Source organism: Canis lupus, chromosome 15 (assembly GCF_011100685.1).
Source record: "Canis lupus familiaris isolate Mischka breed German Shepherd chromosome 15, alternate assembly UU_Cfam_GSD_1.0, whole genome shotgun sequence".
Lineage (NCBI taxonomy): Eukaryota > Metazoa > Chordata > Mammalia > Carnivora > Canidae > Canis > Canis lupus.
In genome coordinates, this window is record NC_049236.1 from 6,010,485 (window position 1) to 6,580,637 (window position 570,153).

A 570,153-nucleotide genomic window follows, 5' to 3' on the forward strand; every position below is an offset into this window, starting at 1 on the left:
GCACCCGCACCCGCACCCTCACCCGCACGCGCACCCTCACCCGCACCCTCACCCACACCCGCACCCTCACCCGCACGCGCACCCGCACTCACGCTGCCCGGCACCGAAGCGGAACTTCATCCGCATTATTATTATTATCATTATTTTGTTATTAGGAGCTTGGGGGCGGGTCGCTGCGCCCGCCTCCCCGCGGTTTCCTGTGGGAGAGCCGAGCCCCCCCGCCGCTCCCCTTCCTCCCCGGCCCCCTCCCTCCGCGCCTCCCCCTCCCGCCCGCCGCCCCGCCCCGCCCCGCCCCGCCCCTTTCCTCCGAGGAACTTTCCGCGGCTGGTCCTGGGCCCGCGTCCGGCCCGCGCTGCCGCGGCCTGGGAGCCGAGCGGGGCAGGGGGCGGCGGGGACCGGACGGGGCGCGCGCGGCGGGGCCCGGGTGTATGCGGCCGCCGGACGCGCCGGGGCCGGCAGCGGGGAAGCGGGGCGCCGACGGTGAGCGAGCGCGGGGCCTGCGGGCGGTGGGTCCCGGCGGGGCGGGGGGCGCGGCGGCTTCCCGGGCGCGCGGCGGAGCCTCCCGCGGCTTGGAGGGGCGTCTGCGCCGGGGAAGAGGCCCCCCAGGCCGGGCCCGGGGCCGTAACGACGTTAGGGAGCCGCCGTCTGCAGGGTGGAGCGCGCGCAGCGGGGTCAGCTGCTCCGGAGGCAGCGGGGTCGCGGTCAGCCGTGGGCTGGGGGGGGTCCGACCTTGCGACCCCGCAGGCTGACGGGGGGCTGCCCCTCCGCCCCCAGAGCGGCATGGACGCCCCACGGAGGGACATGGAGTTGCTCAGCAACAGCCTGGCGGCCTACGCGCACATCCGCGGTGAGGGCGGGCCCGGGGCCCGGGCCCCTCCCTCCCCTCCTCCCCCGCCCTCCCCGCCCCCATCCCCCCCCCCCCGCTGGCGGCTACCTGGGGTCTTGCAGGTAAGGAGTCCCACCCTCCCCCTCGCCCCCATCCCCCCCCCCCCCCCCCCCCGCTGGCGGCTACCTGGGTCTTGCAGGTAAGGAGTCCCGCCCTCCCCCCGCCCCCAGCCCCTCCTCCCCTCTCCCCCTCCCGCCCCCCCCGCTAGCGGCTACCTGGGTCTTGCAGGTAAGGAGTCCCGCCCTCCCCCCGCCCCCCCCACCTTAGAACCCGGGCTCCTGGGCGAAGGGACTACCCCCCAGGCGCCGGGGCGCCCCCCGACGCGCGCCCTCCGCCCGCAGCTAACCCCGAGAGCTTCGGCCTCTACTTCGTGCTGGGAGTCTGCTTCGGGCTGCTGCTCACCCTGTGCCTGCTGGTCATCAGCATCTCCTGTGCGCCCCGCGCGCGGCCCCGCGGCCCCGCTCCGCGCCGGGACCCCCGCAGCAGCGCCCTGGAGCCCGACGACGACGACGACGACGACGACGAGGACACGGTGACGCGGCTGGGCCCCGACGACACGCTGCCCGGCCCGGAGCTCAGCGCCGAGCCCGACGGGCCCCTGAGCGTCAACGTCTTCACGTCGGCGGAGGAGCTGGAGCGGGCGCAGCGCCTGGAGGAGCGCGAACGGATCCTGCGGGAGATTTGGCGCACCGGGCAGCCCGACCTGCTGGGCTCCGGCACCCTGGGGCCCGGCCCCACGGCCACTGGCACCCTGGGGCGCATGCACTATTACTGACCCGCCCGCTCCCGCTGCGAGGAGCTCTGCGTACTGCACCCTGCGCGCCAACTCACAGCGGCCCCAGGCCACTGGGACGGCCCCGCCCCACCGCCTCCCCCCTACCCCAGGGCTCCGGGGTCTGGACCCCCACCTTCCGGGCTCCCCAGTCCTGCCAGAAAACCGGCGGGGAAGGCCCGGACGCGGGGACCCCAGCCCCCCTCCTGGGATCGGTTAAGAGATGAAGGGACCAATGAAAACTGCATTTCCAATGACTCAGTGTCCCTCTGTTGCTTCTGCCCCCCGTGCGCCCCAGGCTCCTGCCACGCAGGGGCCCCGGATGGAGATGCCCCCTGACTCGTGTACCAGGCTGACCCCCCGGCGTCCCGACCCACCAGCCCCTCCGCACACAGGCCTCCTCCCGCTCACACTGAAAGCAGAGCAAGCTGTCACTCGCAGGCCTTCCCCACACGCATTCCTCACCCGCGAGGCCCGGCGCACCCCGCCCGCTCCCCGCGGAGCTCCGGGGTCACGCGCGCGCGCCCCAGGCCCGGGGCCCTGACCTCGACGCTAAGGCACGACAGCCCGGGCTAGGCGGGCGCCCCCGGGAGGGGTCGGGGCGGCAGGGCAGGCCCGCCCACCTCCTCGGGCGCACAGCTGGATTCCGGGCTCCCGGCTCCGGGCTCCGGGCTCCCGGCCCCGGCAGACGTCGGAGGGAGACGCCCCCCGCCCGCCCCCGCCATCCGGTGGGTAAAAATAGCGGCGCGCGGGCCCTGGGAACGGTAATGGGAGCCACATGTCGGCCAGATGTGCCCGGGAGAGACCGCCAGGAATGCGGAGGCCCCGCCCCCGCCCTCCCTCCAGGCCCCTGGGCCCCGCCCCCTCCTCCGACCATTTCCCGGCCCCGCCCCCTCTGGCCCCGCCCCCCGGCCCCGGCCCCGCCCCCGCACGGACCAGGCAGGCGCGGCGGGCGCGTACACCGCAGTTTACTTTCTTGCGTTTCTCGGAGTCGTGTGCCAGGACGTGGGTGGCCGCAGCCCGACTCGCCCCCAGGCCCCGCCGCAGTCCCTCCCGGGCCCCCCCTCAGTGCGTCTGCGTCTGCGCGTGGATGGAGCCCCGCGTCCGGGACTCCTGAGTCCCCCGCTGCATCCGCACCTGGTCGGGAGAGGGCGTCAGGGCAGGCGGGGGGGGGGGGAGGGGGCCAGCCCGCCGCCCCTGGGGGCACCACCCCACCCACCTCCAGCGACAGGCGCTTCTCCTTCTCGCTCTTCAGCTCCTCCCAGAGGTCGGCGAGCTTCCTCCTGCGGACGGAGGGGAAGCGGTGGGCTGTGCAGGCCGAGCCCGGGCCCCCCCCCCCCCGCCCCGCCCCACTTACTCCAGCTGCACCCCCATCCGCTCCAGCGACCTCCTCAAAGACTCCAACTCGTCCTGGAGCCTCGTTATGTCGCCTCTGTCACTTTTGCTGTCCGTGAGATTTTGCGGAGACAGGGAAAGTAGGGCGGGAGCCTCTTGGGGGTCTGGAGTCGCCTTGACAGCTTGAGGATTCTTTTGAGCAGGGGCTGCCTCTTTGGGGGACACCTCCTCTTTGGGGAGTACTGCCTCTTCCTGGGTCCCCTCATGCTCCCCAGGTGCCTTCTCCAGGGGGGTTGTCGCCTTCGCAAGGGCAGGCACGGACCCTGACTTGCACTCAGACTCAGACTGGAATGGGGAGCTGCCCCTCTGATGGAGATGGGGCTCCTCTGGCGTGTGGACCCCTTGGGACTGAGCTTCATTGGCCACAAGAGACTTGAACGGCAGCAGGGCTTGCTCCAGAGAGAAGCAGTGGAACTGAGTGATGTCCCTGGTGGAGGCCTCTTGAGAGAGCACCTGCTCAGGGGTCAAGACCTTCCCTAGGGTGGGTGCCTCATCCCCAGGAGGGACCGTCTTTGGGCCAGGGACTTCATCCTCCGGTGGGAGTTCAGGGACAGGGGCCTCCTCCCCAGAAATGACGCTGTCTGGGCTGGGGGCCTTGCCCAGGGTCAGGCCCTCTTCTGGGGTGGGGTTCTCTGGGGCTGGGACCTTGAACTCTAGAGTCAGGGATCCCTCTGAGATGGGGGCCTTCTCCGGAGTCAGGGCTTCCTCTGGAGTGGAGGCCTTATCCGGAGATAGAGTCTTCTCTGGGCTGGGGGTCTTGTCTGGAGTGGAGGTTTTATTCACAGGAGAGGCCTTTGCTAGGCTGTTCTGCTCTTCCTCCTGTGGTGTTGGGGACGAGGTCTCAGCCGAGGGATGGGTACCTGGGGGCCTTCACCCTTGTACACCATCCATACCCCCCAGGAACCAGGCAGGGCCCCCTACCTGACTAGCTGCAGAGCGCTGCCGAGGAGCGTGGGTTTTCGATCCTTTTCTACCAGGGTGGCCCGGACCCCCGCTGAGGAAGCTGCTCCCAGAGCCTATGAGAGCAGAACCTCAGGGGTCCAAGCTACTCTGACCCCGGGTCTCTCCCCACCTCTGTCCTTCAGCACAACCACCCTATCCCCGTGCCCCATTCCTTGCCCCACTGGAGGGAGGCAAGGAGACCTACCCAGGTCTCGAGAGGGGCGCTTCTGACTGTCTCCGCCGGGTGTCCAAGAGGGCCTGGAACATACCCCCATCAGACCAGGAGGTGGGGGGCGGGGAGGAGCACTTCCCTCGTGCCTTCCTCCTTCCCCCCTCCTCATCCCCTCCCCCAGCTCCTTACTTGGCTTTACTGGGTCCACTGGGGGCTGTCACCAGCTTCCTGACTGTAGGGAGGGCTGATTTGGCCATCATCTTTTTTGGTTCCTTAGCTGGGAGGGGAGAAGGGAGTGTGGCATCCATCCGTCCAACAGTTGCTGGCCCTGTCCTTGCAGAGGGGACTGGGGACAGGAGATGAACATTTGACTCTGCCTCTTCCGAACTCTGGGGAAGCCGAACGCCCTCGGGCCGCATGGGCCTAGGGAACTGTGGGAGCGAGTAGGGGACACCTAGCAGGACACCGTTGTCAGGGAAGGCTTTGAAGGGGACATGGCTTCAAATCCTGCCAGGATTTTTTTATCCATACTTTTTTCTTTCCTTTTTTTTTTCTTCTCAAAAGTAATCTCTGTGCCCCACGTGTGTCTCAAACTCACAATCCTGAGATCTAGAGTTGCATGCCCTCCGGACTAAGCCAGCTGGTGCCCCTGCCCAGACTTTTCTACGACCTGTCCCCTGCTCAGTGCCCGTGGCTGCCTCCGGGGTTCAGACCCTCCTCTTTTCCCTAGACCACGCCAGTAACCTTCCCCAAGCCAGTCACCTGCCCTAGAACTTCTAGGCCTCCTCTACCCCACGTACTCCCTAAGAGATCTCACCCCGTGTGACGGGTTTAACTAGCACCAGTGCGCCAGCAACTCCCACACGCTCATCTCTGTCCTCTGTTCCCACCTGGGGAGCTAACTGGCCTCACACATCGAACATACCCAAACCTGCACTCTCACCCCCGCCAAAACGCCTCTTTACCAGCGTTCCCCACCTCAGCCACTTACCCACTTGCTCAGATGACAAAATGAGTCATCTGTGACCCCCTTCATTCCCTCGTGCTGCACATCCAAACCTGCAGTAACCTGACTGCTCCACCTTCAGACGGGGCCTGATTTCCGCCACCTGTCACCCCCTCTGCCACTAAGCACTGGAGCGAGGCACCAGCATCTCCACCGGGACCATGTGGACCATGGCAGCAGCTCCCCCCCTGCAGGCACGTCCCCCCCGCAGTCGCCGCGAGCTCAGGGTCTACTGGGAAGCGGACATAGGCAAAACCAGAATATATAGTGGGTGTCGCCGAGGAAGAATAAGCAGGGGACTGTCCACTTTAAATGGGGCCACAGAAGGCCACAGAGAAGGTGACATCAGAGCGAACAGTCACACTGGGTGACATTCGTATTTGTGGGCACACGAAGGGCCACTCTGTTCACTCAATGCACCTGCTGGTGCATCTGCACCGCAGGCCAGGTCGGTCCTGCAGCCATGCAAGGCTCCGACGTCCTGCTGCCCACGTGCAGCAATGCGACGACGTCCCCTCCCTGTGCCCCAGAATCTCACCCGTGAGACCTGCTGGGGCTCCTGCGAGTTCTGAGTGACTTTGCTCATGTGAGGTGCTCAGAGGACTATGGGGCATATGGTCAAGGCTCAGTGAAGGGAACTTTGACCTTGGCTTCCTGTGCTCTGGCCGATCAGGTGCCCGGTCGGGGAGCAAGTACATCCTCCTTGGGACCCAACTTCGAGGCCCTGCCGGACCTCACGGAGGCGGGAGGAGGTCCACCAGAAAGGAGGAACGGAGGCCAGAGAGGCGGCGAGAGGACAGCACTGCACTACTGAGGCCCATGATGAGGGGCGACCCCCCTTAGCCCCCCGCAGGCCCCACGCGTGGAAACTGCGCAGCAGCGCGAGCCCTGCACCCTGCACACCCCTTTCTTCTAGAAGCCTGCGGTGGAGTCTGTTGGCCGGCGCCCTTTGGCTCCTGGCAGAAGCAGAAGCAAGTCCTTTCTGGAGGACGAGGCGTGAGCTCCCCCGGGGTGGCATCGGGGCCCGAGCCTGCGACAGAAGCCTGCGACACAGGGCCCGTCGGGAATCAACAGGCAAATCCGGGCGGAGGAGAAAACTGAATGACTGCAGATGAAAAATAGCATTCTAGAAAGAAATCAAATGTGATACAGGTTAAGTAGCAGGTAAAGCACAGCCAAAAGCCAGAGAAGTGGCAGGCTGAAAGCACAGAGACAAGGAGCCGAAACCCTGAAAGCGGCGCTAAGAAGAGCGGATGGTGACAGGGGCTGTGACTATGGCTCGACGACGTGGTTGACAAATCCTTACCTGGCACTGCAACTAGAAAGCTGGACAAAACCACCGTTTCCGTGCTCTGGAAGCTGACCCAAGGCAGAAGGTAACCTGAGAAGTGCTGATGGCATCGTCTCCCAGGCCTGCACCCGCCCCTGCCCTGCCAGCCTGGTCCACGCAGACGCTCTGCAGCATGGGGCCGGCTGCAAAGACTGGCGCTTCTCTGCCACGGTGGAAGGGAGGTCACTCGATCTGGGCTATAGCATTGGACTTGGCCCTGGTTTCATAGGTAGGGCACCAGAAGCACAAGCAACCGAAGAGAAAATAGAAAAATGGGACCTCCTTGAGATGGAAACCTCTGGGGCCTTAAAGGACAAGAAAGTGAAAAGACAACAGATGGGATGGTAGAAAATATCTGCAAAAGTATATGCCCCGTGAGGGACTTTTCCCAAGATATACGAGAAACTCTACAAGTCAATAGTCCGAAGTCAAATAACCCAATTTAAAAAATAGGCAAAAAATCCAAATAGACATTTCTCCAAAAGAAGACACACAGATTGTCAATAAACATACGAAAAGACACTCAACATTTAAGGCGTCCAAGAAAGTGGAGCAGAACCATGATGAGCTACCGCTTCACACTGACTAGGATAATTATAATAAAAAAGTGACAAATGTTGGAGGGGATGTGAGGAAGCAGAACCATCACGCATCGCTGGTGGGAGGAGAAAACGGGACCAGCACTTTGGAAAACAGTGCGACGGCTCTTCCCCACGCTAACGGAGCTGTCCGGCACCCAGAAACCCCTTCCCACGCACACACCCAAGAGACATGGACACACGTCAGCACAAAATCTTGTACACGAGAGTTTATGCCCCCAAAGGTAAAACCAACCCAATGTGTCCACCAGCAAACAGATGAGTAACACGTGGTTCGTTCACACAATGGAAATATTATTGGGCAACAAAAAGGAATGAAGCACAACACATACCAGAAATTGGATGAGTCTTCAAAACAGAAGGTAAGATAGAAAGGTTTTGTTTTTTCAGGGGTGTCCGGACGGCGCAGTTGGTTAACTGATTCTTGATTTCAACTCAGGTCATGATCTCAGGGTCATGAGACTGAGCCTTGCACGGAGCTCCATGCTGGGCGAGCCACCTGCTGGGGACTCTTTGTCTCCCTCTCCCTCTGCCCCTTCTCTCTCTCTCTCCCTCCCTCCCTCTCTCTAAAAAAGAAAAAAATAATATATATGTATTTGAATATTTTAACTCTGATGAGACTGAATAAGAAAAAAGAGAGGACAAATAATTACTAAAAATAAAAAATAGACTAAGTACAGACACAGATTATGAGAGAATGTTATGAATAACTTTACATAAATAATCAGAAAACATTGAAGAAATGGATAATCACAAATAGAATTCATTAGGGGTGCCTGGCTGGCTCGGTCAGTGGAGCGTGGGACTCTTGATCTCTGGGTTGTTAAGTTCGAGCCCGACACTGGGCATAGAGATTACTTTAAAAAACAAATAATTAAAAAATAAAAAACATAAAAGTAACTATAAAGCAAAAATAAAATAAAATAAAATACGAAGATAAAATGGATTCAAGAATTTTTTTTAAGATTTTGTTTATTTTTTTTAAAAAGATTTTATTTATTTATTCATGAGATGCAGAGAGAGGGGGAGAGAGAGAGAGAGAGAGAGAGGCAGAGACACAGGCAGAGGGAGAAGCAGGCTCCATGCCGGGAGCCTGACGTGGGACTCGATCCCGGGTCTCCAGGATCACACCATGGACCAAAGGCAGGCGCTAAACCGCTGAGCCACCCAGGGATCAAGAATTTTAGCCAGATTTTTGGCTAGCTATCATTACCCAGGGACCAGGAGACAGAAGGCTGTCTGTGCAAGACTCCCAAAGTGCAAGATTTCCTCCTCCGAGTTCCAGGGTAAAGCCATTTGAACAGCAGCTGTAAAGGAGTCTTTGTGGATGGAATCAAGTTAAGATGAGGTCACACTCTAGTAGGGCCCTAAACCAATGCCCGGTGACCTTACTAGAAAAGGAAAATATGGACAGAGGCACACAGTGCAGAAGACAATGTGAAGACAGGCAGAGAAGAGCGGTAGATCTGTCCCTAAGCCGAGGACTGCCAGGAACTACCAGAAGCTAAGGGACAGGGGCACCTGGGGGGTTCACGGGGTTTGCCTTCAGCTCAGGGCATGACCCTGGGGTCCTGGGATCGAGTCCTGCATGGGGCTCACTGCAGGGAGCCTGCTTCTCCCTCTGCCTGTGTCTCTGCCTCTCTGTGTCTCTCATGAATAAAATCTTAAAAAAAGAAAAAAAAAGAGAGAGAGAGAGAGAGAGAAGCTAAAGGACAAGGAAAGATGCTTCTCCTAGACTCTTCACAGAAAACATGGCTATGCCAACAACTTGATTTTGGATTTCTAGCCTCTAGAACTGTGAGAGATTACACTTCTCTTGATTTAAGCCAAACAAAACAAGAAGAAAAAGAATTTCAAACATTCTCATAACTATTAAAGAAATTAAATAGTTTAAAATCTTCCCGTAAGGGAAAAAAACAGGGCCAGATGGATTCACAGGCAAGTTTTATCAACTCTCAAGGAAAGATGATTCCCATCTTCTTTATTTTTTCCCCAAGTAAACTCTGCCCCTAGTATGGGGCTCAAACTCATGACTCTGAGATCCAGAGTCACACACTCTATGGACTGAGCCAGTCGGGCACCCCCACAATGATTTCCATCTTATATAAGATCTACCAGATAATTTAAAAACTAAATATATACCTCGTAACTCATGTACAGGGCCAGTATAATGTTCAAAATCAGATGAGGACAGTAGAAATAAATGCAAAAATCTGAAGAAAAACTGGGAAAATATTCCAACAGCACATAAAAAGATAATAAAACCATGACCAATTTGAATGTATCCCAAAAATGCAGGGGTGGCTTAATATTAGAAAGTTCTACAAATGTCATTTATCACACTGACAGATCAAAGGAGAAAACCCAGAGAATAATTTCAAAAGATTCATATAAACAATCTGAAAAAACTCAGCACACACTCTTAATAAAAATTCTAAATAAACTAGAAATAGAAAGGACCTTTCTGCGGCACCCGGGTGGCTCAGCAGCTGAGCATCTGCCTTCGGCTCAGGGCGTGACCCCGGGGTCCTGGGATCAAGTCCCGCATCGGGCTCCCCACAGGGAGCCTACTTCTCCCTCTGCCTGTGTCTCTCATAAATAAATAAATTAAAAAAATAAAAAATAATAAATAAATAAATAAATAAATAAATAAATAAATAAATAAAATCAGAAAGAAAGGAAGGAAGAAAAAGAAAGAAAGAACCTTTCTTAGCCTGACAAAAAAGCATCTAAGAAAAGATCTAAGTATCACTGTTAAAGGAGACAAGTTGGGAACATTCCACTGAACATGGTAATGATGTTCAACACGACTTCTATTCAAGAGTGGGTTGAGCCCCTAGCCACTATAGTAAAATGAAAAAATAAAATAAAAAAATGTTATAAAGTGGAAAAGATACAGCAAAATTATTGTAAGTCACAGATAACACGACTGGCTTCGTAGAAAACTTAATAAGAATCTACAGATAGAGGGGCCTGGGTGATACAGTCGGTTAAACATCTGACCCTTGGCTTCAGCTCAGGTTGTGAGATCGAGCCCTGCATTGGGTTCCACGCTCAGCATGGAGTCTGCTTGAGATTCTCTGTCCCTCTCCCTTTGCCCCTCCTGCTCATGCTCTTTCTAAAATAAATAAACCCGGGGATCCCTGGGTGGCACAGCGGTTTGGCACCTGCCTTTGGCCCAGGACGCGATCCTGGAGTCCCAGGATCGAGTCCTGCCTCAGGCTCCCTGCATGGAGCCTGCTTCTCCCTCTGCCTGTGTCTCTGCCTCTCTCTCTCTCTATGTCTATCATAAATAAATGAAAAAATAAACCTTAAAAAAATAAATAAAATAAATAAATCTTAAAAAAGCTATATAGATAAATAAATAAATAGACATAGAATTTAGCACCATGAGTGGCTATAAAATCAATATACAAAAACCAATGCACTTCTATATTCCTGAAATAAACAAATGGATACATACTTTTCTATTGTTATTTTTTTTAAGGTTTTAGTTTTACTCTTTACACCCAGCACGGGGATCAAACTCACAACCCCAAGATCAAGAGTCATCTGTTCCACCGACAGAGCCAGCCAGGTGCCTCTGTCTTATTTTTGAAAAGACACGACACAAAAATCTGAGGTATCTAGAAATAAATCTTAGAAAATCTTTAAAAAGTTGTGTAAAACTCACAAGCAGAAAGTAATACACGGTGTTGGAACAATTCATTGCCCCTATAGAAAAGGTATAATTGGTCATTCACTAAAAATCAATGCCACAGGGGCTCCTGGGTGGCTCAGTCGGTTAAGTGTCTGCCTGCAGGTCATGATCTCAGGGTCCTGGGATCGAGCCCTGCATTGGGCTCCCTGCTCAGTGGGGAGCCTGCTTCTCCCTCTCCCTCCATCTCTGCCCCTCACTCATGCTTGCTCTTTTATACTCTCTCTCTCAAATAATTAATCAATGTTAAAAAAAAATTAATGCCACAAAGATAAAGGCACTTTAAAAGTTTTAAAGAAAATATGACTTTTTCTGAACTTGGAGCAGGAAGGATTTCTTAGACAAGGAAAAGCCTGCTAACCATGAAAGACTGACACATCTACATTAAAATTAAGAATTCCCGTTCATGGGATCCCTGGGTGGCTCAGCGGTTAAGCGTCTGCCTTGGGCTCAGGGCGTGACCCTGGAGTCCCAGGATCAGGTCCCACATCGGGCTCCCTGCATGGAGCCTGCTCTTCCCTCTGCCTGTGTCTCTGCCTCTCTCTCTCTCTCTCTCTCTCTCATGAATAAATAGAAAATCTTAAAAAAATAAAATCCAAATTAAATAAAAAATTAAAAAAAAAAAGAATTCCTGTTCATCACAGAACACCATTACACCAAAAAGACAACAAGCCACAATGAGAGAAAACATTTGTAAGTCATATAACCTCCAAAGGATTGGTATTCAGTATATATAAAGAACTCAAACTAATTATAACCAACCACATAAATGCAAATGAAGTCCACAATGAGATCCTACTTTGTACCTACTGGATTCACATATAAAAAAAAGTAAAATCTGGGATGCCTGGGTGGCTCAGCGGTTGAGCGTCTGCCCTGGGCTCAGGGCATGACACTGGGGTCCTAAGATCGAGTCCCACATCGGGCTCCCTGCATGGAGCCTACTCCTCCCTCTGCCTGTGTCTGTGTATCTCTCATGAATACAATTTTTTAAAAAATCTTAAACACAAAAAAGTAAAATCTATAAAACCAAGTATTGAAGAGGATTGGAATAATAGGATCTCCTACACTGATGGTGGAATGTTAAAGTGTATGATCACTTTGAAGACCAAACTGACTAGATCTCATAAAAGTTGAACATTCACATACCCTATAATCTAGAATGCTACTCCTAGGATAGAGAAATGATTCGACGTGCACAGCAGAACACAAGAATGTTCACGGCAGCCATATTTCTTGTAACAAAAACCAGGAACAGGGACGCCTGGGTAGTGGTTGGGCATCTGCCTTCGGCCCAGGGCGTGATCCTGGAGTCCCGGGATCAAATCCCACATCGGGCTGCCTCTCTCTTTCTGTCTCTCATGAATAAATAAATAAATTCTTAAAACAAAAACCAAAAAACAAAACAAAACAAAACAAAAACCAAGAACTAGGAACGATGAAAATGTCTAACATCAGGAGAAGACCAGATACATACATAAACTGTGGTAAATTCCCTGCCAGGAATATCATGCAGCAGAGAAAAACTAATGAGCTTACATCTATATACAACATGGATTAATCTTAGAAATATAATTCAAAAAAAGAAATATAATGTTGATTGGAAACAGCAAGTCCCAAAAGCCTATAAACATGATACCATTTTTATCAAGCTCAAAAACAAGCAAAAATCATTTGCTACATTATTTAGGCACATAAGTAAATGAATGTAACAACTCAAGGGAACCATAAAAACAAAATTCCCAATAGCCTTTACCTTTTGGGGGGGAGGGTAGGTAGCAGAATGGGAAAGAAAAGGATCATTACGTAAACCATTAGCAATACTGCAGTTCTTGGGTTTGGTGACAGGTCATGAATGTTCACGCGTGTCCATTATTAAGCTGTTTTGTTTTAAGGATTTTATTTATTTATTCATGAGACACACAGAGAGAGGCAGAGACACAGGCAGGGGGAGAAGCAGGCTCCATGCAGGGAGCCCGATGGGGACTCGAACCCAGGACCCCGGGGTCACGCCCTGAGCTCAGGGCAGACGCTCAACCGTTGAGCCACTCAGGCGCCCCCCCATTATAAGTTACAAAGCACTTATGTACAGTTTTCGCATGTGTGAAATACGATTTTAAAAGATGAATGAAACATTCCCCTGGAAGTTTCATTCATCTTTTAAAATCATATTAAAGTTTTCACCGACAGGGTTATATGCCCCGTGAACACACAGCACCACGTCAAAGACAGACACCGTGATCCACAAACTTCCTGAGAAAATGAAACAAGTCTAAACGTGCGGATGGCCACGTTCTCAGCCACACAAAGCAATAGGAACACGCATGAACTGACCCGAGACCCACACGTACCTACCGGGTCCTTAACGCTCGCAGAGGTGCCCGCTGAGGGACCTATCGTCCTGCACCACTGGGGAGCTGTGGGCGTTTATGGGCAACTAAAGTGGCGGCGACCCAGAGAGCAAGATGCCATCCCCCAGGCCCCCACCCACGCCCGCCCGCATCCCAGGCTCCCCGGGCACCCACCTGATGCCCGAGACGCCACTTTCCGTGGGGTCAGCTTCTTGATCTGTGAAGAAGAAAGTGATCAGAATCTGAAGCTGGGGTCCCCCGTCTCCAGGCCCACGTCACCGGGGGGCGGCCTCCCTGCCCACTGAGCACCACCGCCCCCAGCTCCATACTCACTGGGGGCGGGGGGAGCACAAAGTTGTCTGGGAAGACGCCTCTTCGGCCATGAGACTCTCCTTCCCACCAGCCCTTGTCCTCTGTGGTCTGGGGGAGCAAGACAGCACAGGGAGGTGGGCCAGATGCCAGTGCTCCTGCGGCCCAGGCACCCCCCCTCCCCCCAGCCACCTCCCTGCCCCGGGCCTTGTACCTTCCTCAGGACTTTCACCTCGTCCCCCCTCCGCAGCGCCAACTCATCCGGGGCCTCAGGCTGGTAGTCAAACAGGACTCTGTAGATCTCAGGGCGGGAGACTGCAGGGCCGGTGGGTCCGCTGAAGCCAAGGCCTCTCTCTCCCCAGGCCAGCTGGGGACCCCCTCCCCCATTCGCTCAGTGGGGTGTCCCCCTGCCCCCAGTGGGCTAGGCTCACAGGAGGGGGTTCCGAGGAACCCTCCAGCGGGGTGCTCACCTGTCCGCAGGTAGTCTGGAGGGCTGTCATAGGTCAGACTGCTCAGCTGGTGGGGACGGGGGGGGGGGGGGGGGGGGGGGGGGGGGGGGGGGGGGCGCAGAGGAACAAGCTGAGCCTCCACCCGCCTTTCAACGGGAACCTACCAGGCCCGTGCCCCCCCTTCCCAGTTTACCTTGGGCGGCCGCTGGGGTCCAGGGCCGACTGCAGGCATGTCCGGGCTCCCGAGGCCTGGTGGGGAGGTTAGGGGGGCGGGCTAGTTCAGTTTAGATCACGGGAGAGGTCAACGGGGTCGCGGGGTCGGGATGAGTGGATCGCAGGCTCAGGCCACCGGGAAGGTCACAGGGGTTCCCGGGGTCACAGGGTGCAGGTCTCACTTGGGGGCCCACTGTCCAGCAACTCCACAAAGTTGGATGGGAAGGCTCCCAGCTGCCCGTTCTTCTTCCCCAGCCACCAGCCGTCCTCAATCTGGGGAGGAGGAGGACGCAGGGCCATCTGGTTCTGCCCCAAGGGTCTCTCGGGAAGCCTTCCCCCGCTTCTGCCCCGCTTCGGCCCGATGGCCCCCCTCCCCTTTGCCCCCTCAACTTCCCATCCCTGCGCCCCCCACCAGCGCCAACGCCCCTCTCTCCGCACACCCCTCAAGCGGGGACGGGCTCCAGCATCTCTGCCCCAAGCCTCATTCATCACTTTGTCCCCTCACCTCCTTTATCACTTCCACAATCTCCCCAGCTTGCAGCTGCAGCTCGTCCGCCTGCTCCGGGCTGTAGCTGAAGCTCACCTTGCACCATCGTTGGGGGCCCCGAGGCTTGGCGGGGCGACCTGCGCTTGGACGGGAGAGAGGGGTCGCCGAGCTGGGCGAGGGGCGGGGCGGGACAGGCCCCGCCCCCGAGGCGGAGCATTGTACCCGAGAGCCAATCAGAGGCCGCGGGGCCGCCGCGGTCCCGCCCCCCGCCCCGCCCCCGCCCCGCCCAGAGCCGCGCATGCTCCGCAGCCCCCCTCCCCGCCCGGCCGGCCCCGCGCTCACCTCGGCGGCGCGCACAGCGCGGGCTCGGCGCCCCTCCCGCGCCGCGCAGAGACTCCGGGATCTCCTGCAAATGAGCGCAGGCGGTGGCGACCCGGGCGGGCCGGCTCTCAGCTCCTGGGGGCGCGCAGACACCCTCCCCCCCGCGACCTGGGGGCCCGGCCTCACCTGCACCGAGCGCTCGGGGAAGAGACCCCAGCGACCCCCCAGCTGTCCGCGCAGCCAGCCCCGCGCGGGCCCCTCGCACACCTGCCGCACCACGTCCCCGGGCGCCACGCTCAGCTCGCCCTCCTCCTGCGCGCGGTATCCGGCCAGCACCAGCACGTCTGCGGGCGGAGGGCGGGTCTGGGCACCCCGGCCTAGGCGCGAGTCCCGGGCTCCGCGTAGAGGACGGGCGGGCGGGCGGGGGGGGCGCAGGCCCGGTTGCCCTTCCCGCCACGCCGGGCCCTCCGCACATACCCATAGCTCCGGGCCTCCTCCGGGGCCGGGCTGGGAGCTCGGCGCTGTCCGGCGGGCGGCCGAGCACTGGCCCGGGTGGGCTGGGACGAGCTGCGAGGCCCAGAAGCGGAGGAGGCGGAGACGCCAGCCGATAGGTCGGCCCCAGGTGCTGGAGTGGGTGTGGGAGGGGTGGCCCGGCCCAGCAGGTCCGGCCCCCAGCCCCGGGAGGAAGATCCCAGGGTCTCAGGCCAGTGCCGGGGCCCAGCTCCCCCACGCGCTCCTCCTGGCCTAGTCACTTAAATTCCAGTCTGGCCGCCTCTCCTCCCTCTCGCGGCCCTAGGCCCTAAGGCTCCCACCCACCTTTGGCACAGTCTTTCTTGGTCTGTCTCCTGACTGGCAAGCTTCGAGCTGCAGGGGAAGAAGTGGGAGAGGCACATACCTGGGCGGGGCCCCTAGCAGGCAGCAGCTGCTCTGAGGCAGGCCCTGGGTGGAGGGGCGGCCGCTCTTGGGCGCTCAAAGCGATTACTCAGAGTCCAAATCTCTGCTCCCCCTGGAAAGCACGTTCTCCCTAGAACCCCACCCCCAGGTCATCAGGAGTGTAAAGACCTCTGCCTCCGTGTGTGATTTCATAATACATCCACAGTACCCTCGGGAAAGGGCAAGAGAAAGTAACTTTAGGACCTTTCAAGGCTCCTGCTCACAGCCAAGGGCAGAGCTGGCAAGGCCTGAAGTTTAGGGCCCATCCAGGCCAGTCCCATCCTGGCTGGGCTTTCTGGTCATCTCTTTTTGCCCAGTGGTGAACACAGAAGGCAGAGCAGAGCAGAGCCTGTGATCCACGACCCTTGACCCCTGCGCCTCACCACCCTGGAAGCCAAAGTCCTTGCCCATAACCCAACAGTGAAAGGATCTGGTTCTCTCGGGGCGTCCAAAGATACAGGATGAAGCGAAATCACTGGGGTGGCTCAGTCTCCTCCCAGAACTGCGTGTGGCATCGATGAGGACAGGACTAAGCAACAGCTCTCGGAGACATTTTGTCTTTCAGGTTTCCTGAAGCTGCTCCAGCTGCTTTCAGGTTTCCTGAAGCTGCTCCAGTAGATGCCAATACCCCACCCCCCCAACACACACACATGCTAAGGGTGACAATGACCAGAGTCCATTTACATCTGCCTTCTTCATTTATTTTTTTATTTGCAGGAGGAGTTGAAACAAATTTTAAAGGTGTTTTCATTTTTTTCCCCTAAACATGAATCATTCAAGTAAAACCAACTTAACTATAGAAATGTAGCAAAGTAAGGGGAAAGAAGCACAACAACCCAAGAGGCAAAGGTTGGGGGGGGGGGCAGAGGTGGGTGCAGTCCGCATATAACATATGCATAAATGCCATATGATTCACCTGCTCAGGACCGCCTCCCCAGAAGGCAAGCACAAGGACCCATTTTAAGAGGATGTTTTCCCCCCAAACATCCAAGAATGTTTCAACTTAAAGCTTATGGTTAATAAAAAAAAAAAAAAAAAAAAAAAAGGAAAAGAAAAAACAAACCCCCACAAACCACCCAGCCATAACCACCTTCCTTAATCGATCATAGGAGTTTCTTTTCATTTTATAAAAAGATTAATAAAAAATATTGAAAAAATTATTTTCTCATCTTATATTTGTAAAGATAATAGAATTCAGAAGTTTCTTAGAAAACAGACCAGAAACTGCCGTCCAGTTTCCACCCCTGTTGCTGAGAGGATCAGCAGGACTATAAAGTTTGGGATACTGGAGCTGCTGGTGGATAATGGGATGCCCAGCCCAGAAGAACTCAGAAAATATTGGGGTGGGGGGGCACGTGGGGTGTGGTTAGCAGCACACCATGGGATACATGGCTGCGCAGAAAAGGGGAACACAAGGTGGTCAGAAAGGCCTTGAACTCCTCCTCGACATACAAAACCGATTTTTACAAAGATCCAAGCAGTTTGGTCCCAAACTGAGGTGAACACTTCAATGTTTATTCACATGCTTTGTTTTCTCTTTGAAGAATCAAAGTTGCCCAAATTAAATCTTTCTATTATTACTACATATGCCTATGAAAAAAAAGGGGGGGGGGGGGAGGGAAGAAGAAGAAGGGCTTTTAAAATCTGGATAAGGGAGAAGAGATTGAAAATTATCAAATTAGTCCTCTTAGCTCCAAATGAAAATAAAAACAAAACTGTGGTTTCTAATAGGGAACAAACCAAAATCCAAGTATCGCTCTCCCCTCCCTACCCCAGCCCCCACCCCACACACCAACAACAAATGAGAAACACAGCTAAAGCCCAATGTGTTCTGCTCAAGAGCTGGGCCTGACCCCAGGCTCCTCAGCCGGCCGCCTCTGTCCAGTGGGACGCAGCGCCAGGGATGCTTTCGGCTGGAGTAGGATTCTGCGCGGCTGGCTGGTGGGGGTAGGGGTGGGATTTTTGCAATCTTGAGGCTCCTCTGTCTTGCTCCTCACCAGCCATCTTCCCAGCGCCCTCTTTCCCCTGGGCAGGGGCTCCCATCAGAGTGGCCCCTACTCAGTTGCGGGCTGTAAATTGTCCTTCTCTTCTCGGTTCTCTGTCCCACTCTCGTCGTCTTCAATCTCCCCTTCCTCCCCACTAAACTTGTCGTGGGCCCATTTGGGGCTGGTGCTGGACTTCCGGAACATGAACCGGCCGCGACCCCGGGGGAAGGCTCCTCGGCCCCGGCCCCGGCTCACCCACTTCTCGCTGCCTTCACCTTCGCGGTCATCATGCTGAGAGAAAAGAAAACTGCCATCAATCCCCGAGTGAACAGGCATAACCAGAACCCTCCTCTCCTCTAAATGGGACTTTCTCAAACCCACCTATGCTCCCCACCCCACCTTTTGCTCCTTTTCTGTCCTCCCGGGTCCCTACTCCAAAAATGCTACTGATTCAGATCCAAGAGAATATTCCACTGAGGCCTTAAGAATCCTAAGGCAGGGGATCCCTGGGTGGCGCAGCGGTTTGGCGCCTGCCTTTGGCCCAGGGCGCGATCCTGGAGACCCGGGATCGAATCCCAAGTCGGGCTCCCGGTGCATGGAGCCTGCTTCTCCCTCTGCCTGTGTCTCTGCCTCCCTCTCTGTGTGTTGTGACTATCACAAATAAATTAAAAAAAAAAAAAAAAGAATCCTAAGGCAGTAGCGTGGGCATTACAACCATGGTAAAACCGCCGAGCGCTGACAGGCCGTCACCTGCACTCTCTCCGGTAATCCTCGTATCTACCACCCTATCATCGTCACCCTCCACTCTGCAAAGGAACTTCGGGTGACTCCACGTCATTTCACATCCCCGCGGCCAACAACTGGCAGTGAGACCAAGGGCAAATAACCAGGTCACGGCCTCAGACCCAGGAGTGGCAAAGGTAGGACCAGAAGCTAGCCGCCCATCTCCGCTCTCCCCTCTGCAATTTCATGCAAAGAGGTAGGGTGGCAAAGTGGAAAAATACCCAGCCTGCACCTCAATCCTGCTCCGATGGGCACATCAGAGAGACGGGAGAATGAGAGTCATGAGAAAGCACTTTAAAAACTAGGAGTTGCTGTTACCACGTCAGCCCGTCAAAAACTCTAGACCAACCCAAGTATACCCTCAGGCTGCAGGGACCAACTCAGCTAGAGGGCCAGCCGCTTCCTACCAGGACCGCTGCTCAACAGCCTAAATGGCAGGAGGCCGCCAACGCTCCTTCGGGTGGCAGACGGGGACCAGGAGGAGCAGCACGGCCGTTAATGTCTCCCCCTGTGGCAGTGCCACTCTGGCACCTACCCTGCGCCCCACCAACTGTTCCCCAGAGACAGGGCCAAGGGTCCTCTCAGAGTCTCAGAGCAGCTCCAGCCGCCCCAGAAAAGTGAAGGTGGCCGTGCCGTCGTCTACAAAACCGGTTTCCCAGCTGTGCAACTGACAACACAGACCCACACCAGCCCTTCTTGTGGGTGAGGAAGGCTCAGCTGCAAGTTTACCTTGGTTACAACACTCAGAGTCCCATCTGCTTGGACCTGAGCCTGCTTGTTGATACAGTAAGGCAGAGGACTTCCTCACTGGCAAGGTCAGCCGAGCCTAGAGGAGCCCCAACATGGGGCGGGGGGGGGCAGGAAGTGCCTGCTACCTGGAGTGATCAGCAGCTCAGGTAAGAGAAGCCTTGGTGACTTCTATTCTGGAGATAAATTCCCTCCCTCGAACAGATCCAGAGCGGTCTTATTTTGTCACTCTGGCACTAGGGAGTGACAGAGTAAACTGGGGACATGGGGGAGGGTTCTGACTCCATCCCTGGATAAAGGCTGGAGGGAGGCCGAGGGCAGATTAGCAATGAGACAAGCTCACAGGCTCAAAATGCCAGAGCAACCCTTCTTGTGTCCTGGAATCCATACACGTCTCAGACAAGGCCCGGCTACCACCTGCCAGGAGAACGTTCCTCTTGCCAGCACTGTACTGTCCCACAAGTACACACCCCCAGTGCAATACACCTGCACACGCATTTCATCACGGCTCTGGACAGACCTAGTAAAGGGCCTCGGGATCAAGCCACGGTGTGCGCCTGAGGCCCTCTGGCCCCCCTCCTGCTTATCCCAGACACATACCAGGTAATACTTCTTGCTCTTGGGTGTGTACTCAGGGTCCCACTCCTCCTCCCGGTTTCTCTTTTGAAAATCGTTGTTGCTGTTGTTGTTGTTGTTACCAGAGTAGGTGCCTCTGCCCCAGCCTCTCCCTCTGGCTCGAAATTGCTGTGGCAAGAAGTGGGGAAAAGAAGAAAGGACTGTGTCAGGAATGGACAAAAACCACCTCCTGCCTTCTGTTCAAATACTTTTCTGGCACAGAACAGTGGTCCTCTAGTCGATCTACTAGTCGACTGGCTTCTAGCCATTCCCTATCGGCTCAAGTCTGTAGCCCAGACAGAGGACGAGATGGCACAAGGCCCTCGCCACAGAGGTAGCAACGGTCAGGTAAGTGGGGAAATCTGGAGGCCAAAAGCCTCCAAACAGGCTTTCTAGGTTAAGTCATTACGAACAGAAAAATAACTACCAACAGAAAGTTTGGGGAAGAGGGGGCACCAGATTCTGGGATCTACAGCGTGGATTCCTTGTCACAGGGGGAACAAAACTAGTCATCTGACAGACACAGAACTAGAGTGGGGAGGAGCAGAGGCTGAGAGAAGGGAGAGGCAGGATCTTACAAAGGTCCCTCGAGCCCTGCCGCCTCTTTCATTTGGACCCACGAAGTCCTTGGTCCCTAGTCTTGACTTGTCAAAGCCTGTGCTGCTCTCTTCCCTCTCCTCCGTCTCTTCAGTGTACTCTTCCGCTTTGTAGGAGTGGGACGACTGGGAGGAAGAGGAGGATGATCTGGACCGGTCTCGTGCCCTCCGGTGCTTCCTATAAGAGAAGAGCCAGGGATTGGAATCACTCGGTGCTAGGGGACAGCCTGGGGTCGGGGTCGGGGTCGGGGCCTCGCTGGTAAGCCGCACAGGACAGTCCGGAGCACATCTGTGATGAGGACACTGAGGACGAGCAATCTCCAAACTAACCCCCAACTCACCCACCCAGGGTACCCACCCTCTCAATCCTGAGTCACGTCCCGTGATGCATCTGTGTGTCAGCCGGTGAACATGGGACATGCACAGCAAGAGGAACACAACCCGGCCCCGTAGAATACACACGCATGAACCAGAAAGGCAGAAGGACGCTAACACTGCATCAGGAGCCACGATGTATCTGGAACCACTTGTACTGCCACTTGTTTTGTGCTTTGTTACTTTAGTTCTCATAGACAGAACACTATCTGCCTGATGGCCTGTCCTTAGGACTGAAGCAACGACATGCTCCGACACAGGACAGTGGCACAGCAGGCCGGCAGTAAACGGCAACTACGGTTATCCAGTATTTATAAGAGCTGAGCAGAGCAGAGAGAGCCCGGGTTCAGACCTTGCTCTAATTGTACCACGACTCCACATACCATCTCTCACTGAGCTCAAACCGGGTCTGGCCAAACTCTTCCCAGAGAGATTTCCCTCCCTTCCCTTCATCGGAGAGAAATTACAGACTAGGGCAAATGAGCTTATTACAATGAGTCACTGTCTATGTACTAGAGTCGGTGCCAGCCCTGCCATGTGCTAATGGAGGTTACTGGCGGCCTGTAAGGTGGCAGGAAGGCCAAGCTCCCAGCAGTAGAGGACGACGTACAGGGAGAAGCTGGCCAAGTGCCAGGAACCTCTCTCTCTCTCACCGTCCTCCTCCATCATGCAAAGCATCCTGCCAGCCCTCTCTCCCACCACACTCCCCGGCATTTGAGAAACTCAAGAACTTAAATACTGAAACCCTAGTGGTTTTTTCTAGCATTTTCTCACAAACTGGGGAATTCAAAGTTATTGTCATAGGATTTTTATAACTCAGATGTGGAATTCCTGACCCCTATAAATCAGTGCTATTTTAAGAGGTTTTAATAAAGAAGATTCCACGGTTGCCTGGGTGGCTCCGTTCATGAAGCGTCTGCCTTCAGCTCAGGTCATGATCCCGGGGTCCCTGGGTCCTGGGATTGAGCCCCGAGTTGGGGTCCTTGCTCAACAAGGAGTCTGCTTCTCCCTCTTCCTCTGCCCCTCCCCGCAGCTTATGCTCTTGCTCTCAAATAAATAAAATCTTAAAAGAAAGGGGGAAAAAAGACTCCAAATGGCCCTAGATTTGAGTCCCAGCACCACCTTTTATTACTTGTGTGACCTTGGTTGAATTATTCTTCAGTCATATGAGAAACAGTTCTTGTAAACTGAGGTATGACCCATGATGAGAACTATCATCTTTCTTCTTGCCCCAATCAGAGAATACTAAGGTTTCAAGGTTACACAGCAAGTCAGAGGCAGAGGCAAGTGTTTCAGGGAAAGGAATAAGGATCAATAATCCAGACCCGACCCGGAGATGTTTGTGGGGTTCTGCTTCTTTTCCACCAAAAGCAGCGCTTAGGACTACTGTACCACCACTTCCGCTCCCTGTTGACCATTATCAGGTTCCTTATCAACAGACAGCCCTGAAAGCTGCCAGGGCTCCCAAGGTACAAGGAACAACACAGACAGGGAGACAAAGTGGAACAGAACATCTGTGTTTTATGTCAGCTGAGAATTGTGTCATCTTCGAGAAATCATCATGAGCTTATCTTTCCAATGGGCAAAATGGGTACCACACCAAGTGTCCAACTTATCTCAAAGGATTGTTATCAGGAAATGGGCACGAAAGTGGTTTCCGACCGAAGTTCACAAACAGCAAAAGTGGTGCTGCTTCACACTACTCAAAGTGTAGGGCTTCAACTCTTCCACGTTTAATGAGACATGACTGAAAAGTCATGGCATGTTCACAGATATAAACAGAAATGACAAGACCTTGGCATGAATGCTGCCCTATGAACTTCGACAATGCTACCTTTGTTTAAAAAATATTTGGAACACCTCACTTGGAAGTGTCTGTGAAACTAGTTCTTAAAAGATGACCAATCTTCCTATTTAGTTTCATCCTATTTCTTTGACAGAACAATGTTATTAACTAGCCAACAGCATCGAGCCACTTCTAAAACAATCTCCCCGTGAAGATTTGTGATGAAAAAGAACCTATCAAAGAAAATGTCTAACACAACCCAAAAGAAATGCCCAAGTGTTTTTCCACTCTGTCCCTATAGCCAAATTAAATGCCCATCTCCGGGATCCCTGGGTGGCGCAGTGGTTTGGCGCCTGCCTTTGGCCCAGGGCACAATCCTGGAGACCCGGGATCGAATCCCACTTCGGGCTCCCGGTGCATGGAGCCTGCTTCTCCCTCTGCCTGTGTCTCTGCCTCTCTCTGTGTGTGACTATCATTAAAAAATAAATAAATAAATAAATAAATACATACCCATCTCCTAGGGGGCTTACTTTGATGCAGAAGTTCTGTTTTCAAGCAGGAACCTTACTTGACAGGTACATGGTATAAAAGAAGACACTGCTATCATCCCTAACCCTGAACTTCTCTGGCCTGGGTGGTCTGCTACACAGCCCAGAAGGAGCAGACAAGAGAACTCACTCAGGAGGAGTCTGAATGAAGTAACAGGGGCTTACGTACTTCTGCTTCTTTGATCCTTTGTGAGTTTTCTCTGTTTTCTCAGCTGATCTTTCCCTTGAGTGGCTTGAGTCTCGGGAATCCACTGATTCTCTTGATTTACCTCGTTTAAGATCTCTCTCCTTATGTTTTTTACGACGTTCAATATCAAGGCGGAGATCAACAGGATCATCTTTGTATTTTCCCTCAGCCTGCCAAAAGAGACGTCAAAATTAAGGTTTTTGGGATTCAGGACTGCCAATTCAACCACCCTACAAGTTGTGGTTTCTACTCCAATGGAGCGGTGCAAAGGAAGCACTACAAGTGTGAAACACCTCACCCAAGCTTGGGAGGGATACAAGATATCCCATAGATGTCCCTTCCTGAAGGTCCCTCACAGAATCCAAACCAGTTCTCTAAAATGATGATGACTGCCTTCTGAAAATGCTAAGACACTGATCTTGCCTGGTTTCCTCTGTGGCCCAGTGATAACACTGGCTAGCCTACACGCTGAGTAGGCCAAAATCAGCTTTAGAAGGTGGCTGGTTAGGCTGACTCAGGCCTAGTCACCACCAAAAGTGGAAATGTTGGTGTCGTGTCATCCTTCCCTACCTACACTGTGGCAACCACCATGGGTTTATCCTCTCCTTGGAATTAGCTCTGCAACAGACTGTGGGACTCTTTGGCAACCTTCCAAAATACTTAGTTATGTTGAGAAATTGGTTTAGAAAACAGGGAATCTCAAAAATCACAAGGGAGAATTCACAAGTGGCAATCCAGGTTGACATTTGTCTTAAAAAGGAAAAAAACACCAGCAAAAAAGGGAAAGCAAACTCTCTTTTTGCTGACTTCCTTAGTAAGTCAAACCCCCCAGGGCTGTGCATTGCGGATACAGCAACAGCAGCACTGTGTGCCCCAAACCAGAGCGAGTGCTTTCCACAGCCCTAGGGACACTCAGAGCTCAGAAGGCCAGGTGGATTCAGGGACATTAAGCACGAGGACTTGCCTCAGAAGAAGTAAAACCTCCCTAAAAGAAGAAGGAATGGGCAGTTCACTCCATATTAACATCTCACACAAACTACTAAGCTTTTTGATGAAATAAAGTTTAATTTTATCGTGTTCATTTTTGAGAAGGAATGAGGACTCTGTACCCTCCAAAGACCCAGAAAAGGGGCAGGTGCTGCTTTGAGGCCGTGCACCCACAGCACCTCTATGGAGTGCCTACTCCCAGGAGGGCCCAGGAGGCTCAGAGGGTAAGCGCTTTTCTGCTGTCTCAAAGCCTTGCATTTCACAGGGTCAGTGCCAACCTGGTGGGCACGTGGAGAAAAAGAAAAGGGGGACGGGAGAGAAGAGAGACTGTGCAGAGGGCCTCTCATCACATTCAACTATCGAGACAAATTCGTTTGAAGACCTGAAGAGTTTCTTTAGAAAAGGTTTTAGCAGCACTGCAAGAGCCATCTTTAATTTTAAGTTTCAACTGCATATGTAAATGAAAGTCAATAAATACTAAGAGACTTAAAAAAAACAACCAAATCTATTATTTCATAGTAAAAGATTGCATACAAGCTGTAACCTCTTAATAACTATGTTTTGCGTGCACATCACTGCAAATGTAGCTGGGCTATCAAAATAATGTTTAGCTTTAAAGTAACAGTAACTGACAGATGATAAATATGGTACAATGTTAGAAAAAAAAACTGGACTAGCTGTTTAAAACAGTCTACCATGTTAAGATATGAATATTTCACTCTCCTCTGACATGCATGTCTTTTTGAAATCATGGTTGGAAATAGTGCATGTAATATAGTTGATTTGATAATACTTACAAGCAGAAAAATATCACAAAAAGTTTCTTCTCTCATCATGGGCACTTGTTCCAAAACTCCTCTCTTTTTTTTCTCAAGCTCACCTCAATAGACTTTGGGGTCATTTACCATATTCTAACCACTTCACAAAGGTTGTTGATACATTTAATAAAAATTAACCCTTTGTAGTTCATTTTTAGAATTATGCCCATCCTTAAAAGAAAAACACAAACTTAAGTAGAGAGTAATTTAAACAAACACATTTCTGTCAAGTTCATGCCCAACGCACTCATTTTGTTGGAATTACGATCAAAGCAACAGTTCACCTTGTAGCCAGGTTCCCGTGGACTTTTCATTTCATCATGAGCCAAACCATGTTTTCTGAATGTACTGGGAGAAATGTCTATCCTCCTGAAAATTGAAAACAGAAAAATTGTTTAACATCCCATAATGTGAATATACTACTGGTGATATTTTAGTTCCTCAGTAGGGTAATAGAATCCTTGGTTTTCCATTTGATTATGTTTCATAACTTACACACATACACGTACACATAACTTACATTCTTTGCTTATATATTTAGACTCTCCCATAGGCATGTTTGTGTGCACACACACCCCAACTTCTCAGTCAAATTCAAACTGAAGGAACTTCTTACTCCTTCCCAGCACTGTTACAGCCAGGAAGGACTCACCTACACCCACGCCTATAATCTCAAGTTCACATCAAGATTATCCATGCCCTGCTAACCTCAAAGAGTAGTTTTCGTCTTGGGCATAAGAATATAATGGCCCATTATTTATTGTGAGATAAGGCCTAGGTAAGAAAATCGCCTGGCACATACATGCATCCCAAAGACCCTAAACCCAAGACTGTTGTAGAAACATGGTTCTCTTACCTACTGCCAACAGGTCTAATAGTTGACTATTACGAAATTAAAGATAGAGACAAGTGTGTCTCTAGACAAAGCCCCTGTTTGCTGAAAACCCTCACACAACTGAACGGCGGTGGTATTCTTTAAATCTCCTGGGCTTTTGAACCCTTAGACAAAAATCCTACGTGCTCTCCCACCCACTGGAGTTCTTCCAAAGGAAGAACTGGTATATGGAACACATGTGTTGCTTAAAGAAATTTAACATTTACTCCACCTATGGAAAGTTCACAGTGGTCTCAGGTTACCATTTGCCAGCTCCCAAGAATACAAGGATTCATCTATATCAAAAGGCCAGTCTTCCTCAGGCCCAAAGTGGGAAACTAGTCATCAAGGCATGTTCTTTTTCTTTTTTTGACATGTTCTTTCCACTCAAACTACAAACGCTCACTGCTATCCTAAAGTCTGGAGAACGTTTACCCTAAATTCTGCTGCTAAGGCACCTCACATTAACAAAAACAAGCTGAGTTTATTATCTAATGAGCAATCTTTTGTGGCTACCTCCACTGTAAGGCCAAAGTCCTCACCTGTGTATCTCTGGGCTTTTCTTGTTTTTAGCTGCCTCCTGCTCAGTTCCTCTCTTTAGGTATTTAGTAAAGCGCTCATGCAATGTCATTCCTGAGGACCCAAAGTGATGCTCTGTGGGAATTCAAAGAACATATTATGCTACCAAAGGCAGACACAATATTCAACTGTTCTGCATGAACCTGCAGCCACAGAGATGTGACTCCAGTAGTCAAATCCATGTAACACACACACACTGAAAAAAGGAAGGAGAAACGGCTGGCTCAGATACAATCCAGCATCGGCCACTAGATTTCCATTGCTGCTCCCTTGTCTTAGGACGTGGATACAAGGAAACCTACAGCTTACTTCTCTGTGACTCACAGCACCACCTCCCACTGGAGTTTAAGTTTCAGGTAGAACCTGTAACTGGCCCAACCCGGCTGCTGTTATCACTTCTTCCCACCACTCCCCAACCTGCCCACCTCAGTTGTGCCCAGGACATGGTAGGATAAGGTGGAGAAAAAATTCACACAAGGTCTCTGAGAGACCTCTAGAGGCTTTCCAGCTGTTAGACAGGAAAAAAGACAGAGATGCTGGAAATGTCACTTTTCATACTTCCTTCTTCAAGCATTTTGAACCTTATGTGAAGGATTTTTACCTATTCTCATGATCACAGGTTACTAGCATTTCGAAATGTTCAACTGTGTAATTAAAAAAATGGAAACAACTCCTTGGAAGGAATTTCCTTTGAGCCAGTCCTTGGCTTCAAAGGCCTTTTTGATGAGATAAAGGGTCCCCAAAGGCTCCCTTACGCAGCCACTCATCCCTCTGCTTGTGGCAGAGGAAGCCAGCCACAGAGAGGGAGCCGGCAGCAGGCTGGGTCTGCACTCACCTTTTACGTGGTGAACAATGGTCACTATATGCTGGGCAAACAGTTCAGAGGGGCTCCGCTGAGACTGAGCTGACTGTATGTGCTGGAAAATGGAACGAAATTCCTGTTCCTTTTTGTTGCTATGGACTAGGTCTCGACAAAGCTTGCGTTCCTGAGCCAATAAGCCACTTGGTCTGAAAAAGAAACATAGGGAGGCCCAGTGTAACAAGATATACAGAAAGTCAAAACATTTAAACCCTAAAAATGCAATGCTTTTTTTCCCTGAGTTTTAAACTTATCCCCAAAGCTGCTTCTTACTTCCCACCCAAGTTCAAAGTAACCTCAGTGGACCATTAACTGTAGGAAAAGATATCCAAAATCTCTCTCCCTCCTTTTCCCCCTGGGAGTCTTTAGAAGGAACAGACAGGCTGGGCAAAGTGCTGAACTTCAAGGACTGTTTTCAAAGTCACAGCGGTTTTAACACACACGACAAACGGAAAAGTATTTTAAAGATCAACTAGTTTGGCCAGCCAGGGTCACTGGCTCAGTGAAGGGACACAGTGGAGTGAGACATGACCAGAATGCTGCTTGGGTGGACTTCCAACAGGATGTCAGCCTGCGCCCGAACACTCTCAAGTTTGGCCACGTACCCCTCCCCCCCTCAGTCCTGACGTTAATACTGGGATGCTATTTGATGGGAGTCTATAATAATAGACTTTGGTAACCTAGCTAAGAATGGAGAAATAGATTCTGGAAGGCTCCAGAGGCAAAATCACCTTAAGCACTTGGCGGCGGGGGGGGGGCGCGCATGATGATACAGGGAGTGGGGTAGTGGATAAAGGTGGGGACCCAACAGCCAGAAAGCCTGGCACTGAACACTGAAAGGTGCTTTACCATCCCCAGGATATTGCCCCTGACATGTAACTGCTCAGTGACATGCACTCCTCCACTGAAAACAGGTGGACGTTATCAGCACCGAAACTTGGGATAGTAGGGGAAATACAGGAGGGGACCTGGCCTGGCTCCAGAACATCCCCAGGGAGAGGGGTTAGGAGATGCCCCTTGGACCACTAAAGCCCCAAGGGTAAAGGACTACATCTCACCTTGCAAGGTCCTCATCAAAAGAGTCCATCCGGACATTGACCTGGGCCTCTCGAGTAATGGAAAAGGAAGACTTCCCTGTGGAAAAGTCTCCCTTGGCTCCTAGCTTCTCTCGGCTTTCAGAGGTCTTTCTCAGGGGAGGTGACGAGCTTTTCTCCTGGACTGCTTTGTAAGCGGTCACTCGGAAATTCTTTTCAGGCACGAACCCTCTGTGCCCACTTTCGGTTCTCTTGGGCCCTCCCCGATCCTCCTTTTTGGATCTCTCAGAGAAAGATTCCTCCTCCAGCTCCTCTGTTTTCCTCTGCTTTTCCTTCCCTGGTGGCGCATACACCAGGCCCTCCCATTTGCCTGACTTCTCCTCCTCCTGGTTTTTGTTTGCACCTGCTATGACTTTCGACATAAATTTGGGTTCATCATCAAACTCCGATTCCTTCCTTCCCTTAGCTTTGTCCTTATCTTGATCATCCATGTCGTCCTTATGGAAGTCGGCCATCTTCTTCTCAAAGTCATCTCGAAGCTTATACCTTTTGGGAGACTGGCTACCCCGAAAAGACTTCTCGGTATCAGTTTTGGGAGCAAATGGATCAGATTTCATTTTTGTATCACCCAAGCCTGTATCAGAGAAGCTCCCTTTCTCTTTCATTTTCTCTTTATCGGTATTGGTTTGTTTCTGCTCCTTATCTTTTCCATTCTCTGTCTTCTGTTCTTCTAGGTACCTAGTTATGAAAACACAAGGGAGACACAAAAGAGGCTCTTTCAGCACCTGATCTAAAACAGCACCATTTGGTCTTGTGTTTTTGATTCTCTGAACAAACATCTTGTGGATTCCAATGTTACCAAAGGATTTTCTACTTGGTTACTTTCTAGTAATTTCTGAAAAGTGGTCCTCCACAGATCTATGAACTTGGATGCCATTTAAGAGAAAAATACATGGTCCGCGGAGTTGTCTTTCAAGAGCAACCAAAAAGAAAACAGCAAATGTAACTTTTAGGATACTAAAAAACAAAAACCTACTTACCTGTAAGTGGTCTAGGAAAAAAAAAATTAAGGTCTTATCCAACCTTCACTCAGTCACTTAAAATCTGCTTTCAGCAAAGTTAATATAGAATGTTCAACCTTGGACTGTTTTTGCTTTTATACAACTCACATTTGGAAATACAAGTCTCAAAAGAGACTTCATGTTTGCTTCAAGTCACCTAGAAGATCTAAATATGAAATATACTGCGAACACAAATAAAAACAAAATACAAGTTAATGGGGGAAGGGGGCAAAAACCATCCTACTCGTTCTTACGGAAAAGCAGAGCTCATGCCCGAGTCTCCTAATGAGACTCCCGTCCCGGAAGGAACCACACTTACACTTTAACGCAGAGTTACTTACTGAAGGCTCAAAAGTTCAGAGGCTGAACATCTCATTTGTACCATAATGAAGAAAGTCAAATTAATTTACAGCTGCATTACTATGGCAAGGGATAGGAGGGAATCAAAGAATATGCTAATAAGGGGAGGGGAACCACCTGCCCCGTAAATCCCTCTTGCCAACCTGGTCCCAATGCAACTTCCTTGTTCCATCTCTGCCATCCCAATCCATCCAACCACACAAACAAAGATTCAGGTTCCAACTCACCGTGTCCCCCAGAGCAGAAAGACAGAAGCACGGTCCCGTCCTCTCCTAACACGCAGCCTGGTTGGCTTCTACTGGGACACACACCCACCTTGTGATTTTAAAACAAGGGCTTCCTGGACTAAGCCTCGGGCTTTCCCATTCTGCCCAGTCTCCTCAACTGGAGGGTGTGAGGGTACGAGGTGTAGCTCTTCACCATGGTGGGCTGATGCAGATCGATCACAGTAGATGGTGGGTCTACAGGGTCTAACAGCTCCAATGGCCACTCATTTTGGCAAAGACCATATTTTTTTTGATAGCTGACCCACAAATCTCTACTGTTCTCTGGCTTACATTGGTAGAATCCAAGGCAAATTTTAAATGTGAAAACATCATTGCAGAGCAGTCTAAAGCAACTTTATGCTGCAATACAAATTCAGGAAGGTAGGAAAGCTAGTGTTAAGCTAAAGTTTTCCTTGAGTGGTGCTTTTCAAGTTTGCTAATGCAGAGTTTAGGAGACGGGGATTACCTTATTACCATTAATCAGAACTCTAACTTAGATCACATTACAATTAAACTGCCGGCTGGTGAGATAAAAACATAACCAGGCAGGGAAAAGAGATACTTGCCTTTTTGTATAGGCTGCTCCTCCTGGAGCAGTAGACTCCTCCTTCTGAGACGAGCCATACGTGGAGCCAGTGGCCGGTGGACTCTTACCCACAGGGCTCTTTTTGGATGGACTCAAGGACCCAGAGCCATGATCGAATGGACTTTGGTGTGTTCCAGCCTGGTACCCAGCACCACTCTGCAGAGTTGAGCCCATCTGGGATGTGTTGGAAAGTGGCGGGCTAGGTTTTGGCACAGGGCTAGGACGGGGTGAGCGCCGCCTCACCACCACAGACTGGAGTGGGCTTTTGAGAGCAGGGCTTCGCTCCCGGGGACTCAACTCAGAAACTGCAGAGGCCCGTGATGCAGAACCAGCACTGTAAGTGGTGGCATCTGGCCATGGTTTCGAGCTGTCAGATGCTTTTGTATCTTGAGAGGTGCCTCCAGAGAACGTCTGCTCCTTGGCCTCATCACCTTGGTTATCCCCGGCAGCCTGAGATGGCCGGCTATCCTTGGAAGAGGACTTTTTCTCCTTTGCAGACTTGCGCTTAGAAGATTCCACTCGGCTGTGGTTGGAGGAAGAACGAGAGGATGAGGAGCGCCTTGACCTGTCAGAGGAAGACTTATCGGAGTTTCTAGAATGGCTCCTGGACCTTGGTGAAGGGGACCTTCTCTTTGGGGACCGGGATCGGGAACGGCCCCGACGAGGACTGTATGCTTGCCGGTAATTCTGCCAATTTGAGCGGTAGTTTCCATAGCCACCTCGGTTATACTGGCCCCACGGATAAAAGCCTCTGTTGCGCCCACGGAAATAATAGGGCCTTCTGTAGCCTCTGTTGTGACCTCGGAAATCCCGATTCTGATATACTCTTGGGTGATTTCTCTCTCTGTTATGAGCTGGAGAATATGATCTGGAACGAGACCTAGAACTGAAAAGGGGAATGGGGGAAATATTTGAATTTTCGACACAAGCCTTTTAAGAAATACCTGCCAACAAAGATATATAATAATTTGAAATCTTGTCCTTATATATTTCCAGTTTTGTTCTCAAAGAAAGGGCACAAACTTAAATACTTAATCCCACTGCTGACCCACATTAAGTACAAAAATATAGATTGAGAATCACTTAAACAAATGATTCACTGAGACTGCTTCATTAATACTGTAGCACATTTTAAACAAATATATTTCTACAGTGACTAAAAGAATATCAAATGCTCTTAATGTAGCTAAGTAAGTAAAACCACTTTATACAAATTGCTTAGTTTCACAGAGGACTGTACACATCCCTTGGTCACTGAAGTCAGAAGAATACAAGCATGGGTCCGTAGACACAGCTGCAGACTGTGCAGGTCTTCTGGCCTCTATACTGGTGTAACACCCTACTCCTCATCCTATTCGGCCCTGTCTGTGCAGTTACTTTCTTAGATTCCACTAAGACCCAGGATTGTAAATACACAGTTCTAATCAAAGAACACTTAAGTAGGAACTTGGACAATGCAACTGCTCAAAGCTTAAAATAATTCACTGTAATCAAGTCAGCAAAAGATAGAAATAATGGTTTTTGACTGAAGACCTGGAAATGGTCTCACCACTCAGGTCAAGTTTCTGTTGTTGATCTATAAGATCCTACCTAGGTGCCACAAGAGGGCACCATCTGACCATAAGACATCCAAGGACACACCAGGTTATTCACCAAAGAAACTACAAAATCACCCCTCTTCCCATATCACTACCCACACATCTTTCTTCAAGTCAACCTAAGGCCTAGTGGTGTGTTCTTCATTCAACAGTATGGATCTATAACTGGGCAAAGGCACATTTTCAGGACCACCAGGATTCAGCAGTGACCTAACATTGTAAAAATTACATGTTTATGAACGCTAGGCCTGTCAATGACCAGGAGGTTTGTTTCCATCAGAAAGCCAAAAACTGTTATTTGTTGGTATAAAAATCTCCTGGGGTCTTTGGATACCTGATGTGCCTTGTCAACTATGATACAGATCATTCACGTTAACCATTCTTCCTGAGTAATTACGTAAAAATTACTTCCTTCCAAAAATATTTTTTCACATTTAGAATAAAAATCCTTCGGTTAATCAGAACTTTTCGTATTAGACCTAACTAATGTATCTAATGTATTTTAGTATTAGACCTAAAAACATATGTTACATTTTGTTTGCTTGTTTTATAAATAACTACATTCAGCACATGTGAGAGATCTTAACAAACGATGTTTATTATTTATGAAGAAATTTACATTTAATTTAATCTGAAGGAGACAAAGTGGGATTGATCTTCCACTGCTTATTACCCATGGTGCTCAGTCACACTGGCAAAAAAATGCATCCTACTGCTGGTTGTTAACAGTTGCTATTTTAGTACAATTAAAAAAAACTTACCTTCCATACTTTTCATTCGAAAACAGTAACAATATAAGAAAAGAAGGAAGAGGCAGATGCAGGCTATGAAACTGACCATGACCCGATTAAATGGCTATACTTGAGGGAGGTGATGCACCACCAGCACTAAGGAGGGTTTAATTCATGTTCCCATCCTCAGAGGCTACTGCTGCTTCTGTCACCAATTACTAGTGAGGGCCCTGTGGCATACTGCATCCAAAACCCGCAGTCATTGCACAGATGCAGGAACATGAGTCTCTGCAGATTGCAAATGAAGTTATTTACGAGAAGTCACTTAAAAGGATACAGTCTGTGAAATACAAGGAAAACAATCAGTTTTCTCCAATTCTGTAGAACTCAGCAGTTAAGTAAATTTAAAGGCATGGTTTCTCAAACTCTGGATAGTATACTTTCCTTGTAGGAGAGGGAAAACAAAAGAAAAAAAAATCATGGAACAGATAAGCCAAAATAAAAATTGAACATCCAGTGGCAAATTTATCTGTTTCTAAAAAACAGAGATGTCAGACTAGAGTATAAAAACATGTTTTCTAGTGGAGAAAATCCTCCAAAATAACAGTCTTCTCAGCATAAGATAGCATGTAAAGTGGCTCTAAGAACTACCCCAACACATACTGCCCAAGATATTTTTCCCTCGTTTGCCAAGTCAATGACCATGCCAAATAATCTGTAGAATAAGAAGAGATCTATCTAGACAGATCTGCCCAGAATTCCAGTTATCACAGATACTTCAGAGCTGGTTGGCATTATTCAATTTGGTTTGTGTCCACTCAATTCTGTCACTCAGTTTTGGTTGTATAGCTTCTAGTTTTTGAGTCAATTACTTAATTTCCATTTACTCGATTAAGTTTTACAGTGTTACCATTCAGAACCAACTCAGCTAACCTGAAATTTAAGTGGCCCAAATCCAAAGACTCTGGGTGCAAGGGAGGAGGAGTTACTACAAGTCACTGTTCAACTCCATATCTTGATAGCAACTTCCTAAGATAGATATAAATATATTTAGTAGGTTTCGCTATTCTTTTTTCAGGGAGGTGAAAAGTGGGATAGATTTTTACTTATATAGACTCTCACATAATTGGGCAACAATCTCTAGCCTACGGCTTGAACTAAGTTTGGTATAAAAACGCATGCTCAAAAAACAGAAGAGGCCATGACTCATTATCCTCAAGGTGTAATGTTATCTTTAAAAATAAAAAGATCTATAGTGTTTTTGTTTGAGGGAGAGACTCCCTATATTCTACTTTATATCAGATTCATTAATATTTGTGCATGCCAACTTTTTACTCACTCTCTGGTCTCAAATGAACTTTTAGCCAGGCCTCTCACAGATTCCATTTAAGAATTACCTTGTTCTTGTCGGGAAGAAAAAAAAAGAATCCCACCAAACATCTCTTTAAGATGTTTTAGAAGGACTACACAGGACTATGGGAAAAAGAATGCAGCTTAATAACTACTTTTCCTGAGGTTTAAATTTCATAATCAGTTCATTTAACAAAAAAATTCTAGATACTCAGGTGAAATAAAGAGCAGGGGGTGGTTTCCAAGTGGTGAAACTGGAGAGACTGGACAAAGTATATCTCCTTGCCTGGTGCAATTATGACGAAAGGAACAAAACTATGCACGTTACCCCCATTTAAATATACGGACATTCACATGTAGAAACTTGTATATACTAAAAAGCTCTTGTCTACTCACAAAGGAAAATTAAAACAGTTTTAAAGAAAGAAAACCCCAACTCCCAAACATCAAAAGAGGAAAGGCACTGGAGGTTCAGCATCTTCTTCTAAAACAGAACTGAAATCAAGAAATCCAGCTGAAGATGTGAATTCTGACTGAATTAATGAATAGTGATAATCAGTTTAAAAGAATTATTTGTACACTTAGGCACAGTGATGTCTACAAGAGTGATTTCTAGATAGCTTTGCCGAATTTTACTAAATAGAGCTTGTTAGTAACTGGCACATCAGGTGTACACAAATGACTCTCGTTAAGTTTTTAAGGTTTAATTATGGTAGCGTTAACAAGGCTTCTCTCCTCGCAATGTTGATCATACTATTATCCTCTTAGCTATTCTTTCTTTGCCGATGATGCATATAAACTTTGGTCCAAAGCCTCCAAAAATATTTCAGGAAAAAACAATCGGGTGTAGAAGATTTGAAGCAAGCAGCTCAGATAAAAAAACAAAATACTGTCTTCCAAAGTAGATGAGAAATGGTACATGCTGGCAGAGGAAAAAAGGAATTAGGCAAACAGCATGGCAATCAAAGGTAATTTGGATTTGCAGCATTTGAAGAGACCCGTAATATCTTACAGCCCAACCCTCTAACTTAGGTCAACTCACTCCAGCTGATACAGAGAGTCTAGCAAAAGATCTCCAGAGACCCACAATGACCAGTGCAATGGTTATTGTGATATGCAATTACAAACCCCTTACCTCAGCCTGCGCTTCCTTGAACGAGAGACAGATCGACTTCGGGACCGAGACTTCGAAAATGAACGAGAACGAGACCTTGATGCAGATCTTGAGCGAGAAGATCGAGATCCAGACTTGGATTTGTTTGTTTTTGACATCTCTGAAGAGAGGGTCACTTTTCAATTATACCTAAAATAAGAAAACAGATTCAAACAGATGAGAGAATACTTTTGCAAACTTGAGCTTCTCTGGACATTTAGAAACAATTTAAAAAAAAAAAAAAAAAACAGATAAAATGACTGAGGGGCAGCCTGGGTGGCTCAGTAATTCAGCGCCGCCTTCAGCTCAGGGCATGATTCTGGAGACCCAAGATAGAGTCCATCAGGCTCCCTGCATGGAGCCTGCTTCTCCCTCTGCCTGTGTCTCTGCCTCTCTCTGTGTATCTCTCAGGAATAAATAAATAAAATCTTAAAAAAAAAAAAAAGATAAAATGACTGATAAAAACACTTTGCCCTTCTATCAAGATGAATTTCTATGTTAATCATACTTTAATTTAAAAAAATGTTTCAGGGGCACCTTGATGGCTCAGCTGGTAGAGCATGCAACTCTCAATCTCCGGGCTGTGAGTTCTGTGATGGGCAATGGAGGCTTACTTTTAAAAAAATAAATAAATAAAAAATTTTAAAGGAGGATTTCTGAGGCACCTGGGTGGCTCAGTCAGTTGAGCATCTGCCTTCAGCTCAGGTCATGATCCCAAGGTCCTGGGATTGAGCCCCACATCAGGCTCCCTGCTCAGCGGGGAGTCTACTTCTCCTTCTGCCCCTCTCCCCCCCCACCCCCCGCTCATGCTCTCTAATAAATAAAATCTTAAAAAAAAGAAAACTACAAATAAAGGAGGGATTTCTAAACACTACAGTCCCAAACAGACCAAGTCACAGCAGCAAATGGAAAATCTGACGTGTAGCCCTGACCTGAGAACACAATGAAACACTGACAAAAGTGAAGGGAGCTACCAATAATTTGATGCATACAGTCTTTTCTCAATAAGGAAATTCTTCAGACTAAGTCAGCTGCTAAAAGTACTGAGAAGACCTGAGGCAGGTATCCCAATTCTAAGAAAAGAAACTCTCTGCAATGGTATCTTGGTTACTGAATATATGGCAACATCCGACCATTTTCTACTCTCTGGGCCTTACTTAGTCATGAGGCAAATTCTTAATATTTAATTCCAAGAAAATGGTTTAAAAAGTGTGACAGAAAAATGGTGCTGGGAAAACTGGGCAGTTACATGCAAAAGAGTGAAACTGGACAACTTTCTTACAGCAAACTCAAAAATAAACTCAAAATGGATTAAGAATCTAAATGTAAGACTTGAAACCATAAAAATCCTAGAAGAGAGCACAAACAGTAATCTCTTTCATGTTGGCGATAGCAACATTTTCTAGATAGGCCTCTTGAGGCAAGGGAAACAAAAGCAAAAGAGTAAACCACTGGGACTCCATCAAAATAAAAAGTTTCTGCACAGTGAAGGAAACAATCAGCAAAACAAAAAGACAACCCTATTGAATGGGAGAAGATATGTGCAAATGATAAATGCAATAAAGAACTCCTACAACTCCACATCAAAAAAGGTAAAAAACAAAAAAAACACCATTAAAAAATGGGCAGATGACACAGACATTTCTCCAAGGAAGACACACAGATGGCCTACAGACACAAGAAAAGATGCTTAACATCACTAATCATCAAGGAAATGAAAATCAAAAGCCACAATGAGGTATCACCTCACACCTGTCAGAATGGCTAAAATAACACCAGAAATAATAATGGTTGGCGAGCATGTGGATCAAAAGCAACCCTTGTGTGCAGTTGGTGGGGATGCAAACTGGTGCAGCCACTGTGGAAAACAGTATGGAGGTTCCTTAAAAAATTAAAAATAGAATTACCATATGAGATCCAGTAATTCTACTACTGGGTATTCATCCAAATATAAAAACACTAATTCAAAAAGCCATAAGCACCCCTATGTTTATTGCAGCATTATTTACAATAGCCAACATATAGAGGTAACCCAAGTGTCCACAGACAGATGGATAAAGAGGATTGCTGGATGGGGCACCTGGGTGGCTCAGTCGGTTAAGTGTCTGCCTTCAGTTCTGGTTAAGATCCTGGGGTCCTGGGATCAAGTCCCATGTGGAGCTTTGCTCTCAGCAGGGAGTCTGCTTCTCCGTCTCCCTCTGCCCCTCCCCCCATTGCCCCCCTCCCCCTAATAAATAAAATCTTTTTAAAAAAATGTGGTGGAAAGGAGTATTACTCAGCCAGTGAAATCATACCATTTCCAACGACATGGATGGATCTAGAGAATACTAAGTGAAAGAAGTCAGAGAAAGACAAATACCATATGATTTCACCCATGTGAAATTTAAGAAATCAAACAAAAAAACAGACTCTTAACTACAAAGAACTGATGGTTACCAGAGGTGAAGTGGGTAGGAAGATGGGTGAAATAAGTGAAGGGGATTAGGAGCACACTTATCATGATGAGCACTGAGAAAGAGAATTTTTGAAACCATTAAGTTGTACATTTGAAAGTAATGTAACACTGAAGGTAAATTATACTGGAATTTTTTTAAAAATGCAAGGTGCCTCTCATTTTTTTGGCTCAGTTGGTTAAGTGTCCCACTCCTGATTTTTGGCTCAGGTCTTGAGCTCTGTGCTCAGCGAGGAGTCTGCTTGATATTCTCTCCCCCTCTCCTGCCCCTCCCCCAACCACTTCCTCTCCTAAACAAACAAATCTTTTTAAAAAAGGTATTCTCAAATACTCTAATACCCTGGCGGCATATACTACATCCTGTAAAATACAGGATATCAACCCATAAACACAGCACTAAAGTAATTTACAAAGTAAACAACTGTCACATCTGCTAGCTCTTCTTTAGCATGAAAACTCCACCTTCTTCCAGGGTCATTTTCCCATGAAAAAACAAAATTGTCTTTTTCCTTTGCTTTCCTCCTCTGCAATACTGAATAGAGAGCCTAAGCATTGCCCTGACAAGTTTGCCGGATTTGGTCTATGAAGTGTGCAAGGCAAGCCAACTCACTTATTTTCCTTTAAACCCTACTCCGATCTTGGACATCTTCCAAGGAGCAAAAAATTGAAGTGCTATAGCGCGTGTCTATCAAAGACCAGGAAAACAAGAGATATGTCAAAACCCACAAAGCTAGTTAATAGCCAACCCAGGCCAAAATTCCAAGGCTTATTCTATCACATCTCAGTGCCTCACTGCTTTCCTGAAGATTCTTTTATGCTGCTGCCCTTGGCTTATGAGGGGAAAATGTTAATCAACAGAGATTTCATCCTCCCTTTTCGGATTTTGTTATTTAGCTCTCAACTCAAAAGCCATCTCCTCAGAGGTTCGCCTGGTCACACAATCAAAAGTAGCTACCCAGGCCTTTCTTTAGAGTCTAGTCCAGTATCATAATCTTTTATTTTTTTAAATCAGAGAACTGCCATTTAGTTCCTGAGGCTATCTTGTTTGTTATCCCATCTGTACCCAACTAAACTGTAAGCTCGCACCAGCAGAAATCTCATCTTTCTTATCTCTGTATTCTCAATGCCTAGAACAGCGAAAGCTTAAACAGTGTTTTTATTATCTTACCCTCAAGGAGCGCATTGTTCTTTCCCATCTTACAGATGAGGATATCTGAGACAGGTAACAAATTTGTCCAAGGGCAGCTTTAAGCGGCAGGGCTGGGATCTGAACCCAGGCCACCTGGGTCCAAGCCAGCGTTCTTAACCACTGCCTCTTATACGGTCTCTCTAGAGCAGTGTCTGCCACACAAAAAGCATTCACAGTCTTTGCAATGAATGAACACAAATCCACACAACCAAGATACAGACAAGATGAAAGGTGGTATTTGTTTCTAATAATTATATCCAAGTTTTAGATATGAATTTTAAGAGCTTTTATAAGGGCACGGAAGTCTGGGAAGCTGTTACAGTTCCACGCCAAAGGGATAATAGCCATAACCATGAAAAGGACACCAAATTAGGTCTAAATTAAGAGGAGGATGGAGAAACTGTTAGGAAGCCAAAGACAAATGGTAATGAATAAGAGACTCCTAAATGAGGATGCCATCCAAATAAACCTAGAGCCTAGACCCTCCCAAAGGTACTGAACTGTTGTGTGCTTCAGCCAGGTCAAAGAGATTTCCATTGGAAGCTGATTTTTGGCAGTAGGGTCATTGTGCAAAGCCAGGGTAGAGGACTAAATTATTCAGGTATAGGAGGTGGAGGTGCAACTGAGCAATTTACAGAAATTGAGTATGGAAAATCCATTTTGTTTTTCTGGTTGGCCTTCAAAATATATTGGGTTTTCCTAGATTCAGTGTTCCTAAATGGTATTTTTCTGTCACAAGTTCAGGGCTATCTTTGTCTGCCTCATAACATCTCTACCCAATCTTCAATTTTAGGGGATCCCTGGGGTGGCTCAGTGGTTTGGCGCCTGCCTTTGGCCCAGGGCGTGATCTTGGAGTCCCGGGATCGAGTCCCACGTCAGGCTCCCTGCGTGGAGCCTGCTCCTCCCTCTGCCTGTGTCTCTGCCTCTCTCTCTGTACTTCTCATGAATAAATAAAATCTTAAAAAAAAATTATACCCTAAAAAATAAATGGGATAACTTTGGATGATACAAAACCACAGCTGAGGGGCGCCTGGGTGGCCCAGTCGCTTAGGTCTGGTCATGATCCCAGCCAGGGTCCTGGGATCGAGGAGAGTCTGCTTCTCCCTCTCCCTGTCCCCTCACTTGTGCTCTTGTGCTCTCTATCGAATAAATAAAATCTTTAAAAAAATAAAAACAAAACAAAACACAGCTGGAAATAAACCAATGATTCATTTAACTCATTCGAGAGGATGGTAGCTAGTGGATAAATAGTTAAAATTAAAGCGATTTTGGGTGCTTGGGTGGCTCAGTCAGTTAAGAGCTGGACTCTTGATTTCAGCTCAAGTCATGATCTCAGGACTGAGATGGATCACACTGGGTATGGAGCCTACTTTTGATGCTCTCTTACCCTCAACCCACCTCCTGCCTTAAAAAAAAAATTTAGATTTAATCCTTGCCTTCATGGAGCTTATAGTCTAGAGGTGCTGAGGAAAAATAAAATAAGCAACCAAGCAAAAATGTAATCACAAATTCTGGTAGGTACTCAAAGAAAAAGACCATATAATGTTTATCAATCTATACAGTGTAGTAGTGACTAATTTAGATAAGATAGTCAAGAGGTGGCAGTTAAGCTGTCACCTGAAGACATAAAAAAGGGCAAGTTACACTTTGAAGAGAAAGGGAAAGAAGTGCCTAAAAGACAGGAAGTTTCTTCTCTTGATATACATACATATACTATTTAGTAATCCTAAGTAAAGCCATTTTATCAAATAAGCAACGTTTATTCAAAAGAACTCTCAATTATTTTTATTTTATAGATTTATTTATTTATGCTTGAGAGATAGAGAAAGGGAGAGAAGAGACAGAGGGAGAAGCAGGCTCCCCACAGGGAGCCTGATGCAGGACTCAATCCCAGATTGAGAAGTTTCTTCTCTTGATATACATACATATACTATTTTATATTCAAAATATAAAAGAACTCTCAATTATTTTTATTTTATAGATTTATTTATTTATGCTTGAGAGATAGAGAAAGGGAGAGAAAGAGACAGAGGGAGAAGCAGGCTCCCCACAGGGAGCCTGATGCAGGACTCAATCCCAGATTCTGGGATCACGCCCTGGGCCAAAGGCAGATGCTCAACCGCAAGGCCACTCACACTCAGGCATCCGCATCCTATCAATTCTCTTTTGATGACTTTTAGACTTCACTGTGATTACACATACCTCTTCCCACTTCTACCATTTCTTCTGTGTCCATGTTTTACGTGTTTTACAAATATATTGGGAAGTGAGAAAGACCAACACTATCTTGGAAATCAATGTGGCACCTTTTTACATGTTATGAGTACCTAGCATTTGATTTCTGTTCAAACTAAAATTTTCCCCAAAAGAAGTTTTGCTTCTTCAACAAACCCCACTCTTCCTGGAGAGGAGGTTTCATTTAGAATATCTTAAATGAGTCCAGTCCCTACAGAAGAACTATGGCATAATAGCTCATGACTATGAAATGTGCCTCAGCTAAAAACATGTCCCCTTAAACACAATTTGGGTAAAAATTTCTCACAATTAAGGTAAGGCAGTCATCCTCCTACATCATTATAAAAGAATCTACCAACTGAAACAAGTAGCAATCAATGGTCATTATTATGTGCCTGGCATGTTAAGGATGCAGAAATAGAAGACCTGGTTCCTAAATTCCAAATATCTTCAACTGTCCAACATTCTTCAGATAATGTGGGTATCCTACCCACATTATTACCTAAACATGTTTGCCCCAAAATCAATTCATTTGTCTTCCTTCACTGGGATACTCAGAACTTGAAAGTAACTCTCTAAATGTGGCTAATACAGAACTCTTTAGATGGTATTACTGCACCCGAAAATTTCTCCTTCTGGAAAGCCATACCAAGCACACGCTGATTTGGGAGTGAGCCTGAAGTCACTAAGCCCGACCCAGGTCTTTCCTCATACACCCTGCTGCGGCTGTGAGATGTCCTCCTCAACCATCCTGTACTTATACAACTATTATTCTAGTTCTTTTTTCCTACATATTCTTGAAAACCCAAGAGAAGAATTTCAAAGTCTTTTTTTTTTTTTTTTTTTAAGATTTTAATTATCTATTCATGAGAGACACAGAGAAGAGGCAGAGACACAGGCAGAGGGAGAAGCTCCACGCAGGGAGCCCCATGCAGGACCCTATCCCAGGACCCCAGGATCATGCCCTGGGCCAAAGGCAGATGCTCAGCGGCTGAGCCACCCGGGCGTCCTAAACCGCCTTTTGAAATTACTTCAGATACGATCTGTCATTTGGAGCAAGGGTGCACTTCCACACTACTCCTGCAGAGCCACCTGAGAGTAGTACAGTTCCCAAAGCCATCAGCTTTTTCAAAGCCCAAGCTTTCTTCCCCACAACACACTTCTCTAATCACTAAGCAGAACAACAGGTCTTAGGAGAACAGATGCATTTTACTTAAAACAAAGGTCTTAAGATATGTAATTATATGGCTTTTATATCATTAAAAACACATCTTACTTCTCAACTCCAAAAAAAGAAATAATATTGGCGGACAAACCCAAAGCAAACTTCTCTAAATCTAAAACTCTCCAAGAGAGGGAAGAATTCAATTATTCCTTTTCCCTTCTCACCCCAGATTAGGTTTCTTCTCAGTGTCCGCAGTCATTATGCCAGTATTATCTTGGCAATTGTTAGGTACCTGCTGAACTCACTAGAACAAACATTATGGGAGTATATACCCCCAGCCAGAACCCTGTGGGCAGTCTACCAAGAGGTCCAGCAGGAGACTGGCTTACTAAAGCTTAAGTAGTGCCAAATATATAACCTCAAAAGGCCACACTGGGGCTCTGATCTTGGCAGCATCAAATGACCAGCTACATATAAACCACACAACTATCCCTCATCCATAAATACTCGGTTCATTTTTTAAAAGGTCTTCTTAAAAAAAAAAAAAAAAAAAAAAAAAAAAAGGTCTTCTTAGACTTTGTTTTTATAGAAAGAGAATTTACTAGTCAAGCAAACAAAAACAGAAGACAAATATGCTATAACCTGAAAACAAAATGGTAACATGAAGCAGACCCAAAGCCTTCCTGATATGTGAAAACAATTCAAACCTAAATCCTTTAAAGCTTTCTAAACCCATGGAAAGATACGAAAATGGAGGTGCACGAGAGACTAATGCCTATGATGAATAGTCTGATCTCTGGATATCTGCACCCAAACTGCTTGAATGCTTCCACGGCTGTGCTGAGCAGACTACACCTTTTCTTTTCTCACTTCCATATCAAACTTACTATCTCACAAGATATTCAATTTCTTCAAGAGATCTCACGTACCTTAAAAAGCATAGTCAACATTCCACACGGTTTTGAACTCTCATTTCAATGTACACATTACAACCAATTACAAGACCAAAGTACAAGGTATTCTCCTGATAAAAACCAGCCTCTTTTTCTAGCACCAGCAGCTTCCCTACAGCAATGAAGCATATTGGGATATCTTATTTTCCTAGATTATTAGAATTTATTAACAACATAAAATTTTCATTACTAATCCTTACTCATGACAGAAAAGCCAAGTGTTGATTCAAGAAAGCAGGAGTGTCACAAATGAGCATTTATTTTAATGTTTAATTTGGGTTACAGGACCCAAGTAAGCGCTAAACCTAGGTAATTTCAGCACAGGTTCAATAAAAATCACCCTCTCAGTGGAAACTAAGAGAAAACTAATGGTCAAAACAATTGGTCACAACAATCACCTATGGAAAACTAATGGTCAAAACTAATGGTCAGAACGCTCACCTATGGAAATCTTCCCCAAAACCAGTTCTCCAAAAAAGAAATGCAAGAATCTTACTAGCATTAAGGTTTATTAGAATTCTTTAAGGTTACATCCCTAGTTTAAAATGCCAACACCAAAAAAAAAAAAAATAATAAAAAATAAAAAATGCCAACACCATATGATACACTGAAGTATTGAAATGCATAAAACATCTAGGATTTAAGTTTATAAGCCCAGTTTTAGTCATGAATAAATACTGAAAGCAGGAAACTGCAACATAGGAATTTATCTTCTTGAAGTTCAAAGACAGAGAAAGCTATGAGTTAATGACCCACAACAATCATCTAAAGAAACTTGAAAGTATGAGACCAAAGAGTTTTAAAAAATGGTCCTTGCTTGGAAAGGTGCAGCTCAACACCAGCCTCTTTCTGGGAGGATTCTCTACTATAGAGCTTCCATCCATCTTTTAAGTATGATGATAGCTGCAGGTTTTCCACAGGGGTCCATCAGACTGAGGAAGTCTCTTCCTATTCCTAATGTGAATATTTTTATTACCAACGTGTGTGGGATTTTTTCTTCAAATGTTTTTACTGTGTCACTGAGATCATGTCCTTTATTCTATTTATATGGTTCATTACATTAATTGGTCTTCAACTGTTGTTGTCAGACACCTGCTTTTAAAACAAGTCTTAAAATTAACCTTAGCTGGTTATGGATCGCTACCATAACCCTAAAAGAATGGGAAAAGTTCCTGAAGACTGACTCCACATGGCCCGGCACTGGCAGTCCTTTGCCCAGGCAGGCTCCTGGCCTAAGTCACTGCTCTGCCAAGAGGACAGCACACTTTGTCAGATCAGATGACACTACATCTGATGACCGTAAGGTATCATGAGAGTGCTAACCAAATTAGTTTAACAATTCAGGATACCAAAACCAGGAGGCTATAAAATGAACTAGAGAGAGACGACATCTGATTTGCTCTCCATTGTATTTTCAGCACTCTGCACAGTGCTTAGCCACAGAATGGACACTTCACACGCTAAATGAACTGTCTCTTTCAAACTTCCTCTTCATTCTCCATGCTCTCCTCTCCACTACACTAGCAGGAATAATAAAAGACCAGTTCATCAAATATTAACAACACAATCCGGGAAGAGAACTCAGTATGCACCACAGCTCTAATCACACCTGCAAAACTGGGAGTTGAGATCACTCTCGTCTGTTCTACAACTTACACCAATGCACAGAAGGCCAAACTAACTGACTGAGTGCTAGAGAGACACTCACACTTCATTAGTACCAGGTTAGAGTCAAACTCCACCAGAGCCACGTTCAGTCAAGGCAGCCATGCTTTCAAAAGTCACTAGGGTAAGAATTAGAAAATTCTTGGTGAACTAGACACAAAATGAGCAAAATAAGGAAAAGGTAGATGCAAAAATACCGAGAGAGAAATTTCACCATTCTTAATCCGTTATGGACAAAGCCATGGCCTCATCTGTACTCTGTATACCTCTGGGTAAGTTCAGGGTAGGAAAGCAAAACTCAGGTGAAATATTAAACATGTTTACTATTTTATGCTTTTCTCTGGAGATTATCCGTCTCCTGAGTGAAAGAGGGAAACAGAATCAAGAGCAGCTGGGGGGTCTAAGGTACCACTTTGCCAAGGCTTCACACCCCACTCAGATCCCTAAAGAAACTGAAATTCCATGGGGGTGAGGCCTTTGGGGAGAATGACAATGTAGGGGTCTCTGATTTCAATTCAAAACTGAAATTAACATATTCACTCATTTCTCTAATAATTCATTGTTAAGTGGCTCTCATAAATTATTAAGTAAATCAGTAAAGGTAATACTAATTTCAATTCTGAGGTCCTAAAATTTATAAAAATACATGTATATTAAACACCTTCCTAAAGGTGGGGAAAATGGCAATTATTGTTTGAATAATTTAAAGATATAATAAACAAAAGGCTTGGCCTTGCCCTAAGTTATAAAATCAAAAATAAAATAATAAAGTAAAATAAAATAATAAAATAAAATAAAATAAAATAAAATAAAATAAAATAAAATAAAATAAAATAAAATAAAATAAAATAAAATAATTCTGGCGGCACCTGGCTGGTTCAGTCAATAGAGCACAGACTCTTGATCTTGGGGTCATGAGTTCAAACCCCATGTGGGCATGGAGCTCACTTTATTTAAAAAAAAAATTGGGCAGCCCCGTGGCACAGCGGTTTAGCGCCGCCTGCAGCCCGGGGTGTGATCCTGGAGACCCTGGATCGAGTCCCACGTCGGGCTCCCTGCATGGAGCCTGCTTCTCCCTCTGCCTGTGTCTCTGCCTCTCTCTCTCTCTCTCTCTCTCCCTTCCTCTTTTTCCCTCTCTCCGTCTCTATGAATAAATAAATTCAAAAAAAATAATGAATAAATAAAATATAAAAAATCTATTCTGAAGTTAATATTAAAAATTTTTAAACTTTAAATATTGAATTCTATAGAACTGCTTTATAAATGTGTAATTTTTAGGTACAGATGTACATATAAGACATACCCTATATAAGCATATGCAGCAAACCGTTAACAGTGGTTACATCTACAGAGCAGGAAGCAAGATATCAAGAGGAAGGGGGCAGGAGAAAGGAGACACAAAATGAGAGAGACGGGATGACAGCTTTTTTACTTTACATATAATTCTCTTAGCTGTTCATTTTACAGATGACTTCCCTCTATATTCTAAAAATAAAAGTTGTTGACATTCCAGAGTTAATGGGTTGATTCTTTTATATTTAATGTGGAATCAAACATCCTTCTGCCTTCTTCTAAGATATCTTTTAAAATCTAAAATAGTAACTTCCATGACCCTAAATAAATAAAGCTGTGTTGTAATTACTGAAAGTCCATTTGGAGAAACCTTATTACAATGAGATTGTTTTACTCTTAAAACTTAAAAGAAGGGATCCCTGGGTGGCGCAGCGGTTTAGTGCCTGCCTTAGGACCAGGGCGCGATCCTGGAGACCCGGGATCGAATCCCACGTCAGGCTCCCGGCATGGAGCCTGCTTCTCCCTCTGCCTATGTCTCTGCCTCTCTCTCTCTCTCTGTGTGACTATCATAAATAAAAAAAAAATAAAAATAAATAAATAAATAAATAAATAAAACTTAAAAGAAGGGGATCCCTGGGTGGCTCAGTGGTTTAGTACCACCTTTGGCCCAGGGTGTGATCCTGGAGACCAGGGATCGAGTCCCACGTCGAGCTCCCTGCATGGAGCCTGCTTCTCCCTCTGCCTGTGTCTCTGTCTCTATCATGAATAAATAAAAAACCTTAAAAAATAAAAAAAAACTTAAAAGAAGATTAAGAAAGGTCAGCCTTTTAACCAACTGTGCTCTACTTCTTCAAAATGCATTTATTAATTTATTATCAGATTCATACACAATTCTAGAAATGAAGAGCGTAAAGAACCCAAGTGTATCAATCATCCAGCTTCCAAACCTATCAGTTCTCTGCACGTGGCTCTACGGTCAAAATCCTAATAAAGGGTAGATACAGCCAGTCTCTGCAGCTATTTTCGGTTATCTTTTTCCTTAAAAAACAAACAAAAAACATAAAAAAGCAGAGATTCCTTATATTAAAAAACCCAGAAACAAATATCAAGTCATTAAGTTGTACACCTGAATCTAGTATATCAATTATACCTCAATAAACAAAACAAACAAAAACACAAAACCCAGAGGCACAGGGCTGGCTCAGTCAGTAGAGCATGCACTCTTGATCTAGGGGTTGGGAGTTCAAGCCCCACTTAAAAATAAAATGTTAAAAAAAAAAAATCAAACTCAGATATGCAATGAAGAGACCCAAATCCCTCACCTCTACATGCTTCTCCATGTGTGCTCTGCAAAGAAGTCCACAGGAATAACTATTTATCAGCAAACAACAATCACTCCAATTTACGTTCAAACACATTTAAAGCAAATTCCAAAGTGCAACCCTAAGCTATCTCCTGATTCCAGGATGTGAGTAGTCCAAAATACCATTCCCGTTGTGGGCTGTTTCATCAACTTGTTTTTAGAAGTGTGAATACTTTCTAACAGCTGACAGAATCACTGTGAGAGAGCAGAAAATACATATTAACAAACTATGCGTTTGATTAGCAACCCCAAAAGCTAAGGCTGATTCTAAGTCGACAAGAGTCCAAAATTCACTGTATGAACTGGGAGCTCACTTCACCTATCCGGCATTTAGGGAAATATTTGACACTGCCATTTTTTCCCCAAAAGTGCTTCCCCCCCCCACCAAAGATTTATTTATTTTCGCTGGGAGGGAGGGGGCAGCGGGAGAAAGACTCTCTAGCACACTCCCCGCTGGGCATAGAGCCCAACCCCATGGGGCCCTGAGCTCAGGGCCTGCGACAAAATGAATAAAGAAATAAAATCTTGGGATCCCTGGGTGGCGCAGCGGTTTGGCGCCTGCCTTTGGCCCAGGGCGCGATCCTGGAGACCCGGGATGGAATCCCACGTCGGGCTCTCGGTGCATGGAGCCTGCTTCTCCCTCTGCCTGTGTCTCTGCCTCTCTCTCTCTCTCTCTCTGTGTGACTATCATAAATAAATAAAAATTAAAAAAAAAAAAAAAAAAAAAAAAAAAAAAAGAAATAAAATCTTGGGATCCCTGGGTGGCGCAGCGGTTTGGCGCCTGCCTTTGGCCCAGGGCGCGATCCTGGAGACCCGGGATCGAATCCCACGTCGGGCTCCCGGTGCATGGAGCCTGCTTCTCCCTCTGCCTGTGTCTCTGCCTCTCTTTCTCTCTCTGTGACTATCATAAATAAATTAAAAAAATTTTTTTAAAAATAATAAAAATAAAATCTTTAAAAAAAATTTTTTTTATTTTTATCTATTCATGAGAGACCCAGAGAGAGAGAGAGGCAGAGACACAGGCAGAGGGAGAAGCAGGCTCCATGCAGGGAGCCCGACATGGGACTCGATCCCAGGACTCCAAGATCACGCCCTGGGCCGAAGGTAGGCACTTAACTGCTGATCCACCCGGCCTGCCCAAATTTTTTTAGAAAATAAAAAATAAATAAAATGCCCCATCCCCAGGCACCTGGCTGGCTCAGTCAGTAAAGCATGCAATTCTTGATCTCCCAGTGGTAAGTTTGAGCCCCACGCTGGGTATAGAGATTACTTAAAAATAAAAGAAAAAGGGGATCCCTGGGTGGCGCAGCGGTTTGGCGCCTGCCTTTGGCCCGGGGCGCGATCCTGGAGACCCGGGATCGAATCCCACATCGGGCTCCCGGTGCATGGAGCCTGCTTCTCCCTCTGCCTGTGTCTCTGCCTCTCTCTCTCTCTCTCTCTGTGACTATCATAAATAAATTAAAAAAAAAAAAAAATTTAAAAAAAATAAAAATAAAAAAAAAAAAAAAAGAAAAGAAAAAAATCTGTAAAAATAAATAAACAAAATGCCTGTCTCAAAAAGACAGCACTCCTGAGAGTCACTTTCTAATACTGGGCCAGGTTCTGGAGGGAGTCATGACTTTGGCATCAAAAAAGAACTAGGTTCTTGGCTCCTGCAATCATTAGCTGGGTAAGATACTTCCCATTCCCAATCTTCCAAAAGTAACCTACCACTCACAAAACCACCATAGGAGCTAGGTAAGTGCACATTAACTGCCTGGCATATGCCTGGTGGGTTCACACCACAACCTATGTTTAGCTACAACCCCAGAGTGGTGAGGAGGACATACTGAGGAAGTTCTCAGCGAGCAAATAGGTTTCACCACTGAATTCTATTTTCTTGCCATTAGTAGTAAATAATCAGACATCTTCCTACACGGAACAATAGTGTTTTATATCTTCATTAGCTAAATCAGCATGTGTTGCACTGAGAGGTATACAGAAGCAAGAAAAGGTCACATTCTCAGGTCATGACCTTTGGAGAACGAATCCCTTTGCTGCTGGATGTTAGCAGGGAACATCAAGTTGAGGGGCCATTCATTTGGAACTTGTTCATCACAATATTCCCAGTGCAGGCAATCCATACGGCATCTTCTCTTGAGAATTTTCTCAGTGGGGGTCTACTAAGCTCAGGACCATCTAGGCAATTAATCTTTCATCATTAGAAAAACAGAATGAATAGCATAGCATAGTCAGCAGCTTAAATAATCTCCAATTCACCCCAGAGGCTGTTCTCCTCTATCCCTCAGGTGGGTTAACAACAATTTTAGTTCCAGTTTTAAATGAGTACGTGTTGCCACTGGGGAGTATCTTTTTACTTTTTAGAGGAACTCTCAGCTTTTCTAACTCAATAAAGACACTATAGTCTATGTTGACTAATGACATAAAGCCTCCTTCGGCTCTTATTATGGTAAACCTCTTTAAAAGCTGAACATCCAATTGTGACACTTAACCATTTTTTTAAAATGAAATTATCATTACTAATACTTTGGGCGAAACCAGTGGCACACACTGCAATCACCTTTAAAGCAATCCATTCTTTATTCTGGATAAATCCAGAATTTATCCAAAATTCTTTTTGAGGATACCTGGAAAGGGATTCAAAACTAGTGGTCTATGGACACTTTGCAGATTACAAGGAGTAGGATGACGGTAATAAGTCATAATAAGTGTGTTTCATTATGTTATTCTTTCACTGCTTTAAATTATATTTGGAAGATGGGAGTGTATAATTCAATAATTAAATTGTATTAATTTTTCCGTTCTCTCAGATGTATGAGATTTCAGAACCGTATGGTCCAATACACATGTGGCTACTGAGCACTGAAATGTCACAGGTCCAGACTGCGATGAGCCACAGGAAGAAAATAAATACAAGATTTCAAAGACTTGGTACAGGGCAGCCCTGTTGGCGCAGCGGTTTAGCACCGCCTGTAGCCCAGGGCATGATCCTGGAGACCCGGGATCGAGTCCCACATCAGGCTCTCTGCGTGGAGCCTGCTTCTCCCTCTGCCTGTGTCTCTGCCTCTCTGTGTCTCTCTCATGAATAAATAAATAAAATCTTTAAAAAAAAAAAAAAGTAAAGTCACTAGTTATTTTTATATTACATGTTGAAATGAGAAAGTATTGGATATATTAATTTCATTTCCTTTTTTTTTTTGGTAACATGGCTGCTAGAAAATCCAAAATTACATATAGCTCATACTGGACTTCTTTTGGACAGTGCTGTCCTATGGGACAACAATGATTATGTATGTCTTTTTGAATGGTCAAGTTGTTTTTTTGTTTTTTTTTTTGTTTTGTTTTGTTTTATTTATGATAGTCACACACAGAGAGAGAGAGAGGCAGAGACACAGGCAGAGGGAGAAGCAGGCTCCATGCACCGGGAGCCTGACGTGGGATTCGATCCCGGGTCTCCAGGATCGTGCCCCGGGCCAAAGGCAGGCGCCAAACCGCTGCGCCACCCAGGGATCCCTGAATGGTCAAGTTTTAAACCTGGTCCAATATTATATCATTTGGCGACTTTTATTTTTATTTACTTTTTTTAAAAGTAACCTCTATGCCCAACCAGACTCAAACAACCCCAAGATCAAGAATGGCAAGCTCTACTGACTGAGACAGCCAGGAGCCCCTATTTAGTTACTTTTAAATTTATCATTTATGGGGATCCCTGGGTGGCCCAGCAGTTTAGCACCTGCCTTCGGCCCAGGACACGATCCTGGAGTCTCGGGATCGAGTCCCACATCAGGCTCCCTGCATGGAGCCTGCTTCTCCCTCTGCCTGTGTCTCTGCCTCCCTCTCTCTGTGTCTCTCATGAATAAATAAAATATTTAAAATAAAATAAAAATAAATTTATCATTTATTTTTGCAGTTTACAGATCCTATCTACTAAGATTTTTCTGTTCATATAACCACCTGATGGCTTTCCATTTGTAGCTGCACTTTACCAGACACATTGAGGGGGAAAAGAGAAGTGTCTTAAATATACACACAATTCTACATAAGAAACCAAAAATGATTTCAAGATCTACCATTCTGGATTTTATCCTGAGCCTATAAAAGACCCTGAATCTACAAAAGAAACCAAGAAGAACCCAACCTGTCACTTCTGTTTAAAATTAATTAAGGTAAAAAAAAATTATAAAAATTAATTAAAGTACTCTTCAAAGCTCTCTACATCTAAAGACACAACTACTCCAACTCCAGTTAGATCCAAATACTCAACCAGAACTAAGTTCAGATATATGTGAGCAGTGCAGCTCCTCTGTGGGATTTCCTTCAGCAACAGCATATAAACCATCTGTAGAAACAAATCTATTCCCTAGAACATCATTTTCATGTATATATACATACATATTCCTTAATAAACAAACAAACTGATTTCATCAGATTTATATATGAAAGATCTGGCTTGCAATAGTTTCAAAATACGAAGTGATTGATGTGGTCCTTGCCCAATTGTCCAACACCATTTCAAGCCACTCTCTCCAAGCCACAATGGCCTTCTTTCTGTTCCTTGAACAAGGAAGGCATTTATGGTCTCAGCACCTTTCCACTTGCCATTGTCTCCAAATATACTCTTCTGCACCCTTGAGCATGGCTGGCTCCTTTCCCATCCTGTTAATCTCAGCTACTTAAAAAGGCCTCCTGTAGTGTATTGTCTAATGAAACCTCACTGATCCCCCACCACTGTTCTCTGGTAGTTCTATTTTTCTCCGAACACTTAGGATAATCTGAAATCATCTTATTTGCCTCCCCAAACTAGAAAGTAAGCTCCCCAAGAACACAGGTCCTGTCTGTCCGGCTCACAGCCAGTATCCCCAACACACAGGGGAGACACAGTAACAAGGATTCAAACATCTATGGACTGAATCAAAAGAATCAAAAAAAATCAAAAGCAGCCTTCAAAGACAAAGATAATAATCCTAAAAGGTTAACATCCAGTATGGTTATTTTAAAAATTGTGCAATTGGGGCAGCCCTGGTGGCCCAGCAGTTTAGCGCCGCCTTCAGCCTGGGGTGTGATCCTGGAGACCTCGGATCGAGTCCCACACATCGGGCTCCCTGCATGGAGCCTGCTTCTCCCTCTGTGTCTCTGCCCCACTCTCTCTCTCTCTGTGTCTGTCATGAACAAATAAAATCTTAAAAAAAAAAAAATTGTGCAGGCACCTGGGTGGCTCAGTGGTTGAGCGTCTGCCTTTGGTTCAGGTCGGGGTCCCGGGATTGAGTCCCACATCAGGCTCCCTGCAGGAGCCTACTTCTCTCTCTGCCTGTGTCTCTGACTCTCTCTCTGTCTCTCATGAATAAATAAACTTAAAAAAAAAAAATTGTGCAATTGATTTCCTAAGTACATATCCTTTTAGTCTTTATTTTCTATTACCAATACTTAAGTTTCTTGAAGAAATGTCATATTTCCCTATGGATGAAAATACAAAGTATGGAAATAATTATATTTTGTTTGCTGAGGGTGGAAAGTAAAGAAAGGCTTGCATCACTAAGTAAAAGATGAAATAAAAGCTACAATAAAAACACAGTATTAGTACAAGATTAGAGAAATAAAATATAAAGTTTAGAAATATAACCCTTCCAAAAAATATCCTGTAAGACACATTTTACAAAGGTGGCTTTTCTTTTTTAAGATTTTATTTGAGAAAGAGAGACTGAGAGAGCACAAGCAGGGCACAGGGAGAGGGAGAAGCAGACTTCCTGCTAAGCAGGGAACCCAACATGGGGCTCTATCCCAGGACCCTGGGATAATGACCTGAGCCAAAGGCAGGCACTTAGCCAATTGCGCTACCCAGGCACCCTTTTATTTTTTATTTTTTAGAGATTTATTTGACAGAGACAGGTTGTGAGGAGGAGCAGAGTGAAAGAATCTTTAAGGAGACTCCTCAATGAGCATGGAGCCCTACACATGGCCCAATCTCACAATCCATGTGATCACGATTTAAACTGAAACTAAGAGACACTTAACCAACTGAGCCACCCAGGTACTCCCGGAACATGGCTTTTCAAATCACTAGATAAAAGGATAAATCAGTAGTCAGGACAACTAATTAACAATTTGGTACAGGGCAGCCAGGGTGGCTCAGCGGTTTAGCGCCGCCTTTAGCCCAGGGCGTGATCCTGCAGACCCGGGATCAAGTCCCACATCAGGCTCCTTGCATGGAGCCTGCTTCTCCTTCTGACTGTGTCTCTGCCTCTCTCTCTCTCCTCTCTGTGTATTCTCATGAATAAATAAAATATTAGAAAAAACAATTTGGCACAGAAAGTTAGATTCCTTCTTACCATAAACAAAATAAAATTCCTGATATATTAAAGAAATGATAAAAAGCCATTGAAAAAGAAAATATTAATGTCTATTTGGCAGGCCTGTGAGAGCCTATTTATTAATTTTCTCAGAGATAAAATTTTTTTTCTCAGAGATAAAAGATACTGTATCCATCATAAAAGGACAGCAACATAATAATATAGTAATACCAGGCACTTCTCCAAATGCTTCACCTACATTAATTCACTTAAGCAACAACCCTGCTAGGAGGTACACACTATTACTACTCTCATTTTACACATTAAGAAACTATCCACAATCTTAAATACTCTATTATTTCACCTCTTTGCTTCAGAGAACAAAAGGGAGCTCCTGAAAATTAAAAATAAAAGAATATATACCCAGCAATTCCACTTCTGGGTATTTATCCAAAAGCAGTGAAATCTGGATCTCAAAGAGATTATTAGCACTTCCACGTTCACTGCAGCATTATTCACAATAGCCAAGATGTGGAAAGAACCTAAATGTCAATCAACAGAAGAATAGATAAAGAAAACGTGGTGTAGGGCAGCCCGGGTGGCTCAGCGGTTTAGCGCTGCCTTTGACCCAGGGCGTGATCCTGTAGCCCTGGGATTGAGTCCCACATCGGGTTCCCTACGTGGAGCCCGCTTCTCCCTCTGCCTGTGTTTCTGCCTCTGTGTCTCTCATGAATAAATAAATTTAAAAGTCTTTAAAAAAAAAAAACGTGGTATATACACATAATGGAATACTATTCAGCCTTAATAAAAAAAGAATTATGCAACATGCAACAACACTGATGAACCTGAAAGACATGATGCCAAGTGAAATAAGCCAGTCACAATAAGGCAAATACTGCATGATTCCACTTACATGAGGCATCACAAACAGATTATCTCATAGATTCAGAGTGAAATGGTGGTTGTCACAGGGCTGGAGGGTTGCTAGAAAATGCAACCAAGAAAATCTTCCATAAAATAGAGATGGAAACAGAAAAAAGATAAATTTAAAAGATCAGTCCAGGGGGATCCCTGGGTGACTCAGCGGTTTAGCGCCTGCCGTCGGCCCTGGTGTGATCCTAGAGTCTGGGATCCAGTCCCACATCAGGCTCCTTGCATGGAGCCTGCTTCTCCGTCTGTCTGTGTCTCTGCCTCTCTCTCTCTCTCTCTCTCTCTGTCTCTCATGAATAAATAAATAAAATCTTTAAATAAAATAAAATTCCAGGGATCCCTGGGTGGCGCAGCGGTTTGGCGCCTGCCTTTGGCCCAGGGCGCGATCCTGGAGACCCGGGTTCGAATCCCATGTCGGGCTCCCGGTGCATGGAGCCTGCTTCTCCCTCTGCCTGTGTCTCTGCCTCTCTCTCCCTCTCTGTGTGTGACTATCATAAATAAATAAATAAATAAATAAATAAATAAATAAATAAATAAATAAATAAATAAATAAAATAAAATAAAATAAAATAAAATAAAATAAAATAAAATAAAATAAAATAAAATAAAATAAAATAAAATAAAATTTCAGAATGTTGGTAAAGAGAAGTTCTAAAGTTTCTGAGGTCAAAGATTGTCTAAACCATTTACACCTCTTGCATATCCTTTTCTAAGGAAACCAAGGGAGAAATGTGCTCCTCCAAAACAAGAGATTCAATCAAGAAGGAAAGGATATAAAAAAAAAAAAAAAAAAAAAAAAGGAAAGGATATGGGAAAAGAGAACAGGACCTAGTACAAGAGACATAGGAAAAAAGTCATGAGCATACTGCTGTTGAAATAGAAGCGTGACAACCGGGGAGCTGCCTAGAGAACATCCAAAATGGAACAGATCAGAAGGTATCTCCAGGAAAATAAAACTAACAGCTAAAATCTTTAAAGTATTGAGAAGATTTACACTTCTGGATAGAGTTTTAAAGATTAATTACTGAAAAAATAAATAAATAAAATAAAATAAAATAAGATTAATTACTGGGGCACCTGAGTAGTTCAGTTGGTTAAGCGTCTGCCTTCAGCTCAGGCCATGATCCCAAAGGTCCTGGGATTGAGCCCCACATTAGGCTCCCTGCTCAACAGGGAGCCTGCTTCTCCCTCTCCCTCTGCCACTCCCCCTGCCTGTGCTCTCACTCTCTCCCACGCTCTCTCTCTCAAATAAATTAAGCAAGACAGACCAAAAAAAAGGTATTAACAACAGAGAAGATAAAAAGCCATGCAAAACAGGAAAATCAACCATAACACGTAATACAATTTGGCTGTAAGTTGTACACAGTCATAACATTGTAACAGTGAATACTGCACTAACCAGAATTACATTATAACCAGTGACAGTAAATAGAAGCATGTGAGATGGTCCAGGAATTCTATCAGAAAATCAATACCATCCACGGTGGGAAATAAAGAGATAATCTTAAAAACTAGAAAATCATTAAGTAGGAAAATAAGAGTACATAGAAGCAGTAACAAAAGAAGCAACTGAGTTGGAAATGATTCCTTCTAAGGGACTAGGAAAGATTTTAGTACATGTATTAAGAAAATAAGTAAAACAAAACAAAACACAATACATAAAATGCTTTTTAAGAAACTACACTGAGGGAAAATCAAATGTATACATAAATTTATTCATGTCTATCACATCATTACCAGACAGGGAGATATGCAAAAGAGCCTAAATGTCTACCAAAAAGGATCTTAAATAACTTTTTTCATTTTTATTTTTTAGATTATTTTAAATTACATGCCACATCCATGAGGAAATGCCATGTTTAAAAATCTAAACAGGGGGATCCCTGGGTGGCGCAGTGGTTTGGCGCCTGCCTTTGGCCCAGGGCGCGATCCTGGAGACCCGGGATCGAATCCCACGTCGGGCTCCCGGTGCATGGAGCCTGCTTCTCCCTCTGCCTCTCTCTCTCTCTCTCTCTCTCTCTCTGTGACTATCATAAATAAATAAAAATTAAAAAAAAAAAAAAAAGAAAAAATCTAAACAGGGAATGTGAACAAGAACCAGGCAAGATAAAGTCTAGCCCCAATTTTGATTAAATACACACATATCCAAATAACACAGGCATGAAGAGACTATTCACCAAAATATTAATGATGCCTATATATATGTCAAGTTTATGGATGATCTTTTCAATACTGCCTACTGAAAAAACATGTTATTAAAGAACTCAGAAGTCAGCTAAAATAAAAAAGGTAAGTGCTGATTCTACAACTTAAGAAGAAAATTAGAGAGAAGAGGGCTACTTTAACATCTTGTTTGTTTATTTAACTGAAAAATAAACATCACTTAATAAGAACCCTGAATGACCATTAAGGAATCTTCTAGATAAACAACCCTTAACCTAAGACTGGTTTTATAAGCCAATGAAGTTATTATTAGGTCCTTTTACCACCATGCAATTACCTTATTTGAACAATGATTCAACTTGCACCGGATCCCAGACACCACCACAAAAGAACACTGGCAGTGTTACTGGCTTCTCCAATTTACAAAGTCAGGATACAATTCTGGAACGAGAAGAAACAAGCAGTGATAAGACAACTACCCAAACCTTGCAAATTGTATCATGAAATATAGATGCTTGAAATCTCTAAGCAAAAACTCCACTTTAACCCTCAACTTCACTCCAGTGGACAGAGGCTTCTCTCTCAAAGCATATTGACCTTAGGATCTTCTGTCTCACACTTTTTTATCCATCGAACTCCCTACAGTAAAGCTGCAGAATGGAAAGCTAAAACCTTCCTCTTATAACCTGATACTCTCACTGGCAATATTTCAGGTGCTACGGTTTGCATTATGCAAGACTAATTCACAAACTCCATAATTTAACCTGGACAATTACTTCAGAAGAATCAGAGATCTGAAACAAACAAACAAACAAAAAAATGTAACTGAGGTATGCTGAACTGAATTCAACAGACACATTTCAAGTTAAAACAACTCCCCAACTTCAATCCCTCAAGACACTAAATAATCCTTCTGATCCAGTTATTTAAATATTCTCAGACCTAAACACCACTAACATGGCTTTTCACCAAAGCTATGTAGTGTTATCCAAAACAAATAGGAACACAAAGTTCCAAGATCACCAAGTATGTAATGTCCTTACTGCTAGCTCGTTAAAGCTGTACCATTCATTCATATTGCTCTACAGTAGGACGGTACCCAAGATTCAAATAGTATCAAGATGCGGTTTTAACAATCTCTCTTCACTCATTTACTCAATTTACTCATTTACTCAATTAAGAACACCCATCTTAGCTTTCCCTGAAATCTGTGGTTTGCACATAGCTGAACCTTGCCCACCTAACCAGGAAAAGGATTGTATTTTCCTCAAGCTACGGTGTCCTGATACATGTGAACCATCAGCCTATGCCTCCTCTCCTCCCACCAAGCAAACGCCTACTCATTCCTCCAGGGATCTCCTTCCCTAGCAAGCTGTCCCTGTGCACACAGGCTGAGTTCAGGACTACTTCTTGATGTTGCCCTAGACACGTCTCTCCTTACACTCATTGTATCTACTAAGGTCAATTTCCCTCAAAGGACTGCAAACTCTATATACCTAATGCTGATATGTGTTTGCTAAGTAAATTGAAAACCCAAGCAATAAAATCTTGACCTATACCAAAGGTAATCAGGTAATCAACATTAGGAAGAGGCAATAAAAACCTACTCTTAAAACTAACAGGGTAAGACTATTTTATCCAGATAACATTAGTATTTGGTCAGACCCTATACCAAATTGATGACAGTGTTTACATTTACTTAGTTGATAAATAGTAAAAATATAGGACTTTCAAAATCTTTCCTGCAAAATATTTTTCCACATATTCTTAGAACATAACCTAGGTCACATCAACCCAAACTTTTTTCCGTGTTTCTCACTGTGGAGATGCAGGGGCTCATGTCAGCTGGACGAAGTCCCAATGACTACTCCAGGACTGAGAACCACTTATTCTACAATGTACTGTATTAAAGAAATGAACTATTCTGATACACCCATTCTTAGGATTCTAACCAGATAGCTAGGAAACACACACAAAACCTTCCATTTTACTACTCCATTAGATTTCTTTCCTATTAATTAATCTCCTCTTGGAGACTAGCAAAAATTTTATCACCCTACAAGTCTTCAATCTTCCATTGTTGCAATGGGTGAAGAAGCAAATCAGAGGATATAGCCCTTAGTTATTCTGTGACTGTAAGGAGACTCCTAAAGCCAAGTCAACCCTTCCACTAGTTCTTATGCACTCTCCCCAACTTGTCCTGCCTGTGTCATCTGGACAGTTATAGGCATACTTTTCAGCCTGTCTCCAAACCTCGGTTGGTCAAATACCAGATTATTAACAAGAATACCATGGCACTGCTGATAATATAGCTTTTCCCTTTCTACATAATTTCCCTTCTAACTGTCCACTTATTCAACAAAAAAATTTATTAAGTACCGACCACACTGCCAGGTACTATTCTAGACAATTGGTGGTTCACTAATTTAAAAATCTCTTGTGACGCCTGAGTGGCTCAGTGGTTGAGTGTCTGCAGTTGGCTCAGGGAATGATCCTGGGGTCCTAGGATTGAGTCCCACAACGGGCTCCCCACAAGGAGTCTGCTTCTCCCTCTGCCTGTGTCTCTGCGCCCCCCCCCCATCTCTCTCATGAATAATCTCTTCATTCCTAGAGGTCATATTCTAGGGGGAGGATGAAAGTACAGAGACATGAGTGAACAGATACGGCCTTGCAAGCCATCTTAAGGACTTTGGTTTTCTTCAGGAAATGTGAGCAGCCAATGGAGAGTTTTCAGTAGAAGAGTAACATGACCAAAATTATATTTTAGAAGGATCATTTCGGCTGCTGAGTGTAGAACAGATTTCAATGGGGCACAATCAGAAAAAAATGGTACATATTGCCCATAATAATCCAGGTAAAGGAAAGGAGTGGCTTAGACCACAATGTACCTCGGAATACTCCCACGTTTTAAATACTACCAGACCTTAAGTGACAACATAGCTCCTAAATATTCTAGGACCATAGCTTTTGTACCCCCCTATGGTTAAAGTTTTGAATTTTTTTTTTAAAGATTTCGTTTATTTATTCATGAGAGACACACAGAGAGGCAGAGACACAGGCAGAGGGAGAAGCAGACTCCCCACAGGGAGCCCAATGGGTACTCAATCCTAGGACCCCGGGATCACGCCCTGAACTGAATGAAGATGCGTTGCCCAACCACTAAGCCACCCAGGTATCCCATTGAATTTTTTATCTCACCTCAAGAACCCACAGTAATCTTTTCCTGAGATAAAGAACATGAGGAAAAGTCAAGAATGATGACCCTGCCTGCTCCTATGAACCTGAGTTCAAAGCTAGTTCTTTAAACCACCAAGCATAACTTGCTTGTAAAAGACTAATGTGTTATAGTGTCAACAGTAAGATACCCATAAAAGAGAATAAAAGAACAGTGTCTTCTATTCAAGTTAACCCAAAATATCCACCAAAAAAACAAAATTTAGAGGTGCCTGGGTGGCTCAGTCAGTTAAGCATCTGACTCTTTGTTTAGGCTCAAGTCACGATCTTGAGGTCCTGAGATCAAGCCGCGAGTCAAGCTCCACACTCAGCACAGTCTGTCCATCTCTTCCCTCTGCTCCTCATCCTGCACACACTCCCTCTCTCAAATAAATAAAATCTTAAAAAAAAAATTTTTTTTCAACCATAGCTACTTCCATTGAAAAAAATACTAGGGATTGAGGAGATTATGACAGCAAGGCAAATAAACCTTTAGTGTTTTACCACAAAAAACTGTGCAATGTCTGTTCTAAGTCTCTTCCATGGCATCAACAGGAATCGACACTGAATCCAGAGCTGGTGAAATTACTACAAATGGCTTTGTGGAGAAAAAAATACTTCCAAATGAGTCGGTCACAAATACAGGGCCTTCTACATTAAGGGGTCAGCAAATGATGCACGCAGGCCAAATCTAGCCCAACCTATTTTTTTTTATTACCACCCATGAACTAAGAATTGTTTCTATAATTTTAAATGGTCGAAAAAAAATCAAAAGAGTATTTCAGAATGTGTGAATATTCTATGAAATTCCAAGTTCAGTATCTATGAATAGTTTTATTGGAACACAGCCATGTTCCTTCGTTTACAGATAGCTGCTTTCACACAACAGCAGAGTTGAGAGATTGCGAAAGAGACTGCATGTGGTCATCACTTTGCACTGCTACAGACTGCAGTGGTGCAGTTAAGCTCCATAGTTCAAGTACCATGCACTGTCATTTTATTACTATTTTTAAATTACCAGCATATGTCCGTATGTTAAAACAAGAAGCGAACTTTGAACATTACCCATTTAAAGAATAAGAAACAGTGTAGATTATTTTGTTAATGATTTAGGTGGCAAAATTCTATTATGAAAAAAATGAAACTGTGCCAAGAATGTTTATCAACATTACTTTTTTTTTTTTAGATTTTATTTATTTATTCATGAGACACAGAGAGAGAGAGAGAGAAAGAGAGAGAGAGAAAGGCAGAGGGAGAAGAGGCTCCACGCAGGGAGCCCGACACGGGATTCGATCCTGGATCTACAGGATCAGGCCCTGGGCTGAAGGCAGCGCTAAACCACTGACCCACCCGGGCTGCCCCCTCAACATTACCAAATTAAGTACTCATCACAATATGCACAGCTAACAGGATTCTTTTAAAAAAAAAAAAGTTTTATTTATTTATTCATAGAGACAGAGAGAGAGAGAGAGAGAGAGAGAGAGGCAGAGACACAGGCAGAGGGAGAAGCGGGCTCCATGTAGAGAGCCCGACATGGGACTCGACCCAGGGTCTCCAGGATCACGTCCTGGGCTGCAGGCGGCACCAAACCACTGCGCCACCAGGGCTGCCCTATCTAACAGGATTCTGTTAGAAAAAATTAGAAAACTTAAAACAGAGTATCTCATCACAACAGAAAATCTTCATAAAAACAAATAGAGGGATCCCTGGGTGGCGCAGCGGTTTGGCGCCTGCCTTTGGCCCAGGGCACGATCCTGGAGACCCGGGATCGAATCCCACATCAGGCTCCCGGTGCATGGAGCCTGCTTCTCCCTCTGCCTATGTGTCTCTGCCTCTCTCTGTGACTATCATAAATAAAAAAAAATTAAAAAGAAAAAAAAAAAAACAAATAGAAACGAAGCTGCAACCAAACTAAGTTTCTGAGTGGTTCATTTGTTAGCTTAATAAGAAAGCCATGTATTTACAGTGAGTTGATTAAATGTTTGTGGCAGCCAAAGAAAAGCGTACAGAGAAAATGAATTTAAGACTATTAGCCTCTTGGGATCCCTGGGTGGCGCAGCGGTTTGGCGCCTGCCTTTGACCCAGGGCACGATCCTGCAGACCAGGCATCAAATCCCACATCGGGCTCCCGGTGCATGGAGCCCGCTTCTCCCTCTGCCTGTGTCTCTGCCTCTCTCTCTCTCTCTCTCTGACTGTCTGTCTCTATGATAGAGAGTGACTATCATAAATAAATAAAAATTTATTTAAAAAAAAAAAAAAGACTATTAGCCTCTTGACTGGAAAACTTGAGGACAATGAGAGCAACATCAGTAATCAATTAAAAAATAAGGCAGGGGCACCCCAGTGGTGCAGTCATCCGACTCTTGGTTTCAGCTCAGGTGTCAGCTCAGGTTGTGACCTCAGGGGTCATGATCTCAAAGTCATGAGATCAAGTTCCCATTGGGCTCTGTGCACAGCAGGGAGTCTGCTTGAGATGATCTCTCCCTCCCACTTGTGCACTCTATCAAATAAATGTATCTTTAAAAAAAAAAAGCAGATGAGCAACCACGGACATGAATGGAACAGGAAAAACTAACAGCAAAAGGAAATGCACATCACTGTATCCTAGATGTTAAACTTGTTTCCCACAGGGGTGTGGGTTAACAATTCTGAAACTATTATACATGCATACTGGAATTAATAAGTAAACGGATAGCAGATGGGAAGAGCCAAATCTCTCAATGTTGGGAGTGGGGAGCCAGAGACAAAAAAGAAAGGCTAGAATGTAGAATGGTCCAGGTGGTCCTGGATTAGAAATGGATATACCAGTATAAGCTCCTGTTTAGCCTAATACAAATGGATACACACGGATACCTCAGACATATTTACAGATCTCTCTATACGTATATGAAATGTCTTGATATACACATATTTCCTGTATGTATATACACACACATCTCCTTGCTTTGTCAGCTGAGAAGACCTATAAACAGTAACATTCCAGTAGCAATAAGCACACCCAGCACCCACACACTTTGACTTGTAATAACATTCTCCAAAAAAAGAAACCAAACCTCTTCGGAGAAATGACTGATTCTAGGGCTGGGGCAAGGAATACATTGGATAAACCTGAGTATCCTGCAGTGCCAGAAAGGAAGTACAAAAAACAAACATACAAAAACCACCACAATGAAGGGAATATGTCAAAAGGACCCTCCTGTCCAAATGAAAGAGTTCTCAAGAGCCAAAAAAAAAAAAAGTACAAAATGTAGTAATGGATAACCTGAAGTATAAAACATCTATGAATCTATACTGTTATAAATGGAGACCAATTTCCCATGCAGAAGAATCCCAAATAATTTATGTATATACTCCACCCTCCAGAAGGTAGACCAGAAGTAGAATGTCTAGTCTAGTGGTTCCCTTCCAAAAAGTACAGTATGGAGGTGAAGGAGTCACTTAACCTGGAAAAACCTAGCCAGGTGATCAAAGTTAATTAACATCAACAATAAATCATGCTGATAATATGTATTCCTTGATATGATGTGATGAAATGATACCTTATTACCCTCTGTGGTCTTTCTCACTAAAATGCGTAACACCAGTCTTTTCAAGACAAGAATCCCACTTGAAGATGTTCTAACCGGCACTCCTCAAAACTGTCAAGGTCATCAAAAATAAGAAAAGTCCGAAAAGGTGTCACAGCCAAGAAGAATCTAAGGAGACATGACAACTAAATGTATATCCTAGACAGGATCCTAGAACAGAAAAGGAGTATTAGGTAAAAACTAAGAAAATGTGAATAAAACAAGGACTTTAGGGATCCCTGGGTGGCGCAGCGGTTTGGCGCCTGCCTTTTTGGCCTAGGGCACGATCCTGGAGACCCGGGATCGATTCCCACGTCGGGCTCCCGGTGCATGGAGCCTGCTTCTCTCTGCCTGTGTCTCTGCCTCTCTTTCTCTCTCTGTGACTATCATAAATAAATAAAAATTTAAAAAAAAAAAAAAAAAACAAGGACTTTAGAGAAAAAAAAAAGAATACATCAACATTGGTTCATGAGCTGGGACCAATATACCATACTAATATGTTCACAGGAGAAATGGGTATGGGGGTATTCACAGGAACATTTCATATTTTCTCAGATTTTCTGTAAATCTGAAACCACTCAACAACAGAACATTTGTTAAAAGGTGGGGGGTGGGTGGGTGATGATTTTCAGTGGTGTTCCTTGGCTCTTGATTCAACAGATACGACAGATATATTGCATAGCTGTTTAGTGGGGAAGTCAATGCTGGGTTTAAAATGAAAAAAAAAAAAAAAAGAAAAAAAAAAGAGGAAAAAAAAGAAAAAAAAGAAAAAGAAAAAAAGAAAAAAAGAAAAAAAGAAAAAATAAAATGAAGAGTTAGCCTCTATGAATAGTCATGTGGATCGTTAGGTGAGAATCTTTCAAATGTTCTTTCAATTAGAACACTAATACAACCTGAACTTGAATCTGCTAAGATGTGTCACAAATGATGGTGGTAAGAATGTGTAGGGCTTAATTGGATAGAGCTTGTGAAAATGTAAGGTGTTGTTGGGCCACCTGAGTGGCTCGGTCAGTTGGGCAGCTGCCTTTGGCTCAGGTCATGGTCTCAGGATCCTGGGATCAACCGCTGTATTGCGCTCCCTGCAAAGCAGGGAGTGTGCTTCTTCCTCTCCCCCTACTCATATGTTCTCACTCTCAAATAAATAATTAAATGAAGGAAGGAAGGAAGGAAAGAAGGGAGGGAGGGAATGTAAGGTGTTTCAAACATATGGTTATTCACTGTACTATTCATCAGCAGGAACTCTGCCAAGAACTTAATCACATGTTGAGCCAGTATTATCAAGACTGACCTTCAGTTACTGTCAATTCACTTTTGTAGACTTAACCATCATCAGTTCTGTGGATTTTTGTCAGAAATAGAAAGTGCATCCTCATTTGTACTACCAAACAGCAGTTCAACAGCTTAGCAGCAAAATTAATTATTGCAGTTTTTTAATCTGAAAATTTTCTGAAGAACATTATTTTTTTTTTAATATTTTACTTATTTATTCATGAGAGACAGAGAGAGAGTGAGGCAGAGACACAGGCAGAGGGAGAAACAGGCTCCACACAGGGAGCCCAACGTGGGACACGATCCTGGGACTCCAGGATCACCCCCTGGGCCGAAGGCACTGAGCCATCCAGGCTCCCCACCCTTAAACATTATTAATGAATACTGAAAGGCTTTAGAAATTAGCTTTTTTTTTTTAGAGTTGATAATGTTTCCTAATGATTTCAATAAAAAAATATAAAGCAAAAGAGCACTTTTAGGAAAAACAGACTATGGCAAATTTTAACACTAAACACTGTTTGAACCTCAGGTAATGTCAAGTTACTTTATTCACTACCTGTACTGTCAAAGCTAACACAAGCAATGAGATCGCTGTTCCCACAAAAATTTGAAATACGTATGGGCAGCCCGGGTGGCTCAGCGGTTTAGCGCCGCCTTCAGCCCAAGACGTGATCCTGGAGACCAGGGATCCAGTCCCACGTCAGGCTCCCTACATGGAGCCAGCTTCTCCCTCTGCCTGTGTCTCTGCCTGCCTCTCTCTCTCTCTCTCTCTCTGTCTCTCATGAATAAATAAAATATTTTTTAAAAATTTGAAAGATGTATTTTCTTTTAAGATTTTATTTATTTATTCATGAGAGACAGAGAGAAAGAGAGAGGCAGAAACAGACACAGGAGAAGCAGGCTCCATGCAGGAAGCCCAATGCAGGACTCAATCCTCGGACTCCAGGATCATGCCCTGGGCCAAAGGCAGGGGCCAAACCGCTGAGCCACCCAGGGATCCCCGAAAGACGTATTTTCTTAATTCAAACTACACTTCCAGCATATTTTCAATCTTAATGAAGTGCAAAATAAATCTCCATCTTTCAAAATCTATCTAACTGTGCAACTGAGACTCTTCTATCTAGGAGTGCCTGGCTGGCCCAGTCAGTGGTGTGTGTGGCTCTCAATCTTGGTTGGGGCTGTGAGTTTGAGCACCACGTTGGGTGTGATTACTTAAAAAAAAAAAAGAAAAAAAGAAAAAGAAAAAACTTCCATCTAATCTTCCATTGGAAAGGATTAGTCTGCAGTGTAATGGTACCCAAAAAGGCAAATATCAAGAAATGAACCTAACAGAATTCTTTAAATGCCTTCCAAGTGATGAATGTGCTCAAATAAACCATATGCTCAAAAAAATCATGTGCTCATGGATTAATATTAAAATATTCAGCAGTATCAGTCTGTGTGAAGGCATTTCAAAGATGACATATGTCATCTTTGACAATCGCACTACAGAATTCAGCTAATATTAACAGATGAACATTTGCCATCCATTTTGATAGAAAAAGCTAACTCTGAACCCCAGTGATGTGAAATGTTATCCTCCAAAGTGAATTCCACTCTTGTAACACACTTGCCTTACAAAAACTGTATTCAACTATTACATTTTGCATTCTGCCAATAAAACATTTGTTTCCTAGGGACACCTGGCTGGCTCAGTCATAGAGTATGCTACTCTTTTTTTTTCTTTTTAAAGATTTTATTTATTTATTCATGAGATACACAGAGAGAGGGAGAGAGAGGCAAAGATACAGCCAGAGGGAGAAGCAGGCTCCATGCAGGGAGCCTGACAGGGGACTCGATCCCGGGACTCCAGGATCACGCCCTGGGCTGAAGGAGGCGCTAAACTGCTGAGCCACCCAGGGATCCCCAAGTACGCTACTCTTAATCTCACTGTACTGACTTCAAGCCCCACGTTTGGCGTAGAGAGATTACTTAGCAAGATTTTTAAAAACTCTTTTTAAGTATCTATCTTTAGGGCACCTGGATGGCTCAGTCAGTTAAGCATCTGCCTCCAGCTCAGGTCAAGTTCCCAGGCCGCACAGAGCAGGGAGCCTGCTCCCCTGCCCCCAGGTTCTCTCTGTGTCAAATAAATAAAATCTATAAAAATAAGTAAGTAAACAATAATAAATACTTGTTTTCTTTATTGTTAAGTACCTATATAATAACCTCAGTTTTACCTCTTGGCCCCCAATTATCTGGATCTTTCGAGAAAAAGTCTGCCAACTCTGATTCTACATCATTCGCTTATTAACAAAGGTATTTAGTGCAAATGGCCATGTAGGAATAAACCCTTAATGAGCAGTAATTCTCAAAACTGTAGGTCTCAAATGGTAGAAATTGTCATTTTTTAATCCTTATGCCCAACTTGCAAGTCATCACTTCCTAAAAATTTAAACCTCTATTTCCTTGAAAACCAGTAGTCGTGTAAAATCTAGACTCTAGACTACATACTAACTTCTACAAATCAATAAACACTAAAAATTTCAATTGTTTAGGTTAAAAAAAAATAAAGATTACCTCATTAAATACTTACTGAATGCCTACCATATGCCAGGCAGTGTCCTAAGCACTACAGATACAATGACAAAGAAAGTCTGACCTCTCTGGTGGGGTGACACATAGAAACAAGTAACTGTATATTGCATATCAAACAATAAGTGTTAAAATAAAGTGGCTAAGAGGATGAACAAGGGGGCAGCCTGGGTGGCTCAGCGGTTTAGCGCCGCCTTCAGCCCGGGGTGTAATCCTGGAGACCTGGGATCAAGTCCCACGTCAGGCTCCCTGCGTGGAGCCTGCTTCTCCCTCTGCCTGTGTCTCTGCCACTCTGTCTCTCATGAATAAGTAATAAAATCTTAAAAAAAAAAAAAAAAAGAAGATGAACAAGCAATTCAAAAAAGAGGAAACCTATACAACTGATATACATAGGAAAAGATTAATCTTCACTGTTGGAGAAAGGCCATCTAAAACTACAGTATTTTATACTCGTAAGAATAACAAAAATTTTTAAAGTCCAACAATATCATGTCATTAAGATTCATGGCAACAGAAATGTTTCTAATGGACTATATACTTGCATAATCTCTGTGGAGAATACTGTGATAGTATTTAATAAAGTTAAAGATATGCACATCCCAGGGCATCTGGCTGGTGAGTCAGGAGAGCATGAGCCTCTTGATCTAACAGTCATAAATTCAACCCCACACTGGGAGTAAAGCCTACTTAAAAAAGATGTGCACATCCTATGACCCAGCCATTGCACTTTTAGGTATAAACCCAAGGGAAACTCTCCCAAGCCAGCAGAAAATATAAACAAGATTATTTTTTAGAGCAATGGGGGTGGGGTGGCTCTGTCAGTTACCTGGAAGATTTTTCTTGGTTTCAGCTCAGGTCATGATCTCAAGTCTCAAGGGTCCTGAGGCAGGGCCCCACTTAGGGCTCTGAGCTCAGCAGGGAGTCTGCCTGAAGTATTTTTGGCAGCACTCTCTGAGCACCAACAGAAAAACAGATAAAGTGATCTATTCATACAATGAATACTACATACCAGTGAAAATGAAGAACAAATATACCGTAAAGAAATCCCACAAACACAAGCCTGAGCAGAAAGAGTTACAAATATTAATGGGTAATAAACAGCAACTTGGGGGGGGCGGGCATGCAGGTGGCTCAGATGGTTGAGCTTCTGCAGTCTGCTCAGGTCAGGTTGCTGCAGTCTTGGGGAGGAGTCCCGCATCCAGCTCCCTGCTCAGCAGGAGTCTGCCCCTCCTCCCTGCTTCTGCTCGCTGGCTCATTTGCTCTCACTCTCAATAAATAAATCAAATCTTTAAACAACTTATATGAAGCTTAAAATCACACAAAAATGGTACTGTCTTTTGTTTAGGAAAGCATACATACTTAAGAGAAATCTAGAAAAATGCACAGGTATCTTACAAACACCAAAATCAGGGATCCCTGGGTGGCTCAGCGGTTTAGCGCTGCCTTTGGACCAGGGTGTGATCGGGAGACCGGGGATTGAGTCCCACATTGGGCTCCCCACATGGAGCCTGCTTCTCCCTCTGCCTGTGTCTCTGCCTCTCTCTCTGTGTGTCTCTCATGAATAAATAAAATCTTTAAAAAAAAAAATCAGAAACATGGTTAGGAGGCATTAAACTGTGGTAGGAGAGCTTTATTTCATACATTTATTAAATTGATCTCTTAAATATGAGTACTGCTTTTATTATTCTTTTGGATGTCTTCATAGTGCATGTTTTTTAAAGCAAGAAAAAAAGGTTTATACATTGCTAACCGCTGTGATTGTGCTCCCTTTTAGATTCCCTTTCCCAGTCTCTAGACAGGGGAAAAAAAAAATTCTCTAGGATAGGGACAGAAAAGTACATGCATTCCCAGGTACCTCAAAAACTTCTTGGTCAAACACATTCAGATTTTTGCAAACACTTCTAAAGACTGAATAGGATTCATAAAGCAATTCTCTTAGGGTCAAATCAAAGAAACAACTCCTTATTGAACGATAAGCACCTATCGGTTGAATACAGCATATCAAAATAAGAGCCTTGCAAACACAAGACTAACATGGATTAGCATCGTGACTCCACTTCTCTGCAGGCTTGATAAGATGTATAATCTTAATTTCCTCATCTCTAAAGAGTAGATACACTAATTTTATAATCTAATGTAAAATTAAATGAACTGACATATGTAAACCACATTGCACACGGTACTCTAAAAGGTTAGTTGGGGGGGGGGATCCAGAAAATTGGGAGAGGCTATCCCCCCAGCAAAGTGTTTACATAATCACCAAACAACAAATCAAATCCATAAAGGTAACCATTTCCAGAATCATCTTCAAAAAACTAAGCCAAGGGCAGCCCCAATGGCACAGCGGTTTAGCGTCGCCTGCAGCCCAGGGCGTGATCCTGGAGACCTGGGATCGAGTCCCACGTCGGGCTCCCTACATGGAGCCTGCTTCTCCCTTTGCCTGTGTGTGTCTCTCTCGCTCTCATGAACAAATATTTTTTTAAAGAAATTTATAATAAAAGTCAAGGAAAGTTTGCTTTTTAAGAATTTTTTAAGTAATCTCCACACCCACTGTGGGGCTTGAACTCATGAACCCGAGATTAAGAGCTGCATGCTCTACCGACTAAGCCAGCCAGGCACCCCAAGAAAAAGTAAGTTTTTGGGTTTCTTGTTTTTTAGACAGAGAGAGTATGCATGCACACTGCTGAGCAGGAAGAGGGGCAGAGGGAGAGACAGAGAACTCCAAGCAGCCTCCAAGCTCAGTGCATGGGGGAGCCCCACTGGGGACTTGATGGCATGACCCCGAGACTGACCTGAGCCGAAATCAAGAGTCGGACACTTAACTGACTGAACTACTCAGGTGCCTGATAAAATGAGTTTTCAACAGGAAAAAGGAGTATTTTCAACAGGAAACTAGATTACTCAAGAGTTACTATAGGAAAAGCCAAGTTTTGCATACATAATACTTTATGATGGGAGACATGCAACAAAAAGTGTGTATCCAGGATTTATGTATTTGAACAATGGTTTCTCATTCACTAAAAGGAGTAAAGGAAGGAGGATGACCAATCCAGAAGACAAAGCCTGTATCCCTATAGCTTTGCAGTGATATTTAATACCCAACAAGGAAACCAAAGATTCTCTCCTCAGAAACCCTTTATTTCTTGTTGGCAGCTCTCAGATTAGTTACTAGAATAAGATAAGCAGAGAAGAGCAAGTCAAAATCCCAGCTGAATAACAGTGTACACAAAGTTACAGTTTATGTATACTCTAACACATAAATCTTATTTTCCAAATAGCCACAGCAATAATTCAGATGACAACTTTGAAACTAAGTTATCTTTTACTACATTCCTGGTTCATGTATGCAAATATAACTCAATGATGAGAGCGGGTATTAGGTTTTATCAGGAAGTTGGCACTTTGAATGAACCATGTTAAATAATTTTTCAGTAAAAAAAATAAAAATAAAAATTGGGCGCCTGGGTGGCTCAGTTAAGCATCTGCTTTTGGCTTAGGTCATGATCCCAGGGTCCTGGGATCAAGCCCCGATTTAGGCTCCCAGCTCAGCAAGAAGTCTGCTTCTCTTTCCCTCTGCCCTCTGCTCTCTCTCTCAAATAAATAATCTTTAAAGAATTAAAAAAAAAAAAAAAAAAAAACCAAACGCCTTCAAGGTACCTGGGTGGCTCAGCTGGTTAAGCCTCTGACACTTGATTTCAACTCAGGTCAAGATTTCAGGGTGGTGAGATCAAGTCCCACCTTGATCTCTGTACTCAGTGGGGAATCTGCAACATTCTCTCTCCTTCTCCCTGCTCCTGTGGGTGCTCTCTCCCACACTCTCGCCCTCTCTCAAATAAACAAATCTTAAAAAAAAAAAACTTCACTAAGTTTCATTCTCCAAAAGAGATGTTCAAAAATACAAAAAAATAGTCATAATTAGTATGACAAAGCATTTGCAACAGTTAAACGACGCTTTTTTTAAAGATTTTATTTATTGGAGTGTGCGCAGGCCCGACCGCGGATGCAGAGCAGAGAGAGGACAGACTCCATGCTGAGCACAGAGCCCAACTCAGGACTCGATCTCACTACCCTGAGGTCACAACCTGAGCTGAAATAGGAAGCTCAACCAACTGAGTCACCCAGGCAGGTGACCCAAATGACCCTCTTAAGTATCATTCATCCAGTAAATTTCAAAGCAATGGCTTCTGAGCCAAGAGTCCTATTGGTTGAGAGATTATTCACTGAAATGGCTAAACTCAAATGGAGTTTAAAACACCTACATCTGAGAATTTCTAGTGTGCTCAACCAACACTGTTTACTCAACTGTCAAAACAGCACTAGAGATCACTGGTTCCATTCATGCCTAAACTTGTAGGAGACAGGATTTTCATCACTTTTACACATCCAAACCATTTAATAACCACTTTATAATAAAAGAAATGACAGTATGGGACTATATTAAGTTTCATAAGATATTGAACTGCACAATTTTTCTCATATTCTTTATATTCATGTCAAATACGTATATTAAGTCTCTCAAAGGAAGGAAGGTATACTTTCATTTCAAAAATGAAAACATACAAAAAACTAGGCAAATATTATCAATTCTGAAATACATCTTGTCATTCTATTTGCAGCAAGGTGAATCAGTCACAAAGTCTGTCAGCTGAATTCAAGCCTATTATTTCTAAGAGTTAAATAACTTCACATATAATAAGCATGACAGTAACAAAATGGAGATTTTTATCTGAGGACTCTTTTTTTTTTTAACAATTTTTAAATTTTATTTGACAGAGAGATGGAGCACATGTGGCAGGGGGAGAAGCAGGCAGAGGGAGAGGGAGAAGCAGGCTCCCCTAACAACAGGGGACTCGAGGTTCAGGCTCAATCCCAGGACCCTGGGACCTGAGCCAAAGGAAGATACCTACCGGAGCCACCCAGGGCCCTTCTGAGGACTCTGTTTTATTTTACTGACCCATCTACTCCCTGGACTCTTACTCTGAGCAGTACAGCACCGCGGCGAGGAGGGAGGTTTAGAGCAGATCCAGGTTCAAATCCTCTCTTCCTAGGCTATCCCATGCGCCTCAGCTTCATAATTTGTAAAACAAAAGGCTCTTCACTAACCTCCTGAGGTACAGGCTTAAATGAGACAACACATGTGAAGTGCTTAACTAAGCACTTACTTTGAAAAAAAATTCAATCTATAAATATGCTTCTTCAATATTTAAACTGACCTTACATTACATCTAAGTTTGCTCAAGATATTTTACACCTGTTGGACCAGCATATTATTAACAGCATCCTCTCTCTCAGTGGTGTTCCTGGTTCAAAAAATAAAATTATGTGGTCACAATGCTAATTTGACAAAAATAAATCTAACTCAAGACAAACATCATCACTAAATCAGAGGAAAAGCAAACTATTTCAGCTAAAAAATGGTACCCAAAACCTCTCCATCCAAGCAAGCACTTATAAATTAAATGACAATCACATTCTAGTCTGTAAATTTTACCTCTCTCCCTTAAAAGGGAATCAAAAACAAATATCGAACTCTAGCTAATGATCTGCATGTTGAAGTGTTTAGGTGTGAAATGTACTGATATCTGAAACTTACTTTAAAATGCTTCAAAAATGTGGGGCACCTGGCTGGCTGTGGAGCATGTGACTCTTGATCTCAGGGTTGTGAGGTCAAGCCCTACATTGGGCTTGGAGCCTACTTAAGGGGGAAAAAAGCTTCAAAAATGTAAGATGAAAAATAAGCTAAAGACCTGAGTTGACATTTCTCTAAAAATATACAAATAGCCACAAGCACATAATAGCCATTCTAACAGGGATCCCTGGGTGGCGCAGCAGTTTAGCGTCTGCCTTTGGCCCAGGGTGCGATCCTGGAGACCCGGGATCGAATCCCACGTCGGGCTCCCGGTGCATGGAGCCTGCTTCTCCCTCTGCCTGTGTCTCTGCCTCTCTCTCTCTCTCTCTCTGTGACTATCAAAAATAAGTAAAAAAATTTTAAAAAAAGAAAAAAAAAATAGCCATTCTAATAGGTTTTAACAGTTACCATTAAACATTACATACACACAGAAAGTAAGTGTTGCGAAGGATGTGGGAAAATTGGGAATGGAGATTTCTATCTCCATCTGAAATTGAACAGATACACTCCCAAGCCTTAAGCAACTTACTCCAGGGTCTCAGCTAAAAAAAAAAAAAAAAAGGCTTCTGAAGAGGAAGCAAGGACTTCCATTTCTCATCACATTCTTCTGATAACCAAGGCCTCTAGGCACCAAAGATCATATACAACCATGAGCATGCCCTATTGATTTAGCACTGTAGCTGAAAATATTTTGCTGAAAAAGGAACAGAAAACATTCTCTATCAAACAAGTTTCATGATACGTGTATCCTTCAATGTTAAGTAGCCTCCATAGCAAAAAAGGAAGAGAATAAGGCAATAAGATATTCCTTCCTCATCCTATATTGTCATTCAAAGTGGCACCACATTCAAGGCCACTTTAATCCCCTACCATGGCTGGTTGAATGGTCAAACAACTCATACTTGAAGGTAAAATGTCCAGCAAAAATTTATGTAACTAATAATCCTGAAACAAAGGAAGAGAACAGGTAAGCTAAATTCTATGCTATGAACAAAGGAAAAGTACTTACCATTAAAGCCATTAACATATCATCTTCTATATTTTCCAAGAAAACAAGATTATCACAAATACACTGTTGTAATTTAAGTCCTTCTAAACAGAGCAATGTTTTAAGGATTCAGCTTTCATAAATAAACCAAAGCGGTTTGTCTCTACTTCCTCCATGGCTCCTTACTAACTTTACTATTTAGAAATACCTTCATCCAACACCCAAGGAAAAAAAAATCACATGTACAACAAACCAAAACAGTAGAAATCTCTTCTATGTACCCAAACTGCTTACACTGGCCTAAACAGATGGCATTATGGGAAACTTTTACTTTCTACCTTACGTATTTCTGCAATGTCTTTTTTTTTTTTTCAACCAGCACCATCTGTGAGCAAGGAAACAAAACTTTTAAAGACCTGCCCAAAAGGGTTTTTACGGGTTGTGCCTTATTTAACTAAATCGTGGGGTAGGGGCAGGAAGGCGTTAGGGAACTCAGTGGTGTTTTAAGTTTTTAAAAATGAAACGTCAGGGTGCCTGGTGGGCTCAGTCAGTAGAGCATCTGATTCTTCTTGACCTTGGGGTCATGAGTTTGAGCCCCACACCAGGTGTAGAGATTACTTTGAAAACAAAGGGATCCCTGGGTGTCTCAGCAGTTTGGCGCCTGCCTTTGGCTCAGGATGTGATCCTGGAGTCCCAGGATCGGGCTGCTTGCATGGAGTCTGCTTCTCCCTCTGTCTGTGTCCCTGCCTCTCTCTATCCCTTCCCCAACCCCAGGTCTCTCATGAATAAATGAATAAAATCTTTATTAATTAATTAATTTCAGGGCACCTAACTAGCTCAGTCAGTAGAGCAAGGGACTCTTAATCTCAGGGTCATTCGTTCAAGCTCCACGCTGGGCATGGGCTTAATTTAAAAAATACATGTCTTTAAAGATTTTTAAGTAAATAACTAAAATTTTTATTTTACATATATATTTATATATATTAAGCAGAACCCCAAAGTAAAAAAATTATCAGTATAGAACTGCTCTTGAGTGAACTGGGGTCCTCCCAGCTCAGCCTCTTCCCTCAATAGTTCCTGAGGCACCCGCCTCACTCCAAACAAGATTTTAAAATCTCCTGTCCAATCTATACTCGGCTAAATTTACTAAAAACAATCATCACAAAAAAAAAAAAAAAAAAATCATCACAACCTACTTATACAGTTATCTCAGTTTTACAGAACAGCCTTTAGAGAACGGCTTTTGAAAACAAATTTTTATCAATCAACTTCATAATTCACTTACAAAAGAGGTACACATTTTAAGTTTGGTCAGTTTTGACAAAATATACTGTGAAACACTACCCCAACCAAAATATGGAGTATTTCAGAGGCACCTGGGGGGTGGGGGGCTCAGTCAGTTAAGCGATTGACGCTTGATCTCAGCTCAGGTCTTGCTCTCAAGGTACTGGAGTTCAAGCCCTGCATTCAACTTTAAATACACACACAGACACAAACACAGACACACACACACACACACACACAAAGGGCCGGATGGCTCAGTGGTTGAGCATCTGCCTTTGGCACAGATCATGATCCCGAGGTCCTGGGATGGAGTCTGCATTGGGCTCCCCACAGGGAGCCTGCTTCTCCTTCTGCTGATGTCTCTCATGAATTAAAAACCTTTATAAATATATATGTGTGTGTGTGTGTGTGTGTATACACACACAATGTGTGTGTGTGTGTGTGTATATATATACACATTCCTATCACCCCAGAGAGTACCTTCCCGCTCCTTTGTAATCTCACCTATCCCCAAACAAATCATTTTCAACTGGTAGCTTAACAGAATCTGAGTAAATCAGAACTTGATAGTGGGAGCACTTCCAGAGACAGCCAACCAGTCAGCATATCTCTTCCAGTATTAATTCATCCTTTATTTATTCACTAAACCTCTTCTATGTAACAGAGAAAATCCTAGGTATGGGGATTCAGCAATGAATCAAACAAATCCCTGCTTTACTCTCTAAAGAGGTGAAGACACAGCGGATTAAAAACGTCCCACAGGAGGGCCTAGGTGGCTCAGTCAGTTGAGCATTCGACTCTTGATTTCAGCTCAGGTCTTGCTCTCAGGGTCTTAGGTTGAGCTGCATGTTGGGCTCTGTACTCAGCACTAAGTCTGCTTGTCCCTCTCCCTTTTGAGAGAGAGAGAGAGAGAAAGAGCACAAGCAGGGGGAGGGGCAGAGGGAGAGGAAGAAGCAGACTACCAACTGAGCAGGGAGCCCAATGTAGGGGGGCTCAATCCTGAGACTCCGGGATCTTGACCTGAGCCGAAGGCAGACACTTAACTGAGCCAGCCAGAAACCCCTTAAATCTTTTTCTTTTTTAAGATTTTTTTATTAATTTATTCATGAGACACAGAGAGAGACAGAGAGTCAGAGACATACGCAGAGGGAGAGGCAGGCTCCATGCAGGGAGCCCAGATGCGGACCTTGATCCCGGGTCTCCAGGATCACGCCCTGAGCTGAAGGCAGGCGTGCAACCGCTGAGCCACCCAGGTGTCCCAAAACCCCTTAAACCTTAAAAAATAAAAAAATAATGTCCCACAGGAATAATGTGGGAGGCGGGAGGGGTTGATAAGAGGAGTACCCCACAGATAGGGTGGTAAAGAAAGGCCTTGTTCAAGACATTTCCCAATGTGATACAAGCATACTTAGGACCATCAAAACTACCAAACCTAAAAAAATGGTTCAGCAACTTGACTCCTTAATGGCTAAGCAGTAAGAACTTAAGAGTAAGAGCACCTGGGCTAAGTGTCTGCTGTCAGCTCAGGTCATGATTCTGAAGCCCCAGATCAAGCCTGTGTTGGATTCCAGGTCCAGCAAGGAGTCTGCTTCTCCCTCTCCCCGCGCTCATGCTCATTCTCTTACTCTCTCAAATAAATAAAATCTTAAAAAAAAAAAAAGCAAACTTAAGAGTACACAAAGCATCACTTTATTATAACTGAAACTAATTTATCTTAAGAAATTTACCCAATTTTTTCTTCTGGGCAACCCCAATCTGGCACCTGACCAACTTCCTCAATCTCTTTTAATTTTTTTTTTCCCAATAGCCCACAGTCTGGTAGATAAAGGTATTAGTCAAGACTGTAGGACACATCCTTTAGACACACTGGGACCATCTTCTCTGAAGGCCTACCATAATGGAGCCCTAGAGTGGAAAAATCTGGGTAGCTTTAGAAAGCAGTCTCATCTCTTAGACGGCCTCTATCAATTATTTATCCTGTCTTTATAATTAAAATAGAGGAAAAAAATTGAGGAGTCATTCCTCAAAAAAGAAAAGAAAAGAAAAGAAAAGAGAAAAGAGAAAAGAGAAAAGAGAAAAGAGAGAAAAGAAAAGAAAAGAAAAGAAAAGAAAAGAAAAGAAAGAAAAGAAAAGAAAAGAAAAAAGAAAAGAAAAACGCTCACACACAATTACTGAAAGCAAAGCAATGGACTTCACACAGGCATATTAAACACACACTCAACTTTGGTTCTTAAGCCTGAAGACAAGCACCAAAAGTCTTCTAATTAGACATTCAACAATTTCTCTTTGCTTGGCCTTCTATGTTCTGAAACAAGCCCAGCTATGCAGTTACAACATTCCAGATGCTAAAAAGCAAATCAGGAAAAACAAAAATGAGGACACTGTACAGACACCAACTAAAAGGCATGGGCAGGGGGTCAGATTAAAGCCTTTATGCTTTATAAAAGCCCTTGGGTTCAGAAACAAAATAATTCAATGTTTTGGGCTTATTTCTCTCACTGGTCTGCAAAAAATAAGGCAACAAGGCAGAAAACAATCTCTAATGGTGATATAATGTTAAGACAGAAAACAGACTTTAAGCGAGGGCATTAGAGACCCATATCATATACCTAGAAAAGAGACACCATATTAAATTGCCTGCAGACATGTAATTTAAAGGTGTAAAATAATATCAAGTGACTCTGTTCCACGTCAGGGATACATGTCAGGCCGTAGTGAGGTCTCTGACAAACTGGAAAGGACATGCCCAACCATAAAAGATGGCTGCAGATGAGGCAGAAACACAGGTCTGAGGCTGCCAAAACTGATTTTTCAAAAGTAGCCTGAATCTAAATTTTACATAAAATCTCCTTGTTTCTTAAATGCTGACAACTAATTCAAATTCACAATGCTGTGTGTATTCCGGGCTCCTGACCTGAGCTGAAGGCTGACACTTAACTGAGCCACCCAGAAACCCCTTAAATCTTAAAAAATAAAAAAATAATGTTCCACAGTAATAATGTGGGAGTCAGGAGGGGTTGATGAGAGGAGTACCCCACAGATAGAGTGGTAAAGAAAGGCCTTGTTCAAGACATTGAACAAGATGTTTGTATCAAAATACATCTGGAGACTGGATTTAGTCCACAAGCCTTCAGTTTTCAACCTCTGCTGTAAAAACAAAAATACACCTTTCTTTCAGTGGTACAGCTCTACCTCTGGGGTACAAAGTACACCTTATGTTTCCATTCACACATTAAGATGTAAAAATATAATACAAGAAATAAGAATATACATGTGAGGGATCCCTGGGTGGCTCAGTGGTTCAGCGCCTGCCTTTGGCCCAGGGCATGATCCTGGAGTCCAGGATCGAGTCCCATGTCCGGCTCCCGGCATGGAGCCTGCTTCTCCCTCTGCCTATGTCTATCATAAATAAAATCTTTAAAAAAAAAAAAGAATATACATCTGAAACCCCTGATGGAAGAAAAGCAAGATGATGGTCTTGCTCTTCATATACTAAGGTACTCCATTTGCACCACTTAAAATACTAAGTTTCTTCCAGTAGAAAAAAACATTCAGAAATGGACTTTCATGATACTGAGCTAATGTCTGACTTCTTCAATATGTGCATCAGCCTGTAACTTGCAGACTAAAAGATCTATGGCACAGCATCTAAACTTGATTTTTAAAAAAGTTCCCATTAAAGACTAAGAAATGTGGTGCCTGGCTGACTCAGTTCTTGGAGTAACTCTTGATCTAGAGGTTGTGAGATTAACCCCACGTGGGGTGTAGAGCTTACCTAAAAAAAAAAAAAAAGATGAAGGAAAGCAATCTTTTAGAAAGGGTACCCACGACTCAACTCTGATAAGCCATGGGCAACTATTTTTTTATGGGTTATAAACCCGCATTACAAGCTCTAGAACACTGGTTCTTAAATTCTGAGACTAGGGCAGCCCAGGGGGCTTGGAGGTTTAGCGCTGCCTTCAGCCCAGGGCATGATCCTGGAGTCCCCAGCAGTCCCTGCACGGAGCCAGCTTCTTCCTCTGCCTGTGTCTCTGCGCCTCTCTCTCTCTCTCTCTCTCTGTCTTTCATGAATAAATAAAATCTTAAAAAAAAAAAAATTCTGAGACTAATGAAATTAATTGAAGTTATCAAACCTTTGAGAAAATGCAGTCGCTCACAAAAATTTTAGTTTCATGGGCTCCCTATAGTCCATGGACTACAGATTAAGAATGGCCTGATCCGGGATCCCTGGGTGGCGCAGCGGTTTAGCACCTGCCTTTGGCCCAGGGCGCGATCCTGAGACCCGGGATCGAATCCCACGTTGGGCTCCCGGTGCATGGAGCCTGCTTCTCCCTCTGCCTGTGTCTCTGCCTCTCTCTCTCTCTGTGTGACTATCATAAATAAATAAAAATTAAAAAAAAAAAAAAAAGAATGGCCTGATCCCAAGAATATTAAACCTACATCGTCTCCAAACACCCCACTTCTTCCCACCAATACACAGGCAACTACCAAAACCGGTCTGGACCAGTACGGCAGTCTCTTAAATGATATCCTCCATAATCCATCCTCCATACCTCTGCAAAAGTAATCTTTTTTAAAGATTTTTATTTATTTGAGAACAGAGAGAGAGAGCACACGCACAAGTGGAAAGGGAGGAACAAAGGGAAACACAGACTCCCCACTGAGCAGGGAGCCCAATGCTGTGGTGATGATGATGCTGCTGCGATGCAGGACTCGATGTGAGATTTGATCTAAGGATCCCAAGATCATAACCTAAGCCAATAGCAGATGCTCAAGGCACTCAGGTGCCCCAAGGGTTATTTTAAAATATAAATCAGAAGGCTTCAATGGCTTCCCCCAAACCACCTTACCTGTCCAGCTGTTGTCACCACTCTCCTCACTGTGTCAGCTACTTTGGGCCTCTTTTCAGTTCTGAAAGCACACAATTCTCCCCACCTTCTTGCTGTTCCCTCCATATGGAATGTGCTTTCCTACAAAACTGTCATCATGCCCAAAAGACCTTCTCTGACCAACCTTAGGTCTCCCTTGTTAGTGTCTACTAGAGTCCCTGCTTGATATTCCCTTATCACTTTTCTCAATTTGTCATTTATTTTACCGGTTGTATCTTCCCCTACTCTACTAGAAGTTCTCCAAATGCAAGACCCCTTGGGTCTCACAACCCCCCCACCACGTACTCCCAGAGCCTAGTGCAGGAGCCAGGCGGTAGAGCATGTTCTCAGGCACTGATTGCTGAATCAATCAGCCAAATACTGAACTGACTCAACTTAAATGTTTATAGGATGAGTGTGTGAAGCAATCCATCAAAATCTAACATTTGGGGAAAAAAAAAAATCTAACATTTGAGAGAACAGCGTTAACCACTTTGCCTTCAATTCGGGAGGTCATTGCGCCCGAGAAATAGGCTAGCATCTTGAGATTCTTAGTGGTTGAGACTATCCGTTCAAAATAAATAAGTAAACAATAGTTGTTTGTCTTCTGCTCCCTCTCTGCCAGCAGTATCTCTCCCCACCTGGGTGCTAATCTCCACAATATTCCAAGCTTCCTCCTTCCAACTTCTCGGGACAAAACAGGACACTCTTTTTGTAATCCATTATTTCACTGGCTAAGCCAAATTCAAAGGATGCCTGTAACTTGGTGTTAACGCTAATGAATATGCTAAAGAACTACTGTCGATACTGTTACCACTATCACCACCACCAGGAAAACGGGACTGTATGTACATCTGCAGAACTAGAAATCAGTCTTTCCAAAACCGGAGACCCGTCACTGGTGTCAAAAGGGTTAAAGAACGAGGCGACAGGCCTGCATTGGACATCAAAGATTTTTAGTGGAACAGTTTTCTTCTGGAAACTTCAATACACCTTTTACAAGATGCAACCAAGCCCAAATGGTTGCAGAATAAATCCGTTTCTGATATTGCTGAAGTGTGCGCCTTGGTTCACAAAACATTAATTCCCAGCAAAGAGCAAACTGAGCTCGATTTGTTCCACAGGTTGCTCAAGGGCAGGAACCGTTTCTGACTCCTTGTAACAGGCTTCTGCTCAATGATACACACATCAAGCCGTCCAGATAACCGAACAGACAATATTTCCACATAAAAAAAAAAGGCGGGGGGGGGGGGATCCGAAAGGAAAAAAATGGGAAAAGGAAAAGCGGGTATACAGTATTTCCACATTTAAAAAAAAAGGGGGGAGCATCGAAAAGGAAAAAAAGGAAATACAAATGCGGGTGTTAATACCTGCCTTTGCACTCTGGGCCCACAATCTACATACCCTACACGCGGGGATGATAGTAACAATGCACCCTAATCCATGTCAGGTAACGAGCTAAGGAGTTTTCAGTTTTATCTCCGTTAATCCTCGCAGTAACGCTCTAAAGTTGCCACGGCTACTTACCGCTCTTTTGCAGGTAAGGAAACTGAGGCACCCGGAAGCGAAGAAGCCCCTCGACCTAAAATCAAAAGCTTAACGGAGCCAAAACCTGAACCCGGGCAAGCTGGCCCCGCCATCCGCCTTTCTGTTCTGCCCCCAGAAGCTTCCCTGGCTCTCGCCCGCCAAGGCTCTGCCGCACCCGGAGGCTCCCCTTCCGATCCAATGAACCCCCCCCCCACTCCCCACCCCCGTAGACACCCTACGACCACCGACCGCTTCGCACTCCCGGGCACCGGCGCTGCTCGCCTGCTCCTGCCGTCAGGCTCCACCCCCTGAGATTTAGAAAGGCGACCAGAAGAGCTGACTTAAAAAAAAAAAAAAAAAAAAAGTTGCTGAGATGCAAAGGGAGGCAAAAGAAAAAAGAAAAATTGCCTCCTACAGCCACAACACACGCGCGCCGGCGACCCCCTGGAAGGCAAGTCGGCCTCACCTCCAACCCGAGAGGGCTGAGATAGGAGTGGGCGCACAGATGTTCCAGCGGCAGATTGGATTTGGACTATGCCTCCTCTGGCCGCAAGCAGGGAAGGAGGACTAACATTCACCGAGTGCCAGCCACATGCGCCCTAGAAGACAGAACCAGGCCAATGGAGACGGGGCGGGGGGGGGGGGAGGAGGAGGGGGAGTTGCATTCAGAGTTCCGGGAAAAGGAGAAATTCAAAGAATGGGGTTCCTGCGACTAAAGGGGGAGATGGAAGAGGTGGAGGCCTCAGGCTTGCAGCTTAAGGGGGGGAGGGGGAGAGAGAAAAGGCGGCCCCGGAGCGTCGGGAGCTAGGCCGGAGCGAGGGGAAACCCTGAAGGGCGGGGAGGGGGAGGAGCCGGAGAGGGAGCGGGGCCAGCTCGGAGGAGGCCTGGGGGCAGCGGCGCAGCAGCGGCCCCGCGCCGGGCCCGCCCGGGACCCCGACCCAGCCGCCGCGGAGAGAGGGTAAAACACGCCACCGCCGGAGCCGGGGGAGCTGCCCTGATCCCCATCACGGGCCCCCACTCACCGGGCCCGCCGCAGCGATCGCAGCAGCAGCCTCGCAACGGCACAACCGGCCCGAATCTCGCCCCCGCCCGACAGCGCGCCCCGCGTCCCCGCTCTCCGACGGCGGCAGCGGCGGCGTCGCCCCCGCTGACTCCTGGGAAATGTAGTGCCCGGCCCGCCCGCTGCTAGCCCAGCCGGCGGTGCGCCGAACTACGTTTCCCACAAGGCGAGGCGAGCGTTGGGCCCGCCGCTTTGCGTCACGCGCAGGGTTGTCGGCAGTCACGTGGGGCGCTGCGTCGCCATCCCCTCCCCCCGCCTGGGTGGCCTGGGGAAGAAGGAGGGAGGTGAACGGAAGGGGCGGGGGCGTTGCTGACGCCACTGCCCCCACCATTTTGGACTCGGCTTGGAGGGAGGGCCAGAGCCCCACCCGCCGGCGGCCGCCGTTCGTCGTCGCCGAGGCCCTGGGCGGGGAGGCCGCGAGGCGGGCCGCCGCGCTCGCTTGGTGACCTTGGGCGACGCGTCTCCGCTGCGGGAGCCTCGGGGTCCCCGCTCCGGCGGGCGGCCCGCAGTCCCCACGCCGCGGAGTTGTTGCGAGAGTCCGACAAAGTGAGGCCCGTGGGGGCGGCCGGTGCCCTGAAAGCGCGACTCAAAATGGAGCTGTTTGCATTGCGGTGATCGGACACCTCCTAAGGACGCCCGGGAGCCCCGTGGGTCCGGGCCCGCGTGGCCCCATCCCCCGCCCGCGACCGCGACCGTGGGAGCGCAGGAAGGGACGGTCTAAAAAGTGTAGTCCTCTGAAGCTCCTTAAAATGGATGCCACTCGCCCAGTTAAACAAACCACAAGTGCCCCCTCCCCGGGCAGGCTTGGAATCTGCATGATAAACGAACGTCCTTCTGCATCTGCAGGTTCGGGAGCCACCAGCACCTATCAGGGTTGTGCACAAGCTACTTTCCGCTGGACTTCCTGCCCCAGTGAACTCCGACCTTTAGGACTGAGCTCAGATGTTACCCCCTCTTTTTTTTTTTTTTTTTTTAAGATTTTATTTTATGTATTCACGAGAGACACAGAAGGAGAAGCAGGCCCCATGCGGGGAGCCCGATGCAGGACTCCAGGATTCTGGGTCTCCAGGATCATGCCTTGAGCCAAAGGCAGATGCTCAACCGCTGAGCCACCCAGGTGTCCCAAATGTTCTCCTCTTGTATGAAGCCTTTCGAGGCTTTACTAGCTTCCCACACACCCCCCACCTCCCATCCCCATATCTACTCCTGCAGCACCTTTGCACATGATTTTTTTTTTCTTTGAGCCTGATTTTATAATTATCAGGCCTGTACCGGTCTTCCCCACCAAACTGAGCTATTTGAGAGCAGAGATTAATTAGTTCGGGTGGGTTTCTGCATCCCCACAGCAAAGTTAAGAAAGTCCATGTGAATTAAGATTGCGGAGGGGGTGGGAGAAAAAAGTCTGTTCTTCCTGCAAGAAAAGCTCACCAGCTCAAGTCTGGGACCATGTCATGTCAGCCCTCACCCTTGCTGACCTCAGTGGCCTTCCTTCCAGGCTGCATACTCTTTCTTCCTTCTTTGAGCCTTTCCCTGCTTGCTGTGTAGGGCTTCTTGAAAGGTTTTGATTCAACTTAATTTTCTTTCTCTCTCTGTCTCTCTTTTTTTTTTTAAAGTGGGCTCCACAACACAGGGCTTGAACTCATGATCCTAAGATCAAGAGAGGGACACTGAACCAACGGAGCCACCTAGGTGCCCCTCGACTTCATTTTCAACTCACAGATTTTTGGACTGCTGTATGCCATGGTGCCCAGTGAAAAATACTAGGAACACAATGGTGAATTAGAGGGATACAAAAATATGTAATCATTCCTCCCGGTTTCTGAAATACTCCATGCTGGAGCTCTTACCTGTCTCCCACTTCCACTCCTTGCCTGGCCCAAAACCCACCCTGCAGCTCCGGCCTCCTCTCTCTCTTCTCATCAGTCTCTCTCTCCCTGAGAGACCCCGCTCCTTGAGCGAGCTGGCCAACTCAGGTGGTTTCTACATCTTTTCTGTGCACTTTACTCCCTTAACAACATCTTGGCATCAACTCATATCGTTCCAGATGTTCCGGAGTCACCATACCCTGAGTTTCCCACTGGCTTCTCAAACTAATCCTACTGAAATCTGAATTCTTTTTCCTTCCAATACAGCATTACCTAATTGTGTAGTTAACCATTTATATGTCTGTTTTCTCCACTAAACTTTGAGCCCCCCTCAGGAAAGAGAACATCTTGAGCTCCCCGGTGGCTCAGTGTTTGAGCATGTGTCTTTGGATCGATTCCCGCATCAGGCTCCCTGCATGGCGCCTACTTCTCCCTTTGCCTGTGTCTCTGCCTCTATGGGTCTCTCATGAATAGATAAAATCAAAGGAAGGAAGGAAGGAAGGAAGGAAGGAAGGAAGGAAGGAAGGAAGGAAGGAAGGAAGGAAGGAAGGAAGGTCAGGAAGGAAGGAAGGAAGGAAGAAGGAAATCCGGCCTTCCTTCCTTCCTCACCGAAGAAAGAAAGAAAACTCCAACCCCCTCCCCCCTCCTCCAAGAAAGAAAGAAAGAAAGAAAGAAAGAAAGAAAGAAATCTATTGCTGGAGTGCCTTGCTGGCTTGCTTGATAGAGCATGTGACTCTTGAGCTCAAGGCTGTGAGTCTTGCTTGATAGAGCATGTGACTCTTGAGCTCAAGGCTGTGAGTTCAAGTCCCATGTTGGGCATAGAGATTCTTAATTTTTTTTAAGATTTTATTTTAAGGGATCCCTGGGTGGCGCAGCGGTTTGGCGCCTGCCTTTGGCCCAGGGCAGGATCCTGGAGACCCGGGATCGAATCCCACGTCGGGCTCCCGGTGCATGGAGCCTGCTTCTCCCTCTGCCTGTGTCTCTGCCTCTCTCTCTCTCTCTCTCTCTCTCTATGTGACTATCATAAATAAATTAAAAAAAAAAAAATTTAAGATTTTATTTTAAAAAAATAAAAAATATTTATTTATTCATGAGAGAGGCAGAGACACAGACAGAGGGAGAAACAGGCTCCATGTAGGGAGCCTGACATGGGACTCTATCCCGGATCTCCAGGATCACGTCCCAGGCCAAGGGCAGCACTAAACCACTGAGCCACCGGGGCTGCCCAAGATTCTTAATTTCTTCAAAAAAAAATTAAGTCTATTGCATGCATGATTAATTACCAGTGTGGTAAGTGCAACATAAGAAAGTATGTTATATGCTATGATAACAGAACCCACGTGGGCAAACTATAGCCTACAAGCCAATCCTAGCCCTCCTATTTTTGTATGGCCAGAAGCTAGGAACTGTTTTTATATTTTTAAATGGCTGGGAAAAAAATTTTTTAACTAATATTTCTCCTTGGCACAGCCAGTGTGGTTTATCCGAGGCACGATTATTGCTAATTGAAAAACTAGTATTACGTGACATGTAAAAAAGTATAGATAAAGTTCAACATTCATAACTTCACATATGTGTCTTCTGCTGACACAGAATTGAGAAGCTGCAGGGAGGGCACCTGGGTGGCTCATTCAGTTAAGTGTCTTACTCTTGATTTCTTTTTTTTTTTTTAAGATTTTATTTATTTATGAGAGAGAGAGGCAGAGACACAGGCAGAGGGAGAAGCAGGCTCCCTGCAGGGAGCCCGTCTCCTGGGACTCAATCCTAGGTCTCCAGGATCACGCCCTGGGCTGAAGGAGGGGCTAAACCGCTGAGCCACCCGGGCTGCCCTTACTTTTAGTTTCTACTCAGGTTATGACCTCAGGGTCCTGGGATGGAGCCTCCCCACCCATGCCCCAGGCTCCATGCTCAGCAGGGAGTCTGCTTCTCTCCCTCTGCCCCTCCCCTGGCTTACACACCTGTGTGTGTTGGGGGAGAGTGCCTGCAAGTGCACAAGCTCTCTCTCTAAAATGAGTAAACGGGGTGCCTGGGTGGCTCAGTCGGTTGAGCGTCTAACTTCAGCTCAGGTCATGCTCTCAGGGACCTGGGAGGGAGCTCCGCATCTGGCTTCCGACTTAGCGGTGTTGTGGGGGGTCTGCTTTTCCCTCTATTTCTCCCCTCAACTCATGCGCTCACTTGGGCTTGCTCTATCTCTCAAAAAATTAAGTAAATAATCTTTTTTTTTTTAAGATTTATTTATTTGAGGGAAAGAGAGAGAGCATGCACAGGGTGGTGGGGACAGAGGGAGAGAGAGAAGCAGACTCCCCACTGAGCAAGGTCCCTGATGATGCTGGGCTCCATCCCAGCACCCCAGGATTTTGACCTGATTTGAAGGCAGACGTTCAACTGACTGAGCCACCCAGGCTTTTAATTTTTTTTATTTATGATAGTCACACACACAGAAAGAGAGAGAAAGGCAGAGACACAGGCAGAGGGAGAAGCAGGCTCCATGCACCGGGAGCCCGACGTGGGATTCGATCCCGGGTCTCCAGGATCGCGCCCTGGGCCAAAGGCAGGCACCAAACCGCTGCACCACCCAGGGATCCCTAGGCTTTTAATGATCTTTAAAAAATAATCTTAAAAAATTAATCTTAAAAAAATATTGAGTAGCCATGACATTGTGTGACCTACAAGGCCTAAAAATAGATTCCATCCTTTATAGAAAACGTTTGCTGAGTCTTGACGTGGAATCTAGAGATTCTGGCCTAGGCTAGGAGGTCAGAGGAGGCTTCACTGAGGAAGTAACCCATAAATTTGTCATTAACCAGGCGGAAAACTAAGGAAGTGCTTTCCAGGCAGAAGGACAACACATGGAAAAGTCTGAAGGAACTTGGCCCGTCCTAAATAATGTTAGGCCTGCCATTGAGTCTAGAGTGTAATAGGAATTAAAGCCCAGTGAGCCTGGTGAGGCCCTAACCGGCCAGATCCTGCTGGGTCTGATAGTCCAGGTTGAGATTATTGGATTTACTCTGAGAACAACAGGAAGCCATTGAAAGATTTATGAGCAGGAGAGGGATTCGGGTTTCCTTTTGTGAAGGATTATTCTGGCACAGTGTGAGAATGGATTAGGGCAAACCAGAATGACAATGGAGAGACCCATCAAGAGGTTATACAGTAATTCAAATGAGAAGACCCAAAATCTTGATCTCATGTGTCTTCAGCTGGGATGAAGAGAAAATAGATTCAAATAATTCTCCAAAGATATTTAGGAAATCAGATCTACGGATCTTGATGGATGACTGGATGAGGGAAGGAGGAGTCAAGCCTCGGTTTCCTGCTTGAGCAGCTGTGTGGATGGAAGTGCTAGTGCTGCCTCCCTCCCTCCCAGCTTGGACCCATCGGCCCACATGCATCACAACATCCTGGAATCATCCATTACATGGCTGTGTCTCCTGCCGAAGGCCATCTCCTGGAAGGCAACCAGGGCCCTGTTCATCTTCCTAGATCTCAGCAGCAGTCTAGGCACAGAACTGGCAGCAGTAAACAAGTGTGGACTTTTCTTAGTACTTCTGTTCCTTTTTTTTTAAGCTCTTATTTGAGAGAAAGAGAGACAGTTAGGGAGAAGCAGGCTCCCCGCTGAGTGGGACCCCAGTGCGGGACTCGATCCCAGGGCTCTGGGATCATGACCTGAGCCAAAGGCAGATGCTTAACCCGGTGAGCCACCGAGGCACCGCTACATCTTTCTGTCTCCTATAGGGGCTCCTCTATCTTCTGATCACTCAGGTTCAAAGTCTTACAGGAATCCGGGCTTTCTATCTCATCCACCATAGGCCATCCATCAAAGTCCAGGGTATGCTTCTCCTAAAACATCTTTTGAATCTCCTACCACCCTGTTCTGGGTCTTGACAAGTCCTAACACCTGTGAAGTGATTAGAACAGTGCCTGGGCCTCACCTGGGTGGTTCAGTAGGTTGAGTATCCAACTCTCGATTTTGCTCTCAGTCATGACCTCAGGCTCCTGGGATGAAGCCCCACGTTGGGCTCTGTGGTCAGCAGAGCGTCTTCTTAAGATTCTTTCTCTGTCCCTCCCTCACTCCTCTAAAATAAATAAATCCGAGGGCGCCTCGGTGGCCCAGCTGGCTGAAATGAACATCTGCCTTCTACTCAGGTCATGATCTCAGGGTCCTGGGATCAAACCTCACGTTGCGCTCTCTGCTCAGCGGGGAGTCTGTTTCTCCCCCTCCCTCTCCCTTTGTGTTCTCCCTCTCTCCAATAAGTAAAATTTTAAAATAATCGATCAATCAATCTTTAAAAAAACAGTGGGGGGTCCAGTGGCGCAGCTGTTTAGTGCCTGCCTTTGGCCCAGGGCGTGATCCTGGAGACCCGGGATCGATCCCACGTCGGGCTCCCGGTGCACGGAGCCTGCTTCTCCTTCTGCCTCTGTCTCTGCTTCTCTCTCTCTCTCTCTCTCTGTGACTATCATAAATAAATAAAAAATTTAAAATAATAAAAATAAAAAAATAAAAAAACGGTGGGCAGAGTAAGGAGTATATAAGTGTTGGCTATGATCAAGGACTCTTCCCTGGCCTTCCTATGTCCTGCCTCTTCCACCCAGGCCCTGCTGCTGACGGTAACCAGGGTGCTGTCTCTCAAGCCCAACTCTGATGGTGTTGTTCCCTGGCTTAAGTGCTCTCAAGATCAAACCCTAAATCTTCGATGTGGTCTACAAGGGTCCATGTGATCTAACCTCCTATTGTCTCAGCAGCTTCGCCTTCACCTTCAAAGGCTCTCTGTTGCCATTGGGATGAAGGGCAAGCTCAGGTCTTTCACCATCTGGCCTCCACATCCTCACCGGCCTCAGCTGTCATACACAATGTCCTCGTCATGTGTGCTTGTCTTGGCTCTCCTCTGGGCCTCCTCCCTCCTTGTGCCAGTTCATGCCCTTCGTCCCCAGGGCCCCACTTACCAAAAGCTGATCTCATCAGTTCCGAGTCCTCCTCCCTCAGGAGTACCCCAACGCCCACTCTGCATGTGTCAGATTCTCTCTGGCATTGTTGTGATTTCTGTACACCGCATTCTTCCTCTAACCGGGGAACAAATAGAGTGACCATCTGTTGCTATGCCTGCCCAGCATCCTTCCACTGCTCCTTCTCTGGTAACAGCACTCTGATAATCCTTTGAGAAGCCTTCCCACCCCCACACTGGCTCCAGGATGAGCAGGTGACTGACTGATCAGCACATTTCATTCCTTTGGCTGCAATGATTGGCAGGTGGCTCAAACCCGGCGAGCAGAGGGAATGAGCATCAGCCTGACACCTATGCTGAAACACTGAGGAAGGAGCCCTCTTTTTTCTGGGATGGCCTGACCAGAAGGGGAGCACCCTGGACTTGCTAACGGTCATCTCCGCCACCATTTGGAGAGAGCTTTCCTGAGAATAAAGCCAACAAGGTGGGAAAGCAGAGCCGTGAGCTGAGAGGGACCTATTTCAGTTAGAACTGACGAGGCCAAAAATAAATAAATAAATAAATAAATAAATAAATAAATAAATTAAAATAAAATTTTAAAAAATTTAAAAAAATTAAAAAAAAAAGAACTGACGAGGCCAGCTGCGCTCTTGAATTCAGCCACTCCTGAAGTTAGCACTACTAGACTTTTCCGAGCCTGAGCCAATAAATGAATGTTTGACTTAGGCTCCAGGCTGGAGTCCTAACAGGAAGAAGCTACTGGAGGCCATGTTTGGTTTACAAGATGCTTTCAGAGCAGAAAGGAAGGTGGGAAGGGAAAGCAGAAGGGACCAGCGCCAGTGTGTGACCCTCTAAGTTTGAAGGACCACCTGTGGAACAGAGGAGCGGTTAGCTTTGCTGTTGTTCAGACCAACCAAAGTGCCTTCACCTCCATCTCTGCTTGGCGGAAGAATTGAACCGAACATTGTGGTCAGGGTAACAGTTGCTTGTTTTCTCGTCGATTACTGGCAAAAAGAAGCTCTTCATGGCTGAGCTGAAGCAGCTGGTTAGTCCCAAGCCAGTTGGCTAGCATCTACCGTCAGGGAATATTCTAGTCCAGTGGTTCCCAAACTTGTCTGCACATTGGAATCATCTCAGGATATTTTAAAAATTCCGGCACCCAGACCACATCCCAGACCAAGTAAACACGATCATTGAAGGTGGGACACAGGCACCATGAGGTTTAGAGTTTCCACAGCTGATTCCAACATGCAGACAAGTTTGAGAACCACTAACAAAGGCCCCCATCCTCCTGTTTCCAAGGCTTGCACTTCTACAAAGCAGAGATTCCCCACCTAGTTGACGTTAAACCGCTTAGGGGGCAGCCCTGGTGGCCCAGCAGTTTAGCGCCGCCTTTGGCCCGGGATGTGATCCTGGAGACCCGGGATCGAGTCCCACGTCAGGCTCCCTGCATGGAGCCTGCTTCACCCTCTGCCTGTGTCTCTGCCTCTCTCTCTCTCTCTCTCTGTGTCTCTCATGAACAAATAAATAAAATCTTTAAAAAAAAAAAAGCTTAGGGACTTTTGTTTTGTTTTTTACAATATCCAAGTCTAGGCCCCATCTTCCAGAGATTCTGATTCAGTTATACTGACATCTGCTGCTACGGAGTGAATGTGCCCGCCTGTTCATATGTTGAAACCTAATCCCCAATGTGCTAGTATCTGGAAGTGAGGTCTTTGGTGGGAGGTAATTAGGTCATGATGGTGGAGCCTTACCAATCTCTCTTACAAGAGAGACCACAGAGAACTCCTCTCTGTACCTCCTCATCATTCCTCTTTTCAATCACTTGCCCTTCCTCTGAGGAGAAGGAATATCTATGGGATAGTTAAAGCTTCCACAGGCAAATAAAACCAGGGGCTCCCTTCCCTTTTCAGACCCTCCTACTTCTGTCCTTTATGCGATACACACCCCTCTGGGTAAACCAGAGGGCAGGGCTTCATTTCAGTTCTCAGTCTACTCATGCGGGCAGATCAGTTGAGCCTGAGCACTCAAAACCAGACGCTGACAGAAGGAAGAGAGAGTCTCAAAGAATAGGTTCCAGGGAAAAGTAGGATGTGACACTAAGCATTAGTCACTCCTCTTTTCCCACCCTTGGCTCCAAGCAAGTTCTCCTTTGGGGTGGCAGTCAATGTAACAGCGTTGACCCTTCTTGGGCTCTGAGCCAGTTATTCCCAGGAAAGTCAGAGTCAGGCCTCGGAGAATCACCACAGGCCTTGCTTGACACAGGAATTCAGGCCTCAGAGGCCACTTCACCCCACACTCTCTTACATCCGAAGCAGAGGCCTGGACCTCACTGATCTATTGACACCGAGCTACTTCAGAACAGAGGGAAGTTACTCTTCACTGGCACATTGTGTTTACTGCTAAGAACTGCTTCTTTGAGACAACTGCTTTTTTTTTTTTTTTTTAATCTTTGCCTAACCCAGTGGTTCTCACCTGGGAGCTATTTTTCTCTCCCAGAGAATATTTGACAATGTCTGGAGACACTTCTGGGTGTCATAATCTGGGATAGGGGTGGGGGGGTTGTGCTACCGACATCTGGCGGGTAGATAGATGCCAGAGTTGCTGCTAAACATTCTAGAGTGTGCAGGACGGCCCCTCACAACAAAGAATAACCCCGACCAAGATATTGGAAGTGCCAAAGTTGAGAAATCCTTCATCTCGCTTAGAAAAAAGTTCAGTGGCACTAACCATTAAAATATTCTATGGTCTAAGGGTGCCTGGCTGTCTCAGGTGGAAGGATACGTGTCTCTTGATCTCAGGGTCATGAGTTTGAGCCCCGCATTGGGTTTAGAGATTACTTAAATGAATAAATATATATAAATGGGGGCATCTGAGTGGCTTAGTCAGTTGGGCATCTGACTCTTGATTTGGACTCAGGTCATAATCTCAGGGTTGGAAGATTGAGCCTTGCATTGGGCTCCGTGGTTGGTGGGGAGTCTGATTGAGATTCTCTCTCTCTCTTTCCTTCTGCCCCTCTGCATTCTCTCTCTCAAATAATAAATAATCTTTAAAAACGAATGAATGAATGAAATATTCTATGGGCTGGCCAGCAGTAACTAACACAAGGTTGTTGTTCGGTAACTTATCACTAAATTCATGCTTGCTCTCTTTTCCCCAATTGTGGTGGGGGGATCCTGCAGAGGGATGGATGGGGATGAGAGAAGGTCACACAATGCAAAGAAGACAGGCTTTGGGGTCAGATCTGATTTTATTATTTTATTTTTATTTTTATTTTTGGATCTGATTTTATATTCCAGCCTTGACTAGTCATTTAGCCCTGTGCCTTCAGGTAAGTGACTTACCCTCTCTGAGCCTCTGTTTTCTCATCTATAAATAGGACAGCTCCTACCTTACAAGATCCAGGCTCCTCGTCTGACGTCATCCCAAGTGGATAGGGAGCTATGGGAGGATGCTATGTGAGCTCAGAAGACGAGGTCAGCTTTGAGGGGTGGCTGGGGCAGCCTGGGGAGGACACTACTTATTCTCACAAGTGTGTGTGTTTCCTTGTGTCCAGGCAGGTCCGGAGGTCTTTCTGGAAATCTAGCTGGACTCTCTCCTGTAATGTCGACCCTTCCCTTTGCTTAGTCCAGTGCCTCAGCAGTTGTTGTGGGCACAGTGGCCTGGCGATGCTGCGGTTGTTATTTGCTTTCTGGTGTCCTTGCAGTGGGCAGGCTTCCTCCTTTTGGCCTGGGGGTGGGGACCGAGGCTTTGGGGCTGCCAGGCCGACAGCAGAGGTTGCCAGGCACTGCGAGACATCGCTCAGCCAGGGCTTTTGTTGACCATGGCCTGGGCTCTAGGAGACATGGCTCTGGGTTATTCCAGAGCAACGGGCTCCCAGGCTCACGAGGGGCGGAAGTGGCCCGTTAGAGGAGGTGGAAGGGGCCTCCCAAGCCTGGGACCGTGAACCCGGGTCTGGGCGTCGTGGCTGAAGCGGCTGCCTCTCCTTGAATAATAGCCACGTTGTAGCACTCCCACTCAGACCTCCCGGCCCCCCCCGTGGGCCCGCAGAGACCTCCCGGCACCTCCCGTGGGCCCGCAGAGACCTCCCGGCAACCCCCGTGGGCCCGCAGAGACCTCCCGGCAACCCCCGTGGGCCCGCGGAGCCCCCATGTCTGGGGGAAGGGATGGGTGTCCTTGTGCTCAGGGTGGTGGCTCGGGAGTCACAGCAAATGACCGCACTGCCAGGGCCCAACGGAGTCGTGAGGCTCGGGCCGAGGTACCTGCTGATTAGAGTCCTCCCCACGCACAGCTCGGGGTTATCCGTGGTGCTTCGGGGGCTGGGGACGTTATCAAACCTGCAGCCAACAGCGGGCACTTCCTGGCCGTAACTGGAAGAGCATCGCTTCCCAGGCATTTGGCGCGATCCGCCAGCGCCCGAGCCGGGAGCATCTGCAGCGGTGGAGACGGGCGTCCTGCGCCCCCGCGCACGTCCCGCAGCCGGGGACACCGGGGAGTCACTGAGGCTGCAGCAGCGCTCAGGAGTCTTGCCCTCACTGCATTGCTGCCCCCCGCCCACCCCAAAGGCACCAGAAGCGCATCTTAGGGTGATGAGAGGGTGCTTTGTGAGGGCTGTGTATGCTTGTCTCTACAGGAGGAGGGGGAGACGAGCCCCCAAGTGTAGCTGGACCAGGTGCTTGTAGCCACAATGTGTGTTATCCACAATGCTCACGTGGGGACCCGTCACACTTACTTATTTCTTGGTATCACATAAGCTGCTCCAGATCCCAGCCCCATGCTGGGGCTCGTCTCCCCGTCCTCCTGTTGAGACGAGCGTGCACCCCGGTCTCCCCGGCTTCCGAGGCGTGCTGGGGGGCAGAGGGGGCACTAGGGCTGATGGGAGAACCAGCCAGAAACCAGGGGTTGGGAGCACACAGATGCCTACCTGGGAGCAGGGAAGATCATCAGTTGGGGCAATTCCTCCCCAGGGAACATTTTCTTTCTTTTGAAGCAGGCTGCATGCCCAACGCGGGGCCCAGCACATGCTCGACCTCACTGAGATCAAGACCCGAGTCGAGGGGTGTCTGGGCGACTCGTCGGTTAAGCATCTGCCTTTGGCTCAGGTCATGATCCTGGGGTCCTGGGATCGAGCATCCGCTTCTCCCGCTCCCTCTGCCTGCTGCTCTGCCACTTGTGCCCTCTGTCTCTCTTTCTCTCTCTCTGTCAAATAAATGGGTAAAATCTTAAAACAAAAAACAAAACAAAACAAGACCTGAGTTGAGATCACGAGTCAGTTGTTTAACCGATTGAGCCAACCAGGCACTTCCACAGTTTTGTTGTTTTTCTTAAAGTTTTCCCTCAAATTCCAGTTAACACAGTGTAATATTACTTTCCGGCGTACAGTATAATGACTCAACCTTCCCCAGGGAACACTTGGCAAGACCCAGAGACGTTTTTGGTTGTCGCAATTTGGGGAAAAGGGGCTTCGCAGCAGCTGAATTTCTTGCAGAACGCAGGCCTGCCCCCCGCCCCCCCATTAAAGAAATGCTCATGCCCCAAACACCAACTGTGCCGAGGTGGAGAAACCTGGGGTAGCGCCCACCGTGAGGAGACGCTCAGCTCGGCGGGTCCGGGAACAGAATCAGGAAGGCCTGTTGGCTCAGAACCCGTCACTGACACCCGGTTCTCCAGGAGGCTTTGGGTCCCCCACTTTGGCTTCTCAGGCCTGTCTCCAGTGTCCGGCCTTGTGTGTCTCGAGGCCGCTCCTTCTTTTTTTTTTTTTATAAGATTTATTTATTTATTCATGAGAGACACAGAGAGAGAGGCAGAGACACAGGCAGAGGGAGAAGCAGGCTCCCTGCGGGGAGCCCGGTGAGGGACTCGAACCCAGGACCCTGGGATCATGACCTGAGTCAAAGGCAGGTGCTCAACGCTGAGCCACCCAGGTGGCCCCAAGGCCGCTCCTTCTTATCTCAGTTGTGCCATCTGCTCCAGCCGGAGCCTTGTGTTCTGAGGCCGGAGACAAGCCCTGGCACTCCGCCTGCCTCGGCCCACGCCAGTCACTCCAGCGGCCTGGGCCTGGGAGCCGGGCCAGGAGGCTGGCCGAGGGGGAGGCGGAGAGCGGGGAAGCCCGACGGCTCCGTCTCCCCACCACCCACCCTGCCCTTGTCCCCGGGCCCCACTGTCTGTCTCTGATGCCCAGAGCCCCAGCCTGCTCTCAGCCCCAGGGCCTGGGACCTAGGGCAGCCTGCCTGAGCGGCCTTCCCCTGTCTGCCGACCCCTGGTCTCCCCACCCACCCCCGGCTCCTTAAATCTCCCCTCTAGCCAAGGCCAGCAGCTGTTACCAAACAGCCGGGTGGGTGCGACGCAGCTCCCCACCCTGGCCCCGCCCTGGGTGGTGAGGGACACCACTCGGGACTGCTGCTGAGCCCGGCGCCCCTTGCTCAGTGACGGAGAGTTCCAGGACCCGGGGCCCAGCCCTCAGAGCCAGGCCGGGGCATCCTGTGCTTGGAAGCCCGTGCTCGATATCCAGGCCCAGTGACCAGTGCCCATCGCCGGGACCCCCAGTGCCCGGCCAGAGCTGCCTGCCCTGGCTCCCCCATTTACCCACCCAGCCGACCCCGGGCGCCCAGGCCGCAGTCCGCTGGGCCAGTGCTGCTGGAGGGTCGGCGCTGCATCAGGCCAGGGACCCTGCGGAAAAGTTGGAGGGCAATTTTTAAAACAAATTTGAATGGCTTTTAAGTAAAAATTGTCCAAATGAGGATTTAAAATAAAAATTGGGGGCACGCCTGGGGGGCTCAGGGGGTGAGCATCTGCCTTTGGCTCAGGGAATGACCCCGGGGTCCTGGGATCAAGTCCCACATCAGGCTCCCTGCGTGGAGCCTGCTTCTCCCTCTGCCTGTGTCTCTGCCTCTTTTTGTGTGTCTCTCATGAATAAGTAAATAAAATCATAAAAAAAATGTATATATATATATATATATATAACACAAAAATCAGGGCACCTGGGTGGCTCCATCAGTTAAGCATCTGCCTTCAGCTCAGGTCATGATCCCAGGGTCCTAGGATCCAGCCCTCTCCTGGGGGAGCCTGCTTCTCCCTTTCTCTTTGCCCTCCCATCCTGCTTGTGGTGGCTCTTTCTCTGTCTCTGTCTCAAATAAATAAATACATCTTTAAAAAAAATACAAAAAAGTCAAATGTTATAGACACCACATCTTGCTTAGATTCTTTCTTCATCTCTTCATCTCTTTTGTAAGTAGGCTCCTCACCCAGCACGAAGCCCAGGGCAGGGCTTGAACTTGGACCCCAAGATCAAGACCTGGGCTGAGATCAAGAGTCAGATGCTTAACCGAGTCACTCAGGCACCTCTTGCCTAGATTATTGCAACACACTCCTTTTGTTCACTCTTTAAAATGAGATCTTGGGGGCACCTGGGTGGCTCAGATGGTTAAGCATCTGCCGTTGGCTCAGGTTGTGATCTCCGGGATCGAGCCCCACATTGGGCTCCCAGCTCAGTGGGGAGTCTGCTTCTCCCTCTGCCTCCCGCCCCCACTGGTACTGTCTCTCTCTCTCAAATGAATAAATAAAAATATTAAAATAAAATGAAATGAAATTCTATTTTGACCAAGTAGTACGGTCACATGCTTCAAATTTTCCATAGAGACAAAGAATGTGCAATGAAATGTCTCATCTGCCCCTGGCCACCTGGTTCCCTTCCTTGGTGGTCTTCCAGAGACATCTTAGTCCCACAGCCTCATAACTGTCTTCCTGCCTCCAGTCTTGTTCACCTGCCTCCATCCTGTAGGCCGCTGGCATTTCACCTCCAAACATGTTACCCTCCAACTTAAAACCCTTCTGTGCTGGGCAGCCTGGGTGGCTCAGCAGTTTAGCACCGCCTTCAGCCCAGGGCGTGATCCTGGAGACCCAGGATCGAGTCCCACGTAGGGCTCCCTGCATGGAGCCTGCTTCTCCCTCTGCCTGCGTCTCTGCCTTTCTCTCTGTGTCTCTCATGAATAAATAAATAAAATCTTAAAAAAAAAAACAAAAAAAAACCTTCTGTGCTTGTCCATGCCGAAGGAGAAGGAACAAACTCCCTGGCCAACCAGGACATGAGGCGAGCTCAGTGCCTGATTCCTGCCCGGCTTCCGGGACACTTGGCCCCGTTCCTGCGGGCTCCCCCTGCATCAGAGAAACACCACCCACCTCCTGGTCTCCCTTCTCACTCCCCCAACTGCCCTGGCTTCACCCTCTCGCTCATGTCCCTGTTGGACATTCCCTGCACACAGGCAGCACCTACTGTATACCCAGCACTGGGGGCTAGGAGGACAGAACCAAAATGCTCCTGGGACTCGAGTTTTGACAGGAGAGCATTTCATAGACCAATAGTTATAATAAGGCCTCTGTTGTGTTAGGGCAGGTACAGAGCACTGGGGTCAAAGGAGGCCTCCTGGAAGAAGCAGTATTTAAGAACTGAACCACCCTCAGACAGCCTCGATAGTGGGGGGCGGGGGGAGACTTTGGGGAAGACAGGGGACAGCGTCCCAGGCCAAAGAAACAGTTTATGACAAAGGCTCTGAAACACCCAGAAGCGTCAGAAATGCAGCATAATGGGAACACAGAGAAGAGGGGAAGAATGTGAGAGGCCCAGGGTGAGAGGCCCCCAGGAAGTCACTGAGAGGCCTGGGGTGGGGGGGTTAAGCAGGGAAGCCTGTGGGTGGATTTGTGGCTGCTGGGCAGAGACCAGATTGGAGGAGAAGCCTTGCTCTCCTTTCCAGGATAGCCTGGGCTGGTGCGAGGGCACTGGGGACAGAATCAGAGATATTTTAGAGATGCGGCAGTGTGAAGAGTGACTTCTGAGGTCATTTCTGGCTTCACAGACTATCGGATCCTGGCGATGTTGCCTGGGTCGGAGTTTCTGAGTTTACTTTTTTTGTTGTTGTTGTTGGCTCCACGCCCAGCACGGAGCCCAACCCAGGGCTTGAACTCACAACCATGAAATCGAGATCTAAGCTGAGATCAAGAGTTAGATGCAAAAAAAAAAAAAAAAAAAGTGTTAGATGCTTGGGACGCCTAGGTGGCTCCCTTTAAAAAAAAAGTCAGATGCTTAACCCACTGAGCCACCCAGACGCCCCACTAAGTTCACTTTTGGACTTGTCCAATTGGTGGTACTTGCAAAATACCCAGGCCAGGGTGTCCAGCAGATGGGCCATAGGCTGTCAACCTTGGAACAGGGGTTGGGACTGGAGGTTCCTCTTTGGGAGCCATCAGCATAAAGACAACAATGAAAACTCTGTCTTTATTGAGACTTTACTGCACACTTACCAAGTGTCAGGCACTTTTCTAAGTTCTTTTATTTTTTTTAAAGATTGTATTTATTTATTCATGAGAGACACACAGAGAGAGGCAGAGACACAGGCAGAGGGAGAAGCAGGCTCCCTGTGGGGAGCCTGATGTGGGACTCGATCCCAGGACCCCGGGGCCATGCCCTGAATGGAAGCCAGATGCTCAACCACTGAGCCACCCAGGTGCCCCTAAATTTTTTTTCTTAAATATGTATTTATTTATTTATTTATTTATTTATTTATTTATTTATTTGAGAGAGAGGGACGCAGATTCCCTGCTAAGCACAGAGCCCAATGAGGGGCTCTATCTCAGGACGCTAAGATCATGACCTGACCTAAAATTAAGAGTTGGATGCCTAACCGACTGAGTCACCCACGTGCCCCAAGAAGGAATGGTGTCCTGACACGTGTTACAACATGGATGAACATGGAAAACATTAGGCTGGGTGAAATAAGATGGTCACAAAAGGACAAATACAGGATTCCACTTAGAGGAGGCACCAAGAGTGGTCAAGGTCGTAGACACAGAAAGTAGGGTGGTGGGATCCCTGGGTGGCACAGCGGTTTGGCGCCTGCCTTTGGCCCGGGGTGTGATCCTGGAGACCTGGGATCGAGTCCCACGTCGGGCTCCCGGTGCATGGAGCCTGCTTCTCCCTCTGCCTGTGTCTCTACCTCTCTCTCTCTCTGTGTGACTATCATAAAAAAAAAAAAAAAAAAGTAGGGTGGTGATTGCCAGGAACCCGGTGGAGAAGGGAACGGGGAGTGATCTCTCCTTGTTAATAGGTACAAAATTTCAGTTGGGGAAGATGAATAGCCCTAGAGATGAGTGGTAGCGATGGTTGCACAGTGATGTGAATGCAGTGAATGCCCCAGAGCTATACACTTAACAAAATGGTCAATTTTGCTATGGATACTTTCCGACAATAAAAAAATGGACTGAGCCACCCAGGCTCAGTCTGTTAAACGTCTACTTTCTGCTCAGGTCATGATCCCCGGGTCCTGGGATGGACCCCCCCAATCAGGCCCCCTGCTCAGCGGAGAGTCTGCTTCTCCCTCTGCCTCTGCCCCTCCTACCCTCACTCGTTCCCAGTGTCTCTCTCTCTAATAAATAAATAAAATCTTTTTTTTTTTTAATCTGGAAAAAAAATTGGGTCACCTGAGTGGCTCAATCAGTTAAAACATCGGACTCTTGGTTTCAGCTCAGGTCATCTTTATTTTATTTTATTTTTTATTATTTATGATAGTCACAGAGAGAGAGGCGCGCAGAGACACAGGCAGAGGGAGAAGCAGGCTCCATGCACCGGGAGCCCGATGTGGGATTTGATCCGGATCTCCAGGATCATGCCCTGGGCCAAAGGCAGGCGCCAAACCGCTGCGCCACCCAGGGATCCCTCAGCTCAGGTCATAATCTCAGGGCCATGGGATCCAGCTCCACATGGGCTCTGTGCTCAGCATGGAGTTTGCTGGTCCTGCTCTCTCTGCTCCTCCCCTGACTCAGGCTCTCTCTCTCAAATAAAAAAATAAATAAAATATGGGATCCCTGGGTGGCGCATTGGTTTAGTGCCTGCCTTTGGCCCAGGGCATGATCCTGGAGACCAGGGATAGAGTCCCACGTCGGGCTCCCTGCACGGAGCCTGCTTCTCCCTCTGCCTGTGTCTCTGCCTCTCTCTGTGTCTCTCTCTCTGTGTCTCTCATGAATAAATAAATAAAATCCTTAAAAATAAATAAATAAATGTGGCAAAATAGTTCATGTTTGAATAATTTGCACTTCCCAAACAAAAATATTATACCTTACAGTTCCCACTGTTTTTATTTTTTAAAGATTTATTTATTTATTCATGAGAGACTCAGAGATCTTAGTGTCACAGAGTTGGAGATACCAATGGAGTGTAACACAGGCTTGAGCGATTTCAAAATGAATGTGCATATCTGAGTCTGTGTGTGTCAAGGGATGACTATTTAAGTGAAATTTCTCTTTCTAATTAACTTCCACATAGGATACAAAGTGTACTCAAAGGTGAGTAATAAATTATGCTCATTTGAAGCTAACATATACATTACTAAATATCTATATAGCACTATCTAAAGATCTTTTTTTGTGAGTAATCCCTGCAGCCAATGTGGGTTTGAACTCACAACCCCCAGATGAAGAGTTGCATGCTCCACCTACTGAGCCAGCCAGGTGCCCCTTGTAGCAACTATTTAGAACTTAGACCAATAAAATATTTTGGGGAGGAAGAAGCATTTTTAAGCTGATACTGTTTAAAATTGCTGATGGATGGTAATAATAAAAAGCTGACCAAATAGTAGCCCTCCTTTTTTTTTTTTTTTTTTTTTGAGAGAATCCTAAGCAGGTCTGTGCCCAGCCCGTGCCCAGCCCAGAGCCCGATGTGGGGCTTGACCTCACAATCCTGAGATCATAACCTGAGAGGAAACCAAGAGTCAGCCACTTAACCTAAAAATAGGCACCCCTATTTTTATTATGGTTCTTACATTCTCTACAGGCAACGCACCTTTATTGCCCATACCTGAGTAGAGCAGACCCCACTGTCATGCCACACTCCATAGGCCACTCCTAGCAACATGGGAATCCCGTTCCACCTGGCACCTGTGGACCGAAGCAGAATGCCAGGGGCTGCTCTTTTGCACACATTTAATTTCTCAACCTTTACTTTATTATTATTTTTTAAAGATTTTACTTATTTATTCATGAGAGACACACAGAGAGAGAGGCAGAGACACAGGCAGAGGGAGAAGCAGGCTCCCTGCGGGGAACCCAATGGGGGACTCCATCCCAGGACCCTGGGATCACGCCCTGGGCTGAAGGCAGACCCTCAACCGCTGAGGCTCCCCCCCCCCGGGGGGACCCCCAAACCTTACTTTGAGGACATTCCCAAGAAGCCTGCCTGACCTTCTCTCCCCCTTTGAGGGTGGATCAAGTACTTGTCCTTTATATTCCCAGGGGACCCTGTGTCCCGTTCCGTCCCTGACCTCTTCCCCTGTGTCCCATGCCCCCAATTCTAGGCCCAGCAGCCTGGAAGGAGGGCTGGAGCCTAGGAAGCGGGGGTTGGGTTGTCGGTGGAAGGGCTGGGGGGGCCTGCAGGGGAGGAGGCCTTGCACCAACACAACTCTCACTCTGTGCGTCACCTCAAGGACCGTGTCACCCGTGTCACTAGTGAGAAGTGGAGGCCCACGGAGCCCGGGGTGCTCAGGGCTGCAGGGTGGCTGGGGCGGGGGGCTGGACACCCGCGCCCGCCTCTCCGCGCGGCCCCGGCCTCTCTAGCCCGTCGTGTGCGCGTCCAGCCGGGAGGGGGCGCCAGATGCCCGCCCCTGAGGAGGCCGGGCGGGCGGGCGGGCGGGGTTGGGGGGGGACCGCTGCTCCTCGGGAGGAGGCGCTCGGGGCGCAGCCCTGCAGCTGGGGGTCCCGGTAAAGGAGCAGGGTGTGCTGGGGCGGGTTTGCAAGGGCGCCGGGGTTCCGGAGTGTCAGCCTTGGGATGGGGGCGGCCTCCTGGGGGCGCGCTGGAGGCAGAGAGGGCTCCCCGGGGCCCCGGGGCGCGCCCCCCAGCTCCTAACCCCCCACCCCCCCAACCCCCCAGCTCCACCCCTCCACCCCGGGGCCTGCTGCAGGCCCGACGTTCCTAAGTCTCCGCCAGTGTCCGAGCCCCCGGACCCCAGGCTCCTGAACTCCTCCCCCCTCCCCCAGTTCCTCCCACCCAGTCCGTGGGATCCGCCCCCCAGCACCTGCAAGAGACCTTCACCCAAGACCCGGGGTCGAACTCCTGCTCGGTCCCCCTCCCCGAGTCCCCTCTCTCCGCAGAGACCAGTGTCCACCTGGTGACTTAACCTGGGAAGATCCAGTGATCCTTGACGCCTTTCCTGTTCTTGCCCCGACGGCCAATCCACCTGCCCATCATCCCCCATCCTAGTTGGTGCTCTTGCCTGGACTCCCTTGCGGCGCCATCCCTCGCCGTCCCTCCTCCGGGTGGCAGCCCTGCTAATCTTTTCAAATCCTCCATCTGATCGTGTGGCTCACCTGCTCACCTGCTCACCTGCTCACCTGCTGAAATCTTTCTAGTGCCCCCCCCCCCCCCAGCCCCAGGGCCTGCGTGGCCTGGTCCTTCCTACATCTCTGGCGCTACCCTCCCTCTCACTCTTTGTTCCGACTACATGGGCCGCACTCATCACAGGGCCTTTGCACCTGCTGTTTCTGCCTCCGTCTGCAATCGGCCCCCCTTTCTGCCTTGTTAACTCCTTCTCCTTCAGACCTCTTGGCTCCAGCGTTGCTTTCTCCGGGGCCCACTCCACGGCCTCCCTGACCCGGTTGGATCCCTCGGGACTGACTCTCCCAGCACCACACACTTCTCCTTCACATATTTGTCATAGCTGTCATTGCTGATTTGTTTGCAGTATTACTTAGTTAACGTCTGTTTTTTTTTTTTTTTTTTTTCTGCTAGACTGTAAGTTCCACGAGGGTAAGGACTGTGTCAGTTTTCACTCACTGGAAGTGTCCAGTGTCCATGTGCTGGCACGTACTAGGGGCTCGATGTTTCTTGAATAAATAAGCAAATGACCGTTGCGCATTTCTCTCCACCTCTGTCTCCCGAACCCGAGCCTGTGTCACCTCCTAGCTGGACCTCGGTGATCACTTCTTCACTGGTCTCCCAGTTTACAGTCACCCACTGCCAGTTTCCCCAACAAGGGCCAGAGTGGTCTAATAAAAATGCCGGCCTGACCATGTATGTCACCCTTTCTACCCGTCGCACAGCCTTCAGCGGCCTCCCGTGGCCCTTGGAATAAAACGCGAAGTCTTGACACAGCCTTACAAGGACTTGTACCGTCGGGCTCACCTCATGCCAAGCTCCACCTCTTCAACGGATCTTTCTTAATGCAACAAATATTGAGCGCCTGGGGATTTAGTGGTGAGTGAAAACAGACTCCTTCAGATCTGCTTACAATCCTCCAGACTCTCCTGCCCACGCTGGGCCTTTGCACATGCTTTGCCCCTTGTCTGGAAAGTGCTTCTCTCTCCTTTCTCCACATTCCTGACTTTGCCCAGTCAACACCTACTCCCCAGCCGGATCTCAGATTTTTTTAAAATTTATTTTATTTTTTTCGGATCTCAGATTAAACTCCATTTATTCAGGGATATCTCATGTGACCCCCAACCCGGGTCCCTCTGTGAGATGCTTTTATTGCTCCCTATATTGTCTTTGTAGCACTTAAGGCATTTCTTGTTTTTCTGTTTGTTTGGGTTTTTAGTTAATACCCCCCCGCCCCGCACGAGCTTCCACATCTGGCTTTTTTGGCTTTACCTTCGTCTTGCTCTGCCGCTTAGCTGGTGCTCTGCACTATATCGAATGAATAAAGGAGTGAGTTAGTTATTCCCCTGCAGCAGTACTCAGAGGGCACGGTGCCTCACCAGGGAAATGGTGCCCCCACCTCGGGGTGAATATGAGCTGAGGCCCAAGCTGGATGCTGAGAGGGGTATGAAGAGGAGCTGTCAGGCAGCCCGGGTGGCTTAGCGCTACCTTCAGCCCAGGGCGTGATCCTGGAGTCCCGGGATCGAGTCCCACGTCGGGCTCCCTGCATGGAGCCTGCTTCTCCCTCTGCCTGTGTCTCTGCCTCTCTCTCCCTCTCTCTGTGTCTCATAAATAAATAAATATATAAATAAATAAATCTTTAAAAAAAAAAAAAAAGGAGCTGTCACCAGAGAGAGGGGCAAGAAGCTGCTAGTCCTTCCTTGGGACTAGCTCTGGATCCCAAAACTTGGCCCCACCTACCTCTCCCTCCCCATCCACCTCTCCCTCCCCACCTCTCCCTCTCCAGCAACCCTGCTCCCACTCCTAGTCCTCTAGGGCTTATGAAAGACAGAGACAGGGATCCCTGGGTGGCTCGCGGTTTGGCGCCTGCCTTTGGCCTAGGGCAGGATCCTGGGGTCCTGGGATCGAATCCTGCCTCAGGCTCCCAACATGGAGCCTGCTTCTCCCTCTGCCTCTGCCTGTGTCTGTGCCTCTGTCTCTCTTTCTCTCTCTCTATCATGAATAAGTAAATAAATAAATCTTTAAAAAAAATGAGAGAGACACAGGCAGAGGTTGAGGCAGGCTCCCTGTAGGGAGCCTGATGCGAGACTGGATCCCTGGATCCCAGGATCACACCCTGAGCCAAAGGCAGATGCTCAACTGCTGAGCCACCCAGGGGTCCCTCACGTCAAGTTTAGACGCTGCTCCTTTAGAAGATGCCTTCCCTGGGGAGGTTTCCCTGGGATGGCTTATCCTTCCAGCTCATTCCCTTCGTTGACATGGAAATGCAGGTCTATATTTGCTTACTGGCTGCGTCTCTGGCTGAGTTGGAAGCTTTCGGTTCCATCAAGCAGAAAATCCAGCTCCACTGGCTTAAGCAGTCAGTCGTCCTGTGGTAGGACTGGATTTGGGGTTGATAGCTCAGTGGTCTTCTCAAGGACTTGGGTTCTCCCCAACTCCCTGCCCTGACACCCTCGAGGTCGGCTTTGTCCTCAGGGTGCTCAGCAGGATGGATGCGGCAACGCCAGCCATCACCGTGGACCCCACGCCACAGAGGCAGAGTTGTCCCCTTGTCGGGCCGTAGTTAACTATCGCTGTGTGCAAGGCCTCACGCATCCTAGCAGTGTAAAACAATATTTATGATCTCCCAGCTGCCAAGGGTTGGAAACCCAGGAGCAGCTTAGCTCCTTGGTGCCGTGGGGGATCTCTCGTGGGGTTATGGCCCAGCTGTTGGCTGGGGCCGTGGTCATCCCAAGGCCTGAGGCCGGAGAAACTGCTCCCAGGCTTGTTCGTGTGGTTGTTGGCGGGGGGCTTCAGGCCCCTTGGCGTGCGGGCTCCTCAGGCTGTTTGCAGTAGAGCAGCTGCTTCCTCCACAGAGGGGGAGGGCCCAAGAATGAGAGGGCCCCCAAAACAGAAGCGGCGGCGTCTTCAAGGACCTGACCTCACCTGTGTGACGCCATCGCGGCTGCTGTGTCCTGTGGGCCGCTCTGCCCAGCCCTGGGCCAACACGGGCAGGGGCCACACAGGGTGTGAACGAGGAGGTGAGAAGGTGGGGGGACACTGGGAGGCCCTCATGGTTTTCAAAATTGAGGATGCCTCTCGGAGAAGCCCAAAAGGCTTCTCTTTATAGGTTCTGGTCGCAGTCGGGCCACATGCCTGTACCTAAACGAGCCACTCATGAGGGGTTTGGGGCCATCATCTTCGCCTCGTGACAATCACAATGCACCCCTGGGCTTGGGAGCCACCTCGGCCGCAGCACGAAGGTTGGGGGGTGGGCATGGGGGGGGGATCCGGGAGGAAGACGGCCGCCTAAACGAAATCATCTGTTTGGGCGAAGGGGGGATGGATGTTGAGGAAGCCACTCGGTGTCTCGGACACCCGTCCGCTCCACTGTGAAGTCCCCGAGAACGGAGGCGGCGTCTTTCCCTGCTTCTGTAGCCCACTGGCTGCCAGCAGACTTGTGAAGTCAATGAATTCATGACGAGGTGGAGACCACAGCGGGAGCCTAGGACTCGCACCGGGTCGGGGTAGGCTCCCGAAGGCCTTAGGATGCAGGGGCCACCTGCCCCCGCCCACCACTGGCCCCAAGGATACATCGGACCGGACCAGCAGAGTTATCCTCACTTTATTTCTGGAGACATTTGATCAGACGCAGTAACACTGATTCTAGGCGAGGGCAGGGGGCGTGGGTACCCCGAAAGCAACCAGTCTCCTGTGGCCCAAGGTGCCCCCCACCCCCGGACCTGGGTGCCCCCTCAGTTACAGTTAAATAGAGAGAGGAAGATCACCCCAGGGAGTCTCGGGAGGGTCTGCCTCCTGCACCCGCCCCCTCCACGCAGAGGGGTCTGAGCACGAGCTATTTACAGTATTCACATCCACTGTACCCCACCAAACCAAGGCAGATACTACAGGCGCCCCCCCCCCCGAGGGAGGAGGCCAGAGAGGCTGTGAGTGTATGTGTGTGTGGGGAGCGGGGTGGCCACGCGCGTGAGCACACGAATGCACTGAGGGGCGGGGTCTGGCTCCGGCCCAAGAGACGTCAGTCTATAAGGTGCAGAGTAAAAATAACAAGAGGACCCACCCCCGGGGGCCCAGGCCACTTCCGGCTTCGATCCGTCTCTTTCTCTTCCAGGCATCCTGGTGGATGATGCAGAGGAGCCCTCATAGCTGCGCCTGGATCCAAGGCCACCCCTTAAAGGACTTCTGCGGGGGAGAAGCAGGAGGGGAACGGTTAAGGCAAATGACGCCTCCAAGCCCTGGTGTCTGGGGGTCTTCAGGGCAGAGCGCGACAGGGGCTCAGGCACAGCTGGGAGAAAGGGCAGGGCTGTGGGGTCGGGGAAGGCTGCTGGGAGGGAGGACTGTGGGTCAGGGACTCGGGGACTCCTACCTGTGACCTGTGGGGGTTGCACCACAGCTTTCTTGAGGAAGGCCTCTGCCTCTGCGAAGGGCAGGAGTGCCTCTGGCGTTCGGCCCAGACTCTTGTCCCCAGAGGGCCCCTTAGGGGAGAAGCCATTCTCCTGGTGTGCAGGGAGAGGCTGCAGGCCATTCACCAGGGACCCTGGCGGCTCCTTGCTGGGCAGGCTGTGGATGCAGGGCCAAGACTCAGGCCCCTCCCGGCCCAGGGCCACCCGGCACCCCAGCCCACAGCTCCAGTGTCCTGCCTCCCTGCTCAGGGCCCCGGCATCGGTGGCTGGTACCTCCACTGAGGCTCCTGGGCGGCCGGGTCCTCTTTCTGCACTGCCTCCTTCTGTAGCCCCAAGGGCCGAACCTCCCTGGCTTTCACAGGGTCTGTCACCCGAAAGGAAGGGCCATCAGTTAGGGGCTGGGGAGAGGAGGGAGTCTGAGGGCGGGCGGCAAAGGGGACAGAGACGAGGGGAGCAGGGCCTTCACCTGGGCCGAAGTTGTTAGCTTTCGTTGTCTCCTTTCTGTCCGGCTTCTGCTTTGAATTGGAAGAGTCGTCAGACTCCAGGGCTACCTGCGCCCCACCCCATTGGGATGCGGCCTCCTCCTCTCTCCCAGGCTCCCCCCTTTCCTTCACCCCCCACCCCCCACTGCCGACACCATCTTTGGGGGATCCCGACCTTGGTTTCAGCAGCCTCTGACTTGCGAGTCCTCTTCATGATCTCCTCCAGGCGCTGTTGGGGGGCCCCGTCAGTTAGGCTCCCGGCCTGACCCAGTTCTGAACCTCCTGCCTGCCGGACCTCCAGGGCCCTTCCCGCCCCACCAGTCCTTTCCGGGCCAGGAGCCAGGACGCCCCCCACCTCCGTCCTGCCTGCCCTTCCCCAGCCCCAGGCAGGGCCCAGCCACCCCCCTCACCCCCTCGTGCCCCCATACCCGTGGCGGATGAGCCCCAGGCCAGGCACAGCCTCTCCCACACCCACGTAGCACCGCCCTGCACACCTTTTTGCGCTCCTGCCGCTCCTGCTCCTCCCGCTGGAAGTGCTTTTCCCGCTCCAGGCGCTGCCTCTCCGCTTCCTCCCGGGACCGAGCTTCGGCCTCTTCTTTCTGCCCGAGACCCCCATGAGCTCGGAGCGACCCCAGAGAGCTCGGAGCGGCTGGACTCCAGCCTTTGCTCCGGGCCGGACCCCCAGCCCTCCACCGGGAGGCGTCCCCCGCGAAGCGCCCCCAGCCCTCCACCAGGAGGTACCCCCACGCGATGCGCACCCCCAGCCCTCCACCAGGAGGTGCCCCCCCACCTGCCCCCCTAGCCCCCCGGGGGGCACCTGCTTCTGCAGCCGCTCCTGCTCCTCTTGCTCTGCCTGCGCCTTCTCGCGGGCCTCCTGCTCCTCCCGCCGCCGGGCCTCCGCCTCCCTCTCGGCCCGAGCCTCGGCCTCCCGCGCCAGCTGCTCCTCTCGCAAGCGCCTGGGGGACACGGGCACAGGACGCTTGCTGGGGGCTCGGGCGCGCTCCCCCCGGGGCTGTCCCCCACCTCCTCGCCCCGGGCGCTCACTTGTCCCGCTCCGCTTGCAGCCTCCGCTCCTGCTCCTCGCGCTCACGCTGCTCCCGGGCTTGGCGCCGCTTCTCGGCCAGGAGCCGAGTGGCCTCCTCTCGGTCGGTGGTGCCCGCCATGGGCTTGCTGGGAGTTGTGGGGGGCGCAGGGGCTGGGGGCGAGGTCAGGACCGCAGTGTCTGTGGGGGACCCATGCCCAGGAGTCAGCGTCACCTCCACGATCAGGCCCCTGTGCTCTGGGACCTCGGGGTGACCCGCCCGCGCCTCTGTCGCCCACTGGGCCTGCCGGGCGGCCCCCTTCCCGGCTCCCCACCCCAGGTCCCCAGGCACCTCTAGGCCCAAAGCTCCCCCCACCCAGGCCAAGTTGGCTTCTCTGGCCCTGCCCACCTGCAGGGATGGCCGTGGGCTGCTCCTTCTGGGGCTGAGCGGGCGTGGGCGAGGGCACTGGCGAGGGTGCTGGCGAGGCCGGGGCTGCTGGCTCCTTCTCCTCACTGCTCTTGCTCTTGCTCTGGTTCTTGTCCACCACGCCTGGGGCACTGAGGCTCTCCTTGGCCTCGTCCTTCCTCCGCACCCGCCCCTTGGGTGACACAGTGGTGCCCCGAGGAGATGGCGGTTTGGGGGGTAGAGCGTGGCCAGGCCCTGGGCTGGGGCAGGGAGAGGCAGGCCTGTGCCAGGACGTGGAGGGAGAGGATGGCCGGGCCTTGGCTTTGGGACTGAGAGAAAAGGAAAAGCTGGGCTTGGACCACAGCATCTGAGCGTGTCATTCCTTTGGGAGAGTATCCCCCTCCCCGCGGCCTAGCTCGGCACCCCCCACCTTGTAGGCTCTGTTTCCTTTTAGAGCACGAAGCCCAGCTTGGAATCACACGTCATTTAGGAGTCTTTGATTGACGTCTGTCTCACCAAGAGTCGGTAAGAGTAGTAAGAGCAAGAACTTAGGTCCCTTCATTCTATCAGCAGGTATTTGGTGGGCACTTCCCAGACGCCAGGCACTGATCTACATACTAGGTAGGGTACTTCGGCCGTCAAAACACTCAGAAAAAAAATATCTGTCCTCCAGGAACTTTCACTTTCATTCTAGGGGCGGGTGCCCAACAGGTACTGGTGACTGGATGGACGGACCCATGAACGAGCGGCCTGGGGACCCTGGGGACCCACCTGAGCTCGGCGGCGTTGCCCACGGATAGGCGCGGGCGCGGAGAGGCGGGCAGTGACTGGCGCTTCTTGAGGCTGCGCTCCCGGGCCAGGGCACTCTTCTCCTTCTCATTTTCCCGCTCCTTGTCCTTCTTCTCCTTTTTCTGCACCTGGCAGGGCGGGAAGGAGAGCGGGTGCGGAGGTTATGGGCTGTGCGCCCCGCGGCCCCCTGCCCCAGCTGCACACCCACTCACCGGGGAGGCCTCAGGCCGGCGGCGGGCCACGGCGGGGCTGCCCCCTGTGCTGGGCTTGCGGCGCTCCCCACGCTCCCCGGTGGGGCCACAGCGGTGCGCGGTTCGGGGTGCGCTGCTCGGCGGCGTCAGGGGGCTGGCGGAGGCCGAGCGCGGGCACACGGGCACGGCTGCAGAGGGATGAGTGCGGTCGGGGTGCGGCCCGCGAGCGAGGCTGGCCCCTGTCCCGCCCCGCGTGGGGGCTCTCCCAGGGCCGCTGCCCCTACCCTGGTCCCGGCCGTTGCGGGGCAGCGTGACCGCACTACGACTCCGTGCCAGGAAGGAGAGGGTGGGTGTCATCAGCCGGTCCACGATGCTGCTCTCCCACGCGCTCAGCTGCAGGCTGCGATCTAGGGGGACAAGGCCACAGCAGGTTAGAGCGGGTGGGGGGGGCCGTGGCCAACAGGCAAAAGCCTGGAGGGACAGCCGGGTTCCATGCGTGCCAAGCCCCGAGAGGCGTCCCCAGGACCCTTACCCCATCAGGTGGGGCCGCCTTGGTCTGCCCCGGGGCCTGACCTCCCCTGAGACGCAGGCAAGGAGACGCTTCCCAGGGCAATGCCCCGCAAGGCCGCAGGGCCCCCTCTGCCACGTTCCCTAGGTGACAGCCCCTGTCCGCTCTGCATCCCAGCACAGAGCCCTGGTCCCTTTGCTGCCAGAGGGCTGGCCTGGGGAAGCACGACCCCATGGCTGGGGACAAGGAGGGTCCCTGTGCTCCTGACTGAGGGGTGTCCCATGCCAGACACAGGCTGCGAGGGGGCCTGGCAGGCCTGGGCCACCCTGCTCTGTCCCCTCAGCTGCTGGGTTATTTTTAAGCCTCAGTCAGGTGGAGTTGGTACAGCAGCTGATTTGGTTGCTAGGCAACAGAACAACCAAATAAAAGCCGGAGAAACTTATAAATAACTCCTACCACGGCCCCTTCACATGTGAGCACCAGGGCACGGTGGGAGCACAGGGGCCGTGCCACGCCGGTTGGCCGCAACTCTGGAGCCAGTGAAGGCCCCGGCCAGGGCTCTGAAGGCACAGAGGGTGGGGGTGTTCGGGCCCCCCAGGGTGGTGCCGGAATAAGGGCCCCCCTCTGCACACACAGCACCCAGGCTAGTCCAGGACTCAGGGGCGAGGCCACCTGCCTCAGGCTGGCCGAAGCCAGCTGACTGTGGTTGATGAGGCTGCCTGCCTGTCCCACTCTCCACCCCTACCCCTGACCCCACTCCCGCCCCCACCTCCACCTGCTGTTGAGGCCCCAGCCAGGCTTCCTTTCTGTCTGCTGGGAAACTGCCCTTTGTCTCTGTTCTCTTCCCCTGCAGGGGACCCCTCTGTCCTCAGGGTCCAGACCCATACGCCGCCCCGCCGGCTCCTCTGAGGGGCACAGAGCGCTGGGTGGGGAGAGTGGGGATGGAGACCTGGTGTAGGAGAGGCTCCTGGGACCTGCCTGGGGCTCTTGCTGAGCTCTGGAGGAGGCTTGGGGGAGTGGGGCCACAAGGGGCTCTGGAGGGAGGAGGGCTGGGCCTTCTCTTACTTCTACTGGGGGAGTTCCAGAGCGTGGCAGAGGACTTTGAGAGCCGCTTGTTGATTATAGAGTCCACGTGTTTAGGCAGGTTTACTGCCGACACGGAGCACCTGCTCCCACCTGGAGGGGAAAAGACACGGCATTAGGGCCGGGCCGGACAGAAGCCAGTGGGGGGGGCACTGAGGCCTTCCATTCAGGATGCTCCGAGGGCAGGGCGGGAGAGGGAGGAGTGGGCAGGCTAGGAAGGGGAGGAGGAGGCCGTCTTGGCTCTGGGGCAGGGGTGGGGAGGGGGAGGAGAGGTGACCCGAGACAGCCTGGATTGGGGGAGCTGATGGAGCAAGAACAGAGGAACGGGATGGAGCAGAACTAGAGAAACGTTCACCTTCCTGGCCAGGAAGCCATTCCCTGGGGCTGGGCGCTGCAACCCCTCCCCGCCCACCCCCCAGCCACCCAGGGTTGGCACTTGCTGGCACTGCCCCACCAAGGTGCTATGGCTATGACATCCACGTCCTGGGACGAATGCAGAGACATTCCCAAACAGAAGAACCCACAGCCATAGTCACTCACACAGATCCACACGTTCCTAGGGGCACACGAAGGCAAAGACATGCAGGCACGGGCACAGGGAGTAAAAGGTACACTTCCACATGCACACGTGTGAGCAGACATGCGCAGACACAGAAACAAACACTGACAGCTTATGTGCCAGACCCAGATGCACACAGGCACAAGCACATCGAGGCAACTTCATTGTGATACTCGTAACAGCTAACGTTTGTTGGATGCTTACCATGTACCAGGCACTGTGCTGGGCACTACACACATGTTACCTCACTTGATCCTCCCAAACATCTACCTACAACCTCGGAGGCAAGTAGCATAGTTATCCCCATTTTACAGATGAAGAGAGTGACATCGAGATGTTAGAGGTCACACCACAAGTGCCAGAGCCGGGATGCTAGCCCCGTTCTGAATTGGGAGCCCGCGCGGAGGCAAACACGCACAGAGTAAGACGCACAGCGCACGGGTCCACGAGCACACGCACCAGGAGCACAGCCGGAAATACTGAGCTTTGCCATCACAGAAAGACATCCACACACAATGGTGCGTGCATGCCGGCCAAGAATCACACCCAAATCCTGATGGCCCTACATGAACAAAACTCAGAGACACAAATCCGCCTCCCCAGACACGGACGCAAGGGGGTGACAGTTTTCTTAAGTACCCAGTGTCTGTGGGGCATTAAAGCATTCTTTACTGTGTCCTCAACCAGTAGTCACAACAGGGACAGGTCAGCCTAATTTAAAATGACAGAGGTGGGACACCTGGGTGGCCAGAGGTTTGGCACCTGCCTTCGGCCCAGGGCATGATCCTGGAGTCCCAGATCGAGTCCCACATTGGGCTCCCCGCATGGAGCCTGCTTCTCCCTCTGCCTGTGTCTCTGCCTCTCTCTCTGGGTCTCTCATGAATAAATAAATAAAATCTTTAAAATAAAACGACAGAGGTTTGAAGAGCAAACCAAATGAAGAGGATTCACCTCTGACTTGATTGACAGCAGAAGCCCTTGGAAGGGACAGCTTGGTTTACGAGCCCGTTCCAGAAGACACAGGTCGCACGAAGCCAGGCATACACCTGCTGGCAGCTCCTGGCATGAAGCTGCCCCCGCCCAGCGCCACTCCCCGGGCGCCAGCCTCGCCCACCCGCCCACCAGGCCCTCCTGCCCACTCACTGGTCTTACGTCCGGGGGAGCCGTGGTGCAGGGCTCCTGCCCAGGACCAGCGCTGCTGCCGGATTTCGGCCCACGTCTTCTTCACTGACCGCTGGATGGCGGCTTCATAGCGCTCCTGGGGGAGAGGTCTGGGCTCAGAATCACTCACCATACCTGCGACCATACCTGCGAGAAGGGGCCCTTTTCTCTCCTGTGACAATGCCGCCACACCCAAGAAGTTGTCCCTGACTCACTGCAGGTAACCAAGGTTACTGGATCCCCGCTATGATTAAAGACCAGCTTGTTCTTGGGGGAGCTTTGCACTGTTCTTGAGTCATTTCCTGGATGTCTGAGCTGTTCCTCTGAGGATGAGGTGGGACTTTCCCTTCCCTGCCTGGGGCTCCGAGGCGGGGCCTGTCCCCCTGGCCCTGAGGGTCCTGACCTTGGGACTAGGTTTTCCTTGCAGCCTAAGCACCCCACCCCCACCCCCACCCCCCTACTGGGCCAGGCCACTTTTTCCTCCCTTTCCTCCCCAGGGCTCAAGCTGGGGCTCAGCACACTCACACAGACCCGCATACACGCAGACACACACCCAGATCCGCATACTGACAGCGCACGGTTACAGGTGCCCGCCCCCTGCACGCACAGCACCAGGCGTGTCTGCAGCAGCACAGATGCCCACATTGCCCACTCAGATGCATCTGCAGGTGTGAGCGCACATATTGCCGGGTAGATGCCACAGCGGCGTGGACCCAGACGTGCGCACCCACGGAGCCGGGGTCCACGTGTGTGCGCGCACCGGTCTGCAGACCTGTGCGCCCCAAGTTAGAAACGGGGCGGCGCGCACCTTGTTCTTCTCCAGCTTCTGCCGCTGTCGCTCCTCCAGGGCCGCCCGGCGCTGCTCTGCCTTAAGCCTCTGCTCCTCCAGCCGCCGCCGGCGCTCCTGCAGCTGCTTCTCCCGCAGCGCCTTGGCCTTCTCCTCCTTCTCCAGCCACACAGCTTTCTTGGCCGCTGTGGGAAGGAGCCCCGGGGGGTGTGAGCGGCTCCGCAGCAGCCAGGCCAAGCGCATCTCCCCAGAGGAGGTGGCCTTCCCTGTGATCCTGGCTTCAGGGGGGTCTTTCCTCTGCCTGCTTGGTGGTGGTGATGGGGGTGCTGATGGGGGGGCGGTGCCTCGGCTCCCAGACTCCCTGCCTCAAACCTTAGGGCTTCCGGCAGACAGGGTCAGGCCTCAGGAGGAGGCTTTCCCTGATGGAAGGTCTGTTTCTCCCCTCCAGGCCTCTCATGGCCTCTGGGTGCTAAAGGAGAAATGGGTTCTTCGGGGCCAGATCCCTGTCTGACTTTGGAGCGGATTTTCACGTACTGTGCTTAAGAGCATGGGACTGAGGGTGAGCTGAGGCTCCTGGGTCTGACCTCAGGTAGTCCACTGGCTGCGTGTGGCTTAGGAAGGTAATTTCATCTCTCTGAGCCCTTGTGTACCCGTCCTCAGAAGGGGAGCAAGAGAATTCAATGAGATGATGTGTGTATGGCTCCCAGCACAGGGCTCGTAATTAAGTGTTCAGAAGTGTGAGTGCTGTGGAAGAAGGACTGATGGTGAGGGTGGGGGGGCTGATGACGCGTGCCCAGCACTCACCCAGGTACTTGGCTCGTTCTTCTCGCCGCTCCTTTGCCAGCTTGTGTCTCTCTCCTGCTTTCTTTACATCTTAAGTCAAGAGAATGAGAACAGACTTAGGTCGGAGGCTCCCCCCTTGAAAAGGGAGTCAGCCTCAGGGCCCTCCCCCAGGCCTCATCCCCATCCCTCTTCCCATCTCCTCCTGGGCACCAGGAGACTCCCTCCGGTGGCATCATCCAGGGCTGGAAGGCTGAGCCAAGGAGTGTGGCCCAGGCCTAGGGACATCATATGTACCTTGCTTGGTGGGAGGGCTGTCTGACGCTTGCATCACTGTCGGGGCTGGTTGGCTGCTCCTTCGGGGAGGCCTGGCATCCCGTGGGCCTGTGGCTGGTGGGGTGGGTCCCCTGATCTTCCCTTCTGAGAAAGGGGACTCTTCCTGCTGGGAGGCTGATCCAGGCCCAACGGGCCTTGGGGGGCTCTCTGGTTCCAGCGGGAGCTGCTTAGAACTAGAGGCATTCTTCATGGCTGGAGGGGTGTCTGGGGGAGTGTCAGGGACCAGGGCTGACATCGGAGGTGGTGGTGGCGGCGGCGGGGAGGGGTCCCCTTCTGGAGAAGGTCTGGGCTCTGGGGGGGTCCTGGCTGCCACCGCTGGAAGAGCAACACAAGAGAGGAGACAGAGTCAGAGAGCGTAGCCGTGTTGTCAGTTCAACACGCTCTGTCCCTCATCCCGCTGACCCATCCCTTCATCCACACAGCGTGGGTACTGAGCTCCTGTGTGCCGGGCTCTGTTCCAGAGACTAATGATACCACGGTGAGAAAACAGCCACGGTCCCTGCGTCTGTGGAGCCTACCTTCTGGCAGGTGGACAGACAAACAGCTAGGCAGCCACAGCGTAGGATGGATCCTACGTCTGGGGGTAACAGAGCGGAGGTGGTCAGCCCACGTTTGGGGGGCTTCCTGGAGAAGTAATCAAGCTGGGAGCCAGAGGGGGAGCTGGAGTTGACAGAGCAGAGGAGGATGGGGTTCTGGCAAAAAAAGAAGAGCATCGGGGATCCCTGGGGGGCTCAGGGGTTTAGCGCCTGCCTCCCGCCCAGGGCATGACCCTGGAGACCCGGGATCGAGTCCCACGTCAGGTTCCCTGCTTCTCCCTCTGCTTGTGTCTCTGCCTTTCTCTCTCTCTCTGTGTCACTCATGAATAAATAAATAAAATCTTGAAGAAGAAGAAGAAAAGAAGAAGAAGAAAGAAGAAAGAAGAAAGAAGAAAGAAGAAGAGCATCTGCAAAGGGGCAGAAGGGAGCAGGGTGTATTAGAAACCGTGGGCTGTTGGCAGCACTGACGAGTGCCCGAGTGAGCGGTAATGGCTGGTTTCCATGCCTGCCTCCCCCAGCCTTTCTGCTCGACACCGGGTCACAGTGCCCAGCTCAAGGCCCGGAACACAGAGGCAGCCAGTGCTGGGCACGGGGGACTGGCCGGGAGGAAGGACACGAGCACGGGCCCAGCAATGCCGTGCTAACTCCCCGGTGGGGTGGGCAGCCAGTGGCTTTCACTCTGTGATCCTTCTTCCTTTCCCAAACACCCACAGATTTCTTCTATTAAGACAATAATATTTCACGGGGTGCCCAGGTGGCTCAGCAGTTGAGCCTCTGCCTTCAGCTCAGGCCGTGACCCTGGGGTCCTGGGATCAAGTCCCCCATCAGGCTCCCCGCAGGGAGCCTGCTTCTCCCTCTGCCTGTCTCTCTGCCTCTCTCGGTGTCTCTCATGAACAAATAAAATCTTAAAAAAAAAAAATCGTATTTCGAGAGCTCTGTAGAAGACAACAAAGTGCCAAGTAAGGAGACCACACGGCTGGGCATGGCGCTGTCTATGCACACACGTGGCACATGTGTGGGGAGCCGAAAGCCAGGCTTTGGCGTCAACTGGATGAAGGCCCAGTTCTGATTTTACCACCCCAACGTGGGGCATGGAAGGCACGCCTCCCCAGCACTACACCTCCCCATGGTGAAGCCACTCAACCTTTTTTTTTTTTTTTTTAATTTTTATTTATTTATGATAGTCACAGAGAGAGAGAGAGGCAGAGACACAGGCAGAGGGAGAAGCAGGCCCCATGCACCGGGAGCCCGAGGTGGGAATCGATCCCGGGTCTCCAGGATCGCGCCCTGGGCCAAAGGCAGGCGCCAAACCGCTGCGCCACCCAGGGATCCCCCCCTTTTTTTTTTAAGTCTCAGTTTTCCCTTCTGTAAAATGGGGATGATGAGCCCAAGCTGGTGGGGGTGTCAGAGAAGTACTGGCAGGATTCGCATGCCAGCGCACAACACTCCCCCGCCTGAGGGTCCTCTAAAGCCCTGCATGTTGAGTCCTGGTCCCGTCGTCTGCTGCTACTGGGTGCCACCGGGACGATGGGGACACTGCCACTGCACCCAGGTTTAGGGAGCAGGACCAGGACCGCAGCAAGGTGACTCTAAGGAAGCATTTTTCGCTTTCACGGGATGTCTCCACCGGACCAAGTCCTCTCCTCTGGGATATCTGGCCCCCCCCAGGAGGTGGCAAAGTCCCCAGCCCTGTGGGTGACAGCGTGTGTGTAGGGAGAGGACAGTCCAAGGAGCCAGGCTTGGGACTCTGCACACCTTTTTTGGGGAGACAGGTGTCCTGGGGCTGAATATGGACTCTGAAGGCAAACTATCTGAATGTGAATTCAGGCTTCCCTGTTACCTGTGTGACCCTGGGCTGCTTACAGACCGTCTCTGTGCCACAGCCCCCTGCCATGGGAGAGGGACAGTACCCATCTCAGACGATTGTGATTCTAGTGATGACAACAGCCCTTAACAGTTATAGGTTCCTCAAGAGCTTCCTATATTCAAAGCATTTCACAATATTTGTCTTTGCCCCCACTGACAATAATTATGAAGGAGGCACTACAAATATCCTTTTTAGGGATGCCTGGGTGGCTCGGTCAGTCCAGTGTCTGCTTTCGGCTCAGGTCATGATCGCGGGGTCCTGGAATCGAGCCCCACGTCAGGGTCCCTGCTCAGCAGGGAGCCTGCTTCTCCCTCTCTGTCTGCCCCCTCCTCCCCTTTGCACTCTCTCCCCTGCACTCTCTCCCCGCCCCCAAATAAATATACAGAATCTTTTAAATAAATAAGTAACTTAATAAACAGCTTTTTTTCAAGATGGGAAAAGAAGAGCAATTTGAGGTCACTCAGCTGGTAACTGAAGGAGCCTGGACTTGAACCCAGCGTCTGTCACCAGAGCCCGTGCTCTTCCCAGTTGCAGCTTCCTGCCTCTGTTTAAGGCAGTATGAAGTAATATGTGTTATGCAATGAAATCTGAGGCTCACGGTTTTTCCCTCATTCCCTCCCTTGCAGCTTCCTGGGCTCCAGGCAAGAGCCCCGGCTGAGGCCCCGTCTCCCCGAGGCCCGTCCAAGTCAGCCAGTAGCCCACCCTGCTTTCCCCGCACAGGCCACAGAAGGCTGCCTGGCCACTACCAGTCTACTTCCCAGACACCTGAAAACTCTGTCCCACCTCCAGTGGGCAACATAAGCAGCAGCAATCCTTTAGTGAGTGTTTACTGTATACCTGGAACGGAGCTAGGCCTTTGTGTCCTCATCCTGCACCCTCATATGAGCTCTGGGAGGCAGAGATTCTGATCCCCACTATACAGATGAGACAGTCAAAGCTCACCCAGGTGATTTGCCCAGGGGCATAGAACTAACATGTGGCAGAGGCAGGATTTGAACCTGGACTGTCTGGGGCCAAAAAGCTTAGGTGTGTGCGCACCAAGCTCGAAGGCTGAGGGTGAGGCCTGTTTATTGTCGTCCTCCTAGCACCTGTGCGTGCTGCGGGTGTTGCAAGGAAAACTGGTAGGCGGCTATTTGTCTGCACCTAGGTAAATCACACCCATCGGGCAAGACAGCGAATCTCCAAGTAGGTCCCGGCTAGCTGCATGTGCAGCTTGGGAGGAGGAAGAGGGATCAGGCCTGGAAGGCTCTAGGCCTCAGATCAGACAGGCCCGAGGGGAAAACAGCAGCTCTGATCTGGGACCTTGGGCCAGCCCTGAGCCTGCGTGAGCTTCAGTTTCCTTCCCGGGTGGTTGGCACCAGGGGCGAGTAGGTACATCATCTCTGACACCTGGCAGGGGCTCAGGAGGCGGCGCCGGCCCAGGGGAATCTGTCCACTTCTCCGGATCTTTGCTCTAAGAGCCCACTTGGGTCAGGCTCTCATTCCCGCTGCTCCATGACACTGCTCTTCTCAAGGTCACCAATGGACATGGCTCACTCAGCCACTGTCTCTCCGTCCTTGTCGCCCTAAGCCAGGGACTGCATTTGACACGGCTGATCCTCAGATGCTCCCCAAACACTTTTGCCCTTGGCTGTGGAGACAACACACTTCTCCTGGTGCTCCTTCTACCTTGCTGCCTGTGACTGCTCAGGCTTCTTTGCTGATCCCTCTCTAATTGCCCAACCTCTTAGCGCCAGGTGCCCCAGGCTCAGTGGAGGACCTCATCTCTCCTGTCTGCATGCACTCCCTTGGTGACCTCATCCAGACTCATGGCTCTAAATACCATTGCTCTGCTGATGACAACCAAGCTTGTATCTCCAGCCCAAACCTCTCCCTTGAGTTCCAGTTTCGCTCATGCAACTCCCTATTTGACACCCCTGCGTGTCCTACAGACACCCCAAATTGAACACAACCCAAGCGGGGCTCCTAATCTTCTCCCTGAACCCCGCTCCTCCCCCAATTTTTCCCCATCTCAGTCAACGCCAACCCCCAACTCCCGGTTTCTCGGGCCAAAAAACTTGGGAGTTGTTTTAGAATCTTTTCTTATCTCACATCCCACATCTAATCTCTCAGTAAATCTTTTTGGCTCCATGTGCAAAGTACATTCTGAATCTAATCACTTCTCACCATCTCCACTTCTGTCCTCTTGGTTCAGCCACTCTCATCCCTTAGAAAGACTCCTTGCTGGGGCACCTGACCTGGCTGGCTCAGTCGGTGGAGCGTGCTCTTGATCTCGGGGTTGCGAGTTCGAGCCCCACATGGGGTGAAGAGGTTACTTAGAAAATAAAATCTTGGGGACGCCTGGGTGGCTCAGCAGTTGGGCATCTGCCTTTGGCTCAGGGCGTGACCCCGGGTCAGGGGATGGAGTCCCACATCGGGCTCCCTTCAAGGAGCCGGCTTCTCCCTCTGTGTCTTTGCCTCTCTCTGTGTTTCTTATGAATAAATAAATAAAATCTTTAAAAAAATCTTTTTTGGGGAGCACCAAAGGCATCACCCAGGTGCCCCAAAAAATAAAATCTTAAAAAAAAAAAGACTGCCAGCTGCCATTTTTTGTTCCCTTTTCATCTTTTCTCAATGCAGCAGCTGAGTGATTCTGTTTAAAAATAAGTTAGATCGGGATCCCTGGGTGGCGCAGCGCTTTAGCGCCTGCCTTTGGCCCAGGGCGCGATCCTGGAGACCCGGGATCGAATCCCACGTTGGGCGCATGGAGCCTGCTTCTCCCTCTGCCTATGTCTCTGCCTCTCTCTCTCTCTCTCTCTATGACTATCATAAAAAAAAAATATATATATATATATGTAAAAGTTAGATCGGGGATCCCTGGATGGCTCAGTGGTTTAGTGCTTGCCTTCAGCCCAGGGGATGGTCCTGGAGTCCTAGGATCAAGTCCCACATCAGGATCCCTGCAAGGAGCCTGCTTCTCTCTCTGCTTGTGTCTCTGCCTCTCTCTGTGTGTCTCTCATGAATAAATAAATAAAATCTTTAAAAAAAAAAAAAAGATCCAGTCACTCTCTTGACAAAACCCTCTGAAGAAGCCCCATCTCTTGGGAAGGAAAAACCAAAGCCCTGAGGACCTTCAGGACCCCCACCACCGTTGCCCCTGCTGCCTTCAGACCATCATCTCTTGGGCCTCATCTCCCCCCCCACCAACCCCCATCTGCTCAGTCTCTTCTAGGCGCCTTCCAGGTTCCCTCTGCCAGACTCCTCCGCCCCCATTACCTCCTCAAGGTCCTTACTCCAAATGTCACCTCTCACTTATGCCTTCCATGACTCTATTCAAAATTACAAACTGCAGTGGAAGTCTCCCTCCCCTTTCCAGGTGTATGTTTTCTATTTTGTGAACACTGTTTTGACACTGCCTCCCACCTCTAGGAGATGGTCTCCGCAGGGCACACGTGTGTCTGTTCTGTGAACTGTTCTAAGGCCAACAGGCAGCACATAGGTGCTCCACCACTATCTGCCAAATGAGTAAGTCAATGAGCTCCGCCTTGGCTGATATCACAGCAGCATCTCTCCTGCCTGGATGACTACAAAGTCTCCCCACTGCTCTCCCTGCACCCCTTCCCGCTTCGATCCTCATGCAGCAGCCAGAGTAAGTGTTTGCAGGTGCAGATCTGATCCTGGTGCTCTTGAAACCTCTCAGTGGCTTCTCATTGCTCTAAAAACAAAATTCTTGAAGTCTAACAAGTCTGGCATAGTCTGAAGTCCCCGTCCCCATCTCCTGCACCTCTTGAGTCTCCTTTCCACGCCCCCCACTTGATTTCTGCACTGACCTTTGAATTCCAATAACCACTCACATTCCCTCCTGCCACGGGGCTTTTGCACATGTTCTTTCTACTCCTGTCTTAGTTAAGCCCCATTTGGCCTTCAGATCTTCACTCGGACATCATTTTCCCCAGGGAAGCCTTCCCTGGCCTCTTTGATCAGGATAGATTCTTGCAGGATTCCTGGGCGGCTCAACAGTTGAGCACCCACCTTGGGCCCAGGGTGTGATACTGGAGTCCCGGGATCGAGTCTCCCGTCGGGCTCCCTGCATGGAGCCTGCTTCTCCCTCTGCCTGTGTCTCAATCTTTCTGTGTCTCTCATGAATAAATAAATAAAATCGTTTTTTAAAAAAAGTATAAATTCCTTCATTACATACAGTCAGGGCTTCGTGTGCCTCTTACTTGGAACACCGTTGACTGTCACAATATTCAACCTTCTCGTGTGCTTCTCTTTGTTGAGCCTCCCCTTAGCCCGAGACGAAGCACTACAAGGGCTGGGCCAGGCCTGCTTTGCTCACCACCACGTCACCAGCTGCTACCGCAGTGCCAGGTATGCAGAGACAGTCATGAGATGCTGTTGAATGAGAATAAAGTCCTGCACTAGTAGAACGCCACCCTCGTCTATAGCAGTGCAGAGAGAAGATTTTTTTTTAATCTAATGAAGAGTAAATCCATATAATTTATGAAAGGGATAAATACTTGAAGGGAAGCAACACAACTCCATTTCAATTGGATTTGGGCAGCTTTCCTGGGCGAAGGTGCTCAGATGGAAGTTAAAAATAATAACGAATGTTTGACTCCAGCGGGTCAATGAGAAAGACTTCTCGAGAAGCAAACAGGACATTTGGAGCTCTTCCTTTGACCTGGTGGACTGTTGACCCTAAAGACAAATATTTTCCTCAGAAGTATGCCAACGCTGATGAAACGCCACTGGGACCGTGCCGCCCAGAACAATCTGCAGTAGGCCAAATCAACTACGTGGTTAGTCACCGATCTGCTATGGTTAGACCGATTTCGGACTATTCTTGTTTTCACTCATCGAACGTGATCCTTATGCCGCTGCCTTTTATTTTCGGTCTGTGCCAAACGGTGAGGTTTTAACCGCTGTTTTGTTTTATTTTGCTGATATGGACCAGAAGTATTTGCTAAGAACTGGATAAGAGACGGATAGTTTGTATTTCTTTCTTGGCACCAAAAGGATTCCCCGGGCAAAGGCTGCAGAAGCGGATCGCAGGGGGCAGTGAGGCTTGTCTTCTTCTCAGGAGCCCCCCAGGGACTGTACCCCGGGGGTTTGCGGGAAGATCCGGGCCAAGTCCCCCATGAGGACCTGTCACATGTCTCAGGGTGCTCACTCCCCAGCTCCACCCTCTGGGTGCTGGCAGTCCCTTCCTCTGGTCCCCCCCCCCCCCGCCCCCCGCTTCCATACCAACAACTGCTGCTGGCCCAAACAGTCCTCTCACGACACTGATAACACAGTCTGGCTTTTCTGTTTGCCTCTGGCCCGTGTCCCTGCCAGCATGAGAGCTCAGGGACAGAGGAGACTGGGTCTCACTTCTCATCACAGCCCCGGGGCTTATACAGGACCTGCCGGCACAGAGTGGGAATGCTGGGTCTGTTTAAGGAACACGCAGGTGGCTAAATGCAGGACCGGGTGGGAGGCCCCTGGGGAACCACATACCAACACATCGTCAAACCCCAAAGCCTGGCCTCCCTAACCCTAAAGGTCCTGTTCATAACCCTGCGCCTGTCTGCCAGCTGCTAAACGCAGGGAAGGAAACAAGGTAACTTATTAAAGACCTACCCATACGCCCAGCACTCTTGCTCATCTCATCTCATTAGGACAGCCCTAAAAGGAAAGCTCTATGGATGGCCCCTGTTTCACAAGTGGGAAGACTTACTCAGACATGTTAAGTCAACATTAGAGGTAGGATTTGAACCCAAGGCTATCTGATGACAAGAGCCTTATGTCACACTGTTTTTGGTAGGCGTCCCATCACCCCTCCTCCAGGCTCCCGCCTGTTCCCTGAAGAAGGAAGTGACTTGGTGGCTCCCTCAGGGAGGTGTCCCCCAAGATGGTGAAGGGTGCAGGTGGGGCAGGCAGGCACTGAGCTCAGAGGGCAGGAATGCAGGAAAGGCAGGCTCCTGCCCAGGCTGGCCACCAGGAGGCAGGAAGTGAGGCACCTGGGCAGGGGCTGGTGGGAGGGTGGTGAGCGGCCCTCCTCCAGGGGGGCCGAGCCAAGGAGGACCGGGGAGAGCCAGCGGAGGGGGGCATACAGACAGCACCCCGGGGTGGGCAGCCTGAGGAAGCAGAGGCCGAGGCATGGGAGAGGAAACAGGACGGAGATGAGCCCTCGGGCTCTCACAGCAGCTCGTCGGGGGTCGGCGCTGGGCCCGGCAAGTGAAGACGACGGGGCCGAGGGAGGGCAGGGACACGGGGACGGTGCACAGGTGCACACCACGGACAGAGGCACTCGGACGGTGCGGGCAGAGCCTGAAGGACGGTGAGAGGCCAGGCACATCTTTCCTCCCTCTCTCCCTCCCTCCCTCCCTCCCTCCCTCTCTCCTATATACACAGAAGTCAGACCTCGTGGGGTTTGGAACTCCATACGCACACGCACACGCGGGGCCAGGCACCTGTTGCGAGGCGCGGGCGAAGCCTCAGCGCCCCCCCCCCCCCACTGAGACGTCCCCAGTGGGCTGTACAGCCTCCTCCAGGAGGCCCCACGGGCACCCCTTCCCCTGGGCCCAGGAAAGTCCAGTTCACGGGGCACAGCCAGTGCGCCGTCAGGCCCAGCTCCACGCCACAGAGCCATCGGCCCCTGTCACCTTCACCCCAGCCCCAGGAGGCAGACGTTGTCGCCCCGTTTGAAGACACAGATTCAGAGAGATTGAGACACTTGCTTAAGTGGCACAGCCACGAGCAGCGACGCCGGGGTTTGGGCCTGCGGCAGCCTGCCAGTCTGTCCCTGTGCTGTCACCCAAAGGGGGTGGCCTCGTGGGCTTCCCTGCCAGGCGGATGGAGACGGAGGGGGAGGGATGCGCCCCGGGCTGGGACACAGGCGACCCTTAGGGGGCAGCACTTCCCGGCCCGAGGGGAGCCAGCGGGCTCTGAGAGGCAGTGACCTGGGAGGGGGCAGGGGCTCGGGCCCCCTAAGGACCTGGGCCACAGGCCCCAGGCGGCCAGGCCGCGCCTCCGCGGGCCGTAAGCCGGGACCAGGACTCACTGCACATCTGAAGGAGCTCCCGTCTGGGTTGGTGGCCATTGTTCCCAGCCTCCAATCAGGAGCACCCACTTCCTGTTATTTTAGGCGGCAGGAAATGACCCCATCCCGCAGCCCAGGCCCCGCCACGGGTCCTCCCTCAGCCCCACGCTAGGCCCAGGATGCTCGGACTGTCACCACCGCCTGGGGCCAGGGCCTCCTTCTGGTCTGACCCACTCAGACTCCAACCCGACAAGATGCACGGGGGACCCGCGCTCTGCTGTCTGCTAGAGAAGGATCACAGGGTCCCTAAGACCGAGCTACGTAGAGAAGAAGGGAAGCAGATCAGACTTTACCACCCGCTGGCTCAGAGTGGTTTGGTGCGGAGGCTTTAGAGTCAGATGAACCTGGGTTCAAATCCTACATCTGCCAATTCCTGGCTGCGTGACTTCAGGCCAAGGCCTTCCCTCTCTGATCCTCATCTCTAAAATGAGGATGATATTAGGCCCTATTCAGGGACTGTTTTGAGAACCAGATGAGACCATGCACATGACCTGCTAAGCATCATGCCTGCACGGAGAAGGCCCTTGATAAATAGGAGTGGGAGATAAGTTAGACTCATCCCTGGTGAGAGGCCACATCTCCTCTTACAAGCGAGGAGTGCTGATGGAGGCAGCAGCACCATGCTCTCTACCCCCTACCATGCTCTCTGCTCCCCTCGGGGCAGAGCTGCAGCTGAGAGGTGGTGGAGGAGACGCTGAAGCCTGTGCCCGGGGTGCCAGGCGGTGCTACCACAGCCAACAAAGCTGCATTATCTGGGCCCTGGCTCCTTGGCTCCCTCACTCGTCCCAGGGCCCAGTGGGGACCCTGGGACGCAGCTCCCTGCTGCTGGTGGCCTAACTTCCAGCCTTGGTTAGGCCTGAGACCTGCCCTGGCCCCCCTCAAGTGCCAACACTCTGGTCCTGGGCCCTGTTTTCAGCTCATTCCCCCTCCCTCAGCCCTGCCCCACCAACAGCTGATGCCATCCTGAAGGGCAGGGGGAGTAAACTGGCCTGGTGCCCCTTCCTCCTCGTTTGCATATGCATGACTGCACATTAGGAGCTCATTAGAGGCTCATTACTGGGCCCACGGGCCCAAGGAGGGACAGAGCTGTCAGTGGGGGGCACCAGAGGGGCTGGCTGCTGTATGTAGAGACATAGCCCATTGTGCCAGTCTTGCCAACTTCTAGTCATCCTTTTAGGTTCACTTCAAACGCCTCCTCCTCTGTGAAGCCTTCCACAAGCAGAGCCCATTATGCCTGTAGGGTTTCCCTGCCCTGAACACCTCTGCTTCCCTCATCCGGCCAGGAGTGCTCAGAGGGGAGCGACTCCGTCTGATTAACTTCTCTGCCATCTGCATACCAGCACTGAGCTGGGACATGGCAGGCATCAGTATGGGGTGCTGGATGACTATCTGCACTCACCTCCGCAGCCCCACCTCAAGCACAGGGTCCCCTCCGTTCCTCAGACACACCTCGGTTCACTTGTGTCCAGAACTCCCCTCCCCTGGCTCTCTGTCCCCTATTTACCTCCTGAAATCCTAATTAGTCACACCTCCTACTCAGGCCTCCAAAGGAATTAAAAACAGTAACAACAACAACAAAAAAAAAACAAATAGAGTTTATTGACCACAGACTGTGCCGGGCCTAGGCTAAGCCTTTCATGTATTCATCTAATTTCATGATCCCAATATCTCCATGAAATCATCGCTAGCATTATTCTCATTTTATAGATGGGAAAATTTAAGACTCAGGTTAAGCAACTTACCTAAGGTCACACAGTAGTAGGTTATGTTTGATTCCAGAGTCTACATTCTTAAGCAAGCTGGCTCCCAACTCCTGTCCTCACCTCCCCCATATTTTGTACCTCCCTGTTGGCACCAGTTCTGATGAGCCTAACCACAATAATGGTAATGACACTGTATTGCGGGCGTCTGTGTGCCAGGTTCCTTTAGGTATCATCTCTAACCCTCACATTAACCTTACGGGGTTCGATAACACGACCTCCATTTTCCAGGGGCATAAACTGTGGCTGGAGGAGGAAGTCACTTGCTCCAGTCCACACCTGTCCCCCACTCCATGTTGCCTCCTGGAAATGCTCAGGGTGCAAAGGGGACTCAAGCATGGCAGGGATTGTGCCATGCGCACTCGGTGTCTCAGCCCCACACTCAAACTCGACAGGATACCTGCAGTGGGCACCACCTTTAGTCCCCGGAAGCCCTTGGCTTGTAGGAAGCCCCTGTCCCGTTCCCCTTCGCTCTGTGTAGGCATCAGCCACCAGCCTGATCTAGGCTCTCATGTAACTTCATCTGGGCCCTGTGTATAGAAGAGTCTTCCCAACCCCAGACCCTGTAGGCAGTCGTCCCCTCGGGCCCCTCAGTACAGCCAAGCAGGCCCCCATGCCCTCACGTGCAGTCAGGCATCCCACCCAAGGGCCTTAATTATAAACCAGACACTCATTTGGGCCCATTCAGGCCCTGACGCATGTGCCAGTGCATGCGCCCCTCAGACGCAGAGGGCCAATAAGCAGATGAAATGGACCCAGTCTAGCACTCCGTGGGTGTCCCCTCTCAGGCTCTGCGGAGTCCAGACTGACCTGACCCCAGTGCCAGTGCTCCAGTACAGCCTACAAACCTCCCCACCCACGACAGTCTGAAGCTTCCCGCCACCCACCACCTGCGAACTTCAGCTCCCACACCCACGGGTCCCCAGGAAGCGCCCACGCTGGCATGGGGAGGAGCCCACCCACAGCCAAGCAGCTCCACCTTGTCTTGGGCTCTCCGCACCCACAGACACTGTTTCGTGCTGAGCCCACGCCGCAGGGGTCAGGGAGGCGGCAGGGATTAGGCTCTGGGACTCTATGGAGGTGTGAGGTTGGGGCCGCCTCCCCCCTGAGTCAGTGGGAACAGAACTTGGGTCCTCAGCAATCATGTTCTTCCGTCCCTTCCAGGAAGAAAGAGAAAGAGAAATCCCTCCCTCCAACAGCAGGCCCAACCAGAAACCTGTCCCCACCCCCTCATCAGCTGCTCCCAGATCCGAATGGGATTTGCAGAAGTGCTGGGCACTGGTGGTTGGTGGGGTGAGGGGAGGGGAGGGGAGCTCTGATGGTCTGGGGCCTGGAGCCTGTGTAGGGGGGCGGCGGTAGGCATCCCAAGCTTCAGGCCCGAGAATGATGTGGCAGGTCCAGGGAGCGCGGCCTTGAGCCTGCACCTCATTCTGCGGGGTCTCGGGGTCTCGGGCCTGGAGAGGCTGGGGGGGAGCGTGGCCGTATAGGCACGTTTGCTTCTGGCCCCTTCCTCCCCAAATCGGGCTGGGGGGGGGTGTGGGGCAGGCCGGGCTGCGGAGGCGGCGGCCCACTCCCCAGCTCCCCGGCTCCCCGGCTCCCGCCCTCGCCCCGAACAATGCCGCCTCCCCCTCCCCCTCGTCTTTATCCGGCGGGTTCCTTGGCAGCCGCCGCTAGAGACCTCCCCCTGCCCTGCCCTGCCCTGCCCTCCCCTCCCCTCCGCTCCCCTCCCGGCCGGCCCGCCGCCGCAACAGGCCCTTTGCGCGGCAGCTGGGGAGCCGCGGTGGGGGCGAGGTCGCGGCCGGGGCGTGGGGGGCGCCGGGGCTCAGGCTCCAGGGCTCGGGGCCCCCCACGAGCGCGTGCACGCGGGAGTCGCCGCTGCCCCCAGCGCTGGGGAGGGGCGCGGAGACGGCCCGGCCCAACCCGAGGGGCTCCCGGGGCCTGGGGCGGAGCGGAAAGGGGGCGCGCGCGGGCGGGGGTGCGGGGAGCCCGCCGGGCGCCGGCCGTGGGGGAGGGGCAGCTGTCAGGGGATGCGTCGGGGGCCGGAGCCGCGGCCGCTGCAGCCTTTATTTTTAAACTTGCAAGCGGTCAGCGGGCGCGGGCGCGGGCGCGGGCGCGGCGGGGGGGTCCCCTCTCCGCCCCGGGCCCCGCGCCCCGCGCCCCGCGCCCGCCCCTCCCCTCCCCGCCGCGCCGCGCCGCGCCGGCTCCGCGCATACCTGGGGGTGCGCCGGCACGCGGCTCCGCAGGTGGGCCGCTCTCCATGGCTGCGGCGCGCGGGGCCGGGGGCTCAGCGGCGGCGGCGGCGGCGGCCGGCGGCCAGGACGCGGGTCCCGCGGCGCATCACGGCCGGCCCCGCCCGGCGGGCAACTCTCGGAGGCCGGGGCGCCCCGGGAAGGGCGGCGCGGAGAGGCCGGCCGCCCGCTGTGCTCGGCCTCGGCCTCGGCGGCGATCGCGCTCCCTGCCCGGCGCCGGCCCCGTCGCGGCCGCGGCCCAGCCCTATTGTACCGCCGGGGCTGGGCCTGGCCTCCCCGCCGGCGCGTACCAAGTGCGGACGCGGGGAGGGCCGCCCCCGCCGCCGTCGGGCCCGGGCCGCCCCGCCCGCCCGCCCCGCCCCCCGCGCCCCGCCCGCCGGCGCGGGCCCCCGAGCTCGCGCCGCCTCCCCTGCGGCCGCGGCGGGGGGGGCGGCGCCGGGGCTCCCCGAGGCCGCCGGGCCCGCCGCCTCCCCCTGCGGCCGCGCGTTGGTACGCGCCACAGCGCCGGGAGGCTATGTAGGGAGCGCTCGGGTGACTCACCCGCCGCCAGGACTGGGGGGAGCCGCGGGGAGCGGGCCCGGGAGCCCCCGATCCCACCCTGGGACCCGGGGGCTCCGGCGCTGGGTGCAAAGCGAAACCCTCTCTCAATCCCACTGCAAACCAAATGCGCCCGGGAGAGCTCGAGGGAGCGCGAGGAGGGCCCCAAGGAGACCCCTAAAAGGGCTCTGCTTTCTCTCCCCCGGTGATGGCTGGCACCGGGAGAGCCCAGGAGCCTTGCTGCTGCCGCCCTTCCTCCAGCATTCCATGGTGGGTGTCTTCCCTGCCCCTCCGGGGTAATTACAGGCCTGCGCCAATGCTTTACCCAGGTCTCTAATCTGCTGGGTCCCTCCCAGCTCCAAACCGGGTGGTCCTGGCCTTGCACCTCCCCCACCCCCCACCCCCGTCGGGAGACCCCCTCCAAGGTCCCCGGAAGGATTTTGCTCCCCTGTGGCCTGTCAAGTAGAGAGCCAGCCCCTTCTGACTTCCCTCCCCGTAGTGTAGTCTGGCTTCCCAAGTCTCCTTGTCAGTGCCAGCGGAGGTGGGGCCCCAAACCAAGTCTGGACACTTGGGCAGCCCGGGGTGGGGGTGGGGGAATGGAGGGGAAGCTTGCTGGGAAGATGGATCGATGATGGTGCTACAGGGATTGACCGAGGGGAGGAAAGAGGAGGCACAGCTGGGCCCTGCCACCCCTCCCTGCCCTTTGTCCTGACCTCTAGAAGGTCATTTCTCTGGTCTCCATTGTCCAGAGATTAGGCCCAGTGAGATGCTAGGCTCCTGGCCCTATTTCGCACTAGCGTCTTCTTTGAACAGCTCCAGAAAGCAGCCATTTCAAGGGGGAGGGGAGGGAACAAAAGGGTCTGGGTCTCAGGCAACCTGGAAGCAGCCTGCCCCAGGAGGAGTGAGTGGGGTGGTGGTGGTGCTGAACTCTCTTGGAAGGGCCTGGGGAGGGATTCGTGCTGCCTCTGGCCCCAAATCATTAGAAAATGATGATGATGGAAAGCCTGCAAGTGGAGCTGCTGATCTTCAGCTAGTATCTTACCTTTTCTGAAACCCCATTTGCTCACCTATAAAATCAGGAAAACAATGGTACCATGATGTGTCATGGGGTCACTGTAAAAGTTAAATGGGACAATGCAGATGAAGTGCTTAGCACAGAGCCTGGCATGTAAGTACGTAATAAATATGATGATGGTGGTGGTGGTGGTGGTGATGATGATGGAGCTTTAAGGATAAAAGCAGATTAGGAGGAGGGACAGACACATCCCCCCCAATCTTTCTTGTCAGCCATCCCACCTGCAAGGTGAAGGGGCCATGTGGATGACAGAGTCCAGGACTGTGCTTTGTGAGGTCAGAGGGCTCAGGGCCTGCATTTTCCAGAGCTGAACCTCCCTATCCTGAGCCAGGCAGTGAGTAGACTCAGAATTCATGAACAGAACCCAACAGGGGCAGGTGCCTAGGTAGCTCAGATGATTAAATGTCTGTCTTCTGCTCAGGTCATGATCCCAGGGTGCTGGGATCGAGCCTCATGTTCTGCTCTCTGCTCAGTGGGGAGTCTTGCTTCTCCCTCTCCCTCTGTCTCTCTCCCTGCTTCTGCTCTCTTTCTCTCTCTCTCTCTCCCTCCCAAATTAATAAATAAAATCTTAAAAAAAAAAAGGTGGGGGAGCCCTCTGGGATAGTTCTTCCACCACCCCTCACCCCTGTGATCTTGAGATCACTACAAGGATGAAGACCCTGGGTGGAAACAGTGGGATACCTTCATGGGCTAGACCTCAATAAGAGTGGAGGGGAAAATAAATGGTAGCTAAAGATGAAAAGACAGGCCAGGGATGGTCTCTATAGGAAGATCTGAATGCCAACTGACGTCATGATCTGCATGACCTTGATCGTGGGGAGTTGTGAAGGGGAGGGGTGAGCAGTGCGTTAGAACTAGAAATTCTCTACTGTGTCTAATGATCTGGGATTGACTTGGAGGAGTCATTGCAAAGACAATGTGGGATTAGCCTACGTCAGCAGTTCTCGACCAGATGCAGTTTTGCCCCCAGAGAGGACACTTGGCAACGTTGGGAGAGACAATTTTGGTTGTCACAACTGGGTGTGGGGGGGTCCCTGGCATCTAGTGCTTGGACATCAGAGATGCCGTTAACATCCTACAAAGCTCAGAGCAAAGAATCATTAGGCCCAAAACGTCAACGGTGCCAACACAGAGGAATTGTTCCCTAGACTGAGAGTGGAGGCATCTATACCCCCACACGACGCTAGTGGTGGGGACAACAAGGCATCTGGGAGTTAGCCAACTTGACGGACAGTTCTCTTGGAAGCCCCAGGCTTTCTGTACAACTGAGGAGTCCAGAGAGAGTCTGGGGAGGATGGCAGAGGGGCAGCCAGGAGAGCAGCGTCCTATGATTGATTAAGTTGAAGCAAACAGATGGACAGATGGAGTTGGCTCCTTTCCTTCTGTGCCCTGACTGACCAGGATCCCTGGCAGATCCCATGCTCGGAGAAGGTTTAGAGTGTGTATGTGTCTCTGGGTTCGGGCCTGGGTGACCGTGTGTGGGAGCCTCTCACATGGCCCCCTGAATATTGGACAAGCGAGGCACTTGTCACATCAGGGACCAACCGCAAGCCCCAACAGGATGCCCTGCCCTCTTTGGTCAGGGGCAGGGAACTCTCAGCTCCCCTGTGCCCCCCCAGCCGCCCAGGGCAGTCCCCTCCTCCTCGGAAACAGGCATGAATGAGCTGTTCCTCTCACCATGAGGCTGGGCCAGGGCTGAGGGCAGGTCACTGAACAGGGATCAGAAATATGTCCCCTTTCTGATCCCCCTGGGCGGGGTGGGGAGCAGGAGCAAGAGCATTCACAACCTAGGTTTGGTGAGCCAGGGTCCAGGATGAACCTGATGGAGAGGTGAGGGAAATCACCGGGAGACAGACAGAGATCCGAGATATGAATCAGACCAAGGCCCTGGAGGCTGCCGCCACACTTACAAAGTAGGAAGTGGGAGGGCCCCAGTGGGGGCAGCAGGCGGAACAGACACCAGCCTCCCGCTCCTACCCTGCCCCCCAGGCACTGCACTGTGAATGGGTCTCTAACCCACACTGCTCTCCTGGGGAGCCCTCCAGGCCCACTCCCTGGGGCTGGGGTTGGAGAATGTCCTCAAGGGCGGTGGTGACACCAGCTGCAAATAAGGCCTCCCTCCCTCCAGCTTGGGGAGAGGAAGGAACAGGGACAGTTGGAGGGGGGAGGAACGCAGATCCAGGACCAAATAGGCTCAATGCTTTGGATTTTTGGGAGGGGTCTTTGTCTAGAGCCCCTGCTAGGAATGGGAAGCTGTCCCTGCTGTATTCTTTTTTCTTTCTTTTTTTTTTTTTTACAAACATTTTATTTATTTATTTATTTATTTATTTATTTATTTATTTATTTATTTATTTGAGAGAGAGAGGTAGAGGGGGAAGCAGACTCCATGCAGGGAGGCTGATGTGGGATTTGATCCCGGGACTCCAGGATCACGCCCTGGGCTGAAGGCAGGCACTCACGCAATCGCTGAGCCACCCAGGCGTCCCTGCTGCATTCCTTTCTAGAGAGAAGGAGAAAAGGAAGGGAAGGGGTGCCTAAGTGTTCCTAAATGTCCTGGCCCTGAGCAGGGGTGGAGAGGGACTGGGATTTGGGGATGACGGAAGCCTTACTGAGAACCCCTGGAGCATTGGTCTAAGGAGCTTTAGTTTCCCATCTGAGCAAGGAGGAGACCCTATAAGTCAGCTTGAAATGGACCCCACCCCTGTCCTTGATTCACAACTTGTGATGCAAGAAGGAGTCCCAACGAAAAAGACTCCAAAAGGAACAATCATAGGCGAACAGAGGAAGAATCTCAGAGGTCGGAAGATGGGTAGGGAGAGGCTCCACCTCCAGCTTCTCCAGAACCACCCTGCCTGACAGCAGGCTGGGTGGGGTCGGGCGGCTGGCCCTGACTGTGACTCAGGTTTCTGTGGGCAGCCAAGGGCAGCCGGCAGGGAGGAGCCCAGACTGAAAGACAGGCCAGCCAACTGCAGCTTTCACCTCAGCTGTCCTCTCTCCTGGGAATTCGGGAGGTCCTTCCCAGGCCGTGCGGTGCCTCAGGGGTGCTAGCCGGCCCTTGCTTCCTTCCCCCACCCCAGCCAGCCGGCCTGTTCCTTCCCAGCACTCTCAGCCAAGGCATTGACCCTGGAGGGAGGAGGAGTCAAAGGTCACTGCCTCTAGGGAGGCCCCGAAATGTCTGTGTCACTGGAAGAAGGGTATACTAACCGTGGGTGCTGAACCCTGACGGAGAGACTGGGGGAAATCTTGAGAACTGGCTTTAAGCTGGGGCAGCCTGGGCTCCCCCCACCCCCAGACTCCCCCAGCCCGGCTGGCTCCCCGGCTAGGCTGGTCGTCATGGTGAAGGCTAGGGGCTAGAATGCAGCTGCTTACAAGTCAGGCTTCCAGGCTCAAGGGAGGGGAGGATGCTCGGGCACTCCCAGGCCGGGCCTCTCATGGTTGACCAGCCAGAGGGGACGGCTGGAGCTGAAACTGAAGAGCTATGGTCAGGGACTGCAGGACTTCCCCCTGGTGACGGGTGGGGCTGTGGCCAGCACACCCCCTGGTGTCTCTGGGACCTGTTTGTTGGGCTGTTTTTACAGAGTAGCTGGAAGAAAGGGAGACACACTCTGCGGCCAATTGCCGCGCACTCGTGTCTCACCAATCTTCACAACAACTGGGGGAGGTCCAGGGACTTGCCTAAAATGGCAAAGCTGAGATTAAAATCCAGGATTGGCTGTTACCGACGTTGGTGATCTTTCTTTTCCAGGGAGCAGGCAGGGTAGCTGTTCTTGGGGAAGGAGAGGAGCAAAGTGGCCTGAGTTTTAGGCAACCGACTAGATGTCCCATCCTGAGGCCACAGTGGTAGGGTGCAGGTACTGGCTGCCTTTGCAGCTGGGGGACAGACGACAGTGTGATAAGAAAGCCACTAGTGAAATGCTTGGCACAGAGGAGCTTGTTAAGTATTTTTGCAGTAAAAAAAAAAAAAAAAAAAAAAAAAAAAAAGCCAGATTCGCGAATGAGCCGTAGCTAGTGTCCTAGCACATCCTGGGAGCTTCTGGCTCTGAATTGCAGCAATAGCGGAAGCAGCTAGTTCGAAAGGGGGACTTTCCAAGAGCAAGCCCGCGAGAGAGGAATTGGCAGAGCATCTGCGAGGGTGAGGGTTGTGGGCGGAGGGGGAAGGAAGCGTGCGGGCGGGACGGGATCACCGCGAGCTCCGGACGCCACCCAGCGGCCAGGGCGCAGCCCCGGCGGGAGCCGGGCCCTCACGCGGACCCGCGCGCGAAGCACCCTGGGAGTTGTAGTCCAGCGGTGCCGCCGGTGGGGAAGGCTGGGTGCTGTAGTCCGACGTGTGTGGGGCGGGAATTACCCCCGTAGGTCAGACCGCGAGTCCCGTGGTGCCCCGCGGCGGGCCGCGCAGGCGCGGTGAGCTGCTGCCGGTCAATCCCGGAGGCTGAGGGGCCGCGCGGTGTCGGGACGGGTCGCCGAGTGGGTCTGCGGCGAGGCGGGGGACGGCGGCCGGCACCATGTCCAGGCAGGCGAACCGCGGCACCGAGAGCAAGAAAATGGTAACCGGGAGCGCGTGACTCGGCGGGCGGGGCGGACTGGGGCGCTCTGGGGAAGGGGCGCGGCTGGGAAGGGCTCCCACGGCGGGGGGCGGGGAGGGGAGGGGGGCTGCCGGAGGGGCAGCGGGGCAGAGTCTCGGCGGGGGGCGTTGCAGGCCTGAGGCCGGTGGCAGGGCCGCCCAGAGACCCCTCCCCGGGGCCCTGCGGCCCGCTGGGTGCTGCACCCGCGGCGGCGGCGGCGGCGGCGGTCCCCGCCCCGGGCCCGGCACTCGATGCACAGCAGCTCCCTTTTTTTTTTTTTTTTTTTTGAAGTAGCAGCTCCTTTTTAATCCGCAAAGTGACTCTCAGGTGGACAGCGTCACCGCAGTTCTATGGCTCAGCCAGGTTGCATAACTTGCCCACTTTTGCAGCTTAGGGAGAAGAGGGAGCCTCGGAACACAGGTCTCTAACTCCAGGGCTTCAGAGCCGCTAGGCCCCTTAGGCATCGCCGGAGATGCCCAGATGCTGGTCTTGCCCGAAAGGAACTTCCGATTTGGAGGAGTAAGAGGTGGGCCAGGGTAGGCAGTAAGTGGCGGTGCCCCTGCGGGGGAGGGGCGCTTCCTTCCTGCCCTGGGAAGAGTGGGACACCGAGTCGTCGCGTAAAGGTTGGCTGCAGGTGGCAGCTGGGCCTGGAAAGTAGCGCAGATGACGTTTATCTCCAAGTGAAGACCTCTTGGCAGGTGTTCCGTTTCTTTGCATTTTTTTTTTTTTAAAGTAGTTATTCATCAGAGACACGGCGAGGCAGAGACACAGGCAGTGGGAGAAGCAGCCTCCATGCAGGGAGCCTAATGTGGGACTGGAACCTGGGACTCCAGGATCACGCCCTGGGCTGAAAGGAGGCGCTCAACCCCGGAGCCATCCTTCTTTGCCGCGTTCTGACCTCCTCCAAAATTCCCCATGCTGTCTTTGTTTTCTGATTTAGAAACTAAATATCCAAGGTTGCAGGTTGGGGAGGCCGACCCAGCTCCGAGGTCCTTTGTTGATGCTCCGCTCTGGAAGGGTGATTAAACATCCCTCCCACCTTGGCATCGTACAGCAGGAATTGCATCAAAAATGGGCTCCAGGAGGCCCTGATGCTCCAGGGTAGTATTGGTTTTCTCTCCGACCCCTTTTGAGAAGCTGCTACCTATGGATCGTCTCCCCAGAAATATTAGATTGACAAACGTATACACAGACGTTGACTTCCATTTCTGGGGGGGAGGGGGGATTTGTGGGCTCCCTGGAGATCCTACATGGATCACAGCTTAAGAGCTTCTGTTTAGGGGGCACCTGACTGGCTCAGTCTGAGGAGCAAGCAGTTCCTGATCTGGGGGTTGTGAGTTCAAGCCCCACATGGATGCAGAGATTACTTAAAAATCTTAGAGGATCTCTGGGTGGCTCAGCAGTTTAGTGCCCCCTTCAGCCCAGGGCGTGATCCTGGAGACCTGGGATCGAGTCTCACATCTGGCTCCCTGCATGGAGCCTGCTTCTCCCTCTGCCTGTGTCTCTGCCTCTCACTCTCTCTCTCTCTCTCTTTCATGAATAAATAAATAAAATCTTTAAAAAAAAAAAAAATCTCTCCTGTTTTGGAGGCAATACCAGAAATTTAAAAGAAAAAAGTTATATTTTGTTAGAAAACAGAGTCACATAGGGAAAAAAGCATGGACTTTGTTGGAATTATGTCTTGATTAGTCCTCAATTTCCTTATCTATAAATTAGGCATAATAATGCCAGCTTAGGATTAAGTGACATAACAGTGTACAATGTATGGGGCATAGTAAAAGTTTCTTTCTCCTCTTCCTAAGATAGGAGCAGATATGAGAGGTCTTCATGCTTAATTTTCATATCTTACTCTGGTATTTTTTTTTTTCCTGAAATGTTTAATACTGTTTGAAGCAGAAACCCCCAGGTTCCACCCTTGACCCCCGGTGTTCACTTAGCTCTGGCAAGTGGGAGAAATAGGGAAAGACAGCAGCACCCTCATCTCAAGGCTTTTGCAACTCCCAGAGTCTCTGCTTAGAGAGTTCTTCCCCCCAGGGGTGCCTGGCTGGGCTAGTTCAGTCCATGGAGCATGCGACTCTTTTTTTTTTTTTTTAAGATTTTATTTATTTATTCATGAGAGACACAGAGAGAGAGAGAGAGAGAGAGAGAGAGAGGCAGAGACACAGGCAGAGGGAGAAGCAGGCCCCATGCAGGGAGCCCGACGTGGGACTCGATCCCAGGTCTCCAGGATCAGGCCCTGGACCGAAGGTGGCGCTAAACCACTGAGCCACCAGGGCTGCCTGGAGCATGCGACTCTAAATCTCAGGGTCCATGGGATTCTCAGGGGTTTTGAGTTCAAGCCCCACATTGGGCATGGAGCCTACTTTAAAAAAAAAAAAAATCCTTCCTTCCCCCAGTGAGTGACCCTAATCCTCGTCTAGTTACTCCCCACTCATTCATAGTTACTCAGATGTCACCTTCTCTGAGAGGCCTTCCCTGACTACCGTGACTAGTTTTCCCTACTGTTTTTCTTCATAGCGCTGTTTCATTACGAATTACATACTTGTTTATTTTCAGTCTCCCCCATGAGAATGTAACCACCAGAAGAGGGATTTGTTTTGTTCACTGCTCTATTCCTAGCATCTAGAGTGATGCTTGGCCCTAGGCAATCGATATTTAGTGAAAGAGTGACATGAAGGTTTGGTGCATCCTCTCATTCACTCCCTGCTGGCGCCTGCTTAAGGCTTGTCACATGATCCTCTTTGTGGCCACCTGGTTTTGACCTGCTCTTCTCCTGCCAGGAAGTCTCCCCCTCTAGCATCCCTTTTTCCCGTTGGCCCTACCTTCTGCTGATTGCTGTGTTCCCACTTAAAACATTCCAAGACTTAAATGATTAATATGCCCGAGGAGCTAGACCTCTGCTTTTAGTCTGGGCAAACAGAAATAGCCCACATATCTGGCAGACTTTCCCTGAGCCCTGACTGTATGTGTAGGTCTGTCTAGGTGCTCTGAGAGATGCAGGCCTAGTCCCTAACCTTGAGAAGCACATTGTATGAGGCAGAAGAGTATATAGCACAGCGGCATAGTGCTGTCTGGCCTGGAGTCCCGGCTTAACTGCTTACTTGCCTTGTTACTTTGGGCGAGTGTCCTGATTGTCGTAAGCATCAATTCCACCGTTTAAAAAAAAATAAGTTAGGGAACCCTGGGTGGCGCAGCGGTTTAGCACCTGCCTTTGGCCCAGGGCGCGATCCTGGAGACCTGGGATCGAATCCCACGTCGGGCTCCCAGCATGGAGCCTGCTTCTCCCTCTGCCGGTGTCTCTGCCTCTCTCTCTCTCTCTCTCTCTCTCTCTCTGTGTGTTTCTCATGAATGAATAAATAAATATAATCTTTAAAAAATAAGTTAGAAGATGTAGTAATAGTATCTCTCATGGGGTTGTTCTAAGAATTGAGATAATGCATGAAAAGCTAGCAGTGTGATGGTGCATGTTACGTAGTTGGCACTCGGTGAAAGTCAGCAGGCATCCTTGTTAGTAAAGTTATTAGCCTTTATGGGTCTGTATAGTGTTTGGTTCCTGAATTCCATGGACAATCAAACCTTCCCTTATTTTGTGTCATGTTACTAGTAACCCAACCCCAGCAGCTCTCTTCCCCAGTGCTCAGGTGAGATACTACTTTCGTAATAGCACTCAGAGTCTCCCTGACAGGAGGCCGGAGGCTGAGACAGGGATGGACTCCGTCCTGTAACTGACCTTCATTCCCAGCTGTTGGGGGCAGTCATACTGAGTTACTTGTGTTGGTAAAAATAGTGAATGCGACTCTTGGAGCATTAGCTCCAAAGATCAGTCCCCTTAAGGAGATTTGTTGTTTGTCTGGGGCACTAATTGAAAACCCTTTTGAAAACCACCAAGTGCCGTAGCTCACCTGAAGTACGGCTTGGCTTAACTTGTTCTGCTCAGGTTGTGCCTGTAGGACTGGGAGATCAGATCACCTATTCCAGTATGAAACCACTCCTGTGGTTGTTCTGAAGAGAATATTTAAGTGCATTATTCTCAGAGCCTCCCAACAATCCTATAATCAGTGTGACAGATTTTACTGTCGCCATATTTGAGTGAGGAGATTGAGATTATGCAAAGTGAAGTGACTTAAGTAAACTCTCACGGCTAGTAAGTGGCAATCCAGACTCAGAATCAGGTCTTCTGACTACAAACCCAGTATTCTTTCTGTATGTCTTACTAGTTGTTACGGAGTTCTTTATGTTGATTTAAAATCTCCCTTCTTGAACCCGGCTCGGGGTACTCTCTCATACCACACCACAGAGAACTAGTTTAAGAATAAAAATAACAGGGGATCCCTGGGTGGCTCAGCAGTTCGGTGCCTGCCTTTGGCCCAGGGCGTGATCCTGGAGTCCTGGGATCGAGTCCCGCATCGGGCTCCGGGAATGGAGCCTGTTTCTCCCTCTGCCTGTCTCTCTCTCTCTATCATGAATAAAAAAATAAAATCTTTAAAAAAAAAAAAAAGAATAAAAATAACAGGTGCATGGGTGGCTCACTTGGTTAAGCATCTGGCTTGTAATTTTGGCTCAGGTCATGATCTCAGGGTCATGAGACTGAGCCCAGCTTCAGGCTCCACAGCTGCTTAAGATCCTCTCCTTCTCCCTCTGCCCCTATCCCCCCCTAAAAAATAAATGAGTAAAATAAAAATAACAATATCTGGGGATCCCTGGGTGGCTCAGTGGTTTAGCTCCTGCCTTTGGCCCAGGGCGCGATCCTGGAGTCCCGGGATCGAGTCTCACGTCAGGCTCCCGGCATGGAGCCTGCTTCTCCCTCCTCCTGTCTCTGCCCCTTTCTATGTCTATCATAAATAAATAAATAAATCTTAAAAAAAAAAAAAAAACAATATCTACTTCTTGTGTAGGTGTTGTATAGCAGGTGCCCTACAAACAGTATCTCATTAGGATCTCACAGGAACCCTCAAGGACAGATAATATTGTCACCATTACATAGATGGGAAAAAATTAATCCAAGATATTAAATGATGGCCTAGATCACAACTTTTTTTAGGGTGGTGCTCAACTATAAGAAGACTGAGTCTTGGGGGATCCCTGGGTGGCTCAGTGGTTTAGCGCCTGCTTTTGGCCCAGGGCATGATCCTGGAGTCCCGGGATCGAGTCCCGCGTCGGGCTCCTGGCATGGAGCCTGCTTCTTCCTCCTCCTGTGTCTCTGCCTCTCTCTCTATCATAAATAAATAAATCTTTAAAAAAGAAGAAGAAGAAGACTGAGTCTTAGTTACCTAACCTTTCACCTGTAAAATGGGGATAAATATTGTTTGTTCTCCTAACCTCTCATGGTTGTGATTAGGGTCAATGAGAAACTATCTGTGAAGGCATTCTGAAGGTTTTATAAATGTTTATGGCCATTATGATTAAACATAATTAAAGCACCTGAAAGTAGGAATGTTGCAGAAGAGATTCCTGTGTTTTTCTGGGAGGGAGAATGTAGTTATTATGTGCAGTGAAGAAACCGCATTCGTTGAATGAGCTGGCCTTTAAGGTCTCGTGGAACTTTTTGTTGTAAGGGTCACACGGACTGAAAACCCAGGTCAACAGTAACTTGTCTTCCTCTTCTGCTTTCTTTTTTGTTCACTCCTCTCAAGTCACACTGGTCTCTTAGCTGTTTCTCAGCCATGGCAGACATACTCCCACATCAGTGCCTTTACACTTGCTTTGCAGGATCTCTTCACCCGGATATCTTCATGGCTTATCCTTACCTCCTTCAAGTCTTCACACAAATATCACCTTACTGGGTCTTCTTTGAGTATCCAATTTAAAATTGATCTCTTGGGCACCTGGGGGGCTCAGTGGTTGAGCACCTGCCTTTGGCTCAGGTCGTCATCCCGGGTGACGAGATATATATATATGAATGTAAATACCCCCTGATTTCTGTCTGTGGTTGTTTTTTTTTTTTCCATAGCTCTTATTATCATCTGACAAGCCTTATATTCAAATTATTATCTGTTTCTCTTCTATTAGATAGTCCCTGGAACATGGTAAACTTTGAGTAAATAACTTTTCTATACCACAGTCCCACTCCTATTTTTAAAGTATAAAGATCAGGACGCCTGGGTGGCTCAGTGATTAAACATCTGCCTTTGGCCCAGGGGCGTGATCCTGGAGCCCCAGGATTGAGTTCCACTTCAGGCTCCCTGAAGGGAGCCTGCATCTGCCTCTACCCGTGTCTCTGCCTCTCTCTCTGTCTCTCATGAATAAATAAAACCTTTAAAAATATATATTAAGTATAAAGATCTTTAAGTTACATATTTGCATTGCGCACTGTTTCAAGTAGGCTTGGTTCATAATCAGAGACGGAAACAGACTTGCAAAATAGGAGAGAGTCTGGAGAGCCTGGGCCAGGAATCCCATTCCGGATCCCAAGCATATTGATACTGTGACCATGGATAGATCTGTCTAGAACCTTGATTTTTGTTATTGGTAAACTGGGGGCTGCTGCATGTGTAAGTTCTCGATAACATTGTAGTATATCTGTTACTTGGCATTATGGTGGGTCGAGGCTGTTGGAATCGCCATCCAAGGGCTCGTTAATAATGGAAGGAAAGCTCTCCTGATGGAATGCAGTGGTGCCAACTCTGTAGACTGGTAACTGCTGGATTGTCTCCATCCATTCACGTCTAAGCCATTCTAGTGACAAACCCTTAACTTTACTAAAAAATCATTGTGCTCCTTAATAGCTTCCCCTTAATTGCCATATTTGGTAAATGGTTTCTTGGAGACACCCTGATCTGACTGTTTTAGCTCAGTTCAAAAAGTTTCCTGATTCTAAAACTGATTCTCTTTGACTTCCTAGTACAGCTAAGTTTTTCGTTGCTGGTTGTTGTGGTTTTGTTTTTTTGGGGGGGGCGGGGGTTATTAATATTGCACTTGTAGGGAACAGAGGATAAAATGAACACTGGCTTAGGAATTCTTGGCTTTTGTCTCCCAAAATTACTTTTGTCAATAATTAGCTGTTGGTCCTTGGACATATTATTTAATCATTTGAGTCTGTATTTCCTCACCTGTAAAATGAGATTAATTCCTGCGCTTTCTGCTTTACAGAATTCTTGTGGGATGGAAAATGTGATCATGAAAAATAGAACGTAGTGTGTAAGCAAAGGCACTCCCAGTACTATTCTTGCAGCGACCTCGTCACCAGGGCATGGGGATGAGGTGAGGGGCACTGACACGCTGCGAGCCTGGGCCTCAACATTATTTGGACTTTGCTCTCCAGAAAACTTGAGGACAGAACAGTGCTCTGCTCCAAGTGTGACAAGGAGGAAGTGGCTGAGTGATTACTTCCATGCGAATATATTGGTCCCGATGTGCTGATAGCATGTTTCTCCCTTTACTTGGCTCTGATGGTGCCTTGCCCCACACTTCATGCCTTCATTCTGCAGTCTTGGTATCAGTCATCCTGTCACCTTCCACACCCCTGTTTCTTGGCCGGTAGGTGACAGGAGCCTTTATCTAAGACTGTGATTTTAACTGTGATCATAGTAGAAACCAGTCCAGATCAGTATTGTATTTCAGGTACACAAAAAATTGGCTTCCTTTCAGAGTTACTCCTTTCCTGGAAACATTTTCGCTCTGTGTCAAGAGGAACATTACTTTTCCTTATGCTGGTGACTTAGGAGGGGCATTGTCAGTGTGGTGGACTCTAGGACTTCTTTCCTCCCCACAGACCAGGCTGCCGGGTCCTCTGCTGTCCTGGGTAGGGCACTGGGAGTGCAGTTGAACTCTTGGCCCTGACGCTGCAGACATGCTTGGGTGTGGAGAAGCCATGGGTCCAAAAAGCTAATCTGTAAATGTCTTCTCCAGGTCTGTCTTTCATGGTATCCAGTGGATGGCGGCTATGGGGGGTTCCGGGGTTAGCAGAAACCCACCTTGATGTGTTGGAAGAGTGACTGCTCCATGTGCGAAGTGCCTTTTGCAACCCGTTCTTGAGCATTGGTGGTATAGTGGCTAGCATGGCTGCCTTCCTCTTATAACCCGTTCTTGGACTTTGGCTTCATGACTGAAGCCCTGCCACCTTGACCATGGGGGGCTGCCCTCCTTGGCCACCCTACGGAGTGATATTCTTTCCCATTGGACACAGATGACCTTCCTTGGAATCTGGACAGCTGCGCTGAGGCTGACCTAGACTCATTAAACTTTTTCTTTGCGCTTCTTGTTCCTAACTGCCTTTTGAATCTCTTTTAGAGCTCTGAGCTCTTCACCCTCACCTACGGGGCTCTGGTCACACAGCTGTGCAAGGACTATGAAAATGATGAAGATGTGAATAAACAGCTGGACAAAATGTGAGTAAGCTCCTCTGCAGGAAAGACAAGAATGGGGCTCCCCAGGGCACAGTCTCCAAGGTCCTTTAGAGCCCAGAATGGGGTCCTCTTTTGTAAGCTACATTTTCGACATAGTTTCCACTCAGCTCATTTATTGAGATATTTAAGAATTGTCCCTGATTTTCCCTGTACCACCAGCAGCCTTACATTCAGACATAAGACGTTCACACTCCATGATATGGTCTCTTCTCTCATTTTCCTCCCAGGGGCTATAACATTGGAGTCCGACTGATTGAAGATTTCTTGGCACGGTCCAATGTTGGGAGGTGCCATGACTTTCGGGAAACCGCAGATGTCATCGCCAAGGTCATTATCCTGGGCCACCTGGCTATGCTGAAGGATGTGTCACTGGGAGGCACTACTTACCACTCTCTCCATCTCCCTTAGAGGGGCCCTTAGTATTCCGAAAGACTAGTCAGGCAGCTGTCTGGGCCAAACAAGCCTTCCTGGTGGTTTGGGAATAGCACAGATTATGAAGAGGGAAGAGTGGTTGGAATCATCCGGGTGGATGAAAGCCCCCGTGAAATCAAAGCCAGATCTTGACTGCGAAGATGTAGTAGGGTAGTATGAGGTAAAGAATACAGACTATGGACTCAGACAAACCTGGCTTCATATTCTGGCTCCAGTCCTTTCTAGTTAAGGGTAAGTTACTTTTAAACTTTCTAATTACCACTTACCTCATCTTTAAAAGAAACTAGGAGCTACCTCACAGGGTGGTTGTAAGGAGTCAATGAAATAATAAGCATGAGCTCTCGGGTGAAATGAATGCACTTCACGTAGCACGCTTGTAGGAAATGGTCGCTATTGATAATAGTAGCGTTACATTTTGTAGACCTAATAATAAATGATAAAACGCCTCTAGCTTTGTGGCGTCTGGCACCTAAAGGTTGATTCTTTCTGTCGTAGAGCAAGCTGGCCCAAATCATAGAGAGGGCTGACAGTGAAGAGAGCTTCAGCTCTGTGAAGATTTGTTACTAGGAGGGTGGATAGAGGGAAGGGTGTCTTCAGAGTAATTGTGCCGCAGTGACCTGTATTTGCTTTCAAGAAGGGTTCTGGAGAGCACAGAGGACAGGGCAGTGGGCTGGGCCTCCCATATGGTGGTTCTGGGAAGCCAGCCCCGTCAGAAGTGGAGGTGGTCAACGCGTTCCCTGATCGTATGAGGCCTTGAAGGAGCGGGCTGTGGAATTATGCAAAGATGCTTTTCCTTTTTTGCCCTGAATACCTAAAGCCCTGGTGTTTGCAGAGGCCACAGTTTTGTTCCCGAGCCACCTAACTCTCCTTCACCAGGCCCAGCAGCTTCCCTGCTGCCCTTCCCCCACGGTGCTGTTGTGTGTCCCCTGACAGGTGGCGTTCAAGATGTACTTGGGCATCACTCCAAGCATCACCAATTGGAGCCCAGCTGGTGACGAATTCTCCCTCATTTTGGAAAATAACCCCTTGGTGGACTTTGTGGAACTTCCTGATAACCACTCATCCCTTATTTATTCCAATCTCTTGTGTGGGGTGTTGCGGGGAGCCTTGGAGATGGTGAGTGCAGCTCTTTCCCTTCTGGGACACCCGAGGTGCAGTAGGGGCTTGGTAAATGTTTGAATGAATGAGAGAGAGAGAGAAGAAAGGCCCTGGCTCACCTCAGCACTTGGCTGCCTGAGATGTGATGCTGCTGAGCACAGGTTCCAAGTTGGATGCCTCTCCGTGGTGATGACCCTCCCTGACGGTGGTGCCATCAGCCCCCAAAGCCCAGGACCGTCCATTCCCAGGTTGGCTCATGTGGGGCCAATCTCACCTGTGGTGGTTCTTTGCTCAATCCGTCCTTAGGGTCGGGGCCACTGCTTTCTACAAGGGAGCATTGGAATTGGCAGTCTTGTTCTTGCCAGAGAGCAGCGCCCTTGTTGGGACTGCTGCGGATGAGTCAGAGCCTCGTCCCCCATGGTTCCCAGAGCCTGTGGCTAGGCAGCTGCCCCTTTATTTTCCCACTGTCCCCCAGGTCCAGATGGCTGTGGAGGCCAGGTTTGTCCAGGACACCCTGAAAGGAGACGGTGTGACAGAAATCCGCATGAGGTTCATCAGGCGAATTGAGGACAATCTCCCAGCTGGAGAGGAGTGACCATCCCCAGGACTGGAGGGGAGCCAGCAGGAGCACTGCTTGGAATCCGAAGCCTCAGAGCTCCCTCGGCCTTTAGGAACTAAGTGACTCTCTAACATGGTTGTTACATATTCTTCTAACTGTTTCCATTCTCCAGGCTGAGATAGTCTGTTTACCCCACAAGCGCAAGCCTACACATTCAGGAGGGAAACTCTTTGCTCCAGTTCCCTTCAGAGGGGCTGGATGAGGCCATGTTTGGTTGGACTAGAAAGAGCTCAACCGTTTTACATTCCTCTTTGAATTTTCCAAAGCAAAACCCGTTTTGACCCCATTCAGAGGCAAGCCTCCCCCGTCTTTTCCTGGGCCTTCGGGAAACCATTGGTGAATGGCTGTGGAGAATCCAGGGTTGTGGGACGGGGGAGGAGAGGCCCATGGGGTGGATAGGAATTGCTGGTTGTAGTGTGACACTCTCGTGCTTGCCAGGAAGGAGGAGTCTCGTGCCGGGAACACTGACTACTGGGAAGCCACACAGGTCTCGTTCCTCCCTGCTGTTTGGAGGCGACATCTCCTCTTTTTACAGAGGGTCCATCCTTTTTTTCTTACAGTTTCTTCAATAAAGACACATTCTTGAGTGAAATCCTAAGTGTGTCCTGTTTTCTTTCCGGAATTTTGTTGCAGTGAAGTGAGGAGACCAACTGAGTTCCTGTGTCCTGACTTACTTTTACTTGGTCTCAGAATGGCTCCTTCCCCCAGACCAGAGTCTGGGAAACCTGGGTGCAAATACCCCTTCAAAGTCATTTTTGGGTCTACTGTCTAGTAAAATCTAGAAGCAGACCATTATCCTAGATAGACCTAAAATGGACTATCTTAAGCTCTTGGCCACTGAGTCAGAAGAAAGGAGAGGGGCTCCTTGCTGGCTCAGTTGGTAGAGCATGAGACTTGACCTCAGGGGTGTGAGTTCAAGCCCCCTGAATGGTGTAGAGTTTACTTAAAAATAATGACAATGAGGGCAGCCCCGTTGGCACAGCGGTTTAGCGCCGCCTGCAGCCCAGGGTGTGATCCTGGAGACCCGGGATCGAGTCCCACGTCAGGCTCCCTGCATGGAGCCTGCTTCTCCCTCTGCCTGTGTCTCTGCCTCTCTCTCTCTAGCTGTGTCTCTATGAATAAATAAATAAATAAAAATTAAAAAAAAATAATGACAATGAAAGCCAGGTTGGAGAAGGTCTGAGAGAATAAATGAAGACTAGGGGTACCCAATTTTTCTTCTTTTTATAAAAGCTTTTATTTATTCATGAGAGACACAGAAAGAGGCAGAGACACAGGCAGAGGGAGAAGGAGGCTCCATGCAGGGAGCCGATGTGGGACTTGATCCCGGATCACACCCTGGGCCGAAGGCAGGCTCAACCACTGAGTCACCCAAGCTGCCCCAATTTTTCTTTCAAAGACTTTTTGTTCTTTATAAAGAAGAGCTAAGGGGGTACCTGAGTGCTTCAGTCGGTTCAGGCTCCAGCTCTTGATTTTAGCTCAGGTCTCGATCTTGGGGTTGTGAGATCAAGCCCAGTTTTGGGCTCCCCGCCCTACAGCGGAGTCCCCGCTCGGTGGGGAGTCGCTTGGGGTTCTCTCTCTCTTCTCCCCCTGTCCCTCCTGCTTATGTGCACACATGCGCTCACACTCTCCCCTTCTCTCTCTCAAAATAAATCTTTAGAGAAAAAAAAAAACCTAAGAAGTAGGGTAGTGTCTAGAGACAGATAGGAAGTCAGAGGAAAGTTAAACTCTGTGATGTTGGGTACGATCTACTGAGTGCTTACCGCATGTCATACTAACACTTTACTTAATCCACAGTAATTCCATTATTCACAGTGATTCCACTTTTAGAAGACTGCAAATTGCCCGAGGTCATCGAGCCATTAGGTGGAGAATCTAGGGCACCAAGCCCACGTTCTTAGCCCTGATGCTCAGCTGGCACTAGGGGAGGAGGGGAGCAGCGCTGCAGCCCACTCTCCCAGCCTTAACGGAATTTAGGAATGCTTTTCGGGCACCCGGGCAGCTCAGTTGGTTGAACTTTGGACTCTTGATTTGGCTTGGGTCATGATTTCAGGGTCATGAAATCAAGCCCCATGTTGGGCTTTGTTTTGTGCTCAGTGCCATCTGTTTGTCCCTCTCCCTCTGCTCCCCCCCCCCAAATAAATCTTAAAAAAAAAAAAAAAAAAGGGATCCCTGGGTGGCGCAGCGGTTTGGCGCCTGCCTTTGGCCCAGGGCGCGATCCTGGAGACCCGGGATCGAATCCCACGTCGGGCTCCCGGTGCATGGAGCCTGCTTCTCCCTCTGCCTGTGTCTCTGCCTCTCTCTCTCTCTCTGTGACTATCATAAATAAATTTAAAAAAAAAAAAAAAAAAAAAAAAGACCTCAGGGTAGCTTTTCAAGGGACGGATCAGAGGTTGTCAAACCATATTGGTAGCATTGTTCTTGGAGACAGTCTAGACCTTTGAGGTCCAGATACTCAGGTTGTTGGGGTGGGGGATGGGGTCCCCAGGCTCTTCTCAGGGTTAGAGCACAGGCCTGAGGTGAGGAGAGCCATTATAGATGCGGGGGGTGTCGGGGTTGTACAGGTTAAGACTGGGGTCTGGGACACCCAAATAGAGGCAGTTTGCACATGACCTGCCTCCTCCAGCTGGGTTAGGCCACTAAAGGATAGGGAAAGGTCATCTTTGTGTTCCCAAGTATAGGGACACGCCCACGGGGATCCTGTCCTCTGAGCCTCTTTACCTTCCACTCCAGGTACAATTTGAGGCCTTAGGGCAGGTACCCCCTTTGGTCAACCTTATCCTTAGCACCTATCATGGGGCTGGGTCCAATCACACCAGAGCACGAGTGAATGAAGGAGATTAAGGGAACGGATGCCGGGGCCCAGTTGCGGGAGCACCGTGTGGTATCCGGGCTCCACGGAAAAAGTGAGCGGCGCCACCCTTTCCTTCTCCGGTGGGTGGGGGGGATCTCACCCTTCCTCTTCTAGCTCCACACCTACTTTCCGGTGGCCCAGCAGCCGTTTGTACGGTATGAGGTGTTAGATACTTCCTTTCCCAGAGTTCAGCACAGGCCGCACCAGAGTGGGCAAGCTGTGGAAACAAGGCCCCCTTGGTGATTTTTCCCAGTGACAGCCCCACAATTGTGTGATGTGCACGCAGATGCTGAGGGAAGGGAGGGGCTGTGGACCACGGAGCTGTTTGGAACATCACCTCGTCATCTCTCCCGAAGGAGCCCAACACACAAGTCCCAGCAACCTAACCTCGGGGGGCCCCCCCGCCCCCACCGCTGGAATCACTGTGGATTGTATAGGCCTCTACTTTTACAACAGCTCTGAGGCTGGGACAGCCCCTAGGCTAGGCCGCGCCCCGCTCCCCACGTACTGCACACCTGCAGGAGGGGCAGCTCTGCTGCCTTTATAGGACAGGCTGAACGCTGGGGACAGCAGCCTGCTGGCAGTGGAGATCTGGGGCCCTAGGGGCTCTGCTGGTGGCCTTTGGGCTTGGCACCCACTAGGTGGACCTCAGAGAGGCGTTGCTCTGCAGCCTTGGGCCACCAGGGGTCTCCAGATCCCCACTCTCCTGTCCCAGGGTGACCCTTGGAGCCCTGCTTTTCATAATTTGCTGGGAGACGCACCTGATGGCCCGACTCCAGAGGCTGCTCAGGACCTGGAAGCGCCCCCTTCTCCCGGGCTCTCCCTAGGGTCTGACAGCAAGGCTTGCGTGCTACCGGGCCGAGGACCTGCCTCCTGGGCCCAGGGCAGTGGAAAGAGCCCTTTGTGAGTCCCCCGGACTCCCCTGCTGGCCCTAGTTGCACACGCTAGCCCTGAGCCCTCCCCTCATCAATCCCCTTACTTCCTGAGTGGAGCCCAGGGCACCAGGACTGGCCCCCTCCCGCCCCATGCCCCCCGCCCCCCCAGTAACATTTCCTCAGTGGCTTGGCCTCCCCTGTATTTGTGCTGGGCATCCAGAGAAGGAGGTGGCAACAGAAATTGCATTAAGTAAAATTAAAATAGTCTCCTAACAAGTACTTCATTGTGGACGGTGGGGGGGGGGGTGCAGGAAAGCATCCTCCCGTTCTCTGGGAGCTTAAGTGCTACCATGTGCTGCTCCCTGGAAGCCAAAGGGCCGGTGGGAGGGGCGGGGAGCCTCACTGTTACCGATCCGGCCTTTGATGGCGCGCCAGGCCTGACCCTAGGACAGCCGAGGGCCACTGCCAGGGGAGCTGTGGGACGCAGCGCATTCCTGGGGGTAATTTACGCTCCTGGCAGGAGGAGAGGAAAGTTTCTACTGTGGGGACGGGGGTGGAGGGAGGGCGCTGCCGAAGAAGTCAGGGGCTGGGTGTTGTGAGGGGCAACAGAGGAGCCAATGGCAGCACCGTCTTACCTCGGCTGGAGCTGGCTCGCTCCGCTGGTTTGGGTGGAGGCCTCCTCCAGGAAGCCCTCTCTGATGCACCCGGAGCCGCAGAGGAGCAGCCCCCTCCCTCTGCGTGGGCCTGTCCAGGTACAGCCCCCGGGGGCGCCCAGAGAAGCCGCTGCTCTTCCCTCCTGGCTCCGGAGCCTGGCCTGTCAGCCACGGACACAGCTAGGACGGAGGTGGGCTCGGGAGGGCCGGGAGGACAAGGTGACGGCAGGAGAGCGCGTGCGAGTGAGTGTGGATGACAAATGTTACTCGTAGCAACAGCTAGTATTTATTGAAGTGTGACTAGGTGCCAATCAGCGCCGGCCTCAGAGCCTCGCATGTATTTCTCCTTTAGCCTTCAACACGCCCCTACCCCTGTGTCCATTCTGAAGGTGGGGAAACTGAGGCATGCCATCTGAAGGTGGGGAAACTGAGGCACGCCTCTGGGACCTAGTAGGTTCAGGACTCAAACCCAAATCGTCCAGTATTGGACACCAAGCTCTGCAATATGTGTTCCGGGTGTAAGTGTTTGGGTGTTAGTGTGCGTCTGTCTCCTTGTGTTCCTTTCATTTAACAAAACTCCTTCATTTAACAAACGTGGAGCCCTGTGCCGGGGGCGCTGGGCCAGGGAGAGGCTGGCGGCTGCTGTCGCTCGGGGAGCAGCCGAAAGCAGGGGTGGTGGCAGGGAGGGGACAAGAGGCTGAGGAGGAGAGGCAGAGGTGAGTCCTGACTCTGCTCCTTACTGGCTACGTGACACTGAGCAAAGGATTTGAACTCTGAGCATCGTTTTTTTTCCATCTGATTATGGGGAGGTCCAGTGGCTCCGTCGGTGAAACACCTACCTTCGGCTCAGGTCATGATCCCGGGTCCTGGGAGGAGCCCTGCACTGGGGGAGCCTGCTTCTCCCTCTCCCCTTCCCTCTGCCTCTCCCCCTGCTGTGCTCTCTCTCTCTCTCTCTCTCTTTCTCTCAAATAAATACATATTTTTGTAATGGGGATTATAATAGTGCTTACTTTACGAACTGTTTTGAAGATAAAACAAGATAAAGTGCGTGCTATAGGTGGAGTTCCCTAACTGGCAGGTAGGATTATTAGTGTGCTGTCTTGGAAAACTACTGGGCGTGCATCTCTGAGGGGCTCGGTATGTGCAGAGAGGAATTTTGGGAACCCAGGGCTGGGTCTGCAGTGTTCACCCCTGCATCCCCAAGCGTCCAGGGCTACTTTTCAACACGAAGTAGGTGCTCAGTAAATGTTTGTTGACTGCACATTGACTGAGAGTGAGGAGGAAGTGAGAAGGGCCCCTGGGGGAGGGAGGGGTGTGGACCTCCACCGGGACCAGCTACACAATTTATGGGGCTCAGCGCAAAATGAGAATGTAGAGCCCCTTGTTCGAAACTCGTTATGAATTTCAAGATGACCCAGCGGAGCGGTAAACCGAGCCCGTCTGAGCAGGGAGCTCTGTGTGACCACACAGGCGGGCATGCCCACGAAGCCAGCCCTGGCCTCCATTTGTGTGAGTCCCCAGCTGTCCCCAAGCCCAGATGTCCAGGAGAGAGTAGAAGCAGACTCCAAGCACGGTCTGCCATGCTTCCCGGCCTGCCAGAGAGGAGGTGAGGAAGGGAGGGCAGGCCAGGGGAAAGCAGGGGGAGGGCCCAGCGACCAGCAGACTTCCTCCCCAGGAGCCCTTCCAGAGCCAGCCATAGGCCCTCCAGCCCTTCAGGAGCTCGCCACTTCCCCCACCAAGCCACCAGCCGGGGCCTTGGGTGGTCTGGGCACATGTGGTCACATTTAGACATTGATTGAAGCAAAATTGTTATAAGATTAGAACATTGAAGGTAACTTTAATTTCCACCGCATTACTGGGATTTTTGAGGATGGGGCTGAGCGATCCCCTGGGGTGGACGTGAAGGAGGTGGCGGGGGTTGCAGGAGGGTCTCTACTTCTCTAGACCTGCAGGAGAGGCCTCTGGCAACTGAAAAGAAGGAAGGAAGGCGAGACAGAGGGAAGGACTTCCCAGGACTTGTCAGTCCTCCAGCAGATGTGCAAGTTGGGGGCGGGTGGGGACAGGGGGTGGGGTGCAGAGTGGCCAAGGCCCTGGTGCAGCAGGAATTTGTCAGCACCACACCCCTCCCCAGACTATCTGCACACCCTGGGCCACACATCTGTGCAAACATCCCTCCCCCGTCCTCAGCTTGCCAGACAGATGGAATGGTGGCAAGAGGAAGGTTCCATCCAGGCCCTCCCGAGGCTCCAACCTGGGGTGCTTGGAGCCTCGAGAGTTTTCTTACTGGCAGATCAAGATAGAAATTTAGAATGAATGGGGGAATCATGGTAACAGCAATAAAGATTATGCACATTAACTGAGTCACTTCTATGCGCCCGGCCTGTGTAGACTTTATATTAAGTCTGTCTTCCAAGAGGCCCCGCGGCACAGCGGGTCAGCCTGGGAGCCAGCTCGCCCACTTCCCAGCGATGTCACTGTGGGTGAGTCAGTTAGCCCTCGGCACCTCAGTTTTTCCATCTACAAAGTGGGTCCCGCGATAATAGCAACCTCAAAGGGTTTGTGAGGATTAAATGAGTTAATCCACATAAAGCACTCACAATAGTGCTGGCGTGGAGGAAGAGCCCTGGGAGGCTTCGCTGTTATCTTTCGGGACTATCATTATCCCTCTTTTAAAGAGGAGGAATTTGAGGTTTGGAGAAATGAGGTCACTTGCCCACAGTCACAGAGAAGCAGAACTGGGATCCAAACCCAGGTCTGCTCGACTCCTCAGCCCATGCTCTGAACCATCGGGCGGCTGCCAGCATTGGCTCCGCCAGGGGCTGTGCTAAGCAGGTTACATGCCTCGTCTGGTTCATTTTATTTTTCTTATTTTTTATTTATTTTTTTAAAAGATCTTATTTATTTATTCATGAGAGACACACAGAGAGAGAGAGAGAGAGACAGAGGCAGAGACACAGGCAGAGGGAGAAGCAGGCTCCACGCAGGGAGCCCGACGAGGGACTCGATCCCGGGTCTCTGGGATCACGCCCTGGGCTGCAGGCAGCACTAAATCGCTGAGCCACCCAGGGGACCCTCATCTGGTTCATTTTATTTTATTATTTTTTTAAAGATTTTTTTATTTACTTATTTATTTATGAGATACACAGGGAGAGAGAAAGAGAGGCAGAGACACAGGCAGAGGGAGAAGCAAGCTCCATGCAAGGAGCCCGATGTGGGACTCGATCTCAGGTCCCCAGGATCAGGCCCTGGGCTGAAGGCGGCGCTAAACCGCTGAGTCACCCGGGCTGCCCTCATCTGGTTCATTTTAAACACCCACCTCATTTGATAGGCCTGCTCAGGTCTAGACCAGTCCTTTAAAAAAATTTTTTTTAATTTTTAAATAATAAAATTAAAAAAAAATTAAGTAAGGGGGCCTGGGTGGCTCAGTCAATTAAGTGTCTGCCTTCGGCTCAGGTCATGATCCCAGGGTCCTGTGTCGGGCTCCCTGCTCAGCGGGGAGTCTGCTTCTCCCTCTCCTTCTGCTGCTCCCCCTGCTTATCCTCTGTGTGTGTGTGTGTGAAATGAATAAATAAAATATTTATTTTTAAATAAATTTTTTTAAAGATTTTATTTATTCATTCATGAGAGACACAGACAGAGAGAGGCAGAGACACAGGCAGAGGGAGAAGCAGGCTCTGTGCAGGGAGCCCGACGTGGGACTCGATTCCGGGTCTCCAGGATCATGTCCTGGGCCAAAGGCAGCGCTAAACCACTGAGCCACCCGGGCTGCCCAAATAAAATCTTTTTAAAAAAAAATTTTTTTAAGTGATGTCTGTGCCAAATTTGGGGCTCGAACGCACAACCGCGAGATCAAGAGTCACACGCTCTCCTGCCGGAGCCAGCTGGGTATCGTAGGAGAGTCCTTGAATCCTCTCTGCCAGCCTAACTCTTGCGGCTGAGGGAGCTGAGGCCCAGAGAGGGGCAGTAATTTGTTCAAGGCCACACAGCAGGTGACCCCTGGCAGAGCCGACCCTCTGCTACCCAGACACCACCAGGGACAAAGCGAAGGTGGAAGCCCCTGGCGACTGGGACGGCCTGGCCCAGAGGTGAGCCCTGATGGGAGAGTCTGCGGACATCTGGCTCTAGGACACTCATTTCCTGCCTGGAAGTTTGCTATGCAAAGCGCTGGTGGACAAGCAGGCAGCTGTGGCAAGGTCATGACGAGGCTGTGCCAGCCTCTGTGCGGGGGTGGGCAGCTGAGCCCCATCAGGAGAGTCCAGTGAACCCCAGGGCTACGGGACAGCAGGACTGGGCCCCACTCAGGCTCGCAGGGGGCGGTGAATGAGGGAGCTGCGCTCCTTCCCCCTGCAGGGCATTTGGCAGAAGAAGAAGAGAGGGGGTGGGGACCCCGTGTGCCACAGAGCATCAGGCCCCAAGGCCTCAGGGAAGTTCGGGGAGTGAGTCAGGAGAACCAGGAGTGGGACCGGTGGGGCCGGGCGAGGGTGCGATGCTCACAGGACCCCTTCCTCAGCACAGCCGCCCCATCGCCTGCGCGCCTCAGCTCCCCCTCCTTCACTGAGCACCCCTCATCGCTCTAAGAGCGGCTCACACTCAGAGCTCAGTGCTCTCGAGCATTGGGGGGTTTCATCCTCACAGCTACCCCCACCCCCGAGCTTTGCAGATGAGGAAACGGAACCCAGAGAGGTTAGGTGACTTGCTTAAGGGCGTGCAGCTGGGGACTGGAGCACTTGGACTTGAACCCAGGCAGTCTAATTCCAGAGTCCATGCTGTCAACGTCCGGCCCCTGCTCCTTAGCTCCCCACCCACTGCCCACCCCCCCATCGGATCCCTATCAAGGGCCTGGTTCTCGAACCAGCTCTGGGGGAGGGCGCGGTTCTCCACCCCAGCCAGTGTCCTCTCAGGTCCCCACCCAACCAGCCCCCTCCCCTTCCTAGGGCACTGTCCCGGCCTGGGCCCCTGTGGTCCCTTCCAGGGTGCCTCCCCCCGGGAGGCCAGAGCCAGAGACCTCTTGCAAACCACCCCCCCCCAGTCGGAGGAGAAGGACAGGAGTGGGCCCAGGACCTGGAGGTGGGCAAGGGTGAGAGGCCCCACGGAGGAGCAGTGGGGCTGCTGTGTACCTTGGCCGGGGGACAGCAAAGCGGGAGGTCCTTGGAGGGCAGGCAGGAGGAAGGGGAGGGGACGGTGGAGGTGGGCCCAGACCCCAGACAGGCTGCCGCTGGCCCTCCCTGCTCCTTTCCTAGACCTGTTGACGGCTTAGCCATTTCCCACTTAGAACACGCACACGCACACACACGCACCCCAAGCCCCCTGCTCCTGGCCCCAGTTCATCTGACCTCCTCCACTTGACTTGCTGCCTCTACCTCTCCTGAGGCTGTTCCTTTAGCCTCTGCAGCCTGGCTCCTCCCCTGTCCCCCCCCCATCAGTCCCTAATCACTGGTCCCAAAGATGCTTTCCCGCATCTTTCCTGACCCTGGGGGGAGGGGCACTCCCTGGCCTTCTGGAACACTCCATGCCTTTGCCTTCTGAGTCACTGCTCTCCCGGTTTGCCCCGTCCCCTTCCTGGTCTGTTTTGCTGAACCTCTTCCTCTGCATACCCTTTGAATGTGGGGGTCTCCCGCATCCTGGTCCTGGCGTGGGCTTCCTCGTCTCCTTGCACACCTTCCCTAGGCATAGCCTAGGTGGCGTCAGTCATCCGTCATCGGTCATTTGGTCATCGTCTGTCACCACAGGCCCCGAATCTCCAGCCCCAGCCTCTCACTTCCCTTATGGATACATGGAAACCCCACAGGCATGTTCCACGCACTGTCTGACCACCCTCCTTGCGGCCCACCCGCCCATGCCTAACCTCAAACCTGGGCGCTGTCCTTGCCCCTTCTCCCTTCACCCCTGTCCTTGCCCCTTACCCCTACACCCACGTCCTACCTGTTCCACCTCCTTACCTCCTCCCACCCCTGACCCTTCCCTCCAAACCCCACTGTGTGGACTAGCCCCGATGATTCTAGCAGCGTCCTCCAGGGGGGTCCTGGCCTCTGTCTGCGGCACAGACATGGGGGGGGGGCTCTTCCTAATGCACAGTCTGACCGGGTCACTGCGCTCCGCCCCAGCCTCTGCGGCTTCCCGGTCCACTGGGGGGAAGTGCGGGCAGCTCCAGCCGGGGACCCGCCCGCATCTCCCTAGACCCCCGAGGGCAGGCCGCGGGCGGGCGCAGGGAGCCGAGCGGAGCGGGGGCGCCGTCGAGGCCAGGCGGGCGGGCGCAGGCCTGGCGGAGGCTGCGGAAAGAGGAGGGAGGAGGGACGAGGGACGAGGGACGAGGGAGGAGGGAGGAGGCCCCGCCCCCGCCCGCCCGCCGCGCCCCGCCCTCCCCCGCGCACCCCTGCAGCCCGCGGGCCGCCGGCACAGGACGCCGAGCCCTGCCCGACCCCGACGGCGCCCAGCCCGGAGCCCGCGCGCGGGAGCCCCGGAGGCCCGGGAGGGAGGCCCGCGAGGCCCGCAGCGGAGGCCGGCGGCGCCCCTGCAGGTAACGGAGGCTGGCGCGGGGGGCGGGGGGCTCGGGCCGGGGTGGGCGCTGGGATGCGTACGGCCATCCCCATCCCGCTCCCTCCGGGCTCCCCGCAGGATCCCGGGTACAGGCCTCTCCTCCCTTCCCCTCCCGGAGCGCGCTGCAGCGCCCCAGATGCTGCGGCTCCTCCAGGCACACCCCCACCTGGGGAGCCTCCCTCCCCACCTGTGACCCGAGAGCCACGCGGCTGCCCCGCAGGCGGCACAGGACAGAACGGACTGGGCTTAGGGTCCCCCAGCCCCAGGCCCCCCGGCCCCCCGGCCCCAGCCCGCCCTCGAGCTCCCCGTCTCTCTGCCGTCGGGCTTGCTGGCCCCAGTCCAGCCCCCTGGTTTGCTGCTCCTGCCCCAGGCCCTCCCCGTCTAGGTGTCCTGGAGGCCCAGGCCGCCGCAGCCCCGCTGGGACCTATAGGGCTGAGAGGACTGGGGCCCGAGCGCCCCGGGTGTCTGTTCCGGGGCTGGGGACACAGTGGCCCCGGGAGCCCCAGGGCCAGTGACGCTGGGCAGCCAGAGGAGCCAGAGGGACTCGGGAGTGGCCGCCCGGGGAAGGCGAGCCCCGTTGAGTCTGCCCGTGCGTGTGTGTGCGCACCTGAGTGTGAGCCTGTCGGGGCGTGGGGGGCAGTGAGCGTCTGCCAGGGTGTTGCGAGGCTGTGCGTCTGTCCGTGTGTGCTGGGGTGAGCCCCCCGGGTGTGTGACAAGGTTCCCGTCGGCCCGCGGGCCCTGGCAACACCGTGGGCCTCCTGTGCCTCCGGCCTAGAGCTGTGCCCTGGGCTGGTGGCGGGGCCCCGGCATCCTGGGGGCGCCCCTGGGGACAGTGGCCTCCGGGGAGCCACCCTGGGCCTTTGCAACGGCAGGCGGCACGGTGGCAGCGGCTCAGGCAGCCTGGGGGTCCTCTCTGGGGGGCCAGCGAGTGAGCCGATGCAGTGTCGTCTGGGGCCACTCTAGACCCGGGACGGGGCTGGGGCCTGGCGGGCACGAACCCCGCGGGGTGACTGGCAGCCTTGGGCAGGGCCTGGGCGCTCCGCCGGCCTCCTGCTGGGCCGTGCACACCGACAGATCCCCGGACAATCCCCCCAAAACGAGGAGGGCGCACCCCAGACACACACGGTCACACGCAGCTACCCTCCCTCCCAGTGACGGTGACACGCAGCCACACATGGGAACCCGCTCTACTGAACACACACGGCCACGGCTGCTAAAGTGACTGGGCAGGCGTGTGCACACACGCACACCCAAACTCCTACAGACACACGGCAGGCCCCCCACAGCCCAGCCAGACATACTCAGACAGGACAACACACACACACACACACACACACACACTCTCACACTCACACTCAGACACAGGGTCTCTTTCTCCGGTTTCACTCTGTCCATTGGAGTGAAAATGAGTGTTTCCGCTCTTGGGCTCAATGGAAGGGGAAAGAAACAATGGAAGTAAATGTGTCTGCTAGTGAGAGGGAGGGAAGGATCCCGAACAGGGCTGTTCGCATAACCGCCCCCCCCCCCCCCCCCCCGTGCCCTGAGACCTCCCCTGCCCCTGCTCCGAGCCAGGCCCAGGGTTAGCAGAGCCCCAGTCTCCCAGCCCTGCTGGCCCCTGGCCCCTGAAGACCCCCAGTGGCAGGCATGGGGCTCTCCTTGCGGGACAGTGGGGCCTCAGTGAGTGGGTCCCATCTGTGGCCCGAGGCACTTACAGAGTTGGAGTGGAAGCCAGAGAGGCACAGGGGCCTCTCATATGGGGCGCAGCTGTGTCTCAGGGTGCCCATTGAGGTCCACGGCGGGGAGGCCCCCTGCAAGCCGAAGTGCGGACAGGAGGGGCTATGAGGGAGGCAGCACCACAGAGGGGACTTCCAAGGAGAACGTGGACTTTGACAGGTGGAGGGGGTGGAAAGGGCGATTGGAAGCCACCCCGGGCAGGGGGAGTGGCAGGTGCCAAGGTGTGCAGGTGGGGAGGCTCCTGTAGGGGACAGTGAGTAATTGGTGGCTGACACAGTGGGGCAACGAGTTGGGGGGGGGGGAGGGAGTGACAGCACTGCGTTGGGGTCAGGTTTCCAAGGGCGCTGACCAGAGAAAGGATGCAACCTGGGCGTCTCTGTGGCTGCTCTGGGGGCCTGGACGAAAGGAGATCCTACAAGCTGGGCCGTTGGAGGGGAAGCCATGGGGGCTGGGGTGGGTGGTTTCCATGGGGATGAGAGGAAGAAATAGATGGAAAGGAGGAAGGGGAGAGACTGGTGAGGCCTCAGTGACTGGCGGTGGAGGTGAGGAGAGGGTGGGCTAGGACCTGTGTACCGGGTGACTGTGGCCTGTCCCCAGATGAGGCAGGTGAATATGGGTTTGGATGTGGGTTTGGCCCCGGGCGCCTGGTATGCTGAGATGGCGAGGGGCTGGGTGTCGGGTGTGGCCATGAGCTGCGGGGCGTAGTGCCTGGGAGGCCTGGAGTGTGTGCGGAAGCCTGAGTGGGTGGTGAACCCAGATGTGCGCACACGAGTGCCCAGACATCAGCCAGGGGAGTCACACTCCCAGGAAGGGAATTCCGGACCCGCTCTGTTCTGTGGGTGTTTCCAGGGTGCTGGGGTGTGGACCGTGGGTCTTGAGTGCAGGCTCGGCTTCCCATCTCTGGTAGCCTCAGTTTCCCCATCTGTAAAACAGGAATGCGAATGCTTGTCTCCGGGGTCTTTTTACTTGCAGAGAGTAAAAAGTGGCCCCGAGTCACACACCTGGGACTTTCACCCAGACTTCTGCTCAGTGTTGTTACCCCTCTCCGGGCGGATCCTGGGACGGGACGTGGGAGGACTTGGCCCTGCTTCCATTCAGATTCTTGGAAAGGTTTGAATTGGGAGGTGACCGTCCCCATGCAGCCTGAACTGGTGGAGCTTCCTGGCTCCTGGAGGGCAGGGGGAAGGGGTTAGTGCCTCGTGGGGTGAGCCATGCGGTATCACGGGCTCGTCTCACGGGTGGGCTCGTGGAGACTCCTAGAGGAGCCTGCCTGAGGCCGCACAGCAGCCAGGGCAGAACTGAACCAGTGGCCCCGACCCGGCCTCGGGCCTGCTTCCTCACAGAGGCCGCCCCACTAGCAAGGCCCATCGGAGACTTTGTCGCCCAAGCTTCTCTAACATAAGTTCCTTCTGTCCCCTTGAAGGAGGGTCGCATTAAGTTTATTGGGCACCTGCTGTGTACCCGGTCCTCTGTTCACAGGTCTCATTTGGTCTTTGTCGCAATGCTGCAAGGCAGGAATCAGTGGCCCATTTAACAGAGGGGAAAGTGGTGGCTCGGTCAGCAATCGGGCCAAGTGTCGCCCTGCCGAGTGCCGCGCCGGGATTCACTCCCAGGTCTGTGCGGACGCCTGGCTCGTGTGGGTGGTGTTTTCTAGTATCTAAGAGCCGCTGTGGTCCTGGCGGGCCCTACGAGGGAGGGCGGCCCCTGGAAGGAAGGAGCCCCAGTTCCGGGTCTCGATTTTGCCACTGGCTGCTGTGGGACCTGGGGGGCTTCTCTTCTGGGGCCCTATAACCCCATGTATGAGATGGGCAGGGATGCCGTCGGTGGGGGAGTGGAGGGGTCATCTCTCCGCTCCCGGAGGATCCCAGGGCAGTCCCTGTCCCATCCCTGTCCACACTCTCGCCCTATGTCCGGCTCCCTGTCCCCACCGGCGGCTGCTGGCGGCCTTGCGCTCTGCATGGGCCCTTCAGGCCACGCTCCTCTGACAGGCGACCGCGGCTCAGCTCGTGGCAAACATTCTTTTCATAGTTCCGGGAGCACAGCAAATCCGGCTGCTTAGCCAGGAATGCAGAGTCCCCCCCTGCAGCAGCAGCAGGGGCTGGCGGGGAGGGGGAGCTCCTGCGGGCAGGACGGGAGGGGCCAGGGACCCCGCCGCCCCCCCAGGGCTCCCTCAGCTTAGCCCCAAGGCGGGGGCCGGCCCCCACCGGCTGCCTGGGTGACCCCTGGGTCTTCATCTGTGAGACAGAGTTTCTGATACTAACCCCGGGGGGCTTCGTGGAGGCGGCCAGGTGATGATAACTATAATAAGAATAGTGAAATAATAGTGAACGTTTATTGGACGTTCCCAGGAGGCAAATACGGCAGGAAGGTCCCTCTATGAAATGATCTCGCTTCATGCTCGCACCTGCTCCAGGAACAGGATTTGATCCCATTTCATGGATGAAGCTGCTGAGGCGCAGGCACGGACGATGCTAGCAAAGGGTCTGGGGTGGGGAGACGAACCCAGGCCGCTGGGCTCTTGACCCTGTAGGATTTTTCAATCGACACTCAGCCTGGGCCTGCTCCAAAAATGGGGGACTCCCCACATGAGTGCATCTCCGGGGGAGACCCACTGTTCGGAAAGTTGGGGTGGGGCGGCGGGCATGGGACCCTGGCCAGCCTCTGCGGGGGCCCTTTGCGGAGAGGCTGGCAGGGGGCTGGGGTGCATACTGTCCCCCCAGCCTGGCTTGGGATTCAGTTGGCAGCGGGCGGGCTCCGTGCAAACAGGAGATGTCGCCAGGGGAGGAGCTCAGGGAGATTAGGGAATGCCGGTGGCGGCGGGTGGAGGTTAGGAACAGGCCCCCTGAAGTGGGCTCGGGCACTGCCCTGGCACACCCGCCCACCCAGCCTGGCGTCCCATTTTGGAGGGAGCCTGGGTCACCTGCAGGATGTTCCCGAGGCCCTCGAGGGTTGCCTCCGTCGTGTCCCCAGCCCTGCCTGTCCCCAGGGCCAGTGGGTGCGGCAGGCGCACAAGTGGGGTAGAGGAGATGCGGGCATGGGGCCCCGGGGCTCCAGGGCAGGAGGCTCCAGGAAAACCAGCTGTCCTGGGTCTGGCCCCAAAGTTCAGATCGGGCCCCTGTGCGTCCCAGCCTCATAACCTTGCAGGATGGATGTCACCCCCCTGGATCTCACCGCTCCTCCTCAGAAGAACGCACAGCAATTCCCAGCTCCCAGGGTTAGGCTACAGTTGGGTGACATGATGCCAGGAGCATGCCTAGTGCCATGTCAGGTGCATGAAACGTACTTGGGACTTAGCGTTGTCACTAGGGGCTCCGGGGGGGGGCTGGGGAGCCAGCGGCAGGTGGGCCCCGTGTCTCTGTGTCTGACCCACAGGCCTCTCCCGGGGGGTTGAGCCCCACTAGCCCTCCTCACTCTGAGTGTCCCTCGTGGTGCGGAGGCCGAGGGGCCCAGGCGGGGGCCAGCAGCCTGCGGTCCAAGGCAGCCTCTACCCCCTGTGCGCCGTGTGCCCTTGAGCCAGCCGGGTGACCTCTCTGTCCCTTGGTTCCTCCAGCTGTAAAAGGGGAAGACAGTTCCTACTTCCCTGGGCCGTCGTGAGGATGACAGGAGATAATCCACGACGGGACCCCAGCACCGGGCTCCTTGTAGGTGCACACGGAGCAGTCGCTGGGATTCGTTGGTTCTTCTGTTCCTTTGTTTTAATTTTCCTCGTCCTCTGGGGGTGCTCAGGGCTTTCACACCTGCAGCGCTCACATGTGCCTGCTGTCCCCTCGGCCCCGGCCACCACCCCAGTAAATGGCCAGGTCAGACACCTGTCACTCCCAGGGCCTCCTGGTGGGGCTGGAGGTGGGGACCCCAGAGGCCCTCCCACTCAGCCTGCACCTGCCGGCCTGCACCCTCGGGGGAGCCCCCTAGCCCCTGGGGGGTCGTGTTCAGTGGCCGGACGGAGGCAGGTCTTGGCCGAGGCGGAGGGGAGGCCTGGGAGCTGCTGGCTTCGGCGTCTGGCTGCTTGTGCAGCAAGACACAGGGCCGAGTGTCAGAGTTTCCATGGGGGAGGCAGAGGCGAGCTCGCAGCTGGGGAGAGAGTGACGCTGCCGCTGGCCGCCCTGCCAGGTGGGCTGGCGGGGTGTCCCCTCCCCACCCGCCCGGGAGTCACATCTGGCCTGGACGACACCTCGGCTCCCTTGTGCACGGTCGTGTGACATGGACCAGGCGTGACTGACGGAGGCAGGAACGGGGACCCGGCCATCCAGGCCCCACCGCGTGGCCCCCGCACTCAGCAACCTGTGGCCTTCCAAAGAAACGTCAGCGCGGCCTTCGAGGCTCCTCCCACGGTGGCCCCGGCGTGTCCTCTGAACCCCAGGGCGCTTCTGGACCTTCCCGGGTGCGCGGGACTCCTTGTCTGACTTGTCAGCCATTCAGGCTCCTACGCACCCTTCAGGATCCACATCCCGTCCCCCATCCTGTGTGCAGCCTCTGGGGAGGATTCAAGGCGGAGGCAGTGTCCCCTGCTTTGTGCGCCTACAACCCGGGGCGGGGCGTCGTAGCCAGTGGGGTGAAGGCCCAGCGGGTTCTCTGCGCGGCCTGGGCTCCCCACAGCACAGGAGCTTCCTCAGATAGGAGCCCTAGCCTGTGGCAGGGGTCACCTGGCCCAGGGCCCGACAGCCAGTAGGGCCTTCTCAGGCTGGATCCTGGCGCAAAGAAGGAGCTTCCTGAGCCTGGGCCCTGGGGCGGGAGGAACTCCGTCCCCGCAGCCCAGCACCCGCGGGCAGCTGCCAAGTGTGCCTGGAATACAGGGAGACAGTGCGGGGGTGGGGCTGGCTCCATGAGGTGAGGGGCTGAGGCGCCAGTTTCCAGCAGGGGCTCCTGCGGCAGGGCCTGAGTGGCTGTGGGTCGGGGCATCAGCTTCCCGGCTTCTGGCAGCTTCCTCACTGTCTCCCTCTTTCCCGTCCCCAGGCTTTGGCTTTGCCAGGACCTTCAGAGGCCCTCCGACCTGAGAGGTAAGCTGGATCTGGGGGCAGGCCTTCCTGACATCCCCCCCACCCCCACCCTGTCCCCCTTGGGTCCCTCCCACTGCCCCCCAAGCCCCTCCCAGGCCAGGCTGTCCTAGCATCCTAGTATCCCAGCAGCAGGTGACCTCACCTCCCTGCTGCTCTGCAGGTGACCTCACCTCCCTGCTGCTGCAGGTGACCTCACCTCCCTGCTCTGCAGGTGACCTCACCTCCCTGCTGCTGCAGGTGACCTCACCTCCCTGCTCTGCAGGTGACCTCACCTCCCTGCTGCTGCAGGTGACCTCACCTCCCTGCGGCCTGGGCTTTAAAACCCCAGCCCAACTCGGAAGCAGCTTTTTCTCATTTGTGAGCTATTTCGCCCCGGCTCCTTGGCGCGGCCCGTGTTTGCTTGGCCTGCCCGGGTGCAGCGGCCTGGCCTCGCTCCCGCCGGGCCCCCTCCCAGCCCAGCCCGGCTCCTCCTGCCGCCGCCACCGATCGCGGGGAAGCCGCGAAGGCTCTGGAATCTTGGCCGGCGCGCGGAGGCAGCGGGCGGCGGGTGGCGCTCCGGAAAAGGCTGCAAATGTGAACCAGAAGGCAAGGGATTGGCTGCCGTCAAGGCCCTGCCCGCGGCCTGGGGCTCAGGGTGGCTGGGGCGGGTGGGGGGGACATTTCCATGTTCAGTCCTGCTCAGAAGTTCAAGGCCTCTGCTGGGAAGTGAGCAATGTCACCAGCTGAGGCCGGAGCCCCTTGGCAGGGAGGACCGGTCCCCTGGCCACCTGCCTGAGGACACATTTTGCCCTGAGTCCTGCCCACTGCTGGGCCTCCTCCTGGTTCTTCTGCCCCCAGCTGGCTGTTCCCACCTCCCTGGAAGCAGTTCGGCCTCAAGCTGCCCCTCCCAGGAGAGCCGGGGACTTCTCCTCCCCCTCTCAGAGCCCGATAGGCCGACCCGATCCCCCGCGGGAGGGAGGGAGATTCGGCCCAAGCCCCCCCTGTGCCCCAGGCCCAAGGCCCCCCTGTGCCCCAGGGCTGAGCAGGGCGCTGGAAGGACCCCAAAGACCAGGGGGCCCTGTGGGAAGCCATCCTGCGGGCGGGGCTGGAGGTGGGAGGGGGTTGTCGGAGGCCCGGGCTGGGGCAACAGGCTGCAGACCCTGTGAGCACCTACTGTACCCCGGGCAGGGATGAGGTGGGGGGTGGGGAAGAGGTGCCCCGGAGGAGGAGCTGTTCCACCTGAGGAAGGCAGGGAAGGCTGCTCGGAGGAGGAGGCATCTGAGCTGTCCTAAAGGAATAACATGCTGGCTTCGAGGAGAAAGGCAGGGACTCTGGGCAGAGAGGCCTGTGAGGCACAGGCAGACAGGCGGGTAGAGGGAAATAGAAGGTTGGGGTGTCTGGGTCGGAGGATGCTGCGGCTCCGGGCTGCGGCGGCGCCTCTCGCCCTTGCATGCGCTGTTCTTCCCAAGGGGGTGGCGTCGGCCCCCCTGCGGCCCCAGCACCCTGGCTGGTGAAGCCCTGGTCTTATCCCCCCCGACCCCCGTCTGTGTCTCTGCCTGTCGAGCTCCAGACCCGAAGTTTTGTGCCTGTGGGGGGCCTGCCCCCGGGGGCCCCCGCCTTCCCTGCCCAGCGGTGTGCTCTGCTCTCAGTTGGAACGTCCCCTGTTACTCCCCGGGGCCCTGGCGCTTCGGCCTGGCCCCCGCCTCCTTAGGGTGCTGCGTCCCAGATGGGGGTCCTGTGGTCTGTGAGCCTCACCCGCACAGGTGTCTGCTGGGTGTCTGGGCAGAACCGGAGCCTGGTCGGCAAGACAAGCTGGGCAGGGAGCAGCGCCCCGGACCATGAGGTGGCCCCCAGCCTGGCTGCCCCCCGCCACCCCTCAGGCCCCAGATCCCAGGCGGCTCTGGTCTGGGAGCGATCCTCCGGCCTGGGCCCTGAGCTGTGAGGGGCCCAGCGAGTCCCGTTGGTCCTGAGGCCCGCGAGCTCCACGAGTCTCCACCTGAGGACGTGAGACCCAGGCCTGACATTAGCGTGGGCATTAGGGCCACAAATGCTGGCCTTCCAGAAGGTTCCATCAAGTGACTGACAGCCAGAGACTTACAGAGCCCGGAACACAGGAATCCAGGTTCAAGGACATGGGAGAGGAGAGGGACAAATGGGGTTGCGGGGATGAGCAGAAACGCGACAGTGACAGTGGACGAGGTGCCTGAGAGGCACAGGCAGGTGAGCATCCGGGTTCAGGGACACAGAGACCAGAGGAAGGGGACAGGTGTGCACACACCCGCATGGCTCCTGTAGCAGGTGGGCCCCCCTCCCCCTCCTCTCCTCCCCTTCCCCCTCCTCCCCCCCCCTCCTCCATCTGACTGTCATCAGGCGTGCCCCACTTGTGAGCTCAGGGTTTTGCCAGGCTCACCCTCAACCGCCACTCTCCGTGGGGCATATTTGTTGGTCCACGTCCAACTGGGTCCGAGCATGGCCTCCTCTCCCGGGAGGTCCCGCCAATTGCAGCATAGCATGGGATTCACCGAGTCAGTACTAGGGAGCCAGAGAGGATCCAGAGCAGGGGAGGGCCGTGCACACAACTGTGCCCAAGCGTGGTCCACACACAGAAGAGAAGCTGAGGGTGAGGGCAGGAGAGACGCTGCTATGATAATGCAGGTGAGGATTTGACAATGTAACATGACGGCTGGGAGGCACCTGGGCTGTGTATTGGGAAACTACAAGGTCTGTAGAGACTTTGGGGAAGGAGGGGAAGGAATAAAAGTGAGAAAAGTCGAGGAGAGTCTACAGGATTGGATTGAGGGTGTACAGGTAAAGGAACAGGGCTGTCCTGCACAGTTGTGCAGGTTGGTTACTGTACAAGGGCACCCGGGAGAGGCAACGAGAGTACCGACTGTGCTGGAAGGAGGGCAGTGCTAAGGCGTTGTGCAGGCTGCAGAGATGCCTCACAGCCCTGCAGGGATGGAAGGGTCAGACATGATGTCCAGTATCTGGCCTGGGCCCTTGGGAGCTGGAAAGAAGCAAGTAATGGGGACAAGATAGTGACAGCAGTTGTGGTGGAGGCATCGGGGGGCAGCCGGTGAAAGTGCTCAGGCTCAGGTGAGGATGCAGGTAGAGGCAGATGTGGGAGCCCTCAGGGGTGGGACAGGGACTGGGCTGGCGACAGCCACAAACTGCAGGGGAACATCCAGAGGAGAGGTGGCCGGACCCAGCTCCTTGGGGCAAGCCTGGGTCTGCAGAGAGGGCAGGGGGAGGAGGGAGGAGGAGCCTTTCCAGCGGGGAGGGGAGCAGGGCCACAGGCAGGATTCCTCGCTGGGGGCAGGAGGGGGTGAGCTTGTCCAAGAGCTTGGCTGAGGTGGCTGGGGAGGGGTGAGGGCGCTGGGGAGCTGCGGTTGGCCTTGTGAACAGGAGACGGGCGCACCCACAGACAGTGGGAGGCCCTGACACCCCTCCCGTCTGAGCCTCGGTTAAGGAGGACAGGAGAGGGCGCCCCAATGCCCAGGATCTGGGAAGGAGGGGGGCTGTAGGGGGAGGCCTGGCGAGTCTGGAGCTGCCGGGCTGGGCCGGGGCGGGCACTGCGCCCAGTGGGTGAGAATGGCCGCTCCTCTGCTCCTCTCTGGGGCCCGGGCTGCCTCCTAGTCCTGAGCAGCTGGGGGACCCCTAGTCAGGCAGGGAAGAATTTTCTGGAAGGCCAGAAAATTGGCTTTGAGACTTGCCTGAGGTCCTGGCCTTTGGCTGGCAGCCAGTCACCTGAGTGTCGGAAGTGGAGAAGGTGCTGCTTTGCAGGAGGAGAAACTGAGGTTAGACGGAGGAGATCGTTGCGGCCACCAGGGCCGGGGGACAGAGCGCACTTGGGGGGCCCACTCAGCTCCCCTCTGTTCACCCTTGCACTCGGGAGGACACTGGGGTTCAGGAGGTTAAGTCACTTGCGAGTAGCACAGTCCCCGGGCGCTACGCCAGAGCAGGGGCCCTGAGGGCTCCCCGGGGCTGGAGCCCCAGACGGAGGGCCTGTGGGGTAGCAGAGGCCTGTGGGGTAGCAGAGACTGGCGGAGGGGCCAGGACAGGGGGTGGGGGCCGGAGGTTGGGGGGCGGAGGGGGAGGCTGAGTGGGGAGGCGGGAGGCAGCAGGGAGCCGATCCGGAGAAATGTCTCCACAACAGGAAGCGCCTCATAACATACCTGTGGTTTGGCTGCAGGGCCCTGCTGCCCCGCTCCTCGCCTGGGTGGGGGCAGGAGGGGCTGGGGCAGGGGGCAGGAGGGCAGGAGGGGCTGGGGCAGGGGGGGCAGGAGGGGCAGGGGGGGCAGGAGGGCAGGAGGGGCTGGGGCAGGGGGCAGGAGGGGCTGGGGCAGGAGGGGCTGGGGGTAGGAGGACAGAAGGGCAGGAGGGGTTGGGGGCAGGAGGGGCTGGGGACAGGAGGGGCTGGGGCAGGGGGGAGGAGGGGCTGGGGCAGGAGGGGCTGGGGGTAGGAGGGCAGAACGACAGGAGGGGCTGGGGGCAGGGGGGCAGTAGGGGCTGGGGCAGGGGCGCAGGAGGGGCTGGGGCAGGGGGGCAGGAGGTGCTGGGGCAGGAGGGGCTGGGGGTAGGAGGGCAGAACGACAAGAGGGGCTGGGGGCAGGGGGGCAGTAGGGGCTGGGGCAGGAAGGAGGAAGGCCTGGGGCAGGGGGGCAGGAGGGGCTGGGGCAGGGGCGCAGGAGGGGTTGGGGCAGGGGTGCAGGAGGGGCTGGGGCAAGGGGGCAGGAGGGGCTGGGGCAGGGGGGCAGGAGGGAGGGGCTGGGGGGCAGGAGGGCAGGAGGGGCTGGGGCAGGAGGGGCTGGGGGTAGGAGGGCAGAGCGACAAGAGGGGCTGGGGGCAGGGGGGCAGTAGGGGCTGGGGCAGGAAGAAGGAAGGCCTGGGGCAGGGGGGCAGGAGGGGCTGGGGCAGGGGCGCAGGAGGGGTTGGGGCAGGGGTGCAGGAGGGGCTGGGGCAAGGGGGCAGGAGGGGCTGGGGGTAGGACGACAGAAGGGCAGGAGGGGCTGGGGGGCAGGAGGGGCAGGGGGCCTGGGGGTAGAAGGGCAGAACGACAGGAGGGGCTGGGGGCAGGGGGGCAGTAGGGGCTGGGGCAGGGGGGCCAGGGGCTGGTCCTGATGGGGCCAGGCCGCAGCGCGCGTGCTCCCCGGGAGCCTCCCCCATGGGATCGCAGGGCTGGGGTGTCTGCTGGTCGCCCCGGGCAGGACCCCGAGGCCGGGCGGGGTCACCGTCAGCGGGCGCCCGTGGCGGGCTCTGTATGGGGCCACCTCCGCCGGCCGCGCCCCCGCCTGGTTGGAGGCCCCGGAGCCCGCGCCCGCCGCCCCGGGAGGAGGCCCAGGCGGCCGCAAAATGCTGACTTGGGCAAAACGCTGTTTTACGGGGATTTGCTGAAAAGGGGGAAATCCCCGCTGAGGACTTGCAGCTGTGCAAACACCTCGGCCTCGCGATGCCCCGATCAGCGCCTCCTTGCGCGCCCACCTCACCCGCCTCGCGCCTGCCAGCCGCACCCGGGGTCACCCGAGAGGCTGGTGGGTCGCCCGAGGTCCCAGAGCAGAGCCCCAGCGCCCTGCCCGAGCCCTGACGCCCCCGCCCGGCCTGCTCGGCTGTCCTCAGCCCAGGGCCTCTGACCGAGGCCGCGTGAGTGTCCCCCCTTCCCGTCTAGTCCGCGCCCCTGGCCCGGGGAGGAGCTCCCGGGGGAGGTCACACGTGTCCACTCAAAGGGAAGGACTGAGTGACTTCTGGCCTTTAGACTTGACAGTGACTTGAGTTCAGTCGACCTGCGCGAGCGGCCCTGCGCTGAGCACGCAGTGGGGACACAGTGACACAGCCAGAGGGCCGCGGCCCAACGGGGCGGGCACCCCGTGGGCTCCGGATGCCCAAGGATGGCGAGAGTCCGCCGGCCGGTGCGCGGGGCCCCAAGACGGGGAGCCGGGGCCGGGGGGGGTGGGGGGGGCCGCGGTGTCCGTGAGGGAGGCGGCTGGGCTGGGGCCAGTGTGTCCCATGGGGGGCGCTGTCGCCCTGGGCCACCCACGGGCAGGCTCGGCCACCTGGCCTCAAGGCTGCGGGCTCGCGTCTGCCCGGCCCTCCAGGCGCCGGCCTGCTCTCTCCTCACACCCGCCTGTCTGTCCGTCCGTGTCTGTCCTGCTGCCCTGTCCCCTCTGCCCCGCCCCGGAGTCCTGACGCCCATGCTCAGACCCTGGCTGCCCGCTGGCGCCCTCGGGCACCTCATGGGGGGACAGGAGTGGGGGGGCTCCTGCTTCCCAGGGGCCTCGTGGGAATGAAATCACTGAGCAAAGCCCTGGGCCTGATGGTTGGGGGGGACCGGGAGCCTGATCCCTCTGGGGTCCTGCGGCCGGCCTGTCGCCCTCCGTGGCAGGAGTCGCTGGGACGCGGCCAGGTTAGGGAGCCCCGGGGTGAGACAGGGAGGCTTCGCGGCTGGCGAGGACGTTGGCAGGTGGGGAGCTGGGGGGGGCTCTGCCTGGGGTCCCCCTGGACTCGGGGTCTGGCCGGGGGGTCCTGCCTGCCTGGGCTCCCCCATGTCCTCTGCCTCAGGGCCCCTTCCAGCCAAGCCCGAGTTGCCTGCAGCCGCCCTGCGCACCCACCGGGCCGAGCTTCTGGCTGGATGGCTGGGCGGCTGGGTGCGCAGGGGGCCGGTGCAGGACGGCCCTGCCCCTCCCCGAGGGGACCCGGGACCGAGGGCTGGGTAGGGGCTGGGGCTCGGGAGCGAGACGCCTGGTTTGTGGGCGCTGCGAGGCTGGGGCGAAGGTTAGGGCCGCACCTCCCTCAGCCTGAGGGCACCCCCGGCTGTGGAGGCCCGTCCTGGCAGGATTCCCACGGCCTGCGCCTCCGTTTTGCCATCTGTAAAATGGGCCTATAAGCACGTGAGCCTCGGGGTGCATCGAGAGGGCTCTGGAGGCAGAGCTGCAGCGCCCCGGGCTGGGGAGCCCCAAGGCGGACGTTCCCGCGTGGAGGGGCTCAGGGGAGCTCCAGGGACCTGCCTGCCCGAGGTCACCACACGGGTTGCTGGTGGACACTTTCGCGGCCTCCTCGCCCCGCGTTCACTCCTCCTGCCGTGTGACCTGGGCTTGGGGGAGCGCGGGGCGGCACCTCCCGACCCGGACCCAGCGCAGCGTAAGGGGGCCTCGCTCCCCGCCTGCACCATCAGGTGTGCACCCCCCGACCCCTCGTTCAGTTGGCACGATGTGCAGAGGCCCCTGGGGGTGAAGGGAGCCCGCGGCAGGGGGCTGGGGAGAGGGGACAGTCCTCGGATGTTCAAAATGCTCAAAGTGCCACGTAGTCTCTCCTTGCAGCGTCGAGGGGTGAAGGCACCATATCCACAGCACAGCCGCCCTGGGGAGCAGCCTGTTAGTCCGCCTTTTTTTTTTTTTTTTTTTTTTTTAAAGATTGTATTTATTTACTCATGAGAGACACAGAGAGAGAGAGAAGCAGGCTCCATTCGGGGGGCCCATGCGGGACTCGATCCCAGGACCCTGGGGTCATGACCTAAGCCGAAGGCAGGCACCCAACCCCTGAGCCACCTGGGCGTCCCTGTTAGTCCGGCTTTTTACAAATAACATCTTGGAGGCCCCCTGGGTGCCTCAGTCGGTGACGTGTCTGCCTTTGGCTCAGATCGTGAGCCCGGGGTCTTGGGATGGAGCCCCCACATTGGGCTCCCTGCTCAGTGGGGAGCCTGCTTCTCCCTCTCCCTCTGTGATACCTCTTGCTCTCACTCTCTCTCAAATAAATAAAGTCTTTTTTAAAAGTTAAAATAGGGCAGCCCCGGTGGCTTAGCAGTTTAGCACCGCCTTCGGCCCAGGGCCTGATCCTGGAGACCCGGGATCGAGTCCCCTGTCGGGCTCCCTGCATGGAGCCTGCTTCTCCCTCGGCCTGTGTCTCTGCCTCTCTCTCTCTCGCTCTGTGTGTGTGTGTCTCTCATGAATGAATAAATAAAATCTTTAAAAAATAAAATCAAAATAAGTCAAAATAAGAAATGTATTGAGACAGTTCCCATACTGGACGGCTGGCCCCTTTACTGTGCTTGATTCAACAAGTTTGTTTGTTTATTTATTTTTTTTTATAAAGATTTTATTTATTCATTCATGAGACACACACACACACAGAGGCAGAGACACAGGCAGAGGGAGAAGCAGGCGCCCTGCGGGGAGCAGGACGCGGGACTCGATCCCGGGACCCCGGGGTCACGCCCTGAGCCCAAGGCAGGCGCCCAACCGCTGAGCCACCCGGTGCCCCACAGACTAGATTTTAAAAGGCCTCGGACGCCACCCAAGCACCGCAGCGTCCACCGTTCCCGGGCGGAGACCCCGCAGGCAGCTCCCCTGACGTCATGTGCAGCCCGGCCGAGGGGCCCCGCTCCGCTGCCTTTTGCGTCAGCTCTGTCCCCTGGGAAATGGGGCTGAGGGCGGGAACGAGCCGCCGCCGTCACGGGGGGGGGGGGGCACGGAGGGCGGCGGCCCCGGGGCAGCACCGGCCCAGGGCGCCAGGCTCAGCGGCGGGGAGGGGGGCGGGGCAGGGGCTGCCGGAGCCCCGGGGCGGGGGGCGGGGGGCGGGGGGCGGCGGCCTCGGTGCCGAGCGGGAGCCCGGGAGCCGCGCCCGCCGCCTGACGCCCGCGGTCCTCCCGCAGCAGGTCGGCGGAGCCATGCGGGGGCCCCTGGCGCTGCTGCCGCTGCTGCCGCTGCTGCTCGGCTGCGGGCCCCGCGCGGCCACCGGAGGCGGGGCTGGCGGCGCCGCGGGCTACGCGCCGGTGAAGTACGTGCAGCCCATGCACAAGGGACCCGCGGGGCCGCCCTTCCGCGAGGGCAAGGGCCAGTACCTGGGTGAGCCTAACCCCGCCGCGGCGCCCGGCAGCCCCGCCCCCTCCTGCCTCCCTGCCTCCCTGCCTCCCGGCCCCGGCCCCGCCCCCCGCGATCTCCCCCACCTCCCTTCCCCGCCCCCCGCGATCCTCCCCCACCTCCCTGCCTCCTGCCCCCCCAGCGATCTCCCCGCCCCCCCCACGCGTTCCCTTTTCTTCCTGACACCGCTCCAGGGCTCCAGGGACCCCTGAGTGGCCTGGAGCGGGGTGCGCCCCAGACGGGTGCTCTCCGGCGGGGGCGGGGCGGGGCGGGTCCGACTGGCTCCGAGGAGGGCTGCTGGCGCCACCTGGCGGCCACTCCACCCCCAGGTCGTGCAGGGATGAGCGTGACCCCAAGCTCCCCGGGGCACCCGCCTGGACAGGTTGGGTGCTGGGAGCCCTCGGGAGGGCCTCTGGACCCAAACGCCTAACCCCACCTGCCGCGAGTGCGCGGAGGGGGTGGATGGCCCCGGAGTCTGCACCCGCCAGGCCCCTGACTGCCCCTTCTCTCTCTCTCCCCCCAGAAATGCCTCTACCGCTGCTGCCGATGGACCTGAAAGGCGAGCCAGGTCCGCCCGGGAAGCCGGGGCCTCGGGGCCCCCCTGGCCCTCCTGGCTTCCCAGGAAAACCGGGCACGGGAAAGCCGGGGCTGCATGGGCAGCCTGGCCCCGCTGGCCCCCCTGGCTTCTCCCGGATGGGCAAGGCTGGTCCCCCAGGGCTCCCAGGCAAGGCTGGACCCCCAGGACAGCCAGGGCTTCGGGGGGAGCCGGGGATTCGGGGGGACCAGGGCCTTCGGGGGCCCCCAGGACCTCCTGGCCTCCCTGGGCCCTCAGGCATCGCCGTCCCTGGGAAGCCAGGCCCCCAAGGGGTGCCGGGGCCCCCAGGGTTCGGGGGGGAGCCAGGGCCCCAGGGGGAGCCTGGGCCCCCAGGTGATCGAGGCCTCAAGGGGGATAATGGAGTGGGGCAGCCAGGGCTACCGGGGGCCCCAGGGCAGGGAGGCGCCCCTGGACCCCCTGGCCTTCCTGGTCCAGCTGGCTTGGGCAAACCAGGTTTGGATGGGCTTCCTGGGGCCCCTGGAGATAAGGGGGAGTCAGGGCCTCCCGGGGTGCCAGGACCCAGGGGGGAGCCAGGGGCTCTGGGCCCAAAAGGGCCCCCTGGAGTGGATGGTGTGGGGGTCCCTGGGGCAGCGGGGGTGCCAGGGCCACAGGGCCCAGCAGGGGCCAAAGGGGAACCAGGAGCCCGGGGCCTCCCCGGCCTGATAGGCCCCACGGGCTATGGGGTACCAGGACTGCCAGGCCCCAAGGGGGACAGGGGCCCAGCTGGGGTCCCAGGACTCTTGGGGGACAGGGGGGAGCCAGGGGAGGATGGGGAGCCAGGAGAGCAGGGCCCACAGGGCCTTGGGGGACCCCCGGGACTTCCAGGGTCTGCAGGACTCCCTGGCAGACGTGGACCCCCAGGGCCCAAGGGGGAAGTAGGGCCTGGAGGACCCCCAGGAGTGGCTGGTATTCGGGGTGACCAGGGACCTACTGGCCTGGCTGGGAAACCCGGGCCCCCAGGAGAGAGGGGACTCCCTGGGGCCCACGGACCCCCAGGACCAACTGGGCCCAAAGGTGAGCCGGGTTTCACAGGCCGCCCTGGGGGACCGGGGGTGGCAGGAGCCCTGGGGCAGAAGGGAGACTTGGGGCTCCCCGGACAGCCCGGCCTGAGGGGCCCCTCAGGAATCCCCGGGCTCCAGGGCCCAGCCGGTCCTATCGGGCCCCAGGGACTGCCGGGCCTGAAGGGAGAACCTGGCTTACCCGGGGCCCCTGGAGAGGGGCGAGTGGGGGAACCGGGAGTGGCTGGGCCCGTGGGGCCCCCGGGGGTCCCCGGCTCCCCAGGCCTCACTGGCCCTCCTGGGCCTCCCGGGCCCCCAGGGCCTCCAGGCGCCCCAGGGGCCTTGGATGAGACTGGGGTGGCCGGCCTGCACCTGCCCAACGGCGGCGTGGAGGGCGCCGTGCTGGGCAAGGGGGGCAAGCCGCAGTTCGGCCTGGGGGAGCTGTCGGCCCACGCCACGCCCGCCTTCACCGCCGTGCTCACGTCGCCCTTCCCCGCCTCCGGGATGCCCGTCAAGTTCGACCGGACTCTGTACAACGGCCACAGCGGCTACAACCCGGCCACCGGCATCTTCACCTGCCCCGTGGGCGGCGTCTACTACTTTGCCTACCACGTGCACGTCAAGGGCACCAACGTGTGGGTGGCCCTGTACAAGAACAACGTGCCGGCCACCTACACCTACGACGAGTACAAGAAGGGCTACCTGGACCAGGCGTCGGGCGGGGCGGTGCTGCAGCTGCGGCCCAACGACCAGGTGTGGGTGCAGATGCCCTCGGACCAGGCCAACGGCCTCTACTCCACCGAGTACATCCACTCCTCCTTTTCGGGCTTCTTGCTCTGCCCCACATAACAGCGCGGGCGCCCTGCCGCCTCGGCCGCCGCCTCCTTAGCGGTAGAGACCTCAGTTACAGGAACCTCCATTTAAGGGAAGACACCAAAGGCTGAGCGGACGCGGAGGCAGGGGTGGCCGTGGCCATGGCCCGAGGAGGCTGACCTGGTCTCTCCCTCCACGCGGCCCGGTGGTTTCCGGGAGGGGCTGGCCTGCGCTCCTGTCCCCCCGCGTCTGTGCCGCGCGGGCAGGGCCCCAGGACGCTCAGCCCAGTGGCCAGAGCCCCCAGCCCTCGGGTGGTGGGTGGGGAACTGCTGCTTCTCGGCTCCGGGCCGAGGGGGACGGAACCCCCGGGGAGACACGGCCCACGCCTCGCCCTCCATGCGCGCCCTCTGCCGGGGCTCTTCCGTGCCCCTGGCTCCGCCAAAAGGGGTTTTGCATCGGGGTGGGGGGGGAGCAATGGGTGGGAGCATCGAGGCGGCCCGTGGGGACACTGCCAGGACTGCAGCCCTGAGTGATGCGCTGGCATCACGGCAGGTGCGGGCGGGGGCCGTGGGAGGGGCGCACCCCTCTTCTGCTCCTGCTGCGACCGCAGGCGAACAACAGAGCCCGCCCCTTGTCCCATCACCTGCGGGGGGGACGGCCCCCGGCCCCCGCTGACCCCAGCTCCCCGAGCCCGGAGCCTCTGCCCCGGCCCTCGGCCCTCAGAACAAGGTGCACACGAGCCTGGGACGCGGGTTCCCCGAGGGGCAGCCTGCGGGCTGCTTCTCCTTCCCCCTGCTCTACGCGGGGTGGGGGCCCCCGAGGCTGAGGCCTGAGGACGGGCTCCAGGGGCCCCCCCTGCAAGGAGCCGAGTCCTGAGGTTTCTGCCGGTCTCTTAGGCCTCCCCAGGCCGGGCCTGGCCCACCGCGCCCGTGGGACCCGGGTCACCCGTGGGGCCCCGTCTGCTCGGCTGCCTGCGGGGGAGACGGGGTGGCGGTGGCTTCTGGTTCAGAGCTGCGCCCCGGCCGTGCCTCCCAACCCGTGTCCCCGACGTGGGCCGCCCGTGCATGGGGACACCCGCACAGGCTCCGGCCAGGGCTCCTGGCGAATCCTGATCCCGGGACCCAGGGGAACCAAGGGGCGTCGAGCCAGCCTGGTGGGGCCCTCGCTCCGCCTCCCCCGGGCCAAGGCCCTGCCATCCGGGAGGCCGGGGAGGGGCCGCGGTGGGGAACTTCGCTCCCGGGGAGCCCGGGCTGGGGCCGGCGCAGGACTTGGTTTCTGCCGAAGGCCGTTCCACAGCCTCGCAGGAGGGGTGGCCGGGGTCCCCGGAGCGTCGGGGGATGTCAGTCCCATGTGTCCACTTGACGAGCTTTGATGAGCGACGCCAAGTTTGAATTATGAGAACTGCAGCAGCTCGGCATGGCCCGGGCCTGGCCCTAGGGCGTTACGTTGTTAAGATTAAGGTTTGAATGTTTTCCTTAGTAATTTCATGTCTAACTTGGTATAGGAAGCTTTGTGCTCTGTGTAACCTGTCACATGCCCTGTGTCACAGAAGATTCGGAAAAATGCACTTGGGAATCAAAAGAAAAAAAGGGGGGGGGTACTTCTTTTTGAAAAGAAAGACAGCAGTGTTGACTGACTGTATGGACACAACCTCAATAAAACTTGTCGTATAAAACAGCCGTGCGGGCCTGGAGCTGGGCTGGGGCCCAGGGCCTCCGGGCTCTGGCTTGGCGCTCCTCTCAGGGAGCATGCGTTTCTCGCCAGGGTCCTGTCACCAGCGTGTCAGGGGAGCTCCGAGTGAATGCCAACAGGCATGATGCAACCGAAGCGAGGTGGTGACTGGAGCTGGGGGTGGTTCACGCTCCCGCCGAACATTCTGGCTGGCTCTCGGGCAGTGGGGCAGGACGGCGGGCTCAGGGGCCCGGGAGCAAGTTTCAACACTTGATACAAATTATGAATGAAATCCTGCGTCTGTGACCGGGAGGGGGGATGCACACGGCGGGAGTGGGGGTGCCGGCCGGGCGAGCGCGCCAGCCCACAGCCACGGAGAGCAGAGCCCGGGCCTGGAAGCCCAGCCAGCAGGCCGGTGGCAGCACAGCGCGCCCATCAGGCATGCTGCGGGGCCGCGTGGGCCTCCCTCTCCGTGGAGGCCGCCAGGTGGCCGGAGGATTAAGTGGAGAGGACGGGCCTCCTCCTCTTCGGCGTTCCTGGCTTCGGACGAATCGCTGCAATACTTCCTTTCAGGCCAAGGCCTGCCTGGGGCCCAGGACACAGAACGAAGCACATGAGCGCCGCACGCCGCCAGCCCACGCAGGGCACCGACGCTATGCACCCGCCTCACCTCCTCACCCAAGGGCGGGCAGTCAGGTGAGACCAGGGCCCTGAACCCGGGCCCGGGGCCTATTTGGGGAGCACCCTACGAAGAAGTCCACCCCCGAGAGCAGGGACGCGAGGCTCGTCCTGCCAGCTGGGCCACCTGCGACGACCTCCCCAGGAAGCAGCCCCAAGCCGGCTCTGCCCTGCCGGGCCACGACACCCGGCCTGTGTTCCTGGCTCGCAGGAGAGGGTGGAGGTACCGGGTTCAAGAAGGCCTAGGTGTGCGCTGGGGCAGGGGGAGGGGTGTCTGTTCAGGGCAGAGGAGAAACAAGCAGCAGTGGCGGAGTCACCATTTATTGCTGTGACCTCGGCTGGTGACAGCCCCTGCTGGCCCCGGGCCAGGTGCGTCCGGAGGTCCGCCAGGTGCAGGTGCCGGCCTCCCGGACCCCGAAACCCAACTGCACGGGGGCTCTGCCCAAAGACGTGCTTCTGGCAAGGTGGCCGCGTCTCGCCAGGAAGAGACGGTGCCTCTGCCCATCACCGCCCCCACGTGAGCCAGGTAACGCCGCAGGCTCCCTTCCACAACCACTCCGTCCTGATCCGTCTGTCCACCGAGCAACCGGGTGGGCCCCAGGCTCAGCACTGAACCCCGACCCTGCGCCAGGGAGGCAGCAATCCTCCACTCGCGGTCCAGCCCCGGCCCTAGGGCCAGGACCGAGCTCCGCCCGCACTGCAAGGGGCCCTGCCAGGACCTCAGTGTCCCCGATCTGAGTGGGAGGCGGGCCTGCTGGGCACGGCGGAGCCCCGGCTGCTGTGGCCCTCACGGACTCTTCTGGAAGAGGCGGTGCAGGTTCTGGGCCAGGACGTCAGTCTCCTCGTAGCCCTCACAGCTTTGCTGCCAGCTCTCTGGCACCTGCTCCATCCCATAGTAGGCACCAGCAATGGCCCCGGCCATGGTGGCTATGGTGTCGGTGTCCCCCCCAAGTGAGATGGAATAGATGAGAGTCCTCTGGAGGCTGTTGAAGGCAGAGGGGATCTCGGGGTCAGGCTCCATGCAGCGCAGGAAGCAGTAGATGGCGGTGGGCACAGATTCGAAGGCAGCAATGCCGTTGCCTGTGGGGAAGCCACCGTATGGGGACCCCGCACTCTCCCGCCCCCTAAGTCCCCAGGCTGCTTCTGGCCACGCCCCAAGGCAGTAGGCTCAGGCTGGGCTGTGATGGAGACCACAGGCTCTAGAGTCAGACTACCCAGGTTCAAATCCTGGCTGTCCCTCCTTAGCGTGGGACCAGGAAAGTTCCCTCGTGGCTAAGATTCCGGTTTCTGGGATTGGATTCCTTGGGCAGGGAGGAACAGAGGCAGAGACTCAGGGCGTGTGTGGGGGTGAAACAGGCCATGGGCAGGGCGCCTGTATGGTGTCCAGAACCCAGCACAGGTACCAGCACCTGCTGCCAGAACTCGTGGCCCGTGGCCATCCCTGGGGACATTCACCCGTAAGGCCCAGGAGCGACGGCGGGCGCGGAGGCGCTGTGCCCACAGCCCTGCCGGGGGCTGCACAGGCTGGCTCTGGTCACAACAGCCTCGGGCAAGAAATGAGGGAACGGGTACCCTCTGGGCTCCTGCGTGTCCCCCAGCCCAGGACGAGCCCGGAGGATGACGGGGGGAGGGCCACCCACCTAGCTCAGACACCACCTCCTCCCTGGTCACCGAGTCCTGCTCTAGAAGAGCGCCAATCTTCTTCAGGCGGCTGGAGTAGGGACGCTCCTCCATGCCCAGCCTGTCAGTCAGGGGTGAGGAGTCAGCGAGGTCGGAGGCAGCAGGGGGAACGCAGAGATGGGGTACAGGGGGGATGGGATCAGGCTGGCAGCCAGCACAGCTGTCCTGACAAGAAGCCGGGAGGGCTAGGCCTGAGCCCTCTCATCTGCTGCTGCCCTAAGGGCCTCGGGGCGGAGTCAAGGCCAGGGGGCTCCTCCCACCCCTCCTAAGGGTCTGCAGTGACAAAAGGGAAGGTTCCGGCTGGGGGCAATGCCCGAGGACCCCATGCTGCAGGCCTCCCGCGGACACCCAGCTTGCTCCATCCCACATGCTCACTCCCTGGCATCCGAGACGGACTGCGCGTCACTCTCTAGCTCTTCCATGTGGCCCAGGAGCTGCTCGAGGAAGTGCTCACTTGACGACTCCCCCTGCAAAGCCAGGTGCACAGCCAGGGCCTGCAGGATGGCGCCGTTGTAGCCCAGGGAGGAGGCGTGGGTCAGCTGAGCCGACAGCCGGGCAAACTAGGGCAGAGGCAGTGGGGGCAGAGATGTGCTGTCACAGAAGCCGGGCTGCAGGCGGGGGACGAGGGGGAGGGGGCGGCGGGGAGGTGGGAGCCAGAGGCCACCCTGCCCGGCCTACCTTCTGCACATCCTGGACGCTGCTATAGGCCAGGGAGATGCCGGCCACCCGCATGGCGCCCCCGTTGCCGTAGGAGCCCTTCCCGTTGAACTGGGCCCGGGCGGGCTCAAAAACGTCGCGGCACTTGGGGCTCAGCAGCTTCTTGAAGACGGTAATGACCCCGGCGCCGTAACCGCGGTCGGGCTCTTTCTTGTACTCCTGAGCAAACCTGGGGGAGCCGGGAGCCGGGAGCCGGGAGCCAGGAGCGCGGTGGAAAGGGTGCCCGTCGGGACAGGGGGTTCGGGGACCCCAGGGGCCTGTCCCGGCAGCCCCGAGGGCATCAGTGTCCTGCGGAGGGAGGGGGTCCCAGCACGCACTGCCCCTGCTCTGCCCCCCGCCCCCCCGACGGGCGCCCTCACCTGTGAGCCATGTCCACCTCGTCGAAGGCCTCCTTGGCCAGCAGGGACTGCACGAGGGCCCGGGCCATGGCCGTGTCGTCCGTGTAGTACAAGACTTCTGCGGGGAAAGGGGGGGGCGGCGAGCGTGAGACCACACTGCAGGGCTTCCAGGCAGCGGCCTTGGCCTCCTGCTCTTTGTCCATCTTTTTTAAAAGTAAGCTCTACACGCAGAGTGGGGTGTGACCCCACGACCCCAAGATCGAGTCCCTGCTCCACTGGCTGAGCTGCCCAGGCGCCCCGGTCCCCTGCTTTTCTTTACCTCCTCCGGGATGCCTGCCGTCAGCCCCTCACAGCACCCCGCTTCCTGGGCTCCAGGCCTGGGGAGCTTCAGCGGCTCTCCACTCCGGGTCGCGGACCTGCTGGCTCCCGAAGGAACCTTGTCTGCCTCCCTCTGCCTGCGTGACCCTAGCCCTCCTGCACCACACCACCCCCCACTAGCCTCTTCGCGCAGCCAGAAAATTCTTTTTTTTTTTTGCTAAAGATTGTATTTATTTATTTATTTTTTTTTTAAAGGTATAGTTAATTCATTTTATTATTTATTTAGTTAGTTAATTCATTTTATTTTATTTATCTATTTATGATAGTCACACACACAGAGAGAGAGGCAGAGACACAGGCAGAGGGAGAAGCAGGCTCCATGCACCGGGAGCCCGACGTGGGATTCGATCCCGGGTCTCCAGGATCGCGCCCTGGGCCAAAGGCAGGCGCTAAACCGCTGCGCCACCCAGGGATCCCTGTATTTATTTATTCATGAGAGACACACAGAGAGAGGCAGGGACACAGGTAGAGGGAGAAGCAGGCTCCCTGCGGGGAGCCCGATGCGGGACTCGATCCCGGGACCCTGGGGTCACACCCTGGGCCGAAGGCAGATGCTCCACCGTTGAGCCCCCCAGGTGCCCCAGAAAATTCTTCCTATAAGCAGACTAGCGGTTTCCACATCTCACTCTGCGGCTCCAAACTCGGGTGTCAGCTGCTTTCAGGATTAGGCCAGCCCCACTGCTCGGCATCCAGAGCCCTTTCCCGACAGGCCCCTTCGTCCTCACCTCCCTCGGATCCCACTACTCCCCTCCGCGTCCCCAGAACCAGCTGCGCGGCCCGCTCCTGGGTGCCTGGGGGTGCTGCCCTGGGCCTTGCGACGGGGCTGAGCCAAGACGCCCGAGGAGGCCGTGGGCCGGCAAGGGCTGCTGGGACTTGGCTTTACTGACGGAAGAGACGCTGCAGAGGAGGCGGCAGCCCCTGGCAGGCCCCACCCCTCCTCTCTGGACTGCGAGCCCCCTTCCCTGCTTTTTCTCTTTCACTCATGGGAGACTCCCATCCTGACTTCTTTTTTTGATTTTTATTTTTTTAACTGAAATCACTTTTTTTTTTTTTTTACATTTTTAAAAATTTAAACTCATCCCATCATGCGCCCTCCTCAGGCCCCGCCCCCATCCCGGCTTCTCTAGAAGAGAGGTGGGCAGGCCTCTAATCCACAGCCTCCCCTTGACCCAGGAGTCCCTGGTCCAGTCCCACCCACACCAGCTCCCTGGTGGACTTGGTTCTTCCTTCCTCCCGCCTCCTGTGCCCTCAACCTCTCCCCGTGTGAAGTAGCACCCATTCTTCCTTCTTTGGCCCCTGCACCCTGCTTTGCCCCCAGGAGCCATTCCTTGGCCATACTCAGCCCGTGACTAGGGCGGGAGGGTCACATCCACTGGCCTCCTGTGTTTGGGGGTGGACAGAGGGCCAGGCCAGGCTGAGGACAGGCGATCTGGGATTTCTGGCCGGGGCTGCCGCGGACGGACCGTCCTCCGCTGGCCTGGGAGCTGCTCGGGCCACCCCAGGGAGGGTCTGCCCGAGGCGAGGGAACGTGCATCTGAGTAAGGAGAGAAGCTGGGGCTTGAGGACGTGGCTCGAGCCCTGGGATTCAGCTCCACCTGAAGCCACATCTACCTGGACTTCAGTTCCGTCGTCACTGCCGTCTCTCTCCGCTTAGCTTGTTCTGCGTGTCCCGCTACTTGCGTCTACAAAGTTCTAAATCACCCATCAACCTAAGACACTTTTCCCTCAACGTGAGAGCAAAGATGAAATTAAAAGACCGTGCCCCCACTTTTCCCTCAACCGAGGCTCCTGTCTCTCTTCCCATCAGGCCAAACCGTGCCAACCACATCCCTTCTCCGGGAGCTCCGAGGCCCACCAAGTCCCACCCCGGGCTTCAACACCCTCCTGAAAACGGCCTTCGGAATGCAGACCGGCCCTCTCCTGCAGCGGACACCAGCGGCCGGGCCTCACCTTCACCTTCTCTCGGCTTTGTGCATCCCCAGGCCCCCCCCCACTCCTCCCCAACCCTTCCCAGATCCAGCTCCTTCGGCTCCTCGGGTTCTGAGCATCGGCCCCTCCTCCTTCCTGCGGTACCTGCAGAACCACCCCCGCAGACCGAGACCTGGGTGAGCGCCTGGGTGAGCACCTGGCTGAGCGCACCTGGGCGAGCGCCTGGCTGAGCACCTGGCTGAGCGCACCTGGGCGAGCGCCTGGCTGAGCACCTGGCTGAGCGCACCTGGGCGAGCGCCTGGGTGAGCACCTGGCTGAGCGCACCTGGGCGAGCGCCTGGCTGAGCACCTGGCTGAGCGCACCTGGGCGAGCGCCTGGCTGAGCACCTGGCTGCGCCGCGGAGCAGCAGGCACGGGGACAGCGCTGCACAGGCGCGGGTTGGGCTAGAGCAGGCCGCTGCAGGGCAGCCGGCAGGGCCACGGGGGCAGAGCTGGGCCTCGGAGGGCCAGGTGTCGGTCGGCCAGGTGTGACGCATGAAGGAATTTGGCTTTATCCTGAGGGTAAAGGAAAATCACGGCAGAGCTTCGGGCGGGGAGGCCGCGTGCGGAGGACGGCCTGGCGGGGCTGACTCGGGACACCTGGGCCCCACGCGCAGCGGCGCACACGGCGGACCCGGCGCCAGGCGGGAGAAGGACGCCCGGGGGCCGCTCGCGGGGCTCCGAGGACCGGCTTGCCAGGCCGGGCCGGGACCCCGCGGGGCTGGAGGGGCTCGGTCTCAGCCCCGCCCCCGCCCCGCCCCGCCCACCTGTCCGCGCGCTCCCCGGCGAGCCCGGGTCCGGCTCCAGGCTCTGGACGTGACGCAGCACTGACGTCAGGGTGACGGTGTCGTGCGCCTCGTACAGGGAGCCCACGCAGTCCCCGAGCAGCGCGCCGGCCAGGCAGCCTCGGAAGCGGGAGAGGGAGCGGGCCGCCCCGGCCCCCGCGCAGCCCGCCGCCGTCATCGCCGCCGCCGCCATCCGCGCCGAGCAGTCGCCACTTCCGGCGCGGCCGGCGCACCCTACGGCGCCGCCCCCGCCGCCCCACAGCGCCACCCCCCGGCCCGGAGCCGCAGCGCCTCCCGCCCCACAGCGCCGCCCCCCGGCCGGAGCCGCAGCGCCTCCCCGCCCCACAGCGCCGCCCCCCGGCCCGGAGCCGCAGCGCCTCCCCGCCCCACAGCGCCGCCCCCCGGCCCGGAGCCGCAGCGCCTCCCCGCCCCACAGCGCCGCCCCCCGGCCCGGAGCCGCAGCGCCTCCCCGCCCCACAGCGCCGCCCCCCGGCCCGGAGCCGCAGCGCCTCCCCGCCCCACAGCGCCGCCCCCCGGCCCGGAGCCGCAGCGCCTCCCCGCCCCACAGCGCCGCCCCCCGGCCCGGAGCCGCAGCGCCTCCCGCCCCACAGCGCCGCCCCCCGGCCCGGAGCCGCAGCGCCTCCCCGCCCCACAGCGCCGCCCCCCGGCCCGGAGCCGCAGCGCCTCCCCGCCCCACAAGCGCCGCCCCCCCGGCCCAGGAGCCGCAGCGCCTCCCCGCCCCACAGCGCCGCCCCCCGGCCCGGAGCCGCAGCGCCTCCCCGCCCCACAGCGCCGCCCCCGGCCCTGAGCCGCAGCGCCTCCCCGCCCCACAGCGCCACCCCCGGCCCGGAGCCGCAGCGCCTCCCGCCCCACAGCGCCGCCCCCCGGCCCGGAGCCGCAGCGCCTCCCCGCCCCACAGCGCCGCCCCCCGGCCCGGAGCCGCAGCGCCTCCCCGCCCCCACAGCGCCGCCCCCCGGCCCGGAGCCGCAGCGCCTCCCCGCCCCACAGCGCACCCCCGGCTCGGAGCCGCAGCGCCTCCCCGCCCCACAGCGCCACCCCCCGGCCCGGAGCCGCAGCGCAGCACCGCCCCACAGCACCGCCCCCCGGCCCGGAGCCACAGCGCTGCCCCGCCCCCCCCCCCCCCCCCCGCCGCCGCTCCACAGCGCCGCCCCCGGCCCGGAGCCGCAGCGCCCCCTTCCCCCCGCCCACAGCGCCGCCCTCCCCCGGCCTCATCCAGAAGCTCCAGGGGCGCAGAGCTGCTGAGGGGCGGCGCTGCTGCCCGAGCCCGGGGCCCCTGGGGACGGAGGAGGAGCCATCAGGTTGGGGAGCGCCCAGCTCCTCGCGCGCAGGAGGCGGCACATTTATTAGATGCGACCCCACCCCCACCCCCCACCCCGCACTAGAGCGTCTCCAGTGGGCAGGTTCTGAGCGGACTCAAGGTGCGGTTCGTGGTGCGGGCGAACGTGTCCACCTGCGGCGCGAACGTCGCGGCCGGCGCGGCCAGCTTGCGGCGGGTGTCCATGCACTTGGCGTCCAGCAGCATGGAGCTGGCCTTGCACGCGAGGTCGGCCTGCAGCCTGGCCAGGTGCCGCTGCAGCGCGTCCAGGGCGTCCCTGGGGAGGAGGCACGGCGTCCCATCAGCCCTGCGGGCCGCGAGGTCGGGGCCGGGGGAGCCAGGAGGCAGCCCGCGGGGCAGGGTCTCCACCCACCCCCCAACTTACTGGGCCTGCGCCAGCTTGTGCTTGAGCGCAGCGATGGTTGCCTCTAACTGGTGAACCTCGTCAGTGAGGCCGTGCTGAGCCTGGAGGCCGGGGGGGGAGGCCGGGTCAGTGCAGTCGCCAGCACCCAGCACCCGGGCTCCTGCCGGCAGCAGGTGCAGGGGGAGTGACCTGAGGACGGCGAGCCAGGGGGTCCCCGCGCACCTGGTCCTGGCACAGTTCCACGTTGGGCCGGCGAGTCCGGGACTCTAGCCGGGTGTGGCATAGCTTCAGGTTCTGGAACTTTCTGCGCAGATCGTCCTCCAGGTGCCGGATGTCCTCCTGCAGCTCGGAGATCTCCTCCAAGGTCTGCGGGGACAGAGGCACCGGTCGCCGCCCCCCCCATCCCTGCCGTGGCGGCCCGGCCCGGCCCGGGGACTCGGCAGACCGGGCTCACGTTCTTCTCCTGCCACCTGAGCTCGCCGTACACTCTCTCCATCTCCCGCAGCCGCTTCCTGAAGGTGAATTCTGTGGCCACCCTCTGGGCTTCGAGCTCATTGTTGGTCTGGAGGACGGGGTGGGCGGCCCAGCGGAGGGTGTGAGCCGGGGCCACCCCAGGAATGGCCCGCGCCGGGGCAGGGGGCCCACGGGGGACCCGGGAGTCACCTGGGCGATAGTTAGGGCCATGGCCTCCCGCAGCTCCACCGCTGCTTTCATCTCCGCCTCGGCCCGGCTCCTGTTCAACTGGCTGAAGCCGTCCCACTGCTGGAGAGTGGAGGAGCTGCAGGGGGGCGGGGGGACGCGGTCAGGGCCCAGGAGGCCGGCAGGACACGGCCACGGCCCCCAGGCTTCTTACCCGTCGGGGACACGGGTGGGATCGACCTTCAGGGTGATGTTGGGGGACGTGAGGCTGAGGGACAGGCAGCCTCGGTCGATGTCCAGAGTCTCCACCTTGTCCCGGTGGTCAGCGCTGAGCTGCTGGCGGGCTTCCTGCAGGAGGCTGGGGACGCAGGGGCGGCACGCAGCGTGGGGACACCACCCCCGGCCGGGAGCCCTGGACGCAGCCGCGCTCGCCCCGCTCCCACAGACACACTCCCGGAAAGGGACACAGGGGAGGTGGCAGGTGGGGGCAGGCGGGGGCAGGTGGCCCAGGGGTGCCCGGGCGGTGGGGCCTGTGCCCTCAGTGCAGGCCGTGACCCGGGCTCCCGGGATCGAGTCCCCCGCGGGCTCCCCGCGAGAGGCCTGCTTCTCTCTCTGCCTGGCTCTCTGCCTCGCTCCGTGTCTCATGAACAACTAAATAAACCAAGGAACACAAACAGACGACGGCGGCTTAATGCAGGGTCTGGGCAGCGTTCTGAGCCGGCGACCAGGCCGTGGGACAAGCGCCACCATCGGGTTTGGGCTCCGGGCAGAGCGGGGTCAGGAGGAGCCTGAGAGCCAGTTGCTTGTTGTCCACGATACACGTGTCGCCGGTGAGACCCACAGCCTGGGGCTCCCGGGGCGCAGGGGGTTGGGAGTCTGACTCGATTTCACTCGGGTCCCGATCCGACGGGCTCCTCGCTCAGCGTGGAGTCGGCTCGCCCCCTCCCCCTGCTCCTGCACCTGCGCGTGCGCACTCTCTCTCTCTCTCTCAAATAAATAGACTTGAAAATCTTAAAAAAAAGAAAAAAATGACAAGCAGCCTTCAAATGTAGGTGAACGCGGCCACGAGGGCTGCCCCTTACCAGAGCTTCTCGAAGGCCTGGCTAATCCTCTGCTGCAGGGCCTTCTTGGTGGCATCAATGACCTCCACCTCTTTGTGCAGCTCTTCCTCCACCGGATCCTTCACCACATCAATGTCGCGCCGACTGTCCCTCAAGGTCAGGCACTCGACTGCGACATCCAGAGGCAGGTTCTTGGCCTGCAGGTTTTGCTCTGCGGATTCTTTCATCTAGAAAAGAGAGGGCTGGGGACACTGGTGGGGCCATCCCTGGGGAAGCAGCCCAGCCCCGCCTTAGCAGAGGGCCCCGGAGTGACTCGATGGATGCGCCCCCCCAGGTCCCCGTGCAGGGGGGAGGCGGGAAGGTGCTGGCGGCTGGGTCGCCGACCCGGACTCCCTGCCTGTGTCAGGGCATCGATCTCCGCGTCCAAATCCGTCAGACACTTGTCCAGCGTCTCCTTCCAGCGGTTGACGCTGTCGATCCTCTCTGCCAGCCGAGTCCTGTTGTCATGTTCGTCCCAAATGGTCTGGGAGAGACAAAGCCGGATAAAGAGGGTGCTGCGGGGCACGGGCCTTTCTCCCCACCCCCCCCAACCCCCGGCCCCTGGCCTCCAACCTGGTTGCTGGTCTCATTGCGGAGGACCCGGGCCTCCTGGCGGATCTGGTGCGAAGCCTGTCGCTGTCGCTCAGCGTTGGTGGCCAGCAGGTGGCTGTTGGTGTGCCAGTCTGGCAACCGGAACCGTTGACTGGGCTTGAAGCTCGGTGTGGCCATGGTGCGGGGGTCAAGGGTCAGGGCACGGTCACACAAGGCGGCTGGAGAGGGAACACAGGGCTGCAGGCCGCCCCTCAGGAGATGCTCACCTGCCACGCGCCCCCTTCCTGCAGGACCCCGGGGCACAGCCTGGCCTTGCTCCTGTGTGGGAGCAGCAGTGCTTGGGGGCCCACCTGTAGGTGCTGGCTCGGGTGAGAGGGGACGATCGATGGGCTCCCTCCGGGTGTGTGAGTGTGTGAGTGTGTGTGAGTGTGGCCAAGCCCTTAGTGGGGCTGGGGGGGGGGTGCCCGGCAAAATGGCCCAGTTGGCACCCCTCCTTGCAGCGACCAAGTCTTGCGGCAGCTTCAGCTTCCCGGCTTCGGGCGGACCCTGGGGCTGGAGGCGGAGCCACTTCTCCCTCCGGGAAGGGGACGCGCATTGGCCCGGGGGTGGGGGGTGGGGGCTGAATCCGACCCCATCTGCCCCCCAGGAGGGCGGGCGGCTGTGTGCGGGTCCCCCCTGGCAGGAGCGGGGCCTCCTCTCCCTCCGCGGGGTCACCGCCCTGGGTGAGGGTCAGCCCGGCGGGGAGGAGGAGGGAGGGGGGAGGGACCCGCCGCCCCTCGGCTCTTGTCTCACCTGCGCCCGGCGTCCCGCGTCCCCAGCGCCGTGTTGGGCGTCCCGGTTGCCAGGCAACCCCCTCCCCCCCTCCCCCCGCTGCAGGCTTCGGTTGGACGCGCGCAGGTGGGGGCTCGCGGCCGCTCCGTTGACACGGTGCACATTTGTGCTTTGATATCAGTTGTGCTTTGACACGGTATAAAAAGAAAAATTGCAAAAAAAAAAAAAAAAAAAAAAGAGAAATAGTGCATAGAAAAAGTACCCCCCGCCCGGGGTCACGCCTTGCAGGTTTCCTTCCAGAAACTTCCAGAGCCCGCATCCTGCCCTGGACGCAGAGGGCCTGACGCCGCCTTGGGAGAGGCCGCAGCCCCAGGGGCGGGGAGGGGGGTTGGAGGGTAGGGGGATGGGGGTGGGGGGATGGGGGGTCAGGAGGAAAGCTCAAGATCCAGCCTTTTTCTTTGTCTTGTTTTAGGTTTTTTTATCTTAATGCCTCTAGGGTTCACGTGCAGAGCGCTCTTAGTTTCAGGTGTAGGATATAGTGACTCGAGTCCATACATCACCAAATCCAACCTTTTTTTTTTTAAGATTTTAGTTATTCATGAGACACACACACACACACACACACACACACACACACACACACACACACAGGCAGAGACACAGGAGGAAGGAGAAACAGGCTCCATGCAGGGAGCCCGGCATGGGATTGGATCCCAGGTCTCCAGGATCACACCCTGGGCCGAAGGGAGACACTTAACCGCTGAGCCAGGCATCCAGGAGTCCCAGGAAACTTTTATTTTAATTAATTAATTAATTAATTAATTATTCATGATAGAGAGAGAGTCAGAGACACAGGCAGAGGCAGAAGCAGGCTCCATGCCGGGAGCCCGATGTGGGACTCGATCCTGAGACTCCAGGATCGCGCCCTGGGCCAAAGGCAGGCGCCAAACCGCTGAGCCACCCAGGGATCCCCCGAAACTTTTATTTTATATATATATTTTTTTTATTTTTTAAAAGATTTTATTTATTTTTTATTTATTCATGAGAGACACAGAGAGAGCGAGAGAGGCACAGGGAGAAGCAGGCTCCATGCAGGGAAGCTGATGCAGGACTCGATCCCAGGACCCCAGGATCAGGCCCTGAGCTGAAGGCGGCACTAAACCACTGAGCCCTCCCCAGGATGCCCCAGGAAACTTATTTTTAACAAACGCTTGCGGGCAGCCTTACCTCTGTATTCAGTGATAGTGATGACGTCTGGTCATCTGGTGGACTTTTCTAGAAAGAGCCCCATTTGCTCATGGGGATCCCTGAATTGGACACACATCTGTCTGAGCAGCGGCTTACACTTCGGTTTCCAGCAGAAATGCACGTCGTTTGAGCGTTCAAGGTGCACTACAGCAGGGGTTGTGCCCTCGATGAAGCGGTCACTCCTTGCACGACCGTGGATCATAAGGTGGGGGATGAGCTTGCCTGGCAGGAGTCTGGCCAGGTAGGCTTGAATCTACGAACCCCATCAGCATTCTCATGGCTTGTAAGGGATCCTAGAGGTCTAGACCATGAAGCAAGACTTTTTTTTTTTTTAAGATTTTATTTATTTATTCATGAGAGACAGAGAGAGAGAGAGGCAGAGACACAGGCAGAGGGAGAAGCAGGCTCCATGCAGGGAGCCCGAAGTGGGACTCGATCCCCGGTCTCCAGGATCACGCCCTGGGCTGAAGGGGGTGCTAAACCGCTGAGCCACCTGGGCTGCCTGAAGCAAGACGTTTTATTTATTTATTTATTTATTTATTTATTTATTTATTTATTTATTTATTTATTTATTTTTAAGCAAGACGTTTTAAAAAAAGATTTTAGGGGATCCCTGGGTGGCTCAGCGGTTTAGCGCCTGCCTTTGGCCCAGGGCGCAATCCTGGAGACCCAGGACTCCCCTGGAGACCCGGAATCAAGTCCCACGTCGGGCTCCCGGCATGGAGCCTGCTTCTTCCTCCTCCTGTGTCTCTGGCTCTCTCTCTCCCTCTCTCTCTCTCTCTCTCTCTCTGTCTATCATAAATAAATAAATAAATAAATAAATAAATAAATAAATAAATAAATCTATCTTAAAAAAAAAAGATTTTATTTATTTATTTGTGAGAGAGAGCCTGAGCATGAGCAGGACGGAGGGGTGGAGGCAGAGGCAGGAGCAGACGCCCCACTGAGCAGCGAGCCCAGTGCGGGCCTTGAACCCAGGACCCGGGATCACGACCTGAGCCCCAGGCAGATGCTTAATGGACTGAGCCACCTAGGCGCCCAAAGCGAGACATTTTTTAAACTGGGGGGGTGGGGGAGAGAAAGAAAAAGAGAAAACCTCGAGAGAGAAGAATGCGAAGTGACAACTTTTCTTTTTCTTTTTTTTCTTTTTTTTTGGGGGGGGGTACTTTTCTTTTTCTTAAGTTATTGAGATTCAGCCCCGGGAGAGCGCAGGGCCTTGGCAGCAACAAGCCATTTTCTTTCAGAATCTGTGAAGTGTGATAATATGTATCTTCTCTGTTCTGAGTTTCCTCCCCCCAGGAAGTGTCAGATGATCTAATTTGGTGGGTTCCACGATCGATCGGGCTCCTCCAAGAGGCACGACTTGTGTCCAACGGGCCGAGGCCGAGAAGGCATTGGCCTGCAGGTTGGTGGCTGGGCTCAGGCCCTGGCGACCTGGCGCCACCCAGCGCCCCTGCAGGTGGCCTTGGACGCTGGCTCCGGGTGTCCCGATCCGCAATGTAGACTGACCCCCAGCCCTGACGGTCGCTCCCCCTGACCAGTAATTTCCTGGTCCCTGGAGAGAGTTCACGTAAATTAGTTTTTCTTCTGTTTCCTACTTTTTTCAAGTGGCCAATCTCTGACAAAACGGCAGTTCCCATTTTAGAGTTGACTTGAGGTTGCTTTCTATTTAATTTTTTTTTAAGATTTATTTATTTATTCATGATAGACATAGAGAGAGAGAGGCAGAGACCCAGGCCGAGGGAGAGGCAGGTGCCCCGCGGGAAGGGGACTCGATCCCGGGACCCTGGGGTCATGACCTGGGTCAAAGGCAGACCCTCAACCGCTGAGCCACCCAGGGGCCTGTTTTCCATTTAATTTAAACCTCACAGGAAAATGGGCGTAAAGACAATTCACAGGACGAGCGATTATTTCGTTCCTCCTTTTCTATTTAGCAGCGTGTGAAAAATCAGTTGTTTCCAATATGCAGAAATACCAAACTGAACATCCTAAATAAAAGCTGTTCTATTTCAGCCTTTCTTCCCTTCTAAGCGGAAAAACAAAGTACAAATGTGAAGACAATTTTTTTCCCCCTTTTCGGTCTTCGTGGTCTTACGCGGATAATCACAGCGAAGTCCTCGACGGCCGACGTGCAGGGCATGTGGGGGCGAAGACCCCAGTCGAGGTCTCTAGTGCAGGCCTGGCCTTCCTCCGGGAACCGCAGTTTTAGAAATGTGACAGCCGTGCTTGTGAACATGTTTTTCAAGCAATGACAACTTGGTGTCACATGAAAATTTTGCTTTAAATTGGACCTGGCTTTGGCTAAGCACAGTTAAGTAACCGTCCTCCGAAGTCTGGTGGAAGATCTCGAGGTTTTATGTAAGAGTTGTTTGCCAGCAGGGCTGGGTACTGTTGCCCCAGAGTAAAGTACTTTTTTTTTTCTTCTTAAAGTAAGCTCTATGTCCAATGTGGGGCGTGAACCAGAGTTAGGCGCTCTACGCACATACAGCCTGAGCTAGTCAGGGACCCCCTGTCTTTTTTCTTTTCCTTTTTTTTTTTTTTTAACCCAAAGTGGTGGAAATACTTGATCTCTCTCACGCTGGGTATCTTTTTCTTCGTTTGTACATATTCTCCAAAAGGACCTGCTTGACTCTGGCCTTTTTTCCAGTTTATTTTCAGCTGGTCTTGCACTTGTGGGTTTTGCACAGCGAAACAGTCAAGTGGCTGCTGCTCCCAGCACATTTGCCCTGGAGGTTGAAACAATTTTTGTCGCCCCTCCCCCTTGATTTTTCTCTTATCTTCAGAGGCTACTCTTCTTGCATAAGAAAGACAAATCTCTCAGTTAAAATGAATGGATGGAAAGAAAAAAAATAATAAAATAAAATGAATGGAAAGTAGCTTGCTGTATTCAAAGTAAAATGTTATGTTTTTAATGCAGATTTTCAAATATCTAAAGGGACTTAACATAGACACTAGTCATAGTTTTGTATTAAAGGTTTAGACAGCACCTCCTACTAGATTTTTGAAAAATACTATTCAAAGGGATACCACCGATGGCAAACTTTTGTAATCTAAAATCTTTATGAAAGTACAAAAATAAATTAGAAAAATTAGACTCATAAAACAAAATATGTAAAGATGGTTACACAACCTTAATGTTACATTTGCATGAAATATGAAGAACATTTTGAATTATGTGTGAACGATGGTGGTTACTGAAATCCTGTCTGGGGCAGCAGCAGAACTAATCCTATGGTCCTACCTGGGGTACCAGAAAAACCCCAAAACCATTCCTATGGTTTGTTTTTAGTATTGTTTTTTTGCAAGAGAATGTGCGTTTAGCAAGATATGAGTGATACTGTACATTTAGCAGTTTCAAGTACTTTGGGCTATTTCTAAATCACTTAGTAAAAAAGTCTGTTAACGGTTTTGTTTCAGCTGAGAATCAGATGTCATGTTAGGCTTTGTGATCCTAAGCCTCTAATGTGTCAGTTTTGTTTACAAACACTTTTTGAATCCAAGCATTATTCTTACCAGGAACTATTTTTATTTATTTATTTATTTATTTATTTATTTATTTATTTATTTATGACTATTTATTCATGAGAGACACACAGAGAGAGAGAGGCAGAGACATAGGCAGAGAGAGAAGCAGGCTCCATGCAGGGAACCCAATGTGGGACTTGATCCCAGGACCCCAGGACACACCCTGGGCAGAAGGCAGGCACTAAACCGCTGAGCCATCCAGGGATCCCCAGGAACTATTTTAGTAGAGACAAATATGAGAAAAGTGCTGCTCTATAAAAGCATTGCAAAGATCTTTATAAAACTGTGGCGATTGTAGAAGTAACAAAAGTGATGGAAGGTAGGCAAAGAATCATCTTCCTCCTGCAGGTAAGACTAAAGTTTGTCCTCTTTATTTATTTATTTTAAGTAAATTTATTTTTTATTGGTGTTCAATTTGCCAACATATAGAATAACACCCAGTGCTCATCCCATCTAGTGCCCCCCTCAGTACCCGTCACCCACTTACCCCCTAGATTTGTCCTCTTTAATGATAAAAACATCTTAGCAAATATTGTAAAAATGATCACATCCTTTCCTGGCATTGACCGATAAATTTTTCTTTTAAGATTTTATTTATTCATGAGAGATGGGGTCGGGCGGGGGGCGGCAGACACAGGCAGAGGGAGAAGCAGGCTCCATGCAGGGAGCCCGATGGGGACTCGATCCCAGGACCCCAGGATCACGCCCTGGGCCGAAGGCAGGCACCAAACCACTGAGTCCCCCAGGGATCCCTTGACCGATAAATCTTAATTTTCTAAAAGCCTCTGCAAGGTACGCAGGTCTCAGCAGCCAAGAGGAATCTGTCAAATGATCGGGCAACACGGAAACCACGAGAACTGAGAGCTTGAGAGGCGTGGGCCGCGGAACCCTCCTTTGGGTGGCTCCTGGCTCCTGCACTTAGACGTGGGGCCCTGAGGACCCTTTTCTATGAAGAAAGCTTCAAGCCGCTGAGCCCCAGTGGAACTGGTTTATTCTATCCGCTTGGAGCCTTTGTAACCATCAGAGCAGTGGGCTGTGGGCCTGCACCTGCTTCTTCCCACCCTTGCCTGTGTTGCGGGACAGCCTCTGATTTTTCAGAGCACGGTCTCGGAGTCCTCGTACCAGTTTCCCCCATTGACCTGTATGCACTTGGGTATAATTATTGATTTTTTGCAATTTTTCAATACCAGCGTAGTTACTGGGCAGAGGCTGACATTAGGGTGGATTCTCTTCAATCCATCGTCAAACTGATCAACTGACACCTTAGAGTTAAAAACCCACCACCCACCAGCATCTGATGGTCAGCCAACTAGTTCTTCTTGGTGTTGGTGACAAGATCACAAGGTGTACTGTTGGGGTCGTACAGAGTCTGGGGACGTGTCGCCAGAAGGCTGGGTGGGGAATACACGTTAGGAGGAAAGGATTTTCTGGAAGACAAATAGGCTCAGTGGAAATTATGAAGGGACAAGCTTTTCTTCTTCTTTTCAAAGCTCCGTGCTCACCATGGGGGTCAAACTCATGACCCCCAGCTCAGGAGCTGCCTGACTGCGTCCGGCATCCGAGCAGTGAGCTGTCCCCAGGGGAGGAGCACATCCTCAAAGGGACGCTCTCATTTCCTGTCCCAACGGCCCTACTAGTGTCTCCTTTTAATGGAGGAAACTGAGGCTTAGAAGCACCAAGGAACTTGCCTGGGGGGCTGGGGTGGTGGTGGGGTCACTCAGTCAGGGTTCGGGGCAGGACTGTGTGACCGTGCAGGTGTTGATCGCGGCCACCGCACAGGTTGCCTCCCTGTACCTGAGCCAGAGGAGCTGAAAGGATGACCAGACACACAGTTTGGAGCAAAGCTTTTCTTTTTATTGCAATTATTAGTGAAATTTACACTTCAAACTGAAGCTAAGCAACACTAAAACCATGATCATCATTATTTTTTTTAAATTAAGGATTAAAAACAAATACAACACAGAACCCTTCCAATGTGCGGAACGGCAGAAAGAGAGGAGTGGTTCTGTCACGGGGCATTTTAGTGACAGTTTGGCTCAAGAAGAATTATGACAATTTCTTTAACAGAAAATATTGTAAGTGACCGAACTGCTTAAAAAGCATCTTCTTCAAGCTTCTCAATCTCAACCGCAAATATTTTGTAGTCATATTTTTTTTGGGGGGGGGGAAGGTAACTGTTAACTGAAAGTAGAAAATTTGCTACCAAACTTTAATTACCGAAAAAAGCACTTTTGTTTAAAAACTTTATTTGCCTTCTGCTCATCATGATTACATATAGTATTCAAGGAATTAAAATGACAACCAAACCCGAAGCCTGGCCCCCAAGTACACAGTGATAGGATCCGGCGTTTGGTGTTTCTGATTACACACCGATTACATAAATCGTAGTCCGCTCCCACCTCCACTTCCCTCTTAATGAAATGTGGCCGTCACGTTGTGTATTGTTCAGCGTCTTCTCTGGTCTTAGAGCATATTACAGATTTAGACCCCATTGTTTGAACTGGTGTTAACTGTGTAACCAAACATTAACAAAGAAAGGCTTATAAACATTTTTGAAATTCCACAGTCTTTGTATTAGGACAGTAAGTTGTTATTTATGAAAAGCCAACAAAAAAATCTAAGGCCAGACCAGGTGTAAGACAGGATGGGGAAGATGAGGAAGGTGGTTTGAGAGAGTCCATCATTTTCCCATGCTGGACCTTGGTTTCAGCAGAAATATTTGGCAAGAATAGTTAGTGTGGAAAAGGAGGATGGAGAGAGAGGTTACTCTGATTTTGTGTAATAATTCAGTTTCAAAACATACTGATATCAACCCCCAAAAATAGTTCACGTCATCTGCAATACAAATAGGCACACACGGTCAAGATGGTTAAAAAGTAAAATTTAAAAGGCTATTTGTCCCTCTGCAGGACATTTGCAGGTGGTCCCACCCTCCCCACATGTCCTATATTTATTTACATTTTACTTTTTCAGAAAAGCCCCCTTTAAGAAGAGTGCTATTTCCTTCTCCATTACTTAGGGTTTAAAAAAAGCAGCAATTATCTGAAGTGGGAGCAGTTAGCAACGCTTTAAGGGTGTGCATTTGTGTGCGATATAAATGTTCTCTAGAGTGAGTTGTCAAGATTACACTGGGATGGTTATATTACAATTTTAGTCCCCCAAACACGAAAGAAACACATTTTTTTTCTATATAAATTTATGTAATACACAGTGTTATAAACATAGTTTATACACACACGCCCCCACACACCCCCACCGCTTCCCACGGCCTACGGACGCATCTGTATACTAGGCCGCAAGAACGATCTTCACTCACAAGATGCAGTAATACTTTTATGGGTGTCCCCGTAACTGAGGAGACACGAAAGCGACGCGTTACGGCACAAATTGCTTCATTGCCAGTATTCCTGATGTACCTGTGTCCTCAGCTGTGTCACTCAGCGAGGCGGACTTTGCGTTCATTTTCTAAGCCCGGATCCCCCCCAACTTTTCCCTTTCGGTACCTGTAATTCTCATTATCCTATAAAACTGAGCCGGTACCCCCGATGCTAGTGAAGAGCTGGGAAAGCCCGAGCGCCACAACAAGGCGAGGTCAACACCTACCGGTTAGGGTAAGAGTTGAAGCGTCCACACCCTGTGCACCTGAAATGCATTTTTTTTCCTTAACAAACGAAAAAGCAAACAAAACCCCCCAAGCTTGTCTGTTGCAAAAAAGGAATTGCTTACGCAACCTGCGGTCATGTGCCCTTTATTACTTCCTAGAATCAGGAGCCCCTTCCCTCCCGAAACCGGGTCGGCCTGTCTCAGCCTAAGTGTTCTGGGCAGGGGGAGGATGCCGAGGGGGCCAGACGCCGCGGCAGAGGCTCGAGAAGGAATTACGATGAAGGAGACCTTTCTCCTGAGGCTGAACTCCTACGGACACGGTGGTTGGAGAGGAAGGCTCGACCAGCGAGTGAGACGCTCCCCCTCCCTCTTACAGACCAGGCCCCCCGCAGGTGCCCAGGCCCGACAGGCCCCGCCCTAAGGCCCAGGCAGAGTGACCTTCTGATCATCTGATGGTTTTACCACATTAATCTAACTCAAGATACAATTGTAGCTGCCATAGCACCACGACAAGGAGCTTGGTTTTAGAAGGGACACTTCTGCCCAGGACTATTAGAGGAAAACTCAGCCCGGGCATGTGGCGGGGAGAAGCAGACAGGGTCCGCGTGCAAGGGCACAGGTGCCAGGACTGATAGGATGAGCCACGGCCGTGAACGACATCGGCGTGGAGGCCAAGCGGAGGCGAGCCCCTCGCCGCTGGGTGCCCCTGGCTCCGGAGAACCCGAGCACGAGCACAAGCGTCCCCCGATCCTTACAACTTGGTGAGGTAGATGAGGGCGGGTATGATCACGACCCTCGTACGGGGGAACGAGGCCGGAGAGACCCAGGGGCTCGCCCTACACTCCAGCCCCCTTTCTGCTCTCAAAGGCAACACGTCTCTCAACAGTCTTTTCCTAGTGGCGACCCTCTAGAGAGTTCCTGCATTCCAAAATAGCTTCTACTTTCTCCCTTACAGCCCAGGCTTGACTACGAATTGGGTTGAGTTAAAACTTTTTTATATATATATGGAACTGTGCGCGCACCAGGAGGCCTATGGGAGAGATGCATCCATGTAACTGAACTCTGAACAAATCAACATGTAAATTAGGAGTAGTCTTAAGTGTTCATTGAATATAATTTTGATATGTTTAAGAAGCCGTGTCAGAATAAAAATCACAAGCATTTTAAAGTTTAGTCTGTCTGATTCATGAAAACCAGAAGCTACATTACTTTGCCTTAAGAATATGGGAATCTCTGTTAGAGAAGGTTGAAGTATTTCTTTCAATAGTTTCATCACTTTAGCATATTTTTGATATATATCCTGTTCACTTTATCACTCTTTAGCAAAAAAAAAAAAAATTATGGCTACAGATCATATCAGCAGCATTAACACTTTCGATCTTAATCCTCACTGTACGAAGTTAAGAGTTTCTCTCCATCTGTAGACCAAAGTTACATTCTAAAGATACTGATTACATTGTCTTTTTTTGCTTTATTTCTCCCCCTTATTTTTGAGAGAGAAGGAGAATGAATATGGGTCAGGGTGGGGAGAGAACCGCACAATTCATCAATGGCATAAAACATTGATTATATCACAAAACAGAATGGATGACGCTCAAGCAGAACAAGGAATGGTATGTTCAAAGGAAAGACTGTGGAACCCAAATATGAAAAAAGTGCTCAGTCTCTCAACCAACCTATAACTTGTGGTGTGTGATCCTCCTTCCCCAAATATATAAGACTGTTTTTTACTCATAGTGGAATTCTGTACAAATGACTTTTAAATGCTTTCCCTTTTCCTTTTTTAAAGAGGAGAAAGGGGTTACACCCTAGGCTAAGAATGAGAAAGCCCCTGGAAAACATCTTAAGAATCTTCTTTCAGGGACAGAGTTTCTCGTAATGCTTACTTATTCCTGGTGTGAGTCAGAAAAAGCGCATGCACATTTGCAGGGCTGTCTCCAATAATCTGGGATCACTCCCCTTCTTTAAACAGAGCTATGTGCCCTTCATTACCTTTGGAGATCTGAGTGTGTTGCTACCAAACCCAAAGCTTCCTCTTGTTAAGCAACCTGGGCGCGAGTTGCATCCACTAACCTGGCTGAACCATGTGAAGTAAGATTCCCCTTCATTACAACGAATCTGTGTTTCCCCCAAATCTTTCACCAAAAACATTTTCTTTGCAGGAAAGGCTACCTTGTCTGGAAAGGCCTGTTGGGCGTTTTCTATGCAAAGAGAAAAGCCATGTCGGTAGCGATGCCAAGGCTCTATTTAAGGATAAAGACTCCACTTAATTTCTTGGTTATAAATTCAGAAGCAACTTTCAAGACTTCTCTGACTTAACGAGAAGAGATGCAGCTTTAGGTCTGGGACAACAGCAGCAGATCAATTTAGGTTACAAGGAACTCTTCTCAGGTCTCTTCTGTAGGTTCATAGAGAGCAAATCCCTCTTTTACAGTGTGGTTGTGAGAACTAGGGAAATATGACATCCTTAGAAACCTACAGCTGTGTCAGGAGAGAAGCCTTTCCCACGTCCCCTCGCTACACACAGCTCACAATGCCACCAGTTCATTTCTTTACAAAGACCTCCTGTTTCCACAGGTTCTTAGAATAAAGATAGTCACATCTGCAAGATTTAGTAGAAAAAGTTTTTCCTTGTTTGGTTCTAAAAATATTATTAAAGACCCAAATTAAGGAATCTTGTTTGTCCTTCCAATTAAAGCATGGAATAAATAAGGATGGAAAGTTTTAGGCATTGAATACCAGAGTAATTGCCTTCTCTAATCTCTGGCCACAGCCTGTTAAACTTCAAACATAAAATTATAGATGTGAACACAGTTAATTTTTGGAAATAATAAAACCCAAACTAGCAAAGTTCCAATGACCAACACATCCATCTGTTTTCTACTCATATAGGACTGTTCACGACAGTTCTTTTTTAGGATGAGCCATTACTTACTGCACAAGTTATTTCTTTCTTAGGAGGTGGACTATAAACAAGAACAAGCCACCAAGTACTTCACTGTGGTAATTCAGAACTGATGCCAAGTACTCCTTGATTTATGGAGCCAACAGTTAAAAGAGAAAAATAAGCTCTATGTGTCAGGTTCCTATGAATTTTCAGAAGGAAAAAAAAAAGAAATAAAGGTCTATTTCTACTCGAGCTTGCCTTAAAAATGTTGGCCTGCAAGAATTACATGCCTGTCAACCTAGAACAATGTTGAAACATAATGAATAAAACTATTAATGTTATAAGCACAATAAATATCCTCAAGAGGTGGCATATACTTGCAATAAAAATATACCTTGACTGCTTGAAACATACTTAGTAGCAACAAATTCCTATAACCAGAGTACCAGTCTTCAATTAATACTTAATGTGGGGGTGAAGGGAATAGCTGAGAATAGTACATAAAACAAACAAACAAACAAACAAACAAAACAAAACCAAAACTACTGTAACTGGCAAAATTGCAGAAAATACATGACTAGTGTCTATATGACATCACATACTGATTCACTTTAAGTTAAAAAATCTTACATAATATAAAAATAACATTTTCCCAATTATAATTACTTGAAACTTTCTTATTTACCCCCTCAGCAGAAAGAATATAGTACAGCAAAATGTCATACACTGAGCCGTGATAATTTAGAATTTAAAGCTCAAGAGGATGGGATAAAATGCATCTTTTAATTTCTTACAGAAAAGTGGCTTACCAAGCAAATCCACAATGTAAAAATACTATGGAAATATTTTACTTGCTTAAGAGAATTCACTCTTTTCACATGCCTTTGTAAAAAGTTAGTGTGCACTGTAATACAAATAATCTTATCTATTCACTAGCAAACTGGAGTGACCACAATTGCTTGAAATTAATATTTTACAATCAATATTTTTCACTGCCTTCTAATTGCATCCATAAGTTATTACTTAGATTTTTTAATTCACTGAAATACGGTATTACTCAGTCTATCTGCTCTTCTACCCGGATGCCTGTTTCTTCACTGATGCTCAGGGTTGAATCAACTTTGAAAGTATGCTAGGGAAACAATCAAGGTCGCAAATCTTTCATTTACTGTAATTATGGGAGCGTGGAGGAAATCTCATTTCAAAGTCAATTATCAATGACTTCGGGATCATTTCTTATGTTTCCCAGGTCTATAAAAACATCATAATCCTAATGCTGAATGATGTGACCATTTGTAGTTTCAATGTAGTTCAAATTAAAAAAATAAATTTAACAATCATTTATTTGACAAGCTGCCCCCAAACTGCAGATTAGGTAAAATAAATCCAATTGGTTAGTGTTAGTTTGCTACTTAAGGGAAAGAAAGCTGATTTACAGAAAAGCCCCACCTCCCCTCCACATTTAGAAATCTGTCTAAAGACTGTCTTTAATGCCCACTATATAAACATTAAATATTCTAAGTTAGAAAATAGTGTTAACGGTTTATTGGTAAAAATCCAAACTCTAGACTTTATGGAATTAGTAGTTTGGTTGGTATATTAACATTCCATATTAATCTTTGCTAATATTACAAAGAAAGAGAAAAAGCTAGAAATATCTATAAAAATAAAATACCTTAAAACCAACATCTAAGCAAAATATAAAAGTTGCACACAAATTGCCAATAAATATAAACATCACAATAGAAAAATTAATATTAAAAAAATAAACTCATAATTGCTATTAAGACATTATAAAAAATGAAAAAGTTTAATGTGCACGTATATTTGCAAACACACACAGTACACTCCAAACAATTGATATAATTTTACTATCATTATTACATAATGCAGCATACAAGGTTACTGAGGTGTGGTGTTTTTTGTTTTTAGTCTATTCTTTTCTGGAGAAATGCTCACCAAATTCACAAGCAAGAACTAGTTAGGTGATCATTTACTGCTGTTTACTAGTACTAGTAAACAGTCCAGGGGAAACCTGTTTTCTGGTAGATTAAGTCCGAATGGTTCTGCTATTACCCTTTATATTGCTTATTTCCTCCAAAGCCCAATTTTGCACATTGCATTCTTAATTAAGTGACCATACCCTTTTAGATGTACTGTCATCATTTTTCATAGTTTCCCCCCATGGTAAAAAAAAAAAAAAAGAGAGAGAGAGAGAATCACTTAAAATATTTCTTGGTGCCTAAAAAAGAGAATTTCCCTAAACATACAGATATAATCACTTTTTTTTTATCTTAAACTAATTTCCATGGTGACTTGGCTCTCCTTTTATATATAAGCAGTCTTCTTTAATAAATATTAATTAGGAAAATGATGCCAACAGATATTTACAGAGGGGTCAATCTATGCTGGAAAAAAAAAAAAAGGTAGCCAATGATATGTAATTCCCTGGCAAGTTACCTTTGCCTTCGGGCACTTGCAACTATACCCTATACTCTTGTTCAGAAGTTGAGCAGATTTGCTGTCTTATGTGCCTTATAGATTACCTTAAACACAGCTGAGAACTGAAAGGGTTAATTTTGTTAAAAATTTATTTTTCAAACTTACAAAATACATTTGGTGAGCATTTACCTAGATACTTTACTGAATAAAACCTTTATACTTGGTTCCCTTGGACCAGATTCAGGACAACGGATAACATTATTTATATGAAACTGTCACACTCTTGGAGTTCTAAAATAATTTATCTTTTAAATTTTTAGTCTCGTGCTATTTGAAAAATAAAAATCTACAGCACCATCTTCTGAAAAGGCACTTTCTAAGAACCGCCTTGTTTTAAAAAATGATTTAAAAATTTAATTCAGCGTCTACCCTGAAGAACATCTTTGCTTTACTGAGACCCTAACATAGATAGATTAGGTTTTGGTTACTTCGGACATTGATTTCAAGAAGGAAGGGAGACCAATGGCTGGAGAGAATGATTAACAAGATCTTAATTTTGTCACACTCTTTGTTACCTGATACGTCAACAGGGTTTCTTATTGGTAAATCTCAACCTTCCATATTAAATTTATTATCTATCTTTAATTCAAATTAAAATCTTTAGCTTCCATACTTTAAGAGGATTAAATTCTTGAGGTTTAATGAACAATGTAAAAATCTAGAGTACTATCTTTGCTGGGTAAAGAAAAATAAAATTTAAAAAAGCAGTAGATATTATTAGCACAAGCCTTGACCATTACTCGTTAAAAAAAATTATTTTGATCGACATGGAAAATTATAAACTGAAGTGTACCATTTTTAAAAGTAGGAAAAAGTAAAAAAATATTTTTTTCCTTTGAGATATCTATATAGAGAGAGTGGGAGTGAGAGGGGGCGAGAGAGATTAATTTTTTTCCTCCTGAGAGTCAGCTTAGGTTTCACTAATCATGGTATTATTTCTAACACTGTCACTGATCAGGAATGTTTTTAGTACAAGCATAATTTTTTTTTTGAAGATTTTTTGGAGAAAACTCATTTCCACATTTCTGTTCTGATTTTACACATCTATTCTTGGCTTTTTTTTTTTTTTTTTTAACTTTGAATCCTATAGAATCATGAAAGTGCTTTATATGATCAAATGGGAGGGATATAAGAAAATAAAGACAGACTGTAGAGTCAGGGAGGCCTCACTTGATATTATAATATAATAATATCCCAACTATTATTATTGAAGCTTTAAGACATCCATGAATTCTCAAAAAGAATGTATAAAGGATTAAAACTTTTTATGGATTAAAAAAACAAAATAAAGACGCCAAGCCAATGATGTCTTTTTTCAGCTTCACTGATAACTCAAAAAAGATAATTTAAGTAGCAAGTTACTGATGGAGCAACCTGTCTTTTAAAAATACTCAGGAAAACATCTAACAGATGATCTAACCAAATATTTAACTCAGGTTTAATAATACTGAATAAAAACTATACGGAGTTATCAGTTAAGCTTTCTGACATAATATTTCTATCCAGTTTGAAATACCAGGACTGTTACAAATTCTTCTAGCTGAATCCAAGTGGCTAGCTTGATGGATGTCATAAAAATCACCACCCTCGGCAAATTCATGTTAGCCTCTGAAAACACCAACTTTCTTTCAACAATGGTCTCTAATTCCGGGACTATAATCCAATTACTTCAGATCTATTACCGGCACTCTTGAGTGTTGACCTCTTTCTTAAACAGAGATCCTCTGCCAGCCATTTCTACTGAATGGCAACTCAGATTTAATTTCCTCTAAGTCTGTCATACTAAAATCCATTACATAATATACAAGTAAACATTAGGCAGTGGTGGGTCATCAGAGAACCTAGTTTGGAAAACTAGTATTGGTCTTTAGAAGGCTAGGAGTCCCTATGCTAGAAGGTAGAGATGAATCTTTTATCAAATGCCTTCCAAAACACCCGGTACATTCCTACTAGAATCCCTTCTAGACTCTTTTAGGAAGAGAAATAAATTAATAGATTACAAACAGGTAGATTTCCATAGAGGAACTTTTTTTTTTTTTTTCTGAGTAACTTGTTAAAAGCTAAAATATTAAAAAATAAAGGGCATCTGTACTTCTGTGAAAATATGCCAAAAACCAGTACTGAGGAGGTTGAGGTACCCTTTTGCAAAACCCCTAAAGTAAAAACCCACACATCTAAAACAAAGAGTATCCTAATACTATATTGAAACTAAAATGGCAGCACCCTTTGTTACCTTATTTCATGTTCTTAATCTTATTTAGGAAAAAAAAAAGGGGGGGGGTGGTATCTAATACTAGCCTCCAATCCTGCTCATCTCCCTATTGTTTAGTGCAGTAACTGTCAGACTCTACATAATTAAATAAATATAGCAGCTACAGTATTATGAATGTATGGTCCTCAATGCCAGTAACTGGATACTGTAATAACATATATCAGCACTCTACCCAGACACATTTGCCATCCAGAATATACATTAAACTCCCAACTCTTCTTCACATGAAAATCAATTATACCAGTGGCTGGGACTGACATTTTAAAGTTACTCTTATGCATCATAGAAAACAGCAGACCAAAACTTAGCATTCATTATATAGTTTAGTGAGCAAAGGCAGGAACAGAAAGGTCATTGTTGAGTTTCATGACCTTTAAATCCAAAACAATCTTTAAAAAATTTTTTTTAATAAAAAAAGATCAAGAATTCTATACCAGAAGTGCAATAATTAAAACAAATCTCAAAAAGTATTTGCCACTTAGTCTTTTATCTTAAAATTCTAAGCACAAGGTTTCTTTTAATTAAGTTTGATATACCAATTTGTTAGTAAGCAAAATATACTATACATATTCTTTCAAGTTAACCAATCTTAAACTAGCAATGTGAAACTGTAAGAAAGAAACCCTAAAAAAGAACTTACTTTAAAGGTAAAGCTTTATATTTAAAAAAATGGTTTTTCCTCAGTAAAAGTCCTAAATAGATTTAAATTACGGGTTTCATTCTAGCACATGGAAAGCTAAGTAACTGAAAATTAGGTGAAGCAGTAAATAGGAAAAAGGTATCTACAGTTCTTCCCTGGGCCCTACAGTTTTCCACATAAGTCTGTGTAACTTCTATTGGTAAAGGAAGGTATATTACTCATACTGAGAGAACATACAGCAATCAAGTTTTTACCATCTAGGATATACGGTTTTCATGTTCCTGACTATATTTAGTGAAATTTCTATGTAAAAAAAAAAATACATGCTTTATAGGAAATTTTTGTAGGAGAAGGGGAGGGTTGGGAGAAAAAAATGTATATACTATACAAATATTACTTCATGTAAAGAGCTTTGAAACAGTGTTGTAAATTGCATTTCAGACACTTCAATAATAAACATACAAAATACAGTACTTTCTTAGTTTTCTGGCAGAGGAACGAAAGATTTCATACCTGTTGGAGGACATGGGCTCAGATTTTAGGCTCAAAATACAGTAAATTGGCAAATAAGAGCGAATTATAGGTAAGAGAGAAACTAAAGAACTAATCCATTTGTTATCATGTGCAGATGGAATTCTGAAAGGTTTAACAATGCCCACTGGAAACAATCTGTAGTATCTATACTCTGAACCAGTGCAAAAAAAAAAAAATTAAAATGCAATTTTCATGAGTCACAAAGTGCAAAGCTCCCCTGATTCCATGTTACTGATGAACTCGATTTTGACAGCTCTATAATACTTTTTAATATCTTAAAGTGAATGAAACCAATAAAACAGAAGTTTTATAAAACTTTTTCCACATTTCAGTGATTTAACTTATTTAAAATGATCAAAGTCCTAACTTCCTTTGCCATCATAACCCTAATTTTAAAAGGAAAGTTACACTGCTGATAAATTGGCAAAAAAATGTTTTTAAAGTATCATTTTACATTTTCTTGATTAATTTTAGTAAATGAAAATGGGCACCTAACCAGTATGATTGTTCAATAAACACGATCTATTTTCAAAGAATTAAATGTCTTCTAAATCTTAAGCTATTTTTGTAAGTAGGCTCCATGCCCAACATGCGGCTTGGACTCACAAATCAAAGATCAAGAGTCACATGCTCTAGTGACTGAGTCAGCCAGGTGCCCCTATTCACCATCATTTCCTAAATCAAAGCTCATCTCTGTCTCTAATATTCAATGTCAGACTCACGTAGGAAATTCAACTTCCTTCATTTTCATTTTGATTTTTAAAAGACATGCTTTAAACTTGAAAAATTACAAAAAACTTTCCTTCTGAAATTAAGGCTGTATTACTTTGCCCTTTTAAAATTATGGAGGTGCCTGTTTCTCCCACTATCTGTGGTAAAGATATCAAACAGACACAGCTTTCCTTTAAAACTGCTTATTGCACTAAAAGACAGCAAAAACAAGTTGTCAGTTCTTAAAATAAACATGATTACATTTCTATAAAAGATGTTGCCAATACAGTTCTCTAATTATTAAAGCACTATTCTAATAAATATAAAAGAAAAGGAAGCTGTACTTCAAAACACATACATATATGTTTATATATACACACATATATATAAAAATATATATATATGAAAATCACATTAAGGTATGAGAGGCAGCAAGTAAACTAGCAAAAAAAAATTAAAATTAAAAAAATCCTCAATAACCCCTTCTCTCTCTCCACCCAATTTCAGAGGCCTCAACCCTAAAGACTTCCAATCATTTAAAATATTTGCCCTTTATAAAAGCTATAAGGGATTTTCATGTATAACCCATAGAAACAGAAGGTTTTAGGATACACATCACTTATAGAGGGAAATTTTTGAGTTACAACTTCTGACAAGGTTTTATATTTATAGCAGCTTTAACAAACTAAAGAAAAAGAATAGTTTAAGGTTGCTACTGCTTATGTACACATTGCACAAATGGCAAATGTAAGTTCGGAGCAGGAGGGGGCAGACAGTACTCTCACAGAAACAGTATATATATATATATATATATATATATATATATGTATATATATACACAGTTATATATATATATATAATAATTTTGTTTCTTAAGAAAGCAGTATCAAGAGTTGAGGACTTAGAATTGTGTATGAGACAAGAGACAGGAGTAGGATGTGCAAAATAAAAATAAAAATCTAGTTTTGCCATGCTTTATATCCAAATGAACTAAATACATGAACATCTGAATGTCACTGGTAGCATCAAGAAAAAAAATGTAGATGATGAGGTTGCGAGGGAGGTAGAGAGAAAAATCAAAGTGGTGGTGGGAAGATGATAAAAGGGAAAGTTCCCCAATGGAATGAACTATAAAATACACGCACAGACATATATATCTATTAGCAATGTAGATCCAGATATATATGCATATGAAGTATACATGTATATATTTAAAATATACACAGATACTTTTTACAAGAATACACGAATGCACATTAATTTTTTTGCACACATAATCGTGAACAATCACTGATTATTCATGTAGGTGTGTTTTTTTTTTTTTAAACTGTCATTTACTTTTTCTTTACTTTTTTTGCAAAGATAGTTGTGCTGCCAAGCAACTTGAGGTAAAGGCATTAAAAGGGTTAGACTACAAGAAAGTGAAAACAAAACAATGGCGATACTTCCTAAGGAGACCGCACAAAAAAGCAGTTGGCTGGTTTCATATTGCATAATGGTGCTGTGTTCCTTGATGAAGTAAACAATCTTCCTTGTATCAACATAAAAATCAGACCCTGGTCCCCACACAGTGTTGGTTGCTGTATGGCTGGAGGCATCCCCACTCAACTGGAAACATATGCTGTATGTCGATGCATCTTTCAGTTCTTCCTCTCACAGAATATTCTTGGACTTTTTAAGCAAAGTACATTGTGCGTAAGGTATCTTGGTGAATCTGTACAGCCTTGGCGAGAGCTTGTGGATCTCGCCCGTTGCTCTGTCCTGAAACATGACTTCCTTCAGCACTGTAAGAGAAGTGGCAATGAACACAAAAACAAACCCTATTCTGATGTAGTAATTTTGAAAAATAATACTTGTAGAAAATTTCAAAAATATTAAAAAAAAAAAGACAGGTATAATGAATATCACCCAGGTTCAATAATTATTAACTCAAGGCCAATTCTGTTTTACTTCTCTCACCTAACCAGGATTGTTTGGAAGTAAATCCCAGGCATACTATCATTTTGCCTATTAGAAACAATCTCTCCTTTGAATTAATCTGGTAAAGCAACTGAATCACTATACCAGTCTAGTACTAATAAGCCTAAAGTGCACATTTTATTTTTATTTTTTTAAAAGCTTTTATTTGTCAGAGAGAGAGAGAGAGAGAGAGAGAGAGAGAGAGCGCGAGCACACGACAGAGAGCATGCACAGAAAAGCAGGGGGAGCGGCAGGCAGAGAGAGAAGCAGGCTCCTCGCTGGGCAGGAAGCCCTATGTGGGGGCTCGATCCCAGGCCCTAGGATCATGACCTAAGCTGAATGCAGATGCTTAACTGCCTGAGCCACCCAGGTGCCCCTAAAGCGCACATTTTAATGGGAACTCTTATCTTGGGCACTCAGTTCTGCCTACTGCTGTTTTTCACATGGATCGATGACTCCTCTAACAGCTTGTGGAACTTTAATTCTAAATGGCATTACTTTATGGTAAACAGGGAGGCACATACATGGAAACATTTAAGAGAGATTTCCCAAGAAAGTCCTAACATGCCAACCATATGTGGATTTAGGTGAAAATCTCTATTTGTTGTGCTTTTATATTACCTGTCATGTTCTTTGTCCACGAGATGATATCTGGCTCTGAATGCCACCAGGTGAGCATAATACGCTGGTGCAGGGATAGAAACAGATCGTGTACAGCGCACATAAGTGTGGCAGAGCTGGTAAGTTAGCAGCTGAAGTTCATCTGCAGTAAAGCAGTTATCATCCCATAAAACATGATAGTGTGAAGGACGGCTGGTACCCTGTAGAGAAGGCAATGGCATATTCTATTGATTTCTAAGCTTTTAAATAAATACTCAGGACAGACTAAGTTATATAAAAAAACTAGCTTTGTACATTAGTAAAACATATCCTAATTTAATAATCCATTAAAAATGTTTAATTGACTCTGGGAATATAGCCAAAAGAAATGAAAGCAGGGACTCAAAACAAGTATCTGCATACCCTTGTTCAAAGCAGTATTATTCACAATAGCACACAGGTAGAAGCAACCCAAGTATCCAACGAAGGGTGAATTGATAAATAAAATGTGGTATACACACACACACACACACATACACACACAATGGACTATCACTTGGCCTTAAAAAGGAACACATGGATGAACCTTGATGACATGATGCTAGAAATAAACCAGTCACAAAAGGACAACTACTGTAGGACTCATGAGTATGAGGTAACTGGAGTAGTAAATTTCAGAGAGAAAGTACAACGGTGGCTGCCAATGGCCAGGGGAGAAGGGGAAGTTAGTGTTTGATGGGTACAGTGTGTCAGGGAAGGTGAAAAAGTACTGGAGATAGATGGTGGCATGGCTGCAGCATACCAGTACAATGCGGATGTACACTTAGAAGTCGTTAAAATTGTAAGTGGATGTTATGTAATTTTACTGTAATAAAAATCCCAGAACATTTATTGAGTTCCTCTGTATTAGTTACTATGTTGGTTAGGTATTACAGATTCAAAGAAAAATAGTCAACAAAGTCAGTTTTCCTTTCTTTTGGAAACTTAATTTAGTAGAGGAGACATAGCATATCTATAGTTATAAACCAACTATAGTCCTATTGGCACTTAGTCCTCCACGAGAATACCAAAGGAAGTAACTTCTTCACCAAGGGGAGACAGAGACTTGGCCTTGTTTAGGTGGTTAGGGTGAGGGCACAGCGGAGTAAACAGCCTTACCAAAAGCACACGGAGCGTAACATTTCATTGTATACGTGAGGAATCGCTAATTAACCAGGACGAGCAGAGCATGGGACATGAAGGAAACAAGATGAAGTGTCGAAGTTTGGAATCAGACTGAATGACATGCCCAGGAATCTGGACTTTGACCTATAAACAGCACGGAAAGTCCTACAGTTTTTAACAGGAGAGACTTCAGGTGTGATGAGATTGGAGTTTTAGAAAGTTACAGTAATAACATGGAGGCTGGCTCAGAAGAGGCAGGAAGATACCGAAAGCAAGGGAATAGCCAGGAGGCTACTGCGTTAGCTCGAACATGAGATGACGAAAGTGTGAAGCAAGGAAACCGCAATGGCAAAGGAGAAAAGGAGAAAGATGAGCCAATACTTTAGCAAATATTTGAGCATTATTTGTCAGATACTGTGCAAAATTCTGGGGATAAAATTCAAATTATTACCAAATCTTATCCCCCCCAAATTATATGCTTATAAGGCATTTATTTTTTATTTTTTTTAAAGATTTTATTTTTTTTAAATTTTTATTTATTTATGATAGTCACACACACACACACAGAGAGAGAGAGAGAGAGAGGCAGAGACACAGGCAGAGGGAGAAGCAGGCTCCATGCACCGGGAGCCCGACGTGGGATTCGATCCCAGGTCTCCAGGATCGTGCCTGGGCCAAAGTCAGGCGCCAAACCGCTGCGCCACCCAGGGATCCCTATTTTTTTTTAAATTTTTTAAAGATTTATTTATTTATTCAGAGAGAGAGAGAGAGAGAGAGAGAGGCAGAAACACAGGCAGAGGGAGAAGCAGGCTCCATGCAGGGAGCCCGACGTGGGACTCGATCCCGGGTCTCCAGGATCACACCCCGGGGTTCAGGAGGCGCTAAACTGCTGCGCCACCAGGGCTGCCCTTATAAGGCATTTAGATTGTACATTCACACATTCACTATTTACTGAACACTCACTATATGCCGTGTCCCGTATCGGGTGCCAGGCAAGCAGTAATAAATGAGGAGGAGACATAGATGTGAGCTCTGAATGACAAAGGAGGGCTTGTGAGATGGGGGAAGTGCATTTCAGGCACAGGGAAGAGAGAGCAGAAACCTTACCTAAGTGCTTCATTCGGTTCTCTATCACTGTTCTTGTCCCAATCACAATCGTCTTTTGCCTGAACTATGTTAACAGATTCCTAGTTTTATTCCTCAGTAGAATTTGTACATCAGTAGAGGGAATTAACACACACACACACACACATCCCTAATAACATTAACATCCAGCTTAAAGCCTTTTAATGGCTTCCCAATGCACTTTGACTAAAATCCAGGTCCCTATCTCTGCCCCACAAGGCCATACATCCAGCCCAGGCTGGTCTCTCTAACACACCTCCATGCTGTGGTCATATTTTCCATTTGATCCCTTCAATGCATAATGTTTTTTTTCCACCAAAGAGCCTGTACGTGCCTGTCAGGATCCCCCTACCCCTTTTTTGGCTTGGTTAACTCCAACTTACTCCTCTAGATCTTACCTTAAATGTCATTTCTCAAAGCTTTTTGTGATCTCCCAATCTAAATCAGGTCCCCACTAAAATCTCTCTTCCTATCCTTATTTTTCCTTTTATTGGGCTTATCCCAATTTATAAGTATGTACTTGTGAGATTACCTAGTATATGCTGTCTCCCAATAAACTATAAGAGGAAGGGATTGTATTTATTTGTTCACTCTATACATGGTATCAACACCTATCTTCTAGGAGATAGACATAAACCATCTGTTGATTGAATGGATGAATAGCCTCTGCCTTTTGGGACCTTACAGACTATGGGAAGGGGGAGAGAAACTGGTTAAATGCTGTCTAATGAATGCAACAAAGAGGTATGCATACGGTGCTCAGGCAGTGCAGAAGATGGGCATTTGTCTTGGGAAAGGGTATAAGAAAGGCTCTGGAAGAAAGGCTCTGGGAAGACATGATACCCAAGATGGGTCTTAGAGGATGAACCAGAGTAAGTTAGGGAAGGAATAATTAAGGTAAGAGAGCAACAAGGGCAGGAGAAGAGTTATGAGAACTACCTAAAAACAGTTGAGTGTCTGCACTCAAGGTGTGTTTACATGTGTTTGTAGGTGTGAAAGGGAGGAAACAGAGAGAGGAAGAGAAACAGAGAGTGAAGGAGGAGGAGGAGGAAAGAGTGGGAGAAAAAAGCAAGATAGACTGAGGGTGTAGCAGAATTGAAGGGAATAGGATGCAGACATTAGGAATTGAGTCTATATGTTGTCCTAAGAGGATGAGACTTTACCTTCAATGGCTATGAAGCATGAAGTAGATGAATGACAGGGTCTTACCTATGTTTTAATTAACCTAAAGGAGAACAGATTAGATGAGGACAATTCAGATCATTCTGCAACTATTTTTTTTTTTTAAAGATTCTGTTTATTAATCACGAGACACACAGAGAGAGGCAGAGACACAGGCAGAGGGAGAAGCAGGCTCCATGTGGGGAGCCCGATGTGGGATTCGATCCTGGGACTCTGGGATCAGACCTTGAGCCAAAGGCAGTAGCTCAACCGCTGAGCAACCCAGTCATCCCTCATTCCGCAATTGTACAGGAGGGTAATAATGAGAGCTGGAATTAAGCAGGGGGAAGTGCAGATGAGAAGGGTCCGAGAGTGGGAAGGTAAATTCCACAGGGCTGAGGAGTTGCTTAGATAGAGTGGCGGGTGAGTCATACATATTATTGGAACTTAAACATTTAAACCAAACCAAGAACAAATGGAAAGGCAAGATAAAAGGAGAGAAATGAGTGTGGAAGTCAAATGGCAGATGGTTCAATGAGTGAATGACAACAGTATCACGTTACAGAGCTGAAGAAAAAACAGTGGCATGCTGCTGTAAAAAAAAGAGAAAAGAGCCAAGGGTAGTCTTTTCTGTTCTTAATGTAAACGTTTTATAAAAGTATAAATATACATAGAACAGCCCATGGATCATAAGTACAGAATGAGGACTGTTCACAAAGTGAAAATACCTATGAAACTAGCAGCAAAATCAAGAAATTGAACATTAACTGCAACCATAAAGCTCCCTGGTGCCCCTTTCCTGGTCATCACACCCAACCTACCCTGCTCTTAGTAGCCAGACTTTTCACAACATAGATAACATTAAGGATTAGGTCTGCTTTTAAACTTTATAATAAATAGCATCATAGGTTATGTGCCCTTTGGGTCTGACTTCCTTGGTTTGACACTGTGTTTGTGAAATCCATCCACATTGTTGCATCATTCTCTTTGTTGTAGAATACTGTTATATAAATATACACTATTTATCCAATCTATTGATGATTGGCATTTGAACCGTTTGTAGTTTTTGACAATGACCAGTGCTACCATAAACATTAATGTACTATCTTTTGGTAAACACAGATACACATTTCTGTTGGCTATCCTGGAGTAGAGATCCTGGGTCACAGAGCACACATATATTTAATTTTAGTGGATAATGTCAGACAGTTTTTTAAAAATGTTAATTTATACTCTTATCGGCAAAATGCGAACTTTCAATTGCTCTCTACCTTTATATTTATTTATTTATTTATTTATTTATTTATTTATTTATTTATTTATTTTTTATTGGTGTTCAATTTACTAACATACAGAATAACCCCCAGTGCCCGTCACCCATTCACTCCCACCCCCTGCCCTCCTCCCCTTCTACCACCCCTAGTTCGTTTCCCAGAGTTAGCAGTCTTTACGTTCTGTCTCCCTTTCTGATATTTCCCACACATTTCTTCTCCCTTCCCTTATTTTCCCTTTCACTATTATTTATATTCCCCAAATGAATGAGAACATATAATGTTTGTCCTTCTCCGACTGACTTACTTCACTCAGCATAATACCCTCCAGTTCCATCCACGTTGAAGCAAATGGTGGGTATTTGTCATTTCTAATAGCTGAGTAACATTCCATTGTATACATAAACCACATCTTCTTTATCCATTCATCTTTCGTTGGACACCGAGGCTCCTTCCACAGTTTGGCTATAGTGGCCATTGCTGCTAGAAACATCGGGGTGCAGGTGTCCCGGCGTTTCATTGCATTTGTATCTTTGGGGTAAATCCCCAACAGTGCAATTGCTGGGTCGTAGGGCAGGTATATTTTTAACTGTTTGAGGAACCTCCACACAGTTTTCCAGAGTGGCTGCACCAGTTCACATTCCCACCAACAGTGTAAGAGGGTTCCCTTTTCTCCGCATCCTCTCCAACATTTGTTGTTTCCTGCCTTGTTAATTTTCCCCATTCTCACTGGTGTGAGGTGGTATCTCATTGTAGTTTTGATTTGTATTTCCCTGATGGCAAGTGATGCAGAGCAATTGCTCTCTATCTTTAATGCTATTTGTCTCTTTAAATTTCAGGTGAGTGCCTTTAGGGTATGTTTTTTTTTTTTAAATATTTTATTTATTTATTCATAAGACACAGAGAGAGAGAGACACAGGCAGAGGGGGAAGCAGGCCCCTTGCAGGGAGCCCGATGCAGGACTTGATCCTGGGTCTCTAGGTTTACGCCCTGGGCTGAAGGCTGATGCCCAAACAAAAAGCTGGGCAGCTTGGGTGGCTCAGCGGTTTAGTGCCGCCTTCAGCCTAGGGTGTGATCCTGGAGACCTGGGATCGGGTTCCACATTGGGCTCCTTGTGTGGAGCCTGCTTCTCCCTCTGCCTGTGTCTCTGCTTGCCTCTCTCTCTCTCTCTCTCTCTCAGTCTCTCTCTCTCAATCTCTCTCTGTGTCTCTCATGAATGGATAAATAAAATCTTAAAAAATAAATAAATAAAAACAAAAAACTAAGAGCCTGCTGGAAAGGGAGACTAGCATCTCATACCCCAGTTGGACATTTCCTGAGTTTAGAGCCCACAGGCCCACTCTGCCAACTTCAAAGGTGAGAATTCCTAGAAAGAGTTTTGGGAGCCTAAAGGAATGAACCTCAACCCTGAGGCTGTAGCATCAGAAAGAATGAGAATAGACTACAGAAAGACTTGTGTCAGCTCCTACTAGCAGGCTGACAGTCAGGAATACCAGATGAGTTAGAGTCCAAGAAGAAGGAGGGGAAAGAGGTATCTCAGAGTCAGGCTATGGTCTCTACCCTCTATTCAAAGCTACCAGGACCAAAGGTCTAGCTTGTCCCAGGCAGGTGAAGGGTGGAAGGGAGTAGCAAGCTTTGACTTGATTTGTAAAAAAATTTTTTTTAAAGATTTATTTATTCATTCAGAGAGAGCGAAGAGAGAGGCAGAGACACAGGCAGAGGGAGAAGCAGGCTCCATGCAGGAAGCCCGATGTGGGACTCGATCCTGGGTCTCCAGGATCACACCCTGGGCTGCAGGCAGCACTAAACTGCTGGGCCACCGGGGCTGCCCCTTGATTTGTAAATTTATGTTTTAAATTTGAGTGGGGGGATCCCTGGGTAGCTCAATGGTTTGGCCCCTGCCTTTGGCCCAGGGCGTGATCCTAGAGTCTGGGATCGAGTCCCACATGGGGCTCCCTGCATAGAACCTGCTTCTCCCTCTGCTTGTGTGTCTGCCTCTCTGTGTGTCTCTAATGAATAAATAAATAAAATCTTAAAAATAAATAAATAAATAAGTTTGAGTGTAATTTTACCATAAAATAAAACGGGTAAGAGAGAAAACAACACCAATAAAACCAATAAAAATATCAAGAAGCTACGGAATTTGGCTAAAATGTTGAAGGATCTGTCAATTACTGATAAAAATAACAATATGAAAAAAATAATCTCCTATACTGGTTAGAAACAATTGGACTTTTAATTCTAGCTTGTAAAAAATAAGGGTCCTGTTTTTGATCTCTGAGAATTTTGAAATTTTTAATAAAGCTGGGAAGATGTTTAAAAACCAATCTTTAGTCCTTGTGAACTATTCCTCGTTATTTGCTGACTAAAGCAATTTCTTTCTTTTTTTTTTTTTAAAGATTTTATTTATTTATTCATGAGCGACACAGAGACAGAGACACAGGCAGAGGGAGAAGCAGGCTCCACGCAAGGAGCCCAATGTGGGACTCGATCCCAGATCCCAGGATCATGCCCTGCGCAGAAGGCAGATGCTCAACCGCTGAGCCACCTGGGCATCCCTAAAATTTCTGGTTAAATAGACTGTGGAAACAACCCTGTCGTTAAAGACTTATAATGAACACTTGCATATCAGTGGCATCCAAAAATTGTAGAGGGAAAGCTGTCTAACCAACATTTCCAGAATTCATCTGAACAGAGTATCTTTTTTCTTCTCTATAATATTTATTGAGAAGGCAGGGCAGTAGTGTTCTGTGGGATATATGGATAGAAACACTGAGTTAAAAATACGTGCTCCAATTTTATAGATTTTATCTCTGGAAGGTACTTTTTTTTTGTTTTGCTAACTGACTGTTACTACCCATAGTGAAAAGGTACAACACTGCTTGTGAAGAGGAGCAGATATTAAGACACAGATAAATGAGTGGGATAATAATTTTAAAGCTATAAGAGTGGAAGGGAGCTTAGTGTATGTACGACATACAAAGCCTTAAGAGACAGCTGTTCAGTACAGTACATCTACCTACAATTTGTTTTAATCAATGGCAAGTAAGCTAAAATAGCTTTGGGCTACATTCTCTCAGACAGCTGAGGAAGGAGGATTTACTGTGCTGTTGTAAAGTTCGAGAAGCACTGAATTAAAGCTTATGTTCTCTACTAAGTAACAAAGCTAACAAATTAACAAAATGGTTTTATGAAAAGACTAAGACTCTTAAAATTACTTAACTGAAACTTTAAGCTGTAAATCTACAGTGAAACTCTTTGGCATGCTCAATATCTGCCAGTAAATGCCAAAATTTTCTGTGAAGTATTATCAAAAGAAGCAAATGTCAAAGGAAGAATCAGGTGTATTAAATTTTTTTGAAGTTTTGGGGAAATTCATTCTATTAGACTACTTATATTCTGGTATTGTCATAAAAAAAAAAGTGCCTTACTCTAGGTAAAGAATAAGAGATTTATTTGCTGTAAGTTTCACCTTATTTCATGTGGAAACAATTTGGAGTGCAGAGAACAGTGTTTCTTTCTCCTTTCTCTGAGATTTAAGAAAATACACATAAGAATGGTACTTCCTGAATTAGAATATTACCCAAAGAGTAGGCTTACCTGTATTCCAGCATGGCTACAGAGGTAAAAATCAAACTCATACGGGTGTGTGATATCCGTATCGACTGTTGTTCCAGCTGGGATATTGCCACTTCTTCCAACCTAGATTTGTTTGGTCAAAGTTTAAACAAACAGGACAAAGGTAAAGAACATATCTGAAAGCACTTTTAAAAATATATAAATATATAGCCTGACCTTGGGTTTCACTACTTTCAGCTTCAAATATTACTTGAGCAGGCATTAATAGCAGACCTTAGGCTAGTCCTGGTTCCTATTCTACATGTTGCTGAAGTGGAAGTTGCTAAACAACAGAGTTACTAGTATCTACTGGTGCTTAGCTAGTAGGTGATCCCAATAGGAGTGGAATGCTTAAAAAATTTTTTTTTTAAAATTACTTTAACTGCTTAAATTTACGGTACCTGGGAACAGCAAGTGCTCTTGAATGTGTAATTTTTGAAAACTAGCATTATCCTTGGAGAACACTGTATTTTCAGAGAGAAAGAATGCTGACAATAACATCAAACGTAGTTACCATTCGTTAATGATTCACGGGCCAGGCACTTAATGTACATTATTTCCAATCCTAAAAATCCTGTGGGTTAGGTATTATTCCCACATGTTTGGGAAGCTTGGGCTCAGGAATATGAGATAATTTGCTGAACTGCAAACACAGAACTGGGAGTCAAACCCTATTCCTTTTATTTCATAGTAGCAGTTTTGACATCTTGTAAGGAATACAGCACCTTGCACAGCTATGATGTGAATATGAATGAAATGGTTCAAAATTTCTGATAACGAAAGGCTTCTAATAAAACACTTTAACATGCGTATGTATACTCACCTGTACTTCCCTATCTCTAAACATGTTTAAAAACAGTATCTCTAAGTCTAGATTTATAAGGCTAACAAATTAGAAACTATTTTACTATTCAGGTATTCTTTCTGCATATGAGGGACTATCAGGTAATGGCTTGAGTTATAGCTGTGTATACCAGCTAGCCTTCACAAGCACAAAACAAATAGTTCATAATCAACTAATTTATGTTTATTCTTAACACATAAACCAAATTAACACATAAAAAAGTTTTACTCTTAGAGAAGTAGGAGGATGAGTTCATATCACAGCTCCACCAATTTCTAGTTATACTATCGAGGGCATAATTCTTTACCCCTCTATGTCTCCGATTCCTCATCTATTAGTAGTAGTAGTATTTAGAACAAAGGTTTAGGAAAAGCAGACAAAATGAAGGAATAGCAAGACTAAACATCAAATGCTAGTAATCATTAAATCTAATTTCAGTTTTCCTAATTCTATGTTTGAAGACACATTTGGTTTTCTAGGTACAAAAATGTACGTAGTATTTTGGGGGTCAAAGGTCTCACTACTATTAGAGAGGTGGTATGTGATTCTGAGTACTCTGGAGCCAGACTGCCTGACCTGAGTCCTATCTCTACCAATTACTAGCTTTATAACCTTGCTGTTTAACCTCACATGCCCCAGTTTCCTCCTGCGGAAAATGATGATAATAACAGTAAATAAATACTTCATGGTGTGGTGAGGATTAAATGAGTTAAATTTATGACACATGCCTAGAACATGTCTATTATTTTTGCTATTATTTCTTTTATTTTTCTTTTCCTTTATTATGACTACCATCACCACTACTCTACAACTGCTAGCCAAACTTTATTGAGCGCTTAGTATGTGCCAAGCACTGTTCTGAGTACATTACATATTTTAATTTACTTAATCCTCTTAACAACCCAATAAAGAAAATATTAGTATCACTCAAACCTTGTTGGGAATGAAATGAGCAGAGATGTTAAGTTATTTGCCCAAAGTTACATGGACAGTGTAACCAAAGACTAAACATATACCAAAGCCAAGATATAATCCTCTCTCCTTCAGTCTTTTCTGTTGAACCCTTTACCCAAGGAGACACCAACACTTGCAGTCCTCAGATTTCTCTGCTCCAAGGTTTGAAAAATGGGAGCCAAGCATAGAAAATGACAGCAAGACTGTTATACTTGCTTATGCTGCATGCAGAGAAAAAGATTTTCCCAGGCATTTATTCCTTCATTTCTAATTATAAAAATACACAGTCATACTACAAAATATAAAAAATAATTCTGTGAGGGATGCCTGGCTGGCTCAGTCGGTAGAGCATGTGACTCTTGATCTCAGTGTAGTGAGTTTGAGCCCCACACTGGGTGTAGATATTACTTAAAAATAAAGAAATCTTTTTTTTTAAATTTCACTTATTTATTTGACGGGGAGAGAGAGAGCACAAGCAGGTAGAGCAGCAGAGGGAAAGGGAGAAGCAGGCTCCCCGCCAAGCAAGGAACCAGATGTGGGGCTCGATCCCAGGAATCTGGGATCATGACCTGAGCCGAAGACAGATGCCCAAGTAGCTGAAACACCAGGTGCCCCCAAAATAAAGAAATCTTAAAAAAAAATTTTGTGAATTTTAAGGGAAACATTTAAAAGTTGGTTTGCATGAATTTCTACTAATCACTCTACAAAGTCCCTAGTTGTTGTTTTTTAAAAGATTTTATTTATTCATGAGAGACACACACAGAGAGAGAGAGGCAGAGACACAGGCAGAGGGAGAAGCAGGCTCCATGCAGGGAGCCCAATGTGTGACTTGATCCCAGGACTCCAGGATCATGCCCTGAGCCAAAGGCAGATGCTCAACCACCGAGCCATCCAGGTGCCCCAAGTCCCTAGCTTTTATAAGAACTAATTTTTACAGGATATTTTAAAAAATAAATGCACCTTCCCCCCTCTGATCATTTAAGACATATAGGATTAGAAAGAACAATTTTAAAACAATGAGTTTCTTCACAATAACAAAAAAGCACTAAGGGGATTTTGAATACCTGGAGTGTTAAGAGAAAATCTAGGAAGTTAAAGAGTAACACCCTATTTTTTTTTTTTTTTTTTTTTTTGGTAACACCCTATTTTGATGCTTCTTTACTCAAAATCTGCTATGCTGAGACCGGCTACTATATACTGGAACCTCTGATGTTGGCAGAGAGTCTTTGTTCAGTGCTCTATGAACTGTGTGAGATAAGCTTGTTTTATAATAGTATTACAACAGATGTAAGATTACCCTTTCTGTCCTATCAGCACAAAATAATCGAGTGTGATGTCTCTTCTGAACTACAATGTAGGTTATTCCAGGTTGATAGTCTTTCTCCAAACTGATGCAGGCTTCTCGAATTGCTAGTAGTTCATAATATAATACCTAGAGAAGATGAAATGGAAAGATTTGATATAGTCAGCTGTCCTCTTATACATACTTCAAAGTAAGATCATGATTTAGTTTCAGGACTTCTTAATCTTACCACTTTATAGCTAAATATACTTCTCTATTCCATTTTAACTATTATCAGAGCATGATCTTAGCAATCAAGGGCTATTAACTCTACAGCAAACATTTTAGAAGAGAAAATCTAAGCAGTATCAAATTTTGACTTTAGGAATTCTCAGCCTAATTACAACTTCTAACTTCAGCACTAGACACACATTATAAGCACAGTATGTGATTTAACCAAGCCATGATGAGGTCCAAGGCAACCAACCTGCCTAAACTGTCCCTCTGAAACACCATCCCGATAAAAGATGATACGAGTAGGTTTGAACCGAGTTGACTTATAAAACTGAATGAGAAGTTCTCGAACCATGGAGGCCAAGTCCTGGATGATCTCCTGTCGGGGTCTCTGAACTCTTACTGTGGCACAGTATCTGCTTGGGTGGGCATCCATACTACCTACAACCTAGGTTGGAGAAAGTAAAGAAAAATAGAAATTAAGACAATCAAAACTACATTAACATGAATTATTCCACAATAAAAAATGGAAGAAAAATACATGGATTTCATCTAAATTTGTAGTTTACTACAACCTTATTATTTATTTTGAGAGCAATAAAAGTTTATTTTGAGTTCATTTTGAGAATAATAAAAAAATCAATATTTCCCAGGGAAGAATAGACTAAAAGACCCCACTACAGGGTTAAAAATTGTTTTCTGGGGTGCCTGACTGACAGATGGTAGAGTGTGTGACTCTTGATCTCAAGGTCATAAGTTTAGAAGCCACATTAGGTGTAGAGATTATCTAATAAATCTTAAAAAAAAAGTGGGGTAAAAAATTATCTGGCTTTCTGAAGTTTGTAACAAATACACTTAGGGGCGCCTGCCTGGGTAGCTCAGTTCACTAAGTGGCTGACTCTTGGGTTTCTGCTCAGGTCACAATTTTGGGGTCACGAGACAGAGTCCACTGATGGGCTCCACACTCAGTGCAGAGTCTGCTTTAGATTCTTTCCCCCTCCCTCCTTCCTCTTCCTCTGTTCCCAGCCCCTGCTCGTGCTAGCTCTCTCTCAAATAAATTAAATCTTAAAAAAAGAGAAATATACTTAAAAGAACTGACAAGGAAACTTTATCAAATATAAAGGTGGAAAAAAAAATATAAAGGTGGGCAAAAACATAAAAGGCAAATGTTAAATGTAGGAATGGCAGTATTAAAACAAAGAATTCAGGTGAGAAAATATTAGATTGGACAAAGGTAGAAGATATTTTACACCGAAAAAATGCAATCTACCAAGCTCTTATGTAATGCATCTTTCTATAACAAAGACACTACTGAAATACATAAACTCTTGGAACAAAAACTAGCTGAAAATGTATAATCATAGAGAGGTCAAATAGATAAAGTAGGAAACAAAAGATTTGAGTAATACAATTAATAAGCCTCATTTTATAAATATATATGTAACTGTAGTCCCCAAACCAGAGAATGATCATTTTTCTCAAAAATCCAAAGAATACTGAAAGTTGATTCTAGATATTTATATATTTATAAAAGTTGGTTTCAAAGAGAGTATCACTAAAATTCAAAAAGCTGAAATCAAAATGTTGATCATCTACACTTTAGACAAGGTAAACCTGCCTAATGACACTCACAGCAGCAATAGAAGGTTTCTTCCCATCACCAGCTGGTGGATGAGTGACGTCTGCTCCCAAAAAGATCACTGGTTGCTGGAACACAGAAGGTCTTAAACACATTTTTAAAAAGAGTTAGATAATTCATTTTTCATTATGCATTTATCTGTTTATACTACTGCAACACAACTGCAAGCTGCTGACATAGCGAAGAGGAGGTCTTAACAGCCTCCCTCAAAGGCCTGAACTACGTTTTAGTCTCTGAATTTCTAACTCCATGAAGTAAAAGCAATCACAATGGGTGTATGAAATATCTTATTCAGAACAATCTCCTGCTTTAAGCAGTGGTGCTTAAGGCATATTCTTCATAACAGGCATAAAATGATAAACTTCCTCATATTAATCCACCAGTTTGTATCAATCTTTCTGTAATCTACTTACATTTAAACTATGTAATCTTTCAATGAGAAAAAGAATCATTAACCTTTACACTAAAAAGGATTATGGGAATCTACTACTCCCTCTCCTCTGGCCGAAAGTATAAATTTGAGAACATATTATTTTAAGCAGCTAGCTGTTCATCTTATTTTTAAAAACTATACCCTTTAAGACTCAAATGAGTGTCTCTCAGTTTTTGAAAGCCTTGTTGATAAAATACTATATTCATCTCATTTATGAATCTCATCTATTTAACAGAACAGGAAGTAGAGGCAGCATGGAAAAAGAGAAAAAAAGGGCTTTTGTGTCAAACACACATGGGTGGATCCTTATTCTAATGCTGATTTGTAGTGCATACTGGTCAAGATATTTAACTTTTTAAAGCCCTAGTTGCTTCAACTACTAAAGGAAGCCTGTTGTTCAATTCTCCAAACAACCTCTTCCCCAGCACCTGTTTCTAGGTCATTATGTCACACTTCATAAGAGCTCTTAGACATGAAGGTGATCTAACAGGAACACCTGTCATCCCACTGACTGTGGCGGGGTTCATATGGCTTACATGACTGATTTACTTAATTCATATGCTCCACTCAAGACCATCCCTTCTTTCCTTACTTGCTAGGTGAGTAGCCTCATAACTCTGGGTTGAAGAGGACTATCAAATGAGAAAATCCTTCAAGCTGAGGTCTCTCTTTAGTGAGAAGTAAATAAAGCTCTCAATACTTTCTAGGTAGGCAGGAGGTTCTCGGCATATACTAAATAAAAATGGAAGTGAGAGGGGATTTTCACAAGGAACCTCTTAATCTTGCCTGAGACTTTTTTTTACTAAAATGTTTACTTATCTCTCATAGTAAGAATCATCAAAATTGTCTCTTATACTGATCTTAGGTATGGCAATATACAGAAAAATTAAGATATAAATATAACTAAAATTTAATTAAGTGGTTAGCTTATCTTACCTTTGATGAGGTACAAGAATATTATTGATCCCTCCGAGTTTAACATTTATCTTTAGGCACAGGTTTGAGAGAGTTTGAGGGGATGTTTTTATTACATTCTTCACTTGGACACACTGTGTGGCCATACCCAGAAGTGTATCTCCTACACGTTTCACTTCCGCTATGGAACAAATGCAAATACCTCTAGTTAAAAAAACTGTCAACTTTTTTGAAAATTAAGCTACTATACTTCCCCGCTTGAAATACATCATTGTATTACAAGACACCAAAAATTTGAACACTACTAAAACAATGCTGCTAAAACTTAAAGTGTATTGCCTTGAAGATTAGCTTACATATTTAGTGATTATTTCCCTAGTTGTTTTCTTTAGATAAGAAAATATATTTTTAATCATAAAAATAGTATAACCATAATAACTGAAAAACCAGAAAGAAAAATATACATAATACCTTGTTAGTGTTTTATTGTACTTTCTTCCAGTAATTTCCTCATTTATGTTATTTTAAGGCAGTTATACTCATAGTATATTTATAACTTTCAATCTTATTTCCCAACTTTTAATTTAAAAATAGAGTCTTTGGGGGCCTGGGTGGCTCAGTCAGTTAAGTGTCAGCCTTCCTCTCAAGTCATGATCCCAGGATCGGGGGATCGAGCCCCACATCAGGCTCCCTGCTCAGCAAGGAGTTTGCTTCTCCCTCTACCTCTGCTCCTCCCCCTGCTCGTGCTCTCTCTCAAATTAAAATTAAAAAAAAAAAAAATCTTAAAAAAAATAAAACTAGAGTCTTTACAGTGTACAGAATTGGCTGTAACTTTCCCCCTCTTTGCCATTATATCTACCATAAAGAGTTCAGTGTACATACCATTTTTCTTATAAAATACATGGAAGGTATTTTTTTTTTTTTTTATCTATTCATGAGAGACACAGGGAGAGAGAGAGAGGCAGAGACACAGGCAGAGGAAGAAGCAGGCTCCATGCAGGGAGCCCGATGCAGGACTCGATCCTGGGACCCCAGGATCACGCCCTGGGCCAAAGACAGGCACTAAACTGCTGAGCCACCCAGGGATCCCCCATGGAAGACATTTTAAAGCCAAACTTGCATTCTATTTTGCAAATTGTCATTTTCACTCAATAATATAGTATGTTCTGAATCTTAATATATAAATGACTCTTATATGTAATAATAGCAGTTAGCCTATTTTTAAATGCCATTTTCCCTAACCAGTCATACACTGATACATTTTTTGCTTGTTTCAGGTTATCATTATTTCAAACAATGCTACAAATAATATCCTTGTACATTTATTTTTGTTTCATATAACTATAGTTCATGGTTAAATTTCTATAAGTAGAATTCAGGGGTCAGAGGTATATATTTTCAACATTTTATTTTTAAAGATATTTATTTATTCATTCATTCATTTACTCATTCATTCATTCATTCATGAAAGACAGACAGAGAGAGAGAGAGAGAGAGAGAGAGAGGCAGAGACACAGGCAGAGGGAGAAGCAGGCTCCATGCAGGGAGCCCGATGTGGGACTCGATCCTGGGTCCCCAGGATCAGGCTCTTGGCGCTAAATAAAGGCGGTGCTAAACCACTGAGCCACCCAGGCTGCCCCAACATTTTTGTATCAACTGACGAATTGCCCTCCAAAAAGGTTTATTCATTGATTCAACAAAATATTTAATGTGCACCTAAGACATGCTAGTACTGTGTAAGGCTCTAAATATATAATGTCTCTGAAGAAGATATACAAATGGCTAATAGGCACATGAACAGATGCTCCACATCACCAATTAAGAAATGAAAATCAAAACCGCAACGAAATACCACTTCACACTCATTAGGATGGTTATTATCAAAAGGAAATAAAACAGAAAAGAAAAAAAAATAACAAGAGTGTTGCCAGGATGTGGAAACAGTGGAACTCTTCTGTGTTAACTGGTGGGAATGCAAAAAGGTACAGCTACTGTAAATAAAGCAGATACAGTTGACCTGAGCAGCACCATCAATTAACTGAATCTAAAAGACATTTATAATACTTCATTTAATAAAAGGAAGAGCACATATCCTTCTCAAACTTACACAGAACATTAAGCAATTGATTTTGGACCATGTTCTGGTCCAAATACGTACCTTAACATATTTAAAAGAATAGAAATCATACAAAGTATGGTCTGAGACCACAGTGGAATTAAACTAGAAATCAGTAACAGACAGCTGACTGGGAAATCCCAATATATTTGTACATTAACATAATTCTATGTAACACATGAATCAAAGAATTCTTGAGAAATTAAAAAATATCTTGAACTAAATGGAAATGAAACACAATTTATCAAAATTTTGTGGGATGTAGGGTACCTGGCTGACTTGGTAGAGCAAGTGACTTTTTTTTTTTGAGCAAGTGACTCTTGATCTCAGGGGTGTGAGTATGAACTTCAGGTTAGGTATAGAGCTTAGTTAACTAAGAATTTATTTTTTTATTTTTTTATTTTTTTGTGGGATGCAGTAAAAGGAGTGCTTAGAAGGAAATTTATGGTATTGAATTCAAAATATTAGAGAAGAAGAACGATCTAAAATCAATAATCTATGTTTTTACCTTAGGAAAAAATAGAGAAAGAAAAATATAGACCTGGAACAAGCAAAAGGAAAAAATAATAATGAGAGCAGAAGCTAATGAAATTGAAAATAAGAAATCAATAATCAGGGATGCCTGTGTGGCTCAGCTGGTTAAGTGTCTGCCTTTGGCTTGGTCATGGTCCCAGGGTCTTAGGATGGAGTCCCACGTTGGGCTCCCTCCCCCTGCCATTTCCCCCTGGCTTGTACTCTCTAACAAATAAATAAAACCTAAAAAAAAAAAAAATCAATAAAGAAACCAAAAAGTTGGTTCTTTGAAAAGATCAATGAAATTGACAAACGTCCAGCCACACTAAGCAAAAAAAAAAAAAAAAAAAAGAGAGAGAAGATATGAATTACTAATTTAGAAATGAAAAAAAGGTCATCACTTGGTTCCGTGGCAATTTAAAGCCCAGGTGGCTCAGTGGTTTAGTGCTGCCTTGGGCTCAGGGCGTGATCCTGGGGTCCTTAGATTGAGTCCTGCATTGGGCTCCTTGCAGGGAGCCTGCTTCTCCCTCTGCCTGTGTCTCTGCCTCTCTCTGTGTCTCTCATGAATAAATAAATAAAGTCTTAAAAAAATATTATGAAAAAAAATTATGAACAATAGTCCACAAACTTGCTAACTTACATGAAGTGAGTCAATTCTTTGAATGACACAACCAAAACTTATATAGAAGATTTAGAAAATCTGAATAGGCCCGTTTCTTTTACTTAATTAATTTTAAACATTTTATTTATTTATTTGAGAGACAGAGGGAGTGAACACAGCAAGGAGGAGGGGTAGAGGAAGAAGGTGAAGCAGAGCCTTGGCTGAGCAGGAGCCCAATGGGTTTTTCAGGACCCTGAAATCATGACCTGAGCTGAAGGCAGATGCTCAACCAAGTGAGTCATCCAGGTACCCCTCCTAATGCTATTTTAAAGAAATAATTCTTTCCTTAAACAGTCCTTTTTTTTAATTTTATTTTTTGTATGTTTTTTTTTTTAATTTTTAATTTATTTATGATAGTCACAGAGAGAGAGAGAGAGAGAGAGAGAGGCAGAGAGAGAAGGCAGAGGGAGAAGCAGGCTCCATGCACCGGGAGCCCGATGTGGGATTCGATCCCGGGTCTCCAGGATCGTGCCCTGGGACAAAGGCAGGCGCCAAACCGCTGCGCCACCCAGGGATCCCTTTTGTATGTTTTTTTAAGTTGGAGTTCGATTTGCCAACATATAGTATAACACCCAGTGCTCATCTTAACCATTGTTTTGTGATGTCTCTTTTTTTTTTTTTTTAATTTTATCTTTTTATTCATAGACACACAGAGAGAGAGGGGCAGAGACACAGACAGAGGGAGAAGCAGGCTCCACGCAGGGAGCCCGATGTGGGACTCGATCCCGGGTCTCCAGGATCACACCCCAGGCTGCAGGCGGCGCCAAACCGCTGCGCCACCGGGGCTGCCCTGTGATGTCTCTCTTATTAAAATTCTTCTCACAGCTCTCTTCTCGGACTATTTAGTTTGCTCTGATTTGTCTTTTTTAGGGTTATAATACATGGTTTTATTTATTTAAAATATTTTATTTATTTATTCATGATAGACAGAGAGAGGCAGAGACACAGGCAGAAGGAGAAGCAGCCTCCATGCAGGGAGCTCGATGTGGGACTCGATCCCAGGACCCTGGGACCACGATCCAAGCTGAAGGCAGATGCTCAACCGCTAAGCCACCTAGGCACCTCCATACATATGGTATGTAGCTATTAAAATATGTTTTAATGTTTCAAAGTTTTAGGACACGTTTTAGCAAAATTCTAAGAGGACTATCAAGTACTTGAGGAAAAATGTAATCTTAAGATATCTTTACCATACACTGGCGTCTTTCCTGGAAGGATGACAATAATGAGCTGCAGCCCAGAGTAGGTGTTTTTGAGATGCCGGAACATGGGCTCCACGCTGTCTGCCCCCTGTGCATATTTGCAGAAGCAAGGCTGGCCCTGGATGGGCATCCCTGCATCCTTGGAAATCTTCCGCAGCTGGTCTGTGAAACCCCTAGAAAGAGAAATCACTAAAACTAAATCCTTTGTCGTCCATAACTATAAAGCGGAATGGAATATTTGAGAAGTGAATAGAGAACAAAGCAAAGATTTGTGTGCTCCATATATGAAGAGGTCACCAAGACTACTGATATTAAAGGTGGTGGTGGGTCAGTTATGTATTGTGCCAAGTAAGAACACTGCTACATAATTAGGTGGCATTCTGTAGTTTACAAACAGAGTGTGCTGGTTGAGAGTTCAGTTCTAGAGTTAGCATAACAGGTTTCAGTTCTAGTTCTGTTACTTGCAGTATGAAACTGTAGGCAATTTTTTTCAGTTTCTCTCATCTGTGAGATGATTACTTTATGATAATGGGATTACCAATCCATTATAGGGTTGGTGGAAGTATTAAATGAGATAATACAGGAACTCAGCAAACAGTGGCCAAGACATAGTAAGAGCTCAATAAATTTAAGCTTAACATTCTCTATTTGATCATGATGACATTCGTAAGGTGGTCGGTGAGGTACTATTCCCATTTTATAGATCAAGATACAGTTTCAGGTACATAAAGTATTTGACTGATGTAAAATGGTTAGATAAATGGCAGAGTCAGAAGTATGACTTAGTCCAGAGTTTCTTTCTACAATATTAGGAATCTGAAACTAAGATGGCAGGAAAGATTGTATTCTCAGAAAAGATTTTTAAAAATATATGAAAACAACATTTAAAAACAAATGAGGCAGGCGGCACTTCAATGTACTTTTAGCCACATTAAAAACAACAAAAGACTAGTAATTTCATATTTAAACAGAATTCTGCATATAGCCCCAGATAAATAGTAAATGATATGATTTAAAATGATTTAAAAATCACTTTGTTTTTAAAACAAATAAGGTCCCAAGTCAAGGATCTGAGTTATCTTTACTCAAAAACACTCATTCCCTCAGAGATGAAGTTTATAGGAATTCCCTTCTTCTCTTTTTCCATATTAGTGTTTAATTCAAGAAGTAAGAAGTGATATATTTTCAGTCAGCCCGAGCAAGAGCCAAAAACTGAAAGTTTATGAGTTCTATCAAGCCATAAATGACAAATGTAAAATGAAAAGAATAACTCTAAGCCTGGAAAACTATTGGGGATATTTTCTTTGGCCTCTGGAGGTCAAGTAAGATGATCACTGCATTGTAGTAAACTGTTCTTATGACATTCTACTTGAAAGCAGGGAGGTAAAAACCTTGAAGAAAAATGTGTATTAAGTGAACCTTAAAATATACATTTAGAAATTCGGAGCTCATAAAAAAAGTAAACAGAATTAAATAGAAAAAGTATTTTATTTTTTATAAGACAAAGCAAATTCTGAATTGACCTGATTGGTAAATTGGCCTCTATATCTTTCAAGAACTATTCATTATAGGCATACTTTATAGGACCTATTAGTGGAGGTTTAAATTAGACAATAATCATTTTCCTAAGAAAATCAGATTTTAGAGAGATAAATTTACACAAATAATCACAGTACAATTGTATTTTATGCAGAAAATGGCAAGAGCAAATAGAGAGGATACTGATAAACTAGTATGCTTGTAGTTACGACAGACTATTTCCAACATCACAAATCACAGAAGATTGGGTATTATTTAGATAAGTAGGGATAGGAAGGAGACATTTTCAATAAAGAGAATGACTGGAAGGAGGGAAAAAAAAATGCCAGGGAGATAGAAGGAATATAGTGCTCAGTTTCTTTGTCCAAAATATGGGAAAAGGGGCTTAAGAGGTAGGTGAAAAATTTTCAAAGTCCTACTGATTTTAATTGTTATTCTTTGTTAAGAGAAGCCTGTATGTACGTTGTGGATGGGTGGTGGTCACAAGTGGAGCTGGTACATTTTCATGATAGCATGGCTCTTTAAACAAGAATGACAGCAGAAACCTTTGAGGTTGCCTAAATCTCAAACGCTTGAGGGTCCCAGGGAGAGGAGACAGAGAAGAGAAGCCAAAATGATAAAAGGAACGAAAAAGACAAGAAAGGAATCAATGTTAAGAAAGTAGTCAATTGTATCTAATGCTGCAAAAATTTTGAGAAAAATAATGGCTGAGGAAAGACCATTAGAATTGATAAGCACAAAGATGTTGGAGATCTTCCAGAAACAGTTTCTGTAGGGACTAGGATTTCAAGGAGGGTGAGAAAATAGAAGCCTGGAAAAAGTTAGGTAAATTGAAAACTGACAATTTTTTGTTTTAAATTTGAACAGAAGATTATTGAGTACTTACATGCTGAGGAAAAGAATCTGGGGAACAGAGAAAGTGGTGGAGATGAAGGCCAAATTTTTGAAAGCAAAGAAGTGAAAATGAGGAGTTAAGTCACTCTTTCAAGGAGCTCAATTGAGAAATAAGGATCTTCCTTAATCCTCATCCAAGAGATAGGTATTTTTATTTCTAAAAAGGTGAAAACTGAAGCATAATGAAATGAAGTTAAGTTATTTATGGTAATAATGCTACGCAGTGGCAAGGCTGGGAATTAAACCTAACCTATTTGCCATCAAAAGCCAATGATGTAGCCATACTACATAAGCCAGACTGTTAGGGTGCCTGAAAGAATGAATCAATGACTTTACTAAGGAATAAGAATATCTCCATTCAACTATGGGGAAGAAACATTTTCAAAGATTCAGTGATTAAATATATGCCATATTGAGGCAAACTGGTTAGAACATTGGCTGAGGAGTTTAAAATTGAAACAAAATTTAAACACACAAAGTTCCCCAAAGCAAACTAATGACATGCCTTACTTCAGTATTTCTTCTCTGCACTGCCTCTGTGTGGCAAAGCAAGCTATAGCCCACATTTTTATCTCAACTCCTGTGTGAAACTGCTTCCCCCGCATGTCCCATACTCCATGGCTTGGTGTTGCTACTGTCCGATTCTACAGAAAAAGGAGAAAGGGAAATAAGGCAAAAAAGAAACACTTAACAATTTATTTCACTGAGCTGAAAACCATTTTAAATTGCTGAATTGATATATATCTCATATTCTACATGTAATAAGCTGCTCTAAATCAGTATTACTTATATGTTGTTTTATCATATAGACCAAAAATTCTAAATTCAAGCAAAGATACCTTGAAACAAAAAAGTACTGCTGGAGGAAAAAAAAAAATCACTTTTGAAATCTCAGACTTGGCTAGGATGCTCTTCTTTCTGTAAACAGAAACTGTATGTTTATAATTAAAAAACTACCAAGAGGTTTTACCCGTCCTCCATACTGCAGCATAGGTGCTGGAAGTACACGTCCGGTTACATGGGCCATTTCATCCCGAACTTTAAATTGAAACTCTTGAACAAATGGATCTGTTTCATAATTTGCACTTCTTACCTAACAGAAAAAATCTGTAGTTATTTTCAGAATTTCCCACCAAGTTCCTGCTTCATTTATTAGAAACCTCTGTTTTCTTTTCTTTACACTGTGCCCACAATGTTTTGGATCTAGTCAATGATGCCCTAATCACAGGGCAGGGGATCTTAACCTGGGACCACAGATCATGAATGGACTATAAGAAGTCTGTGAACCTCCTGGTAATTTATAAAAATTTGAATGTATTAGGTTGAATAATAAGAAACCGACTATTTACAAGCTGTGAAGATGCCAATTTTATATGATTAAACCTAATACATTTTGGAGAGGGCGGTCTAGAGATTACAAGAGAAAGAGATTCCTGACCTAAAAAATGTTAAGTTTTAGAAGATCCAGAGATATATTATTAAAATTTATTTTACACCAAGTTTGATAGCAAATATTGATGATCGTAAGGCTTTCTCCTAATTCCTTGATTTACAACTTACATAAAATTATTTGAATATTTTCAAATAAAAAGTGGCATATTATGAAATTTACTTAATGTGATACATTGAGACAGATAAGAAAGCAAATATGATATAGATGATAATTTTTACATAATATATCTATAGATACAAAGATAAAGAATTTATTTTTTATTTTTCTTTTAAGATTTTATTTATTTGACAGAGAGTGAGAGCCAGAGAGATCACAGGGAGAGAAGCAGACTTGCTGCTGAGCAGCGAGCCCAATGTGGGGCTTGATCCCAAGACTCTGGGATCATGACTGACCTAAGCTGAAGGCAGATGCTTAATCAACTGAGCTACCCAGGTGCCCCAAGACTTTTTTTTAATTTAAATTTTGTTAGTTAACATACACTGCAATACTGGTTGATAAAGAATTTAATTCAGGGATGCCTGGGTGGCTCAGCAGTTGAACATCTACCTTCGGCTCAGGGTGTGATCCCATGATCTGGGGTCAAGTCCCACATCAGGCTCCTTGCTTCGGGAAGCCTGCTTCTCCCTCTGCCTGTGCCAATGTCTCTCTCTTTCTCTGTGTCTCATGAGTAAATAAATAAAATCTTTTTTGTAAAAAAAAGAACTTAATTCAGTATAGACCTGGACCTCAGAATATAATTGATGTTTATAGCATGCTATATAGTAACTGTGTTTTTCAAAAACATATTTACTTAATCTCAGGATAAAAGTCAAACAAGGTTACAAAATGAAGGTGGTGTTCAAGTGTTTAACAATTCATTTAAAAAAAAACTAATATAATCTAAATATGTAAAAAGAATCTTCCCACAATAAGCAAGAATGGTTGTTTCTAAGTTAGGCACTAATACTTCTTCAAGCTTAAATGCCATTCATTTCTAGTGTTTTAGTATATAGTCATAGTAAGGTTACAAAGAATAACAACTACTATAAATAAAAACGTGCTGTATGATGTGCTTGGTGTTAAGTTTTATAATTAATTTCCACAATAACCTTAAACTATAAAAGGAAATCTTTATAATCTTTACAGAGGAAAATCTAAAGCTTAGTAAACTTAAATGACTGGCTTAAAACTATCTAGCGAAGCAAGTGACAGAGAATCTGAAACCATATATGTTCTGATTCTAGAGTTCCTACTATCAATCATGACACTAGTGTTCCGGACGCTATAATTGTAATAACAGTAACAGTAAGTAAGTGAAAAAGACAGACTTTGGACCAAGAGCTGTTAGATTCCAAAGCCTGTGCTTTTAACCACAGTACGGTATTTTCTCTTTGGATAGACAAACTCTCATAAATGAGTTAGAAGTAGTTATGGAGATTTTATCTAGAGATAGTGAGAGCGTTAGCCTCAAAGGTTTTAAAATCCTGTCATCATAGATCAGAAAAAAATCCATAAAGAAAACCAACCCATATTCTAATTAAATATCATGTAATAACCCTTTTTTACTCTTTATAAAACCATACAGGGAAAAGGCTCCTTTTCCCTCTAATTGGCTTAGAAAATAAAAGGGCCAGTTCTATAACCCCTTTATAACAGTCTTCACTACTACCCAAATAATATTCCTATTTCTAGACTTCTTTCTCTTCATTCACACAATTTAAATGGTATTCAAGGGGCGCCTGGGTGGCTCAGCAGTTGAACATCTGCCTTTGGCAGAGGGCATGACCCCGGGGTCCTGGGATCAAATCCCCATCAGGCTCTTTGTGGGGAGCCTGCTTCTCCCTCTGCCTGTGTCTCTCATAAATAAATAAATAAAATGTTTAAAAAAATGGTATTCAAAAAGAGACTAAGATAAGATCCAGGTGCCTTTTTTCATTTTGCTTTATTCTATCAGTTTTATAAAGTGGTACTGATAGTCTTCCTATCCATTTAGAACAATGACAAAGCATAGAGATCCTACATGTTTGGAACAGTCTCATATATCTTTATTCATCCTATATAATCACCAGTCTGATACTGGGGGCTAAGCAATCGTACTGAGGGTTAAGACTCACTAGTCTTAATTTGTCATAATACGTTGACTTTTCTTCCTTTTCCCTTTCTCTTTAAGACAGGGGTAATAAAGTGCCAGTTCACTAAACTGAGACATTGGTTCTGAGAGTATCTGCTCTAGATCTAATTAAAGAGCTTCGGTTTAAATTAGAAGGATCTAATCCTTCTCACAGAATCCATTAAGGTTCACCCGTAGAACACCACTGGATGACTTCTTCCATTATTCCTTTTAATTCTGAGTCTGTGAAATGGTAATAAAGTATGAGCTGATAAGGACACGGCACTTAGTAGTAGCTCATCCTAACACGTTTTTAATTCCCATTTCTAGGGTCAAGTACTAACCAATCTGCTAATTTCCTCTTGTCTATCTGGTGCAGATCTTGCTGTTGCTTTGATCATAGTGGAAGTCTGATTGTCCGTTAGCTTCTTGATACATCGTTGCCCTGCCACAATATTACAGACCTACAAACAGAAAAAAGTTTTGTACTAGATGTATATATCTTTTTTTTAACTCTCATTGCCAATTACTAACAAAATTAAAATTTTAAAACCTACTTCACTAAACTGCTTCTGTTTAATATCATGTAGGTAAAAAAAGTAGTAAACAATACTCCTTTATACTATGATTATCACAGGGTGAAAAGTACACTGGATAAAAAAAAAAAAAAAAAATGAAGTGTACCAAAATGTTGACAGTGACTACTTTAGAGTGATAGGATTATGGATGAAAATTTCCAAATTATTTCATTATGAAAAATTTAAAATAAAATAAAATAAAAGTTCAATCTCCAAAATAAATGTGAGAACGTAAAGTAAGTTATATGCCATAAAAAAACCAAAAGAATGATGAACAAGAGGATATTAAGAAACAGCCTAAACACATTACTTCTAGCGGCAGGTAGGTATGTTTCTGTTCCTGCCCCACTTGCAGACAAGGAAGGTGTGGGTACTTGAGCTGAAGAGTATACTTTTCTCTGAAATACTGTGCTACTGTTCTCTCCACAGTTTGCCCATTTTCCAACTGTAAAGGAAAGCTGGAAAAAGAAAAAAGTACGTATTAACAACTCTCATCTCAGGATGGTGAGCAAAACTCCCAGTCCACACTAACTAGAGCAAGCTGCCTCACATCATCTCTGCTCTGACAAACACCAGCTTTTCTTACGTTTGATGACTGGCAGGCCTTCTTGTTACATTACAAACACGGTATTTCCGTCTCATTGTTCCACAATGAGTCACTTCAACCTTCAGACCTGTTCCCAAAAAGAAAAACTGAGGTTATAAAACTGTCACATTTCAAATATTTATAAAGCCTGTTCGTTAGTATACAAACTCAAATTCTAAACAGATAGAAAATCTGTGATGCAGGTAATGTTATATTAATAAAAGATTTTATAAATAACGTTGCTAGTAAGGATTACAATCATGATAGATCTAACTCCAAACATTTTTCCTATCCTATCAGGCTCTACACATTAAAAAACAGAATCATAAAATTGCAAAGCCTATAGAACAAGGGGCAAAGTTCTGCATTAATTTAAAAAATCTGTCTATAATAAATCTAGGTATTTATGCTAGGACAGGGAAGGAGGATTGAGAAAGGAGTTTAATAATTCTCAACATACTCTAATTTTCAAAGTATGTGATATTTGAATAGCCCAGTCATCACATAGTGACTGAAGATTAGATTTTCATGAATCTCAAGAAGGAAGTCCTTCAAAGATTTTCAAAGCAGGAAGAAAAAAATTCCAGGCCCTTTTAACAGAAGCAGAGTAAGAATTTAGTTGAACTATAAGACATAGCTCTCTCTTACTAGTGACTATCAGAACTTAAATGCAACCAAAAAAATTCTTAGGGCAGGGGATCCCTACCTTCTTATGGAATCACTGACCCCTTTGAGAATCTGATGAAAGCAATAAACACCCAGAAAATTACATATACACATAATTTAGCATATGATTTTAGATGTTCCTGGCCCTTGCAGTCCATCTATGGACCGCAGGAGTTTGAAGATCCCAAGCCTGCTTTAGAAAGTGAAGCAATGGTTTTTTAAACTACTGGTTAAATTCTGTGGGATTTCTTAAGCAGTGCTGTCCAATAGAACTTTTTGAGATGATGGAATGTTCTACATCTATGCTAATATGTGATCACTAGCAATATATGTTATGGAGCACATTAAATGTGGCTAATGTGACTAAGAATGTGAAAATTTATTTTAATTAATTTAAATAGCTACATGTGGTTAGTGCTACTGTATTTGCCAGTGCAATCTTGGAGCTACCTAGAAAAGAGTTAACAAACATATGGTGGGCTTATAGATAAGCAACTCCATTACTATGGCCAGGGCTCCAAAGGAGTAGATGAAGGACAACTTTTAGTTTCCTGACAGTATTTATGGTTATTACTTTTGCATTATTTCCTTGTTATATTTGTGATTCCTATTGTGCAGTGGTTCTCAACCACAGGCAATTTTCCCCTCCAAGGAACATTTGGTAACGTCTGAAGACATTTTTAATTGTCATGACTGGGGGCATCCATCTAATGGATGCTAGGTTTAGGGATTCTTGGATCCAGGGATGGTACTAAATATCCTACAATGCATGGGACAGCACAACCTCCCACCCCAGGCCAGAACAAAGAATCACCCAGCCCAAAATATCAATAGTGGGAAGGCTGAGAGAAACCCTGCGACAGTGTAACTTATTTTCTTATCTAATTACTAACTGGAGTGCCAAACACAAAGTTCATTTACAGTAATATTTTCTTCTGATATATCAGTTCAAATTAAGATGTTAAATGAACATAGTGTCACTGTACCAGATTGGTACGGATTTTTCTTTATAGGTACTCCTGATTAATCAGTGATAACTAGTTTTTATTAGTAATTGCCTCTGTATTATAAAGGAGACTAGAAAATATTATAGAAGCAATAAAAGGCTGTAAAAAATTATGTTCAGAAATATAATGTTTTAGAATTTTTTTCTGTTATCTATACCACTTAGCAATTTGTTTCCAATTCTTCCTCTGAATTAAAGAAGCTATTATTGAGATTCTAATAGCCTACTAAATAAGTTTTTACCAAAAATAAATTGGTTCTTTTATAAACTTATGATAGCTTTACCATACACTTTCCCCAATATTTCTGTTTAACCATGATGAATAACTATACAAAGGAATCACCCTAAAGTTACTATTAAATATTAAGATAAAAGTTCAACTGGAACCAAATGAATGAACTAAGGGAATCTATTCATTATAGCACAATTTGTATCACTATTTAACAGTTATCATTAAATATCTTATGCTAGCTAAAAATTAAGCCCAAATATATAGCACAGAACACATAACTGTTTTTCCTGAATTTTCATGGTAGGATTACATGATATATATTAAAGAACTCTTTTATAAAACAAAACAAAAACACCCCCAAAAAAGTCAACCAAGCCTTTCTGACTTTGAATGGAGGGAAAAAAAACCCATCAGTTGTTCAGTCAGATCCAACTCAGATTTTTCTACCCCAAATCTAGGGTCATAGGTGCCTAAGGATTTGACCCAACCCAGGGCTTGGCAAAAAGTTTAAATTTTAAAAAATGGACTAGATATTTCTCTGCCCAGGTCCCTCCCGAAACCCTCCATCCAACCAAAAAAATTTTTGGCTTTAATAAATCAAATATTTAACCTATAAATTTGGCTTTACCTTCACTATAACATCAACTTTATAATGCTTTCTAGTCATTTTTTCAGTCATTTCTTTGGGCCCCTGAGCAGTTGAAGTTAAGATCGAGTCCATGCTCTTCGGGCAGCAGTTTCATCCTTGTTCTGTACATCTTGTATTTTCTGTGATAGAGTGGTGATATGAGTTGATTGCATAGTTACCGCAAAATAATGTAAGTGACTTCATGATATCAGAGGTGGTAACTAAGCAGCAACTCCACTGGAAACCATGGCATTTTGATGATCACACATTAATGGTGGGTAATGCACTAACCTCTCGACAATGCTAACTGTGCAGTTAATACAGATTATGAAAGGACAATGGTATGGTTGCAATACACTAATATGTAATACTTCATTATTGTGGCATTTAAATAACTTGAGATAAATGGATGCTCATTTTCAAAGCAGGAAGGATTTTCCTTTTAATGTTTTATTACAATGACTATCTCTCTCCTGGGTATTGAATGGCAAAGAATGAATGATTACTGGAGCAAGCCGGATGCATTGGGCTATTCTAACTGATTTGGGGAACTGAAAGATGTTCAGTGAACAAACTTCAATGTGTCATTCAAACCAGAAGCTGAAAATTATCTGCAACAGTTAAAATCTTAAAATAAAAAAATAACTATTTCTGATAATTTAATACTTAATATAAATAGAATTTATACTACTCATTCTAATGAGAGAATATCTAATTTTTCATCATGACTAAATAATAAAAAACTAAATACAGTGGAGTCACATCTTATTTGAGGATTAGGTTCTAAGTTGTGAACAAGGTAAGAATTTCACAAAATCAAAATTACTCTTGAAAAATTCCTTTAATTACTGATAAAGTACAGTGTTTATGGGTTTGCATGTGAAAGTATACATGTATATTTAAATGTATATAGAAATCTACACTTAAAGATGAAATAAACACAAATTTTAGATCACTATTAAAATTATTTTTTCTTTCTAGAAGACCATGTAGAGATGAATTTATATTAGTAAAATATACATAGGATGCAACACCACTGTAGAGATTTCAGCTACTAAAATAGGCAAGATCAATGATCAACTATATTATGTACACAAAATAACGAAGTTCCAGCTCTAAAATAACACATGAAACAGGCTAGCCCCGTGTCTATAGTTTCTTTTTTTTTCATAAAGTTTCAAAGGAATAAAATATTCTATTATTTCAGAAAAATACGAAGTCATTATTTTAACATATTCTAAAATAATGACTCCAGTTCTGATATAATGTTTTTGGAATAAGTTTCCTACTTTTAATGGTATTATAGAAGCATTTTCCCATGAGATACTCTTCTTATACCTTTAGCTACTAATATAAAGTATTAATGAAAAATTAGCTGGTATCAGTATTAATTTCATTACTCGACCTTTCTTTCATTCAAACACTAAGATGTAATGGTAATGAATTTAATGCAACATTTTATAATCTATATTTTCACAGATGATGTTACATGAATACACTTAAAAATTTTTTTCAATAAGAGCTTGTTATATTCATGCATTTTAAAGTTAAGTTGTTCCAAATGCTAATTAATTCACCTTTTATCTCTTTGGTGAATTTTACCCGATGAGAATCAGTCAGAGGTCTTGGTTGCTCATCAATATTATGAATGTCAAGAACTTCACACATGAACTGAATTACAGGTTGTGCTTTGTAGAAGGCAGTGGCAGAAACTAAAAAGAAAAACACAAATAGTATGAATGTTTCCGTAAAACGGATTCAGAAATTTGTGTTCAGTTTCCATGATAATTAATTATAGTTATACTTATCCTTTATGTATACTTATGTATATATAAAATAGCATTTCTGAATTGAGCAGTTTCAATTGCATGGGTGTCTGAGTGGAAGACAGGCATGAGAAGAGAAAAGCCAAATTCTACAGTTTTTATAATCTAGCTTTCTTCATGGGCAACTAATACCATTCTCTACTACATGTACAGAGAAGTGTTCTGGGTATCAGACAAGACCTGAAAGGGACATATGCCAGAGCCCCTTAAGATGAAAAGATTAGGTATCATTTCTTAAAGCTTTCTATGCCACCCTGGCCTGTTAATCTATCCTAGTGAATGCTTTCCCTGTCTTGTAACAGATCTAAGAAGACAGTGGGGGGGAAAAAAGACGACGACAGTGGTATTACAGGTGTTAATCCAAACTATAGGAAGTAGTAAGTGAAGAGTATTTGCCCAATGTCATCCAGTTACAGCTGGTAGTTCTGATAGTCAACCACCATGATTTCTCAATCCTGGGCTTCAGAACTGGAAGAGCTTCACCAATGGTTAATAGGTCACCAACACTCATTTAACACATACTTACTGGGGGCTAATAGGTGCTATAAAGGCACTGAGGATACAATGAAAAGCAAAATCAAAACCAGTAAGAAGTTAGCTACACACTGTTATTTTATTTTTCTGCTTAAAAAACATCTCTATTGTCTGCTGAGCTAAGTATAAACATTTTACATGGTGTTTTCTTTCCATCTCCTTGATTTAAGGATTAAATGTCCTCCACAAAACGTGCCTCACCTCTGGGAGGATGTTTATCAAGGCTTTAATAGTAGTTATCTCAGGATATGTGTGGGTGGTGAGGCTACTATGGATATTTTTTATTTTCTTCTTTTTAATTTTGTATCTTCATTTATTATAGTGATGACTTATTACTTTTTCCTTTATTACAGAATATATGAATGATGTCTCATCACAGAAAATTCAAATATCGATGTATAGAATAAAGATTTCCTCCCAACTCGACTTCCACCCCTCTTCAAGTATCTTTAAGAAATAACCATTATGGAGGCACCTGGGTGGCTCAGTGGTTGAGTGTCTGGCTTTGGCTCGGGGTGTGATCCCGGGGTCCTGGGACTGAGTCCCGCATCAAGCTCCCCACAGGGAGCCTGCTTCTTCTTCTGCCTATGTCTCTGCCTCTCTCTGTATCTTTCATGAATAAATAAAATCTTAAAAAAAAAAAAAAAGAAATAACCATTATCATGGGGTGTCTGGGTGACTTAGTTGGTTAAGTGACCAACTCTTGGTTCCTGCTTATGACCTCCAGGTTGTGAGATGGAGCCTTGCATCTGCTCAGCACTCAGTGCACCATCTGCTTGAGATCCTCTGCCTCTGTCCCTCCCCTAGCTAATGCAGGTGCATTCTCTCAAATAAGTAAGTAAAATCTTAAAAAAAAATCATTATTAGTTAGGTATGTATATATCCTGCTATTTTGTTTTCTTTTCTGCTATTTTGATATGCTCTTACAAAGATAAGAATGTACATGCTCTTTTTTTTTTTTTAATTAAGTAAGCTCTCCACTCAATATGAGGCTTGAATTCACGACCGGAGATCAAGTTGCATGCTCTGTGACTGAGCGAGACAGGCGCCCCCATGCAACTTTTTTTTTTACATGAGATCAGATAATAAACGTTCCATGACTTGTTTTATTGCTTTTTAAATTAACAGTATGTCTTAGAGATCTTTCCATGTTGGTACATTCTTTTTAATGGATTCATATTATTCCACAGTATTGATGCCTGATAATGGAGTATCTTTTGCTCTTAATAAAAAAGAACACAAATGGCAAAACATGAGAAACACTATTATGGGCTTTGATATTTTTTTCTCATTATAGATCTTATAGATTGATCTATCTATCTATCTATCTATCTATCTATCTATCTATCTATCTATCTATCCATCCATCCATCCATCCATCCATCCATCCACACACACACACACATATATGGAACCATATCATTCTCTTTCACAGCTACACGATACCTCATTACATGGATATACTTCATGTTCCTAATGATGGATTGTTAAGTTGATGTTTATTTATAAAAAAAAGATTTTATTTATTCATGAGAGACACAGAGAAAGAGAGAGAAAAACAGGCAGAGGGAGGAGAAGCAGGTTCCATGCAGGGAATCGGATTCAGAACTTGATCCCAGGACTCTGGGCTCAACCATTGAGCCACTCAGGCGTCCCACATTGCTTTTTAATATTATAAAAAATTTTCTAAGAGATGTCCTTATATAATCTTTATACCCAAAGTGAGGTTTGAACTCAACACCCTGGGATCAAGAGTTGCATGTTCTTCCAACTGACCCAGCCAGGCACCCCAAATTGTATTAGCATTCTAGATCTCTTATTCAAATCCATAGTACTTTCAAACATGTATGTATTAGGGGCACCTGGGTGGTTCAGTTTGACATGGAGCTCCAGTGGCACAATCGGTTAGAGCACAGTACTTATTTGACAGTCAGTCTGCCTCTTAAGTTTTGGCTCAGGTCATGAGATCAAGTCCTTTCTCAGGCTCCATGCTCAGCAGTGGAGTCTGTTTGAGCTTCTCTCTCTCTCTGCCCCTCCCCACTGTGTGCTCTCTTTCTCTCTCACAAACAAATAAATCTTAAAAAAAAAAAAAAAGGGATCCCTGGGTGGCGCAGCGGTTTGGCGCCTGTCTTTGGCCCAGGGCACGATCCTGGAGACCCGGGATCGAATCCCACATCGGGCTCCCGGTGCATGGAGCCTGCTTCTCCCTCTGCCTGTGTGTGTCTCTGCCTCTCTCTCTCTCACTGTGTGCCTATCATAAATAAATTAAAAAAAAAAAAAAAAGTATACATCATGTTATTCTATTAAAAATGTGAGACTATTTCTGTGTAGTAAAAAAAGCTGAGAGGATGCATATCAAATAAGCACATACTGCTTCTGGGTTAATTTTTTAAAAGTAAACAGGTAAAGGTAAATAAATATGTGGTAAGTAACATGTTTCTTTGCCTTTCCTTTAACCCTACAGGTAAATTTTCTTCACTGGATTGGTATACTAGCATTCACAACTAGTATGTAAAAACAAAACAAAACAAAACAACTAATATGTCTTACATCACTGAACTGCAACTACTAAAACATTATTTATCTTTTTTAACATTCTTCAATTATTTTTCCTTACTGTTTATACCACTGTGTTTCTAATCATTTTACTGTTTATCATCTTTACTGTTTTTCATCTGGGCAATTCAGATGAAAATTAAAGTTAGTTAAAAAAAAAGTTCCAACAAAAAATGAGTTGAAATCAGTGATTACAGCTGAATTAGGAACAAACTTCAATAAGCAAAGTTCTGCTTCTCTCCATCAAATCCTTAACATTTTATAAACCTACATGTATATACATTTTATTCATTCTTGCTTTTTCAAAAATAAGCTAATTTTAATTGAAAAGAAATGTTTATGTTTGACATTTAAAAAAATCTGTTAACAAAACATACCATTGTGGTGTAATTAAGGAAATAAGCATACAATCATTTCTACAGATGATGGTCCCTAAAAGGCAGTAAATAAAATTCAGCACCATAGCTAATACTCAAACTGTATCAGGATCAAAAAAGAATTTCCTTAATTTGATAAAAGTTATCTATCAAAAATCTATGGTAAGTTCAACTTCATTTATTAGGAAGTTCTAGCTAGCACAGTAATACAAGTTAGAGAAGTAAAAGGTAAAAAGACTGGAACAGGAAAATTATTATTCTTCACAATATATGACTATCTACACAGAAAATCCAACAAAATCTATAGATAAATTAGAGAATGAGAATTCAGCAAGGTTGCTACTTAAGATCAATATATAAAAATAAATGACATTCTTGTAAATACTGGCAACCAACTTAAAATGTAACAAAAAAAATACAAGTCACAATTACAACAAAAAACAGCAGGACTTGGGATGGAATCCAAACAAGGTATGTATAAGACCTAGAGAAGTAATAGGTATCCTTACTATTGGAAGATATTTCCTAAGATTTAAAAAATGTCATAATATACTCTATTCATGTAAATTATTCCTAAATTAATCTGTAGATTTAAAGCAATTTCAATCAAAATACTGACAGGATATAGCCCCCCTGACTTCTGGAAATTAAAAAGCAAATTCTAAAATTAACAACATAAGGCAACAAAACAAGAACAGCCAAGACAATTTTTAAGACTAAGGTCTGCTCTATCATTCATCAAGATTTGTTAGAATCCCACTCAAGTCAAGACACTGAGGATAGAACACAGACCAGCAGAAGAGACTTGAGAGCCTACCTCACACTATATACAAAAAGAAATTCCTGTTCAGAAAATTAAATATAAAAAGAAAAACATTTAGAAAAACTTATAGACTATCTTTATGATCTTGGAGGTAAGGATGGATTTCTAAAAAAATTTTTTTTTAATTTTTATTTATTTATGATAGTCACAGAGAGAGAGAGAGAGAGAGAGAGGCAGAGACATAGTCAGAGGGAGAAGCAGGCTCCATGCACCGGGAGCCCGATGTGGGATTCGATCCCGGGTCTCCAGGATCGCGCCCTGGGCCAAAGGCAGGCGCCAAACCGCTGCGCTACCCAGGGATCCCCAGGATGGATTTCTAAAAACAAGATACAAAAACTACAAACCAGGGGGGCACCCTGGTGGCTCAGTGGTTGAGCCTTTGGCTCAGGTCCTGATCCTGGGGTCCTGGGATCAAGTCCCACACTCTGCCTAGGTCTCTCTTTCTCTGTGTCTCTCATGACTAAATAAACAAAATCTTAAAAAACAAAACAAAAACTACAAACTATTGAAACTATAACAATTTCTTAAAATACACAAACTATAAATGATTAAAATTTTAAGAAAAAAAACTACGAAAGAAAACTGGAAGAAACATACAAAGTAAAACAATAAAAAAACCAATCAAATCCCCAGGCTATAGATTAGTAAAGGACATGTGTAACACCTGTAACAAATAATTACTATCCAGAATATGTAATAAGTTCCTACAAATCAAGATAAAATAATAAAAGTGGCAAATGATATCAGCTGGCATTTCATAAAAGAGAAACCTAAATGTCAAAACCTATAAATTTTCAGGAATTCTCTTATATGTTATTAAGGAAATGCACGTAACAATACTGACTTATCATTTTACACCATTCAAGACCCAGAATACACACTGACAACAAGCCAATGGAAGAATGAAAGTTCTTGTATAGATTGTAGGCATATACTGATACAATTAATTAGGGGAGCAAACAGTTCATACAGCAAATCTCAAATATGCTTAATTTTCAATCTAGCAGTTTCACTATATTGAAATACACTCTAGAGAAATTCCCTATCTGCAAAAGAAGGTATGAGTAAGTGTTTTTTCTTAACAGAAAAAGAAAACAAAACAACCAAGATATCCATTAGTAGAATGGATAAATTTAGAATATATGCATACAATTAAAACTGATTAGGCAGGTAATAAATAAAATTGAGGAATAAAATACAGATACTACTGAGAGGACTTTGATGGAAAAGGAGATATTATCTACTACTTAGATTGCCAGGATCTAAATATGCGCAATTTATAAATACAGAAAAAAAATTCACAAAAAAGAGACTATGTTGAGAATACCAGTGGGATACTTTTAATTCATCAACACAGATCTCTGAATTTATTAAGGCCATTTAAATTTCATTAAGGGTTTATAATATACTCTACAATTCTCCTGTATCTTTTAATAGATTAATAAATAATAAAAATTTTTGTTGTTAGAAATGCATCCTTTAATTTTTTACTGTTCGTTGCATGTTTGTTTTTTTAACTAAGTTCATTTTCTTATTTTCATGTGTAGTAGGGTTAGAATAATGAAAAAAGGATAGGCTATAATATAAAATAGACACAGATTTTGATCCTAGGTCCAACACTTACTAATTATTATTTCTCTGAACATCTATTTGTTCATCTGTAAAATTAGAAGAATACCTACTGCTCACAGCATTAGGGTAGAGATTCAATGCAAAGTACCTACTTGTACCCAGAACATGATAGAAACTCAATAGAGCTTCTTTCTGTTCTCACTTTTTTTTTTTAAAGACTTTATTTATGTATTCATGAGACACACAGAGAGAGAGAGGGGCAGAGATACAAGAAGAGGGAGCAGGCTCTCTGTAGAAGCCCGATGTGGGACTCGATCCCGGGGGATCCCGTCCTGAGCCAAAGGCAGACACTCAACCGCTGAGCCACCCAGTCATCCCATTCTGTTCTCATTTTTGAAGAACTGTCTACTCATGTCACTTGTTCACTGATAGATTTGTCTTAATTCTAGGCAAAACCATTGTTAATAATGTAAACTAACTCCTTGAAGAGATTTTATGGGAGAATGTTCCATGAAGAAGGGATTAGAATTCTTAAGTTTGGGGAAGTCTTGCTCAGTGGTTGAGCATCTGCCTTTGGCTCAGGCCGTGATCCTGGGGTCTGGGTTAGTTCCATATCAGGCTCCCCATGGGGAGCCTGCTTCTCCTTCTGCCTATTTCTTTGCCTCTCTGTGTCTTTCATGAATAAATAAATAAAATCTTAAAAAAAAATTAAGTTTATGTTTTACTATTTCCAAAGCCAGAAAATAACAGATATGAAAAAACAAATATTTGCCGTATTTAAAATAACTAAGAATACCAAATGAGTCCACGTCCAAACAAACAGTACAAGGTAGAGCAGTAAATAATACTGGTGCTGGTAAAAACATAATCACAATTATTTTTTAATGTACACCTACAACCTCCTAAGAGGTTACATGGTATGGATGTTATCTGCCTCAATTTTACAGGCTTACTCCCATGGCTCTGAAAGTAGGAGACAAGAATTTAAGACTACTCATTACATAGTGCCTTTTTATGGTTATAATTAGTAAGCACTTAAGAGACACCACATTAAACATCCTTGTATTCCCTATTATCACCTACCAAAATATTATTAACAGAGCACTCAGGAGATATTGATAGATTAAAGAATTGTTTTATTTTTTCTATTTTTAATATAATGTATCACATATTTAGTAAAGTATATAAAATACGAATGTGTCACTTAAATTATTATACAGTAAGTATCTACAAAACCAGCAGTGGATCAACAACTAAATATTGCCAATATTCTAGAAATCTCTTCTCTAGCCCCTTCCCAGTCCTTAACTTTGTTTCCTTTAAAGGCAACCAAAGTCCTGGTTTCATGGTAATCATCTCCTTTTCTTTAAATTCAGAACATAACTACAGATTCCTAAATAGTTTGGTTATCTTAGTTCTTGAACTTTATGCAACTGGAAATATAAAGCATGTAGTCTTTTGAAACTGTTGCTAAGAACTGTCTCTAGCTCATTGATTTTAAATGTAAATAGTTTCTTCATTTCCACTTCTCTAACGCTCTGGTAAAGAAATCTAGTTTACTGGGGTGCCTGTGTGCCTCAGTTGGTTGAGTGTCTGACTCTGGATTTCGGCTCAGATCATGATCTCAGGGTTGTGATATTGAGCCTCTGTGCTGGGCATGGAACCTGCTTGTGATTCTGTCTCTCACTGCTCTAAAAAAAAAAAAATTAGATTTTTTTAAGAGAGGGGAGAGAAGGAACAAGCAGGGGAGAAACAGACTCCCCGCTGAGCGGGGAGCCCGATGCGGGACTTGATTCTAGGACCCTAAGATCATGACCCGAGCTGCAGACAGACACTTAACCAACTAAGCCACCCAGGTGCCTATATAAATATATATATATTTACTATATAAACTACACACACACACACACAGTTTACTATTCTAACATTGGACATTAGTGTTAGTACTTTCCTTAGTTACTAGAATATCATGAACATTAATTCATGGTCTTTTTTGTAATTGTGGTCTTTTTTGATGCACATATACATGTAATTTCTCTAGTAGAAAAGGCTCTAAGTAAAATTGCTGAGTCATGAAGGATATGTATCTCTAATTTTCCTAGACAAGGCCAAATTCTTTCAAAGTGGTTTTAATAACTGACCCTCTCATAGGCAGTCTATGTCATTTTTGTGCTCAAGTCTCACTGTTAGTACTGCGAGACTTGAATTTTAGTCTTTCTGTGGTTTATATAGGAGTACCTTACTTTTAAAAAAGGATTTTCAGCCTTACATATAATAAAATACACCTTAAGTATAAAGTTCAATGATTTTGAAAATGCATACATTTATGCTATTACCACCCCAATTGCAAAAGAACCTTTCCATCACCCCAGAATGTACTTTCCTGCCTCTATGTAATCAGTTCCTTCCACATCTGCCCTAAGCAAACACACATCAGATTCCTTTCATAATAGATTAACTGGATCCAAAATTTTACATAAATGGAATTATGTATATAATTATATATACCATTTTAAGTTTGGCTTCTTTTGCCTGTTTTAATTAGTTGAGATTAGTTAATTAGTTCCGATTCATACTGCTGTATAAATTAGTAGTTCTCGCTCTCTCTCTTTTTTAAAGTAGGCTCCATGGCCAGTGTGGAGCCCAATGCAAGGCTTGAATTTATGATCCTGAGATCCAAGACCTGAGCTGAGATCAAGAGTCAGATGCATAACCAACTGAGCTGCCCAGGTGCTCCAGCACTTTTTTCTAACTGCCAGGTAGTATTTCATTGTATGAGATTATAATTTGTTTCTCCATTCACTTGTTTTTTTAGATATTTGGGTCGTTTCCAGTTTCTAGGTATTATAAACAAGTATATATATATATATATATATATATATATATATATATTTATATTTATATTTATTTATTTATATGCAAAGGAGGTCATACCAAGATTTGTGCACACACACAAACCTTGGTATGACCTCCTTTTTCATTTATCTTGGGGAAAGGCCTAGGAATAAAACTGGTGGGTCATAAGGCAAGAGCATGTTTAACTTTAAAACACTATGACAAAATATTTTTCCCAGTGGTTGTATAATTTACACTCCTACCATTTCCAGTTGCTCCACATCTTTGCCAACATTGGTATTGCCAGTCTTTTTAATTTAGCCCATGTAGTGGGTGTGAAGTGATATCTCATTGTGGCTATTTGCATTTCTCAGATGAGCAATGATGTTTAACATCTTCTCAAGTGCTTACTTGCCATTCACACACATCTTTTGTAAAGTCCCTGATTTTTTGACCACATTTAAAAATTGTCTAGTACAAGTTTTTCATATATTCTGGATACAAATCTTTTGTTTAGATATGTTTTGCAAATGTTTTCTCCCAGTAGTTGCTTGCCTTTTCATCTTAAGTGTTCTGAAGAGGTTTTCATTCCAAGGACATGAAATTGTTCACTCCAAGGACATGCATATTTTTCCTGTTTTCTTAGCAATTTCCCAGCTTTAGCTTTAGGTTTTGGCCTGTGATATATCTAGAATTTGGGTATGGTGTGAAGTAGGGGTTATGTTTATTTTTTTCATACACATATCCAGTTATTCTAACATGATTTAAGACTATCCTTTCCTCACTGAATTATATTGTCCCCTCTGTCAATTATCAATCAACCACATGAATGAGTCTATTTTCATATCTGTTCGAATTGCTTCTCAGCCTATGATAATCTGAGATTAAGAATCTTAGAAAAAAAAGATCAAGTATCTTAGTATTTGTATCTATTCTATAACTCATTTTACAGGTCTTTCACCCCAATGTCAGTTTTGATTACTATAGCTTTACAGTGTATCTTTAAAACCAGGTAGTATAAATCTTCCTACTTTGTGCTTCTTCAGAATGTTCTTGGTTATCCTAAGTTCTTTGTATTTTCATATAAATCTTAAGACTCAGTTTGTCAACTTAATATTTTTTTAAAAACCTGATGAGATTTCCATTGGGACTATGTTGAGTCTATAGATCAATTTAGGGAGAATGGACTTTTTTTTTTTTTTTAAATGATCTATTATTCATCTATTCTGAAGAGAGAGACAGAGAGAACTGCTGTGTGAGTGGGGGAGGTGGTATAGAGGGAGAGGGAAAGAAATCCCCAGACTCCCTGCAGAGAGCAAAGCCTGAGGTGGGGCTTGATCCCAGGACCCAGAGATCGTGACCCAAGCTTAAACCATGAGTTGGATGCTCAACCAACTGAGCCACCAGGAGCCCCATAGGAAGAATGGACATCTTAACAATCTGAGTGTTCTGATCCAAGGACATGGTATCTTTCTCTATTTATATCTTCCTTATTTTTCTCAGGAATGATCTGTAGCTTTCAGTATAGAAGCTTTGCATATCTTTCTTTAAATCTATGCCTAAGTACTACATTTTTGGTATTATTAGAAATGGTATTTTAATTTTTTTAAATTTTTTATTTATGATAGTCATACAGAGAAAGAGAGAGAGGCAGAGACATAGGCAGAGGGAGAAGCAGGCTCCATGCACCGGGAGCCTGACGTGGGATTCGATCCTGGGTGTCCAGGATCGCGCCCTGGGCCAAAGGCAGGCGCCAAACCGCTGCGCCACCCAGAGATCCCCATATTTTAATTTTCTAATTGCTGAATGCTGGTATTATTTCTTGTTATACTGCTTGTACGGATTTTTGTATATGTTGTTAGTATTCTGTGTCCTTGCTAAATTCATCTATTAATTCTAGCAGGGTTTTGTTTGGGAGAGGGGATAGCTTAGCATTTTTTAATGTAGAGAATTATGTCTCCTCCAAAGAGGGATAGTCTTATTTCTTCCCTTACAATATTACGTCTTTATTTTTTTTTTTTTTACCACACTGCATTAGTTTGGACCTCTAGCACAATATTGAATCAAGTAGTGAAAATCAAGTATCTTTGCCTCATTCTTGAGCATTCAATCTTTGTACCTTTTATGATGATGCTTGTTATGTTTTTCTAGGTGCTTTTATCAAGTTGAAAAGTTTCCTTTTATTGTTAGTTTACTGCAAATTTTTGTTATGAGAACGTTATAATGTATCAAATGATTTTTCTATTGAGTGGGTTATACTGTTTTTGTCAAGTGTCTATCACAAGTATACTCTAGCCGCATAAAACGAGTTGGAAAGTTTTCCCTCTGTTTTCTGATTTTGTGAAAGATTGGTACTATTTTTTCCTTAAATGTTAGATAAAATTCATCAGTGAAATTACTGGAGTTTTCAAGGGATTATGAACTTAATAGATACAGAGCTATTCAGATTACTCTTTGAAATCAATTTTTGTAAAGTTCTGGTAATCAAATAATTGATATAAATTCCATAATGTTTCCTTACTAATCTTTCAATTCTGAGGAATCTTTAGTGATACCCTCTCTTTCATTCCTAATACTAGGAATCTGTTTTTTCTATTTTCTTTGATTTGTCTTGCTAGGATTTTATTAATTTTATCAAAAGAACCAATTTCTGGCTTCATGCCTTTTCTGTACTGTTTTCTATTTAATTTTTTGCTCTGACTTTATTATTTCTTACCTTCTACTTAACTTGGATTTTTCTTTAGCTTAAGATAGAAACTTTGTGTGATACCTAGCCTCAAAGATGTCCCTAGTAAGTGTCTTTCCTACACTGAATAGGCATAACTAATGGGATATTATTAAAATGGCAGAATGTAACTTTCAATGCTAGGCCTTAAAATCATTATTATGGATTACCTGCTCCAGAGAAAGATACCCACAATATTGTGAGGACACTTAATCAAACCTATAGAGAGTTCCATGTGATAGGAAACTAGGACTTCATCACAAGCTTGTTATCAACTGAGTTTTATAGATATTAAACAAGACTTAATCATCCATGTAAACATTTATTAAATACCTACTCTTCATGGTCTCCCTTATGGGTTCAAATTTAGAGATGACCCAGACAAAGCCTCTGCACTTTAAAAATAGATTCTGGGTTAAAATAGATTAAAAAACAAGAAGCTCATTTCATTCCTTCCCCAATCCCCAAACTCCACTATAACTATGGTGAGGAATTTTAAAATAATCTTAGAAGGAGTGAACAGAAAACAGGAAATCCATCAACATTTTAGAAGATGAAAAGCAAGTGGACAATAACTGACATAGTAGGGATCCCTGGGTGGCGCAGCGGTTTGGCGCCTGCCTTTGGCCCAGGGTGCGATCTGGAGACCCGGGATTGAATCCCACATCGGGCTCCTGGTGCATGGAGCCTGCTTCTCCCTCTGCCTGTGTCTCTGTCTCTCTCTCTCTCTCTGTGTGTGTGTGACTGTCACAAATAAATAAAAAATTAAAAAAAAAAAATAACTGACATAGTAGATCCAAGAAAATGAAATCTCAAGGTAGCTATGTTGAGAAAGATAAGAACCAATGGCATTTACACTATAAAATCTTCAAAAGGCATGAGAAGTGGCAGCACTAAGTGCCTCTGAACTGGTGACAGAATGGGGGAGATGCAGAAAGATAAAAAGGAAAGCTGTTTGAGAAACAGGTAGAGTCCTAGATCCCTTGTCTAGTTCCACATTGCTGAACAACCATCCCTTTGTCATCCCTGCACAAATCTGGAGGTTTATTCTCTGGAAAAAAATAAAGGAAAGGCTCTTTGGAGGGAGCATGTCAGGCACAGTTGAAGGCATAGGACTGCACCAAAAACAAGGGATTAGATGACTATAAACATTAAATGCTGAATGTAGACAGTCTCCCAAACAGAATGTCCAATTTGGCTTCCAGAATGTAGACCATGAGATTGTTACTCTTGAGGTAGGAGCTCAGAACACTCATCTCTGACCAGCCAAGCAAAGAGATTTGAGGATACAAATGTAGGTCCCCTAACATCAGCGCATTGAAATCACCCCACAATGAAGCTCACCCCACAGATGCACTGATGCATTCAGAGTATCTAGTCAGTGTTTTAGACTCCCTATGAATCATGAGTAGATACTCAAGGATAGTGTATTATCTGAGGAAAGCCTCCAACATGGAAGATAAGAGATCAAAACAAAAGGAATTTGGGTGAAGCATAAACATGTGCTGAAAAAAGAAAGCTCCAGAATAAATTATTCTCAGTGAGCTAAGAGAGGATACTGCAACTGTGAAACAAGAATAGTACAGCACAACATTTAAGGAAAACAAAAAACAAAAACAAAAAAAAACTACTAGAACATTAAGAGCAGAAATGAAAAAGTGAATAAAGGGTTAAAAGATGAAGTTGAGGAAATTTTCCAGAAGGTAAAGCAAATTAAATGAAACATAAAGACAATGGATACATATGTAAAATAAGTACATTTTATGGTATGTACAAAAAAAATCTCACTAAAGCTCTTTAAAAAATGGAGCACTGCTTTCAAATCTGTGAAGGAATATTATTTCCAACACAGAAACTCAGCTAAACTACCATTTAAATTTGTTTTCAAGGGATCCCTGGGTGGCGCAGTGGTTTAGCGCCTGCCTTTGGCCCCGGGCGGGATCCTGGAGACCCGGGATCGAGTCCCGCGTCGGGCTCCCGGTGCATGGAGCCTGCTTCTCCCTCTGCCTATGTCTCTGCGCCTCTCTCTCTCTCTCTCTCTCTCTGTGACTATCATAAATAAATAAAAATTAAAAAAAAAATAAATAAATTTGTTTTCAAGTGTGTAAGGTGTCACAATATTTGCCTGTTGCGTACCCTTTTCTCATAAAACTTTTGAACATTAAAAAAGGGCAGGAGAAGAAAAAGGATGTAGGAAACAGAAGATCAATAAAGGAAAAATACAAAATTCTCCACAGGGTTAGTGATGTGTGATTCCAAGAGGACGGCTCAAACATAAACTTGTACCAAATATGAAGGGCAAACTCACTGAGACTGAAACAGGGTGAATTAAAAAACAGAGTGGATGGAGACTGTCACTGAGATTTCTGCTGTCATTATTTTGCTTTTGTAATGTGAGGATAGTCTGGGTAAGCCTGACACAGATATATTTACCTTGCTTAGCTAGACCATATGGTGAAAAGTTCCTGTCCTGCTGCCTGAAATCAGACTTTCATTATACCCTCAAGAAATGTTCTGTTTTCATCTACTGCTGAGAAAACTCATTTTAATATTATAAATTATTTCTTAGTCTTAGAGATCTTATACCTGAACTCAAACATATGAAGCAAACGACACTATTATTGTGATTAATAAATTACTTAATAGAAATATGTTTTCCTTGCAAAGGAAGCATATTCTGGGTGAACTTCTCTGACTCTTTTGCAGAATAAATTACAATTACTAAATTCTACAACAATCTATATATTCCATTTTCTTTTAGGAGTAAATAGTGACTGTTTTACAGAAGGATACTCTTACTGTAAAGCACAGAAAGTAAATAAAAATAACAATGTTTCTCAATTCAGATGTTCCTGGGTCTGAGATCTGTCTGCCAAGAATCTTGCTTCTTAGGGATGCAGTACAGAGTTATGAATATTAAGGACATAACTTTGGAGTCAGAAGCTGGCTTCTATCATTTAAAAGTAAACTGTGACTTTGAGCCTTAAATATAAACTACAGTTTTATTCAAAATAGGTTTAATAGGTTATATTACATTGTTAAAATCAAAAGCAAATGAATACCAGCCTTGAAAATTCCCTGAGCAGACAAAACCAGTTTAGTCATACAAGCAAAGCTTAATGTAGCTTATCTCACAAGCCCAACTTGGTCTGGGTCATTTCTTGCTCATGTCTCTGAAAATCATAAGCAAAACTTACATTGTTTCCCAAGATTAATAACCATTGACCAACTCCCTACCATTTAAGAAAATTTTAATATTATAAACAATCACTGAGGAATTACTGCTTTCTCTCTATATAAACTGTTTTATGATATTTTCCTGAGCGTCATTCCATGTTTTGAGTTGAATGCTCCCAGTATGCAAACTGTTTTTGGTGTGTGCACAATAAACTTTTATTAATTATTACTATGGTAATTCATTGATTTTTCTTCTGTTATTTCTGAACTTTTCACAAATACGTAAATTATTTAATATAAATATTAAACTATGTGAACTTTAGAAAGAGAAAGTCAATTTAGAGAGAGAAAGTTTACACAGATTTTCTCTCTCTAAACTTAACTCATACAACTGTGGTAGAGTTCATATGAGATAATGTAAAATGTTTAGGATCCTATCTGTTATATAATGAGTGGTAAATAAAACTATTTTAAGGGAAATACAACTAATAAATACCACATTCACTGTGATGGTCTTAAAAATGCAAGCTGCAAATGAGTTTGGCTTAAATGCAGGCTAAACTAAAAATATATTCTCACATATCTTCAAATCCAAGTTATCAGTGATAGTAAGGTACATCAATATTTTATGTACCCTAAAAAAGAAACATCAATTAAAGTGTGACAAACCATCAACTGCAAGACATCTCCCAATTTCAGAGATGATGAAATGTGAAGAAAAAATATTTTTGAATCTTAGATTGGTAAAATTACAGTAAGTTTAACTACACAGTTGAGAAAATATTAAATACCACAAAAGCAATCATTTTGAAGACAAGATTAAGTCACATCATTAGAATTAAATTTCTCTGTTTTAGAGTAATTTTCACACTTCCTTTCTTCCTTCCACTACCAATTTCACCTAGAGGTAGGTAATCTGTCACTTTGGAGACTAAAATGGATCCCTGTTATGTGCTCCCATTGTACTCAGCACTTCCTCTTCATAATACTTGTATTGCTCAATACTAGTGTTTTCCAGTAGATTTCAAGTTCAACAAGGGCTGTTTTGTTCGGAACAATATACCAAGCTCAAGGGATGCAAATTCAAATCACACAAAAACAAAAAAGGGAAACATAAACAAGTAGGCTGGTGAGTGCAATCTTTTCACTCATTATTTTTCATAGCAGTACTACATTTTACTGGCAATTAAAACTTTTAGGCTTTATTTTCATTTCACTAACATACCATAGATCTTTTATTAAAAATGCTATTTTCTGACTTCTTTACTTCACAATGGCACCATAAGTTATTCACACTTTGTTCACAAAAAATTAACATACTCTCACATTTTTCTTGAAACATGCAGCCCTTTATCTATTCTCTCTATGCCAACCAACCTATTCCATTCTTCTTCCTTCTTCCTAAAGGTAACCACTATCCTCAAATTGGTGTGCTTTTGTCTCATCTATGTTTTTCATAGTTTTACTGCATATTTATGTACTCAGTATAAATTTGTTTTAAATTTACATAATAACCTATCCTTTTAATATCTGCTACCCCTTCAACACTGTTTTTGGGGCAGCCTGGGTGGCTCAGCGGTTTAGCGCCGCCTTTGCCCCGAGGCCTGATCCTGAAGACCCAGGGTCGAGTCCCGCGTCAGGCTCCCTGCATGGAGCGTGCTTCTCCCTCTGCCTGTGTCTCTGCCTCTCTCTGTGTGTGTGTGTCTCTCATTAATGAATAAAATCTTAAAAAAAAAAAAAAAAAAAAGAACAAAAACAAAACAAAACAAAAACACAGTTTCTGATGATAATCTATGTTGATATCTGTAGATCTGGTTCACTCATTTAGTTGTCATACAGTACACCACAATATCATATAATAATATATGTACTCATTCAGAATGCTTTCCAAGGAAACACTGATAAAGAATTAGGCTGATTCCAATTTTCTATTAACAAATAATGCTTCAAGTACATATGCAAGCTTATGGCATGTTACAGATTTTAAGATACGTACAATTTCATCTTTTCTAGATACGGAAAACTGCTCTCCAAGGTTGCTGTACCAAATCATACTCTGACAGTGTGTGAGTTCCTTTAACTTTGGTATCCTCACCAATATTTGATATAAGACTTTAATTTTTACAAACCTGATGGGTATGAAATGTAATCTTTTATATTTCATTTGCATTTTCCTGATTACTAATGAATGAGAATCTGATATTCATGTGTTTACTGGTCATTTGGGTTTCCTCTTTTCTGAACTACCTGTTTTCCTACTGATCTATCCTTATTTTTATAAAGCTCTTGGGTGTATTTGCTGCAAATATTGTCCTAGTATTTTAATTAACTTTATGATTATCTTTATAACATACAAGTTTAAAAGTTTGATGTAGCCAAGCTTGTATTATCTTTTATAATTTACATTTTATATTTTGTCCAACATTAGAAATATTCTATTTTTTTTCTAAAAGAATTTTAAAGTTTTGTATTACGGCTTTAGGATTAAAATACACCCAGAAATAGGGGTGCTTGGGTGGGTCAGGTCATTATCCCAGGGTCCTGGGATTGAGTCCTGCATTAGGCTCCCCGCTCAGCATGGAGCCTTCTTCTCCCTCTCCCTCTTCCCCTCCTCCTACCCCTGCTCTCTCAAATAAATAAAATCTAAAAAAAACAAAAACAAAAACAAAAAAAAAACCTAGAAATAGATTTTGAACATGATGTGAGATGTGTCTAATTTATTTTTTCATGTAGTTAACTTTATAAACACCATTTATTAAACATTCTTTCTTCAATGATATGAAATGCTGCCTAACATTTTACTAAGTTTCCATATACACATGGCTTATTTCTAGGCTCTGTATTCTGCTTCATTGATCTGTCTGTCCCTGTGCTTAAAGCAATGTGGAATAATAATCGTTATAGTTTTATTTTTTTATTTTTTTAAAGATTTATTTATTTATGATAGACACACAGAGAGAGAGAGAGTGAGGCAGAGACACAGGCAGAGGGAGAAGCAGGCTCCATGCCAGGAGCCTGACGTGGGACTCGATTCCGGGACTCCAGGATTGCGCCCTGGGCCAAAGGCAGGCGCTAAACCGCTGAGCCACCCAGGGATCCCTCGCTATAGTTTTAAAATAAAGAGGGGAATTCCTCCTTCTTTATTCTTCTTTAAAATTATATTGGCTATTCTTGGCATTTATTTTTCCATATAAGCCTTAATAGGGATGCCTGGGTGGCTCAGTGGTTAAGTTCCTGCCTTCGCAGCCCAGGATGTGATCCTGGAGACCTAGGATCCAGTCCCACATCGGGCTCCTTGCATGGAGCCTGCTTCTCTCTCTGTGTCTCTGTCTCTCTATGTCTCTCATGAATAAATAAAATCTTAAAAAAAAAAAGCCTTAATATTTACTTATCAAGTTTCATGATATACTCTATTGGAATTTTATTTAAAATTGCATTTAGAGATTAAATTGTAGAAAACTGACATCAAATTGAGTTTTCCTAATTTCATTCATTTAGATTTTCTCTTATGTCTTTCAATCAAATTTTTTATTTTAGAAACCTCTCAAAAATCTCTTACTCCTGTGTACCTCCTTTTCAATCCAAACTCTTGATCTCATCGTATTTGTTAAAGCTTGGCTAAAGCATCACATACTCTTCCAAATATTCTTCTAACTTTCTAGGATAATTTAGATGTTCCTCCTCTATGCTCTTAGTTTTACCTATTCATTCTTTCCTTAATATGACCCCAAATTGTGCTAAGCATGGAGGGTACATACACTGGTGAATAAGATGGACAATCCCTAGCTCTGTGGAGCTTTCATTCTAACAGGAGACACAGAACAAGAAACAGTTATAATTTCAAGTGACATGTGCTATATTACAGGGGGAGTACACTGCGCTGTGGGAATACATAAAAGAAATACCTAACTCATTCTTGGGGGATGGCTGGATGTGGGGGGGAGAAAGGTGTCAAATACTGCTTCTCAAGGAAGTAACGTGTAGAGTGAAACCTGTAAGAAGAACAGAAGTTAGCAAACACAAAACAACTAAAATATCATAGTCCTGACATCCTGGCTTTACTCTTGATTTTACTGGAAAAGCTCCCACTGCTTAACTGTGAAATCATCTAATCTTTGAATATGTTTCCTCCCTTGGCCTCCGTGACACCACTTTTTTTGGCTCTCATACCACCTGTGATAATCATTAACTGCTCACTGGTGCTTCTTCCTTCCTTAAATGCCACTATTCCCCTATGGCTTTATCCTCCTCATTCCTGTTTCTTATCTAAATATTATTCCTAAAGAAGTTTTTTCATTTCTATAGTTTCAAATATGGATTTATATACTGAAGAGTTCTCTAACTTTTGGTTCCACCATCACAGATTTTCACATATGCATTTCCAACTGCACAGTAGTATCTATCCATATGTCCCATAGGCTCTCCAAGCTTTGGACATAATTAACATTCGATCTATTTAATATATGGTGCATACCGCCAACTAATCAGCAACAGCAGATCTATCTTCCAATTCAATTGCCAGCATCACCATTCACACTAGAATGAATCACTATTCTGACTGTATGTTGGTGAGTATGCCCTTCTTAGAAGCTAGTTTATAATACAGCAGTCACAGCCTGAAGGGTTGGGAACATGAAGGTTGTTTCAAAGACTGAATAACTTTGCAGGCCACGTATGTGTTTTTTTTTTTTTTTAATTCATCAACTTGGCAGGGTTACTAGTTGTCAGCTATTCAAACATTAATCTAGTTATTGCTGTGAAAGTGTTTTATAGATGTAATTAAAATCCACAATCAGTTGACTAAGTAAAGGAGATTATCCTGGATAATCTGGGTGGGCTTCGTTCAGTCAGTTGAAAGGCTTTTAAAGCAAGGCTGGTGCTTTCCCAAGAGAGACAGAAGAGAGCTTCCACCTGCGAAGAACAGCCTCAGCTCATGCCCATGAGTCCCAGTCTGTCCTTCCTGACAGCCTATTGTAAGGATTTCAGACTTGCCTTCCTAATCCTTACAAACTGTGTAAGCCAAATCTCTATATATAGATCTCTCACTGGTTCTGTCTCTTTGGTTGAACCTGACAGATATACCAGGTTTATAGTTTATTTCCAAAAACAATTTCTTCAAAAACCTAGTAAACCTTCTGGTCTACTCATTTCCAATCAGTTCCATGTGCCAGTAACTATACCCAAAGTTTTTTTCTGGACATGGGTCTTAAACCTACTTTTTCAACTTATTCCTTATAATATGGTTCCTTTCTCTCCACCCACATTAGACCGTCACCATCTCTTACCTGAACTAGTGATTGAAAAAGCCTCCTAACTGGCTTCTGAGATTAGTTTTTTCTCCTCTATCTATTCTCCACACTGCTGCCAGAGGTCTCTTTCTGGAAAACAAATATGATCATGTCACTATCCTTCTTAAAAACTTTTCAAGTCTCTCTACCTACAGAATAAATTTGTTTTCTATTTCATTAATTTCTGTTTTTAACTCTTATTTCCTTCTATTTGCTTTGCATTTATTTTTTCTTTATTTTCATAACTTATTGAGATGAATACTTAAGTCACTGATGCTTTTCTTCTTTTCTAATAGGCATTTTAAGGTTTTAGATTCTAAGCATTGCTTTAGCTAATCATACCAAGTTCTGATATGTATTATTTTCATTATCCTTAAGTTTAAAATACGTAAAATTTTCTTTGTGATTTATCTGACCAATGGGTTATTTATATATTATTTAATAATATCCAAAGCTAGACTTTAAGTTCCTGTAGGAAAATAGCAATTTACTTCCAAATTTTCCTACTTTCCTCCTAGAACCCAATACAACAAAGAGAATGTTTTTAAAAAGAAAAGAAAACCCTTCTACATATTTGGTGAACCCAGGAGACAATAAAAATGGAAATGCCAAATTATAAGTAAAAATGGCCCAAAGTACTAGGGGCTGGTAGAGCCTTTGCAGGGGAGAGGACAAGTATGAAAACAGCCTGGCTGGGGAATAGCAAATTTTCACTCCCAGAAAGAGAGGATCCTATCCTAAGTGGGAACTGCAATGTTTAGAACGGAGACTGACCGGGGGAATCTCAGAAGTAAGTAGAAAAAGGAGGTGTAGAAAGTGCCATGAGAATGAGGAGAGGGTGGTCTAGAAGCGACAGATCTCAGATACTATGACTCCTCTAAAAGTAAGCCAAGTACTTTTCATCTGTCGTTTCAAACTTAAATGTTCAAAGAATGCCACAAATAACTCCTATATACCCTTCACAAATTCTCTATTAATATTTGAGCAGAGAAACCTGGGACCACCCTGCTCCCAATGTCCTGTTCCTCCTCCCCATCCCCCTCCAGAATCTTCCAATAGATGGCTTGAGAAAGTTCATCTAATTTAAATATGAGTAATAAAAAAATGATAAGTATCCATATGAAGAAACCATAAAAAAAAGTAAAATCGTATGATATCCTTGACAAAGAAAACTCAACAAAAAATTATCAAAAAGTAGATGAAAACTGTGAAACTACATTTTAAAAAAGATTTTATTTATTTGAGAGAGAGAGAGAGCGAGCGCGCACAAGTAGGGGGAAGAGGGAGAAGCAGGTTCCCCAGTGAGCAGGGAGCTTGACAGGATGTGGGGCTCGATCCCAGGACCCTGGGATCTTGACCTGAGCAGAAGGCAGGTGCTTAACCAACTGAGTCACCCAGGCGTCTCTGAAACATTACTTTTTAACATGAATTCCAAAAAAATTTTTTTTAATATTTGAGAGAGTATACAAGTGTGTGGATGTGCATGCAAACAGGTGGGGGTACTGGGGCACAGAAAGAGAGGGAGAAAGAGAAACAAGCAGATGCCCCACAGAGTGTGGAGCATGACGCAGGGCTCGATCCCAGAACCCTGAGATCATGGCCAGAGCCGAAATCAAGAGTTGGTCATTTAACTGACTGAGCCACTCAGGTGCCCCATGAATTAAAGAATTCTTAATATAGCTATTAAAATCTCAGAAGGGTGCCTGGCTGGCTCAGTCAGAAGAGCATGAGACTCTTCATCCTGGGGTTAGGAGTTTGAGTCCCCAGTTGGGTGTAGAAATTACTTAAATAAACATTTAAAAAAGGAAAGAAAAAAAAAATCTCACAATAGAAAATTAACTCAGGGAAGAGATAGTCAATAGGAGGAAGAAAAAACCAAAGTACTACGGATCTGATTCATGAAAGAAATGGAAGAAAAATATTTTTAAAAATTGGAAATATAAGCACATGGTAAAAAATATACTACAAAAGGCACAGCAAGGAGCAAACAGAACAGTAATGTTTTAAAAGAAAATTTAAAAATAAAAAAAAAAGACTTGAACCTATATTTTCAAAGGGAATTCTTTGAAAACTGACCCAAAGTGGTCAACAGCGACAAAATAAATCTACTGAAATAAGTGTAAAAAATAATTTTTGCAATCAGACAAAAAAAAAAAAAAAAAGCAGATCCCTCCTGGGGAAAAAAAATCAAGCTGGTATCATACTTCTCTACTGAATATCAATGTCAGAAAACAGCAGACGATTACTTAGAAGACATTCAAGAAAATGTAAGTCAGTAATTTTTTTAAAGACTTTATTTGACAGAGCAAGAGAGAGAGAGCGCGTGTGCACAAGCAGGGGGAGCGGCAGGCAGAGGCAGAACGAGAAGCAGGCCCTCCCCTCCCACTGAGCAGGGAGCCTGACAATGCGGAGCTCCATTCCAGTACCCTGGGATCATAACCTGGTTGAGCCACCGAGGTGCCCCTATTAATTAACAATTTTATTGTCTTAGACAAACAATCCTTCAGGAGTAAGGCTATAGGCAAATGGTTTTCAGTATGTTAACACTTAGTTCTTCTTTTTTTAAAAATTTTTATTTATTTATGATAGTCATACAGAGAGAGAGAGAGAGAGAGAGAGGCAGAGACACAGGCAGAGGGAGAAGCAGGCTCCATGCACCGGGAGCCCGATGTGGGATTCGATCCCGGGTCTCCAGGATCGCGCCCTGGGCCAAAGGCAGGCGCTAAACCGCTGCGCCACCCAGGGATCCCACTTAGTTCTTAACTCTCCTTGAAAAAACAACTGAGGACAAACTCACTAATGGATGATAGGAAAAGTTTCAGGAAACGGACTGACAGCACAAATACACATAATTGTAGATTTAAGATGAAAACCAATGGATATACAGGTGACACAATGGAATGCAACTCTTAAATGCTCTAATAATATAGAAATAATAATATATACAAATAAATCAATGATAGCAGAAAACATAAAAAGTACAATGAACTCACTGGTTGTACCTTATAGTAATAGACAGGAGTCAATGTTGAAAGTGAAATAGTAAAAGTTTAAGCAAAATTATAAAGAATAAAATAATGCTATATTTGCCAAAATTAGTTAGTAAAGAAGAAGGAGGAAAGAAGGGAAGGAAGAGAATAAAGCTAATATAATTGGAAAAAAGACTCTGCTTTAAAAAGAGAGAAAGATGAGTGGTTAGCATAGCACAATATACAAACTTGTCCATAACTATGTTGTACACCTGAAGCTAATGTAATATTGCATGTCAACCACACTTCAACAAAACCCTTTTAATATCAAAAATATTATTTAAAGAGCACAGAAAACAGACCACTTGAAATTTCAAGAACATATATAATCAGGAAATATAAAATGTGACAAACTAAGACTAAGCATGTATGTCCTCCCTATCTATCTGGCTTAACTCATCCATTAAAAGAAAAAAGCTTTAGACTGACCCACAAAGCAAAACCATTCTATACTATCACCAAGATATATCTGTCATTCAGAAAATATTAAGAAAGGAAAAGTTAATAGATAGGATAAGGTTCACAAACATATGGATTGTAATTGTTTCATTAGATTATGCAGACTTTTAGCCCAAAGTATAAAAAGAAAGTCACTTTATCATTGTAAAGGGTATAATTCACAACGAAGAAAACAGGTATATAATATATGCTCTTAATAACATAGCAGCAACATTAAGAAAGCAGAAATCAAAGGAGATATGAAGGAGAGAGAAACACAATAATAACAGAAATTTTAAAATTATTTCTCCCAGTCTGAGAGAACAAGTAGACAAAAATAACTCAGAAATGATCTAAAACAGCATAATCAAAATGGTAGGCACTGATGGATATTCATTTAATTCTACTCTCATAGTTGAATATATCTATTTTCAAACAGCTATTGAACCTTCACAAAAATTGACTATGTATTATTTTTTTTGACTATGTATTAGATGACAAAATATATCTCAACAAATTCTTCCTTCCTTTCTTTTAGAGAGAGAGAGAGAGAGAGAGAGCGCGCATGCATGTGTGAGAGCACCTGTGAGCAGGGGGAGGAGCAAAGGGGAATGAGTGGGGAGGGGCAGAGAGAAATAATCTCAGATTCTGCATCAAGTACAGAGCCTAATGCAGGGCTCAATCTCATGACCCCTGAGCTGAAACCAAGACTCAGTCACTTAACTAAGCCCTCGAGGCACCCCTAGACTCCAAAATATACCTCCACAAATTTTAAAGGGAGAAATACAAGCCCTATTCTCTGATTAACAACCCATAAACTAGAAATTTATAATAAAATCAGAAAATAACAAGTTTTTCAATCTGAAAATTGAAAAAAATCAACATTTGGGTAAGAGGGGAAAATGCAAATGAAATTTGTGGTGTTTCTAGACAGTAATAAAATTACATATTAGAGGCTTTCGGATATAGCTAAAACAGTGATCAGAAGAAAATCCATTACTTTAAATAATTTCATCATTAAGAAAAAATGAAAGCAAATGAGTTACTAATATGTCTTAAAAAGTTAGAAAAACTAAAGTAACTAAAAAAAATAGAGGAAAACATTTATAAAGCTAAAAGCAGAAACTGAGAATTTAAAAACTAGAAGGCCAGAGAGCTACAAAAAAAAAAAAAAAAAGAAAGAAAGAAAGAAAGAAAAAAAATGTTTTAAAAACTCTTTTGCTGGGGGGGCTTTAGGGGATGGTGAAATCTGTTGTTTAAAGTACTACCTCTCCCAGGAAATATGGAATAAAAATTGGGATTTATTTAAACTTTATTCAAAGTTTCCATTAAAATATAAATAAATAAAGAAGTACTGCTCTCTTAAGAGTAAAATGGACAAAACACAAATACAGAAAATAAATGGGAACTCAGAGAAGTAGGCATTATTTCAAAAAACAAGAAAACTACATAAAACACTCTATAAAAAATCACAGATAAAATTATTTTTTAGTAAGATATAACCTCCCAAAACTGAGCTGCAACAAACTGATTTTCACAAAAATAAATGGAAGCTTTCAAAGAGCAAATATATTTACCTATCAAGCAAAACACATTACGCCACAAGATTTTATAGAATTCTACCAAATCTTAAGAGAGCTGACAATTTTAATACTATTTAAAAACCGTTGTACATTTTAGAAAATGAAAACTTCTAAAAATTTTATGATATGCAATTAATACCAAAACTTGAAAAAGATTACACAAAAATTATAGATCTGATGATCAAACTTACTTTGCATTGATTAAAAAAATAAAATATTAGCAAACAGAATACAATATCACGTTAAAAGAATCCAGAAACACAAATTTGGTTCAATGTTTGTTAAAAAGACAAAATTCAACATCCATTCTTGAATAAAAGTATTTAATAAAACAGGAATTAACAGATGCTACTATACATACATGTATCTTACTTAATGTAGAAACCTTGGGAGCATTCCTTTCCATGGTATGGAATAAAGAGGATGCCAACTAACCACTACTGCTTAACATTGTCTAATTAGTCGATATAATCTGAATAAAAAAATCAGAAGGAAGAGGTAAACCTATCACTCTCTGTAGATGAAATGATTATAACTTACTTAGAAATGATAAGAAAGTTACTTGAATAGCTAAACAAAAATGAATTTAATGAGGCAGAGAGAAAAAGGTATACAGAAGTGAAAGGCCTAGGTGGCTCAGTTGGTTAAGTGTCTGCCTTTGGCTCGGGTTGTGATCCTGGGGTCCCAGGATCAAGTCCCACATTGGGCTCCCTACACAGGGAGCCTGCTGTTTCTCCCTTTGCCTCTGCCCTCCTCTCTCTGTCTCTCATGAATAAATAAAATCTTTAAAAAGGGAAAAAAAATGTGACAGCCTTCATTTATATAAGCAATAACCAGTTAGAATCTATAAATCCATTTAATAGCAAAAAAAAAAAAAAAAAAAAAAAAAAAAAAGGAGGGAGGAAGTATGCGCAAGATACATGCAACTTCTATGTGAGGAAAACTTTAAAACACTCCTGAAGGAAACAAACATAACCTTGCACTAATAGAAAGGTACAGTGTTATCTTGGACAGAAAGACTCAGTATCTTAAAGATGTCAATTTGTCTTAACAATTTATAAATGTAGCAAGATTTCAATAAAAGTAACACTGGTGTTTCTACAGGCTTACATGAAAGAATAAATAAGAATAGCATGAAAAAAGTGAAGAGAAAAATGAGACTAGCCCTAGAAGAAGATATTGCAAGTCATAAAAGAAACGATTACTATATTTGTTTGTGTATATAAATTTACCATCCCCCCATCAATAAAAACATAAATTTCTACACGGCAAAAAACAAGCCCGTACCAAAGGTTAAAAGACAAATAATCAGGGATAAATGTCTTTCAAAACACAAGGGGCTAATCTCCTTAATTTAGAAAGCTCTCAGTAAATGAGAAAAGCAAAAATCCAACAGAATAAAAAGGGCAAAAGACATAAACTAATTAAAAAAAAAATAAGGTGACCCTTATACATGTGAAAAGATGGCCAAATGCAAAACAGGAAATGATTTCTTGCAAACCCAATTAACAGAATCTAGAGTTTGACACTTCTAGTGGCAAAGGCACAACTAAAAAGCTAGTTTCATTCACTGATGCACATTTAGAACTTTACAGAAGGCAATCTACCAATGATCAGAATTATAAATATATTTGCCTTTGACCCATTAATCTTCCCACCTGAAATCTATCCTAAAGGTACATCTACATATATATAGGAAATGGTGTTATGAAATGGCAAACAAAACAGCCGTAGTATACATCGAAAGACGACTTGTGAGATATAGCTCCTCAAGGGCATATCTCCACAATGGTAGAAGCAACTGAAAATAATGCAGAAACTATGTAGTGATCTGAAAAGATCGAGGGATCCTTGAAGGAAAGGCCGATTCCAGGTATAGGGTAGGAAATGTAAAATGAGCCTGAAATATCCTGCTGTGCCACAAAGCAAAAAAGCTATCAAAGACTAATAAATTGTTAATAGGACATTGTGATGTCCCATATAAGAATTCCATCTAATTCAAAAGGAGTAATAGAATCAGAAAAAATACCACGTGGTAATCACTAATGAAATAAGTGATTTGGGTAACAATGATTATTGAATAGAATATTAGTAACTGAAAGGTTGATTGGGAAATTTACAATGGAGAGATCAGGCCTATTGATCTCTGAATCTAACAATCAATTATAGTATCACTAAAATTGGAACCACTATATACTGTGTGCCCCTAATATGATACAATATGAAGCATATATAACGTATTCTGAACCAGGACTGAATCAAACTTCTAGGGCCAATTTTCATTTTCAGGAAATATAGGGGACAGAGGAACAAGGTAATGACACCACAAGAACAAACACAAATGTGGATTTTTGGATATTCTTTAGGACAAGTGACAGAGTTTCTCTAAAAAAGTCAATGAAGTTAAAACAAAAAAAGAAAAAACAAAACAAGAGGAAGGAAATAGGACTACTAAATTTAAAAAAGCATATCAGTCAAACATGTTACGTGGATCTTGTTTGGGTCCTGATTAGAACAACCAACTAATAATAAAATGACATATTTGAGACAATTAAGGAAATCTGATTATGGACAGGGTATTAAAGGCTACAAATAAATGAATATTTAAAAATTTTTTACATATGATAACGGCATTATGATTTTTTTGAGGTAAAGTAGTGGAGACAAAATAACTATCTGGGATTTGATTTAAAAACACTCTAATAGAGAAGTAAATGTAGAAAGTTTAAGGAAAGGTGGAAAACTCTTGACAGTTTGCAGACAGGTGGCATTTTATCATACTATTCTCCCTATTTCAACATATGCTCAAAAATATTCATGAGCTAAAAATGCTTATAGCACCACTGTAAGCATCAGCTGTAGGTATAATACCTGGGGTCACCAGGACCAACAGACTTTTCCTTTAAAACATGTATTTCATAATGAAATACTGACTTAAGAGTTAAGAGGATAAAAGTGAGATTGTTCAGGTAATAATGTCAAGGCTTTTATATATGCTTCAATGTGCATACTTCATGCTCAGTAGCATTCCAGGACAACCTCTGTGTGAAGGGTCTCTAAAGGAAATTAATAACAATACAAAGGTTTTTCAACTTTGGCTTAATATATGTCCCAATTACTTCAAGATACTAGTACATGTAATTGCATATAGAACTGCACACATACATACACATAGGCACAGATGCATGTGTGCGATAGAGAAATCAAGTACCCAATACAGAATATGCTTTTAGTTCCCTTACCATCAATATTAAGCATCATTTTCCACATGGCAGGTCGAACAGATTGATGGAATCCAAACCATACTTCCCTGCCCCCTCCCAGGGGGTGGTCATATCCTTCTGGAGCTGAGAAAAAGGAACGCCCCACAGGTGTATATCTACAAAAATTAAAATGTCATATTCAGTCCTTTCCATCCCATATAGGTATTTAAATTTGCAGAATTGGTGAGTCTAAGGCACATAAACTTCATTTATCATAATGATGCTTGTCATTAGGAATATATGAAAATAAATATATTCCAAATTTGTGAAAGCAAAAAATAGCCATTTTAAATGAAAAACAAAACCAAAACAAAATCCCTTAGCATCCTTTACTGAAATTCTCTATTCCTAAAACTACTGTTAGTTTGGGCGAGAATAAATTTTATTTGAAATACTTTCTTAGAAACAGATGAAAAGAAAAATCAGTTCTAACCTTAGTAAACGCTAAAGAGTGAATAAATATCAATCAAAAGGCTATTTCCATAAATGTGTTACCAAAACATATTTTTCTTTAAAAAGACACATTGATCCTATATATCCAAGCACACAAATATAAACATACACTTGTGGTAGTATAGCAATTTTCAATACAAATTGATTATACAATAGTATAAATAATGATATTACCTTTAAAATAAGGGGACTTAACTAAATAGGTCAGTTATTCAAGATTTATAGCTTCTAAGATAAAGGGTTAGACATTTTTCTAAAAGGTATCCACTAGAATAGCTAACGTAATCATGTATGTTTTCAAAAATCAGAATTTATTTAACTTACTTCTTCTGTCAATGAACTTGTATGCATGCTATTCTTTAAATGAAGTAACCAAAATATACATATGGTTATTCAAAAAGGGCCTGCACAACTTATTCTTGGGAGGAAAGCCTTCACACTGAAAATCTAAAAAGGAAAAAAAAAAAGCCAGAAGCACCCACTTCATGGAGGGCAGATGTCGTAGCACCACATCAACAGCATGGACAGGATTAGTGCTGATTGGCTTGTCTAATTCCAGTGGCTCAGGCAAGGTCCGTCCTGTCAGTACTTCATGTAGTAGGTGCCAACTCACCCGAGAGACAAATTTAATTGATACCTTGAATGGTCGATCTTTTCCACCTTCCCCAGGTAAAGTAACATCTAAATCTACCTGTTGATGGGAAAACAATCAATTGATAAGTTGAAAAGGATAATGTACAATTATTTTTAAGTTACCAAGGTATTTAAGAAAAAAGAGAGCAAATATAAAAAACCAACCTCAATGTTAAATCAATAGATAATCTCCAAGCTATACTGTTAAGCAAAAAAAAAAGCAAAGAAGATTACAAATAGTATGCCATCCTTGTGTGAGAAAAGAGAATGGGAAAATATTCATATATCTTACTTTTGCAATAAGAAACACAAGAAATATGACCAGAAACAAAGAAACTGGTTACTGAATTTCAGATGATGGGAAGAAACAGACTGGAAGAAATAAAGGAGGAATAACAATTCTGAGTATATTTTTCAGTATAGTTTTGATTCCTGGAACCATGTTTTAAAAAAGCTTTTCTTAAAAATAAAGTTTAATCAGTTAAAAAATTAAAAATAAAATCAAGATGAAGTGTAAAACTTAAAATATAAACAAAATCAAGTGAAACCAAATGTATTTCAAATGTATAACCTAACATAATGAAAGAAGGGGAAAAAAGAAAACATTAATGCAAAGAACTCTTGAACACAGTATACTGAGTTTATTCTCAATTGGGCATGTGGAGAAGGGGCGGGTGGGAAAGAACCACATACAAAATAAAACCTTAACTCTCATGAGTAAGTTTGTTTTCTGTAGTGGTATGGTGTAGCAATTCAGAAAGGATTTTTAAAAAAATATTTTATTTATTTATTCATGACAGACATAGAGAGAGGCAGAGACACAGGCAGAGAGCGAGAAGCAGGCTTCATGCAGGGAACCTGACGTGGGACTCGATCCCGGGTCTCCAGGATTCCGCCCTGGGCTGAAGGTGGCGCTAACCTGCTGAGCCACCCGGGCTGCCCCAGAAATGATTTTATAAACGTATGGTACGACTAAACAAATGAGTAAAAGTGATGTTTTGAGGCTCAAAAAAGAAGGAAGATACAAATATGCAAAGTGGAGAGTAAAGGAAGGATAGATTTTGCTCTGGGGGGTAGACTGAAAATCAGTTTGAACTCATGATTTCCACTATAAATTTTTTTTAAAATATTTTTTTTATTTATTTATGACAGACATGGAGAGAGAGAGAGGCAGAGACACAGGCAGAGGGAGAAACAAGCTCCATGCAGGGAGCCCGACATGGGACTCAATCCCGGGTCTCCAGGATCATACCCCGGGCTGCAGGCGGTGCTAAACTGCTGCACCACTGGGGCTGCCCTCCACTATAAATTTTATATTGTAAATTGAGTAATACTTGTGTAGACTACTTTTGGTAGGTTCACTATATGACATGTAATATTTATTATATATTGTCTTATTTATTTATATATTTTTATTTCCTATCTCTGTCCATTTTAGAAACGCCTATATCCCAGCAGCAATGAATACATTCAGTATTCAGATTTTGGTTTCTAAGTTGCATCCCCCAACTAAAAGAAATTATTATTCCTTTGAGAAAGGGTCAGCTGCATGGTTGCAGCAGGGAAAACATAAAATAAGCCTGGATAATCTTGTGCCAGAAAGTAAGGAAGTACTAAAAAAAAAAAAAAAGTGTGTAATGTAAAAAAGAAATAGGAACCAGCTTAAAGAGGCTCCCAATGGCCAAATCTGGACAACTGGGGCAGTGAAATAAATAAGAATAAATAAATTAGGAAGAAGAAAATGCTCTTCCTTATAATCAATACCAACTAATATATGTAGAAGGAATAAGAGAATTAGAAAATCACCATTACTATATAGTAATAATCCTCCCAAGCAAGAATCATCAATTACTTAAAAATCTAATAAGAAACAGGATCTTTTTTCTTCTTTTTCTTTTTTAAAGATTTTATTTATTTATTTATTCATGAGAGAAACAGAGAGGCAGAGACATATGCAGAGGGAGAAATAGGCTCGCTCCTGCCTGATGTGGGACATGATCCCAGGATCTTGGGATCACAACCTGAGCCACCCAAGTGCCCTGAGAAACCGGATCCTTAAAGTATTTCCCATATCAGGGCACCTGGGTGGCTCAGCTGGCTGAATATCCAACTCTTGATTTCGGTTCAAGTCATGATCTCAGGGTAATGAGATCAAGCCCAGCATCAGGTTCCCTGCTCAGAGGGGAATCTGCTTGAGATTCTCTCTTTCCCTCTGCTCCTCTCTACTGCTTGCACTCTCTAAAATAAACAAATAAAAAAAATCATTAAAAAAGTATTTCCCATATCAAACTTAAAGACTTCTTAGGGGAGCCTAGGTGGCTCAGTAGGTTAAGCTTAAGCTCAACTCAGGTCTTGATCTTGTCAGGGTCAGGAAATCCACCGTGTGGAGCCTACTCAAAAAACAACCCAAACAAAAACAAAAATACTTCTATGCACCAGAGGACAGAATCCACAAAGTGAAAAGGCAACCTACAAAACGTGAGAAAATATTTGCAAATCACCTAACTGATAAGGATAAAGATCCCTAAAATGCAATAACAACAAAAACTAATCCCAATTTTTAAAAATGGGCAAAAAAAAAAAAAAAAAAAAAAAAGCAAAAGACAAAAATGTACAAAAGAGTCATGAAAAGGTGCTCAATTCACTAATCATTAAAGAAATGCAAATCAAAACCACAGTGAGATATAATCTCACACCCACTAGGACAGCTACTATCAAAAAACCCCAGAAAACAAGTATTGGCAACGGTGTGAAAAATTTGGAACCCTTGTGCATTGCTGGTGGGAATGTAAAAAATGGTGCAGCCACCATGGAAAATAGTACAGTAACTTCTCAAAATATTAAAAATAGAATTACCACTTATATACAAAAGAACTGAAAGGAAGAATTGGAACAGATATTTGTACGCCCATGTTCATAGCAGTATTATTTGTAATAGCCAAAAGGTGTTCATCAACAGATGTATGGATAAATGAAATGTGGTATATACACATTGGAATATCATTCAGCTTTAAAAGGAAGGAAATTCTGATACGTGCAACAACATGGATGAATCTTTCTTTTTTTTTTTTTAAGATTTATTTATTTATTCATGAGAGACACAGACTGAGAGAGAAGCAGAGACATAAGCAGAGGGAGAAGCAGGCTCCTTGCAGGGAGCCCAATGCAGGACTCGATCCCGGATTCCGGGAAGATGACCTGAGCCACCCAGGCTGCCCAACATGGATGAATCTTGAGGACATAATGATAAGTGAAATAAGTCAGTCACAAAAACACAAATATTTTATGATTCCACTTAGATGAGGCACTGAAAGTAGTCAAAGTTATTGAGACAGAAATTAGAATGGTGGCTGCCAGGGGCTGAGGGGAAGGAGAATGGGGCCTCAAGTGCTTCATGGGTATAGTTTCAGATTTATAAGATAAAAAGAGGCATGGAGATAAATAGTAGTTGCAAATGTACTTCTTGCCATTAAATGGCTCAGACGGTCAATTTTATATGTATTTTACCACAGTTAAAATCTCTCCACAAGAGTAAAAAGAAAAATTTGACAGGAGAAACCTGGCAGATATCAGCTTAAACAAGTGATCAAACTTAATATCAGCATTAATGGAGCAAATACGTATTAATGTCCCCGATATGATCCACTGATAAGAACACTTGTGTAATTATTCCTGCCAAATATGCTTAATCAGAACCTAATCAAGAGAAAATACCAGACAAATCCAGATTGAGGGACGTTCTACAAAACAACTTGACTGTAATCCTCTACCATGTTAATACTATGAAAAGAAAATAAAAAGGCTGGGAAAATCTCGTTCTATATAAGTATCTATAAAGTATGTGTGTGTGTGTGTGTGTGTATACACACACACACACACACACACATAAAGTATCTATAAAGACAGCAAAAAAGACAGAGATTGATAAGACAAATGTGGCAAAAGGTAAGGACACTGATGAATCTGGGTAAAAGGTCTACTACATGAGTTCTTTGATTTTTACAATTTTTCATTATGTTTAAAATTATTTGAAGGGGTGTGTGGGTGGCTCAGTTGGTTAAGCATCAAACTCTTGGTTTCAGCCTGAGTCATGATCTCAAGATTGTGAGATCAAGCCCTGCGTCAGGTTCCAAGCTAGGTGTGGGGCGGGCTTGAGATTCCCTCTCTTTCCCTATGCCCCCCTCCAATTCTCTCTTCGAAAATAATTAAGTAAATAAAAATTAAAAATAAAGGGAGATACTGTAAAAGAATACCTTTCCAATAAAGGAATGCATCTTACCCCAGTAGTTGCCACAGGAAGTGGATTGGCTGTGTAAAGGCTTCTTTTTCCATCATAAACTGGTCTACGGTCCCCAAATATAGTCACTTTAAAATGCTGAACCATTGAGTCAACCACCTCCCTACAAAAGGGAAAAAAATATATCCACATAATCCTCTGCATGATGAAATACAAAATACAAAATACAGTAATTCTTGTACTATTTAAAGCTGCCAAAATTCTAAAAGACAATCATACATAATAAAGATACTGCTTTCAGGACCGTATCTTAGGATACCAGAAAGACTGACTTCTGGCAAGAAATATGAATTTCACAAAAGACAGAAAAGAATGAATCCAGTGAATTACTTAATCATTCTAGACTTTAGTAAACCTGCAAAATATTAACCTTAAAAAAAAATGATCCCAAGTCCCTTTTACCATCTCTGCGCACTACTCGATACATACACTTCTCTATTGAAGAATTTGATGCTCTTCACTCTGTACTCAAATACCACCTAGTGTATATATCTATTAGAACAGCTACTCCACTGTATTATAATCAGAGTACACATCACTTCTACTAGACTGTGAAGTTCTTGAGAGCAATAAACATACCTTTACCCCTCCTCAATCCTTTTCAACCTCCTTCTCCATACTTATATTATCTAATCAGTAAGAACATTTGGAAACCTGTTTTCACCCAGCAAATATTTTTATGTGATATGTACTTACATTGAAAGATATTTAAATTTAAGACTTTTACATTTAAAAATTAGCCTACAGTGAGAATAAAACAAAATATCCACAAGTCAACATTTATTTTTGTACACACATTACTTGCAAAAGCAGTGGAAAGATATCTCAACGGTGGTTACCTCTGGAGAGAGAGGTGAAGAATGATTTTTGTGTCTAAATGATCTAAATATATTATGATAAGAGTATCCTTACATATTACTGGTATAATACACAATACATTTAAAGGAATGGGAAAAAGATTAAATTCTAACCTATGGGTAGTTAGGTGAAAAAGGGGAGAAAAAGGCATTCTCTGGTACAAAATAATCAAGCTAACTTGATACCTAGAGCAATTTTCTACAAGCTCAAAATTTCTATTTTTCCCCTTCTTCAATTTTACTTTGCTGAAACTAAACCAAGATCAAGCCTCTACCACAGTAAATTTTACAAAAAAGATTTGATTCACTGATCTGTTTTTACATACAAGACAAATTTCAGATTTTTTTTTTTGTCACTTAAGGTATTCTGCAGCCACTGTCAAGTCCAGTTTCTTAGGTGAAACTTTACAGATCTAATTTGTCAGAATGTTTTAACTATTTTGTCATTTTTTCTCAACAGTAAATTGGTGTGACTTTAAGCTTACCAAATCCTCGCAAGCCAATCAAATCACTCTAAGGATTAAAATGGTGGAAGAGATTAAAATAGCTGTGCCAAAGACAATTTAGGGATAAAAAATGTTCTGTTTCAATGTCTACCACAGTATATTCATGAATGTTCTAACAGCGGACAATCTACCTCAATAAAATGCTAGAACCTCCAACGGAATCAAAAGCTGAATTCACCATATCTCCCCCATGTTATCTGGTTATCCTATTCATTGCTCCTCTTTATTGGGACCTTCATCTCTCCAGATTCAAATCTGGCTCATCTCTTCACCCAATTAGTTGCGGACCTCATCTCTTTGCAGTATTTCTCACATCAGTCCTTTACTTTTCATTCCCAATTACCACCATCCTAAACTACAATCTCATGTTCCAGTAGCTGGATTATTTTAAGTCTTCTGTTTTTTAAGCCTTTAATCTTTTCTTCTCCAACCCAACTTACATATCATTGTCAAATGTAGTCCCCAAACCCCACTTTTATGTTCCAGATACAAAAGGTTAATCATACTCCTCAAATCATGGCTTATTAGCATTAATCATATGTACAAGACCTCTCTTCTTTCCTTCCACCTCCATTTCCTAAGCCTTTTTCCTCTTCCCAGTAAGTTATTTCTTCTAATGTGTAGATGAACATCCTTCTGTTTGTTTATATTCCCATCTTTATCCTCTTGCACTAGGTTTTAAAAATGAATTCTTTTTGGTTTGGTACACTTAGTTCATTGTTTCTGATGTAAAGTACTCCCTATGTTGTCTATCACCCCACCCAACAATGCAGACTTTAACTACCAACCACTAAAAACAATGTTGCAATGCAATGTCTCTTACCATACCCTTTTATGGACTTGTGTGAGAGAATTTATCTCTGGTTATATACCCAGGAACAAAATTGTTATGTCCACGTGAATTTAAACAACTAAATGATGAAGAACTGCCAAACTGCTCCCCAGAGTGGCTGTCTAATCTACATTCCTGGAGATTCCTATTTCCCTATATATCAGACAAGATTTGGCATTATTCAGCTCTGCTTTCTAATTTTTGCTAGTGTAGCAGGTAAAATTAAAAGGTTATTTTAATTGAGATTTCTTCTATTACTAATGAATTTGAACATTCCTTCATGTGTCTGTTTCTTTTCTTCTTTTAATTCCATGTTTGTTTCCTTTGCTCATTTTTCTATTGGGGTCCCAGTCTTCTTGTTGAATTGAAGGAGTTTCTTTGATAGTCTGATAGTCCAGATATTAATTCATTAACAGGTTTAGTTATTGCAAATATCTTCTTTCAAATGTCATCTGCCTGTTAATATCTATTTGTTGAAATAATATACATACAACAATATCTATATATTTGTTGAACTGAAATCCTTAATATATCATAAAATGAATCAATTTTTACCTTTACATATATAGTGTTTATATCTACCCATCTATTACCTATATATATATATATATATATATATATATATATATATAGCTTATGTATCTATATTACTTTGGCTATTAATTCATTTGAGGTCCTTATTTATAAACAGTGTTATATAAGGACTCTATTTTATTTTTCTCCATATAGTAAGCCAGTGGTCCCACACCATCTACAAACCAATTTAAAATACCATTTTTTGGGATCCCTGGGTGGCTCAGCAGTTTAGCGCCTGCCTTTGGCCCAGGGTGTGATCCTGGGGTCCTGGGATTGAGTCCCGTGTAAGGCTCCCTGCATGGAGCCTGCTTCTCCCTCTGCCTGTGTCTCTGCCTCTCTCTCCCTCTCTGTGTCTCTCATGAATAAATAAATACAATCTTTAAAAAAATAAAAATAAAAATAAAATAAAATGCCATTTTTGGGGGGTGTCTGGGAGGGTCAGTTGGTAAGCGTCTGACTCGTGATCTCAGCCCAGGTCTCGATCTCACAGTCATAAATTTGGGCCCTGTGTTAGGCTCCACTCTGGGCTGGAGCCTACAATAGATAGATAGATAGATAGATAAATAAAATGCCATTTTTATCTTAATAAGTTCTCAATATACAAATGGATCTGGCTCTTGAGTTCTCTATATTGTCTCAGTGGTCTGTCTGTATTTAAAAAGTATCAATTACTAAAGTGTTTTATTATACTATAACATGGGGCAAGGCAAGTTCCTTTTCTTTTTCTAAGTTAACTAGGAGATTTATGGAAACTTTTAATCAGAATAAACTTCTAAAGTGGTCCCCCTATCAATACCATGAACAAAAGAAGTATGTCTAGTGCCCTGGGTCACCTCGGTGGCTCAGTGGGTTATGGGTCTGCCTTTAGCTCAGGTCATGATCCCAGGGTCCTGAGATGGAGCCCTCATTGGGCTCCCTGCTTAGAGGAGAGCCTGCTTCTTCTCCCTCTGCCTGCTGCTCCTCTGCTTATGCTCTGTCAAATAAATAAATAAAATCTTAAGATATATATATCTATATCTTATATATATGTAGGATACATAATAAAATAGACAAAATAAAATATGTCAAGAAATCCTTTTTTTTTTTTTTAAGATTTTATTTATTCATGAGACACAGAGAGAGTGGCAAAGACACAGGCAGAGGCAGAAGCAGACTCCCTGCAGGGAGCCTGATGTGGGACTCAATCCTGGACCCAGGGATCATCCAGGGGTCCCAAGAAATCCTCAAATTATAAGTACTTGGGAGACATTGCTAGTATGCTAAAAACAAATAAGCATGCTAAAAGTTACTGAGACACTACAACAATGAACTCAATGAAGATGAAAAATAGGGGTAATTTTAAGAGCTAAAGATTTGCTTAAAAATCTCAACTGCAAAAAGAACAGATTAGAGGATGTGAACTTACAATGTAAGGGGCTTTAGGTGACTCTAAGTCCAGAATGAGCAGATAGTGGGATGTAGCTTCCTCCAAATTAAAGAAATTAGGTTGTACATATTTAAGTGCCCACTATAAAGCATGTAACTACCCTATCACATATTATATAGGTAATTTCACATTCTGAGGTACTCTGCTCAATTTGGAAAAATTTAAGACCGTAAAAAAATGAAACATAACCAGAAGATGGTAATCTTAATAGAAATTCATGTAACATGAGTAAAAATAAATCAAACTAAAGAACTGTAGGTCTGGAATAGGAAAGACTCAAAGGGATTACAAAAGCCTTTGGTCCTTTGACTATTTTGATGGACTGTCATGTGATAAACTAAGAAGAAAATCTATCTTTGTACAAAAGGATAGAACTCACAAATAATTGGGAAGATATAAGGAGCTAGACTTTGGAACAAAAATTTCCCACATTTCCTAACCACCAGAATTATTCACAAGTAGATCATACTATCTTATAAAGTACCTGACTTCATCCCTGCTATAACTGCTCAAGGAGCAGTTATGTCACAAAAGATACCAATTAGAAAAAAAAAAAAAAAAAGATACCAATTAGAAGATTCCAACCAGAAGACTGAAATGAATAATCTCTGCAATCCCCTTTAACAGTAAAATTTAATTAGGAGAATTTAATTAGGAGAATATCACACAATGAAACACTGCAGATTTTTACCATGGGATCAGATATAAAAATTTCTTTATGAATAATTACACTAAACATTGATTTGAACTCAAGCTCTCAGAGCCTTAAGAGAATGGTATTAGAATTCTATATACACTGGGAATTTCTAACATTAAACTATGTTTAAATTCATAACTGCTAAAACATATGTTTCAAAGGGAATCCACTTTTCTAAGGACCATCAATTATTATCGTCTCTCTTTAATCTCTCATTAACATGATGTGATCAACATATTTAGAGGGTTTTTTTTTTAAGATTTTATTTATTTATTAATGAGAGACAGAGAGAGAGAGAGAGAGAGGCAGAGACAAAGACAGAGGGAGAAGCAGGCTCCATGCAGGGAGCCTGATGCGGGACTCAATCCCTGGACTGCAGGATCACGCCCTGAGCGGAAGGCAGGCACTAATCCGCTGAGCCACCCTGGCTGCCCCGTATTTAGAGTTTTAATGAAAATTTCGTATTCAAGTTACAAAATGACAAATCAAGGAACTGCAAATTTTCACTTCTTATCTCAAAAGATACTGTGACAAAGGGTAATGTATTAGAATGTTCATCAGGCAGGCAGGTGGAGCTAAAGAAAAAACTACAATAGTAATTTATCTTGTCATTTATTCTGCTATAGCAGCAAAGGTGCTCACTGTATTATAAAGAAAGTTTGAATTGGGAAACTGCTAATTTGAGAAACCTTTACATGTGCTAACATAAGCACTGGAGGAGAAATAAGTAGACATGAGTTTTTAGTCCCATTCTGCCACTAGGTTGTTATAAAAGTCACCTTGCCTCTCTGACTTTAGTTCCTTCATCAATAAAAATGGGATAACAGTCTCTAGCCTGTTACTGGGACCATTGGGATATTAGTGAAAGTACTCTTGGGGGGGAAAGCAAATATATATGATACTATTTTTATATAAAAATTTAAGTATAATTATCTCACAAATATACTTCAAGACTACATTGAAATATTGAAGTCTTCCAAACAACAAATATATCACAATGTATTAGTATCAAAGTAAATTAATACAAAGAATAAATCCTGGTAATTAACATAAACTATGAACTGAATTTCTATCATGTAACAGTTGTGGAACTATCTTTGTCTTATGTGTAGCTGTCTTTTATCATAACAATGGGGAGGGAATCCTTTGATCTTTTGTTCAAATGTAGAAATTTTAGCACAACGTTTAAGTGTATATTTCAGTAAAATAATTGTAATTTTACCTTCTTTGGTAATATGCAAAATATTTTAACTTCTAAAGCAGCATTTTGGAAAGCAATTTGGGAAAGAAAATCTGAGCAAATGAGGATAAGAACTTCTAACCAATCTTCAGTGGCTTCCTTTAACTAATAACCTTAGTCTAGAAGGAAAGAATTCTTGCAGAATATAATAGGATGCATTTTTGTAGAACCTTGGGATAGAATTTAAAAATCCTTAAGAATATCTGGCGATTACTACAAAAATGGAACCTACCCGAGTACATTAGGTCTTACAAAGGGCTACAGCCTACCTTTCCCACTCTTACCTCAACCACCACTTCCTACATTCTGGTACCAAGTCTTTTGACTCCATCATGCTCTGGTGCACAGACTGTAAAGTAAAATTTAATATTGGTTTCAGTAAGTTCCACTTAACCACCTGACTCATGCAGCAGAAAAATGGTAGGAGAGAGAAATTTTAATGTAAAAAGGAGAAGAAATTGTTTTCATTAATTGTTCTATATGCTTATAGAGACCCACACCTTCATCTCATTTCTAGGTACCTCTCATCCTCTACTCCCAAAAGACAGAATGGGAAATATTATTCTAGTTGATACGAGAAGACATGAAATATTTTCCCTTGAAAGTGACTATTCATATTAGTTTAGTATTCATAGCTATAATAAATTAATCTATCACTGTAGTATAGTCAGAAGGAAGACTGCTAAGGTGTAACAAGATGGTAAAGTCACCTAGAGGCTTGCTTATAAAACACAACTAAAACAGCAGGCAGTCTCTCCTTGTATCCTTCCAACCTTGAATTTATCTTCATAACTCTTCAATAAATAACAGAGAAGGTAGCCAATAAATACTTTTGCATCAAGATAAAGTTTAAAAGATACAGAGTAGAGAAAAAAGGGGTTATATTTTAGATCAAATTTTTCATATTTTATAATATGAAATCTGTAGTACACCAGAGCATTTTACTAAGAACTATCTTTATAGTCATTTCACATGTGTATGAAGCTTTCATAATCTTATGTCATCTTACTTGCTAATCCAGTGGAGTAAACATCTCTAGTATTCACAGGTAACTGACATTACTTTAGATCAAGAAATCATTTTTTAACCCAATCTGGCTTACACTAACAACTCTATTCTAGAAGCCTTCTCCCTTAGGCCACCACTGACTTCTTATAGGACATGGTCTCTTAAGCTTTTATACCTCTAGCTTCTTGGCATTTGCCACTGTGATCAATACTTGAAAGTCATGATCCTTTCTTTACCTTCTCTGAAATAATTTATACTTTATCATAGTTGTCAACTTTTCCAATCTAAAGTTTACTGGCAAACCTGAAACAACAGTATCCCCAGAGATCCATCCTCAATCTTGACTCTGCTCACTTTCTCTAGCTTTTATGATCACATATAATTCTCTATCTTGACTTATTTCCTGTGCTCTCAACATTTATTTCCAATAATCTATTGAGCCTCTCTACTTTGATGTTTCTTAAACAATTCAACCTCCAAATATCCGAAACAGAAAATAAAAAACTTTGGTCTTTTCACCATCTGTATTTCTGTTAAAGCCATGTCTATTGCACAGATTGGAACGATGAAGTCATTCTCTCTTCTTTTTCCCTCCATGTCTATATTATTCACTCTTCTTCTAAATATTTTATCTAAGCTCTCCCTTTATCCCCACTGCCACTGCTGTTAGTTAAGTCCTAGAAAACACTACTTCTAATCTAGAAAAGTAGGGGTCAGAGATGCTAGGGGGTATGCTAGAGTACGAGGGGAAAAAAGTATATTTAATTTTCATCTAGTAATTAGAAATTAAGATTTACTAACACTTGTGAATATGGATTGACACTGGTATCTTACTTAGCCCATGTCAGATGATCAGGTGTAACATATGGTACACCTGGAACCCTAAGAGAATAACAGGACTTCTGCAACATAAAAGAGTTAACAGTGTACTGTAGCAACATTATGGTAGCAAACTACACTTATCTTGACGAATACAACATAATGTATAGAGTTGTCTTATCACTATGTTGTATACTTAAAACTGATACAACATTATATATCAACTACACTTCAATTAACAATCAACAGTGTAACTCATTTTCACCACGTTGCAACTTAGCTCAAGTGCATGGCATATATTCAATCAGATTGTTGGTAACTGAAAATTTCAAATTATTAAATATATTTTTAAATAGTTTATTTCAAAATATTTTCCTGCCTTTTTCTATAGTTATATGTTAGAATAGTAGTATATTTCTATAAATTTAAAAACTCCAAATATGTGTACATATACATTTATTTACTTATTGTTCAGTCCACGGTCAAACATATTTTAATGGGGATGAATAATCAAAGATTTAAAGACCACTGATCTAGACTACTGCAAACAGCCTTCCCAATGTTCTCCAGACTCTGGTCTTTCTCTTTTCTTTTCTTAAATATTTTATTTATTTATTCATGAGAGACACAGAGAGAGAGGCAGACACAGGCAGAGGGAGAAGCAGGTCCCATGCAGGGAGCCCGATGCAGGACTCAATCCCAGGACTCCAGGATCATGCCCTGGGCCGAAGGTAGGCACCCAACCGTTGAGCCACCCAGGTGTCCCTGGTCTTTCTCTTTTCTAATTTATTCACCACACTGCCATTAGTTATGCTTTTAAATATAGACGTTCCTCATTTGCCCTAAACCTCCAATGGCTCTCCACTGTTTCTGAATTCACAAGCCTTAGCATGGATTTAAGACCCTTCATTGGAGTGGGGTGCCTGGGTGGCTCAGTCTATTGAATGTCCAACTCTTGATTTCAGCTCAGTTCATGAGATTGAGCCCTGCATCCAGCTCCCCTCAGCAGAGACTCTGCTTGAGATATTCTCTCTCTCTCTCCAACCCCCCTGCCCCCCGGCTCTCTCTCTCTCAAATAAATAAGTAAATCTTAAAAAAAAAAAAAAAGAAAGAAAGAAAGAAAAGAAAAGGAAAAAAAAAAAAAAAAACCCTTCATAAGTTACTCCCTGGCTAATTTTCAGACGAGCTGCTCTATTTATACTAGCCTATTTCTGTTACATAAACATGTCATAATTTTGCTATGTCCACTCTATTTATTCTTCTATTCTACTATTTAGCTCAGACACCATGAAATCTAAACACATGGATAGATGTTAAGAATAAACCCCTGATTTTTAGGAATATATTTATTTATAGAAGTATCTTTGAACTTCAAATATATTGCAGAAATATTAGTTAGAAGACTAATTACTACTGAGTAATTTATTTAGATGCTACTCAGAAGAGTTTTTGAAATCTAAAATAATCATGTCAGCTTTCCTATCTTCCAAGAGATTAACTAACAAGGAAAATAAAACTTGCTCGTTAACTGACATATACTACACATGGCACAGTTTCCCTAAGATAACTCAAAACTACACTTTGATTTTCATCAGCAATGTTTTCTGGGTTATGTTCTCTAAAGCATTTTAATCAGAAATATACTCCTCTATAGGTATGACACCAAAAGGCCACTGGCAAAAAAAAAATTAATTGTTCTTAATCAAAATAAAAAATGTGTAGGTCACCATCAAGAAAATAAAAGGCAACAGGCAGAGAGGAAGAACATTTTTGCACATCATTACATTTGATAAGGGACTTTTAAGTATACCAATAAAGAATTCCTGGAACTCAATAACAAAAAGACAAATCACCCAACTTAAAAATGGGCAAAGGACCTGAAGAGACATTTCTCCAAAGATATACAAACAGCCAATTAGTACATGAAAACATGCCCAACATCAACCATCAGGGAAATGCAAATCAAAGTAACAATGAGATACTACTTAAAACTCCTAGGATGGCTATAATAAGAGACAGATAACAAATGGTGGTAAGGATGTGGAGATGCTTGAATCATCACATACTGCTAGTGGGAATGTAAAATGATGCAGCCAGAGTGGAAGAGAGCATGGCAGTTTCACAAAAGTTAAAAACAGAGTTATCAAATCATTCCACTCTTAGTGATACACCCAAAAGAAATGAAAACACATGTCCACACAAAACCTTGTACGCAGATGTTCATAGCATTATTCATAACAGCCCCAAAGTGCAAACTCACATCAACCAACTGATAACTCAATAAACAAAATATCCATACAAAATATTATTCAGTAATAAAAAGGAAGTACTGATACATGCTACAACGTGGATGAACCTTGAAAACATGTGGAGTGAAAGCAGTCACTTCACACAAATGGTTAGGTATTACATGATTCCATTTATGTGAAATGCCCAGAAAGGGCAAAATCCAGAGACAGAAAGTAGATTAGTGGTTGGCAGGGTTATGGAAAGGGAGTGGGGAGGCAATGGTGAGTGACTACTAAGGAGTAATAGTTTTGTTTTTTTTTTTTTAGGATTTTATTTATTCATTTGAGAGAGAAAGCAAGCAAACAAGCAAGGGGGAGGGTCAGAGGAGGAAGCAAACTCCCCACTGGGCAGGGAGCCCAACACAGGGCTTGATCCCAGAACCCTGAGATCATGCCCTGGGCCAAAGGCAGTTGTTTAACCAATGGAGCCACCCAGGCACTCCTAGTGGGATTTCTTTTTGGAAGGATGAAATGCTCTAAAATTTGATTGTGGTGATGGCTGTATGTCATCTCTTTGAATATACTAAAACCCGCTGAACTGCACACTTTAAATGAGTGAATTGCATAGTATGTGAATTTCGTAAGTGAAATTATTTTTAAAGAGTATGTCCCTCTCTTGGCATATTACCTATTTACAACACTATGCCAATGACATTCCTGATAACAGCAGAAAGGGAGTTGCTTCCAACACTCTAAACTGAGATTTCCATTTAAAAGTCAAAGTGGAGGGGATCCCTGGTGGCTCAGCGGTTTGGCACCTGCCTTTGGCCCAGGGCGTGATCCTGGAGATCCGGGATCGAGTCCCGCATTGGGCTCCCTGCATGGAGCCTGCTTCTCCCTCTCCTTGTGTATCTGCTTCTCTCTCCATGTCTCTCATGAATAAATAAATAAAATCTTAAAAAAAGTCAAAATGGAATCAATATAATTTATTTTTTCCTTCTAAAATTCAATCATCAGGGATCCCTGGGTGGTGCAGTGGTTTGGCGCCTGCCTTTGGCCCAGGGCGCAATCCTGGAGACCCGGGATAGAATCCCACGTCGGCCTCCCGGTGCATGGAGCCTGCTTCTCCCTCTGCCTATGTCTCTGCCTCTCTCTCTCTCTCTGTGTGACTATCATAAATAAATAAAAATTAAAAAAAAAACTTTAAAATTCAATCATCAGTATTACAACTGTATGCAATATGCACAAATATTTTGCACTCTATCACAAATCATGATAGTAACAATAACCACAATACGACTATAAGATGTTTCATTTATAAAAGAAAACTGAACCAAAAAAATTCAGCCACAATCTCATACTATTTCATGATTCCTTCAAATCTTTATTCTTGTTTAAAATAGATCTTGCAATTATAATCATGATTTTATACAATTTTTCCCAAGTATCTATGATACTACTTAATGATTTTGAGTAAGTACCTAACAACCTTCTTAAGGTTTATCCTCATACATACTAGCAGTTGGATAAATCAGCACAAATCTTCAAGTTATGGAATTTATACTCTAGGTCATAATAGTTCTAAAAATATTTGGATTTTAGTTATTGAGGTCATTCACTTGTTAAAAAAAAAAACAACCAGAAACATTCAAAATTTGCTTAACAAACATGCTCTCTTACCATATGATCATTTTCAATCAAAATCTTATTGGCCAAAAAACAATACACATACATATCCTAAAGGGGTGAGGAAAGGACAAAACAAGCAACAGACAGAAAATCCGAAGTAGAGAAGTTGACTCACAAAATGACTCACAAGCATTTCCTGGGTATTTTGTCCAAGAAAACTCCTCTGACTAAAGTGGAAACTTGTTTGGCTACAACCCATCAGTCTACTATTATGATTAATGCCATGGTGCCAAATATTTGAGCATGTGGCATATGGACAAGAAAAACCTCCTACGTGTTGATTTAAATACTGGGGCATTTTAGCCCATAACTGTTTAGCTAATATGGAATAGGAATTGTCAAGTTCTAGCTAGTTTTTTCTAACTTCTTGAGCTCTAGCCATTGAAGTGTAGGAACTGAACCAATTCAGAAGCCCAGCAACAATTTTAACTAGTTATGCAATAATATTGCAAAAAGCGAAGATAAAAGCTAGCCTTTTGAAGGAATAAAGAGAGCAAGTTTTGCAGATGTTGACATAAAATCAAGTCCATATTATTAACCAAGTAGAAAACTGATTTATGTCATTTTAAGATTCTCAAAGAAATCCTATAGCTCCTATGAAAATTCAAAAGATACAGAATAAAAATTTCCACATGGAAACATCTAAATTACAGATCCTTTACTTCTATTGGCAAACAATGTAACAAAACAAAGCAACCTGAAGACAAAATATAATAAGGGAAGTCAAAAGGATCATAAATTAAAAACCAGAATATATACAACAATTTATTACATATATTTTGCTCCCAAACTTAAGTAACACACTGAGCATCTACATGTGAAATGTTATACTAATTAATTTTTTCTTTCCTTTATTTTTTTTATTTTTTTATTTTTTTTATTTTTTTCCTTTTTTTTTTTGTATTAGGTTCCACACCCAACATAGGGCTTAAACACACAACCCCAAGATCAAGAGTTGGATGCTTTACCGCCTAAGCCAGCCAAATACCCCAATTTCATATGTACTTTCATAATACACAAATAACTCCCTTACCCCTATCAAAAATAAGTTAGATAGGAGAAGGAACAAATCTAATAAATAATTTGGTTCCTTTTTACCTAATATTACTGCCTCTGTTATTAGTCCCTTAGAACTCTTCTGAAAAACAAAAAAGACCCTCAGCTGACATCCCTGTAAACCCCAAGCCTCCATCTCCCATTAGTCTGCAATTTCAACACATTTTGTCTTTAAAGCAGTTTTATTTTCCTACATTTTCATCATACAATTCTCCTACTTAATAAATAGCCTACAATAATCCTTTACTATATAATGCTAAAATTAGGGGCGATTCTTTTGAGCAGAGCAAGGGCAAAAGGCAGTAGGTAAGGAATTCATGTCAGAAATATCTGCCTTAGGGGTTTCTCAGTGGCTCAGTCAGTTAAGCATCTGACTCTTGGTTCTAATTCAGGTCATGATCTCAGTGTCATGAGATCAAGCCCCACGTCATGCTCCACGCTGAGCACACAGTCTGCTAGAGATTTTTTTCTCTCCCTCGAATCATGCTCTTTAATAAATAAAATCTTCAAAAAAAAAAGAAATATCTGCCTTAGGCATCCTATCAAATGCCCCCCCCTTTTTAAATTTTTTTTTTAATTTATGATAGTCACAGAGAGAGAGAGAGAGAGGCAGAGACACAGGCAGAGGGAGAAGCAGGCTCCATGCACCGGGAGCCCGATGTGGGATTCGATCCCAGGTCGCCAGGATCGCGCCCTGGGCCAAAGGCAGGCGCCAAACCGCTGCGCCACCCAGGGATCCCTCCCCCCTTTTTAAAGTAGGTTCCACATGGAGCCCAACGTGGAACTTGAACTCATGATCTTGAGATTGAGACCTGAGTTGATAACAAGAGTTGGATGCTTAAATGACCGAGCCACCCAGGTGCCCCAACAAATGCCTTTTAAAAATGTAAACATCATACAGAAGGATCAGGGCGTGCCTGGGTGGCTCAGTCAGTTAAATGTCTGCCTTTGGCTCAGCTCATGATCCTAGGGTCCTGGGACAGAGCCCTACATCAGGCTCCCCGCTTAGCTGGGAGCCTGCTTCTCCTTCTCCCTCTGCCACTCTCCCTGCTTATGTGCTCACTCACTCTCTCAAATTTTTAAAATCTAAAAATAAAATAAAAAACCCAGAAGAGTCAGGATTATCCTTCACATTTACAAATTTTGAGAACAAAATTTGAAACACCCCAATTTTGAGAAACAAGAAAAAGTGAATCTGAAAGTACAGCATGAAGATAGGTCCCCATACAGGGATGATGGCTAGCAGTAACACAGCCAAGAGAGAGGAATGAGTGCAAGACAACAACTAGACTACAGACTGTAGGAGAGAAGCGTAGGGCACTGAAAATCTGTCTAGGCATACATAGCTCTTTATAATGTCCAGTTCTCTTTCTGTCCTCTACCATCATGCCCATTTCATTTTACTTTTATAAGCCTTTCATTTACTGAGTATTATGTGCCAATCATCAAGCTAATAACAGGGCTACAAAGGTAACAAAAAAGAGTATTCCTTTTCATGAAGATGTTATACTGGGAGAAGAGGGAAGCAACAAGTAACCATAATACATTAAAAATACTGTAACAGGAGTATACATCAAATACTGTAGGGTCACAGAAGAATGAATTACCTCTGACTACAGAGTTAAAAAAAAAACATTTTGGGGGTGCCTGGGTGGCTCAGCTGGTTTAGTATCTGTCTTCAGCTCAGGTCATGATCCCAGGGTGTTGGGATCAAGCTCTGCTTCAGGCTCCCTGCTCAATGGGGAGCCTACCTCTCCCTCTCCCTCTGCCCCTGCTTATGCTCTCTCACTTGCTGTCTCTCTCAAATAATTTTTTCTAAAAGGTATGCCTTGAAAAATAACAGAAGTTTGCCAGATAGACAAGGGCAGAGAAGGCATTCTAGGTAAGAGCTGCAGAGTATGGAAAAGGCTATAGATTAGAGCCAAATTATGAAGGGAATGCTAAATTTGGGATGTCATTCTGTAGGGCACTGAAGCTAAATAAATTTTATAGTAGGGGCGTGATCTCAGTATGAATTCTGTACTCCACATTAATCATAACATTCATATGGTGGTTTATTTGTTTTTACATGCTATCGCAAAGCGCCTTAGTGCTCATTCACTTTGTATTTGTGTCTTATCTAAATTACGAATTTCTTAAAAGAACCACCTACGTCTTAAATGAAGACTCTTAATAATATTTATTGAATAGGAAAAGGCTGGGGTATTTGATAGTACAAACCAAAATACTAAGTTGAACATCACTGTTTTCTTTTTTTTTTTTAAGATTTATTTATTTATTTATTCATGATAGAGAGAGAGAGAGAGAGAGAGAGAGGGAGGCAGAGACACAGGAGGAGGGAGAAGCAGGCTCCACGCCGGGAGCCCGATGCGGGACTCGATCCTGGGACCCGAGGATTGCGCCCTGGGTCAAAGGCAGGCGCTAAACCGCTGAGCCACCCAGGGATCCCGAACATCACTGTTTTCTAAATGTTTTTTTGTCCATACAATGATTTGTCTTTGTTCTTTAAAACTTCTTTCATGGTGTACATCATGTCATAAATTCCTTTTATATTCCCTTATTTACCCAAACCACAATCACACACACACACACACACACACACACACCCACACACCCACACACATTATTTGGGGGAGGTGAGAGAATCAGCTTACTGAAAGCAGATTGATAAAATCTTTATATACATATGTACTTGGTTCCTATATGAGAATGAGAAAAGTCAGAAATTAAGGATCAGAACAAAATGCATGAAACATGAAACCTCTAGCTCTACCCACTACTGCTACCATCCCATCATAAGTAAGGTGGGAGTGGAGAGGGGAGGAAAAATGAAAGCACTGCTATATTACCTGATAGCAATGGAACAGATGCTTAGTCTTATTTCAAGAGCATATAAAAAGGACTTGGATCTCTCTTATCACAGAGAAAACATGTGACCTCATGATATAATGAGAAGACTGTAGATTTTTCCCAACATCATGTACAATTTCAAAACAAATTATCACCTGTTTCTGGTCAAACTGTTAAAACATTAGCACTGTTATTAAATATGAAAAATAAACGTAATTACTAAAGCAAATAGCAAAATAATTTCCATGATTTAGTGATTCTTACCTGTTCACTCTCCTAGGACACTTGTCTGGTTTAATGTCTACCTCATAGAGGTAGACATCAATCTTTGGGATTTCAACTTGAAAACAGTTAGCCAGCAATTTAATGGGTTTGCCCATGGTGCCATAGCCAGGTCTTCTGGGCACCATGAGTAGGGGCTGGGCCCCAACGGGTCCTGCCAGGAAGAGGGAAAAAAAGTAACATTGTTATAAGCTGTGTTTGATAATCTTGCCAATCAGCATATATTAGAATTTTAAGTATAGCTGATAATGGTTGAAGCCTAGTGATGAAAGACATTTCTAATGCTTCAACTTTTTTCTCCCTAACTCACTCTCCTCATTTAAATAGATACACCAAAAACAATTGGTTATTTCTGGAAAGTTGTTTTAGAAGGGGTAGAAAATAGGGAGAGCAATCATATAAACCCAGATGAGCATGAGCAAGCACAAACCAGACCTAAAGAGTGTGAGATCAAACAACAATATAAATTTAATTTTTTAAAGATTTATTTATTCTAGAGAGAAAGTATGTGTGTGTGGGGGGGCACTGAGAGAGGGAGTGAGAATCTTTTTTTTTTTTTTAAAGATTTTATTTATTTATTTATTCATGAGACACAGAGATAGAGAGGCAGAAACACAGGCAGAGGGAGAAGCAGGCTCCATGCAGGGAGCCCGATGCGGAACTTGATCCCGGGTCTCCAGGATCACACCCTGGGCTGAAGGCGGTGCTAAACCGCTGAGCCACCTGGGCTGCCCGGGAGTGAGAATCTTAAGCTGACTCCAGGCTGAGCACAGAGCCCCATGTGGGGCTGATCCCATGACTTGTGCCTGTGCGGAAACTAAGAACTGGATGCTTTGGGGCACCTAGGTAGCTCAGTTGGTTAGGCCTCTGAGTCTTGATTTCAGTTCAGGTCATGATCTCAGAGTTGTGAGACTGAGCCAGCCCTGTGTCAGGCTCCACACTCAGCATCGTGTCTGCTTGTCCTTCTCCTTCTGCTCCTCTTCTCATCTGTATACTCTCTAATAAATAAATAAATAAATAAATAAATAAATAAATAAATATCTTAAAAAAAAAAAAAAGTTGGACTCTTAACTGAATGCCCACCCAGGCGCTCCAATAACATAAATTTAAAGTACAATATAAGGATAAGAACAGATGAAAAATATAAAATAATAAAAGGATCAATAAGAAAACAAAGTACAAATTCGATATTTTGAAAATTATTTGAAAAGATAAATAAAATTGACAAACTCCAGATGGATGGGTGCCTGGATAGTTCAGTCAACCTCCAACTCTTGATTTCAGTTCAGGTCATATCTCAGGGTCGTGGGATCCAGCCGTGTAGGACTACACACTCAGCAGGGGGTCTGTTTGAGATTTTCTTCCTCTCCCTCTGGCACTCCCCTTTCCCCCCACCTTGAGTGTGTGCGTGCCCTCTCTCTCTCTCAAATAAATCTTTAAAAAAATAATAAAAGAGGAGATAAAATCATATAAGTGGAAAAAATGCTATCATTACAGATACTGAAGGTACAACATTATGTCAATAAATCTGGTGAAACAGAAAAGTTACTAGAGCAATACACCTTACTGACACACAAAAGTGTATATAATTTGAAAAGTCCTTTGTTGGTAATAATATAAAATGGAAAACGATATTGTGGTTCCTCAAAACATTAAAAATAGAATTACTATATGATCCAGCAGTTCTACTGCAGGATACACATCCAAAAGAATTCAAAGCAGAATGTTGAAATAACTGCACACCTTTGCTCATAGCACCATCATTCACAACAGCCAAAAAATGGAAACAGCCTAAGTGTCCACTGATGGATACATGGATAAAGAAAATGCAGTAATACATATAATAGAACACTAGCCTTATAAAGGAAGGAAATTCTGACACATCCTAAAACACAGATGAACCCTGTAGATTATGTTACATGAAATAAACCAGTCACCAAAGGACACTGTATGATTCCCCTTATTAATACCTTTAGTAATCAAACTCAGAAAAAGTACAAGGGTGGTTGCCAGGGGTTGGAGAAAAGGGAGAATGGGGAAGTGCTGCTTAGTGGATGGAGGTGCAATTTTGTAAGATGAAGAAAGTTCTGGAGATTAGTTGTACACAATGTGAATGTACTTAAATACTATTGAATTGTACGCCAAAAAATTGTTAAGATGGTAAATTTAACCTTATGTGTACTTTATCACAGTTAAAAAAAAAACAAAAACACCTTAAGTGATATATAGCATTAAGATTTTAAAGCCCAGGGCAGCCCTGTGGGGACGCCTCTCACTCCTGAGAGCTCTCTCTATATCTCTGCTTAATAAACCTCCATTGCTTTGCTTAAAAAGGGGTGGGCGGGGGGCAGCCTGGGTGGCTCAGTGGTTTAGCGCCGCCTTTATTTAGCCTGGGGCCTGACCCTGGAGACCCGGGATCGAGTCCCACGTCAGGCTCCTGCATGGAGCCTGCTTCTCCCTCTGCTTGTGTCTCTGCGCCTCTCTGTCTCATGGATAAATAAAAATCTTAAAAAAAAAAAAAAAAGCTTTTAAAGCCTAAAATGTAGCTGTTAAATGAAGTTCAAACAACAAATTCAGTTAATAAATTAATAACGATTATCTAAATGAACTGACATTTAAAATTATCTGAAAAAAAAATTATCGGAAAAGTCCTTTACCTATCTGAAAAAATGAAATCCACAATTAAAAATATTTCCAGGGGCCACCTGGCTGGCTTAGCCAGTAGAACATGTAACTCTTGATCCTGGGGTTCTGAGTTTGAGCCCCATGTTTGGTATAGAGATTACTTAAAAAAATAAAATCCTAAAAAAAATTTCCGGGGATCCCTGGGTGGCGCAGTGGTTTGGCGCCTGCCTTTGGCCCAGGGCGCGGTCCTGGAGACCCGGGATCGAATCCCACGTCAGGCTCCCAGTGCATGGAGCCTGCTTCTCCCTCTGCCTGTGTCTCTGCCTCTCTCTCTCTCTCTCTCTATCATAAATAAATAAAAATTAAAAAAAAAAAATTTCCCTGCCTTTGACTTAGGACATGATCCCGGAATCCAGGATCGAGTCCCACATCAGGCTCCTGCAGAGAGCCTGCTTCTCCTCCCTCTGCCAATGTCTCTGCCTCTCTCTCGGTCTCTCATGAATAAATAAAATCTTTAAAAAAAATTTGCACACATACACTAAGATTCCAGATCCAGATAGTTCCATTAGAGAATTACAGCAAACATTACAAGAAAAAAATGCTGATCTTTTACAAACTCCTCTATAGAATAGGAAAAAGTTGGGATGCCTGGGTGGCTCAGTGGTTGAGTGTCTGTCTACCTTTGGCTCAGGACATGATCCCAGAGTCCCAGGATTGAGTCCCACATCAGGTTCCCCATGGGGAGCCTGCTTCTCCCTGTGCCTCTCTTGGTCTCTCATGAATAAATAAATAAGATCTTTAAGAAAAAACAGAAAGAATAGGAAAAAGCAAGTATACCCCAATTCAATATATGATGCCAGAAAAACTCTGATACTAAAACCTGACAAGACTATTATGAAAAAGAAAGATAAATCACAGGACAGTATCATTCATGAATATACCTAAAAAACTCTAAACAAAATGTTAACAAAATCTAGCAATGTATCAAAAGGATAATGCATCTTGACCAAGATTAATTTATTATCAGGATTAAAAGTCAACAAGTCTTCTTTCACTGTGGATAAAAGTACATTAAAGTGCTGCCTATATTATTATTATTATATTATTATTTTAGTTTTGTTTTCATACATTTGTAAAACCTCTTCTGAGGACATTATCTTTCCTGCTATCCTAGATAATACTGATAATATCCTAGGTATCACTGAGTAATTCTAGACTAGGTCATAATTGTAGCTTTGCTATTTATCTAACCACTTGACTTCTGTCAAATATAGGTGGCCCTGAAACTCCTATTTTCTTATCTATAAAATGGGAATAATATCTGCTCTGCCACATTCTTATGAACCTTATCAGGTGAAATTAGAAAATGTACAATAGGGATGTCCGGTGGCTCAGTGGTTGAGAGTCTGCCTTCGGCTCCAGGTATGACCCCGGAGTCCCGGGATGGGAGTCCTGCATCAGGTTCCCTGCAAGGAGCTGCTTCTCCTCTGCCTATGTCTCTGCCTCTCTCTGTCTCTCATGAATAAATAAAATAAAATAAAATAAAATAAAATAAAATAAAATAAAAAGAAAGAAAGAAAGAAAGAAAGAAAGAAAGAAAGAAAGAAAGAAAGAAAGAAAGAAAGGAAGGAAAATGTACGACAGTGGGGTGCCTGGCTGGCTCAGTTAGTACAGTATGCTGACTATTGATCTTAGGGTTTGAGTCGGAGCCCAAGATTGAGTGAGGAGTTTACGTAATATATTTTTTTTAAATAAAGAAAATGTATAATAGCTAAAATTTATCAAGCTCTTACCATATCTCAGGCAATGCACTATTTGCTTTAGATGTATTCTCTCACTTAATCTTCATACAAACCCTAAAATAATTTTATAGATGAGGAAAACTGAAATGATTTGCCTAAAATGTCGTAGTAGCAAATAGAACTGAGATTGGAACTATCCTGTTGAGCTATTTTGTTCCACTGGTATATCTGTCCATCCTTTTGCCAGTAACACACCGTCCTGATTACCAGTTTTGTAGTAAGTATAGTTTTGAAGTAGTTTTGAAGTCAGATAGTATCAATCTTCTGACATCATTCTCCTTCAATACTGTGTAGCTATCCTGGTAATTTTACCTTTCCATCTGGACTTTAGAATCAGTATCCACAAAATAACTTACTGAGATTTTGACTGGGATTATGCTAAATATATAAACCAAGTTGGGATACACTGACATCTTTACAATACTGAGTCTTCCTATTCATGTACATGGAATATCATCTCTCTATACATTGAGGTGTTCTTTGATTTCTTTCATCAGAATTTTGTAGCTTTCCTAATATCTTGTACCTATTTTGTTAGATTTATACCTAAGTAATTGGGGCTACTATAAATAGTATTGTGCTCTTAATTTCAAATTTTAATTGTTCATTGCTTGTCTATAATCCAAGATCTACTATAAGATTACAATCAATCAAGACAGGGAGTATTAGTCAAAAAACACATAAAAAGAAAATAGAACAGAAAGTCTCCAATTGATCCACACAAATACAGTCAACTGATCTTTGACAAAGGAACACAAGCAATTCAATGGAAAACAGATAGCCTTTTCAACAAATGGTGACGAACAAGTGGATATACACATGCAAAACAACAATAAAGGAAAAAAAAGAATCTAGACACAGACCTAACATCTTTTTCAAAAGTTAACTCAATGGGGCACCTGGGTGGCTCAGCATCTGACTCCTGATTTCTGCTCAGGTCATGATCTCAGCGTCATGGGAACAAACATGGCATCAGGCTCTATGCTGAGCGTCAAAGCCTGCTTAGGATTCTCTCTCCCCCACTCTGCCCCTCTGCCCATCCTTGCTCTAAAACAAACAAAGCAAAAAACCTCAAGATGGCCCACAGACCTAAATATAAAATGCAAAACTATAAAAGTCCTAGAAGATAACACAGTTGAAACCTTTGTGTTTGGTGATGAAATCAAAAGCACAATCCATGAAATAAAAAAACGGGTAAACTTTCATTAAAATTAAACTTCTAATCTGCAAAAGAGAATAAAACACAAGCCACAGAGAGAAAATATCTGCAAAACACAGATCTGATAAAGAAATGGTATCCAAGATACACAAAGACCTTTTAAAACTCAAAAATAAAAACAATTAAAAATAGACTGAAGATCTGAACAGATACCTCACCAAAGATATACAGATAGAAAGATAGCATATAAAAAGATGGTCAACATCATATTGACAGTAGGGAATTCCAAACTTAAAGAAACGAGATACCACTACACACCTATACAAATGCCAAAATCCAAAACATTAATACCAAATGATGACAAGTCACTGCTGGTAGGACTGCAAAGTGGTACAGCCAGTTGGGAAAAAAAGTTAAGCAGTTTCTTACAAAACCAAACATACTATTATTATGCTATTCAGAAATCGTGCTCCTTAGTATTTACTCAGTTAGTTGAAAACATATCCACAAAAAAACCTGCACATGAATGTTGATAGTGGCTTTAGTCATAATTGTCAAAACTTGTCCTTCAGTAGGTGAGTGGATAACTAGTACATCTAGACAGTGGAATATTATTCATCTCTAAAAAAAAAGAAATGTATTATCAAGCATGAAGATACATGGAGAAATCTTAAATCCATACTACTAAGTGAAAAAAGCCAATCTAAAAACGCTATGTATTATATGATTCAATTATATGACATTTTGGAAAAGGTAAAATTACGGAAACAATAAGAAAATTAGTGGTTTCCAAAGCCTTATGGGGTGGAAGTGATGAATAGGTGGAACACAGGGGATTTTAATTCTACTCTGTAGGATACTGTAATGATGGATATAGGTTACACACATCTGTCAAAACCCACAGAATGCACAACACAAAGAGTGAACCCTAAGATAGACTACAGACTTCAGATAAGAATGTATGTATGTATGTATGTATCAATACTGGATCCCTAATTGTAATAAATGTAACAAACTAAAGCAGTAATACAGAGAACTGGTTGGAAGGGGAACAATGGAATATATGGGAATGCCTGTTACTTTCCAATTTTTCTATAAACTCAAACTACTAAAAAAAACTCTTAATTTTTACAAATGCATGTACATTTTGACCTAGTAATTCCATTTCTAAGTATTTATCTACACATATACTTCCACAGGTAAAAAAAAAAAAAAAAAAAAAAAAAAAAGACATTTGTACAAGTATATCCTTGTCTACAGCATTCCTTGGAATAACAAAGAACTGAAATGTAAGCCCAATGAGGGTGGGAGTTTTGTCAGTTTCCTATACTGATCTATAATGTCCAGAACCATTCCTGGCATACAGTAAATAATAAATGTGTTAAATAAATGAGATGAATAAATCAGAGCCCAATTATTGTTACAACCATGCAATGGAAAAATAACCTTTAACTGTTAACATTAAAAAGAAGAAAAGAAAAAGAACAGAGAACTTCCTTAGTATCAGTAGAGGTAGGTTATACGAAAAAAACAGTGCAGGATAGGATATAAAATCCATGTTCATTTGGATGAGAAAACAGAATAGACACTCATGTTAGACATATACAACCTACATTCATATTATACAGTGTACACACTATTAGAATATATTAGGACACCATGATAGTGGGAGCAATGACTGCCTTCAGAGAGGGAACTAGATGGCTGGGGGCCTAAGAAAGAAGATTGATTTTTTTTCTCCCTATATAATCTATTCTGATACCCAACACTTGTTGCTGTAACACAAATCAGCTATCTTTTTTTTTTTTTTTTTAAAGATTTTATTTATCTATTCATGAGACACACGGGGAGGGGCGGGGGGCAGAGACACAGGCAGAGGGAGAAGCAGGCTCCATGCAGGGAGCCTGATGTGGGACTCCCAGGGATGCCAGGATCACGCCCAGAGCCAAAGGCAGGCGCCCAACCACTGAGCCACCCAGGCGTCCCAATAAATCAGCTTACATGCAACTGTAAATAGGGAAATTATGTATGTCACTTTGGCACAGACTTACTTTGGTTCATATGTGGTTTTCTTCAGCCTATTAATGCTTTTGCTTTAACAAGCAACAGCAGTTGAACACAAGTACGCTAACAATGAATACAACAAACGACAGAGTAATACAGTATTGTCCATGAAACTCCTTATACCTAAGGTCTTCCCTCTGGTTAAGCCACATGGTTGGACTTAGAATAGCTTTTGCATGATTTCCTCTGAAGTTTGTACTATTTGCCTTTATCTCAGCAATTTGGCTGTCTCAAACCGTCCTCACAACCCATTTCATCGAGCTACCATCATCTTTTTTAAATATCTTAATGTAAAGCCTTATGCTTATAGTACTTATTTACTAGAACTTTTTTTTTTTGCTTCTAGTAGTATTTTTAAGGGATATCCACATCATACAATTTACCCATTTAAAGTATACAATGGTTTTTAGTATATTCACAGATTTGTGCAACCATCATAATCAATTTTAGAACATCTTCCTCATCCCAAAATGAAACCCTGCACCCCTTCACCATCACCTCCCTATTCCCCCAACCAAAGACAACCATTAATCTACTTTGTCCCTATAGATTTGCCTATTCTGGAAGTTTCACATAAATGGAATCATGTAACATGTGCTCCTTTATAACTCCTTTCACTTAGCATGTTTTCAAGGTTCATCCACCTTGCAGCATTTATCAGACTTCATTCCTTTTTATTCCCAATATTCCATTGTTTGGATATTCCATCTTTTATTTATCCATTAACCATTTGATGGACATTTTGATTGTTTCCACTTTTTGGCTATTATAATAAATAATACTGTTATGAATTCTCATACCATGTCCTTGTATGGACATAAGTCTTTTTTTTCTTTTTCTAAGATTTTATCTATTTTTTTTTCATGAGAACACAGAAAGACAGGCAGAGACACAGGCAGAGGGAGAAGCAGGCTCCTCACATGGAGCTCCATGTGGGACCCATCCCCGGACCCAGATCACACCCTGAGCCAAAGGCAAGAGCTAAACTGCTGAGCTACCCAGGTATCCCTGGACTAAGTTTTCTTTTCTCTTGAGTAGATTCCTAGGGATGGAATTACTGGATCATTAATTAGCCTTTTGAGGAACTGCCAGAATGTTTTCCAATCAATATGAATTTAATATGTTTAATGGTTGCGGTATTTTATTAGAATTTTCAGTTTCTATTATATTCCAGTTACAAAGTTGCATAGATTTTTAAGATTTTTTTTAAAGCAATCTCTACACCCAACATGGGGCTTAAACTTACAACCCTGAGATCAAGAGTCACCTGTTCTAGGGGATTCCTGGGTGGCTCAGTGGTTTGGTGCCTGCCTTCGGCCCAGGGCGTGATCCTGGAGACCTGGGATTGAATCCTGCATCAGGCTCATTGCATGGGGCCTGCTTCTCCCTCTGCCTGTGTCTCTGCCTCTCTCTCTGTGTCTTTCATGAATGAATAAATAAAATCTTAGGAAAAAAAAAAAAAAAAAAGAGAGAGAGTCGCCTGTTCTACCGAATAAGCCAGCTGGGAGCCCCAAAGTTGCATAGGTTTTGACTCCTTAGCTTCAAGTCTATTCCCATCCCTGGCCCCATTAAGGTTTAGTATGATTGCATATATTACACTATCACACTATAGCAGAAACACCTGTGTATCCCTTTGTATCTTTTTGAATTTTGAATCATATGCTATTATGGCCTACTTTAAAAAAAATCAAGATAAAATTCACCTTGCTAACGAAACAAGGTATTCACTAAATGGAACGTAGAAGTTTTGTTTAGTCTATTCCTTTCCAAATTACATTCTAGGAAAGAGATCATAATCAGTAGTTGAATATCTCATGTGACAATAAAAGACAGCAGTACATCTTTACCACTCTTTCCATCAAGAAGTGGCGGCTTTCCTTTCCCCTTGAATCTGGGCTGTCTGTCCCTGGACTTCCACTGTGTGACTTCTGAGACTGGGCTTTAAGAGATCTGCAGCTTCTGCTTTGGAATATTACTTCTTGAAAACCAGCCTCCATACTACAAGGAAGTCCAACTGGCCACATGGAAAGGCCAAAGTGGAGCCGAGCCCAGACTCCCAGACTCTTCCCTCTTTTCTCCCATGTGACAGTACCAGTTGAGCTTCTAGCCACAAAATCTTGAGAAATGCTAAACTGCTGCTGTTGTTTTAACTCCACTAACGCAGTAATGGATAACCAAAACATTCATCATTGTAGAAAAATATGGAGAAAATGTCTCATTATAAGAAAAACAATGGCATAATAAGTTACTGTATTTATATGGTTTCTTTGCTCACTACTAATCCTCTCCAACTCCAATAGTCTCCCTTCTTGAGGTTTCAATTTCATCTTTTGTTATTCTACTGCATATCTTTAAGTAGTGTTATATAAAAAGACATTGGAGGGGGGCAGATTTTTCCAAGGCTTTACACATTTAAAAATGTCTGTTACCATTATATACAAACTACCTAAAATGAACCCATACATTCAAAACTTTGATTTTCAAATTTCCACAGACATTATCTTCTAGTATTTGGTATTGTGACTGCTTTTTCTGTACACATTCTTTGTATTTGAGACTTGAGAATCCATAAATATGTCCTTGTGTTAGTTCAAAACATATGTTCAATTTTCTTTTTTTTTTCTTTTTGTTCAATTTTCAATTGAGATCAATATTTCAGAAAGGTTCCATTATTTATTTTTATCTTTCTCAAACACCTCTACAATTTGCCCTCAGTGGGCTGCATGTATGGATTCTATATCCAACCCAGTTGCTACTATAGCCCTGTAAATACAGTTGTTTAGGGGTGTCTGGGTGGCTCAGTTGGTTAAGTATTTGACATCGGCTTGGGTCACAATCTCAGGGTCCTGCAATCGAACCCCATGTTGGGATCCCCACTGAGCAAGGAATCTGCTGCTTCTTCTCTTTCTGCCCCTTCCACCTGCTTGTGCTCTGCCTGCCTCTCATATAAATAAATAAAATCTTTAAAAAATATATAGTTGTTCATAAATGTTTTTTTAATTTGCGACCAATAGCTTCCATATCTGAAGTGTGATTTTGTTTTCACTGTCTATTGTCTTTCTTGCTCATGGTATCCTGATAGCATGTATATCCTGAAAAATAATTTGTAGAAATAATTTGAGAACTAGGATAAAGATATATTCCCTAAGAAAAGATTTGCATTTGTTTCTTTCTATCAGGTTCCTGGGAATACTACCGGTCCAATGCAACTTAAATTCAAATTATAGTTTAAGCTTCCAGGGAGGATCATCCATTTCAAGATTACTCTCACCTTCAGTATACAGCATTTGAGGGGCCCAGTTTATGCTACAGAAGGTCTCCTGTATTCTACTCTCCATCATGTGCAGACTCTGGACTTTAATTTCTGTTCACTTTACATTTTCAGGCATCAAAATTTAGTTTCCAAGATCAGCAAATGCCCTCAGGGGAAAAGTGGCTCTTATGGTCATTACTTCTCTAGGTTTCCATCTCTCTTCCATTTTAGCCTGGTAATTACAGGCATATACCACAGAACTGATTTTTTTCCTGTAAAATACGTCTTGGTTTTTAAAATCTAAACTTAGAATATGTTTAGACATCTTTCAATGTAATTTTTTCAAATTATTCTTATATAACAAATGTTTACACTATGTTCCCCAAACTCATTACAACTTTTTTTTAAAGCAAGACAACGTATAAAGAAAAGTTTCAAGTTACACTCCAATGCAATTGGTAGACTATCAGACATCATACATACAAGCTTTTTTTTTTTTTTTTGCTTTTGTTTTAATTAAAGTTAGTTAACATGGAGTATATTAGGTTCAGGGTACACACACAAGTTTTTTAAAGCCTGCTGAGTATCAACAGAGTGACTATGCTGGTGATAGACAAGACAAAGAAAAGAAAAGAGAAAAAGAAAAAGAAAGAAGGAAAGAAAGAAAAGAAAAAAGAAAAGAAGAAAAGAAAAGAAAAGAAAAAAGAAAAGAAAAGAAAGAAAAGAAAAGGAGTCATGAAACCTCATGGTAACCAACAAAGCAAAACCCTACAGTAGATATACAAAAGATAAAAAGAAAAGAATCTAAGCGCCCATTAAAGAAAATCACAAAGACAAAGGAAGAGAGCAGAGAAGAAAGGAATTTTCTTTTGTTGGCATAAAAATAGAAACATTTTTCTATTTTTATGCCAATACCATACTGTTTTATTAACACAACTTTGTAATATAGTTTGAAATCAGGGACCATGATTCCTCCAGTTTTGTTGTTCTTTCTCAAAGTTGCTTGGCTCTTTGTGGTCTTTTGTGGTTTAACACAAATTTTAGGACTGTTTGTTCTATTTCTGTGGAAAATGCCAATGGAATTTTGATAGAGATTGTACTGAACCTGCAGACTGCTTTAGGCAGTATGGCATTTTTACAATATTAATTTTTCTAATCCAAGAGCACTTTCCATTTGTGTTGTCTTCAGTTTCTTTTATCAATGTCTGACAGTTTTCAGTATCCATGTTTTTCACCTCCTTGGTTAAATTTATTTCTAGGTATTTTCTTCTTTTTGATTCAGTTGAAGATGAGACTTTTCTTAATTTCTTTTTTTTTAAATTTTTATTTATTTATGATAGTCACAGAGAGAGAGAGAGAGAGAGAGGGGCAGAGACACAGGCAGAGGGAGAAGCAGGCTCCATGCACCGGGAGCCCGACGTGGGATTTGATCCTGAGTCTCCAGGATCGCGCCCTGGGCCAAAGGCAGGCGCTAAACCGCTGCGCCACCCAGGGATCCCTAATTTCTTTTTCTGTTAGATTACTAAGCATACAAAGTATAACAAATTTTGTATATTGCTTTCACATCCTGCAACTTCACTGAATTCATATATTAGACTGGATAGTTTTTTGGTGGTCTTCCAGGTTTTCTATACATATGTAATGTCATCTGCAAATAGTGACATCTTTACTTCTTCCTCTTAGGAAGGATGCCTTTTATTTCTTCTTGCCTAATTGTTCTGGCTAGTACTTCTAGTACTCTATGGAATAAAAGTGGCGAGGGTTGGCATTTTTGTCTTTTTCCTGAACTTACAAGAAACATTTTCAGCTTTTTACTGTTGAGTAGGATAGTAGTTGTGGCCTTGTCACATACAGACATTATTATGTTGAGGTATGTTCAGCTGTCTTATTTTAAAAATGAGATAAACCTATACATTCTAGATGTGCTTGGCTTTAAGCTATAAAAAAAAATATGTAGCTCTTTAACAAATATTAACAGGCATCTACAACAGGTCATAAAATACACTTAGTGCACTTCTCTGCACTGAGCACCTAGTATTTGGGGGGAGGTAGAGAGGGAAACAGGCATAAAGAATTTTTTCCCTTCATATCAATTTCAGAAGTAGACATACCAAATCAAAGGATATGAACAGAAATGTATTTCTGACTCCTGATACTTACTGCCAAATAGCATATGAACACATTAATATCATAAGATCTCTCTCTTATCCTTTCTAGCATTAGGCGTTACAATTTTAAAATATCTTTTATTTGTTAATAAAATAACCTTCTGCTATTTTATTTACAAATGATTACTATCAAGATTGGCTTAAAACTAATATGTAATGTTCCTATATACCCCATTCTCTAATGAAACTCACTGCCCCTATAGGTAATTAAAAAACAACAACAACAAAAAAAAAAGCATGGGGCACCTGATTGGCTCAGTCAGAGGAGCATGCGGCTCTTGATTTCAGGGTGGTGAGTTTGAGCCCCAACTGGGAATAAAACTTAAAAGAAAATAAAAAACATAAAAGGTCATTTATCTACTTAATTTATTCAACAATTATTATGTTCAAGTTTTTATAGATACAGAGATTAATAAGTCAGCTATTTGCTTTAAGTAGTTCCTAATATATTGGGGGGGGGGGATATTCCATCTTTATATGTAAGGAATGTTAACAACAATAGCTATCTTTATTAATAAATGTTTTTTTAAAATTTTTATTTATTTATGATAGTCACAGAGAAAGAGAGAGAGAGAGAGGCAGAGACACAGGCAGAGGGAGAAGCAGGCTCCATGCACTGGGAGCCCGATGTGGGATTCGATCCCGGGTCTCCAGGATCGCGCCCTGGGCCAAAGGCAGGCGCCAAACCGCTACGCCACCCAGGGATCCCTAATAAATGTTTTAAAGATTTATTTTAGAGAGAGCAAGAGAGCATTCATGCATAAGTAGGAGGAGCAGAGGGAGGAGGGAGAAGGACAGACTCTCAAGCAGGCTCCATGGAGTAGGAGCCCCAGGTCAGGTTCAATCCCACAACCCTGAGATCATGACTGAGCCAAAGTCAAGAGTCTGGCACTTAACCAACTGAGCCAACCAGGCGCCCCTACCTTTATTATTAAATATTTCAAACACATTTTGTGATTTCTTGCAACATAACTTTTGAGGCAGGTACTATATTATACTGAGAAAACTTGAAGCGTTGGAAGATTTAAAAACATGTTCACAGTTAGAAAATGGCAAAGCCAGGATTTTCAATTAGTCAGTTTGATTCGGAGCCTCCATTTTTAACCGTTACACTATACCATTCATTATACCATTATACTACTACAAACTAACATCTGCTGAAAGTCTATCATTCACTAAATCATTCATTCATTGACTCATTAATCTGTTCAACAAATCATTGCCTCCAACTGTCAAGCATTGTTCAGGCCCAGGTGAAGAATAATTTTAAAAATATTAATAAAGAGCTAATCTTCAAGAAGCTTTTATGGGAGGGTTGGATGAGTAGATTATATTGCATTTCTTTTTTTGCCAGTCGTGTAGTATTGAATGCTGTAAAGAAAAATAAAATACGGTAAGGGGATAGGGGCACCTGGGTAGCTAAGTCACTTAAGCATCTGACTCTTATTTCAGCTCAGGTTATCTCAGGGTTGTGAGATTGAGTCCCGCATGGAGCTCTGTGCTGGACATGAAGCCTACTTTAGATCCTCTCTCTTCCTCCCCCTCTGCCTCTCATCCCCCCACAAAAATAAATGTTAAGGGGATAAACAGAGGAAGGGTTGGAAAATTAACATTAACAATTTTAGACGGGTTTGTTAAAGACCTCTATGAAAGGGTGACAGAAAACAGAGGAAGTGAGAAAAAGAGTCATGTGGGCATTTGGAAGAACATTCCAGGCCGAGGGAAAATCAAGTTTAGAGGAAAAAGCAGAAGTTTGCTTGGTGAAGAACGGCAAAGAGACCACTATGCCTGGACCACAGTGAGCAAGAAAAGAATAAGAGATGAGGTCAGAAGATAATGGGAGATCAGATCATATGGGATTTGAAAACCATAATGAGTTCTTTGGATTGTATTCTGAAACATAAAAACCAACAAAGGGTTCTATGTCAAGAAGCATTATGATTTTATTTTTTTTTTTTTTAAACAATCACTCTGGCTGCTGTATGAAAAACTGTATGTAAAGGTACAGGCAGAGAGACCAGTTAGCAGGCTAGCTGATTGTCCAAGCAAAGTATAATATTGGCTAGGGATGGGGTTGTAGCACTTGGGGGAGTGATGTTGATGTGGAAAACATTTATAAGGTAGACCTGATAGGAACTGCTATGAATTAGGGGGGTGTGTGTGTGGTGTGAGAGAAAAGATCTCTCAAGGATGTTTGTTTTCAGTCTAAGCAACTAAAAGAACGGAAGTGTCATTTATTGAGTTAGGAAGGACTCAGGATCAAATTTGGAGAGGAAATAAATTTTTAGGACATGCTAAGCTTGATGGATCTATACAATGAGGTGTCTAGTAGGCAATTAGATGTGTGTAAAGTTCAAGGGAGAGGTCCAGGCTAGAGTCATAAATGTGAGTGTCCTGGGCATACAAGTGCTATTTGAAACCACTGGACTGGAGATTACCCAAACTGTGGTAGGAAACAGAAGAACTCTAAGCCCTGGGATACTCCCAATGTTCAGAGATTGGGGAAATGAAGAGGGCATAATAAAGGAGGCAAAAAAAGTGATATCCAGTAAGGTTGAGAAGAACCTGGAAAGAGTGGTACCGAGGAAAAAGTGAAAAAAGAATGTTTCAGGGTGCCTAGGTGGCAGAGTGGATTAAGTTTGCAACTCTTGGTTTCAGCTCAGGTCATGATCTTAGTGTCATGAGATAAGAGCCCCACATCAGGCTAAGCACTCAGTGTAGAGTCTGCTTGAGATTCTCTCTCTCCCTCTCCCTCTGCCCCTCCTACTTGTGCTTTTGTATCTTACTCTCTAAAAAATAAATCAATCTAAAAAAATGTTTCAAGAAGGAAGCAACTTAAATAAGGTCAAATAAAATGAAGATTTGGGAATTGACTACTGAGTTTAGCTAACTCTATACTGATGTTGATAAGAGCAATTTCAGGGCACCTGGGTGGCTCAGTGGTTTAGTGTCTGCCTTTGGCTCAGGGAGTGATCCCGGGGTCCTGGGATCGACTCCCACATCAGGCTCCCCAAGGGGAGCCTGCTTCTTCCTTTGCCTGTGCCTCTGACTCTCTCTCTCTGTGTCTCTCATGAATAAATGAATAAAATCTTTAAAAAAAAAAAAAAAGAGCAATTTCAGCAAAGTAGTGGGAACCAAAACTTCACTGGAGTAAGTCTGAAAAGAATCCCCCCTGCATGTGATCAAGACTTTAAGTCCTAGCAGTTAACAGTAAATTGAAAGGAACATGTTAAATCACACAATGAAGATGGAACCAGCAAAATCCAGACTGTGATAACTCTAAAAGAACAAACAATCCATAAACTGCATAGGATAAAAGGACAGAAAACTTAGATTAAAAAAGCACTTAAAAGACATAGCAATCACGAACGCATAAAAAAGAAGGGGAATGGCGGATCCCTGGGTGGCTCAGTGGTTTGGCGCCTGCCTTTGGCCCAGGGCGTGATCCTGGAGTCCCGGGATCGAGTCCCACGTCGGGCTCCCAGCATGGAGCCTGCTTCTCCCTCCTCCTGTGTCTCTGCCTCTCTCTCTCCTTCTCTCTGTGTCTATCATAAATAAATCTTAAAAAAAAAAGAAAGGTTTAAAAAAAAAAAAAAAGAAGGGGAATATATACGCACACACACAAACACACACACACAATGGAATATTAGCCATAAAAAAGAATGAAATCTTGCCATTGCAACAACATGGACAGATCTAGAGAATATAATGCTAAGTGAAATACATTAGTCAGAGAAAGACAAATGCCATACTTTACATATATGAGGAATTTAAGAAACAAAACAAATGAAAAAGAGAGACAGACTTTTCAATATAGAGAACTGATGGTTACCAGAGGGGAGGAGAGTAAGGGATAGGTGAAATACGTAAAGGGGATTAGGAACACACTTACCATGATGAGCACTGAGTAATGTATAGGATTGTTGAATCATTATACTGTACACATGAAATTAACGTAACAGTGTGTATATTAACTGTACTGGAATTTTAAAAAGACAATCATAACGTGTGAAATTTATTTGGATCTGAACTCAAAAATGAAAATAAAGGGCAAATTAGAAAAAAGTACAGCTAAGTAGAAGTTTGAACATTAGATGTTTGATATCAACAATAATTATTATTTTGCTGTGATAATGGTACTATGGTTTATGTAAAGAGCCTGTATCTTTTGTAAATACTCAGTAGCTATTTATGAATGAAACAGTATTATGAGTAGAATATGCTTCAAAAAAATACAAGGGACGGGACATTAGAAGGGACACAATTGGATATGAGTTTATGATTGTTAGGTTTGGGTGATGGGTACGTGGTAGCTTATTACATAATTCTGCCTATTTGTAAGTATCTTCAATTCTCTATTACAAAAGTCTTAAGAAATAAGAAAAGAAGTGCCATTTCCTTTGCATACTTAAACTCTTACCATCCCATTGTACAACAAGGAAATTAAAGTTAAGGAAGATTAAATGTACCACTCAAAGTCACAGTTAACTTTTTAAATAAACTTTTTTTTAAATGTATTTTTATTTATTTATTTATTTATTTATTTATTTGAGAAAGTGAGAGAGAGCAAGAGGGAACATGTGTACATGGGCGTGCACAAGCAGAGCGAAGAACAGAAGGGAGAGGAAGAGAATTTCTGAGGCCATCTCTGCACTGAGCTAGGAGCCTGATGTAGGGCTCAATCTCATGACCCTGAGATCATGACCAGCCAAAACCAAGATGCTCAACTGAGCCACCCAGGCACCCCTAGGCTTTTTTTTTTTTTTTTAAGAGCAGTTTTAGGTTCACAGCAAAATCAAGCAGACGGTAAATATGCCTCCTGCCCACACATCCCCAGAGCCTCCCAATCCACATCCCCACACCCAAGTGGTACATTTGTTACAATCACTGAATCTACAATGACACATCATTATCAAGTCAGTTAATCTGAGAGCCAGATTTGTCTCTAAAACCCATGCTTTGTACACTATATCACACTGCCAATTTTTTCCCCATCATTTTGTCGGGTGCTATTTATACAAACTGGCAAAAAACCAAAATTGTTTCATGAATAAGCAATGTAACAAACTATCGTTATTATAAAATCATCATCAAGTTTAAGTATCCAAAAAATACTTTAATATAAATTAATGAAGCAATTCTGTCAATGCAACAAATTATACTCCCATGAAGCATATTTCAGTTATTTAACAAATACATATACTGCCCACTAGATTTGAAGATATAATTACACGGAAATACAAAGCACTATCTGGAACTTCTCTCCACCTCAAATGTTTCTTTCAGTAGTTATAGTAAGTACTGGCTAGTATCAACTGACCACATTAAACTTCGAACATAAAACAATATACATTCACAGGATGTTATGTTATTCAGGGATCTAACATCTAACTTGTATTAGTTTTTTGAGTCCCAAGCTAAATAATGGCCTACAGCAAATGAACGATGAAAAACAGTGGATAAATCAACGATAGCATATACTATTGCCTATTATGAAAATAGTAGATTTTCACTGGGAACTTCTCCTCCAATATTTATGGAATACATCTTGTTTCAACAATTCTACTTCTAGGAATTAGGGCACCACACACACACACACACACACACACACACACACACACACACGGATACTTAGCAAAGTTTTATTTACAATGAAAAATAATAAAGAAACCTAAACCACCATCAATGTGACTGATTAAATAGGCACTGAGTAAAGATCATCACAGTGCCGTAAAAATGTAAGTATTATTATGGAAAAAATGTCCAGGACACTTTACTAAGTAGAAAAAGCAGGTTAAAAACAATGAAAAAAAAAAAAAACAATTAATGATGGATGGAGAGATGGATGGATGTCTGGGAAGACAGACAAAATAATTAGCAATGATTTTATCCAGAGCATGGGATATTATTTTCACTTTCCACTTTATTTTTTTTTTTTTTAAGATTTATGTATTCATGTGAGAGACAGTAAGAGCATGCAAGGGAAAGGGCAGAGGGAGAGAAAGTCACAAGCAGGCTCCACGCTGAGCAAGGAGCCCATCATGAGGCTTGATCTCAGAACCCTGAGATCAGGACCTGAGCTGAAACCAAGAGTTGGAGGCTTAACCCACTGCATCAACCAGGCACCCCTTCACTTTCTACTTTACTCTATTGTTTGCTTTTTAAAAACAATAAATAAGTGTTTTTATACCAAGGAAAAAATTTGTTTTTTGTTTTGGAAAATATATTGTATGGCTTCAAACTTTGACATAATAAAACATCTGTTTACTACATGAACTTACAAGGATAAGCAGTAAACATCAGCATGAAATTTTAGTAACCTCCCGCCTACTAGTTCTACGTATTCATTCAATGAACCTGTACAAACAGCACACTTATTACCATATTACATTTATTATTTCACTATAGCCAAATAATCCCTTGTAGAAATTCAGCCTGCTGAGGGTAAAATTTCTCAGATGGCAGTACTGGGGAACAATTGTTTTGTTTTGTTTAAAGATTTTATTTATTCATGACAGACACCGAGAGAGGTAGAGACATAGACAGAGGGAGAAGCAGGCTCCCTGCGGGGATTCCAGTGCGGGACTTGATCCTGGGTCTCCAGTTTCACGCCCTGGGCTGAGGTGTCGCTAAACCACTGGGCCACCGGGGCTGCCCCAGGGGAGTAATTGTTAGAAAGGCATTTTGCTCCTTGCAAACCAGAGAGCACGCTACCCAAAGAGGTCCCGCACTACAGAAATGCCTTGAGATTTACTTCATAATTAAAGGTGGGCTAACTTCTGAAAAACTTTGGTCAGCCAAGCAAAAATTTTAGGAAAATTTTGAGTAATTTTAAAGTAATGCCACTTTTATGTTAAACATACAGACAGAAATCAAGTCTTAATTTAGAAACCAGAAGTTTCTTTTAAAAAAAGGAAGACTTAATTGCTAAGATATAAGCCCATTTTGCAATCTATTCTTTGAAAGCTTTTTAAAAAATTTCAATACATTAATGAACTTCTTTTGTTAGAAGATTTAGAAATCACTTAAAATATCAAGTATTGGGTAGGTGCTGAGTGGCTCAGTTGGTTAAGCGTCTGCCTTCATGAAGCTCAGGTCACGATCCCAGAGTCCTGAGATCGAACCCTGCACCAGGTTCCCTACTCAGCAGGAAGCCTGCTTCTCCCTCTACCCCTCCCCCCTGCTCGTGATCTATCAAATAAATAAAATATTTTTAAAAAATCAAGCACTGGTGATAACTCAAAAACAGTATTATATAAGCCTACAGTTGAGAACATTTTCTTGCAAAATTTCTTTCATGAGTGAAAAACATAAAAATATTCCATGTTAATATTGTACAGATAGCTTCTAATTTCTCGAGAACTTGACAATTCAGTAACAAACGTAGAAAAAAAAACCTGGCTAATTCAAAACAAAAAATTCCTCCAAATTACTTCACTATTACTTCAGAATAATGTAAACAATTTTTTATTGTAACCAAAAGACAAAAAGCCCACATTAAAAGAAAATAACAGTTATGTGACATGGTTTTGCTAAATCTCAATAGTCTTTTTTTTAAGCAACGGTAGCCAAAGAAAGTTATTAATATTAACACAGATAATGGCAGAAAACTACAGAAACTCTAAATACAGAAAGGCTGTTCATGTATCCTAACAGCATAACCATTATGGTTGAAAAACCACACAATATTCTTTCTCACATCTGTTTTGTTAATGAGCCAAGAATGGGGGTCTATTGGGTATCCTAGACAACTGAATTAGAAGTAGGAATGTCTGGTGAATGCTATTTACCCCAACAAACTGAGACTATATAGGTTAGGAAAGGATACTATTCTTAAATAAATTGTATTTTTAGTTTTATCTTCTCAGAAAATGAACTATTACTTGCCTTATTCCCCCATCTATCAAAAAAAAAAAACCTTATAAATTATTCTATATCCCAAGTTTTAAATATTAAAAGGTGTTTTGTTAGATTAACAAAATATTTAATTATTTTATCTTTCAGATAGACTCTCAAATATTTAGACTATAAAGATCTATGTGAAACACGATGGCTGCTATATGAAAAAACTAGAAAACAGTATCAATTAAAATACGACAGTTTATGACAGTTTAGCAAGAACTGTATTCTGAACTACAGTTTTCCCATATACGACAGAGAACTCTTCCAGGAAATGTCCCCTCTACAGGGCCCCAGGTCTCTGCATGCTATCAGCCTGGCTTATAGAACCAAATAAACACAATGTTCCCACTGGAAAACATAAATGAATATAAACTAAATCTAAGTTACCAACTTAGTACATAAAATTCTCCAAAAAGAGCAAAAGGAAGGAATATCTCGAAATCATTTCATTCTAGCAGCTTTCTTAAATTACTTAATTCCTTATTATTATTTTAATAAAGAAATTTACTAGTTTGAAACCTGGCTTAAAAACTTAAAGAGTGATCAGGATGATGGAAACATGGCTAACATGATTTTAAAAGTCTTCATTACATTACTCAAATTACATTTCAGGGTTACCTATATGTTCTTTTTCTCCTTTAAGTCTTTGTTTAGAAGAACAAAATTGTTTCTTGCCTCCTTTTCAATTTTCCCTCAGGGAAAAAAATTTCCAGCGCTGTAAGAGAAATTAAATTCTAAAACAAAAATCAAAATAATCTTGCATATTTTTAAGTCCCACTGCTAGTCAAGAGCAGCAAATATCAGGAAAAAAAGTCATGATGGCCACTCAAGAACAGCACAAGTTAAAATTTAAGTGGCAACCAAGTAGAAAAACCTTTTGCGTGTTCAAAATTCATGCCCTGTAGACAGAGAAGCATTTTGACAATTTTTTCTTCAAGACAAAAATCCACAAGTGAGAAAACTTATATTCCAAAGTGATTTAAAAAAGATTAAGCACTAAAATACTAAAAGATTAAATACTTTATTCATCTCATTCAAACTTAATTTCATATATGCAACTTCTGTTTCTTTGAAACTTGTTCTCAAATGATTTTTTTTCTAGTTTTTTAATTCTATTATTTTTTTCTAGTTTTTTTATTCTATGATTTTATTTTCTATTCTATTATTTTCTAGTTTTTTTTTATTCTCCATGCATGGAGCCTAACATGAAGTTTGAACTCAGGACCCTGAGACCGCGACCTGAGCTAAGACTCAGATGTTTGATGGACTGAGCCAACCAGGCAACCCTAGATTTTTAGTATTTAAAAAAATCCAGAGCCTTGAAATCACTTTGCAGATCCCAACATGAATTTAAGAGTATCACTAAGAAACATGGTCTATTTACTCCTGCAACACTGTATAAGACTGCGACCAAAGGTTATCAAACCACTTTGCACATCATTAATTTCAAGTAAAAGCAAATGTTTTTCTTCCTTGGCAGGTAAGTACAATTCCTTCTCCCTTAAACAGTAGTCTAACTACACCTAAAAATACCTATAGAATAGGTCCTAAAACCCTGCTACAAAGGAGAAGTGATATCCTAATGAATGTTTCTGCAGCTTCCATTCACACTTTATTTGGAATTAAAACAAATACTTTTAGTCCAATTGTAACTAAACTATAAAAAAAAACAACCAGAATTTCATTAGAAGTTTTCCTAACTAGGGGATCCCTGGGTGGCGCAGCGGTTTGGCGCCTGCCTTTGGCCCAGGGCGCGATCCTGGAGACCCGGGATCGAGTCCCATGTCGGGCTCCCGGTGCATGGAGCCTGCTTCTCCCTCTGCCTCTCTCTTTCTCTCTCTCTCTCTGTGACTATCATAAATAAATAAAAATTAAAAAAAAAAAAAAAGAAGTTTTCCTAACTAAAGAGTCACAGGCACAGATGAAAAACTATTGTTATATTTAAAAACCAATTGTGCTAGCTTTTCTGGTTAAAGTTTACGCAGTTCTTTTTTTTTTTTTTTTTTAAGATTTTATTTATTTATTAGAGACAGAGAGAGAGGCAGAGACACAGGCAGAGGGAGAAGCAGGCTCCATGCAAGGAGCCTGACATGGGACTCGATCTTGGATCTCCAGGATCACACCCTGGGCTGAAGGCGGCTCTAAACCACTAAGCCACCAGGGCTGCCCAGTTCACCCAGTTCTAAATCAGTACAATGAACAGGACACCCTAAAAAATCACTTAAAATATTACATGCAAAAATGGACAAATATTCATTTTTAGTAATGATTCACCCAGAAACAATTAACATAGCATTTGTATCCAAAGTCCAAGTCCCCCCATGTAAATAAATGTAAGTTTCCTATTTATCTTCCTAAGAACTAGTATTTAAAATAGCCTGTCATAAGGTAATACCTAAGACTTTCCACACACAAACCAAAACCTTAGAACCAAATTGGAGCAAAGATCCAACATTTACTCAATAGACTATCAAAACATTTATGTCTAAGAAGATGTTTTTAAGAAATCTCTGCACCCAAAGTGGGGTTCAAACTCAGAACTGAGTTCAAAAGTCACAGGCTCTACCAATGAGCCAACCAGGCACCCCCATGTCTAAAATATTTTAAACCTAAATATGGACCTATTTTTTTTATGTTTTATTTTTAAGTAATCTCCACATCCAACATGGGGCTCCAACTCACAACCCTGAAATCAAAAGCCTCACGCTCCAAAGACTGAACCAGGCAGGCACCCCCCCTCTTTACCTCTCAAACTCTTGATTTAAAACTTAGTTGTGTATTTTACCCAACTATGCTTTCAGTTACACGTGCAGCATTAACAATTACACATAAGACCCAGGAAGAATGGAAACTTTGTTTTTGATGATGACAATTCTGAGCCATATTATACTTTATCTCCATTATTAGATTAATCATGTATGAACTGCATTGAAGAGCAAACTTTGAGTTTCAAGAGGTCTAAGCATACGGTCGATATTATCTAATTCTACCTCCCCAGATGTGAAGATAGTTAAATGTGTATATATTTCAGCAATGGCACATGCAAAAAGAAGACGTAAGACTTATCTATAGCTCAAGAACTCACTGGAGTGTTTACTGAATCACACTTGGCTAGTTGGACCAGTTGGCCAGGCGACTGGACTTCAGAAATATTTTTGAGGATGTTGTCCATACATTGGGCCATAATTTCATACAAAAAACCCAAAGGTGAAAAACACTTAAAAATTTTTTTGAACTATCTTTAAAAGTCTTAGGGTAATTAATAAAGTGTTTAATTTTCATGTTTTGCTTTCCAGGCCTGATAACAGGACAGTTATGTAAAAGTCACCTATAGCCCTAGATCATCCTATTCACTCAAAAGTATGGTACACAACTAAAAGACAAAGGCAGGGCACAGTTTCAGAAATATACAAATCAATGATAAACAAATGAAAATCTAAAACTTCACAAGCTCGGGGATCCCTGGGTGGCTCAGCAGTTTAGCACCTGCCTTTGGACCAGGGCGTGATCCTGGAGTCCCAGGATCGAGTCCCCCATCGGGCTCCCTGCGTGGAGCCTGCATCTCCCTCTGCCCGTGTCTCTGCCTCTCTCTGTGTCTCATGAATAAATAAATAAAATCTTAAAAAAAAAAAAGTAACTTTAAGAAAAAAATTAATAAAACTTCACAATCTATAAAGTATCCCTTTTAAAGAAAATATGAAGATGACAGAAAAAAGAATGCAAAAGAGAAACAGAAGAAACTGATTAGAAAAAATTTCATGTAAACCTTGCAATAATCTCCTCGCCCCATTCCCGCCCCCCCTCCCCGCTACAAATTGAGCGCTGTTTGCATCTAATGACAATTACACTTCTTTTTTTTTTTTTTTTTTGACAATTACACTTCTTAACTTAATCAACGAAACCCCTCATTATCTTTAGGTCACCGATCTCCTTTATCACTTAACTTTTTCTTATATTCAAATACCTCCCAGACTAGCAAAACGACACGTGAAATTCAGGAACTTGAGATCTCCATCAGCAACGAGACAGCCCGTCCCCACCTCAATATTCCAAAAATCAACTTATGTGTTACCGTCTGGATGAAGCGTACTTCCAAATCTACCACGTTATAAGTATGATTTTTTGGGAAGCAGGTCATTATGTAACAGCTACTTTGTGTCTCCTAGTTACTTTAGAATCGTAAAAAAAGTGCTTGCTTATTTATTTATTTATTTATTTATTTATTTATTTATTTATTTATTTATTTTCCCCCAAGGCAAGTACTGCCCATGTTGCAGATTTTCTCAAAAACTGCCGTTTTCCCAAGAGGAGAGAGAGCAGGTTGTTTTAATTTCCAGAACTCCCGGAATAGGAGAGTCTTCTCCGGGGACCAGGGAAGGCGGAGGGAGTCCGAGCAGCAGCTCGCGGATCCACGTCGCCGCGGGAGCGGGATGCGGGCCCGGGGGCCGGAGGCGGCTGCCGGAAGGAGCTGCGGCCGGGCCGTGACCTCGCCCTCGGCCGGGTCCGCCCCGGGCTCCCGCTGCCCCGCGGCTCCGCGGGACGCGCACCCCGCACGCCGGCCGCCCGAGCAGCGAAGGCGACGCCGAAGCCCGCCTGCTCGCGGGAGGACCCCGAAGCACGACGCTGCCAGCGGCGCCCCCCGCCGTCCCGCCCTCCGCGCAGCTTCGCGTCCTCCGGGCCCGGGACCCGCGGCGGGGCTGCGCGGGGACGGAGGGGGCGGGGAGGGGGACGACCGCGCGCTCCGGGGCTCCGGGGCTCCTCCCGCCCCGCCCGCCCGGCAGCCGCGGCTCGCTCACCTGCGGAGCCGATTTCCATTCATGGAGCTGGGGGGGTGCTTCGGCCGAGAAGGGCGCCCGCCGCTGGGGGCGCGGAGGCAGCGCAGGGGCGACGCGGACGCCGGGCCTGCCGGCGGGCGGCGATGAGCGCTCCTCGGGGACGGCCGCCGCGGGGAGGCAGCGCGCGACCCGGCGGGCGGAGGGCGAAGCGGGAGGCGGCCGGGACAGCCCCGTGGGAAGGCGCGCCGCCCGCCGCCGCGTCCGCTCCCGCGGCCCCTCCACGACTGCGGCGCCGCCGCCGACCTCGCCGGGGGCCGCCCCCGGAAGCCCGCTGCCGTCACTTCCGCCGCCCCCGCCGCGCCCTCCGCCCCGAGCCGTGCGGCTGCGACGTCGCTGCGGGCCGCGGGGAGGGGCGGGGGCGGGGCCGGGGCCGGGCCTGGGCGGGGCGTGCCGGCCGGAGACGACCCTGGGGAGCCGCAGTCGGCGCTACCCCGCGCCGGGCGGAGCCTTCCCGAGGCAGTGGCGCTTACCTGGGCGGGAGCCTACCTGCAGCGCGGCCGCTCGGGAGCGCCGGGCCCGGGCCTGCCGCCGGCTGAGGCACAGCGCACCCCCCCGCCCCGCCCCAGCAACCCCCGCCCCGGCGGAGCACCCCCCCCCCGCGCCCCGCCCCGGCCGAGCCCCCCCCTGCCCCGCCCCCTCCGAAAGCGGTCAAGCGACCACTATAGGATCACTCCCAAGTCCGGGGGCGACGACCCTGGCGGTGGGGAGGGCCGTACAACTTAGCACGGGAAAGGAGTATTAAGGAACAAGACTTTAAAAAAAAAAAAAAAAAAAAAAGGAACAAGACTTTAAGGATCCCTGGGTGGCGCAGCGGTTTGGCGCCTGCCTTTGGCCCAGGGCGCGATCCTGGAGACCCGGGATCGAACCCCACGTCGGGCTCCCGGTGCATGGAGCCTGCTTCTCCCTCTCTCTCTCTCTCTCTCTGTGACTATCATAAATTTAAAAAAAAATTAAAAAAAAAAAAAAGGAACAAGATAAACACCACATCGGATAATGTCCTCGTTTAAAACGCTTTAATAGCGTCCCGGCACGCCGAGATCGACTCTTGCGGGGCCAAAGCGCGCCGCGCGCGCCGACCCTTCCTTCCAAGCGAGACCACTAGGCTGCAGCTACGCCGTCCGCTCCCCGTCCCCGCTGTGGGCAAGCCTCTTCCTTTCCCACGTGGCGCCCCTCGGCTCGGTTCCCTAGGCCAGGAACAGAGCCTCTCCTTTCCCTCCCCCCTCAGCTTCCCTTCTTCCCTTCCGTGCCCCAGAACCTTCTTATACCGCAGCCTTATTTCAGAGAGGTCTTTTCTTGATCACTAATGGGGGGAGGGGGCGTTCTTCTATTACAGCATTTCCCTAAGAATCCTCCCAACCTGTAGTTTTACTTTAGTTTGTGTGCCCCCTACCCCCTACCCCGCACAGGCTTCTAAGCACTAGCTTACCGCGGCCAGCACACTCACTAGGAACAGTAGGTCCTTAATATGTTGCCTTAATGAAAGGTGATGCTATTCAGATTAGAGATTCGTGATTTTTGCCTGGGTCCCTAAACATCAGTAATGTAATTTAGACCTTTAAAAATCAAAATGCTTTTTGTTTTTTTAAAGTTTGGGACAAAGAGAAAAAAGGAGAAGTATCTTCAGTCCCCCCCAGTCACGGAGGGACTTTGGGTCAGTTGCTTGAGCCTCTGGGTTTGTTTTCTTATCTGAGAAATGGAGAGAATAACGTACCTTACATAACTGCTGTGAGGTTAGGGAACGTACACAAACCAGAGCAAAGCCTAACTAAAAGTTAGTGAAGAGAAAGTTTGCTATCGATAACATTTTAAAGCACTTATTAGATGCACCTACTTTACAGTAAATGTTTCCTAAATGGATGGGATTCAAACCCTCTTCTGTCTTGACTTCAATTCCGCCTTCTTCCTACCCTTAACCGTTTTTTTTTGTTTTAATTTTTATTTATTTATGATAGTCACAGAGAGAGAGAGGAGGCAGAGACACAGGCAGAGGGAGAAGCAGGCTCCATGCACCGGGAGCCTGATGTGGGATTCGATCCCGGGTCTCCAGGATCACGCCCTGGGCCAAAGGCAGGTGCCAAACCGCTGTGCCACCCAGGGATCCCTCTTAACCGTTTTTACAGAATACATGGAGTTCAAAGTATCAAATTGTTACCAGATGAAACACTGTATCCTAAAAGTTACTTTCAATGCCTGACTATCCAGAATCCAAATCAGTAGCAGCATCCAACAGGGTAAATACCAACACTTGTGCAAGGGTCTATCACACCCTCAACCTCCCATTCTGGAACTGATTCCCTAAGTGACTGCACGCTTGTCATCTCCCAGAATATAAACATGGTGATGAACCGCTGAGGAAGGTCACTGTCTTGTTGACCTTGATGGAGGAGGACTTGGATCTCCTAATTCAGTTTAATGTCAATGAGGCCTTCCCATCTACTTCTGCTATTCAGGGACACCATCACTTCATCATAGAAGGAGCCCAGGTGAAAGGTACATTAATTGCAATATCAAGAAGTGGGAAGGCGAAAGGTCTAATGATTCTGCCAAAAGCAAATTGCATGAGGCTCTCCCTGGACCACCCTATTTATGGCCAACCTCATTCCCAAATAAGTTGGCTTTCAAGGCCATAGAGCAGGGTCTTTGTGTATCTTGTTAACTGCCATAGCCCCAGGGTCTAGAACAGTGCCAATGCCTGGCTGTGGGATGGATGGATGGATGACTGGGCTTCAAGAACAGGGCTTGAGAAGCAGGCTAAAAACTCTGTCCTCATCCCTTGTGACACTGGTTGCTTTCCGAAGGGAGAACTATAAAATAGTACAGACCTTTGAGGGACAAGGAAATCAGTGCCCTCTGAAGTTGCATTCCTAGGCTTCCTGTGCTAGGTAAACATCACAACTGGATGATGAGAGCAGCTGGATAGAATCCTCTCTTAAACTTGTGTTGAAGTAGTCAACTTGACTGGAGTTCAAATCTCTTCTCCCAGACCATCGGTTTTTACATAGCAGAGAGAGAGTTATTCTGTACTGCAGCAGAACACGATATAAAACACATTGGCCTTAGGGACAAAGCTGAGATTGAAGGCCCTCTGCTGCTGTATGTGATTCCAAAAAAGTCACTCTGAACCTTGTACTCATCTCTAAAAGCCAAAGTACCCAAGTAGAAAAGACACTGCTGCATCTACCCAGGTATCCTTATCCCCTTCTTTCTTGCCTAGCAGACCAGACTTGTCTTTCTAAACCACAGATTGATGAAGCAGGATAACTGCTCAAAGGTAACTCCTAGTTAATCTAAACCTCTCATGATGGATGATCTCATTTGCTTTGCCAAGAGTGGGAAGATGACCCATTTCTAGTGCAGGAGATAGGAGGCCAGATCTGCTGGGGCTTCCAAGGATTTCCTTACTTTAACATGAAATGTAAGGAAAAATTAGTCCTTTTTCTGCTAGACATTATTCTGTCAGCATTTCCTTCCTGGAATTACAATAAACACCTTGCGACCCTGAGGGGAACTAGCATAAACCAACACAGAGGAGCAGAGGAAAGTCACTGAGAACCTGGTTTGTTGGTATTATCACTGAGCCACTGAATTATTAACCAACCTTGGAGCCATATTAAATCAAGATTTCTTTATCATGTTACTGGTTTCTTATTTAAGCCAATTTAATTGGGGGTTTGTTATGTGCAATTAAAGCTAACAAGCAAACTACTTCACACAAATGCTGTGAAGATGCAATTAAATAACAGATACTGTACAAAACACCTGCTCAAGTACTTCAAAGGATCCAAGCCCCTCCCCCTTTTCAGATAGCTTCCATTAAGAAGCCATAGGCCTTTTCCAAAAACATGGCTGGGAACTCCCAATGTCTCTTCTAAGACAAAAGTTCCCTGCCTTCAGAAGGTGGGGAAAAGGAATGGAGGGCTCCCTACAAAGGTCCCTAAGACTTCTTTGTCCAAAAAGGACTTTGCCAAGAGAATAGTCCCGAAGCTCTTGCATCTGGAACAAATGGCAGTGTATTCCTGAAGGGTAAGCCACAGTGGTCCAAAATCCTTGATATGGTATCCTGAGGAAGGAAGGCAGTCGTGGTACTAACGTGGAGAACTTTTAAATATGCCTCAGCCCCAGAAAGTCCACTTTTCCAGTTTAAAGTTAAGAGTACTTCTGTCATGCTCTGCAACTTCTAAGCTTGCCAGGTTTCCTCAACCTGTAGCCAGAGGAATAAATTGGCTTGAAAGCTAGGAACAATTAGGGACAGCTGTTTGCTACAATTCAATGATACCTTCCATTCAAGCAGTGCAGACAGCAGTCTAGGGAAGGCCTGGGATCAGAACTTGAAAGTCTTCTCTTTGCACTATAACCCTTTCATTTAACCACCAAACCCTTACTGCCATGAGATTCTGGGGTTTGCTACGCCAAAAGATACCCAACAAATACCCTGCCTCACTCTGCTCCAAGGCACTTCCTAGACAAGAATGTGCTACAGTTTATGTTGCCAACTGACACAGCAAAGGAAAGGCTGCTCAACCAATACTAAAGAGGGAATGTCCAGGGGTATTCAGACAAGCCTTTACTCAAAATCTTGAGCTCCAGGACCAGACAAATCAGGATAGTGGAAGCCCACTATCTTTTTCTCTTGAGCAGCAACCAACAGTCAGAATCTGAAACCTTTAGAATCTCAATCATTTCTAAAACTAAAATTTATGGCAAAAATGTGTCATGATTACCCTCCCACTTAACTCTACTAAATACTTTATTTCTGCTTCATTAAGGGTCATAGATTTATTTCGAGTTTTATTTCAATTGGGAAAAATCTCCATGTTCCAATCTGTTCAAGTTCGATCAATCTCACCAACCCTGGCTGCTGAAAAGGAGCTGGGTACGGCTGGCTTGCTTCCAAGGGCATCTGACAGGTGGTAGACACAGGTTAGCTTTGCAATTTGAAAAGTCACAACACTTGGCTTCCAGAGGAATGCTAGGCCCATTTATGTACACACTAGCTGCTACTGAAAATTTCTCACTAGGTCCTGTGCCAGAATCCATCTCTGAGCCATCTTCCCCCAGTACACAGAAATAACAGTGCTCTAGCAATACCAGGGAGGAATGCCAGAATTTACATGCTTGACAACTGTACCATCAGCTTAAGGTACAAAACCATAAAACCTCCAAGCTGGGGTGAGATTAGGAAAAGATGATGGTAATGGTAATCTGGTTAAGTTTCTACTTACCTGAGAGTCAGGTCCATCCTGTGCACTCAGTATCACTTCTTGACTCCCTCTCTGTATTCATGAACCACAAATTTCTAGATCATTTCAATTCTATTCACAAATATTGATCCCTTGATATATGCTACAGCCCTGAGGTGACAAAAAATGAACAATGTAGTTTTGGCTCCTAGAAGTTCACAGGCTCTGGGAAAACACGTCATGAAAATAAATAAAGCAAGCTGCTAAGTGCTATCAAGTGCACTGGAACACCATCTAGGACACTGGTTAGGAACAAAATTAGGTTTGTTTATTTTATTCTTTTACAAGTATCTCCTGAGGACAGGAGGAAGGTGGAGGTGGAGGTGGTGGTTGTGGTGAACAATTCGGAAATCCTGGTCTTAGCCTTATTTAAATTAGGTTTTTTCAATGCTCACTTTCAAGAAATACTGGAGAATGACCACATAGTTGTAAGATGTCAAAGAAGATGGAGTGGAGGATGGTAAACTGAGTAGAAAAAAATACCTCCTCCTCAGTGCAGTTCATGTTGTTAATTATGCCCTTCTTGGATCCTATTGCATTCTAACTTTTCTCCTACCTCATTAAGTAAAAACTAAACAAGGTATCTAGTAGTGATTTAACAGTCTTCTTAGGCTCAGCTTCCTCTCATCCTTTAAATTGTGTTTCCTGGAGTTGGACACTATGTTTTTCTTGATCTACTCTTTTTCTAAGCCATCTTGTTCATTCCTACAGCTTTACCTACCATCTATAGGAGTATGAATCCCGTTATCTACAACTGCAGTTCTGTAGTATTCCCTGAGAACTAAAATATGTGTTTACTGGAAACCTTAAACTTGTTGCCTCATGGGAACCTCTAAACTCAGTCTTATACAAGGCGGTCTTCACAAAATTCACCATCTTTCTTCTATATTCTTCCTTCTCCCCCAGTGTTGGTTAGAAAAATGTCCCAATATACCCATTGCTCAAGCAGAAACCTGAGCGTTATTAGACTCTGCTCCTCTCTTTCCCTTCCATCTTCTATTGAGTACTATTAATTCTATCTTCTGAGCATCTCTCAAAAATCTTCCCTTTCCTATTTCACTGCTACAGCTCAATAGCCTCGTATCAGTCTCTCACCATTTGGCCAGGGAATCATTTGGCCACTCCTCTCCCCCACGAAACTTTAAGTTCCTTAAGGAGAGAGACACGGTTTTCCTCATTTTTGATCTGTGCTTGCTTCCTCCCCCAACAATACTGCTGGACACAATGCTTTGCATGGTTTGTTGAATGAAGAATAAATGGAGGGCTTGTGAAGGATTACATATTATCTGTAGTTTCAACATTCTGGTATTTTTTTTATCCACTTTCCTATATAAGTGATGGTTCTGCTCTTATAACAATCTATTAGTCTAACCTAAAATCTATCAGAGATATAATTAATCCCAACAGTTTGCTTTGCTAATGGGGCTGGGGAAAAAGAGAGAGAGAGACCGCACTTTAGAAATAGAAGCCACTGTTGTCTTTATAAAACACAGAATTGTGCTGCTGTTGCTTGCTTTAGAAGGAACTGTACATTACAGCTGTTGGGAAAATTTTACAATGGACTGGACAAGGTACAGCTCGAAGCAGGACACAAACACAAGTCTCAAAGGGAAACAAATGCAAACAAGTACACAGCTGTGGGGCTCCAGGGACATTTCCCCATCCATGCTGGACTTGAGAGGGATAAAAAGTTTAGAAACTAAAGTGAAACCCAGAGTAGTCACACATGCCCACCAGATGGCTGCTAAGTGCAACATCACACACCAATCGGGTTGGACTGTGTGCACAGGAAAGTCATTTCATTTTTCCTTATTGCTACTACACCAGGGGACTCAGTGCATTTGACACATTGTCTTTACTTGCACAATCCTTGGAGGGTTTCCTATTTTCCTTTTTAAAGAAGGAAATCTGCCTTCCCCACCTTATTCTGTTTTATTTTGAGCCCATTCCCTCCACTCCCATTCTTAGGCTCCCAAACAGCAGCCAGAGGTTCTAAGTCAGTAGGAATAGAGTAAGGGGAGAGCACCAACCTAGCCTCTCTCCCTGCCTAGGGAGAAGGCAAGTCCTAATAAAAGGGGGGAAAGAGAAAACCAGAGAATCCCTTCTCCCCAATCTGCTTAGAAGGCTAAATAGGAAAGAGTGCCCTGCATATCCCTGCCATGATCAGACTTTAAAAGGAAGGCATCCCAGCTACCATCCTGGATTGGCCGAGGCCCAGTAAATATAAAAAATAACTTCCCCCAATGTAGTTTCCAAAACTGCATTTTGGCTAGTTTGAGATGACTTTCCACCCTGAAGGGGAAGGAACTTCCATTCTTCTTTGTTACACATGATGCCAGGTCTAAAACACTGTCCACCAGCCTTGCAGATAGATACCCCATGGGCCAGCAAAGAAGTCAAATTGTCCCCTTGGCTGCCCATCCTGAGTGCTAGCCTCATTTACTGAATTCTGGACCCCAAAAAAACAGAAACAAAAACAAAAACAAAACCCATCCAAGAACATTGTTGCTTAGCCAATGAGGAGGCCTTAGTGGGGCTATCTAGTAGGTGGGAACCAGGAGGTTTTTAGGGAGATTTCATGCTTTTAGGTACCTTCCTCATCATTATTCTAAACCTAAGTTCCCATCAACAATAGCCCCAGGCTTATCCCAAGGTTCAGCAATAGCACCTCAACCCCCAATGGGTCAGACTAGACTGGAAAAATGATCAATAAACAGTGCTCTTTCCCATCTTTTATCCAAATTCTCTCCCATTTTCTTCCGATCACTCTCTTCTTCCCCCATGTCCATCCCCTAACCCCCCAACACCGGAAACCAAGTAGCTCAACCCTAGGACATCCTCAGAAAAGGGAGGCCCCAGTAGAGACATGGAACCAGATCTAGAAAAAGCAATGAGAGAAACCAACCCCAAGGAGTGGACAGGTGTGGAAGTTGTCAGAAGCCCTCCTGATTTCATGCCAGGTAGGCAGGCTTGCTGATCTGCCTTTGTATAACATCGATGGCAGTCAAGCCCAGAGAGAACATCACCAGGCTTGGAGAACAGATTCTTGGTCTTCTGCAGCCAAGGAGTATTAAGCCTGACCTTGCTAGCTAACAGTGGGATTATCATAGCCATGCAGAGAATTCATCATCACGTAGGCAGGCAGGCCAGCAAACAAGCTTAGTGAATTGAAAAAAGGAAAAGGACAACAGGGAAAGAGATAAGTAGAAAAGAGAGGCAAGAGAGTAGAATGAAGGGAGCAAGAGACCTGTCCAAGAGGATGAGGCTGGGGTCCCCCCAACACTTTCTCAGAGCACAAGTAAGAAGCACCACTTAACCAAATCCAAGAAATCCAAAGCTTGTTGCTAACACCACTTCTCAAACTGCATGCACCATCTTTCAAACAAGAATAATCCTCAAGGTCAAGGATATTTTTCAAGTCTCAAAGATTAAAAAAAAAGAAATCAGAGCAAGAAGTCATTTTCTTGCCATTGCCCAAACTGCTTCTCTTGCTTTTTTATTTCATGAATGGCATGTGCAATGCCCAAGGGCTAAAAAATGCTTTTTAAGCCCCAGCTCAAAATCCAAATGGAGAGAGTGAGGCAAAGAGAGAAAAAGGAGAACATAAACTTGTTGCTGAGAGTAGGTGGTTACCACCAGCTCCCTATGGATATTTGCAAATGCTGGTGAATGACTGGACCCTCCAGGAACAGTGCCCTGATCCCAGCCCCTAAATGCACCCAAAGAAGAGAACATGCAGAGCCCATTGTCCCAAGAGAGCTCCCCTCCCCAAAGGGTGACTGAACACGAAGTAGACACTATATGAAGGCGATGGACAGGGCAGATGGAGTGTTGGCATCACTCTCTTTAGGCACTTGTGTAAGGAATGTAGGCTCTCCAGTGAGCTGCCTCCTCCCAGAGCCCTCCATTCTGTTCTTCAGCTGGGCTGTGCCCATGGGGCATCCCATGCCGTAGCCAGTAGGGAAGAAGTAGAGGAGGAGTTACTCAACAGTCCTGATGCCTTCTCCATAATCAATGTTTGTGCTACGTTTTGTGAAGTTGCTGAACAAAGTAGCCAACCAGAACAGAACCTGGGATAGACTGTTTTGCATAGCAAATCTGGGTCTGTACAAGGGCTGCTGGAGAGGGGAAATGGTAGCTCTAAGCACACAGGCCAGGATTCAGACTGGCCTCCAAGCCTGAGCTAGGTCTAAAGTGTCATGGCTTCATCACCAGATTGGGGCAAACCCAAGCCCAGGCTCCTCACAAAGAGGAACTTCCACACTGAAGCTGCAACTCCTCATCCCAAGCAGTGGGATAGGAAAAAAATGAACAGTTAAGGAAAGAGGGGGCCTTGCCTCAAGGCCAGCAGGCACCAAGCTAGAAACCCCCTACTTTTCCAGTTCTGCAAGATAGCCAAACCCCATCTTTATCCAGGGAGACAAAAACAAAACAAAACAAAACAAAACAAAGGCCCATGCCACCCACTCACATGCCCTAGTGGGAAACTGGGAAAAATTCATTTGTGTAAACAGAAGCGATAGGGAGCAGCAAAATCCCCCAGCCTGTCCACAGGACACACTGGAATCTGGGATGAGCCAAAGTGTCAGAGAACAGTCTAGAGAAAGGGAAGATGCACTTGCAGGAAGAGTACAGGGCAGTGCAGAGGAGGGCGCCTACAGCAAGAAAACGATATTATCTGCACAGGGGAAGGGTGGAGCCTGAGCCCCACCTTGGGGAGATAACCACTCTCCCTACCTAGCCAGGCCAAAGAATAAGTCAGGTACATAGTTCCTTCTGATGGCTCAATGTTTCTGGGATGTAAACTTATTGGGCATGGGAGGGATTTCCAGATTTTGGCAACAGACTCAAGTTATGGTATAAAAATAACATTTAGTTTTTGCTCTTTTTTTTTTTCTTATTTTAGACCTAAAGATCATTTGTTATAAGACACCCCAGTTAAGAAATATTGAAACATAATCGACTTGACCATCAGGGGAAAAAAGAAGCCAAGAATGAGAAATGCGATGTAAGTAACTCCAGACCCAGGCAGGTGGGAAGGCTGGGGGGGGGGGGGGGGGGACGACGACAGGGAGAAAAGGAGGCGTCAAGTGGAAAGGCCAAGGGCCAGTCATCTCAGCAGCTCCTAGACTTGTCATGTCTGAAAGTGCAAATGTCAATGGACTTTAACCATCTTGAGGTTGTGATCTTTTTAAAAGCTCAATGAATATGGAAGTTAATTCCTTTGAATGCAAAGTAGCTGGCGCTCTGGCTAGAGGCTTGTTGGGTTAGGGGTATTTCTTCCCCACCTACCTCCTCTCCCACCCCCACCCCATCCCCCCAAAGAAAGGTACAAAAGGTTGCAGTTCTGCAGCATTACCGTTACAGGGAAGGCACTGGTTACCCACCAGTAGGCGGAAGGAAGACAGGGTCGTGTCACTTCAGAGCTAAGTGCCATAGTGCCTTAAGTCTTACTAGGGGCTGGATGTCTGTCAGGGAGGAGGTGTAAGGTGGGGTAGACAAAGTAGAGAGAAAGGAATAAGGGAAAAAGGGGTGTCAGCTGGGGGAGGAGCAACCAAAATCATTAGCATTAAAAATCTTCCTACAAACTGGATTTTCAACCCATTAAAACATCTAGTATTCTAAAATATTGATCTGGGTCTGGTTTCGTTTTTCCTCTTAAACAAATCTAGACCTTTTCTGATTAAGGCTCCTAAAAAATCCTTCCCTCCTCCCACCCACTTTCTCAAGCCCCTCACTCTCCCATCTAAAGTATCAAACCCAAACCTACCAGCTTTTGTCCGCGGGGCTGCAGAGCCGACCTTAGCAAGCTGTCAGGCATGAGTCTTTAGCACTGTGAGTCACATGAGACACCTGTGTGTATGGTGGGCACCAGTGCTGCCCCTCTTGGTCCAGTGGGGTCAGGGCCAGATGTGACAAGATGGGTGGAGGGGTGGGGGTCATGAGGTGGACATCAAAGATTTCTGGCTGGTGGTCTGGCTTACTGGCCCTGTTCCCCACCCTTTTGCCCCCTTTGTAGAAGGAAACAAGGCCTTCTGAACTCCTCCCTACCCTCCCTCCTCCTCCTTGCTTCCTCTGGATTTGGGCGGCACAGCTCTTGGGGCTTGGAAAGCTTTCTTCTATCCAGTGAGGTAACAGCGTTCTGCCTTCAAGCGAAGTACATGGTGCGCAGAGTATCCTGGTGAACCTGCACGGCTTTGGCCAGGGCCTGGGGGTCCCGCCCATTGCTCTGCCCCGATATGTGGCTCCCCTCTCCACTGAAAAGCAAAAATGAAAGAAGTCCTTCCTGGTGCACTGAGCTGCTGCTAATCCATTCCCCCATTCAGAGTACCAATTCCCATACCAAGTTAAGAGAAAGCCCCAACCCAGATTTGGGCATATGAGCCCAAAGATACCATATTATATAATATTCATTTCCTTCTGCCCAAGGAAAGTTGAGAGGATCTAGTACCAGAGGCTGATGCTAAAGGAAAGCCACCTTGATCCTAGGCCTCACCTGTCATGTTCCTTGTCCACTAGGTGGTATCGTGCCCGGAAAGCCACCAGGCGGGCATAGTAGGCAGGTGCTGGGATAGAGACGGAGCGTGTGCATCGTACGTAAGTGTGGCACAGCTGGTACGTCAAGATCTGGAGCTCATCCGCTGTGAAACGGTTGTCATCCCAAAGGACATAGTAATGTGATGGTCGGCTGGTGCCCTGGGAAGATAGGAAGGTGAGGGGGCCCCAGGTTGGGCAGAAGGGATGGCCAATGCTAAGGAATAGGATCACTATTAAGAGTGTGGTGGGGGATCCCTGGGTGGCTCAGCAGTTCAGCACCTGCCTTCCGCCCAGGGCGTGATCCTGGAGTCCTGGGATGGAGTTCCACATAGGACTCCCTGCATGGAGCCTGCTTCTCTCTCTGCCTGTATCTCTGCCTCTGTGTGTGTATGTGTGTGTATGTGTGTGTGTGTGCATCTCATGAATAAATAAATAAAATCTTTAAAAAAAAAAAAAAGGAGTGTGATTGGGTTGGAAGACGCACACACAAAGCTACCTATGTCACAAAATACCCTTGTTACGGGCAATCCTGCTTAAGATGCTCAAAATGTACTTCTGTTCATATACGCTAAAAGCTTATTAAGAGAATAATCCTGTTCTGAATGCCCTCAGTGACACCTGATATATTTTAGAGACAATGGGAATAATCAATTCATTTTTGACCCATTGGAAACCCCTGGACATAGCCCGGCTACCTGGATGCCTGCATGGCTGCACAGATAGAAGTCGAACTCAAATGGGTGGGTGATGTTGGTGTCCACAGTTGTCCCAGCTGGGATGTTACCACTCTTCCCAATCTGTATAGAGACAAAGACAACCAAGATCCCAAGATCCCAAGGTCTGCCTGGCCCACCAGAATCTCAAAAGTAAAGCAGAAGTTGCTGTTCCTAGAGGATATTAGATATTAAAATAATGGGCTTCTACTGTCACACAGACCTGATTTTACCATTCATTAGCTGTGTGACTTTAGCAAGTCATTTAACTTTTTTGAGGTTAAACTGGAGGTAATAATACCTACCTCACAGGGCTGCTGTGAGGAAGACACCTCGTACAGTGTCTGACATATAACAGAACTTCAATAAATAGTACTTCTCTTTTCTTCTCTGGGAGCTGGTCTATAGAGGGGTCTACAGGTGAGGGAGCTAGGAGGAAGGAGCCGGACTATAAAGGCAGGAGGGGACAAAAGGAAAAAAGGGAAGGACAAGAGCTGGGGGAAGGGGCCAGAGACAACAGACAAACCAAGGATTAAATCCCCAAATTTATCTCAAGGGCTTTTTCCATATTAAGAGAAGGGACACAGGATAAGGGTATGAGTGGCTTCCTCAATCTCTTACTCACTCGTTCATTCTTGTCAGCACAAAAAAGGCGGGTATGATGGCGTTTCTGCACTACAATGTAAGTGATCCCAGGCTGGTAGTCCTTTTCCAGTTTGATGCAGGCATCACGAATGGCCAGCAGCTCATAGTGCAGGATCTAGGCACGAGTGAGAAGGGAGACAAAGAGACATATAGCTTCTCCTAAGTCACATCTGTGTGAACTACGAGGTTGCCATTTGTATATGGCTTTTTGCTCAGTCTCTTTATAAGCTGACACCCAACCATCACAGATGACAGAGCCTTCCTGTAAAATTTGTCTTATACTCAGTTGCCATGATATGTTGCTAAAAAACCTTGGTTGGGAGGCTGGCATCAGCAGAGAGCACTCACCTGGTTCATATATAAAAAGACACAGAACCAAAGTACACAGACATCACTAATATCACAATGCCCAAAGTAAGGTCAATTTCAGAATCAGGAGGATAATAGGAATTCCCCCTGAGCTCTAAGAGCAGACAGTGCTGAGATCACCAGAGAAGAGCAGACACATAGTTCAGGAATTGATACAGAAGGAGTAGATGAATTCAGTCCTACAAAGAAGCAGGATTATAAGAAAATGGGCTAAAGAAGAACCCACAAGTAAATAACCATAGGCAATAGTTGCCTTGTGGCCTTAGAAGTCAGATATAGGGAGTCAAAACTGTATGGTAGAAAATGGACGGAATGGAAATCAATTAGAACTAGGTTTAAACCCAAGCTTTATTCAGTTATATTCCTATTAGCAAGCTGCTTAACCTCCTAAGTCTCATTTTCTCCACATCTACTAAAGTTAGCCTCACAAAACTGTTGTGAAAAGTGTAACAGATTAATTAAGTAAAAGTATAAAAAACCTAGTAGGGGCTTAATAACTCCTGATTGCTTTGCTAAGCAGTTTGAATTTTATCCCAAGACTATGTGAAGCTACTAGACATTCCTGAACAGAAAAATGATAGTATAAATTTGTCTGCTGTTTTAGGGAAGACTGGATGACTTAGAGAAAACTGAGAAATGGATGAGAGCATAAACTCAAATCACACCAATTTGTCTGAATCCCAGTTCCACCATTGTTTAGCTTGGTTGACACTGAAGATATCATTTAACATTTCCAAGCCTCAAGTTTCATCATCTGTCAAATGGGATAATTATTATTTCATAGAGTTTTTCTAACCATTAAGTAGAACACATATGAAGTGCTTACCACAATTCATAGTACATAAGAGGTGCTCAATAAATAACAGCTGTATTAATATTAAGTGGTAGTCAAGGAAACCAGTTCATTATATACTCTGAACAACAGAATATGAAGACTTGGCAGGGACAAAGAATAGGAGGAACATTCTGAAGGAAGCTCAACAGCAGTAATTCTCAAAGTGTGACCTCCAACCAGCAGCATCACCTATGTAGGAACTTGTCAACTACAAATCCTAGGAGCACCTGGGTGGCTCATTCAGTTAAGTATCTGCTTTTGGTTCCGGTCATGATCCTGGGGCCCTGGGATCAAATCCCACATCAGGCTCCCTTCTCGGTGGGGAGCCTGCTTCTCCTTTTCCCTCTATCACTCCCCCTACTCGTGCTCTGTCTCTATCTCAAATAAATAAGATCTTAAAAAAAAAAAAAAAGGAACTATAAATTCTAGGGACCATCCTAGGCCTTACTGCCATTTAGCAAAGCTCTCAAAGTACCACCTCCCAATGCCAATAGCTTTAAAAAAGGGAGCAGTACTCTCTGCACCCATTAGGCCCTTTGGCCCCAATGTGAAGGTTTTCTTCACCTACTTTGGGCCCTACCTGGGGGAGCTGGCCTTCAGGAACCCCATCTCGGTAGAAGATGATGCGGGTAGGCTTGAAGCGGGTAGACTTGTAGAACTGGATGAGCAGCTCACGCACCATGTAGGATAAGTCTTCAATGATCTCCTGCCGGGGTCGCTGCACCCGCACAGTAGCACAGTAACGGCTGGGGTGGGCATCCATACTGCCTACCACCTAACAATCAAAGAGGCAGGATCAGCCTCCAGAACTTCCACCCTCCCAACACTGTTAGGATGTGGATTTGGGGAAGGCTTCTTAGCAAGAAAACTATGCAATCAAATTAGTAGGGTTTTGGATACAATGAGTCCTGGTTTCAATCTCTATCATGCATGCAGAAGTTATTTAATCCATCTGATCTTCTTTTTCCTCTCAAATAGATAAGAATGCCACCTGCTTACAGTGCTACTCCTTGCAGGGATGCCTGGGTGGCTCATGGGTGAGCATCTGCCTTTGGCTCAGGGCATGATCCCAGAGTTCTGGGATCGAATCCTGCATTGGGCTCCCTGCGGGGAGCCTGCTTCTCCCTCCACCTATGTCTCTGCCTCTCTCTGTGTCTCTCATGAAAAAATAAGTAAAATCTTCTATAAAATTAAATTAAAAAAAATAAAACACCTTGCATAAGACCTAGCCCACAGTAAGTACTTGGTAAGTTCGATTTTCTTACCCCTTGCAGGAGGGTAATGTGAAGGTCTGGCACTACCAACTCAAAGAGCTACAAGTTTGTCCTTTTCTCAATTTAAGTACTAATCTACCCAGTAATCACAATGAAGAGTGTTCCTGCAGGAGGTAGGAGTAATATCATTTTCAAAGGGGACGTGGCCAGAGCCTAGGATGGACGGCCACAAGGAAAACAAGGATAAGCATAGCATAGTATTTACCTGCATTTACTGTGATTAGCCCCGTTTGCCTAGAGAAATGTGAGGGTTGAGAAAAGAGAAGTGGGAAGAAAGGCCTGATCCCTAGCAATTCAGAAGCCCCTAGGGATGGGGAGCAGAGAAGCTAGAGAGGGATTGGAAAGACAACTAATCTATTAGATGGATCAGGGGTAGGGATGGGGAAGAGGAAAGAACAGTCAGTCCCAGCAACTAGGTAACCACGTTAAAAAGGATTTCAGAGAAGAGATATGGTCTTTCCTATATCCCAAAAGTGGGCATGGAGAGAGAGAGAGAAATTTGAACACAGAGCAAGAGTGATGGAGACTGGTCAAAGTCTCTGGCCACCGCCTACACTCTCACTGCTCTCTCTGAAAAACAGATACCATACAGAGTTAGTTTAATGAAGATACCAAGGGAGTGGTTAATGGGGATGATCAGCTGGAAAAAAAGTTTTTATGAAGGGTCAAGCATCAGAGCTGAGGCAAGGATATTATGTGCAGTCTTCGAAGCTCAGAGCTAAAATGAGAACCTTAAGAAGAAGCTGGAGAGTATCACTCACTGCTGTGATAGAAGGTTTTTTCCCATCCCCTGCTGGGGGGTGTGTAACATCTGCTCCCAGGAATATCACTGGCTGTTGAAAGACGGCAGAGCTAAACAAAGAAGAGAAAACAAATGGTGAGGAGTTGGATCTTCTCTTCCTGGCACCATCTAGTACCCATTTTGGTCATCTCTCCCTTGTGTCTGATTCACTCTGCCTGGCCAGAGTCCTATCGTTTTGACAATCCCCAACATGGTACCTTGCTTGACGGGGCAAGTGGGCAACAGAGATCATACCGCTGGTGTGGGACTAGGATGTTGTTAATGCCACCAAGTTTGACATTGATCTTCAGGCAGAGGTTGGATAGAGTCTGAGGCGAGGTCTTGACCACATTCTTCACTTGCACACACTGTGTAGCCATTCCCAAAAGTGTATCTCCAACACGTTTCACTTCAGCTATAAGCAGGGAGAGAAGTAATTAGTGCGTTCAACAAATATTTACTGAATGCCGATTAGATGTCAGGCAGGATATAAGAAGGTAAGAATACAGTGATAACCAGAAACATAGAGTCCCTAATCATAGTGGTTACTGTCTAGTGACTAATCTAAAAATCATGAGAAGTACAACAATGATAAATGCTACAATAAAAAACTTCATGAAGGTATGAGAGCATATATCAGGGGATAATAACCCAGCCAGGAAAGGACTAAATAATGATAAAAATGAAACCCAGTGGTGGAAAATCATTAGAAGAGGGGTGGAGTTGGGAGAGCATTCCAACCAGAGGGAACGGATGCAAAAATGCACTCTGATAGGAGTTCTGCTTGAGAAACTGAAAAGCTGGGTAGCCCGGGTGGCTCAGTGGTTTAGCGCCACCTTCAGCCCAAGGCGTGATCCTGGAGACTCGGGATCGAGACCCATGTCGGGCTCCCTCCTGCATGGAGCCTGCTTCTCCCTCTGCCTGTGTCTTTGCCTCTCTATCTCTCTCTGTCTCTCATGAATAAATAAAATCTTAAAAAAATTTTGAGAGAGAGAGAGAGAGAGAGAGATAGAGAAACTGAAAAGCCAAAGTAACTAAAAAGGAAAGTAAAGGACAAATTGAACACCAATAAAAAATAAATTTATTATTAAAAAAAAAAAAAAGGGAAAGTAAAGGAACCATGGTGTAAGAGAAAGAATGTGGCTATCAGACTGACCTAAGCAAGAACTGAGGGTTGCTTATACTAAGAAGACAGTTACTTAAGATAGAAAGAAACAAACAGGTTCAATAGAGATTTAAGGGACTCAGAGATGATAAAAAGAATTTTTATGGATAAATTTCAAGTTTCTAGCTTTTGTAATAAAACAGGTCATAAATTATTTTGAAACCTTTTGAGTTTGAAGTGCTTTTTGGTTATCCCAGTGAGGATGTCAATTAGGTAATGAGAATAGTAGTTTAAAGTGCAAAAGCAGTCTGAAAGGACATGCAAATGTGTTAGATATTTTGTACAGAGGGTAATTAAAGGCATGATCTTGATGAGATCATCAAGGAAGAGAACAGCTGAAAGGAGGAAGGCTTAGACCTGAATCTTGAGGAACCTCCAGCATTTGCAGAACAATTAAGAAGATGAGTCTGCAAAAGAGAAATATCCAGAGAACTAGGAGGAAGACAGAGTTGTATCATGAACACCAAGGAAAATGAGAGTTTCAAGGAACAAGTGTTCAACTAAGTCAAATGCTACTAAGAGATCTAGTAAAATAAGGACTAGAAATGTCCTTTGTTTTGTTTTTTTAGTAGCCTCTATGCCCATCATGAAGCCCTAATGCAGGGCTTAAACTCATGATGGTGAGATCAAGACCTGGGCTGAGATCAAGAGTCAGACACTTAGCTGACTGAGCCACCCACGTGCCCCAGAGATATCCTTTGAATTTATCATTACAGAAGAAATTAATGTTTAGAGGCAAAAACTATTTTGCTGATACAAAGTGCCAAGGTGGAGATGTGGGATCAATGAAAGATTTAGTATGTTTTCGATGAGAGAGACCTGAACATATTTAAAAAGCTTAAAGGATCATTTCCACTATCAAGAGAGACAGAGTAGTTAGTGGCCAACCAATGCCTCTGCAGATAAAATTCAGAAAAGCCAGACAAAATACAGAAATCATCTTTTGAAGGCAGCAGAGAGGTGCTGAGACAAGAACTAAAGAGACAAAAACTCCAGAGAGGAAGAGAATCTCACCAAGTTGAGCTATCTTCTGCAGCTGCTTTTTGCTAATTCTAGATGTGGACAAGAGGCTGAGATTCTAAGCTTTGCACAAGCAGAAGAACCACTGCCAGGGGACAGAGAAAGCAAGAGTTTCTGGAAGAGACAGACGAATTCTAAATGTGAAAGGTCAAAACACATACATACATTTATTTAAAAGAAAACATAGACTACTATCTTACGATCTTGGGATTTCTTAAAAAGGACACAGAAATTACTAATCATAAAGAAAAAATATTATACAAATTGGAGTACATTAAAATTTTAAATTTCTGTTCAACAAAAGACTCCCATTAAGAAAGTAAAAAGGCAAGTCACAGAGAAGATATATGTATGTATATCTTCTGTATGTATATATAATACGCATACATATTAAATAAAGGAATTATAAATCAGTAAGAAATCAATCACCTATAAATCAGTAAGAAAAAGGTAGTTAAGGCAACAAAAAGAAAAGGGAAAGACTTGAACAGGCACTTTACAAAGGAGCCTAGTGAAATGGCCAATAAACATATAAAAAGACACCAAACTTTATTAATCATCAGAGAAATTCTATTAAAAGCACAACACATGGGACGCCCTGGTGGATCAGCAGTTGAGCATCTGCCTTTGGCTCAGGGCATGGTCCCAGGGTCCTGGGATCGAGTTCCACGTTGGGCTCCCTGCGAGGAACCTGCTTCTCCCTCCGCCTATGTCTCTGCCTCTCTCTGTGTCTCTCATGAATAAATAAATAAAATCTTAAATAAAATTTAAAAAAAGGAACACACACACAAAAAGCACAAAACAGTACCACTAGACACCATAAAAATGGCTAAAATGAAAGAAACAATACCAAATTTGGTAAGAGTAAAGCATCTATAATTCACATACAATGCTGGTAGAAGTGTAAACTATATAATCAAAATTCCTCCTAGGTATACAACCAATGGAAATGAAAATATATATGCTCAAACAGTATGTATAAGAATATATGCAGAGGCATTATTTAAAACAGTAAAAGCAAAAAAAAAAAAACAGTAAAAGCTGGAAACAACACAAATCTGCATTGATAGTAGAATGGATAAACACATCTAAATTATGTTACATAATGTTAACATTATGTAACAAACTAAACAAACATGGATGAACTCACAAACATAATGTTGAGTGAAAGCCAGACACACCAAAAGTACATAATAAATGATTCATTTACATAAAGTTCAAAGACTGTCAAAATGAATCTATGGCACTAAAAGCCAAAAGTGATTACCACTGATAGGAAGCTGTAGTGACTAGAAGCCTGAGGTGGTGGTCATGTTTTGCTCCCAAAACTGGGTACTGGTCACCCTGCTGTGACTTTTTGTAAAAATTCACAGAACTGAACTCTAGATACTCTAGATTTCTAGATGTATACTACAATAAAAAGTCTACATTTTTAAAAAAGGATAATAGTACCGATTTAGTGGAGAGGAAAGAGTTAAATATAAAGCACAGGGTGAGATATGGCACCAGATTCGAAATGGACAAATGTGACACTGTCCCCTTCTACACTCTCAGGGCAACCACAATGCAACTGGATCTTGCTCTGTTTGGCCTCCAAGAAGGCAAGGTAAGGGTCGTAAGAGGAGCAGTTAGATTCTTCTAATCTGCTGGCTTAATTCCTAGGCAACTGTCTTCATTGTCCAAGTGGTATATAGTCAAGGAAGAGAATGTAAGTAGAAGAAACCCAAGGTCCTGATCAAGGTTAAAACTTGACAGAGGTAAAGCATCACTGAGCCCAGGGTGGGGAAATCTCTAAGTGAGCACTGCCTTCCTCAGGCATACTGCAAAGTAAGGTACTCCCCAGGTAAGCCAATAATGGATTCTCCCTTTAATGAAAGGAACTAGAAATGTGGATAATTACTCAAAGCAGTTCTAAAAAGTATCCTTAGTTTGCATCCAAGGATATCGATTAAAGGCCTAGAGACATGGATTGGAGGTTAATCAACTTCTCTCCATTATCAATTACTGAATATGACGTCAGTGGAAGGCTTTACCTTAGATTCATACGTGCAGATGGAAGAAGGTTTCAGAGCAAAAGATCTACTCGACTCTCAAAATAATATCAAAGAAGGCAGCAACTGATCAACAGCCTGATAAAATTTCCAAAGGAATCTGGAAAGATTTATCCTCTAGGTAGGATGGTAAAAGATGGCTTCCAGAAATAAGTATATTTAGATTGAGGCCTGATGGATAGAATTTTAAGGGCAATATGGGCAATAAGAAGAAGATTACTTAAGATATTCTAGAAAAAGGCAAATGATGTAAGCAAAGCCAGAGACTAGAAAGCACAGGCAAAAAAATAAGCATGTAAAGTATCTCCGATGTGCCAGGCACTGGGTTAGATGTTGCTTGTTATATAATTAATCCATGACTCAGAAAGGTTAGCTAATTTGTATTAATAAACTGGCATAGCCAGGACTAAAATCCATTTCTTTCTAATTCCAGAACAAGTGATGTTTCCAGTATATGTGGCAAAGGGACAATACAAGATAAAGCTGAAAAGGTTTAATTAAGATCAGGGCCCTGAAAAATTGTTATTTTGTGAATTCATCCAATGAAGTTTTTTGGGGGAGTAGTCACAAAAGGTCTCATCCAGTAAATGAGAAATCTTTCTTATTCAAGAGAATATATCTTAAGACTGTAAAAAAGAAGAAGGTGAAGATGGAGTAAAGAGAACACAGACTGCCTCCAGAGTTTGGGAGAAGGTACCCAGAAGCAATTACAATGCCAAATACAGAAGACGTAAAGACAAAAGCTTACTAATAAAGACAGAAAAGAAGCTACTAAAGAGTTGTCCAGGGGTGGGGGGGGGGGGAAGGGTAGGGGAAAAAAAAGAGTTGCCCACCAAAACACATCATAAGAGCAGAGACTACATCTGTTTTCTTCACCAATGTATTTAGGACCTAGCATAGTGTTTCACACATAGTAAGTGATAAATAAATGCTTATAGAAGGAAGAAAGGTCAAAGGGACAGATGGGAGTGGCAGAGGTCAAGGGTTGGACCAAGATTTAATAATACATTATAACATATTAATAAGAGGTGATGACTTTAAGCAACTGAAATAAATGAAAATTTCACTAGAATATAAAGATAGAGAAGGCAGGGTATAGAGACCTGGAAAATACCAAGCGTATCTGGTAATGACAAAATAAAACGAGACAGAGAAAATCAAGAGAAGTGAGAAAGGTCACCGATGGGTCTCTGTGGGTGAAGTTTCAGAGAAAGTCAGAGGTAAGACAGATGAAAGGAGTAAGCAGCTAGTGAGGAAGTGGGTCTAGAAAATGTGGAGAACTCTTTCAAAAAGTATGATGAAGAAAAACAAAAAAATAAGAAGACAAAAAGTAAAGGAGATGGCCTGACTGGTAACATTCTCTTGGATGGGGAATCTGAACAAGTTTGAGGGATAAAGGGTACGAAGTCCCACAAGTGGCAGGATGAGATGGGAACAAGAGCATATATGGGTTGAACCAGGAAAGTGGAGGGACACCTCTTTCTTTCAAACAGGAGAGGTGCTGGGAAAACAGTAAAAGAATTGAGCCATATATATATGTATATATATATATATATATACATATATATATATGTAGTCGGACCTACTCTTAAAAGTGGGAGAAAAAGAAAACTTCTCGGAAAGTCCAAGTCATTCCCAAGCAACAGACAACTTCTAGAACCACCACAATTTCTGCCTGAGTATACTGCACAATGTCCTACACCCTCCTAGGGGTAGGAAGGAATCTGGACTGACCCATATCTGTGTTTGGCTCAGCTTAGCCTGGCATTAAGACCAGCACATAGAGGACCCCAGTAAATGTTACTAGGATGGAGTGTGAGCAGGTAAGCGCAACCTGGGATAACTCAATGGCTCACACGGGCTAATATTTCTCCTTCAAAAGGAATACCGACGTTAAGGAAGAACTCTGACTAGAGCAAAGAACCCACAGGACCCTCCAGGGAGTCCTATCTTCATTATCATTGTCCCCAGAGAACTGTACCATACACTGGCGTCTTCCCTGGCAGGATGACGATAATGAGCTGCAGCCCTGAGTAGGTGTTCTTGAGATGCCGGAACATGGGCTCCACGCTGTCTGCCCCCTGTGCGTATTTGCAGAAGCAAGGCTGGCCCTGGATGGGCATCCCTGCATCCTTGGAAATCTTCCGCAGCTGGTCTGTGAAGTTCCTGCAGCACAAGTATGGTCATGACAGGAGATAATGAGTCCCACTTTAATTCTTCTGAACAAATGCCTCCATTTTAGGTACCTAGCACTATGATAGCCACTGAGACATTCTGAGATAAATGAGACATGATCACAGCCAATATAAAAAACCACATTTAAAAGTTGAGAAGGACAAAATCAAGCTTGCTAAGTATTCAATGGTACAGGCAGAGAGCCAAGGGAAGGGACCTGTGGGAATTCTGAGTCCCTCCCTTGTCCCACTCAAGTAGCTGATTCCTGTGCACGAAGTCTGTAGCAACAGGCAAATGCCTGAGAGAAAGGTCTCTGCTCATATTAAAATAAGCTCCAACAGTGATCAGAACACAGGAAGTGCTCAGTAAAAATCAGCTCCCTCTTCTCCTGTTAGGCTGATTCTTTGTAGCCTAACAGCAAAGAGAAAAAAAAAAATTAGGATTTTATATGAAAGAGAGCATGCAAGCATGAGCGGTAAGAAGAGGAGAGGGAGAATTAGTTTCCACTGAGCAGGGAGCTGACCTGGGGCTCCATCCCAGGGCTCCAGGATCATGACCCAGAGCTGAAGGCAAATGGTTTAATGGATTGAGCCACCTAGGTGCCCTCCTAAGAGCAAATAATTAAACAAAGCTTTTTTCCTTTGGCTTTAGGGCTTTACCCTAGGAAAGGAAGACAAAGTTGGAAGAAAGGGTACACATACAGTAGTAGATTTAAGAAATCAAGCTATATAAATATGATGACAGACTGAAATGAACAGCAGGAAATTTAACTTGTGAAAATCATACATTTAGATTAAAAGCAATACACAAATAGAGAATAAAAGCAATTATCTAGGGGACATTTTATAGCATATAAATACCAAAATGATAGATTCAAAAGTCTATGTAGTAAGAAAATATTTCGTCAAATATTTACTACAAATAAATAAATAAATAAATAAATAAATAAATAAATAATAAAAAAGGCAAACACAAGATAAATACAATATGATACTGTTGTGTAAAATGTAAAATCTCTTAAGGGGTGCCTCGGTGGCACAGTCAGTTGAATATCTGACTCTTGGTTTTGGCTCAGGCTGTAGGGTCAAGCCTGGAGTCAGGCTCCATACTCAGCTTTGGAGTCTGCTTGGGCTTCTCTCTCCCTCTCCCTCTGCCCTGGCACCCTCCTCCCACCCAGTGGGCTCTCTCTTTCTCTAAAATAAGTAAATAAATCTTTTAAAAATTGGGATCCCTGGGTGGCGCAGCGGTTTAGCGCCTGCCTTTGGCCCAGGGCGTGATCCTGGAGACCCGGGATCGAATCCCACGTCGGGCTCCCGGTGCATGGAGCCTGCTTCTCCCTCTGCCTATGTCTCTGCCTCTCTCTCTCTCTCTCTCTCTGTGTGTGACTATCATAAATAAATAAATAATTTTTAAAAAATCTTTTAAAAATCTTATAAATCATTTGTATGTAGGTATATAAAACATATAAATTATATGGAAGGTCACATTTCATGACAGTGGCTGCATCCGAAAAGAGGAATAGAATGAGGCTGGAGGATATAAAGGAACAACAAATTTAATCAGTCAAATTTAGTTAAGTGGGTCTCTACTGCAAAGGAAGTGGTATTCCCAATTTTCTCTCTCCACTAGATCACACTTGGCATGCTGTGTCCTGTGCTGGGGGCCAGGTGTTGAAAGAAGTCTAGAATGGGCAAGATTTTGAAATCCTCTCCTAAACGTGATACAGTTGAGGTAAGAGAATTTCTTTAGCCAGAAGGAAAATTCTGAGGACCCTAGGACTTCATCCAATCCCAATTACCAATTTCTCCACCTCCACAGTCATCTTCACTTCTCCCTGTCTCACTAGAGGATGCCTTTTCCTGTGCTCTGGAGCCCATCCCCTCACACACCTGTAGGAACTTCATTCTATTTCCAGTTTCTCTCAGTTCTTACTCTCAGCCTCTGTTCACTATGTACATTCTCCCTGGACAATCTCATCCACGGCCATACCTGAAGACTCCCAGATTTTAATCTTTAGCCCAGAACCAAACAATCTAACTCAGTACCACTGACCCAGGTGAACAAGTCATATTCTTATTCCTTGCATCTGGGGATCACTGATGAACAGACTCACAACTCCAAGATTCTAGGTTTATCAGTTTCTGTACCCCAAAAAAGCTAAAACAATGGATTGTTTCTCAAGAGAACTGAACAGGGAAAGAACCTGGGAATAAGAGAGAAGCACACAGGGAACAGAGCTACCAGCAAGCTGACACAAAGGCGGATGGCTGGGAGCCTTTCCAATATTGCTAAGGACCAGTTCTTCAATAGTAGGTCAAGGCTACGAGTGGCATGACCTAAATGGCGGTAAAACCCCCCAAACCCAGGAAAGGGACAAAAGGAACTCATTTGAAAGAAACCAGAAGTGTGATGGTGGTAGTTGTGGGTCTGTGGAGGGACAGGAGAGATGCACAGGGAGGGCAGTCAGAATTCCCACAATCATCAGGTGCTGATCCTGTAACTAATTCTTATAAAAACCCCAAGACCAGCTGAACCTGCCAGGACACACAGCTGTTATCCTCATCAATACCCAAAGTGGTCAGCTCCACCAACTTTTCCTCAGCCTAGGTGTGCACTGATCCTACTCTGGATCCAGAGAGAATAAGAAGACATCACTTCAAAAGACTACGCGAACTACTTACTCAACTGTACACTTAGGGGGGTTAATTTTGCGGTATTTGGAACATCTCAATTAAAAAAAGACTGCAGGGGGTCAGTTATTTCTTTACTATTCATTCATTCACTCAAGACCATTACTCCCCTAACATGCTCCTTTAAACCATTTGGCTCTACTATTTTCTTCATTGTTGTCATCTATTCCTAGCCCCTCAGCCTCAGGTAGCTAAGAGGCCCTTACAACTCCTGTTCATCTAATTCAAGTCACTTGGACCTGAATGAACAAATTCTGTGTATGGGAGAGGACAGCTCAGAGAACCAACTGAGCTTTTGTTTCCAATGAGGAATACAAGCTTTGAAGCCTCAGATCTGATTCAATCCCAACTCTGACACTTTCTTCATATGCAAACCTTGTACAAGGTACTCTTTGAGTCTCAGTCTCCTGAAAATGGAAATACCACCACCTACTCACTGTGAAGATGAGAGAAGAGAACAAAAATTAGGTAGAATGTTGGTTTAACATTATAGTCATCACTACTACTATTTATTTCCAATGTTAGTAATTATAACAGTAACTCAGGCCTCCCTTAGGAGATTCATGCCCTAAATCATCATCTCTGACACAAATACAGCTCCTTAGTGAGATTTCTGACCACAGATGGACAGAAAAGGAACAGCGAGAAGTTTGAGCCAGAAAGCACAGGGAAGCAAGGTCAAGAGTCAGAAAGAAGAGACCACAAGCTGAATCTTGGCCCCCTGTGGGTAATGGAAGGTAGGCAGCTCTGGGGTCCTTCCCACCCTTCCACCCATAAACCCAACCCTCCTTACTTGAGCACCTCTTCTCGACACTGTTTTTGGGGTGCAAAGCAGGCGATGGCCCAGACTTTGATCTCAATCCCATTGTAGAACTGCTTCCCTCGCATGTCCCAGACACCTTGATTAGGTGTGGCAATGGCCCGATTCTGGGGATAGGAAGAGCGGGTGCCCAGGTGAGCCTCAGTAGAGCCAGGTAAGTAGAGGGGCAAAAGCCCCTGGCTATACAACCCAATTCCCCCTCCCATATGCCCCAGAGATGTTGTCTGGCCCTGACCCTGCTCACCCGGCCGCCGTACTGCAAGATGGGCGCCGGCAGCACTCGCCCTGTCACCTCCGTCATGTCATCCTTCACTTTGATCCCAAATTCCTGGATGTAGGGATCTAGGTTGTAGCTGGCATTCTTCATCTGCAAGATAAAAGAAGGAGATGTCAGGGGAGCAGCAGCTTGGCAATACTGCTCACCCTCTAGGTCCCAAGGAGAAAGCCCTGAAGAGCAGCTGGGGCTGGAAAGTAATAGCCCTAAAAAAGGGGGGAAAGTGGAAAATGAAGTAAGTGGGAGTGGATAACACAGGGAAGTAATACTGGAGGGAAAAAGAAATAGGAAGCCAAGTAGCTACAGGGTCAAGAAACAAGAGCAGTCCTATGGAATCCCAGGCAACAAATCCAGACTTGTGTTCTCCTGAGGATCCTGCCAAGGCAGAAAAGCATCTATGCTATCAGGGGCCCCAATGACTGAGCAACCAAGCATACATTTCTCTGCAGCCCTACTGACCAGGCGGCTAATCTCCTCCTGTCTGTCTGGGGCCGACCTAGCTGTAGCCTTTATCATGGTCGAAGTCTGGTTGTCGGTCAACTTCTTAATGCAGCGCTGCCCAGCCACAATGTTACAGACCTGAGGAAACGAGAAGGACAGGTAGCTCTGGCTTGAGTACAGTCCATCCTGTACCCAGAGCCCCACAATAAGGGAGGAGATCTTGGCTGTCAGCCCTGGGAAGGAGACTGCAAAATCTCTTGTGCAGAGACAGGTAAGTTAGAAAATATCCTGCAATACGAAAGGCAATACAGCCACTCTGTCATTAACAGATTGGGATCCAGAGCCAGATCTGGGCTCAGGTCTCATGTTAACTGGGGAGAACAGTAACAATCTCATAGGGTTGTTCGGAGACTAAATAAAATAAAGCACTTAAAGGACTGAGAATAGTTCTAAAACACAGTCAACAGTAAACTCTAACATAAATTATTATTTACCAAAGGACCCAGCATGGAGCTCTTCTGAATAGTAAAAACTCAAGATACACAAACTGGATTCCTAAGGTAGTAGATAGCTAGCTCTTCAATGATGACAAGCATTCAGTTACTCCCCTGCAACCTACCAGGGGAACTAGGGATGGCTCTTAACTTGAGCCCTAACCTACAAATGATCACTAAGCTCTTGGACCACAGAAATCACGGTCTCCGTTGGCTGACAGCATCCTTCATTGGTGTGAGGGACATCTTGCCATGCATTCCTGTTTTGAGCCCAAGAGAACACAATGGAGATCAGAAAAGATTTTCTAGTGATAAACAAGTCTTCCATTCCCCAAAATACTATATTCAGAATGCTGGGTATGGGAAGCCTTTTGGCAGAGTAGAGAGTGCCAGTAATTTGCAAAGACTTGAGTCTGAAGCCCACGCTTGCCATTTCCAAGTGATTTACCTTGGGCAGATCTCGTAACTACTCTGAAACTCTGCTTCTTTAATTTCAGTCATGGGATAAAACATTGGCTGTCTATGAAGTTGCTGTGAGGGGTTAGAGAAAATGAAATATGTGACTTGTTCCCATAGGGCCAACACTATCTAAGTACTGGTTTTCCTTCTAATTTCCAAAGTTCATTTTTTATTTCCAAGATTCATTTTGAACAATGGTAAGGAAAACCACCCTGCCCTTAACCTCACATGCTCTTAAATTCCATATCCCAAAGAATATACAAATTACAGATTCAATCAATAAAAATCCTTAATTGTTAGAATTTATATGGTTGTACTCTTAAAAGCAGCTTAAAGTTGTAGCACTCTTGAGAGATGATTTCAGCTACAGAATCAACATTAGGAAAAAAACTAAAGCAGGGATGTGGAGAAAATGGAACCCTTGTACACTGCTGGTAAGAATGTGAAATAGTACAGCCACTGTGGAAAACAATATGGTGATTCCACAAAAAATTAAACACACAATTATGATACGATTCAGTAAATCCACATCTGAGTATGTAGTGAAAGTAGGGATTAGAACAAATATCTGTACGCCTATATTCACAGCAGCATTATTTATTATAGCTAAAAAAGAGGAAGCAACCTAAGTTGTCAATCAATGAATGAATGGATAAAAAAATGTGGTAATATGTGTACAACAGAGTATTATTTCACCTTAAAAAGGAAGAAAATTCTGACACATGCTAAAATATAATAAGCCTTGAAGACATTATGCTAAATGGAATGTGCCAGTCAAAAAAAGACAATTATATAATTCCATTCATATGAAATGTCCAAAATAGACAAATACACAGAGACAAAAATAGATTAGTGATTACAAAGGGCTGATTGGTGGAGAGAAGGAGTGTAAGTGACTACTATTGGGATGGGTTGTCTTTTGGAGATGACATAATGTTTTAGAATTAGATAATAGTGATTGTTATACAATTCTGAATATACTAAAAACCACTGAATTGTACACTTCCTAAGAGGATAAATGTTATGGTATGTGAACTATTATCTTGATAAAGTTATTCTAAAAAACAAAACAAAACAAAAACCCTGCCTGGCTATAATAGCCTACATGATTTGACCCTGCACCTCTCTCCAAATTCATCCCCTATTACTTTTCCCCCTCCTATACCACACACCAGCCACTATGGCCTTCTGGGTATCTTAAAAAATCCAACCTCCCTACTGCTTTAGAGCCTTTGTACTTACTATTTTCCTCCTGCCTGGAAGACTCTTCCTTTGGGTTATTACGAGGTGGTTTCTATCTCATAATTTAAGACTCAAATGTCTCCTAAGAGAGGCCTTCCTTGACCATAATAACTAAAGTGGCTCTCCAATCCCCTCCTCCCTTATTTGTCCCCTTAATCTTTTATTATTCTTTTATCACTTAAAACTATCTGACACTCTCTTATTTATCTATTTATTGTCTATCTCCCCCCTTCTAAAAACGATAATAAGAATAAAAATATGTCATTATGTAAATTATTCACCTTGGAAATTAATGTTTCAACAGAAGTAATGTTAATTTGCTAAAAAAAATCTCAGCTTGCAGTAATATTAACTAAACGCCCATCTACTTAGCTGGGGTTGTCCCTAAGGACTCCCGTTTACACCTCAAGAGAACATACTGTCTTCATCCCACTTTCCATGCATCAACACCTATTAACTAAAGTCAGAGTTCTTGGGTTTTGGGATCTTATCTCCCCTCAGCCTAATTTCCTTCTGGTTAGTTCTGAAATCCCAGAAGCTCACATAAGGCTTGAACTTTATAGTCCCAGCTATCTGACTCCTGCCATGAGAACAAAGAGTAAGATGTTATTCTAGGCTAGTGCGTCTCCAAATTTAATGTTCACATGAATCCTTCTTTGGATTCTGTTAAAAACTACTGACTCAATAGTTCTAGGTGGAACCTGAGATTCCACATGTCAAACAAGTTCCACTTAGGTAATGCCTGTTGCTGTTGGTCTACTGAACACACTTTGAGTAGTACTGGTCTAAACAATGAAGAAGTCAGCAGTGGTTTCTCATTAGACATCTTAGCTAGTGTATACCAAATCAAATACAGCCCAATGGTTCTGCATTTGTATTCTATGACTTAAATAATATTATTATTCTTTAATTGCAGGATTTCAAAGGTCTGCTAAAGCATAAAAACATGGCAAATCTTGGGGCTAAAACTTCTTCAAAAGAAACACACTGATGGGGGATCCCTGGGTGGCTCAGCGTTTTGGCGCCTGCCTTTGGCCCAGGGCATGATCCTGGAGTCCCAGGATTAAGTCCCACATCAGGCTTCCTGCATGGAGCCTGCTTCTCCTCTCTCTCTTCCTCTCTCTCTCTCTGTGTCTCTCATGAATAAATAAAATCTTAAAAAAAAATTAAATTAAAAAAAAAACACAGTGTGTTCCAGAAACATACTAATTATCACATTGATAACATGAATAGGACTCACATTATAGCTAAAATGTATCTCCATTTTCTGGAAAATAAGGTATACTTGTATTTCTAGGTCATTTAGGATCCCCAGCTCCAGATAAGGTTAAGAGAAATTAAAAATCAGGATAGGGTACGATAAATAAAAATTAAAATGAATGTAGATATCTGAAATCTCGGTCCTGAACAAACTAATTATTTATTAAACATAAATACAGCTTTCACCTCTGCCTGGCAGTCCTAAAAGAACTTGAGAGCAGTATAGGATCTAACAAAAGAAATTAACAGGTTAAGAATGAGGCCTGCAGTTCACTGAATGACCTCATACCTCTCAGAATGTCAATTTTCCAAACTTCAAAATGGGAATGAGAGATTACGAATGGAAGAAGAGACCTCTGATGATCTGTGTGCAGGTACAATACTTGTTCTCCAGCCCAGCCATTACTTGGCAGCCTCACCTCTAGGGGCAGGTAGGTATGCTTTTGTTCCTGGCCAACTTGCAGGCAGGGCAGGTGGGGATACTTGAGCTGAAGGTTGTATTTCTGCTTGAAATACTGTGCCACTGTGCACTCCACAGTCTGTCCACTCTCCAGCTGCAAGGGAAACCTGTTTGGGGGAGGGGAAGGAAGTGTCAGAGCTCAGCATTTAATGCCCTCGCTTTAGACTTAGAACCATGGGAAGCCCCAGACTTGTCTTCATCCCTATCCAGCCTCTTTGAGCACTTCCACTCATGGGAAAACAGGCAATACAGGGCTCCCAGAGTGAAGCTAAAGATGTGAGAAGTTCCACAACACTGAAGACCATAACTGACTCATCTGCATTTCTAGTGCTAAGCATAAAGTCTAACACACAGCAGGCACTCATAGCCCAGTAGTCTGAGGTCAGGAAGGTGGATGGAATCAATGACAGCTTCCCAAAGGCCTAGTCCAGGAGCCCTGCTTTCTTTTTCAGGAGGAGTAACAGGCTGTGAGAGAGAGATCCTAACACTTACAGAACTGACATACCAGCCAGGGTAAGACTCTTGTTCTAGAGGAAAGGCAGTAAAAATGGTAAGGAGAGTACCAAGGATCTGGGAAGTTTGGAGGAGGGATAAACTCTCACAGATTATCTTCAAAAACAGGGCTCATCCTTAGGGATGGTAGGGGTCAGGGAAGGGAAAGGAGCGAAAGGAGTATGTTGGCATATCAGCGTATGGCTCAGCAGCCTGTCAACTCACGTCTGGTGGCTGGCAGGGCGGCGGGTAACATTACACACTCGGTATTTCCTCTTCATCTGTCCACAGTGGGTCACTTCCACCTTTAGGCCTGGGACACACACACTGCTTGTCAGGGTTGGAAAAGGCTGCTCATGTGCCCAGGCTTGGCCTCTCCCCTGAACATATCCCAAGGGGATCTCCTTTTAGGACTGAAGAGAAAGTAGTGCCATTCCCTTCCCCACCTGGTTGGGTCCTCACCTTTGATCTCCTTGGTGAAACGCACACGCTGAGAGTCCGTGAGGGGCTTAGGCTGCTCATCTATGTTTCTGATGTCCAGCACCTCACACATGAACTCAATCACCGGCTGCGCCTTGTAGAAGGCAGTGGCTGAGACTGTGGGGACAGGGTGGGTATAGCTCAGCTCAGGTTCGGTCTTCCAGAATAAATGGAGGCACTGCTCTTTACACCCTCTTCCTTATAGGGTATTGGGGTGGGGGAGGGGTCCCAGGGCTATAGGGATTAGACTAGGAGTGTGGTTGCAGAGCTGGGAGGGATGAGGCTGGGAGTGTGGTCACTGGACTCAGGGTGCCCCTGGCTCCATAGCTCTCCCCACTCACCATCAATGTTGAGCATCATCTTCCACATGGCAGGGCGCACAGACTGGTGAAAGCCGAACCAGACCTCGCGCCCACCCCCCAGCGGGTGGTAGTAGCCCTCAGGCGGTGAGAAGAAGGAGCGGCCCACGGGGGTGTACCTGGCAGGGACAGGCAGAGAACTGGTCCCTCGGGCACAGGCCCCCACCCTGTGAGGCATCCTGGGCACGGAGGAGCCCTGGCCTGGAAGGCAGGACACCAGGGCTTTAATTCCAGCTCTGATCTTTTACTGGTTTTATGACTGACCTTGTGCAAGTCTATCCTTTCTCTGTCCCGCAGGGACAGATGGGGTAGAGGTCCAAAGAGATCTATAAGGGACAGGGCCGAGGCTTTAAACACCTAAATGTAAATGCATACTGCTTGGCATATGCCAGGGCTTCAACAAATGTTTTACTTGAAAGGCATACACTGTGGGACTTTATTATGTGCTCTTCCCCTCCTCCCCACACAGCAGTTTTGCCAAGACTAGTAGCCCAGATACTAACTACACCCAGTACCTCATGGATGCCAGATGCCTCATGGCGACATCCAGGGCTTGCACAGACTCCAAGGGAACAGGGATCTGGCCACTGACAAGGGCCTCATGCAGCATGCGCCAGCTAACAATAGCTAGCCATTTGATGGAGACCTTGAAGATTCGATCCTTCCCTTCCCCAGGGATTGTCACCTCAAAGTCAACCTTCAGAAGAAAGGAGTAAAGGATTGCTAGTGCGTTCCCACAGTCCAACATTCCTTCCCCCTGCCTTAGCTGTCCTCCACCACACGGATTTGCCAAGAATCTGCTCCTGAAACTGACAGGGGCTCTCACAATGAAGATTTCAGAGGAAATCCAGCCCCTTAGGCTGTAGCCACCTTAGTTGAGTACTGCTATCCCTCTCGGTCTAGCAGAAAGTCCTTCAGGTCTCTTTTAAGTCTAATCTCAGTCCATCTGGGACAGGGACAGACATACAGTAGGCTAAATAAACATCAGCATCTACTCATCCCTCACCCTAAAACACACTTTCTCATCATAAAAGATGAAGGAATTTCTGGACTGCCCGGCTCCAAAGAGGCCTACATGAGTTCTGACCCACCTCAGACCACTAACAGGTCTAGCCTGACTCCCGGCTTACCCGTTCATTGCCAATGGGCAGGGCTGTGACAGTGTAAATGTTCTTCTTTCCATCATACACAGGCTTGCGATCACCAAAGATCTGAGGCTTGAAATGCTGGACCATGTACTCCACCACTTCCCTGCAGGGACAGGAGCAGCCTGTGGAAACTGAGAGACTACTCGGAGCTCTTGGAAGCAACTCGGTGTTCAAATAACGGCCATCCCCTCCTAGCAGCCACTCTAATCTCATCTACTCTATGGTAGCATTTCTCAAACATCAACGTTCATATGAATCAACTGGAGATTTTATTAAAATGCAGATTCTAATTCAGGTCTAGAGCAGAGCCTGAAATGCTACAGTTCTAACAAGCTACCAAGAGATGCTTCTGGTTCTCAGATCACCAAGGCTCTAAAGGATCTGAAAGAGTAGGTACAAGTGACTTCTGAGCAGAGGGGGAGGCAGAGAGGAAAAATGCTTATTCCCAGGGTCTATGTAGAATCAGGAATAGAATCCAGGCTATTCCAATCCCCAAGCTGAGACATAAAAAAGGTAGAGGAGGTAAAGATATGAATTGGAATAGGAATAAACTGTGGAAGAACCCCATCTCTTTTACCTCTCTGAACCCCTTAGTCCCGCCACCCCATTACCACTCCATTATAATCTTTTTCTTGATTTTACTTCCTGTCCTCTGCCACTAAGATCCCAGAGTGTCCATCTAACCTTCAAAATACCATCCCATCCAATTATCTGACCTCTTCACTTTCTAAACAAAAGCTCTTGAATGTTACTGGACCTCTTCACTTTCTAAAGCAAAGCTCTTCACTTTCTAAACCTCTTCACTTTCTAAACAAAAGCTCTTGAAAACTACTGGATAAAAAGACTCAAATTGTACATTGTAAGCAACTGTAAACAAATGGTTTCGATCCCAATTAGGCTTTAGTGCTATCAAGCAATTTTATGACCCTGATGGTTCCATCCCTCATAGATTGTGTCAAACTTTCTCCTCTACCCTCTAACTCCAGAACCCATTCCTACATTAAAAGCAACTCTACTGACTTTAAAAAGAGTAGTGAAAGACAGGCAAGGCCACCTTCAAGTTCCCAGACATACGTATAAACAAATTTATATATGCATACCTCTTTTCCTTTTTTCCCTCTCACATTTGAAATGTCCCTTCTATATATAATTTTTAAATATATGAAGATTTGTTCAACTTCAGTCATTAGAGAAATATGATTAAGATTAAGCCAAGATTGGGGAGCCTAGGTGACTCAGTTGATAGAGCCTGCAACTCTTGATCTCGGTCGGGGTTGTGAGTTCAAGCCTCACATGGGGCACAGAGCTTACTTAAAAAAAAAAAAAAAAAAAAAGAAAGAAAAAAACTGTGGGATCCCTGGGTGGCTCAGAGGTTGAGCAGCTGCCTTTGGCTCAGGGAGTGATCCTAGAGTTCCGGGATCAGGTCTCACATCGGGCTCCCCACATGGAGCCTGCTTCTCCCTCTGCCTAAGTCTCTGCCTCTCTCCCGTGTCTCTCATGAATGAATAAATAAATTTTTAAAAAATAAATAAAATAAAATAAAATAAAATCGAAAAAAAAAATTAGGAACGCCTGGGTGGTTCAGTGGTTGAACATCTATCTGCCTTTGGCTCAGGGCGTGATCCCAGGGTCACGGGATCAAGTTTCACATCAGGCTTCCCATGGGGAGCCTGCCTCTCCCTCTGCCTGTGTCTCTGCCTCTCTGTGACTCTCATGAATAAATAAAATCTTTAAAAAAAAAAAAAAGGAAGAAAAAAATTAGACCAAGATAGAATTTTCTACTTATCAGAATCCAAAGATCAAAAAATCCAACATACTGTATTGGTATAGATATGGGAAGAGGCACGTGATATTCTGATAATGAGAGTATAAATTGGTACAACTTACCTTAAAAAAAACCCACTGGTAATATTTCAAAATTTCTCAACATAGTATGCCAGCAATTCCACTCCTAGTAATGTATCCTATAGTTACACTCATATTTGAGTGCAAAAATGTATCTATATTTAATAATATTCAACAGTTTCACTTTTGTAGCAAATGTTTAGGCTAAACCTAAACGTTCCTCAATAGGTTTATTAAAGAAGTTATAATACAACCATTCAATGGAATATCTATGGAGCTACGCAAAAGACTGAGGCAGATATACCTGTACTGATAAATACTGTTTACTGGAAAAAAGCAAAGTACAGAACAAGGCATATAGGATTCTAAATTTTGTGTGTTTTAAAAAACGTTTTATATACACATATCCTTGCATACGCATACAAAAATATATGGAAACATACTTAAAAATGGTAACAATGAATCCCTCTAGAGAAAGAGACTAAGGGACTGGAGACCAGGGTAACAGATATTTTTTGCTGCTGTTCTTTTTGCAGTATTTTATTTATTTATTTTTACATTGTGCATATGTAGTTTTCAAGTAATAACAAAATAAGTTAATTTTATTTTATTTTTTTTTTTTAATTTTTATTTATTTATGATAGTCAGAGAGAGACGGAGAGAGGCAGAGACACAGGCAGAGGGAGAAGCAGGCTCCATGCACCGGGAGCCCGACGTGGGATTCGATCCCGGGTCTCCAGGATCACGCCCTGGGCCAAAGGCAGGCGCTAAACCACTGCGCCACCCAGGGATCCCAAAATAAGTTAATTTTAAAAAGAAATATTGCCTCAGGGCACCCAGATGGCTCAGTTGGAAGAGCATGCGACTCTTGTTCTTAGGGTTGTGGATTTGAGCTCCATGTTGTGTGTAGAGATTACTTAAAAATAAAATCTTAAAAAAAAAAGAAATACTGCTTCTTCCAAGGCTAATTTCTCCAACTCTATGTCCTGTAATGTCTTCCTGTCTTAGCAATGAATAGGAACACATTCTTCTCCTCTCTGTCCTATACCTTTAACTAGCTTCTTCTGTTTATAAGCATATCCATGTCTCATTCTTAAAAACTTTTCATTCATTTTAACAAATACCGCAATGCACAATGCACTGTACTAGACCCCAATAAATCCCCTCTAACCAACCATGCTTCACTGTCAAGCTATCTAGAAAAGGCTATCTGCTCTATCCCTACCACATTACCTTCCACTTATTCCTCAACTGACTGTAGTTAGATTACTAGCCCAACTACTCTGCTGAAACTGCTTTGCAAAAGGCACCAATGATCTCCTGATAGCCAAATTCAGTGGTATTTTTCAACGTTTACCTGGAATTTCCTCCTCAAAAAAGTCCTCGAATCTGATGATACCACCCTCTACTGATTTTCTGGATATTCTTTCAAGAGTCTAAAACTCAGTAAAGACTCCTGGACTTGGGACTTAGACATGCATCACTTACCGGTTGACTCTGCGAGGACACTTATCCGGCTTGATATCCACCTCGTAGTGGTAGACATCAATCTTAGGGATGTCCACCTCAAAGTAATTGGCCAGGAGCTTGATTGGTTTCCCCACAGTGCCAATGCCAGGCCGGCGAGGTGCCTGGAACACCTGCTGCAGGGGGGGCAGGTAGGCGCCTGCAGCTACAAGATAAAGAGGCTCATGAGGATACAGTCTCCTAATTCCTTACCATTCTGATCAGAGAAGACACAAGGCCTTCCAGAACAGGAACAATAGAGTATAGGGGCAGCCTCTTTCCTGCCTATCCAAACCAACTGAGGGGTTCTACTGGCTCAGACAATCCATGTTCACTTTTTTTAAACCTCTCTACAGTTAGAAAAATTATCTTTGTTGTCTCTCTATTCATCAAGTGAATACTTAATATGTTTCTATTAAATGTTAAGTAGAAGAGCTAAATCTGGCTCCCAATAATAAAACTTTTTTTCTTGTACCAGGTTAAGACATCTGCCTCCACCAGGTATCTGGTAAACCGAGTAGCTTCTCTTCTCTGCCAGCCAGATGCTCACTTCACTCATCACCATCCTGAACATGAAATAACAACATCTTAATGCTTCTCTGCAATGTAGGCAGGAGGAAAATCCAAAGAAGGTCAGGCTAGTGGGATGTGAGGGAGACAATGTTTTAGAAAGGATGAATGCAACTGAATGGCTGAGGTTGGAGAGACAGAAAAGTAGAAAAGGCTAAAAAAAAATAGAGCTTGGAGACAAAAGAAAGGAGAGAGGCTGAAAGAGGGAGCTGACAAAGAGGCCACAACTGGAAGTCACAGCAGAAAGAGGCTTGATCTAGGAAGGAAGGAAGGCTGGAGTTAAGGCCTAGGCAACATACAGGTTAGAGTTGGGAGTTTGAGCAAGCAAGACTGCAATTGGGGAAACAAAAAAGAAAAGGTTCAAAGGAGAAAAAGCTAGGGAATGAAGACAGGCAGAACACAGGAGAAGGAGTCAAGAACAGGCTAGAGTAGAGGACTTGGGAAGGAGAGACAGCCATTAGCATGCTAGAGAAGACGGAGATACTGGCTCTGAAGAGGAGAAGAGGTGCTCTGCACAGCCACAGCTCCCTCCACACAGAGGGCCCAGACAATAACAGAAGGAATCAATTTCAAGATCGAGCAGGACCCTGGGAAAGGGCTAGGGCAGGGCCAGCTTCCACCACTTTCTCCTCTCTTGCCACCAGCTAGATTGCTGCCCCTAGTTTTATCTTCTAGCTTGAGAGGAAAGGGCGGAAAAAGGGACACTAAGAGAAGCCTTTGTCCACAGCTACTATTGTCCTTGCCAGTAGAGGACCAGCCCAGGTGGGAGGAGAGAGGGATAAACCAGCCCAGAATCTCCCATCATCATAGCTCTGCTTTCACAGTCCGTCTGGCTGGGGGATGGGGCATATCCTCAGCTGGGGGGTCAGGAAGAGGTCAGAACCATTCATGGGAGGGGCATGTTTCCCAGAGCTAAGCGGCTATGTCTCCTAACCACCTGTCAAGCCCAGCCCTATCTGCAGACCGGGAAATGGAGACAGAAAGGGAGGCTCAGCCTGGGGGGGACTTCAAGGAGTCAGCTCCAGGGGGAAGTGAAAGCCTAACTACTAGCACCTGGGTGCCTTCTCCACAAACAGCTGGACAGAAACTGCACACGAGCAACAGATAGATGCAAACACCTAGTGAGACACGTTCCTGTCATGTATACCCAAACACACACTTAGACCTAGATGGTTTACCTTTATACACATACCCCTCACCACTCTAGATCGTGAGTTCTTCAAGAGCAAGGGCTATATCTTGCCTCCTAGCCTACAGGAGGTGTTCAACATAAAGATATTAAATGAATGAACAAACAGATCCACAGACACATCACAAAGAACACACTAACATACATAGCACCCAAACACCTGTAAACTGCTCAAAAACAATGATAAGCCTTGCACAAGATAAACATCCTGGCGGATATAAGAGATATTCTTCCCATCCCAAGCTTTTACATTCCATTCACCTCCTTAGCCTTCTAGGCTGAATAATCTTTTGGAGTCTTGGGAAAAAGACATCCCCTAGAGCTGGGGGCTGGGTAGAAATGATGGGGGATGGGACAGGCACTCTAGCCTCCAAAGGTTTCTCTTCCCCAGAAATAGAACTACACACCAAATTCAGCCTTAGGCACCCTCCACTCCAAGGAGGCTTTGGGAAAACAGGAGAACCCCCACCTTCCTCTTCATCCCCAAACTAGGGAAGGCGAAAGGGAGAACCTCTCTCCCATCCCATCCCCCTGCAAGCCTTAGACAGTACAAAGTTCCCCCCACCTCTTACCCCACCCTGCCCCCAGCTTTCAGTCTGAGAAAGGGAGACACTTCCCTTCAAACCCAGACAGGGACAGACGGCCACTTTGTGATGCAGATGAGGGCCCCAGCACAGAGGACAAAGCTTGGGCCTTGGGGGAAGGGGCGGGGCCCTTCCTTGCAGACAAAAGCAAGGAGGGAGGGGCCATGGAAAGGACACTCCCCCTCCCCCATCCCCAACCAGCCCTGAGAAGGAAAAGTAACAGAGCTCAAAGGCCTGGCTCAGGGATTCCTTCCCTGCAGTTTTGAGGCCCACATACCTCTTTAGGAGCCAGACTGCCTATTCAAAACACAAACTCAAGGCTGGGTTAGCTGTACAGTAAGACTAAAAAGCCAACCTCTTCTAAAAAAAAACTTGTCCACACCTGAGTATCACAAATTACTAAATACCCACATGTATGTGCTTAACCACTTATGTTCATACTGGAATGTGATTCAATTCAATTACTAAATGTGTACTTTGTGTCAGGACCTAGGCATTTGCTGTTTCCACAGGTAAATTAGACATCACCTCTACCGTCCTGGAGCTCCCAATCCAGTGTATGTGCTTAGAACACATCTGAGCACAGAAAGCGCAACAGGACACAAGCCCAGCGAAGCCAGCAGCAGTACCTTTAGTTTTGTGTACTGTGTCCTCCAACTTCCAAGAGAATAGTCTGGGCCTAGGAAGGAGGCAGTTACAGGGTCCCTCCATTCACAGCTTCCAGACTGAATTTTAATTACACCTTTTGATGAGGCAAAGCATGTCCCACTGGCCAACTCCAGATACCAGGCTCTAGTCCCCTTCCTAAAAGCTTATCTCCTATAACAAGCAAGAAAGTCAATTTTTTCATCACTCCAGAGTCCATTAGGAATTCATCAGAATGAAATCATTAGCAGTCTGGTATGGGTGCCAGCTCCCAGCAATCCATCTGGACCTCTGTGACTTACTCCTACTCTAGTACACAGGTTGCTGTAAATAGTCTCTAGCCTTAGAAAACCAAGAGAGTTCCTAGAATGGAGAAAGAATCCTAAGGGAAGGAGAAATAGTTTTCTGAAGTCAGTTGCTCCTTGCACTCTACATGAAGACCTACACAGCCTTTACAAGATTGTTTTTGTTTGGGGGGGAAAGTAGTCACTTATAGATCACTAAATGGATGACTTGAATAAATAAATTGGCAGGAGCTATTTCCCTGAGGGGGATAAGATCTGGCATAAATAGATGATGACTCTTCCACCACCAATGCCAATGAAATTCTTGTCCCAGATGAAATCCACATCCTGAATAGAAATCCTATGTCCACCCCTGGAGCAAATGGAAAGAGATAGTGAGACAAGACCTAAAGGACTCCCAGGTCCAGAATGCTCCTCTGATCAAAGGGTAAAAGACCTAGGACACAAGCAGGTGTCACCATCCCACAGCCCATCCTGGAGACTCTGGTCTTCTTGAAGCTGCCCTACCCCAGTCTCTCCTCAGTTCCCATGTCCCTTCCTCCAGACTGCCTGTAGATAAGGAGAAGTTAAGGCTAACACCTGGGACTCACCAGGGTAAAAGCTATAAACCCCCCCTCTCCCAAACGACTTATTTGTGACAAAAGCCTAGCTCCGCAACCTTGGGTCTAGTAACACGACCCTAACAGTTTCTGGGGAGCAGAGAAACAAAAAAGAAAAGATACCCAGTGGGGGACAGAAGCCACTAAAAATATTAAAGTACAGAAAGAGATTAGGCTGTCACTTGAGGGGACATTTCAACGGAAAAATCATTATCTTTGAATTAAAAGATCCCATCTCTACGAAGTATTGGACCAGAAACGAGGAAACCAGGCAGACAGCCCCTTCCAGGTACACCTGGTACTCGCCTTGGTCTCTCGGTAACCAACACCTTTTGTGAGTCCTCTCTTCAGGGGGGACTTGCCCCCAATACATTGCCTTGGACCCAGTCTTTCCTCACCCCAGGGGCATAAGGCGGCAGCTTCCGTCAACCCGTTTTGGCAAACTGTGACTGAGGGTTTCCAGGATCAAGGAAGAGACCCAGAGACGGGGAAGGGGTCCATTTCTATTTGCACTCTGCCAGCTGAAACTTAGAACGCGCCCCATCAGCGGGCTCCTTTTCCCGAGCCAAACCGGGCGGGGTGGGGGGTTGGGGGATCCGGGCAGCCACGCCCCCACCACGCCGGGCAGCCCCTTCCAAACGCCACCTCCGCGCATGCTCGGGCGCCTCCGCTCCAGCTCCCCCGACTCACGGGGGGGAATCCCGGGCTGGATCCCCACCCACCGCCCCCTGACCCTCGCCCCCGCGTCAGGCCCGGCCGGGGCGGAGCTCACAGCCCAGCTCTGGCGCCTTCTCCCAGGAGACACCAGCCCAGCCCAGCCCCCGCCCCCCGGCAAGCAGCAGCCCCGGGCCCATCTGTGCCGACCCCCTCCTCTCCTGGACACCTGGAGCCCGCCCCCTGCCACCTGCCGGGCCTCTCCCTAGGCCTCCCGGGACCTCCGGCAGTCCTTACGTGCGTCCAGGCCCTCCTCCCAGACTACTTCCCACCTCCAGGAGCGCATACAGCCTCCGTGGGTAAACAGCCCCCGTCTTAGGGCTTCCTTCACAAGGTTTCCCCCGGAACTGCATACAGCCCCCTTCAAACTGGGCCCCCCCATCCCATAAGAGCCCCTCTCCGTACTCAGGAAGCCTTTCCTCACTCGGAAATCCTGTTCTTCGCGAGGGAGTCCCCCGGTCCGCGGAGCACGCACCGGCCCCCACTCAAAGGGGCCCTTACCTGCTCCCGAGGGTCCCGCTTCCATCCCATATACCCGTGCGGAGGTCAGGCGGCCTGGAGACTGTGGAGCCCAGAGTGAGGGGCCTAGGGACCCCGCACTCCGGCTGCTCGGGCTTCCGGGCCGGGCTCGGCACCCCCCCCAAGCCCGGCCGCTCGCGCCGCTGCCCCCGCAGCCTCCGTTGCCGCCGCCGCCGCGGAGCCTGCAGCAGCTCCCCCTGCGAGCGCCCGGCCAGCTGCCAGTGCGCAGGCGCGACCGCCAGGCCCAGGGGGCGGACGGGAACGAGTCAAGCGGGGCGCTCCGACGGCAACAAAGGCCAATGGAGAGGGGCGGGAGCGCCGGGGACCCGAGGCAGCGGCCCCTGGCGGTCACCCATCGCCATGCAGCCCGGCGGGAGGGCTCCGGTAGAGGCGCCGTGGAACCTCGCCGCGGCGTAAGCGGGGTGGGGCGGCGGGGGGGTGTCCCCCCGCCCGCAGCGGCCTCTGGTCCTGTGTCTCTTCCCCAAACAGGTCCCTCCAAGCCTACACACCACACCGCCTTCACCCTTTGCACAAGCCACCCGCACATTACGGGAGCCCCACCTCATTCCCAGGCCCCCCTCTCGCACTCGGAGCGCCCCATCACCCAGGGGCCCTGCCTCCCACCTCTCCTCCCAATCACCCTCATCCTTCAAGCCTCGGCTGCAAAGCGACTGCCTCCGCGAAGCCTTTCTCCGTCCCTAGTCACTGAACTCACTGACGCCACCCCCTCTTCCAGGCCGAGTGCTGGGCGCTGGGACCACAGACGAAAGAGACCCTGCCTACCCTGGAAGATGTCACAGTCTCAACTTAAGTAAGGCATAGAGTTCTATCTTCGGGACCTGGGAAGCACCTGCCTCTCCTTTCTCATCCCTCTCATGAGGGGAGAGCTTACCCCTCAACTCAATCTGCTTCTGTCCTCACCACGTCATTTAAAATACTTTTTGTGTCAAAATTCAAAGGAAATTTTTTGATTCTTATTTCTCCGCAGCATCTGGCACTGGCCTCTCCTTCCTTTTTGAGCCTTACTTGGCTTTAGAATTTTCTGAGCTCTCCTATTGCCCAAATCTTTGTCAGTCTTCTTGAAGGGCCCCATGTTGCTTTTTTGCCCCATTAAATAACAGTGTTCACTGTGGTTTCAAATCCAGCTCTCTTCTCATTCCACTCTGCTTTTCCCTTGCAGGTTTGATCCTTCTTATGGCTCAACTATCCCTCCAAATCTCGATCTCCAGCCATGTCTTAGACTCATATTTCCAAATGTATGCTGGACAGCTCCACCTGGATCTCCAGCACTGCTAATTTGAAGTCCAAAATCAAACTCTATCTTTCCCCCACAAATGTGCTTGTTCTGTACCTCCCTTCTCTACAAATGGAGACGATTTCCAGAAATAATAGTTTCTCTCCCTTGCTTCTTGCCCCCATTCAGCTGTTCACCAAGTCCTGACATGTTTACCTCCTGACTTGCTCTCACATGACCCTTCACCATTCTGCAGGCTCCTTGTGCTACTGCAGATCCTTGGTGCTGGTACATACCTTGCCAAAAGTAACATAGCCACTTCCTTGCTAGTCTTGCAGTTTCTGGGAACATTTCTCTCATTCAGTTTGCGGCAGTTGAGAGGTGGTAAGATACCCACTTCAAACATCACGTTCCCATATATTCATATGTATTCATCCATATGTATTTTCTAATGCCTACTTTACACTAGATGCTATGCAGAGGGCTAGAAACTAAATAGATCATACCCAGTCCCTACACAGAAGGAGATTAATTTCTGACACTTACCATAGTGTGCCTTGCTTCTCTGCAGCAGGGGTTCTCAAATAAGCAAGCATCAAAATCATCTGGAGAGCTTGTTAAAACATTGCTGAGCCCCGCCTCCAGAGTTTGTGATTCAATAGGTCTTGGGTAGAACCCAAAAATGTGCATTTCTTTTTTTTTTTTCAGGATGCATTTCTAGTAAGTTGCTAGATGAGGCTGCTGCTGCTGATCTAGGGATGAACTGCTCTACAGCATAAAGTTAAGAAGAAAGGCTCTAGAGCCAGCCTGTTTTGGCTTTAATCCTGGTGCTGCCATTTACTAGCTATGTAATAACACAGAGCAAATTACTTACTTTCGCTGTGTCTCAATTTCCTCCTTCCCCATTTTCAGGGATGGAAATAGCACCTACCTCAACTGGGCTGCATGTAAAGACCTTAGAACAGTACCTAGAAGAATGCAAAGTATTAGCCCATACTGTAATCACTGTCTGCCTCTTGTACTATATTCTAAGTTCCTGAAGAAAAGGGACCAAATCAGATGCATCTTGTCCCCCTTTAGTGCCTGGAACAAGCTGTGCCTAGAATTATCAATGAATATGGGCTGATCTGAATCAAATAGATGGCATCAAAACATCCTCAGAAATAGCAAGACCTTTGCCTTGGTATAACTAAGCTAGAAGCTCAGCATTCCATTAGAAGAGCTGGAATCCCCTGTTCTAATTACCGTCTCTCACTTAACTTTGCAGAAAGGCATTGGCCACTATCTGGCTCATCTCCAAAGTGGCCAGTGAAATCAAGCCTGGCTCTGGCCTTCCTGAAGACCATCTCCACCATCAGGGGTTTCACCCCAGGCTAAGTAAAGAGGTAGAGTTTAAGGGAGATTCTCATAGCATTCTGGTATTTTTAGGCAAATTTCTTCCAGTAACTCCTGATGTACTTTTCTCAAAAAGCTAGTGGTCCTTGGCTATTTGAAGTCCAATCCTTGCATCGCAGTCCACTACTAAATCACACTCAAAAGCCTCTGTCATGTGGGGCCAGAGCCCAGGTCTTTCCAACTATACACCTTCTCTACAGCCAGAGTTTCCTAGCCATAAAACAAGAATGGCCTGGGGAAAAAATTGCACCTCCATCTTTATTTTCCTCTTTTTATATTTATTTTTTTTAAAGATTTTATTTACTCATTCATGAGAGATACAGAGAGAAAGGCAGAGACACAGGCAGAGGGAGAAGCAGGCTCCACGCAGGGAGCCCAACGTGGGACTTGATCCCAGAATTCTGGGATCATGCCCTGAGCCAAAAGGCAGATGCTCAACTGCTGAGCCACCCAGGTGCTCCTCTTTTTATATTTAAAATACAATCTAGGAACAATGGGACCAAGGACCATCTATATTTTCCTCTTTTACGTTTAAAATACAGTCTGAGAACAATGATATCAAGGTACATAACAGACAAGAAACAAATCATATACCCTACTATCAGGAAATGAATCACCAACAACTCAGGCATGCACCATCTCTTTTTATCTATAATAAAATATATTTCCTATCAAAAAATAATAAAAAAATAAAATATATTTATTTCAGAAAATAATTTTAAAAATCAGAAATGAACAGTGATTAATAAATACCAACTGGTACTTTGAAAAGACTTATGAAGTTAGTAGACCTTTTAAAAATTACTTTTTAAGAAAATTTAGTTGAGAGTGCACATACATGAGCAGGGGGAGGGGCAGAGGGAGAGAGAGAATCTCAAGCTGACTCCACATAGAGCTCTGAACCAGAGGCACTGCTCAATCTCACAACCCTGAGATCATGACCCAAGTGGAAATCAAGAGTCTAACACCTAACCAAGCCCCCGTAAGGCCCCCCCAAAATTGCTTTTTAAATCGGTGTATAATTGACATACAATAAATTGCACCTACATAAAGTGTAAAGTTTAATCAATTCTAACTTATGTGTCAACCTGTGAAACTATCACCACAATCAAGGCAGTGAACATATAACTCCCCAATTTTAAAACTTATCACAGAGAATAAATAAAAAGTAATTTTTTACATAACTATAATGAATGAATTTGAAACCCTAAGTAAAATTTAAAATTACATATACACTTTTTCTTTAAAAAATAAAAAACAGGGCGGCGTGGGTGGCTTAGTGGTTTAGCGCCGCCTTCAGCCCAGGGCCTGATCCTGGAGACCCGTGATGGAGTCCCACGCAGGCTCCATGCATGGAGCCTGCTTCACCCTCTGCCTGTGTCTCTGTCTCTCTCTCTCTCTGTCTCTCATTAACAAATAAATAAAATCTTTTAAAAAATAAAATAAAAAACAAGGATCAAAAACAAGAATTGAGCAACAAATACAAAAGCCATTGAGAAAGTTATCAAAAATGCCCAAAGAACATCTGGCCCAGCAGGTTCACTGTTTAATACTTCCAACCATTTCTAGGGTACCTGGCTGGCTCAGTCAGTGAAGCATGTAACTCTTGATCTCAGGGTTGTGCATTTGAGCCCCATGTTAAATTACTTAAAAATAAACCTTAAAAAAAATACTTCCAACCATTCCAGAAAGAAATAATTTTGTTCCATGTTATATGAACAGTTTTCGGACATGGGAGCAAAAAGATTTTTCCTAATTTGTTCATAGTTGTAGGTAAAGATCTTCATCTCTTATCAGATGATGATATTATAAAGAGATTTCGAGAATACGGAGGATGCAAAATTCACAAGTCAAATACTAGCGTACAGGGATCCCTGGGTGGCGCAGCGGTTTGGCGCCTGCCTTTGGCCCAGGGCGTGATCCTGGAGACCCAGGATCGAGTCCCACATCAGGCTCCCGGTGCATGGAGCCTGCTTCTCCCTCTGCCTGTGTCTCTGCCTCTCTCTCTCTCTCTCTGTGACTATCATAAATAAAAAAATAAAAAAAAAAAAAACAAATACTAGCGTACAGAATTCCCTAAGAGACTAATTAAAATATAACAACAGCTAACTTTTTTTGTTATTTTTATTTTACTTTTAAGTAAACTCTATGTCCAATGTGGGGCTTGAACTCACAACCCTGAGATCAAGAGTCATATGTTCTACCAACTGAGCCAGTCAGGTGCCCCAACAATAACTAACATTATAAAGTATTTACTTAATGTTAAGTGCCAGGTAAGATTTCAACACTTTACATGTTAATTCACATAATCCTCACAAAAATCCTGGTGCATCACAGAAGAGATAGGTGGGTTTGGGCTGAAAAGCAATAGGTAAATAGCCGGCGCAGGCAGGTACTATTATTCAATATGGAGATACAGTGGGGCAGCACCTGGATGGCTCAGTTGATTAAGCATCCAACTCTTTTTTTTTTTTAATTTTTTTTTAAATTTATTTATGATAGTCACAGAGAGAGAGAGAGAGAGAGAGAGGCAGAGACATAGGCAGAGGGAGAAGCAGGCTCCATGCACTGGGAGCCCAATGTGGGATTCGATCCCGGGTCTCCAGAATCGCGTCCTGGGCCAAAGGCGGGCGCCAAACCACTGCGCCACCCAGGGATCCCCCCCAGCATCCAACTCTTGATTTCAGCTCAGGTCATGATCTCAGGGTCCTGAGATAGAGCCCCATGCCATGCTCCACACTGGACAGGGAGTCTGCTTAAGATTCTCTCTCTCTCCCTCTCCATTTGCCTCTCCCCCTAGTTGTGCAGTTGCTCTCTTTAAATAAAGTCTTTAAAAATGAATAAAAATGGAAACATAGATAAGTAATTTGACTAAAAGATCACACAATTTGTAACTAGCAGAGGCAGAACTTTAACTCAGGCTGGAGGGTTCCAAGACCAACAGTCTTAACCACAATACTATATGACATTATTAAAACCATACCACAAACATAAAAGTAATGGTTCAAAAATAAATACCTTAATATACCATGAAGATAGATTAATAAAAAAATAAACACTGTAACTCTAATAGATAAAAATACAAATTTTAATACCCATTCTTAATAAAATAATTAAAATCACTTATCCTTAACAAGATTAATTTTAGCTAGTGAGGAAGCAGTAGATATTTTCCCTTTAAAACAAGAATAAACAAGGTCACTCTATACCACTAACAGTATTTTATTTCTTTTATTTAGAAGGTAGGGGAGAGGGAGAGAATCGTAAGCTGGTTCCATGTCCAGCACAGAGCCCAATGCAGGGCTGGATCTCACAATCCTAAGATCATGACCTGAGCCGAAGTCAAGTTGGAGGTTTAACTGACTGAGCCATGTCTAATATTGGTTTAGATATTCTAGCCAGGACAGAGAGAGGAGGGGCAGGGGGCAGCAGAGAAAGATAAGTGTAAGAATGCATCTTTATTGTAGCTGATTCAATTATGTAACAAGAAAATATACAGTCTTACTAAAACATATAGTGATAAGACTAACTAAATGGAAAGATTCCAGAAAATAAGCAAAAATCCATAGCATTCACTGCTGGCATAAGTAATAATTAATTAGAAAATATGATGAAAAAATATCCAATTCAAAATACTTAGAAATAAGGGTGCCTGAGTAACTCAGTAAGTTAAGCATCTGCCTTCAGCTCAGGTCATGATCCCAGGGCCCTAAGATTGAGTTTCACATTGGGCTCCCTGCTCAGTGGGGAGTCTTGCTTCTCCCTCTCCCTCTGCCCTTCCTCCCTGCTTGCACTTTCTCTTCTCAAATAAATAAATAAAAAAATTAAAAACTCAAAATATTTAGAAATAAATTGGGTAAGATATACTTGTTCTCATCTATAAGAATCAATGAAGAGACATATAAAAGCCTAAGTAAAGAGGCCAACTTCTGAATGGAAAAACCAAATAATGTAATAATGTCTGTTGGACCCTTGCTAGTCCAGTCCCAAGTTCTGAGGACTAGCATCAGGTATCGTTTCCCATCCCCATGTACTGCACTCCAGAAACACAAAGAGATAAGGATGGATTCCACTAGTCCCTACCCCTAGGAGATAAATACATAGATCAGCGCTATCCAGCAAAAACATCATGGGAGGTACATGTTTAGATTTTCTAGTAGCCACATTATAAAAAGGAAGAAGTAAACAGGTGCAATTAATTTTAGTAACACAATTTATTGGGATCCCTGGGTGGCGCAGCGGTTTAGCGCCTGCCTTTGGCCCAGGGCGCGATCCTGGAGACCCGGAATTGAATCCCACGTAGGGCTCCCGGTGCAGGGCTCCCGGTGCATGGAGCCTGCTTCTCCCTCTGCCTATGTCTCTGCCTCTCTCTCGCTCTGTGACTATCATAAATAAAACTTAAAAAAAAAAAACACAATTTACTTAATCCAAAAATATTTCAACATCAATATAAAAATTCTTAATTTTACATTCTTTTTTTAAAATATAAGTCTTTGAAATCTGGTGTGTATTTTACATTTGTAGCACATCTCAATTCAGACTAGCCATGTTTCAAGTGCTTGACACATGTAGCTAGTGGCTACTATATTGGATAACACAGATGATCATTTCAACGCAATTCTAAGTGCAATGACAGAGGCAACACAAGTGTCATGGGAATTAGGAAGATATATACCTAATACAATCGGGGTAATCAGAGTAGGTTTCCTCTAAAAGATAGCTACTTAAATAGGCCTGGGAGGGTGAGCAGGAATTTGCCAGGAAAAGGTAGGATGAGAGGAAGGCATTAGCAGAGGGCATAAAGGTGAGAAATAGCACATACTCCAGGAACTATCAGTGGTAATACTCTAGCATAAAGATGGAAGCAAAAGCAGTGAGAAGAGCCTAAAGAAATACACTATGCTCAAATCTGCCCAGTCTCTCCCCAGCCCAAGCCAGGGGAGGGGCAGCAGGGGGAGGGACAGAAGGAGCTGTCCCTGGTTCTGACACCCAAGGCAGACTCACAATGTAGTTCCACCCAGATTCATATTTCAGTTCTACTGGGTTTGAGGTGAACTGACTCAGACGGAGTCCCCAAAACATAAACTTGGCCTAGCAGAAAAGGAGATCCCTTTAGACAGGCTAGCCCTAAGTGGGCTGGAGAATCTTAAGAACATCCAAGTCTAGGAAAAGAATTATAGGATACTGAAGTCAGGTATGACCAAGAAAGGTGTTACTACGATGTAAAAGTAGATGTAGATTTACTATAACAAATGATCCCTAAAGATGGTAGTGAGCCTGTGGTGTTCTATCTTTATCCCTTAAAAATGTAAACTAACAATTCGAATTTCAACCCAAGGTCTATCTGGGTGGATGTTACCAAGCTGTTCATTAGAGGTAAGGCTGGGGCAGAATTAATTCCCACTATCTTCCTTCACCTCCATTAATCCACAAGGGTGCCCAATGGAAAAATATTTACAATAAATATGGCCTCGATATATCAATGGGCCAAGGAAAAGGACAGTCGGCCCAAGTAGGACTATATAATTATCATTCATTCAAGAGAGTCAACACAGAATAATAATTATATACCCATTAACTTAAAAAACTTATTACATACTTAATGATCAAGATATTGTTATGGAACTGGTACAGCGGCATTTTATACCAACATGATCCTTTGGAAAGCAACCTGGCAATATTTATCAAATTTATCATAATGAGGGACCCCTGGGTGGCGCAGTGGTTTGGCGCTTGCCTTTGGCCCAGGGCAGGATCTTGGAGACCCGGGATCGAATCCCACATCGGGCTCCCGGTGCATGGAGCCTGCTTCGCCCTCTGCCTGTGTCTCTGCCTCTCTCTCTCTCTCTCTCTCTGTGACTATCATAAATAAATTTAAAAAAAATTTATCATAATGATGTTTCTGCTCTTTGACTTCTAATTCTACCCAGTTACATACTGAAACATTTGGAATCAGACAAACCTGGGTCAAATCTCAGCTCTATCACATGTGGATGTGTAACCCTGAGCAAACCATACTACCATTATTAATTGTAATTTCCTCATCTGTAAAAATCTCATAGAGTTGTGGGAGGACTAAATTAATTAATTAATGGCAAACACCAAGCACAGAGCTTAGTACTTATAGGTGCTGAATATATAATTCCTATGATCCTCTGCTCCATTCCTGGGTCAGGTCCTTGTTTTCTTTTCTCGTGGTTTTACTTTCCTTTAACGTTTTAAAAATAGTAAATAAAAATATAACATGAATAGGAAAGTAAATAAGAACAGGAAATAAGCCACACTTTTATTTTTTAAAAGATTTTATTTATTTATTATGAGTGACACAGAGAGAGGCAGAGACATAGGCAGAGGGAGGAGAAGCAAGCTCCATGCAGGAACCCAATGGGCAGGAGCCCAGTGGGTAGGAGCCCAACGCAGGACTTGATCCCAGAACTCCAGGATCATGACCTGAGCCAAAGGCAGATGCTCAACCGCTTGAGCCACCCAGCTGTCCTTAAGCCACATCTTTAAAGGGCAGATACTTCTATCCCTATTCCCTCCTAGGCTGGACTCCCAAGAACCCGTAACAGGTTTCTGGCTTGAGCTAGTAGGAGGTTGGTGATACCATACCCTGAGATAGAAAACATTAAAGGAGGAATAGGTTTAGCAAGAAAATGAGTGTGGTTTTTGACATACTGAGCTTGGGCATCTGCAAGATAGCCTAATATGGATGTCCCATACATGGCTGAATATGTGGCGTGGAACCCAGAAAAGATAATCACACTTAAAAGACCCACATTTGAGTTAGAAACATACAGATAGTAACTGAAGCCACAGGCATCAATGAGACTCTCAGAGAGTATGTTACCTGGAGATAGAATAAAGACAAAATCCTAAAAAAAAAAACACCCTCTTAGGGACGCCTGGGTGGCTCAGCAGTTGAGCGTCTGCCTTTGGCTCAGCCGTGATTCCAGGGTCCTGGGATTGAGTTCCACACTGGGCTCTCTGCATGGAGTCTGCTTCTCCTTCCTCTTCCTGTGTCTCAGTCTCTCTCTCTCTGTTTCTCATGAATAAATAAAATTCTGGAAAAAAAACCTCACTTAATTCATGCCCTCACATTGAAATGGTAATAAAATCCTGTGGATTCTACTTCCTAGTATCTGTCAATCCTCTCTACTTTTCTCTGTATCTGCAACTATTGTCCAAGTCCAGGTTGCCACTTAACCCTTGCCTAGATTAAGTGCAACAGCTTCCTAACCCCCTACATCAGGTCTTGCACCCGAAGATTCATTCTTCAATTGCATCCAAGGCGATCTTTCCAAAATACAAATATAAATTCACTCACTCAATTAACATCTATTCAATGCTCACCAGTTCTAGTGAACAAAGTAGACATGTATATTCCTTGCCCTCCCTCATGAAGATAATAACAGTGATACAGACAATAAACCAAGTTTTTTATATATACATATATTTATATTTCAAAGTAAGTGCTCTAAAGAAAAAGAATAGGTTTCTGTAAGACATAATAATATAATAATAATAAAAGTAAATGAGAGGGACACCTGGGTGGCTCAGTGGTTGAGCATCTGCCTTTGGCCCTTCGGATCAGGTCATGATCTTGGGAATCCCAGGATCGAGTCCCGCATCTGGCTCCCTGCATGGAGCCTGTTTCTCCCTCTGCCTGTGTCTCTGCCTCTCTGTGTGCGTGTCTCTTGTGGATGAATGAATGGAGAAAGAAAAGAAAAGGAAAAGAAAAGGAGAAGAAAAGGAAAAGGAAAGGAAAAGGAAAGGAAAGGAAAAGCAAAAGGAAAAGCAAAAGGAAAAGGAAAGGAAGAAAAGAAAGAAAGAAGAAAGAAAGAAAGAAAGAAAGAAAGAAGAAAGAAAGAAGAGCTAGAAAAAGAGAAAGAGAGAAGAAGAGCCAGCTACCTCGCTAAAGAAGAACCCCAGCGCCCCCCCGCGACAGAAGACCTCCACGCACCCGAATTCCATTCCGGTCCTTCAGGAAGGAGGAAGAAGGCATAAGGAACGACGAAGAAAGCACGACGAAAAGAAAGAAAGAAAGAAAGAAAGGAAGGAGACAATAAAAGGAGATGGTGACTATTTTGTATTGCTTGTCAACAAAGATGGAGGTATTTAACAGGATAGAACTAAAATATTGGTCACTGGCATGTAACTTGGGAGACACGGTGATAAGAGTTAAAGCATTCTAAAGTATTCCTACTGTTTAGGACAAAGACAAAGGCGTTGATTCACTTTAGACATTGGTAAGGACATATGGTAAGGTGTTCAAAAAAAGCTATCAAAAAAAGAAATGGGATAGAATAGAAATAGAACTTTCAAACTGTTAGCTAAATATCTCTACAATGAATAAGGAAACTGAGTCAGTAGTTTATATATCAGATTGGTAGGGAGTCGGCTTGTGGATTCTCTCCCTCTGCCCCTCCCCCCGCTCTTATGCGCACGCACGCGCTCTCTCTCTCTCTCTCTCTCTCTAATAGATAAATTTTTTTAAATCTCAGCAAAGAAAAAAGGGTATTTCTTCAACTGTTAAAAAGTACCTACTAAGGGGCACCTGGGTGGCTTAGTCAGTTAAGTATCCAACTCTTGATCTCAGCTCAGATCTTGATCTCAGGATCATGAGTTCAAGCCCTGTATTGGGCTCCATGCTGGGTGTGGAGCCTATTTGAAAAAAAAATTTTTTTTAAGATTTTATTTATTTATTCATGAGAGACATACAGAGAGAGAGAGAGAAAGGCAGAGACACAGGCAGAGGGAGAAGCAGGCTCCATGCAGGGAGCCCGACGTGGGACTCGATCCCAGGTCTCCAGGATCGCACCCTGGGCTGCAGGCGGCGCTAAACTGCTGCAACACCCGGGCTGCCCCGAGAAAAATTTTTTTAAAAAGGTATCTACTAAAACTCTATAGAAAACATTGTTTAATATTATAGGGGTGTGTGGGTGGCTCAGTCAGTCAAGCCTCCAACTCTCGGCTTCAGCCCAGGTCATGATCTCATCAGGCTCATAAGAATGTACCTCAAGTTGGGCTCTGCACACTAGGCATGGAGTCGGCTTGAGATTCTCTCTCCCTCTTCCTCTGCTTCTCCCACTTAAATCCTCTCTCTCCCTAAGTTAAATAAATAGGAGACATCTGGGTGGCTCAGTTGGCTAAGTGTTTGCCTCTGGCTCAGGCCATGATCCCAGTGTCCTGGGATCAAGCCCCGTATCTGGCTCCCTGCTCAGCAAGGAGCCTGCTTCTGCTCCTCCCCCCTGCTCCTGTGCATTCGCTCTCTCTGTCTACCCCACATGCGCTCTCTCTCTCTCAAATACATAAATAAAATCTTAAAAAAATAAAATAAATCAGGACCAAGACAAATAGGCCCTTACTTATTTCAGCATTGTACTGGAGGTCCAGCCAGTGCAGTGGAAACAAAAGAAAAGTTACAAGACTAGAAAGAAAACAGTAAAACTTACTCAAAAATGGAACAATTGTCTACAAAAAAAAAAAAAACAAAATAATCTACAGACATATTGTTGTATACGAAAAAGAAGAATTCAGCAAGACCAAGGAATGAGAGTAATATTCTTAAAAATCCATTGCAGGAAAAAGATAACTTACAACAGAAATAAGTAGGTACCACGGAATAAATATTACAAAAGCTAGGGATCCCTGGGTGGCGCAGCGGTTTGGCGCCTGCCTTTGGCCCAGGGCGTGATCCTGGAGACCCGGGATCGAATCCCACGTCGGGCTCCCGGCATGGAGCCTGCTTCTCCCTCTGCCTGTGTCTCTGCCTCTCTCTCTCTCTGTGTGTGTGACTATCATAAATAAATAAAAATTTAAAAAAAAAAAAAAAAAAAAAAAGCTGTACAAGACCTGTATAGAGGGATCCCTGGGTGGCTCAGTGGTTGAGCGTCTGCCTTTGGCTCAGGGTGTGATCCTGGAGTTTCAGGATCGAGTCCCACATCGGGCTCCCTGCATGGAGCCTGCTTCTCCCTCTGCCTGTGTCTCTGCCTCTTTCTCTCCATGTCTCTCATGAATAAATAAATAAAATATTTTTTAAAAAAAGACCTGTACAGAAAAAAATTACAAAAATTTTATTGAAAAACATTTTAAAAGATCTAAAAAATGGAGGAAAAAACACTGTCCCTAGATAGAAAGTCTCATTATTTTAGTCTCAAACTCATCTACAGATTCAGAAGAATCATAATAAAAGTTCCATGAAGTCTCCGTGACTTTGTATTTTATAATTTGAAAAGCTGGGATACCTGGGTGGCTCAGTGGTTGGGCATCTGCCTTCGGCTCAGGTCATGATCCTGGGTCTGGAGATCAAGTCCTGCATCAGGATCCCTGTGAGGAGCCTGCTTCTCCCTCTTTGTCTCTGCCTCTCTCTGTCTCTCATGAATAAATAAATAAAATCTTTTAAGAAAATAATAATGAGAGACACCAGGGTGGCTCAGTGGTTAAATGTCTGCCTTCGGCTCAGGACGTGATCCTGGAGTTCCATGATTGAGTCCCACACTGGGCTCCCTGCCTGGAGTCTGCTTGTCCCCCTGTCTATGTCTCTGCCCCTCTCTCTCTCATGAATAAATACATAAAATCTTTTAAAGAATAACTTGAAAAGCTTATTTTAAAATCTATATAGATGAATAGAGTCCCAAAGAATAAATAGTAAAGACACTTAAGAAGAATAGGGCAGCCCAGGTGGCTCAGGGTTTTAGCGCCGCCTTCAGCCCAGGGTGTGATCCTGGAGTCCCAGGATCGAGTCCCATGTCCGGCTCCCTGCATGGAGCCTGCTTCTCCCTCTGCCTGTGTCTCTGCCTCTCTATCTGTTTCTCGAATAAATAAATAGAATCTTTAAAAAAAGAAAAATAATAAGGTAGAGGTATTTGTCCTATCAGATATCAAGTTTTATTATACAACTATAGTAATCAAACACAGGTAGTAGCTTAGGGTTAGATAAATTACCTTAGAATTAGATAACTCTGTAGTCTGGAAACATACCCATGCATGTATATTGCGGTACTGATGGAAGTAGCATTTCAGACCACTAGGCAAAAGGCAAATTAATCAATAATGGAGCTTGGACAATTAATTATCTACATATGAAAATTAAAAACTGGAGACCTACCTCACTCCATACAGAACAATCAACTACTGTGAAAGGTAAGTTTTGAAAAATGTGTAGGAAAAAATATAAGTAACCTGAGAAGAGGATGATTTAAGCATAAAATACTAACTAAAAACACACTAACCATTTTTAAAAAAAGACTATGAATTCAACTAGATTAAATTTAAGAACTTTGATCAAAAGACATTATAGGGCAGCCCGGGTGGCTCCACAGTTCAGTGCTGCCTTCAGTCCAGGGTGTAATCCTGGAGACCCAGGATCGAGTCCCACTTTGGGCTCCCTGCATGGAGCCTGCTTCTCCCTCCACCTGTGTCTCTGCCTCTGTGTGTGTCTCTCATGAATAAATAGATAAAATCTTTTTAAAAATACATTTAAAAAAGGGAAGACAAGGCAAAAACAAGTACTTGCAATACATATAACCATCAAATTGTTAAAAATGTTAAAAATTCCTAAAAATCAGTAAGAAAAAGACAGTTATGTATATTTTAAAGGCAAATCTCATGAACAGCCCTTTCAGAGGAAACATGCAGAACGAAAAACCATATAAAAAGTTCAGTCACATTATTTATGAGAAAACACAAAATTAGAGCACAGTGAGACATCAATTTCACCCACTAAAGTGGTGAAACCTAAGGATGTAGAAAAATGGGAACTTTCAGATCCTGTTGGTGAGTGTAAATTGGTACAACCAACACTATTTTATAAAGTTGAAAATGTGCATACCCTACAACCCAGCAATTTTGATCTACAGAAACTTCTGCTTTCACCAAGAGGCAATATACAGAAGAATGTTCTAAGCACTGCTTATAACAGCAGAATATTGAAAACACTAACTCCATCCATAGTAGAATAATGTAAGAGATATATAAATCTCAGAAACATACTTAGTGACAAAACAAGCTGCAGAAAAAAAAAGAAGCATGCATACAATATAAGTCTACAAAAAATTTAAAATATACAGAAGTAAACTATATGGTTTAATAATACAATTATATATTTTAAACAATATAGAAAAGCAAGGGAGGGACACCTGGGTGCTCAGTGGTTGAGCATGTGCCTTTAGCTCAGGTCCTGATCCTGAGGTCCCTGGGTCGAGTCCTGCACTCGACTCCCTACAGGGAGCCTGCTTTTCCCTCTGCCTGTCTCTCTTTCTCTCTCTGTGTGTCTCATGAATAAATAAATAAAGTCTTTTAAAAAATAAAAAATAATAAAAATAAAAGCAAGGGAATAGTAAATCCAAATTTCAAGAAGGTAGTTATATCTATGAGAAAAAATTGGATAGCATTTTGGAAGATTAAATTCAAAACAGAACAAAAAACCAAGGAAAAGTAATAGTCTCCCTCTCTTTATTCATTTACTCATGAGAGAGAGAGAGGGAAAGAGAGAGAGAGAGGCAGAGACACGGCAGAGGGAGAAGCAGGCTCCATGCAAGGAGCCCAACGTGGGACTTGATCCTGGGACTCCAGGATAACATCCCAGGCCAAAGGCAGGTGCCAAACCTCCGAGCTACCCACGGATCCCTCCCTTCCTCTTTTTTTTTTTTTTTTGATAACTAAATGGTAATAGGTGTTCATTATAGCATTTTTCTTTATGTCATACATACATTATAAATATCCTTATCACACAATAAGCTTTGTGTGATCTTACACAACCAATTTAGTCTCATCTTGCTTCATCTATAAATCTCAGAAAAATAATACCCACTTCTGTACAGATTTGGGAGAATGAAATAGTTTAATACACATAAAATGCTCAGAGCAATGGCTCAACTTAATGTGTACACATTCAGTCAGTGCCTATTTTCAGTACGGTACTTTTTTTTTTTTTTTCTCCAATGCAGTACTTCTAACCTCAATTATACTTAATGTCTTCCAGACTAAGATTTTGTCTTATCCTCCCCAGAGAAAAAACCTTCGATCTTCTATCAGGTTGGATATAGCCCAGATGGGCAGTCAGCTGACTGGTGTAAAGGTAAAGAAGATGTGGGCAGACTTTTAACATTCTTTCAACACACCTTCCTTTTTTAAGCCCCACTTTCATCCCCATGTCCAGAGGTTCCTGGTGCCTCCAATTCCTAACCTGTGTGTGTCTGTGTGAGAAAGAGCTTCAGAGATTTTTTTTTTTTTTTTTTATGATAGTCACAGAGAGAGAGAGAGAGAGGCAGAGACATAGGCAGAGGGAGAAGCAGGCTCCATGCACCGGGAGCCTGATGTGGGATTCGATCCCAGGTCTCCAGGATCGCGCCCTGGGCCAAAGGCAGGCGCCAAACCGCTGCGCCACCCAGGGATCCCGAGCTTCAGAGATTTAAAAAAAAAAAAGTGATATACATGTTAAATTGGTTTGCCCACTGACATTCTCTCACATCACTTTAGGATTTAGCTTTCTAGGTAAGCAAAGTCAGTTACCACTGGTCCATAGGATTTCTAGCTTACAAAAATGTGTTTCTATTTCCTCCTTACCTTACTCTATGTCCTTATGGATCTGTATCTTTTTTAAAAAAAAATCCATTTATTATTGTTTTCGTGGGGTTTGTTGAGAAAACAGGTAAATAAATGTGTGTGTATAATCCACAATCTTCAACCAGAAGCCAGGTCTCACTCTTTAATATGAGGCAGTATAGAATAGTGGTTTAAGGGATGCTTGGGTGGCTCAGTCGGTTAAGCATCTTCCTTCAGCTCTGGTCACGATCACAGAGACCTGGGATCAAGCCCCACGTTGGGCTCCCTGCTCATCAGAGAATCTGCTTCTCCCTTCTCTTTTTCTTTCTGCCTCTCTTCCTGCTCCTGCTCTCTTTCAAATAAAAAATCTTAAAAAAAAAAAAAAAGGTACAGTGGTTTAAGAACATAAGCCCTAGAGTGCCTTGATAATTGTCTTTACTACTTTCAAGCTGTGTGACTTTATTTAAAAAGCTACTCAAAGCTCTCATTTCCTTCATTTCGGCATTTACAAATCAAAGGTAATGGCATCTACTTCATTAGTTGTTACGAAGATTGAGTAAATTAATATTCGTAAGAGCTTAGAAATTTGTCCATAACACTGTTAAGTACTCAATAAATATTAGCTACTACTATTTTTCTAAATATTTTGAGAGAGAGAGAGGAAGAAAGAGAGAGCAAGCAAAAGAGAGAGCATGAGTGGTGGGGAGGGACAGAGGGAGAGGCAGGCTCCCCGCTGAGCAGGGAGCCCCATGGGGGACTTGATGCCAGGCCTCCGGGATCATGACCTGACCAGAAGCCAGGCACAATCGACTAAGTCACCCAGGCGCCCCTGTTGGCTAATACTATTATTTGAGGATCCTCCAACACGGAAAGCCAGAGAACAAAACAAACAGTAAACACAATTCAAAAAAAAAAAGGTGGGCAGCCTGGCTGGCTCAGCGGTTCAGCACTGCCTTCAACCCAGGGCATGATCCTGGGGTCCTGGGATTGAGTCCCACGTCAGGCTCCCTACATGGAGCCTGCTTCTCCCTCTGCCTGTGTCTCTGCCTCTCTCTCTGTTTCTCTCATGAATAAATAAATAAAATCTTAAAAGGAAAAAAAAAAGGAATGCAAGAAAACTAACCCCCCAAATTATAATTTATATTCTCCAAAAGATAAAAGATAATTACATTCGCTAAACAAGAGGAGACTATTAATAGCAGTGATTTAAGGAAAATATAAAAGTACGGGGTGGCTCAGTGGTTGAGCATCTGCTTTTGATTCAGGTGGTGGTCCTGGGGTCATGGGATGGAGCCCCACATTGGGCTCCTCGTGGGGAGCCTGCTGTCCCTCTGCCTATGTCTCTGCCTCTCTCTGTGTGTCTCTTATGAATAAATACAATCTTAAAAAAAAAAAAAAAAAAAAGAAAAGAAAAGAAAATATGGGCAGACCCGGTGGCTCAGTGGTTTGGTGCTACCTTCAGCCCAGGGTCTGATCCTGGAGTTCCAGGATCGAGTCCCACATCCGGCTCCCTGCATGGAGCCTGCTTCTCCCTCTGCCTGTGTCTCTGCCTCTCTCTGTGTGTCTCTCATGAATAAACCAATAAAAAAATTAAAAAAAAATTAAAAAAATAAAAAAACAGCAAAAATTCATGCATGAAAGGAAAGAAAAAAAAAAAAAAAACATCCCAGAAAGTCAAACAACAACAAAAAACAGAGATGGAAGACAGAAATGAAAATGAAATAAAATCAGAAGAGCCATTCATTAGGTTCCACATCTGAACAATAAAAAATCCAGTTGAGGAAGGAGGAGGAAAAGGGGGAGAAAGGGAAAAAAAAAAAAAAAAAAAAGGAGAAGAAATCATCAGAGTTCTAATACAAAAAACTTTCTCAGAACTAAAGGGCACGAGTGTAGTCAGCACACGGGCACCATTAAAAACAAAAAACAACAAAACACCACCACCACCACCACGCATCAGAGCAGGAACTTCAAATTTTCAGGAAAGTAAAAAAGGGAGCTTGGAACTTGCTCTCTGAGCACTTAGCACACCTTTTCTGTTATTTGTCACTCTGTTTTCTAGGAGGGTGGGGACAACGTCCACCCTCCTCGTGGACACGTTCAGCGCCAAACACCGAGCCTGGAAAACGAGGAGCGGCCCCACCCACAGCGCACTCTACCTCGTGGCATCTTCCAAGGACAGCAGCCCCCTCCGCACGGCCTGGGAAACCCCTCGTGGTCGTGATTGACGGCGGGTGTTTCAGGGCCGGCCGAGTCGCCGCACTGGCCAGACGGATGAAGCCCCAAATGAGTCCCAAACACCGTCTCGATTTCTCATCACCCTTAGAAGGAAAGGCCTCGGGCAGCCCGGGTGGCTCAGCGGTTTAGCGCCGCCTTCGGCCCAGGGCGTGACCCCTGGAGACCCAGGATCGAGTCCCACCTCGGGCTCCCTGCATGGAGCCTGCTTCTCCCTCTGCCTGCGTGTCTCTGCCTCTCTCTCTGTCTCTCTCATGAATAAATAAATAAAACCTTTAAAAAAAAAAGGGGGGGGGGAGAAGAAGAAGGAAAGGCCTTGGGGTCCCGAGCCAGAAAAGCAGGACGTGTGAATCCTGGCTCCTCCTTCACGAGCTAAGGCTCTTCACCGCCCCCCCCCCCCCCGCCATGGCCCTCCACTGACGTCCACCCATCACCAGCCATGGGACTGGGACCACTTCGGCCACGAGTGCAAAACGGTCGTCTCTCCCTTGAGTTCGTGGACGAGGAGGAGCCCAGCAGGGAAAGTAAAAAAAAAGAAGAAGAAGAAGAAGAAAAGCGGGGATCCCTGGATGGCGCAGCGGTTTGGCGCCTGCCTTTGGCCCAGGGCACGACCCTGGAGACCCGGGATCGAATCCCACATCGGGCTCCCGGTGCATGGAGCCTGCTTCTCCCTCTGCCTGGGTCTCTGCCTCTCTCTCTCTCTCTCTCTGTGACTATCATAAATAAATAAATAAATTTAATTAAAAAAAAAAAAAGAAGAAGAAAAGAAAATGGCCGCCGCCGCCGCTTCCCAACCACCCGTCGGTCCCCACTCCCAAGCCCACTCCCCACACGAATTCAAAATACCACTTCCAACCGAGCATGGGTTACACCACTTGCCTGGCTGGAGTCCTTAAAAGGCTCCCCTGGGCCCTCACGGTAAAAGCGGCACCGAGCTCCGGAAGCCTCGAGCAGCCCTGCACCGCGCGCTTCGCCAACCTCCCACGCGCCACGGCGCCTTCCTACGTCTGCACGCTGCTTCTACCGCGCAGGCGCAGGTGCAGGCGCAGGTGCAGGCGCAGGCGCAGGCACAGCTGCGCCCGGAAGCCCGACCGGGTCCTGATTGGTGAGCGTGGAACGGAGGACTGAGCATGCGTGGCCTGGCTCCGCCCCATCCTGCCTTCCCGCCTCCCGCGTGCGCTGAGAGCACGCTGTTTGCAGCGCTGCTCCCGCGTGGCTTCTATCGAGGTGCCTTTGATGTTCGATGAGCTGCACGGATTTGAAGTGTGCGATATCATGAGTGTGGACACATGCAAACACACGTGAATCTGTCACCACAATCAACACAACGTGCGTATCTGTTACCCTCAAAAGTCTCCTTGGGCCGCTCTGTAATGCTGCTTCCCTGCCACCCCAACACCGACCTGCTTTCTTTCTTTTTTTTTTTTTTTTTAAGATTTTATTCATTTATTCATAGAGACACAGAGAGGCAGAGAAACAGGGAGAAGCAGGCTCCATGCAGGGAGCCCGACGTGGGACTCGATCCCGGGTCCCCAGGATCACACCCTGGGCCGAAGGTGGTGCTAAACCGCTGCGCCACCCGGGCTGCCCACTGACCTGCTTTGTGTTTAGGTTTTTCATTTTCACTTTCCTGTATTTTATATAACCAGACTAGATTCGTTTTTTGGCTGCTTCCTTCACTTAACTGATTATTTTGCGATTATTTTGCAAGATGGGTCATATACCCATCTTGTATCAATAGTCCTTACTTTTAATGCTGAACTGTATTGCATTACATGGGTATATGAGCCTTTGTGTATTTATTCACATGTTGATGGGCATTCGGGTTGTTCTCAGTTATAGGTCTTTGGAAATAAAACAGCTATGATAGAAAAAGACTAATTCAAAAATAGAAGTGCATCCCTATGTTTATGGCAGCCAAATTATGGAAGCAACCCAAGTGTTCATCCATAGATGAATGGATAAAGAGGATGTGGTATATATATATATGAATATTAGCTATATATATAATGGAATATTAGCCACATATATGATGGAATATTAGCCATAAAAAAAAAAAGAATGACATCTTGCCATTTGCAACAACATAGACGGATCTGGAGGATATAGTGCTAAGTGAAATAAGTCAGAGAAAGACAAGAACCATAGGATTTCACTCATACGTGGAATTTAAGAAGCAAAACCAAGAAAAAGGAGATAAACAAACAAAAATCCCCATGCTGAAAGGAGAGAAAATGAGTGAGACTATCAGTGGGGGTGACAAAACATGAGAGACACCTAACTCTGGGAAATGAGTAAGGGGTGGTGGAAGGGGAGGTGGGCAGTGGGTTGGGGTGACTGGGTGATGGGCACTGAGGGGGGCACTTGGGATGAGCCCTGGGTGTTATGCTATATGTTGGCAAATTGAACTCCAATAAAAAAAATAGTTGCCCTGATGTCTAAATCTGTGGTTCTTGGATGCCTGGCTGGCTCAAGTTAGTAGGGCATGCAACTCTTGATCTCGAGGTTGTGAGTCAAGACCTATGTTGGGTGTAGAGAATACTTAAAAATAAAATCTTAAAAAAAATCCCCATACTCCTAAATACAGAGAACAAACTGGTGGTTGCCAGGTGGGGGATGGGGAATGGGTGAAATAGATGAGGGAGATTAGGAGTACACTTATCTTGATGAGCACCAGTAATGTACAGAATTGTCGAATCACTGTATTTATACCTGAAACTAATATGACACTGTGTGTTAATTTTACTGGAATTAAAAGCAATAGCAAACAAACAAAAACCTGTGAATATTTGCCTACAAGTCTTTTGGATATTTGCTTAAGTAAACACCTATAAATGGAATGGCTGGATCTTAATGCAGGTGCATAACTTTTAAAGATATTTTTTTATTTTTATTTTTACTTTTTAAAAAAAGATTTTATTTATTTTTTCATGAGACACACAGAGAGAGAGGCAGAGACATAGGCAGAAGGAGAAGCGGGCCTCATGCAGGGAGCCCAACGTGGGACTTGATCCCTGGTCTCCAGGATCACCCCCTGGGCTGAACGCAGGCGCTAAACTGCTGAGCCACCCAGGCATCCCCAAGATATATTTTTTAATGTTACTATTTACTTATTTGAAAAAGAGAGAGAGAGAGAAAGCAGGGGAAGGAGCAGGGGGAGAGGGACAAGTAGACTCCCTGCTGAGTGCAGGGCCTGATGCGGGCTGAATTCCAGGACCTGAGATCAGTGACCTGAGCCAAAAATCAAGAGTCAGATTCTTAACAGACTGAGCAACCCGGGTGCCCCACTTTTAAAGAAGATCTTAAAGAACTTTTAAAGAAACAGCCAAACTGTTTTCCAAATGATTGCATTATTTTACATTCTCACCAGAAGTGTGTGAGGATTTTAGGTGCTCCACATTTTCCCAAACACTTGGTATGCTCAGTCTTTCTAATTTTAGTATTCCAGTGGGAGTGTGGTGGTATCTCTTTGTGGTTTCAGTTTACGCTTTCCTAATGACAAATTATGTTTAGCATCTTTTCAAGTGCTTATTTGCCACTTGTATATTTTCTTAGGTGAAGTGTTCAAATCTTTTAGGCATTTTTAAATTGGGTTATCTGTCTTGTTAAACTGTAAGAATTCCTCATATATCCTAGATACAAGTCTTTTACCAGATATATGCTTTGCAAATATTTTCTTTAGGTTATAGCTTGCCTCTTGGTTTTCACGGGAATGTCTTTTGAAAAACAAAAATTTTTAATTACCATAGAATCCAGTTTATCGAGATTTTTTTCTGTTATAGTTGATGCTTCTTGTGTTATGTTTTAAAAATCTTTGCCAAGGGCTGCCTGGCTGGCTCAGTTGGTGGAGCATGCAATTCTTGATGTTGGGGTTGTAGATTTGAGTCTCATGTTGGGTGTAGAGATTGCTTAAAAATAAAATCTTTGCCAAATGCAAGGTCACTAAGGTTTTCTTCCATGTTTTCTTCTCGAAGTTTTATAGTTTTAGAAGTTTTTAGCTTTTACATTTAGGTCTATGATCCATGTAGAGCTATTTTTGTGTATATTGAGAAATAAAGGTCAAGGTTCTTCTTTTTTCTTTTCCCACAGCCTGTACAGTTGTTGAAAAGATTGCCCCCATTAAATTGTCCTGACATTTGTGTTGAAAATTAATTGGCCATATACATATATGGGCCTATTTCTGGACTCTGGTTTTTTCACATATCCATCCGTGTATCTTTATTTTTTAAAGATTTTATTTATTTACTCCTAAGAGACACAGAGAGAGAGAGAGAGAGAGAGAGAGGGAGGCAGAGGCACAGGCAGAGGGAGAAGCAGGCTCCCTGGGGGGATCCTGATGTGGGACTCGATCACAGGACCCGGGGATCACGACCTGAGTCGAAGGCAGACGCCCAACCACTGAGCCACCCCGGGTGACCCTATCTGTCTATCTTTATGCCAATACAACACTTTGTAAAAAGTCTCAAGATCAGGTATTGTTGTAGTTATCTACTTTTACATAAAACGTCACAAATTTGGAGGCTTAAAATAACACACATTTATTTATTTATTTATTTATTTATTTATTTATTTATTTATTTATTTTTATAACACACATTTATTATCTTGCATTCTCTGTGGGTCAGGAGTCCAGGCATAGCTTGGCTACATCTTTTGCTTAGTATCTCATAGGATGTAGTCAAAGTGTAGGCCAGGGCTGGGTTCTCATCTAGAGGCTTGACAAGGAAAAAAATCTACTTTTCAGCTTGCGTGCTTGTTAGCAGCATTCAGTTCATTGCAGCTGTATAACCAAGAACTTCCATTTTTTGTTGGCTAGCAGCTGGAGGCCACTATATTGGCTCCTAGAGGCCCCTCATAATTCCTTGCCACTAAGCTTCCCCAACATGGTTAAAAGCAGTGGTAAGGGGGGACAGATAGAAAGAGGCACTTTAGAGCGAGTCTGCTAGCAAGACAGAGTCTTGTATAACTTAATATAATCACAAAATGACACCCCATCACCTTTGCCACATTTTATTGATTTGAAGCAAGCCATAGGTCTTATCTACCGTCAAAGAGTAGGGATTATACAAAGATCTGAACGAGGAGGTAGGGATCATGGGGCCATCTTAGAATTCATCCTCCACAGGTAGTTTAAATTCTCCAACAATGTTTTTCTTTTCAAAGTTGTTTTTGGCTATTTTAAGTCTCCTGCATTTCAATATAAATTTTAAAATCTGCTGCAGATTTCTACCAAAAGCCTGCTACAGATCAATTTGGGTACAAACAACACCTTAATGTCTTTAAGTCTTCTGATCCATGATCATAGTATATCTCTTCATTTATGAAGGCCTCTTTTAATTTCCATCAGCAATATTTTCTAGTTTGCAATGTTCAGCTCTTACATATCTTTTTCAACTTTTTAAAAATTTATCCCTAAGTATTTTATATTTTTGAAGCTGTTTAACTGGGATTTTTTTTTTTACATTTCAATTCTATTCTAAAGTTTTTAATCACGAAATCTGGAAAAGTGGACTCTTTCCTTGAGGGGAAAACCAAGGTTGTTTCGCTTTTGCTGTGAAGGTAAGCATGTTAAACAAAGGGCAATGTTAGCACTCCCATTTGTCCTCCCTTCTAAGCAAGGCCTCTTATCTAAGTCTTACCAGCAATAAAGCTGACATTTTGCTTTTTGTCCAAATATGTGATATTACATCCATTTTTCAGTTGGTTCTGAATGGGTGTGGAGGAGAGGGTATGATTTATTAACCCCCTGAAACCTCAACATCTTCTCCATCTGACTGGCGAAATCTACTTATATTTCAAAATTCAGCCCAAGGCTTCCTGCCTTCATGACAACTTCTGATATTCCCTCCTATGTGTCCCTGGTTGCACTTCCTGTGGTACATGTGGCAACACTTAGCTGCTCTCCTTTTTTGACATAGCCTTCCCTTTCCTTCTCCTCCTCCTCTTCCTCCTCCCCTTCTTCCTCTAAGCCTATTAAAAAATAATTTTAAAAAACCCTCACAAAAGCATAAAGAAAAAACAAACTTTATCTTTGCAGCCCCCAGTGCCTAACACAATGTCAGGCAAGCAGTAAGTATTCAATAAATGTTTGCCAAATGAACTATTATGACTACAAAATGACGGGACTTTGGTCTTGAAAAATGAAAGCCATTCATTATGTAATAGTGAAATAACAGAATACAAAATCCTATATGCATTAAGATTACAACTGTATAGAAATGTGTTTTGAAAGATAATATTTGAAATAAATTGCCATTGTGTATGGTATCTTTTTTAACATGAATTTTAAAACTCTTTATCATTCCTAATGTCAGAATTGTGACACACACACACACACACACACAGGGTTGGGGGTGGAGGATTAATGTCACAAAGGACACTGAGACTGAGGGCAGCCAAGTGAAGGCAGTTGGAGAAAGCGAGATTAAACATAAGAGAAACCAAGTTCAAATGACAACCAAGTCTAGGGACCAGGAGCAGGGTCAAGGAAAGAGACCACAGAGACTAGAGTTCAGAACTAGATAAGACAGGATCATGGGGAGAGCAAAATTTAGGGTGGAGGGGTGTTCAAGTATTATTTCCTTAAATATCTGTGGTAATCTGTGGATTTCATGTGTGTAGCATACATTAAAGAGCATACTGTATGCCAGACACTGTGCTGCATTCGCAAAATGAATAAGATAAAGTACCAAGCAGGTTAAATATAAAGGTACCTAGGCCTTTTATAGTAAATGTGTTGAAAATAAAAAAGTAAGAGAAGATACTAAAAGTAGTCAGAGGAAAAAGGGCAGTTACCTTCTATATTAGGAATCTCCAGAGAAATAGAACTAATGGAAGATATAGAGAGAGAGCTACAGATCATATATATATATATATATATATATATATATATATATATATATACACACACACACACACATTATATATATATGAACTATATATATGATAGGAATTACATATATAATAGGAACTACATGTATGAAATAGGAATATAGCACTCATACAGTTATAACCCCAAAGTCCCACAATCTGCCCTGTGCAAGCTGAAGAACCAGTCTCAGCTTAAAATTTGCCTGAGAACCAGTCTATTGGTGTAAGTCCCCAGAATCAAGAGCTCCGATATCCAAGAATGCCTTAGCTCAAGAAGAAAGAGAGGAAATTTTGCTGTTTTTTGCCTTTTTTGTCCTATTTGGAGTCTGAATTCATTGGATGATGCCTGCCCACATTGACTAGTACAGATCTCTTTACTCAGTCTACTGATTCAAATGCTAATCTCTTCCAGAAACACCCTCAAGACACACCTCGAAATAATGTTTTACCAGCTACCTTGGCATCCCTTAGTTTAATCAACTTGACATATAAAATTAACCATCACAGCCTCAAAGGAGCTTTTAGGTGAATTCCCAGCAGAACAATGGAAGTGGGAAGCCTGGGTGGCTCAGCAGTTGAGCATCTGCCTTAGGCTTAGGGCCTAATCCCGGGCAGGATCTAGGATCAAGTCCCCACATGGGGCTCCCTGCAGGGAGTCTGCTTCTCCCTCTTGCCTATGTCTCTGCCTCTCTCTCTGTCTCTCATGAATAAATAAATAAATCTTTAAAGACACCAAAAACAATGGAAGCTAAAAGACAATAGAATAACATCTTCACAAATTAAAAAAAACATCAAACTACATATTACCTATGACAGTTGTCCTTCAAAAATTTAAGGGTACAATTAAAAAATGGGCAAAATACTAGAATATACATTTCTCCAAAGAAGATAGACAAATGGCCAATAAGCACATAAAATGCTCAACAATCACTAATCATTAAGGAAATACAAGTCAAAACCACAATGAGAAGCCATTTCACACTCATTAGGATGGCTATTATTTAAAAACAAAACAACAGGGATCCCTGGGTGGCGAAGCAGTTTAGCGCCTGCCTTTGGCCCAGGGCGCAATCCTGGAGACCCGGGATCGAATCCCACATCGGGCTCCCGGTGCATGGAGCCTGCTTCTCCCTCTGCCTGTATCTCTGTCTCTCTCTCTCTCTCTGTATGACTATCATAAATAAATAAAAATTTAAAAAAAAAGAGTGGGAGAAAATTAAAAAAAAAATAAAAATAAAAACAAAACAACAACAGAAAATAACAAGTGTCCAGTAAGGATGAAATGGAGGAAGTGGAGTGAGAAATAGAGAAATGAAGTAGAGAAATCGGGCCCCATGTGCACACTGCTGGTGGGCATGTTGAATGGTCCATGTGCTGTGGAAAACAGTATAGTAGTTCTGCAAGAAATTACACAGAATTATATGATCCAGCCACTTCACTTCTGAGTATATACCTAAAATAGTTGAAAGCAGGGTCTCGAAGAGATATTTTTACATCCATGTTCACAGCAACATTATTCACAATAACCAGAAAGGAGAAGCAACCCAACTGTCTCCAACCTGGCTAACGGATGGTAATATATCCAGACAATGGACTATTATACAGCAATAAAAAATGAAACACATTTCTGTTATGTGCAGGAACGTGGACAAATATCACAAACGCATAACTGAACAAAAGAAGCCAGAAACAAAAGAATACAACCCGAATGATTCCATTTTTATGAATTCCAAAACAAGCAGAACTACCTAAGTCAAGATAATGATTATCTTTGGGGAGAATGGGCTCAGGTAATGACTAGGAAGGTGTCCTGTGGGCCTTCTGGGGCACCAGGAAACTTCTGTTTTTAAATATGGGTAGGAGTTACATGAATGTGTTTGCTTTGTGGTGAAAATTTGAGCTGGATATTTATTATATTTCAAAATAGTTACAGAAGACCATACAGTAAGGCTTCCCCCCTTTCCCAGTTTTTTCCAACTTGTATATTAAATCTCATTCCCCCCAATTGCTTCCAGTTCTCCCTCCAACAAACAGCCCCCTCCGCCCTCAGATGGTGCACCCACCACAGTCACCCATGACCTCTGTGCTACAAATTCTGATGGGCACTTTTCAGATTTTGTCTTGCTATACGATATTGGATGGTTGAACCACTTCCTTCTTTGTAGCTTGTATCTAAATGGCTCCAAGACTTTACCTATATTATCTCATTTAATACTTAAAACCCCAAGAGGTAAGTTCTAGTACCACCCCTGCTTTGTGAATGAGAAAACTGAGGTTAGAAAAAGTTAAGTCACTTGTCCAGTGTCACACAGCAACTCCCTATCCTACGTATACTTAGTGAAATGTTTTCCTTTGGTTTCTAGGACAACTGGTTCTCTTCTGTTTCTTTGTGCATTTCTTATTCTCCCTCAGACATGCCTCTTCCTATGTCTACCCTGTAAATATTTGCCTTTCTTGGGAATCCATATTTTTCCATTTCTTCTTGCCCTGAATAATCTCCCTGAACACACACGTGAATGGTCTTACGCACCACCTATATGCTGATGGCTCCCACACTCTTTCTCCAGTCCATATGCACCATCTTCAAATCCAATTTGCCCAAAACCAAACTTACCACCTTCCTCCTTTCCACAAAGCACAAATTTGCTTCTTCTTCTTCTTCTGCATTCATTCTCCGAGGGGTATCATTGTCATTCCAGCTACCCCAGCCAGAAACCTGGGAACCCTAATGAATCTGCTTCCTTCCCCTCGTTCTCCATATCCACCTTCAAGAATTTCTGCTTCTATTTTCTGAATATCTCTTGCGTCCATTCCTTCTCTCCAACTGCACTATCACTGCTCAAGTACAAGCCTCCTCATCTTTTGCTTGGGCTGTTACAATAAAACTCTAACCTCCCTTCAGCTTCAACCTACCCCACAACACTACTGCTGGCTTAGCTGACACGGGTCAGACTGTGCTACATGCCTGCACCTAGGGACCCTCTAGCCCTCTTGGCATGCCATCCAAGTTCTGTCCTGTCAGGAACTAATGTTTGAGTCCGTCATCCAGCCTCATCATCTCCTCTTCCTCCCTCACCCCTTATAATCTAAGAGTACTGAAATCACTTGTGATTCATCGAGATAAGTCATGGTCTCTTTTTTTTCTGTGACTTTGCCCATGATGAGAATTCTCAGAATGCCTTCTTCCACCTTGTTCATTGATAACATTTCATATTTATTCTTTTTAAAAAAAATATTTTATTTATTCATTCATGAGAGACACAGAGGCACAGGCAGAGGGAGAAGCAGGCTCCATGCAGGGAGCCCAATGCAGGACTTGATCCCAGATCCCAGGATCATGACCTGAGCAGAAGGCAGACGCCCAAACCACTGAGCCACCCAGGCGTCCCTCCTATTCTTTATAGGACAGTCCAGTCATCACTTCCTCTAAGAAGCCTTCCTTCATCTCCCATCTCTGTTAGGAAACTCTCTAAGTGATCCCATGGTTCTGTGTATATATTTCTCATGGCACTTAACTCTCAAAGCCACCTTGTCGCATGTGTGGCCCCAAGTTTACAAAAGAAACTTTCCATGGTCAGAACTTGTGTCTTTTATCTTTATAGTTCCTCCTCCATAATAGGAGTTCCAGAAATGTTTGTTAGACTCACTTATTTTCTCTTCTCCAATTTGTAATATAGTTGCTCCTTTCCTCATCTGCTTGTGTCCCTTTTCTCCTTAAATATTTGCCATGAGCCTCTGGAGAATAAAGGCAGTTTAGAAGAAACCAGAGCCAAGAGGTGGAGAGAGAGGCATATGGCTTACAACAGTGTTGACCAGTCTGTGCCTTCCCTACTTGCTGGCCGCACACACACAGACACACAGACTCACAGGAGTGGACATGTGAGTATTTCTAGCTGGTGCACTTCCCCTAGTGACTGATTCAAGGATAGACATGACCATGACACACATGGTGGGGGACAAGGTGGGAAGGTCATTTGGACTCACCTGAAACACACAAAATAATGTGATTCCCATAAGAGATATTCCATCACCCAAAGGAAGAATAAGGGGAAGCATTTGGATAGACAAAAATTGTAGCTACCACAATCAACTATCTGGGAATAGTGTGTTTAGCATCCCCTCATCCTCTCCTCCTTCACCTTGCCAACTCCTGCTCACCTACCCCTAAACTCCCCACCACTGTAAAGTCTTTCCTGACTCCCCACGGCAGAAGTTGTTTCCCCTTCCAAGTTCCCATTATTTTGTGCTCAACCGCAGGAATAATAGATGGGCCTGGGCTCAGTTCTAGCTATGTCATCCAGAAACCGTGTTGTTTAACTTCTTTGAAGCAGACTCCTCATCTTTAAAAAGGGGACACCATTGTCAACCTCAAAGGAACTGTGGCTGGGATTAAAGATATCAATATAAATTGACTGGTTATACTAGGCACTCAGATAATGTAAATCTCACTGCCTCTCCACTCCATGCCACATTAGAATGAACTCTTTGAAGGATCAAGATTTTACTTTTTTAAAAAATATTTCATTTATTTATTTATTTATTTATTTATTTATTTATTTATTTATTTATTTATTTATGAGAGACAGAGGGACAGAGACACAGGCAGAGGGAGAAGCAGGCTCTCCACAGGAGCCCGATATGGGACTCGATCCCAGGACCCCAGGATCACCCCCTGAGTCAAAGGCAGACACTCAACTGCTGAGCCACTCAGGTGTCCCAATTCTTTTTTTTTTTTTTTTTTTTTTTAGATTTTATTTAATTATTTGACAGAGAGAGCACAAGCAGGCAGAGGGGCAGGCAGAGAGAGAAGGAGAAGCAGGCTCCCTATGTAGCAGGAGCATGAGCAGGAGCCTGGATGTGGGGCATGATCCCAGGGCCCTGGGATCATGACCCAAGCTGAAGGCAGATGCCTAAGTGACTGGGTCACCCAGGCACCCCTAGATTTTACTCTTCTATGTTCCCAGCACCTAGGCAGAACTTGGCATGTATTGGGTTTGTGATAAATGTTTGACAATGGATAAATACAGAGGGAGAGGGGATCCCTGGGTGGCTCAGCAGTTTAGCGCCTGCCTTTGGCCCAGGGTGCGATCCTGGAGTCCCGGGATCGAGTCCCACATCGGGCTCCCTGCATGAAGCCTGCTTCTCCCTCCTCCTGTGTCTCTGCCTCTCTCTCTCTCTCTATCATGAATAAATAAATAAATCTTAAAAAAAAAATACAGAGGGAGAAATATTGTGCTGATGGAAAAAACAACTACCTCTGGTAAAGTTAGTTGTAGGCAGAATGTGCTCCCCTGGTCAACCATGAATTCCCTGAGGATAAGTGCCATATCGTGCAAACCTCTGTATTATCCCTGCTGTGACTCACCCTCACGTGGTGAGAATTTTTTAAAGACCTGACACTGGATAGCCCCAGGTTGGGTGAATTGAGGCATAGCCTCCTCTGGAGAAGTCAGTGTTGAAAGTATGTGGCCATACTGCCCTCTGGAGACTGCAGGTTTTTCTCAAAACTTCACTTAAATAGATTTTCCCATTGAGAGCTATACCCAGAACCCTGATGAATCTTGTAAAAGTTTTCATATATGACATTTTGCTGAGAAGCTCTTCCAAAATCCCCAAATATCAATTTCTAAAGCTAGGGAGACCCAGGAGTTAAAAACACAAAGTTTCCTCTCTGTTCTTTCTCAAATTTCTTAAATTGAGGGTACTTTTTGAAAAGCGACCATGTGTTTTACCAGTACAGTATACTCTGTATGTATTAGACAATTAACAAGAAAAACAACTTTTGGCACAAGAATGCCAATTTATTCTCTTTTGGACACATGAACACAAAATATCCCTGCAGGCCAAAAAAAAATTGCAAAATTTAAACAACCATCATTTTATCTCAACATGAGGATATCACCCCTCCCTTAATAGTTTAGAAAGTACCTCGTATTGCTAGAGACATACATCCAGTCCAAAGTTAATAAAATACATTTTAAAACATTACAGGTCTAACAATATAGAAACCAAAATTACACCATTAGTCAAATGAACAAATGCAAACATTTTCAGCCACTAGACATAGAGCATGAATGTCAATAGCAAGGGATAAGAAAATGGTTAAGCGATAACAAGATCTTCCCTTTAATTTTATAAGGAAAAATCCTCGGAGTTGAAGCAGTATTCATACAATGCCCTCAGCCTCCACTTTCTTAAAATGAAAGCAGAGCTCCCAACACCTTGCTATTGAGCAAGAAAATCTTACAGCACATCCACAAAGGGTCACTGGGGCAGAGCAGAGAGAGCGGGCCTCCTTAGGCAGTGGGTTGCCTTTTCCCACAGCAAGGGTAGGTAGGGGAACCAGGTGGTGAGCTCCGACACAGGCTGGGCACCGGATCCTAAAGTACAGGCCATACAGAACGTGTCTGCTTGTAAATCATCACCTTTGGAAGCAGCAAACAGAATTTACAGTAAGAATGAACATGTTCTGCGTGCCCAGGCTCTGAGTGCTTTAAGTCAGCTAGTTCACTTTAGAAACCCCGAGGGTTCAGCAGCTTCAACAACCACCACCACACCACGTAATCGGTTCTCGTTTGGATCGTCACCACTCTCTTAATGTCCCCGCACCTTATTCCTTAACGGTTACTCTTTAGCATTGCTACGTTTCAATCTTTCACACCACATGACAGGGCCTAACCAGGCTGCATTTAAAAAAAAAAAAAAAAAAAAAAAAAAAAAAAACCCAAAGGAAACCAACAGACAAACAGCCTAAACCTACTTCTAGAGAATGCACACCTCCCATTGATTGACACATGCATGACAATTCAGTCGGCCCCGAGGGGTTAGGGTATTGCAGCTGTCAAGCCAAATTGCAACTATGCATTTAGACTTGCTTGCAACAGTATTGCTGCAGCTCCGACTCTATAGTGATTACCTCTTAAAGATTCACCCCCTCAGCAGGTTTTGTTTTGTTTTTTTCCCCAATAATCCTAGTTCTTCCATATTTCTTTCCTTTCATCCAAAATGAGAGCATCTGCCCCCTTAAAAGTACTGTTTCCTATAAAAATAGGCCTCCCGGCTTTTCCTCCACCACCACACTGATTCGGCCCAGTGTACAGGACTGACTGAGGTTGTACAAGCTGTAGAGTTCAAGGTCAAGCATTCAGGCCATGGCCCGGCAAGCCAATCCGGGCTCCGTGGCCCTCCGCATCGCTCCCTGCTGCACGCAGGACAGGACAGGGTGAGAAGTGACACTTCTGTGCGTTAACAAGCAGGCCTGAGGCCCTCGAGTACAGGTGGGGTGCCCGCTGGCCAAGGGCTCTGCACATCCTGAACCCCGGCAAGTCCTGCTTCTCCGAAAGAAGCTTCCTCCTCCTGGGCCCAAGGGGGCCAAGCTGAAGGGTATTTTCTGAGCTCTCCCTGAACAAGTGTGAGCAAAAGCAGCAGCCAGCCCCTCACCAACAGGTCCTGATTCGTAGTATCCACGTGAGGTATTTGCAGAAAAGGAAAATCTTAAGCAATGAACACCTTCCGTCCCTTCACTCCTGCCTCGGATGTGCCTCGGTTACAGACCTTGCTTGGGGCCCCGCTGCACGCGCCGCTGCAGTCCTCGGAATGAGCTACGGGACTCTGCTGACCTTCTAAAGTTTCAGCAAACACGGAGGAGGGGGGTGGGGGCCGCCGCTGACCTACGGCACGTGGAAATGTAAACTTCAACGTATTTACAAGCTTCTTTAAAAGACCGAAGAAAAACAGTGCTTTGTATTGCTGGGATTTTGAGAAGGCTAGTTCGAGCGATCTGGACCGGCTACAGAGTTCAAACACCTTTCACCATCAGATCCAGTGTTTCCCCACCAGCAGTCTCCAGACAGGGGGGCAAAGTGGTTTTCCCACATTGTGTCTGTCTCTTCCCCCAGCACCTTCCTCAGTCACACGGAAGGCGGCTCTGGGGCTTTGATCCCCTTCTCCAGCTCTCACTTCTGAGGTTCCAGGATTAGAGAATCACAAGTCAGTACAATTGGGGCTGGGAAACACTGGCTAGAACTACCAAGACTCTATGTAACTGCTGTCCATTCACAAAGTGGTATCTACACTAAATACAAAATACATTTTTCCCTACATTTTCAACTGATGCTTGCTTTAGATCAGCTCCCTTTGTTTGGACAAGAAAGGAACCCGTCTCCTTGCGAGCGGAATCTAGAATCTATTCAGAAAAATCAACCTCTTCTAAGCAATTTTAGTTTAGGGAAAGGAAGGAAACCCCACCAAGTACATCTCAGGTTGAAAGAGAAGAAAAAAAAAAAATTGCACTGCACATAATTGTGTGAGTAACCTTGATTCCCGGGAAAAAAAGTTTTAAATGCTGGTACATTTGTGCAGGTTGCAGCATCACTCAATGTACTTTGAGGATTGGCAAAGCCTATCCGATAAGGAAGCATCCTGGTTCTAGCTTATTTTAAAACAAAGTGACAGGACACCAACTGTGACTATAAAACAGATAAAAATAATTCTTTAAAAAGTCATGGAAATATATGTCTTTTCTGACCAGTTTCAGAAATTGCCAGATTATGATCTATAAGAAGTAGCTGATAAAATCATACTGAAATCTCATCTAAAAAACTACATTGTTGGGGGAGGAAGAGAAGGGACCTTAAAAAATGTTTATTGCCAAAGTTAATTTTCTATGAGAAAAGCTTAAAAATCATTTAGATCTAACAAACCACACAGCAGCATAAAATGGGCACTTTTGAAAACTTTGAAAAATACTAAAAGTTTTTTTTTTTTTTCAGAGAGGTGGGAAACATGAATACTCTTACCATGGCAGTGTTATTTTGTCACCGTGACATGCATTACATCTCTTTGTGCTACACATTCACAAAAGTCAACCAAATAAGAGAACTGCCTGTCTGGATTTGCAGCCAAATATAGTGCAATTGCCTGGCAGCCTGTTCTTGCACCAGCACAAGTCTGTAGATATCATGAAGATGAAGTAGGAAAACTAATAAAACTGTAAAACTTTCAAAAATTAATGCTCATTAAAGGCATTTACAGTGGTGAAGTCAGAAATCTCCATTAAAAAGTCTATGGACCCACAGAATTAGAAAGTTACGCTGAACTGAAGTAGATTGGTTTTTCTTTCCCACTTATGCATACACCCCACTCAATGGATACAGAAAACAAGGAATAATCTTCTAAGACTAGAGGGATGCGGTGAACACCACAGCTAGCAAAATATTCCATAGAAACCTTTCTCATAAAGTCCTTAAGGAAGTTCAGGCCGATCAGCCTTTGCAAGATGAGGTAAAAATTCAGTCCAGTGCATCAGAAAAGACAATCTAGGAGTATCTATTACTTTTTAAAAAATGGCTCAATTTTGTTGATGCATCAGACAGTGCTGCAAAGTATAGATTCAGTGCAACTATTCCAAGCTGCTGGTAGAGGACCACCTGAAGTCAACTTGGCTCTCTCAGAGGCGGTAGGCATTTGAAACATTTCGAGGCTGCGTGGGGTGCCAGATTGGTTGAGTTCTTTTTCTGAGACTCTCAGGCAAAATACATCGTGTGCTGGGTATCATGGTGGATCTGCACAGCCTTGGCCAAGGCCTGAGGATCCCGGCCGTTGCTCTGTCCTGACACATGACTGCCTTCCGCGCTGTAAAGAGAAGAATGCAAAAAAACAAAAACAAAAAAAGAAAACAAAAAACCCCAAGCGTAACAAACAAGAGACCACTTCAAATTTCACATATTTCACATAGCACAAACTACTGGATTCAAAATCTCAGGCTCTTTAAAAAAATTTGTTGTGTCTCTCTAAACATGAGTTTGCTCAACTGAAAAATGCATTCGACTTATTGGATGGGCTGTTGCAGTAAATAAATCAAATGATGTCTACAAAGACCCAAATCCTTAACAGTGCTTACGTTAGGAGTTCTACTTTTATGTGTGGCTAATGCCTACTTGTCCTTTAGGCTACAGTCAAATGGCATTTTCCCCAAAGAAATCTTCCCTGCTTCCCAAGTTCAGGTCACAGCCACCTGAGACATACTTTCACAGAATCCTCCACTTTTCTTGCATGGTACTCAACGCGTGTGAAATTAAGCTATTAATTGGATGGTTATGTATTTCCCCCCAGGAAGTGTAAACTCCAAGAAAGCAGTGACTGTCGGTCTTACCCCTGAGCCCTTAGCACCCAGCACATAGTGTAGTCTCAGTAACCATTGGTTGAATGAATTTCCGTGCCTGGCATAGTGCTGGAACGTTCTACGTTGGCTGTGCAATGTTACTACGCTGTGAGTCTCCCCTCATCTACTCCTCACTGGTGACATGACCTCGGAGAGGGTACATCTCCTTGAACTTTGGTCTTTTAAGATAATGGTAATAACTTCTGAACATATGTCCTCAGGCTACTATGATATAAAGGGCTTGGCAAACTGTAAGTCACCATCCCTCTTCTGACTTCAGTGGTTACTTTTGCTGCTTAATTATTTTACTACTTAAATTATTATTGCTCTTACCATCTAAGCTCACAAGCTTAGTCATCTTTTACTTCATCCTCTTCTCTCCCACTCATGCCCAGTTAATGGCTAAGGACTGTCTGCTTTATCTCCAAAGCAGCTTTTTACATTTAACAAAGAACAACCTTGCTCTAACATACTTTTTCCAGCTTTAGGCCCGCTCTTCCCCTTTCGTGTGCTCCAGCCAAAGAAAACTTGCTATTGTCTAAACATGTTGCTTGCTTTCTCTTTATGTCCATTGTACCCTCTGCCTAGAAAATCCTTTTCTCTTCTTTCTAGAGCCAAATCCCACCCATCCAGCTATGAAATCTTCTCTAACAACCTTTCTTCTAACGTCCCACTGCACCTTCACCTATACGGCCTTGGCCTAATTGTCAGTGCTGTTTGCCCGTATCATCTGCCATTCTGAAACAGAAAATCCCGGGAAATAGTTCTTTCTCATCTTCATATTTTTAGAACTGAGCACAGTGCTGGGCACACAGTCAATTCCTAATAAATGTGTTGAATGGATGAAGGTATATTACAGAATGGAAAGTATAAAGCCACAGCTGGGCATTTTCCATTTTCAACCCTTACAGAAATAGACTTGCGATGGAATGTCTACTATTTAGCAGCTGAATTCAGACTTGGGGAAGAGCCCAGAAACCGCTACACTTCACAGATTGTCATTTGGAAAAGAAAATTAATGCAGAGAGCTTGTTCAGCTATTTAATAGTGCTCGGTAACAGGTCAAAATGTCTGATGCTTCTGAGATCCCTATTTGGGGGTGACAATTGTCTGGCACTCCTCCTCTCCCACACAGATGCCCAGATTCACTCCAGTGCATTCCTCCAAAGTGTACTGAAAGCCAAGTGAACTGTGCAGGACTTCCCCTTGCATGAAGTGGAATCCACAGGCCTGTGACTGCACAGACCAGAGCCAGGGCACTGTGGGGGCCACCTTTGGGGCTGCTCACGACCTGCGCAGAACTGAATGCATTTGGCTCTTTGGGAAAACCACAGGCAACTCCAAATTAGACGTTCTTCCCTTGGGCAGACTATATAGATAGGCACACCATGCAAGTATGAGCAGGCCTGAGCATTTCTAGAACCAGAAGTCACATAATAAGCTCTCAAAGGCACATTCAATTTTATTCACTTCTTGAAATTTAAACCCTAAAAAGAAGTTTAGCTCCTCCAAAAACTTCTCTATAGTAGCTCATTTTTTTTTAACACATTGGTAATCCAGGCAAAAAGAGATTTCATTGCGGCTGAGAAACTTACCTGTCATGATCTTTATCCACCAGATGATACCTTGCCCTGAATGCTACAAGCCGGGCATAATATGCAGGGGCTGGAATGGAGACCGAGCGTGTGCACCTCACATACGTGTGACATAGCTGGTAAGTTAGTAGCTGGAGTTCATCTGCGGTGAAGCAGTTGTCATCCCACAAGACCTGGTAATGTGAAGGACGGCTGGTTCCCTAGAGAGAGACTTTTATGATTAATATGTTTCTGACATGGGTTCACTCTGTGAAAGGAGAGAAACGTTGAAATCTACTCCTTCAATTCAGAAATATTCCTGCCTAGCACACCTACAAGCAGACCGAAAGATAACAGTTCTAGAATACAAGCATTAAATTAACAAAGTGATGCAGAGTGTTGAATAACAAGTCTAGTCAAGCCAGTTGCTGAATTTGCAAACATCTCCTTATCAAGTCAAAGATCTGAACCAGCTTCTAAATTACCTGAATTCCTGCATGACTACAGAGGTAAAAGTCAAACTCTGAAGGATGTGTGATGGTACTGTCCACTGTAGTGCCTGCTGGTACGTTGCCACTTTTCCCCACCTACCAAAAAAAAAAAAAAGGGGACGAGGCATAATTAGTCACCAAAATGTCAGACGGGGTTCAGGCCAGGCCATATTTTTCTTTTATTTATTAATTGTTAACAGGTTAGCAAACTGCTCTTAAGTGAAGTTTTGAAAATTAGTTTAATTCAACATGTTGAATTTTTCTGTAATGTTTCTTAGCCCAATCACCTTATTCTTTTTCTTTTTTTTCTTAAAGATTTTATTTATTTATTCATGAAAGACACAGAGAGAAAGGCAGAGACACAGGCAGAGGGAGAAGCAGGCTCCATGCAGGGAGCCCGATGCTGGACTTGATCCCAGGACCCCAGGATCACGCCCTGAGCCAAAGGCAGACGCTCAACAACTGAGCCACCCAGCTGCCCCTGATGTTAACCTTAACAAAACATAATATCTTCAGTTCTTAATCTAATCAGCTATAAAACTAGGTGATGATCATTTACACTTTATTTTTTAAAGATTTTATTTATTTATTTGACAGAGAGAGAGAGAGCATGAGAGAGAGGGAAAGAGAGAGAGAGAGAGAGAGAGACGGGGGGCGAGGCAGAGGAAGAAGCAGACTCCCCACTGAGCAGGTTGCCCAATGTGGGGTTTGATCCCAGGACCCTGAGATCATGACCTGAGCTGAAGGTGGACGCTTAACCCACTGAACCACTCAGGCGCCCCTCATTTACACTTTTAAAATTCTAAATTGTAAGGTTCACTTGCAGCCAAAATGCTACAATCAAACTTCTAGAAAAGCAGAGAAGGGAACTTCAGAAATGCATTTACAAGGAAAGGAACTACACCTGGCTATTTGGTTCACTTTCTCCTTCTTGTGCTATACAGCAGGGTTCCATATGAGGAAGTTTATTTTGTATAGAGACAGGAATTTGATGGGAGTTTATTTGGATCCATTCTAACTACCATTATGCTCGGCTGACTTGTAGCCAAGGCTACAGGAACCTCTATGAGTACAGAAAAGTCTCATTCCATCAAATTCAAATGTGGACTAGGGGACCTAGCTGGACAAGAGGAAATGTAACTGAGTTATAATAGTTCTGACATTATTTCCCAAAGTGTGTTCTTTAGTAATATGAGTTCCGCAGGATAAGTTTAGATATTTTATGGTCAAAGAGATTTGAGAAATACCGGGTTGAACCTAAGTTAAAAAGGTTTTTCATTGAAAAAAAAAAGTTTTTCTACTGTATGACTTCTCAGAACCTTTATTCGATCATGTATAATCTTTAAGAGGGAGATGGAGTATATAGTATTTTCCAAACTTATTTGACCATAGAATCCTTTTTTAAAATATACTAATTGATTAATTAATTAATTTTTAAAGTAGGCTTTATGCTCAGTGTGGTGCCCAACGTAGGGCTTGAACTCACAAGCTCGAAATAAAAACTGGAGCTGAGATCAAGAGTTGGATGCTTAACCAACTGAGCCACTAGGCAATTTTATTTTTATTTTTAAGTAATTGCTATGCCCAGTGTGGGGCTTGAGCTCATAACCCAGAGAATCAAGAGTTACCAACTGAGCCAGCCCCATGTCCCAGCATGGAATCCTTTTTATTTTTATTTATTTATTTTTTTAAGATTTCATTTATTCATGAGAGACACAGGCAGAAGGAGAAGCAGGCCCCATGCAGGGAGCCTGACGTGGGACTCGATCCCGGGTCTCCAGGATCATGCTCTGGGCTGAAGGCGGCACTAAACCACTGAGCCACCAGGGCTGCCCCATGGAATCCTTTTTATTTTATTTTTTATTTTTTTTAAGATTTATTTATTTATTTATGATAGACACAGAGAGAGAGAGAGGGAGAGAGAGAGAGAGAGAAAGAGGCAGAGACACAGGCAGAGGGAGAAGCAGGCTCCAGGCTGGGAGCCCGACGCGGGACTCAATCCCAGGACTCCAGGATCGCGCCCTGGGCCGAAGGCAGGCGCTAAACCACTGAGCCACCGGGGGATCCCCAGGAATCCTTTTTAAAACAAATCTCTTAGAATCTATAGGTGAGAATGGATGGAGGTGATGCCTTGAGGAAAAAGGGATCCAGGCACGTTCATTTCAACAATTACTGCTTGAACGCCCATGTGGAGGGCTCTGCGGCAGATGTTGGGGATGAGAGACAGAGGCATGGAGAGAACTAATGAACTTGCACTCCTGTCCTTCATGAACACCATCTACAATGAATTGCAATGCACTGTGATAAGGGCATTATGGAAGGCACTCGAACAAGCTGGTGGGAGGAAATAGTTGAACCATCCTTTATAGGATAAGCAGGAGTTGCAAGAGGGGGATGGGATGAAAACCAGAAACACTCCTCAAATCCCCTAAAGTCAGGAATAGATAAACTAGTTGTGGTTTATCCATATGATGAAATACTAAGGAACGAAAAGGAATAAACTGGAGATATGCACAATAAACTTGGACGAACCTCAAATGCATTATGCTAAGTAGAAGAAGCCAGACCAAAGGCTATGGTCTCCCACATATATGTCATTCTGGAAAAAACAAAACTGTAAGGACAGAGCAACTGTCAGTGGTTGCTAGGGGCTGTACAGGTGAGGGAAAGGGTTGACTGCAGAGGGCTCAGCAGAATGTGTGTGCATGATGGGACTGTCCATGTCTTCACAGACATGGTGGCTACACAACCACATCCATTTGTCACAACTTGCAGAACAATACACTAAAAAGGTTGTATTTTACTGTTCTCTATATTACACCTTAATAAGAACAGGAGGGGGGTCAGAAAGAGTAGGATGGATGTGGTCATCCCAGGGATTCAAATCCACAATATACATGGGAAATGGAAAGTGTGTATGAGGGCATTGTAGAAGGCTGAAACTATATGTTATGTTTCGGGTACCTTAGGAAAACACTGAACACCAAAGGGAAGTATTTGGTAGGCAATGGGGGATATGTGTAGGTTTCTTAATAATGGAGTGGCAAGGTAAGGTGTGTAATTTTTTTTTTAAGATTTTATTTATTTATTCATGAGAGACACAGAGAGAGAGGCAGAGACACAGGCAGAGGGAGAAGCAGGCTCCATGCCGGGAGCCCAACGTGGGACTCGATCCTGGGACCCCAGAATCACGCCCTGGGCCAAAGGCGGCGCTAAACCCCTGAGCCACCCAGGCTGCCCAGATGTGTATTTTTTTTTTTTAAGTAAGCTCTACACCCCAAGTGGGGCTTGAACTCACAACCCTGAGATCAAGGGTGACATGCTCTATTGACTGAGCCAGCCAGGCGCCCTGAAATCTGTATTTTTTTTAATGTAGCCCTGACAGCAAGTGGAGGGCACATCTGTGAAGGGCACACCTGTGATGCCAATGGGGAGACCATCAGGGGTCTCCAGCAATACAGGAGGCTCTACCCAGGACAGAGGGAACACACAAGAGGAAGAACTGAGACAAGACATTTCAGGGCAGAGCTCAGAAGACTCTTCGACCACAGGAAAGGGGCAGAATTAAAGACAACCCTGAAGTTTCTAGCTTGGTTGACTTAATGGTCGATGATGCCAAGTCATGGAAAAAAAAAAAGGAAAACTGGGGGCGCCTGGGTGGCTCAGCAGGTGAGCATCTGCCTTGGGCTCAGGTCGTGGCCCTGGGGTCCCAGGATCAAGTCCTGCATCGGGCTCCCCACAGGGAGCCTGCTTCTGCCTCTGCCTGTGTCTCTGCCTCTCTCTCTGTGTCTCTCATGAATAAATAAATAAAATCTAAAAAAAAAAAAAAAAAAAAAAGGAAAACTGAGGGAAGAATAGACTTTGGATGAGGATGAAACAAAAAGGAGAAGGTTTAGACGTGTTTTGCTTGAAATGCCTGTGGTAGATTGTAGGACTAGTGCCAAATATTACTGTGCCCCTCCCTGGGGGAGGATTATACATCCCCACCCAATTAACTCAGGAGTGGCCATGTAACTCACTTTGGCTGATCAAGTGTGGCCTGAAATGTGTAACTCCTGGGCACAAGCTTTAAGAGCCAACATAGGGCTTGTGTGGATCCTTCTTTCCCTCTGCTATAATGACTGGTGATGTTCCAGATAGACTCTTCTCTGTCAGCCTAGGTTCCAAAAGGAGGACAGCAGGGTCACAGCTGCAGCAGAGCCACAGAGAACGTGTAATATGAGCAAGAAATGTATCTTTGTGAGCCCCTAAGACTTTGGAGGGCCTAGCCTATCTCGCTGATATAATGTCTACAGAGCATCTGAGTAAATACGTCTGGTAGACGATCAGGGGTGCAGCTCAGGGACTGCACAGAAATGTTTGCAGTTGGGAACACAAATTTAGGACTCTATAAGCAGATCAGTGAATGCAGAAAAGTAGGTGAAACTAGAGAGTTTGAAAAAAAAAAAAAGAAAAGAAACTAGAGAGTATGAGAAATTCAGAAGAGGAAGAGAAAAGTACGAAATGCCTGGAAATGTCAGCATTTAATGGACAGAGGAGGAGGAAGAGTCAGAGAGTCTGATTATAAAGGAGGGTAGTGAATTGGGCAAGTCATATTATTGCTCAGGTGAAGAGGTCAGTTTAAGGACCTGACAAGGTATCACTAGATTCAAAATGAGGTCACTGTCCGAGCAACTTCAGCAGAATCTTTGGAACTGAAGTCAGGCTACAGAGAATTGATGCCAATGGAAAGTCAAGTCATTTTTCTTCTAAAAGTTCGGTCACGAAAGAAAAGAAAGAGAAGGTGGCAGGCAGACTGAGGGAGAAACAGGGTAAAGGGAAGCTTACTGGGGGGAGTAGATCTAGGAGGAGTTGAGGGACTTTAGAGGGTAAGGAGAAGGAACTGGAGTTTTGAAAACCAATGGTAATTACTGAAGTGTTCCTTTAGGAGCAAGAGCATAGGGGGAAAGATTAGGCTCTGAGATGTGAGAGGAAGGAGAGGAGAAAACACATTTTACTACACTGGAAAGCAGAGGAGATAGGGGCACCTGGGTGGCTCAGTTGGTTATGCATTCGACTCTTGATTTCGGCTCAGGTCATGATCTCAGGGTCCTGAGATCAAGTCTGGCATCAAGCCCCACGTTCAGCGGGAAGTCAGCTTCCCTCTCTCTCCCCCTCTGCCCTTCCTGCAGCTCGCACTCTCTCTCACACTAAAATAGCTAAATAAATCTTTATTTTTTTTATTTTTATTTTTTTAAAGATTTATTTATTTATGATAGACATGGAGAGAGAGAGAGGCAGAGAGAGAAGCAGGCTCCATGCACCGGGAGCCCGACGTGGGATTCGATCCCGGGTCTCCAGGATCACGCCCTGGGCCAAAGGCAGGCGCCAAACCACTGCGCCACCCAGGGATCCCTAAATAAATCTTTAAAAAAAATGTAGAAGAGAAGAAGCTGATAAAACTCATAGCTTCTAGGGCAGCCTGGGTGGCTCAGTGGTTTAGCTCCTGCCTTCAGCCCAGGGCGTGATCCTGGGGCCCCAGGATCAAGTCCCACATCGGGCTCCCTGCATGGAGCCTGCTTCTCCCTCTGCATCTCTCTGTCTCTTTTGAATAAACAAATAAAATCTTAAAAAAAAAAAAAAACCTCATGGCTTCTAGATGTTGTTTTCTGGGGAAATAGAAGGTTGTTCTATTGCTGGCAAGATAAAGTGTTGCTTTATCAGGCTGAGGAGTTCAGGAGTGAAGGTTTGGAATACATGCTACGGGGAACTGGACAAATGGAGAAACTGCAGCATCAAAGGCTGCCTGAGATCTGTCATCATGAGTCTGCAATATCAATTCATCATTCAATGACTTTCTTCCACAGTAGTGTCCATTGGCCTAAGAGTTGAAGCAAAGGAAATGGGTAAGTGGACTGATCCCGAGTTGAGATTGGCAAGAGGCATGAGTAGAGAACTGGAGATGTTGGTAAGTGTCAAGGGAGTGGGGGAGACCAAGGACTGGGATTATCAGCCTCTGGAAGGTTAGGAGTGACAGAGAATGGTAAAGGACAAAATGATGAGGTAGCCTGGGCTTTAGGAAGATAATCCAGTTCCGAGAGCTACACAGACAGCAATTTGATGGAGGGATGGAGAGGTGGCAGGGTGTTCTGTGACCAGAGCTCGGGCAAGAGTTTGGAGAATTTGTAATAGTGGAGGTCTCAGAAGTACTACTGAGTCGGGATTTGAGCAATTCAGAAGACAACACTTGGAACCTGAGCTGACTGGTGGAACCGGAGCCCAAGGAGAAAACCTTAGTGTTCCGATGTTTCAAAGAGAAACAGCTCAGCCTTGGATTGGAGACAAAAACTAAGGGCGGACTAGAAAATAATGGGAGGGACCCACAAGATGACAAGATTAAACAACAGAAAGAACTGGTCTCTTGAGGGTGGATCAGGGAAGGCTTGGAAAAGATGAAATAACGTTATAGAAAATATCATCGAAGCAAAGTCATCCAATATTATGTATTTATAATTTAGCAAGGTTACACATAAATCACAGACTATAAATCAATTATACAAAATGCTTCTTAGTCAAATGCTGGGAGTTGAACTCCAAATTAATATTCATTTATTACTTTAATCCTTCTAACAACCCTGTGAGATAGGTATTCTTCTGACTACATTTTACAGATGAGAACATTACAGCTTAGAGAAGTTAACTTGCTTAATGGTTAGTGTGACATTAAAAGTATTCAGTGTACCCCAAGAATCCCCTGCACTGATCTATGTACCAGTATAAAACCATTTGGAAGAGAAATTCTTCTATATATTATAGAACCATGCCGTAGGCACTGGTGGCAAAAAAGCAGCAAATGATAAATAAAGTTCAAATAGATAAACCACCCGTTTGGAGTCTGCCTGTATAGTATAATCTTGGCATGTTTGTGGGACCCCTCCCCCTTAAAACTCTAGAAGCCAGCACTCTGTCCTGCAAGAGATATACTAACTCTCAAAACCTGTACCATTCAGAAGTGATCATCTATGCTCAACTGGAGTGAGTATATTTATTAAATTATTATTATTATTATTACACTTCTGGTTTTAGGGAACAAATTGTAGGTAAGCTCATTTGAAAACATATTCACTTGCACCAGACAGTGAGGGTCCTACAGGTTTCTTACCCTTTCTGTTTTATCTGCACAGAAGAGTCGTGTGTGGTGTCTCTTCTGCACCACGATGTAGGTTATTCCTGGCCGGTAGTCTTCCTCCAAGCTAATACATGCCTTCCGGATGGCTATGAGCTCTGGCCAGGCTACCTAGGAGTCAGAAACAGAATGACATTTAATTGCGAACTCACCTGGCATCTCCCAGATCTGGTTTACCTGGAGTGGCAGCTCCATCAGACACCCAGAACCCCCCCAGGCAACTGCGGGTAATCCGAGTACCTGCTTCATTTGTCCCTCCGATACCCCTCCTCGGTAGTAGATGATCCGAGTGGGTTTGAAGCGTGTGGATTTGTAGAACTGGATCAGCAGCTCTCGAACCATGTTAGTAAGGTCCTGAATTACCTCCTGGCTATAGAGGAGCTCCTGGGAGATCTCCTGGCGGGAGGTCTGCACCCGGACGGTGGCACAGTACCGGCTGGGGTGGCCATCCATACTGCCAACGACAGCAGCAATGGAAGGCTTCTTTCCGTCCCCGGCTGGGGGGTGTGTGACATCCGCTCCCAGGAAGATGACAGGCTGCTGGAACACCGAGGGCCTGCTCAGATGGAAGGAGACACTGACACTGACACATGTAGGTGAAAATCTGTATTTTCAAGCTCATCAGGTATAATTTTACACCACAGAATAAGGTCTTGTTCACATTGGGTGAGAACTCTGAGGCCCATTGAGTGTCTGTGCCCCTCCTGCAATGAATCGGAATTCACTTAAGAAGTCCACATGGGTGGGGCGCTGGATGGCTCAGTTGGTGGAGTGCCCAACTCTTGGTTTTGGCTCAAGGGACTGGGATCAAGGCCTGTGTTGGGCTTTGTGCTCAGCATGGAGTCTGCTGGAGAGTCTCTCTTTCCCTCTCCTACTGCTCCTTCCCCTGCTGCCTCTCTTTCTCTTTCAAATAAATGAACTATTAAAAAAAAAAAAAAAAAAAAAAAACAAGTCAACATGGTTCTTCTATAATAGGAAGGGAAGAATTTATTTTATTTTTATTTTCTTAAAGATTTTATTGATTTGTTCATGAGAGACACACACACAGAGAGGCAGAGACACAGGCAGAAGGAGAAGCAGGCTCCATGCAGGGAGCCCGATGTGGGACTCGATCCCAGGACCCCAGGATCACACCCTGCACCAAAGGCAGATGTTCAACCACTGAGCCACCTCAGAAAGGGAAGAATTTAAAAAGAGGACCTGAGCCAAATTTAACAAAATCTCTATGTGTAAAGGGAAGACTTTCCTAGAACAAACTCTCTTGGGATCCTAGGATTGCTACAATGGATACAGTATTACAGAATTTACATGGAACGGGGTCAAAACCCCCAATGCTCTTCAAGATGTGAGGCCTAGAGAAGAGAATTGAGTCTGTCCACTTTCCTATTTTACTTTTACCAGTAGCATTCATCCCTTATACCACATATTTTACTCAATTATTATTTTTTTTTAAAGATTTCATTTATTTATTCATAGAGACACGGAGAGAGAGAGGCAGAGACACAGACAGAGGGAGAAGCAGGCTCCCTGTGGGGAGCCCGATGTGGGACTCGATCCCGGGTCCCCAGGATCACACCCTGGGCTGCAGGCAGAGCTAAACCGCTGCACCACCGGGGCTGCCCCTACTCAATTATTTTTTAAAGATATATATATATATTTATTTATTTATTTTTTATTGGAGTTCAATTTGCAACATATAACAAAACACCCAGTGCTCATCCCACCAAGTGCCCCCCGCCCCGTGCCCATCACCCAGTCACCCCAACCCCCCGCCCACCTCCCTTTCCACTGCCCCTTGTTAAAGATTTTATTTTTAGTAATCTCTACACCCAATGTGGGGCCCAAACTCACAAGCCCAAGATCAAGAGTCATATACTCCACTGACTGAGCCAGCTAGACACTCCATTTAATTTAGCTCATATTTATTTCTACACACGCACACACGCACACACACAAGAATATAAGTTCCACAAGGGCAGGAATTTTGTTTTGTCTTATTCACTGCAGTATCCCAAGTGCCTGGAACACTGACTAGCTCACAGTGGACACTCAGTAAATATTTGTTGAGGGGCACCTGTGTGGCTCGGTTAGTTAAGTGTCTGCCTTCACCTCAGGTCATGATCCCAGGGTCCCGGGATCAAGCTCTGCACTGGACTCCCTGCTCAGGGGGGGAGTTTGCTTCTCCCTCTGCCTCTCTCCCTGCTTGTGCTTGCTCTCTCTCTCTCTCTCTCTCTCTCTATAAAAATATTTTATATAAATAAACAAACAAATATTTATTGAAAGAATGAATTCATTTATTTGGCACCGATTTGTCTAGGAATCAAGGAGAAAAATATCATGCATGCTTCTCTGGTAAATTCTTAACAGTAGGATTTAGAACTGAGTACTGACTCTTAAAACATAATATAGGAGACATCCTAAATCTGAAAACCTCATATGATGGGTACTCAAAAATAGACACCTCCATGAGGGCAGAGGCTGTGTTATATTTCTCTGTATGTATCATGAGGCAACATGGGCCAGGCACACAGCAGTACAGCAGCAAACATAAATCTATAACATACATACACATAAACGGAATAACAGCTTACATATACTATGTACCAGCCACTGTGCTAAGCACTTTCTTTGTAGTAACTCATTTAGTCATCAAAACAATCCTATGAGGGTGGTACAATTATTATTTCAATTTTTCAGATAGGAAAAAATGAGACAGAAGAGATTAAGAAGCTTGCCCAAGCTTACAATAACTAGGAAGCAGTAAAATAAATAAATAAAAATTTAAAATTTTTAAAAATTAAAAATAAATAAATAAATAAATAAAAATAAAAAAATAAAAAATAAAAATACCCCCAAAACTAGGAAGCAGTAAAGCTGGAATCCAAACCTAGGAAGTCAGACACCAAGGTATGTACTCTAAACTACTATGCTATGTTTCAAATGTTTGGAGTCAAATGAAATGATTTCAGAATTTAGGTCAACTTCCCCTATGGTCTGTATACCTCATCTAGCAATCTTGTAGGAAGGATTTTGTCACCTATAAATTTTATTCAAAATAAATAATTTAATTCAAAAGTACTGGAATATGTACAAGAGCAAGGCACTCAGTTTCATATTCTTGTCCAGAATAGCAATGATGAACACCACAGCCCTAAGCTAAATTTCTCAAATCACTTTCACATATAGAATTTCACATGAATACACTTTATTTTTTTTTATTTTTTAAATTTTTATTTATTTATGATAGTCACACAGGGAGAGAGAGAGAGAGGCACAGACATAGGCAGAGGGAGAAGCAGGCTCCATGCACCGGGAGCCTGATGTGGGATTCGATCCCGGGTCTCCAGGATCGCGCCCTGGGCCAAAGGCAGGCGCCAAACCGCTGCGCCACCCAGGGATCCCATGAATACACTTTAGAAAGAAAAGAAAAAAGAAAAAAAAAAGAAAACACTTTAGAGTTAACAAGTCAGATATTATCTCAATAGATAAGAGAAATACAAATGAATGAAAAGACAACACAAACTAAGAAATGGCCAAGAACTGAACAAGCCTGTCAAAAAAGAGGATATCTGAATAGCCAATAAACATGTGAAATTGTATTCAATATGATGCATTATCGGGGGAATGCAAATTAAAACTACAAGGAGATACTACTGCCCCCGAACAAAATGGCTAAAGTTAAAAGGATTGATACTACCAAGTGTTGGTAAGAATATGAAGCAAGAATATGAAGCAACTAGAACTCTCCATGGGAGCGTAAACTGGTGCAATCACTCTGGAAAACTTTCTGACTGTATGTATGTACTCTCTCTAATTTAGCAATTCTACTCTTGGATATATACTCAGGAGAAAGAATACTTAAGTCCACCAAAAAACATAGAAAAGCTGTATAATAAATGTACGAAAATATCCATCAATGGTACAATAGTTTAAAATTCAGTGGTATATTCATATAATGAAATAATACACAATGATGAAAAAGAATACACTATACTTAAATACAGTAACACGAATGAATTCCAGACACATAATGATGGGCGAAAGAAGATGGACACAAAATATTACATGTTGTTTGGTTCCATTTATATGAAGTTAAAAAATAGGCAAAACGGGGAACCCTGGGTGGCGCAGCGGTTTAGCGCCTGCCTTTGGCCCGGGGCACGATCCTGGAGACCTGGGATCGAATCCCACATCGGGCTCCCAGTGCATGGAGCCTGCTTCTCCCTCTGCCTGTGTCTCTGCCTCTCTCTCTCTCTCTCTCTCTCTCTCTCTGTGTGTGTGTGTGACTATCATAAATAAATAAAAATTAAAAAAAAAATAGGCAAAACGAATCTATGGTGATAGTGGTTACCTTTGGGGGTTACCTATTGGGAGGGGCCACAGGGAAGCCTGACACAGTGCTGGAAACGTTCTAGATCTTCACCTAAGTAGTGGCTACATGAATGCTTATATACACATAAGAAAAAAGTAGTTGAGATCCATGTTTGAGATTTGTGTGCTTTACTATAGGTTACACTACATTTGATCTTAAAACAAAGTAGAGAAAAACAGAGTTCAGAATCTTACCTTTGATGAGGTACAAGCACGTTGTTAATTCCTCCGAGCTTTGCATTTATCTTCAGGCAAAGGTTGGAAAGAGTTTGGGGCGAGGTCTTCACCACATTTTTTACTTGGACACATTGTGTGGCCATACCCAGGAGGGTATCTCCAACACGTTTCACCTCCGCTACAAGGATAAATTCATTCATTAATTTAAAAATGTTGAAATATTCTCCTAATTACTAAGAGTAGAGGAAAAAAATCTATCATCTAAAAAATGTGGGGAAAAAAAATCCCCACATAAACATTTACAGAATGCCTATACATACTGTACACTGTGCTAGGTGTGGTTGTGTCACCTGCTAAGCCCCCAGGGCAATTTCCCCTTTTCTTCCCTCCTGCAGGCACTGAAGGTAGCTGACTTCCTTTGCTCTTGGATGCTACCTGCCACCACTAACTCAATCCCTTGAGGTTACTTTTTCCACAGGACTGGTCTGGCAAAGGAATCCATCTCCCTGGCCTTCTCTCTCAGTGTAACACATCAGCTCTTTGACTTCTAAGTATTTCTCTCCCACCCGCCTCCTCTTTTTCCTCTAAATGCAAGAGGTAAACAGACAATAACAAGAGAAATTACTACAGAGGGCAGCAAAGACATCTTATAAAGATCAAACAGCTGGTCTGTAGTTCCCGAATCCTTTATTTAGGTGATAGCCAGAAGACCTTCCTATCACTCTTGTTCTACTACATACAAACTAAATAGCTTCATTTCTGGAAGGGGTAGGCTCACCCACTCTTCCCCGCCCTGATATTCCTAAGTGCTTTTCACCAAACATTCTGAGTCTTCCTGCCTTTGAGGGCTACGGTAGCATCACACCGCTTGCCCCATGCTCATTCCCACTGCATTTCTAGGCCCCCATTCGTGATTCCTGCACAAAGGTTGGGAAGGAGCCAGGTGGCTGGTTGTGGTCAAGAAGCTGCAAATGTTAAGAGCCTTCCAGAGCTCTCTTTTCTCTCTGCCATGGGGCCAGCAACATTCCAAATAGCGATGGCTCTACCAACCTGGGTCTCAGAGTGAAAATGACACGATAGCATCAAACAGAGGCCACAGTCCACCTCAAAGGACACACAGTAGAAGAAAAAAAAAATCTTTGATGCTTTGAGCCACTGAGAGTTTGGAGTTGTCTGTGACTACAGCATGACCTAGCTTATCCTTTTCTACTCCTTGATATCATCCCTCATACAACATTAAAGGGGTCCATACCATACACCGGTGTCTTCCCAGGCAAGATAACCACGATTAGCTGTAGGCCCACATAGGTCATTTTCAGATGTTTGAACATGGGCTCCACGCTGTCTGCACCTTGTGCATACTTGCAGAAACACGGCTGACCCTGGATGGGCATCCCTGCATCCTTAGAGATTTTACGGAGCTGGTCAGTGAAACTCCTGTTAAAATAGAACCAATGGCACAGTGCTTTCATTTCAGAGTATGTGCCTAGCATATATTTTCCACTAAGATACTTCTTTCAGTTCTGTACATTCTTAGCCAAAATTAAAAATAAACAAATAAAAAATCTTTAACTGGTTGCCAAAGATGGGCTGGCAATTACATCACTGTAATTATAATGCACCAGAATCTGTATTAGCAAGCGATCATATCATCATTTTGAAACTTTAAATAATTATGCCTCAACTGGGCCCCAGGAACTAGGATAGCATTTCTGTTCAAATATTTTTTTCTTTTTTTTTTAAACATTCAAGTCAGTACTTCTGAACTAAAGAAAAGCAAAGTCAAAATCTCAGGTAATGTGTACTTTGGTAAGCCAGGCACAAGAATGGCTGGGTAAGCTTGTGTTCTGAGAATATGGAAACACAAAATTGGTATATTTAGGATTACATTCAAACTTGCAACAGATTTGATTCAATAACAATATCAAAAGAAATCATCACTTTAAAAAAAACAATTCATTGTGAAGTTTCACGTTTTGGGTTTGAAAAGTTACTTTAATCTATGCATAAAGCTTTCAGAATAATTTCTTTCATGTATTTGCCAAAATTTTGTAAGATTCCTTTCTTTCATCCAGTTCCCTTCTCCTGCCTTGATTTTTTTCCACCCTTCTCACTAACTTCCTTTCTATAGATAGCTGCATCTTTAAGACACGAACCAATGATCTCAGTCAGTGACCCTGCAGTAAAACAAGCTCACTAGCAAATTATAATGATTAAAAAAATGGACTAGTTTTTATCTTAGCTGAAGAGATACAATTAATACCAAAGGAAGCTTCACTAAGAACTCAAGAGTTTGTCAACAGTCACTGCTTCCGCCTTGTTAATCACAAATTTCTGCTCTAAATATAAGGACATTGAGTCAGATTCTGAATGTCATTCCCAAGTTTGCAATTTACTGTAATACAAGGTCTTTTTCCCTATAGCCAGATGGCATCACTATAGGAGTCAGGGATTTAGTGCCAGTGCACACAGCACATTCACGTAAAGATGGTATTTTCATATCTGGAAGGGATATTACTAAGCTGAAAACATGAAGATACTCACTTTAGTAAATCTTCCCTACATTGTTTCTGAGGCGCAAAACAAGCAACTGCCCAAACTTTAATTTCAATGCCAGCATAAAACTGCTTTCCTCGCATGTCCCAGACACCCTGGTTGGGTGTGGCTACCGTTTTATTCTTTAAAAAAAAAAAAAAAGAAAAAGAAAAAAAGAAAAGAAACAAAAGAAAAGAGAAAAGACATTACAATCTAAGGCCATTTTACTGTTGAGGAGGGGATAAACAAAACTCTATTTGGTATTAGCCAAAAGACAAAAAGCAATAATGAGCCAAACTATGGGTAAATTCGGTGTGGTGTAAAGGAGAAACCCTGGATGATTGTCTTTTCGACTGTAAGGAGCGTGCTGAACAGAGTAAGACGCTTACCCGGCCTCCGTACTGCAGCATTGGTGCTGGGAGTACCCTGCCTGTCAGCTCTGTCATTTCATTGTGGACAACAATACCAAATTCTTTAAGGTATGGATCCGGTCCACCCACCATGCTGTTACTCTTCACCTAAAGAACAGGAAAGCCTGCGTATATAAAAACCAAAGAGTAACTGTGTCCCACCATGAGTTTTCCACTGTCTCGTTTTCTCATCTGAAAGTGAGCTGATTGTGAAGACCAGGCCTTACTGACCAGTCTGCTGATTTCTTCCTGTCTGTCAGGAGCAGATCTGGCTGTAGCTTTGATCATCGTGGAAGTCTGATTGTCTGTGAGTTTCTTGATGCATCGCTGTCCTGCCACGATATTACAGACCTGCAGAGAAACAAAGGGAAATTTATTTGTGCGATGAGTTTCAATACTGTAAGCCTTGGCTGAACTGTACCTTCCATTCCCCCAAAACACGAAAATGGTATTACCTAATGGAGCTATCTGCCTAAAATATCTTATTTATTTTTTTGAAGATTTATTTATTCATTAGAGAGAGAGAGGGGGAGAGTGTGCACACACATGCAAACATGCAAGTGGGAGGTAGTAGCAGAGGGAGAGGGAGAGGGAGAGGGAGAGAAGCAGACTCCCTGCTGAGCCAAGAGCCCAGGGCAGGCTCAATCCCACAAACCCAAGATCATGACCTCATCTGAAACCAGGTCAGATACTCAATGGACTGAGCCACCCAGGTGCTCCTGCCCAAAATATTTTAGAAATTCATACTAAATTCCTACCACTAGTTAGAACAGGATTTTTTTTTATGTTTTTGGATTTTTTTTTTTAACTCATTCAAGAGATTGGCAGATCTCCCAAAACAAAGTTTAGTTTAGCTTACCTCAAGTGGCAAATATGTATGTTTTTGTTCTTGTCCCACTTGGAGACAGGGAAGATGCGGGTATTTCAGCTGCAGACTATACTTCTGCTTAAAATATTGAGCTACTGTACATTCCATAGCTTGACCATTTTCCAACTGTAAGGGAAAACTATGGGAGAGAATATCTTTTTAGAAATGTCTTCAGAAAAAAAAAAGAAAAAAGAAATGTCTTCAGGTTCTTTTTTTTTTTTTTTTTTTAAGGTTCCTTTTTTCTTAAATAAGCAAACAGACGCCTAACATTTTCTACCTTGATCATTAAAAAACAAAGGTCAATCTTTATTTGACCAGTTTCACTTAAGTCATTTTAGTATTTAACGAGAACAGTGATTCTTGGAATTTCCATCTTTGTGGACGCTAGGATGAGAAAAATATTATTTTTTTTAAAGATTTTATTTATTTATTCATGATAGACAACAGAGAGAGAGGCAGAGACACAGGCAGAGCAGAAGGAGAAGCAGGGTCCATGCACCGGGAGCCCGACGTGGGATTCGATCCCGGGTCTCCAGGATCGTGCCCTTGGTCGAAGGCAGGCGCTAAACCACTGCGCCACCCAGGGATCCCGAGAAAAATATTATATTAAAACTTAAAAAGTTAAAAGGAGAACCAGAAAATACAAACTCACTAGAGGCCAGTGAACACCTACAGATACATATATGATCTCTTGCTGGCTTATTAAATGATTAAAATCAAATAATGACTTGGGATCATCCACACAGGAGTTTTATTTGCTTAAGAGAACTTTTTGTAAAATGAGTGTAACACAGTTATTGGGACTGCATTTCCAGATTCCAAACCAGGACAAATATATGTGGATTTGGCGGCAAAAAGGCCAAATACATGAAACTGAGTCTGTGCCAGGATATTTGATATAAATTGGGGAGCATGATTTAAGAGATTCTCTGTCTTTGGCTCTTTCAGGTGGGTAATTATCTCAGATACTTGGTATAATAATAACTTTAATCTGCTTTCTTAACTGTTACAGTCCCACAATATAACAATGCAGCAAGGATCATCTATGTAATATTTAAATACAGAGGCTTTTTTTTTTAAGATTTTGTTTATTTATTCATGAGAGACACACACAGAGAGAGGCAGACACACAGGCAGAGGCAGAAGCAGGCTCCACGCAGGGAGCCCAACGTGGGACTCGATCCTGGGTCTCCAGGATCACACCCTGGGCTGAAGGCAGCACTAAACCGCTGAGCCACCCGGACTGCCCAATATATGTGCTTTTAATTTTCATGTAAAGATTATATAAATCTGTAATTATTCTTACAAGGCTACGTGAAGTAATTAATGAAAAAGATACAGTTCTTGAAACAAAAACTAAACTTCTCAATAGTGACTTCATAAGGTTTCAGTAACTTTTTTCCCCCTAGAGAACGAAGGCAATATTATGATATGAAAAATACATGGACTATCACTTTATAACTCTTAAGAAATTCATATCAGGTACATATGGGTTCATACAAAAGAATTTATTCAAATCATACTGAATTAATATGCCACATTTATCCAGAAGTCACCCAAAAACTTCTATCTAGAACAAAGCCCTCCCAGTGATTTTGATGTACACTAAGTTTAAAAATTGAGAACCACGGATCTAAAGCAAAAACTAGAATATAAACAAACAAATAAAAAGCTTCTGACTAAGCAAAATAATATTAAGTTTATATATTTAAGTTCATGCTCTTTACTTGGAGGGGCCAATATTTATTTATGTCAGAAATCAGTTTAAAGACCTTGTTTACAAGAACAAAACTTACATATACAGTAAATTAAAAGCATTTTCATATATATTTTCTCATTATGCATAGTTCACAGTGGATCAGAAGTTAGGTGGCTAGAGAAATAAGACTGGAAAATGGAAATGAGTAGCTGCTGGAGGCATGCCATACATACTGGCAGCTGGAAGAAGTGGCAGCTAGCTACAAAAAAAGAGAAAAATCCAAACAAAACACAAAGCAATATCTTCTCATGACAGCCTTATATGACTTATAGGACTTAACATATCCCTTGGGACATGCATAATGATGACTCTACATTGTTATATAAAAGTTGATCTGTGGTTGGCATCCTCCATTTAAGAAGTGAAATGAATCAAAGGCAAGAAATAGGTTTTTTAAATGTCCCTATCAAAAATATTTAAAACGTTTTTTAAAGCTTGGGTACTTAAAAGTGATGACCTCAGTGATTTTGAAACTTGCAATACGGGCTACCATTTTCTCTAATGATTAGAGCTACTTCCTCTGTTACCAAAAATATAACGGTACCATTTTAGATGTGGTTAACATACGTTTGATGACTGGCTGGCCGTCTAGTCACATTACAAACTCGATATTTTCGTTTCATTTGTCCACAGTGGGTCACCTCAACTTTAAGACCTGAAATTAAAAAATAAAAGTCAAAACATCAGGTATTAATTAAAATCATAGTGATGAAAACAGGCTCGAACGTTGTTTTCGGAAAGGCATGGCATTGTCACAGGATGAAAGTTTCAAGGATATGGGAACAATTTCATCATGTAGAGGCAAAGTCTCAGCTAAGAAGAAAATCTTAGAACCCAGAGGACTTAGGATGTGCAACCTACATTATTAATTCGTTCAATAAATATCTACTAAACACCAACTATTCTGGTATTTAGTATTGGGTCTAGAGACAGCCCTAATGAAGCTCATGTTGTAGTAAGAGAAGGTACCTAATAATAAGAAAATAAATTTCAAAGGAGAATGAACTTGTGTTATTTTATTAAGATGGAAGTTCAAAAGAATATAATAAAATAAATAAATAAAATAAAATGGAAGTTTTTAAGTGGGTAGGGGTAAGAGTGCCTGATGTGTGCCAGCTACTGGGCAAGAAGCCTTGTATATCTCACTGCATTTAAGTCTCACAACAAACTTAAAGATACATATTATTATCTTTGCCTTAGAGATGAATAAATTAAGACTCATGATGGTTAAGGGACTAAGCCGAGGTCCCACTGATAGAACTGGTTGGGATGGGACGGAAACCCAGGTGTGTCAGACTCCAAAACCCTGCTCCTTGCACCATGCTGAGCTGCCTTTCTGAGGCTGCTGTAATGTAAATACCTACCTCTGATTTCTTTGGTAAACTTGACACGCTGGGAATCTGTTAGCGGTTTGGTCTGTTCATTGATGTTCTGAATGTCTAAAACCTCACACATGAACTCAATGATAGGCTGAGCCCGGTAGAAAGCAGTTGCAGACACTAACAAACAGAGAGGAAGGGTACTTAGCTTCAGTTCAGAGAAAGGGAAAGCACCACAAAAACTAGCCAAAAGGAAAAAGAGTAAAAAGATAATTCTATTGTACCGTCAATATTGAGCATCATATTCCACATAGCAGGTCTCACAGACTGATGAAAGCCAAACCAGACCTCTCTGCCCCCTCCCAGAGGGTGGTAATAACCTTCGGGAGGTGAGAAAAAAGAACGACCCACCGGAGTGTACCTGAAGGAATGAGTTGGCATGTTTCATAATCAAAAAGTCGAAAGGTCTTTCATTTTACTCTCAATTTTCTAAACAAACCTGAAACTAAGTTTGAACTGTGATTTATGCAGAAACTTCTCAATGGCACCAATGCAACCTACCAAATAAATTAATCAATCTGACATTTGTGGGAATGAACTCAAACTTAGGTACTAACCTCATGGAGGGAAGGTGTCTTGTGATAACATCAAGTGCTTGTACTGAGTCATCTGGGACTTCATTCAAGTGCCCAGCCAAAGCTTCTAAAAGCAACTGAAGGCTTACAACTGATACCCACTGAACAGACACTTTAAAGGTTTGGTCTTTACCCTCACCTGGAAGGGTCACTTCCATATCAACCTAAGGGGAAAAAAATTGTATTTACATACACATATTTACAGAGAATGAAAGAAAGCTCCCAGGAGTATTCAACATTGTATATTCATAAGGATATTTATCTTAGCACTTTCTGTAATTGCAAAACATTGGAAACAACATAAGTGTCCATCAATAGAAGAATAATTTAATATGAACTATTACATAATAGTTTGGATATAAGATGAATGCTACAACATGGATGAACCTTTGAAAATATTATGCTAAGTGAAAAAAGCCAGACACAGAGGGACAAATATTGTATGATTCCACTTATAAGAAGTACTTAGAATAGTCAAATTTATAGGGACAGAAAGGGCAGAGGCAAAGGGAGAGGGAGAGAATCTTAATCAGCCTCCATGCTCAGTGGGAGCCCGACATGGGGCTCGATCTCACAACCCTGAGATCATGACCTAAGCCCAAAACAAGAGATAGACGCTAAACCCACTGAGCCTCACAGATGCCCCAAGACCTAAGGTAGAATAGTGGATACCAGGACATGGGGGAAGGCAAGAGGAGAACATATTGCCTAATGGATATGTACTTTCAGTCTGGGATGATAAAAATGTTTTGGAGAACTATAGTGGTTACAATTGCACAACAGTGTGAATACGCTAAATGCCACTGAATTGTACATTTAAAATATTTTATTTATTTATTCATGAGAGATACAGAGAGAGGTAGAGACATAGCAGAGAGAGAAGCAGGCTCCCTGTGGGGACCCTGATGCAGGACTCGATCCCAGCACCCAAGGATCACACCTTGAGCCAAAGGCAGACATTCAACCACTGAACCACCCAGGTGCCCCATTATTTTTTTAAAGATTTTTAAAATTTATTTATTCATGAGAGACAGAGAGAGAAGCAGAGATATAGTCAGAGGCAGAAGCAGGCTCCCCGCAGGAAGCCTAACGCGGGACTTGATCCCGGGACCCAAGGATTACGACCTGAGCCAAAGGCAGATGCTCAATCATTGAGCCACCCAGGCACCCCCAAATTGTACATTTAAACTTAAAAATGGTTAAAACAGTAAATTTTATGTTGTACATACTTAACCACAATAAAAAAGAATTTGAATAAGGTACATTGAAATGTAGAGAAATGGAAAGATTTCCCAGACATATTGTTAAATGAGAAAGCAAATCATAGAATGATATGCAAGCAAATAAAAATATACATAAGCATATGTATAAATAGCTGATGCACATAAAAATATCTGAAGGATTCATACCAAATGATTAGTTTCCTCTAAAAAAGGAAAATGGGATGGGGGGGGCAGGTAGGGAGGCAGGAAATCACAGTATTTTTAGATGTCTAAGTAAGTTTATAATGAGTATATATTTACATATTTATTTTTTAATTTAAAAACTAAATTTGTAAAAATAAGTTATTGTGACATTATGAATATTTTCATAAGTGGGTGTTAGATAATTTTCTATAATTTATAAAAGCTCCATTGTTTATTTTTATTTATATTTTTGCTCCATTGTTGAGATTCACATAGCACATAGATTAGCAATGTGACAAGCCTGAAATATCTGTAATCAACCTAATCTAATTCTAATAATCAGAGTCAACTTAAATTCTAATGCTTATCTCTTTTTTTAAGATTTTATTTATTTATTTATTTATTTATTTATTTATTCATGAAAGACAGAGAGAGAGAGAGAGGCAGAGACACTGCAGAGGGAGAAGCAGGCTCCATGCAGGGAGCCTGATGCAGGACTCGATCCCGGGACTCCAGGATCACGCCCTGGGCTGAAGGCAGATGCTAAACCGCTGAGCCACCCAGGGATTCCCACTAATGCTCATCTCATCTTCAATTATGGATTCACTAAGGGGACAGGGGCATATGGATGCAATAACAAATCTATCATCACTGTGTGAAACAACTCTAAGAATTAAGTTGTCTTTAGAAAGGGAAACATTCTGTCCTATGCAAATGACCTAAGTCTAATAAGCGTTCCTGGCTATTAACACTTACCCTGTCCCGTCCAATTGGCAGTGGGTGTGCTGTGTACATGTTTCTTTTGCCATCATAGCCAGGCTGCCGATCACCAAATATCTGCATCTTGAAGTGCCGCACCATTGTATCTACTACCTCTCTTAACAGTAATGGAGAGAGTGGCAGTTAGCTTTGGGAAATGGTGAGCAGTAAGGAAACTATCATGATCCCCTCAATCACCTACACGGAGTTCAAAACTACTCAGGAAAAGCAAAAGTCACACTTGGCTTCAGTAATTGAAAAAACAGTCAACAGTGGTCAACTAAAGAAAGATAGCAACCCCTGAACAAAAGCAGCTACGTGATGGTAAGAAAAGCAGGGAATAAAAAGAGAGCATAAAATGTATGGCATCTTCTCAAACTCTTGCCTTTCATAATCCTCTCCTATGACAAATGTAGCCTTATGAGAATAATCTATCTTAGGTATCTAACTTTAGCATGAATATTCACAATTGAACCACGATAAATTTGTTAGCGAATAAACATCCTCACTCAAATATCAGGGTTTCAGGAAAAAAAAGTAGGCAGAAATTCAGAAATGGTGAGGGCCAATGAATCTAAGATATATTCAAAGGAATAAGTCAACCCCCTTTGCCCTAATGCTGGCAGTTTATTATTCTTTATATGGACTTGTTTTACTCCAAAGTGCTCCTGAGCAGTGTAGAGAAGAAAATGTAAAATATCTTCATTCCATAAAGATTGCCAATGTAGTTCCTTCCTTTTTAGAATTTTTCATTCAATCAAGCATGCATAGCATTACCTAAGTGTTCTTGTAACTACATCAGACCACACCATAAGCAGGCTCTGAACTAAAGGCAGTTGTAGGGTAACTAGAGTATACGGTTCAAGGTGCACAGATCTGAGTCTGTGAGATTTTGGAACGCTAGAGTCAACGAAAACTCTGCATCTTACCAATGTCTACATTGTGGGAACTGTATCTTAAAAGCCAAAATCTATCACCACTAGCTAAGACATTAATGTTCTGCAGATAAGATCTGCGGAAATGATACACATTCATAAAATAAATCATGCAACTGAAAAAAACTAATGGAGAAATGTAGTATCATATATTACCAATTTTTAAAAAGCTAACTGAAGACAATACAGTTTCATATTGGAAGAGTAATTTCTCATATTACATTTTTTTTTCATCTTACATTCTTAAATTATAACCATAAGTAAGTTTATAGTGAAGAGATATTTTCACCTCTATTCTCAGTTAATCTTTGTGAGACCAACGGGCTGATGGTAAGTGCCTTCATATTAAAAGGGGAAAAAAAAATTCAGAATAGGCAAGTCATCTTCCCCTTTTCACACAGCGATTAAAGTGCTAGAGCTACATGACCTTCGACAAGGTACTGAATCTTCCACGTATCTGTTTCTTTTCATTTGTAAAATTATAATAATCCTAACACCTACCACAAAAAGTTTGTTGCGTTAAGTGAATAATGACACAGAATATTTAGAACAGTGCGTGTCATACAATAAACCTACTGACTCTGGTGTGCTCATGGATATGACTCCAGAATTTTCCTCTTTCCTGAATTATATCAAATTTTTCCTCTTTACTGGATTATTTCCTTCAACATACGGATGTGTTATAATTTCTCTCACCTTCAAAATAATTAAACTTCCCTAACCTGACTTCTTCCTCATTTGAACATCTCACTTCTCTGTTCCCCTTTTGTGTCAAAATCCCTTTAAAGGAGTTGTCTCTAACTGCTCTTTTCCTGTCTCTCTTAAACCTTCTCCACCTTCCCTCCACCAAAACTACTCTTCCCAAGGTCTCCAGCAAGCTCCACAATACTAAATTCAGTGCTCCTTGAATACTAGATGATAAATTCTTCCAACTTAAAACACCTTTCCTTGCCTCCTTGCTCTGTCTTGGTCTCCCCTATCCCAATGGCCTCCCCATGCCAGTCTCCTGGCTAATACTTCCTCATTGCCCCAATTTTAAAATACTGCAGTGCCCCAGGACTCAGTCTTGGGAGTCTTTTTTTTCCTAACCACATACAATCTTACCCAGCTCATGGCTTTACCACCAACATGGTGATGACTCTCAAATATTTGTCTCTAGCCTAGACCTCTCCCCTGAATCCAACCTCATCTATTCAACTTCCCACTCAACATCTCCACTAGGATGTCTAATAGATATCTTAGCCCTAACGTGTCCAAAACAGGTCTCCTGATCTGCCAGCCTTGTTGACTTCTCCCAGAGTTTTCCCCATCCCAATAAATGTCAACTCCATTTTTCCACTTACATAGGACAAAAACCTGGGATCCATCTTGACTCATTTCTTCCCTCATACCCTATGTTCCATCCATCAGCACATCTTGTTGAACTACCTCCAAAAATTATTAAAAGTACCTCAGTGGCTCACCCTACCCTCATTCTCTATCTTCTTTCCCTGATTTATTTTTCTTCATAGCACTTATCCCCAACTAACACGTAATATGTTTTGGGTGCTTATTCATTTATTTTCGGTCTTCTCCCCTACTAGAATATAAGCTCCTCAAGGATAGAAACTTTTGCCTTTTTTATTCACATTGAACAATGATGTATCCAGCACCCTGCTAAAATCTGTGGAGGATAACCAAGTATTATACAACAAAGCTGCTATCAAGAAACTTACCATCTTAGAGACAAAACAAAACCTACGTGTTGAAAAAATTTAGAGAATATACATGATAAATGTTATATATGCATTTAAATGTATAAAAGTCTACTTTTTCTAATCCTTACCTGTTGACTCTCCGAGGCCTTTTTTCTGGTTTAATATCCACATCATAGTGATATACATCTATTTTAGGAATCTGAACCTGAAAATGGTTGGCTAACAGTCGAATTGGTTTTCCAACAGTTCCAAGGCCAGGACGACGAGGTGGCTGAAACAGGCTGGTTGGAGGTCCTGAAGAGATTGAAAGACATTTGATGTGCTATTTGGCCATAAAGGATAATATTCCCTCATGATCATGATGATGATAACAATAATAGATAGAATTATTGAGATCTGATTATTCACTGAACATACCCTGATATAAAAAGTTTGTGATATCTCTTAACCTAAGGTGTTCTGGATTTCCAAATATTTTTGCCATACAGATATCATTTTGAATCTGGGGGACATCAAAATTATATATACAATATGATGAACTCCTCTCAGATGTACGGTCCTGTAGAAAACCTCTTACGAGCATCAGTAGATCTCTAGCTAGGCTTACAAAATAATATGTATTTTTAAAAAGATTTTATTTTTAAGTAATATGTACACTCAATGTGGGGCTCAAACTTACAACTCTGAGATCAAGAGTTGCATGCTATACCGACTGGGCCAGCTGGGCACCACCAAATTACATGCATTTTAAAATAGAACCATCTCAAAAAAAATAAAATAAAATAAAATAAAATAAAATAAAATAGAACCATCTCTAAGCTCTAGGGACAATCGCCATGCTCAGGCTTGAGAAGATCTATTAATCCTTCACAAACTAGCCTATATTATAATTTGTACAGGCAGGAGGAGATTAACAGCAGCTATATTTATTAATTTACTTGCTAATTTAGATAGTGAAACAATGCCAATAATGTCAGGCTTTATTGTTTATGATCTAATGTTTTTAGAATCTGGACAATGTGACATTTCTTGATCATAATGTCTAGTTTACTTACTCAACATTTATTCACTTATTATATGCCTAGCCTGTGCTGTAGATTCAGGAACCTCTGAAGAGCTTTTGCCCTCAAAGAACTTACAGTCTACACCAGTGGTTCTTAACCTGGGGGACATACCGTCCCCCAGGAAACATCTGACAAATGTCTGGAGACATTTTTGGCTGTCACCAGAGGGTGCTATTGACATATAATGGGTAGGGGCCAGGGCTACAGCTAACCATCCTACAATGAACAGGACAGCTCCCTACAAAGAAGTAGCCATCCAAAGTATCAATAGTGTTGAACGTAAGAAACCCTGATCTAGATACAGCAGCAATTCCAAATTATTCCATTGATGGTTCATAAAATATTCTACAAAAAGACAGGATGTCACAAGCCAAAGAAACTGTGTATTATCTCTCCTCAAAATTCCAATGTACGTTATATTAAATTCTCTAATGAGCTTTATAATACATAAATCTGTTTAACTAATCATTTACCCAACTTATTTTTTCCCCTAAACACACATACACTCTCTTTCTCAAATCAAGTATCTACCAATATTCAGCAGATAAGGAATTTGAGGAAACACAGACTGGGAAATACTTAAATATAGAAAAACCTTACTTCATCTTTCTTATGAAGTAGACACGGACCTAAAAAATAAACATCTTTTCTGCTACAAATAAGTGTTGAGTAAAACGGGCTGTGATTACAAAAGAAATTTATAGCAGGTTCTATTGCTATGGCATTTCACCAAGAACAAAGACAATTCACTAAGGAGAGAAAACTTTGAAGCAAGAAGCTATTCTGGTCCAACATCACTTAAGAAAATCAAAGCAAACACTTTAATGAAATGTGTGTTGACAGATCTCCATGTACTAAGTCTTAAAGTTATTGAAAATCTCACATACTAAATTCATTGTTCATTCTTCCCCCTAAATTCTACTCATCCTTCAAAACTCAGGTTAGGTGTGACTTCCTTAGGAAAGCATTTCTGGAATTCCCCAGACTGGAAGGTGCATCCTTGGTGTACCCAAGACCCTCTGTATAAGGGAGCACTTTGCACAAGTACACGGAAACAACATTTTAATTATTGTCTCATCCACTCGACTGTATATTCTTAGAAGAAATGGATCTCCAGTTCATCGTTATCTCCTCAATACCTCATTCAATAACTAGCACATTGTAGGAATTCAATAAATGTTGAACTAAGCAATACAAGCATAGTTCATTTAATTGCACTTTGCTTTATTGGGCTTTGCAGATATTGCTTTCTTTTTTTTTTTTTCTTTTTTTCTTTTTTTTTTTTTTACAAATTGAAGGTTTGTGGCAACCCTGCATTGAGCATGACCACTGCTGCTATTTTCATACAGCATTTGTTCACGTCATGTCTCTGTACCACATTCTGGTAATTCTCACAATACTTGAAACTTTTCCATTATACTTGTTATGGTGATCTGAGATCAGTGGTCTTTGAGTTGCCATTGTAATTGTTTTGGGGTGCCACAAACTGTACTCGTATAAGACAGCAAACTTAATCCACAAATGTATGTTCTGACCGCTCCGGTGCCTGGCCATTCCCGTCTCTCTTCCTCTCCTTGAGCATGAGATTCCCTAGTCTCTGAGACACCACAATACTGAAATTAGGCCAACTGATAACCCTGCAATGGCCTTTAAGTGTTCAAGTGAAAGGAAGAGTCACATGTCTCTCACTTTCAATCGAAAGCTAGAAATGATTAAGCTTAGTGAGGAAGGCACGTTAAAGTCATGATGGACCAAAAGTAGGCCTCCTGCGCCAGTCAGCCAAGCTGTGAACGTAATGGAAAAGTTCCTGAAGGAAGTTAAGAATGCTATTACAGCGAACACATTAATGATAAGAAAGCAAAACAATCTTATTGCTGATAAGGAGAAAGTCTCAGTGGTCTGGAGAGATCAAAGAAGCCACAAAATTCCCTTAAGTCAAAGCATAACCCAGAGCAAAACTCTAACTCTCTTCAATTCTATGAAGGCTGAGAGAGGTGAGGAAGCTGCAGAAGAAAAGTTTGAAGCTAGGGGCACCTGGGTGGCTTAGTCGGTTGGGTGTCTGACTTGATTTCGGCTCAGGTCATGATCTCGGGGTTGTGAGGTTGAGCCCCCATCCATTCCTCCCACGCCCCCCTCCCCATTAAGCTCCATGCTGTGTGGGGCCTGCTTGAGATTCTCTCTCTCCCTTTCTCTCTGCTCCAGCACACACACACTCTCAAAATATTTTTTTAAAGATTTTATTTATTTATTCATGAGAGACACAGATAGAAAGAGAGAGAGAGAGAGAGAGAGAGAGGGGCAGAGACACAGGCAGAGGGAGAAGCAGTCTCCATGCAGGGAGCCCGATGTGGGACTCAATACAGGGTCTCCAGGGTCATACCCTGGGCTGAAGGCAGCACTAAACTTCTGAGCCACCTGGGCTGCCCTCAAAATATTTTTTGAAAAGAAAAAAAAAATTGAAGCTAGAAGAGGTTAGTTCATGAAGTTTAAGGAAAGAAGCCATCTCTAGAACATAAAAGTGCAAGGTGGAGCAGCAGGTGCTGATACAGAATCTACAGCAAGTTATCCAAAAGGTCTAGTTAAGATAAATTAATGAAGGTGGCTACAGACTTTCAATGTGGTTGAAACAGCCTTATATTGAAAGAAGAGACCATCTAGGACTTTCATAGCTGGAGAGAAGTCAATGCTTGGCTTCAAATCTTCAAAGAACAGATCAGTTCTTGTGAATGGCTAATGTAGCTGGTGAATTTAAGTTCAAGCCAATCTTCATTCTGAAAATCCTAGGGTCCTTAAGAATTATGCTAAATCTACTGTCTGGGCTCTACAAATGAAACAACAAAGCCTGGATGACAGCATATCTGTTTATGACTATTTTTTAAAGATTTTATTTATTTATTAATGAGAGACAGAGAGAGAGAGAGAGAGAGAGAGAGAGAGAGGAGAGAGAGGCAGAGACACAGGCAGAGGGAGAAGCAGGCTCCATGCGGGTAGCCTGATGTAGGATTCGATCCTGGGACCCCGGGGTCATGCCCTGAGCCGAAGACAGACGCTCAACCACTGAGCCACCCAGGCATCCCATATAACATGGTTTATTAAATGCTTTAAGCCCACTGTTGAGATTTACTGCTCAGAAAAAAAAAAAAAGATTCCTTCCAAAATATTACTGCTCATGAACAATGCACCTGATGACCCAGGAGCTCTGACAGAGGTGAACAACAAGATTAGTGTGGTTTTCATGCCTGCTAATACAATGTCCATTCTGCAGCCCATAAATCAAGGAGTAATTTCGACTTTTAAGACTTTGAGAAACACATTTTGAAAAGCTATAGCTGTCATAGATAGTGATTCCTCTGATGGATCTGGTCAAAGTGAATTGAAAACCTTCTGGAGGGACATCTGGGTGGCTCTGTGGTTGAGCGTCTGCCTTTGGCTCAGGGCATAATCCCAGGGTCCTGGGATCGGGTCCCACATCCGGCTCCTCGCAGGGAGCCTGCTTCTCCCTCTGCCTGGTCTCTGCCTCTCTCTGTGTGTCTCTCATGACTAAATAAATAAAACCTTTAAAAAAAGAAAAAGAAAACCTTTTGGAAAGGATTCACTATTCTAGATACTATGAAAAACGTTCATGATTCATGGGAAGTGGTCAAAATACCTACACCAACAGGAGTTTGGAAGAAGTCAATTCTAAGGCTCCTGGATGACTGAGAGGGGTTCAAGACTTCAGGGGAGGAAGTAACTGCAGATGTGGTGCAAACACCCAGAGAACTGGAATTAGAAGTAGAGCCTGAAGATATGACTAAATTGCTGCAATCTCATGATAAAACCTTAAGGGATGAAGAGCTCCTTCTGTGGATGAGCAAAGAATGTGGTTTCTTGAGATGGAGTCTATTCCTGGTGAAGATGCTGTGAAGATTGTTGAAGTGATAACAAAAGACCTAGACCGCACAAACTTAGTTGACAAAGCGGTGGCAGGGTTTGAGAGGATTGACTCCGATTGTGAAAGAAGTTCTATTGTGGGTAAAATGCTATCAAACATCACCGCATGCTGCAAGGAAATCATTCATGAAAGGAAGAGTCGATTGATGTGGCAACCTTCATTGCGATCTCATTTTAAGAGTTGCCATAGCCACCTCAAACTTAGCAACATCAGCCTCATCTGTCAGCAGCCATCAACACCAAAGCAAGAGCCCCCATCAACAAAGAGATTATAACTTACTGAAAGCTCAGATGACAGCTAGCACTCTTTTGCAATAAATCATTTTTTAATTAAGGGATGTACATTTTTTAGACATAATACTATTGTACACTGAGACTACAGCATATTGTAAACATAACTTTTACATGCACTGAGAAACCGAAAAATTCATTGGACTTGCTTTATTGTGGTGATCTGGAACCAAACCCACAATATCTCCCAGTATGCCTGTACCATCATCTTTTTAGCAGCCCCAGATAGAAACTAAACAGAAACCCAGTCATTCTTAAAACCCAAGAATTGACTATCATTTTTCACTAAAGCAAAAGGCACGTAATTTACACTAGAAATATGATTGCTTGGGGTTGAGCTCCACTTCTGGTGTAGAAGGGATCTGCTGTAGGTGTGGTAAGACATTTCAAAACAAGGTAAGAGGTAAATCATAAATAATATCAGAGGTGACAGTCATACCAAATTAACCCCAATTAAATCATCTAAACAAGTCAGCCCTGCATGGTCTTGGGTACATTTAGGCAATCATTGTATCATAAATCCAGCTTTATGATAGAAATTCAGAAACAGAAATTTGGAGCAGATGACTTGCCCAAGGACATAGGGCTTTGATTTTAAATTGTGACTAGAATTTAGGTTTCCTGATTCCCAGCCCAGTGCGCTTTTTTCCCCCAATGTACTTCATAATCCTTTGGTACTTGACACCAAGGGGACAGAAGCAGAGGAAATGAAAGAAGTGGTATCAAAGGTGAGTGGTTTGGTAAGAGAGAAAAGTTAGAAGGTGAGTGGTTATTTCTTTGAGTAATAAATTAATGAATTAGGAGATTTATTTAGAAAAACCTTCATCTAAAATGTTCCTCATCTATAAAATATGGGAGGTGTGGTAAGAACAGCAGCTATTTCCTAAAACAATTGTGAGGATCCCATGAGATACTGTGAGCATCCATTAAGCTTAACACGGTGCCTCATAATAGTACGTGCTGAATAAACGTCAGCTCTCACGATTGCATAAATGTTAGAGTCAGTGCTCAAAGGTCCCTGGGCCTTTCTCCAAAATTTGGTGAGAAAGTCAGAAAATTACATCTTCCACAAAGGAAACAAATATTACTCAACAGGCTGGATGAAGTCAGCCTTAAATGAAGAGGAGGGCAAGACTAGGGGTCAGATGACCCACACTCATCTGCATCTCACCACTCAACCTTGAGACCTTGACAAAGTCACTAAAGCTCTGGGAATCTCTTTTACTCATCTGGAATCTGGGGCTGGCGCTGCCTTGCTTATCTCACAGAAGATCAAATGAGCTAAGAGCTATGAAAGCGCCGTAAAAAAAAAAGTTATCATTAATATAGCCAGAATAAATGATAATCTGACTAAATGTATTTCTAAGTTATTATTGTCAGAAACCAAAATAGAGAACGCACATGGAGACTAAGAATATTTCAGTGATTATTCAAGTGAGGAGGGCACAAAGCACCAGAGCTGTGTGTGCTTCAACAAAGCTGGAATCCTTCTCTAAGTTCTAAAACAGCCTGGATAAAATATCCCACAAGACTACCGACTCCCTTTGCTCCAATTCTATGTTCATCAAGAAGCTTATTATTAATTGGGTTTCCGAGGTAGTGTGACACCTGAAAAGGGGCTTACTGACAGCAAACAAGAAAATGTTCCGGTCAACAGAAAAGATTTATGTGACATTTTGATCTTGTGTCTTAACACTGTGGTTAGGGGATCCCTGGGTGGCACAGCGGTTTGGCGCCTGCCTTTGGCCCAGCGCGCGATCCTGAAGACCCGGGATCGAATCCCACGTCGGGCTCCGGGTGTATGGAGTCTGCTTCTCCCTCTGCCTGTGTCTCTGCCTCTCTCTCTCTCTCTCTCTCTCTCTCTCTCTCTGTGTGTGTGACTATCATAAAAAAAAAAAAAAAACCACTGTGGTTAGTGAGAATTAATTTTCCACAATCCTGAGCGAGCTAAGTTCAAATCTCCAAATGCTAAAATCAAACCAAAAAAGAAAAAAGAGGGATCCCTGGGTGGCGCAGCGGTTTAGCGCCTGCCTTTGGCCCAGGGCGCGATCCTGGAGACCCAGGATTGAATCCCACGTCGGGCTACCGGTGCATGGAGCCTGCTTCTCCCTCTGCCTGTGTCTCTGCCTCTCTCTCTCTCTCTCTGTGACTATCATAAATAAAAAATTTAAAAAAAAAAAAAAGAAGTCTCTAGGATGGTTCTAACTCTACCAGGTTGATCTTTTCCACGAAATACAGTTTGTGTACACAGTTACAGAGTGTCTTCCAGCATCAGCTCGTAAGTGCAACAGTTGCTTCAATTATGAATTACTAACCGGGAGGGAAAAAGAAACATTTGTTGAATATCTACAATGCATTAGTGTCCACATTAAGACTCCTCACATACATTATCTCATTTCATTCTCACAACAATCTTGCAGCACATAATTATTATTACCCTCATTTTATAGATGAGGAAATGAAAGTTCAAAGGAACTAAGTAACTTGCCCAAGGTTATACAACTATTAAATTACTAGATTGAACAGAAAAGTCAGGATCATGCCTTTGGCTGGGGGACACCACAGAAGTAACCCAGCCTAATACTGGGATTGAGGTTTATCAACTATTACCAATGTCACAAAACCAATTTATTTTTTAAAAAGGCATACGAGGGCAGCCCCGGTGGCTCAGTGGTTTAGCGCCTGCCTTCAGCCCAGGGCGTGATCCTGGAGTCCCGGGATCGAGTCCCACATCGGGCTGCTTCTCCCTCTGCCTGTGTCTCTGCCTCTCTCTCTGTGTGTGTCTCTCATGAATAAATAAATAAAATCTTAAAAAAAAAAAGGCATATGAAATTTGATGGTGGGGGCCTTTAAAAAATACTTTAAGCAGCAAATTAAGGTGGGCTTCCATCATTCAGTTATGTAAGCAAGTTCTAAGTAAAAACAGACCTGCAAGGTCTCCAAACTCAAATGGTAAACTGAATTTTCTATGCACTCAAAAAAAAAAAAAATTAAACGCCCTACCACTAAATCCGCTATGTAGATAAGGTTTGATACTAAAGCTAATTGCATCGTAGCCTCTAAAGCCTGCCCCGCTTAGCCGAGGCATTAGAAACCTTGTTGGGGTTTGAGGAGGGGGCCCCAGGTTCCCCATCCGCAGGGCATTTCTTGCAGCCTGCAACTGGGCGGCCTGGAGAAGGTGCACAGAGGTGCTTCCTGAAGATGGGGAATCACGTTGCCAAAGCACTTTCTCCTTCCTCTAATCCTCACGGCCACGTCTCTAACCCAGTTAGGGCACTTGGGAGCCCTGGAGCCCGCCGGGCCCGCGCCCACCGCCCGGCTCCCTCCGGGGCTGCCGCGCAGGCTGCAGGGGCGCAGGACGCGGGCTCCCGAGGCTCCGGGGCCTTCGAGGCGGGGGGTTCTCTGCCCCTTGGCCTTTGGGCGGGCACGAGAAGTGTTTGGGGGCAAGTTCCGCTTCCTTGTCGGAGGGCTCGGGACCGTGCACCGGCGCCAAGGAAGCCACGGGGGGGGGGGGTGAGGGCGCCCGAGCAGCGCGGCGGCGGGAGGGGACCCTCGCGGGCAGGGCCAGGCCGCGCACCTGGCGCCCCCCCGGCCCCGCCCCGCCCGCCTCGGCCTGGGCGCCCCGCGGCTCCGCGACGCCGCCGCGGCGGGCACCACCCGGGCCCGCGCCCCGCCCCGCCCCGCCCGGGCCTCCCCACCGCGCGCGCTCCTCACCGGGTCCCAGCGCGTCCATGGCGGCGGCGGGGGCCGCCTCGCCCCGCTGCCCGGCGCCCCCCGCCCCGGGCCCCGCCGCCGCCGCCGCCGCCGCCGCCGCGTATCGCTTGCTCTCCGGAATAGTGGCGCTGGGCGGGCGCCGCGGGGACGCGGGCCGGGCGGGGCGGGGCGGGGCGGCGGGGCCCGGCTCCCGCGGCTCTTCCGGCCTCCGCGACAACAAAAACAATCCCGGCCGCCGCCGCCAGCGGGAGCGGGGGCGGGGGCGGGGGCGGGGGCGGGGGCGGGGGCGGGGGCGGGGGCGGGGGCGGGGAGAGCGCGCACCCGCCGGGCGGGGAGGGGCGCAGGGCGCGCGCGGCCCGGGGTCCCGGCTCGCGGAGGGGGCGTGCGCGGCCCCGGGGGGCGGGGCGGGGCGGGGGGCCGGGCCCCGGGGACGCGTCGGGGGCGCGCGCGGGTGGCACTGCCCGGTGGCCGGGCGCGCGGGGCCCCGGGCCTCCCCGCCCTCCCTCCCGCCCGGCGCCCCTGCCTTCTCCCGCGTGTCTACCGTCCCGGGACCGGGGCCGCCGGGGTCACCGCAAGGCTCACCCAGCAGCCCTGCCCGCCCCGGGAGCGCGCCCCGTGCCGCGGGAGTCCCTGGGCTCGGCAGGCGACCGGCCACCTGGGAAGGCCGAGGCTTGCTTTGGCCCCGGACACCTGCTTGCAGCGCAGAGGCCAGGGAGCAGCGCCCGGTGCGAGGCGGCGGGGCCCGCGCCTGGGGCTCTAAGCCCGACGTGCAGTTGGAGAGCCCAGCTCTGCAGGCGGAGAAGCAGTTTCTTTTTCTTTTTAAGAGCTTTTATTTATTTTTAAAGATTTTATTTATTTATTTATTCATAGACACAGACACAGAGGCAGAGACACAGGCAGAGGGAGAAGCAGGCTCCATGCGGGGAGCCCGATGTGGGACTCGATCCTGAGTCACCCGGACTGCCCATCTTTCTTCCATTATTTTCTTTTTTCTTTTCTTTCTTTTCTTTTCTTTTCTTTTCTTTTCTTCTTTCTTTCTCTCTCTCTTTCTTTCTTTCTTTCTTTTTCTTTCTTTTCTTTCTCTCTCTTTCTCTTTTCTTTCTCTTTCTTTCTTTCTTTTCTTTCCTTTCTTTTCTTTCCTTCCTTTCTTTTCTTTCTTTCTTTCTTTTTTTCTTTCTTTCTTTCTTTCTTTTTTTTCTAGATTTTTTATTAGAGACAAAGACACACAGAGAGACAGACAGAGACACAGGCAGAGAGAGAAGCAGGCTCCATGCGGGGAGCCGGATGTGGGACTCGATCCCCAGTCACCCGGGCTACCCAGGAAAAGCAGTTTCTTTCTTTCTTTCTTTCTTTCTTTCTTTCTTTCTTTCTTTCTTTCTTTCTTTCTTTTCTTTTCTTTTCTTTTCTTTTCTTTTCTTTAAGATTTTATTTATCAGAGACAGAGATAGAGAGAGAGAGAGAGGCAGAGAGAGAAGCAGGCTCCATGCAGGACTCAATCCCAGGTCTCCAGGATCATGCCCTGGGCCGAAGGCAGCGCTAAACCACTGAGCCCCCCGGGCTGCCCGGAGAAGCAGTTTCTAATCAGCTACCCAGGGAGCCTTCCACCCACCCACGGGTTAAAAAGGCACAATGTGAAGAAAAAAAAAAAAAGGCACAATGTGTACGTGTTGTTGTAGTTGGCCGGCGGGGCCATCACAAAGTACCACACACTGACGGACTGAACAACAAAAATTAATTTTCTGGAAGTTCTGGAAGTTAGACATCTAAGATCAAGGATTGGCTTCTTCCGAGATCTCTCTTTTTTTGCTCATCCATGGCTGTCTTCTCGCTGTGTCTTCACGTGATCGTCCCTCTGTCCACATCTGTGCCAAAATGTTCTCTTCCTATCATGACACCAGTCATGCTGGATGAGGGCCCAATTTACAGACGTCATTTTAATTTGATCGCCCCTTTAGAGACTCCGTGTCCAAGTACAGTCACATTCTGAGATAGTGGGGGTAAGGGTTGCAACACCCGAATTTCGTATGTTCAGCACGTAACATGTATAATAAGATACTCATTTGAGCATCTACCTACCATGCACAGCCAGAGAGCCAGGTCAGTTTTGCACGTCCGGATGACAAATATTAGGGGCCCACCATGGCCAGGCGTTTTATTCGAGGCTTCACATGTCATTTAATCCTCACAACTACTAAAAGGTGGGTTTATAAAAAGGATTTTATTGATTTATTCATGAGAGACACAGAGAGAGGCAGAGACGCAGGCAGAGGGAAAAGCAGGCCTGAGTTGAAGACAAGACGCTCAACCACTGAGCCCTCCGGGTGCCCCAACGTAGATATTTTTTAAGGCAACTGAAGCTCAGGGAAGCTAAGGAAGTCAGGCTGTGTGTGTCTTATGATACTGCAGTGAAGGATGGAAAGAACTGGAGTTCTAAATCCTGCATCCCAGTTCTGGCTGCTTCCATCCCCAACTGCCTATGGAAGTGGGACTTATAGGGACAGATGCTGCATTCCGAGTGCTCTCCGCAGCACCACGCCACTTCTCTGCTAAGGCAGCTGTTAACTAGGAACAGCAGGAGGGCACAGCTAGCTCGGAGAGGAGGAAGTAGCCACTAGATGAGCAGACTGGTGTGCACCTAAGAGGATAAGAAAAACCAACTCGAGGTCAGGCCTTGAGTTAAACCTAGTAGCCGCCTGCCTCCTTCTCTACCCCAGGCCAAGTCCCTTCCGTAGTGTAAGCAGTGCCCGTGGCCTCCAGCCTGAGTGGAGGCTGACGTTCCCTCTTGCACTTCCTAACAAATTTCCCCCATGTTCTATTTGGTACCCTGAGCAAAGATGATAGCTTGTTTCCTGCACCAAAACTAGCCTCAGAAACCGGAATGTGAAGTGTATTTACCCTGTAGCTTGGGACAGGACTGCAAAGCCTCAGGCCCCATCTCTCACTCTCATTCTGGATGCTCTGATCCTCTACATTCTCCTTCCCAAGCTCACTCTGGCGCCCCCCACCCCCCTCCCAATGACCCTTCTGACTGAGCCCTCCCAAACCAAAGCCCTATAGTAAGGAAACTCTCCGAAGCCCTTTCAGCAACCCCCCCTCTCCACTTCCTGCTGTGGCTGAGAAGTAGCCCTGGCCCTATTACCACTTCCCCCCCAGCTCTCCCCAACGATGGCAGCTCACCCTTCCACACCCTGCACAGCCACGGGACAGGGGGTGTTGGCTAGAGAATTAGCAATAGAGTTGCCCCCATTGCCCCAAACCTTGAGTTCTCGCTCTCATATTAAAACCACTTGCTGGGGGCACCTGGGGGGTTGAGTTGAGCATCTGCCTTCGGCCCAGGGTGTGACCCCAGGGTCCCGGGATCGAGTCCCTCTTCGGGCTCCCTGCAGGGAGCCTGCTTCTCCCTCCGCCTGTGTCTCTGCCTCTCTGTGTGTCTCTCATGAACAAATAAATAAAATCTAAAAAATAAAAATAAATAAAATCACCTGCCACCTGGCCAAACCACCAGAGGGCCTCCCTTGGTGGTATAATTAACTCAGCCCCTGGTCTTATGTCTCAGCCCAGGCTTAGCTTCCAATACATTATAAATCCTTGAATGGATTTATTCGGGTATCCAGGTTTGCGTGTCTGTTGCCTAACACATGTGGCACCAAATGACTCCTCAGGGAAATTTCTGGGATGAAGGAATGAATGAATGAATGAATGAATGAGCAAGTAATGTGTGAATAGTGGGAGACAGAAATGGTGCAATGGAGGGGCCAAGGTGAAAACCTCTGGCAAACTTCCAGCTTCTCCAGAGCACAGACTTGCAAATCCCACGATCCTGGGTTCCAGTCTCCGTTCTACAGCACACTAGCTCCAATCACCCGGGACAAGTCCCTTCACCGACTGCTGAAGGAGTCAGTAGGGAGGAAGCTAAATCACATATGTGCAAGCTCCAGTATCTGGCCCAATAGGCACTAATTTTCCTCCTTCTTTCCCTGGGCTAAAAGCTGCTCCCCTGCCACTGTCTTACTTTTTTGAAAGACAGCGAACCCAAAATCTCAGCTCAGTCCAGGAGGGGGAGCAGAACCATCAGGGACTGAGCATGTTTACACATCCTGTGCCTGAGCCACCTGAGGACAGGGACTTGGCTCACCACCCGGGGGGAGAGCCAGGACATGCTCAGTCAAGGTTTATGAATGAAACTAAACCTCTCAAATGTGTCAATGCTCCCCTGAGACCAGACCAAGCCAGAGGGAGCCTTGCTAGCGGACACGCTGCCATGAGGCCGGGCTCCAGCCACCAGCACTGTCTGCGACGCTCCAGCCCTTGTCTGGGCCCCTGGCCTCTGTTGATGTTTTGACTCCCCAACCTCTCCTCATACTGCCTCACACAAGTCTGGAGCTTAGAAGTTGGGGAGGAGCTTCTTGGCAGTTGATCGGTTGGGCAAAGGGTTTTCACTCTTTTTTAGCTGGGGAACCCCTCATTCAGACAGAAACCTTAAGTGGGAGCTGAAATGGAGCCACCTGGCCGAGGAGGACACGGACCTGCTTTGGACACTATCGAACCAGACTACCTTGCCAAGAGACACCACCTGGCATCCTAATGGGATTTCTGCCCACCTGCTCCTCCTCTACTGGCAGCCCTGCTCTTTTGCATTTTTTAATTGAGATAAAATTCACAGATGATAAAATTCACCATTTTAATGTGTAAAATTTCAGTGGTTTTTAGTGCATTCGCAAGGCTGTGCAATCATCACTATTATCCAATTCCAGCATGTTTTTTTTAAAGATTTTATTTATTCATGAGAGACAGAGAAAAAGAGAGAGAGAGGCAGAGACACAGGCAGAGGGAGAAGCAGGCTCCATGCAGGGAGCCTGACGTGGCACTCGATCCCGGGTCTCCAGGATCATGACCTGAGCTGAAGGTAGACGCTCAACCACTGAGCCACCCAGGTGTCCCTCTTTTGGATCTAGTTTCTTTTCTTACCACAGTGTTTTCAAGGTGTATCTGTGTAGCATGCATCAATACTTCATTGCTTTTTTTTTTCTTTTTTAAAGTAGATTCCATGCCCAGCATGGAGCCCAACAGAGGGCTTGAACTCAAGACCTGAGCTGAGATCAAGAGCTGGATGCTTAACTGACTGAGCCATCCAGGCGCCCCCACCACTCCATTGCTTTTAATACTGAATAATATTCCATTATATGTATACACCGTATTTTGTTGACCCAGTCATCAGTTGATAGACCTTTGGATTGTTTCCATTTTTTGGCTACAATAATGCTGCTATGATCTCTGTGTGCAAGTTTTTGTGTGGGTACATATAAATTTTTTTGAATATGGAACCTTTCAGTTCTTCCGGGTATATACCTAGAAGTAGAACTGCCAGGTTATATGATAACTCTATGTTTACCTTTTTGAGGAAATGTTTTCCACAGTGGCTACACTATTTTACATTCCCATCAGCAATTTATGAGGGCTCTAATTTCTCCACATCCTTGCCAATATTTGTTTTATTTCAGGTTTTTAAAATTTTTTTTAAGATTTTATTTATTTATTCATTCATGAGAGACACACAGAGAGAGGCAGAGACACAGGCAGAGGGAGAAGCAGGCTCCACGCAGGGAGCCCGACATGGGACTCGATCCCAGGTCCCCAGGATCAGGCCCTGGGCTGAAGGCGGCGCTAAACCACTGGGCCACCTGGGCTGCCCTATTTCAGGTTTTTAAAAAAATTATACCTATCCTAATGGGTATGAGGTGGTATCTCATTGTGTATTTGATTTGCAGTTCCCTAAGGACAGATGGTGCTGAGCATCTATTTATGTACTTATTGTCCATTTGTATGACTTCTTTGGAGAAATGTTGATTCAAGTCTTCTATTTTTTTTTTAAGATTTATTTATTCATTTGAGTGGACAGCAGCAGAGGGAGTGGGAGAGAAAGCCTCAAGCAGATTCCCTGCTGAGTGCAGAGACCGTGGGGCTTGATCCCAGGACTCTGAGTCCATGACCAGAGCCAAAATCAAGAATTGGATACTCAATCGACTGAGCCACCCAGGTGCTCCTGAAGCACAAAAGTTTTTAGTTTAGACAGAGTCTAATTTTTCTCTGATTGCTTGAGCTTTTTTGTTATCATATCTAAGAAAACTAATCCAAAGTCATAAAGATTCATTCTTATGCATTTAAACATTTTATACTTTTAGCTCTTACATTTAGGTCTTTGATGTATTTGGAGTCTACTTTTATATATTATGGGAGGTAGGGTTTAGATTCATTCTTTTGGATGTAGATACACAGTTGTCCAAGGACCAGTATTTAATTTTTTTTATTTTTAAAGATTTTATTTATTTATTCACGAGAGACACAGAGAGAGGCAGGGACACAGGCAGAGGGAGAAGCAGGCTCCATGCAGGGAGCCCGACGAGGGACTTGATTCCGGGTCTCCAGGATCATGCCCTGGGTTAAGGCAGCGCTAAACCGCTGAACCACCGGGGCTGCACTTTTTTTTTTTTTTAAAGATTTTATTTATTTACACCATTTGTTTAAGACTTCTTTCCCCCATGGTCTACAACCCCTGTCAAAATCAATCAACTGCAAATGTAAGGGTTTATTCTTGGACTCTCAATTCTATTGTGTGGATCTTTGTCTTTCCTTATGCTAGTATCACACTGTCTTGATTTTGATAGCTTTGTAGTTTCGAGATCAGGAAGTGTCAATTCTCCAACTTTGTTCTTCTTTTTCAAGGTTGTTTTGGTTATTCTGGGTCTCTTGCATTTCCAGATGAAATTTAGGATCAGCTTGTTTACATCTGCAAAAAAAAAAAAAAAAAAAAAAAAGCAGTTGGAATTTTTTTTTAAGCAGTTGGAATTTTGATAGGAATTGTATTCAATCTGTAGATTAATTTGGGGATTATTGCCATTTTAACAGTATTCAATATTAGAATCCATAAACGTAGGATATGTTTTCATTTCTTTAGGTCTTCTTTAATTTTTTCAATAATGTTTTGCAGTTTTCAGGGTGCAAAGTTTATACTTTGGTTAAATTTATTCTTGAGTATTTTATCCTTTTTGGTGCTAGTAACAGTGGAATTATCTTCTTAATTTTGTTTTTCGATTGTTCATTGCTAATATGTAAAAATACAATTGTTTTTTTATATTTATCTTGTATCTACAGCCTTACTGAATCTGTTTATTACCTGTAGCAGTTAAGTTTTTTTGTTTGTGGGTTTTTTAACATCTTTATATATAAGATCATGTTAGCTGCAAATAGAGATAGTTTTAACTTTTTCTTTTCCAATATGGATGCTTTTTCTTTTATATTCTTGCTCAATGCCCTAAACCTCCAGTACAATGTTGAATAGAAATGACTCTCTCTCTCTCTTTAAGAAGTAGCCCTTTTTTTAACAAACTAATGGTTACCAGAGGGGAGGTGGGTGGGGGGATTGGGAGATTGGGTGTAATAGGTGATGGGGATCAAGGAGTGCACTCGCTATGAGAAGCACCTGGTGTTGTATGAAAGTGTGAAATCACTATATTGTACACCTAAAGCTAACTAACTGGAATTTTAATTAAAACTTTAAGAAGGGGTGTTTTCTTCTGGTGGAGTCAAGATGGAGGAGTATATGTGAGAGCCTTGACCTTGAGAATTGTGGACGGGCTTTTACCATGGGTAGCATAGGTGGTGGTTTCTTTCAAGCACTCAAAGATTTTCGCAATTCTCCAGTGGGAGTAAACCCCAGACTATGAGAGAGTTTGACAGCTATTAAAACCAGGGCTCCGCAGTTGGGAGGTAGCTTTGCAGTTGAGGAGATTTATTTTTCATGACTGACTGCAGTGTGGTTCAAGTGAGAGGGAAAGAAGATCCCTGGAACTCCATCACAAGTGGTGCCTTACCAGGACCAGTGGCCATGGTTGGGTCAGCCGCGATGGGTGGTGTCCTCCTAGCTTTAATTGAAGGAGCTGGCATCTTGTTGACAAGATTTGCCTCTGCACAATTTCCCAATGGTCCTCAGTTTGCTGAAGACCCCTCTCTGTTGCCTTCAGCACAGTTACCATCCTCACCTTTTGGAGACTATCGACATTATCAATAGGACCACTTTCCCAGGATTTCTTTAACAGAGGAGCTGTAGGTCAAGAAGGGATTTCAGAAGGTCTGTTTTTAAAACCATAGGCGGGACAGCTATGGCCACATAGGCTTTGAAAAGACAGTTAGCTCTTTTTGTTATTTAAAGGAACGTGGTGGGGTCAGATGTTAAACAATAATATATTTATTTATTTATTTATTCATTCATTCATTCATTCATTCATTCATTCATGTTTGGATTGCATTTGTGATAAAAATAAATATCTAATATCTTTAAAAGAAAAATAATAAATGCTTAGAAGATGAAGGATCAGAGGGCAAACAACAATGAACCATGACCAATCATTTCCGTGGGGACTTCTCTGCCTGGTTTTGTGTGTTCTGTTAGTCAAACAATAAAATACTTCCTGGAACTTAAAAAAAAAAAAAAAAAAGTCCCTCTTTTGTATTTTGCAAGCAGGCAGGTTTCTACATATTCATGATCTAGGGCCAGTAACAGAGAGAGTTGGCAAATCTATTTGATTTTGCCATCTCTGAAATGGCAGAGCTACTAAGGAGGGCAGTGCGTGAGGCTTTGACAACAAATCAACTAATATGTTTGTTTTTACTTTCAGCATTTGTTTCTACTACACTTTTTAACTGGGACAATTGATTTTTTTTTTCTCTCCTTCAAGATGAAATAAAAGGAATGAATTAGGGAATGAGATAAATCTAGATTTTAATTCCAATTCTATAGTGTGATTTATTTATGCCAAGCCCTGGGCTAGGTAATCGGGATCCAAGGGTGAGCCAGAGAAGTGGGGTTCCTCTCCTCATGCAGTTCAGTCTTGAAGTGAGACATAATAAACAAAAAATGAGCCAAAAGAATAAGATAATTACAAATCATGATGAGAGTTGTAGACAATTCTAGGGGTGACAATTTTAGAAAAAGCAGGAAGGGATAGCCTCTCTGATATGCTGACATTTGAACTGAGAAGTTCTGGTGGCTTTAAAATATGGCCACAGGGCTTCTGAGTGGCTTAGCTGGTTAAGTGTCCAATTCTGGATTTTGACTCAGGTCATGACCTAAGGGTCATGAGCCCTGCCTAGGGCTCCATGCTCAGTGGGGAGTCTGCTTCTCTCTCCTCCCTCTTCCTCTGCTCCTCCTCCCACTTACCCTCTCTCTAAAATAAATAAATAAAATCTTAAAAAAACAAAACAAACAAAAAACTTGGCCACAAATTCTCTGACCTTTCACCCATTAAGAGGTGGGGTCTGTGTCCTCTCCCTTTCAATATATGTGGGCTCGCGACCACTTTGATCAGTAGACAACTTCAGAATTGATACCATGTGGCTTCCATGGCTAGGTCATAAAAGGTCATGTAGTTTTTACCTTGCTTGCTGGAACCTTCTCTCTCATAGCCCAGAGCTGCCATACCAGAAGTCTGACTACCTTGAGGCCATCACATCAGAGAGGCCATATGTAGGTGCTCTGTTCCAGCTAAGACCAACTTTTTACCTATTCCTGCTGAAGTGCCAGACACATAGTAAAAAATCTTCCAGATGGGGATCCCTGGGTGGCACAGCGGTTTGGCGCCTGCCTTTGGCCCAGGGCGCGATCCTGGAGACCCGGGATCGAATCCCACGTCGGGCTCCCAGTGCATGGAGCCTGCTTCTCCCTCTGCCTATGTCTGCCTCTCAATCTCTCTCTCTCTCTCTTTCTCTCTCTGTGACTATCATAAATAAATAAAGATTTAAAAAAAAAATCTTCCAGATGATTCCAGGGACCAGCCATATGAGTCACTCCCCTCGATTTGAGTCTTGCTAGCTAAGGTTCCAGACAGTACAGAACAAAGACAACTATTTCATTAGTATTATTTTTTTAAAGTAAATTTTATGTCCAATGTGGTTCTTGAAATCATAACCTCGAGATCGAGAGTCACATGCTCTACTGACTGAGCCAGCCAGGTGTCCCTCCACTATTATTTTTTCTGAATTAAAAAAAAACTTTATTTATCTATTTATTTATTTATTTGAGACACACAGAGAGAAGCAGAGACACAGGCAGAGGGAGAAGCAGGCTCCATGCAGGGAGCCCGATGTGGGATTCGATCCTGGGTCTCCAGGATCACGACCTGAGCCGAAGGCAGAAGCTCAACCACTGAGCCACCCAGGTGCCCCTATTTTTTCTGAATTCTTGACCCACAGAATTCATAGGCATTTAAAAATGTTGTTTTTTAAATTGAGATACAATTCACAAATGACATTATATTAGTTTTAGGTGTACAAAATGTGTTCAATATTAGTATATATTGCAAAATAATCACTACAATAAGTCTAGTTAACATCTGTGACCGTACATTGTTAAAAATTATTTTCTTGTGATGAGGACTTTTAAAATACACTCTCTTAGCAACTTTCAAATATACTATATAATATTATTAACTACAGGCGCCACACTGTACATTATATTCTCCAGGACTTATTTGTTTTATAACTGGAAGTTTGGACCTTTTGGCCCCCTTTTCCCATTTCACACACACACACACACACACACACACACACACACACACACTCCACTTCTGGCAAACACCAATCTATTCTCTCTGAGTTTCTTTCTTGTTTTTGTTCAGCTGCCTGCTTTAGATTCCACATATAAGTCAAATTATAAAGTTTTTCTCTGACTTATTTCACTTAGTGTGATGCCCTCAAGTTCCATCCATGTTGCAAGTAGCAAGATTTTTTATACACTGGGGATGCCTGGGGGACCCAGCGGTTGAGCTTCTGCCTTTGGCTCCAGGATCGAGTCCCACATCGGGCTCCCTGCATGGAGCCTGCTTCTCCCTCTGCCTATGTCTCTGCCTCTCATGAATAAATAAATAAAATCTTAAAAAAAAAAAAAAAGATTGGGCAGCCCCAGTAGCGCAGCGGTTTAGCGTCGCCTGCAGCCCAGGGCGTGATCCTGGAGACCCTTGATCGAGTCCCACATCGGGCGCTCTGTATGATGCCTGCTTGTGTCTCTGCCTCTCGCTCTCTGTTTCTATGAATAAATAAATAAAATCTTTGAAAAAAAAAGTATTAAAAAAATAAATATTTTTTATACACTGAATAATATTCCAGTATATATATTCTGTATATAAATATATATAATGAATCACATATGTTTATATATTATATATGAATTACATCCATTGTGTGTATACATAATTACATATATAATGAGATATATATTTAATATATTATTATATATAATGAAATAAATAAATACATAAATATATAATGAAAAAGATAATGGATGCAATGCAAAGTATCCATTCTTCCATCAGTGGGCACTTGGGTTGCTTCCATATCTTGAGTATAATTAATAATGCTGCAATGAATATGGGGTATGAGTATGTGTGTGTATATCTTTTTGTTTTTGTTTTTAAAGATTATTTATTCATGAGTGAGAGAGAGAGAGAGTTTCACTGAGCCACTCGGGCTGCCCTGTATATCTTCTTGAGTTAGTGTTTTCACTTTCTTCAGATAAATACCCAAAAGTAGAATTGTTGGTTCATATGGTATTTCTATTTTTTGTTAAAGATTTTATTTATTCATGAGAGACAGAGAGAGAGAGAGGCAGAGACACAGGCAGAGGGAGAAGCAGGCTCCATGCAGGGAGCCTGACGTGGGACCCCATCCTGGGTCCCCAGCATCAGGCCCTGGACTGAAGGCAGCGTTAAACTGCTGAGCCACCCAGGCTGCCCTCTATTTTTGATTTTTTGAGGAAACTCATTACTGTTTTCCACAGTGGCTGCACCGTTTTTGCATTCCCACTAACAGTGCACAAGGGTTCCCTTTTCTCCACATCCTCACCAACACTTGTTATGGAATGGTTCTTTCCTTATGCCATTGACTTCTGGAGTTATCTGATACCCAGCAATAGAGAAGTATAACAGCAGGAGAGAAGTTTCTTTTCCTTTCCTTTCTCAATTCTGAATCTCACTCTTACAAGTAAAAATGAGTGAAGACATGATGTAAGGGTTGTATGGAGAAGGAGGAAAAGGAAGGCAATAAAGAGAATCAGATCAGGGGAAATAGGGGATCCCTGGGTTGCTCAGTGGTTTGGCACCTGCCTTCAGCCCAGGGCGTGATCCTGGAGACCCAGGATGGAGTCCGATGTCGGGCTCCCTGCATGGAGCCTGCTTCTCCCTCTGCCTGTGTCTGTCTCTCATAAATAAATGAATAAAAATTTTTAAAAAGATTGGGGGAAATATAAAATGTGGAGGACGAAGTCGAGGAAGAACAAAGGGGAAAGGAAGAGCATGAGGAAGAAAAAGAATAGAAGAATGAGGAGTCCCTACAATATCAAAGTAACGTGCATTGGGGTGGAGGGAGAAGACAATTAGATTCTCTTCTTGAAGTTGTAGCTAGTAGGAAATATTGAAGGCAGGAACCCTGCCTCATTTGTTTCTGTGTCCCTAATATCTAGCACATGGCATAGGGCCTTTGTACTTGCAGGCTGGGACAGCTAACTAAAGCATCTACACATGGCCTCTCTACCACGGTGACCCCAGGATAATCAGACTTCCTACATTGGTGCTCAGAGTTCCCGGAAAGTGTTCCTGTGAGCAAAGTAGAAGCTGCATGGCCTTTTATGACTTGGCCTCAGAAGCTATTTAGTATTTGTTCTATCATATTCTGTTAGCCAAAAGTGGCCACAACCCACACATATTCAAAGTGAGGAGATGTAAATCCTACCTCTTTGTGTGTGTGTGTGTGTGTGTGTGTGTGTGTGTGCGAGAGAGAGAGAGAGAGAGAGAGAGAGAGAGCAAGAGAGTGTGAGAGTGAGTGGATGGGGGAGGGACAGAGGGAGAGAGAGAATCCCAAGCAGACTCCATGTCCAGCACAGAGCCCGATGTAGAGCTCTATCTCACAACCCTGAGATCATGACCTGAGCCAAAATCAAGAGTTAGATGCTTAACCCACTGAGCCACCCAGGTGCCCTAGATCTTATTTAAAAAAAAAAAAAAAAAAAACTGAGAGAGGAACATCAAAAGTTTTATTTTGGATCTGTTTAGTTTGAAATTCCAATTAGCAATCTGAGAGGGGCTGTCAAAGAGGCAATAGTATATTTAAGTCTAGAGGTTAGAGGCCTTGTCTGGGCTGAAGATACAAAATTGGAAGCCAAAAAATAAAAAAAAAAAAAAAGCTGGGAGTCAAGTTAAAGAGTATTATTCACTGGACATTTGTAAAGATGACAGGACAGGTTTTATTCAAAACTATTGCAGCAGGTGAGAGAATCTGAGCTCAAATTTAAATACAGCCAAGACAATTGGGATTTTATAGCCAATGAGAGTGAGGGGGGTCAATTAGTGGAAAATTATGAGGAGACATCAAGGGTAGGGGGATTCTCGCTAAATTGGCATAACAGGATGCTTGCTAAAGACAAACCAAGGACTTGGGCAGCCCGGTGGTTCAGCAGTTTAGTGCCACCTTTGGCCCAGGGTGTGATCCTGGAGTCCCGGGATCGAGTCCCATGTAGGGCTCCCTGCAGGGAGCCTGCTTCTCCCTCTACCTGTGTCTCTGCCTCTCTCTTTCTGTGTGTCTCTCATGAATAAATAAATAAAATCTTTAAAAAATAAAAAAGACAAAAAAAATAAAGGTTGGAGATGAGAACTTGATCAGGTGTCAAGGGTGGGAGGATTCTCACTAAACTGATTAGCAACATTCTTGCTAAAACTAGCTAGGCAGGCTGAGGACAGGGCACAAGGATTAGGACAAGCCTAATCAAAAGAGGCCGTAGAGGAGTCTATCTAAAACTTGGTCAAAGTGAGAATCTTTGTCACCCATCAGGTGTTGAAAACCAAACAATGGGAGGGGTGCCTAGCTGGCTCAGTGGGTGGAGCATACAACTCTTGATTGGGGGTTCTCGAGTTCAAGAGCCATGTTGGGTACAGAGAAAAAGAAGGAAAGAGAAAGAGAGAAGAAAGGAAAGAAAGAAAGAAAGAAAGAAAGAAAGAAAGAAAGAAAGAAAGAAAGAAAGAAAGAAAGAAAGAAAGAAAGAAAGAAAAAAAAAAAAGAAAAAAAAAAAAAGACAAGACAAGACAGGGTCCCTGGGTGGCTAAGTTGGTTGAGAGACCAACTCTTGGTTTCAGCTCAGATCATGATCTCAAGGTCCTGGGATTGAGCCCCTGTCAGGCTCTGGGCTCAATGGGAAGTCTACTTGAGATTCTCTCACTCTCTTGCCCTTTGCCCCTCCCCCCACTTGTGCTGAAAGAAAGAAAGAAAGAAAGAAAGAAAGAAAGAAAGAAAGAAAGAAAGAAAGAAAGAAAGAAAACTAAATCACTAGAGTTGGATGAGATCACCAAAGGAGTGAGAAGACAAGAGGGAAAAGAATGGAGTCCTTGTCACTCCAATATTTGGAGGTTGGCTTAACAAGAAGCCAGTAAAGGAGACTGAGAAGCTTCAGCCAATGAGGTAGAAGAAAATGAGGAGAGTGGTGTATTATCAAAGCTAATAGAAATAAGTGTTTCAAGAAGGAAGTGGTTAACCGTGTTGAAAGCTTCATAGAGGTCAAGTAAGATGAGAAGAACAGAGAAGTGCACCTGGCAAACTAGAGGTCAATGGTAAGTTTGACAATAGCAGTTTCCATGAAGAGGTTAAACGTTTGGTTGGATCATGATGAAAGGTTAAGAAGCAGAAAGCAGGTATTGACGATCTTTCCATAAGTTTTGCTATGAGTAGGAGTAGGTGGAACGTCAGCTGAAGACAGATATGCTGTCTAGGGAGAATTCTGTGTATGTGTGTTTAAAGATGAGAGATCCCAAGGCATGTGATCTTGGTGATGGGAATGGCCTGGTACTGAAGGAGAAACTGATGGTACAGCAGAGAGAAGGAATTTGATCCTTGGGAAGACAATGTGGGATAAGAGTGTAGACCCAGGTGAGGAAGCAGGGAATACGGGTGTTGATGCAGATCAGAAAAGTTGGTAGATTCGATGGGAGGAAGATGAGTCTGAGTGCTCTCTACTTTCTCAAAATGAGTTCTAGATAGCAAGTGAAGGGGGTGGAGTATGTTGGAGGCTCGCAGGGAGCGGAAGAGGTCATACTGGCCAGTGGGAAAACAAAGCTATACCAGGGGGAGTATAGCAGCATTACTGGGCAGCACTGAGTCCCCTTTAAGGTTTGTAGTCAGAAATTCCAGTTGAGACCGCCCAGTTGTGTGATTTTCTCCAGCCATGTCCAGCTGCTCAGGTAGAGACAGGGACTACTCAGTTAACTGAGTGTAGGAGGATGTGGAGTACTGTCAGTGAGTTTAATGAAGAGAAAGTGACAGGAGCATTATGGGGATTTATAATATTGTGATTGCAGTGATGTACCGTGGACTCTAGACTGGGAAAGAAAAAAATGAGAACATGAGGAGAGTGGGATAATTAGTGAAAAGTAATGATGTTGATGGATTAGGGGACTCCATGAGGTTCTGATTTAACACTAGAGGTGTTGATTTCATTCCCTAGAGTAGCAGAATAAAGGAGAAAAGTCCTACAACTATCCCAATAGATGCTGCAAAAGCATTCAGTAAAATCCCACACTCCTGTGAACACATACACACACACACACACAGACACACACACGACTATTAGTAAGCTGGGAATAGAAGGCAATTTTCTAAATGAGTTAATATATGAAGCACTTTCAACAGTAACACAAATATATAGTAACTTTTGCTGTTATTATATTTCCATAATGTGATTAAAAGTATCTACCAGAAACCAAAGGCAAATGTTGCATATATAGTGCAGGTTGCCCAGAAGGGGATGCCCACACTATGACCCCTATAAAGGCAATTATCCAGAGTTAAATATGGAAATATTATATACTGGTGTAGTCTATTAAATTAAGTAGTTTATATTAAATGCAGTTGCATCCTATTAAGTTGAACATGTTACTGTAATATGCACAAACTGCAATGCATGCAAAGAACGGGTATAAAACGTAACTGGGAAAGTATTTCAGCAGGTCTTTGGTCTCTGCCTCTCTTTGTGTCTCCCATGAATAAATAAATAAAATCTTTTTTAAGAAGAAAAGATGAGGTATAAATATTGGGGGAAAAAGACACAACACAAAGCATTATTTGAAGAAGAAAGTGCCTACAAAATCTAAATGAACCAACGAAAATTATTAGAATGAATGAAAGTTAATAAAATGGTTATATATAAAATTATCATATAGAAATCAATAGCTTTCCTGTAGACCAGCAATGACTTATTAGAATATGTCACAGAGGGGCACCTGGGTGGCTCAGTCAGTTAAGCATCTGCCTTTGGCTTGGGTCGTGATCCCAGGGTCCTGTATTAAGGCCCGCATTGGGTTCCTTGGTCAGCAGGGAGACTTCTTCTCCCTCTCCCTCTGCCTCCTGCTCCCTCTGCTTGTGCTCTCTCTCTCTGTCTGTCAAATAAATAAATAAAGTTTTAAGAAAAAAAAAAGAATATGTCACAGAAGAGAATCAATTCACAATTGCTGCAAAATCTATAAAAAAACAAGAAATAAATTTAGCAAGAAATGTGAATGTCTTATATAAATAAAATTATGAAATTTTACTCTAAGATGTAAAAGAATATCTATATAAATAAAGACAGGTTGGAGACCATTTATTTTAAGGTCCCATTGCCACACAAATTGATCTTTTTAAAAATGAAATTTGGCAGGTTGATCTAAACATGTGAGAGTAGCCAAAAATGTTGACCATATAGGAGCAAGGACCTACCCTATTAGATATCAAAATGTGCTATGAAGCTATAATTATTCAAATAGAATATTATTAGCCCAAGAATAGATGAATATTTTTAAAAGAATAAAGTATTTAAGGCCAGATTTTCTCCCCCCATTTATTTATTGGAATTTAGTATATGAAAGAGATGGCATTTCAAATTAGAGGGGAAAATAATGTCTGTAACAGGTGTCGTTGGGACAACTGGCTATTCATTTGGGAATAACAATAGGTTCCAACCATTCCTCACACCATGCACAAAAATAAATTCCAGCATGATTAAAATAAATAAACTCCAAACACAAAATAATACGAGAAACTTTAGAATATTTCCAAATTTGGGGGCACTTGGATGGCTCAGGTATTTAGGCGTCTGACTCTTGTTTTCAGCTTGAGTCATGATCTCATGGTCCTGGGATCGAGACCCACGTCAGGCTTTGTGCTCAGCGCAGAGTCTACTTACCTTCCCCTCCCTCTGCCCCTCTCCTCACTCTCTCTTTCTAAAATAAATAAATAATTCTTTTTTATTTTTTTTATTTTTATTTTTTTTTAATAATTCTTTTTTAAAAAGAGTATTTCCAAATTTTGAGGGGGTAGGAAAGCATTCCTAAACAAGACAAAATTTAGAAAACATACAGAAAAAGACTGACAGATTTAATAACATTGAAAACTAAAACCTCTCACAAAAAACACCATAAAAGGGATCCCTGGGTGGCGCAGCGGTTTAGTGCCTGTCTTTGGCCCAGGGCGCCATCCTGGAGACCCGGGATCGAATCCCACGTCGGGCTCCCGGTGCATGGAGCCTGCTTCTCCCTCTGCCTGTGTCTCTGCCTCTCTCTCTCTCTCTCTGTGACTATCATAAATAAATTAAAAAAAAAATTAAAAAAAAACACCATAAAATTAACCATAAAGGTCTCCTATGAACCCAACATAAAAAACCAACAATACGGTAGAAAAATTAGCAACTCACAGAAGAAATACAAATGCTAACAAATATAAGAACATGTGCAATCATCAGCAATGAGAAAAGCAAAGTACAAAAATGAGATATTTTAAACATTCCTAACTTGAAAAATATCTTAAAAATTGATTACATCCATTTGGTAAGAGTGAGGGAAATTACTATTCTCCAACAGTGTTGGTGGGGTTGTAAATTGGGACAACATCTTTGGAAGGTAGCCAGGCAGTGTCTACTAAAAATTTTATTATGCCTTCCCTCAAACCCTTAATTCCATTCTTGGTCTCTGTTTTGAGAAACTTGAACTTCTGTACACAGGTACAAGGATGTTTGTTCATTACAGCGTTGATTGCAGCAGGAAAAAATAGAAACAACCTTAACATCCACCAAAGGGAATTGTTAAAAAGTGGGTTACATTTCTATTATAGAATAATAAGCAGTAATTAAAATGTATGAGATACATCTATATGTATTGGCATGGAAAGATCTCTAAAAATATATTTTTTACCATGAAAAAAATCAAATTGCAGAATAAGATGCACAATATCATCTCATTAATGTAAAATATAGCATGTACTTGTATATGTACAGCTATAAATGCATAGAAAAAAGTCAGGGATTATTTATACACATAAAATATTAATAGTGGGTTACCTCTAATGAAGGAATTAGGAGGCAGCTAAGAGAACTATACATTTTATTCTATTCATTTTCATAGAACGTTTAAAATAAAGGTATTGTATTCATATAAGTATTTGCATAACACTAACATAAAGAGTTAAAAAAATGAAAGATAATTATAGAAAGTTTGGAACATAAATAGAAATATCATCTCATCTAAAATCAGAATGGAAATTTTATTAAAGCAGTGTATGCCCATTGTTTAGATGTTCCATATCTCTGCATCTCAAGAGTCTTCCTCCCCAAAGGCAACCATTTTCAATTTTTGGGGGGTGTTTCTTTGGATATTTACTGCTGTATTTTGAGGTAATATGCTTATAATAGTGTCCAATTAATCACTAAAACAGTGTAATGACTATTGTGGAAGATGTGAATTTAATACTGTTATCTACACCCCCTTCCCTCCTTCCATTTTTCCCAATATAGTTTATATTACATTGTTTGTTAAAATTTTGCCTTAATTTTTACTATGGAATAAAACATCCAAGACACCTCTCTCTCTCTCTCTCTCTCTCTCACCAACAATTGGAATTTTATACTTGAAAAAGATGGCATTTCAAACTAGAGGGGCTGGGGGATGAGGGAAATAGGGAGAGGTTAGCAAACTTACAGCCATAAAATGAATAAGGTCTAATGAACTAATGTACAACATGGTGATTACAGTTGATAACATGGTCATATAATTAAAACTTGCTAATGGAGTGCCTGGGGGGCTCAGTAGGCTGAGTGTCCAACTTTTTATTTCAGCTCAGGTCATCATCTCAGGATTGTGAGATTGAGCCCCAGGTCGGGCTTCACACTGGACCTGGATGTGGAGCCTGCTTGGGGATCTCTCTCCCCCTCTCCCTCTGCCCCTCCCCATGCCTCCTCTAAAAAAAAATAAAACTTGCTAAGAGAGTAGATCTTAAATGTTCTCTCATATACATGCAAATACATATGTGAGGTGATGGATCTGTTAATTAACTATATGGCAGAAATCTGGGGCGCCTGGGTGGCTCAGTGGTTGAGCATCTGCCTTCGAATCAGGGCGTGATCCCAGGATCCTGGGATCCAGTCCTGCATTGGGCTCTCCGCAGGGACCCTGCTTCTCCCTCTGCCTGTGTCTTCACCTCTCTCTCTCTCTCTCTGTGTCTCATGAATAAATAAATAAGATCTTAAAAAAAAAAAAAAAGGGACGCCTGGGTGGCTTAGAGGTTAAGCGTCTGCCATTGGCTCAGGGCGTAACCCTGGGATAGAGTCCCATGCTGGGCTCCCTGCATGGAGCCTGCTTCTCCCCCTGCCTATGTCTCTGCCTCTCTCTTTCTGTGTCTCTCATGAATAAATAAATAAAATCTTTTAAAAAATAAAAATAACAAGGCAAGTATTAACTCCAATAAGAACAAAAAAGTTAAGCTGGAAAGGAAATATAATCATAGCAGGTGGTAGCTATGGATTCTGGATGCATTTTGAAGACAAAATTTGCTAATCAACTGAATGACTGAATGAATGTGGGGTATAAAAGAAGGAGAAACGTTAAGTAGAATTCCAAAGTTTCAGTGCTGTTAGTACCCGAGGTGTCTGCATCTCTGTGCCTGAGGCCTTTCCCAGAAGTGAAAAAGAAAAGCCAGCCTAACAATTCCTCCCTGAGGCTAGAAGTGCTGGGAACTTAACCCCACCTGTGGAAAGCTATGTCAATCAGTAATTCGCAGGAGTTGGTGTATAAATACCCCACCTCCTTTGTCCCTCAGGCGGGGTTATTCTGACACATGTGTTTTACACCATTTCCTGCAAGATTAAGCTCCAGCCAATCAGTAGTGGCTGGCTCAACAACACATCTTCATTGGCCACCTTCTCTTCCACATATCACTTCCCCACTCCTCCTAGTGGCTCCTGCTTCTGTAAAATAAACCCTTTGTATCTGAATCCTTATCTCTGAGTCTGCTCTTTGGGGAGATTCCAACTAACACACAAGGTTTTCAGCTTGAGCTGGGAAAGACATTTATTAATATTTATCTGATGAATGGACATTTACTAAAATGAGGAAGACTTTGGCAGGTGCAGATTCTTGGGGTGAAGACCAGTAGTACATTTTGAACCCATTAGTTTTGAGGTGCCTGTCAGGTCACCAAGTGGAGAGGTTGAGTAGACATGGAGATATGCAGTTTGGAGTCAGGGAAGAGATTGGTCTAGAGACACATATTTGGGAGTCAACAGTATTTGAATATTGTTTAAAGCCACGAGTGAGTGTAGATGGAGAAGAAAAGAGATTCTGGGATTGATAGGGCCATGGGCACTGTAACATTTAAAGGTCAAGGAAATGAGGAATATCCAGCAAAGGAGATTGAGAAGAAATGGTCAAAGAGGTAGGAGGGGAAGAAGGGTGTGTGAAATCCCAGAAATGAAAGGAGGCAAGTGTTATATTAGTCCTCCCTTTTTTTATATCAGTCCCTTATTTTTGTTTGTTTTAGTCTCCTTCACTTATTTTGGGGGCTTTCATAAAATGTCTGCTGTTGTCCACTCACCTTGAAGACTCAGGTATTAAAAGGTTTATTTGAATTCTGTATCTGGGGCACCTGGGTGGCTCAGCGGTTGAGCCTCTGCCTTCAGCTCCAGGATGTGATCCTGGAGTCCGAGGATCGAGTCCCGCATCGGGCTCTGCTCGAGGAGTCTCCTTCTCCCTCTGCCTGTGTCTCTGCCTCTCTGTGTGTCTCTCATGAAGAAATAAATAAAATCTTAAAAAAAAAAAAAAAAAGAATTCTGTATTTCCATGTGGAGTTTGGTGGCTTTTTTTTTTTTTTTTTTTTTTTGGTGGTGGTGGCTTTCATAGTAGCAGCTACAACTTTAGGTCTCTGGGCTGTTCAGTCTCTCCAGAGAAAATGTCCCCATTTTCATACCTTGGGAGGGATTAACCTAGTCACCAAATAAAGAGACTGGGAGACATGGGGTGAGAACAGATGGAGTCTATAGACTTCCAATGGTATATAGACTTGCAATGAATTTTCTTTTTTTCTAGTGAGGCAGTCCTCTGGTTCAATTGCTCCCCAGACTAAACCTCTAGACCCCCGCTGGGGAGGGGCAGTCACCTCACAGATGCAAGATTGTAGCTGGACCTGAAGGGCTAATGGGTCACAGAGAATTCATCCAATCCTCTTGTTTTCAACCGATTCTTCTCCCTGGTCTTCGTGCCTGGGTTTCTGGGTCCCCTAGTACTTGAGTTTCGCTGGATTTCTGTGGCAGGAAATGCCTTGCTTCTCATTAGCACCACCTCTGCAGACACTTGGTATGCAGCTTTCTCAGCCCTGCTAATTTTGCCACTTGGCTTTCCATCTTCTTATCCTCTGATGCCTCCTCTCCCACTCTTTTTATCCTTGTGGGTTTATTCTGGTTTTATTCACTTGCTGTCATTTTTGTGGGGCTCCAAGAAGGAGAAGAGATAAACATATGTGTTCAAACTACCAGTTCTCCTTCTCAACAACAGTATTGTGAGATCATCAAATGTATAGCAATTTTCTAGTTTCTGGAACCAGAATTTCAGGAGAGATGTGAGTTTTTCCCTGGAGAAGCCACATTCCTTAGAGTTCTTGGTGCCTCTGGTCTTCCAGAGTATGTCTTGTTTTCTTTTTTTCCAGAGGCTAGAACTGGACCAGACATATTTCTACCTGGTCCATCCATCTATTTTCCAACTACCTGACTATAGGGGCTTTTCCTACTTGCCAAGAGGCTAATTCAGACTGACTCCTCTGTGTTGTCAAGCCTTCAATGTCCATCATAAGCACATGAGAGGAATATGTATACAATTATCTTAAATCTTAAAGGTGGTGGTAGTCATAAAAAAGGATTCTCCAAGTCATATAGGGAAAATATTTGAAAACTTTGGGCACAGAGTAGGTCAGGGTGATTTGGGCCACAAATTTAGTTTATATTATTGCCCACGTAATATGGGCTTAGGCTTTGACTAGTCTCTCTATATCCATTACATCATTCCATTTGATTGTTTAATGGTAGTGAAAGGAATTAGCACTTATTTAGTGCCTACTGCATACCAGTCAGAGAGTTAGGGGTCTGAACATATATCACTTCATTTGATCATCATTTCATTTGAGGAAGATTGAATCTGAGAAAAAGTAAGTAGCTGTGGCTTCCCTGCAGTTCCATGGCTGATAACTGGGAGAGCCAGTACTGGAATGAGGATCTCTCTGATGCCAGCACCCAGGCTTGTTTGTTCTCTCTGACTCCTGCCTTACTTACCTGGGCAATGGCAACAATCTCGTCAGTGGTATTCCTGTCTCCAGTCTTTCTCTTCTCAGCCCATTCTCTAGACTGTAGCAAGCTGAACTTCCTAAAACACAGTCTATCTTGACTTAACATTGGTTGGCTTCTCTTTGTTTGTTTGTTTTTTAATATTTTTTTCTTTATTTATTTATGATAGTCACACAGAGAGACAGAGAGAGGCAGAGACACAGGCAGAGGGAGAAGCAGGCTCCATGCACCGGGAGCCCGATGTGGGATTCGATTCCGGGTCTCCAGGATCGCGCCCTGGGCCAAAGGCAGGCGCCAAACCACTGCGCCACCCAGGGATCCCCAAGGTTGGCTTCTCTTTGATAATGTTGGTCCAAACTGTTTGGTATTTGATGGTGGCAAGAATCCATTTGTTATGTGACCTTAGGCAAGTCATCTTCTGTTGCATATCGACCCAAGCCAATTTGCTCGCTTATTAATTATATTCTGTTAATAAACTGTTAATTATTGAGTGGGGGTTTCTTGAAGAGGTTGTTATTGCAAAGATGAGGGACAGATATCAGTAGCCTTCACCAGTAAGAGACGCTCACATGTTCCTTCCTCAAACCTTACCACCAAGTGGTGTGTTACAATGCAAGCAAGTCTCATACTGAAATCCACCACATGCTCAAATATTTATTAATAAGCAGGCAAAAACAGTTATACAACTTGTTAGCTCATTAAAGTCCTAGCTCCTGATCTTTTTAGACACTTTGCCAAGCACTTGGCATGAAAGGTTTACTTTGGGTAAATAAAATATTCTAGTAGCAGGATTTATCTGACCTGCTAGTCCGAATCAGGTAACACAATCCTCCACCAAATGGGAAGAAAAGAACTGATTAGGTCCTAGCCCATAAAATCTCTCTAGAGGAATCTGGTTGCTGGGCACACTGGATTCTTGTATCTTGGTTAGCCAATAATATCTTGGTTAGGCAAGAGTGGGAAATGCTTGTACAACACTTCTACCCAAATCCCGTATCTTGGCACCATTCATTTCACCCATGAAGAGCAAGATCTATCATCTACCCGTATTTAACAGCTTTCTAGTGCTGATTGGAGATGGGGGTAGAGTTCTTATAACTGCTGCTGGAATATAGACTCATCACTAGCATTTCTCGGATACTAACTAAACATTCCTAAAGTATATTTCTTATTAGGGTACTTCAGTGTTAACTACCAGCTTCCAAGGTTTACACCAAAACTAGTTAATACACATATATATCAGGGGCAGCTGGGTGGCTCAGGGGTTGAGCGTCTGCCTTTGGCTCAGGGCGTGACCCTGGGGTCCTGGGATCAAGTCCCATGTCGGGCTCCCTGCATGGAGCCTGCTTCTCCCTCTGCCTGTGTCTCTGCTTCTCTCTCTGTGTCTCTCATGAATAAATAAGTAAAATCTTAAAAAAAATACACATGTATATCAAACTTTCTCGTCTGACATATTTTAACACCTATTAGCATATGTCATGTTCTATATTCTGTAATATAGTATGGTATTTAACATAAGTCAACTACAACGTAACACCTCCTCTAGGGCTCAGTTTACTTACATGAGGAGAGAGGATGAACTGACTTCTAATGTTTCTTCCATGAATCTATTAAGTGGAATTTAATGCAGTTGTAAGGATCTGGGTTAGGATCATGAAAAGACTACTGATAGTTGGTAGAGGATCATCAGCATGAAAGCCTCTTTTCTAGAACATTCTCAGATTTTCTTTAAAGGATTTATTTTTCTGGGGTGTCTGGGTGGCTCAGTCAGTCAAGCACCTGACTTGACTTCAACTCAATTCATGATCTCAGGATCGTGAGATCAAGCTCCGTGTTGACAATGCCCTGCGTGGAGCCTGCTTAAGATTCCCTCTCTCCCTCTCCCTCGGCCCCTCTCTCCCCTCACCCCCCCTTTTTCTCAAAAAAACAAACCCAAAAACAGAGGATTTATTTTTTCTAAAATAGCAGCTCTCCTCCTTATCCCCCCCCAACAGCACCTGTCATGCTCTAACTTCTTCTTTTTAATAAACTTTTAAAAACTGAGATATAACTGACATTTAACATTATATTTGTTTCAGGGGTAGAGTGTTATGATTCAATATTTGTATACAGTTGACCCTTGAACAACATGAGTTTGAACAGTGTGGGTCCACCTATACGTGCATTTTTTACACTAGAGTACTGTAAATGTATTATCTTTAATGATTTTCTTGGTAACATTTTCTTTTCTTTAGCTTTATTGGAAGAATACAGTATATACAGGCTCCAGCTCCACGCTCAGTGCAGAGCCTGCTCGAGAGTCTCTCCCTCTGCCCTTCTCCCTGCTTGATCTCTCTTTCTCCCTCAAATAGATACATTAATTAAATCTCGAAGAATACAGTATATAATCCATACAACATATGTGTTAATGTACTGTTTATGTAATTGCTGAGGCTTTTGGTCAATAGTACTATTTGTAGTTAAGTTTGGGGGGAGTCAAAAGTCATACATGGATTTTCGACTGCATGGGGAGGTCAGTGCCCTTAATCCCCCGCATGGTTAGGGAGCAACCATATATTTTGAAATGATCACCACAGTCTGTCACTATGCATAGTTACTTTTTTTTTTCTTGTGGTGAGAACTTTTAAGATCTACTCTCTTAGCAGCTCTCAATTATGCAATACAGGATTAGCAAATACCCTCACTGTGATGCACTCGCAATGATGCACATTATATCCCTAAGTTTATTTTATAACTGGAAGTTTGTACTTTTTGACTTTCTTCTCCTATTTTACACACTCTCCACTCTCCCATCCCCGCCTCAGACAAACACCAATATATTCCCTGTATCTATGAGATCTGTGAATTTGTTTTTTAGATCCACATAAAACTGAGATAATATGGTATTTGCTTTTCTCTGTATGACTTTTTTTCACCTGGGATATTGCCCTGTAGATCCACCTGTGTTGCAAATGGCAACATTTCATTCTTTTTTTTTTATGGCCAAATAATTCCCTGTGTGTGTGTGTGTGTGTATCACATTTTTAAAATCCATCCATCAGTGAATACTTAGTTTCCATGTCTTGGCTATTCTAAATAATGCTGCCATGAACTTGGGGGTGCATATATCTTTTCAAGTCAGTGCTTTCATTCTCTTCAGATAAATACCCAGAAGTAGAATTGCTAGTTCTATTATGGTAGTTCTATTTTTAATTTTTTGAGGAAGTGGCTGCACCAACAGTGCACAGTTTCCTTTTTCTCCACATCCTCACAAGCACTTGTTATTTCTTATCTTTCTGACGAAAGCCATTTTAATAGGTGTGATGTTTTATCTCATTGTGGTTTTGATTTGCATTTCCCTGATGATGAGTGATGTTGAGCACCTTTTCGTGTACCTGTTGGCCATCTATATGTCTTCTCTGGAAGAATGTCAATTCAGATTCTCTGCTCATTTTTGAAAATCTTTAATTTATTTTAAAAGTAATCTCTATACTTCATGTGGGGCTCAAACTCACAGCCCAGAGATCAAAAGTTGCATGCTCCAATGACTAAGCCAGCCAGGGGCACCTCTTTCTTTTCTTTTCTTTTCTTTTCTTTTCTTTTCTTTTCTTTTCTTTTATTTTATTTTATTTTATTTTATTTTATTTTATTTTATTTATTTTTTAAAAGATTTTACTTATTTATTCACGAGAGACACACAAAGAAAGGTAGAAACCTCTTTCATTTTTAAAAAAAGATTTAATTAATTAATTAATTGAGCATAAGCAGGGGAAGGGGCAGAGGGAAAGAGAGAGAGAGAGAGAATCTCAAGCAGAGTCCTCACTGAGAGCAGAGCCTGTCGCAGAGCTCGGTCCCACCACTCTGAAACCATGACCTGGGCCAAAATCAAGAGTTGGACACTCAACCAACTGAGCCACCCAGGTGCCCCTCTGCTCATTTCTTAATCGGATTTTTTGTTTTGCCTTTATATTGAGTTGTATGAAATATTTATATATTTTGGATACTAGCCACTTATAGATATATGATTTGTAAATATTTTCTCCCAGTCAGTAGAATGCCTTTTCATTTTGTTGATGGTTTCCTTTACTATGCAGAAGGTTTTTAGCTTGATGTAGTCCCTCTTCTTTATTTTTTCCTTTGTTGCCTTTGGTTTTGGTGTCTGATCCAAAAAATCTTCAAGAACAGTGTCAAGGAGTTTACCACCTGTATTTTCTTTTAGGAGTTTGGGGTTTTTTTTTTAAAGACTATTTATTCATGAAAGACTCAGAGAGAGAGGCAGAGACACAGGCAGAGGGAGAAGCAGGCTCCCTGTAAGGAGCCCGATTCAAGACCCAGTCCTAGGACCCCAGGATCACGACCTGGTCCGAAGGCAGATGCTCAACCACTGAGCCACCCAGGTGCCCAGATACCTTAAGTTTCTTAAATGGTAGCCACAGGGTTCTAAGATTATGGAAATAAAAGCTGCAAAGTTCTTTAAAGCTTAGCCTCAGAAGCTATATATACCGTGTTACTGTCACTGTATTTTGTTCATCACTGTAGGTAACAAGGACAGCCCAGATTTAAGAGACCAAGAATTAGGTGGGAGGAAAAAAAAAAAAAAGGAATTAGGTGGGAGGGATAGCAAAATCACACTGGGGAAGGGAGAGGACACAAAGAGATGTGATTATTCTAGCAATCCATCCCAATGCTCAGTAAAGGTTTGTGGAATGAATCAACGACTGTCTAAAGTTCCATGCTTCATATTCGGGGTCTCCTGTGATGGCACTTCCCGGGGCACAGATTTCCTATCTTTCCTGCAGCACTCATCACAGTCTGCTCTGTGTGCTTTATCCTCAAAGGAAATTACCTTGTCTCATTCTGTCCATATATTTCCTGCAGATATTCAGACTCCAAAAAGACACTCTGTAGATCCTTCTTGAGTTGAATTTATTTATTTGTTTATTTATTTATGTAGATTTTATTCACTTATTTATGAGAGACACAGAGGGAGAGAGAGGCAGAGACACAGGCAGAGGGAGAAGCAAGCTCCAAGCAGGGACTCCACCTGGGTCTCCAGGACTTCACCCGGGCCAAAGGGAGGCGCCAAACTGCTGAGTCACCCAGCGATCCCCTTGAGTTGAATTTAATTCAACAATCTCATCCTATTCCCTACCTTCCATTCCTTTTTTTTTTTTTTTAAGATTTTATTTATTTATTCATGAGAGACACAGAGAGAGAGAGAGAGGCTGAGACACAGGTAGAGGGAGAAGCAGTCTCCCCCACAGGATACCCGATATGGGACTTGATCCCCTGACGGGGATCAGGCCCTGAGCAGAAGCCAGACGCTCAACCCCTGAACCACCCAGGTGTCCCCCTACCTTCCATTCCATCATCATGAAGTCACTGGTGGAACAATTCCCTGGAAATCTTACCATCATTTCTATCTCAGCACCCTTACCCATTCCATCTTCCCTGTCGAAAATATTCTCCTTCAGGGCACCTGGCTGGCTTAGTAAAGCATGAGAGTCTTGCTCTCAGGGTTGTAAGTTTGATCCCCATGTTGGGTGTACAGATTATCTAAAAATAAAATATTTTTAAAAATAAAATAAAATAATTTTCCTCTATGCTCATTTTGGGGTTTCTCACTGACATTTAGCCACTAATAAAACCATTCCTTTGGGCCTATAGTGGGAACGATGTTGTTTGTCTGTCCAGTACCACCTCCTGTCTTAGGAAGTGTTTCTTCCCCAACTATATTGTGCTTGAAGGAGTTACTACATTCCTATAAGTTACTACATTCCTAGGTGTAGTCAAATTATCTGACATGTCTGCAGTTGGCATTTGCCTACCCGTAAGCAGGTGCTCAAGTTTAAAGAAAGCAGGAGTGGAGCAGATCCTCTCTGTCCTTCTGTCATGGAATCCCCTTCCCTGGACATACATATATGGGCAGAGTCTCCCTAGGCTGGTTGAGGAATATGTGATTGAGATATAATTGACCAAGTGCTGAGGATACTGATGTCTCAATAAACGCTTCATACCACCAAGTCATTAAGTGTCTATAGGGCTTTAGGGAAGGGTTGGGGCATGAAAACATTTGGTTTTTACAAAAATGGAGGCCAAAAGCCTGAGGAAAAAGGATAATAAGGCAGAGCAGAGGAATTTTTCTTACACATTCCCCCCAGAAAGGAAAGAAAATTAAAGAGAAAATATATGAGCAGGAAACAAAAAGCTGCTGAGCTGAGGTTCTGGGTAGTGCATGGAGAGCAATTTGAAAATGGAGCAGAGAGATGGACCTGTGCCTGGGGAGCACTTCTTCAGTCACCAGGAAAGCTAAGAGAGAGAGCTCCAATTGGGACGATGTGTGGACAGAGGGGGAAACCTTTTGCTCTACATATTAACCAAGCTTTGGGGTCAAGGTAAAGTGAGCCTCTATTTGGAATTAGTTATGTATATTTTTACTTTTGATGAATGGCCCCGTAATTGGTCACCCACCTATCTGAAAACCTGGGAGTCATGTGGAGCATATTGATTCTACTGTCCCTCGCCCCTCAAAGTGAATCATCCAACAAGCCCTCCTCCTAATTGCCTCTTCTTTCCCAATCCATCTCCTCTCCGTTGTTACTATCATTGACCTACTTCAGGCCTCTATAATCTCCCACCTAGACAACTGGTCTCCCTGCCTCTAATCCCCTTCCAATCCAGCCTTCATACCCTGCCAGAATAATCTTTCTCAAACATATATCTAACCACATTGCTCTCCTTCTTTGCAACCCTCACCCCCACCCCCAGATGCCCAGTTTATATTGTCTAAAAACTGAATTGGGAGCATAGCATTCCAGATTTTTTTGTTCCCTGTTTAACTCTCAGCCTTCATCCTGGCCATTCCCCCGCCCCCTTAGCACATACCCTGGGCTCTAGTCATACTGACCTACTTTCAGTTCCCCAAACACAACATGCTTTATCAAGCCCCTACGCATACCTGAAATGCCTTCTCCTCCCTATGCCAGCCTAGAGAACCCCAATCCATCTTTGAAACTCAGTCCAGTAGTCAACTCCCCCTGGTTTACCCCTGCGAAGTCAGGGGCCTTTCTCTGGGCCCCACAGCTACTCATACACACTACTTAAAAAAAAAAAAAGATTTTTATTGATTTATGAGAGACACACAGAGAAAGGCAGAGAGATAGATGGAGAAGCAGGTTCCTCACCGGGAGCCCAATGTGGGTGGGACTCGATCCCAGGCTCCAGGATCACATCCTGGGCTGTAGACAGATGCTCAACCGCTGTGTCACCCAGGCATCCCTCTCTCACGCACTTCTACAACTACACATGTGTGTTTATTTGCCTGCCTCCAACCAACAATGGGAAGTTCTCTGAGAACAAGACTGTATTTTATTTATTTTTATATTATCTGTGTTTAGGATAGACTCAAAATAGATGCTCAAGGTCTGTTCAAGGAGCAGATGAATATTTGCTAGACACTTGAGCTTGCCAAAAGTTGCATTCAAGGAGCCACTGCATGCAAAATAGCTGATGGTGTGTATGCTGTCATGCCTTGGGAAAATGCCCTGATAGGTTTTTTTGTTGTTGTTGTTGTTTTTTAGGCCACAGTATTTTAATCATTCATTCAACAATTATTTAGTAAGCACCCATCATGTGTCAGGTCCTGTGCCCTTTCTCAGGGTCAGGGGGGTACTTAAATTAAGCCAGAAAAACAGCCCTGGCCTTACAGCACAGCCCTCCCCAGGAGAAGGTTAAACTGTATGGAATTTCAGGATGAAATTATTTTTGAAAGCAGATTCTGGGAGATGTAATTATTTCACTGCACCAAAAAAAAATTTAAACAACTCTTTGAATAATTTCAAAATGAAAAAAAAAGTTTTTTTTTTTAATAGAGTGGCTGCAGGCAATAGATGGAATGACACGATGAAGGCCTGCCACTTGGTGGCAGTGCTTCTCCAGGAATAAAGATTCAGCCGCCCAGGACTTAAGAAAAGCAAGCCATTTCTCACACTCCAGAGGAATAGTAGTACTAAAACTTTAACATGGGAGGCTTTCTCAATTTGTAGAAAACGTGAAAATAAAATACATTTATTTAATTAACTTTCTCTCTCCAAACTTTCATATGCCTTTGGAGTCTGCTTTTGTCTTCCAGTGAGCAAATAAATACAACTTTGGAATGTTAAATCCTGTGGCATTTTTTCATAGACATGTAATCTCAGAATTCCTTTTTTTTTAAATATTGATTTTGTGTGACATAAGGATAGATTTTAGTGGCAAAAACGTTTCCTAATTCCTATGACCAGATTAGGCGTGGTCAGTACTGCAAAATATTTCCTGTACCGAGTGTCCAGGTGATCTGCCAATTAAGCCCACTTGAGAATCCATCTTATCTGATTGGACTGGAGCCAGTGTTTTCTACTTATAAATAATAAAAACAAGGCTCTGAGAAACTAAACGACTTGTCTAAGTTTACAAAACCCTTTATTGGACAGGTTCAGGCTAATCTCCGCGAAGTGAACACTGCAGAGATTTCTCTTACTGCCATCAGCTTCATAAACGGAGTTTGCTGGATGACTCACCTTGAGAGTCAAGAGACAGAGAGGAGTCAATGTGACTCCCAGGTTTCTAAATTGGTGAGTGATGGATTATGGTGCCAAAGATCAAAATTGAGAATAAAGATCACTAAGTCCAAATACAGACTCGCTTTAGATTAGCGCAAGTTAATATACAGGATAAAAAATTTCCCCTTCCCAATTCAGCATTCTGCTCATTATCCAAATCAGAGCTCTCTTTCTTTGTTTTTCTGGTGACTGAATAGGTGTTCTTCAAAGCGAAAAATGCTAATTACTTCTGAAAATGCTAATATCAAGAGTCTTGTCTCACTTCCAAAGGGTGTTCAAGAATAATATAGTTATCGAGACCAAATTAGTTCAAGAAATATTGATTTTGGGGATCCCTGGGTGGCTCAGTGGTTTAGCGCCTGCCTTTGGCCCAGGGCGTGATCCTGGAGTCCCGGGATTGAGTCCCACGTCGGGCTCCCGGCATGGAGCCTGCTTCTCCTTCCTCCTGTGTCTGCCTCTCTTTCTCTCTCTGTCATAAATAAATAAATAAATAAATAAATAAATAAATAAATCTTAAAAAAAAAAAAAAAGAAATATTGATTTCCCTATCATGAACCAGGTATGTTCTAAGCCCTTGGTTCTCAAAGTGTGGTCTCCATACCAGCTGTATAAGCATCATCTGGAAACTTGTTGGAAATGGAAATTCTCGGGCGTTGGGGGCACCTGAGTGGCTCAGTCGGTTGAGAACCTGCCTTGGGTTCAGGTCATGATCCTGGGGTGCTGGGATCCAGCCCTGCATAGGGGAAATCCCTGCTCACCAGGGAGCCTGCTTCTCCCTCTGCTCCTTCCCGGCAGCTTGTGCTCTCTTGCTCTCTCTCTCAAATGAATACATTTTTATTTTTTTATTTTTTTTTAATTTTTATTTATTTATGATAGTCACAGAGAGAGAGAGAGAGAGAGAGAGGCAGAGACACAGGCAGAGGGAGAAGCAGGCTCCATGCACCGGGAACCCGACGTGGGATTCGATCCCGGGTCTTCAGGATCGCACCCTGGGCCAAAGGCAGGCGCCAAACCGCGGCGCCACCCAGGGATCCCTTTTATTTATTTATTTATTTATTTATTTATTTATTTATTTATTTATTTATTTATGATATGAATACATTTTTTAAAAAATCTTTTAAAAAAAGAAAATTCGGGCAGCCCCGGTGTCTTAGCGGTTTAGCGCCGCCTTCAGCCCAGGGCACCATCCTGGAGACCTGGGATCGAGTCCCACGTCGGGCTCCCTGCATGGAGCCTGCTTCTCCCTCTACCTGTGTCTCTGCCTCTCTCTCCCTCTCTCTGTCTCTTATGAATAAATAAATAAAATATTAAAAAAAAAAGAAAATTCTTGAGCCTCACATCAGACATACTAAATCAGAAACTCTGGGAGTGAGTGGGGTTCAGTAACCTTGTTACCAGCTCTTCAGATCATTCTTATCATGCTCCAACTATTCTAGATAGTGAGGATATGGTGGTAAAGGAAAGTACTTGACCTCCTGTAGCAACAATATACAAATAGATAAAAATAAAATTTCAGGCAGACTTGTTATTGGGGAAAACAGAGCAGGGGATGGAGAGATAGTGGAGAGTGGGGCTCAGGCAAGGCCTCTCTGAAGAGTATGAGCTCTGGAGTCAGATTGAGCAGGGTGTGAATATTGGCTCCATCAGTTACTAGCCTTTTAAAGGTTTATGTCCCGCTAAAGTAGAGACAGTAGTATTACCTTACAAATTTATTCTGAAGACTAAATAAGATGTTTGCAAAATTCTTGCAACTGTTTCTGTCGCAGGGTAAGCCTCCGATAAATGTTAGCCCTGTAGATATGAAGGAGAAGCGCTATAAATGTATATTTGGAAATCATCAGTGTAGAACTAGCAAAGTGGGTGAAAATGTGGCTAGATGGATGGGAGAGAAGAGGATGTACAGCGGGGTCTTGATGTGGGGAGAAAAAGTGGGTTGAGAAGTGGTGGGGAGGTAAAGAAATAAAGATGAGGAAAGAGAATTTTTATCTGAATCCAGCTAAAGCTGGAAACTTGGATAGAGGAAGCCAGGGGTTAAGGTAACTATCCTGGTTTGCCTGGGACTGAGATTCTCGGGAGATGGACTCTCAATGCTAAAACTGGGAAAGTGGGATGCCTGGGTGACTCAGTGGTTGAGCGTCTACCTTTGGCTCAGGGCGTGATCCTGGAGTCCCAGGACCGAGTCCCACGTCGGGCTCCCTGCATGGAGCCTGCTTCTCCCTTTGCCTGTGTCTCTGCCTCTCTCTGTGTGTTTCTCATGAATAAATAAATAAAATCTTAAAAAAAATAAACTGGAAAAGTCGTGGGAAAATTCAGATGAGTTGGTCACCTATCAATGGATAAGATCATGAGAGTGAAGTAGGGAAGGATGGTAACTACTGCGGCCTTCCCTTCTTGGTGCCCTCTGACTTCCTGCTTACAGTCATCTTGTAAAGTCCCTTCCAGGAACTTGACTCAACCGGAAGCCAGAGGGCAAGGGGGCTTGGGTAGTACAGCCGGGAGTGGTCAGCCTGCCCTGGGCAGAGCAGGATAAGGAATGAGAATAGACCTGGAGGGGCAAAAAGACAGTAACCAGCATAGTCACAAGGAATTAGAATCGTCTGGGATTAGTCTGACTCCGGACCTTTTATTCTTCATTCCTGCCTTGTCTGAGGAGTTGAGGAGTGGATGGGTAGGTATTTTCCTACATCCTCAAATTAACTTTAAATAAAATTATAGGGGATCCCTGTGTGGCTCAGCGGTTTAGCACCTGCCTTTGGCCCAGGGCATGATCCTAGAGACCCGGGATTGAGTCCCACATCGGGCTCCCTGCATGGATCCTGCTTCTCCCTCTGCCTGGGTCTTTGCCTCTCTCTCTCTCTCTGTGTCTTTCATGAATAAATAAATAAATAAATAAATAAATAAATAAATAAATAAATAAATAAATAAATAAATAAAATCTTTTAAAAAATAATAAAAAATAAATAAAATTGTAAAGGCCATCCAAGGATATTCTTTGGTATCTGAGAAGCCCATAGAACTTTCGTCAATGCTCAGGGGCGTGAATGCTCCGTGTACAAGGAGCAGGTGGGACGCAGCTGCTCCTGGGATGGAGGTCCCGGAGAAAACCCCCGCAGGTGTCTTCTAGAAGTGGCCCAGGGATCTTCCCGCTTGAAGGGCTTACTCCTCAACATGCGCTGCAGCAAGGGCCAAAGGTCAAAGCCACCGCTCCCCAGGTAGGGCCTTGCAAGGCCAGAGGGCCCGACCGTCCCGCAGACGGGGCACCAGCCGCCCTGAGCTCGCAGGGACTGGAGCAGCCGGGACCCGCCAAGCCGACCCGGGTTCTATTTGCGAGTCTGGCCGGCGCCGCTTCCTGATTGGTAGGACAGCGCGGGGGCGTGGCCTCGCGCAGAAAGCCGCCTCCGGATTGGTGCAGGTCGTTGGGGCGGGGCCTCCGCGCTGGCTGGGCGCGAAAGCTCAAACAGCGTTGCGGGACTGGAGACCGCGGGAGCCGCTGCGCCCGCGCTACGGGAACGCGAGACCTGCCCCGTCACAGCGAAGCGCGGGAGAGGCCGGAGTCATGCCCGGCGAAGTGGTTTCTGAGGTGAGTTAGTGCACAGGCCGCCGTCCGCGGCTGCCGAGGCCCGGCGCCCAGGGGCGGGGATGGGAAAGGGTCGAGCGGCCCGAGCGGGGCGCGGAGGCGGAGAGGACTACAGCTCCCGGCGTGCCCGGCGGCGGCGGCGCGCGCTCAGGCTGCTGGGAGGCTCCCACGGCCCCGCGGGCTCGCGGCTCTCCGCTCCCGCCGGGCGCCGGGCTGGCCGCGTCGCTCCTGACTCCTGCGGCGCGCGCAGCCGGCCTCCCCGCAGCTCCTCCGGCCGCCCGGCCGCCCCTGCGGCGGGTTTCCTGCCGCGGGGGCTCTTCCTCGTCTGGCTCCCCTCCCCCAACAGAGGACGGCGCAGGCGCAGAAGCACCTGGGCTGCTGGGCAGGGGGGCGGTTCCCCGGAAATGGGAGGCGGGGCCTCCGGGAGGCGGGGTCTGCGCGGGGGCTCTGAGGTCGTGTGGCCGGGACCAGGGGAGGCACCAGCCTTGGGGGCACCTTTAAGAGGGCTACCCAAAACTCCGTAATCGAGATAGTGTTTTAATCCAGTATTTTGAATTTTTAGATACAGCAAGCAAGCCAGCCAGCCCCTGCCTGCGCTTGCGCTTCTGCACCTCTGCACCTCCCCCTAAATCCTGGCCCTGGTTTCAATAAAAATTTTATTAGCAAAAAAAAAAAAAATTGTTAGCAAAAGTGGTTGGCTGACCTCGTGAGCCATAGCTTTGCCAGTTCCATTTATTTTTAGAAAAAAGTGTTGTAAAATAAATAAATAAAAACAAAAAAATATTGCACTAAGGTATTAATCTTGATGACCGAGGTTTTGAGACTGGACTTTGTCCTCACCCTGTTCCTGGCGGTGGCTGTTGCTGATATTGGTACAAACTGCCCGGAATTCGGTGATGAGGAGCATCACTATGTGCTGAGTCATGTGGTTCCCCAAACTCAGTTTCTGCACCCACAAAGAATCTTAACTGTTTAGGTTGTTGGGAGAACCATCAGAACATGCGTGATGATCCTCTGGGGCTCCTCAGTGCCTGTTACCCTGGTTGTTATTCAAATAACTGTACCAAACATTTAAATCAATTTAATAGTTGTTTTGAGAAATCATTAAGGTGGGAAGTGCCTGACTACAGTACAGATGTTAATATTTACACACATGCACACCCTCCCTCCCCTTAATTGGATTCAGAGCCCTAAGAAAGCCAAGGATGGGGATCCCTGGGTGGTGCAGCAGTTTGGCGCCTGCCTTTGGCCCAGGGCACAATCCTGGAGACCCGGGATCGAATTCCACATCGGGCTCCCGGTGCATGGAGCCTGCTTCTCCCTCTGCCTGTGTCTCTGCGCCTCTCTCTCTCTCTGTGACTATCATAAATAAATAAAAAATTTTAAAACATTAAAAAAAAAAAAAAAAGAAAGCCAAGGATGGGTAGCCCTGGTGGCTCATGGGTTTAGCGCCTGCCTTCAGCCTAGGGCGAGACCCTGGAGACCTGGGATCAAGTCCCACGTCAGGCTCCCTGCATGGAGCCTGCTTCTCTCTCTGCCAGTATCTCTGCCTCTCTCTCTCTCTCTCTCTCTCTCTCTCTGTCTCTCACGAATAAATAAATAAAATCTTAAAAAAAAAAAAAGAAAAGAAAAGAAAGCCAAGGATGTAGGAGATCTGGCCTCTAGGGTCAGCCTGGTTGCTAACTAGTCAAGTCACCTAACACCATCCTGCTCATGTTTTTTATTTGTGACTTTTAAAATGGTTTTATTTGGGAAATTTGAAACCTACATGAACACAGCAAAGTTGGTAAAAAGAACCTATCACCTAACTTCAAGTTATCAAATCATGCCAGTCTTGTTTCATTTATAGTCTCACCCACTTTCCCCCCTCACTGGATTATTTGGAAGCATATTTCAGACCTCATTTCATCCACAAATATTTCATTATTAATCTCTACGATAAAGGACTTCCCGAAACAGATAACCACAAATATTATTACTACACCTAAAAAATTCACAATTGTTGTTTAATACTAAATATCTAGTTAGTGTTCAGATTTCTTTGAGTCACATATACATATACTTTCAGTTTATTTGAATCAGGATCCAAAGTCTGCATATTGCAATTGTTGATGTGTGTGTATCTTAACTCCATATAGATCTCCCCATTTGTCTTTTTTTCTTGCAGTTTACTGTTAAGGAAATCCACAGTTTGTACTACAGAGCTTTTCACATCTGGATTGCATCTCTGTGATGTTATTTAACATGTCATTTGGATATACTGAGAAACATTCCCAAAAAAAATGTGTAATAAATGCTTAATTCTTTTGGTTTATGTACCTTAAAGCATTGATTCTGTAGCACTCTTCAAAGATGAACAATGAATTTTTTTGTCCAATGATTCCTTTTTTTTTAAGATTTTATTTATTTATTTTAAAGATTTATTTATTTATTTATTCATTCATTCATTTATTCATGAGAGACACAGAGAGAGAGAGGCAGAGACACAGGCAGAGGGAGAAGCAGGCTCCGTGCAGGGAGCCCGACGTGGGCCTTGATCCCGGGACTCCAGGATCATGCCCTGGGCTGAAGGTAGGCGCCAAACCGTTGAGCCACCCAGGGATCCCCTTATTTTATTTTTTAAAAGATTTTATTTATTTATTCATAGAGACACAGAGATACAGGCAGAGGGAGAAGCAGGCTCCATGCAGGGAGCCCAACGTGGGACTCGATCCTGGGTCTCCGGGGTCACGCCCTGGGCTGAAGGTGGCTCTAAACCACTGAGCCACCCGGGCTGCCCCTAAGGTTTTATTTTTAAGTAATCTCTACACTCATCCTGGGATTGAACCCACAATTCCAAGATCGAGAGTCATATGTTCCACTGAACCAAACCAGCCAGACACCCCTTGTGCAGTAATTCTTAATGTCATCACTTCTTTGAACCATTGTTTTTTGTTTTTTTTTTTTTTAATTTTTTTATTTATTTATGATAGTCACAGAGAGAGAGAGAGAGAGAGAGGCAGAGACACAGGCAGAGGGAGAAGCAGGCTCCATGCACCGGGAGCCCGACGTGGGATTCGATCCCGGGTCTCCAGGATCGTGCCCTGGGCCAAAGGCAGGCGCCAAACCGCTGCGCCATCCAGGGATCCCTCTTTGAACCATTGTATTGGTGTTTTCCTTACTTGAGTCTTATGGTCCTATGATGATTTGTGAATCATTAGATATTTAGAGCTTTTTGTCATCAGCTGGTTAATGCAAAGTGTGTTCTCATTTTCTAGGTTCACCTAGAAATCAGTGATCCAAAGCTCATTTCACAGGAAGGAGCCAATAGTCCTTCAGACAGTGGACAAGGCAGCTGTGAAACAATTGTGCCCTTGAGTGATGGAGGTTTGTAATAGTGATTTTATTTTTAAGAATAGAATGTAGGAGCTTGGGTTGTAAGTGGACTGGATTAATTTCATTATCCTTTTGTTTCGTTAAATTATTCTTAACCGTATTATTTGTCTTATTATATAAACAAAATAATAGTGCTTGTAGCCTTTTGACATTAGCTATTTCTATTATGTTATTAAATGTATAAAATGTCTAGAAGCTACCACATTGCCTTGTTGCATGCATTCATCCTTTAATAAAAGGATTTTTAACATCTGCCAGAAGAATTAGAACAACTTTACACTTTGTAAATATATATAATTACATTTCTCAGTAAGAGACATTTTTCCAGGGAAAATGTTTTTCAAAACCTATTTTTAGATTTGCTTTGCTACAATCAGTTCTTAGTGGTAGCTACATAATTTCACGAGGTGACATAGCACTTGAATAATTGGATATTTTTGAAGACCAGTGGGACTAGGAGGAGGGCCGAATGACAGTAGACCTCTAAAAAAAATTGTTTCCTCCAGATTCAGATGAAGAGATATTCACGAGTAAGAAATTGAAAAGCAAGAAGGTGCTACAAGACAGTGATTCTGAGAGAGAGGACACAAATGCCTCCCCAGAGCAAACTCCCTATGACAGTGTTGAGGAGGAAAATAAAGAGAACTTATATGCCGGAAAAAATGGAAAAGTCAGAAGGATTTACAAAACTCTGGCAGACAGTGCTGAAAGTGACATCGAGGAGTCTTTGTATCAGGAAAACCTTGAAACCCAGGTGATGCCTTGCTTAGAGCGGAGTCTCCAATCTGAAAACTCTGTGGACTTCACAGTCGACAGAAAGATTTCCAAAAAACCCAAACGTGATAAAGAAGGAATTGGAGGAAAAGCAAAAGTAAAATCAAAGAGAAGACTTGAGAAAGAGGAAAAAAAGATGGAAAAAATCAGGCGGCTAAAAAAGAAGGAAACGAAAAGTGAGGTATGTTTAAAAGAACAAATTTGTTCTTTCTAAGGTGGATGAACTTAACATCTTAGAGCAAGTTGCTTTTAGTTCTTGAGGTTTCTGCACGCAGAATATAGCTTCGAGTTGATTGTTTTGCGTTGCAAGTATTGAGATAATGGAATTTAAAACTTGCTGGTCTCATTCTCCATTTTAGATAAATAGGGGACACTTCCAAATAAAGTAGATTTCTGATTTTCTTTGCAAGCGTATGGAATAACTGCTGCTTCTGATTTGATGAAAATTAACTTTCAGAGGAGAATTTTTTAGGCATCCATACGTCAAGTCTGGTTTGCTGACTAGAGAAACCATCTTCAAGTTTTATAAAGTAGTTGCTTAATAAGTATTTAATTGATTTTGCAAAAAATATATATACTGTTTATTAAGTTGGTTTTGGGCAGTAAAATCACAGCATGGACCTCAAAGGATGACTGTGGGTAGGGGCCCAGGAGACTGTTCTAAAATGCCATATATTTGTCTGTTGATGTACTATGTATGGGCTTTTCATTGCCTGATCCAAATTAGCTTATTATATTGTGGAATATTGGAGTTTGAGTGATTGGATTTAGCTTTTTTCTTTATGTGTTATCCAGGAAGATGATGTGAAACAGCCATTTAATGATAGTGGCTGTCTTCTCGTGGATAAAGACCTTTTTGAAACTGGGTTGGAGGAGGAGGAAACTAACTCTGCATTGGAAGACGAAGAGTCTTTGGAATCGATAAGGGCAGCTGTGAAAAACAAAGTAAAAAAGCACAAGGCAAGTAAAAGATGATTGCGTAAGAGCTAACCCACTGCTTCTAACCTTTGCTTTATTTTCTGATTTACTGTTGGAAGTTTTTTTTTTTTTTAACTGAAGAAAAACATGTGGCAATTGATTTAAGTTTTCTGGCTGTTAATTTTGGAATCAGGCAGTACAAGTGATAGATGTGCTAACTTGTGTGGAAGCTAGTATTTTGAGTACCCTCATAGGATGTCAGGGGGAAAAAAGTGAGCCTTTATATTGTATAAGAAACAGGTATGAATGGGGCAGAGATACAAGTTTTATTTTCCTGTGGCCTCTAAGAAATGAACCTAAAGTGTTTCTGGTGGGGCGTCTGGGTGGTTCAGTCGGTTAACTGCCTGCCTTTGGCTTAGGTCATCTCAGAGTCCTGGGATCCAGTCCCGCATGGTCCTCCCTGCTCAGTGGGGAGTCTGCTTCTCCCTTTCCCTCTGCCTCTCCCCTTGCTTGTGCACACATGTTCTCTCTCGTGTGCTCAAATAAATAAAATCTTAAAAAAAAAAAAAAGTGTTTCTGGGAAGGTATCAGTAGTGAAACATCATTGTCCTGAGTGTTTGGAAGTGCAATTATTCTTGCTAAGATTATCTTTAGCTCCTTGGGAGTTATTGGGAAAGATAATAAAGGCGTGTAAGAAATGAGAGCTCAAGCTCCATTTGAGGCAGCAAAGTTTTTTCTAAGCTTTTTTTTTTTCTAAGCTTTATAGAGATGCTATACGTTTATTTTTTTAAACATTTTTAAATATGGGGATCCCTGGGTGGTGCAGCGGTTTGGCGCCTGCCTTTGGCCCAGGGCGCTATCCCGGAGACCTGGTATCGAGTCCCACATCGGGCTCCCGGCATGGAGCCTGCTTCTCCCTCTGCTTGTGTCTCTGCCTCTCTCTCTCTGTGTCTATCGTAAATAAATAAATAAATAAATAAGTAAATAAATAAATAAATTTATTTAAATATGTCTCGAGAGAAGCAGAGACACAGGCAGAGGGAGAAGCAGGCTCCCTGTGGAGAGCCTGATGTGGGACTTGATCCCAGGACCTCAGGATCACAACCTGAGCTAATGGCAGATGCTCAACCACTGAGCCATCTAGGTAACCCGGGATGCTATATGTTTAAAACTTTATATTTAATAATTATTGACTTGTTATTAATGTAGCATGATGTGATGTTGGGATACAAAAGCAATCTTTTGAGTAGGCAATTTCCTCTTATTTCAGCTTAATTCTTTTTTAATAATGTTTTTAAAGATTTATTTCCTTGAGAGAGCGAGCGAGTAGGGGGAGGGACAGAGAGAGAATGCCAAGCAGACTCCCTGCTCAACACAGAGCCCCACAAAGGCTGAATCCCATAACCCACGAGATCATGACCTGAGCTAAAATCATGACTTGGTCGCTTAACCGACTGAGCCACCCAGGCGCCCCTTAGGTTTAATTTTTGTCCATATTTTTCAGCTTGTAATCTTCTCTTTTAGGAAAAGGAACTGTCTTTGGAGAGTGGAGTCTATCCATTTGAAGAAGAGACTGAGCTATCCAAAGGCACCATAAGGAAGGTAAGATAGAGCTCTGTACAATTGTCATGTTGATTTTCTTTCTCCAGGAGATGGTGAATTTCTGAGGGATAAATATTTTATCAAATCTGTCACAGTTTCCTGGTGCCCAAGATATTGCTTTGTACATGGTAGGGACACAAATATGGACTGTGTTGAATTAATTCTATGTGATCTACAAATAAATGATATCTTTGAGTTTATATTGTACTGAATCTATTAGTGCTTGCTTTTGCCTCTCCATCCTTTTTCTTGGAAAGAGCAAACTCTTGAAGGATGAATAGCTTTCTGAATAATAGCATTAATGTAGTCTCATTTTTTGTTTTCTTTAAGGAAAGGAAGGCAGCCCGATTAAGTAAGGAAGCATTAAAAAAACTGCATAGTGAGACTCAACGCCTTATTCGAGGTAACGTAAGCCAGTACAGTAACTTTGAGGCAAATCACAATATTTCTTTGTAGGCTCAACTTGGCCGTGGCAAAATATTTTTTTAAAGATTTTGTTAGAGCGCGAGTGCACAAATGGTGGAGTTGGGGTGGAGGGAGAAGCAGACTCTCCACTGAGCAGGGAGCCCAACACGGGGCTTGATCCCAGGACCCTGAGATCATGACCTGAGCCCAAGGTAGATGCTTAACCAAGTGAGCCACCCACAATCAGTTTGATTTCACAACCAGATTTAAAAGCCACTGGTCTTCAGGGAGTTCTTTTGTACTTAGATCCTGTCTTTATTAGGGCAGCCCTGGTGGCTCAGCGGTTTGGCGCCTGCCTTTGGCCCAGGGCGTGATCCTGGAGATCCAGGATCGAGTCCCATGTCGGGCTCCCTGCATGGAGCCTGCTTCTCCCTCTGCCTGTGTCTCTGCCTCTCTCTTTCTCTCTCTCTCTCTCTCTGTCTCTCATGAATAAATAAATAAAATCTTAAAAAAAAAAAATCCTGTCTTTATTAAAGCCAGGATTGTTTTCTATTTCTGGTGATGGCTTTCACTGTACTGTTTAGTTAACTGGATATGAAGTGACATTTCAGAATATACAGTAAATGTATTTGCTGCTTCTTTTGTTTGATTTTATAGAGTCTGCGCTTAATCTTCCATATCATATGCCTGAGAATAAAACCATTCATGATTTCTTCAAACGTAAACCCCGACCCACTTGCCAGGGGAATGCCATGGCACTACTGAAGTAAGAACTCTCTTTCCTTGTGATTATAATTTTTGCAAATACTCAGTTTTGTAACAAACATCTGGTGTAAAAAGTTCAGATTCCTCACTCATCAAACTGATTTAGCTGAATATCATTATATACTGAGATGAGAGTTTCCCACTTAGGATAATTTTCAACGTCAGCTCATTTTCCCTTCTCTAGGTCATCTAAGTATCAGTCAAGCCATCACAAAGAATCCATAGACACCGCAAATACAAGCGAGAAGAATAACGACCACCAAAGCAAAGATTCTGAGCAGACAAGAGGTGCGGGATATGAAATGGACATTAATGCACTCCCTGCAGCTTCAAATGAAGCCCAGATCACTACTGGATCAGAGGAGTCTTGCAGTAAGGATGTGATGGGAAGTGAAGAGCAAGAAATTCAGGAGAAACAGAAGCAGAGTGATGACAGACCTTCACCTGAGGACAGCTACGTGGCTCAGCAGGAATCCAGCTCCCTCGGGAATGAGGACAATGAAGAGTATCAGGCCGGAGGGCTTGTGGCACCTGAACCTCATTCTCTGGAGAGAGAAGAAGGCCTGAAGAAAACAGAAGAAGCAGATGACAAGGTGGAAGAGCCCAGGCAGCAAACTAAATCCATAATTATGCAACCCGAAAAAGTGAGGAGGTTCACACTGGATAGGCTTAAGCAACTGGGAGTAGATGTTTCCATTAAACCTCGGCTGGGTGCTGATGAAGATTCCTTTGTGATACTTGAAGAACCTGAAACCAACAGAGGTAATCCTTTGAATTGTGGGGGAGCCTCCAGAGTAATTTATTCTGGTAGCTGTCTAGTATTTGCTCCTGTGGAGGTTAGGGAACCCAGGAGGAAATGATAACCACACGTGATCTTATGCTGTAGTTGTACCAGATATTGGTAAAATTCTATTTAGATGAATCTGGCCTGTCATCAGAATGTTCTCAACCTTGTTTAAAACAGGAAGCTTGTTGATAGGTTAGTACACAAAAGAGATGCATTGGCTGTTTGTTATGGCATGACATTCAAAAAAGCATTATTCATCGTTTTCACCATTAAAGGGAGACCTTTTAGTTTGGTAAATTGTTTGTAAAAAGCTTATTTTTCCCCTACTATTTAACAAATATTAAATTATCCATAACATGCAAGGTGTTGTAGGGCAGCATACCAAAAGAAATCTGACATTTATTGTACATGTAAGCTACTTATGCTCTCGTACGGAAGATAAGTATGCAAGTAACAGTAATACCAGAGAGAAGGTGGAAAGTGACATCTATAATGAACGTGTGTCACTGATAATTGGAAAAATTAAATGAACAAAAGGGAAAAGTAGTCTTTGCCAAAAGAAACATTTAGAATAAAGTGCTGGGGCAGTTTAGAGGAAGGATTAGTTTCTTCCAATAGGTGGGTAGAAGAAGGCTTGAAGAGTAGGTGGGTGTAATTACTTGTTCACTGCCTTTCCTTTTATACTTTGAATAGGGATCTTCTAGCTTGTTCCCTACTCTATCACCAGTGCTTCCACAGTGGATGACATATTATAGGCGTTTATATTGGATGAGTGAATGAATGAATGCTCCTTCAAGACAGAGTTTAAATATTACCATATTAGGTAGACTTCCTGATTAGTAGGCGGAATTGGGTGTTCCCTCCTCTGCATTGAGGCCATTTGGCGTGATAAGAGCTTAGACTCTGTAGCAAGACCAAGGTTTGAATCTAGACTGTGCTACTCATTGTTTAACCTTGAGTGTGCCATTTGACCTCTCTGAGGCACCTTAAGGAAAAAAGAAAGAAAGAAAGAAAAAAGAAAATCCAGTTCACAGGACTATAGTGAAGATTTGTTGAAATAAGGCATAGAAATGCATAAAGAAGCACTCAAATAGTGGCTCCTATTTCTATTATTAGTGAAATTATTTACATCGTAACCATAACAGCTTATGGTTGGCAGGTGCTCTGTCATCAACAGTATCTGGTGTGTAAATTATGCCCAGAGATTCTATTGATTGAATGAGTGGGCTTTTTGGAAGTGGAGAGAAGGACACTCTTGAAAGGGACAAGAAGAGCTCTGCATGGTGCATATTGGGAGGATGTGTGAGTCAGTTTAACCAGAGCAGGACATGGAGTGAAAGGTTTGTGTAACAGAACTAACGTAGATGGGTTCCCTGGGTGGCGCAGCGGTTTGGCGCCTGCCTTTGGCCCAGGGCGCAATCCTGGAGACCCGGGATCGAATCCCACGTCGGGCTCCCGGTGCATGGAGCCTGCTTCTCCCTCTGCCTGTGTCTCTGCCTCTCTCTCTCTCTGTGTGACTATCATAAATAAATTAAAAAAAAAAAAAAAAAAAAACTAACGTAGCTCCATTAGCAGAGAAGCAGGGAAATAAGCTGTTGCCTGAAACACGGAGGGAAAGTTTTGTGGTGTGGGAGTTATCTAAACAGCTCCAGAGTAAGAGAGGGGGAAGCAACATTTTTTGAGTACTTAACAATACTAGACACTGTGAGATTTTTTTTTTTATTTGGGACTTGAAGCTCTCTAAACAGTTCTGGACTGAGACAGGAAAGGGAAGAAACCTTTTTCATGAGTACCTACTACATTAGACACTGATAGATTCTCTATTATTGTTATTAATTCTCGTAGCCCCAGGTATTATTTTGCAGTGAAGAGATGGAGACTTGGAGAGGCTGGGTAATTTTTCCAACATTACTTGGCTTATATAGGGAACTAGCACAGTGCCTGGCACATAGTAGGCATTTATTTTTGGGTCGGAATATGTTTTCCTTCAGAAATAGTATTTGACATCAAAGTTGGATTTCCATACCAGCCAGTCCCATATTTATGAAGTTAGGATCAACTTTTATTTATCTGTGCAATAAACCTTTATTTAGCATGGTGTCGGATGCTTTGTATACAAGACATAGTCCCTGCTCTCAAGGAAGTTAAAGCCTGGTAGTAGTGACAGACAGGCAAACAGGGCATTCATTACACGACTGGATAGTGAATGCGTCTATTCTCTGAGCCTGGAGGAAGGGTACCTCACTTGGAATGTCTCTTGGGGAGTCAGGAACATTTCCGAAAGGAACTGATACCAGAGCTGAGTCCTGAAAGCCTAGTAGAGATACCAAGGCAGAGAAGTGAGGGAGGGCATTCTTGGCGGAGGGAAGAGACCCACAAAAGATCCAACAATGACCAGAGAAAATACAGGGTGTTGTGGTGAGCTGGAGTGAAGATTGCAAAGGCATTGAGGATGGGTAACTGGAGGCCAGATCATACAGGGCTTTGAGGCCATGGTAGGAGCTTGGACTTTTGCCTTTTGTTAGTAGAGGGCCACTGAAAAACTTTTAGCAAAGGAAATGACCCAATCAGATACTCATTTTGGGGAGGTCAATCTGGTGGCAAGTATGGTGGACACATTGAAAGGAGTTAAGAATAAAAGTAGTAGGAACAGCTTAGTTTCCTTAACCTCGCATAGAGTAGGGTTTCCATGAGAAAACGCATGTAGATCTAAACATCGGGGTACTAGAAATGTGTAACTCCTGCTGCCTGCAATAGTGTAGAGGATCATCTCTGCCCTTAATTCCTCTGTTTTTCTGGACTAAGAACAATGGGGATGAGCATAGTTTTAGATTCATGCTGCTGGTGGAAACCTAAGCTGGAGCAGAGACCCTTCAGTTAGGACATGAAAGGATCCTGGAAAAAGACTGGTGGACAGAGAGAAACCTGAGCAGGATTTCTAGGGCAAGGAGGAAGATGGTTGAGTCATGTAGTAAAGGGCAAGGAAAGCAGGTGTCCTGATATGTTGGAGAGGAAGAGCTCTAAGGACCCTGGCTTTCTCTAGAAGAATGAAGGCAACTCCTCTGCCTCATTATTACTTTAGGTCCCAAGCAAATCTTGCTCCACATCCATTTGTTTTAATCTGTTGGTGCCAATAATGACCTGCCTATTTCTGTTGGCTTTCCACTTTCATCCCGCCATTGCTTCCAGCCTCACTGAACCACCATGCGGGTGCAAACTCACATCTTCTCTCCTTACACTTTTGTTTGTTAGGTAAACATATCATCCTTTGGAGCTGGATTTTTGCTACTTGATTATACTAGGAACTCAGAATGAACAGGTTTCCTTCCATTTCTTCTGTTCCCTTTTAAGGAAGGAAGAACCACATCTAGCTGGTAACTGTAAAACCACTAAAATACAATTCGAGTGCATTTTAGAAAAAGAACCAAACGTGGAGTGTTCTGGACATCTTATATAGAAGAGAAAGCTTGTGAAAATATCCAGCATCCCTTGACCCCAAAGGAATCTTTTCTCTTTGTAACTGTCAGCTCTCTTAAAACAGCCCACAGTGATATGATGTCTCCCACAGAGGCAGCAGGTGATGGTGCCAGATAGCAGCTAGCTGAGGGAGAAAGGAGAAAGAAATTCTGAGCTATTACAGCAATGGGGAAGTGAGGAGAGGCACTATTGCCATTGGACCACTGAACCTACTGCTCCCAGTATATATAGTCCCCTCTGTAAGATAAGTGTGGTATAGAGGCCACCTGTAAATAGAATTTCCTTTCTGATTATATTGATTGTACAAGTTTAACAGTCTCACCAACAGACTTTTCTAGTCCTGTTGCTAGGTTACATCATTGGATGAATTGTCATTTTTTTCCTTTTTTTTTATATGATATATATTCTTTTTTTTTTTAAGATTTTATTTATTTATTCATAGAGATGCAGAGAGAGAGAGAGAGAGAGAGAGGCAGAGACACTGGTAGAGGGAGAAGCAGTCTCCATGCAGAGAGCCTGACATGGGACTCGATCCCGGGACTCCAGGATCATGCCCTGGGCTGCAGGCAGCGCTAAACTGCTGCACAACCAGGGCTGCCCCCCCCCCCTTTTTTTTAATTGACCTTCCCTGTGTTTAGTAAGATTGCTAATAAATAGTGAAATGTTCAGAATAGGGAATTTGTTTTTAAAAGGCTGGAACTTACTAAAAATTAAGCCATTGGATGATTAATAATTATGGTATTATTAATGGTCCTACCAGTTTAATATATTTTTTCAAAAATTGCATACATTTAGGGTGCTTGGGGTGGCTCAGTCAGTTAAGCATCTGCCTTCAGCTCAGATCATGATCTTGGAGTCCTGGGATCGAGCCCCACATCAAGCTCCCTGCTCTACAGGAAGCCTGCTTCTCCCTCTCCTTCTGCCTGCCGTTCCCCCACTGCTTGTGCATGCTCACGCCCCCTCTCTCTATATCAAATAAATAATTAAAAGTCTTTTTTTTTTTAAGATTTATTTATTTATTCATTCATTCATTCATTCATTCATTCATGAGAGACAGAGAGAGAGGGGCAGAGACACAGGCAGAGGGAGAGGCAGGCTCCACGCAGGGAGCCTGATGTGGGACTCGATCCCAGGTCTCCAGGATCAGGCCCTGGGCGTTGCTTAAACCGCTGAGCCACCTGGGCTGCCCTTAAAAGTCTTTAAAAAAAAAAAAAAAAAAAAGAATTGCATACATTTAGAAACATCAGTTATAAATTCCTACCCTAAAATGATTTTTGAGGAAGAACAGTTGCAACATTTCATTAGTCTGGGTTAACTTACATGAATTTGACAGAGGTGTTAGTAGCAAAGGAGTTTTTGGTGTCTTTGGATGTTTTTTTCCCCCTACAACTTTGTTGATCTTAAAAACTTAACCTATGAGTCTTAACTGGAATCTTAAAGGAAAGAGTTTAAGCGTGGCAAACTGACATACTGGTTGGTGTTTGGATCTAGAACTGGAAGCCTTGAAGCAGCGTTTCTGGAAGCATGCGAATCCAGCAGTCAAACCCAGGGCTGGTCAGAAGGTGAATGTGAACATCATAGTGAAAGGCTTGGGCACGGATGGGAAGGAAGAGCTGAAGGCAGACGTGGTGCCTGTGACTCTGGCGTCTGAGAAGCTGGATGGAACAAGCCGCACAAAGCCAGGTATTTGGGTTCTTGTTTTTGTTTATTTGATTGCTTTATGCTTTGTACACTGATGGTCTTTGTGGCTACTGAAGACACTATAGTGGGGACCCCTGGGTGGCTCATTGGTTGAGCGTCTGCCTTCAGCTCAGGTCATGATCCTGGGGTCCTGGGATCGAATCCCTCATCGGGCTCCCTGCTCTGTGGGGAGCCTGCTTCTCCCTCTCACTCTTCCTCTGTGCTTACTCTATCTCTCTCAAATAAATAAAATTGTTAAAAAAATAAGTAAAAATGAATAATTTTTAAAAATTAAAAGATAAAAAACTATAAACATTGTAGAAAATACAAAGAAAGAATAAAGAAAAAACTACTATCCTCTATCACAGACACCTATAATTGTGTATCCTTTTTTTTTTTAATTTTATTTATTTGTTTATTTGAGAGAGAGCATGGGTGCAAGTAGCGGGAGGGGCAGAGACAAAGAGAGAGAGAGAATGTCAAGCAGACTTCCTGCTGAGCACAGAGCCCCACACGGGGCTCGATCCCACGATTGTGAGATCATGACCTGAGCTGAAATCAAGAGTCTATCACTTCACCGACTGAGCCACCCAGGCATCCCTATTGTGTATCCTTTTAATCTCTTTCTGCAGGGCCCCTGGGTGGCTCAGTGGTTGAGGGTCTGCTTTTGACTCAGGTCATGATCCCAGGGTCCCGGGATTGAGTCCCCACATCAGGCTCCCAGGCAGCCTCTCTGTTTATCATGAATAAATAAATAAAGTCTTAAAAAAAAGATCTCTTGGGGGATCCCCGGTGGCTCAGTGGTTTAGCACCTGCCTTTGGCCCAGGGTGTGATCGTGGAGACCTGGGATCGAGTCCCACGTCGGGCTCCCTACATGGAGCCTGCTTCTCCCTCTGCCCGTGTCTCTGCCTCTCCCTCTCTCTCTCTCTCTCTCTCTCTGTGTCTCTCATGAATAAATAAATAAAATCTTTTAAAAAAAACTTTGCATGTATGTATATATATGTTTTTTTAAATTTTTTTAATTTTTTAAAGATTTTATTTATTCATGAAAGAGAGAGAGAGAGAGAGGCAGAGACACAGGCAGAGGGAGAAGCAGGCTCCATGCAGGGAGCCCGACATGGGACTCGATCCCGGATCTCCAGGATCACGCCCTGGGCCAAAGGCAGCGCTAAACCACTGAGCCACCAGGCTGCCCTATATATGTTTTTAGAAACAAACAATAATGTTGATCATATTATGCATTCTGCTTTCTAATCTGCTTTTTTGTTTTAACAATGTCTGTTGTCCCCACTCCCACTTTGAAAGTACAATAAATAGGTCACATAGAAAAAATTGAGACACTGAGGAAAATGTATGAAATGGAACATTAGTCTTCCTAAAGGCAGCTGTTAACGATTTCTTGTGTCCTAGGAAGAAAATTAATATGCATACACCATTTTGTGTGTGTGTGTGTGTGTGTGAGAGAGAGAGAGAGAGAGACAGACGGATAGACATTGGATACTTACTCTCCGCCAGGCACTGCTCTAGGTGCTTTACTATAAATAATATTAGTATCTTTATTTTATATATTTATATATGAGGAAACTGATAGGCAAAGCATTTAAACAACTTGCTCAAGATTAAACAGCTCATAAGTAGTAGAACCAGCAGCCTCATCCATAGTACCTAACTTCAGAGCTCAGATACACATTATTTTGCTTTTGAGGGTTTTTTAAAACAGCCGCATAATATTCCCCTGTAACAGGATTTGTTTGACCATACTGCTGTTACTGGGCATCTTGTTTATTCCAGTGTTTGGCATTTCATACAGTGTTGCACCTCAGTATCAGGTACACGTTGGTGTAGTGGATGCAGAGTTACTTACAGTGGAATCATTGAGTCAGATTTTGATAGATAGCATCCCATTGTCCTCCAAAATAGCTGCACCAACTTACCCGCTGAATCACAGTGTAAAAGAGTTCCAGTTTCCTCTTAGTAAGAGATATTATCAAACCTAATTTTTGCCAGATATGTAAAAAATGCGATCTCTTATTTTGATTTGTATCTCTTTAATTAGAACTGAGGTGAGGGATGCCCAACTGGCTCAGTTGGTGGAACATGTGACTCTTGATCTTGCAGTTGTGAGTTCAAGTGCCATGTTGGGTATAAAGATTACTTAAAAATAAAATCTTAAGAAAGAAATGAGGTTAAGCATTACTTTTGTTTATTAACCACATATGTTCGTTTCTTCTTTGAACATACCCTTTGCCCATTTTACTCTCGAATTGTTTCTTCTTTTCTTTAATATAGGCAAGTTTATCATTGTTGTCCTTCATGGCTTCTGAGCCAGAGATTTTCAGAGTCCTATTCTTCCGCCCCTTTTTTTCCTTCTTTAATAACTTTATAATTTCTGTACAGTTTATTGACCCAGGGTATAGGACATCACTATGGAAGTTCTCTTTTACACTTTAGTTCATAATCTTATTTGTTAAGATAACAAAAGCTTAGAGTACTAAGGTCTCTGATTTTCCTTTGAAGATGTGACTGCAACACTTCTGGTGTTCCCTGAAATGCACACTTCCATGATTGCAATAGATAATCGGTCATTATGTCTAACGTGTTTCTTCATATTTTTGTTCAGGTGAAAAGCTTCAGGTGCTGAAAGCCAAACTGCAGGAAGCGATGAAACTCCGTAGGCATGAGGAACGCCAAAAGCGCCAAGCCTTATTTAAATTAGATAATGAGGATGGATTTGAAGAAGAAGAGGAGGAGGAGGAAGAAATGACAGATGATTCGGAGAAAGATGGAGAAGAGGAGGAAGATGGAGATTTAGAGGAAGAAAAGGAGGAAGAGGGAGATTTAGAGGAAGAAGAGGAGGAAGAAGGCAATCAGGAGGTTCTGACAATTATTTAATTTTGTCACTTGGTCAAGGTAGATAAGGGAAAGAGAAAATCAGATTTGAATTAGAGTAGAGTAGTATGTTCAATTGTGTAGGAGATTTCAGGGGCAGAGATTGCGTAACTAGCTCATATGTACCAAAGTCCAAATGCATTCAGTTCCATCAGCACCTTTGGCTACCTGCAGTTCACGGAGCCCTACCTTTGGCTCTACCTGTTAGTCTACTTACTGAAATCTAAGGCTAAAATGGAAGTGGTTTTATATTAATAGATACTTTTATCTTCGTTGTTTATGTAGTTTTCTCTATTCAGAATGAACAGCAGTCTTAACCTTGGTCAGGTTGAGGTCTGGAATAAGTTCTCAGGCAAGCTGAGACCTTCCTGAGTCTCTTTCTTCACTGAGAAGAGTATTTGTAAAAGGGCCTCTTGCCCTTTTACAATTGTGTTGTTTTCTGCCTAGGTAAGATAGATAATGGTAGGGTTTGGGGTATTAATAAAAAGAAAAAAGCCACCAAGAAAAACAAATAATAATAATGGAACAGAAAAGCCTCTTTGTTGGAACTCTGCAGTCACTGTAAGAGTTGGTTCACGTTTATCCCTGGGTAAAGCAAGAAAGCAGGGGCTGAACTGGGCAGCATGTCACAGCCTGTTTTTGGTCTGAGGCCACTAGTTGTCCTGCAATCTCAGGCTACTTGTTTAACCTCTCATTGCCTTGGTAAAGTGATAACCCGGTCTTCTTTCATAATCTCGTAGCAATTTGAGGAGGTAAAAGGTAAAATAAGTACAAAAGAGCTCCTGGAGTGTCAGGGAAAATTATGTTACTGACAATGATTACACCAAGCTTCCTTCAGGTCTACCGTTTGAGCTTTAAGATGTGAACTGTAACCAAGCAGCCGTATGTCAGGCTAACAGCCTATTTGCTTTTAAATTTTTTGACTTTCTGTTTTTGGGCAATGTGATTGGTGAAGAATGCAGAATTCCTTCTCAGTGGTGAAGAAATAGAAACCAAAGAAGAGAAAGAAATGGATAAAGACAATAGTGATGGCAGTAGTGACATTAGCAAGTCCATTGGCCTCTCTGTCCCCAAGCCTCTGTCATCTGATTCTACCTTGCTTCTATTTAAGGACAACTCTTCCAAGATGGGGTAAGTAATTCTCTCAAGGGAAAGATAAGACTCCCTTGGGTTTGCCTCTCTCATAAGAAGCAGAGACATGGGGCGGCTGGGTGGCTCAGTCAGTTAAGCGTCCAACTCTTGACTGCAGCTCAGGTCATGACATCATGGGTGGTGAGATCGAGGCCTGCATCTCACTCCAGACTCAGTGGAGATTCTGTTTGAGAATCTTCCTCTTCCTCTGCCTCTTCCCTCACTTGTGTGCATTCTCTCTCTCTTTCTCTCTCTCTCTCGAATAAATAAATCTTTAAAAAAATAAATAAGTAGCAGAAACAGGTAAACAATTTTCTTTCTTGTTTCATAGTTACTTTCCTAATGAAGAAAAATCAGAAACAGATGAAATCTCAGGCAAAAGGTCTAGCAAACTGGGTAAGTCATGACTCTTATGCAGAACTTGACTTTTCTTAGCTCCTTTAGCTTTGGTACTGAAGGCCTACAATTCCATAAGATTTGCATTTTTTTGAACTCAGTAGACTTTTCTCCGTCTTCCCTGTGGCAATGAAAGGAATTTATGAGTTAGAAAATTTTTCTGAAAGGAATTAACGAATTAGAAGATTTTTCTCGGGTCTGGTTTTGAAATTTTGTATTGCGTTTCTTCACAGTTGAACATGGACATATAATATGTCCTTAGGGGATCCCTGGGTGGCGCAGCGGTTTAGCACCTGCCTTTGGCCCAGGGCGTGATCCTGGAGACCCGGGATCGAATCCCACATCAGGCTTCCGGTGCATGGAGCCTGCTTCTCCCTCTGCCTGTGTCTCTGCCTCTCTCTCTCTCTCTCTCTCTCTCTCTCTGTGACTATCATACATAAAAAAAAAAAAAAAAAAAAAATATGTCCTTAGTAGTGTGTGTTGATTAACTGAGCCGTGAGAACATTTATGTTACAGTAGATAAAAAGAAGATGTAGACATGATTGGATGATGGGGAGAGTGATCATAGGCATTAGGCAGGGTGAGAGAAAGTTGGGAACTTTCAGGTGTCACGTAGCTCAGAGTGATAAACCCTGACTGTATAATGCTCTCTTGCTACTGTAATTTACCTTCAACTTCATGTTTTAGACACATAACTTGAGGGGTTTGCCTATGAATGTTACCTGATAGTTGCATTCTCAATTCTTTTTCCTAAACAGATCCACCTTATTTCTGGAATCATACACTTAAAAGTTATTTCTCTTTCTTTAGATGAAGATGATTCATGCTCGTTGTTAACAAAGGAAAGCAGCCACAATAGCAGCTTTGAGCTGATTGGCTCCACGATTCCATCCTATCAGCCTTGCAACAGACAGACAGGCCGTGGGACCGGTTTTTTCCCTGTAGCGGGAGGATTCAGATCTCCCTCCCCTGGGCTATTTCGAGCCAGTTTGGTCAGCTCAGCTTCGAAGGTAAGATGGTAATGGTCTTCTAATCTCCTCCCCCTTTTACTTCCCACACTGCTAAATAAAATGCATCTGAGCCAACCAACTCCCACCACGTTATGTGTGCTCGGTTTTAAGAAACCACCCCCTTTGTGTATTAAAAACAAGCCTCATCCAGTGTTCTTACTTTCCTGAAGATATTTTTCTTTATCCTTCTCTTGGCTATGCATTGTCCTCCTCAGCTGCAATTGCCTGAGAGTAGATAAAATCTTGGAAATAGCAACTTCTGTTGTTGTCATGACAGTGAATGACAATTATAAAATGTTTTGTTTTTGTTTGGTTTTGTTTTGGTGCCAGAGTTCAGGAAAGCTGTCTGAGCCTTCACTTCCCATAGAGGATTCCCAGGATCTGTATAACGCCTCCCCAGAGCCTAAGACACTTTTCCTAGGAGCAGGAGACTTCCAGTTCTGTTTAGAAGATGACACTCAGAGCCAACTGTTGGATGCAGATGGGTAGGTAGTTTTATGTTTCTGTGGGTGGGATGGTGCTGGGTACTGCTTAATTTTGTTTAAAAATAAAGTGAGCTTCTGTTACTCCATCTGTGCTCTCTCTTCTGAGAAAGAGAAGGTGTACAGACCATTAGGATTACATTCTGCAAGTTTGAACAAAAGCTCTCCAGAAAGTAAAACGTAAATAGTCTTTCCTGGCATTCTGATCCTTTGATCTCTGCTTTACTTGAAATGCACAGCTCGTGTAAGGGCATTGGATGACCTGTCCTGCTGTGTTAGGCTTGTTGTGTGGATTGGGGATTGACAGACCCGTGGCACGTTGCACGGCCATAACACTGACACTGTCTGAAAGCAGAAATGATCCTCTACCCTTTACCTTTCAAATAGCACTTATTCTTTTATTAAACTCCCTCCCTCTTTAGATTATCACAAGGCTGCAGTTTGGATCCTTTGCTGGTTTGAGATTCAGCCTTTTTTTTTTTTTTAAGATTTTATTTATTTATTTGAGAGAGGGAGAGAATATGAGCAGTGGGGAGGGGCAGAGGGAGAAGGAGAAGCAGACTCCCCTCCAAGCAAGTAGCCCAATCCCAGGACTCCAAGATCGTGACCTGAGCTGAAGGCAGATGCCTCACCAACTGAACCACCCAGGTGCCCCTGAGATTCAGCTTTTAAGTTTGGTTTTATTAGAAATACCAGAGTGCCTGGGTGGCTCAGTCAATTAAATGTCCAACTCTTGATTTTGGCTCAGGTCATAATGTTAGGGTCATGAGATCGAGCCCTGCCTTCGGCTCTGTCTTGGGTGTGGAGCCTGCCTAAGATTTTCTCTCTCCTCCCTCTGCCCCTTCCCCCACTCTTTCTTAAAAAAAAAAAAAAAAAAAAAACTCTTTAAAATGTTTTAGCCACTACTTTGTTGTTTCTCCTAGAGAATTTCTTATATTCTTCATTGCATTTGTAGGTTCTTAAATGTTAGAAACCACAGAAATCAGTACCAAGCTTTGAAGCCTGGATTGCCATTGGCCAGTATGGATGAGAATGCCATGGATGCTAACATGGATGAGCTACTGGATCTATGTACTGGAAAGTTCACATCTCAAACTGAAAAGACTCTGTCCAGGAAGAACGACAAGAAAGAAAACCTGGAGGAACTTCTGAATCTTTGTTCAGGAAAATTCACTTCTCAGGGTAAATAGCCAACAGAGAGTGTCAGGCTCGCCACAACCAAATATCTTGTCAGTGTCCTTGAGAAGAAGCCTGTTACCCTTGGGTGAAAAGTTCACAGAAAACAAGGGTGTGACATATTCTTGTGTGTAGGTTGAATTCTTAGCTTCCTGATGTTTAGAGCCTTTGCTTTCTTAAGGTGGTAAAATGTCAACCTAAGCTTCAGTTTTTGCCATGCGATTTCTCATTTATGGTTAATATGTATGCAGAGCTTAGAAGAGTGCTCTTGTAATAGTAAATTTCCTATAAATGCCTACTTATTTCCATCTGCATGTTCCTGTCTCCCTGATGGCTAGAATGTCAGCTCTGTGGGAGCTGGGATTTTTGTTTTGCTCACTACTGTATCCCTGGTGCCTGGCACATAGTAAGCACTAAATAAGGATTTGTTGAATGAATGGATGGTAAGCTCTTTTTGGCAAGCTTACCTTAGAACTGTATTGAGCTGGAGTGTCTATAGATGGCTGGGGAGAGAGAATAAAGCTGTTATTTCTTGGTGACAAATCTTTTTCTTTGTTGTGATATAGATGCCTCCACTCTGGCTCCATCAGAGTTAAATAAGCCGGAGAAAGAGAGCAGCTTGGGTGATCCCATGGAAGAAGCACTTGCTCTTTGCTCGGGATCTTTCCCCACAGACAGGTAAGTCTCAGTGATTGAAGGGAACTTAGGAAGGCCTCGTCTTCTGATAAAATCCTGAGGTCCACAATAATGACCCATTTTAAGGGCTTCATATCCTGTCTGGGAGTCTTGCGATACTTTGGAGTCTTGTTTGCAAAGTAAGGAAATTATAATGCTTTCCTTTAGTCGGTGGAAAACAGGGTTAAAGAAAGAAAGAAGATGGGGAGCCTGGGTGGCTCAGTCGGTTAAGTGTCTGACTTTGGGTCCGTCATGATCCCAGGGTCCTGAGATCGAGCCCCACGTCGGGCTCCCTGCTCAGTGGGGAGGCTGCTCCCTCTGCTCTGCCCCCACTCGTGCTTTCTCTCTCTCTCTCTCAAATAAATAAATTCTTTTAGAAAAAGGAAAAAAAGCCAAGAATAGAGACCTAGAGCTAAAGCTGGGAGGCAGACAGTGCAGCCCACTGGGCACTGCTCATTCCTCTGGCTCTGATCTCAGGTTGTACCAGGGGCCCAATCAGGCCTGTGTCTGCCTCCTTGAGTAGGCCAGTGATCCCATCTACACAGCCATCCTAGAGCAGCTCCCCAACTCCAGGTAGCCCGATGGAGTTCCAGACCAGTGTCGTCTCCTGGGATATTGCCATAGCAGCCCCATTTATTGGTGTGGCTGGTTCAGGGGCTGGCATTGGAATAGTGTTTGGCATCCTGATCATTGGCTGTGCCAGGAACCTGTCTCTCAAGCAGCAGCTCTTCTCTGCCGTTCTGGGCTTTGACCTGAGGACACGGGGCTCTTCTGTGTGCTGGTTGCCTTCCTCATCCTCTTTGCCATGTGAGACTTAATGGGAGTCGCCTACCTGTCCCTGCTGCTTCAACTTCAGGCCGTATATGGTGCTAAAAGTGTGCTAAGCTTCACCATTAAACACATTTCTCTCTCTCTCTCTCTATTTTAAGGGAGAGAATAAGCACATGAAAGTGTTCAAGAGAAATGCAAATCAAAACCACAGTAAGATACTACCTCATACCCATTAGGATGGCTACTATAAAAAATTTTTAAAAACCCACAAAAACACAAAATAATAAGTTTTTGTGAGGATATGGAGAAATTGGAACCCTTATCCACTGTTGGTGGGAAGCTTCTCTAGAAATCGAAATGGCAATTCCTCAAAAAATTAAAAACAATATGATATGATTCAAGCGTATTCACAAAAGAAGTGATAACAGAGTTTCAGGTATTTGTAAACCCATGTTCATAGTAGCATGATTCATAATAATCAAAAGGTGGAAGCATCCCAAGTAGATAAACAAAATATGGTGGACACACACACACAAATGGATTATTCAGCCTTAGAAAGGAACAAAATTCTGACACATGCAACAACATGGATGAGCATTGAGGACATTATGCTTGGTGAAATAAGCCAGTCCTCAAAATACAAATACTGTAGTTTTCTACTTAGATGAGGTACTGAGAGTAGTCAAATTCATAGAGAAAGTAGAAGGGTAGTTGTCAGGAGCTGAGGGGAAGGAAAAGTGGGGAATTGTTGGTTAAAGGGTACAGAGTTGGGCAGCCCCGGTGGCCCAGCGATTTAGCGCCAGCTTCGGCCCAGGGTGTGATCCTGGAGACCCGGGATCGGGTCCTGCATCGGGCTCCCTGCGTGGAGCCTCCTTCTCCCTCTGCCTGTGTCTCTGCCTCTCTCTCTCTCTTTCTGTGTGTCCCTCATGAATAAATAAATAAAATATTTTTAAAAATAAAAAATAAAGGGTATAGAGTTTTGGGGCACCTGGGTGGCTCAGTCAGTTAAGTGTCTGACTCTTGATCTCAGCTCAAGTCATGATTTCAGGGTTGTGAGATCAAGCCCTATGTTGGGCTCCACACTGGGCATGGAGCCTACTTAAGATGCTCTCTCTGCCCCTCCCTGCCTTAAAAAAATAAATAATAAATAAAAAGTTTTGCAAGATGAGAAGAGTTCTGGAGGTTGGCTGCACAACATGATTGTGTTATGTATATTTTATCACTATTTTTTTCTAAAGGCAAGGTCTCTTGTTTCCTATCTCTTGAAGAGATGGTTGGTGCTAGTAAAATATTTTCAATTTGTAAGTTGGCTGACTCCCCGTAGTTTGTTTCAGCAACCTATTGGTTTGATTTGTACTTTAGGGAAGAAGAAGGTGAAGAGGAGGAATTTGGAGACTTTCGGCTTGTCCCAAACGATAACGAGTTGGATAGTGATGAGGTGAGTCTTGAAGGGAACAAAGTAATCCTAACTGAACTCCAGGTACTGCTGCTGCCGTCTTGTCTTTTTCCTAATCTGAGTGGAATCTGAGTGGGCGAGGATTCTGAGTTTGGCATGTTATCAGAAGCCATTTCCTAGATTGAGATGTTTGGGCAGAAGTTCATAAATCCTGTCTTAGTTGAGGACACGTTTTGTTCAGCTTAACTTTGTGTGTGATACTCCCTGATTTTTCAGGATGAACCCAGTAACTCTGATAACGAAGATCTGGCATTGGAAGACCCTGAAGATGATGACGAGGAAGAGGTCCTGAAGCAGTCCGAGAAATTGAGAAGGCAAATGTAGGTGTTATGTCCATTCCTCCCATTGCTGGAGAAAGTTCTCACAGTTGAGTTGTAGCTTGCCACCGTTTACCTCAGTCTGCCAGTTCTTTGCTTTTCGTGGTCAACACAGATCCAATACACCCCTTCACGTGGTATCTCTTGAGTGTTCAAAAATGATTATATACTCCTTAGGTGAGTTCTGTACTAAATATCTCGGTTCCTTCAGCTATTTCTCACACGGCGTTGCTTCCTGACTCCTCACGTACCGGATATTCTCTTCATCCTCAGGTGTGGTCCACCTCCCGCTGTATATGGTGGTACAACCACGTCCTTGTTCTGGATGCATACTACTCGTCAAGTAACCAGGGATCCTAAGAGCTGAGTCGCTGTAGATTTTGAGGAGTTAGTAGACAATGAAAATTCCTTTTTTAAGGAATGGGGTCTTTTTTCCTATGGATTACTGTCATTTCAGGTTTTCCTCATCCTAGTCTTAGGCAGATGACCTCCCGTTTATTCCTTTTTAATGTTTTGTTCTGCTCATGAAAGTAAACCACTTATTTTAGAATATTTAAAAGAAGACAAAGCTACAAATAAAAAGTCATCTGTGTTCACCATCCAAGTATCTAATGAAACTTTGGATGGTAGATTGCTCCATAACCACTTTTATGCATATGTTTTCATAGAGTTGAGATCTGTGCAATTTTTTTTCGTATATATATTTTTGTGTCTTGCTTTTTTCCCACTTGGAATATCCATAATGATTTTCCCATGATATTAAAAGTTTCATAAAGACCATTTTAATAGGCATTCATTATTATATTGTACACGGATGACTTCTGGAATTCACATATAAGATATCATATTGATCTCTATTAGCTTTATATTATTGTTTCTAGCCTGTCATTCCATTCTATTAAGATCAGTTTGGGGTTCTAATTTGTCACCTGTCAAATTAACTGTCTCTTACAGCTTGGGGTCATCTATAGATTTTTCTAAGGTAGTGGTTCTTAAACCTTACTTAACTGGAGAATCCTTTGTCCAAAAGAAATCTTAGAAAGAATGACAGCTAAAAGTTGTGCTGTTCCAAGTGGGTAAATGAAAAGATTAGAGAATTCAGTGGCTTTTAGCCCTCTAAGGAACTCCCTGGGATCCCTAGCATTTAGAGGAACTCAGCTTTTTAAAAAATAATGTAAGTCTTTGATAAAAATCATCCTTCAGAAAGCCATCAAACTTTTGCCACTTGTGATGATAGATGACAGGACTTTGAACCCAAAGTGACAGCAGATTTGTTCTCAGTAGGAACTGAGGTCACAAAAACTTAGGAAGTAGTGGTTTTACCTACCAGTTACTCTGAGCCTCAGGTGTGCCTCTAACTTGAGGGTCAAGACTTGGCAGCTGCTAAGAAATCCCAGGCTATTACCTTCCATTACCATACCATCTCTCACCTCTCTCCCGATCCTGGTGAGCTTAAATACGGAACAAAATAATCTGAACCTTCCAGCAGGTATGTCCCAGATGTAGAGGAGATTGAGAGTTCTGGCTTTAGAGAACCTAATCGACCTCCTAGCTGTGTGATTTTGGGTCATTTATTTACTCTCTGAGTCTCTGTCATTCAACTGTAAATTGAAGGGCAATAATAGTCCTCCCTCCTGAGATAATGCCATGAAGCCTGGGAAGCATAGGTATTGGCATACGGTGTGTATTAAATGATAGACTTTAAGTATTACTGAAGTGTATCATTAAAATTTAAGTGGCTCCGTGTTCTGCTTTTCTCACTGCATCCATAGTCTGTGTCTGTATTCATTGTTGCGTTTCTAATCTTCAAAATTCCTTCCTAGGAGATTGAAGAAGTACCTGGAGGATGAGGCAGAGGTGTCGGGGAGTGATGTGGGAAGTGAAGATGAGTATGATGGGGAAGATATCGACGAATATGAACAGGACGAAATTGATGAAGTACTCCCTTCTGATGAGGAGCTACAGAATCAAATCAAGAAAATACACATGTCAGTATCCCAGCAGGCCCTTCTGAGTGATGGGACGTTTCCACAACCAGCCAGAGTGGTCCTGGCTTTGAACCCTGTATCTTTCCTGCAGGAAAACGATGTTGGATGATGATAAGCGACAGCTACGTTTATACCAAGAGAGGTACCTCGCCGATGGAGATCTGCATAGTGACGGTCCTGGCCGAATGAGGAAATTCCGATGGAAAAACATAGGTATCTTGGTCATTGCTTTCAGAAACAGATGGTATGGTGTACGTGTGTGTCCCGTCTAAGACGACGAGTGGAAATCCAAACCGCAGCAGGCTACTGAGGAGGACCTGGCTGTAACTGACTTTCTGTTAGTGAACGGAAAAGCTTGTGTCAGTGTGTGATGAATGATGAGTCCCTTGCATCTGTCCGAGCGCCTTCTCCTGGGAGACTGCAGAATGCTCATGGCCTTGACTCTTTGCTTTAGATGATGCTTCCCAGATGGACTTGTTCCACAGAGACTCTGATGATGATCAGATGGAAGAGCAGTTTGATGAGACGGAAGCCCGTTGGAGGAAGGAGCGAATTGAACGAGAACAGTGGCTTCGGGACCAGGTAGGAAGTCCTCTGTTGTGTTCCTGGCTGCTGAGGAGGAGGGGACCCACTCACCTCCCCTGTCAGGATAGTTTCAAGATCCTGGGCAGCATATTGCTGTCCCTTTTAATCCTTGAATTTTCTTTTGTGTTCTGAGAAGATTACGACGGGCAGTTCATTCACGTTTGTTTGTCCAAGATCCTTTTTTTTGGTCTGTAGCAACAAAGGTTGCAGAAGGGAAAACCAAGGCTATCCCAGGTACCTTAGCTTTACAACCCAGGCCATGCTAACCGTTTGGGGGCGCAGTAGACTGATGTTAATGCGGTCTGATTTTTATTTTCAGGCAGAGCAGGGGAAAATTGCAGCTGAAGAAGAAGACATCGGGGAAGACAGTCAGTTTATGATGCTGGCCAAGAAAGTTACAGCCAAAGCACTACAGAAAAATGGTGAGCTCTCGTCCTCCTCTGGGCCCAGTCTCCTGGATGGTTCATGCAGGAGCCTCGGAAGTGACTCCAGCCTCAGGGACTGTTGCCCTGTAGGCCGGGGCCTTGGTCTCACATTGTGCTAAAGAGGACCCTCCGAGATGGGAAAGGACAGTGTTCTTGGATCTTAGACTTTTGGGCAGTGGACGTTGTACTTGTGAGTAGACGTAGATGGTTCTAAGGCAACTCAGAGTAGGAATTTTAGCTTCTTTATTTGGTTGCCCAAGACTGTGTTAGAGCTGGATATTGAACCCGGCGCTAATTCCAGAATGGGGCTCTTAGACACCATCTGTGTTCAGCCTACCACGCTTGCTTTTGCTTATTACTGTTAACGGTCAACATTCAAGCTGGTTGTCTATCTTCCTGCCACTCCTTACTATAGTTTCAAGTCACCATGATAAAATAATCCGGGTTATTAAGCCTTAGTTTATTGGTTTAGTTAGAGGCTTCTTAGCTTGTTTAGATTTAAAGGTAATTCTATCCAGCTCTGCCCAGAACAAACCTCCCTTTATTGTCTTTTCAGCCAATCGCACCGTGGTTATTCAAGAACCAAAGTCTTTACTCAGAAATCCCTTTGAAGCCATCAGGCCAGAGAGTGCCCACCAGGTTGGTTGGGGACATGGATAGCCTGATGTCAGGATCTGCGATGTTACATCGGCCCAGGTCAGGCTAAGGGAGGAGTTACTTTGTCGTTAGGGGGAGGAGGCGGCTACAGGAGACAGTAGGTGTCAAGGGCACCTGCTATTGCTTTCTGCTTGAGTGGGGCAGGAATATGTCCCCTCAGGATCTGGGGGTGCCAGGGAGGGACGGACTTCTCATTCTTCCCTTGGCACTTGGGATTTGATGACTCTTCTCTCTTCAGCTGAAAACAGGCTCCCTGCTAAACCAGCCCAAAGCTGTGCTTCAGAAACTGGCTGCCCTCTCTGACCCGAACCCCAATGCACCTCGAAATTTAAGAAACTTTGTCTTTCATACACTTTCTCCTGTCAAGGCTGAGGCAGCGAAGGAACCGTCTAAACCTCAGGTAGGGAATTTGAGAACTGATGTGGCCGTCCCCAGCAAGATTGATGGATTGATTTTCAAAAAAAAAAAAAATTAGGGACGCCTGGGTGGCTCAGCGATTGAGTGTGTGTCTTTGGCTCAGGGTGTGATCCTGCCATCCTGGGATCAAGTCCCACATCGGGTTCCCTTCATGGAGACTGTTTATCCCTCTGTCTCTGTCTCTCTGTGTCTCTCATGAATAAATAAATAAAATCTTTAAAAAATTAGATAGATAGATAGATAGATAGATAGATAGATAGATAGATAGATGATTCTGGCTTAAAGGCTTAGGGTGTGGTGTTCACTCTTGCACTCCCCAATAAAATATCAGAGGACTGCTACCCCCAGGAGGTCATCAGCGTTGAAAGCTTCCTAAAAAGTTCGTATTTCTTTTTTTCCTAAATGTCCGTGATTTGACTATGAGTGCCTTAAGAGCTAACTGAACCTAAGTACTTGTGTGGGAGTCTTGAGCTGGTCCTGACTCTTTCTCTGCTCTCCAGGTAAGAAGAAGGGGTCCATCTTTAAAGACATCCCCTTCACCTAAGCGCCTCAAGACAGATGATAGCACTTCAGGATTGAAGCAAAGCATCTTCAGATACTTGGAAAGTTAACATCGTCAAAGGTGCTGGCACCTGTTGAGACTACTTTGAGAAGTTTGTGGTGTTGAAGGCTGGAATCGATGCCTGTGGGGATGATTGATCTCCCCTCCTCCCCTTCCTTTATAGTCCGTGCATTAAGGTTACGGACAGAGATTCCATCCAGCTCTTCCCACTGCATGGCTCTGGACATCTTTTTCCTTTCCTAGTATTATTTCCCGGGTTGGCCACTAACCTTAATTCTGCAGCGTTTACAAAATCAATGCACAGATGCTTGAGTGAAGGCTCACGTCCTCCGTTATATATTTGACATTTTATCCTAGCAGCCTCCTGGGTTGATAGACTTTTTTTGAAAGGGGTGGTTGGAGGAGGAGGAGGAGGAAAAAGTGTGGTGTTATGGAAATGAGAGAACCCAAGGGATGTCGATACCGGAATGAATCCTTCACACCCGAAGATGTGCCCCACGGTGACCTGGATTCCGTGGAAGAGAGCGTCTTGGAGGACCTCGGAACCAAGAGACAGGCCGTTATACTTGTCTTGCCCCTTCTGTTTCCCTGTTTGCCTCTTCCCAAGGCAGCCGCAGCTTGCCGGTTGACCTTTGCTTCCCTGAGAGTAAGGGCTTACATTGGTACTCAAGGCAGAAAGACTGTGGCCCGGATTTTCTGGACGATGAGGATAAAGACACCCACCGGTGCCTGTCCAAAGTACATATTCCATGGCGCAGGGAGAGCTCTCTTCTGGAACTAAATTCTCACTGTGCAGCAGTGTTGCTCAAGGACTCCCTTCTCCTCCTGACAGAAATATAACCATTATTTATTGCATTCACCTGGGTCTATTGCCCTGACCAGTCTGAGCACAATACTTCGTGACTTATTTAGAAAGAAGACCACTATTGAGTTGATGATCAAAACATTGTTGAAGAGAATTGCCCTCAGTCCCAGTTTTCTCCGAACAATCATGAAGCTTTCAGAATTCTAGACCGATTCCATCCCCCCACGCCCCAAATGGAGTGTCACTGCTGCTTTGGAAACACGTTCCATGTGAATCCTGTGGTTTCGCCGTCAGGAGCTGGACTTGAGAAATTGGGCGAATCATGCCAGCTTTTTATTGGCAGACGGGGAACGCCAGTGTAATTGCTGCAGTTAGGGTGTAGGTTCTCTACAATTGTTTCTAATACACAAGATGCTTTGGATTTGTATATTTGTAATCTTGGAAAGGGGAAAATGTATATAAAGATGTTTTAATATGTATGTAGTGTTTCAATAAATCTCCAGGCCTGAAGGCAGGGTTTGCCGTCCGGATCAGGTGCTCATTCTTAGGTCATTGCCTGTCTGACGTTGAGGAGCCTCATGTTCAGGCTGCACGCCCCGCCCCGCCCCCCCCCGCCCCCGCCCCCCCCCCCCCCCCCCCCCCCCCCCCCCCCCCCCGGGAAGCCCCCTGCTGCAGTTGTCCCTCCCTGGCCTCTCAGCGGGGAGTTTACATGAACGGTACCTCTTGTCAGAGCTCTTTGATCAGGAGCCTTGGGTCCAAGGTGAGGGCTTCGCCCCTCCCCCGGAGCCCTCTAAACGGTGTCCCAGGTGGGCAGCCTTTGCCACACAGAACTGGGAAGGAGGGTGACATATTTCTCCCCTCTTGCTTTCCCATATCCCTTCTGGGGGGAGAGAGGGAGAAGATGGTTGGAATTGACCACTGAGGATAAGAAAAGCAGTGCAAGGGGGACGCCTTGGTGGCTCAGCAGTTAGGCGGCTGCCTTTGGCTCGGGTCGTGACCCCAGGGTTCAGGAATCGAGTCCACATTGGGCCCCCCGCAGGGAGCCTACTTCTCCCTCTGCTTGTGTCTCTGCCTCTCTCCCTCTTGTCTCTCATAAATAAAATCTTTTTAAAAAAAGAAATGCAATGCAAAAGAAATTCCAGGGAGCAAATGGTTTCTGTCCTAGGCTCTGGGCTCTGGAAAGAAAGCAGTCTTTGGAGAAAGAGAAGTTAGGTCTTGAGCTCTGGGTCACTTTTCCCCTCGCCGGTGTAGTTGTCAGACGGCAAGCTGAGCCTTGACCTTGCTAACAGGACTGACGTGGAGAGTCGCCTCCTGACCCAGATGCCTGTGCCCAAAACGTCGAGCCATCAGCTTCAGCTGCGTTTTGATGAAACAGGCCCCGGGGCCCGCTGCTGCGGCTCCTGCTAGGGCTCAGCTCTGCCAGCTTGGAACCGATGTACCCGGAGGGGTAAGAGCTCGTGGCCTGTGAGATAGATTTGCTCCGTGCCAGCCCTTTCACCCCCTCCTAGCTCCACGCCGCGGGGTAGGGACACATGTATTTACTTCACACGAACAGGTCTCTGATCTCATTAATTCAGTCCACAGTTGTACAAACCGTCCTACGGCCTGTTGCATAAAGCATTAGGTTCTGTTCATCAAAGCAGCCGTGGGGACAAGCTGCTCAGGTCCCTTGCAATCCCTCGTCTCAACTGCTTCTCCACAAACTTTACCCTCTGAGAATCTCTCGTGCTTCACACTGGGCATGTTTGCTCTTTATCTCCTACACGTGTTTAATAACTCTTGAAGCTTCCTGTCGTAAGACTCGTTCGCCCGAGGATGCAGAGCGCATTTCTGGGAGGAGTGTCATGATACCATCCGATCATAGCACACTTGAGATGCCATTCTGTTTCTGCCTTGTAGTCTACCCATTTGTCTTGTTTTTTTATATATATTATTTTTAAGTATTCTCTATGCCCTGTTGTGGGGCTCAAACTTACAACCCCAAAATCAAGAGTTGCACGCTGTACCGATTGAGCCAGTCAGGTGCCCCCTCTCCTCACTCCTTGATAGGCAGCCTGGAAGGTAGTGTTGCCTAGTGAAGACTGAATGGATAACACCACACCTTTCCGAGCCTCCATTTATAGCTATAAAATGAGGACCCTGGGCAGCCCGGGTGGCTCAGCGGTTTGGTGCCACCTTCAGCCCAGGGCCTGATCCTGGAGAGCTGGGATTGAGGCCCAGGTCGGGCTCCCTGCATGGAGCCTGCTTCTCCCTCTGCCTGTGTCTCTGCCTCTCTCTCTCTCTCTCTGTCTCTCATGAGTAAATAAATAAAATCTTTAAAAAAATAAATAAAAATAAAATGAGGACCGTAATTCATGCCTGTCTCGGGGTTGCTTTGAGGCTTCAGTTGGAAAATGAACGTGAATGCATTATGTCAAGTGCTGCTCCACAAGTGTAAGAAGTCGCCACCGTCCCAACTGTATCATGCTTTGTGGACAACTCCTTAAAAGGCGCGTACTCTCCTATGTGTCTCAAATGTGAGATCTTAAAAACATCTTAAAAATGTGATCTTAAAAATGTGATCTTCCTTGGGAGGGGCCTGGCTGGTGCAGTCAGCGGATCCACTGACCATATCTGTTTTGTTAAAAAAAAACAAAAAAACATAAAGGGGTGCCTGGCTGGCTCAGTCCATAGAACATGCGGCTCTTGGAGTTGTGAATTTGAGCCCCATGTTGGATATAGAGAAAAATAAAAATATAAAATTATATTTTAAAATATAAAAAATATAAGATTATGAAAATATAGTCTTATTTTTAAAAATATAAAACAAAACTATAGGTAGCAGCATAGCTGGCACATAGAATCAATAAATACTTACTGAGCAAGAAGTGATTGATTTGAAACCTGGAAGAGCTAATGGTGAAAAGCTTGGAGTTGGGGGGCCCAGGTGGCTCAGCGGTGGAGCGTCTGCCTTCGGCCCAGGGTGTGACCCTGGGGTCCCAGGATCGAGTCCCGCATCGGGGTCCCCGCAGGGAGCCTGCTTCTCCCTCCGCCTGTGTCTCTGCCTCTGTGTGTGTGTGTGTGTGTGTGTGTGTGTGTGTGTGTCTCATGAGTAAATAAAATCTTTAAAAGAAGAAAAAAGCTTGGAGTGGAAGTGCCCACGAGGAAGCTCTGCAGGGTGGGCTGGACATAGAAGCGGCAGCGGTGTGCAGCCTTCCGTCCCCGTTCTGCAGCCTACAAGTGGCACGACCTCGGAGAAGCCACTCTCTGAACTTTGTCACCAAAAGGAGCCCTGAGGGAAAGGAGGAGGTTGGCTCACAGGGTTGCACTTGGGATCAGAGGTACGGTGTGGGGCACGCGTGGAGTGGGCTCTCCCCCACCCCGGCCTGGCTGGGGGCCAGGCCTGGGGGCCGAGCGGGCGGGCCTGGCTTCGAGCAGGCTGGGTCGCCTTTGGGTCTCCGTCCCCGGGAGGGCCACGTCCGTCTGAGTCGCGCGTCCCCATCCCCTCGGTCCTCTCCTCTCACCTCAACGGTTTCATTTTCAGCTTATTGATCGGCGCCTGGTGCTGGCTGTGGCCGGGAAGGGGGACAGCCCGGGTGGAGCGCCTGGCCCCCCTTCCTTGGGGACAAGCGGCCCCGCCGGGCAGTCTCCGTGGCTGGCGGGGGGCCTGCTCGGCCTGGGGGACCCCTGGGCCCGCTCCACGGCTGCCAAGCGCTGGGGCAGGCCTGGCGGCGGGGGCACGGCCAAGGTTTTGCTCTCTGAGGCTGATGGAAGGGGAAACTGCACACTGCTCGACCCCTCTCTCTGTCTTGTCTAATTTAACTTACGTTATTTATCAAAAAGACAGGTTATTTGGAAAACCAGATGGACCCAGGCAAAAATCATCTGGGTTTTCCAAACGTGAAAAATTAGGTTCTGGGGGCCCAGGAGGAAAGGCCTGTGTGTGCACGTGCGTGTGCGTGTGTGGGGGGGTGAGAAATATTGAGGGCACTGTGGTCAGACCCAGAGATTGCCCCATGACATCCAAGCTTCCCCCTTCACACACACACACACGCAACTCTTTTTCCTTCAAGTTCCTTACGACTGGAATCTAAATGAGAAAACTAACATGTGTATGTTGGCAGCTGGGAGCCTCGGGCCAAGGACAGAAGGCCGCAGGGCTGTTAGAGAGCAGGCTCAGGGCCTTGCCCTCTCCCTCCAGCCCTCGCCTCCCACAGAGCCGGCTTAGCGAGAGGTACGGGGTGCAGAGAAGTTTCTGGAGCAGAAACCTCCGCCACCCATCCCATCAAAGTGATCCCCAGATGACCATGTACATGGGGACGTTGGACATCAAGGGGCGGACTCATCCTTTCATGACTTTCTAATGATCCGATGGCCGAAGAGCAGGGGGTGAAGAGTGTTCTTTAAATACTCAGGGAAGATAAATAAATAAATAAATAATAATAAATACACACATACATACATACCCAGGGAAGGCACTATCTCGGCAGCTACAACTGGGAATGCTTAAGCCCGTGCTCCTGTGACCCCGGAGCAGCAAGGTGCTTAGAAAAGAAGTGGAGTAATACTATATGTTGGCAAATTGCACTTTAATAAAAAAAAATTTATATAATAAATAAATAAATACATAAATTCTTAAATCAAAAAGATGTTGTTAACCCCTGGCTTAGTGGAAAGCTGCCCAGGCTAGCTGCCCAAACTACACTAGATCATGTCAAAAATGAGAAATAAACTTTTCTGCCATTAAAAAAAAGAAGAAGAAAGAAAGGAATTGGAGCAAGAAGCCACGGAGGCGTGACTCTTGCCTGTGGGGGAGGAAGCATCTGGCTGGAGGCGAAGTCCTCTCTGCGCGCGCGCGCGCACACACACACACACAACAAAGTCAAGACTCCTTTGTGGTCTGAAGGACCTTTGACAGCAGCAAGAGCACGTGTTCCATTGTGTCGTTTATTTATTTTTATTTATTTTTTTAAAGATTTTATTTATTCATGAGATACACTCACACAGAGGCAGAGACGCAGGCAGAGGGAGAAGCAGGCTCCACGCAGGAAGCCCGACGTGGGACTCGATCCCAGGACCTCAGGGTCACGCCCTGGGCAAACGCAGATGCTCAACCGCGGAGCCACCCACGCGTCCCCCATTGTGTCGTTTTTGAAAGTGTCATTGCCCCTTGCAAGGCACTGAACAACTTGATCTCATGTGAATAATCTAAGTTCATAGTAGCCCCGCAGTTGCATTAAATAAGAAAAACGTGGGTAAAGCGCCTCCCTCCAGGCCTGGCACGCCGTAAAGCCCACGAGTGTTGGTTGAGCGAGTGGCTCCATGGGCTCGAGCATCAAGGCTCCCGTGACCGTTTCCCAAGGCCGCTTGCTTGAATCATGGACTCGCAGGCTATGCCCGGGAGCTTGACGCTCGGTCTAACCCGGCGGCTAATTTAGCACGTGTTTAATGAGCATCGGTGCTGTGTGTGGTGCGCTGCCCCGTCGCCCTTCCAGGAAGACCTCATTGGCCTAGTTTCTGGGAGCACCGTCTGCAGACAGACTTCAGGGCCCCTGGGGGTGCCGCCTCTGCAGCCCCTTGCCTGAGGTCAGGGCCCTTGCAGCATGGCCTCCCCTCCAGTGACAGGGGGATGAAGGGCTGGCCCTGTACGCTCTTTCTGGGACCATCCTGAGGGGCCGTCCAACTTCAGAGCTCCCGGAGGGCTTGGCCCAGGCTATCGGGGGCCCTGAATGGCTGTTCAGCTTCTTTCCCGGCCCTTCCACCAATGTTGATCCCAAGGGCCCTCTCTCTATCTCTTTTATTTTCTATTTATTTTTTTTAAGATTTTATTTATTTATTCATGAGAGACACAGAAAGAGAGAGGCAGAGACATAGGCAGAGGGAGAAGCAGGCTCCCTGCAGCTAGCCCGACTTGGGACTCAATCCCAGGTCTCCAGGATCACACCCTAGGTCAAAGGTGGTGCCAAACCACTGAGCCACCCAGGTTGCCCCCCCCCCCCACTCTTTTTTAAAATGTTATTTATTTGAGAGAAGAGCGGAGGAAGGAGCATAAGGAGAGGGACAAGAAGCCTCCGCTCTGGACACAGAGCCCCATGTGGGGCTGGATCCCACAACCCTGAGACCCTGACCTGAGCCAGAATCAAAAGTCGGACACAAGCGACTGAGCCCCCCTGACCCCAAGGCACTTCTCAGCGAGCGTCCGCTCCCTGGGGCCTGCTAGTCCTGGCCGCCTAGGCCTCAGCCTGGGAAAGGACAGACTTCCCGGGTGTTTCCAGGTTTCCGGCATTGGAGGGGTTGCTGCTGTGGCTCAGGCCCACCAGGGGGCAGCAGCAGCACAGCAGGCCGCCCTGTGGGCCGGGGAGAGGGCTGGGGACCTGCCCCCTGCTTTCCCACCACTATTGTCCCCTACCAGGCAGCATCACCTCCCTCAATGTGTCTACCCTCCCGTCTGAAAAAAACTTTCGGAAACTTTCAAGGCCTTACTTTTGGTTAGTGTCCCCCCTCCCCGTCCCCCCTCAGCACCCAAGGCCAACCTGTTTTCCCACCCACTCCCTTCACCTCCCAGCGGGGCCAGCTCCTCGCCCAGGACCCCCGCCTCTCCACTTTTAACACCCACAATAGATTTGTTTTCTGGGTGACAGGGTAATTATGAGCTCGGGGCCAGGAGGCCCGGGGCCGTCTGAGGATGGTCACTTCAATCTGCTTCTCCCTGTTCTGCTAACATTATTGATTTTTAGTTTTATTTATTATGATTTTTTTTTTTTTTGATCTGGCTTTGGCGACAGGAGGTGTGGAGGCCAGAAGGCAAAAACAAATTTATTCTTGGCACAATTTAGCTTCTCAGAACCAATGACCCACCCACCATTTTTTTAAAGATTTTTTTTCTTTAAGTACAATCTATCCCCCCCCCCCCCCCCGCAACGTGGGACTTGAATGCATGACCCCAAGATCAAGGGTTGTGGGCTCTATCCTGGGTCAGGAGCCCCCAACACGTTTTTTAACCTAGTGGTTTTAGCACCTCTACTTAGCTGTCTTCATTCTCTCCCTGATCCCCGATTTCTCCCTCAGATCGTTTCAGGAGTCAGCCAGATGTGGCTGGAGGACGGCACTAAGGGGAGCAGCTTGGACAGCAAGTAGGACCCCTTTGGTTAGTGGCCCTTAGCTCACCCCAGGCGGCTGGGCGGCCCCTCATCCGTCAGCTGGCTCCAGGCTGAACCCCAAGCCCGGCTTCTTCTCCAGCCCTTGCCCTGGGGCAGTCCTCCTGCGGTCAAGCTGCGCGCCTTTTATTTATTTATTTATTTATTTATTTATTTATTTATTTATTTATTTATTTATTTATTTATTTTTCTGCGTCAGTTTCTCTGCCTGTGCAATGGGTTTGAGCAAAACCTGACCAGGACGGTTTCAGAGGGAGAGCGGCTGACATTGGGTGGAGCCAATTCAAAGAGCTTGCCCCCAAACCTCAGGCCTCTCGAGGTCGCTGGGCCGTGGACCTGCCGGCGGGCGGGGAAGAGGAGGGCCGGCCGGAGCACTGCGCGAGGAGTCAGAGGGAGCATTGTGCGAGGAGCTGGAGGGAGCACTGCGCGAGGAGTCGGAGGGGGGCCTGCGGGATCATGACGCGAGGAGCCGGCGGGGGAACAGCGCGAGGAGCTGGAGGGAGCACTGCCGGAGGAGTCGGAGGGGGGCCGGCAGGAGCAGTGCGCGAGGAGTCGGAGGGGGGCCGGCGGGAGCACCAAGCGAGGAGTCGGAGGGGCGCTCTGAGCTGCTGCGGGCGCCGCGACTCCGTGACTAGCGGGGCCACGACCCCCGCAGGTCCTCTGGTGTGTGCTCTCAGCGTGAATGAATCATTGTGGGGCGGGGGAGGGGGGATGCAGCTGCCGCTGCCCCACGCCTAACTCTGGCTCCCGCATTGAGCGCAGCTGGAGCGGAGCGCTTCCGGGGGGGGGGGGGGCCCTCCCCAATCCTGAGCACCCCCCTCCGCAGGCCGCTGGCGCCCAGCGCACCCAGCCAGGCCCTTTGTTCAGGGGCCTAAGTGGCTGCACGCCACCCTCCCAGAGGCCCTGCTAGACCCGGCTGCGGTGAGGCTGATGAATGGGGGGAGGCCCGGGGTTAGGGCCCCGCGCAGCTGCTGGGAGGCATGGAGCGCACACCCCGTCCTCCCAGCGCTCCCAGCCCTCCCCTCCTCTCCAGCTCGCCCCCTCTGCGTGGGCTCTGGGATTTCCCACAGCCGCGGGGCCCTCGGATGCAGCCGGCTGCCCCCCGCGCCCGCCCCCCCTCGCAGAAGCAGGGTTCCCAAGAGGCCGGTCAGCCCTGGGGTGCCCTAAAAAGAGAGTGTCCACTACCCAGCCCCAGGGGAGGCAGGGGTGGTGAACGCCAGGTCTCCTGGTTCCTGTGGGGCCGGGCATCTGAAATTGTGCCCCCCAGGAGCTTTAGAAGCTTTCAGGCAGCCTCCTCAGGAGCCATTTAGGGTGGAAGGTTCAGGGAGGGGACAAGATCTCCGTCTGGGTTTGCTGCATAGATTTTCTGGGGGGGTGAGGTGGATTCCAAGGCTTAAAAAAAGCGCCCTAAGACTTCAGATCTGAGGTACCTGCCCCTCACTTGACAGCTGAGAAAACAGCCTTGTTAGGTAGGTGGCAGCGAGTTCCCTAAAGTGATCACACAGCGGCTTCCTGACACAAGAGCAGCGCTGTAGCTTTAAGAAGCAGCAGAGAGATGCTTGAAAAACGAGGTCACCAGCGCTGTGGGCCTCTGTCCCAGGACAAGCTAATTGGGGGTACTGAGAGCTTCCTTCTCATGTGCCTTCCCGACCAACCGCCCGACCGCCGGGTACATCGATGGTTCAGAGGTCCTCCGGCCGGGCCTAGACCGGGAGTGCAAGGGGCGATGTTCACAATCACAGTGCTTTTACCGTGTCCAAGGCACATCGTCTTGATTTAATCTGCAAAGTTGAAAATGCTTTGATTTGGTGAATCCCCGGGGTGCTAGGGGGTGATGGGGGCCCAGGGAAACAGGACAAGGCAGGAAGCAACAGCTTCCCGCCCCACAGATGCCTGTCCTTTGCTGGGCCGCCGAAGCCTTGCGGCCTTGTGGGGTATTCCCCTGCTGCCCGCAGGAATGGGGGGGGGGGGACAGGCCCCTCACACCTGGGCCCACTGTAGCCTCACGTCCTCCCCCCACATCCCTCCCACCGGGGCCACCCTGGCCACACTCCAGGTATACACACCACGTGGTCTCCCGGGCCTTGGCCGCTCTCTCTTGGGGAGCTTCTGCTTATCCTTCAAAGCCTGGCTCAAGCAGGCCCTCTGTGGAGCCTTTCCTTCCCTCCTTTTGCCTGGAGCTGTGGGGGGACCTGCCAGTTCTGATTCTGCTCCCAGTCCCCCCTCAGCACAGCCCTGCTGCAGGGGGTGAATGGACAAGAGGAGTGAAGTCCAGGAGGTTGAAACCTTTTAATCCTACCCTCACCCTCCACAGGAGGAGCTCTTACGCCATCCTATTTCCGGGGGTAGAAATACTCCTCCCCACCCTTGCCTGACACTCTAGGCCCTTCGAACCTGGATCTGGCTACTTACCCCCTGCTAGCCTCTCTTGGCTCTGACATCTGCCTGCCTGTCCAGGACCTGTCCCCACTGCCCAGGGCTGGCCTATTCGGGCCGCTGCTGGCCATCTCTGGGGATTTCTGTGTCCCTGCCCATCAAGCCCCCTGCCATCTATGTAGCCGGGGGGGACACAGCCACAGATGCTCGCTTTTAACATCGAATGACTGATGCCTCGGCATCCTGACTGTGGAATCTTCTGATGAATGAATCACACACACGTGTACATCTGCTTGTCTGTGATCACGCAGACGTGGCTGCCCTGCCTTCCTGGGGGTTTTGGTTCTCAAGGCTCCCGGCTTTTGTAAACGATGGACTGCCCAGGACCACTGAGCACCTGCGGCCCTAACTACACGGTGCTGGCCTGTCCCACAGCTTTACCCTTGACTAAGGAGAGAGACCACAATCCGACGCCCTTGGAATTCACCCGACTGTGCAGAGATCGTGTTCTCTAGGAAGGAGTAGCTTTCTAGAACACCGCAAAGGCCAATGGCTGCGTCAGCTGAGCCAGGCCGTGTGCTGCCCCACAGAGTACAGTAGACTCTACGTCAACAATCGGCATAGACTTCTTGGTCATCTGGAGCCAGTCTGTATGAAAAGGCAGAGGTACGTGTGGTTGTACCTGATGACTTTTTCCAAGAGTTTGCTTCCTGCCTCCTCCATTGTAGCCCCTACAGACCAGGAGGTTTCAGTGGCTTGGGGGAAATGTCTCTAAGGATAGGACACCCCCATGATTCCACTGCATTTCAAAGGAGGTCCCAGTGTAAGCTGGGTTGATAAGGGCTCCCACGGGGAAGCAGAGTGGCTACCCTAGAATGAGGGCTGAGAGGTCCATGAGAGGGACCCATGGGGCACCCCCTTGAGCACCGTGTGCTCTTGTGTTACTCAGGATTCTTTGATTGCCAAGTGAAGGAAATTCCACTCAAGTTAGGCTTGGCAAAAGAGGGACCTTATGGGAATATATAGAAAGGCCTCAGGAAGCAGGGACCGGAACATCACCAGGACTTCCACCTTTTGTCTCCACTTCCGTGTGCGAGCATCATTTTCTCCTACTGCCCACTGACTCCCATGCAGGGACTGTGATTGCTGCAGCCCTGCCCTCATGTCTTCCCTGCTTCTTCTTCCTTTTATTTCAGAAAGTCCCAGAGAGGGACACTAACCCACCTGGAGTGGGGGTCCCATCCCTGGGCTCATCAGGCTTCCATTGGAGCCACACGGTTAGATCTGGGAGAGATGGAGTCCACGGGAGAGGCCAGGGGGAGTGGCTCTGGGCCCACGGAACAACTACCTATCTGACACAGCTGTATGGTGCGGGAAGACCCACATGACTCCAGACCGCCGAGGTCCTAAAGAGCGAGGACCCCTTGGTCACCTGGTTAAAGGCAAGGGGAGCTTGCAGTGAGTGAGGGAAAAAACAAGACTAGTTAGGCTTCAGCACCTGATGTAGAAATGGGGCTGAGGTCTGAAAAATAGCAAACGATGGAGGGGCGGTGGGGGGGGGAGTCATAGAGATGAGGGAAAGACCAGAGTATTTTAAAAGGTATTAGGATTCAGGGACCCCTGGGTGGCGCAGCGGTTTGGCGCCTGCCTTTGGCCCAGGGCGTGATCCTGGAGACCCGGGATTGAATCCCACGTCGGGCTCCCGGTGCATGGAGCCTGCTTCTCCCTCTGCCTGTGTCTCTGCCTCTCTCTCTCTGTGTGACTATCATGAATAAATAAATAAAATCTTAAAAAAAAAAGAGGTATTAGGATTCAAAGATGAATCTATATTAGTTTTATTTTGTTTTTAATGGGGGAGGACATGAAGGAGGTGTAGCCAGTTGCTTGCTTTGCTTGGTAAAGTGGGGTATGGAAGGGACCCCCTAGAATCTCACGTGGATGCCCAGAGGCCGAAATGTGTCCCGGGACTTATTTTGAGGAGCTGGAACTTCCTCAACACCTGCTAGTGCTTTCTCATCATTAGAGTCAGCACCGACTCCACCCAGCTCCATCCTCTCGGATTGGAAACCAGGTCCCAACCCTTCCCGTGGCCTCCTAGGAAGAGGGGAGTGAGGGGGTGCAGGCCTCAGCAGGTGGAAGCGGGGAAGAGCTCAGGGCACAGAGCCTGCTTCTCCCTCTGCCTGTGTCTCTGCCTCTCTCTCTCTCTCTCTGTGTCTCTCATGAATAAATAAGTAAAATGTTAAAAAAAAAAAAAAAATCCAACTTAAAAAATTAAAAAAAAAAAAAAAAAAAAAGGGAAGGAGGTCCAGGAGGCCCAAGCTGTGGCCCAGGAGGTCAGAGGGGTCTATCTGGAGAGGGCTGCGCACGTGGGGAGGGGACGAGAGGTCGAGGCAGAGGGAACGGGCGCGCACCTGCCGCCCACCCGAGCTGCGCCTCGGTTTACCCAGTCTGACCGGCTTTGCCGGGAGGCTGCTGACGTGACCCCATCGTCCTTTTGAAAGATGTCCCTGTATCTGCGGTGACGCCAGCGACGGAGGGGCCCGGGGGCGCAGTCAGCCCATGCATCACCGCGCGGGAGGCCCGGCCAGGCTGCGGCGGCGCGGGAGTGGGTTCCGGGGCGCGGGCTGCTCGGCCGAACCCCGAACCCCGAACCGCCCACGTGGGCCGGGCCGCCCCGCCCCGCCGCGCTGACGCCACCGCCCCCCGCGGCCCCCCCTCCCCCCCCCCGCCTCCCGAGCCCCGGCCTGGGCCGCCGCTGCGCCGCCCCGGAGCCCCGCACCCCGCGCCCGGCCCCGCGGGCCCCCCAGGTCCGACCCAGGACCCCCGCCCCCCGCCGCGCCCCCAGCCCCGAGGGACGAGCTCCGCCGCCCGGCCGGGGAGCACAGCCAGCAGCGCCGGCCGCGCGTCCAGGCCGTGAGTCTGGGGGAGGGGAGGGGAGAGGAGGGTAGGGGAGGGGAGACTGGGGGCCCAGCCCCGGGGTGGGGGGAAGGGGGATGGAGGGAGCGGGGGGAGAGGAGGGATGGAGAGGGAGTGGGAGGAGGAAGAGGGGAGGAGGGAGGAGGGGAGGGCGGGGGCGGGGAGGGGAGGCTGGGGACCCAGCCCCGGGGTGGGGAGGGAGAGGGCAGGGAGGGGAGGCTGGGGGTCCAGCCCCGGGGTGGGGGGGGCAGGGAGGGAAGGGGAAGCTGGGGGTCCAGCCCCGGGGTGGGGAGGGAGAGGGCGGGGAGGGGAGGCTGGGGGTCCAGCCCCGGGGTGGGGTGGGGCAGGGAGGGAAGGGGAGGCTGGGGCCCAGCTCCGGGAGGGGGGATAGGGGAGGGAGGGGAAGGGAGGGGGTTAGAGGGGCGGGGAGGGGAGGCTGGGGGCCCAGCCCCAGGGGGCGGGGTCGCAGCCTCCGCCGGGCTGCCTCCCGCTGAAGCTTCGGGAAGGGTGGTCTCTGTCCTCAGACTCCCGGGGAGGCCCTCTTCCGCAGGGCAGGGCAGGAAGGGAGGCCTCCCCCAGCCCAGCGCCTGTCCCCCCACCCCTATCTCCCCCCCACACCCAACGACTGGCAGATTAGCTTGGAGGGAAGCCTGATCCTGGGGTGTTTGGGTTCCCATCTTGCCATCTCTGAGAACCCCGGGAGCCTTAGCACCGCAGCCACCGCCTCTCAGCCTCCCCCGTGGTCCTGCCCAGCCCAGGAAAAGAGAAAATCTTGGGGCGGGGAAGATCTCCAAGACTGCTGGGGGTGGGGGCATAGGTCAGGGGCACCATCCTACACCCCCAGGGTGTAAGGAGGGCCCTGCCACCCACATAGACCTCCTAGTGCCCGCTGTACTTACACTGGCCCTCATTCTCACTCATCCTCTTTTTTTTCTTTTTAATTTTTTATTTATTCATTCTTAGAGAGAGAGAAAGGCAGAAACACAGGCAGAGGGAGAAGCAGGCTCCACACAGGGAGCCTGACGTGGGACTCGACCCCGGGTCTCCCGGGTCAGGCCCTGGGCTGCCCATCATCCTCTAGCTTTCTAATCCTCCCCAATTCAGCCAATTTGCGGTGGACAGAAACCTCTTGTCAATTGAAACCCTAATTTTGGTAAAAGTGGTTATTGGGGAGGAAAGAGTGGGGTGATATGCCCTCCCTCTGGGGCCTCGGGATGGGACGAGCTGGGGGGTCACAAGATAGTAGAGGTGGAGGGATGTGCACAAGGTCAGGAGAGAGGCTTTTGGCAATGGGGGTGGGGGCTGGAGACTCCTGCTCAGCTGGCTCCCTCTTCCGGCTGCAGTCCTCCTCCCCCATTGAGTCCCTCCGCAGCTGTGCGAGGACACCTGCTTGGTGCTGCTTCGCTGGCTCCTGGGACAATGGCACATAGAAGAACCCACGTGTCCAGTCCGGGGGCCTCACGCTCAGGCTGCTAGCTCCAGATTGTCCAAAACTGAGACAACTAAATAGAGGCAGTTACTGACCATCAACGATGTTCCAGGGACACGAAACCAAGCCCTGTGTTCGGGTGCAGCAGGGACCCCTGGGGGGGGGGGGATCTAACTGGGCTTGTCTCTGTTTGCTGGGGCGGTGGGGGAGGCTGACCCCACAGCCTGGAGAGGGGCGGGGAGGAGGGCCGGGCTTTCAGGTGCAGAAAGGAATTTGCTGGGTGGACAAGGGAGAAGCTTACAGGGGAAGGGAAGGGTGGGGTACCAGAGGCCAGGGAATCCTGCGAAGCGGATGACGGCATATTCACGGCATATTTGGAGCAGTCTGGGTGGTGAGGGAGACAGAGTGGAAGGGGCTGGTCTGGAGGGGTGAGCAAGGGCCTAGAAGCGCAGCCCGTAGGCCACCTGGACGGTTAGCAGTTTAGAGAGCGCATAGCTCGGAGCTACGACAAACCACGTTTACATTTTTCACTGGAGGCAGAGAAATCAGTGAAAAGGCTGTGGCAATCAGTAGGTCCGGGTAAGAAATGGCCTGAACCAAGAGAAAGTGAGGGTTGATCTCTGCGAACACATACAATTTTTTATTTTTGTTTATTTTATTTTATTTAAATTCAGTTTGCCAACATAAAGTATAACACCCAGTGCTCATCCCATCAAGTGCCCGTCACCCAGTGACCCCATGCCCCCCCACCTCCCCTTCCGCACCCCTTTGTGTGTTTCCCAGGGTCAGGAGTCTCTCTCATGGCTTGTCTCCCTCCCTAAATCTTCCCCACTCAGTCTCCCCCCCTTCCCTTATGGTCCCTGCATACGAGTGAAACCATATGATGATTGTCTTTCTCCAGTTGACTTATGTCACTCAGCACAACATCCTCCAGTTCCATCCACGTCGATGTAAATGGCGGGTATTCATCCTTTCTGATGGCTGAGCCATATTCCGTCGTCTGCATACCGCGTCTTCTTTAGCCATCGTCTGTTGATGGACATCGTGGCTCCTCCCACAGTGTGGCTACTGTGGACATTGCTGCTGTGAACTTTGGGGTGCAGGTGTCCCATCATTTCGCTACATCTGTCTCTTTGGGGTAAATACCCCAGTGGTACAATTGCTGGGTCGTAGGGTGGCTCTATTTGTAACTTCTTGAGGACCCTCCACACAGTTTTCCAGAGTGGCTGCACCAGTTCCATTCCCACCAACAGAGCAAGAGGGTCCCCCCTTCTTCACATCCTCTCCAACATTTGTGGTTTCCTGTCTTGTTCATTCTAGCCATTCTCACCGGTGTGGGGTGGGATCTCGTTGTGGTTTTGATGTGTATTTCCCTGATGCCAAGCCACTCTGGCACATTTTGTCATGTGCATGTTGGCCATGACACACAGGTTTTTAGAGGAAGAATTGTCAGCATTTGGTGGCCAGCGAGATGGGGGAAGGCAGCTGAGTGAGGAGCCCAGGATGCACGTAGGTTTCTGGCTAGGGTGACTGAATGGAGGGTGGGCCATTTTGCTGAGGACACTGGAGAGGGAGAGCTGGTTGGGACATGCAGAATTTGGGGAGCCTGTGGTTGGTTGCAGAGTCGGATAGCAGTTGGATCGGGGCTTGGAGATACATCTGAGAGTCGCCAACACCTGATGGTGCTTAAAGCTCCAGCAGAAGATGAGGTCCTGGGATCCCTGGGTGGCGCAGTGGTTTGGCGCCTGCCTTTGGCCCGGGGCGCGATCCTGGAGACCCGGGATCGAATCCCACGTCGGGCTCCCGGTGCATGGAGCCTGCTTCTCCCTCTGCCTGTGTCTCTGCCTCTCTCTCTCTCTCTGTGACTATCATAAATAAATAAAAATTTAAAAAAAAAAAAAAAAAAAAAAGAAGATGAGGTCCTGGGCAGACAATCTGCCTCAGGGGGCTGAGAAGAGCCTCTGCTGGAGATGGAGCCAACAGAGAGAGGGGAGGGGAGGAGAGCCACAAGGGGAGGTGTTGTCAGAGGGAAAGGGACTGAAGTGGAGCCTCTGGCCCCCACCCGCGGCCTTGCCCCCGCACCCCGGCAGCGAGGTTGCCACGACTTGGGGCACCCCATTCCCCACCCCCGACCCAGTCCTACTCTAACTCATTCTCCTGCTTCCCCTTTGCAGACCAGATGTTTGCCATCCGGCCAGGGGTAGCCGAGGGGGCCCAGTTCCTTGGGGCCCCGCCTGGAGGATGTCAGCCTGAGCTCCAGCCAGACAGCAACTTGAACTTCTTGGCGAGTGCCAAAGACGCCAATGAGAATTGGCATGGGATGCCAGGCCAAGGGGAGCCCGTGCTGATGAGGAGCTCTTCCAAGCTGCCCTCTGACAACCAGGCCTTCCAGGCCCCTGGACTTGCCGAGGGGGAGGTGCGCAGCCCACCAGAAGGGGAGGAGATCCCTAGGGCCAAGCTCGAGAAGATGAGTGGGGCCAGCACCGTCTGCTCCCCCCTGGAGGACAATGGCTACGCCAGCAGCTCCCTGAGCACCAGCAGCCGAGGCAGCAGTCCTGAGCCCGCTTGCGGCACCCCTCGGGGCCCGGGCCCTCAGGATCCCCTTCTGCCCTCCGTGGCCCAGGCGGTGCGGCAGCTGCAGGCTCAGGAGCGCTACAAAGAGCAGGAGAAGGAGAAGCACCACGTGCACTTGGTGATGTACCGTCGCCTGGCCCTGCTGCAGTGGATCCGCGGCCTGCAGCACCAGCTGGTTGACCAGCAGACCCGTCTGCAGGAGAGCTTCGACACCATCCTAGACAACCGGAAGGAGCTCATCCGCTGCCTCCAACAGAGGGTGGCCCCATCCGGGCCCCAGGATCAGGGCTAAGGGTGTGCCTCCACAGGGGGGCAGGGGTACATGGATATATTTGCAGGCATGTGTGGGGTTGCGCACAAGTAAGTACATAATCCTTGGCTGGCGTGAGTGCAGGTAAGCAAAAGTGAGGACGTATGTGCTAACGTGCAGCCAGGCCTGTGTGAATCAGCACCTGTGTACCGTGTGTCCACAAAGCCAGCTTAGGTGCAGGCCTACTTGTGAATGCATACACATGTGTTTACAGCACACGTGTAGGAAGGCGTGAGTGTGTATATGTAGGCGTGAACAGGTATGCTTGTGCATATGTGTACGTGAGCGAGGATATATATGCAAAAGGTGTGTGTGCAGATGAGTGAGTTTGAGTGTGTGGGCTTGTGGTGGGTGTATGTGAAAGTGCCTTTGCGTGTGCAGGGCCAGGCCCAGGAAGTGTGTAGTTGGAGCATGTGTGTTTGCAGGCCAACTCCTAAGCAAGTATCTACAGATCCGTACTCAGTTGCTTCTCTGGGGCCTCCCCACCCTGTGTTTCCCATCGCCAACCCCAGCCTTCTTTTCTCCACAGGGTCCCATCGGTCCAGAGGAGGGGCGCCTGCAGTCATATGTGCGGGTGTGGATGACCCAGGCCCCTGAGGTTTCCCAGGCCACCCCCTGCTCTCTCCCTCTGACTTTGCTCTACTAGGGCCATTGTCCCCCGATAGTAGAGTCGCTGTGGGAGGTGTGGGGGCTGCTCCGGCCTGCCACGGCTTTTTGGCCACAGTTTTGGCAACTGGTAGAGACTTAGAATGAGGGAGGGGCGCTGGGGGTGGTGATGGCCACTGGGGCAGGGACGGGGGGATGGGGATCAGAGAAGATAAAGGACTGTCCCCCTTGGACTCTGCCTCAGGGCACGGGGGAGATGGGGGGGGGAGATGGGGAGGGGAGATGACAGCCGCAGACCCTGTGAGGACTAGGAGAATGCGGATTCTAAACTACCACCTGGAGACAAACCAGCTTCTCCATGTTCTCCACGTCCAAGGAGCTGTTGCAGGTCATATAGATTGAAGCTTCTGATAAGAGCGAATGTGCTGACGCGCCTGCGAGGGCCGGACAAGGTGTTCCAAGACTGCCGGGGAAGGAAAGCTCCCTTTCGTCTCTGTGCCTCTACTTGCTGTCCCCCTCCGGCTTTAGCGTCGCGGGAAGTCAGATTCGGTTGGCCTGTTTTCCTGCGGTCGGGCTGCCTGGGCCCAGAGGAGCCGTGGTCAGCCTTCCAGGGCGCACAGGGGGGCCAGCAGCGCAGCCCCTGGAAACTCTCAGGATACTGGGTCATCACCCTTCGGTCACTGCATGGCCCTTTCAGCGGGGGTTGACAGGTTCCCATGAAACGGAGAGTGGGTGAATTCTGGGGACAACCAAGGACTAAAGCAGCCGGGGGCTCTGCTTTGCTTTTGGGAGCCATGAGGAAGCAGGATCCTGGTAGATGAGCAGAGGCATGATGCTGAGTCTCCCTGTCTGCAAAATGCGGGTACTCTTCCTGCCTCTCAGGAGTTCTATCCCTGACAGGTGTGGGGGGGGTGAAGGGTATTGGGACTGAGGCTGAAGCAATGGTCCTGGGGACTTCTGTGTCTCACCCTTGCATGTTGAACCTGGTCTCTGGGCCAAGCCAGGGTGAATAAACTGGGGCAGCGAAATGCATTTCTTGAGTTTGTGTCTCTGTTGCACCCAGTGCCTGGTGGCCCCTTTTCGACACCATCTGAATTGCCCTTATAAGCAGGGTTCTGGGCTGGGAGCGAGGAGACCGATGGAGGGGGGAGTCACCGGGGAGGAGGAATCCAGCCTGCTGTGGCTGATGGGGGTGGCAAAGAGTTTCTCCTCAGAGGCCTCTCAGTCTGACGGAGGAGACTTGGCCTCAGCCTGACAGCACCTTATGGGATTACCCTTGTCCTAAGGCACCTTTGGGCCTGAAGATAGGGGGCGGTAGGCATCGATGGTGAGGGATACATATGCTCCCTCCCTCCCCACCACACTCCTACTCAACCCTGCCCTAGAGCCACCACTTCCCTGAAGGGTGCCCTGACTGCAAAAGACTGAGTTAGGCTCCTCAGATGGTTCTGACAGATGGGGTTAGGTACATGCATATGATTTCCGAGACTCACTGTGCCAATCTAGACCCGACCTTCTGTCTTACATTGGTTTGTATGATGATTTATTAATTAGCTTCTCAAAAATTCATCTGTATAAAGTATCTCTTGCTGCATAACAAATTACCCCACAACTTAGGGACGTAAAATAATACACATTTGTTATCTCACAATTTCTGTAGGAATCTCTCATAAGGCTGCAGCCAAAGAGTCAGCCCAGGGTCTGGGGTCTTATTTGTTGGAGCATTCAGTTCTCCAAGGGAAGTCACTTTCAGTTCCTTGCCACATGGGTTCTTCCAACATAGCAGCTCGCCCACCAAAGCATGCAAGCCAAGAAGGTGATGGAGCAATAGCAAGCAGAGGTCAGGATTTTCTGCAACCTACTCATGGAAGGGATGACCTCTCAATGTCGCCATATTCTATTGGTTAAAAGCAAGATACTCAAGGGGTGGCTGGGTGGCTCAGTTGGTTAAGCATCCAACTCGGGATTTCAGCTCAGGTCATGAGCTCATGGGTCATGGAATGGGGCCCCATGTGGGTACCGTGCTCTGCAGGGAGTCTGCTTGAAATTCTCTCGCTCGGGCCCTCCTCCCTCACACTCACCCACGTTTGCTCACATGCTCTTGCTCTCTCTCTCTCTCTCAGATAATTAAATAATTGTTTTAAAAAAGCAAGTTACTCAAAGGGAGGGTCTATAAGGCTGTAATCGCCAGGAGGCAATTACTGAGGCTGCCTACCACAGAAGGCATTTTTTTTTAAATTTATTTATGATAGTCAGAGAGAGAGAGAGAGGCAGAGACATAGGCAGAGGGAGAAGCAGGCTCCATGCACCGGGAGCCCGATGTGGGATTCGATCCCGGGTCTCCAGGATCGCGCCCTGGGCCAAAGGCAGGCGCCAAACTGCTGCGCCACCCAGGGATCCCATGAAGGCATTTTTTGATTGATTAAATAGAGGCACATTTTTTTTCCTTTTTTTTTAAAATTCTTTGACAAATTCTTTAATTAATTATTTTATTTATTTATTTATTTATGATAGTCACACACACAGAGAGAGAGAGTGGCAGAGACACAGGCAGAGGGAGAAGCAGGCTCCATGCAGAGAGCCTGACGCGGGACTCATCCAGGGTCTCCAGGATCACGCCCTAGGCTGCAGGCGGCGCAAAACCGCTGCGCCACCGGGGCTGCCCTTATTGCTTTTTATTTATTTATTTATTTATTTATTTATTATTTATTTATTTATTTATTTATTTATTTATTTATTTATTTATGATAGTCACAGAGGGAGAGAGAGAGAGGCAGAGACATAGGCAGAGGGAGAAGCAGGCTCCATGCACCGGGAGCCCGACGTGGGATTCGATCCCGGGCCTGCAGGATCATGCCCTGGGCCAAAGGCAGGCGCCAAACCGCTGCGCCACCCAGGGATCCACTCTTATTGCTTTTTAATTACACAAATAAAAATTATGTTCTTCTTATGTAAACTGAAACATTTCAGAGAAATCTAATGTTCCCCTATACTTCTCCCCAACAAGATACGTGTATTTTAAACCTCACAAAGAAAAAATAAAAATAAATAAATAAACCCCACAAAGTGTACTTTTCACTGAAACAATGACTCGAGGTATTTTTTGTTGTTGTTAAAGATTTTATTTATCCATTTGAGAGAGAGAGTAGGAGGGAAAGGGAGAGAGAATATTAGGCAAATTCCATACCGAAATGCAGAGCCTGATGGGGGCTTGGTCCCAGGACCCTGAGATTATGACCTGAGCTGAAATCAAGAGTCGGCCGACCAACAGAATGAGTCACCCAGGAGCCCCAAGGTATTAATAACTCTTAATAATTCTTGTCACCTTGACATTTGGCATTTAAACAAAATTATTGAACCAATTTTAACCAATTCCACTTATTGAGGGATGTTGTTCCAGCAGAGAGCTATAGCTAAATTCAAATAATTGAAAAAAATTCTTTTAAAATTTTATTTATTTATTCATGAGAGACACAGAGAGAGAGGCAGAGACACAGGCAGAGAGAGAAGCAGGCTCCCCACAGGAAGCCTGATGTGGGACTCGATCCCAGGACCCCAGGATCACTCCTTGAGCCAAAAGCAGATGCTTAACCACTGAGGCACCCAGGCATCCCGAAATAATTGAAAATTAATTAAAGGAAACCTTGGGGATCCCTGGATGGTTCAGTGGTTTAGTGCCTGCCTTCAGCCCAGGGCGTGATCCTGGAGTCCCGAAATCTAGTCCCACATCCGGCTTCCTGCATGGAGCCTGCTTCTCTCTCTGCCTGTGTTTCTGCGTTTTTCTCTGCGTGTCTCTCATGAATAAATAAATAAATAAAATATTTAAAAAAATAAAAATAAAGGAAACCTCATTTAAACTGGAGGAGGGTGGGGATCCCTGGGTGGCTCAGCGGTTTAGCGCCTGCCTTTGGCCCAGGATGTAATCCTGGAGTCCTGGGATCGACTCCCGTGTCGGGCTCCCTGCATGGAGCCTGCTTCTCTGCTTCTCCCTCTGCCTGTGGCAGGGATCCCTGGGTGGCTCAGGGGTTTAGCACCTGCCTTTAGCCCAGGATGTGATCCTGGAGTCCCATGTCGGGCTCCCTGCGTGGAGCCTGCTTCTCTGCTTCTCCCTCTGCCTGTGTCTCTGCCTCTTTCTCTCTCTCATGAATAAATAAATAAATAAAATCTTTAAAAAAATAAAAATAAAAATAAAGGAAACCTCATTTAAACTGTAGGAGGGCGGGGATCCCTGGGTGGCTCAGGGGTTTAGCACCTGCCTTTGGCCCAGGATGTGATCCTGGAGTCCCACGTCGGGCTCCCTGCGTGGAGCCTGCTTCTCCCTCTGCCTGTGTCTCTGCCTCTCTCTCTCTCTCTCTCATGAATAAATAAATAAAATATTTTATAAATAAATAAATAAATAAATAAATAAATAAATAAATAAATAAATAAATAAATAAAATGGAGGAGGGAGGCCAGAAGGGGGAGCTCTCCCCATCTCTCCTAGTCCGTTCCATCACCAACAGGAAGGGTCTACCGGGCTTTCCCAACAGGAAGAAGCCTATACTTTGCTGCCCAAGCAGAAGGAAGAAATGTTTTCTCCTTGCCTGGCAACAGCCCAGCCAGCGAGAGACTGTCACCGCTCAGCCAGTGGCCGCCACTGCACTTCAAGCTTCCGAGTGAGGCCAATGTATTGTTTGTTTCTAACAGGTCTTGACCCAACTCCCCCCTTTCCTCTATAAAGGAGCATTCTTCTCCTTGGGTCTCCAAACTTGTCTACAGTTTGCTGAAGCTTGTTTATTCTGAATGGCAATTCTTTGCTGTTGTCAAATAGGCCCATCTTTCTGGGGAAAATAACCGACAGTTTTATTTTTAAGGTTAACAACTTTAGCCGTGGAGATTCTTAACAAGGAGACAGCGTCAAGCTCTCAGAGCACAAGATAGTGAATTTCTAGAGGGGGTCTTTCTTCAATGTATGAAGGCTCTTCATGAGCACAGGCAGGGGTTAAGAGCACAGACCTTGGATTTGGATGCTGGCACCGTTGCTTCTGTCTCCGTGACCCTGGGCAAGTGAATTAACTTCTCTGTGCCTCAGTTTCCTCATCTTAAAATGGGGACAATAGTAGCAGCTACCTCATTGGGTTGCTGCAAGGATTAGATGAATATATAATATGCAAAACACTCAGAACTCTACTTGGCACATAGTAAACCGCATTAATGAGAGTTGTTATAAATAGTGCTTTTGTGATGCACACTTAAATGTTTCTTTTACAGAAATCAAATTTTTCCTTATGGAGTTGGAGTCTAAAATTTGAAAGGCATCTTTAAAAAAATAAAGGCTTTTTAAAAATAAAGCTGCCTAGTATTCCTTTCCATAAAAAAGCTGTCTGAATCAAGAAAAAGATAAAGCCAGACCAAGGAACCAGTGTGGTGAATTGTATGGGGCCCCTGTCGGTCCAGCCCCTGGTGTTGGGGGGAAGTGAGAGGAGAAACTGGACGAGAGCAGGGAGTTAGAGCCGCAGCCAGGCCAGCAGAGTGTGGGGGCAGAGAAACTGAGGCAAGACCCCAGTGGATGCCGTCGCCCAGCAGGTAGGCTGGAGGCCGATGGCGGGAAGTGCCGGTGCCTCTGCTCTACTTCTGGTGTGGGGCAGACAGGGTCCAGAGGCCTTCTAGGCTGCTTCGGACTCTTCACGGTGCCAACTGTAATGAGGAAATGAACCTGGAGGTGCTTCGTGGGCATTAGAAGCCACCAGGGCCTGTGGAGCCCGCTGCGCCCTTGAGCAGGCCTAGCCTGAGCGCACAGAGGAGCCTAACACCCCAGGGGTGACGCAAGCCTCCCTGGGCCTCAGAAGGGGAAGCGGGCCCCTGTGCAGATCTCTGCCAGAAGCTTCTTTCCTTGGGAGGTTGTTTTAAAGTCATTGGGTGGAGATTAGTCCCTGGGACTGTGATAGGAGGGAAGGCTTGTGCTCTAGGGACCGAATTAGCCAGTTAGCCACCCGCGCCAGCCAGCCAGCCAGTCCCATGACCAGGAGCAGGGATGTCTAACCGGGTTTCTGGGGCTCCCTGAGGAGTCTTGCTTGGTAGGAGGAAGGAGGGATGAGCTGGGGGTGCACCCCCCAGACCCACAGGGGCAGGGCCACAGCCGCCCCTGAGCAGGCCCCAGGGACAGGGTGAGGTGTGGAAGGGTCCGGTGGGGAGAAAGTCCGGCCTGGGTGCTGGGGGAGAGACAGAGGCCTAGCTCTGTGACCACAATGTCTCCTAATAGGTCGTTGCCCTTACGTGTGGCAGATGCGGTGAGAGCCTGGGGTGCAGGGACAGAAGCGTGCACCAGGGAGGAGCTTAAGGAGTTGGGGGCATAAGGAGGCTGCAGCACGTGCTGGGGGCGCCCCCCCCCCCCCCCGCGGGGCTCTGGAGGCCCAACACCCCCCTGGTGGCAGCCTGGGACCTGTCTCCGGGCCCCATAAGCCTTTGGCGGCTCCTAATCTCGCCGTGAATAGGTGACAGGACCAGGAAGCCGTGAAATCTGTGAGCCCCTGATCCAGGAAGGCTCCCTGGAGGAAGAAGGGCCTAGAGAAGGAGTAAAAGTTTGGAGCCACAGAGGATGGTGATGTCTAGTGCAAATTGGACCCATTTGTCTCGGATCCTCCCTTACTAGCTGTGCCTCACATTTGTCAGCTCTCAAATGGGGATAATTTGTACTTTCACAGGATCGTGTGAGAGATAAACGAGTTTACACATGGAAAGGGCTCACACCTGAGCCCTTAGCAGCCCACCCACTGGGAGCTGCTCCTGAGCTGGAGAGGAGGGGCATGAGGTAGCAGGAGCCGCTGGGCCACGCACTGTCTATGAAAAGCGTTGCTGAAGGGCCTGGAATCCCAGACCCTGGGAGTTTAATGAAGTGGCCGAGAGCAGAGGAGCAGGGGATGGGGGTGCTCTGGGGTCTGAGCCAGACCTCAAACCCACACTCATACACAAGTGCACACCTCCCAGGCCGCCCCCAGACATAGAGGCCAGAGGCGCACACCTATGCACGAGCACACACACACACACACACACACACAAACCCGCTCACGTTCACAAATGCACACTTCTGGCCACAGACCTTGCATGCATGCTCCCCCCTCTCAGGGGAAAGAAGGTGCCCCGCCCGGGAGAGGTGCCCCCCAGGGGGTCTGCTTCTCCTCCGGGCCTGGGGGGTTCTCCCGCCCACCTCACCCCTGCGCTGGCTCGGGCTTAGGGCCCTCTAACCACTCCAGGAAAGGGGGTTCATCCCACTATAGGGTCAGGGCTCCCCGGATGCCTGCACCCCCCACCGGAGAGGAGGGAGGGCTGGGGCCATGGGATGCGAGCAGCGGGGTAGAGACGTTGGTGGCCCAACACCTGGCACCCTCCCCAGCCCGCGCCCCAGCACAAAGCCCGGGGCGGGGGGCAGGGGAGGGGCAGGGGAGGGGCAGGCCCGGCGCCTAATCCCAACAGGCGTGAAAATGGCTCAAATGGCTCAGCCGCAGCCAGCAGGCCCTTTGTCGCGGCCCCGCGGGACAGCTGCCGCCCCCCGCCCCCGTGTCCCCCCCGCGCCCCTCCCCGCGCCCCTGCTGGCGGGGGCAGCGCCCCTAAACTGCCGGATTAACCCAGGCGGCGCGGCGGGCGGGGCTCCCCGCTGGGGCGCGGAGGTGAGAACACGGGGGTGGCCCGGCCCCTGGCGCCCCCCCATCCCCCAGCCCGGCACTGGCCCCCCACTCCCCCAGCACCCGGGCTCTCCACCTCCCCCGGGGCCCCTCCCGGTGACCCCGCGACGCCCTCCCGGCCTCACGTCCTCAGGCCCCGCCCCCCAGGTGCGCAGGACCCAGCCCCCCCCATCCCCAAGCTGAGCCCGCCTCCCGTCCCACCAGCCACCCTGGGCCCTGGGTCACCAGATGCCGGGCTTCCTCCTCCCCAGGGCCTCTCCAGCCCCTCCTCTGGGCTCCCCCCCACCCCTGTCCCTCCCTCCCTCCTCCCCACCTTCAGCACAGGTCCTCCTCCCCAGGGCCTCTCCAGCCCCTCCTGCTGGGCTCCCCCCACCCCTGTCCTCCCCCCCACCCCCGTCTCCCCCGCCCCCCTCCCCACCTTCAGCAAGGGTCCTCCTCCCCAGGGCCTCGCCAGGCCCTCCTGCTGGGCTCCCCCGCCCCCCCCCCCCCCCCCCCCCCCCCCCGCAGCTCTCCGCTGACTCCCCAGGCCAGGCCTTCCCTGCTTCCCTCTGGCCCATCTTCCCCAGCGCCTGCGGGGCTGCAGGTTCCCGGTTGGTCCACAAACACCTCCCTCAAGAGCCCTCACGGGGATTTTGATTCCTCTCAGGGGAAGGAATGAAATCGCCCGCCTGGCCTCGCTCCTCACAGAACCAGCCCTCAGCGCCCCGGGGTCCAGGGAGCTACACAGGGCAGTGGCTGAGTCAGGGAGGCCCCCCCCCCCCCCTCCAGCTGGCCCTGCCTTACCCACACCGCGGGAACAAGGTCCTGCCCTTCCTGGGCCACGGCAGCCCCAGAGGCCACTTGAGGGGCTTGAACCCCCAGAGATGCTGGACACCCTCTGTCCCAGACCCCTCAGGACGGATCATATCCCCAGAAGGCCTAGAACCCCACAGTCTGCAAGCGGATCTGTGTCACCCTGCTCCCGTCACCACTGTCACCAGAGACCTCCTCCCAGGCACTGCCCGGAAGCTGCCTTCAGGTCCTCATCTTAGTCCCAGACAGGAAATCCCTGCATTGAACAAATATTTGTTGCTGTCTACCAGGCTCCAGGCTCCGCTAGGCACTGGGGACTCAGGTGGAGCAGAGACAGTCCCGGCCGCAGGGATGTCACTGTCTCTCCAGGGAGGCAGGCCCAGACATAAGTAATCAGAGTGCAGTGTGACAAGTGCTAATAGGACTGTGTACGCAGGGCTATGGAAACACTTTCCAGAATAATAGGCAGGAAGTAAAAGATTTCCGAGATCACAGGGGCCTGGGGAACACCGGCTTTAACCATGCAAACTGGACCTCTTCTCGCAGGACTCCTCAGGGCCTTTACTGTGTCCGCATGTCTTGTGAGTTCCTGAGAGGAGAGCGCTGTATGAAAAGGGCTTCTCAAACCTATTTGAGCAGGGAACCCTTTTTCCATAGATCCTCTTTATCGACTGAGTGTTCCGGAGATCAGATTTGGGAACGTGGAGAATGGAAAGACTGCATCTGGGGTGCAAAGTGCAATGAGGGAGGTAAGGGCCGATCAAGAAAGAGTTCACAGAGGAGCTGGTGTCAACCTGGAGAATGGGTGAAAGAAGGTGAGGGGAAGGGCCTTGTAGGAACAGGGAAGGGGCCTCGCCCTGGGGAGCCAGGCCCGGGGCCGGAGGGTTCAGAAGCAGGCCACTGCCCCAAAGACAGAGGAGTCCTTCTGAGCCAGCAACTGCGGTGCAGAAAGGGGCTTTGTCTGTACAACTGTCACAAATGTTCACTCTCAACAGTTTGGCATCACGTCACTTCCTGGGATGCTGGGGCATGTATTACGGTCGGTAAAATACCCCACTCGTCTGTGTGCCAGGCATACCTCTGTCTGCGGCGCACCCAGCACCTTCATGGTTTGGTGGCATATGGGGTAGTAACGGGTGCAGCCTGGGCACCCCAGAAGCCAGTCCTCTGGAAAGAGGGCTTCTGTACCAGGGTTGTTGGGTATCATCACGGGAGCTTACAAGTCCCTCAAAAGGGCCTGCTTGGTGTCGACTGAATTTGGCCCCGCAAGAGCCCAACACAGGCTCCATCTAGAACATGCAGGTGCATGTCTCCGCGCCCAAATGCCATTAGCATCCTGTCCTGAGTGTATTTTTCCCACCTCGGTGGTGTCTGGTTTCATCCCATTCACCTCAAGCAAGCCCCTCGGGACTTCCCATCTCTGTTCCCCTCCTCTTCCCTGTGGCCCTTAGAAAACTAGCTTTCCATTCTGTTCTCAAGCTCATTAGCCCTGTGACTAAGAGACGAAGTCATTTAATTTTTTGGAGCCTCAGCTCCCACATCTGTTAGAAGGGGGTAAGAAAGCAAGTATCATCTACTTTACAGGATTATTATAAGTATAAAAAAGTGCTCTTGAAATTGCTTTATAAATTGCAAAATTGTTACAGGCCAATGCGTTGTGGGTTTGTTTTTTTTTTTTTTTTTTTTTGTTAATTGGTTTTGCTATGATTTTTCACCCTTTCTAGAAGCAAATGTTATTTCAGAAGCTGACCTTTTTTTTTTTAAGGTTTTATTTATTTATTCGTGAGAGACACAGAGGGAGGCAGAGACACAGGCAGAGGGAGAAGCAGGCTCCATGCAGGGACCAGGATCACACCCTGAGCCAAAGGCAGATGCTCAACCGCTGACACCCAGGTGTCCCTTTTATGCTGTTTTGAAATTCATTGTAATGAAGTCTACTGAAATGGTCACCTTTATCGTTTGTGATTAGTAACTATTTATTTTTATTTTTTCTTTTTATTTTTTTTATCTGATTAGTAACTTTTAAAAAGAAAAGTGAAGGTTGCTTTTATTCATCAAGGTTGGGAATACTTTCCATGGGAGGTTCTACTTTTAGGATTCCTGGAAGTGGAATATTTGTGAATGAAGGAGCTGGGGAACAGGGTGGGAAGGAGGGGAGATGGGAGTGGGACAGAGAAGCGGGTGGGAATAAGGTAGAGATAAAGAGCAGACGAGGGGCATGGGTGTCTTTCAGGCCTTCCGAGGGGCCATTTCTCTATTTTCCCATTTTACAGGTGAATAAACAGAAGTTACTTTATGTGGGTTCCATTGATGGTAGGACCCCACAAACTATTCTGCATTCTCACCTTCCCCCTCAAACCCTGAGCAGGAAGAAGCGAGGTTATACACTCCTTGCCCGAGAAACATCTGCACTTAGAAAGGGTTCTATAAGTTAGGGAACATCCCCACCAGCCCACCTGGGGCTAAGTGGCTCTGAGCAGAGAAGAGGGGGAGCTTGCCATGGGAATGGAAGGGGGAGGGAGAAATGATAGCTGGTGTCTGCTTCCTGGTACACTTTTGCAGTTAATGCTCTAAATTTAAAAAAAAAATTTAGACTTATTTTTAGAAATCTGTACACGGAATGTGGGGCTTGAACTAATGACCCCAAGATCAAGAGTCACTCGTTCTTTGACTGAGCCAGCCAGGCACCCCTACAGTTAATGCTTTACTATTATTATTTATACAGTTAATGCTTTATTTTTTAAAAAGGTTTTATTTATTTATTCTTGAGAGACACAGAGAGAGAGAGAGGCAGAGACACAGGCAGAGGGAGAAGCAGGCTCCACAGTGGGAGCCCGATGTGGGACCTGATCCCGGGTCTCCAGGATCACGCCCTGGGCCAAAGGCGGCACCAAACTGCTGAGCCACCCAGGGATCCCCCCAGTTAATGCTTTAAATGACGGTTTCCTCCTTCTTAGGGGAAAATGGAGGGAAGGGAAGGTCCTACTTATTCTGCTTCCTGGGCCCAGAGGGCCTGGAATCCTCACGGGTCCTCCCAGGACTCACAAGCCACCTTCCCCTCCCACTCCTCTTCCTCTCCCTCCTTAGATTTTGTTTATTTAAGTGACTTAGGAGAAAAAGATTGTATTTATTAGAGAGAGAGAGAGAGAGAGAGAGAGAACCTGAGCAGGTGGAGGAACAGAGGGAGAGGGAGGAGCAAACACCCTGCTGAGCAGGGAGCCCAATGTGCATCCCAGGACCTCCGGGTCCTGACCCAAGCGGAAGGCAGATACCCATAGAGCCCCCCAGCCTCCCCCCACCCCGAATTCCTTCCTATCCCCAAACTCAGGCAGACAGGAACAGGATCTTTTATTGATTCCCCACTATCCCTCTCCTCCCCCCAATTCGTCTCAGGTGCAATCATCACCTTCTTCTCCATAATGAGACTTCTTTTTGTGTGAGACGCACAGACACTCCCCTAATTCTTTAGAAGACCTTCTAGGTCATGGGGGGGGGGAGGTGCACGCACGCGAAAGCATTTTGGGGGAGGCGAGTCAATGGCCCTGCCCTCACCTAACGGAGGAGGGGACCGAGGCGGGGTTGGAGGGGATGGAGAAGGCAGGTTGCTCTGGCCCGGCTGGACACGGCGAGGACCCGCAGAACCTCTAGCACCGGGCCGCCTCATAACATTTGAGATTATCTCAAGTCGCCTCCGGTTCTGGTATTTGGCAGGTGCAGCGAAGGCCGTTCTCCGGCGGCGAAGCTACGGTCCAGGGCAAGCAGGGTTAACCGACCTGTGACCTGATGAGTCCCCCACTGGTGAGCAGGGACCGGTTAGGGTCGCCTTGGCCTCGCAAACTGGGCGGGGAGAAGGGTCACTAACCCCCAGGAGCTCCTCACGTCCCCTACTGCGCCCCCCCCTACTTGAAACCTCCCCCCCCCCCCCCCCCCCCCCCCGCTCTCTCCCCGTTGCTCTCACCGAGGAGGAGACACTGTTGTGCCTTTTTAATAAAAGAGGCAGTAGGGGCGCCCGGGGGGTCAGTGGGTTAAGCATCTGCTCTCCACTCAGGTCATGATCCCGGGGCCCTGTGAGGAGCTCCGCGCAGGGCTGTGAGCTCAGCGGGAGGCTGCACCCCCCGCCCCCCTCCTGCACGCTCTCCCTCCCTCTAACAGATAAATAAAAGCTTTAAAGAAAAAAAAAAAAGAGGAAGGACAGACTCCAGCGAGGTGAAGTGACTTGCACAGAGTGGGACAGCTCGTGGAGCCCCCGCGCCCCCGGCCCCTCTGGCCCACGCGCGACCTCAGGGCTGGGCAGAGGCCCTAGCAGCCCCGGCAGGAGTTAGGGACCAGGCTCGCGCATGCGCGCCGGGAGCGCGTGCCCCGGGCAGCTGGTGTTAGCATCGTGTCCCCAGGTGCCAGGTGCCATTAGGGCCCCCCGCAGTGGCTGAGCCCACGCACCTCTCTCACATCTTCAGAGCCCCCCCTAGAGCCCGGTACTGCCCTCCCCGCCCCACCCCACCCCCACCCCACTCCACCCCATCCCCACCCCTACTCCACCCTCACTCCCATCCCTCATCCCACCCCCACCCCACTCCACCCCATCCCCACCCCTACTCCACCCCCACTCCCATCCCTCACCCCCCCACCCCACTCCACCCCCACTCCCATCCCTCACCCCACCCCACCCCCACCCCACTCCACCCCCACTCCCATCACCACCTCCACCTCACCCCCATCCCCACCCCCATCCCCACCACCACCACCCCACCCCACTCCACCCCCACCCCAGCCGCTGAGAACCGCAGGGCCAGTGTCTCCGTTTGGGAGCCCTTCCTCTTGGGCTCACTCAGCAAGAAAGTGTCCAGGCGGCTGAGGCTGGAGCCCCGACCGGCCTCTGAGGCCTAAGGAGGCTGTTCCTTCAAGGAGGCTGGTTCCCAGGACTTGGGGGTGGGCTGGGTGGTGGGAGCCAGGGAGGAAAAGACCCCACCCCCGGCGCCCGCAGGCCTCACCTAATCGCTGCACTCCGCATTATTACCCGCCTAACGCAGCGTGCTTTTAAATAAAATATGCAAAGATTTCCCTCTCAAATTATCTCCCCAGGCAAGCGAGCTCTGACTCTAGCTTGTTAATGGAAAAAATGCAAATAGGGCCTCCCACCTCTCTCCTCCAGCCCCTAGGCTCTGGACAGCTAATGTGATTTCCTTCTTTGGGGGAATTTCTGTTTCCATTGAAACCAATTTTTATTGGGGGGGGGGGCTGGGGGGGGCGGGCTTTTCCCAGGTGCCAGCCCTAGAGAGTCTTAGAAGGGAGGGACAGTTCAGGTGAGGTGAAAGTGGGAGGAAATCACTGTGTTAGGGAGCCAGGCCCTTTCTAAACCTCATTTTCTTTATCTGAGGTCTCAGTCCCTCATAGAGGCTCTGTGAGGCTGAAGGGGGGGCAGGGCAGGTGCACATCCCCAGTTTAAACCTGCTTTGCTTGGTGGATCCAGAGATGGAGGTGGAGCTCTAGACATGGCTTCTGCCCTCATGCAGCTCACAGTCTGGCAGGAAAACAACAAACAAAAAACCCCCAGATTATTTAAACACTTAAAAGCAATTACAGGACACCTTAATCAAGCAATCAAAATATCATCTTAGTGAGACAAATGGCCCTCCACTCCCTGGTATGAAGCCCCGAGGACACACTGTCACCTAGGTAGCACTTCTGCCAAAGGTGCAGGACCTGAGGGGTGCAGAACTAGCACGGAAAGCACCAGACAAACCCCAATTCAAGGTCAGGGTAGGAAACAGGCAGGCACTCTTTAGGAACATTGAAGTCAAGACACGAAAGAAGAATTAACTGTTCCAGATTAAACGGGGTAAAAAGACAACTAAATGCAAAGCATGATTCTGGGTCAGATACTGAACTGGAAAAAAAAAATTCTGTAAAAGACAGCTTTGGGACATTTGGCAAAAATGTGAACATGTATTGCATTATACATATTTTATCATATCCCTCTTAAACTTCTTGACTATGAAAAGCGTATTATGGTTACATAGAAGAATCTCCTTGGGGGATCCCTGGGTGGCTCAGCAGTTTAGTGCCTGCCTTTGGCCCAGGGCGTGATCCTGGAGTCCTGGGATCGAGTCCCACGTCGGGCTCCCAGCATGGAGCCTGCTTCTCCCTCCTCCTGTGTCTCTGCCTCTCTCTCTCTATGTCTATCATAAATAAATAAATAAATCTTTAAAAAAAATAAAGAATCTCCTTGTTCGGGGGAAATATACACGGAAATGTATAGGAATAAAGGACCAGGATATTTGTGGCTTAGTGTCAGGCGGTTCAGAGAACAAATGTGGCAAGGTGCTAACAATTGGTGAACAGGTGAGAAACGTAGGGTTGAACTTTATGGGCAACTAATATTGAACTTTATGGGCAACTAATATTCGATAAAGGAGGAAAGACTATACATTGGAAGAAAGACAGTCTCTTCAATAAATGGTGCTGGGAAAATTGGACATCCACATGCAGAAGAATGAAACTAGACCACTCTCTTTCACCATACACAAAGATAAACTCAAAATGGATGAAAGATCTAAATGTGAGACAAGATTCCATCAAAATCCTAGAGAAGAACACAGGCAACACCCTTTTTGAACTCGGCCATAGTAACTTCTTGCAAGATACATCCACGAAGGCAAAAGAAACAAAAGCAAAAATGAACTATTGGGACTTCATCAAGATAAGAAGCTTTTGCACAGCAAAGGATACAGTCAACAAAACTCAAAGACAACCTACAGAATGGGAGAAGATATTTGCAAATGACATATCAGACAAAGGGCTAGTTTCCAAGATCTATAAAGAACTTATTAAACTCAACACCAAAGAAACAAACAATCCAATCATGAAATGGGCAAAAGACATGAACAGAAATCTCACAGAGGAAGACATAGACATGGCCAACATGCATATGAGAAAATGCTCTGCATCACTTGCCATCAGGGAAATACAAATCAAAACCACAATGAGATACCACCTCACACCAGTGAGAATGGGGAAAATTAACAAGGCAGGAAACAACAAATGTTGGAGAGGATGCGGAGAAAAGGGAACCCTCTTACACTGCTGGTGGGAATGTGAACTGGTGCAGCCACTCTGGAAAACTGTGTGGAGGTTCCTCAAACAGTTAAAAATAGACCTGCCCTACGACCCAGCAATTGCACTGTTGGGGATTTACCCCAAAGATACAAATGCAATGAAACGCCGGGACACCTGCACCCCGATGTTTCTAGCAGCAATGGCCACGATAGCCAAACTGTGGAAGGAGCCTCGGTGTCCAACGAAAGATGAATTGATAAAGAAGATGTGGTTTATGTATACAATGGAATATTACTCAGCTATTAGAAATGACAAATACCCACCATTTGCTTCAACGTGGATGGAACTGGAGGGTATTATGCTGAGTGAAGTAAGTCAGTCGGAGAAGGACAAACATTATATGTTCTCATTCATTTGGGGAATATAAATAATAGTGAAAGGGAAAATAAGGGAAGGGAGAAGAAATGTGTGGGGAATATCAGAAAGGGAGACAGAACGTAAAGACTGCTAACTCTGGGAAACGAACTAGGGGTGGTAGAAGGGGAGGAGGGCGGGGGGTGGGAGTGAATGGGTGACGGGCACTGGGTGTTATTCTGTATGTTAGTAAATTGAACACCAATAAAAAAAAAAAAAAGAAACGTAGGGTTGTTCATTGAATTACTCTTGCAATTTTCTGTAGTTTGAAAGTTTTCAAAATAAAAAGGCGAAAAAAGAAAATTTGCTTTTAAAAGCATGATGATGATACTGTACTTATCATTTTGAAAGTCCTTATCTTCTAGAGACGCTTGCTAAATGTTTTCAGATGAAATAAAATGCTCTATATTAATTGCTTCAAGATAATAAAGGAGGAGGGAGGTAGTTGGAAGCTCGGGTGAAACCAGCTTGACTGTGAACTGATAATTGGAGTTTGTGGGTGAGCATATCCCCTTTTGTTTTTCTTATATTTGAATTTTCTATAACAAAAAAGTATTGTTTTTAAGAAAAGCAATTATAAGAGAGAAGTAGAGGTCTGTGGCGGGGGAAGGGGAACAGAATCCAGTCAAGGGGTTCGGAGCATGCCTTCTAGAAGCAAGCAGCGCGGAAGCGGACTTTGAGGGGGCCGAAGTCATCAGGGGTGAGGTAGAAAGAGCTGTCCAGGGTACTAATCCAATAAGGACAAGAGTGAGACCCTGTGTGGCGGGGTTTGTAGGGCCTGTGGGTAAGGCAAAGAGAGGCCAGGTGGAGAGTGGAGAGAGATGGAGCTAGAGAGAAGCTCGGCCGCTGGGTGCGGGCTGGGGTCTCTATCCTGAGGGTGGTAGAGAGCTTTGAGCAGGGAAGTGACAAGATGGGATTTGCAACAAGAAAGACCACTGGCGCTTCGTGGGCTAGTGGAAAGGCGCGAGGCTGGAGACACTTGGAAGCGCCTAGCCTGTGAGTTGGATCTGAATCACTTCCCTCCCCCAAGCCCTCCTGACACTCCCTTCCCAATTAAGAGACAAGCTTGGGTGCCAGGTTTCACACATCAAACCAACCGGCCCCCAAAGCGCCGATGACTGTCTCCCATCACCAGTTCCCTCTGCCTCCAGCATCACAGGGAAGCAGTATAGGCTGCTGGTTAAGAGTTCAGACTCAGGAACCAGGCTGCCTGGATTCAAATTCCACCTCTTTGCTTTACTTGCTGATGACTTTGGGCGAATTTCTCTACCTCAACTTCCTCACGTAGAAAACAGAGATGATAAAAATATTACTTAGTCCTGGGAAGATTGAGAGGATTAAATGCATTGATGTGTGTCAAGTGCTCAGAGCAGTGCCTGTCCTGCAGTGAAGACTCAGTAAGTCCTCTGTACCAAGTACTGTCCCAGGAGGATGTGGGTGGATGGAAAGGGAAGAGAAAACAGGTTCTTTGCCCCCAAAGATCTCAGCCACACTGGATAAATGGAACACAGATCAAAAAACAGCATCAAACTACTGTATTATTCCATTGTTTACAATATTATACGTAACTGGAAAGGCCCATCAAAGGTCCATCAAAGGGAATGGCTAAGGAAATTGTTCACCCAGTCATGGGAAAGTTTCCATTTTATCGTATTAGGTAAAAATGCCTAAAGCAAAATTGCAAACGTCATGTGACTTCAGCCATATTTTAGAAAGAGTAGAAAGAAAAAAAAAATCAAAGGAAATACTGAAATTTTTACACTGATGCCCTCTAGATGGTGCTGTTTGGGTACAGTTAAATTTTTAAAAAAAATTTTTTTTTCAAAATATCTAATAATATGCATGAATTACTTTTGTAACGGGAACATTTCAACTTTATTTTGTTCAAAAAAATTATTTTCAGTTACAAATGAATAATAGTGAACATCATTAGCCCTCAGGAACATGCAAATCAGACCACAAAGAGATGTTACTTCACACCCACAAGGATGGTTATAACCAAAACAACAGATAATAAGTAGTGTTGGTGAGGATGCGGAGAACTTGAAACTCTCATGACCTGCTGGTGGGGATGTAATATGATGCAGCTACTTTGAAAACAATCTAGGGATTTCTCAAAAGGTTGGAATAGAGTTACTATAATTCCACAACCCACTAATTTCACCTCTAGTATATATAAGAAAATAATGTCAATCTCCAAGGATGAGGAGGAGATTATGGTGAAAGAAGAGGAGCTAACGCTACCAGGAATGACTCTTCTGTTCTAATACAATGACTCAGCGTGCTGGTGTATTTTCTTTCAGATTGTTTCCCCAACCATATTTTCTACATCATCACAACCATGATGTGTAAGCATGATGAATCCCAATTTTATTTACTCAACATTGCAGTAATCATTTTCCATGCTGTTACATTGACTGTTTGACCATTAGTTTTGATAATTTTATCATGTTACATAGAACAAACCACAACATACTTAACTCATCCCCTAGTGTTAGATAATTAAGATCCTTCCTTTTTTTTTTTACCATCACGAATAATGCTATAATTGACATCTTTGTTCATATTTCCCCTCATATTTCAAACCATGTGCTTGAGGTAGAGTCTCAGGATTTCTGGATCAAAGGGTCTCTATTGCTCTTGAGAAATGAAGGCTTCTTTGCAAATTTAATAAATACAAAATCAATAGTTATCAGATATAACTGTATATATACCTAGCAAAATATACTCTGTATTATTATGTATATTAGAATTAATATGTTATGAAAACTGTTATTTTCATTTTCCTCCTTTTCTCCTTCCTTCCTGATTTTTTTTAAAGATTTTATTTATTTATTCATGAGACAGAGAGAGAGAGAGAGGCAGAGACACAGGCAGAGGGAGAAACAAGCCCCATGCAAGGAACCCGACATGGGACTCGATCCTGGGACTCCAGGATCATGCCCTGGGCTGAAAGAGGCGCTAAACCTCTGAGCCACCCAGGCTGCCCTCCTTCCTGATTTTTAATGAGATTGAGTAATCACTGTTTTTTTTTTTTTTAAGATTTATTTATTTGAGACAGAGAGAGAGAGAGCACACATGCGAGCGCGCACAAGTGGGGAGGGACAGAGGGAAAGAATCTCAACCAGATTCCCCAATGACCATGGAGCCTGGGGGGGTGGCGGCTGGGGGGCTGGCTCGATCCCACAACCCTGAGATCATGAACTGAGCCAAAATCAAGAGTTGGACATCTAACCAACTGAGCCACCTGAGCGCCCCTCATTCATTTTTTTAACAGCATCCCAATAAATCTTTCATGCAGCACCTGTTCCGAGCTACATGGCTCTTTCCACTAAATATACTCAAAGATAACTGAAGTACGGTGCCCTAACAAGGCTGTGGGGGCCCGAGCAGCCAGGTCCGTGGTGATGGGGAAGGAGGAGATGGGGATGAGTTCATGAGGCTTTAGGCCGAGTCTAACACCCTCTATGAGGTATCAGCTGGAAGTAGGGTAAAGGAGAGTGGGGGATAACTGACTCAGACCTGACAAGTCTAGGAATTAGGCCACAACATGAGAACCTAGAAAAGGAGCAGGGGCAGTTCAGTCTTGGGCATATCAAGTTTGAGCTACCCAAGGACGTCCAAGTGGTGGCAGGTGTACCACATGCTGCGGTACATCACCCAGATCCCTTTTTTGGGGGCCAAAACACTCATTCCCTCATTCTTGGAAGTGTCAGTGGCTGAGGGCTCCCAGCGGAATCCCTCTCCATATTTGCCCTCAGCTGAAGAGGCCCAAGGTCACATGGCCTTCCTGGGCAATCCACCTCAGAGACAGACCAGAGCCAGGCCCCCCCAAATCTGAAGACCGTCTGGATTCCAGAGCGCTTTATGAGAGTGGTGGTGACTTTTGTGTTGACCATTCAGTTCCTTCATCTGCCCAAGTCTACTTCTTCCGTCCTCCCCCACTTATGCTAATCCCAAGAGCCCTCCCCAATACACTTCCTTCCTGCCTACGGATTTCCATCTTGGAGTCTGTCTTCCGGGAACCAACTCCAGACCATTGGAAGTAGTTATCTGGATTGGGGAGGAAAGTTTATTTGAGAGAGAGAGAGCTTTGGGGACAAAAATGGTGGATGTGGGGCAGTGGGGCAAGGTGATGGGAGATGAAGGGGCCCCGGGAGTCTTAGAGAATGAAGGCCTGCACAGAGGGGCTGGGGAAGGGGGGAAGGGGCAGAGAGGGGATCGGAGGTGTGACAATGGTAGCTGAGACTCATGTTTTCAGGAGGGGAGCCTGTCAGGGGCCTCTCAGAGTCTGACAGTCCAGGTCACTATTACTTATTTGAGGGTCCAGGGAAATAAAAGAAAAGAGTCTAATATCAATAATGTGCTTTAATGCAGGATAGTAAAAAGAAAATAAAAATAAAAGTAAATAAATGCAGGATAGTTTAAATGCTTCTGTCCATAAATAGATGATTTTATTTTTTTTAGATTTATTTATTTATTTATTTATTTATTTATTTATTTATGAGAGACACAGAGAGAGGCAGAGACACAGGCAGAGGGAGAAGCAGGCTCCATGCAGGGAACCTGATGTGGGACTCGATCCCGGGTCTCCAGGATCACGTCCTGGGCTGAAGGCGGCACTAAACCACTGAGCGCCCCCTTGCTGCCCTGATTTTATTTATTTATTTATTATTTATTATTTTTATTTTTTTTATGATAGTCACAGAGAGAGAGGGAGAGAGAGAGAGGCAGAGACACAGGCAGAGGGAGAAGCAGGCTCTATGCACCGGGAGCCCGATGTGGGATTCGATCCCGGGTCTCCAGGATCACGCCCTGGGCCAAAGGCAGGCGCCAAACTGCTGCGCCGCCACCCAGGGATCCCGATTTTATTATTTTTTTAGAAAGATTTTATTTATTTCTTTGAGAGAGAGAAAGAGCATGAGAAGGGGGAGGGAGACGCCGACTCCCCACTAAGCAGGGAGCAGGCCTCAGGGCTTGATCCCAGGACCCCGAGATCATGACCTGAGCCAGAGGCAGAACTCGCTTAACCATCTGAGCCGCCCAGGTGCCTTGAACAAAAATCTTTAAAAATATGTATAGTTACGATGGTAAACTTTATGTTACGTGTATTTTACCACACACACACACTGACACACACACACACACACTCACACATACATGCAAACAAGCAACGTGGTCCCGCGAGCTCCATTCCCGTGGGAGGTGTAGGGTGTCGGTCACTGACTGCACCCGCGGTCAGAGCCAGGTGACTTCGTGCGCTCCATCCTCAACAGCATCACAGGCAGGTGGCCCCCGAGTCACGCAGCCCAGAGCTTGGGGTGGAGCTGACTCCGTAGGTGATGTCGTGGTTGCAAAATGAATTACTTGTGGTCGGCGACTAATAAAATAATTGTTTGGGATCCCTGGGTGGCACAGCGGTTTGGCGCCTGCCTTTGGCCCAGGGCGCGATCCTGGAGACCCGGGATCGAATCCCGCGTCGGGCTCCCTGCATGGAGCCTACTTCTCCCTCTGCCTGTGTCTCTGCCTCTCTCTCTCTCTGTGTGTGTGACTATCATAAATAAATAAATAAATAAAATAATTGTTTTATACCCACTGGAGGGGAAAAAGCCTACAAGGACCAAGTGCAGAGAGCTTAAATCGGGTGTTGCAAAATCACTCAAGTTCCGATTTGGGGGGGAGTCACCTCTTTGCTTGGGTGATTTAGGCCTGTTGGAAAAAAGAGGAGAACCTGAACTCATGTCAGTGACCTTGACTGGAGGTGCAAAGGCAGTTCTGCGAGCGGGGCCTGGAGCTGGACAGTCCCCAACCTGCACACCCACCCTGAGCAACCTGAGTGGCAGGCATGAGTTCAAGCCGCGTGTGAACATCTCCCTGAGTTCTTAGAAGTACGCGGCAGCGGAGACGACTGGCGTGGTCACCTGAAACCAGGCTGCAGGCCACGGTTATGTTATGTGCGCATAGACACGGCAGTGGCGTTAGGAAATCTCCAGTTCTCCGCCCTGCCCGGAGCTGAGGGGTGCCCCCCCTCCACGGTGCTGTCTGTATAGCTCCCAGCGACGGGGTGGGGATTGTTGGGGCAGGAAGGGGTCCTGGTGGGGGACTGCAGCCGCCAGGCCTCTCCCTGGCCCAGCCCCTGGCACGGCCCTGCTCCCCTTGTACCAGCTGCAGGTTCAGGGAAGGAGGACCCAGAGCCTGAGGCTTAGTGAGTACCCTGGGTCCCTGTGACCCCACAGTGTTGGACTCCGGGGCGAGGACACTCAGGGGTCCCCAGGCTGCAGCTGGGCCTCGCCTGAGGGGCGGAGCTGAGACTCCAGAGGCTTGGGGTTCTGGCCAGGTGTCTGCTCAAGGGTTGACACCAGGTCAGCCCCCCAGACTGGTTGTTGGCTCTCCAACCTTCCCCACCCCCCGGCCCCCTCACCAGACACAGAGCTGGCTGGGCCTTCCCCAGGGACAAAGCAACCCCATCCCATCTCAGGACCCCCTTGTCCCTCTTTACAACCTCTTTCCCGCGGGTCTTTTGTGCAAATGGAGTGAGAGCCAGGACAGAGTAAGCCTCTGGCTCTTTATTAAAGGTGTGTGTGTGTGTGTGTGTGTGTGTGTGTGTGTGCAAGGAGAGAGAAGTGTGCTGAAAAATGAGCGTGTCCCTTTTCCAATTTCCCCACAGCTCCCAGCTCCCAGCCCTGCTCATCTGTGCAGGTGGACCCCGGGCTTGTCATTAAGTCTCTGTCTCTGACACCTCTGCAGCTTCCACGCCTGGGGCGCCTCTGCCCCCCCTCCCTCCCCTCAGCTGCAGCTGCAAACTGCTGCCCCAGCTGAGCTGCTCTCCCCGTCCCCCCCACGGTGCCAGCCTTCAGAAGCGGCCGCTCGCTCGCCCACTGCCTCCCGGGCCCCTTTCCACGGTTGGCACTGAGCCCCTGGGTAACAGGAGGACAGCGGAGGAAGGAAAAAGCGGAGGAATACAGAGAACAGGACTGAGTCTAGAAAGATCGAGTTGGCGGGGAGAAGGCAATCTGTCCGGGCGTTTGTACTCCTCTGCTCACCTGGCCATTTACCACCCCCCCCCCCCCCCCCCCCCCCCCCCGCCTGCCTCTTTCCCCAACTTCTCTCTCTTTCTGTGTTTTCCTTTGATCTACTATTGATCATTCATTCATTCACTCATTCACTCTTCATCTACCAATCGGTCCCAAAGAGAACCACGAAACAATTTACGTATGAAAAACCATTTCCAAGCTCCAGTTCTGGAAGCACTTTCCCCCAGTCCTCCCACTCCTGCTTCCGCTCGCTGCCCCAGTTTGCTCTGTGCCTACCGCTTTCCCTCCGCTCTCTCTCTGGACCCTCCTGCACCCCACCCCACCCCACTTGTGCCAGCTCCACCCTGTCAGTAGCACCTGGGTTCCCTTGCCCGCGGCCTCCTGCAGCATCTGCCCGACTGTTACCCCTCCAGGCTGGCCTGCTGAGGGCGGGCAGGGGTGGGAGCCCTTGGCCTTTCTGCCCTGGCGGGGGGGGGGGGGGGGGGGGGGCGGGGGGCGGGGGCGGCTTTCAGTGATGCTGCCTCTCCTATTCCCACCTCATCCCACAGGCTCGGATCCTCCCCAAACCCCGACCTCTTGTGCTCCTCAGCCCCCAACCCAGGGCCAAGCTATGGCTCCACCTGGCCTGGATGTGAACCCCTCCACCTCCACCCCCCAACTCAAACGATCTCGGCTCTCCCATCTTTCTTTCTCTCTCGATTCTGATTTCTCTTTCTGGGAAAGACCAACAACAACTTTGTTTTCATCATCATCATCATTATTTTTGAGGTATAATTGACATATATTAGCTTCAGACATACAGCATAATAATTCGATATTTGCATGTATTGCGAAATTATCACCATAGTAAGTCTAGTCATGTATAGTTACACATTTTTTTTTCGTGTGATGAGAACTTTTTTTTGAAGGATTTTATTTATTTCGTTGATGGGGGGGAAGATCATGAGCGGTGGGGAGGGGTAGAGATGTCAGACTTCTCACACACACACAGAGAGAGAGAGAGAGAGGCAGAGACACAGGCAGAGGGAGAAGCAGGCTCCACGTGGGGATCCCCATGCAGGACTCGATCCCAGGTCTCCAGGATCACGCCCTGGACTGAAGACGGCGCTAAACCACTGAGCCACCGGGGCTGCCCCGGAGAACTTTAAAGACTTACACTTGGGATCCCTGGGTGGCTCAGCTGTTTGGCGCCTGCCTTTGGCCCAGGGCGCGATCCTGGGGTCCTGGGATCAAGTCCCACATCCGGCTCCCTGCATGGAGCCTGCTTCTCTCTCTCTCTCTCTCTGTCTCTCATGAGTAAATAAATAAAATCTTTTAAAAAATAAATAAATAAAGACTTACATTCTTAGCAACATCAGATATGCGCTATGGGATTATTAAGTACAGTCCTGCTGTACGTTACATCCTCATTCCTTATTTATTTTGTAACTAGAAGTCTGTACCTCTCGTTCCCCTCCATCTGTCTTACCCACATTCCATTCCCCAACCTCTCTGGCAACCAGCAGCCCATCCTCTGTATTTATGAGCTTGGCTTTTGTTTTGTTTATTTGCATGTTTTGATTTTTAGATTCCACATATAAGTGAAGTCCTATGGTATTTGTCTTTCTCAGACTCATTTTATTTAGTATATTGTCCTCAAGATCCATCTCTGCTGTTGCAGATGGAGAGATCCACTCTTTTTTATGGCTGAGTAGTATTTCACTTTATGCATATATATTACATCTTCTTTTTCCATTCATCCATCAAAGGACACAGGTTATTTCCACGTCATGGCTATTGTACATAATGCTGCAATGAACACGAGGGCGCATATATCTTGTTGAATTCGTGTTTTTGTTTTCTTTGGATAAAATACCCAGAAGTGGAATTGCTGAATCACATGGCAATTCTATTTTTGATTGTCTGAGGAAATCTATATTGTTTTCCATAGTGGCTGCACCCATTTGCTCTCCTCTCAACAGTACACAAGTGTTCCCTTTTCTCCACCTTCTCACCAACACTTGTTATTTCTTGTTCCGATAATAGCCATTATCAATAGCTATTATCGCCGACAGGTTTCCCTCCCTCAGCCCACAAATGGCTTCTTCCAACCCCTTGTCCCATTACCACCAGCCCAGTCTTCTCTCTGCAAAGTCCCACTGCAGAGAGAGAACCTCTTTCTATTTCTCTAGAGAATCTCCTCCCTCTCCATCGCCTCCTTTTCTCCCCTTACTTCACTGTTACAATCTTCTGTCGCCCACTACCCCACGAAACACTGTCAGAGGGTAATCCATGACTTTCATGTTTCACATTAAATGGTACCCATTCCAGTCTTATTTCATTTGTCCACTTGCAATATTTCATGTGATGCATTCGATTCCCTTTCTTGAAACTTTTTCTCTATTGTCTTCTGGGACATCACTGTCTCTGTGTTATTGTCAAACCTTTGTAATCATGTCTTCATAACATTTCAGCGTTTCTGCCTGAGATGTCAGACTGAGCTAACATTTTGATCCAAACACATAGAAATGAAGAATAGATCGTTTTAGATTTTTTCCTTCCAATTAAAAAAAAGTGTATCTGAGCTTGAAAACAACAAAGGTAAGATTTCCAATGCCAAAACAACACCATGGATTCCTTCAGAGGTGAGTGGGAGACAAGGCCAACAGAGCCCGTGACAGGGTTGAGATTTAAGTCTTGGGGATGGGCTTTTATCTTAAAACAAAATTTTATTTAAATTCGATTAAATTAACATACACTGCATTGTTAGTTTCAGAAGTAGAATTTGGTGATTCATCAGTTGCAATACAACACCCAGTGCTCATTACTTCAAGTGCCCTCCTTGAAGCCCATCACACAGTTAGCCCATCCTCCCACCCACCTCCCCTCCCCCAATGGCCTGGGCTTTTAACACTAGATGCCTGCTGGAGTCAAGACTATAGGATAGGATAGGGCTCCCTGCATAAAGATGGAGGCAGAAAAGGGCTGTATTCTCTGTTAATCTAGACCTACAAAATTCTTTACTTGCTCATTTCCTGGGGGATATGGACAGAAGTGGAAATAGGCCACTGAATCCAGACCAGAAGTATCTGTGTCAACCCTGAGAAAACTGACCCTCTGGCCGACCAATATGTGAGTAGAAGGCTACAATTCTGCACTATCTTTCGGATATAGAAATCTCAACCTCAAAATAGCCCCAGCTTAAGATAAAAATTGATCCAGAGCCAGTGAACTACATTGGTCAGAGGCAATCCACAATCTACTGCACAACCCAGGGCATTTATAGAATCTTTTGAAAGAAGACGTCCCAGAAGATGTGTTCACAAATTAAAATTATGAAGCAAATAAGGAAATCAAAGAGCAGAAGAGACAGCCTGCAAAGCATAGATAATGGAGTACTCTGATAGGGTATAAAATGGTCAAGGAGAGAGAAAATAACAAATACACAAGTCACAAATAAGATATTATAAAAATAAGTGAATTTGAAATAAATTCCAAACATAAAAATTGTAGTCTTTGAACCAAATAATTCAGTGGAGGTAGAGCATGGCGGGCTCAGTAGGTAGAGCATGAGACTTTTTTTAAAAAGATTTATTTATTTATTTTAAGGAGAGAGATAAAGATAAAGAGAGGGAGTAGGCAGGGATGAGGGGCAGGGGGAAAGGAAGAGAGAAGCTGACAAGGGGCTCCATCTCACAACCCTGAGAGCATGACCCGAGCCGAAACCAAGAGTTGGACTTTTAACCAGGCAGTGTCCTTGCTATTCCTCTGGTTTCCCTCTCACAGTAAATGTCACTAGTACCTTCTCAGTGCCCCAATCTACATGGTCAGACATCATGATCAACTCAGTCTTCCAAATCCAGTCATTTACTGACTTCTAAAATGTTTCTTGAATCCATCTATCCTTCTCCAAGTCCTTGCCTTGATTCAGGCCACCATCATCCCTAGCGTTGACCTTAAAGACAAGGAAACTTTTAGCTGTAAGTCTAGACAAAACAACTGCTACAATGCCTATCAGAGAGTGACTACTTAATAAGTAGCAGGTATTTTTTTAATTAGTTGATCATAAACACTTTATGATATAGGTTCTACTCTTATTATTATTTTAGAGTTCAAACAACTGATGTTCATGGAACCTAAGGTCACTTACCCAAAGTCACATACCTTTGTGTTTGAAGACCTCAAGCTCTTGACCACTGTGCACTTACCATATAATGTTTTAATCATGGGCAGAGGTGTATATTTCCCCCCCCGGATACCAGGAGCTGCCCAAGGCCAGAGACTGGATTGGATTAGTTTCTGTGTTACCAATAGATATTTGTTGAATTGAATCTGGTTGAGAGCTTTGAGGATGAAGTTGACACTGGTGGATGCCCATGAAGACTAGTGGCAGAGATTAGTGAAGAGATTAACAAGCAGAGGGATGTTTGTGGGCAAGAGGTAACTTCGGGGACTAATGAAAGGAAGGACTTGATGTGTGGGGCACCTGAAGACACTGCCTGGAAGTTTGGGTTCTGGCCCTACAGCTATTCCTTCTTGATGGTCTCTTAGGCTAACATATTTGGGGAGAGCAAGATAGGGATGCTGAGGGCCCATGCTGGCACGGAAGGGGTCACATTGTGAGCATTGACACTCTTTGTTGGACCTATGGAGGATAAAAGAGAAATTTATGGCTCCTTCCTCAGGGAGAAAAAGCTGTCTGACTCAAAGCTAGCTATACAGTGTCAATTTCTGAGTTTTGACAAATGTACCGTGGCCATGTGACATGTTAACGATGGGGAAGTTGTGTAAGGGGTAGACAGGAACTCTCTGTAGTATCTTTGTAGCTCTCCTAAAAATCTAGAGTTATTTAAAAATAAAAAGTTTATTAAAAACAGAAAAGCAAGGGGTAGCTAAACTCATGGCTAGAATCCCAGAAGAGCATAGCCTCTGAGCAGAGAAAGGAAAGCCTCTGCTGTCCTTGGACAAGTCACCTTGCTGCTCTGAACTTCGGTTTGTTCATCTGTGCAATGGAGAAATATGCTTTTGCAGTGTATCTGGTGGAGCTATGATGATAACGAAATGAGTGAAAGGACAAGAAGGAGGTTAGGATCCAGCAGAGCCCTGAGGGTCAGGACCGGGCACTAGGTCCAGGAGGGAAGCAAGCTCAAGCCTTAGGCAGAGGTGATGGTGGCATTGGATTCGGTTCATCCCGATACACCAGATTCCAAGACAGGATAATTCGAGACCCTGAGAGATAAGGCAGTGGTCTGCTTGATGCAGCAGGGCCAGGCAAAGACTAATAGGTTCTCAGAGATGATGTCCCAAAGCTCTGGGTCCTAGATGGTTTATCTCTGGCTCATCCTGTTCTTTTGGATCTCTGGGAGAGATGAACGGTTCGGAGGAGTTGGAGATGGCCAGAACCCAGTAGGAACCCAGAACTCAGGTTCTGGCCCCAGAGGACAGGGCCTCCTTCCCCCACCAATGGAGGTAGGAGTCAGGTAGCAGCTCATGGCCACAGGGACAGAGTGCAGCTTTAAGCTGGGGGCAATGGGGGGAGCTAGGCTCTAGCAGGTAGAGGCTGAGCATTTCTGCACGCTTGGGCCCTCCTTTGAATTAATTACCCACTGACATGGTTTGTGCGCTGATCTCCCTTTGTGCTATTTTAATTAACAGAGATCTCCTCCGAGCAAGCCAGCTGCTGTGTAAGTTGTCAAACTGTCAGCAAGCATAGGATGCGTGCCATGGGGACGTTAAGTGTGGAAAATACTGGGACGCCTGGGTGGCTCAGTGGTTTAGCGCCTGCCTTTGGCCTAAGTCATGATCCTGGGGTCCCGGGATCGAGTCCCACATCGGGCTCCCAGCAGGGAGCCTGCTTCTCCCTCTGCTTATGTCTCTGCCTCTCTCTGTCTGTGTCTCTATGAATAAATAAATTAAATCATTTTTTTTTAAGTGTGGAAAGTACTGGTGGGCTCCCCATCGCCTTGGTGTGTTTGAACTTCCCTCTTAACCTACCCCTGCGGTCATAATGGGCAGAAGAATGCCAAGATCAAGAGTCGGCTTTGGGTTCACATAGACGTAGGTCTGACTTTGACCTACAAATCGGCTGTGAGACTTTGGACAAATCACTTAACTCTTCTGGATCTTATTTTCTTCATCTGCAAAATGGGAATCATAAGACTTCTCTTGTCTCAAGGATTGTGGTAGATCAAACACATTACATGCTTCATCTAGTGCCTGTAATGCCCAATAAATATGATTTTTAAAAAGATTTTATTTATTTATTCATGAGAGACACAGAGAGAGAGGCAGAGACACAGGCAAAGGGAGAAGCGGGCTCCATGCAGGGAGCTCGACGTGGGACTTGATCTTGGGTCTCCAGGATCATGCCCTGGGCCAAAGGCAGATGCTCAACCACTGAGCCAACCAGGCGTCCCTAAATGTGATTTGTTATGAAATCGGTTTTCCTGGTCAGTATAGAGTACCCAGTTTGGTCCTCTGTAAGTACATTTTTTTTTAAAGATTTGTTTTTAAAGATTTTGTTCATTTATTCATGAGAGACACAGAGAGAGAGAGAGGCAGAGACACAGGCAGAGGGAGAAGCAGGCTCCATGCAGGGAGCCCGATGTGGTACTCGATCCCCGGACCCCAAGATTACACCGTGGGCCGAAGGCTGCGCTAAACCACTGAGCCACCCAGGGATCCCTTATTTCAACTTTCCAGGTCTGATCAATATTAATTCTGTAACTTCTGCCTCCTAAAGATCTGCAAAAGGAAGAAACATCAACTTCTCTTTTTGCCAAGTGAGACTTCCAGCTTTAATCATAATTCGAACAACACATGCCTATCTAGACTCCCTGGATCCATTCTTGCCTCTTCTTACTTACTATCTGTGCCTCATCTGAATTATCCTTTTAAAATATAAATCTGACTATATCCTTCTGCTGCAGAAAATCTCTCATTGGCCTCTCATTGCCTATATGACAAAATCCAATTCTGAAAGGTGGTTTACCAAGGCCTGCATTTACATTCCACCCTCTCCTGGAGCTTCAACTCTCACATCTACCCCTCCCCCTTGCCTTCTACAATCCTTTTCACTTTAGCTAAACCCTTTTCAACTTTTGAGATACAGGATGCTATCTCTTGCCTTTAGGCATCTGAACATCTTATTGTCTCTGCCTAGAACGCTTCCCTACCCTCACCTAAACAACTGGTCCTTCAGGGCTCAGTTCAACCATTGGCTCCCTAAAACCCTCCCGCCCCATCCATCCTTTTACTCATTTGTTCATTCATTCAGTGAGAGGAGCTACATGTAAACTTGAAGACCCTTAAGGAGAATGCTTAATTCCACCCAGGGACCTGCTAGTGAAGACAAAGTGAAGAAAGTGTACTATAGGGTCCTAGTTACTTAATGAGAGGCAAGACTGCTGAGAGTTCACTGAGCATAAAATGACAATACATAGAAAATAATGAGAACAATGAGATTTCTCCCGTGTATGTTTTTTAAAATTTCCTCTCTGGGCAAAATGTACTTACAAAGGGGGATCCCTGAGTGGCTCAGTGGTTTAGCGCAGCCTTCGGCCCAGGGTGTGATCCTGGGGTCCGGGGATCGAGTCCCATTAGCCTGGGATCGGGCTTCTTGCATGGAGCCTGCTTCTCCCTTTGCCTGCATCTCTCATGAATAAATAAATAAAATCTTAAAAAAAATGAAAGTCAAAAGAATAGGACAGAGGAAGAAGAAGCCAATAAAAAGTGGCCAGAGAGGCGGGAGGAAGATAGGAAAATCAAAATATGCCAAGGGAGAAGACAACCAGGGGAGAGAGTCCCAGGGAGGGACTGGCTGGTCAATAGTGTCCAATAGGCTGCATGGGCTTCCAGCTGCAGGGACTGGGAAGTGGCCACTGGGTCAGCTCAAAGGACATGGCAGGTGCCTTTGGTGGGCAGCTGTGTGGGGGTGGGTGGAGTGCAGAGAATATTGTGGTGATTTGGGAAATGCAGCGTGGTAAGTGGTGGATACAGTGAATGGACATAACTCTTCCAAGAAAACTGGTAATGAATGAAAGGAGAGAGACAGAATGGCAGGCAGAAGGAAGTGTTGTGTAAAAGAATGACTTTTTTTTTTTTTAAGGTGGGAGAGATCTGAGCATCTTTAAATGCAAGAAGTATCTTGTGGGGAGCAAGAGACTGAAGATACAGGAGACGGGGGATAGTTGATAGAGGAAAGTTCTAGAAAAGGTGAGATGGGATGGGAGGCAGAGCACCAATGAGCAATTAGTTGTGGATATTTCTGAGACAGGAAGAGGTAAGGATAGGAACAAATTTGAGGAGGTTTCTACTGGGGGGTGTTCAGGAAGCTGGAAGGGTCTACTTCTGCTGGTCCTTAAACTATGTATGTTCCCTGTAAAGAAAGAGGTGAGATTATGTGCTGAGAGTGAAGCCAGGAGGTGGTGGAGATGTGGGCTTGAGAAGAGGGATCGAAGCAGCTGTGTAAGGCGAGGCTGGGAGCTGGTTGGGGCTTTGTGAAAAGGCCTGTGCGCCAGGCTGAGGCCTGATGAGACGAACATGTGCTGCTCCCTGGATAGAGTTCTTCCTTTCTCTCACTCGATTTTTTCACCACCCAACTGGAGACTCCTCTGCACACGGCTCACCTTCTGGGGGTGCAGCAGTGAAAGCAGGAGAGGAGGAGAGCTTGGGGCAGCTGAGTGTGTACAGACATCCTTTGGGATAGATCTGATGACTGCGGCATTAGCCTGGGGGATGGGGGTTCTCGAAGGCCAGGAACTGTGGCTCGGAGGATCCTCAGCTTCTGCTCAGAGCTGTGAGAAGGGCCAGGGGGCCCCTGGGCATCTAGAGAGAGGCCGACAAGGAGAGAAAGGGAAGAGTTCTGTTCTTCCAAACCTCTCTCTCTCTCTCTCTCTCTCTCTCTCTCTCCTTCTTTCCCTCTCTCTCTCTCTGCTTCCCTGCCTTGGCCCCAGACAGATTGGTTCTCTGATGACACAAATGTCTTGACGCAAAGCTACAGGTTGGCAAAATCATTTGACCAAGACCAAGATGTCTTCCCTGGCTCATGGATGTCAAGTCAACTCAACCCTCCTCAGGCCGGAAGACTTTCAGCTTAATTTTGTGCAGCCCCGTGGGCCTCTGGGAGTGTGTGTGCACAGACTTACTCGCACCTATGTGAGCCTAAGTGGCAGCATGAGTGTCCTTGTCTGCGAGAGTGTGCTTATGAATTGGACATGGGTGGGTTTATATGGGACCATGGTTGACTGCGCATGAGGGCTAACCCATTTCTGTAGGCCCACAGGGCAGTACGCGAGTGTGTGTTAGTGGGTTCACGGGCTGGTGTGAAGAGATAGGCCCCTGTCAAACGATATGAGCTTGTGTGTGAATCTGTGTGTGCAAGGTGAAAATGAAAGCCTCTGCATGCGTTCAAGGGCTCCTGGGAACGTGTATCTGTGTGAGCCTGCATGTCAATAACGATGATAACAGTGCTAATATTTGTACTATTCATATTTTGCAGAGCATTTAGACGTGCTTTGCATTTCACTGTGCTTTTCACAACCTTGTGAAGAACATAGAATGGAATAGTCTCTAAAAATTGCACACAAGTTAGTGATGTGTCCTCTGTGCCGGCGGTGTGCTGGGAAGGGTGTATGTGAGTCCGGGGGTGGGAACGGGCGTCTGTGGGGTTGATCTCAGGGTCAGCACACCCGCACCTGCCCGTGTGCAAGAGCAAAGGGGTCCTGTCTCGGTAGCAGAGGTGGAGCGTGAGAGGGTCTGGGCTCCCTGCCCGCAGAGCAGAGGCAGGGGATGCCCCGGAGGAGCCGGACCGAGCTGCTCTTGGTCAGCTCCTCACTCTTCCACATTGTCAACCGGATCTGCGGGCTCCTTCCCTCACCTGGGGACTTGCTGACATCTTCTCCATTCCAGAATGGGCTCACCCCAAAGCATCATGCGAATCCCCTTCTTCCCTCCACTAGCACAGCTCTTGATCACAGCTGTGGTCAAGATACACCCCTTTCCCTTCCACATTCTCTTTTCAAAACACTGCAGTCTGGCCCCTGCCCCACCGCTCCGGAGAGAGCTACCAAGACATCTGGATGCCAATCCCAGTGGCCTTTCTCACACCCGCCTGAAACATTTGACATCGTGGACCATTGTCTTTCATTTATTTATTTATTTATTTATTTATTTTATTTTATTTTATTTTATTTATTTATTTATTTTTTTGACCATTGTCTTTCTCCTGAGATCCCCTCCTTCCTTGGCTTCTGTGACCAGAACTCTGTGTTCACCTTCTTCCTCCTTCTTTGTCCTGTGCTCCTCTGTCTCCACTCATACTTTATATATTTTGCTTTATTTATTTACTTGTTTGTTTGTTTTTAAGTAGGCTCCATGCCCAGTGTGGGGCTTGAACTCACAACCCTGAGATCAAGACTCACATGCTTTACTAACTAAGCCAGCCAGGTGCCCCTACACCCACCCTTTAAATGCTGAGGTGGACTCCAATCTGATCCTCTTCTCTATAAAGCTCGTCTAGGCCTAAGTCACGTTCTTTCAACTCCCTGATCTCTGCCTCCAGCCCAGATGTCCCACTTGGAATCCAGACACATTTCCCGTTCCTGTTCAATGCCTCCACACAACTCGCCAGCCCCTCACGCTCACCTTGTTTCCTACTCACGTTTTAAACACATTCCCATTGGTGTGTAAGCCCCACTCTTCACCTTGCAAACAGACCCTTTACAGAACAATTCCCCACCCCCTCTCCTCAGGCTCTAACCGCCACCCTTCTACATCCCCCTCCATGGATTTCACTGCTCTAGGACTTCGTGGAAGTAGAATCATGCACTGTTCACCCTTTTGTGACGGGTTTATTTCACTGACCGTCATGTCCTCAAGGCTCAGTCATGTCATAACCTGTGTCACTTTCCTCCCTCTTTATGACATATGGAATAATATTTCATTGTATGAATATACTACACGCAGCTTACATCTTATATCCTTACCTAATCTACATAATCCTATACGGTAGAGATCACTGTCCCCATTTTTCAGGTGAGGAAACAGACTTAGAAGGAAAGTGGCTTGTGGCTGTCCTAAAGGCGGAGCCAGGGCACCTGTGACTCAGTCCGTTAAGCGTCTGCCTTCAGCTCCGGTCATGATCCTGGAGACCAGGGATTGAGCCCCATGTCAGGCTCCCTATTCAGCAGAGAGTCTCCCTCTCCCTCTACCCCTTACCCCACTCATGCTCACTCGCTCTCTCTCTCTCAAATAAATAAATAAATAAAATCTTTAAAAGAAATAAAATAAAGGCAGAGCCAGGGCTAGAGCCCAGGTCCCATCCTGTTCCTCTCTTCATTCCTTACTTCATTTTAAGGCCCCGGGCCCAGGGCTCATGCTCATCTGTGACTGAGAGTCACCTATGATTAGGAGTATCAGACAGCTCGTGGTGGGAAATCTGTCCCATGTTCGCTCCACATGCAGGTCATCATAAACTAGTCTTAGTGATTGGCGACACAGACCAAGACGGACCCAGACCCCACTTAAGCCTTCAGGGAGAGGACAGGGAGAGCCATTGGCTATAGGGCAGAAGAGGGCTTCTTGAGCAATCTTAAGGCTCTGGTGGAAGGCAGTAAGACCAGGCTCTGACCTCAGGGATGGGATCCTTGGAAGGAGGAAGGATGAGAGGTGGGGGGATTTCTCTTGTGAAATAGCAGGGGGAAAAAAGTTTTGTAGGATTTGGGCAGAAGGTTCTCTATGCATTTGCCAGACAGGCTAGCAAGATGCCCAACTGCATTCCTAGGAAGCAAACTGTTCCAGATGGAACTAAAGGGTGGGTGGGAATGGGAGGAGGGAAACACACAGAGAGCAGAGCCGGCAGTTAGTGCAGGCTTGTGGGAAAGAGCACTCGGGTATGCACTGTGCGCGAGGAAGTATGATGCCACGTGCTGTGTTACACCCGAGTCCAGAGTGGGGAGAGGAGTCCCACACCACCTTGGCCACTGGACAAGGACTCTCTTGTCCACTCCCACCTCCATCCCGAGCATAAAGAGGACAGATCACATCTCATCAGAAGTTGGCATGGCCTGGCTCCTGGCATCCTTCAATTTATCTAGTCCTGGTGGAGGCCATCACAGAAGCCCCCTGGATGTTGCCTGGTGCCTCATTAATGACATTACTGAGCTCATTAAATTGATCTTTCTCTTCTCCTTAGTCTCTCAGCTCTGAGCTGTCGCCTCAGTCACTCCTAGCCTGGGGCTGGGTTAACTCTTGGAGGCTCCAGCATAGACAATCCTGCAGTTGGGGTGCCTGAGTGGCATAGTTGGTTGAGAATCTAACTCTTGGTTTCAGCTCAGGTCGTGATCTCAGGGTCGTGAGATTGAGCCCTGAGTTAGGATCCACACTCAGTGAAGAATCTGCTTGAGACTGTTTCTCCTTCTCCTTCTACCCCCACCTCTTTCTTTCTCAAAATAAATAAAATTAAATTAAAAAAAATAAGAAGAAGATCCTGTAGAGGTTGTTGTTGGTCCGCTGACACAGATTCAGGAAGACCTACCAGAGCTCCCTTTGAGGGTAGATTAGTTGCTAGGGCTGCCATAGCAAAGTACAACAAACTAAGTGACTTCAATAACAGAATTTGTTGTTGCACAGTCCTGGATGCTAGAATTATAAGATCAAGGTGTCTACAGGATCAATTCCTACCGAGGGCTGGGAGGGAGAGTTTTTTTCAGGCTTTTCTCCCAACTTCTGGTAGGTTGCTGGCCATTTCTGGCACTTCTTGGCTTGTACAAGTATCACACCCATCTCTGCCTTCATCTTCATGTGGGGGTGTCGATGGGTGTGTCTGTGTTCGAATTTCCCCTTTTCATGAGGATACTAGGTCATATCAGATTAAGACCCACCCTAACAACCTCATTATAACTGGATTACTCCTGTAAAGACCCTATCTCCAGATAAGGTCACATTACAAGGTACTAGGGGCTAGGACTCCAACACATCTTTTTTTTTGAGAATAGAATCCAATCTAACAGGGACACAATCTTTCGACCTTCACAATCTCCCTCTGAATACCAGGAGTCATTAGGAAACACCTAAAAAAAAAAATAATAAAATAAAAATAAATTTAAAAAAAAGAAACACCTAACCTTTGCATCCAGAATGGCACGTACTGAAGCTCAGAAAAAACGTCCTAAAAGACATGGTGATAAATGTGTCTATGGCCATGGGGAAGAGAAGAGAGAGGAGGAGGAGAGGGAAAATCAGGAAGTAGAGAAGAAGATGGAACAAAGGAGAAAAATGACGTCCAAACTCACTTTCGGGCCGATGCTAATAACAAAGAAAACCATGGCCAAGTCTCTGAAGACTTGAGTTGAATCTCTCAGCTGGACCCAAACCAAAGCCTTAGCCAGGGACTATTATTTATATTCAAGAACCTTTCCTCTGACAGACAAAATGTTGAGTGAAAGAAGTCACACATAAAAGAGGACATACCCCATAATCTCATTATATGACAGTGAAGACCGGACAACTACGGTCATAGAAGTCAGCAGTGGTTACGTCTGGGAGGTGTTCCTTGGGGGGGGGGGGGAGACATAAAAGAGTCTCTAGGGCACATCGATCTGGGTGGTGTATGCATATGTGACACCACAGAGCTTTATATTTTAGAGGACCTCACCTGACTATGAGTAAACTATGCCATAGATGAATAAAATAAGCTCATTCCTTATATTTCTTCTCACCGTTGATCACCTTGGACCACTCTGTTCAGTTCTCAGGCTGTTTCCACACTCTCTGTACTTACAAGTACTCACAAATGTGAAATATTGATAATATGCAGCATGATGTCCGGCACATGGTAGGTACCCACACAATGCAAATTCACATCATGTCCCCGCGCACATCATGTCCTGGAGATACGGAAGAGGTGGTGTCCAGAGTGGATCTGGGCTCTCTCCTTACCTCCAATCCATGGAGAATGATCCTGGGCCCTGGGAGTAGAAGGGGGTTCAGACCCTGGTGGAAGACTAGTAAAAAATAATATCCCCTATTCCCAGGAACAGAACATAGCCTAGCAGAAACCCCAAATCATAATTAAAAGATGCCCTGCAACTCTCTTGGCAGCATAAATTTTGAAGATGAAAGTAAATGATTAAAATAATTAAACACTTCAAGCTGACAAGCTGGAGCTGAATCTTGCCAGCGGACGTTTGTCAGTAATTAGCTAATTAATCCTGGCGCAGATTATAAGCCATAACAAACCAGTCAGGCTGAACAGAGCCGGCTGCTCAGAATTAGACTTTTAAAAAAGAGAAGAACCAGTGGGGGGAGGAGGGGGGGAGGATAAAAAGGAAAGAGGAAAAAAAATCAGAAAAAGGCATGGCGCTTGTCATGGCCACTTGGCTTTCCCCTAGCAGATGGTGTGGGCCCAGCCCATCAGGGGCTTCCTGGAGAGTTCTGAGCCGATGTCTAGGCCACAGACCCAACATGTGCTGGGACTTGGAGCAGAATGCATACCGAGGAGGACGATACCGCGTGCTCTGGCCAGAAAGCACAATGGGAAGGAGTCCAGGCAGGAGGTGATGTCCACGTCAAGTGGGGTAGGCATTAATCCGGTTGTTACTCCATTCACCAAGGGACTCCCACAGTGACAAGGGTTCCATTTCTCTGGAAAGGAATGACAAGATCCAAGTGGTGGGTCAGGGCCCAGCCAAGCAGTCTGGGATCAGGATAAGCTGCCGGCTAGTGCTGTTAGTGCTGTCCAGCACAAATATGATGCGAGCCACAACGTAGTGAAATAAAGTAAAAACAAACAGATGGAATTAATTTTAATAATATATTTTATGTAACCCAGGAGTATATTCGAAAGGCGATCATTTCAGCAAGTAATTCATATAAAAACATTTTTCCGGGGCAGCCTGAGGGGCTCAGCAGCCCGGGGCGTGACCCCGGGGTCCCGGGACTGAGTCCCCGTCGGGCTCCTTGCGTGGAGCCTACTTCTCCCTCTGCCTGTGTCTCTGCCTCTCTCTGTGTGTGTGTCTCATGAATAAATAAATTTAAAATTTTAAGATAAAAATCTTTTTTCCCACAAGATATTTTACACTCTTAATTCTTTCCTAAGTTTTTAAATGCTTTTTAAGGATATTATCCTACACTTACAGCTCATCTCAAGTCACACTGGCCACATTTCAGGTGCTCAAGAGCCACGCATGGGGAGTGGCTCGCATGTTGAATGACAAGCTCTAGACAGAAAAGAAGTGGGGAATTGGGATCCCAAGCTCTGGGACAGTCTGGAGCAGGGTGGAGGCCGACCAGAGTGACCTGACCTGCGCCTTGTCTTTTCTCCTCTTGGCCGTTCTCCCACCTGGCTGCACCCGCTGGCTGTTTCCAGCCGGATCAGTCCCTGTGTCAAGTGTCTCCAGGATGAAGGGTCTGGAAAGGACAGCAGGGAATGGAGAGGGACCAGATTTCTCCCCTGGTGCACACACACGGGGTAGGTCGTGCTGCCACTGCACACAGAGCTGTGCTGGACAGTCTGGGAGTGGGAGTGTGCGTGCCTCTGTGTGCGTGTGTGTGTGTGTGTGTGTGTCCACGCACGCACCTGTGTGTTTCCAAGGGACTCCAGGACAGGAGTGCTGACCTGGAGAGAGCTCCCTGCAGCTGTGGTTCTCAGGTAAAGCTCAGTTTCCTTCATAATAATCAACACCAGTCGGGGGGAGGACACGAGATGGCACATTTTACTGCGGTGAGATGTTCTGTAAAGACTCCTATGGATTCCACCTCTTAGAAAATAATCAGGACCTCTTCTTTTTCCACTTTTTCAGTTGTGATTAAAACGCACATAACATAAAATTTACCATTTTAACCGTTTGAAGTGTACAGTTCAGGGCCATTGAGTGCATTCACTTTGTTGTGCAACCACTACTACCAGTCACCCCCAAAACTGAAGCTCTGTATTCATTAAACACTAGCTCCTTGGGATGCCTGGGGGGCTCAGCGGTTGAGCACCTGCCTTCGGCCCAGGTCTGGACCCTGGGGTCTTGGGATGAGTCCTGCCCTGAGTTCCCCGCAGGGAGCCTGCTTCTCCCTCTGCCTGTGTTTCTGCCTCTCTCAGTGTGTCTCTCATGAATAAATAAAATCTTTAAAAAACAAAACAAAACAAAAACAATAGCCTCTGATTCCCATCGTTCCCCTTTCTGTCTCTGAATGTGACTAATCCAGGCCCTTCGTGTAAGTGGAATTGGACGGCACCTGTCCTCCTACGGCTGGCTTACTTCCCCAGCATCATGTCTTCAAGATCTGTCCAGGTTCTCGCAGGTCAGAATGTCCTTTCTTCTCAGGATGAATACTCTTCAGGTATACAGCATACTTTACTGATCGCATTTTAGCTATTGTGAGCAACGCTCCTAATGATCTTTTTGAGATCGAGATCAACTGCTTCTGGCCAGAGACCCGTCCCTTTCCCACTACCACCCTGGCCTAAGCCCTCTGTGGATAGGAATCGAAGCTCTGAGAATCCACATCAAAGCCCTGGTAAGAGGAAGGAGTGAAAGGACCTGGCCCCTGGACCAGAGGCACAGACTTGTTGGTGCGGCCACAGCCCCTGCTGGTCCCTCTGCCCAGAGGAAGCAACTGGAGGGAGGAGGGGATGCAAGAGGGAGAAGGCAGGCCTGGAGTACTGTGGCCACAGCTCGGACTGCAGGGCCACAGAAGCTACTTTCGCTCCTAACCTCGCTACCAAACAAACCAAACACTCCTTCCCTTGCCCCCAAACCTCATTCTTGTTTAGCTTGTGTCTCTTGCATGTAGGCAAGAGGGAAGCTCTTTTGTTACACACTGAAAGATCCACATTTTACTATGCATCTTGGCCAGTAGCTCTGTGCCCACAGTGCAATAAGGTAGTGTTGCTTGGGGCCAAGGGAGGTGCACCAAGAATCCTGCGGTGGCTCGGGGCCCAGGGCTCAGGGCCATCCTGTTAGCTGGGTTGATCAGGGAAGGCTCCAAGGTGGAGATAAGCCTGAGCTGTACCTTGGAGATGAGGAGAAATCAGAGAGCAGAGAGAAGGAAGGAGGGAACACTGGTAGGAGAATTTAACATAGATGCTCTCATTCACAGGGCTCTTTAGAGCTTACAAAGTATGTTCACATGTGTAACCTCATTTCATCCTCATTGGGCTGTGGGATCCCAGAGGTACTGTCTCATTTGAGAGGCAATATAGCATGGTAATTAAGAGTGCAGTCTTTGGATTTCTGGTTAAGTGTGGCAGATGGAATACATGCATTTATATCTGCTCCCTCAACAAGCCTCACTAAAATAAAAGTAAAGGAATATAAAAGAGGCAATGGTGGACCACAGATGTCAACACATTTTTGGAAGATTAGCAAGTGGCTAGAAGAGTTGGAAGAGGGGGATAGCTACATACCAGGTTCTACAACAGAAGATGGCAAGGAGGAGTCATCCAGTTGGAGACCCAGGACCAGGGAAAGAGCAGATACTGGAGGCAACACTTACAGCAGAAGGTGGGAGTGAGGCATGGGGATAAGAACATGGGGATGGGGGGACTCCTGGGTGGCTCAGTGGTTGAGTGCCTGCCTTCGGCCCGGGGCATGATCCTGGGGTCCTGGGATCGAGTCCTACATCAGCCTCCCTATAGCGAGCCTGCTTCTCCCTCTGGCTCTGGCTCTGTCTCTCTCTGTGTCTCTCATGAATAAACAAAAATCTTTAAAAAAAAAAAAAAAAGAACATGGGAATGGGAACAAGGGAACATAAGAAACAGACCCCTTCCTTATTATACACAGATATTTGACTATACCTTCCGTAACCTGGCGGAGACTAGAGGTTTCATCCTGTTTAAAAAGTGAACCGGAAAAAATAAATAAATAAAAATAAAAAGTGAACCGGAGAGGCTCCAGCCCAGCACTGTGGAAATCAGAGAAGAAATGTCCTAATGAAAGGAGGAGCATTAAGAGAGAGTCTGAAAAGCAAGACTCTAGGGCTCATGAGACATGGTTTCTAGAATGCTTGTGGTCAGGTGCATACCCACTCAGGTGGAGACTGGTGGGTTCTTCGCTGGAGAAACCGAGCAGAGGAAAGACCTTAGGTATTGTCACATAGATCAAATAAAATGGAAAAAAGAGATTCACAGAAATAATAGAAGGAATTTCTCAGAGATAAAAGACATGGATTTTCCGGGCACCTGGGTGGCTCAGTCAGTTTAGCATCTGCCTTTGGCTCAAGTCATGATCCTGAGGTTCCGGAATGGAGCCTGCACTGGGCTCCCTGCTCAGTGGGGAGCCCGCTTCTCCCTCTCCCTCTGCTCCTCCCCCTGCTCATGCTCTCTTTATCTCCCAAATAAATAAAATCTTTTAGAAAATTGATAAAAGAAATGAATTTTCATAGTGAAAAGGCTTATCAAAGGCTTATCATAGTGAAAAGGCTTATCATAGTGACAAATATAATAAATTAAAATAGGCCCATATCAAGTCTCACTAGCATGAACTTTTAGGTGGACAAGGACAGAGGTAAAATCTTAAAAGTTTCCATACAGAGAGGACCGCATACACACAAAGGATACGATAGAAGCAGGCCTGGCGATGGACTTCTCAAGAGCCACGTTGGAACAATGCCTTCAAAAGTCTAAAGAATTCCCATACCAGCATTGGAACCAAGCCAATTCCCATACACATCGCCTGTGAGAGTAAAATGAAGAATTTTCTGAAATTCAAAGTCTCAAAAATTTTACCTCTCATATATTCTTTCTCAGGCAGCTACCAATGGATATTCGTCAAAGTGAAGGACTTGACCAAGAAAGAAAGAAAAAGATGTGGGATCCAGGAAAGAAGAGTCAGCCCCGAAAAATTACAAAGGAGATTCCCTGACCAGCTATCGTGCAGAAGGCCCAGAGCGTAAGCGCACAGGTAGATAGAAGGCTCCAGGAGGGATACCTTAAGGAGAAACAAAAGTGGAATTAAGAGATTATCTGATGTGCTTTGCTATGTGGAAATTAGCATCTAGAAGGTTTTTATATTCTTTTGAAGAGTTTGGGGAGAAATTGTGATAAGCAAGTAGAAAACTAAGAAAATGGGAGAAAGGAAATTTTAAAAAGGCTGTTAATACAAGGGAAGGTTTTAAAAAAAACTACATAAGAAAGCTAACACAGTATTAGTGTCAAGCAGTGAACCATATGTGCAAAATCAAAAAGACAAACCCTGACTATTGGTGTAACCAAAAATTGTGATATAATTATATTAGAAGGATGCAAGAGAGAACAGTGTAGGGGTGGAGTGCTATAAAATTATCTTTCATAATGGATTAAAAACTAGCATAAAAGCACATTATTTAGATATTGAGAGGTAAATACTGGTAGACAGAACTCAAATGATTTTAAGTGATTGTCTTGGGGAGTGAGGCTAGGGGGTAGGGTATGAGCTGTTGTTTCTTATGATATTTGTCGTGCCAGCTGACTTTACAAACCATGTACACCATTTTTTTTTAAAGAAATGTTGGGGGGCAGTCCCAGTGGCTCAGTGGTTTAGCACTGCCTTTGGCCTGGGGTGGGATCCTGGAGATCCAGGATCGAGTCCCATGTCGGGCTCCCTGCATGGAACTTGCTTCTCCCTCTGCCTGGGTCACTGCCTCTCCCTCTCTCTATGTCTCTCATGCATAAATGAATAAAATCTTAAAAAAAAAAAGAAATGTTGGGGCGCCTGGGTCGCTCAATCAGTTAAGCATCTTACTCTTGGTTTTGGCTCAGGTCATGGTGTCAGGGTCATGAGATTGAGACCTGCACGGGTCTCCGCACTCAGCATGGAGTCTGCTTGAGATTCCCTCCCTCTGCCCATCCCCCTGTTTGTACACACACTCTCTCTCAGTCTCATTTTCTCTAAAATAAATGAGCAAAATCCTAAAGGAAAGAAAGAAAAAAAGAAATGTATGTGACCTCTGGGTGGTTCAGTCAGTTACTTATTCAACTCTTGGTTTCAGCCCAGGTCGTGATCTCAGGGTTGTGAGATGGAGCTTGGAGTCAGGCTCTGTGCTGGGTGTGGAACCTGTTTGAGATTCTCTCTTTCGCTCTTCCTCTGCCCCTCTCTGCTCACTCCCTGTATGCTCTCTCTCTCTCTCTCAAAACAACAAAAAATGAATGTACATTAGAATATTATTCTGCCTTAATAAGGAAGAAATATGACATATGCTACAACATGGAAGAAGCTTGAGGACATTATGCTAAGTGAAATAAGCCAGTTATAGGCATCTGGGTAGCTTAGTCTGTTAAATGTCTGACTCTTGATCTCAGCCCAGGTTTTGACCTCAGAGTCATGAGTTCAAGCCCCGCACTGGGCTCCACACTGGGAGTGGAACCTACTTAAAAACAAAATAAAACAAAACAAGCAAGTTACAAAAACACCCTGTATGATTCCATTTATATGTTAGTGCCTAGATTATTCAAATTCAGAGACTGAAAGTAAAATGGTGGTTGGTAGGGGCTGGGGGTAAGGGCAATGTTTAGTGGGTATGGAGTTTCAGTGATGTAAGATGAAGGGTTCTAGAGGGGGTTGGTGGTCATGTGAATGTGAATGTACTTAATACCACTGAACTGAACTTTTATAACGGTCAAAATGGTAACTGTTATGTGCATTGTGCCACAATTAAAATTATTTATTAAAAAGAAAAAAAAATCTACAATTCAGATTTCCAGAAATTAAATGTCAGATTAGCATGTAAGGATTAAATGTAAACTCCAAGAGGGCAGTTTTGTTGTCTGCTTAATGCTGCAGCCCTGGAGCCTAGCACGATAGTCACTCAGTAAACAAACACAATTGATCCCTAAGAAACAAAGGTTTAGACTGCAGAGGTTCACTTATCTGGATTTTTAAAAATATATAACACAGTATTGTAAATGCATTTTCTCTTCTTTATGCTTTTCTTGATAGTTTCTCTTCTTTAGATTACTTTTTTGGTAAGATTAGAGTATATAATACATATAACATACAAACTGTGCATTAATCGTCTGTTGATGCTATTGGTAAGGCTTCTGGTCAACAATAGGCTACTAGTAGTTAAGGTGGGGGAGTCAAAAATTACGTGTGATTTTCAATTGTGCAGGAGGTCAGCGTCCCTAATCCCCTGTTGTTCAAGGGTTAACTGTATAGTGAGCACTCAGTAAATACTATCTATTATCAATCTTTGTATTTGTCTTCAGGGCACATCCCTTGGTGCTGGAGCAGCAGCATTGCTTCTCATGCAAGTACACACATACATGCATGTATGTACATACATGCACACACGTATGCAGGTAGGCCTCAGGGCATATTCCTTCATCAAATACTTGCTGTATGAATTAAGAAAAACTCCACAAGGTAAGCATTATTACCCTATATTCAGATGAAGAAAATGGGCCACATAGCCTGCAAATGGGATAATTCTCATTTCCAATCTTGGCCTTCAGACTCCAAATCTGGTGTTTTTTCCTCAGCAGCCACAACTGAAGAGTTGTTGAAGCACATTGCTGAGAAATCACCTAGATTTAATGGGAATGACAAACGTGCCCGTTTGGCTAGAAAAGAAGAGGATTCCTGCAGGGGAGGAGTGGGTGATGACTGGAGATGTGAATGTCTGTCAGATGGTGGGGGAGGGGGTGTCAAGTGAAGAGGTCTGGAAATTGCTCAAAAGCAATGTAGATCCAGTGAAAGTCTCAGATGAAAGAGCCTTTTGAGGAAGCATCATTTGGCAGCAGTAGGCAGAGTGTACTGGAGTTGGGAGACCAGGGCATAAAGGCCTCTTGAGAGCCTGCCCCAATAAAATGATAGTGTCCTAAACTGTCACAGTGGAGGTCATGGGAGGAATAATGAAAAGTCGATGAAATTTATAAATCTCTAGTCAGACTAATCAGAAAACATGGAAAGCAGATACAGATTGACGATGTCAAAATCAGGAGCCAGAAAGGATATGTTGCTGCAGATCCTACAAAAATTAAAAGGTTAATAAGGGGATACTATGAACAAGTTTACACTAATAAACTGGATGAAAATAACAATTTCTTCAAATTACTCAAGAAGAAAGGATAATTTGGATAGCCCTCCGGCTATTAAAGAAATCACATCATACTTTAAGGTCAAGGGGGATGTGCCTATAATTTCCCACTGCTCATTGCAACAAATCTGGACATTCAGTGCCACCATAGGCTCCACCTCAGTCATCCAACTCAGCCAAAGATTAGCTTAGGCTAGCTTAAAGTAGGTTTCCATTTCTTATAATCAGAAGAATCTTGACTGGTCCAGGCTCTTAGAGACCCAACTTTGAGGTAACAGAATCTGTGGCGTCTGTCCATGGTGCTGACTCTGGGCCCCTTATTCCCTGCATCAGCGTGGAGTCAGGCTACTGAGCTTATCTTCAACACCAGCCACCCCACACCCTGTTGCTTCTATCCACGGTTCTGACCATGATCCTCTCACTTACCACTATGGCCCGAGGGTTAATACGAGTTTATAACTCTAAGTCACACTCTCCAAATTTGGGGATTCAAGAAGATGCTTCCTTCTGGCTGCAGCATCAGAGACCTTCAATGGTCCCACAGTGCCCAACTAAGGCAAAGGGAAGGCCAAGCTCTTGTGAAAGAAGAACCAGTCACCAGTAGATAAGTCCACACCCCTGGGACAAGTTCAAGGCAGGAAATCCAACCAAGTGGACAGAGCTCCAGCATTGGAGGGACAGGAGAGAAACCTAGTGAAGGAAGCCTACCATGTGGACTATGTAGAATTGAGAGTAATGGGAGAAGTCACACCCTACCAGGCACAAGAATGCTCAGGACACCCCTAGATCCCATGTAACAAGTTCGGGCTAGAACAGCTAAGTCCAGATGAACTTTGGGGGTCTGATGAATCTGAGCCTATCTGGTCCCCTTCCTGCAATTCGACAATTTGCTCCCCAAAAGGCAATCCAGCACTATGGGCTGAACTTTCTTGGATGCAGAACTCCTCCAGGTCATGGCAAATATATATTTTTTAAACTAGTTTATTTTTTTTTAATTTTTATTTATTTATGATAGTCAGAGAGAGAGAGAGAGAGAGAGAGAGAGGCAGAGACATAGGCAGAGGGAGAAGCAGGCTCCATGCACCGGGAGCCCGACATTGGATTGATCCCGGGTCTCCAGGATCGCACCCTGGGCCAAAGGCAGGTGCTAAACCCCTGCGCCACCCAGGGATCCCAGGTCATGGCAAATATTGAGGTTCTTGCTGTCGCTTGCACATGACACTCAAGTGATGAAAAGAGAGAGAGAATTGGGATTAACTACAGAAGGCTTCCCAGAGTGGGTGTCTCTTGAGGAGAATGGAGAATCAATTCCAACTGACTACTATGTGCCAGGGACTGCAAAGTACTTTTATATATACTTCCTTATTTAATCCAAACAATCCAGTGAGAAAAGTTATTTTTAATCCCATACTGTATTATTCAGGGTTCTCCAGAGAAACAGAACCAATAGGATATATATATATATATATATATATATATATATATATATATATATATAGAGAGAGAGAGAGAGAGAGAGAGAGAGAGAGAGAGAGATATTTTATTATAGGAACTGGCTCACATGGTTCTGGAGGCTGAGAAGTCCCACGATATGCCATCTACAAGCTGGAGAACCAAGAAAGCAGGTGGTATAATTCAGTCTGAGTCCGAAGGACTGAGAACCAGGAGCTGTGATGTCTGCAGGCAGAGAAGATGGATATCTCAGCCCAAGAAGAGGAAAGAGAACTAGCCCTTCCTCAGCCTTTTTGCTGTATTTGTGCCCATCGGCAGATTGGACGATGCCTGCCTACATGGGTGAGGGTGGATCTTTTTCACTCAGTCTACCAATTCAAATCATAATCTCTTCCAGAAACATCTTAACAGACTCTTCCAGAAACATCTTTACAGACTCTTTCAGAAACATCTTTACAGACACACTAATAAATAATGTTTTACCAGCTATCTGGGCATTTCTTAGCCCAGTTGAGTCAACATGTAAAATTAACCATCACACATACATGTGGAGAACCAGGGCCCAGAGGGGCAAATGACTTGCCCAAGGTCACATTGTCAATATGTGGTACAACTCTTGCTTTTTCCATAGCATGTCATAAGCTCCAAGCTAAATCCTGTACCCACTCACTCACACTGATCCCTCCAAACAGTCAATGCCTCTTGAAAAGGCCATATGTCCTTATGCCAACTCTTTCCAGCATGACTGAATGAGGTGGGTAGGTATGCCATCCTCTGAGCACCCATTAGGTCTGGGAGTTGGAGAAGGATGGGAGACTTCAGGTGACAGAAAGGGGAAGGAAACCTCTGTGGAGGGAGGAAGCTGGTGGGGATGGAGGTGAAGAGGACTAGCTCCCTGCTGCTCCTGGAATGATTCTCACCTACCAATCGATGGCTAGAAACTCACGCAAGTGCTAATCAGCTCCATTGACACACACAGGCTGGGGCTACAATCCATTTTCACATGGGATGGCAGATCGATTCCTCATTCTCTACAGTCCTCAACCAGCCTCATCAGGCCATTTGTCCTTGAGGGGCTGAGAAACTGGTTAACCCTGTACCTCTGGCCTCCTGAAAGCTTTAGTTTTCCATATATTCTCCCCAGATTACAATCTTGCTCCCCAAACCATTGCCAGACAGAGCAATACAGTGGAATTCTGGACTGGGAGTCCAATAGGCCTAGGTTCCAGTCTCAGATCAACTGCTAACTGTGTGGCCTTGGGCCAGTCACTTCACCTCTTCCAACCTCAGTTTCCTCTGCTGTGCAATGGGGACAAAAATTTCAGCTCTGCAGGATCCCTGTGAACACCTAGTGAATGTAAAGTTGGGAAGCACTGCAAAATGTAGCTAATACAAAGCATAGACTCCTGCTTCTAGAAGAGTAGGTTCATTCTTCAAACCTGGGTGTCCACTCACTTCAAGCCCTGTCCTTGAGGTGTGACAATTCTGGGAGGGAGTTCTGTTGACGTAGGCCTAGGGGAGGTTTTCTCCTCTCTCAGGTTATGTGAAATAGCCAGAAACAATTCTTGGGGCCTTTACCCTCCCAACACGATCAAACCTTCTGGTGGAGGCCTCTGGGTTCTGGAAACTGAGTTTAGAAACAGTGGAAGCCAGGCAGGCAGGAGCTGGACTCAGCCAAGCCACCAGGGAAAAGGGTGTTTCTAGGGCTCTAGGTAAATTTCTGGGTTTATCTTCTACATTCAAATATTAAATCCCACCGATGTTGACAAACATTTTGTCAATAATCATTTGTTTAATTTAATTTCAGGAAAGAGGACCATGTTCAAGAGATGTCCTTTACATTCTTCCCATCCATAGGTCTACCAGAAAGAGGATGCCTCTGTATCCCTCAATCCTATCCACTGGTCATAGAGATTAGATGGGAGCAGGAGAAGAACATTTGCTTCCTCCTTGGGCAACAGCCATTATAGTGTATGTGGAAACAGAGGAAGCTGGTTCCCTGAGACAAGGATGGATCAGACATGAAGAACAACATAGAGGCAAGAAATCATGAGGTCCTATGAGAGAACAGTGTAGGGAGTCGCTGTCTGATGATTTTCTAGTTCTGAGGCATATCGACTGTTCTTGCTGGAGAGAGGTTCAGAGTTTCCCCTGTGTCCTTCCAATATAAACAACCCTTTATTAATCTGCCTTGGGTGCATTTCTGTTTCTTGTTGCCAAATAGCCTTCTACCTAGAAAAGATCTTGTGTTAAACTGCTGCTTTAACTTTTTTATTGTTCTAGCAGGACAATTACCAAATGCAGAAGCTATTTGGTCATGGAAGGTTTTTTTTCAAGGTGTTTCTGATTTAGTATCTGCTCACATATAAAAATGGAGATAATAGCAGTGTTATTAATTATTCGTTGAAACATTTAAACATATTAATCAAACAAATTAAATATATAAGGCCTAATATATCCTAAGAGCTGTCATACGCTCTCATCATATATTAATCATCTCATTTAATTCTTACATTATCCTTATGAGGCAGACGCTATTATTATGTCTGCCTTACAGACTAGAAAACTGAGGCACAGAGAAGTTAAGTAACCTGCTCAAGTTTATACCGTTGGTAAGTGGTAGAGAGGTGGGATTTGAACCTAGTCTGCTTAGTGCCATGATTTATACACTTAACCATTACATCATACTTACCCTTGGTACAAATGAACAACATCTTAGGGATGACTTTGCATCAACTGGTCTGGTGTCATCTGGGTCCATTCCCCCAAATGAGGGTCAGGAAGATGAGCGGATCTAACCAGTTACCAAGAATAAATAGCTCCATCAGCCACCTCTTGACTTGGAACAGCACACAGAACTGGGCCCCAGAGCACTGGGAAGGAGCCTTGGCCATTACCTGTTCCAGCCTGGCCTTTGCACATACATCCGGACTCCCCACTGCCGGCCTGCTGAGCTCTCCACTGGAGACTCCTGGTGAGAGATGCTAATCCACTCACATGGAAAGCTACTTGGCAAATGCCTCAGAGGGACATCCAGCCCAGGCCCTGTAACCCCTAACTGTGCTCTTGGTTGTTCTTCTAGAGCATTCATAGTCAGAAGTTTTCTCACATCCAAGCCCTCCTCATTACCCTCTGTCCTGACTGCATGATTGCCTACTGGGGGGTGCTAACAGCCCCCTCATTGCTCTGCTGATCCCAAGTCTCTCTCCCTTTAATTCCTTCCCCTCACAACTGCTACAGCAACTTTTCTAAAACATGTGCCTGACTATGTCATGCTCTTGCTTTAGCAGCAATGGCTCCCTTGAAGATGTTACCATTAGGGGAAACCAAGTAAAGAATATCCTGAAAGTTGTAGCACTACTTTGCAACTTTCCTGTAAATCTAAAATTATTCCAAAACAAAAAGCTTATTTTAAAAAAGTCATGGCTCGGGGTGCTTGGGTGGCTCAGTCGGTTAAGCGTCCAGGTCTTGATTTCTGCTCAGGTCATGATCTCAGAGCTGTAAGATCATTGGGCTTTGCACTGGGTGTGGAACCTGCTTAAGATTCTCTCTCTACCCCTCTCTCTCTGTCCCTCCCTCCCCTCTCTCCCTTTCTAAAAAGCTTTTTTTCAATTTAAAAAAATTTTTTAATTTTAATTTTATTTTTTTAAAGATTTATCCATTTATTCATGAGAGACGCACAGAGAGAGACATAGGCAGAGAGAGAAGCAGGCTCCACACAGGAGCCCGATGCAGGACTTGATCCCGGGGCCTGGGATCATGACCTGAGCTGAGGCAGCTGCCCAACCACTGAACCACCCAGGTGTCCCAAATTTTTTTAAAAATAAATAAAAATAAATAAGTCATGGTTCATCACATCGCTTACCCTGATATTCAAGATTCCCTGGCAAACCCTGCCCCCTACAGCCTTACCACCATTTTTTAAGGATGACATTCTGTTGGAAACCTCAATACCATTACATTGTCTAGAATGTTCTTCTTCACACTCTTAACTTTCTAGTCTGTCAGCCTGATGAATTCCTAGCCAGTTGTTTTCATTTACCAAACACTTGTGTAGTACTATGTGCTACTTATGCTTATGTAAGCATTTTATGAATATTAACTCATATAATCTTTACAACAACCCCATAAAGGAGGTACCATTATGAACCCATTTTATAGATGGGGAAACTGAGACACACAGAAGTTATGTAACCTGCTGCAAACTATATGGAGTTGGTGTTCAAACCCAGACTTTCTGCTCTTAACCCATGCACTGTGCTGCCTTTTCAGCTCTCAGAATTCAGCTCAGATGTCACCTCCTTGGAATCCTTACTTGACTTCTTTCCAACAAAGTTACCCTTTACCCCCCTCCTTAGAACTGATTGCTCTTTAAATATTCATTCATTGATCCATTCGCTCATTAATTCAATATTCATTGAAACATTTATTGAGCACTCACTATGGTCTAATATTTTCTAGGCACTGAAAACATATCCATATATAACAGTCTGCATAATCCTATTTTGGAATTCTTTTTGATCTCTCTTGCTCCCTGCAGACTTCTTGAAGATGTTAATCTTTGTAACTCCTTTAGCATCTTGCACAGTACCTGGCATGCAGTTCGTCCTCAGTAAATGTGCTTTGCAGGAATAAATTAATAGTTATCAAGAATGGTGATGACAGTAATGATAATGTCAACCTTTCTGATAAATCTGATGTGCAACTGCAACAGTGTGGGCCAGGGGCCAGGTACATTGTCACAATTGAGCCCCAGGCCAAGAGGCTCCTGGGGAGATGACAAGTACCTTCTGCATGTATACCAAGCCGTTGTTGTCACTACGATTATTTCTGCTATTAGTGCTGTTGTTATGCTACAGTGTGGCAGGTGCCAGCAGCAAACTGGCCTGCCACACTTCCTCATGGCAGGAGAGGCATCAGGGAAGCAAATGCTCTGAGAGGATAAGCAGCAAGGAGGACCAGGATCGGGATAGGCTTTCAGCTCAGAGTCTCAGCAATTCAAATCAATTCTGGGTGGCTGGGGTCAGGGCACATTTGTATCTTTCTCCTGTCCCCATGGTCCCAAACTCTAGATCTCTTAGGAAATAGGGATATAAAGGATGGATGCTATGAAGCAGAAACCACTAGATTAAAGGGCCGTTAGCCAGAGAGCTCATCAACTTCCACTGGATCATGAGTGAGTAATTAGCATTGGGCTGCACGTGGAGGTTGGTTTGGGGTGAGAATGGGGGCAAGGGACAGGTATAAGGCAGGGCTTAACATGGTCCTAATTCCTTTTAGTTCCGTCCTGGGAAGAGGCTCACTGGGCTTCCTGATTCTGTAAAATTTCCTTGGGGGCCAGAAATTTGAGGACAAATAGTGTTTATGCAGAATCCTCGAAGTCTTCTATGACTTTTCTTAAAGGATCCCAGAATCACTGTATTGAATACTACAGGCTTCTCAAGAAGGAGATTCCCTACAGGATTCCCTACAGGATTCCCTAAACCTCATTAGACCCATTCCCATGCCTCTGGGCAAGAGTTTGGAACAATTGTAGATGGTAAATAACAATTGTTTAGCAGTGATGTGCACGGTTCCATCAGACTCAGTACAGGTGGCAGCAGATCTCTGATCATGGACCACTTTAGTTCTACATGGGTTGTGTCAGCTTCTGTGAGACCTACAGGAAGAGTTGTGTTTTGGACCATCAGCAGATGCGACCGTCCTGGGCCCTGGGGGTAATGAGAGGGGCAAGAAGGTGTCATTTGTCTGGCAGCCCCTGGAAGGCTGGGGCCTGCTGCTGAAAACCTCAGCCAGCTCTAGGGTTTGTGGTTTAGGCCAATCACATACCCCAGGGATGATAGGGGGGAACTGGGCCATTTTTCAGGGAGATGTTTTCCTTTCCAGGTAAAGGAACTAAGGCCTGGAGCACAAGATCTAGTCACAGAATTTGTCCAATCTCTAGGTCCCTGATTTTCAAGTTAGCCTCTACCTCGGAACTGGCTTCATCCCAAAGTCTTCTAACTGGAAACTAGATTTCTTTGTTCCCAGGTCAGTAGTGTGGAAGAAGGAGAGAAAACTTGAAATATGAGAAGGTTCTTATCTGTCCTGGCTCTTTTCTTCTAAGGCTCTGTCTCTATCATCTCAGGGTATCATGGGCCAGGAAAGATATTGTCTTTCAGGATATTTATTTCAAATCTGCACAGGTCAACCATTTGTATTTTAACTTTTCCCTGGTTACCCCAAACACACCCTTATCTACCCCTGGCCTTCCCTCCTGCACTGACTCTCTAGTTGAGGCTTTGATGGGCTGCCCTCCCTCCTTCTATTTTTTGATTTGGTACCTTGTGTTCCATCTGGCCTGACTCCCCTCTGACCCAGTCTCTTCTGGCACAGCCCTGGTACATCCACTCCCCCCATGGTGATGATGGCTCTGATGGACACTACTCCCTAGGTATTGCTTGGCCCTCTGCATAACTGCTGGACTACTCTGAGCTGAAACAGCTGCCTTTGAAAATGGATGGTGAATAAATAATAATAATATCATTTATGAAATTCATACCACATACTAGGTTCTGGGCTAAGCACTTTGATCTCATTTTATCCTCACAACAACTTTGTTATAGAAAGTTATAGAAAATGAAACAGACCCAAAAAAGATGAGCATCTTGGTCAAGGTCTCCTGGCTTGTGAGTAGTAGAGCCAGGACTCAAACTCAGGCTTGTTTTTTTTTTTTTTAAGATTTTATTTATTTATTCATGAAAGACACAGAGAGAAAGAGAGAGAGGCAGAGACATAGGCAGAGGGAGAAGCAGGCTCCATGCAGGGAGCCCGACGTGGGACTCGATCCCAGGACCGCGGGATCACACCCTGAGCTGAAGACAGATGCCCAACCACTGAGCCCCCCAGGGATCCCTTCCTTTCTTTTCGCAGGCCCCAGGCCCGGTGTGGAGCCCAATGTAGGGCTTAATCTCAAGCCTGAGATCAAGACCTTGAGATCAAGATCTGAGCTGAAATCAAGAGTCAGACACTTAACCAACTGAGCCACCTGGGCGCCCCTAAAACCCAAGCTGTTGAACACCATGTATTTTATCCAAGTTGGAGGAACTGAGTTTTCTGGAACATGACAAACATGATGGTTAAGCATAGAGACCATTTTATAGACATATAAGAAATGTATATCTGGAAGAAATCTTCCTGACACAATGCAGAAAGTGCTAGATAGAAACGTGCTGAGGAAAGATGAACATGTAGACTAAAGCAAAAGTAGATACTATGAAGGCCAAAGATAGGCTATAGAAAGGTCCTTTGTAGAAAAGGAAGAGGCTGGTAATACAAATACGAAAATACCTATAAAGGAGATTTAGAAATGCTGCTTATGACTTCCGGTGTCTAATGACCCGAATGGCAATGACTGGCAGAAGTAAATGAAACAGGGAACCCAGAAGCTCGGCCGGGGAATGGTCATTCGATTAACCATGGTTCTGGCAGATGGTGCCTTGCCGGCATGAGACTGCTTTCTGTCAACTTCTGGACTGTTCTAAGCAAAATAAGTCAGTCAAAGAAAGACAAATACCATATGATTTCACTCATATGTGGAATTTAAGAAACAAGACAAGTGAGCAAAGGAAAAAAAAAGAGATAGAGAGACTGAGAGACTGGGAGACAAACCATGAAACAGATTCTTAACTGTAGAGAACAAACTGATGGTTACCAGAGGGAAGGTGGGTGGGGTGATGGAGGAAGTAGAAGATGGGGATTAAGGAGGCCACTTGTCATGATGAGCACTGGGGGAGATACGGAATTGTTGAATCACTATATGGTACATCTGAAGGTAGTATAACCCTGTGAACTATCTGGAATTTAACAAAAAGTGAGGTAAAGAATGCTTATTTATTTATTTATTTATTTATTTATTTATTTACTTATTTTTTAAGAATGCTTTTTTAAAAAGCACTGACTTGCATCTGGCAATGGAAGATGCACCTTTTAAAAAATAAATCCATTTACTTGAAGAAGTGTGGTACAAACCATATGACAACAAGATACTCACCCATAATGGGTGTGAATTTTACAACGCTCACGTGTAAGATGTGGCATATCTTTCTACATGAGATAAATATTACATAAGCCCTCACTCACTCTGGCTAACAAGAAATTTTATTTCAGGAATGTTTTTTGGGGGGACTCACCTTCTCCCTAAGGTCACATAAAAATTCTGACCAGTACGCTGGCTTGGATGGGGTTGCCAAGAAGCAGAATCTGAGACCGTGATTCTTGTTCAAGTAATTTATTGGGGGAGTCATTTCTGGAGGAAGGAAGAGAGAAGCAGGATGAGACAGGGTGTAAAAAGCTGGCAAGGATGTGGTCTCAGCTGATTCTGCGAGAAAGCTCTGGAACATAAATTGGACCTCAGAAGCAGTTCCCCATTGAAGCAAAAGAGCCAGGCTTTCACAGCCCTGTGTCAATCAGTTATTGCTCAGATGAATGCAGCTTCCCACCGGAGGGAGTTGACAGTTCTCCATAAGAGAGGGTAGCCTTTATAGGCTAATATTGATGTCCCCCTAAATTCGTATGTTGAATCCCTAACCCCCCAAATATGATGCCATTTAGAGATGGTATTTTGCAAGATAATTAGGATTGCATTAGGTGATGAGGGTTTGGGCGAGGGGATGGGTGGCTTCTATGAATAGAAAGAGATAAAGATAAAGTCCTGGGGATATAACGTAGAGCGTGGCAGCTATGGTCTGTATTGCCCTATTGTATACTTGAAAATCGCTAAGAGAGTAGATCTTAAATATTCTCATCACAAGAAAAAAAAAAGTAGCTCATATATGGTGATGGGTGTTAAATAAACCTAACGTGTCAATAATTTCACAGTATATACATATATCAAACCGTTATGTACACCTAAAACTAATGCAATGCTGTACGTCAGCTATATCTCAGTTTTTAAAAAAAGAAAGGAAAAGCTCTCTCTCTTTCTCTCTCCTGTCTCTCTTGCAGTGCGCATGCATTGAGGGAAGGCCATGTGAGGACATAGTGAGAAGTCAGCCATCTGGAAGCCTGGGGGAAAGCTTTTACCGGGAACTGAATCTTGCTAGTTCCTTGATCTTGGACTTCCTAGTCCCTAGAACTATGAGAAAACACATTTCTGTTATTTATGCCACCCGGTCTGTGGTATTTTGTTGTGGTAGGCCAAGATGACTAAGACAACAGGTGCGAGTTGTTATCAATCAGTGTGGCTGGGGTGTGTACACACTGATAGATCCTCTGCAGTTCACCCCTTGTCCCAGTCACCCCCAATTACTTCTGACATTAAATTCACTCCATCTAGGCATGACCTCCAGGATGACGACTGGCTACAATTTCTGAGAAAACTTGCAAGAGAAGGGTTAGTGGAATAAACTTTGGCCTCTGCTGTTGCATTTGGTTCATGAGCTGTAACCGATGCTCATCATCTCCCTCTTCTACTCATTTTATTTTTATTTATTTTTTAAAAGATTTTATTTACTCATGAGAGATACAGAGAGAGAGAGAGAGAGAGAGAGGCAGAGACACAGGCAGAGGGAGAAGCAGGATCCATGCAGGGAGCCCAACGTGGGACTTGATCCTGGGTCTCCAGGGTCACGTCCTGGGCTGCAGGCGGTGCTAAACCGCTGCGCCACCGGGGCTGCCCCTCTACTACCCATTTTAGATCACCTTACCTTTTGGCTTGGCTGGTGAGTTGATCCATACTGTCATTTCTGTTTTCCTCAGCTTAACTGAGATATGATTGACATAACACTGTGTAGGTGTAGGGTGTACAATGCGATGATTTGATATATATTTACACTCATTTCTTTTTAAATATATTTTATTAATATTTTTTAGAGAGAGAGAGTGTGTGCATGTATGGGCATGCTAGTGGACTGGGGAGGGGCAGAGAGAGAGAGAGAGAGAATCTTAGCAGACTCCATGCCTAACATGGAGCCTAACATGGGACTCAATCTCATGACCCTGAGATCATGACCTGAGGCAAAATCAAGAGTCAGTTGCTTAACTAAACTGAGCCACCTAGACGCCCTTCTCTTATTTCTAAAGAGTAAGGCCTCCTGGTCAGCAGACACTTTTCAGGCTATGGTGGCTATAATTGCACATTTATAATTCAATCTGAGCAAAAGTGCACCAAAAGATGCCCCAGCGCATCACCTGAGTGCCAATCACACTTTTCCATGCCTTCATCATGTAGAAGCAGTCCTAGCTCCTTATGATGATTAAGATTAACTACCTCTGGCAGATTGTTTGTACAGTTTACTTGTAGGCTCTGGACTTGCTCAGCCTTGATCCCAAATGTACCACTTCTATTTTATGATGTATTACTGCTGAGCCCACATGACCTCATAACCTGGGAGGCTTGACCAAACCCAGCTCATAATGGGAAGTTCAAGCTACATGGTCATTTGATATCCTATGGTGAGACACTTGGTTTCTACCAAGTTGGTATGCGCCTGTTCTAGATTTCTAGAGGTCTGAGTTGCAACTCTTCCATTGCTGATTACCAGAAGATCCATGTGGCATATTCCTTTGATGCCTCAGTAACATGCAATCAGCTGGGTCAAATGGCCCAAGCGCTGGGGTGCATATATTGCAGCCTGATGCTGTCCCAGAGTCCTTTCTTGTTCTTAGTCCACTCAACGCTTCCATATGTCAATAGATGAGGCCACCACTCAATATCTAAAACAAAATGTACAAAGCTTAATTACTGCTTATGTAAGTATAGGCTGACCAGGCACAGTTTTTCTAAGATCAGACTGCTGATCTTAGAGTTTTGGGAAAGCACAGAATTCAAAAAGTGGTAGATTTTCAAAAGTACGAATGAGTTGACAATCTTCTGAAGTGTGGTCATTTGAGTGGACAGTTCATTTGTTGGTATTGACAAGTATGTTCATTAGAATTAATCCGATCTTGGGATCCCTGGGTGGCGCAGCGGTTTGGCGCCTGCCTTTGGCCCAGGGCGCGATCCTGGAGACCCGGGATTGAATCCCATGTCGGGCTCCCGGTGCATGGAGCCTGCTTCTCCCTCTGCCTGTGTCTCTGCCTCTCTCTCTCTCTCTCTCTCTCTCTCTCTGTGACTATCATAAATAAATAAAAATTAAAAAAAAAAGTTAAAAAAAAAAAGAATTAATCCGATCTTGGCTGATTATTAGAAACAAGGAGTTGTCACTGAGTTGTTGGATTGCAAAAGGATGTTCACTGATGTAATTGATTATGTCAATCAATGTTGGTTGATTAAAAGGGTTTAGAGGGGCACCTGGGTGGCTCAGTTGGTTAAGCATCTGACTCTTGATCTCAGCTCAGGTCTTCATCTCAGGGTCATGAGTTCAAGTCCCACACTGGGGTCCATGCTGGTCATGGAGCCTACTTGAAATAAAAAGGGTTTAAAACCCATTCTGAGGATTATTTGTTACCAAAGCTAGAGAGCTCTTAATTTTGATTAGATAGGGTTTTTTTTAAAGATTTATTTGTTTATTCATGAAAGACGCAGACTGAGAGAGAGAGTCAGAAACACAGGCAGAGTGAGAAGCAGGCTCCTCACAGGGAGCCTGATGCTGGACCAATCCTGGATCCTGGGATCACGACCTGAGCGGAAGGCAGGTGCCCAACCACTGAGCCACCCAGGCGTCCCAATTAGGTTTAAAACATATTCTTGCTTGATACAATGGCTTCAGAAAAAGTCTATATTTTCATAAGAATTTGAGAACTTTAAAACTCTGTTTTCCCATTTAGTCTTCACTCAGTCAAACAAGGAGAGACCGACAATATTTATCTAGCTATTTACCATGATGGTTGATTTTCCGTGAAAATGAAGCTTCACTTGGGAGGGACCAATTTTTAGTTTAAGTGTTAACGTGATTTTATCTTGTTTTGTCTTTGAGTTGTATACTGAATATACTGAATCAGGGCAGTGGCTGTGTAGATGCATTTAAGAACCTAAACAGGGACACCTGGGTGGCTCAGTGGTTGAGCGTCTGCCTTTGGCTCAGGGCGTGACCCTGGGGTCCTGGGATCGAGTCCCACATTGGGCTCCTTGCATGGAGCCTGCTTCTCCCTCTGCCTGTGTCTCTGCCTCTCTCTCTGTGTCTCTCATAAATAAATAAAATATTTAATAAAGATTAAAAATAGTCTTAAAAAAAAGACCCTAAACAACAGATATCAAGCAACTGTGAGAAAAATAAGAATAACTGGAAATACAAAAAGAGTCTGGAAGGCACTCTGGAAATGTAACCCAAGATTTCTCAGGCCTGATGAAGAAAACATATTCAAATAACTCTGATAAAAAAAAATAAAAATAATAAAAAATAAAAATAATAAAAATAAAAAATAAAAATAAAAAATAAAAATAAAAAAACTCAAATAACTCTTTGACTCTATTTCAGATCATCACTAGGTTGTGTATTCTCTTAGCTTATATGTAAATTGGTCCATGTCCCTGTGGTGCTAATTGATATAAAATATGAAGTTGAGGGTCAGGTTTTTGTGGACGTATAATATAATCTTCGAACTTCTCCATGTATGTGTTTTTCTGTTCTATGAGCCTTTAGCCATGGCAGTTTGTTAGCATGAAGATCTGCTGAAATGTTCCCTTTTGCTTTTGTATTGCCTCTTTCACTGTGTGTCCCTCTTTTCTTTCATGACAGAGATTTATTTGGGTAGCACCAAGGAATTAGTCATATTAGCTATCAGTGCATATATTAACTCTTATTTTTAGCAATTTGACATGCATAGAGATGATCGCATTTTTGTCATTTGAGTTGATTTGGCTTCTAGTCAAGAAATTGGAATCCAGAAGAGACTGAGCTCGGGTAGGAGGTCTGAGTTGCAACTCAGGTTGTGGGGTTGAGCCCCACATTGTGTGTAGAGATAACCTAAAAATAAAATTTAAAAAAAATAAAAAATAAAATAGGGGCACCTGGGTGGCTCAATTGGTTAAGCATCTGCCTTCAGCTAAGGTCATGATCCTGGTGTCCGGGATCAAGCCCCGCATTGGGCTCCTTGCTCAGCGGGGAGTCTACTTCTCCCTCTCCCTCCCCTCAGCTCGTGCTCTCTCTCACTCTTTCTTTCTCAAATAAAAAAATAATAAAACCTCAAAAAAATAAAAGGCTCATACTATCTGATGAGTTTTGACATATGCACACACCTGTGAAACTACAGCTGTAGCACATTTTATTGTACTTCACTTGATTGTTCTTTGCAGATAATTTCATTTTTAAAAAGATTTTATTTATTTATTCAATAGAGACACAGAGAGAGAGAAAAAGAGAGGCAGAGACACAGGCAGAGGGAGAAGCAGGCTCCATGCAGGGAGCCCGACATGGGACTCGATCCCAGGTCTCTAGGATCGCGCCCTGGGATGAAGGCAGTGCTAAACCACTGAGCCACCCGGGCTGCCCAATAATTTCATTTTTTAAAGACTGAAGGGTGGTTGGTGGCAACCCTGTGTCAGGCAAGTTTATCAGCGCCATTTTCTAACACCATTTGCTCATTTCATGTCTCTATGTCACATTTTGGTAATTCTCAAACATTTCATTATTATTGTATTGGTTATGGTAATCTGTGATCAATGATTACAATTCACTGAAAGTTTAGATGATAGCTTTTTAAATAAAGCAATAAAGTATTTTTTAAAAGATTTATTTATTTACCTATTTTATAAAGAGAGAGAGAGTCAGGGGAGAGGCAGAGAGAGAAGCTCAAGCCGACTCCCCACCAAGTGCGGAGCCTGTCACAGGGCTCCATCTCAAGACCCTAAGATCAGGACCTGAGCTGAAACCAAGAGTCCATGGCTTAACAAACTGCACCACCCAGGCACCCCTTAGCACCAAAGTATTCTTTTAAAGATTTTGTTTATTTATTCATGAGACACACACAGAGAGAGAGGCAGGGACACAGGCAGAGGGAGAAACAGGTTCCTTGCAGGGAGCCCGATATGGGACTTGATCCCAGATCCTGGGATCATGACCTGAATCAAAGGCAGATGCTCAACCGCTGAGCACCCAGGTGCCCCAGCACCAAAGTATTTTTTTTAATTTTATTATTTTATTTATTTGTTTGAGGGGGTAAGGGAGGAGCAGAGAGAGGAGAAGGAGACCCTGTGCTGAGCATGGGGCCTGACATGGGGCTTGATCCAGTATCATGACCTGAGCCCAAATCAAAAGTCAGATGCTTAACCAAGCCACCTATGCGCCCCAGAAACAAAGTATTTTTTATTTTATTTTATTATTTATTTATTTTTTTAGTATTTTTAAATTAAAGTATGTAAATCAATTTTTAGACATAATATTATTACACACTCTTAACATACTATAGAATAGTGTAAACATAACTTTTATATGCACTGGGAAACCAAAATTTCATTTGACTCACTTTATTGTGATTTTCACTTCACTGCAGTGGCCTGGAACTGAACCCGCAATATCTCTGCTGTATGCCTGCATGACCACAATCAAGATAATTAGCATATCCATAACCCTCGAAAATTCCCTCATGCCCATTGCACACTCTCATTCCATCCCTCCCCACCCTCTCCATCTCCAGGCAACCACATGGAGCTTTTCTGTCACTATTGTATTTTTAGATCATTTTATTTACGTGATAATTTATATCATTGGATTTAAATCTACCATCTTGCTATTTGTTTTCTATTTATTCCATATGTTTTTTTCCATATGCTTTTGTTCCTTTTTTTCCTTCTGTTTTATCTCCTTTTTTGATTATTTTATTACATTTTAGGTCTTTGTTGGCTTACTAACTATAATCCTGTTATTTTAGTGTTTGGGGTTTATTGCATACATCTTTTACTTATCATTGTCTAACGTGAAGCATTATACTACCTTGTATATAAGAACCTGAGAGCAATACAGTCCAATTTCTTCCCTCCTGGTCCTTGTGCTTTTTTGCCCTACCTTTTATTTCCAAATATGCTATGAACCCCATCATATATTATTA

The 570,153-nt window shown here is 45.7% G+C and overlaps 14 protein-coding genes, 2 long non-coding RNA genes and 2 pseudogenes across 51 annotated transcripts; 9 read left to right on the forward strand and 9 right to left on the reverse strand.

Annotated features, from left to right (window-relative positions):
- Positions 1 to 418: 418 nt before the first annotated feature.
- Positions 419 to 1,915, forward strand: EVA1B (eva-1 homolog B). The gene is made up of 3 exons (XM_038557904.1): positions 419 to 480; positions 775 to 847; positions 1,228 to 1,915. Exons 2-3 carry the CDS (start codon positions 781 to 783, stop codon positions 1,659 to 1,661), a joined length of 501 nt encoding a protein of 166 aa, XP_038413832.1. The 5' UTR covers positions 419 to 480; positions 775 to 780; the 3' UTR covers positions 1,662 to 1,915.
- A 722-nt stretch (positions 1,916 to 2,637) lies between these two features.
- On the reverse strand, positions 2,638 to 15,919 carry SH3D21 (SH3 domain containing 21). Of its 11 annotated transcripts, none has more exons than XM_038557889.1 (17): positions 15,407 to 15,858; positions 15,116 to 15,273; positions 14,951 to 15,014; positions 14,627 to 14,745; positions 14,304 to 14,394; positions 14,102 to 14,157; positions 13,930 to 13,975; positions 13,674 to 13,774; positions 13,484 to 13,570; positions 13,325 to 13,367; positions 13,151 to 13,216; positions 4,357 to 4,513; positions 4,201 to 4,253; positions 3,975 to 4,069; positions 3,016 to 3,872; positions 2,878 to 2,941; positions 2,638 to 2,795 (listed from the first exon to the last, which is right to left on the reverse strand). In XM_038557889.1, exons 1-17 carry the CDS (start codon positions 15,408 to 15,410, stop codon positions 2,724 to 2,726), a joined length of 2,133 nt encoding a protein of 710 aa, XP_038413817.1. In that variant the 5' UTR covers positions 15,411 to 15,858; the 3' UTR covers positions 2,638 to 2,723. The 11 variants fall into 11 exon arrangements, with proteins under 11 accessions (XP_038413817.1, XP_038413822.1, XP_038413818.1 ...); XM_038557894.1 differs by having other exon boundaries at positions 15,197 to 15,273; positions 15,407 to 15,425; XM_038557890.1 differs by lacking the exon at positions 14,304 to 14,394 and having other exon boundaries at positions 15,746 to 15,917.
- Positions 15,396 to 16,906, forward strand: LOC119874540. Its single transcript, XR_005370170.1, has 2 exons — positions 15,396 to 16,427; positions 16,458 to 16,906. It is a non-coding gene; the product is annotated as an uncharacterized LOC119874540 (long non-coding RNA).
- THRAP3 (thyroid hormone receptor associated protein 3) lies at positions 16,542 to 83,494 on the reverse strand. 4 transcript variants are annotated; one of them, XM_038557885.1, is made up of 14 exons: positions 83,373 to 83,476; positions 82,817 to 82,949; positions 82,600 to 82,690; positions 57,773 to 57,876; positions 35,723 to 35,890; positions 30,889 to 31,794; positions 28,660 to 29,373; positions 27,578 to 27,750; positions 26,706 to 26,817; positions 25,574 to 25,658; positions 23,467 to 23,654; positions 20,571 to 20,766; positions 19,978 to 20,121; positions 16,542 to 18,138 (listed from the first exon to the last, which is right to left on the reverse strand). In XM_038557885.1, the coding sequence occupies exons 5-14, from the start codon at positions 35,857 to 35,859 to the stop codon at positions 17,917 to 17,919; spliced, it is 2,877 nt and encodes a 958-aa protein (XP_038413813.1). In that variant the 5' UTR covers positions 35,860 to 35,890; positions 57,773 to 57,876; positions 82,600 to 82,690; positions 82,817 to 82,949; positions 83,373 to 83,476; the 3' UTR covers positions 16,542 to 17,916. The 4 variants fall into 4 exon arrangements, with proteins under 4 accessions (XP_038413813.1, XP_038413814.1, XP_038413812.1 ...); XM_038557886.1 differs by lacking the exon at positions 82,600 to 82,690; XM_038557884.1 differs by lacking the exons at positions 82,600 to 82,690; positions 82,817 to 82,949 and having other exon boundaries at positions 83,373 to 83,494.
- Positions 83,495 to 107,163: 23,669 nt separating this feature from the next.
- Positions 107,164 to 129,769, reverse strand: MAP7D1 (MAP7 domain containing 1). 5 transcript variants are annotated; one of them, XM_038557908.1, is made up of 18 exons: positions 129,521 to 129,769; positions 116,043 to 116,396; positions 115,770 to 115,838; positions 114,987 to 115,150; positions 114,161 to 114,275; positions 112,441 to 112,551; positions 111,152 to 111,274; positions 110,889 to 111,055; positions 110,659 to 110,804; positions 109,891 to 110,216; positions 109,505 to 109,682; positions 109,278 to 109,416; positions 108,955 to 109,059; positions 108,636 to 108,689; positions 108,445 to 108,490; positions 108,252 to 108,342; positions 107,942 to 108,135; positions 107,164 to 107,757 (listed from the first exon to the last, which is right to left on the reverse strand). In XM_038557908.1, the coding sequence occupies exons 1-18, from the start codon at positions 129,564 to 129,566 to the stop codon at positions 107,747 to 107,749; spliced, it is 2,439 nt and encodes an 812-aa protein (XP_038413836.1). In that variant the 5' UTR covers positions 129,567 to 129,769; the 3' UTR covers positions 107,164 to 107,746. The 5 variants fall into 5 exon arrangements, with proteins under 5 accessions (XP_038413836.1, XP_038413834.1, XP_038413835.1 ...); XM_038557906.1 differs by having other exon boundaries at positions 110,889 to 111,274; XM_038557907.1 differs by lacking the exon at positions 129,521 to 129,769 and adding an exon at positions 125,509 to 125,530 and having other exon boundaries at positions 110,889 to 111,274.
- Positions 129,770 to 130,071: 302 nt separating this feature from the next.
- TRAPPC3 (trafficking protein particle complex 3) lies at positions 130,072 to 146,816 on the forward strand. Of its 3 annotated transcripts, none has more exons than XM_038557911.1 (5): positions 130,072 to 130,363; positions 143,960 to 144,057; positions 144,303 to 144,402; positions 145,441 to 145,623; positions 146,081 to 146,816. In XM_038557911.1, the coding sequence occupies exons 1-5, from the start codon at positions 130,361 to 130,363 to the stop codon at positions 146,198 to 146,200; spliced, it is 504 nt and encodes a 167-aa protein (XP_038413839.1). In that variant the 5' UTR covers positions 130,072 to 130,360; the 3' UTR covers positions 146,201 to 146,816. The 3 variants fall into 3 exon arrangements, with proteins under 3 accessions (XP_038413839.1, XP_038413838.1, XP_038413840.1); XM_038557910.1 differs by lacking the exon at positions 130,072 to 130,363 and adding an exon at positions 135,552 to 135,712; XM_038557912.1 differs by lacking the exon at positions 130,072 to 130,363 and adding an exon at positions 136,137 to 136,256.
- Positions 146,817 to 167,428: 20,612 nt separating this feature from the next.
- On the forward strand, positions 167,429 to 176,788 carry COL8A2 (collagen type VIII alpha 2 chain). The gene is made up of 3 exons (XM_038557913.1): positions 167,429 to 167,650; positions 172,498 to 172,690; positions 173,229 to 176,788. The coding sequence occupies exons 2-3, from the start codon at positions 172,513 to 172,515 to the stop codon at positions 175,145 to 175,147; spliced, it is 2,097 nt and encodes a 698-aa protein (XP_038413841.1). The 5' UTR covers positions 167,429 to 167,650; positions 172,498 to 172,512; the 3' UTR covers positions 175,148 to 176,788.
- Positions 176,789 to 177,765: 977 nt separating this feature from the next.
- ADPRS (ADP-ribosylserine hydrolase) lies at positions 177,766 to 183,526 on the reverse strand. The gene is made up of 6 exons (XM_038557914.1): positions 183,308 to 183,526; positions 180,217 to 180,313; positions 179,819 to 180,026; positions 179,516 to 179,700; positions 179,101 to 179,201; positions 177,766 to 178,540 (listed from the first exon to the last, which is right to left on the reverse strand). Exons 1-6 carry the CDS (start codon positions 183,516 to 183,518, stop codon positions 178,248 to 178,250), a joined length of 1,095 nt encoding a protein of 364 aa, XP_038413842.1. The 5' UTR covers positions 183,519 to 183,526; the 3' UTR covers positions 177,766 to 178,247.
- A 33-nt stretch (positions 183,527 to 183,559) lies between these two features.
- Positions 183,560 to 184,558, reverse strand: LOC119877003 (glycine-rich cell wall structural protein 1-like). The gene has a single exon (XM_038557630.1). The coding sequence runs from the start codon at positions 184,556 to 184,558 to the stop codon at positions 183,560 to 183,562; it is 999 nt and encodes a 332-aa protein (XP_038413558.1).
- Positions 184,559 to 184,643: 85 nt separating this feature from the next.
- On the reverse strand, positions 184,644 to 188,193 carry TEKT2 (tektin 2). 5 transcript variants are annotated; one of them, XM_038557558.1, is made up of 10 exons: positions 188,109 to 188,193; positions 187,338 to 187,534; positions 187,123 to 187,248; positions 186,747 to 186,952; positions 185,879 to 186,022; positions 185,689 to 185,803; positions 185,480 to 185,587; positions 185,248 to 185,391; positions 185,047 to 185,126; positions 184,644 to 184,938 (listed from the first exon to the last, which is right to left on the reverse strand). In XM_038557558.1, the coding sequence occupies exons 2-10, from the start codon at positions 187,491 to 187,493 to the stop codon at positions 184,725 to 184,727; spliced, it is 1,293 nt and encodes a 430-aa protein (XP_038413486.1). In that variant the 5' UTR covers positions 187,494 to 187,534; positions 188,109 to 188,193; the 3' UTR covers positions 184,644 to 184,724. The 5 variants fall into 5 exon arrangements, with proteins under 5 accessions (XP_038413486.1, XP_038413487.1, XP_038413488.1 ...); XM_038557559.1 differs by having other exon boundaries at positions 187,338 to 187,553; positions 188,109 to 188,159; XM_038557560.1 differs by lacking the exon at positions 188,109 to 188,193 and adding an exon at positions 187,667 to 187,997 and having other exon boundaries at positions 187,338 to 187,553.
- A 6,499-nt stretch (positions 188,194 to 194,692) lies between these two features.
- On the reverse strand, positions 194,693 to 314,748 carry AGO3 (argonaute RISC catalytic component 3). Of its 5 annotated transcripts, none has more exons than XM_038557915.1 (19): positions 314,616 to 314,748; positions 288,829 to 289,000; positions 272,763 to 272,883; positions 268,333 to 268,541; positions 267,377 to 267,513; positions 238,949 to 239,083; positions 234,840 to 234,927; positions 234,564 to 234,711; positions 234,020 to 234,139; positions 231,104 to 231,226; positions 230,644 to 230,777; positions 227,689 to 227,873; positions 223,230 to 223,389; positions 221,854 to 221,944; positions 220,475 to 220,669; positions 220,003 to 220,137; positions 216,890 to 216,991; positions 208,590 to 208,789; positions 194,693 to 207,793 (listed from the first exon to the last, which is right to left on the reverse strand). In XM_038557915.1, exons 1-19 carry the CDS (start codon positions 314,632 to 314,634, stop codon positions 207,685 to 207,687), a joined length of 2,583 nt encoding a protein of 860 aa, XP_038413843.1. In that variant the 5' UTR covers positions 314,635 to 314,748; the 3' UTR covers positions 194,693 to 207,684. The 5 variants fall into 5 exon arrangements, with proteins under 5 accessions (XP_038413843.1, XP_038413844.1, XP_038413845.1 ...); XM_038557916.1 differs by lacking the exon at positions 314,616 to 314,748 and adding an exon at positions 279,199 to 279,263 and having other exon boundaries at positions 288,829 to 288,966; XM_038557917.1 differs by lacking the exons at positions 267,377 to 267,513; positions 268,333 to 268,541; positions 272,763 to 272,883; positions 288,829 to 289,000; positions 314,616 to 314,748 and adding exons at positions 257,707 to 257,788; positions 259,082 to 259,148.
- Positions 240,085 to 300,229, forward strand: LOC119869414. Its single transcript, XR_005370172.1, has 5 exons — positions 240,085 to 240,174; positions 240,459 to 240,565; positions 247,679 to 247,818; positions 255,810 to 255,862; positions 299,676 to 300,229. It is a non-coding gene; the product is annotated as an uncharacterized LOC119869414 (long non-coding RNA).
- Positions 314,749 to 320,140: 5,392 nt separating the features above from the next.
- On the reverse strand, positions 320,141 to 356,745 carry AGO1 (argonaute RISC component 1). Of its 5 annotated transcripts, XR_005370173.1 has the most exons (20): positions 356,537 to 356,745; positions 351,412 to 351,595; positions 348,061 to 348,200; positions 347,446 to 347,627; positions 346,913 to 347,049; positions 346,554 to 346,688; positions 346,317 to 346,404; positions 345,559 to 345,706; positions 341,703 to 341,822; positions 341,205 to 341,336; positions 340,943 to 341,076; positions 337,266 to 337,450; positions 331,304 to 331,463; positions 331,029 to 331,119; positions 329,574 to 329,768; positions 327,770 to 327,904; positions 327,127 to 327,228; positions 326,391 to 326,590; positions 325,665 to 326,151; positions 320,141 to 325,362 (listed from the first exon to the last, which is right to left on the reverse strand). XR_005370173.1 is itself a non-coding variant. In XM_038557923.1 (19 exons), exons 1-19 carry the CDS (start codon positions 356,559 to 356,561, stop codon positions 326,043 to 326,045), a joined length of 2,574 nt encoding a protein of 857 aa, XP_038413851.1. In that variant the 5' UTR covers positions 356,562 to 356,745; the 3' UTR covers positions 320,141 to 326,042. The 5 variants fall into 5 exon arrangements, 4 of the variants coding, with proteins under 4 accessions (XP_038413851.1, XP_038413850.1, XP_038413848.1 ...); XM_038557923.1 differs by having other exon boundaries at positions 320,141 to 326,151; positions 341,214 to 341,336; positions 348,061 to 348,181; XM_038557922.1 differs by having other exon boundaries at positions 320,141 to 326,151; positions 348,061 to 348,181.
- Positions 356,746 to 387,613: 30,868 nt separating this feature from the next.
- AGO4 (argonaute RISC component 4) lies at positions 387,614 to 427,202 on the reverse strand. 2 transcript variants are annotated; one of them, XM_038557924.1, is made up of 18 exons: positions 427,099 to 427,202; positions 418,225 to 418,390; positions 415,462 to 415,582; positions 413,282 to 413,463; positions 412,949 to 413,085; positions 412,710 to 412,844; positions 411,913 to 412,000; positions 409,578 to 409,725; positions 408,950 to 409,069; positions 408,698 to 408,826; positions 408,318 to 408,451; positions 407,026 to 407,210; positions 405,792 to 405,951; positions 401,466 to 401,781; positions 401,202 to 401,336; positions 394,055 to 394,156; positions 393,591 to 393,790; positions 387,614 to 391,466 (listed from the first exon to the last, which is right to left on the reverse strand). In XM_038557924.1, exons 1-18 carry the CDS (start codon positions 427,115 to 427,117, stop codon positions 391,358 to 391,360), a joined length of 2,586 nt encoding a protein of 861 aa, XP_038413852.1. In that variant the 5' UTR covers positions 427,118 to 427,202; the 3' UTR covers positions 387,614 to 391,357. The 2 variants fall into 2 exon arrangements, with proteins under 2 accessions (XP_038413852.1, XP_038413853.1); XM_038557925.1 differs by lacking the exon at positions 427,099 to 427,202 and having other exon boundaries at positions 415,462 to 415,578; positions 418,225 to 418,335.
- Positions 427,203 to 429,237: 2,035 nt separating this feature from the next.
- Positions 429,238 to 435,166, forward strand: LOC119877004 (annotated as a pseudogene).
- Positions 435,167 to 461,902: 26,736 nt separating this feature from the next.
- Positions 461,903 to 491,979, forward strand: CLSPN (claspin). The gene is made up of 25 exons (XM_038557926.1): positions 461,903 to 461,926; positions 465,181 to 465,289; positions 465,805 to 466,253; positions 466,868 to 467,032; positions 468,515 to 468,592; positions 468,923 to 468,995; positions 469,655 to 469,763; positions 469,947 to 470,524; positions 475,518 to 475,709; positions 478,328 to 478,581; positions 479,552 to 479,727; positions 480,059 to 480,123; positions 480,934 to 481,133; positions 481,464 to 481,618; positions 482,571 to 482,797; positions 483,358 to 483,469; positions 485,600 to 485,675; positions 485,910 to 486,013; positions 487,834 to 487,998; positions 488,090 to 488,211; positions 488,453 to 488,580; positions 488,903 to 489,005; positions 489,565 to 489,647; positions 489,904 to 490,065; positions 490,583 to 491,979. The coding sequence occupies exons 1-25, from the start codon at positions 461,903 to 461,905 to the stop codon at positions 490,691 to 490,693; spliced, it is 4,020 nt and encodes a 1,339-aa protein (XP_038413854.1). The 3' UTR covers positions 490,694 to 491,979.
- LOC102153318 lies at positions 483,539 to 484,370 on the forward strand (annotated as a pseudogene).
- Positions 491,980 to 494,656: 2,677 nt separating the features above from the next.
- Positions 494,657 to 509,828, forward strand: C15H1orf216 (chromosome 15 C1orf216 homolog). 4 transcript variants are annotated; one of them, XM_038557930.1, is made up of 3 exons: positions 503,770 to 503,874; positions 507,481 to 508,174; positions 508,720 to 509,828. In XM_038557930.1, the coding sequence occupies exon 2, from the start codon at positions 507,486 to 507,488 to the stop codon at positions 508,170 to 508,172; it is 687 nt and encodes a 228-aa protein (XP_038413858.1). In that variant the 5' UTR covers positions 503,770 to 503,874; positions 507,481 to 507,485; the 3' UTR covers positions 508,173 to 508,174; positions 508,720 to 509,828. The 4 variants fall into 4 exon arrangements, with proteins under 4 accessions (XP_038413857.1, XP_038413858.1, XP_038413855.1 ...); XM_038557929.1 differs by lacking the exon at positions 503,770 to 503,874 and adding an exon at positions 494,657 to 494,769 and having other exon boundaries at positions 507,481 to 509,828; XM_038557927.1 differs by having other exon boundaries at positions 507,481 to 509,828.
- Positions 509,829 to 570,153: the final 60,325 nt, after the last annotated feature.

Excerpts from the sequence above, each read along its gene's own strand:
- EVA1B (XM_038557904.1), top strand. The coding sequence starts at position 781 with ATGGACGCCCCACGGAGGGACATGGAGTTGCTCAGCAACAGCCTGGCG. Across the intron at positions 848-1,227 it reads GGCCTACGCGCACATCCGCG|CTAACCCCGAGAGCTTCGGC; the intron begins GTGAGGGCGGGC and ends CTCCGCCCGCAG.
- SH3D21 (XM_038557888.1), bottom strand. The coding sequence starts at position 15,822 with ATGTGCCTCTCCCACTTCTTCCCCTGCAGCTCGAAGCTTGCCAGTCAG. Across the intron at positions 14,746-15,115 it reads TCCCCGAGCGCTCGGTGCAG|GTCGCCCCGCCAAGCCTCGG; the intron begins GTGAGGCCGGGC and ends GTCCAAGCGCAG. Across the intron at positions 13,217-13,324 it reads AGTGGCGTCTCGGGCATCAG|CTCCCCAGTGGTGCAGGACG; the intron begins GTGGGTGCCCGG and ends AAACGCCCACAG.
- THRAP3 (XM_038557884.1), bottom strand. The coding sequence starts at position 35,859 with ATGTCAAAAACAAACAAATCCAAGTCTGGATCTCGATCTTCTCGCTCA. Across the intron at positions 29,374-30,888 it reads GGAGCAGCCTATACAAAAAG|GTACCTAGAAGAACAGAAGA; the intron begins GCAAGTATCTCT and ends TTTCATAACTAG. Across the intron at positions 18,139-19,977 it reads AGAGCAAGAAGTATTACCTG|CATGATGACCGCGAAGGTGA; the intron begins GTATGTGTCTGG and ends CTTTTCTCTCAG.
- MAP7D1 (XM_038557905.1), bottom strand. The coding sequence starts at position 123,843 with ATGAGAAGTGAGACCCAGTCTCCTCTGTCCCTGAGCTCTCATGCTGGC. Across the intron at positions 115,151-115,769 it reads AGAACGAGCCAAGTACCTGG|CGGCCAAGAAAGCTGTGTGG; the intron begins GTGAGTGCTGGG and ends TCCTTCCCACAG. Across the intron at positions 110,805-110,888 it reads GCCGGCCTGAGGCCTCCCCG|GTGCAGAAAAAGGAGAAGAA; the intron begins GTGAGTGGGTGT and ends CCGCCCTGCCAG.
- TRAPPC3 (XM_038557910.1), top strand. The coding sequence starts at position 135,671 with ATGTCCAGGCAGGCGAACCGCGGCACCGAGAGCAAGAAAATG. Across the intron at positions 144,058-144,302 it reads AATAAACAGCTGGACAAAAT|GGGCTATAACATTGGAGTCC; the intron begins GTGAGTAAGCTC and ends TTTTCCTCCCAG. Across the intron at positions 144,403-145,440 it reads CCGCAGATGTCATCGCCAAG|GTGGCGTTCAAGATGTACTT; the intron begins GTCATTATCCTG and ends GTCCCCTGACAG.
- COL8A2 (XM_038557913.1), top strand. The coding sequence starts at position 172,513 with ATGCGGGGGCCCCTGGCGCTGCTGCCGCTGCTGCCGCTGCTGCTCGGC. Across the intron at positions 172,691-173,228 it reads GGGCAAGGGCCAGTACCTGG|AAATGCCTCTACCGCTGCTG; the intron begins GTGAGCCTAACC and ends CTCTCCCCCCAG.
- ADPRS (XM_038557914.1), bottom strand. The coding sequence starts at position 183,518 with ATGGCGGCGGCGGCGATGACGGCGGCGGGCTGCGCGGGGGCCGGGGCG. Across the intron at positions 180,027-180,216 it reads GAGGTGGACATGGCTCACAG|GTTTGCTCAGGAGTACAAGA; the intron begins GTGAGGGCGCCC and ends CGGCTCCCCCAG. Across the intron at positions 179,701-179,818 it reads GCGTCCAGGATGTGCAGAAG|TTTGCCCGGCTGTCGGCTCA; the intron begins GTAGGCCGGGCA and ends CCTCTGCCCTAG.
- LOC119877003 (XM_038557630.1), bottom strand. The coding sequence starts at position 184,558 with ATGAGGCCGGGGGAGGGCGGCGCTGTGGGCGGGGGGAAGGGGGCGCTG.
- TEKT2 (XM_038557558.1), bottom strand. The coding sequence starts at position 187,493 with ATGGCCACACCGAGCTTCAAGCCCAGTCAACGGTTCCGGTTGCCAGAC. Across the intron at positions 185,588-185,688 it reads TGGCCCTAACTATCGCCCAG|ACCAACAATGAGCTCGAAGC; the intron begins GTGACTCCCGGG and ends CCCGTCCTCCAG. Across the intron at positions 185,392-185,479 it reads TCAGGTGGCAGGAGAAGAAC|ACCTTGGAGGAGATCTCCGA; the intron begins GTGAGCCCGGTC and ends CTGTCCCCGCAG.
- AGO3 (XM_038557915.1), bottom strand. Across the intron at positions 267,514-268,332 it reads CGACATCTGCCCTCCATGAA|ATATACACCTGTGGGGCGTT; the intron begins GTGGGTGCTTCT and ends TAATTTTTGTAG. Across the intron at positions 220,138-220,474 it reads CAGAGGGACAGTTTAGGCAG|GTATTATATTATGAACTACT; the intron begins GTTGGTTGCCTT and ends CATCTTCTCTAG.
- AGO1 (XM_038557920.1), bottom strand. The coding sequence starts at position 356,566 with ATGGGATGGAAGCGGGACCCTCGGGAGCAG. Across the intron at positions 346,689-346,912 it reads GATGATGCTCAACATTGATG|TCTCAGCCACTGCCTTCTAC; the intron begins GTGAGTGGGGAG and ends CTGTCCCCACAG. Across the intron at positions 337,451-340,942 it reads TGTCGAGAAGAGGTGCTCAA|GAACTTCACAGACCAGCTGC; the intron begins GTAAGGAGGGTT and ends CTTGTGCTGCAG.
- AGO4 (XM_038557924.1), bottom strand. Across the intron at positions 412,001-412,709 it reads GTTTACCAAAGAAATCAGAG|GTCTTAAAGTTGAGGTGACC; the intron begins GTAGGTATTTAC and ends TTTTAATTTCAG. Across the intron at positions 393,791-394,054 it reads GTAGTCATGCAGGAATTCAG|GGAACCAGCCGTCCTTCACA; the intron begins GTAATTTAGAAG and ends GTCTCTCTCTAG.
- CLSPN (XM_038557926.1), top strand. The coding sequence starts at position 461,903 with ATGCCCGGCGAAGTGGTTTCTGAG. Across the intron at positions 481,134-481,463 it reads TGGTCAGCTCAGCTTCGAAG|AGTTCAGGAAAGCTGTCTGA; the intron begins GTAAGATGGTAA and ends TTTTGGTGCCAG. Across the intron at positions 487,999-488,089 it reads CAAATCAAGAAAATACACAT|GAAAACGATGTTGGATGATG; the intron begins GTCAGTATCCCA and ends TCTTTCCTGCAG.
- C15H1orf216 (XM_038557929.1), top strand. The coding sequence starts at position 507,486 with ATGTTTGCCATCCGGCCAGGGGTAGCCGAGGGGGCCCAGTTCCTTGGG.